The 479,212-nt window shown below is 39.7% G+C and overlaps 3 protein-coding genes and 1 non-coding gene across 13 annotated transcripts; 3 read left to right on the top strand and 1 right to left on the bottom strand.

Annotated features, from left to right (window-relative positions):
* The first annotated feature begins 13,022 nt into the window (after nt 1-13,022).
* Nucleotides 13,023-262,488, top strand: ARMC2 (armadillo repeat containing 2). Of its 4 annotated transcripts, XM_036872252.1 has the most exons (20): nt 13,023-13,277; nt 83,091-83,245; nt 151,803-151,933; nt 163,769-164,029; nt 164,513-164,585; nt 172,857-173,028; nt 179,536-179,740; nt 192,785-192,861; nt 197,218-197,316; nt 201,508-201,683; nt 206,946-207,048; nt 208,730-208,953; nt 222,583-222,728; nt 226,504-226,603; nt 240,670-240,985; nt 252,684-252,806; nt 253,119-253,232; nt 254,943-255,075; nt 255,428-255,588; nt 261,649-262,488. In XM_036872252.1, exons 4-20 carry the CDS (start codon nt 163,812-163,814, stop codon nt 261,804-261,806), a joined length of 2,598 nt encoding a protein of 865 aa, XP_036728147.1. In that variant the 5' UTR covers nt 13,023-13,277; nt 83,091-83,245; nt 151,803-151,933; nt 163,769-163,811; the 3' UTR covers nt 261,807-262,488. The 4 variants fall into 4 exon arrangements, with proteins under 4 accessions (XP_036728147.1, XP_036728146.1, XP_036728148.1 ...); XM_036872251.1 differs by lacking the exons at nt 13,023-13,277; nt 83,091-83,245; nt 151,803-151,933 and adding an exon at nt 158,078-158,216; XM_036872253.1 differs by lacking the exons at nt 13,023-13,277; nt 83,091-83,245; nt 151,803-151,933 and adding an exon at nt 158,098-158,334.
* Nucleotides 262,489-276,688: 14,200 nt separating this feature from the next.
* On the bottom strand, nt 276,689-386,710 carry SESN1 (sestrin 1). 3 transcript variants are annotated; one of them, XM_036871314.1, is made up of 10 exons: nt 386,053-386,710; nt 291,505-291,570; nt 290,481-290,681; nt 289,669-289,851; nt 287,528-287,770; nt 285,004-285,151; nt 282,294-282,406; nt 279,941-280,131; nt 278,533-278,677; nt 276,689-277,864 (listed from the first exon to the last, which is right to left on the bottom strand). In XM_036871314.1, exons 1-10 carry the CDS (start codon nt 386,329-386,331, stop codon nt 277,778-277,780), a joined length of 1,656 nt encoding a protein of 551 aa, XP_036727209.1. In that variant the 5' UTR covers nt 386,332-386,710; the 3' UTR covers nt 276,689-277,777. The 3 variants fall into 3 exon arrangements, with proteins under 3 accessions (XP_036727209.1, XP_036727211.1, XP_036727210.1); XM_036871316.1 differs by lacking the exon at nt 386,053-386,710 and adding an exon at nt 298,365-298,593; XM_036871315.1 differs by lacking the exon at nt 291,505-291,570 and having other exon boundaries at nt 386,053-386,709.
* On the top strand, nt 319,081-319,196 carry LOC118905541. The gene has a single exon (XR_005022248.1). It is a non-coding gene; the product is annotated as a U12 minor spliceosomal RNA (small nuclear RNA).
* Nucleotides 386,711-387,427: 717 nt separating the features above from the next.
* CEP57L1 (centrosomal protein 57 like 1) lies at nt 387,428-441,167 on the top strand. Of its 5 annotated transcripts, XR_005022212.1 has the most exons (12): nt 387,607-387,800; nt 420,347-420,567; nt 422,113-422,292; nt 423,448-423,569; nt 430,692-430,808; nt 431,782-431,859; nt 432,352-432,438; nt 436,985-437,062; nt 437,178-437,419; nt 438,441-438,585; nt 439,505-439,623; nt 440,751-440,810. XR_005022212.1 is itself a non-coding variant. In XM_036872051.1 (11 exons), the coding sequence occupies exons 2-11, from the start codon at nt 420,405-420,407 to the stop codon at nt 440,967-440,969; spliced, it is 1,431 nt and encodes a 476-aa protein (XP_036727946.1). In that variant the 5' UTR covers nt 387,428-387,580; nt 420,347-420,404; the 3' UTR covers nt 440,970-441,167. The 5 variants fall into 5 exon arrangements, 4 of the variants coding, with proteins under 4 accessions (XP_036727946.1, XP_036727948.1, XP_036727945.1 ...); XM_036872051.1 differs by lacking the exons at nt 387,607-387,800; nt 439,505-439,623 and adding an exon at nt 387,428-387,580 and having other exon boundaries at nt 440,751-441,167; XM_036872050.1 differs by lacking the exon at nt 439,505-439,623 and having other exon boundaries at nt 387,609-387,800; nt 440,751-441,167.
* Nucleotides 441,168-479,212: the final 38,045 nt, after the last annotated feature.

Genomic DNA, 479,212 nt, shown 5'->3' with positions numbered 1-479,212 from the left:
TATCACAAGATTCTCAGTAGAGAGTTTTCCCAAACCAGGTAAAAATTCAACTAAAATTAATTGAAGTTAACTTAATGAACAACAATTACTAAGTCAATTTCAAGTGTGGCAGTGGGCCAGAAGCTGTGATGGGCACCAATAGAACTAGGCCCTGCCCTCCATGAGTTTATACTCAAGATATCATCTATCTGCTCCACCTTGAGGAGTAAAGAGTTAATTGTTGCCGGCTCTCCCTGCTTCAGCTTCTTGTTTAAAAGAGGAAGAATTTGAACTGGTTAATCTTGCTAACACTTTAGGGAATTGATTTCGCAAATGTTTGAGTAGTGAGGGCAAACCTTTAATACAGCACACGTGACGTATCAGCCAAGCCATGCACATCACAGCTGGAATACAGAGGTCAAAGGTAGAGGAAGGTAGAGTTCATAGCCACGGTCGATCTGGCAGACACTCCACCCCCGTCCCCATGGCCACTTCCCTGGGACATGGGGAAAAAGGGTGATGGCTGTGGTGCCCTGGGTGCCCTCAGCTCAGCCCATGGTGGGCATGCGCAGGGGAGTGTGTTTGAAGGGTGGAGGTGAAAAGAGGAGCATCCAGAAGGGGGCCCACCCTCCCTCTGCTCCATGGCCATCAGAGAGAAGCTTTGGTTCTGGGCCCTGAGGACACCTTTGGAGCTGAAGGAGGAGGGGTCCTTCCCCTTGAATTTTCTTTATTCGAACATTAAAAGAGGAGGACTCTCAGCAATATTTAAGACCTGAAGAAAATTAGATTGTGTGTGTGTGTGTCTGTAGTTCTGCCTAGTGTCCATCACATAGTAATGGCTCAAAACTTCATTTTTGCCTTCTTTCTCAGAGGACTTACTAGACACACTACAAACATCCCCACTCCCATGCAGGGAAGAAAAGTCTCGATGCTCTTCTTGTCTTAGCACAGGTCCACCTCCATGAGTCCTACATTCATCCATCCCACCAGCACCAGGATGTGCCAGGCACCAGGACGGCAGAGAAAACTGCTCCCATCTCAGGCTTCTCATAGCCGCTGGCCAGAGAGGCTGCCCTAAAGGCTGAGGGGTCAATAGCTTGGCACCCCTGTAACTTCCCAACCAAACTGAAAGCCCTGATCTAGAAGAAATCACAGAAAACTTGGTAATGGTTCAGTCCAGGGACGGACGCAAGGGACTTTGGCTTTCAACTCTTCTCCTTATATACTATTTTAGGTTATCAAAATGGGAGTGTGTTACTAGTATAAAGGTAAATACGGCTTCTAAAGAGCCGTAGAGCTCTTGGAGCTATGGTGGAGAGGCTGGCTTTGACTCCTCTTCTGAGACTGGAAGGAATAAGGTGGGAGAAGGGGGTTAGGGAATAAAAGTGGAGATAATGAGATAACTATACTGTTTGAAAGGAATCTGACTGATAAATGAATAATATCATTGCAAAGTTGTGTCTTCATAACTTTGGGTTTCCATAATTTCCTCCTATTAACATCTTGAATATCAGTATAGGAATTACCTAATCAGAACAAAGGAATTTTATGCATCTGTTAGAATAATAATTATAAAACTATATGCTTATATTGGATGCACTCTTAGAAATGTAATTATCTATTGCTCTTGTAACTTTTATATTAATATAAGAAAAATAAAAAGCAGAATAGAAATAGCATATGCCAGTGTAAACTGTGGCTGAGGAGAGGTTCTAAAAGGTAAAATGCTAAAATTGAAATAATTCTTGTGTCCTGGACACTTTTGGCCTCAAAACTGGACTCAGGACCTCAACTGTTGCCACCGTGAATAAGCTAACACTGTTCCTCGGCCACTCCGAGTCCCGCTCCAGTGGGGGAGAAGGGGTTCTTCTTCCCACCAAGATGCGACCATTGGGTAAATCCCCAAGTAGAAGGGTGTTCTCATGCCAGGACTTGTCCCCAAAAGACAAATATCCATTGTAGCTGGCAATTGGTTATGGAATTTTTTGTCAAAATTATCTTCATTTGTTGCACTGTATTTTTGAAAGGTAATGCATTCTCATGATTCAAAAGCTAGAAAGCATATCGCGATACACACATAGGGAATGTTTTCCTCCCACCGCTGTCTAGTTCTCTGCCTAGTTCCTCCCACCCCAAAGTTTCTTGTGTATCCTTCCAGAATTTCTTATGCACCTACAAGGAATAAAAGCACAAATTATTACTTTCCCCTTTTTATTACACAAAAAGTATATTATACACACTGTCAGATATCTTGCTTTGTTAATGATTTTCTCACACATGGAGGAAATATCAGTACATAGAAAGCCTCCTCGTTTTCAGAGTTGCATAGTATTCCACTGTATCATTGTATCCCAATTAATTTAACCAGTAGTCCCCTATTGATAGACATTGGACATTGTTACTGAACATTTGTTATTATCAGCAACACTGCAGCAAATAACCTTATACATATATTACATACACAGGTCAGAATCTTTGTAGGATTAATGCCCAAACGTGGAATTACTGGGGCAAGAGGTACATATACATTTGCAATTTTGAAAGGTGGATCAAACTGCCCTCGAATGTACCAATTCACAACACCAAAATATATGAGAATCCCTGGTTTCCCACAGCCTCGTGTTTTTAAAGTTTTAAAAATTAACTTGCAAGTCTGTCTTTGCCTTTGCCCCTCTTAGGAGTTTTTAGCAGATTTTTAATTATTATTATTATTATTATTTTTTGGCTGTGTTGGGTCTTCGTTTCTGTGCTTGGGCTTTCTCCAGTTGCGGCAAGCGGGGGCCACTCTTCATCGCGGTGCGCGGGCCTCTCACTTATCGCGGGCTCTCTTGTTGCGGAGCACAGGCTCCAGACGCGCAGGCTCAGTAGTTGTGGCTCACGGGCTTAGTTGCTCTGCGGCACGTGGGATCCTCCCAGACCAGGAGCTCGAACCCGTGTGCCCTGCATCGGCAGGCAGATTCTCAACCACTGCGCCACCAGGGAAGGCCAGCTTCTTTGTTTTAAGTCTGTACCTAAGGTAATGAGGGCTTGGTGAGAGTGAGGGGTGGAAGATGGGAGGGGCTTGGGAGGCAGACTCAGGGTGGCCTGGTGACTGCCAGGGAGGAAAAAGAGCTCCCGGCGTCATGCTGCCAGCCTGCCCATCCAGTCTGGCCACAGGCCCCTCCCCTCACGCCACCAGCTCGGACCGCCCAGCTCAGGGTCATCGGCCTGACCTCGCAGCTGTGCTCCCTCACCTCCCAGAATTCCAGAGGGGAGCTGTCACCCGAAGGAATCAAGTCTGGTCTCCTTGGCACCAAACCACACACCTAGACCTATTCATAGCAAGATTGCACAACCGGCTGGAGGACAGCCCGGCTGGGCGCAGGGAGAAAGGTGCTGCTCCTTAGCCGGGCCCTGGCCCACTGGTACCCCTGGGCAAGGCTTCCAGCTCTCAGAGTGGGGCTGTCCCCAGGAGGGGCGGGGTGGGGGGGCGCTGGGGGCCTCACGGGTCTCACCGGCTCCTCCGCACAAGTGGGGGGAACTCGCTCCTCCAAAGGAGAAGCTCTGACGCTCTCCCGCGGGCTGGCGCCCTGCAAGCCCTCCTCCTGCCCTACTGTGCAGGTTGGCACCTGGGGTGCGAGGGGGCTCTGCTTAGGGAACGCAGAAGCCAGGAGGCAGGATTTTACCAAGAGGAAACGGAGTCATTTTATGACGAAGGCCTTTCCGTCTCTGTGGGGAGCCGGTGTCACGGAGTCGGGGAGGGAAACAACTTTGGAATGGGACACGCCGTGACTGGAGCCAGCCCTGCCGTTCACTAGCTGAATGATGATAGGCGAGTCCCTTCATGTCTCTGGGCCTCTGTTTTCTCGTTTGTGAAATGGGAACAAGGCTGCCTGTGTGTCGGGTCGTGAGGATGACCTGAGAGGGCACGTGGGAAGTACTGCAGCGCTTTCAGCAAGTCAGCAGCAAGCGCTTCGTCAGAAATCCTCTCTTTATACACAGCCCACTGGCTCCACACCCCGTAGGGTGATGGCTGCTTTTTTTTTTTTAACATCTTTATTGGAGTATAATTGCTTTACAATGGTGTGTTAGTTTCTGCTGTATAACAAAGTGAATCAGCTATACATATACATATATCCCCATATCCCCTCCCTCTTGCGTCTCCCTCCCACCCTCCCTATCCCACCCCTCTAGGTGGTCACAAAGCACCGAGCTGATCTCCCTTTGCTATGCGGCTGCTTCCCACTAGCTAGCTATTTTACATCTGGTAGTGTATATATGTCCATGCCACTCTCTCACTTCGTCCCAGCTTCCCCTTCCCCCTCCCCGTGTCCTCAAGTCCATTCTCTACGTCTGCGTCTTTATTCTTTGATGGCTTCTCATGACATAAAAACATAAAACAAAATTCGACATGGTAATGAACCCCATCAGTATAATTAGACTGCATAGCAGTTAAGCAATTAAGGTAACCAACTTGTGAGATTTTTCTGCTCTCATCTTCTTCAGGACCTGTTGGCAGCAGCCACGCTCGTGGTCCATGTCCTCTGTGCCGTGTACCACAGAATCACCATCATCATCACGAAGAACTCAAATGTCATGGCAAGACAGGATTGCAAGACTTGTTTCTGGCCCTGGCTCGGCCACTAAACGCTGTGTGGCCTTGAGTGAGTCATTACCCTCTCTAGGCATCAGTTTCCCCATCTGCAACATCCACTTCACGAACCCACCGGACTTTATAAGGCATCAGGACCAGCCTGGAAATGGAGCATATGCTTTACAAACCACAAAGCAGGTATCAGAACCACAGACACTGTTTTGAGTTAGGAAATTGGCAAATGTTCATACATTCATTTTCCAGAAGGGAAACTGAGGCAGAGTCCAAAGCGGGCTTAAAGGTTCATGGTTTCTGGTTGTAACCAACCCCTCTGTTCCTCTGTCTCCAAAGTCACATGCTTAAGGCAGTGAGACCCTGGGGAGAGAGGGTAGAGAGTGCATCCTAAAGAGATAGGGAAAGAGATGGAGAAAGGGAAAAGGATGGAAGAGGAAATGGGAACTGGAGATGGGGGAGGTGGAAGGGGGAGGTGCGGTGTGGGGGGAGAGTGGCTTGCTCTGTGGTGTCCATTTCAGAGGAGGTGGTGCGCCCTACGGAGATGTCAGCCCTGTAACCCATCTGGTGTTACATGAGTCTCTCCAGTTTCTGTCCTAAAGAAGTGAGATGATACAGGGGCCCACAAGGGCCCAGCTGGAAGGTCTCTCAGACACAGACAGGAGGCCAGGGTGACCCGCTGCCAATTTGAACGGTGCAGGGAATGGCAGCAGGCTGGAACCTGCCCCTGTAATAAAGGGAAACTGTCCCCTGGCAAGTGTGTGTGTGTGTGTGTGTGTGTGTGTGAGAGAGAGACAGAGAGAGGCCCTCTGATGTTGCTGTCTCCAGGATGGGCCAGGATGGGCTTTCCTCAACAGACCCCTTCCTGCCCACTGGCATTGTTGTGGCTCTGTTGCGTGTTTGGAAAATTAAAGAGAAGCTAACCAGGTAGTTTGAGGCGTCTACCTGCTGTGTTTGTACCTCCTTGAGTGTAAAAGTTCAGGCCCCCCCCGACTCCCACCCCTTGGCTATACACAGGGCTCACTCCACCCTTGGAGGTGGAGCTGCCCCTCAGGCTTTAGAAAAGAAAGGAGCGGATGGATAGGCATCTGGTTTTGCCTTTGTAAGTGCTTTGCCTTAGGTAAGGAACTTAAACCCCTGCGTCTTCATGTTCTCATCTGCAAAATAGAGATGATAATAACAGTCATACCTTGTCATGTTATTGTGAGGATTAAAGGAGATCGTGCATGGACACCTCTTAGAATAGATCTGGCACATAGTAAGTGCTTGCTACACTTAGCTATGTTTATTAGTGCATTGGAATTGCTCAATAAATCATAGATCATAGATTTTATAATTAAGTTGCTAAAATGTAGCCACTATACTCTGTCCAAAGACAAAAGACAGCAGATCCTTCAAAATGTGCTCCTTGGATCATGTCTATCAGGAAGGCATTAGGGAGCTTACTAAAAATTCAGATTCCTTGGATCCGTTCCGAAAGTGCCAAATCCAAGCAGGGCCTAAAATTCTGGCTTTTCAAGTGTTTTCCATGATTCTAAAGTACACTAAAGTTTGAAAATTCCTGAGGGTAAAAGGTAAGAATGCTCATCCATTTGGGGCATCCTCTGTAGTAGGCAGAATAACGGACCCCCAAAGATGTCCATGTCCCAATCTCTGGAACCTGTGAATGTCTTAGGTTATATGGCAAGGGGGAATTTAGGTTGCTAATTAAGAATTTCAAAATAAGAAGATTACCTACCCAATGTAATCACAACGGTCCTTACATGGAGTAGAGGGAGACAGAAGAGTTGGAACCAGAAAGATGGCATTGTGAGGAAGACTCCACTGGCCCTGGAGATGGAGGAAGGGCCACCAGTCAAGGAATGAGGGCAGCCTCTAGAAGCTGAAAAAGGCAAGAGCCTCTAGAAGGAACTCATCCCTGCTTGATTTTAGCCCATGAAACCCAACCTGGACTTCTAACCTCCAGAATCATCAAGATAATAAAATGGTGTTATTTTCAGCCACTAAGTTTATGGTGACATGTCACAGCAGCAACAGGAAACAAATATGTCCTTTTCAACCAGGTTGGATTCATGCCACTGGATCTGGAAGACCCGAGAGGTGCAGCCATGGGCTAGGGTGGGAGCCCTTGGCTGAGGGGAGCTACAAGGGAAGGGGGATCAGCTGCCTGGTTCACAGGCTGTCCTCACGGCTTTGCTGACCCTCCTCTGCCATTTGTACCTTGTTCATTTCCATTCTGGTGCTCAGAACAGCTGTTGAGCAAGATGCTTGTACATCACGGGGGCTCAGAGAGTCTATAAATTGCAAACAATCCAGAGGCCCAAAGAATCTCTATCGTGTTTCCCACCCCAGCCAAGAGGGCTGGAAGCACCTGAAAACAGTGCAATTGGTTCTTCTCAGATCCCCGAGGAAAGGGGAGGAAACATGGCAGAGCCTCCCGACTGGAGTGGGGTGCCCCTCCCCCATACCCAGATTCTCTGGAGCTGGAAACACAAGGGCAGTTCTCACACCCACACCTTCCCCGAGGGTGGGCATTGCCTGGCTTCATTCTCTCCCTGGGCTCTTCCTGCACTGGACGAGCCTTAGGCCTTTCTCTTTCTCTCGCCCATTCCCTGCCCTGCCATCCTCACCTCCCCTGCTCTCCAACCTACTGAGACCTACTGAGTGACAGGCACTGTGCTGGTCTGACACATACCATCTCTTCTTCCTGATTTCATTAGGAAAATTTAGAAACATGTAGAAAAGTTGAAAAAATGATTACCCACATGCCTGTCACTTAGAGTCAACAATTCCTAACATTTGCCATATTTGCTTTACATATTTATATATTAGGTGTATATGTGTGTGTGTGTGCATGTGTGTGTGTGTATACATATATATGTTTTTGTTTTGCCAAATCTTTTGAAAGTTCAGCCATCACAACTCGTCCCCTCGAAATACCTCAGCATGCATCTTTCAAACCCCATAGGATCCCCGCAAAGTACAGTTATCAGCCCCACTTTACACCTGAAAAATTTGAATGTAAGAATTTGAGATTCAAAGAATGAAATTACTTGCCCAGAATCACACAAATGGTCAGTGATGGAACAGGGACTTGACCCCAGGTTCACATCCTGTCTTCTATTTGAATGGTTCTAGAGCTCAGAATTATAGTCATCCCAGAAGGACATGCCTCTGACTTTGGATTTCTTTCTGTGAGAAAACTCAAAGCATTTCAGAGAAACAAAATTTCATCTTAACAGTATCCCCTTAAGGTCAAAGCTACCACTTCCCAAGAGGTAAATTCCAAGACGCCAGGTTACAGGAGAAGATGTTCAAGGTGCAGGCCCCAGAGGCCAAGCCTACTGCCACTGAATGCAGGTAACAGCGTTGGAGCGCCCCCAGCACGTACCTCAGTGACCTGCCATCTCAGATCGCTATAAAGCAGGAGACTGGTGAATTGTCCCCATTTTACTGGTGGAAACACCAAGGCATAAAAGGGACCTGCTCACAAAAGAATTGAATTCCCAAATAATGAAGAAAGGTCTAATAGCGGGCCTCCAAGTATGGGCTGTTAACCACCTGAACCAAAACAACCTGGGAAGCTTGTTTAGAATGCAAACTCCCAAGTTTACCCTGGATCCAGGGAATCGGATCCTCAAGGGGTGGGGGTCCTGGACTCTTAACCCCTTCCCCAGGCCATCACTGCCAACTCAAGGTAGAGAACCAGCGGCCAGATTCCTAGACACTACCCTACCCCTCACTGTACACTACATGACATTGTGCTACACTACACTCTACCGCTGGACTCCCTGTCAAATTGCTCTACTTTCTCAGCGATCCTTTTGTAAAAAAATCTCGGAGTAGTTTATTTTTTAATCTTTAAGAATTTGTCTTGGGGCTTCCCTGGTGGCGCAGTGGTTGAGAATCTGCCTGCCAATGCAGGGGACACGCGTTCGAGCCCTGGTCTGAGAAGATCCCACATGCCGCGGAGCGACTAGGCCCGTGAGCCACAATTACTGAGCCTGCGCGTCTGGAGCCTGTGCTCCGCAACAAGAGAGCCCGCGATAGTGAGAGGCCCGCGCACCGCGATGAAGAGTGGCCCCCGCTTGCCGCAACTAGAGAAAGCCCTCGCACAGAAAAGAAGACCCAACACAGCCATAAATAAATAAATAAATACATAAAAGAATAAGAACACTATGCATATTAAACATATTTAAAAAAAAAAAGAATTTGTCTTAATTTACCTACAGTAAAACTCACTCCTTTTTTATACAGTTCCATGAGTTTTAACAAATGCTTTGAGTCCTGTAACCACCACTATAATCAAGATACACAATAGTTCCACCACCTGGCAGGAACTCCTCTGTGCTACCCACCCCCTTCTAGTCAAGCCCTTCCTGAACACTTACCCCTGGGGACCACTGATCTGGTCCCATCCCTGTAGCTCTGCCTCTCCCAGAATGTCACTTAACCATACAATCATATAATACACACCCTTTGGAGTCTGGCCTCTTTCACTTGGCATAAAGCATTTGTGATAGGTAACAGTATTTCACTCCTTTTGTTGTTTTTATGAAGGTACCAGAGTCATTCAGGGTCAACTGAAGGACATTTGGGTGGTTTCTGGGTTTTGGTGATAAACCTAATGATGTTAATGATGTTAATTATTTTCCACGGAGGAGGAAAAATCTGATATAGTGCCAGTGTGGTAAGAGGGGGTAGGTGGTGAATTAAAGACAGTGGTTTACACGTGGTTCCTGCCAATGGGTCACCTTTTTAACAGGCTAGGTTCAGCCAGGGAGGACTTAAAGTTTGTCATCATAATAAACCTCTGGTCCTCCAAAATCATAAAAATAACAGGGTCTGACAGAGTGCCTCAGAGTCTGTTTCTCACAAATGAAATGAAAAAGCCTTGGAACATCAGGCCCCAAAACTCACTCTGAAACCATTGGGGTGAACCTCTCTTCTCTTAGAATGTGTATGTCACGTGGGGAGGTGGGGAGGAGTCCTCGAGTGTCATAGTCCTTCTTCCCTACAGTTTAGGATGCTTTTGCCCAACTGAATCTATTTGATCTTCCAACAAGCCCAAGAGGAAGAAAGGCAGATATTTTTACTTGCATTATTTTGAAGATAAGGTTGTGAGAGCTAAAGGAAGATGGTGTTTGTCCAAAGTCAACAAGGGCCCTTGGTTGGGGAGAAAACCCGGTTGTTCTGATTCTCAACCCGGTGTTTTCTGGTTTTAAAGTTTTACAACCTCTACAGATGGACAATGTAAGAGTGGTGATTATGTCTTTCATCCACACAGTGGAGAATCAACTCTTGCTCAAAGTAAGTGATAGGGTGGGCAGCAAGAGAACAGAGCAAGTTTAAATCATGTCTCCTTGCTGGCCTTGATGTTCTCATCCATAAGATGGGTGAAACAATTCCTACCTCCTACTGTGTTTGCAAAGATGAGAGGTCTCAGAAGGACTAATAATGCAAGTGGGTAAGGCATACAAGGCACCCTGCAAATGGTAGCAATTATTAATTATTTGGTTTATCAGGAGAAACCATAGATCATGCACACCATGAACTCCTTGCAGTGGGTACCCTCTGCTCTGAGCCCTGCACGGGATTTCTGAGGCCTCATTTTTTTCTGGCAATGATGGAGGAAACCAAGGGGTTAAGGAGGAGGCCTGGAAGCTGGCACAGCTGGGGTCCATTAGCTCCTAACGAGGGCCCAGCCGGGGGGAAGGAGGCCTCGCAGCGGTGAGGAGGGGCGCTGAGGGTGCCTCCGTGGAGGAAACTTGGGCTGAAAATTGTTTTTCTTCATTCTGAACTCGGTTTTACACTCCAGAGGGGAGTTCTTCGTGTCTGAACTTGGGTTTTGAGCCCTGGCGCTGGTGGTTTTTGCAGTAAATGGCTTGCCGCTCCTTGTGGGGCAATATTGCTATTGATGTTGGGCCAAGGTGGTTAGGAAACGGGATCTTCCAAATGGGGACTTTGTGGTTTGGCCACACGGAGCTGCCTTCTCCACAAGCGCAGTTGGGGGTTGAGACAGTTACCCGCAGGGTGGGGTTTGAGGGTGAAGTGGTGTTTCTCCTCCGCCACTCCACTCTCTGCCCGCTTCTCGGCATTATTATTATTGTTATTGCCCCAGCGTTGCCCATATTGTGGCCTCAGGCGCCACCAAGAGGAGGGGCTGCGTTAGGAACAAGCGGGCCCAGAGGAACCCCCTGAGAGCAGGATAGCAGGAGACCAGGGCACCAGCGGGTCTCTGGAGGATGAAATGTGTCCTCTGACTTGCCTGTCTGTCTCCCACGGCACAGGACTCCCTTCCTAGACCCTTGGTGCTGCGGGGTTGGAGAAGCAGGGAGAGAGCAGCAGAGGGGCAGCGGCCTGGAGAAGGCCCAGGGACCCTCACCCTCTCCGGGAAGACTTCCAGGACTGCTAGGCAGCCGTAGGCGCCTTTGCCCTGTCCCCCCTCAGCCCCCGTCCCCTCCTCCACATCACACTATATTGTAATTGCCACAGTGTGTTGTAATTACTCGTGTGACCGGCTGTGTCCCCACTGTACGGGCCACGTGCAGCTGTGGTAGCTGCTCCAAACACCCTCATGGCGTGACCCAATGCATCTGAAGAGAAGAAGGAACTCTGAAGATATCTCCAGGAGTGAGCTGAAGGGGCTTGTGTCCAGGGATTCGCCCGCTCGGCATTTCTGTTCTGCTGGAAAAGCTCTCACCAAGGAGTGGCAGGTAAGAGCCCTCACTCCTGCCCTTTGAGTCTGATTTCCTTTGAGTTGCGCCTTCCATTTTATTCCAACCATTCCACAGGAGCATTCCAAAACTAAGCCAGGAGCAGCAGTACTGGCTTAGTTTTAGGCACATGTAACGTTTGTCTTCACGGCCACCATTGGCACTAGAGGCCTCGCCCCAGGTCTGCCTGTCCCTCTGGGTCGTCCAGGTGTGCAGATGGCACCAAATAAGCTCGTTCCCTGAACTCATTTAGCTTGTCCTTGATCATGGCTTCACGCCCTGCCTCTTTGATGCTGAGGTAAGAGTGCTGATGACAATACAAATCAAATTCAGTCCTGGCTGTTACAGAGCGGAGGTTGAAAAGGAACAACAGCACTTAAGCCAGGAGCCTCCTAGGCGTTGGGTAGTGGGGGAGGGGAGGAGATAATACAGAGCTTCCGTCCATGGTCTAATCAGGAGACAGACAGCCGACAAGGGTACGGTGTGAGAAGAGCTGGGATGGGATGAAGGATGGAGGAGTTGCCCAGATGGCGAAGCTGATGACCCTCTGGACGTGCCCTAGTTCACACAGTCCGCCCCTCTTGTTCACCTGGACTGGTGTGGTTAGTTGTCCCCTGCCTGTCTCCCTCAGCAGGCTGGTCTCTCTCTCGAGACTTCCAGGCAGGCGTGGACAGGTAGATGCTCAGGACCCAGTCTAACTGAGCCAGTAATACATTCAGTTGACTCGCAGAAGCTTTTATTTCCATGTGTTCATTTGTTGATGTTTTTCCTCATTGCCCAAGAGGACTGATTATGCATGAAACCGTGATGCGCGTTCTACGATCTGCCTAGAGAATGACCTCAGCGTTGGCCAGAGCTCAGCATTCTTAGCCACACGGGGCTCAGAGATACATTCACTGGGACCCAGAACTCCTGGATGTCCTGCAGGCCGGCAGTCAGCACAGTCTAGAGGCAGTGGCCAGGATGCCAAGTTGAGATGGAGGGTCCAGGATAGCCCGTCCCCCAGGCTCCAGTCTCCCTCTCCTGCTTCGCCCACTGGCTTCTGCACCCCTGCGCCTCCGTGGGCTCCCAGCTCCTGGGACCCCTGTTCTCGCCTTCCCACAAACCCCACAGTCCTGGCCCGGAGGTCACTGCAGGGACGGGGGGTGGGCAGTCTCACAGCTCAGGCCAGAGAGAGGAATCCTGGGCCCCAGCTATTTTCAGGGCTAAAATTGAAGCCCATGGTTTATTTGCTCAGCACTTAATTAGACTCCAGCGCAGCGCAAGGCTGCCTCCTTCCCGCCCACGAGCGAAGGCCTGACCAGTGGGTTTGGGAGCTGACGCCATGTCACAGGCGGGAGGTTGGGACCTGGAGTATTTTTACAAACGCGAGGCTGCGGAGAACAAAACCGCCTGGCCCCCAGCCAGTTAGCCTAAGTCGGTTGGGAGAGGGAGGGAGCAGGAAAGCGTTATATCATCCTTCCTTCTTTGAACCGCATCGTAAATCTGCCAGAAAGGAAACGGGGATCTGGAGGGGAGGGGCGACGTGGGGGGAGCCAGCGAGGCCCGAGCGGGGCCGCGTTACCAGCGCCCGGGGCGCCTGGCTCAGGAGGGGCCCCGCCCGCGGGGGAGCGGACCCACGCGGAGGACAACGCTGGGGGAGGGGGACGCTGCGGGAGGGGAGGGGCCGGCAGGAGGGCGCCGCGGGGGCGTGGAGAGCTTCCTGGGTCAGGTCGGAGTGGGAGGGCTGTATGTGCCCGAGGGTGATTTCTGGGCCCACTTCAGGTCCTCCAACTAAACCTACTTTTGTAGATAGAGCTCTTAGAGCTGGAAGGGATTTTAGAGACCCTTTCAGGCGGATGTTGAGGGCAACAGAGGAAAAATAAATTACCTGAAGCCACACAGCTAATGAGACCTGGAAGTGGTGCCAGGGGTCTTCTGACTCCTAAGTTGGCTGTCCACTGGGTCCCCTTCTTGGTGCTGTTCCTTGGCTTTTATGGAGACACAGCAGAGTGAAGGTAAGGCATAATGTACAAATGCATTTGGGTGAAATGACACATTAATTCAATTCACATTAAGAGCTAAATAGTTGATGTTTAATACTTTACTGAGGAGAGATTTTTATGAGGAGGCCCCCGAGCTCCATGGTGGACCACTTCTGACCATCAGGGTGGGGAGGCATCGTCTTGCTGCTTACCAGGGTTCTTGGCCTTCCCAAATCAATAGAAACTGATAAGAGACCAGACGAAAAATTCAGGCAAGGATTTCTTGGGGTTCCTGCTGCAGCAGGAGGGAGCGAAAACAGGTAACAGGTTCCCTTGCTAGCTCCCTGAGGGGGGGCCAGCTGTTTCCTTATACGGGGGTTCCAGGGGTTGCACCAGAGGGTAGCTTAGGTGGCTTGCCTACGCGTTTGGTGGTGGTGTGTGCATGGGGCAGGCACAGTACCCTGCTTTTGTTCCCAGCTTTTCAAAGTGGCAGTTGGGTTCTTGGTCTTTTTGTATCTTGTTGTCCATAATTTGCTGCAAATGAGCGTGCATACAGCTGTTTTTAGTCGCATATAGTTTCTTTGTATTTTGTTGCTTGAGGAGACGTGTGTCCAGGAGCAAGTACCGCAGCAAAGGGTCCCAGGTCCCAGCCTGTCTCGATCTGTTCGTGATCAATTTAAGGCCATTCCAGCCATTGTGTTTCTGGAGGGCATAGGTGGGAGGAAGCTGAGACCTGTGATGTCTCTGAAATAGAATCAGTTTCCTCCCAGGGAGGAGTGATAACAGGAAATCTAGCTAATGACCACCCATATTCATAAATTTTGCAACATTTCTCTAAAAAGATCTAGGTACCAGCCTTAGAAGTACAATTACTGTTGGATTAAACTTATGCTCACCCATGAAATCACAGAGACTCCTATGTTTTCCACCTGTTCCTTCCCCTCCCACAACACTCCTGAGGCTGCCTCTCAAATGAGGAATCCAACAGATGAGAATAGTATAAGCTCTTCCTACGCACTACAGGACCCTAAATTAAGTTAAATAATAGCCATAGCCAACATTTCTTTCTTTCTTTCTTGGCCAAGCACTTCACTAGCATTACCTCATGTCATCTTGATAACTACTATTGTCATCATCCCCATTTCACGATGAGGATATTGAAGCTCAGAGAGGTTAAGTAATTTGCCCAAAGTAACCCAGGTAGGGCCGAGACTTGACCCAAGGCAGACTTATTCTGCAGCCTATGTTTCAACTACCCCAGACTGCTTCCACTGGTAGAAACAAAATTTTTTGGCATATAGAGGGAGCTAAATAGAATTTTACCCAATAACAAGAATGAGGCCCACACTGTTTATTACCCAGGCTAGAGGATACTGAACGGTGAGGAGTATCAGGCCCTGGAGAGTGTCTGGCTGAGAGTGGAAGTTAGGCTGGGATTGCCATGTTCTACGCTCTATGCCTGGTGTTTGGCGTACATTTCTGCTTTTCTGGGCAAATAGCCTAAATAACTCCTTCTCTTTGGTGGGGTCTTGAGCCATCAATACCATATCACCTCCACTCCATTTTTTTTTTTTTAATTATTAGCACCTTTAATTATTATTTATTTATTTATTTATTTATTTTTTTGGCTGTGTTGGGTCTTCGTTTCTGTGCGAGGGCTTCCTCTAGCTGCGGCAAGCGGGGGCCACTCTTCATTGCGGTGCGCGGGCCTCTCACTATCGTGGCCTCTCTTGTTGCGGAGCACAGGCTCCAGACACGCAGGCTCAGTAGTTGTGGCTCATGGGCCTAGTTGCTCCGCGGCATGTGGGATCTTTCCAGACCAGGGCTCGAACCTGTGTCCCCTGCATTAGCAGGCAGATTCTCAACCACTGTGCCACCAGGGAAGCCCACCTCCACTCCATTTTTGTCTCATATCTGTCACCCAGCTCATTTCCGTGGCCTGAACCTGCAATTATTTGGTGTCTGCTGAATGCAAATGAAGCTGATTCTTGATACCCAGTGACAGTTGATTTAGGCTCTTAGTTATTCCCTCTTCTCCTTCTGTTACTTCTTTTCTGCTACTTACTTTAGAAATTTCATCACCTCCACCAGGAAGCACACAAGTGGAAGGAAAGCATGCTCATTGTTAGTCTTTTGTTGTCAACTAACTCTTTGTTAGTAGTTATCACTAGAAAAAGACTAGTGGGGAAGTAGTCTGAGGCTTGTAGATTACCCTTTTGCCTGTGCATTCCCTGTAATCTGATAGCCTAGTTAATGTCTAAACTTTTTTCTTAGTTGGGCCTTGGCTGTGTTTGTTGAATTATCTGTCATCTTTCACCCATGACCCACCCTTGGTCAAATTCTGTGATTGAGGAATATGGACAGCACTAGGTTTCCACTGTCTCTCATTTAATGAATTAATGCATGTAAGGTCCTAGGACATTTCCTCACCCAGAGTAAACCCTCAATAATTGTTGGTTATAATGATTGTTGACATTATAACATATTGTTTGAAAAATAATACTCAACATCCAAGGCATCAATTATTTTTGTTATCCTAAGATTTTTATTATAGCAACTGAGATTGAGTTTTATTTTTTATTTATTTCTTTTGAGATTGAGTTTTAAAGCAAAGGTTCTTCAAGGGCAGGAACCAAGGATGATAAAATAGAGCAGTACTAGTTATAAACTCCTTAGGGGGTGACTTCTGCTTCTAGACATGATGGACTAGCTTGTAGCAGACCAATCCTCCCTACGAGAACAACTAGAAAAACCTAGATTTTTTAAAAACTGTGAAATATCTATTTGGAAGCATTGGAGAGCTACAAAGACAGGGTCTAAGATGGTAGAGAAAAAGGAAACACAGAGAGGTGAGTGGCTTAACATACCGCTGCTTTCTCCATGAAGCATTTGCAGTTCTGAATGAGTATAGACATGCTGAGCAGCTGAGCAGGGTTGTTGGCAATTTCACAGGGCTAAGGAAACAAAGATTGGGATTTAAGTCTTTCCAAAAGGAGGGGTTCTAGTAAACATCCCAGTCTTTCAGCTGGAAACCTTGAAGGCTATATCCTGGTAGTAAAGCTAGCCTGAAAATAGACTAGTACTCAGTACTCACAGAGACTAAAACTCAGATCTGAATCAATTCAATCTCAGAATAGATTAAGGAGATATTCTGGTAGCTAACTGCCTGCCAGAAACAAAGTAAATCCTCTTCGGAGGAAGCTAACATCATCCAGAGCCTCAAATTATCACTACAATTTTTCATGCACAGTATGTGCTTAAAAAAATACCAGGCATACAAGGAGATAGGACCAAATAACTGAAAACTAAGAGAAAAAAATGATATAATTTAAACATATATGTTGAATTTCTTTTAAAAAGAATCAAATAAGAATTCTAGGACTGAAATTAAGAACTTGTGAAAGGGTTTAAAAGCAGATTACATGCAACTGAAGAGATAATTCATGAACTTGACTATAAGCCAGAAGAAAATATGCAGACCTCTCTATAATTACAAGATAAAAAGTTTATGAAATATAGAAAAGAGCCTACGATATATATGGAACCCAGCGTAAACTTTGTATAATTAGAGTCCTGGAAAGAAAGGAGAGAGATAATGTAGCATAAATAAGATTTTAAGAGAAAATTATCTGAGGATTTAAAAACTGACAAAAAACATAACGCCACAGATTCAAAAAGTGCTACAAACCCCAAGCAGGCAAATACAAAGAAAGTCATAACTAGGCACATTATAGTAACTGAAAACAACCAAAGAAAAAACTGTAAAAGCAGCCAGTGTTAAAAAAAAAACCAAACAACAAGAAAGCTACACTTTGCTTAGAGACACAATAATAAGATAGCCAATTTTCAACAAAAACAACGGAAGCTAAAAAAAGAATAAAATGACATTTTTGAAAGGCTAAAAAAAACCCTGCTAACCCAGAATTCTATAACCAGAGAAAGTATCATTCAAAAATGAAAGTGAAATAAAGACATTTTCAGCCAAACAAAAACTGAGATGGTTTATAGCTAGCTGACAGACACCAAAGGAGAATCTAAACAGAGTTTTTTAGGTAGAAGGAAAAGAATCCCGGAAGGAATCAAGAAAATGCAAAAAGGGATATTGCATTTTATATGTGTGTGTATATATATATATACCACATCTTCTTTATCCATTTATCTGTTAGTGGACATTTAGGTTGCTTCCATGTCTTGGCTATTGTATATAGTGCTGCTATGAATATTGGGGTGTGAATTAGAGTTTTCTCTGGATATATGCCCAGGAGTGGGATTGCTGGGTCATATGGTAACTCTGTTTTTTCAATAGTTTTTTAAGAAACCTCCATACTGTTCTCCTAATGGCTGCACCAATTTACATTCCCATCAACAATGCAGGAGGGTTCCCTTTTCTCCACACCCTATTCAGCATTTATTATTTGTTGACTTTTTAATAATGGCCATTCTTACTGGCGTGAGGTGATACATCATTGTGGTTTTGATTTGCCTTTCTCTAAATTAACGATGTTGAGCATCTTTTCATGTGCCTGTTGGCCATCTGTATGTCTTCTTTGGAGAAATGTTGATTTAAGTCTTCTGCCCATTTTTTGGTTGGGTTATTTGGGGTTTTTTTTTTATATTGAGCTGTATGAACTGTTTGTATATTTTGGAAATTAATCCCTTGTCAGTTGCACTGTTTGCAAATATTTTCTCCCATTCCATAGGTTGCCTTTTTGTTTTGTTTATGGTCTCCTTTGATGCACAAAAGCTTTTAAGTTTCATTAGGTACCATTTGTTTACTTTTGTTTTTGTTTCCATTACTCTAGGAGATGGGTCCAAAAAAATATTGCTGCAATTTATGTCAAAGAGTGTCCTGCCTATGTTTTCCTCTAGGAGTTTTATAGTATCCAGTCTTACATTTAGGTCTTAATCCATTTTGAGTTTATTTTTGTATATGGTGTTAGAGAACGTTCTGATTTCATTCTTTTACATGTAGCTATCCAGTTTTCCCAGCACCATTAAGTGATACACTTCTAAATAATCTGTGGATCAAAGAAAAAGAGAAAGTATTTTAACTAAATGATAATATAATATAACATGTATTATATATAATCAAAACATGTATATAATCAAAACATAAGGGATTCCATTGAAGCTGTGCTTGGGAGTTGGGGGCAGCAATTTATAGCATGAAAAGCATATGTTAAAAAAGAAGAAAGGCTGAAAATCAGTTATGTAGGAATCTATCCCAAGAAATTAAGGGGGAAAAACTCAGCAGATTAAAGCCAAGAAGGTAGAAGAGCATAATAAAGATAAAAGCCAAAAATTAATAAAATAGTAAACAAATGTATAGTGAGAGTCAACAAAGCCAAAAGTTTGTTCTATAATACAAAAAGATCAATAATGTTGATAAACCTCTGGCAAGAATAATCTAGAAAAAAGAGAGCAAACAAAGTATTAATATCAGGAATGAAAAAGAGCACCTCAGCACAGATCCTACAGATATTTAAAAGAGAATATGAGGAGGTGATAAATAAGTTTCTGCCAAAAAATTAGAAAATATGAAATGGATAAATTCTTCAGAAGGACACTGTACTAAAGCTGAGACAAGGAAAAACAGAAATCTAAATAGTCCTATATATATATTGAATCTATAATTTAAAACCTGCCCTCAGGGAAAACTCCAGGCCCAGATGACTTCATCAATGAATTCTTCAAGTATTTTGGGAAGAAATAGTAGCAATCTTACATAAACCATAAACTCTCCTAGAGAATAAAGAAGGAATAGTTACTACCTTGTTTTATGAAGCCTGCTTAACCTTGATACACAATCCTGGTAAAGATATCACAGGAAAGGAATATTACAAACCAAACTCTCTTACAAACATAGATGCAAATATCCTATTCAAAATATTAGCCTAAAATATATGAAAAATTATCACAACCAATTTGAGTTTACTCCAAGAATATAAGGAAAGTTTAACATTCAAAGCTCAGTTAATGGGACTTCCCTGGTGGCACAGTGGTTAAGAATCCCCCTGCCAATGCAGGGGACATGGGTTCAAGCCCTGGTCCCGGAAGATCCCACATGCCGCGGAGCAACTGAGCCCATGTGCCACAACTACTGAGCCTGTGCTCTAGAGCCTGGGAGCCACAACTACTACTGAAGCCTGTGTGCCTAGAGCCTGTGCTCTGCAACAAGAGAAGACACCACAATGAGAAGTCCATGCACCACATCGAAGAGTAGCCCCCACTTGCAGCAACTAGAGAAAGCCCGTGCGCAGCAACGAACACCCAACACAGCCATAAATAAATAAACAAACAAACAAATAAATTTATTTTAAAAACTCTCATTCTGGCAGATACCATTTTAATCAAGTGATCAAGGTTAGCATTACCAATAATAAGAGGTATCATGTACCCCCTGATGTGATGCATTGGCAAGAGCACATCATCTCTGTAGTATATTTCTCAAAAATGCAAAACCTCAAAGTAAGAGACTGTCAAAGATTAGAGCGGACTGAGGAGACACGACAACTAAATGTAATATGGGATCCTGGAACAGATAAAGAACATTATTTGAAAAACTAGAAAAATCTGAATAAACTATGTAGTATAGTTAAAAGTATTGTACTAGCTTTAATTATTTAGTTTTGATAATTGTCCCATGGTTATATAAAATGAGCATTAGGGGCAGCTGGGCGCAAGGTATATGGGAACTCTGTGCTATTTTTGCAGCTCTTCTGTAAATCTAAAATTATTTCAAAATAAAAAGCTAAGATAATTCAATTAATGTAATTTACTGCATGAACAGAATAAAGGCGGAAATCTCATGATCATCTTAATAGATACAGAAAAAACATTTAAATAAAATTCAACATTCATTCATTATTTTGAAAACATTCTTAGCAAACTAGAAATATAAGGAACTTCCATAATCCTATAAAGGGCACCCATAGATAACCCTATAGCAAACATCATATTCCCCCTAATTTGGAAATGAGACAAAGATGTCTGTTATCACATCTATTCAACATTGGACTAGAGGTTCACAGCTAGTGAATAGGGCAAGAAAAAGAAATAAGGTATGAAGATGAAAAAGGAAGAAACAAAACTGCCATTATTCATCAGCATCATGGATAATATATAGAAATATATATGAATATGTGTGTATATATGTATTATTTATATAGATATAGCTATAGAGAGAAGATCCAAAAGAACCTATAGACTGTATAAATTAGTAAATGAGTTTAACAAGCTAGCTGGATGCAAGATCAATATAAAAAATCAATTGTATTTCCATATTCCAGAAATAGTCAGAAAATGAAATTTTTAAATAATGTTACAGCATTGCAATAACAGCATAAAAAACTATACATCTCTAGAGGAATAAATCCAACACCTTTGTGCAGAAAGAATAACATATCATTGAGCTAAGTTAAAGAAAACCCAAATAAATATTCAGGGATTAGAGGGCTCAATATTGCACAGATGCTCTCCCAAATAATCAACAGATTCAGTGTGGTCCCAATCAAATTCCAAGAAATTGATAAACTGATTCTAAAATTTATATGACAATGCAAAAGGCCAAGAATGTCAAGATAATCTCAAAGAAGGACAACATTGGAGAACTTGCACCAAAGGTTGTGTGGATATATTTTAAAGCTACAATAATTAAGACAGTGTGGTATGGTGCTAAACAGATGTTTGATTAAGATGAAAGTGGTAATGGATAACCAAATGTACTTTAGTAGTTTTAAGGGACAAAAAGAACTAAAATATTTTCAAGGCTCAGAGGGGTACCTTTATGAAAATTATGTTCTATCAGATAAATTACCAAGTTCAAAATATGAAAAATAAATATAATGCAGCATCATAAAAAAAAAAAAAAAGATGAAAGTGGCGATGCAGATCAGTGAGGCAAAGGCAATTTTTCAAAATCATACTGGGTCATTTGGGTATCCATACCCAGGAAGAAAATGAACCTTAATAGCTACCTCACACCATCCACTAAAACTAATTCTAGGTGGACTGTAGGTTTAAATGTGATAGGTAAAAATTTATAGCAACTAGAAGAAACATAGATATCTTCATTATTTGAGGTAGGCAACTATTTCTTTAAAAAGACACAAAAGCACAAATCTTAAAGCAAAATGTTGATAAGCTAGATTACTCTAAAATTTAAAACTTTCTAAAATCAAAAGACATCATTAAAGGAGTGTGTGATTCCATTTATATAAAGTTTAAAAACAAGCAAAATGAATCTATGGTGTTATGTCTGTGGTAGGCCAAATAGCACCCCTCCCAAAGACATCTACATCCTTGTCCCCTAAACCTGAGAATATATTACCTTTTATGGTAAAATTGATTTTGCGGATGTGATTTAATTATGGATTCCGATATAGGGAGATTATCCTTGATTATCAAGGTGAGCTCAGTCTAATTATAAGGGTCCTGGTAAGAGGGAGCAGGAGAAGCAGAGTCAGAGCTACGATGCTGGATTTGAAGATGTAGGAAACGGGCCATAAGTCAAGAAGTGCAGGTGGCCCCTAGAAGCTGGAAAAGGGAAGGAAACAGATTTTCCCCTAGAAGCCTCTGGAAGGAACCAGCCCTGCAGGCACCTTGATTTTAGCCCAGTGAGACCGATTTCGGATTTCTGTTCTCCAGAGCTATAAGAGAATAAATAGGTGTTGTGTTAAAGCCACTGAGTTTGTGGTAATTTGTTACAGTAACAGTAGGAGACTAGCGGCCAGAACACCAGTTACCTCTACGAAGGAGAGGAGCTGTTGTGTCGGGAAGAGGCACAGGTAGCTTTTAGGGAGCTGATAATGTTCTATTTCTTGATCTGGGTGGTGGTTACGTAAGCATAGTTATGTTGCGAAAATTTATGATCTGTACACCTTTCCGAATAGAAATTATAATTCAATAAAAATTTATATATTGAAAAAACCCAAAAACTCCTTATGGGGAAAGTATTTTACATTCTTCCACTACAGTCAGCACAGATCTTTGCTAAGAAGAGGCATTCAGTGTCTATCTGTTGAGAGAACTGCTGAGCAGAAACCTAATTCCCAGATATTACTTAAGGACATCACTAGCAGGAGCATATATTTTTTTTTTTAATTTTTAATTATTTATTTATTTATTTATATTTTTGGCTGCGTTGGGTCTTCGTTGCTGCACATGGGCTTCCTCTAGTTGCGGCGAGTGGGGCCTACTCTTCATTGCGGTGCGCGGGCTTCTCATTGCGGTGGCTTCTCCTGTTGTGGAGCACGGGCTCTAGGCACGCAGGCTTCAGTAGTTGTGGCACATGGGCTCAGTAGTTGTGGCTCGCGGGCTCTAGAGCACAGGCTCAGTAGTTGTGGCGCATGGGCTTAGTTGCTCCACGGCATGTGGGATCTTCCTGGACCAGGGCTTGAACCCGTGTCCCCTGCATTGCATTGGCAGGCGGATTCTTAACTACTGCGCCACCAGGGAAGTCCTAGGAGCATATATTTAATTCTATGAAAAGAGGAGGCCTGTTCTCAAGTTAGAACGTAGTCTTCCCTTGTCTTACCTGTAAGGATAATCCTCCCTCCTTGAGAAATTTATTTTTTCCAACATCCTAATTTTCAATCAATATATGAAAGATTTTTACAACAGGAAGATTTAACTTACAGACCTCATGCCACGTGGTGATACAAGATTAAAATAATAAATAGGTTTTTTTTAAGTTTTAGATAAATTTGAAGGTGTTAGATCCATAATTGACTATTAAAGAGAAGCAGGATGCTTGGAGTATGGCTCTGGCCTTTAAAGCTGACCTCTGTGAGGACAGCCACGTGCTTCCACTGCAGTGGACCTTGGGTCTGACTCAGTGTCGCCATTTTTAGGTTATTAAAAGGCAGCAGGTCTGGTTCAGAAGCATAGGCTTTTCAGCTACCAGTTGAAGGCTCTGAGGATCCAAGCATCAGCCTCGTAATTATTCAATTAATAACACCGTGTTTGCATGTGGGAGCAGTCAAGGTCATAAAACTTAACATGATCTGGGAGCTGGTGACCTGGTTGTCCGTAACTTTAGTTTCAGGTCTGCCCCTCACCAGCTGCGAGACAACGGGCGTTTGGCATGCCACTTAATGCATCTGAGCTTTGTCTGTGCATGGGGATACTGCTACCACCCACACAGGGTTGTCTGGGAAGCTGAATAAGAAGTGATACAAAAGCACTCAGTCAAGTGTGAGGCACTGTTCAAATGTGAGGTAATGCTATTGGTTTTGTCCTCAAAGGGAAAAAAAACATAGTGCCCTGGTTACCTTAGTTTACTGCCAGAAAGATTTTTCTAGTGCAGTAGGTGCTCTGAGATAGAAAGATTTTGTTGTCAAAAAAGTTTAGGAATCTCTGAATCTGCACCTCCTTTGCCGGATTAACCTTCATTCATCCTTTTGATCACAACTAAAATACTGCTTCCTCAAGGACGGTGTCCTGACACACTCCAGACTTAGGACCCCCGTGCACACCCCTGACCACCACACCCCCACAGGCCTCCCCTGCATGCGTCTTCTCAACGTACAAGGACCAATCTGTTTTTATATTATTTATATTAATGCCTTTCCTTCCCCACTAGATTGTAAGCTTTATGAGGGTAGGAACTTGTCTATTTTCCTCAGTCTTATCTGTCTAGCTGAAAGCTCCACAAATCTTTTTTGTTGTAGGAAAAAAATCTCATTTTCTCAATACAAATTACACTTCCATTTCTGTTGTTTTGCCTCACTGCTTCTGCAGCTTCTCCACAAAATAAAAATCTCATCACTTAAGCTAACCTCCTCTTTTCTCCCCAGTGATGAAACCATTTTACTGACTTCTCCAGAGAGCTTCTTTCCCACTAGCTCTGGTTTTAAACTCACATTACAGCTGTACAGACTGCACACTGTCCACACCCGGAGGCCATCTTCACAGATTACAGTGTGTATGGCGCCCCCTGGAGTTGTGCGGTATTATAAGCTGAGACTACTCTGCCTTGTCTTTTATCAAAAGGTTTATTGTGTTGGTTTGATGTAAGCATCTGACCCAGGGCAGGTTTCTGGGCTAATGTTTATCACTACTCCAGGCCCCCTACCCCTCCTGAAACCCCACTCCCACTGCACATGTACAGAAAGATGCTCAAGCTTTTGCTTGCATGTTTCGGGGGACTTGGAGTGCACTACTTTGCTTGCTTGCTTGCTCTGGTTTGTTTGATCCTCAGGTCAGCCCCTATCTTACCCAACTCCAGGCTGTTCTTTCTGCCCAGGAAGGCCAATCCACCAAAGCCCAACCTCCTTCCCCTCCATAATTTAACTCCTACTCATCCTCAGGCCTCAATCTACAGCAGGCCACTTCTTCAGAGGGATCTTTCCTGACAAATGAAGTTGATTTAGTTCACCCTGCTATTCTTTCTCGTGATATTCTACACTTTTCCTCTAAGATGCCCATCACAACTTGTACTTCCATACCTATGAGTTATTTATTTATGTAGCAAATGTCTCCCTAATAAACCATAAACTCCATAAGGGCAGGGCCAGTGTCTCCTTTTTCACCAGCTCCATGCCCATCCCTGTGCTTGTTTACAGAGCAGGTGTTCCATAAATGTGTACTGAAAGAAAGGCACGATGAATGAACCAATGAATATGCTTGCTCTCAAAACAGCTTTTGACTCTTGGAAACCTGCCTGACTTGAAAATAACTCCAAGTCCAAGCAAAACTTAAGGAAGTGTAATTTGAAGAAACAAATTGTGTCTTGAATTTGTCAATGCCAACCCTCTGTCTATTTTGACTTGTTTTTTCACCTCTTGGGTTCAGAGCAACCTCACCAGTCTCTAATCTCCTGGGGCACGTACTTCCCTTCTGCCCTGTAATAATAGGCTGCCTGGGGGGCTTGCTGGGCTGTGGTTTAAGAAGTCCACAGGTGGCTTCTCGTCTCTGCAGCCGGAGGGGACTTTCCGGAGGGCAGGACTGTGCATCCGCCTTCCCTTGTACCCCTGGACCTTAGAGGCAAGGCTGGGTACACGTGGTCTTCCGGTCCTGTTGGAACAGGCTGACTGTTCCCTTGGTTCCGTTTATTTTTCTTTGACCCGACTTCATGCTTACCCATAGTAAAGCAACTTGAACAGCATTTATGTAGTAAAGCTAGTAACAGAAAATGCCAGCACTCCACCCATACTCCCCGCAGTCCCTTTTTACCATTTCTTGCGCACCCCAGGCCTTGGTTCCAAAAGCCAGCTCTGTGGTGAGTTTGGCAGATGGCCCCTGGAGGCTCTGGAGCTGCCTTGGCTGCACAGAGAGAGAGCCTGGAGCACGACCGACAGGGTCAGGCCCAGCTGCCCTCTGTGGGCTCTGGCCTGTGCTCCTCCCCAGCCCTGTCCTTCGCCCTCCACTCCTTCCCAGTGTCCTCACATCACAGGCACACAGATCCTCACCTGGGGCCTGCTTTGGGGAACCCAACCTAGGACAGTTGCTTCAGAGCGGGGCTGGGAAGCTAAGCACACTGAGGCCAGGTGAGCATAAACCACAGGAAGGGATCTGAGCGTACCTGGTGGAGCACAGACATGGTTCACTGGCATCCCGCGTTCAGTTCCACTCCGCCTGCCCACGGAGCCCTCACGGTGGAGACTGGCCACAATTTATAGGAAAACTTACAGGAGGTGAGTTAGTTGGACAACTCACAGTCCTCACCTGCTACAGCTAGACCGGAGGCTAATGACATTTACACAACCCTCCTCGAACCTTCCGCCTCGGCCGGCTGGCGCTTCTGCTGGTTGCTCCCTTGACGGGGTGACTCAGCCCTTCGTCTGTGAGGAGGCTGAACCCGGTTACCATGGCCACGCTGGCCGTAACTGCCGGGTCACAGTTAACGCTGGGCATAGGACTAACCTCCAGTTGCCCTGAGTTCTGCACATACTCCCACCAGGCCCGTGGTAGCAGGGACATAGCCTCCTCCTAACAATCAGGGTTAATTATCCCAGCCAGGACAGCAACTTCTTTCTTTGCCTGTTGCTCTACAGTATGAGAAGCCCCCAAATGACCAAGTGGTTGCCATAGATTTAGGTTGAGTAGACCCTTTCTGTGTCTCCTTTCTGGAAATTAGGCTCTCTGGACCCACAGGACCTAAAGTTGTGACAATGGGAAACACACCTTCCCCCAAATGGGTCACTGGGAAAGATGGTGAACAGGGCCATTCCCACTTCCACCACCTGCCCTTCCTTGTGTGCATTTCAGACTCTGTCCTCTCGGGCAGGGAAGACTCAGGTGCACACCCAGGTCCCCTGCAGGGTCAGTCTAAAGCCGCCCTCTGTGGGGCTCTGTTGAGACCTCACCACGGTTGGGCCTTCTCTCCTCCCCTCCTCTGCTCCCCTTACTGGTTTCCTCTAGGAGAATCTCCTTGATAAATTACTTGCACCCAAAAAAGTCTGCTTTCTGGGGAAGCCAACCTAAGAGGGACCTGGAAGTCGGGATGAGTGGGGTGGGCAAAGCGCTCTGATTTTGAATATATGAAATGGACTGAAGCCAGGTTGAAAGGAGGAAGTTTGAGCTACTGGATAGAAGCTTGAACGGGAAGTTGAGGGTCCTGCTCCTATGGCCACCTGATTGAAAATGGAAAGAATTGGGCCTCAGCTTTACCATGTTTCTGATGGGGATAATGCTTTAACTTCGAGCAACATAGAACAAACGCTCTCATAACGTGTTCACAGCATATTTATTTAAATGTAGTGAATTTCAAAGCCGGTGAAATTATTTGCAGATAATATAAGATAATAACAATAGCTAACACTTCTGGTGCCTTTCTGTGGCCATGCACTGTACTAAATACTCAATAAGATTCTCTTCTTTCATCCTTACATCCACCCGATGCAGAAGGGGTATAGGCTTAGAAATTAGTCCCATTTTACAGATGTGGAGACTGAAGGAGAGACGGGAATTTGCCTGAATGAGCCATGGGGCGGGGATGAAACCCAGGTGTGCGCTCCAAACTGCCCGCTGCCCCGCAAGCAGAGACACGAATGTTCATCTCTCCCCAGCATGTCTGTGGAATGCAGGGTATTTGCCTTTCTGGTTTTTAAGTTTGCACACACACAAAACCCATGGTTTATTTGAGTTGAGAGAAAGTGCTACTTGGCTGGTCTCCCCGGAGAAGCTAAGGGCAGCCCCAGAAGCTCCTTTCATCCTACTCCAGTGCAGGAATTCGGCTGATATTACTCTCAGTTGATATGTCTCATGGCTTCATTTGGCATATTCATGAGGAAACCTTGGCGTTACTTGGTTCTTGGGTGGGCAGGTGGGGCTGGCATGAAGGGCGTGGCAGTGGCGTCAGCAGCGCCCCGTATTGGTTGGTATGTTCCAAAGTCTCTTCCCGAGGCCAGAGTCACCATTTAAAACACACCTATACTTACTGCTGTTTTCTTCAAAGAAGATTACATTTTGGCTCCTAAGAAGTAGTTTGTCAGGACTCTCTTGATCGCTAAATGAATTTGAATTTGGTTTGGCAATTTGTGGGTCTGGATTCCCACTAACCCTGGTTTCCTTTCTCATACCAGATGCCTCTGGAGCAGACCTCCTTGTTACACTGAAAACCTTGGAGGGTGAGGCTTGTGTTTTGTTCACTGCTGGGCGTGGTCCCTGCCAGGTAGTAGGCTCTCTATAAGTGGTTGTTGAATTAACAAATGAATTGGTAACCGACTAAACAGAGCCAGCATAGTTCACAGTTAAGAGCCCAGACTCTGGAACTACACATCTGGATCCAAATCAAGCCAGCTGTGTGACCGTGGGCAGGTGACCTAATTTCTCAGTGGCTTGGTTTTCCCATCTGTACAATGGGCGTGACATTAATATACATCCCTCAAGATTGATGGGAGGATTAAATGAGTTAGTACGTGTAAAGCACTGAGAACAATGCCAAGCCCACAATGAGGGTTCTCTCACTGAATTCCTTAGACTGTGACATTGGGCCTGGCATAAACTGTCCTCACAGTTGTTGCCCTTTCCTCATACTATCCTGGAGGAAACATATTTTGTTGTGTCTGTATTAGCTTGAAACCCCCTCATTCTCATTCCCCATTAAAGTGTCTTTGTGTCTGGCAGTGGGGTTGGTGGACTGCTAGATCTCACTGTTTGCACAAAAAAGTGCTGAGATCCTTAAGAACATTCCCTGCAAGGAGTGAGGACAGATATACTTTGTTTTTCTAGAAGCAAAGCTGACAATTTATCACTGCCTGCCAAAACCTCTCTCTAAGGCAGCCCTTCTCAAACTTTAAAAACCTCTCTTCCTGTCGGCCTCGTCAGAACAACGAAGTGCAGAGTCATTCTCAAGAGAATGGGGTGACAGGAATGGGCTGGCAGCTGGAAGCCAGGTGCATAATGCTTTAGAGCAATGAGGGAGGGACATCCAGGGCTATCATGAAAAACAGTCTGCAGGCCACCAAAGGTAGGCTGCAAAAGGCCACCATTGTGGACCACGTTAGCTCAGAGGGACTGCTTTCCACAGTCTTCGAAAGCTACCCATTTCTTTGTTTATTCAACAAATATTTTTGAGTGCGTACTATGTGCCAAGTGCTGGGGATTCAGAGATGACCAAGACAAATGTCTCTGGCTGCATGGAGCTTACATTCTGTGATCATTAATGTCTACCCAACACCCACTGAAAACACTGCTCACCCAGGAAAGTTTACTGAACCATAGCAGTTCCTCAGGGATTCTCTAAGATGAAGCTGTAATGCCCAGAAAAGGCTTTTCAGCAAGTCTGCAAGAATCACTTGACTTCTTTGGTCATGAGGAAAATGTAAAAGGAGCTCTTGTTGTCATGTGTGAGTCTCAATCCTGGCACTGGGAGACCCAAGCCTCAGTCAGGTGTGCAGGACTCCATGTTCAAGAGTTAAGGCTCCACACCTCACACCCAACAGGATGGTAACACACACACACACACACACACTCCAGAAAATAACAAGAGTTGGCATGGTTGTGGAAAAATTGGAAAGTTTGTGTGCTGTTTGTGGGAATGTAAAATGGTGACGCTTCTATGGAAAACAATCTGGAGGTTCTAAAAAAATTAAAAATAGAACTACCATATGATCCAACAATCCCCACTTGTGCGTATGTAGCCAAAAGAATTGAAAACAGGGTCACAAAGAGATATTTGCACACCAATGTTCACAGCAGCACTATTCACAATAGACAAGAGGTGGAAGCCACCCAGGTGTCCATCAATAGATGCTCTAGATTGACAATCAGTAGTCAGTCAAGTCCAGGAAGCACAGAGAGTCCCATACAGGATAAATCCAATAGATGAATGGATAAACAAAAGGTGGTGTATACAGACAATGAAATATTATTCAGCCTTAAAAAGGAAGGACACAGATAGCTTCAAGATGGTGGAGGAGTAAGACATGGAGATCACCTTCCTCCCCACAAATACATCAAAAATACATCTACATGAGGAATGGCTCCTACAGAACACCTACTGAACGCTGGCAGAAGACCTCAGACTTCCCAAAAGCTTTGCTTTTACCATTTGCCCTAGGGTTCTGTCTGTCCATTTTTTTTTTTTTTTTTTTTTAGTATAGTTTTTAGTGCTTGTTATCATTGCTGGATTTGTTTTTTGGTTTGGTTGCTCTCTTCCTTCCTTTTTTCTTTTTTTTAATTACTTTTAAATTTTTTTATTTTTAATAATTTTTTTAATAACTTTATTTACTTTCCTTCCTTCCCTCCTTCCTTCCTTCCTTCCTTCCTTCCTTCCTTCCTTCCTTCCTTCCTTCCTTCCTTCCTTCCCTCCTTCCTTCCTTCCTTCCTTCCTTCCTTCCTTCCTTTCTTTCTTTTTCTCCCTTTTCTTCTGAGCCATGTGGCTGACAGGGTCTTGGTGCTCCGGCCGGGTGTCAGGCCTGAGCCTCTGAGGTGGGAGAGCTGAGTTCGGGACATTGGTCCACTGAGTTCAGGACATCGAGCCAAGTTCAGGACGTGGGGGACATCCTGGCCCCACGTAATATCAAACGGCGAAAGCTCTCTCAGAGATCTCCATCTCAACGCGAAGACCCAGCTCCACCCAACGACCAGCAAACTACAGTGCTGGACATCCTATGCCAAACAACTAGCAAGACAGGAACACAACCCCACCTATTAGCAGAGAGGCTGCCTAAAATCATAATAAGTTCACAGACACCCCAAAACACACCACTGGACGTGGTCCTGCCCACCAGAAAGACAAGACCCAGCCTCATCCACCAGAACACAAGTACCAGTCCCCTCCACCAGGAAGCCTACACAACCCACTGAACCAACCTTACCCACTGGGGGCAGACACCAAAAACAACGGGAACTATGAACCTGCAGCCTGCGAAAAGGAGACCCCAAACACAGTAAGTTAAGCAAGATGAGAAGACAGAGAAATACACAGCAGATGAAGGAGCAAGGTAAAAACCCACCAGACCAAACAAATGAAGAGGAAATAGGCAGTCTACCTGAAAAAGAATTCAGAGTAATGATAGTAAAGATGATCCAAAATCTTGGAAATAGAATGGAGAAAATACAAGAAATGTTTAACCTAGAACTAAAGAGCAAACAAACAATGATGAACAACACAATAAATGAAATTAAAAATTCTCTAGAAGGAATCAATGGCAGAATAACTGAGGCAGAAGAACGGAGAAGTGACCTGGAAGATAAAATAGTGGAAATAACTACTGCAGAGCAGAATAAAGAAAAAAGAATGAAAAGAATTGAGGACAGTCACAGAGACCTCTGGGAAAACGTTAAACGCACCAACATTTGAATTATAGGGGTCCCAGAAGAAGAAGAGAAAAAAAAAAAAAGGGACTGAGAAAATATCTGAAGAGATTATAGTTGAAAATTTCCCTAATATAGGAAAGTAAATAGTCAATCAAGGGACTTCCCTGGTGGCGCAGTGGTTAAGAATCCGCCTGCCAATGCAGGGGACATGGGTTCGAGACCTGGTCTGGGAGGATCCCACATGCCGCGGAGCAACTAAGCCCCTGCGCCACAACTACTGAGCCTGCGCTCTAGAGCGCATGCACCACAACTACTGAAGCCCGCTCCCCTAGAGCCCATGCTCTGCAACAAGAGAAGCCACCGCAATGAGAAGCCTGCACACTGCAACGAAGAGTAACCCCCGCTCGCTGCAACTAGAGAAAGCCTGCGCGTAGCAATGAAGACCCAACGCAGCCAAAAATAAATAAATAAATTTATTTTTTTTAAAAAAAGTCAATCAAGTCCAGGAAGCACAGAGAGTCCCATACAGGATAAATACAAGGAGAAACACACCAAGACACATATTAATCAAACTATGAAAAATTAAATACAAAGAAAAAATACTAAAAGCAGCAAGGGAAAAGCAACAAATAACATACAAGGGAATCCCCATAAGGTTGACAGCCGATCTTTCAGCAGAAACTCTGCAAGCCAGAAGGGACTGGCAGGACATACTTAAAGTGATGAGAGAGAAAAACCTACAACCAAGATTACTCTACCCAGCAAGGATCTCATTCAGATTCGACGGAGAAATTAAAAACTTTACAGACAAGCAAAAGCTAAGAGAATTCAGCACCACCAAACCAGCTTTACAGCAAATGCTAAAGGAACTTCTCTAGGCAGGAGACACAAGAGAAGGAAAACACCAACAATAACAAACCCAAAACAATTAAGAAAATGGTAATAGAAACACACATATCAATAACTACCTTAAATGTAAATGGATTAAATGCTCCAACCAAAAGACATAGACTGGCTGAATGGTTACAGAAACAAGACCCATATATATGCTGTCTACAAGAGACCCACTTCAGACCTAGGGACACATACAGACTGAAAGTGAGGGGATGAAAAAGATATTCCATGCAAATGGAAATCTAAAGAAAGCTGGAGTAGCAATTCTCATATCAGACAAAATGACTTTAAAATAAAGACTATTACAGGAGACAAAGAAGGACACTAAGTATTGATCAAGGGATCAATCCAAGAAGAAGATATAACACTTGTAAATAATTATGCACCCAACATAGGAGCACCTCAATACATAAGGCAAATGCTAACAGCCATAAAAGGGGAAATCGAAAGTAACACAATCATAATAGGGAACTTTAACACCCTACTTTCACCAATGGATAGATCATCCAAAATGAAAATAAATAAGGAAACACAAGCTTTAAATGATACATTAAACAAGATGGACTTAATTGATATTTATAGGACATTCCGTCCAAAAACAACAGAATACACTTTCTCCTCAAGTGCTCATGGAACATTCTCCAGGATAGATCATATCTTGGGTCACAAATCAAGCCTTGGTAAATTTAGGAAAATTGAAATCGTATCGAGTATCTTTTCCGACCACAATGCTATGAGACTAGATATCAATTACAGGGAAAAAATCTGTGAAAAATACAAACACATGGAGGCTAAACAATACACTACTAAATAACCAAGCGATCCCTGAAGATATCAAAGAGGAAATCAAAAAATACCTAGAAACAAATGACAATGAAAACACGATGACCCAAAACCTATGGGATGCAGCAAAACCAGTTCTAAGAAGGAAGTTTATAGCAATACCATCCTACCTCAAGAAACAAGAAACATCTCAAATAAACAACCTAAACTTACACCTAAAGCAATTAGAGAAAGAAGAACAAAAAAACCCCAAAGTTAGCAGATGGAAATAAATCATAAAGATCAGAAATAAATGAAAAAGAAATGAAGGAAACAGTAGCAAAGATCAATAAAACTAAAAGCTGGTTCTTTGACAAGGTAAACAAAAGTGATAAACCATTAGCCAGACTCAACAAGAAAAAAAGGGAAAAGACTCAAATCAACAGATTTAGAAATGAAAAAGGAGAAGTAACAACTGACACTGCAGAAGTGCAAAGGATCATGAGAGATTACTGCAAGCAACTCTATGCCAATAAAATGGACAACCTGGAAGAAATGGACAAATTCTTAGAAAAGCACAACCTTCCGAGACTGAACCAGGAAGAAACAGAAAATATAAGCAGACCAATCACAAGCACTGAAATTGAAACTGTGATGAAAAATCTTCCAACAAACAAAAGCCCAGGACAAGATGGCTTCACAGGCAAATTCCATCAAACATTTAGAGAAGAGCTAACACCTATCCTCTCAAACTCTTCCAAAATATAGCAGAGGGAGGAACACTCCCAAACTCATTCTATGAGGCCACCATCACCTTGATGCCAAAACCAGACAAAATTGTCACAAAAAAAGAAAACTACAGGCCAATATCACTGATGAACATAGATGCAAAAATCCTCAACAAAATACTAGCAAACAGAATCCTACAGCACATTGAAAGGATCATACACCATGATCAAGTGGGGTTTATCCCAGGAATGCAAGGATTCTTCAGTATACGCAAATCAATCGATGTGATAAACCATATTAACAAAGTGAAGGAGAAAAACCATATGACAATCTCAATAGATGCAGAAAAAGCTTTTGACAGAATTCAACACTCATTTATGATAAAAACCCTCCAGAAAGTAGGCATAGGGGGAACTTACCTCAACATAATAAAGGCCATATATGACAAACCCACAGCCAACATCATTGTCAATGGTGAAAAACTGAAACCATTTCCTCTAAGATCAGGAACAAGACAAGGTTGTCCACTCTCACCACTGTTATTCAACATAGTTTTGGAAGTTTTAGCCACAGCAATCAGAGAAGAAAAAGAAATAAAAGAGAAGAAAAAGAATAAAAGAAATCCAGATCAGAAAAGAAGAAGTAAAGCTGTCACTGTTTGCTGATGACATGATACTATACATAGAGAATCGTAAAGATGCCACCAGCATTTCTCTAATAATTAGTGATGTTGAGCATCTTTTCATGTGCTTCGTGGCCATCTGTATGTCTTCTTTGGAGAAATGTCTATTTAGGTCTTCTGCCCATTTTTGGATTGGGGTGTTTGTTTCTTTAAAATTGAGCTGAATGAGCTGTTTATATATTTTGGAGATTAAGCCTTTGTCCGTTGATTCGTTTGCAAATATTTTCTTCCATTCTGAGGGTTGTCTTTTCGTCTTGTTTATGGTTTCCTTTGCTGTGCAAAAGCTTTTAAGTTTCATTAGGTCCCATTTGTTTATTTTTGTTTTTATTTCCATTACTCTAGGAGGTGGATCAAAAAAGATCTTGCTGTGATTTATGTCAAAGAGTGTTCTTCCTATGTTTTCCTCTAAGAGTTTTATAGTGTCTGGTCTTACATTTAGGTCTTTAATCCATTTTGAGTTTATTTTTGTGTATGGTGTTAAAAGAGTGTTCTAATTTCGTTCTTTTACATGTAGCTGTCCAGTTTTCCCAGCACCACTTATTGAAGAGACTGTCTTTTCTCCATTGTATATCTTTGCCTCCTTTGTCATAGATTAGTTGACCATAGGTGCGTGGGTTTATCTCTGGGCTTTCTATCTTGTTCCATTGGTCTAAGTTTCTGTTTTTGTGCCAGTACCATATTGTCTTGATTACTGTAGCTTTGTAGTATAGTCTGAAGTCAGGGAGTCTGATTCCTCCAGCTCCGTTTTTTTGCCTCAAGACTGCTTTGGCTATTCGGGGTCTTTTGTGTCTCCATACAAATTTTAAGATGATTTGTTCTAGCTCCGTAAAAAATGCCATTGGTAATTTGATAGGGATTGCATTGAATCTGTAGATTGCTTTGGGTAGTACAGTCATTTTCACAATGTTGATTCTTCCAATCCAAGAACATGGTATATCTCTCCATCTGTTGGTATCATCTTTAATTTCTTTCATCAGTGTCTTATAGTTTTCTGCATAAAGGTCTTTTGTCTCCCTAGGTAGGTTTATTCCTAGGTATTTTATTCTTTTTGTTGCAATGGTAAATGGGAGTGTTTCCATAATTTCTCTTTCAGATTTTTCATCATTAGTGTATAGGAATGCAAGAGATTTCTGTGCATTAATTTTGTATCCTGCAACTTTACCATATTCATTAATTAGCTCTAGCAGTTTTCTGGTGGCAGTTTTAGGATTCTCTATGTATAGTATCATGTCATCTGCAAATCAAAACTACAATGAGGTATCACCTTACACCAGTTAGAATGGGCATCATCAGAAAATCTACAAACAACAAATGCTGGAGAGGGTGTGGAGAAAAGGGAACCCTCTTGCACTGTTGGTGGGAATGTAAATTGATACAGCCACTATGGAGAACAATATGGAGGTTCCTTAAAAAACTAAAAATAGAATTACCATGTGACCCAGCAATCCCACTACTGGGCATATACCCAGAGAAAACCGTAATTCAAAAAGACACATGCACCCGAATGTTCATTGCAGCACTATTTACAATAGCCAGGTCATGGAAGCAACCTAAATGCCCATCAACAGACGAATGGATAAAGAAGTTGTGGTACATATATACAATGGAATATTACTCAGCCATAAAAAGGAACGAATTTGAGTCATTTACTGAGACGTGGATGGATCTAGAGACTGTCATACAGAGTGAAGTAAGTCAGAAAGAGAAAAACAAATATCGTATATTAACGCATGTATGTGGAACCTAGAAAAATGGTACAGATGAGCTGGTTTGCAGGGCAGAAGTTGAGACACAGATGTAGAGAACAGACATATGGACACCAAGGGGGGAAAACTGCGGTGGGGTGGGGATGGTGGTGTGCTGAATTGGGCGATTGGGATTGACATGTATACACTGATGTGTATAAAATTGATGACTAATAAGAACCTGCAGTATAAACAAACAAACAAAACAACTAATACTAAACTTTCATTGGGTTATTTGTATGGAAATATGTTAATATAAATGTTTCAGACATTACATGAAATTTCTAAAAATCTTATATGTTCTGGTATAATGTTATAAGTCATAATCCTAGTTATTACTTTAAAATGTATATCTCAGAAATAACTAATTTTCTTGTCAACTGCATTATTATGAAGTTTCATCAAATCTTTAACCATGGTCATTTTTAAGTCTTTTGTCATTTACAGACAGTTCTGGGTGTACTCTGATGCTTTTGTAAATATGTTCCTATAAAAGGGTTTCATCTTCAGGAAATTCATGGAAAAGACTCTGACAAGTACAGGTTTCTGGTAACTGACTGTACTGCTGAACTGAATGAATAAGCATTTTCAGAACTCTAATGAAAAACTGATGAACTCATAAAAGTGCTAACAAAAGATCAAGATGAAAAAAAAAATTAATTACATGGGACTGAGTGAACTGATGAGGATGAGTATAATTTTTGTGACTTTCTGTTTGAATTTAAAAAAAGAAAAAATCCCACAAGGACTCAGAGGCAAAGAATATACAAATCAATTTTCACTGCAAAGTAAAGGAGCTGTTACAGTGGAGGATTACTGGACTGAATGTCAATATTATGACATAGCATGAGTGTGTTTCATGTTTGGTAATTGCAATCATTGTTGCTTTTGTTGTGGTCATCCATGTACAATGCTTGGTGTCAGTCTATTTATCTCTTGTAAAAATAAAATACAGTGTATGTGAAAAAAAATAAAAGTAAAAATAAAAAGTGATACCAATGGAAAAAAAAAAAAAGATGCCACCAGCAAACTACTAGAGCTAATCAATGAATTTGGTAAAGTAGCAGGATACAAAATTAATGCACAGAAATCTCTTGCATTCCTATACACTAATGATGAAAAATCTGAGAGAGAAATTAAGGAAACACTCCCTTTTACCATTGCAACAGAAAGAATAAAATACCTAGGAATAAACCTACCTAAGGAGACAAAAGACCTGTATGCAGAAAACTATAAGACACTGATGAAAGAAATTAAAGATGATACAAACAGATGGAGAGATATACCATGTTCTTGGATTGGAAGAATCAACATTGTGAAAATGGCTATACTACCCAAAGCAATCTACAGATTCAATGCAATCTCTATCAAATTACCAATGGCATTTTTCACAGAACTAGAGCAAAAAATTTCACAATTTGTATGGAAACACAAAAGACCCAGAATAGCCAAAGCAATCTTGAGAAAGAAAAACGGAGCTGGAGGAATCAGGCTCCCGGACTTCAGACTATACTACAAAGCTACAGTAATCAAGACAGTATGGTACTGGCACAAAAACAGAAATATAGATCAATGGAACAGGATAGAAAGCCCAGAGATAAACCCACGCACCTATGGTCACTTTATATTTGATAAAGGAGGCAAGAATATACAGTGGAGAAAAGACAGCCTCTTCAATAAGTGGTGCTAGGAAAACTGGACAGCTACATGTAAAAGAATGAAATTAGAACACTCTTTTAACACCATACAGAAAAATAAACTCAAAATGGATTAAAGACCTAAATGTAAGGCCAGACACTATAAAACTCTTAGAGGAAAACATAGGCAGAACACTCTATGACATACATCACAGCAAGATCCTTTTTGATCCACCTCCTAGAGAAATGGAAATAAAAGCAAAAATAAACAAATGGGACCTAATGAAACTGAAAAGCTTTTGCACAGCAAAGGAAACCATAAACAAGATGAAAAGACAGCCCTCAGAATGGGAGAAAATATTTACAAACGAAGCAACTGACAAAGGATTAATCTCCAAAGTATACAGGCAGCTCATACAGCTCAATTTCAAAAAAACAAACAACCCAATCCAAAAATGAGCAGAAGACCTAAATAGACATTTCTCCAAAGAAGATATATAGATTGCCAACAAACACATGAAAGGATGCTCAACATCACTAATCATTAGAGAAATGCAAATCAAAACTACAATGAGGTATCCCCTCACACCAGTCAGAATGGCCATCATCAGAAAATCTACAAACAATAAATGCTGGAGAGGATATGGAGAAAAGGGAACCCTCTTGCACTGTTGGTGGGAATGTAAATTGATACAGCCACTATGGAGAATAGTGTGGAGGTTCCTTAAAAAACTAAAAACAGAACTACCATATGACCCAGCAATCCCACTACTGGGCATATACCCTGAGAAAACCATAATTCAAAAAGAGTCATATACCACGGTGTTCATTGCAGCATTATTTACAATAGTCAAGACATGGAAGCAACCTAAGTGTCCATCGACAGATGAATGGATAAAGAAGATGTGGCACATATATACAATGGAATATTACTCAGCCATCAAAAGAAACAAAATTGAGTTATTTGTAGTGAGGTGGATGGACCTAGAGACTGTCATACAGAGTGAAGTAAGTCAGAAAGAGAAAAACAAATACCGTATGCTAACACATATATATGGAATCTAAAAAAAAAAAAAAAGGTTCTGAAGAACCTAGGGGCAGGACAAGAATAAAGATGCAGATGTAGAGAATGGACTTGAGGACACGGCAAAGGGGAAGGGTAAGCTGGGACGAAGTGAGAGAGTGGCATGGAGATATATACACTACCAAATGTAAAATAGATAGCTAGTTGGAAGCAGCCGCATAACACAGGGAGATCAGTTCAGTGCTTTGTGACCACCTAGAGGGGTGGGATAGGGAGGGTGGGAGGGAGCCGCAAGAGGGAGGCGATGTGGGGATATATGTATATGTATAGCTGATTCACTTTGTTATAGAGAAGCAACTAATACAACATTGTAAAGCAATTATACTCCAATAAAGATGTTAAATAAAAAAAAAGGCAAGATGCAATTAGAGGAAATTGGCTCTGGGCATAGAAATATTTGCAACTTAAATTTAGGCATAATGGGTCAGTTTGCTGGAATCACATGCTAGAAAAAGATCAGGAGATCATAAGCCAGGAAATTCTGTGATGCGGCCAAACGAAAGGACGCTTTGCTCGAGTTCTGTGGGTTGTAAATGGTGTGTCGAGAGCATTCCCTGGCATTCTAGATGTTCAGCAGAAGAGAGTGTCCTGTGATTCTGTGCAGTCACATAGAGCTTGGGGGGGTGGGGGGCGGCGCGAGGATGGAGAGTGTGGTTATGCGGTTCTGGGAAGATAGTGTAGAAGTTGGCTGGAAGCGGTTTTAAATAGACATTTTATGAGAAGGGAGAGTGAAAAGTCTTTTCATATTATGTTTTTAAATCAGAAATAAAAGAAATTAATCATTAAAGAAAAAGGAAGGACATCCTGTCACATGCTAGAATATGATGAACACAGAGGACATTTTGCTAAATGAAATAAGCCCATCACAAAAAGACAAAATACCATATGACTTCACTTATATGAGGTATCTAAAATAGTCAAACTCATAGAGACAGAAAGGTGCCTGGTAGTTTCTAGGGTCTGGTGAAGGGGGAGGGAAAAGGGGGGTTGCTGTTTAATGGGTATAGTTTCAGGTTTGCAAGTTGGAAATGGTCTGGAGATCTGTTTCACAACAATGTGAATATATTAACACTGCTGAACTATCCACCGAAAAATGGTTAAGAAGGTAAATTTTGTTACATATATATATTTTATGTATCTATATATCTTATCTATTTAGATAGATAGATATAATATACATATTTATTTTACCACATTTTCAATAAAGAGAGTTAATGCTCCAGTGGCCAAGGGCTATGGTTTCTGCCCGGACGCAAGAGGAGGAGTGCAAGGGGTGTGTGTGTGTGTGTGTGTGCGTGTGTGTGTGTGTGTAGGGGGCAGTGAGGGTGGGGGACAGAGTGGGTTCTGCTCTGCCTACATCCTGGCTCCAGAGGTCCTGGAGGTCCAAATTAACCTGGTCACTAGAGAGTCTGGGGTTATTTTTACTTGGATAAGTTGCCCAGAGGATGTGAATTGAGGCTCAGTGACTGGCAGTTGTCCCTGCCAGGTCTCCAAGTCTCCAGCTTTTTATCACAAGAGAGGAAATAGAATACAGTGTAGGGCAAGATTTCAAGAGTTCATATCCTATCTCTGCCACTTGCTTAGCTATGTGGCTTTGAGCAAGGTACCTGAGCTCTCAAGTGCCTCAGTTTCCTCATCTGTAGAATGGGGGCAGTAATAGTACTCACATCATAGGCATAGGGTGAGGACTGAACGAGTCATCCTGTGGAAGCCCTCGGCGTTTTGCCCAATAGGCCGTGTGTTTAGAAAGTTCCGGGATTCTTGACAGGGTTGAAGCGGGTATGGGAGAATTCATGTTGTAGTGAAAGAACTGGGCATTGGGATGGAGATTGTTCAGTGAAAAGAAAATGTGGCTACTTCTGGCCAGGATAAGCTGATGGCCTGAACGGGCCCTTCCCGGGCTATAAGTCAGAGTAGCCTCGTGCACTATCCAAAGCCATTCTGCTCAGCTTGCAATGACAGTAGGATGAGGGGTGGCTGACACCTCCCCAACAATTCCTCCCCAGGCCTATTTCATTTGCCTTCTCTGCACACCCACACTGGGTGGGAGGAGGTAACCCAGGTGTGTGGGGGGTGATAGGCCACACGTGCAGGAAGCTGTGGGTACCTCAGGCAGGGCCCTGTGGTGCACGCCAGTTCTAGGGCCTGGCGCCTCCCGTCCAGCCTCCAGTCTCCTCTGAAGAGTCACCCAGACCAACTCCTGAGAGTGCATTTTAAAACCGGTTCTTCCAGCCATTAACCCTACCACTCCTGACAAAACACTCACCCAGGTGGAGCCAATTAGGGTGGGACGGGAGACCAGGACTCTAGAAATTTGGTGCCAGCCTCCCCTGCAGGTCACTCAGGGGTTGGGGCCCTGCCTTGGCAGGCATCAGCTCAGAGCCGTGCAGCAAGCAGGCACCACCTCCACGTCTGGGTGGCAGCTGCTTCCACGGAGCCCCACTCCCCTCAGGCTGCTGTAGGAGTACACCCTCTGGTCTTGGGGCTCTTGGGAATCGTGCAAGGTAACCACTGTGTAATCATAACACTGCAGCTGAAGGATTCCAGTGAAGGACAGCTTATCGAGCACTTACTCTCTCTGTGGAGCCAGGCACTGACACTCATTATCTCCATCCTCATATCCACTCTGTGAGGAGGGTACAATTATTTATTCCCATTTTACAGATGAGAAAACTGAGGCTTAGAGGTGGTAAGATGCTTGTTTAAGGTCCCCGGCCTTTAAATGATGGAGTTGGTATTTAAACCCAGGTGTATCGGACTCCAAAACCTACTTAGAGCCCCTTCCCCTTTCTGCCTCACTCTAAAGATAAAATAGTCCACCTTAGCTAGTATATTTTTGCACTGCCTGTCATGCTTATAGGAAACTGCTAGTGTTCAGTGTTGATGCTAAGAGCAATTACTAATGATGTGAAACAGTCAGAAACCTTAAAACTTCTCACCTAAAATAGGATCACGTCACTCCGTCTTTCAAAAATCTTCAGTGACTTCTCTGCTTAGCACATCAAGTTCAAACTCTTTAGCCTGCAGTACAAAGTACCAAAGAGAGTATGACAAAATGCCAAACTCCTGTTGCCCTTTTCTCTTTCAAAAATAATCTTCCATCTGGAGAGGAAAAAATAGCTTTACTGAGTTGGGATCGGAACCCAGGGTTGGTGAGAAGATACCTGAGGAGCAGGACAGGGTTGGAAGGGAGTCCAGATCCCCTTCCCCAACCAGTGCACCCAGCCCAAGCCCAGACCTGGGAGAGTGAGGGCACCCAGCTTGCTCCGTGGCTGTTGTTAATCTTTCACAGACCATGCAAATGTGAGAGAGCCCCAAGGGTGGGCAAAAGTCCTAGTTTTCAAAAGGGAGGACACTTTAGATTCTGCAAACTGCAGAATCCCACAGGTATGAGGGAGCCCCAATAAAATGAGAGTGTATGCCATTGAGCAAATGGTTTGTGCCCCTTAAAAATAGGAACACAGATCCCAAAAGAGCTACAGGGTCCACTTGAAACAAATCATGTGGGTCTCACCTCATTTCCTCTTCTAATGGGGCTGCCGGGCTGGTAGATCAGGGAAATGCTGATGATGTGGTATATCTGGATCTCAGCAAGCCAGCTGATAATGTCTCATGACTTCCTTGTAGACAAAATTGGAAAACTGAGCTAGAGATGCTTTTATTTGGAAGAACTGGTAGCTGATTAAATATATAACCTGAGGAATGCTGATTGATTGTAACTCCAAGGAGGTCTGTAGTGGTGGGCACCAAGTCTCTGCCCCGAGCCTGCTGTTTTGGATATTTTATCAATAACATCAAGGGCAGATGATGCAGCACTGGGAGAGAGAATTAACAGTTCAGATGCAGAAATAGGACCCAGGCAAACTGAAATAATGGGCAGGATCTAACAGTATGAAACTTACTTGGGACAAATAGAAAGTTATGGACTTTGGTTTAACAAGTCTATGACCCAGGGTGAAAAGGACTCAAGGCTTTTAGTGGACTAAAAGCTCCATATGAGTTAATAGGAATCAAGCCATGGTCAGAGGCTCATGGCCCTCCTCTGCCTTCAGGATGCTCTATCCTTCCATAGGGTCAGATCCAGATGTGATATGGCTACCAGTCACTGGATGGGATCTGGAATGTGCCATGTCCTTGCACACCTCCATGCCTCTGCATGCACTGTTCCCACTCCCTCTAGATCACCTGATAGATCACTCTTAAAGACCTGGTTTTGCAGCTGCATCTGGGTGGAGCCTGAGGACCCTGTCCCAGAGCACTCACTCCCTGTGGCCCCTCGCGGCGCTCACCACGTTTTGTTCAGATGACCAATTCTCCCACCTGCCTCCTTCACAGGACTCCCTGAGGGCAAGGGCTCCCTCATTCCCAGAGTGGGTGTCCAGCAAACACGAAGAGGGTCTGGCTGCCCCCGAAGCTAATCCCGTCTTTTGCTGTGTTTGTACGGGGATGATGGAGAGAAACGATTGCCTAATTCTGCTCACACAGGGCAGATCAGACAACTTGAATATGGATTTCAGGTCTGGGTCCCACACTTCAAAAGAGACAGTGAGACAGGATGGAGGGACCCCGCTAAGGAGCAAGCTGGGTGGTAAAGAGTGTAGAAGCTCTGTCGCATGAGGAAAAGCAAAAAGATGGGCACGTTCAGGCAGGAAAAGAAGGCTTAGATGAGGACGCAAAAACTGTCTTTAAATGTGTGGGAGAATGACAGCAAGTGGTCCCTCTACGGTTGGGGGTGGGGAGGGTCAGAGGCTTCTTCCAGTTCTCGATGGAGCTCTGGACATGCGCACACGGTTCTCACAGAGTGGGAGGCAGTGTAAGGTACAGTTAAGAGCCTGACTTGAGACTTGGGCTCCCGAGCCTGAATCCCGGCTGTGCCTTGGGCAAATTGCTTAATCTCCTTGTCTGTCTTCTTATCTGTGAAATGGAATGATAATGTTACCCGCCTTACAGGAGGATTTAAATGTGACAATCCATGAGATACATTTAGAACAAAGTCTGCCATATTCCATAAATGTTAGTGTAAAAAAACCAGAGAGTATGCCGTCTCCCGAAGCCTAAGGGAGTTCTCTTTAGAAGGCTGCAGACATCAGACTCAGAAGCCTTAGACCTACCTCCCTGCCTGGGCGTGGAGCCCTCCCTCGTCCCTGGCCTGTGAGCATCTGTGGGTCTGGGCCCACCTCCTCTTCCCTCTTTGCCTGAGCCCCAAACTATCAGAGCCCAACCTTTGGTTAAAGAACAAGCCCAGTCTGGCCCAGGCGCACCCTTAACACGTGTGGCAGGAATATAAATGACAGCCCCCCCCCCCAACCCCGGGTATGTGAAACTTACAAATCAAGCCAGCAACTGCTAAATAAATATGTTCTAGCCTCAAAACTCAAAAGCTACACTTTCATAACCACCTGGAAGGCCAGGTTCAAATCTAGAACTCCTTGAAATTCTGTGCTGGAGCGTCATGCATAGAAAGAGCTGGCCGTGGCCCCAGCCCCTGGCGTGCAGACTGTGCCCCTTCTTTTCATGCCCTGGATACATCCCTCACCATGGGGCTTCACATGCAGGGGTGTGGCCACCCCAGCCGTGGTGTGTGTAATCTACGTCACAGCCACAACACCCACGCCCCTGTAGGTGGTCACCCCGTGGGTCTAACGATGGGCTGTGGGCATGGTCTACACTTGAGAGGCCAGACCAGGGGACAGGCCAGTCAGGTCCTGTAAACATGCTCCAGGCTGTTTGGGCAGGGAATTCAGGTGTCCTGGGCACCCAGAGCATGGGGGTGGTAGCCAGTTCTCCTTGGCTTTTGGAATCCTGGACTTTAAAGGTGAAGTCCAGAGCAGGGGCCCCCCAGCCCAGGCCTGAGGGCAGCACTGTGCCTGTTGGCCCTTGAAATTCCATATGCCTTCGCTCTAGCTGCTGCCCAGCCCACCCTGCCCAACGTGATGGGTTTGGAGTGGGGGCTGTGTGTTTGCCTTCTGGAAGCCCTGCTTAGAAAGAGGGAGGGAGATCTATGTACCCCGGGGTCAGTTTAGAGGGTGACAGAAGGTGGTGACAGCTGTAAAGAGAGAAGGAGAACAGGGGCAATGCCTGAGGCCTGCAGCCAGCCATACGGCAGCTCTGAGCCTGGAAAGGCTCCAGCGTGGGAGGCCAGGGGCGTTCAGGACTTCTGGTCTCCACTGCTGGCTGGGCCTGCTTGTCCCCAGGCCCATTCCTCATCCTCCCCTCTGTTCTGCATGGCAGGCGGTGTGCTCTGCAGGCTGTGCTTCCCCGGGTGCTGGGTCAGTGGGCTGCTGGCCTGGTGCTGCCAACTGGAGGCTTTGGCAAGAGACTGGAGGGTGGATGGGGGTGGGAGGAAGCATGGTATTTCTTCCCCTCCTTCTCTGCCTTGGATGTCATCTCTGGCAACTGCCACATTTCTCCTATGACCCTGACTGCTGCTGTGGCCCCAGTTTCCTCCCAGTGACCTTGGTGCCTGGCCTTGGAGAGCTGCCTCATCCCTGTGTTCCCCCAGCCTCAGGCAGTGGTGGCTTCCTACTGTTGCTGATCTCTCAGTTGCCTCATTGTCCCTGGTTGACTTCCTAACCTTTTCCATCACCTGTGTAATCAATTTCTTGCATTAAATTCCTCCTGTTTTATATCCCAACATGTCAGTTTCTGTTTTCCTGACTAACACTGAAATCAACATTCATTGAGTACTATTACCTATTAGATGATTTCATATAGCATCAGTTTTATTATTCAGACCCAAACTAATACATGTAACAGTCATTTATATAGAGAGGACACTGAGTGTCTTAAGAGGCTATATAATTTTCTAAGGTTACCAGCTAATAAGTGGTGGAATAACTAGGATGTGAGTCTAAGTTTGTTTCACTCCCAAGTCTATTCTCTTTCTTTTTTGTTGTTGTTGTGAATATTTTTTACAATGTCATGTTAGTTTCAGGTGTACAGTACGATATATATATATATATATTTCAGATTCTTTTCCCTTATAGGTTATTACAAAATATTCAGTATAGTTCCCTGTGCTATACAGTAGGTCCTTGTTGGTTATCTAATTTATATATAGTAGTGTGTATATGTTAATCCCAAACTCCTAATTTATTGCCCCCTTCCCCTTTGGTAACCATAAGTTTGTTTTCTATGTCTGTGAGTCTCTTTCTGTTTTGTAAATAAGTTCATCTGTATCTTTTTTCTTTTTTTAGATTCCACATATAAGCAATATCTTATATTTGTCTTTCTCTGTCTGACTTACTTCACTTAGTATGATAATCTTTAGGTCCATCCATATTGCTGCAAATGGCATTATTTCATTCTTTTTTATGACTGAGTAATTTTCCATTGCTTTTATACATATATATATATATACCACATCTTCTTTATCCATTCATCTGTCAATGGACATTTATGTTGCTTCCATGTCTTGGTTATTGTAAAAAGTGCTGCAGTGAATATTGGCATGTATCTTTTCAAATTAGAGTTTTAGTCTTTTCTGGATATATGCCCAGGAGTGGGATTGCTGAATCATATGATAACTCTATTTTTAGCTTTTTAGGTCTCCTCCACACATTTCTCCATAGTGGCTGCCCCAATTTACATTCCCACCAACAGTGTAGCAGGGTTCCTTTTTCTCCACACCCTCTCCAGCATTTATTATTTGTACACTTTTTGTTGATGGCCATTCTTACCGGTGTGAGGTGATAGCTCACTATAGTTTTGATTTCATTTCTCTAATAATTAGCAATATTGAGCATCTTTTCATGTGCCTCTTGGTCATCTGTATGTCTTCTTTGGAGAAATGTCTATTAAGGTCTTCTGCCCATTTTTTGGTTGAGTTGTTTGTTTTTTTGCTATTGAGTTGTATGAGTTGTTTGTATATTTTGAAAATTGAGCCCATGTCGGTTACATCATTTGCAAATATTTTCTCCCAGTCCGTAGGTTGTCTTTTCATTTTGTTTATGGTTTCCTTTGCTGTGCAAAAGCTTATAAGCTTGATTAGGTCCCATTTGTTTATTTTTGTTTTTATTTCCATTACCCTAGGAGATGGATCTGAAAAGATATTGCTGCAACTTATGTCAAAGAGTGTTCTGCTTATGTTTTCCTCTAGGAGTCTTACAGTATCTGGTCTTACATTTAGATTTTTAATCCATTTTGAGTTTGTTTTTGTATGTGGTATTAGAGAACATTTTAATTTCATTCTTTTACATGTAGCTGTCCAGTTTTCCCAGCACCACCTATTGAAGAGACTGTCTTTTCTTCTTTGTATATTCTGGCCTCCATTAATTGACCATAGGTGCGTGGATTTATTTCTGGGCTTTCTATCTTCCACTGAGGTATATGTCTGTTTTTGTGCCAGTGCCATGCTGTTTTTTTAAAAAATATCTTTATTGGAATATAATTGTTTTACAGTGGTGTGTTAGTTGCTGCTATATAACAAAGTGAATCCGCTATACACATACATATATCCCCACATCGCCTCCCTCTTGCATCTCCCTCCCACCCCTCTAGGTGGTCACAAAGCACTGAACTGATCTCCCTGTGCTATACGGCTGCTTCCAACTAGCTATCTGTTTTACATTTGGTAGTGTATATACGTCCATGCCACTCTCTCACTTCATCCCAGCTTACCCTTACCCCTCCCCGTGTCCTCAAATCCATTCTCTACATCTGCGTCTTTATTCCTGTCCTGCCCCTAGGTTCTTCAGAACCTTTTTTTTTTTTTTTTTTTTTCCATATATATGTGTTAGCATACAGTATTTGTTTTTCTCTTTCTGACTTACTTCACTCTGTATTACAGTCTCTAGGTCCATCCACCTCACTACAAATAACTCAATTTTGTTTCTTTTGATGGCTGAGTAATATTCCATTGTATATATGTGCCACATCTTCTTTATCCATTCATCTGTCGATGGACACTTAGGTTGCTTCCATGTCCTGGCTATTGTAAATAGAGCTGCAGTGAACATTGTGGTACATGACTCTTTTTGAATTATGGTTTTCTCAGGGTATATGCCCAGTAGTGGGATTGCTGGGTCTTATGGTAGTTCTATTTTTAGTTTTTTAAGGAAACTCCAAACTGTCCTCCATAGTGGCTGCACCAATTTACATTCCCACTAACAGTGCAAGAGGGTTCCCTTTTCTCCACACCCTCTCCAGCATCATACTCTTTTGATTACTGTAGCTTTGTAGTATAGTCTGAAGTCAGGGAACCTGATTCCTCCACCACCATTTTTCTTTCTCAAGATTGATTTGGCTATCCAGGGTCTTTTGTGTTTCCATACTATTCTCTTTCTAATATGTGTTCCTGCCATCTGGAAATACTTCTTGGATAACTGTATGGGGAAACATTAGATGCACTGTGAGAAGCCAGTGGAAGGAGAGTTCTGGGATGAGGATGGCTCTGGCTTCTGAAAATTACTCTAGCAGCCTCTCCTTATTTCTAGGGAGCCCTAAATAAATATAAGTTTTTAAACTCTCATTTTAAGTATTTTCAGAAAATCTGAATAGAAAGAAATCTCAGAGTCCATACCAGACTGCCATTCAGACTGCTAGAAATAGATTTAAATTTTTAGGCTTAATGGAAATCTGGGTGAGACACTATGATTTTTGAGGAAAAAGAAGCCAGGCCGAAAGGAAATGCCTGCTATAATTAGACAATATTAAGATTTAATCCAGTTAATACCAATGCAAATAGTTCTTCCTTTTTTCCTCTCTCTCCCTCCCTCCCTGTTTTTGTCCTTCACTTCTCTTTTAAAACATTAAACCAATGTCTCTGAGATGATGCTCTTACATCACAAGTTAGATTGGGGTGATTTGTTCCCAAGGCAAAGAACTCCAGTCTTTTCCTAATTCATGGGGTGGGAGGTGGGGAAGGGTGGAGAGGGTGGGAAATTAGGTTCATGGTATAATTTTTCTCAATTTTAAGAATTTTTGTGTTACTTTTTCTTAAAAATAACCTGAAACACTTATGTGGACTAGAATCTAGACTCTAGTGTGAGGTGAGATCTGAGTTATCATTGAGTTTACTTATGAATAATTGAAGGTGTGCCACAAAGCGGCAGGACTCCAGTCATTCTGCCCTTAAAACAAGCTCACAAACCACTGCCTGCAGAAGCGTGCTGAGACACCAGGTGTGTACCGTTCAGATTTCGGTCCAGGAGGGGAGCCACTGTGAGGTGTGGTTATGGTGACCCTCAGCTGCCCAGACTCGGCCAGCCCCAACTTGTCTGACCCTCCACATACACTACTACACACCAGACCAGGAGACTTCCAGCCCCCATCTTGGTTCAGAAAACGTTGTTGTTGCAGGCAGTAGAACCTGCTCCAGGTAGGATGACCCAAATACATCTCGGAGGATGTTGTTCTGGAATGACCTGACATTGACATCAAAAGGATTTAGGAAGTGCCTTCCTTGCTTGGGTATAGGGAGAGAGACTCTGTTGCTGGTCAACGAAGTCTTCTTTCTCTCTAGCACTCCTTAAATGAACCCAAAAGGCAGGCAAGACCTATGAGTAGAGTGTTAAACCTCGTCAGTTTCACCTTCTGAGCCTGGCCATGGCAGGGAGTCCATGTAGGTCCATAGTCTAGGGATGGAGGGGGGGTACCCCAACTCCAGTTCAGGATGGAGAATCCATGAATATTTCCCCTGGAGCCCGAGGTCCCCCACCCCACTGTTTGCTGATGACCTCCTGCGTGGTAGAAGATGACTTTCATCAAATTAGGCACAAGGGAGACACAGCCTATCTCACTGTGTGCTTTGCTAAGGACAAAATCAATTCCCTGGGAATCAATAGTTGGTGGCATTTGAAGATCCCATCCCAAACCTCACCTCATTACACCAGGCCACTGTGTTCAATATTTGCACCACAGCTAAAGAGGGGTTAATGGGATCCAAATCCACCCTGTAGGTGATTGTGTTTTATCAGTTCTAATAAGTCACCAGTATTGGCAGTTTGCAGGCCAATTTTTCAGAACAACCAATATTTAATAGACTACCTCAGATGATTAAATGAAATGATTCCTTGGAGCAGTCCCAGACGTAGCTCTAAAAGTTGTCTCAGCTAATTATCTCAAAAGGACAGCTAATTATCTCAAAAGGAGAGAATCATAATGCCACTTGCCAGTTTAAAAATGGTTTCTGCCAAGATTAAGGATTCTAAATCTAGGCTTTACATGCCCAGAAGGTCTATGGTGAGGCCCCAGTGGGACAATGAGAACCTTAGGTTTACACAAAGTCGTGCATTTACATCCATGTTCATCAAATTCCCAAATAGATCCAGGACCCTACAGAGGGTAAAACTGCCAACCTGGATTTTGGGTGCCATCTATTTTATAAGTCCATTTCTACAGTCTCTGATTAATTTTTCATTTTGATCTCTGCTTTTATCCTCTTACTCTAGGTAGCCTTTATAAGTGGACCATTGTACCGAAAAAGCTACTAGCTGATTTATCAAACTGTTTTTGCAGCTAGGAAAGACACTGTATCATTTGTTTGGGAAGCTAACACCTCAGTGCCAGTTCCTCCCCTCCTTGCCCAACATTAAGATGTTCAAATCTAAACCTGGAATAGTGTGGCCATGTTCAGCATCTTTAAAATAAAGGCAAACCTGAGATCCCCCCTCCACCCACAGATTACATTTAAAGTCAGATTTCCAAACATCTGAGGACAGTGTCTGTTTGAGTGTCTCAGTGGGATTACCAAATTACACTTGGCTTCCTGTGATGAGGTCTTTTCCTCCCCACACCCTGGCAATTACTTGCCAATTAATACAATCAAGTAACCACCTTATGGCAATTTTTCATTTTGAATGTCAGGGTAACATTTTCCTCACTCTCCTCTACCCACGATTTCCTGTATTTTCAAGGCTTGGGCTATCCCCCCTTCCCCTCTCATTCAGCTTAAAACTGGGCAGGGCTAGGGGTAGTGAAGAATATTCATGTGAACGTCTGAGTGAAGGACTTCTGCCTACTTCCTTTCTAAATGCACCAGTCAGATGGAAGCAGTAAGTTCAACAAGGGCTGCATAAAAAGCCTTACAAATCTGCAGGCTGTCATGTTTGTGAACCCAGATTACCTCCTGGCACTATCTGGTGTCTCCAGAAAACAAAGCCCTGTTGTTCAGGAAGTTCTTTACCATCTACGCATTCATTCCCCATTTCCCCCCCAGGGCCCACCTGGGAGGGATGTTAGGTGGGGGTGTCAGCAGCACCTGCATGGTGCTGTCCTCCTGGAAGAACTTGCACTGGTATCTCTGTCCATTTTTGTCCTAGTGACCGGCTCACCTCAGGTGGATGCAGGCAACCCTGATGACCTTCTACCCTAGTGCCAGAAGACTGAACTCCCTTTCTTACTTTGCCACTAGCTCTGTGACCCTGGACAAGTAACTTAATGTCCTTCCACTGCTGTCAAATGGAGATAATGATGTCGACATTACAGGGGTGTTGAGATGATTAACTTAGGTGAAATACACAAAGTTATTAGCATTCTATGTTAGGTTTCTTCTCATTCATAAACTGGGGATAATACTACCTAACAATATATAGTATACTATACTATACTATACTATACTATACTATACTATACTATACTATACTATACTATAATATGATATAATCCTATTTAGTAATAGCCTGTGAAGGCTTGAACTCTGTGGAAGGCTGCAAGGAGTGAATGTGCCTCAATATTTTAAAAAATGTTTGATTTGGAGGTTAAAACCTTTGAAACATGATGCCACAAAGGCATGAGTAAAACTACAGCAGGCTTTCCTAAAGTTTCTCCTTTTGGAACAAAAGAGAAAGTAAACTGACAAAAAGCCCCAAAATCAAATGTTTGGAAAACTCCACAGTCTGTATATTCCTTTTGGAGGTTCACATTACACATTAGTATCTTAAAGTCCTGTGATTTAAAAAGAATGTTTATGATAAACTTGGTATTTTCACATTTACTTGACCACTTAATAAAAAGGACACTTTCATTCATGTCACACTGTTCATATTCCTGATTCGATGTAACACACTTTGAGATATGCTAAATCACCATATTCCTAGTGTAGGCTATCCAAGAATTGGATGACACCAATTGTTGTGATAATTTTAGGGACAGATTTTAAATTGAATTGGAAATCAAAATGGGGATGTTCTGTGACTATACACTTAGTCATCAGAAAATTTTTAACTTATGATTGAAAAAGATGGACTTCTCACAAAAGATGGGTTCTGTATCTTCTGGATTCAGATATACCAGCATCTTGTTTAACCAAAAAAAATGTCATTTTTGATGTATATGGCTTTTTAAATCTAATATGTCTGCTACTCAGGATCATCAAGGCACACAAGAAAGAAGTAGAGAGACCTTTATCCAGATATTCACATATTTTTTGCCATCTTCAGCTGAAGCTGGATTGGGATGTTTGTTTTTGTCATCACAGTTGTGAACACTTTGTCTTTACCCAAGGACAAAAGCCTCCAGAGTTTCACATCCAGCAGCCTATGCAAGAGGGTCTGTTGTTTATATATGCTACCCACTATGCATGTATTTTTCTTTTTAATCCTCCACACAACCTTTCAATGTAGGTATTATTTCCTCTATCAGATGAGAAGACTGAGGCTCAAAGTCGTTAGGTTAACTTGCTTATAGTAAGATGCAGAACTGGATCTCAAAGGCCAGGTTGGCTAACTAAAAAGCTTGTGCTCTTTCTAATCCTTATATCACCTTCACTCCTCTTCCCCAAGATGTCTGGAGCTTTCTGTGGTGGCAGGATCTCATATTCCACACCTTTTCTTACCTCCGTAAAGTTACACCTGTCTTAGTGCTATAGACTGAATGTTTGTGTCTCTCCAAAATTCATATATTGAAACCTAATCCCCAGTGTGATGGTATTAGGAGGTGGGCCCTCTGGGAAGGGATGAGATCATGAAGGTGGAGCCCTCATGAATGGGATTAGTACCCTCAGAGAGCTCCCTCATTCCTTCTGCCATGTGAGGACACAGCAAATACACATATATGAACCAGGAGGTGAGCCCTCACCAGACATTGAATCTGCTGGTGACTTGGTCTTGGACTCCCAGCCTCCAGTACTGTGAGAAATAAATTCTGTTGTTTAATAGCCACCCACACTCTGGCATTTTGATATAGCAGGCTGAATGGACTGAAACACTTAGGAGGAAAACCATCTGATCATTTTAATCAATGCAAAAAAAGCATTTGATAAAATTCAGCACCATTCATGATAAAAACTCTTAGCAACTAGAAACTTCAAGTTCATAAGGGCATCTACAAAAAATCCAATAGCTAACACCTTACTTAATGGTAAAAGATTAAACTTTCTCCCTAAGATCAGAAGCAAGACAAGGATGCTTGCTTTCACTTCTACTCAGTGTTGTACTAGAGGTCCTAGCCACTGCAATCCAGTAAGAAAGAGAAATAAAAGGCATAAAGATCAAGAAAGAGAAAATAAAACTGTCCTTGTTTGCAGGTGTTATGATTGTTTATATATAAAATCCCAAAGAATCTATAAAATAACTAATAGAACTAATAAGTGAATTTAGTACAGTTGCACAATACAAAATTATTACAAGAAAATCAATTGTATTCTTATACACTAGCAGCAAACAATTGGAAAATGAGATTTAAAAAAAGCAATTCCATTTATAATAGCACCACAAAACATAAAATAGTTATAAATAAGTCTAATAAAAGAGGTTCAAGTCTTCCATGCTGAGAACTACAAATCACTGCTGAGAGAAATTAAAGATATAATTAAATGGAAAGCTATACTGTGTTCATTGATTGGAAGAATCAGTAGTGATTCAAAATTGATTCAATATTCTCCTTAAATTGATCTACAGATTCAACATATTCTCAATCAAAATCCCAGGAAGATCTTTTGTAAAGATTGACAAGCTTATTCTAAAATGTATATGAAGATGTAAAGGACATAGAATAACCAAAGCTAACTTTAAAAAGAACAAAGTTGGAGGACTTACTCTACCTGATTTTAAGACATTATACAGCTATAGTAATCAGGACAGTTTAGTGCAACTACTTTGAAAAATAGTTTGGTAGTCTATCAAAAAGTTAAATATCCATCTACTAAATGACCTGGCCATTCTATTCCTAGGTATTTACCCAAGAGAAATGAAAACACGTGTTCACGGAAGGCTTGTACAGAAATGTTCATAGCAGCCTTATTTGAAATGGTTCCATATGGGTAAAAACACAAATATCCATCATAGGTAGATGGATAAAGAAATTATGGTATATCAATATAATGATAAGTTTCTCAGCAAAAAAAGGAACAATCACTACATGCACAAACATGGATGAACCTTAAAATAATTATGCTGACTGAAAGAAGCCAGTTACCTCCTCCTAAAAATACATACAGTATGATTTCATTTATTTAAAGTTTTTGAACATGCACACTAATCTATTGTGATAGAAAGCAGATCAGTGGCTACCTCAGGAAGGAGGTAGAGAAAGGAATAGATTACACAAGGGCACAAGGAAACCTTCAGGGGTTATGGAAATAAATGTTCATTATTTTGATTGAATTGATAGTTTCATGGGGTAAACATTTGCCCAAACTCATCAAGTTGTACAGTTTTAATTTCTGTGGTAAAGTCAGTTACCTTAGTAAAGTTGAAAAACATTACACCTGTCCTGGCCCATATGTTCAGAGCTTGTTCCCAGTTTCCTAAGGATCAGATCATAAGTAGTAAAATAACTCAGGGACTTTTGAGAACTTAAAGAAGGACCATCAAAGGCAGGAATTTCCATTAAGATTAGACTCATTTTCTTTTTAAAAAGGGTTCTTAGCATGGGAAAGCAAAGGAGCGTGTAGGCACCTGTTGAAGGGATGTTAGCAGGCATTTGCTGTGCTCTTATGGTGCCTGGTGAACAGGACCTGGAGGTGCGGAGGTGCACGGATTGCATGAAGAGGCAGGTGGATGGCAGTGGGAGGTTGAATGACCCAGATGGTGCGGATGAGGGGCCTGACATCACCCAGAGGGTGGTGTCTACTGACAGCCACCTGCCCCTGCCTTGGCCCACTTCTGCTTGGTGTTTTCATCAGTGACTTAAATGAGAACATAAATTATATGCTTGTTAAATATACATTCAGCAAATAATCTATTGAGTCCTACAACATGACAGGCACTGTGCTGGCCCCGCACAGATAGATCTTGGGAGCAGACAACTGGGCCGCCTAGAGATTGAACAAGAAAGAAAAGCAGTGAGACATACATACTCACAAATAAGGTCAGGGGGCCGAGAGGCTGCATGAGTCTGGCCTTGGGTGGTTTGCGCTTTGGCTCTGAGAGGAGGGCAGCAAAGAGGATTAGAGCCACAGAGTGACATGGGCAGGTTGGCGGTTAGAATCGCCTTCTGCAGACACTGGAGGGGAGATGGTGAAGGTAGAGCAGGCAGGTGGCCCACGAGAGAGAGGACGGGGCCCGAGCTGGACAAGGGGTGGGGGCCACGCACGCAGCCTCCCAAACGTGCTACGCAGCCCTGGCATCAGCCCCTGTGACAGTAGCCTGTGACACCATGCCGTCTCCCTGGAGGGTGGAAGCAGCAGGTCCCCTGCCCCTTGGTCCACCCCCGCCCTCCAGCTCAGGCTCTGTCCGTCCTGCTCTGTGACAGTGAGCATCGTGTGTCTGAGCTTATCTCTGATTGTCCCAACCTGTGCCCCTTAAAAAAGCGTGTGGACTTTGGTGTCAACAGATTTGCCTACAAATATTGGCTCCATTACTTATTAGCTATGACTTTGGGCAAGTTTCTAAACTTTCTGAGCCTCCGTTTTCTCTCTGTAAAATGGGCATAAAAGTATCTGCCCTGGTAGGATTATTATGAGGATTTAAGCCTTTTTATTGTGAAAATTTAGGCCTTTCCTCGGCTTTTGACCCAGTGAGTCAGAATTGCTTTCTGGCCTTCATTTGAGACACAGGGACAGATGACAATAAAATTAGTAAATGTAAAAGATCAGTATTGGAAATGTTACCCATTAGCTTCTAGGGCCAGGACGTCTCTAGGCAGATACAAGGTCCATTGCAATCACCCTGTTCCATTTGGATGAATGTCATTAAAGCCTCGAGGTGGAGAGGTCCTCACTGGCCCCCACGCTGAGCTGGAGGGGATATCAGGGATGCCCTCTCCTGCATGACACGGGCTGCCCCATGCCAAAGACTCTTGCTTAGTGGTTCACAACTGAGGGATTTTGCCCTCCAAGAAACATCTGGCAATGTCTGGAGACATTTGGTTGTCATGACTCAAGAGTGATACTGGCTGCTGGTGGATAGAGGTCAAGGATGCTGTTAAATATCCTACATTGTACAGGACAGTCCTCCACAACAAAGAATTACCCAGCCCAAAGTGTCAATAGTGCCAAGATTGAGAAACCCTGGGCTAGTAAGAAAGCTGGATTCGAATTCCAGTTCTATCATTTGTAGCTGTGTGACTTTGGGCAAGTTACTTAACTTCTCTGTGCTTGTTTTTACATCTGTAAAATGGGATGATAATAAGAGTTAGTGCCCCATAAGACTGTCGTGAGCATTAAATGAATTCATAGTATGTGCAGTGTTTAGATCTGTGACTGGGGCATGGAGAAACCCTATCTAGGAGTTTGGTATTGAACAATCCCTCATTAGAACCACCACTCAGAAGTCATAGCTCTTCCCCCAGGGACTACCCTACTCCCAGGTAAGTCTTCTATTCTGTGGGCTACACATGCCCATTCTCTGTAACTGACACAGCTCCCAGACACGTTACCACGCTGGTGTCTTTTCTGGAAGGATTCTAATGTGTCATTATTAAAATAAGCCTCTCACAATTGTACCCAACAAACCAGATGTCCTGAAAGCACAGAGGGACCATGCTATTGCCTTCCTGGACTAGATGAACCCTTTGATGAAGGCTGTCTCTGTGGGGTTGGCTTTTATAACAAGAGCCGTGTGCTGCCATTGGCTACTTACACTTTGACCAGCTGGTACCTCCCTGCCTTTATTCTACAGAGGAGGGGTCCCAACATACAGAGTGCTCTGGGTAGAAATCACAGAGACTGAGGTGCTCCGATGACAAATGATGTACCAAAAAATAATTTTCACTTAGCCTAAAAGTTCAGTAAAACAAAACTCTGCTTTCCTTGAGGTGAAGTGGAGTGTTATTGAACTGGAAAGAACTTCCCAGAAAAGCCATGTCACCAAGTAGAGAGGCCCTGACACCTGCATGCCTCATTCCTCTCTGCTCCTTACTGCCCCTCACCTCCTCGGTGGGGTCATTAGTCTGATTCACTGTTTTTTTATCATTTCCTAAACCCCTCAGGGAGCAGTCTCTTCTAGAAACAGGAGCTCATAAAAGATTCTCCTTTGTCGAACAGTTTCATCCCACTGCAGCCTGGAGAGTGACTGTTTGACACATAAAACTGGGGTCCCTGCTACAGTCAATAGCAAGAGCAAGTTCGTTTCCAAACTTCCCTAAGTCTCTGGGGAGCCCACTTAAGCATCCCTCCCATAGACCTCTGAGAGGATCTGTTAAACTGTAAAGGCTTCAATTTGGTCCAGTTAACCTCACACTGGGCTAACTTCTGCCCTTAGCTGTGTGTTGGCAGCTACTGCTCATTCCAGATACAGTAGTGGGCAGGTTACAGTGGAAATTAACTCGGTGGATTAAAGGAAAAAATGTTAGCTGTGTCCTCCAAGCATGAGGGGAACAATAACCTGCTAAAGCATGCTGATCATAAGTGCACAATCCACCCAGAAATCTTCATAAAAGCCGAATCAAGTGGAAATGAAGTACATGGCCGACTCAGAACATGAGGGAGGTTTGCTTGTCTGTTTTACATTGTCAGGTGCTTTTTACTTGCAGAATGTATTGAATGGCCATTCTTTTCAGCTCCTGTGATTATAAGTCTGAACCAGTTCCTTTCAAGGCATAAAGCCTTTTTAAACAACGACAACAACAACCTGGTTTTCTTTGGAAACCCTTCACTCTAAGTTCACTGTTTCAGTGTAAGGCTGCCCTACCCAAGTGGGAAACCTAGAGCCTCCTCTTTGCTTTCTCACTCAGCATTCTTCTGGGGTCTCCTCCACACCCAGGATTACACTTTTCTTCGCATGCATTTGAATGGTGGTTTTTATCCGAGGGCTACGGTTTGTAACCAGATAATGGAAAATGGCACTAGGACAACCAGCTCAGGCCCTGGAGACCTGCAGTCCTCTGACCCAGCCATTCATGTGGAGGAATCGGGACCCAGATTCCAAACCGCTTTCCCGCAGAACCCTGGAGTCCTCAGGGGGTTAAAGGGGAGGTGAGGGAAGCTGAGCAAATCCCAGCCCCTCTTCCTGTTCAACCAGAGCACCTCCACTTTGATATATTTTTAACTTTTAAAGTTTAACATTTACATAGAAAAGTGCGCCTATCCTAAATGTGCAGCTCAATGACTTTTACAAACTGTAAACACCTGTGGAACCAACCCAGCTCTAGAACATTTCCAGCCCCCAGGAGCCCCTGTGCTCTTTTTCAGTGCTGCCCTCGAAAGGGGAGCCACGCTCCTGATTTTTAACAGTATCTCATTGATATTTCTATACATTGAGGCCCCATGTAGGTTTTTTTTTAACTTTTTATTTTGAAATAATTATAGATTCACAGGAAGTCGCAAAGATAGTACAGCGAGGAACATAGAGTTTTATATTCTTTTTCAGTGTTAAAAAAATCTTTCTTCAAAAGAAGCTTAAAAAACCAGTGTTGTAGTAGAAAATGTAGAGGTTTTGGAGTCAGGCCTCGTGGGGTTGAGTCCACATTCTTTCCCTTACCAGCACGTGACCCAGACATGTCCCTTAACTGTCCTGAGCTGCAGATAAGGTTCATATCGCTTTCCTGCTGCTGGTAGGTTTAAAGAAGGTGAGACAGTACACGAGCATGCCTGTAAACTGGGGGGTGCTGCGTGGAGGCACAGCTTCTGCAGGGCCGGGGCTCGGTGGAGCGGTGGAGGGAGGTAGGAGTGGTCCAGCACCACCCGGCCCGGCTGCAGCTTCGTTTGGGCTCCAGCCAGTGTCCCAGAGCGCTCGGTTACCCCAGCTCTCCCGCCGTCCCTCTGCCTGCTCCCCTCCAGCCACAGCATCTCTCCAGCCGCTTGGGCAGGTGGGGTGCCGAGCAGGTGCAGCCGGGTGGAGGGGAGGCCTGACTCAGCAGGTTCAGGAGGCTGTGTCCCGCTCAGACTGCTGGGGCCGGGCCTGCCTTGGTCCCTCACCTGTGGGCTGGCCATTGTGAAAGGCCACCCCACCTCCTACCTGGGGGAAGGGTGTGTCTCTCTGCTCATTAAAGGAGTATTTCCACTATGGATGGGTAACAAAAGGCAGCCTCAAAGAGTGCCCTTACTAAACTGGAAGGAATCTGACCTCCTCTCGAGACTGGGAGGGGAGCTGAGGGCGGCTGTCAGCCAGCAGGCCCTGAGTCATCCCAGGGAAGACAAGCTGAGCCCACATGCCCATCTCAGAGACCTGAACCTGGGCAGATGCGTGGCTGGAGCCACCTGAGAGAGAAATCTGGGCGGAGGGATCCAACCGGTGGTTACCAAGCGACAAAGGCTGTGGGTTGGCTCCTGTCCACTCTGCCCACCGCGGGCTGTACTTGCCACACCTCCAGGCCAGAGAAGGGGACGGACACAGAGGAAGAACCTGCTCCTTGTGTCGCCTGCCGTCTTTCAGGCTTCAAAACGTACACACCAGTGCCACCTCTGGACACCAGTGCATGGCCTGATCTGCCTTTTTGAGGCAGCCATGCCATTCTGGGAAATGCCCCCTTTCCTTCCCTGGTGGTTTACCTTTCCGGGACACCTTAGGGTGGCAGTCTTTTAAGCCTAAGGCCAGGAGGCTGTGGGGCAGAAGGGTGAGGACGTGGATGGTGATAATGAGAATAATAACAACAAGAGACAGGACGTAGGGAGGAGCGTGAGCAACGTGGGAGAGAATTGTCCAGTAAGACATGAACCTTATCTTCAAGTGGAAGAGGCAGAGGTCTAGATGGCCACAGTTAAGAGATGGCTTTCAAGGCTTGCTCCTGGCAGAGCTTCGGTTAAGTATTAAAATGATGATCCTGAAGTGGCAAAAGAGCTCTGCAGTTATTAATGCTGTTTCCCACCATGTACCCGGTACACAGGCATCCTCTGCCAGTAGTATTCCCAAGGCCAAATGCAGAAGCCAATGCAGACCATTTAATCTAATGGTAGAGTAAATCTGCCGTCTAATCCGGTGTTGGCAATTTAGCTTCAGCAAAACCAGACACTCACCTACGTGCCATAAAGTTTAAGGGGCTTTCATTAAATTTCATGTCTAGCTTATATTTAGTTTGGTTAAAGTCAAGAAACATAGTGAAATAAGTTAAATCGATGCCAAGAGGCTTGAGGGTTTGTTGTTTGTTTTTTTAAACAGAGAGACATACTTTTTACATTTTAGAAATGCTGCTCATGAGATAATGTAAGTGAAAGCCTGTCTAACTGTGAAGCGCCATATAAATGTTCATCCTTATTGGGTTTTTTTCCTGTTTCTTTTTAATAGCATACTTTAAAAAACTTGAGGTATAGTTGATTTACAATAATATGTTTCAGGTGTATGACATAGTGATTCACAATTTTTAAAGTTTATACTCCATTTATACTTATAAAATATTGGCTATATTCCCTGTGCTGTACAACATATCCTTGTAGCTTATTTATTTTACACATATATTTGTACCTCTTAATCCCATACCCCTATCTGGCTCCTCCCCGCTTCCCTCTCCCCACTGGCAACCACTAGTTTGTTCTCTATATCTGTGAGTCTATTTCTTTGTTATATTCACTAGTTTGTTTTATTTTTTATATTCCACGTACAAGTATTTATCTTTCTCTGACTCATTTCACTTAGCATAATACCGTCCAAGTCCATCCATGTTGTTGCAAATAGCAAAATTCCATTCTTTTTTATGGCTGAGTAGTATTCCATTGCGCACGCGCGCGCGTGTGTGTGTGTGTGTGGCAAAATTCCATTCTTTTTTATGGCTGAGTAGTATTCCATTGCGTGTGTGTGTGTGTGTGTGTGTATGTATATATATGTGTGTGTGTGTATATATATATATTTATATGTATGTATATATATATATATATATATGCCACATCTTCTTTATCCTTTCATCTATTGATGGACACTCAGGTTGCTTCCATATCTTGGCTATTATAAATAATACTGCTATGAACACTGAAGTGCATGTATCTTTTTGAATTAGTATTTTGTTTCTTTCATATATATACACCCAGAAGTGGAATTTCTGGATCATATGGTAGTTCTAATTTTAGTTTTTTGAGGAATCTGCATATTCTTTTCCATAGTGGCTGCACCAATTTACATTCCCACCAACAGCGTACAATGGTCCTCTTTTCTCTACATCCTCACCAACATTTGTTATGTGTCCTTTTTGATGATAGTCATTCTGACAGGTCTGAGGTGATATCTCATTGTGATTTTGATTTGCATTTCTCTGATAATTAACGATGTTGAGCATCTTTTCATGTGCCTGTTGGCTGTCCTTACTTCTTTTTTCTCCAGCTTTATTGAGATATAATTGACTTACAACATCGTATAAGTTTAAGATATACTAGGTAGTGATTTGATATATGTATGTATTGCAAAATGATCACCACAATAAGGTTAGTTAACACATCCACCACCTCACATAGTTAAATTTTGTGTGTGTGATGAGAATTTTTAAAATCTACTCTTAGCAACTTTCAAATATACAATACAGTATTGTTATTTACAGTCATCGTGCTGTATAATACATCCCCAGAACTTATTCATCTTATAACTGAAAGTTTGTACCTTTTGACCATCTTTACCCATTTCCCCCACTCCCTGCCCTTTAGCAACCACCAATCTGTTCTCTGTTTCTATGAGTCTGGTATTTTTAGATGTCGCATATAATGAGAGTATACAGTGTTTGTTTTTCTCCCTCCTTGTTGTTTTGTCTGTCCTTTTGCAAAGTGCTAGCTGGCTGCCCCACCTACTTCTGTAATTCTGCTCTTCCCTCTCCCTGCCCCTCCTGCCACATTCTCAGAGCAGAACCAGCCACTTGGCCCCAGCCATGAGGGGTCAGTTCCATGGAGGCCACTTCCAGGGCTCACTGAGGGAGAATAGATTCTATCTTGCTAGACCTGGGCGGGGCCTTTGAGGTCTTATGGTCCCACCCCTCCCGTGCAAGATGAGGAAGTGAAACCAGAGACACTGGGCATGACCTTCTCAATGCCACAGAGGGAGTCAGTGCCAGATCCAGGAAGGAACTGTCTGGGATTCTTTTTCAATAAATTCTCTTTTCCCCATTCTTCCTGTTATACACCAGGATGGAAAAAGGTGCCAACTTTTCTGGAGACTAAAGACTCATTTGGCAGTGAAGGACACAAAAGCCAGAGAACCCAGCCTGGGAGGATGGAAGATGCCACTCAGGACTCACTAGTGTCCAGGAATGGAGGGCAAGATGGCAGAGGGAATGGGTCAGGGTCTTTAGAATGTTCCACTGGAATGGTTCTAAGTCCTCGGGAGCTTCAGAATGAAGACTGAGGTATCTCTGTAAAAGATATGCTGAGAAGACTCTTTCTCTTGGCAGAGTTCATTTTTTTTCTTCTTCTATTTTTACCCATTAAAATGGGAAATTTCAAGGATCACTTGCAGGAAGGGGAGAGGCCTGTGAGGAGAAGGGGAGTGAGTCATTGCTGAAAACTGAGGACTGGGCGGGGGAGGGGACTGATGCTTTGTTTCAGGGAAGATGAGGCCTTAGTCACAGGATGTGTCAGTTATTCCAGCTTGGCAAATGGCAGTGAACCTAGAAGGACTTTCTTTCACACTGGAATCAGGAACCTAAGCCTTAGGGTATTTTGAATTTAAATAAAAAACATTTTGCTGGAAATTGAAAGAAAAGTGAGTTAGAAGGATTAAACACTTTTTGAATAGTTGAGTACGTGGGTTCCGGCCCAGGCGTTACCTTAAGACAAGAGTGTGTTTAGGTTTTTTTCATTTGTAAACCATTCCATCAGGAATCCGTATGTGGTGCATTTTGCCGCATGAAATTTTTAAACGGTAAATGATTTTAGCTATTTGAACATGTAGATATTTATCAGAAATACAAAAACAAAGCCCTTTTTTCAGATCCTAATATACAGTTAGAGGCCCAGAATTAGTCTTTAATCAGATGCAGTCAAGAGATTATCGGTATTTAGAGGTCTGAACTATGCTCAGGACTATGGTATGTATTAAATCAAAACCATGTCTCAGTTCTGGAGGTAGGTTTACATTACGAATGATGACCTTTAACTTCATTCCAGCTGATTTATGATATAAGTGAGGCATAGAGTTTCGCTCATAGCAGATAATTCATGTTCTGCAGTGGATCTCCAAGTTTCCAGAAATATCAAGACATCTAGGTGGCCAGTCCAATGAAACTGAGCCACTATCATGTGGCACATGCTTGATAATTTGGCCACACCCCCAGGCTTAAACCCCAGAGGCGGCCAGAGAAACGTAAGCATGATTCAAGTCTTTCATCTGTGACTGTCTCCTTAAATTGTGACTTCATTTCCATCAAATAACCCTTCAGTGGTTCAAACCTGTGACACAGTGGCATCCGGGGCAGTTCAGGAATGGGAAAGAAAGGCTTCTGTTTCCTCTTGAAGCCACATGCCTGTGTGAACTGGACGCCTGTACTTCTGTGTTCACGTGAGAAATGCTCTCCTCCCCAGAGCCCCAGCTCCATGTGTTCAGATGATTTATAGCATCGTAAGAAGGTGTGGCCACGTGAGCCACGTCAGAGCACGTTAATGCTAACAAGACATGCATCTTTGGAAGGCGCTTAGGAAATCTCTCCAACCCAGTAGAAAGTGGGCCCACCTGCCTCTCCATTAACTTGAATAAACTGTCCCATCTGCACAAGTGAACTACCTTTTCCACGTTTAGACCAATGTCTCAAATTTCTTATAGGCAGGTAGTTAGCCCCTGACTAATTCATATGCACAGACTAATTGGGCAAACGTTAAGATTTGCTAAAAACCTCAGGCCTAACACAACCCCGTGCAGGAGTGGGTCAAGTAGGCCAAATGCCTATCTGTTGGATGACCCTTCCTTAAGACAAGAGGCAAAGAAGCCAAGCTTTCCTGCAAGGTGGATACAGCCTTTGTAAATGGCTGATGACTGTATCTCACTCAGAGCACCCAGGATATGGGACAGGGTAGGACAGAAATGACAAATAAGTCCATCTCACATGCCAAATCCAAAACGCTACTAGTGGCCGCCTATAGCACCTTGTTGAGAAGGATTCTGGGGCAGCATCCAGGCTCACTAGGAAACAGATCTGTGATTGTTTAGCCAAGTCTGCTTCGGGCACAGGATGGAGAGGCAGCAAAGTTTAGCATCCTGGGTAGGTGTCTTAGACAATAGCTAAGAATTCTGTTGATCAATTCTTCCAGCAGGGAAGCCAGATCAAATTTAACTTGGCCTCCAATCTCTACAGGTTTTCTCAATATCCAATACAGACTGAAAGAAGCTCCTGCAGGCCACGTAAGAGATTTCCTCTAATCAGGGAGAGCCTTGGGAGCTGAGGAGATTCCTTAAGCTATCATAGCTTCCTCATGCTTGTTACTTTCAGCGTCCTTCATCCGTTTCCAAAGAGGAATTAGCAGTAGTTTTTTTAAATGAAAGGTGAACTGATTGCTGATTTGCTTGTTTTGAGGGATGAGGTAAAAGTGGAGTCGGGGAGACTGTGCTTTGCCCAGGAGCTGGTCATGGGGGAAGAAAGTGCTCTTTGTCGGAGGTAGCAGCTCTGGAGTGGAAAGCAAAGCAGGTCGAATGCCTGGGCCTGTGTACTGGGAGCTGTGCTGTCCTCCTGGGAGGATAGGTGATGGAGGGGGTGGGCATGTGAGAGGGAGGTGACATGGACACTGAACAGGTGGGAGTCCTGTGTGATTTTTAAAACTACATTGATAATGTTTTCTGACTTTTCCTCTTATAAAATGATGGTTAAAGGAAAATATTGATAATTTGATTATATAAGTGGCAATAAAAGGAACTGACCTACAGTTTAGGTAAAGAGGACATGCATGTAGGTATAAAAATGTCAGCTTCACAATCGAAGACTTGGCCTTTCCTTCTGTAGAAACAGAAGCTATTTCTACTTCTAAATCTATAAATCTACAAAACTACACAGACTAGAGCATGCTTAAGGGTTTCTTCCAGTTTATTTTTCATTTGTGAATATCATGAAGGCTACACGGAGCTCTAATTTCTAAATCACAAAAAAAGTTTCTATCCCTATTAAACTTGCTTCTTTCACTATTCTATATTCCTTCATAAAGCACCGGGGCAGTACCCAATTAAGTCTTTTAAGGAAATTCGGTATAAATTCTTTTCACAGCCCAAATATTCTTTGAAGAATGAAGAAAAACAAAATATGCTCATTTTCCTTGGAAAATTAGCTGAGGCTATTTTATGAATTGAAACTCTTAAAACTAAATCATTTCACTTGAAAGAAGCCAGAACACATATGCCTTCTCAATGCTTCCTGCCTCTTGCCGGGTGGACATGTCCAGAGAATTGCCGTGCCAGAATTCTACAAGTCTGGTCTTTAAACCTGTTTTCCAAGCCTGCCCTCCAGTTGTTTGTGGAGAAACATGCCTTTCATGGTAAAGGGAAACATATCCAGTGTCAAGTTCCATGCTGTTAACTCTAAAATTAGAAAGTCTTGGTGGGAGGAGGGCAATGAGTGTAGGAATGATGGTAGTTACTCAGGAAGAAACTTAAATTAGATGGGACTGTACAGATTTTGTAATATGTGTTTTGTTTTATTTTTCTCACGCAGCTGGGAATTTTTATAAGAGGAGCAAGCAGGGGGTGGGGTGCAGGGTGTGCTTCCAGGGAGAGTGTGAGGAGAGAGCTGTGGCCTTTGGTTTACAGTTTGTAACAAAGCAGGAAGCCCTACCCCCCACCCGGCCCCAATTCCTTTCACCCCATAAATATTCTAGTCCTCTGTTTTCTTCATTTTTACTTCTTTTTAAAAAAAATTTTTTATTTTATATTGGAAAATAATTGATTAACAATGTTGTATTAGTTTCAGGTGTACAGCAAAGTGAGTGTTATACATGTATCTATTCTTTTTCAGATTCTTTTCCCATTTAGGTTGTTACACAGTTGAGCAGCGTCCGCTGTGCTATACAGTAGGTCCTTGTTGGTTACCTATTTTAAATATAGTAGTGTATACATGTCAATCCCAAACTCCCAACCTGCCTACCCTTCCCCCCTGGTAACCATAAATTCCATTCTCTAAGACTGTGAGTCTGTTTCTGTTTTGTAAATAAGTTCATTTGTATCATTTTTTTAAAGATTCTGCATATAAGTGGTATCATATATTTGTCTTTCTCTGTCTGACTTACTTCACTCAGTATGATAATCTCCAGGTCCATCCTTGTTGCTGCAAATGGCATTATTTCATTTTTTTAATGGCTGAGTAATATTCCATTGTATATATGTACCATATCTTCTTTATCCATTTATCTGTTGACGGACATTTAGGTTGTTTCCATGTCTTGGCTATTGTAAATAGTGCTGCTATGAACACTGGGGTGCATGTATCCTTTTGAACCATGTTTTTCTCTGGATATATGCCCAGGAGTGGGATTGCTGGATCATATGTTAATTTTACTTTTAGTTTCTTAAGGAACCTCCATACTGTTCTCCATAGTGGCTGTACCACTTTACATTCCCACCAACAGTGTAGAAGGGTTTCCCTTTTCTCCACACCCTCTCCAGCAGTTATTGTTTGTAGACTTTTTTGATGATGGCCATTCTGACTGGTGTGAGGTGATATCTCATTGTATTGATAGTTTTGATTTGCATTTCTCTGATAATTAGCAATGTTGAGCATCTTTTCATGTGCTTCTTGGCCATCTGTATCTTCATTTTCACTTCTAAAAGCAAAGTGGAAAGGGCAATGGATAGGTGATAGGTAGGTAGGTAGGTAGGTAGGTAGGTAGGTAGATAGATGTGTGTGTGTGCACTTAACTTCGGGAAAGTTCTGAAAACCTGCAGTTCTACCTCTGAACTTTCCCTGCAAATCAACCTCCTCCTGTCTTCTTCTTCCCAGCGTATTTGTCCCCAGGACACTGGGGTGTCCTGACCTTTCTGTGTTTCTGAGCAAATCCATGGCGGTGTGTGTCCCAGCTTCTGTGTTTCTGAGTATCCGGCTGCCAGAGCTGCAGAGATGGGATGGGAAAGAGGAAGGGGTGTGTGTCCAGGCACGTTCTCCTTCTGCTGGGGCAAGGCTGTGGTTCTCTTTCCTTTGGCTTTACCAGAAGGGGAGGAAGTAAGTAGATGAGCTCCTTGCCCTGGGTCCAGGTAATGTGAGCAGTTTTGCCCTGCCAACCAAAGCAAAGTTTCACCAGACCCATGCTATGCCTGTTCATTTGTTTACCTCCTCATTTGTTTAGGTCTTAGGTCATTTTACCTAAATGTTAGCTCTTCCCTTCATGTCTACCGTGGTCATTTAGCCTCTGGAGCACAGGGACTAGGCTTTATTTATCTAAGTCTGTCTTTGGGGCTTGGTACAGCATCTGGTACCTAAAGAGAGTTCAACAAGCATTTGAACAAGCCAGATCTCTTCAGCACACAGCCACTGACGTCTACCACATGCAAGACCCACACTCAGGACTGTGAGTGGGGGCTTGGGGGCTGTCACTGGTGAGTCGGGCACCTTGCAAGGTCACAGTCAGGTGAGGGAGAGGGAAGGCACCTGCAGAGGGGTGCAGACACGTTCCTGAGTCTCTAAATCTCACCCAGCGCTTGTCACATAGTTATATTTGCTTCTTGGTGAAGCCTGCATGTTTTAAATCCAGGAAATACTCATTTCTGAGTGGTGTTTCAGGTTTGTAGCCTCCATGCTTCTAAAATCAGCCACAGCATTCTGGCAGCTGCCCTTTGTGAGGCCCTTCTTTCTCCAGTCTTTGAGGAGGCTTTGATTTGGATCCAACAAACGACCTCCTTCCTCCCCCACATTCTGTGACACCTCATCCCCATTTCCCACAGCCCACAGCTCTCGACATGGAGGCCTCCTAATGACCAACCTGGTGCCGTTTGCAGCAGTGGTTAGTGGTTGTAGTAAAACAGCTAAAACTAATCTCAGGTAGAGCATGGGCATTGTTCTGGAAAACTCCATTGCTACTGTTGGTCTATGGAGCAAAGGGCTCCGAGGACAAGATCTGTAGCCTGGCCCGCTAACGAAAAGCACGAGAGGAGTGGGGTGTAGGGGAGAGGGCCACATTTACTCTCACTAAATAAAAAATGGAAAAGGCCAGCAGGGTTCTGTTGGTTGCTAGCTGGCAACAGTGGTGAGGGACGGAGACGGATGAGAGGCTGGGGTCTGGTTTTGAGCCACCGGAGGAGCAGGGAAATTGTGGACAGAGTTTGCTGCTTTGTTTTAAACAATTGAGATGACGCTGCCAAAGGGGGAAAGTTTGAAATCTGAACCTCGTGGCCGAAGTTACTGGACAATTCTCCTTTTATTTGACATTAAAATGTGGTGTAAATAACCACCCTTAGGTAGTTTGGAAATGTAATACCACAGGGAGGTCCCAGAGGAGGCCCAATGGGGCCACCTGTGTCTGGAAGCCCGCCCCCTCCCCAGGTCTCTGTTTTAATGTGGTTCCTGTCCAGAGGTGGGTGAGCTGGAGGTATCTTCTGTGCCTGTGTCTGGGCTGTAGATGGGGAGCTGGGGAGAAGGATGGCAGTGAGACTCCTCTCCAGCCTGGCCCTGGGACTTGGCCTCAGAACAGTGAGACCTTTGGAAAAACTAGAGAAAGCTATGGACACATCTTCCTGTTCACAATACATACCACACACGAGCACAGGAATAGATGCAGTTTCAGAGGCATCCCGGATCCCCTGAGCTTCATAATTCCTTTGCTCCCGATGTTCTGGCCTCCCTTCACCTCCAGAATCAACTCTGAGTCCTTATCCCAGTGCTCAAACCTCCCAAGGCATGGCCCAACCTCCCCCTCCCCACATGTCCCACCGCACATTTGTACCAGGCACAGAGGATTTGGAGATTCCCTGAAGGTGCCGGGCACATCCAGGCCCCAGGCCTGTGTTCCTCCTGTGCTCCTTCTGCCTGCTTCTCCCTCTCTCTCTACCAAATCCCAATTCACCCCTCAAGGTTCCTTTGCACTGATGCTGCTTGAATGAGGGCTTCCCCAGCCTTTCAGATGGAAGTAATTGCTCTCTTGTTAGCATTTTCAAAGTGCTTGGACTTTATTACATGCATCAGATGATAGTGGCTATTATTTCACCTCCTATGTATGTCACATGACGCCATCTACACCAATGGATTATAAGCTACTTGAGGTCAGCCATGTATGTCACTCTACCATGTATCCTCCTTAGGATCCAGGATAATGTCCAATTTTGAGGTTTGAGGGGCTTAGAAATGCTGGAGAGAATAAATGATAATGGCAAAGAAGCTCCACTGCCTCGAGATGAACAGGGATCTGGGCAGGGATGGGGCTGCAAACGACAGATGCCTGGAGTCCTGCAAAGACATGAAAAGAGCTTGGCTCTGTGTGCCTGGCAGGCCCCACCCAGCAGAGCCCCAGACCCTGACACCTTTTACGGGGCTAAAAAGCAAAGGGAAAGCTCAGAGAGTGCAAGATGGCATGAAATGGGCTTTAAAAAATGATTATAATATACATTTTTGCATACAGCATCTAGTAAAAGTTTTCTGGCAAAAAGCTACCACCATTCATATTTCATGTGAAACTCCAGCCCCTTATAGCATTTTTGACTCTTACAGTCCCCCCTCTCTTTTTCTTAAACCAAAGGGTTCTTTGCTCTTTACCAAACAATTTAGGCCTTGTTCTCATTTTTCACTTGGGATGTTTTAAACGCTCTCGGAAAACAGTCCTACCATTCAGAAATTCCAAAGATATCCGTGAGCCTTTATTTTTCTTCAAGGTTACAGGAATTTTCCCTGGAAACTATTTGAATTTGCGTAGAATTTTTGCCTTTCATGTCTCTTCCTGCTTTTAAAATGAGTTTCGGTAAATCGAAGTCTCTGAACTGATATTTACTTATTTATTTATTTTGCCACATTTAGCCTGTCTAAATATGCTTTGTCATTAAAAAACAAAAAGTAATTTCAGGCCCTCCCCCTAAATTTCCTTTTAAAAATTAACTGGGCAAGATATCACAGCGTGTCATTTATTACCTTCGTCATTAAGCTGGTATTGACATTAAAAGAGGAAGCCAACTGAACATTAAAAAGACATCTTTTGGCATCTCTATTAACAATCTGAACGAAACCTCGAAAGCCATTCCACCTTCTGGTCCCAACTTTGTAAATTAGACCCCTGAGTATGCCAAATTTCAGGAACTCTTTTATCTTTATGCTGAGACACTACTCCAAAGAGAATGAAATACATTGGGTTTTCTGGTGCAAACAAAAGCTTGCACATCTGAGGCACCAAGGGCAGGATGCTGCCGACCTCGCTTCTCGCTCGACATTGTGGAGCAGAAAATGACAACCTTGGCACGGTGGCCTCTCCCATACCACAAGTGTGCTGGCTGCAGAGCCACTTCTGGATCCCAGCAATCTGTCCCTTCCAGGCTCAGCACAAGCTGTGGAGCCCAACCTGGAGCCAGATTCTGCAAACAGGCTCCCGCACTACAACTGGGGACCCAGGAGGAGGGACTGTGCGTGGCTTTTCCTGGGAATGAGAGCACTGCCGGGCCTGGTGGGCCCTTCCGGGGAAGAGTTGAAGGAACCTCTAAAGAATACACAAAAATGGAGAGACGTCTCTCCTAGCATGGCCCTGAAATTAAAAGGGGCACCTGGAGGGTCCTGAAATGCTCTGTACGTGCTTGTACAGTTGGGTTTGATCAGGTTTAGTGGGAAGCTCACAGATTTGGGATCATGTGACCTGAGGTCATCACACTTCCTCCTTTAGTAGCTCTGCATCCTCAGGAATGTCATTTAACTTCTCTGGACCTGTAAAATGTGGAGAATAACATCTGCTTCTCTTTCTTCTGGGTTGCTGTGAAAAGTGAGTTGATGACCTATAAAATGCCACTAAACAGAGGTGGTGGCCTCATGACTATCTGGGGCTCTGGGCTAAGAGTCCGTACTCAGAGAAGGCGCCTGACCTCCAGGCAGCTAGCTTTTGACTTGACTTTACCGAGACATTTGGCTTCATGGTTATTTTTTGAGGCTCATCACCCTGCTCTGTTCTCACCTGTCCTCCTGCATCACCTGCGACCTTTGGCCAAACACTTCCCCCACCCCTCCATCTCTGCCTCTGCTGCTGCCTCTGGAAGACGAGTCTGCTCCTGTCTCGAGGAGACCTATCAGAGCAAATCAAATTCATTCACTGACCAGCATCTATTGAAGCTCTACTCTGTACCCTAAGGTAGAATCATGAATGAAAGGAAACTCTGGCCCTAGAAGAAGAGACAGACCAGTGATCAGTCAGTTCTGGGCAACGCAATTAGGTTACAAAAGAAGAATGGGGACAATGCCATGGAGGCTACCGTGAGCCCTACACTTAAAGAGCAGGGTTAGAAGGGATCTTCTTGCCAACATAAGTTCATGGACACCTCTACAAAGGAACCTGTGCTGTGCTCATCGAGGGAGAGATGGTGAAAGCAGGAACCGTTCAGCCTTCTTGCAGAGGATTGGTCCCCGAAACACCCAGAGACCCGGGAGAGAGAGGTTTCCACACTTCTTACCAAGTTCTCAGGCCTATTGTCCAGGGAGTGTCCTGAGCAGCCTGGAGTGGAGACGTCCTGTACCAAACGTAGGGTCACATCACACCCAGATGCTTTGCTAACTTGCCCACTGAAAGTCGTTTCTTATTGGGGCCAAAGTAACACTTAGCAGTCACAGTGTTTGATAAGGTGATAATGAGTGATCAAGCCACAGCACACCAGAGAGAAGTCAGGAATGCAAGAGGTCAACCTTCCCTGACTCACCGGTGGGATGACTTTTCCCAGCCACACCTTGCAGCTGGTGGAGAGGTCTCACCCCATCCTCTACCTATAGCTGAGGGGAGGACATCATCTGGATGCAGATAAGGTGAGCAGGGACAGGTGGCCATAGTGCCAACTAAATTATACAGAAATTATTTCAGTCATTCATTCTTCTATTCACTTATAACTAGTTATCAAATGTGCTGGTCTTGGTGGGATATAACCAGGAAATTGCTTCTTTTTTTCTCTCTCTCTTATCACTGCCCTTCCAAACTGCTGTCAAATCTTCTTTCATTGGGCGACATCTCAGGCAGATCCCAGAACTATTCAGTCCCTTTCAGGTATTAATGAACTGTCCTCATGTTAGAGTATTAAAAAGTACAGTCCAATATACATTTATAACTGTTTCCTGCCAAATTCAAATTCCTGCCTCTTCCCTCAGCTCAGGTTTGACCCAAGCTCAAAAAGGTTGCATAGTCTTTTATTATTGCATTGTCTCTTGCCTTTCACTAGCTGCTTATGACTCCCCAAGGTAGAGGAAGAGAGGGGAGAAGAGGGGAAGAAGCAAAAATGTCTTTTTACTTGGCGGGGTCTGCTGTAACAGCCATTGGTGTCCTCTGAATACAGATGTTCTGGTACTGGTTCTTTCTCTTGTAAGGCACTTTAGTGAGTTCCTTGGACCTGCCCCATCCCCACTCCCCGCCCCCCCCACAACAGGACCTGTGCCTTGCAGTACCTGGACTTGGGATGATGCCCTCCCTGGCTGATTCTTAGGACTCCCCTTCAGCTTCAGAGCAATGGGATACCCCACATGGCCGTCTAATGCCAGGTTCGCCTCTCCATAGCAGAGAAAGGCCCTTGGCTGGTCCTATAGAAGACTCAAGCCCAGCTACCATCCTCAGGGTTCACGTGGTCCACAGAGAAACTTTTCACTTATTGTCTCAAGACCCTGTAGCTCAGCAAGCATCCATCAAGAAGGGAGATTTTATCTCTGCTCCTCCCCCACTCTCTGAATGGTCCTCTTGGAGCCATCCTCACTTGGCTCAAACATGGGGGAAGCACTTCCTCCCCTCCTCCAATGAGAGGAAAAGGAAAATAAATGAATGCACAGTACTTCTTACTAAAACTCCCTTACAATCAATCTAAAATTATATATATCTGTATCTATATCTCTTGTTTTTGGCCAACTCCTAACAAGTCTTACATGGATAGAAGCTGTATCTCTCTTTGGGCCACTTGTTACCCATCTCAGTTTTGGGCATCAGCAGAAGTTCTCAAACAACAGAAAAATTCCAATTTAACCCTCTGTTATTCACTAATTCATTCATCCACAATATTTATTTAGCAAATACTCATCCAGTGTGTACTATGTGCCCAGGGCTATGCCTAGGTGTACCCAGTAAAGAGCAAAACTGGCCTGGCCCTGGCCTCCTTCTGGGTGTGCTGGGTGGCTCCACTGTTGCTGGCCTCTTGAAACCTTTCCAGAACATCTGCATTAGATTAATCCAATATCCTATCAACTGGAACTCTGTTATTCAGCACTGATACATAACGGCTTCAAAGACAGTTGTAACTTCATGTTTGTAATAATGGTCCCAAGTGCCACAAGATCCTGAAGTGTCTTTGAGTCGTCACTGATACCTTAATCATCATCATTGTTTTAGTGTTGACTGTATTTTGCTGATATCTGATTCTTTAGCAAGTACAAACTTAGTTATGTTTCTATTTTAATACTAAATAGACATATGCTCTAAGGTAGAGACGGTTACCTATAATCAGAATACTTGCTAAATCATAACTTCCCATTATTTGACCAGGCTGGGTTCAGAACATTTTCCTGTTTGTTTATAGAGTACATCATAATTCTATAAAGTGTGCATATGTACATGTGTATGTAAATTTTTTCCAGTTTTTTTTGGGCATGTGTATTTTATTAGATTGCATTTTCCTGGTATTTTCCCTTTTATCCAAAAAATAAAAGTGCCCACTTTCCTGGCTTCAATGGATAACTCATTGAAATATTTAATTTAACTTGGTTTTTTTAATGCAAAGTTATGTGTTTTTAAAACCCTGCTCCTGTTCTTGGCACTGCCAGTCAAAAACATTCAACTTAGAATGTCTGCCTTGTTCTTGAAGTTGGAGTCTATGTGTTTTGATTTTGTGGGAATTTTTTTTTCCATCTCATTAAACCTCAGCAGAGATGAAAAGTTTTGATCTTGTGCAGGGAAAAACACCAGCGAATCTTTAGTGTTGCCAACTATTCCATTTAAAAAGTCTTGCATTTTAACCCCAGTTCCCTGATGTAATATATAAATCTCATTAACCTTATAAATATGATTTTTCAGGAGCAAAGAACTTCTCCCTTCTTCCTTATTATGTCTAATTTGCATACTAGCACATAGTCCAAGTGTTGGCAGATAATAATATCTTAAAGAGCACTGAAGTGTGAGAATACCTACATACTTGCAAATGTGTTATGAAATATACCCCATTAGTCACTTTATATTTGAAAGGCAGAAAAATAGGCACTTAGCAACAACATGCCGCCGCTTGGGATTAAAGAAAAGCCATTTTACATCCAGGAAATATTACCCTTTCTTTTGGGGGCTGTCAGTCTAGCACATTGAATTACACAGAAGACTCTCACAAGGAGACTGGGCTGTTGATTGTCCACGTGCGTGATGAATGACAGTAATGACATCCCCAACGATGGCTTTTGGTGGAGGAGATGGGGCTCATTGGGAGCCTTCCATTCAGGTTCATAAGTCAGTCCTGTGTAGAGAGATCCCGAGATTCTGCTTGAGAACTGCACTTTCCCTCTGGAAAGCCCTTCCTTCCTTCCTCTCTTCCCCTCGGAGTGGATTCTGGGGTGGGAGTGCCTGTCCCCAGAACCCAGAAGTAAGAATCTGGCACTTAACACCCTTTCAGGACCCACTTTTCCCCACAGGCCACGAGGGAGAGCATGAAAATGGTGAGCCCACATTAGCATCCAATTAGATTGAATTTCCAGAAGGTTCTCTCTCACACCAGTTAGGACATGTACGAAGTAACAGGAGGCAAGCAAAAGTGATGAAGAAGGAAGAAAACGTTCAAAACCTAACTTTCAGCTGGGGAGAAATTCCTTGAAGAACCCTATAGGTGCTTGCCTCTAGGCCAGTGCAGAGGACAGCCCACCAAGTCCCCAAGGCCACTCTGCAGACATTTGCTGAGCCCCTGAAGATACACAGCCCTGCCCTCCAGCAGTTCCCCTTTGGGCAGGGGAGCTTGGCACCCAGGAGACTTCCCAGAAGCAGGTTGTTCTCTCTGTGTCATGGGGACTTGAGAGTAGGCAGAAATTCCCACTTGATCAAGTCAACATCTTGCCTTCAAGTCTTGGCTTCCGTTGGTTAATAGAGGGATGTAAAGTGAAGCAGTGGGGATTCGCACGCCTGGGAAAGCCAGGGCTAGAGGAGAGATCGACTCTCCCTCTCTCCTTAAATAAATAAAAAGACGGAAAGCAGTAAGGGAGGGAGGGAGAAAGAGATAGAGCCAAAAATGGTATCCACGAGAAATAGATAGTGGCAATGACTGCACAACGATGTGAATGTAATTAATGCCACTGAATTGTGCACATAAAAATGGTTAAAATGCCAAATTTTATGTTATATGTATATACTTACCACAGTTAAAAAAAAATAGTGTAATATACCTCAAACCATTGAACTGTACATTTTAAATGGGTGAATTGTATGGTATCTGAATTTATATCTCAATAAACCTGTTTTTCAAAAATTTGTTATCCATGAGTTGTGTGTGTGTGTGCACGTGCACATGAGCACAGACACAGGACAGCAGGAGAGATTGCCAATTTCTGAGTTAATCTACTTTGGGTGGAAACATCAGAGTGAGGACTAGACAAAGGTTGGGAGGAGAAATGTAACATGTCTGCTCCTTGTTTACAGGTGCCCTGGAGGAAGGGAGAAAGATGTAAAGTACGATGGATGCTAAAACAATATCATAATAGTACAGGCTTCAAATAGTTTTATAAGAGGGAGGATTCTCTGCTCTCTCTATGTACTTTGTTTTCAAAGTCGGAGGCATGGCCAGCTCTGCCTGTAGAGGCTGGTGTGACTGGTGTGAAGGTGTGGCAATTAAAGATCAAGCCGAAGCTCCCATTTTCCAATGAAGCATCTGATTGTGCCTAGGAATGCAGCACATCTCTTTTGATTATGCCTTGGAGCCAATGTCCCTTTTCCTGGAGGCACACCGTCAAGGTCAAGGGGGCGTGGTAGAGGTGATGCTGGGTCTGGGTCAAAGACTGCCTCCCTTCCTGGGAGACTTTGAGTGGCTGGTGGGTCGCCTGGGCTTCTTTGGCCATAAAATGCTGATGATGATACCTCCCATGTCTTCTCCCTGGAGTAGTGTGAGAAGTGAAATCCAAACAACATGATAAGTAAGCCTTCAATAAACTGCGAATCACCGCCCTTGTGGAAGTTGTTCTGGATGCACATAATAGAAAACCTAATAAATGAGCGAAAAAAAGAAGGCACTGAGTTGAAAGGATACTGGGAAATCTCTCAGAAACCACGGGCAGGGAGTGAGGGTCTGGAGAGCTGGGAAAACAGGCAGCTCACTCCCTTTGGCTCCTCTGTATATTCACCTGTCCTCGTTTTCCTCCCTCTCTGCAGATCGTCTTCTGTTGTTCTGGCTTGCAGGCCAAATATGGTCACCCCGTGGCACCTGCGATTGCACACCCTCCATTCAAGCCATGAGCCCAGACTTTTCTCTCAGGTCCTCATTCACATTGGTTCAGCCTGGGCTGGGGGTGCACTCCTTGTCCGACGAGCCATGAGTGTGGGCAGGGGTCACACCTTTGTCCATCCCTGTTGGTATAAACTGGGCAGGTACCAGGAGAGGTGCCTTCTACAAACACGATGGCAGCATCTAGTGGTCTGATTACAACAGTCAACGGAAGAGTGAGTTATGATTTGAAGAACCTTCTCTCACAGTGTCCCTGTCTCTGCTGTTTTCTGTGAGTCCTGTCCTGTGAGCTCTGTGGAGCCTGGCCCTGGCTGGGCACTGAGGCCAAGCAAAGTGAACCAAGGTGAGGCTGGAGGCCTGTCAGTGAGTGGGGCTGGGCCTGTGGGGTGCCTCGGGGGCCCTGAAGCCACCCTGCAGCTCCTCTGAAATGGGACCAGGCTGTTCTGCTTGTGCCCAGGGGTCCGTGTTGCATTTCTCACAAAATGTTTTACAAATGAGAGTGGGTACAGGTCATAGAAACCCATTTCAAGCTAGCTTCAGCAAAAAAAAGGAGATTATTCTGGGGCTGCTTTTCTGGATCCCTCTGTCCTTTCCCTCCTGCTGCCCTTTGAGCCCTTCTTCTGTTTCCCAGCTGTCCACTCAGAGACAGACGTGGTGAGTCCTGCATTGATCTCCTCCCATGAAAGGACAGTGGGGAAGATGCTGAACTAAGGGCTGCTGACTTTTTTTCCTTCTTTTTCTTTCATTGCCTGTGGTCTGCAATTACCCACTCCCCTCTTGGCCTTCAGAGCTGTGAGAGGGTGAGCAGGTGTTGAGAGCAACTCCGTTCTTTTTGAGTCAATCTCATTACGTGGAAAAGGTCCAACTCTCTCTGGGGAGCTGGCAGCTCCTCCAAGGCCAGACCACTCGGCAAGGCTCCCAAGAGCAGTGCTAGCCTGTTTGGCGTCATGAGGAGCTGGGCCAGGCCTGCTCGCCTCGCCTCCACGAGCAGGTTGCTTCTCAAACAGGTGTACAGATAATTGGATGCCTTGGACAGACTGCAGTGGTGTAAGGTAGCCACCTTACCAGGCTTGCAGGAAAGAAAAAAGAACAACTCTGAGCTGAGGACACTTCTGCCCCTCAGGTCTGTGCCGTCCTTCCATCTCTCTTCCATCCTCCTCTGCTATTGGACACAGGGAAGCCAGTGACTTACCTCTGGCCATAGGCCTGCTCCGTGCGCCATAGAAGATGCTGGCGGTGGGAAGGGCAAGGGGGAGAGGGAGGGGAGGTATAAAGAAGAGCAGGCCTCTTCGTTGCCCGGAATCTAAGTGGGCAAACACATTGAAGGTCCCTGCAGGACTTGAGCCTTAAGGATTAACCCTTAAGAAGCTACCAAGGTAAACAAGTACATGATTACATTCACAGCTAGTTATTTGATAATAATAACTGGCATCTGTTCCCAGCACGGTTCTAATCAGCTTACATTTGTCCGTTCATTTAATCTTCACAGTTCTACAAGGTAGACACTTAGATTAGCTCCATTTTACAAATGAGAAACTCGAGGCACAGACTGGTAAATACCGTGCGCAATTTCATTGGGCGAATAATGGCAGAACCAGGATTTGACCCCAGATAGCTCGCCTCCAGAGTCACTCCTTCAACTGCTTCCTGTGTTATCAGCCTCTCATGATACAAATTAAACACAGAGGACAGGGTGGAATCAGTCTTTGCTCTTGTGTGCTGTAATAATATAAAAGATGCTACTAGGGAGAAGAAATATTTTTGAAGTCTAACCATTGGAAAAGCAAGTGTTAGCAACAAAAAGTTTCATGACCCATTCAAACCTCAGTGGTTAGTTCGCAATTCTGCTAACTTCCCACAAGAGTAAAACTGGCTGTTCTCACTGCTGTTAACAGAGAGGAGCTGTGACCTTAATGTGCAGGGGGAGGGAGGACCAGTCATTATTTAAGCAATGTGATCTGATGGGAAGGCGGTGCTGGAAAGTGAACAAAGGTGGGAATTATTGCACTGCAGCTCTCCCTGACGTTTATTGTGATTTTAAAATCTGTGAGCATATGGTAACTGCTGGAAGCATGGAATAGCAGTTGGAAACCATAGACTTAAGGAACAAACAAGCTATTCTTATTTTTCTGTTTTGAAAGGGAACATGCTATTTTTTAAAATTGAAGTATAGTTGATTTACAATATTATATTAGTTTCAGGTGTAGAACATAGTGGTTCAATATTTTTATAGATTATATACTCCATTTAAAGTTATCAGAAAATATTTGCTATATTCCCTGTGCTGTACAATATATCCTTGTAGCTTGTTTATTTTATATGTAGTAGTTTGTACCTCTTAATCCCCTACCCCTATCTGGCTCCTCCCCACTTCCCTCTCCACACTGGTAACCACTAGTTTGTTCTCTAATATGTGAGTCTGTTTTTTATATTCATTCATTTTATTTTTTAGATTCTACATATAAGTCATAACATACAGTATTTGTCTTTCTCTTGTACTACTCCTTCACTTTACGTCTCCTTTTCCCACAACCCATTTTTGCTCCCAAATCTGAAGAAGACCCAAGAGGAAAGTCCAGAACAAGATATCTCCTCTTCTTCAATCCATCCCCCACACATCATGTAAGAGTTTTTCCTCTCCTGTAACAGAAGTTAGCATTTTGGTTCTTAGCTATGGTATTTCTATGTGCTGTGCCCTTTCCTGGTTTCGGTTGGATCTTAAATTCCGCTTCTTTGTTTTATAGGGCTGGATGGAGAGCTGGAAATGTGGGGATGACATTTTGTTTGAGATCCATGGTGGCCCTTGGGAATTCAGGCCAAGGGCTACTTCTCTTGCCAGTTGAGGGCGCCCCACCGTGTGGCTAGGCAAAACCCATCCCCCTCCCCTAACACATACCCCCTCCCCTACCTGGTTATCCAGCAAACTCTGCATCTTTCCCATCTTGTCTGACTCCTTTGGGTGCATCTGGTGGTGATGTCCATCCCCCTCTCTGTGCCTGGTGCTGATTCCACTTAACCTCTGTCTTAGTCCGTTCAAGCTGCTATAACAAAAATACCACAGACTGGGTGGCTTATAAACAACAGAAATTTATTTCTCACAGTTCTGGAGGCTGGGAAGTCCAAGGTCAAGGTGTCAGAAGATTTGGTGTCTGGTGAGGGCCTGCTTCCTGGTTCATAGATGGCTGTGTCTTCTTTTTTTTTTTTTTTAATGATTTTTTAAATTATTTATTTATTTATTTATGTCTGTGTTGGGTCCTCGTTGCTGCGCGTGGTCTTTCTTTAGTTGCGATGAGCAGGGGCTACTCTTTGTTGTGGTGCGTGGGCTTCTCATTGTGGTGGCTTCTCTTGTTGCAGAGCATGGGCTCTAGGTGCGCGGGCTTCAGTAGTTGTGGCATGCAGGCTTCAGTAGTTGTGGCTCATGGGCTCTAGAGCACAGGCTCAGTAGTTGTGACGTGTGGGCTTAGTTGCTCCGTGGCATGTGGGATCTTCCCGGACCAGGGATCGAACCTGTGTCCCCTGCATTGTCAGGCGGATTCTTAACCACTGCGCCACCAGGGAAGCCCCAGCTGTGTCTTCTTGCTTTGTCCTCACATGGCAGAAGGGCTGAGGGAGCTGCCTGGGGTCTTTGTTATGAGGGCACAAATCCCATTCATGAGGGCTGCACCCTCATGACCTAATCACCTCTCAGAGGCCCACCTTCTAATACCATCACCTTGTGGGGATAGGTTTCAACATTTGAATTTTGGTGGGGGGCGGGGAGACAAATATTCAGTCTATAGCAGCCTCTCTCACTATCTAGTTCACATATTTTGTCTCTTCTAAATGGTAAGATTCTGGAGGGTCTGAATCATGTTTTCTTTCTTTTTTTCTTAAATGATATATATTTTTTAAGATCTTCAGATAATGCCACATGACTCCATAAAGTTTCTAGAATCTACACAAAAAAATTGACCAAGCTTCTAACTAATCAAAGCAATGAAGAAAATACAATTAGATACAAGAGTCACAGAGTTCACAAAATAAAAACAAAGCAGTGATTATAAGTAACTATGCAATAAATTTGACAATCTGGATAAAATTGATAAATTTCTTTCTTTTTTTTTTTAATGCAGCTTACCAAAACTGACACAAGAAGAAATAGAAACCCTGGAGTCTTTATCTATTAAAAAGAAATGATTTTGTAATTAATCAGAGGCTTAAAAGCATTAAATTCTATACACATTCATATGAAATTTCAGCAAGTTAGAAACAGAAGGAACCTTATCCAACTTGATAAAAGTGGAGATCAAATGACAGAACTGCCCGTGAGGGACTTAGACTTGGGTCACAGGCAGAGCTGCCCTGTAGCTAGTAGTGTGGAACGAGTTAGGGACCATTTTCTCTGACTCTGGCACCTTGTGAAGTGGGAATTTGGGCATCTGGAGACAGCATAGCCATGACATTCTTATGTCCACTGGCAGGGGTAAGTCTCTGCCATGCAGTTTCCCAGACGATGGGCATGAATAAAATGGGCATCTGGGCAGGACAGGGAAAGCTGTGTTAGGCGCCTCCAGAAGAGTGAAGTCAGGGTAACAGAAGGGGTTATGACTGGAAGGGATATGCAAGGGGCTTCTGGGGCACTGGGAATAATCTCTTTCATGATCTGGGTGCTGGTTAAAGAGATGTGCTCACTTTATAAAAATCAATTCAGCTATCCCCTTTTAATACACACACTTTTCTCTCTGTGTATTACACTGCAATAAAAAAGATTTTAAAATAATTTAAAATGCTTTTAGCCTCTATGTGTCCAGCACCAGGAGTTACAAAGATCCCAGTGCCTTGGCCTCTTCCCTTGAAGTTCAAGGGACTCAGAGTCTAGGGTCTCCTGAGCCACGGGACTCAGGAAAGCTCCTGTAGAGAGGCCACGATAACACAGTGTGAGAAGCACTCCTTCAGTGTGGCTGCAAGGGGACTGGGAGAGTCAGAGAAAGGGGCCTGAACTCTGCCATGGAGGGTCATGAAAAGTGAGTTTTAAGCTGAGGCTTGGAGGATGGGTAGGAGCCTTTTCCATAGACCAATGTGCAGATGTTGGGAAGGGGGAGGAGGAGAGATGGTGGGAGGGAGGACATTCCAGGTCCATGAGAAAAGAAGATAAAAAACTGCCAATGTCCAGTCCCATCAAATACACAGTCACAGTAGAATAAATAATGTCCCTCAAAGCAAAACATGCAGCCTATTAATACAGGCTTATGACAGCTATTGGACACATAAGACTTACTGAGAACAGGGGTGTGAACCATGTTTCCTTGATTCACTGCCTGCCTCACTCCAGCAGCAAGCAGTGCTGTCACCCCCCGTGTCCACATACATTCATCTTTTTCAGGCTTAATGTTGAGCACAGTGCCTTTGATCAAGAAATGAATCCACCACTTTTCAGAGACTTTCCCGTTTTCTGAATCCCCTTCTTCTTCCCTAACCAAGTTGCTTTGGGAACTAGGGAACTAACTTCCCCTCCTCTCATAGTGAGAGAGGTCTGGAAGTCAGTTTCATGGGTAAACTGAGGCTCCCCCAGGTGCTTGCCCTTTCACGTAACAAGCTGTCCCGGAAAAACCAGTTTGGACAGCAACTTCTTGTCTAAACACATCTCTAGAAAGCCCCATACAGAGAACACTAGTTTCCTATGTGATATCCACTCTCTCCTTCTTTCTTAGAAACAGACCCACAATGTTATTCCAGGTGGCATGTATTCAGTAAAAAGACTATGATTCTCTGCCTCTCTTGTAGAAGATGAAAGCAGAAATTGTTGGATGGAACTTCTGGGAAATACTTTTTTGCCATTCCATCCAACCTGCCTCCTGTCATTTGAAATGTGGATGTGATGGCTGGAGCTGCAACAGCCATATTGAGGTCACAAAGAAAAGACTAAAAGAATCACAAAGATGCAGTACTAATTTTTTTGATTCTTAAGCCACTGAACCAATGCCAGTAATTACCCACACCTGTATTTCACATTAAAAAAATAAATAGACCATTGTGTTCAAGTCACTGTAGTCAGTTCTGTTACTAGCAACTGAAAGCAATTCCTAATTGATACACTGAATTAGAGAGAGGGTAGCTCAATGAATACTCAAAGGCCTTAGTTACAGGGAGCTGAACTCTTATAAAGCCACAGTTCTCAGAAATTCTTCCTTTGCTGACAAGCCCTAGTGCCAATCTTCTCTGAGTTAAGTGAGATCTTTGTGGTATTCCCAAATTTAACTTCTTCAGTGAAAATGAAACATGAAAGCCACCGGGCTCCCTCCCTAGATAAGCAGTTTTAGGAAAGCAAGTCATCATCTCCCTTTGACGTGTGGTCACCTGGTAAAAGCATTGCTGATACCATGCCTGTGAGCTACATGTTGAAGTTCTCCAACATCTGGCAGCTGAGCTGCTACTGGCTTTTTTAAGCACGAGTAAAACCAAGCATTCAAATGTTCCCAATTTAGCCCCTTAAGCATTACGTTGGGCGCCTCTACCTTGGCCCACAGCTGCCAGCAATTCAAAGCTCTTTCTTATACAGACATTTTCAGTTTTTTTAGTCTGTGCATTCTCCTCATTCCCAGTGGTGGTAAAGTCACACTGGAGGAATTTTTGTAGAGGCAGTCACTGTTGTGTCTTACTAGCCATAGGTTTCCCTGGGGCTGGTGTGGTTAGAAGAGAGCAGGAAAACCTGCCATGAAGCTGGAAGCCCCATGTCCTCTTAACCCCTTGTAAAGAGAGGATTCCTCACTGTAGCGAGACCCTCATCTCAAGCAGCCAGTTTTAAGTCATAGTGGTGCCATGGGGGTGGTGGTAGGAATAGCAAACCCCACTTTCTTTCTCCTTCACACCTGGGCAGGGTGAGAAGCTGGGTCGGTGGAAGGCACAACTGTGGAACAGATGGACTCCATCCTCAAGGGCCAACCATCGCATCTTGTGGACCCCTTCATCTGCTGATGGTGCTGCCCAGGACCTGAGGGTTCTTAGACCACCCTTTCTCCGGTCGTGCTCCAGGTTAGTGCCACCTTCTGCAAGAAATGTGTGGAATCAGAGATTATCAGCACTAGAAGGTGCTTCAGAGACTGCCTCACCTCACTTTGTAATTTGACATATGGGTAAAATGAAGTCCATGGCAGAGAGATGACTTGTCTCGAGTCACATTGGCCTAGCTTTAGGTCCTGACCCTAGGCCAATATGTTTGGCCCAGTAACAGATTTCTTATCTAGTGTTCACTATGTACGAGATGCTGGTGTAAGATATATATGGGGTGTGTGTGTGTGTGTGTGTGAGTATAATCTTTCCCATTTTATGCATGAGGAATATAAGGCATAGAGAGGTTAAGTAACTTGCCCGAAGTCACAGCTAGTAAGTGACAGGGTCAGGATTTGAACTCAGGCAGTCTGGCTCTGCTCTTGAGCACTGCACTACCCTGACATACTAGTGCCCAGTCTTTATTCACTTCCAGTCCAGGGTAGGGATCTCTAATAAATTCCTTGGCCAGAGGATTCCTGGCTTGATATCTTACCCCTGGAGGAACGTTTCCCGAAACATGATAGCAAGCGGTACTAAACCAATCAACCAAAACTAAAACAAAACAAAAATAAATTCCATGGTCAAATAAATTTGCAATGTTGTATTAAAACAAGTTAAACAGAATTGTTTTTACCACAGAACTTCTCAGGGCCTTTAATATGCTAATGGACATTGTGAATTCTCTAAGAGAGTCTAAAAGCATTTCCTAAACATTTTGGACCATAGAACATTTTTTCATGCAATGATGTCATCACACAACATGTGGCTTCTGGAAAACTTGATTGAGTAAGAAAGGCAAATTGTGACTTATTATTGTTACGAAAATAGTTTTGACCTCAAGAATCCTCTAAAATGGAAAATAGTTTTGACTCAAAGATACCCGCCCCCCAGGGTTCCCTGGAATACACTTTGAGAACTGATGTCCTAGAAAATAATATATTAAAAATAAGACTTGAAGCACATCATCATGGGCTAATTATCAACTTACCCTTGTAAAGGACAAGGAGAAAAGCAAATGAAAGAAGATAGGTGTGGTTTAAGAATCGGTCTCTCATTCTACTAACTCCTTATTTTCCCTTTTTCTTTCTTATCTTCTCTTCCCTCTCTTCTTTCCATTTAAAAATTCCTTGTTGCTCCATAAAGTATTTAAAGTAGCTTACTCTTCCAGTGAGTCAACATTCTTGTTGACAGAGACATATTTAAGAATAAGTAAAGTGTTATTTTAGCGGAGCTCCTTACCCTTCACCCTATTCCCCCAATTCTCCTCGACTTGCACCCCAGAGGTCAACCTGAAATTTTTATCATTAGCATTTTGTTTATTTGTGTAAAGCCATGTCTTTCTAGAAAGAGGCCTGAGTTCAGATACAATTTGGATATGGCAGGAGGTGTGACACGTTGGGCTACAGCATCTGAGCCTTTGCACAAGTGGCTCAGATGAGGGAGCTTGTCCCGGATGAGAATCCTGAGAGACAGGGACTCAGGATGGGGAAGTACTGCAGTGGCTACCTGCATGGGACCCTAGAAAGCGAGGTGCCCTGATGAGAAGTAGCTGCTCTTTCCTTTTTAGGGAGATATCCAAAGGTGCACTTTATTCATTTAACAATTTTATTGGGGGTCTGCCCTTGATCTGAGGTCACTGTGCGTTTATACTAGACCTGAGGTCTTTGAACCTGACCTCAACCTTCAGGACAAAGCCGGTGCGGCATTCGGAGTAACCCAGACCAGGTGGGAAAAATGAAATATTATATATGTCCGACTGGGTGGCACAGGGTCCTCCTTTGTAACACTGGCCAGTGCAATGTAATGTCCTTTGCTTACAAGGCAGTTACACTGCGGGAGAATGCTCCCCTCCCCACAATCTGGGACCAGATGGAGAATCACCAGCTGGAGGGACAGTAAGTGTCCTCTCCCTCTTGAGAACAGCACCACCTCCCGCGCTTCTTTGTCTTTTCCATCCTCTCGGTTTTGGGGCTCCTGCCAGGTGATGCTAACACTGAATCACCAACTCTTATACTTGCCGCTGCCGTGCACCATATGGTGCACTTGAGCCCCAGGTGTGTGCCAGGAGAGTCCTTAGCTGTTTGCTTGGAGTGGGCTTGCACAGTTGGTGTGCTCTTCATCAAGGCAAACCCATCCAACTAAGCGTTTTATAAACAACAAAACAAGTTTTATTAGGAGTTTCCCACATACATTAGTAACACATACTCCTTTTAGAAAATACAGATGAGAAAGCGGAAAAGTCGTCCATAATCCTATCACCCAGAGACAAGGACAGCCAGCTTTAGATGAGAATCCTTCCTTCCCTCCTGTTCTCTCTCTAGCTCTCGCTTCCTATGCAGCTACCGACACCTGTGGAAGGTCCCAGGTGGGGTTCATATGTGGCCAGAGGAGTGGCCACTATTCCACCCTCCCCGCCTTCCACTGATTTGCAGCAATGGTCTACACAGCAGAAGGGGCCAGGTTTTGTGTGTGAATTCTCAGGCTTAGAGGGTAAATGGAGAGGACGACATGGAGTTGGGCCCCTTTCTGCCTCAGGGATGGATGGATCTGATGGGGGGCAAGAAGGGGAGGAGGAGAGGAACCCGCTCCACAGCTCTGGGTAGAATTCAGTGTATCCCACACAGTGAGGACTCTGAGAAGTGCAGCTCTGCTCAGGCAAGTGAAGGGAGGGCGGATGTCTGTTCTCCATCATGTATTGAAGCTGCTATTTTTTCTCTTGGGACACCCCTGTTGTGGAGTGGGGTCCTTAGGCAGGGATACCACCCTCTCGGCCAAGTATCTGCCACTTTTAACTCCTGGTTCCTGCACTCACCATTGATGCTGCTTTGGTATTCCTTTTAGACTTCCTAATTTGAAGTCTATATTTAGTTTTTTCTGCACTATAACACGCACAGCAGTTAAACATTAAATCCAAGATGTCATAAACCAGCAACCTACTACTATTCCATATAAAATGTGTGGGGAGGCATCACAAGCATTCACGGGCTGTGATGAATCACCTCAGGTTCTCAGCATCTCACCATCTCGCTTAATTCTTCAAATTAAGCAGGGAAAGAGCTGGGGAAAGTTGGGCTCTTCTGAGGCCAGCACTGGTCAGCTAGAGCGAATCCTCTCTGCTGGCTCAGCTTCTCCACCAGCAGCCCCTGCTGGCTCCTCTGTTTATTTCTGCAATTAGCATTAGAAGGAGACTCATGGGGAAATTTTTGCTTGGGGGCCCAGGATTTATATTTCAGAACTTCTTCCCCTCATTAGAGAGAGTAAGGAGAGTAAGGAGAGTTTGAAAACAATAGCTCTCAGTGCTCTTCCAATAATACTCTTGATAATAATCCTTGGTAATTTCAATATCCTCAAATGCAGTCTTTCTAATACTTAGCCTCCCAGTTCCTCAACTTCCTTTCCTCCCAGTGATGGAAGGAATCCCTTTATGGAATCTTTCTTTTTTCCTGTCTCACATGGAATAGTGCTTTTATTTTATTTTTAAAAATTTTATTGGAGTATAGTTGATTTACAATGTTGTATCAGTTTCAGGTGTACAGCATAGTGATTCAGCTATACATATACATATATCCATTCTTTTTCAGATTCTTTTCCCATGTAGGTTATTACAGAATATTGAGTAGAGTTCCCTGTGCTATATAGTAGGTCCTTGTTAGTTATCTATTTTTTATATAGTAGTATTTGTATTTTAATCCCAAGCTCCTAATTTATCCCTCCCCCTAACATTTCCCTTTTGGTAACCGTAAGTTTGTTTTTGAAATCTGTGAGTCTGTTTCTGTTCTGTAAATAAGTTCATTTATATGGTTTTTTAAAAATTAGATTCCACATATGAGTGATATCGTATGATATTTGTCTGACTTACTTCATTTAGGTGAAGGAAGGTCCACCCATGTTGCTGCAAATGGCATTATTTCATTCTTTTTTACGGCTGAATAATATTCCATTGTATATGTGTACCACATCTTCTTTACCCATTCCTCTGTCAATGAACATTTAGGTTGCTTCCATGACTTAGCTATTGTAAATAGTGCTGCTATGAACACTGGGGTGCATGTATCTTTTTGAATTATGTTTTTCTCCGGATATATGCCCAGGAGTGGGATTGCTAGATCATATGGTAGTTCTATTTTTAGTTTTTTGAGGAACCTCCATACTGTTCTCCATAGTGGCTGTACCAATTTACATTCCCACCAACAGTGTAGGAGGGTTCCCTTTTCTCCACACCCTCTCCAGCATTTATTGTTTGTAGACTTTTTGATGATGGCCATTCTGACTGGTGTGAGGCAGTATCTCATTGTAGTTTTGATTTGTATTTCTCTGACAGTGATGTTGAGCATCGTTTCATGTGCCTTTTGGTCATCTGTGTGTCTTCTTTGGAGAAATGTCTATTTAGATCTTCTGCCCATTTTTTAATTGGGTTGTTTGGGTATTTTTTCCATATTGAGCTGCATGTGCTGTTTGTATGTTTTGGAGATTAATCCCTTGTTGGTTACTTTGTTGACAAATATTTTCTCCCATTCTGTGGGTTGTCCTTTCGTCTTGTTTATGGTTTCCTTTGCTGTGCAAAAGCTTTTAAGTTTAATTAGGTCCCATTTGTTTATTTTTGTTTTTATTTTCATTAATCTAGGAGGTGGATCCAAAAAGATATAGCTGCGATTTATGTCAAAGAGTGTTCTGCCTATGTTTTCCTCTGAGTTTTATAGTGTCTGGCCTTACATTTAGGTCTTTGATCCATTTTAAGTTTATTTTTGTGTATGGTGTTAGGGAGTGTTCTAATTTCATTCTTTTACATGTAGCTGTCCACTTTTCCCAGGACCACTTATTGAAGCGGCTGTCTTTTCCCCATTGTATGATCTTGCCTCCTTTGTCGTAGCTTAATTGACCATAGGTGTGTGGGTTTATTTCTGGGCTTTCTATCCTGTTCCATTGATCCTTTATGGTACCTTGGCCACTCACACCCATGGCCATGCTCTTGACTTTGCCATTACTAACAATTGTGCTCCCTTCATAATCTCAATTTCAAATGTCCTACTCTCCCATCACAATTTCTCCTTCCAGCTCAGTCTTCTATTCTCTCCAATGATTCTTCAACCTCACTGAGATCTGCAACTGATGGGTCTACCACCTTTTCACTGTTCCTCACCACCCCATCATCACTCATGAGCCCTCACTGCCCTCCTTACCCACTTAGATTATGTGGGGCCTCATTATCACCCTGCCCATTAATATACAATCGATTCCCTTTGACCCCTCCTTTCATTGTACCTTCTTGGCAAGACCATGATCCTGGCTGAATCTACCTCTGCCCACTGTGTCAGCACCTGCATGGCCAGGTGTGGCTACCTGGTCTTAACTTTAAGTCCATCACCACAGCTGCAGGTGGGTCCTTGGTGCTGGCCTGGCACTCCTATTTCATTTCCCTACACTATTATTCTCCCACTCTTGAAGACACTGATTTCACATTTTTCTCCTCCCTCCTCAAACCCTCAGTCTTCTTCCCCCATCCTCACTCTCAGACGATGGCCTTGCTTCCTAGTTCAATGGGATAATAGAACAATGAGCTGACAAGTTCCACGTTCCCACCACCACACCCACCCGCCCACCCTCATCAGTGCCTATCCACTCTGCCTTCCCTTCTAGTACCGGGATGAATTTCCCAAGAGTCGGTCAGCAGTACTCAATGTGTGGTCCTCAGTCCTGGCTGGCAGCATCAGCATCACCTGGGAGATTGTGAGAAGTACCAATTCTCCAGCCCCACTCCAGACCTGCGGAATCAGAATTTATGGGGTGGGGGCTGGGAACTGTCTCTCCAAGTGATTCTTAGGCACAATGAAGTTTAAGAAGCGCTGAGCTAGATCCCTTTCTCTCTCACCTGCTCAGGGATATGCCTCCAGGGGTGGTCCCCTCTCTCTTTTGCATCATCGCACTTTTTCCTCTTTTGGATCATTGTCCATTCCATCCTATAAACAAGCTGGAGTCAAAACACACAACCTCTCTTGATCCCAAATCCCATTTTAGCTACCACCCCATTTCTCTACTTCCCTCTTTCTCTTGAAATCCCCTCAGTTTTTTGCTCCTACCATCCCCCAAAATGAACTTGTTAAGGCCATTTTGGCACAAATTGGCTAGATGGTCACCCAACTCTTCCCTCTTTCTGGCGACACAACTAAATGACATTTCCCAGTTTCTTTGCATGTAAATGAGCCCAGGTGACTAGTTCTTGGCACGGGAGCGTGAACCTTCAGGCTGAGGCATTTGAGCAAGGGTGTGCTTCGATATAGATTGCCCCTTCCCTTTCCAAGGTAACCATGGAGGCCACACACTGAAGATACACAGAGGCTGAGTACCTGAATCACCACGTGGAAGGCCATCCACCAAGCACTGACTGGACCATGACATAAGTGAGAAATAAGCTTTTTCTTACATTAAGTGACTGATTGAGGGTTATTTGTTACAGAAGTAAGCCTGCCTAATAAAATTACCAGTGACCACCAAATTTCTAAATCCAATAGTGAATTCTTTGTTATTATCATGTGACCAAAGAGCAGCATTTGGCAAAGTTGAACAATGGTTCCTTCTTGCAAAATTCTTTTCATATATTCTTGAGGGCTCTTTTATTCATTTTTTAAAAAAATTCTTAACTCACTATAATATCCTTTGCTAATTCTTCTTCATGTTAGCTGCCCCCCAGCCCTCAGTCCTTGGATCTCTTCTCTGTTAGTACTCATTCCTCCGTTAATATCATCCTTGCACTTGGCTTTAAGCACCTTCTCTACGATAATGATTCCCACGTTTGTATCTCTAGCCTGGACCCAAGGCTTGCTTATCCAACTGCCTACAAGGCATCTCCACTTGGCATCCACTAGACATCTCCAGCATAACATGTCCCAAACCAGACTCCTGATGCCTTTAGTCCTGCTTCACGCATCATCTTCCCCTTCTTAATAAAAATGTTAGCTCCATCCTCCCACTTGCTTAAGTCAAAATAATGGACTAATCCTTGATTCTGTCTCTCATTTCCCACATCCCATTATTATCAATTCCTATAGATCTTACCTTAAAAATATCCCGGGGCTCATCTCACCCTTGCACGGGTGCTGTCAGGGTTCAAGACACTGCTGCCCTCTCTTGCTTACCCTCTTGCACTGTCCTCCTAATACTCTCCCTGCTCACATTCTGTCCTGTCTCCATGCTGTTCTCAACAGAATATCCAGGATGATCTTTAGACACAGAAATCAGATTATCTCACTTTTCTGTTCCAGTCTTGCCCCGCCCCTAGTATTTCCCCAGATCACTCAGAATTAAAACCAAAGTCCTTAAAATGGCTCTCAGGCCCTCCATGAGTTGGCTCCCCATCGCCTCTCTGACTTCATCTCTTCTGACTCTCTCCTTGGCTGGCTCTGCTCCTGTAACACTATCTTCTTTGCTGTTTCAAGCATATTCTTGCCTGGAATACACTCGCCCAGTTAGTCATAGCCCACTCTTGCACTTCCTCCAAACCCCTGGTCAAATTCACCTTCACAGTGTGGCCTTCCTCGATATAAACTCGTGCCCACCCACTCCTGCACTCCCTGTGCCTCTTAGCACTTATCACCACCTGGCACACTAGACATTTTCTTATTTGTTTGTTTATTGCTTGCCAGATCTCACCAGAAAGTAAGGAGAGCAGACTTTGTCTTCTTCATTCTGTGTCCCCAGAACATAGCACAATGTTAGGCGCACAGTAGGTGCTCCATAAATATTTGTAGAATGAATGAAAGAATGAACAGCTAAACAAGCCAGCTGCAGCCTCATTGGCCCAGGAGAAGAAGCAAATCTCACCAGTTGAGTTGTGCATGTGTGCTTTATTTCTGGTGAATCAGAGTCCTTTCTTGCTCTCCCAGTGAATTTTGTTCCAAGGATCTTGTCTTCAAAGCCTCTTGTGTACCCTGTTTTGGACTGTCTTGGGAGACCTGTCTCTTCCTCATAGAACTGGCCTTGCAGACACTTGGTGGCATCATACATGATTCTCCAGCACAGGCCTTTGCTCATGAGGCTCCAGGGCCCCGTTTGACACTGCAGGGAGGGTTGATTCCCCCACCTGCTCTCCTACCAGGCACACCCTGAGGTCTGACCAGGAGAGCAATGGACAGCACTGGGTTCTACTTTTGAAAAACTGCAGACAAGTAATCATGGAAACTTCAGAGGAGAGGAGGGAGGCTCAAAGGTCCTTTCAGTCACAGGATTCTTGAGGAGAGATGAGCAAGACTGGACAGGCTGCTAGAAGGTGCTGCTTCCTGGTCCTCCCCACTCTCTGACACTGTCTCTGGGCAAGGTTGTTGGAACCAGAAAACATACGGCTTTGTTGATGAAAAGCCTGTTTATTCCTAGTACACTGGACACTTTGTTCAGGAATAGTTCATCCATTTGAAAATATTGCCCTTGTAATGGTGCCAAGGTCGTTGCCTGCTGGGGTTATCAGCAGAGTACGTGCCAGCTCTGCCTGGGGTATTTTAATAGGTGTATTGCTTCCCTGCCAAAGTGACTAAAGAACATTGCATAGTTAATTTGTATTCAGTCCTCTCCCTGCATGCATTCTTAATATTCAGTTTTTATTGGGACTTTAAGAGAAAAAAAGAGAAAGAAATGAATAAATAGGTTAGGATACAATGAACTGCTGTAAAAAGGAATTTTAAGTGGTTCTGACTCATTTTGGAGTTCTCTGTACCCATTTGATAATAACAATATACTTTGCAAAGCATTGGACAGTTTTCAAAAAATTTTTATATTCATTCTCTCCTTTGATGCTCAAATTTACTCTGAAAGGAAGGGTGATGTGTCCTCTATTTTAGGTGAGAAAACTGAGGCTCAGGGAAATTAAATGGCTTGTGTCAAAAAAGGTCAAAGAATTAAACATGATGGAATGAGCATTAGGAGCCAAGTCTCTCAGTGCCTAGGCCAGAGCATGTCCATGCCATGGTGGCGAGCTGGGTGGTATAGGCAAGTCTCTGGAGGGGAAGGATCTAGCTGGGTTTGGTCAGAGACCCTTGAAGTCCAGAAGTGAATGCAAATGGAGAGCTACTTTGTCAGTAGCTGTGGCCTTCTGTGTCAGCCAACACAAAATAATAAACACAGTTTCTCATCCTGAAAACAGTGTGGAGACCCTACCTGCTGAGTGGCTGATGAGCATGTAGCAGGTGTAGCAGGGCCTGGGGGAGGCAAGCATCCCACGCAGCAGCCCAATGGCATTGTGGGAAAATCTCCACCCTGGGCTTCAGGAGACTGGAGTTCCTCTGCCAGCTCCACAGGGCATAGGTCTACTGTGTGACCTTGAGCAAACCCTGTGTAGGATAGATTCGATCACCTTGGCTCACCCCCTGGTAGAGACAGCTAGCTTCCATCGCAATGTAGCCATGGCTGGTGTAAAGAAATACAAAGCTGGCCCACCAAGTTTGTGAATGCCACGAAGCTGGAAAGTGTAGCTAATAATGACAAACGACAGATCAGTTTTCTAGAAGATCTTGAGACTGGCTGGAACATCGGGATGGAACCTCTAAGGTAAATGGACACAATTGTACTCGGGTTTAACAACAATTGCATCAGGGGCAGCATCTGTTATTGATCCACATCTTTTCTACTCTTAGAAAGGATTTGGGAAAGCAAAATGCACATGTTTGGACTGGAGAAGATGTATAAATTTTAGTTGACTGGAGGCTCAATGCAACTGGGGCTGACAAATACGTTACTGCAACCATGGGCTCTACTGACAAAGGTATAGAGCCTAGAAGGGCTCACCTTGAGCTTGCACGCACAGCCAAGTGAACACTGGGCTCCATAACAATGCTCTGTAAGAGGATCAAACAAACTGGAGCCAGGGTAAGTGGTGGGGAGATTATGGTCTATGTCAGGGGCTATATGACCTGTAAAGAAGAATACTCATTGAGGTGACATGATGGTGGTCGTCACGTAATTAAATGATCAGGAGGACGAGGAAGTTCATAATCTACGTGGAGAGCTGCAGGGCTGGAACGAGGCTGGTGAATGGAAACTGGACGAATGCAGAGTTTAGATGTAAAAATGGGGCCAGGAGGCCTTGAAAGGCAGTGGTTCCTGCCCATCAGATGTGCAGCAGCTTCACCTCCTGATGGGGGTTCCTGCCCCGTGTGGCGCTGGAGCTAGGGGATGTCTCTTGACCGACACCAGTGATCTAAGAAAGGAGAGAATGCATGTGATACAAACTCTAAATGGTCTGTGAAGGTAAGGTCATTCTGTTGGAGGAGCTGGGGAGACTGGCCAGGCCTTCCTTCATGAACACGCACTTTCCACTGTCTCAGGCAAGGGATAGAAGTGTGTCTACACTCACTCTTCACTAGTCTAGAGTGGGTCTCTAGGCCCTGCCCCTCCCTCTGAATAGGCCTGGAGACAAGGATGTTGCTTTGCCAAGACTTCTGAGTGTGTTTTATTTCTGTCTCACAGCTGAGGACACTGAAGTAGCAAAGACTTCAGGGTCGGGGAAAAATTCAGAGGCAGCTCCTGAAGGGCCCACCCTTGAGCGGGCGTCTGTTCTTAGCAAATCTAGTGGGCCGGAAGCCCTGTGAGTCTGGCTTTACTGGAGTATCTTTATTTATGGCATCTATAGAATTAAGGTTGAAGTTTTTCTCTTTCCTTTTTCTTTGTAGAGGTTTCTGGGTTACCTTACTAGATCAGCTGAACTAATCTGGAGAAAAGAAATTTGTCTTTCAAACAGAAATGTATCCTTCAAACAGTCTGCGAAGGCTATTGACAACATGAAGCTCTTAGGCTTGAGAGCACTGTGAGAATGATGCCCAAAGCTTCAGGCATGAAACCAGATAGGCTTCTGACTGAGGAACCTTCCTGAAGGGGGTATTTGCATTTGGGCAAGAAAATACCTGTGGCACACACACCTCTGCTGTTTGTCCCTTATAATCCACAGTTGAGTTTCATCTGGACTCCCTCCCCGGGCCCCCACCCAAGCTGCCTCACTCTAAGAATCACAACTGCCCCTGACCAAGCACAGGGGGTGCTCTTAGCCAAGTTTCTATCAAAAAGCCCTGCCCCATCCTTGACCTGGGGGAACCCATCTACAAATTGGGCTGGATTAAGCAAAGACTGTCTCCTGGAGAATGATGTTAGGCCTGGCCAGTGAGGTGGTCAGTGGCTGGCTGGAGCTGGGCATGAGGCAGAGCCAGGGTTGAAGCAGCGCCAGGGTCGAAGCAGCCATTTTCTGACATGTGCTTTCAATCAAACAAAAACTTCCCTTTCAGTTATAATAGCTGAGAGGGAGCCTGATGTGACTGTGGGTGCCTGGTGTCTCCCTCCTTCCCCTCAACAACTGTGATCTCCCTGGGATGTGATTGCTAAGAGTGAGTTTGTTTTCACAGATTCCACCACAACAAGAACCAGGATGCTCTTGGAATTTATTAGACTCTTTGGCATTAAAAGTAGTGAGTGGTTTTAAGTGCAAAGTGATGGTCATGAGCAGGGTTTATAATCTTGACTTGTATAGTATTTGAGACATGCTGTTCTCTCAATCTTTTTGAAAAGAGGTATAAGTAGGCCATGGGCTATGCTAATGAGTATTTTCACCGGCCTCCCAAAAGCTTCCTTTTAGATTTTGTTAATGATAGACATGCTTGTAGAGTTGATGCTTATTATTTTGAATCAAAGGCTAATGCTTTATTCTTGTCATTACTTTTGCAGAACACTAAAACTCACTCTGAAATTAAAGGTCTTTCATAATTTTTAAGACAGTGGTTTATCAACAAGGAATTGCATTTGGCTGTGAGGGACAGAGACCCGAAAAACAGAGACATAACCAATTAGAGGCTTTATTTCTCATGTTAAATAGAAGTCTTAGGGCAGCATCCAGGGCTTGATATGATGGCTTCACAATGCCATGAGGGGCCCAGATTCCTTCCATCTGCCATCTTTAGCATGTGGTTTCCATCCTTATGGTCATCAGATGGCTGCTGGAGCTCCAGCCATCAGGTCCACATTGTAAGTGGAAAAGGGAAAAGTGTAAGAGCAAAATGTACATACCAATTAGTTGGGTCCCACCCAAGAGCTTCTACTTATGTCTCATTGGCTAGATTTAGTTCCGTGGTCATCTGGCAAGGGAGGCTAAAACATGAAAATATTGAGTCAGGCTTATTGATACCTCAGACAAAAGTAGAGTTCCATTAGTAAGGAAGAAGTCAGGAGAGTGTCTAATGGTCTGTGCTCTACAGAAAGGAAAATTTCTCTAAGACATATTCTATTGGCTTACTATTTTATAGTCAAAACCTATTAGAATTTCATATGAATTTTTCATTAAGAAACCACGTCATGTACAATCTCTGATAGGGTTTCCATAGCTGACCTACCATCACTTCAAACTAAAGCCACTCACTGAACTCTTAATCATCCCATCCAATCGTCTCTGTGTCTGCCAGTTCCCCAGACCCAAAACCATAGTTTACTCTCTTGTACCCTTTATCCTTCATGTTCAGCCAGTCACAAGTTTTAGCTGCCTCCTCTCCAGACTATCTCCTAAGTCTTTCTGTTGCTTTCCACCCGCACCATCGGCTCAGCTGAGCATCCCTGTAGTCAGGCACTGTGCTGAGCTCTGCATGTGCAATGATCATTAAAGCATTCGGTCTTATGACTTCAGCCCTGATTCCTTGTCCAGACCTGCCACTCCTTGCTGCACACACAACACTTGCTCAGACACTGTCTTCTTCCTCCTGCAGGGTGCAGTCAAAATCTGTTTTTCAGAGGCCTCTGCAGCCTTGTACTTCACAGTACCCCTTTTGACTTTGCTGGGTTAGCTGGCCATGTGGAGGGAGGGTGGATTCTAGAAAGATCCCTGTTTAGCCATTTCCTGGCACTGTGACCTTGGGCAAAAATCCCTGGCTTCAAGTGGTGTATGGGCAACAGTGGTGTGTAGCAGGGAACACTTGAGTGTGTTTGTCAGAACCAGGAACAGTAAGAAAATCTGAAAGAACCCTCTGTCTTAAGAAGGTACTTGACCCCCTTTGGATCAATTCAAAGAGGCTTCAATGACTCTTAAGAGGATTAGGCCAGAGGACTTCAGTGAAACTGTTGTGCTTTTGTTCCCTAGGTGGAAGCCCTTCACAAGTGATACACACAAACAATACTTGGGGTGGGACAAGAGCTTTATAATCATCTGTCTGGGGCCCATGATACAATTCAACATCTCTTAAGAGCTTCAGAGTCTATAAACATTTTCAAAATATTTCATTTAACCTTCACAATCATTGAAATGCTTGGGGGAAAAAAACCCACATTTTAAGATTTCTCTAGCAGAAGCATCACCAGCAATCTCAACAGCCATTTAAAAGGATGCAGTCTCCAGACCTGTCACCCTCTTACTCTCACTCATTTTAGAGCTATTGCCTGGAAAGAGGCGAAGTGGATATCATTAGCTCCATCGCAGTTGTGGAAATTGAGAGAGTAGTGAAGTGACTTTTTCAGAATCATAGCAGTAAATGGTAGAATTGGGAAGCTAAGTCTGATCATCTGGCTCTTGTCCTGTTGAAGTGATAAGGAGAGAAAAGGAAAAAGGTGACAATGAAGGAATAGAAACCATCTCATCCTCCTTCTACTCGTACCCCAACTCTTGCTAAGACTTCAGAGTAAAAGGAAGAAGAGAATACATGAGGAGGGTCATGCCAGGGATGGAAGAGCTGAGTGTGTGTTATGGAGAGGATGGGTGTAAAGCAGGTGGCAGTGTGAAGAGAGTGGGGTCATAGTCCCAGAAGCAGGATCGTGGAAATGGCCTTGCAAGACCAGAGCAGGAAGACAATGATCTTCCAAGTACCTTCAGGCAATGTGCATTTAGCAACTGGATTTGGCCTGTGGAATTTGTCCTTTTAGTTGTCCAGCATCTGTTCACTTTTCTCCTGTTAACCACATCCTAACTTCCTACTTGGGAACTACCACTAACCCTGTTCTCGATCTATAGATCTCTGGAGGAACTGAATCTACCCCTAGCCCAGGAATCAAGAACCTGACCTGGGCCTAAGCTAATCATTCTATCAAATATCCTTAGGCAAAGTGATCGGTTTAGGAATGAGCAGCGATCCAGTTAGAGCCAATGATATTTTCCCAGATATTCTGGGACAAAGACTCACTTTCTGCTTGGTGTGGACCTGGAAGTGTGTAGTTCTGGGAGTTGCTGACAGCCATCTGATGGGCATGAACCTGTTTCAGAATGGCTTCAACATTCAACAAGAAGTGAACAGAGAGATGGAGATAAAATTGGACTCTGATAAACTTCCTTTGAAATCTTGTATATAATGATCTTCCTGAAATTTTCAGTTATGTGAGCCAGTTGTTTTTTGTTGTTGTTGTTTAACCCAATTTGGGTCATGTCTTCTCTCAACTGCAGTCAAATGGACCCAGTTTCATAAAATAATACTTCAACTTTACATAAACTATCAGCAGAGTCAAGGTTTGTCATATAAACTTTTTCTAATGGAACTTCTTTTTTCATAGAATTGGGAAGGTTTGAAAAGTGTTTCTGCTTCTTGCTCCAGGGAATGGCAGATATCAGACTATCCTCCTGTCAAAAACAACCATAAATCTGTGCTTAAAACACTGCTGTCTGACAGCATGGAGAAGCATCAAGGCAGCCAGGATTGGAGGTGATTATCTCTGAGAGAATGAAATACAAATCCAATCAAAAGCCCAGATTTTTGTGGAAATTGACAAGCTAATTTTAAAATTTATACGAAAAGGCAAAAGGCCAAGAATAGCAAAACTACCTTGAAGAAGAAAAATCATTTTTTAGCACCACCAAATATGAAGACTTATTATAAAGCTACAGTAATTAAAACAGAATGTCTCAAATATAGACAAATAGACCAAAGGAACAAAGTAAAGATTCCAGACCCAGAAATACACAGTCATTTTATTTTCAACAAAAGTGCCATTGCAATGCAGTGGGAGAAGGTCTTTTCAATAAACAATATCCTAGGTCAATTGGGTATACATCTAAGGAAAACTTGACATCTACCTCACACTATACACAAAAATCAATTTCAGCTGGATCACAGAGCTAAATGTGAAGGATAAATAGTAAACTTCTAGAAGATAATCTAGAATATCTTCATGCACTTGGCGTAGGCACTCATTTCTTAATTAGTGTGTTTTCTGGCCTATTTATCTTAAAGGAAAATACTGAAAAATATTGAAAAAATTCAATTCAAAATATTGAAAAATCAGCCACTTGACTGTATTTGACTTCATTAAAAGTAAAACTTTCACTTATTAAAAGAAACTATTAAATAAATGGAAATACAAGCCATGGAGTGGAAGAAGATATTTTCTATGTATATAGTTGACAATGGACTTGTATCTAGACTATATAAAGACTTCCTATATGTCCATAAGAAGACCATAAATAGCTCATTTTTTAAAAAAGGGACCAAAGATTTAAATTGCCCTTCATGAAAGAGAGTAATCAAAATGGTGAACAGACATAGAAAAAGATGTTCAGCATCATTAGTATCAGAGAAATTAAGTGAAAATGTAATACAAGTTAAAACCACAGCACTCCATATATAAATACTAGAATGACTAAAATTTAAATAATTGACAAAAACAGGTGTTGAAGATTTGGAGGATCTAAAATGCCCACACACTGCTCGTGGTGGTGGGTGGGGAGGGATACAAGTTTGGAAAACTGTCTGGTGGTATCTACTAAAGCTGAAGATGCCCTATGATCAGCAGTTCCACTTCTAGGTATATATTCAACAGAAAGATATCTACAAGCGTGTTCATCTCAACACTTTGTAAAAAGCAAAAATTGGACACCAGGTCTGGGGTGTCCACCCACTCTGGGGTGTAGTAAGCTGTGATAGATCATACCAGTCGTGGCTGAACTCCTTCTCGCTGGCTGTCTTCTACTATGGAGGCTAAGAAATTCTAAGTATTCACATTCTCCGCTTTCCTGGCAGTTGGAATGGCCATGTGACATAGCCGTGCCCAATGAGAGATCAACAGAAGTCTACTGTGGAGTTATTGGTGTAGTTTTTGCTTTCCCCTCTTTTCTTTCTTCCTTGAACATAGATGTGATGTCAGGAGCCATCTTTACACCATGAGACCACACATTTGGAGTAAAATACTAACCTGTAGCGATGATAGAATGAAAAATAGATGGATCCTGGGTCTCTGACCTCATCACTGAGAAGCTAAAACAACATCAGCAACCACTTACCTTCTCACGTCTTGTGTAAGATAACCCCCAACTTGTTTAAATTGCTGTCAGTGAGGATTCTGTTATTTGCAGCTGATGGATACATTTATAACTGATCATGTGGCAGATGAGGGCAGGTAGTCAGGGAAGTCTTCCCTGAGAGTTCATGTCTAAGCTGAGGTGTGCAGGATGAATAGGTGTAAGCTAGGGGAGTGGTCGTGGCAGAGGGAAGGTTCTGCGAACAGGGGAGAAGCACAAGAAGAGGTGAAAGAGGACATGACAGTTGTAGAGAATTACAAAAATTTAGTTTAGCTAAGGCGTTGAGTGAGAATTGGGAAAAGCTGAGGTTTGAGCAATAAGCCAAGGTCAACCTGTAAGGATGATTGTCAGCCCCATTAAAGAAGTTGGACTCTATCCTAAACTTCAGTGGGGAACCACCAAACACTTATTAAAGAGAGTGATATGATAAGATTTCTATTTTAGAAAGATTCTCCTGGAGTGTGGTGAGGGGCTCAGAGAGAGCAAGTATATAGGCAGAGAGAGCAGTTAGAAATCTATTTCAGTGATACAGTTGAGAGATGATAGTACTTACTAGGTGCCAGATGTCATTTTAAATGCTATACCTGTATGATGGCAAATGGGATAGGAACAATTGTATTACTTTGAGAGCTATTAAGGAGATAAAATATGGAGTATTTGATGATTTGATAATTAAGGAGTGACGGAGAAAGAGAATTTATAATAAGTTTATGTTTGTGGCTTGGTTATGAGTGGATGGTGACACCCTTCACTGGGTTAAGGTACATGGTACGGAAGCATGTTTTGGTAGAAGGGGTAAAATAATTAGTATTTGGACACACTAATTTTGAACTGCTATTGGGACCTTTTATTGGAGATGTAGGTCTGAGGATGAGGAGAGAAGTCAAAGCAGATATAGATTTGGGAGCTACCAGATGGATGGGACATGCATATTATATCCCATCTTCTCACATTCTCCTGGCGCCACTGCCTTTTGGACCCTCAACCACTTGTTCTGCTCCAAATGGGGTCATCACCAGTTGAGTGAAGCTACTTGCATTCGGGCAATTATGCCAGACCCTCCTCCTTGGCTGCCACCTCACAGTGGCAACATATTGTAGATTCTGGCTCCTCCCACCACTTCCAGACTTGGATGAAATGGCTTACCATAGGTCATGGGTCCTGGCATTTTAAACGAAGTATTGAATATAGGAAACAAAGCGATAATAATGGATGAGAGATTGGTGTGGGTACAGCAAAGGTAACAGTCATGGGATCAGAGAGAGAGAAACGCTGCATCCTTTTAGAGTAAATTTTAGTAAAGGATACATAATCCTTATGTCAAGAAAGAAAGAAGCCATGGGAGATTTGAGGAAAAGGCTAATACAGGTGAAGCCAGGGAGGCTCTGGCTGGAGTGTGGCCCAGTGCATGGAAAATTAAACAGGAAGCAAGTTATATTCTCCTTATGACTCTGGGCTTTCTCTTGTGTAACTTCATTCAAATTTTTATCCATTGCTGGTTTTCAAGGCTACTGTCGAGCTGGGGAAAGGGAATGGGACTAAGCAAAGTCAAAATGGCACAAAGTTCACTGCTCTTATCAATATTCAAACATTTTTCTTAAATTAATGTTCATAAGGTTAAAAAAATTTTGTCCTTGTGATTTGTAGATATTTTGGGAAATGGAATAATCTTATATTTGCTATTAGTCAATAACTGATATATTCCCTTTTTCAGTTTTGCTCTTATTGCTTACAAAATGCCACAGCAACTGTCACTACAGTTTAGTTCCTTATACTGATAGCTAGTATTAACAAGCAACTATATGTAAGTTTGTGAGTATGGGTATGATTGTATGTGATGTTGTGTGTGTGAGAGAGAGAAAATGAGAATGAGAGACACAGATAGAGAGACCCAGTGATGAGCAGTGAGAATGTAGTGGGTTTAAAACATGTCTGAAAATTCTTTGATGCTTCTGCCATTGAGAGGTAGGGTGAATATTCCCCCTCCTTGAATCTGGGCCTTAGTGGCTTGTTGACCAACTGTAGTGACTTGTAATTTTGTAAGGCCAAAATTATACTTTATGTCTTCTGCTGCTAGGTTACAGAGGGCAATATAGCATCTGCCTGGTTCTCTTGGGATTCTTGCCTTTGGAGCCCTGAGCTGCCATGGTCACTAGCTGTGAAGAAGTCCCAGCTACATTGAGAGCCCAGGTGTAGGTGTTCTGGCTAACAGGCCCAATTGAGGTCCCAGCCAACATTTGCCATCAACCACCAGACACATGAGTGAAGATGCCTCCAGAAATAGAAAGGGTACAGAACGTACAAAGAGAAATAGAAAGAAAAATATTAATGGTAGAAATATTTAATTCTTTTAGCTGAGCCCAGACAAGTACATAAAAACAATATTAAGGACCTAAGTAACATAATTAATAAGATAGATCTCATGAACATATATTCAAATACTGTATCAGAGAAGGCAACTTCTTTAAGGTACTCATGCAATAGTCACAAAACGTGACTCTATTAAACTAAAGAATACTTCATTGACTTGCAAAATGTAGAAATAGTGCAGGTCAAATTCTCTGACAATGTTTCAGTAAAACTGGAAATTGATTTTTAAATAATACAAATCTAAAAACCTTATCATTTGGAGAATTTAAGCTCTCCATTTCCTTTTTGATCAAAGAGGAAATTAGAAAGCATAGAAAATCTACAAAGTAATGGTAACATGTATGTTACATATTTGAACCTATGGTATATAGCTAAACAGTGCTCAGAAGGAAATTTGAAGCCCTAAATATTTATATCAGTAAGCAAGAAAGAATAAAAATAAATTAAGAATCAAGTTCTGGAAGTTAGTAAAAGAACAGCAAAACTAAGGGAAGCAGATGGAAAGAATACTAAAGATAAAAGCTTAACTTATTATTTGTAGAGACGTGGATGGATCTAGAGACAGTCATACAGAGTGAAGTAAGTCAGAAAGAGAAAAACAAATATCGTATATTAACGCATATATGTGGAACCTAGAAAAATGGTACAGATGAACTGGTTTGCAGGGCAGAAATTGAGACACAGATGTAGAGAACAAATGTATGGACACCAAGGGTGGGAAATGGCGGTGGTGGGCGGTGGTGGTGTGATGAACTGGGAGATTGGGATTGACAAGTATACACTAATGTGTATAAAATGGATAACTAATAAGAACCCGCTGTATAAAAAAATAAAAAACAAACAACAACAACAACAAAACTAAGGCAAGCAGATGGAAAGAATACTAAAGATAAAAGCTTAACTTATTACATTAGGAAACAGAAAGATGGCAATACTAACAAATCAATCAATCCAAGATCTGGTTCTTTAGGGGGAAAATAATAAAATATATATAGATGTTAGGTAATCTAATCAAGAAAAGGGGCAAAAACACAAATATACAAAATTTTAAAAAATGAATCATAAGTAGCTGCTTTGCTTAACTATGCAAATAAATGGCTAAGTGGATGTTTTCCTAGAAAATATAAGTTGCCAAAATTGGTCAGAACAGAAAGAAAAATCTAAACAGACCAATTAACATGAAGGAATTAGAAAATGTTTTTAATGACCTAACCCCCAAAGAGCAATGGGCCTATATAGTCTCTCAGGCAAATTCTATGAAATTTTTAAGAAACCAGTAACTCCAATGCTATTTAAATTGTTTCAGAATGAAGGAAAAGAATCAAAGGTGCAAATTCTTTTTATGAAACCAGTGTAAGATTGATGTTAAAACCCAACAAAAATAGCACCAAAAGTAAATAAAATCATAGCTTAATCTTACCTACAAATAAGATATAAAAATCCAGAATAAAAGAAACAATTCTATTAAAGCCAGGAAATAGATAACAATATGTATTATTACCATTATTTCACAATATATTGGAAACACTAGCCAACATAATTAAAGAGAAAAAGAAGAGGTATAAAAACTTGGAAGTAGGAGGTAAAATTATCATTCTTTGAAGATAGTATTGTTTACCTGAAGAATCCAAGAGATTCAACTATTATAAATAGTAATAAAATTTGTTTAGAAAGCTTGGTATAAAGTTAACATTAGGAAATTAATAATTTAATTATGTAGAAATAATAACCATTTAAAAATGTGATGGAAAAAAGACCTCATGTACAATAGGAACAAAATAATAAATTGTTCAGAACAAATTTAAAAGGGAATTGTGCAAAGACTAAATAGAGAAAACTTTCAAATGCAAATGAAGTCTTTAAAAAAGGAAAGATGTTATGTTCTTGGATAGGAATATTCAACATTGTAAAGATGTCAATTCTCCCCAAGTTAATCTATAACTGTAAAACAATGACAATAAAATTACTATCAGAATATTCTTTTAGAATTAGATAAGCTGATTATATACTTTTATACTTTATTTGAACAAATAAATAATTAGTAATCTGAAAAAAAATCTGAAAAAAAATAGATATAAGGGATGTATTAGTTTTCTATTGCCACAAAACAAATTACCACAAATTTAGTGGCTTAAAGTAACACCTACTTAATTAGCTCACAGTTCAGTAGGTCGGAAGCCCAGGCATGGCATGACAGGGTTCTCAGCTCAGGGTCTAGCAAGATTGGAATTCAGATGTCAGCGAGGTGGCATTCCCTTCTAGAGGATGGACTAGGGAAGAATCTGTCTCCAGTCTCACTCAGATTGTTGGCTGAATTTAGCTCCTTGTGGTTGTAGGATTGAAGACCCCATTTCCTTTCTGGCTGTCAGCCAGGAACTGTTAGCTCCTAGAAGCCTCCCATATTCCGGGCCACATAGCCCCCCTCCATCTTCAAAGCCTTCTCCATGGTAAATAGACATTGCAGCTAGAGGAAGAGAGAGGATAGGAGGGTCACATGAATCCTTCACATTCCACTGGCCAGAACTCAGTTATATGACCATGCCTAACTCAAGGGAAGAGGGAAAAAGTAGTCTAGTTGTGTACCCAAGAGGAAGAGGAAATGTATTGGGTTAACAACTAATAGTCTCTTCCACAAATCCCTCACACCTTACACCAAAATTAATTATAGAGGGATGAAAGAGTAAAATATTAAAACGAAGGGAAGAAAGGAAAGAAGGGAGGAAAGAAGAAGAAAACATGGGAGTTTAAAAATTTTTTTAAATAATTTTCAGAAAAAAAATTATAATTATTAAAAAATAAATCTCAGAATGAAGAAGGCCTTTCAAACTGACTCAAAATGTAGAAGCTATAAAAGAAAAAGAATGATAAATGTAACTAATTTTAAAATTTAAAAATTCTTCCTGACAGAACAAAAGAAAAACAGCACAAAGGAAAGTGAAGACAAGTCAAATTGTAATTGGGAAAAATCTAGCACATTGATATCTCAACCAAAGTGTTAATTTCCTAAAGTATAAAGAACTCTCAGGATTTTAAAAGAGCAAAAACACCCAATAGAATAATGAGCAAAGGATGTGAACAGACAGTTCACAGAAAAGGAATAAAATCGTTCTTAAAAGTATGAAAAGATTCTTGACTTCATTTATATAATAAGAGAACTGCAAAGCTACATCTTTAACCTGTCAGACTGGCAAAGATGAAAAGATGGATAACGCATTGTGTTGGCAAAAGGGTGTAAAGTCATGCTGCTGGGGGTATAAATTGGTCTAACCTCTGTGGAGAGCAATTCAACAGTAAAATTTAGCACATCTTTACCCTTGATCCAGCAAGTCCACTTCTAGGAATTTATCTTTAGGAATTTATGTACAGATATACATAAATGAAAAGACAGTAAATATACAATAGTACAATAGTCATGGCAAAAGATTGTAAATACTTAAATATTCATCAATGTGGAAATACAGGGAAGTACTATGGAGCCATAACAAGAGTGAGCTGTAATATATAAAGTCATGGAATACTAGTCAAGATACACTCTTAATAGTGGGAAGCAGCTGCATAGCACAGGGAGAGCAGCTGGGTGCTTTGTGACCACCTAGAGGGGTGGGATGGGGAGGGTGGGAGGGAGGGAGATGCAAGAGGGAAGAGAAATGGGAACATATTGTATATGTATAACTGATTCACTTTGTTATAAAGCAGAAGCTAACACACTATTGTAAGGCAATTATACTTCAATAAAGATGTTTAAAAAAAAAAAGATACACTCTTAAGCAACAAAAGCAACGTAGGAATAGTATATACAGGGTTAAAAAACAAAATGCATCTGAGTAAAATTTAAAGATCTTATTATTTTTATTCAATGATTCATGAATCAGGCAGCATCTAACCTAGCAGATAGAAAGGAACTCAGAGGAGCTGTATGAAATGTTAAGATTTTGTAGGCAGAAGGGAGCAGGAACAAGGAAGTTATACTAGCAAAAATCGGATTGGTTATTGCAAGGTCACTTTCCTTTAGGGGCTGGCAGGGGTCTCTCAGGCAGATTACCTAATTAGTGCTGTTCAAGTGATTCCTGATTGACTGGTTTAAGATTCCATTTCTGGGAGTGGCTGAAACTGTAGTTGTCTCATTATGGTGACATGCGGCTTAGCATAAGTGACTCCATTTGGGGTCTGTTGTCTTGTTTTTACAATTGTATGGAAGAGTAGAATAGAGATTGACTTCTGGGAAAGGAATGGGAATTTAGAAGATAAACAGGTGGCTGTAGGAAAAGGATGCAAAAGAAACTTACCTTTTCTAATATACCTACCTTTTACATTTTGCACTGTTTGAATTTTGTACAATGTACATGTATGGTCCATTAAAAAAGTAAATAATATATATTTTTAGATTTTGGAAGCAAATGTGTCATTTGGGTCCTCCGAGAAGCAAACCACAAGGTGAAATCAGACATGCAAGTGATTTATTAGAGAAAATGGAGAGGGAGCCAGAAGCAGCAGGGAAGGCCCCCAAATGGTGATGAAGGTCTGACCCCTGAGAAGAAGAGAGGGAAGGAAGGAAGGAAGTTCTGACAAAGCCAATGGGAGTCCTTAAGCCAAAATCACCAGTGGGAAGAGTCCCACCTCCCACAGGAATGGGTGTGCCTTAGTCTCCCTGCCCTGCTTAGTCAATGGCTGGGAGCAGCACCTGGAAAGGCAGCCTCAGAACTGTTGATGGACTCAGAGCGCAGCAGACGGGGCCCTTGATGAGTTGCATTCCCAGCAGCAGATCCAAAATCTGTTCTGACCATCCCTTTACTGAAGTTTGCAAATACTTCTCTTACACGATGATTTACTTTGATTTTATAGTTGCAGTGACTTGAACTTTTCTGTTTTTGAACACTAACATTTTTTTCTTTAATCATTCACTCATTCATTCATTCATTGATCCAACCAGTATTTATTAAATACTTACTAAATACTATGCATTGAGCTAAGTGCTGGGGATGCAAAGATGAGCAAAACAGACACAGGTCCCAGACTTGTGAACTGTATGGTCTACTGAGGAGGCTGACATGAATCAAATGATCAGACAGCATATAATTTCAAACTCTAATAAGTGCCATAGAGAAAAAGTATAGAGTCATGCATGCATCTAACACCAATCTGGAAGGTTGGAGGAGGTTCCCCCAAAGAAGTGAAACACTAAGAAGTATAGGCTCATTGAAAAAATAGAGAGTACAGAAGAGTTTAAAGAACAAAACTAAAATCACCTATAATTCTAAAACCCAGGGATAACCTCAACTAGCAATTTTCTTCATCTTTTTTTAAATGTAATTGCCCAACACAGCATTGTCCAATGGAAATAGAATGTGAGTCACACATGTAATTTTAAATTTTCTAGAAGCCATATTTAAAAAAGTAAAAAGAAACAGGTGAGATTAACTTTAATAATTCAGTTTATTTAACCCAATATGTCTAAAATATTGTCATTCAATATATAATCAATATAAAATTATTAGCACAGTAGTTTACATTATTTTTTCTTGCTAAGTCTTTGAAATCACATATGTATTTCATACTTACAGCACATCTCACTTTGGACTAGCCACATTTCAAGTGCTCAATGAGCACATGTGCTAGAGTCTATTGTATTAGATAGCACAAGTTATATACACATATATAGTATATATACATGTATGTAGATATATATACACATATAACATCACATTTGAGACCTTAATGCATATTCAGTTTTATGTCCTATTTTTTCAGTTAACATTCTATCATATGAGTTTTCCCATGACAGTAAATATTTTAAAAAATCATCTTAATGCGCAGTATATGTTACACAGATCCACTATTATTTATTGAACCATTTATATATTATTAGATATTTAGGTTATTATCAACTTCTCAATATATAAATCATGCTGGCTGCAATGAACATTTAATAAACACAACTCTTCATCTGCATCACAGCTTGTCACCTTACAATACATTCTTGTTGGAGTTGCTTGGTCAAAGTGAATGAAGATTTGTAAGGCTCTTGAGACATTTCATAAAATTACTTTGAGAGAGGCTGTACTCATGGCATCGCCAGCAGCCCTGACAGTGTATGTCTCACTGTGACCCTGGCAACAATGACCATTGTAATTTCTTCTAAATCGTTAATTTGATTTGCCAGATTTGGCATTTCCTTATTTTCACAAACAAATCTTTGAATTCCAGAGAGGCTGAGCACTCTTTATCTTTCTCTTCATTAGCTAATTCATTTCTACTTTTAAATTACTAGTTTTCTTCTGTTAATGTGAATCCGTGGGGCCTCTTGCATTGAATGGGGGAGGATTAGGCCTGACATTTATGTTTATTTTTATAAGCTAACGTGGTTTGACTGCAAATTCCACCAACAATTGTCGAGCTTTACTCACTGGGTGATGCTGGCCTGGGTGTTAGAGGAGATACAGTGAGACGTGGCTGACTCTCACAGGAAGCTCAGGATTGTGAGGGAGAGAGGCAGGTGCACATGCAGCCTGCTGACCCACCAGGCTGTGTGCGCAGATGGGACGGAGGTTCAAAGGGCCCCCGAGAGCACAGAGGGGTGCTGGTTAACTTACTCCAGATGGAAAAGGCTTCATGAGTGAGGCAGGCCTTGAGGAATAAGTAGGATCCCATCACATGGAGTAGGATGAGAGGGCACCCAGGCTGAGGGATGGGCAGAGACAACAGAGGTGTGGAAATGCTCCTGGTATTTGCAGGAGAACTGGGATGAGTCTGATAAAACATCAGTGGTGGGAGATGACGTGGGAAAGGCTGCCAGGCTCAGGTTCCAGCAGAATTTAAATACCTTGCTAAGGCTTTACTTTATAGACTTTGAGGATTGGTGGTGCTGTTAAGCAGTTCTTTTTTCATATGAGGAAAGAAAATCTGAATTCACAGAGCTAGCTTTTCAAGGAAAAGGGTCTAAAGAAAGGAAAGATTGTATGTTGTTAGATCTTCTGCATTCGCTTCCCACGTTGGTAGGCACCCCCAAGGTCAACGGAGGATGGAGAATGGTAAAGCAATATGGAATTATAATCGACTAAGTTCTGATTCAGATAGAAGAAATTAACCTGAAATCCAGTTTCTTTACAACACTTTCATCCACAGCTTCTTTGCAAATTGGTTTCAACTCATGATCTCCTGTGTCATAAATGAATGTGGCCGCTGAGCCAGTGGGACTTCCTGATGGAGACTATCTCATAAATGATCAGATCTTTCCACCTCAAAAATAACTAGGAGTGAAAGTGAGGTGGCCTCAGCTCCCTTGTGGGTATGTGCCCAGAGGGCAGTGCTCCTGACAGGCTGGGCCCCTCACAGGCTTCCAGCCACCAGGCGCGTCTGAACACCGCCCAGCTAGACTGGAGGGACTGTCTTCCCTGAAGTCAGCCTGGCGAGAAGAGACTGGCTTTGGTTCCTCAGAAACACACCCAGTGAATGCACATGCATGCCCTAGAGTGGCCAAACATCCAAGACAGTATGACAAAAGAAGGTTCCTTGTGGTGACAGAGGCTTGCCTGTCATGGCCATTGCTCTGTCAAGTTCCACCTTGACCCGGGTTCCATCCCTCCTCCAGCCCATCCACCACCCCTACCTCCACCAGCCCCTCCACCTCCACCCCCTCCACCAACCCTGCCAACCCACCTACCTCAGGGTCTAGTCCTTTGGAGGAACATGAATTTGGCCACCTTTAGAATAGGCCAACCACTGGCTACTTCTGATTCAGGAAAGCTGGCTGTAACACTCAGGGCTTCCATTATCTTCATTATCCCAAAGCCTAAGCAACAATCTCTGAGCCCTCCCCACCTCTGGGGAAGGAAGAGGGGACAAGGCATCTAACCAGGTCTCTAGTCTGGGGAGGAGAAGCACCTAGAAGCAGGGAAATCCTCCTTCCAGCACAGACAAGGAAGTCTTTTCCTTTCAGAACCCAGGTGTTGATGAGATTAATAAGGCATTCTACTTGCTAATTCAAGTGGAATACACAAAACCCACCCTAGCACTGGGTTCTACGGTTTTGGTTGAGGCAGTTTTTACAAATGCTAATGAACCACTCCATTTGGCATCTCAGACAGACCCAATCCTCAGGCGATTTGACACTTGCTAATGATTGAAACTCCCTTTGGCTCCATAAACAGTGGGGGCCAGACATGCAGTGCTGGCTGATTAGAAGCCCATTGGGCAGGCTGGGGCTGGGGTGGTTCTCCACCTGCCTTCGTTCTTGGGTGCAGCGTGAGTGCAGTGGAAGGAAGGTGAGAAGGTGGTGCCTCTTCTTGATCTCTCGGTTTTCTCCTGAATCCTCCATCTAGAATTCTCTGCGCAGGAGAGAGGGGCAAGAGGATTCATACACTTGCGCGCGCACACACGCTCCACAGCTCTGCTTGTGACTGTTCTCTATCTTGTCAAATGGGCTCTGTGAGGGGCTGGTGAAGGCTGGGGCATACTGGGGGGAGAATGTCTGATTGCAACCCACTGTTAAAGATTAATCCCGAATCTGTGGGTGTGTGTGGGCAGAGAGCTGGGGGCGAGACAAAACAGAGAGGATAAAGATTTGCATCAACATGATTGCTTTTTAAAAATGTCACAATTTGCGAAGGCTTTACTGTCTGTTTAGAGTGAAAGGCACTCCTTGTCATTTACAGAGCAGTTCTGCAAGAGGGCTTCAGGGCAACTCCAGAACAACTGCCAAGAGAGGGGCACAACCCAGGTCTTCTGACTTTGGCTGATTCCACACGAAGTTTCTTTTGTCATCAGCTCCGCTCACTCTGCCCTCTGTGTGGGGAGGAGGGGAAGCTGAGCAAAGGGAACATTAAATATTAGGAAACCGAAGGAAAAAGCAAAAGAGCCCGATATGGCAGTCTGCCCTCCGGAGGTTTGCGGTCCAGGAATGATGAAGGGAGACTGCCACCTACGGGCCAGGTTCCAGGGGAGCCCGCACGTGGGGCTCGGCCAGAGAGACTCCACACAGAAAGGAGGCTTCGTGGAACAGTTAGTCACCGCACCCTCTGCTCGCAGACAAAGACACTCTCAACTCATTCACAACAAATCAACCTTTTCCTGATTTAAACAATGTCTTTCCCCCACAGTAGCATGATCCTGGGAGCTGAGTTCTGTATATATAATAGACACATCTGGACGCACCACCACATTAAACAGCTGTGCACATCATTTGGCCGCTCGGTGCCACAGCAGACGTCACTCCCGCACGACACCTACAATTTTATGCCTTCTTAATAAAAATGAATCAGCATAATGGATCAGAGACAAGCATCGTCTTGCTGTGCCATCCTAGTAGAAAAGCAATAGGATAAGAACAATCGGGCAAATATCAAACACATTACAGAGGATGCCTGTGAGGGGCGGGAGGGATGGGAAATGAGAGTGGAATGGGGCACAAAGGAGAAAATAAAGTAAAATAAAACTAGAGAGGGGCCTCGCATGTGGTAATGGTAATGGAAGAGTATAATTGAATCAACTCTGCTCCCAAAGTGGAAAAAGAAAATTTACAGAATTTGAGCTTGTATGAGGGGGGATCTATTGTGTTATAGTGGTTCCAACAGTATCATACAGTTGTCCTTTGATATTTGATGTGTTTGTGAATAGCAAATTATTCCCATTCCATTCTAAAATCAGATCTGCCCTACAATATTTACACAATAGTGGATCTTGACTGATGAAGCAACCCGACTTCTGTTGCAGAGAAGGGAGTGGTGAAGGTGTGTATGTGTGTGTGTGTTTCTTCGTGTATATGAGTTTGTGCGCATGTGTGCAATTGTTTATATAAATGTGTTTGTGTATGTGTATGTAAGCATGTGTTTGTGTATATATGAAAGTGTGTGTGTATTTAATAGAGGAACCCAGGAAGGAATATTGTTCTGTAACTCCAAGCCAAAGGGGGTTTAAAGCCCTTATGCCCAGCGTTGCAGCACCTAGAGGAAAGCTAAGCCCACCCAGGGAAGCAGCACTCTCGAACAGGCACAAGTATAGGCCCTGAGCATGGATCAGAGAGGCAGAGCTAGGCTGTAGAACTTTCTATAGAAATCAGCAGGTGAAACTTGGGGTGTCAGGTCTGTACTTCTGGTGAGTGCCAGAGGAAACACAGGAATGAATCCATCCGAAGTAGGAGAGAGATTTCCCAGCGCAAACCAGGCTGGGTGAGGGAGAACCACCCAGGACCTGTAGAAGAAGACAAGAAGCAGGGCCAGAGCCAATCTCTTAGCCCCACTGTTTGAGGGTTATTATTATCAGTTCCTTAGGGAAGAGGAACTAGCCATTGATATCAGAACCTCCAAGATGTCCTTTAGGGTTCTTTGTACTTAGGCACATAATAGCGCTAAATTCTCATAAGCAGCTTAGTCATTCTTGTTACCTTTTATGATGTGTAAATTCAAGGACCTCTCTAGATGTTGTAGTATTAGAACACCTGGGGTAGAAGGCACCTTAGATATGTGAATCATAACTAGGAAGATTTTGGTATCTTTAGTGTAGTATTGGTAAATAATATGTATGATTGTATAATTTATTTAAAATTTTATATAAATGATATCACATAAATATTTACTTTGTATCTTTTTAGCTTATCACATGTATGTTAGATTTATCAATGTAGATGATACAGATCTAGTTCACTCATGTTAACTGCTATGCAAGGTTGCATTGTATAAATAATTCCCATTTTATTTGCCCATTTTACTCCTGAAGGTCAGGTAGCTTGTTTCCACTTTTTAGCTATTACATGGAATGCTGAAAAGAACGTTCTTTTGTTTGTATTTCCTTGGGCCCATGTATCTCATGTATAAAGGTGGAATTGTTGATCATAGGTTATGCATGTAGTAACTTTACCAGGTATTGCCAAATTGCTTTCTGCAGTGGTTAGATCATTTTATACTTCCACTGGCAGTGGATGAAAGTTTTCATTTCTCCGTTCTCACAACTGGTGTTGTTGGTATTGTCAGAGTTAAAAATTTTTTCTCCACTCTAATAGGTGTGAAACAGTATCTATTTGTTTTGCACCTTCTTGACTACTAGTGAAGTCAAGAGTATTTTCATGTGTCTATTGACCGTTAAATGTCCTTTTCTACTAATTGCTTCTTCATACCCTTTGCCTTTTTGCTGTTTGGTAATTTTTCTTGCTTATTTTTAGGAACTTATTATATAATTTGGATAGTTATCTTTGTAATGTTGGTTGTAGTTATCTTTGAAATGTAGGTTGCTGATATTTTCTCTAAGTCTGTGTTTGTCTTTTTACTTTGTTATTGATGTCATTTGTCATGGACAAGTTTTTAAAAATTACGTAGTTCAATTTATCACTTTTCCGTGATGATTTTCACTTTGTGCCCTTCTAGGATGTTGTATATAGTTTCCATAGTCTGTCTAAATGTATACAGCTTTCCCTTAACATCTCTGAAATTTACTTTTGTGCATGCTGTGAGGTATGAATCTAATTTTTCCCCTTGAAAATATTATTAGCAAATAGTCCCAGTGCCATTTATTAAATAGTCATCCTTTCCCCACTGATTTGTAATGTCACCTCTGTCATATTCCAAATTCCTATGTATATGTTAGTGTTTCTTGTTTTTTCAGAAAACCTGTCCCATGGATCTATTTATCCAAATGCTGATATCAGAGTATTTTAATTACTATAACTTTGTGATAAATCTTGGTATCTGCTAGGGTGAATCCTTTCTCGTTTCAAAATAGTTTTGGCTGTTCTTGGCTCTTTACTCTTCTGAGTAGGTGTTATGATCTGCTTATACAGGTCAATAAAAAATAATTCCCCCAGGATTTTTAATAGCATTTATTAAGTTTGTGGTGTAAATTTAGGAAAACTACTACTGTTAAGCTCTCGTCTTCCCATACATGAACATGTTATATCTCTCCATTTATTCATTATTTTTATGTATTTCAATAAACTTTTAGAGTTTTCTCCATAAAAGTTTTTCACATCTTCTGTTAGACTTACTCCTAGGTATCATATAGTTTTTTAGAGTGTTGTAAATGGTATATCTTTTTATTTTATCCTCATTCTTGAATGATAGTTTGTGTATAGAATTCTAAATTAACAGGTATTTTCTCTCAACAGTCTGAATGTATTTCTGTTAGTGACCTAGGAATAGAAAGAAAATCCCTTAAATTGAAAAAGGGTATCTACCATAATCCTAAACAAATATTTTTCTTTATGGTGAAATGCTAAAAGTCAGGAACAAGACAAGGAAAAATATTCAGATGCAATTTCATCCTAATTACCAGGAACAAACAATTAGACATGCATTTTTTAAAAAAATAAATTTATTTATTTATTTATTTTTGGCTGCATTAGTTCTTCATTGATGCAGATGGGCTTTCTTTAGTGGCATCGAGCAGGGGCTACTCTTGGTTGTGGTGCGCGGGCTTCTCATTGCGGTGGCTTCTCTTGTTTCAGAGCACGGGCTCTAGGCTCGCAGGCTGCAGTAGTTGTGGCGCACGGGCTTATTAGTTGCTCCACCGCATGTGGGATCTTCCCGGACCAGGGCTCAAACCCGTGTCCTCTGTATTGGCAGACGGATTCTTATCCACTGAGCCACCAGGGAAGCCCAGAAATGCATTATAAAAAAAAACAACCGAATACATATAGCTGGATTTATTTAAATTAAATCTGAGCTTCAGTCTTTTAACTGGCCCATTTACGTTATTGTGATTACATATTGTGATGAATTTATTCTTTAAGCTTATTTTGTGCCTTCCATTTACCATGTTGTTCTTTTTTTCTCTTTTTCTGACTTCTACAGAACTGATTGATTCTTTTTCTTTAAAGTGATTATATTTCTACTTTTTCCTACTTATTGTTAAATTTAGCAAGCATACTGTTCAACAATCTGGTAGGTTAATCCATACACCTCGCCTTCCTTTCAAACTAAATATTGACCTTAGGATGCTTCATCTCTAATCATTCTTCTTCTCTTCTCACATATTATTGTTTCTAGTATTTTAGTTCCATCTTTTTTCATAACTTCTGTTAGTGCTTTTGTTACGATTATTATGGACGTTCAATGCTTATTTAGATTTACTGTATATTTATCAATATTTTTACTCTCCATTTGCTTCTTTTTAAAACATCTTTATTGAGATATAAATCACACACTATACAATTCACCCATTTAAAGTTTACAACTCAGTGGTTTTTAGTGAATTCACAGACTTGCACAACCACCAGCAGAATCAATTTTAGAACATTTTCATGACCTCCAAAAGAAACCTCATACCCATTAGCAGTCACTCCCCATTCTCCTCCAGTTTTCCCAGCCCTAGGCAACCACTAACCTGCTTTCTATATCCATAGATTTGCCCATTCTGGGCATTCATAGAAATGGAATTATATAATAAATGGTCTTTTTTGACTGGCTTCTTTCATTTAACATAATGTTTTCAAGTGGTATCTCGTGATTTTGGTTTGCATTTCCTTACTGACTAATGATGTTAAGCAACTTTTCATGTATTTATTGACTATTTGTGTATTTCTTTTAGAGATTCAGATCCTTTGCCCATTTTTAAACTGGGCTATTTGTCTTTTTATTATTGAGTTGTAAGAGTTCTTTATACATTATAGATACAAATCTTATCTGATACAAGATTTACAAATATTTTTTCCCATCCTGTGGGTTGTCTTTTCACTTTCTTGATGGTGTTTTTTGAAGCACAAAAGTTTTTAATTTTGATGATCCAATTTATATATTTTTCCTTTGTTGCTTGTGCATTTGGTATCATATCTAAGAACGTTTTGCCTAACCCAAGGTCATGAAGATTTATCCCTATGTTTCATCTAAGAATTTTATAGTTCTAGCTTTTACATTTAGGTCTATGATAATTTTGAGTTAATAATTTTTGTGTGTAGAGTGAGGAAGAGGTCCAACTTCATTCTTTTACGTGTGGCTATCCAGTTATCCAAGTACCATTTGTTGAAAACAATTATTCTTTCCCCTTTGAATGTTTTGCACCCTTGTTGAAAATCAATTGACTATAAGTATAGGGTTAATTTTTGGACTCAGTTCCGTTGATCTATATGTCTTTTCTTAATCCAGTATCACGCTGTCTTCATTACTGTAACTTTGTAATAAGTTTTGAAATCTGGAAGTGTGAGTTCTCCAACTTTATTCTTCTTGTTCAAGATTGCTATTCTGGATCGCTTGGACTTACATTTGAATTTTAGTACTATCTTCTCAATCTCTAAACAAAAAGCTAGCTGGGATTTTGATAGGCATTGCATTAAATCTGTAGATGAATATGGAAGTATTGTCATCTTAATAATATTAAGCCTTCTAATCCATGAGCGTGGGATGTCTTTCCATTTATTTAGGGATTCTTTAATTTCCTTTAAAAATATCTTATAGTTTTCAGAGTATAAGTGTTGCACTTTTGTGCTTTTTTTGTACTTTTGTTAAATTTATTCCTAAGTAGTTTACTATTTTTGATGCCAGTATAAATGGAATTGTTTCCTAATGTTATTTTTAGATTGTTCATTGTGAATTTTTTGCTTCTTGAATCCTTTCTCACTGGTTCATTTTTCCTATTCCCTGAAGTACATCTTTATGTAGTTCTTTCATAAAGAATCTGTGAATGGAAAATTCTCTTAGCCCCTGTGTGAAAATGTCTTTATTTTCTTAAATGATAATTTAACCGGGTATAGAATTGTAGGTCAGCAGTTCTTAAGATTTCTTCCTACTTTATTTTGGCCTCAGTTTTTGCTGCTGAGATGTCAACTCTCAGTCTAATTGATGTTCCTTGACAAACAATGTCCCCCCCCCCTTTTTTTTCACTGGTTGTTTTAAGTTTTCCTAAGTTTTTTTTTTTTTTGAAGTTTTTCTTAGTTTCACCATATGTATCTAAGTGAGGTTTATTTTATTTATTCTATTCAGTGTTTGTTGTGCTTCTTCAATGTGAGGATTTGTGTTTTTTAATTAATTCTAGAATATTCCCAGCTATTACCTATTTTAATATTGCATTCTCTCTAATCTCTTTCGAGACCTCTGTAAATGTTATATTTTCTCATTTTATTCTCCATTGTTTTTATTTTTGCCATAAAGAATCTCATTCTGAATTGTATTTTGAATACTTCTCAGATCCATATTCTAGTTTTTTGTTATGATTTTTTATTTACTACAAAGTAAAGGAGATAACTCTCCTCAAAAAGAATATTAAATCTTAAAATGGAGGACTTGAGTTTCATCCAGTGGGAAATTTTTCCATTAAGAAGACACTATACCTTCTCCAAATACACCCTTTAAATATAGAGAATTGTCCTAAGGTGGCTATAATTTTTTAAATATAAATATTTGTTAAATGATGGGATTTATGCTAAGGGGATATCTCGGAAAATGTTGGAGGGGAAAATCACATATATCATGATTTTACCTGTTGAACCTGATAGATCATATGCTTGGGGTCAACGAGACTTGACTTCCAATGCCAGCTTTGCCATTGACTAGATGTGGGACTTGGACAACTTATTTTAACCTTGCTGAGTCTCTCTGAATCTTAATTTCATCATCTATGAAATAAACCCTTCAGCCCTGACATGAGGAATGAATGATTAGGTACATGTGAAGTGCCTTGTGCAAAGTCCAGCCAATGGCAGGTGCTTCATAAAAGATTATCATTATTTCTTGCATAAAAATCTTAATTAGAGCTGGTGCCATCATCTGAGTTATCCCCATTTAGTATTTGAGATCTTTTCATTGGTCATGACCAATCATAACCCCTTTGCTATAAACTTTGATCTCCCTAAAATACACGGATTAATAATTAATCTAGGTAAGGGCTGGAATAATTGCTAGTGGAAATGTCTGTGATAAGTGATATTTCACGCACTTTTCTCCTGCAGCAGTCCCCTTGGGCAGCTATTGAAGGCCAAAAGTAAAACATTCTGGGGTTCTTCCTTGCAGCAGATGGTGTAACGCAAAGTCTATCTTGGAGGCACACCCTATAAGCAAGATTTCTAGGACTCTTAAAAGAAAAACACTTAGAAAATTGATTCAGTCAAATGGAACTGCTATAAACATACTTTCTCTGTAATTTTTCAAACTAATATATTTAATTCTGTCTGGCAGTGTCCTCTAAATTGAATTCGCATTAGATAGATGAGTCCATTGCATGAATATAATATATTGATGCAGGAATTACTCTGCCTTTGGTGGGGGTACTCAGTATCTCCAAAAGGTGAGGCTGCCTTGCACTCATGGTGTGATGGCAAATATTGCCTTCACAAGGCTGTTCTCATGAATTCTTTCTCTAGCAATAATTATGGCAGGAAATGGAATCTTTCCTGTAAGCACATTTTAGTGACTAGCATCCCTATATGTGTAGTATATTCAGATCTTTTCATGAACCTTGATTGTACAGCCATCGGAATGTAGAATAAATCTCATCTTTATTAAACAACATCAATTATCCTATTATCTACAACCCACTGCTGTACATGCCTGATAGTATGCTGAGCCCACACATATATTAATATATATTTGTATGTATATGATATATATTATATTTAGTCTTCACCATAACTCTGTGAGGAAGGTACTATTAGCCCCATTTTATAGATGAGGAAAATGAAGCCCAGGGAGTTAGGTGCTCAAGCCTGTACAGCTAGGCAGTGGTGGAGCTGCAGCCACCAGGAAAGTCATCTTACCTTCACCATATGAACGTGGTGAGACTTGAAGGTGCAGGGCTGCCCTCTCTTTGCTCGGGGATTCCTGGGGCCATGCTTCTACTCACCAGTCTCCCATGTAACACCTCTAGGTATATTGTCAAAAAGACTGAAATTCAGAAATTTTAGCTCTGCTTAATTTAAATTGTATAATTACCTTACCTTTTACTTACCTTAACTCCACTGGCACTTAGGCAAATAGTTCTGCCCCCTCTGCCCTTCCTTCTTTCCTTTTTCTTTCTTCATGTTTGCTGAGGGCTTGGGCATAAAAAGAGAAGGAGGAGCAGAAGAAGAAAGGAGTCTCTCCACTTGGGAAGCTTGCATTCTAGGTGAGGAAACAGGCTGCACAAATGTGAAACAGAGAAGGACGTGACAGTGTTTGGGGACATGCTGATGATGCCGCAGGTAGCACAGGCAGGACCATAACGGTATCTCTAGCCTCTTCCTCACACGCAGTTGGCCTCTGGCCTGCATCTCTCTGGTGGAGTTAATGCGCCATGTTCCCGTGCTGTGGCCCTCCCAGCCCATTGCCTTGGCTCTGCCTGTCTTCCTCCTTTGCTGCCTGTACCTCATAGGGCCTTTCTGGTAGAGCAGGAGCCAAAGTACCCAGACCAAGCTGACAACGTAAATTTCAAACCACTTGCAGTAAAATGGAATTCCACCTCCTAAGCTGATGGATGGTACAATTAGAACATTACACTGGCATTAGCACACAGACTAATTTTTGTATTTCTTTAGAGGGTTCTGGAAACACTGGGCCACAAGTAAGCATTTCAGAAGGACCTCCTTAAATTTTGATATCATGATTATAAACTAGATTTCTAGTCTCATCCTCTGTACTAGGTGATGTTAATCAGTTTGGGCTGCCACAATAAAATACCATAGACTGGTGTCTTAAACAGCAGAACTTTGTCTCATGGTTCTGGAGGCTGGAAAGTCTGAGATCAGGGTGCCAGCATAGTTGGGTTCTAGTGAGAGTCCTCTTCCTGGCTTGCAGATGGCCATCTTCTCGCTGTGTCCTCGCACGGCAGAGGGAGGAAGCTGTGATGTCTCTTCCTTTTCTTATAAGGCCACTAATCCCATCATGAGGGCTCTACCCTCATGCCCTCATCTAAACCTAATCACCTCCCAAAGACCCCACCTCCTATTACCATCACATTGGGGGTTAGGGCTTCAACATATGAATCTTGGGGGACTCAATCATTCAGATTATAACATAGGTAGAGGTGCTTTTAGCAGCACCTCTACCTATGTTATAATCAAAGTGAGAGCAGCCCCCAAGCTCTCTTTTCTCCTGGTCACCTTCCTTCTCCTCTCCCCTGCTTACCCTTCCTCCATGGGTTGAGTCTTCACACCTTTCCCGGGTAATTCACTAGCATGTGGGACATTTACCTTTCAGATCAGAATAACTAATCTTCCTAAAGTGGCTGCCTTCTACCACTAGTTCATAGACCGAAGAAGGTATCTTATGTAAACACTTTATTCCATAGAACTTCTGAAGAATCTAGCTCAAACAGACATTTTTCCTTAAAATTAATTTTTGCAATACATGCACAAAATCGAAGAGTACAAAAGAGCGTAACATTCATTCTTCAAAACTCATCAAATGGTATATTCCAATAAAGCTGACGTATAAAACTGGAAAAGAGCTGGTTATGATATTCAAAGCAAGTCCCTCTCCCATTCCTGTCCCCAGCCACCCTATCCCTCCCTGGAGGCCACTGCTGTCAGGGAGTGGGGTGTAGCCCTCCAGAGATATTCCCTGCACGCCATCATAATAACGTATCGTGGCGATGATTCTATGTCACTACGGTCAGTATCACCTCGTTCTTTTGATGGGCAGCGTAGTTTCCCCCGTATGGATATAGCATGGTATCTGTACCAGTTCTTCTTAAAGAACTTTTAGGTTGTTTGCAATCTTTTGTTATTTTAAAGAATACTTATATATAAGCATACGTATAGAATAAACTCTTATAGTAGAATTATTGGGTCAAATGGCATGTACACTTTAAAAGCTGTGAAATAATCTAAATATACAAAAAGTATAAAGAATAAGGTAACTAACACTATACCCAGCATTATTACATCTCACCAAGGAAAATCACATTTCCTTTAGGAAGCACTGAAGTGTACAGTCACTAACTCATGGGTTATGTATTAATGATTTGGAATAAGGAGGTTATCTGATTTTGCTTTACGATCTGGAAGCCTGAATTCAAATGTTGCTAGGATTGTAAATGTGTTCCATCTAGTGGCCTCATCAATGTCCCAAGTGGATTGTGTTTCTAACCCATCAGCTGTGTGTTCCTGAATACGATTCTTTGGTGTACTTGACCCTAAACAGTGAGACGCCCGAGGCCTGGCCTGACAAGGAGCGGAGGCTGGCGAGAGACCTGAATTAGCTAAGAGGTGACTGCTTGCACCATGCAGAGTCTACCCCAAGTATCCAGCCATACGAGTAAGTGACTTTACAGGGATTAATTTTATCCCTTATAAAATGGAATGAGCTTTCAATTTTATCCTTATCTTTTGAATTGATTGTGGCTTAATCTCTTCGTAAAGGCATATGTATGTATGTGTGTAGGCATAATTTCCATTATACTGTATTGTAGACCTCATACCTTCTGCAGGGATTTTAATAATGCTTTTCTGAATAGGAAACCAGGGTTCTCTCCGTGCCCCATCCCCTGCTCCCACTGTGTTCACTTTCTTCGCACGTTGCACATACAGGGTTAAGATTTTTCAGTTTTCCTTTGAATAATGATTGCAGTATTAAACACAGCCTCATAACGTTCAGCCCGTTATTTGTGTAGATGGCTCTCCAGTGCTTTTAAATTTACTTAATTAAAATTCTAGAATGATATGATTCCAGTGGGTTACATTCATCTTACTCTTACCTTCTTCAATCAGTTTTCTCTTATAGCCTTTTTCTTTGCAAGAATTATTGAAGATGACTGCAGCCTAGCAGACTGCTTAACTCATAATTCATTACTTAAAATAAAAAAACTCAAATAATTAAAAGCATTCATTGTTAAGCACAGTGGAGTTAAACTCAGCTTGATATTGATGCAGTGTCTCTCTACCACAAGGATATAGCTAACCTATCCTCAAAATGAAAAGGGAAAGGCTTCAGTTTTCTGATATTTCCTATCCATCTTTTCTTTTTTTTCCTTTTTTCTTTGAACTGAAATTATCCCATCAGTTAGCCACCGAGTTTGATTTTATAATCTACTTACAGTTCAACAGGAGGGAACAAAGGATGTGCACTATCTTTTCCCTTTATGCCCAGAACATAGTAAGATTAGCAGATCACAATTCATTGCCTGGGCATGCAAGTACTGCCATGCACAGGACAGACCTCTGGTACCTCTACGTTTCTTCCTCCCTTAGTGACAGAAAACCCACTGGATTCCAGCAGCAGCTGAGCTCTGGCAGCCATTGGCCCCAAAGCTCTACCTCCTGCCTTTCAGTAGGTAGAGGCCAGCTGGGGAGGTGACCAATCGGGCGGTTTGTATCCAGGAGAACATGGCACAGTTAGCTATTTAAATCCAGCCAGGATGATGTCAGCAAGCAGAGCTGAAAGGGTTAGGAGAAAGGCTAACGGAGAGGAGAAATCTTGTCAGGCTGTATTATTACAGAAAGCTGGGCTGAGGCTAAGCAGAGACTAACACACCCACCACCTGTGCCCTGAGCCCAACTCCCAGTGCCTCGGAACTGCCTCTTCCCAGCCTCGAGAAAGGAGGAATGGCTGAAGAAGATAACCTGATGCTAAATTATGTGGGGAAGAGTTTAATTCTTACATGATTTTTTTTTAACTGGAAGAGCAGGTCTCTACTTAGATGAAAATGCACAAACCATCTCTGGTTTGCAAATTGCTGGGGTTTTACAGGAAAGCTGGGCTGACTCTCACCCGCTGATAAGAGAAAAGCGTTTGTTCCCGCCTCTGGAAGTCTGTGGTCCCAATAACCCCGGGTGAAACTTGCAGAAATGGTTCTCAGCTTAGATGCCGTTTTGCAGCACGAGCAAAATGTTCAGGCTCAGGAAATGATGCTAAAGACATTTTGAAAAATGTAAGATGGGCCTGACACAGCACTGGCACAGGATATATGACGGAAGCGGCATGGTGAGTGGTGATAACAGCCCCTGGGGCTTGGCAGGGAGCTGGTTTCACACCCCAGCCTGACCAACGCCCCCCTCCAGCAGGAGCCTCACCAGACTCCGGGGTGAGAGCGGAAATCTGGCCATGCCCCTGGAGGGCCCAGGCAGGGGACAGGCCCTCAGGAAGGAGGGTGAGGTTCCTGAGAGCACCTTCTTATCAGCAAAGACTTGACAATCCACCTGTACACACATCACACTTTAAAAAATTGTGTCGGTTTTGGTTGTTCTGGGCCCTGCTCACTCCTACTTTTCCAAAGCACCTGCTGTAGACAAAGCTGGCTTGGGGACAAGAAGGGATGCAGCATTTTTCCTTAGGGTCTCTCAGGGAGAGGCCACACAATGCCACTTACACAGGTGCTCAGTAAGAATTAGATGGAGAGGACACTCTGATTACTGCTAATGAGGGGGTAAGTTAATAATGGCGAGATGCCTGTTTCCGGGCAGATCCGCCCAGTGCGATGGGACCTGCAGCTGATCTGCTTAGGAGGGTGGCTTTTCTTCCAGATGGCCATGGCCTTTGTGTCAGGGAAGGGCTTTCCTTCAAAGGCTGGTGCTCCACAGTTGCAATGCAGATTAGGGGTCCGTTTTTACTTGCCACTCTTAAAAAATAAACATTCTGGGCACAAGAAAGGGAGCTTTTCAACCCTGAGAGTGTTCTGGATGTTTGAGTACACGTGGCAAGACCCTCTTTTAGATAATGAGCAAGTGCTCCCGGCACTTTGGAATTATTGCTTGCTTCCACCCCAGCATTGTTCCGACAGCTCTGTTCTTAAAGATTAACTACCATTCATTTAGTAACTTTTGCTGTAGAGAGGGGAGGGGAAAACTTGATGATATGAATTTAGAGCAATTATTATATTTGGTTTGTGTTTCTCCTGCAATGCTCTTCCTTTAAGGAGTAAGCAGGGAGGTATTAAGATCTATTTGCCATTTTGTTTCCCTAATGTTTTGATTGCTGCTGTAATTTTAACAAGTATGGGAAGGCAAAATATCAGAGGACCCCTTTAACCCCTTTAATTTGTCTCATGCAGAATTGAGACAAATTCTGCATGAATTCTGAAGAGGTCACTATATTTAAATGATACAGAAAAACCAGTATAGGTAACGAAATGATGGAAAAGAGCATAATTCCATGATATTGCAAAATAAACAGACAGTACCTCGTCTCTGTCAAGCATGCCCAGGCACAGAGAGGCAAAAACCTTTATCTCTATGTAGCCACAATTCCTGCTTCAAGGTGCTCAAAATCTAGCGAAGGAAACAGACATGTATACAAATAACTGTAAGACAAGGCACGTACGTGACAAAAGTAAAAGTGGAAACCATAGAGCTGAAGAGAGCTGAAGAAGCAATGATTCATTCCAGGGGTGAGGGCTCTGAGTCGGACCTTAGGGATGAGGAGGATTTCATCAGGCAGAATGTGGGGTATCGCATGTGAAACTCTGCAGACTTCAAAAAAGAATACCCTGAGTCTATATGAACAAATAGAGCAAGCTGTCCAATATAGACTACATAAATGGAGGTCACTTAGCAGTGTATGTAGAACTAGAATATATATATATATATATACACACATATATATATGTATATATATAGTAGTTGAGCTTATTTTAAGCTCTAAGGACAGACTGGATTAAAATCTAAATTTAGTACTTTCAGTGGATTGTGTCATCGTTGAAAATATTTTCTGTCCCTCCCTGAGGGAAGGTTATTCTTTCCCGTTCATTGATACCAGGCTGGTCCTGTGACCTGCTTTGACTAATGAAGTAAGAGCAGAAATGAGGTATGTGCCTCCTGAGTACACACTTTAAGAGCCATCATTTGCTTCAGCCATGTTTTCCTTTCTCTGTATTCTGATGATCAGGTAAGTCCCACTAGAGGTGCTCCTTTGGCTTCAGCCTGGGTTCTGGAATGAAGATGGCATGAAGTAGGGCTAACTGTGGTCAACATGGCTCATTAGCATAAGCAAGAAACAAACCGTTGTTAGTGTGGACACTGAGATGTCGAAGATGCTATTACCATAGCATCACTCAGTCTGGGTTGACTGAGAGACACCTGGCAACCAACGGGATCTTATATAACTTCTTTAAACCTCAGTTTCCTAATCTATAGAATGGGAAAAATAATAGTATCTATCTCAGAGGATCACTGTGAGGTTAAAACAAGTTGATTTTAAAGCACGTTACATGATGTTTAGTTCATAATAAGAATTTAGTGTTATTTTTAAATAGGTACAGAAAAATGTCTGGAGGAATATACACCAACCTGTTAAACAACAGTTCTCTCTTGAATGTGAGATTACAGGTGACTTCCTTATATTTTTTTTTGAATTTTATTTTATTTATTTTTTTATGCAGCACGTTCTTATTAGTTATCCATTTTATACATATTAGTGTATATATGTCAATCCCAATCTCCCAGTTCATCCCACCACTACCACCCCCCCGCCACTTTCCCCCCTTGGTGTCCATACGTTTGTTCTCTACATCTGTGTCTCAATTGCTGCCCCGCAAACTGGTTCATCTGTGCCATTTTTCTAGGTTCCACATATATGCGTTAATACACGATATTTGTTTTTCTCTTTCTGACTTACTTCACTCTGTATGACAGTCTCTAGATCCATACACGTCTCTACAAATGACCCAGTTTCGCTCCTTTTTTATGGCTGAGTAATATTCCATTGTATATATGTACTACATCTTCTTTATCCATTTGTCTGTCGATGGGCATTTAGCTTGCTTCCATGTCCAGGCTATTGTAAATAGTGCTGCAATGAACATTGGGGTGCATGTGTATTTTTGAATTATGGTTTTCTCTGGGTATATGCCCAGTAGTGGGATTGCTGGGTCATATGGTAGTTCTATTTTTAGTTTTTTAAGGAACCTCCATACTGTTCTCCATAGTGGCTGTATCAATTTACATTCCCACCAACAGTGCAAGAGGGTTCCCTTTTCTCCACACGCTCTCCAGCATTTGTTGTTTGTAGATTTTCTGATGATGCCCATTCTAACTGGTGTGAGGTGATACCTCATTGTAGTTTTGATTTGCATTTCTCTAATAATTAGTGATGTTGAGCAGCTTTTCATGTGCTTCTTGGCCATCTGTATGTCTTCTTTGGAGAAATGTTTATTTAGGTCTTCTGCCCATTTTTGGATTGGGTTGTTTGTTTTTTTGATATTGAGCTGCATGAGCTGTTTATATATTTTGGAGATTAATCCTTTGTCCGTTGATTCGTTTGCAAATATTTTCTCCCACTCTGAGGGTTGTCTTTTCGTCTTGTTTATGGTTTCCTTTGCTGTGCAAAAGCTTTTAAGTTTCATTAGGTCCCATTTGTTTATTTTTGTTTTTATTTCCATTCCTCTAAGAGGTGGATCAAAAAAGATCTTGCTGTGATTTATGTCAAAGAATGTTCTTCCTATGTTTTCCTCTAAGAGTTTTATAGTGTCCGGTGTTACATTTAGGTCTCTAATCCATTTTGAGTTTATTTTTGTGTATGGTGTTAGGGAGTGTTCTAATTTCATTCTTTTACATGTAGCTGTCCAGTTTTCCCAGCACCACTTATTGAAGAGACTGTCTTTTCTCCATTGAATATCTTTGCCTCCTTTGTCATAGATTAGTTGACCATTGGTGCGTTGGTTTATCTCTGGGCTTTCTATCCTGTTCCATTGATCTATATTTCTGTTTTTGTGCCAGTACCATATTGTCTTGATTACTGTAGCTTTGTAGTGTAGTCTGAAGTCCGGAATCTGATTCCTCCAGCTCTGCTTTGGCTATTCGGGGTCTTTTGTGTCTCCATACAAATTTTAAGATTTTTTGTTCTAGTTCTGTAAAAAATGCCATTGGTAGTTTGATAGGGATTGCATTGAATCTGTAGATTGCTTTGGGTAGTATAGTCATTTTCACAATATTGATTCTTCCAATCCAAGAACATGGTATATCTCTCCATCTGTTTGTTTCATCTTTAATTTCTTTCATCAGTGTCTTATAGTTTTTACTTACTTACTTACTTACTTAATTAATTAATTTATGGCTGTGTTGGGTCTCTGTTGCTGCGCGCGGGCTTCTCATTGTGGTGGCCTCTCCTGCCATGGAGCACGGGCTCCAGGAACGCGGGCTTCAGTAGCTGTGGCTCGAAGGCTCCAGAGCCCAGGCTCAGCAGTTGTGGCGCATGGGCCCAGTTGCTCCACAGCATGTGGGATCCTCCCAGACCAGGGCTCGAACCTGCATCCCTTGCATCGGCAGGCGGATTCTCAACCCCTGCGCCACCAGGGAAGCCCGAGTGTCTTATAGTTTTCTGCATAGCGGTCTTTTGTCTCCCTAGGTAGGTTTATTCCTAGGTATTTTATTCTTTTTGTTGCAATGGTAATTGGGAGTGTTTCCTTAATTTCTCTTTCAGATTTTTCATCATTAGTGTATAGGAATGCAAGAGATTTCTGTGCATTAATTTTGTATCCTGCAACTTTACCAAATTCATTGATTAGCTCTAATAGTTTTCTGGTGGCATCTTTAGGATTCTCTGTGTATAGTATCATGTAATCTGCAAACAGTGACAGTTTTACTTCTCCTTTTCCAATTTGTATTCCTTTTATTTCTTTTTCTTCTCTGATTGCTGTGGCTAAAACTTCCAAAACTATGTTGAATAATACCGGTGAGACTGGACATCCTTGTCTTGTTCCTGATCTTAGAGGAAATGCTTTCAGTTTTTCACCATTGAGAATGATGTTTGCTGTGGGTTTATTGCATATGGCCTTTATTATGTTGAGGTAGGTTCCCTCTATGCCCACTTTCTGGAGAGTTTTTATCATAAATGGGTGTTGAATTTTGTCAAAAGCTTTTTCTGCATCTATTGAGATGATCGTATGGTTTTTATTCAATTTATTAATATGGTGTATCACATTGATTGATTTGCATATATTGAAGAATCCTTGCATCCCTGGGATAAATCCCACTTGATCATGGTGTATGATCCTTTTAATGTGTTGTTGGATTCTGTTTGCTAGTATTTTGTTGAGGATTTTTGCATCTATATCCATGAGTGATATTGGTCTGTAATTTTCTTTTTTTGTAGTATCTTTGTCTGGTTTTGGTATCAGGGTGATGGTGGCCTCATAGAATGAGTTTGGGAGTGTTCCTTCCTCTGCAATTTTTTGGAAGAGTTTGAGAAGGATGGGTGTTAGCTCTTCTCTAAATATTTGATAGAATTCACCTGTGAAGCCATCTGGTCCTGGACTTTTGTTTGTTGGAAGATTTTTAATCACAGTTTCAGTTTCAGTGCTTGTGATTGGTCTGTTCATATTTTCTATTTCTTCCTGGTTCAGTCTTGGAAGGTTATACCTTTCTAAGAATTTGTCCATTTCTTCCAGGTTGTCCATTTTATTGGCATAGTGTTGCTTGTAATCATCTCTTAGGATGCTTTGTATTTCTGCAATGTCTGTTGTAATTTCTCCCTTTTTGTTTCTAATTTTATTTTGTTTTTTAATTTTTGTTTTGAATTTTATTTTTTTATACAGCAGGTTCTTATTAGTTATCCATTTTATACATATTAGTGTATATATGTCAATCCCAATCTCCCAATTCATCACAGCCCCACCCCCCCCACCACTTTCCCCCCTTCTAATTTTATTGATTTGAGTCCTCTACCTCTTTTTCTTGATGAGTCTGGCTAATGGTTTATCAATTGTGTTTATCTTCTCAAAGAACCAGCTTTTAGTTTTATTGATCTTTGCTATTGTTTTCTTTGTTTCTATTTCATTTATTTCTGCTCTGATCTTTATGATTTCTTTCCTTCTACTAACTTTGGGTTTTGTTTGTTCTTCTTTCTCTAGTTCTTTTAGGTGTAAGGTTAGATTGTTTACTTGAGACGTTTGTTGTTTCTTGAGGTAGGATTGTATTGCTATAAACTCCCCTCTTAGGACTGCTTTTGCTGCATCCCATAGGTTTTGGATCATCGTGTTTTCATTGTCATTTGTCTCTAGGTATTTTTTGATTTCCTCTTTGATTTGTTCAGTAACCTCTTGGTTATTTAGTAACATATTGTTTAGCCTCCATGTGTTTGTGTTTTTTACGTTTTTTTCCCTGCAATTGATTTCTAATCTCATAGCATTGTGGTCAGAAAAGATGCTTGATATGATTTCAATTTTCTTAAATTTACTGAGGCTTAATTTGTGACCCAAGATGTGATCTACCCTGAGAATGTTCCGTGCGCACTTGAGAAGAAAGTGTAATCTGCTCTTTTTGGAAGGAATGTCCTATAAATATCAGTTAAATCTGTCTGGTCTATTGTGTCATTTAAAGCTTGTGTTTCCTTATTAATTTTCTGTTTGGATGATCTGTCCATTGATGTAAGTGAGGTGTTAAAGTCCCCCACTATTATTGTGTTACTGTCGATTTCCTCTTTTATAGCTATTAGCAGTTGCCTTATGTATTGAGGTGCTCCTATTTTGGGTGCATATATATTTATAATTGTTATATCTTCTTCTTGGATTGATCCCTTGATCATTATGTTGTGTCCTTCCTTGTCTCTTGTAACATTCTTTATTTTAAAGTCTATTTTATCTGATATGAGTATTGCTGCTCCAGCTTCCTTTTGATTTCCATTTGCATGGAATATCTTTTTCCATCCCCTCACTTTCAGTCTGTATGTGTCCCTAGGTCTGAAGTGGGTCTCTTGTAGACAGCATATATATGGATCTAGTTTTTGTATCCATTCAGCAAGCCTGTGTCTTTTGGTTGGAGCATTTAATCCATTCACATTTAAGGTAATTATCGATATGTATGTTCCTATTACCGTTTTCTTAATTTTGGGGGTTTGTTTTTGTAGGTCCTTTTCTTCTCTTGTGTTTCCGACTTAGAGAAGTTCCTTTAGCATTTGTTGTAGAGCTGCTTTGGTGGTGCTGAATTCTCTTAGCTTTTGCTTGTCTGTAAAGCTTTTGATTTCTCTGTCGAATCTGAATGAGATCCTTGCCGGGTAAAGTAATCTTGGTTGTCGGTTCTTCCCTGTCATCACTTTAAATATGTCATGCCACTTCCTTCTGGCTTGTAGAGTTTCTGCTGAGAAATCAGCTGTTAACCTTATGGGAGTTCCCTTGTATGTTATTTGTCGTTTTTCCCTTGCTGCTTTTGATAATTTTTCTTTGTCTTTAATTTTTGCCGATTTGATTACTATGTGTCTCGGCATGTTTCTCCTTGGGTTTATCCTGTATGGGACTCTCTGTGCTTCCTGGACTTGGGTGGCTATTTCCTTTCCCATGTTAGGGAAGTTTTTGACTATAATCTCTTCAAATATTTTCTCGGGTCCTTTCTCTTTCTCTTCTCCTTCTGGGACCCCTGTGATGCGAATGTTGTTGCGTTTAATGTTGTCCCAGAGGTCTCTTAGGCTGTCTTCATTTCTTTTCATTCTTTTTTCTTTATTCTGTTCCGTGGCAGTGAATTCCACCATTCTGTCTTCCAGGTCACTTATCCGTTCTTCTGCCTCAGTTATTCTGCTATTGATTCCTTCTAGTGTAGTTTTCATTTCATTTATTGTATTGTTCATCTCTGTTTGTTCTTTAATTCTTCTAGGTCTTTGTTAAACATTTCTTGCATTTTCTCGATCTTTGCCTCCATTCTTTTTTCCAGTTCCTGGATCATCTTCACTATCATTATTCTGAATTATTTTTCTGGAAGGTTGCCTATCTCCCCTTCATTTAGTTGTTTTTCTGGGGTTTTATCTTGTTTCTTCATCTATTACATAGCCCTCTGCCTTTTCATCTTGTCTATCCTTCTGTGAATGTGGTTTTTGTTCCACAGGCTGCAGGATTGTAGTTCTTCTTGCTTCTGCTGTCTGCCCTCTGGTGGATTAGCTACAGGTGCCTTTCAATTTTTATTTCTCTTATTTCTTTAATCAAATTCTTTATAATAATGAGCATATATTATTTTAGTAATCATTAAGAAATAAGGTACTTCCACTTTGGAAAACTGAACAATAGTTCATTTTTCTTTCACAGTGATAATTGCACCAAACTTGGTCCCTTGAAGGAAAGGGCTATATGCCCTGCCCTGTGCGACTAGGGTCTGGCTTACTGGGTGTCCCAAGATAGGTGCTCAACATACGTTTACACAAGTGTAATTGATCCCTGTTTCTTATCTGGATAGCTCAACGGATAGTAGGTAATGACCTACTATTTCTGAGATGAGAAACATGAAAAAGGTATAAACTCAGAATGTGTGCGTTCTGAGTTTCTCATAGATCATTAATTGGGCACTGGGAATACAAATTTGGAGATCAGAGATGGAGATATGAAGCTCCTCTGAAGAGAGGTGATTAGTCGAATATGTGGGTATAGAGTGGGAGCGTGGGCTTTCAGTTTCATCCCACTCCTCCCCACAAGACCAAGTCCAAATATTTTTCAACAACGACACCCATTCCACAACAATTTTCTGAGCACCTACCACATATCAGGCACTAATGGTATAGGAGTGAACAAGAAATGTTCAAATGTCTCTGCCCTCGAGCAGTTTATGTTTTATGGTGAGAGGTAGACAACAAGCAATAGTGAAACAAATAATTAAAATACAGAGTGTATTCTATAGTGATAAGGAGGAAGAACATGGAAGGGGAAAGGGAACTCCAGGTGTTGCCATTTTTGACAGGGTAAGTCAAGGTAGGCCTTGCTGAGGACATAACATTTGAGTGTTAAGACCCTAAGGAAGTACCAGGTAACTGTGACTACTGGGGAGCACAGTCCAGATAGAGGGAACAGAGAGGGCCAAGGCCTTGAGGTGGGAACATGCTTGTGTTTAGAGGAGCAGCAAGGAGTTCAGTGTGTCTGGGTGAGTAAGGGGTCAGTGGTAGAGGAGTTCAGGGAGATAATGAGAGGTAGAAGGGAGGTGGTGGGCAGATCCCATGAGACCTCATCAGCAGACTGTTGGAGGAACTTTGACTTTTACTCTAAGTGACATGGGAAGCTCCTGAAGTTTGATTAGAGGAGTAGGTAGCATAACCTGACTTGTGTTTTAAACTGACCAGTCTGGTTCCTATCTTGATAATGAATGGATAAAGGGCAAGGGAGAAGCTGGGAGAACATTAAGGAAGTTATGGCAGTAACAGGTGATGGGCGTGTGGGCTGGAGTGGTGGCAGTGGAAGAGATAAGAAGAGGTCAGGTCCTGGATATATTTTGCAAGTGCAGCCAACATAATATACTCGTGGATTTGATGTGGCACATGAGAGAAAGAGGGAAGCAAGGATAACTCCATGGTTTTGGGCATGAGCAACAGGAATGATGGAGTTGCTGAGAGGTGAAGACCTCAGGGAGAGTGGTTTTGGGTAGGAATTTAGGAGTTGTTATAGACATGGTAACTTTGAGATGCCCTTATATATCCAAGAGGAAATGGAGAGTAGGTGGTTGGCTATGTGAGCCTAGAGTTCAGGGGCGTGATCCAGGCTGAATACATACATGGGAGAGTTCTCAGCAGATCAGTAATGTTTCAACTGTGAGAATGGATGCGATCATCTAGGAAAAAGTGCAGAGAGAAAAGGGGTCTGGGGACTGAGCTCTGGAGCCCCCCACCCTTTAAAGCAGAGGAGAAAAAGACCAAGCAGCAAAGGAGAATGAATGAGCGGTCGGTGAGGGAGGAGGAAAAGCAGAGGTGAGCTGCGTCCCAGCGTGTTTCTAGGTAGAGGACCTGCTACAGCAGGGTCAAGGGCAATGAGGAGCAAGTACCGTCCATTGAATTTAGCCGGGTAGAGGTCACAGGTGACCAGACAAGAACAATGTGGTGGAGGTGCGGGGTGGGAGGTGGGGTGACTGAAGGAGGTTCAAAAGAGAATTCAAAGAGAGGAATCGGAGACAGTTTAAACAACTGTTTGAGGGAATTTTGCTGCAAAGGAGAATAGGAGGCATGGAGCCTCCTGGAGAGAGAGGTGAATCCAAGAAAGTATCTTCTTTCTTTTTTCTCTTTTTTAAGATGGGAGAAATGGCAGTGGTGTGTATCCCCCTAGCACCCAGCCCATCATACTCGTTTGATAAACATTTGTTGAACTGACACAAGCGGATCTAAGGGTAAGACATGAGCAAATATCCCCATCATCCCTGAATGATGTCAAATAAGTGAAATGAGAAAAAAATCCCGATGCTTCCTATAAGAGACTGAACATTAATGCTTGGAGACTTGTGGCTATGGGGATTCCTTTACCGTCTTCCTGTACTTAATACACTGCTTTTTAACAACACAGGGTCAGGATCTATTTTTAAGTGGAAACTTTTGGGTTGAAATTTTTTAAGTGCACACAAATATAGGGAAGAAAATAGCAATGACCCACATTCCCACCAGGCAGAATTAAGTACTATTAACATGTGGGCATATTTGTTTCCAGCCTTTTCATTCAATGCTCCGTTTTTAAAACCTACATGGTGGAATTATGTGCTAAAAAACATGATGTGTGTCAGTGTGTGTGTGCACACTGTGAACTCACACATACATACCTGCTCACACATTTGTGGCTTTTTGCTTGCTCTTTCCTGGAGTTTCCGAGTTGGTAGGTGCTGTGTTATAAACTGCTATGGCAATAATGGAATCATGAAGCCATGACTTCACATGTCAGTATACAGAATGCACTGGCCGAAGAATACTTTTTTAAACATTAAAACTGTAAGTAATCTGTGCACACAGGAAAAAATTCTAACACTACCCTTCTGGCCTACAGTCCTTCGGTTTTTCTTTCCAGACACAACTGGCATTGCCAGCTCCTTGTGAATGTTTCCAGAAATAGTACTTGCATATGCAAACATGTATTTTCTATTTTCCTACACAGATGGTAGCATACTGTTGTATACGGTTTGGTACTTAAGCACAGGGTTTTGAAAATTTTGGAAGTGCTTCTTAGCAGTAAGCTTTCTTTTTTTTAAAATTTGTTTTATTGAGGTATAGTTGACATATAAAAACAGTAAGTTTTCTACATGTGCAAATTAGCAATCATGCTCTTCCTTCTTGCCTGGTTTCAGACAATTAACTCAGGGTTGTGGGCAGGGGGGGTGTCAAGAATGTTCTACACTAGCTGGACAGGTCCCTTCAAATCACAGACTCCCATGTCAGTGCCACACAGTTTGTTCTGACTCTCTCTGGTTGAACTTACTTACTTCAAAGCCCACAAGAAAACCCTTTACATTTTTGGTAGCTAAACCAAAGTCCTGCAGAACACAACAAAACCAAACAGGGGGAAATTTGGGGCTCAGCTTAAAATACAGATGGGCAAGCCCATACTTAGTTGCTGGAATAACAGCCAGCTGGGAGGGTCCAGCTAAATTTAGCTTGGAACCTTACACACTGGTCAGCTCCAAAGTCAACAGCCCCCATCCCCCCACAGAGCACTCTCCCCCGTCTCTGAAGCCGGTAGAGAAGAAGGAACAACCCTGCTTGTCCAAAATGCTGACTTTGCAAAAACCACCTAGTCGATCTGGTGTGATTTAATAGGTTGTAAAAGCTTCGATTTACAGCTGATCAATAGGCAAACAGTGTGATTTGTTGCCGGGGGAACATAGAGCACAGGGACCAGGATGAGGCCAAACAGTGGGAAAGGTTAATTAACATTGTAAAGTTCATTTAAAATTTTCTTTAAGAAAGCAAGAAGGAGAACAAACTGGAACTGTAGGTGGGTCTCGAGGTCAAGGCTGGCCTGAAGGAAAACGGAAGGTGAGCAGAACCGGGGTGCTCCACCAGCCCTCCTGGGAGACCTCCACGTACACCCTGTCCCGGACCCCAGGGGAGGGCTGCAAAGGACAGGGAGCCCCATGCACGGGCTCAGTCTTGGCTTTATGACGTGGTGGGCCTCAGTTCCCTGGTTGGTTCAAGTGGCAGAGCTGGAGTAGATGAACACCCCCCTCCCCCAGGCCTGGAATTCTTGGTGATTTGGGCCTCCTACAACTACCTGCCTTGCAGCCTGGAGCTCGCTACACCCTCTACCCTCACTCTCTGGAAACCCAAGTAGGGAGGAGGGACACACAGGGCCCCTAGTGCCTCAAGATGAGACCCCGTGTTGAAAACATAACTTGCTAAGCGGGGAGGATTAGGCCCCTGAGAGATCCTGGCATCCACCCCAATCCTGAAGACGCCCTGGCACTGGCACCGGGGGAGGCCTGACAGCTTGCACAGAAACTCAGATGTGAGCTGGGCCTCCTCTAGGAGAGGCATGTGACATACTTTATGGAAAAAAAACAAGACGAGTTTGCCAAGTGTAGCCTAGGTGGTGCCCAGGGAGTGACTGCAGTGAGGAGCAGGACGTCTGTTGTACTCACTGTGCTTGCATGTGCAGAATAATGTACGTCGTGGTTTCCGTGAGGCCCCTACCCACTGGATGGAGGTAAAGAGGAGCCAGATTGAGTCTGACCAGTTTCGACTTCGATGCAGTGATCACTGCACCGTCTTTAGGGTGACTTCTGTCTCCATGCTGCTCAATCTTCCGGGCTCGCCTCCACTCCTCTGCTCCTATCTTAGAAGCTGCCTAGCGGAGGGGCGGCAGCAGAGGCCTCCCAGGATGTCATGGCAGTCGGGGGTGGGATGGGTCCCCGGCCTTATGCTGGTCTGTGCGTGTGAACACTCTCCGGGACCCCTAAGCTGTGGCTGGGCTGGTTTGATGTTTCACTGGTCTCAGCTGCCTGTGAATTCCTGGTGTGTTCTTTCTCAGCCTATTTGTGGGCCCGCTGCCCCTCCCCGTTGATCTGGGCTCCCCTTGCCTCTCGGTCATCACAGACACCTCTGAATCTCTGCCACCCTCTCCCCCTGGGCCCCGGCCAGGCTGCCCCGCACAGCCTTGGCTGCAGGGTCACTTTGTCCCCCGCCACATTAGGGCCCTGGCAGATCTCCTGGCTCAAGGGGGCAAAAAGGTGCTCCAGATGCAAGCTAGACCCTCTCTCTGGCTGTGCCCTTCACATCTCGGAGGTGGGGTGTAGGGGTAGATGTTCCCCCTGGAGACGGCGTGCTGCCTCCTCAGGTCCTGGTGGAACAGGGGAGGTCCTGGGGGTGTGCACTGCAGTGAGGACTGAGGGTTCCGCAGTCTCACAGGCCTGCTTCAGCCCCAGCTTTGTACTGAGCGGGGGTATGGCTTCAGGCCAGGGCCTTGACCACTGCCTAACCAGGAGAAGGATACACACCTCACAGGATGTGCTAATAGTCGATGAGATTTTCTGTAAAGCAAGCAGCTCCTTTTTGAGGCAGGAGAGCTAGCGTGTAGAGCAAAGAAGTATCCTTTGCTAGCGAAGCAGCGGGTGGTAGGATTCCTCCCTAAGAATTCTCATCCTGCCCCTGCCCCATCCCCATGCAGCACCTGAACTGGGCATGTGCCAGTTCCTGCTTTTTCTGAGTCTGTTTATCAATGTCTCAGTGACTGAAATACCACCCTCTGATTTGGCCAATAAGTCATTTTTAAAAATAGCAAACTTTATGTTACTTCAATTATCAATGTCTCATTGACTGAAATACCACCCTCTGATTTGGCCAATAAGTCATTTTTAAAAATAGCAAATTTTGTTACTTCAATTATCAAATCTCCTGGGGATGAAGTCAATTTACAGTGATCGGTCGACATTGCAGTAAAGGGCGTTGCTTCCTCTCTGGGTTTGGACGCAGTGTGTGAAGGCGCCAGGAAGGCGCGCGTCATTGGCAAGTAGGGAGCTGGTTATGGCACCTCCCTCAGGAAGATGGTGAAGGAATTTGAAATCAACCCGCACACCAAGTACACTTGCTCCTTCTGTGGCAAAACCAAAAGGAAGAGGTGAGCCGCTGGGGCTCTGGTGCTGTGGTGCCTGGAGCAACACCGTCACCTCCGCTGTCACCGTGAAGGCAGCTGTCAGATGACTGAAGGGACTGAAGGACCTGTAGACTCTGCCCCACCGGAAACGCCGACAGCTAGACCAAATGGGCGAACTTACATAATGAAGAAAAGAAGGGTCCTGGGGCCCCGCACTGCTTCCTTAGGCTAACCCACGGCACGGTGCATGCTGTGTTGGGTCCACTGAGGGTAACGGGGGGACTCCCCAGAGTCGGGACGCCTTCCAGGTCCCTCTTCTGTCGCAGGCTCTCCACTTCACAAACTCCTCCCTCTCTCTTGACAGCCCACCCCCAGGTGAATGTCCAGTTCCCTGTAGCCGCCTTTGGCTGTAGGGAAGGTTAAGGTAACCAGTTCTTCCACAGAAGGTGTGACCCTGCCAAGCTTTCATTTCAAGCCTTCTGTCGTTAACTTTTTCCTCTCTTTAACAGGGTTTCAGGTCTCTGTAGGTAGGGGAGGAGAGGTCCATTTTCAGGGCAATGGCTATGGGCCAGTAGGTGCTCCAGAATTGTCCCAGGCCTGGTGGTGACAGGTTGGCCCTTACAGAACCCTGGGTAGTGAACCAGGGCCTAAGAGTCCCCTGCTTCCTCCAATCAGCGTGGTCCAGCGGGATGGAGCCTGACCCCAAGAGAGCTGATGAGAGGGGGAACTTGGGCCTCTTTTTGTGAGCCTCTCATGTTCACTTTCCTACCTAAGGACAGACCCACTTCCTTCCCGTCTCCTCACATCTGTCCCTGCCTTGCCTGCTTTGACCCCGAGACTCCTAGACACATACATTATCATACAAGTGACAGCATTTTAGATCATATTTAATGATTTCTTTCTACCAACCTTCCTGGCCTTATTTCCTATACCTTACCTCCTCTTTCCCCCGATTTTTTTTTAAATTAATTAATTAATTAATTAATTTTTGGCTGTGTTGGGTCTTTGTTGCTGCGCGCGGGCTTTCTCTAGTTGTGGCGAGCGGGGGCTACTCTTCCTTGCGGTACACGGGCTTCTCACTGCAGTGGCTTCTCTTGTTGCAGAGCATGGGCTCTAGGCGCGCGGGCTTCAGTAGTTGTGACTCGTGGGCTCTAGAGTGCAGGCTCAGTAGTTGTGGCGCACGGGCTTAGTTGCTCCGTGGCATGTGGGATCTTCCCAGCCCAGGGCTCAAACCCGTGTCCCCTGCGTTAAGCAGGCAGATTCTTAACCACTGCACCACCACAGAAGCCCTCTCCCCCGATTTTATTTTTCCCTCTACTGATAAAATGTCTGCCAAGGAAATGTCATTGGAACCATTCTTTTTGTTAATAGAGGTATTATTTTATAGGAAGTCCACAAGGCATTTTGAGGACATAAAATGCCACATCAATAATATAACTAGAGCAGAAACATTGACTTGAGACTAAAAACCCAAAAGAGGAATTAGAAACATATTGTTCCTTAACTTCAGGGGCTGGAGAAGGGAAGGAAGCAGTTTAATTTGAGGGCTACCCCTGATGGGGAATTCGGTCATGTCAGGACAGTTGCAAGCCAGAGGGAAAATTTGGTAAAATCAGAAGAGGTTTGTTGTGTAACAATGCTATTACAATGTCTGTGCTCTTCTTGGAGGTGAACTCAGGCAACTGAAATAAGAGCAGGCAGGTTAAAATGTCAGGTTGCTGAGCTATGAGGAATTGCCCTCCCAAATATGTTGTTTGACTTCTGGTTACTTCTCTACACGATTCAAGTTATTTAGGTACCTTGTAGAATCCAAACAAGGCCATGGTAGCTCACAAACAGGTTGGTCCGTTATCGGTTTGCTGGAGTGTAAGTTGGGACTTATGCTTTTCATTCCACTTCTTTTTTACAAGACAGTTTTATGTTTTGTCTTAAGCCACCACAAAACCGAATCTGGAGGTATGTGGTATCTAAATAAAATGCAGTTAAAATGTCCTTGCTGTCAGATGCAAATTCTTCAGTGCCCACACCCCATCGCCCTTACTGCAAAATTGAGGACAAACACCTCGACCCCGAGTTCCAGGATCTCTATGGAGGGCCTCAGTGGGCCTCTCTGGTTCTTTCTCACTGTTCCCCACATGGAAACAACCACCTTCTTCTTCTGTGAAGCCAGCACCCATCTTGGCCCCCAAACCAGACCCCGTCCTCTTCTGCATTCACAGTGTGTGTCACTTTTCATGGCACTGCCCTCATTTTGTCTTGCAGTAGATGCATTTACTTAACTTTCTGCCTATTTCTCCACACAAACCATCTCCCAAACCACACATCGTAGGGCCTCGGAGGGCAAGGACCATGCTTACTTGTCTTTGCAGTCCCTTGAGTGCTGAGAATAATATCTTGAAATAGTTAAGAGCTGATAACTATATGTTGGTTAGTGGCGGGTCAGAAATTTTTTATAAGGACATTATGAAGATAGTTGTACCTCAGTCATACATGGGAGTTACCTGTGCTAATTTTTTGAGCCAGAGGCAACAGGAATTCTACAACCTACCAGGTAAGCCCACCTTTTAATTGAATCACTTTCAGAACAAAGCTTTTATTATTTTGGCAAACTGGAAGACAAAGCTTCTGCAAATTTAAACATTTTCTCTAACTTCAACTTTCATAAAGTTACAGAAAAGCTTGTTGACCCTTTATAAACTTGGAGAGAGATATTAAGTCAGTTTTTTTTTTCTTTTTTTTTAGAAAGGCTAGTAAGCAATTTGGTCTAAATAGGAAGGAATAAAAAAAAAAAGAAGAAGAAGACTCGGCTTTGAGATGGGCACATTTAAAAATTGTTTTCCTACTTAGGGACTTCCCTGGTGGCACAGTGGTTAAGAATGCGCCTGCCAATGCAGGGGACACGGGTTCGAGCCCTGGTCCGGGAAGATCCCACATGAAGCAGAGCAAGTAAGCCCGTGCGCCACAACTACTGAGCCTGCGCTCTAGAACCCGGGAGACACATCTACTGAAGCCCGTGCATCTAGAACCCATGGCCCGCGACAAGAGAAGCCACCGCAATGAGAAGCCCGCGTACCGCAACGAAGAGTAGCCCCCGCTCGCCGCAACTAGAGAAAGCCCATGCGCAGCAATGAAGACCCAACACAGTCAAAAATTTAAAAATAAATAAGTAAATTTATTAAAAAAAAAAATTGTTTTCCTACTTAAAAGCAAGACTCACGGCTTGCTCAATAACTCATTTGATGAAGGATACCAAACAGCTCTAGTTCTTCTTGCCAAATAATGATGCATACTCTGGCTATTAAAAGACAGTCTAAAGAGGCCTTACTTACTTATTTCCCCCACCTTACTCCCAAAAGGAATCGAATCAGCTTTATGCAAATACACACAATATATCAAACTAAGAACAAACAAATAGAGGTAGGGAAAAAGAAAAATAAAAGATAAAGCCAAGGTAAAGTTAGTATGTAGAAATGTACGTCAGAAATTCTTGAACTTTTGAGTTTAGATCTGGGTGTCCTGGGGACCAAAGCAAAGAAAGGAACGCAACTGACTGCAAATTTCACAGTGTATCAAAGCTTAGTTCCTCAGTGTCTGCGTGCCAGGCACTGCACCCACCTCTCAGTGGTTTTCTTCATTTGGGTTAGTTAGTCTGGTGCCTGCCGTGATGGGCCACATGTGTTTGAAACCATAGGATAGAGGGGAGTCCTCAGTTTAGCCTGTGGACCTGCTGTCTGTAAGCACAATGCCCATTCTTTTCAAGAGTCAACCCAGTGAGGGTGAGAAAAATAAGTCAAAAGGAGAAGAACTCATTTCCATGCCAGCATCACATGATCAGTAGGGATCAAAGTTATGAGAGTTGCCTCCAAAAAGACCCTAGAAAAGTCCAAAGAGGCAAGAGTCCTTAACATCTTTTTTTTTTTTAAATGTGGTTTTTTTTAAGGCACAGGCTTTTTTTTTTTTTTTTAAGATTGATTGATTGATTGATTGATTGATTACTATGTTGGATCTTCGTTTCTGTGCTAGGGCTTTCTCTAGTTGCGGCAAACGGGGGCTACTCTTCATCGCTGTGCGCGGGCCTCTCACTATCGTGGCCTCTCTTGTTGCAGAGCACAGGCTCCAGACGCGCAGGCTCAGTAGTTGTGGCTCATGTGGCTCACGGGCCTAGTTGCTCCGCGGCATGTGGGATCTTCCCAGACCAGGGCTCAAACCCGTGTCCCCTGCATTGGCAGGCAGATTCTCAACCACTGCGCCACCAGGGAAGCCCGAGAGTCCTTAACATCTTGACAATTAACATTTTCCTCTTCCTGCCCTCCAGAAGCCATGATATTCTCTGGTGCCTAAAGCCCCAGCCTGCTTTCCCCAGAGTCCTCTGCCAAGTGCCCTGGCTCCAAAATTGCCTCTCTTCCTTTTCCAAAGGGAAAAAAGAAAGATGACACACTTCTCTCTCAGATAGCCGTGTAAGTAAAATAATTAATACAATGATGTGCATGACTGATATATACGCCACCCAGGAATAGATTGTATTTTTTTAAGAGTGGCTTTCTAACCCACTTAAAACTCGAATTAACTGACTGGAGGGTTGATTGATTAATAGATTGTGTGTGTAGAGCAGAGTGAGAGATTTTAAAACAATGATACCTTCTTTATATGTCTTGCATGCCTTTAGTGACCATTTCGTCATCCATCAAAGGCAAAGGATTTAGCAACTTGACCTCCAGCTTCTAAAAACTGACTACTGTTGCCCTAGTGATATGTGAGACACACTGGAGTCACTTAAGCAGTTACCTCACTAAGCCTCAGTCTTAATTTATAAAGAGGAATAACAGTAGAAGTTACTTTAGGGAATTTGGACATGAAAGTAATAGGAGTGCTTTTTCTTCCCTCTTTTGCTATCAGTCACCCTCCCTCCCTCATCCCTTCGTCAAATGTAAACCTACTAAACAACTGGTTTCATGCTTGAAATTGTATGTCCTCAAAAGCAATTTTCTTCCCACCCTGCCTGAAGTTGCACTGTTTCTGGACAGTATACAGTGTCTGCTCATGTATCATTCCACTGTCCAACTTCCACATATATCTTTCCTATTGGTGTTGTCTCATAATTAAGGCTACATGCTTGATGGTTGGCTAGTTGTGCCAACGGGTTGGATATGGAGTTCTCACTGCTAACCACTCAAGATTTAGATGGTCCGTGCCCCACCTGCCCCAAACTGCTTTGTCCTACATCAGTTGCCAGTGGAGCAGAATTGTCAGTGGCAATCATCATGGGATAGCACCTTGTGAATGGATATATATATATATGTGTGTGTATATGCATAGATATATGTTCATTCTTTGTGCTTTTTTGTATTGAGGTCCAAATTGTGCTGTATTTTGCCCTATGTATAGCTAGGTTCCAGATATGACCATCTGGGTAATTTTGAGCTTCTCAATAAACAATTCCCAATATTTTGAACATGTTTTAAAATAATCACCAATAGTGACAGAGTACTTTGGTTAGACAAGCCTTCCCAAATAATAACTATAATATTGGGGAAAAAAATTTTTAATGAAAATGACTATCAGAAAGCACTGAAGAATAATCAAAAGCTGAGAGAAACTAGACAAGAATCTACCATGGTAAGATTTGCTATTTGCAGCAGCTATTTGCTTTTGATAACTTCCCAATCTCTGTGCAGCTCAGAGGCAGCAAAAATCCACAGTCTCACTGGGTCAAAGAGTTAGCTGGCAGAGTTTGGTATGGGATACCAACACATACCCAACAGAATTGCTAAAATTTAAAAGATTTATAAAGCTAAACGTTAGTGAGAATATGGAGTAACTGGAATTCTCATATGTTGATGTATAAAGTTGGATATATGTTGGACTATAAAATGGTACAACCACTTTGGAAAATGGCTTGACAGTGTCATACAATTAACAGAGCTACACTTTGACTTAGCAATTCCATTCCTAGGCATTATCCAAGAGAAATGAAAACATACACACACACACTCACACACAAACAACAAAAAAAACCCGCTTGTACAAGGATGTTCATAGCAGCTTTTTTTTTTAACAATAGCCAAAAGCTGGAAGCAACTCACTGTCCATCAACCAGATAGTAAGACCTATCTAACAATGGTCCTCCCACTTAAGAACCAGTATTCTCACAATGCGATGCCTCGCAGCAGTAATTGAGAAGGAATTACTCAACAAAATGGGTGACCCTCACAAATATTGTGCCGAGTGGAAGAAGGCACATTGAAAGAGGATGGTTCCATTTATGTGAAGTTCTAGAACAGGCAAAAATAATCAAAAGTGAAAAAATCAAAACAGTGGCTTATCTCTGATTGGGGAATGACTAAGAGGAGACATGAGGGAACTTTCTGAGGAGATGGGAAAGTTCTGTATTGTGATAGGGCTGGAGGTTATGTGGGAGTGTTTGTTTGCCAGTATTACACGGTTAAGATTTGTGTGTTTTAATGTGTAGAAATTACCTAAAAGAATGAACGATAACAATTGTAACTGAGCGTGTGGGGGGGGCAGTGGAGATACAGATGAAACAAGAATGGCAGAATATTAATAATTGTTGCAGCTGGAGGTTGGGTACATGGGGGTTCATTTTCTGTTCACTTTGTATGCATTGGAAATTTTCCATAATAGAAGTTTTAAAAAATATAGGAGCTAATATATAATTCCTTTTGACTACAGCAAGACCCACTGAACATTATCTAGTATTTTTAATTAGCTGGAGGTTAAAAATGAGAAATTAAGTGGCTTTCATCATGAATGTGTTTCTCTTTATTTCTTGGATCATTTTCATTTGTTTCAATGTTCAAAAATAGAAGAGAGGTCATCACTGTAATGCAGTCTCAGTACTAAACTTTATAACTAACATTTCTGCAGACAGCAGACTAAAGAATTCTAATTTTATGAGAAAATTCACAAGTGTTCATGGTAGCAAGTTGTATGAGCATATAATTTGATAAACCCAAAACATTCAATTGTCTAATTTTTTAAAAATTCTACTGAACTATACACTTTAAAATGGTTAGAATATTATGTGTATTTTACCACAATTTAAAAAATTTATGTTAAGAAAAATGTTCCAGATGAAGAGATAAAATGGTTTTCTTTTTCCTCCACATACTCAATATTTATTTCTCTTGCCCTTGGATGTCACATGTTACTCAGTATTACAGTTCCTGGAAATAAAATACTTTAAAAAATATTTCCAATAATTGTCTTCAAGTTTCCAACAAGCAAAGATCCAGGATTCCAATATTCTCTGAAATTTATAAACAGAAATGCTTCATGAACAGTTGCGTCATCTGTAAACTTCTTGATGAGTTTAATTTTAGCAGCTTGTTTTTTATATCAGCCTTTTTATTTCATAATTTAAAACCACAATTTTGGGGTGGGGGGCCAGAAGGAGAAGAAATAGGATGGCTTTCATGCATAAAGAACATTTCAGCATAAGTTCACTGAAGCAATCCTTAGAGAAAGAGGTGGCGTTGTAGAACCAACTTTTCGTAACGTTTTAATTTGTATTTTCTTCAAGTGTATAAGCTTTCACACTGGAAGGTCTCTGGCTGGGCTACTGGGGTGGTTTTGAAATCTCTGTTTCCTGGGAGCTCGGTGGTTTTAGAGACAGAACAGATATCCCTCCAGGGTAGCTTTGGGCAACCAGGCAGCAGGAACAACTCAGCAGTCCTGGCCAGGGAGTAGGGCTGGAGTGAGAGTTTTTTGGAATGAATGAATACCTACTACTATTTTCCGTCGTTGAGTCATTTGGTCGGAGAGATCAAGTCTTGAGAGAAAGAGTCTGATTGACTGAGCTTAGGCCTGAGCCTGCCCCTGGCTGTTGGAGTGAGGGGGATGCGGGCGGGGTTGTGACAGGAGGTTTGTGCCAGAAGGAACCTCCAGGAACTCCTTCAGCCTTCTCGGTGTCAGGACAGAGTGTCTTCGATTACTGAACATACTGGAGGAAATGAAATTCACAAAAGGAAGTAGGATGTTGTTGCAGTCGGGGGATGGATGGGTCCACTTCTGAGAGGGAAAGCTCTTCAGAAGGGACTTTCCTAATATGGCCACATGTTACCCATCCATTTCATTTTCACGGATACACCCTCAGGCTCCTCCAGTACAAGAAGATGACCATGCCTGTGTTCCCACTCATTCTCAATCATCCTTGCAATAGTGGGCAGAGTGGGTAGATCGGGATACTTTGGGCTGCAAGGAAAACCTCAACTGGCTCAGACAATACAAAAAAGTATTATTTCACATAGCAAGTAGTCCTGAGATAGGATGGGTTGAGTCAGTGGCTAAGCAATGTTATCAAGGATCCACATGAATTCCATCTTTCTGCTCTGCCATTTTAAGTGGGTCAGTCACTGGATGGTGGCAGCAGCTCCAGAGTTAAAATCTCCACACACTATCCAGAGGCAGAACAAAGGGATTACTGTGTCCTTGTGTCTCTCTGTAAGAGCTATAAGAAACCTTTCTCAGAAGCCCCTCAGCAGATGTCTTTTCATGCCTCATTGGTCAGAATTGGGTCACACAACTTTTTTGGCCAGTTACCATGAAGGAAAATGGCATTTCCACAACTGGCTTAATCGAGATAGCTGGGAATGGGGCCAGCCTGCCCCAGAGCTCATGGCCACAAAAAGTAAAATGGACAACTAGACAAAGTTGGGTTAAGTTTTGTGGACACGTCACATTTGTGGCTCCCTATAGTTGAGAAATTTCCCACATGATGAGTCCCAGATGGAAGCAGAACTCACCTTCCCAGTTGGTAGGTAAGTTTGGGTGCAGGTATGTTACCTGAACTCCACCAACCAGATACACCTGCACAAGACTTGGATTTAGAACCGAGCAAAGTGAGGGATTAGATGCCAGGCAGATTCCTTTTTCCAGTGAAGCTGGAGGAGCATTTCAGATAGACAATGCAGTTTTCTGAAACAGCTGAGTGGTAACATCTCGCGCATTGCATCCACGTTATAGGTGGCAATGGCCACGGGTCTCCACTGGAGCAATCTGGTGGTATAATTTGGGTATCGTTCCAGGTTATATAGTCTTCAAGCCTGATTTTCCAGCCCTCCTGGGGATTCTGTGAGCTCCCTGTGTCCTTAAAGAAACCCCTTTCTAGCTTAAACTAGCTTGAGTTGGTGCTGTTGTTTATCACCAGGAACTCTGCAAGGAAGAAGTGAAGAATAGCTGTTGGGTAGGCAAAACCATGTCTGCTCCAGCAGGGGATCAGTAGGTAGTCAGCACTGCAAAACACCAGGGGGCTGTATTCTATGGGGTGCACCCCACTTACGATGCCCTGCTGCTGAACCTGGCTTCCTTTCTCCATTGTCCTCCTTGGGATAACTCAAGGATTACTACCTTTTTCTGGAAGTCTGCTCTTACTGCCTGTCTTTTTAAGCAGTTCTAAATGGCTCCATACCCTGAGAATTTTCCCCCTTGGCCTAATGGGTAGGTGTAACTTAATACTGTGTGGAAGAAACCACAGACCAGTCTAGCCAAGTCAAGCCAAGCATAAATAAAATGGTTAAAAAAAAGAGATGCTGTATATGCATGATTCTGTATCCTCTTACAAATAACTAGAAGGTAATGAACCTTCCTTGCAATTTATTTAACATTTTTATTAAACAAATAAATTTATGGTAACATTAATGAAACTTTCAACAACAGAAGGAAAAACTGTACTTACATTTCTGCCCCTCCTGCTGCCTTGACAGAACTCCTTGTGCCTCTTAACACTATTATTTGCATATACCAATGCCTTTCACTAAGTGGGTACAACATATCTTACCTAACCACCAACTACACTCACTAGATATTTAGGAGGCTTCCAAGCTTACAAACTTTCTTCTATTAATTTTGCATTAAGCAGGTGCAAAACATTGTTCTTCCTCTGAATAATGCAAATCACTGAATCAGGTAAACATTTTGAATGGCTTTGCCTGGCATTGCTGTTTTGCATTGCCATCATCACAGTACATGTGGACCCGTTTTGCTACACCATCTCCAGCAACGAGTGTGTTTAAAATATCTTATTAATTTAATAGAAGCAAAATGTAACCTTATTGCTCTTTTATTTTGTATATTTTAATTACTATTGAGGTTTTCCTACAATTCTGATCGTGAAGACTCCCTCGTTCAGCATTATCATAGAATGTTCCAAGACAGAGTCAGCAGCAGGCTCATGGGTTGTAAATGTAATAATGGTGTGCATATTGTCAAGAATGTTTCAGAAGGTGCCATGTGGTTGTTTTCAGGAGCTGGTTTTAGGCAGAATTAATCCTTTTAGAGGGTTATTATATTGGATTGTCCTAGTTATGTCAAAGGATGGCCTGGGGGAGGGGACTTCTTCATTTATTTGAACATTGCTGAACATTTAATTTCAAATTTTCTGCTTAGTGCATAATTAAAAGTGTTCACTGAATTTGTGGCAGTCAATATAAACTGTAGTTTTGACATTTGAAAAATTTGAAATAGATTAATATTACAGAACTGCATTAGTTCTCTGTAGCATCCCTCCCGAAAATAGAACTGCTATTTTTTAGATAAATTATTCCTCTTTTTCTCTTATTTTCTCTGCTGCAAACATAAACAGTCACTTTTTAAAAAAAATTAGCCGTTAAAAGAAATTTACATTTTGGCAAACATTGCTTAATTTGGAATGCTAGTATAGAATTTCTCACAGAAAGCTGGGGTCCTGGAAAACAGAATGTTCTTTTTTGAACTGCACTTTGAAAAGGGAGACTAATTGTAACTCTTGCTTTTCCAGGCCTTGCCATCCTGGGGGAGGACAAACAAAAAAGTAACAAAAATAGTTTTTGGCTCCAAGTGCCCACCAATGGAAATGCTGTAACCCATGTCCTCTAAGTTCGTTTCTTCCCCTCCCAGATGACCCTCTGGATAAAACCTGCATCAATGGTAGCCATTTAATGTGCTCCCACTTGGTACCCTCCTCTGCTCTGCCCCCTGGTGGCTCAGTCTGCCATTGCTGCCTCCATATAGTTTGACCTTTTGCCCGAAAGCCACCTGCCCTTTGTCACTGCCCCCACCCTCCTGCCAGCCTCAGGTGTCTGCGGAAGCTGTTCTCGCTGAGAAGGAAAGGAATTTGTTCCTTCAATGCGTTATAGCAACCACTGCACAGTCACTCTCTGGTGAGCTCATGCCCTCAGAATCTTACAGGCCCTTTTCCTGAAAACCTTTACTCAGGTTCCCTTGGCCCTAGATCAAAGGACATTTAAGTGACACAATGTTATCATTGCCTCAGAAAAAGTCTCTCACCTCTCTTCAACAGCTGGAACAACTTGGACAGTCATGTGCAAAAGAATAAAGTTTGACCATTACCTACACCATACAAGAATTGACTCAAAATGGACCAAAGACTTTTAAATGTAAGAGTTAAAACTATGAAACTCTTAGAAGAAAAGAGGAAAAAATCTTCATGACCTTGGATTTGGCAATAGGTTCTTAGATACGACACCAAAAAACACAAGCAACAAAGGAAAAAAATAATCTTGACTAGGAGTGGGGCCAGCCATCCTGTATGACTGCACAAAAGAACGACATCTGCTTTTCATCCCGTGGAAGCTCCAGGAACCTAAGAGGTGACCCTACCTAAGAGGTGCCTTTTATCTCTGCACTTGCTACAAAAGCTACCCCTGTTAGCTCCTAGGGTGGGCTATCTCCTCCCCATGACCAGAGGGGCGCTCTCTTACATGCCTTTCCTGGCTAACCATTGATTTCCCATGCCTCCAGCTCCTTCCCAGGCCTCTTGCCTTCACTTTCTTCTCCCTCAAATAGCTCATGGTACCACAGACTGTTGGAACCCACTTTCCTTCACACACCCAGAAAGGAAGGCCCAAGAAACTCCCATAGATTCTTTCTCCCACGTTACAAAGCAGTCAGGGGAAAGATGTGAGGCTTGACCTCAGACTCCAGGCCCTAAGCCCAAGGCTCTTTCCTGGGTAGTTCACACCAGGCTTCTGCTAACTGGAGACCTGGGAGGTTGGCGACCCCTGCAGGTGCCTGTCTGCAGGAGCCGATTTGCAGGAGAGCTTTTGGCTCACACTGACACTGATGGGAAAGGAAGGAGTTTGTTGGTGCCAAAAGGAATAGAGAAGTAAGAAAAAGAGGGATGAAGGGGTTCTGACCCTTAGCCAGGCCTGTGGACCGGTTTTGAGCCCCCGAGGGAGGAGCAGGTGAGAAGTGAGGATCCTCTGTTTGTGAATGGCTGTGTGAGGCTCTGGGCGGAAGCGGTGCTGGCCCGGGGCCCTGGAGACGAGGTGCACAGAGGACCAGGAGAGCCCACCCCAACGCTCCCACTCCAGGCTGGCACCAGTGGGCAGGAGGGAAGACCACACTCTCCCAAAGAAAGGGCTCCCACAGCTGGGGCAGTGAGGAGCCCCTGAGATGGCGTGAGCTGAGGAGCGTGATGGGACTTGCTTCTGATCACAGGTGAGAATGCACAGCCATAGGCACTCCCAGAAATAACTGACAAGAGACTGGCGGTAGGCGGGGCTAGAGGGCGCTGGGGGTGACTGTCAGTGGACTGATACCGTGGAACATACAGGGTACACATCATGACACTCTGGCCCTGAATATCATCTTCTCAAGCCCACATTCACTTGTTCATTTATTCAACAAGTATTGATTAAACATCTATATGTTCTGGCTACCATTCTCGTATCAAGGATACCCAAAGGTGAGCGAGAGGGACAAACCCTCTGCTCTCAAGTGCTTACCATCCTGCTAGCTACGCAGTTCCATTCTCTTCTCCTTGGGGTTCTCCTCTCTAGGACCCAAATGAACAAGAAGTATAATATACAGTGAGAAAAATAATAACCAAAAAAGAGATGGTTTGGAGCATCTTTAAAAACTTGCTACAGAGGCATTAATCTTTCTTTTTGGTGAGGTTCTTGAAAACAAGGACTATCTGGGTGTGGGACACCTGTACTGAGGGCTCAGGGAACATGAAATGATGCTGTTCCATGCCGGATGAGCTTTCCTCATGGCAAATCATGACCTCAGAGTGTGTCCTGGCCAGAGAACTACAGTGTGCTCTGTCTGGAGCTGCTTTAGGAGACCAGCTGGTACAAGATGCAATCACATGGCTTCCTAAGAACTTAAGCCACTTAGTGCAAAGCCTGGCAGATCTTTAGTGTTGGGTGCTAGGCTGAAACAGGAGGTGGCACAGTGCGTGGTGAGCAATGGTTGGCTGGGGGCTTGGCCCCTGCAGCTTAATTAGAGGGCAGGGGAAGGTGGGACCAGTGGGGGGTCTGGAGCAGCTGCAGCCAATGGGCAGAGAGTAGCAGGGGCCTGGAGGAGCCAGGGGGTCTCCACTCCTAGTAGAAAATGAGCTGCTTCGAACACTGCCATCTATGCCAAAAATTCCTTCTCTTAGTTTGAGTTTGAGCTCTCAAGATCAAAATGGTTTAAAAAATTGAAAAGCTTCTGTTTCTATCCATACCCTAATAAGAACTGTCACAATGAAGTTTAAAAAAAAAAAAAACAACTAACCTGATTGACACACCGTTTATTTTAACAATCTCTGGGTGTGAACTTAGAAAACACCCAGAAAGAATAATTTCACTGAGACTTTCAGTGCTGAAACTTCACGTTTCTTGATCAGTCAAGGCCAATGCACTGTTTTGCAATGCAATGCAAGTTCAGACAGAAATTGTTTTATCCACACTGCATCATGGGATAATCATCCTGTTTATTTCTGAATTTATATTTCCTCTGTGTTTGCATCATAGCTTTTCATTTTATGAGCCTTGTAGAGATGAAGTAGGAAGTGAGAGGGTGAAGTGGTTTATTTTAAACTTTTTATTTTGAGGTCTTGTAGATAGATTCACATACAGTTGTAAGAAACGACATAGTGAGGCCCTGAGAGGTCCTGTGTACCCCTTACCCAGTTTCCCAGTGGTAACATTTTGCAGAACTATGTACAACGTCACAGCCAGGACAATGACATTGACACTAACAAAATCCATCATTGTCAGATTTCCTGTTTCACATGTACTGGGGTGTGTGTGTGTGTGTATGTGTGTGTATTTAGCTCTATGAAATGTGAAGTGTCTGGGGCTCTGATGCAAAGTGCTTTGCAAGTACACAGTGATTATGATGAGGTTTTCATTGGTTTGTGGCTTTTACTTTTGCATCCCTGGTAGATAATATTGTGGACCCAATTTATGTAATATCTTTTATCTGAATAGTATAAAGAATTGTATGATTCTTCTCATCTCAATGAACATAGGTGCTTAGCATCTTTAGCTCTTAAAGATATTGCTATTAGCAGCTCAGATACTATCAGCTAGATTTGGGACCTGCTAGGATTCCTTCTGCCTGCATGCTGAAACTCTACATTTCCTTGATCACCTGAATTCCCACAGCTAAATTAAACTTTTTTCCCTCTATTTAAATTTTCCTTCTTGTCATATTGCCAAGATAATATATTCCTGGGCTGATAACTCAGTACAGAAGTACATTGTTTTGAAAATCAAACAAACTGAATTTGAGAGCCCCAAGACGTGGCAAAGTAAGCCTCCTGGGTGGGCTCCTCTAGGCCCACGGGCCTCCAGACTGGTTAGGGGGCTCCTTCTCAGGGCAACTCATTGCCATCATCACCCAAGAGAGCTGAGAAGCCTCTCTCTCCTAGAGCCTCAAGCCCTGGAGTCACAGCCTTCTCTGGGGCTGCCAGGTTCTGCGGGGAGACACCTGTACACGGGTGTTACTAGCACGAGAGTCTTGAGGAACAAACTACTTGACGGGTCAAGTTCTTCTCTCCCTCTGTCCCTGCCTTGTCAGCACTTCCTCTGGCCTCCTTAGGCCCCCGGCCACCCTGACTGTCCCCGGGGCAGTGGCCAGCCAGGCCACACCTTGGACCTCATTGTCTGGCTCTCACAACTGAGCCACTTCTAAAATCTCTAGCCCTCAGCCCTCTCTCTGACTACAACCTCTTGCCATGGAACGCTAGAGCTTGGCTGTATCTCGAGGGTCATGTAGTTCACCCTCCACATTTCACCGGTGAGAAAAGCACAGCTATTCGGTGACGTGCCGAAGCTAAGGAGCGGCAGGGGCAGCATTTGAAGCCAGGTCTCCTGACTCCTGGTCCAGGACTCTTTCTACCGCAGCACACGCCTCATTCTCTCCCTCAAGCCTCCCCATCTGCTTTGTGCCCTGGCGTGACCTCTGCCCTCTACCCTCCCCCAAGCCTTCAGACCAGCACACTTTCCTCTCCCTTTACTCCCCCATACAGCCTAGACCTGTAGCCCGTCCCTTCAGCTTCAGACTTCATCCTCTGGGCCAACGCCGGTCCTGGTCGTCCCCATACACACTATTTCTGCTCTTCTTCCTGGGCCACAGGGCATTGTACAGAAAGCCACAGAGGTGTCCTGACTAGATGCACCATGAACCTGACCAGTGGACAACAGGAGGCAGGAGGGAATGAGCAGATACATGTCATCGTCTTCCTCTCTCCTGTGGGCTACCCCAAGGTAAGTTCCACCTTGCAGTCCTTCCAGAGGAGTGCCTAAACATCCCTACCCAGTGCCCTGGCTTTCTAAGGGCAAGGGACCATTCAAAGCCAAGGCAAGGAGGTGGGGAGCTGTAGAAGTGTCCAGGGAATGGCAGCAGTCCGGTCTGTCTGAGTACACGGTATGTGTAGGAACATGGCCTCCAGAATCACACTAGCAGGGCTTGAGTCCTAGATCCACCATTTTTACCAACTGTGTGACCTGGGCAGTTTCCTTGCATGTAAAATGAGAATAATTGTAGAACTTCAGGGTTGAAAGATTTGCCAGTTTAAAGTCATCGAAGCACTTACCACATGGCTAAGTGCTGTTATACCCCCCAAATAAATCCTAGTTATTATAAAAAGGTAGAAACAGCAGCTGCAGTACAGAGCCCAGAGGATCTGGGATATACTTTGGTGGTCGATGGGCAGACATTGAGAGCTTGTGAGCAGAGACAGGCACATCCAGGACTGTGGTCTATGACCGTTACTTTGGGTGCTGCCTGTAGGATGAACTTGGAGCAGGAGGAGAATGGAGTGGGGTCAGAGGGACCAGGTGGAGAGTAGATATAAAAAGTGCCAAGATGGCATGGTAACAGGGTGGGGGGACATCAAGGATAGCACCCTGAGTCTCTGAGACTCATCTCTGAGTCATGCATCGTAAGAGTTCTCTCTTTTCCTCTGCTCTGAAGCCAAGGATTCTTGGGACATCTCTGCCTCCTGTTTGGATCCTGGCTGAGGCCTTCAGACAGGGGAGCTCTGACCTTCACTAGGGCTGGGGTTCTCCATGCTGGTTGCTGCATGTTATAGCTTCCTCGGCAGCTCTAAAAAACGCCGAACCCTTTGCCCTGTGCTCCCCTCCCCCAGCAACTGGACCAACATCGGGGTTGGTGCTGGGCACAGATGCTTTTTTAAAAAATTAATTAATTAATTTGTTTTTGGCTGCATTGGGTCTTCGTTGCTGCGCGCAGGCTCTCTCTAGTTGTGGCGAGCGGGGGCTACTCTTCGTTACGGTGCGCGGGCTTCTCATTGCAGTGGCTTCTCTTGTTGTGGAGCACGGGCTCTAGGTGCCTGGGCTTTAGTAGTTGTGGCTCGCGGGCTCTAGAGAGCAGGGTCAGCAGTTGTGGCGCACGGGCTTAGTTGCTCCGCGGCATGTGGGATCTTCCCGGACCAGGGATCGAACTTGTGTCCCCTGCATTGGCAGGCGGATTCTTAACCACTGCGCCACCAGGGAAGTCCCCAGAGATGCTTTTTGAAGCTCTCTGGGTGATTCTAATGGCAGCCACGATTGGGCAGCAGTGAGACCAGGGACCACAGCCTCACTTCAGGACTTGGCACCAGAGCACCCTGCCTGGGCATTACTCTTTTGGTTCTCTCGTTCCAGTCAGGACGAGCAACTTTCAAAAATCTCTTGCCTATCAGGAGACATTCTTCATTAGTTCACCCAGACATTGTGGCAGACGTTGTCAGCATCTACCCAACAGCCATTGCCCCTTCTCCCTGCTGAAGAGCCTCCAGTTTGGTTCAGGTTGTGGTGGCAAAATACTGAGAGAAGATGGGCTCCTCCCCCAACCCCCAGGGGATGAAACTCGATTGATCTAAATCAATCATAGTCGTAGTCATCCTCTTCCTCTCTGCCAGCAACTGCTGTGGGGACACGTGACACAGTTCTGGCCAATGAAGTGTAAGGAGAACACAGCTGAGGCGTTGCTGGGACATTTTTTTCCTTCTTGGTGTAAAGAGTGTATGGAGAGCGCTCTGCCCCTTCTCTCTCTCTTCCCTGCTCTGAGACGCTATCATGTGAGAACGCATAGGTCAGTGCTGCCACCACTGTCTTGTGACAGTGTGGGGAGGAGGCATGACTGACACTCCTTAATGCCATCCCTGAGTTTCAGGGCCAACCCTGAAATAGCCCGCTTTGAGATTTAAACAACATAATAAATGTCCTTGGTATTTAAGCTACTTTTCATAGAGTGTCCTGTTATTCACAGCTGAAAGCTTCCAAAAGATATAGGCATCCTCACTTAGGAATGCCTCACAGGTGAGCTTGACAAAGAATGGGGGTTTCTGATGGTCTCTTCTACAGGAGGTACTTCAGCAGTTGTTTTAAGATGAAGCAATTTGTAGCTAAGACTCCTGACTCAATCCCTGAAAACTAGAACCCTCTCCCGTCCAATGAAATACCAGGTAGTTAGAGACTCTTTGTAATCACCTGGTAATTAAATGGACCCTCTTTGTTAGCATCCTCAGCAATGCTTGACTTGGCTGCTCCTGCAGAACGTGGCCCAGGTGGTGCAGGTTCCATGGTAAGATAATGTGTTTAAAGGCAAAGACCGAAGGTGCACAGATTAGAGCTGAGATTAGAGCTGAAATAGACTTTTCATGTAATTCTTTTTTCAGTGAATACATTTTAGGACCTTTCCACAGTCTTGTGTCTATCCAGTTCCATGAAATTAGTTAACTTCCACTGCACTGTAAATTTTCACCAAGTTGCATTCTAATGTATTTGTACCTTTAAATCTGCATGCAAAGTCTGCATAGGCTATCAATTTGATGAACGCCTCACAGGGATTACGTGATAAAAATAATTAAAGCACCGAGATTCCATATTGGCAAAAGCAGAAAGTATCTCAAACGGAATATTAGAATTCTAAACTGGTGGTTTTTATTTCAAGCCAGAAGCAATTTTTTTTTTCTCTGTGAGTCACATCTTTGTTATGGTCATAAAAACCATTGAAGGAATTGTGAGCATGAAAGAAGTATTTATTTAACTTGTATCTTTTCAAGAATATGTCTAATGTATAAATAAAGACAGGTTATAGATATTAAATATGAAGTATATGTAATGTAAACTAGTATAAACTATAAAACACACTGGTCGTCTGTGGTTGAAAGTAGCTATCATTCTGTTGTACTTAGGGTACGTAAAATTATATTATTACCTGCTCTACGACCTATATAATTCTCACCTTAACCCCAAATCCAGAAATCCAGCAGACATTTTCAAGTGAATGTAAAGATTCTTAAGTTCCTCTTGCTCCCTATAGCCCCACACAGGATATACTTTGAGATAAGTGAGGGGAGAAAATGAAGAGCATATCTTAACAGCATCGGCAGCCTAGGAGGTACCGCTCAATGCTGTGAACAAGAGGCCTCAGCCTGAAAAATTACATTTCCATGTGTACAATGGTGTATGGCACATGGGACCTGGGCATCAAAAACACCAGGTCTCAGATCACTTTACTAGCTGTGTGACTGTGGGCAGGTCACTTACCCTCTCTGAACCTCAGTTTTGTCCACTCTCAAATTGGGATAATAATCCCCAAACCAACGACCTCTCAGGCTTACTGTAAACTCTAAATAAAACAATAAAAAGGAAATGCTCCAAATGAAAGCAGTTTAGAAACTATAAAGTGCTTTATACATGTTAGAGACTAAATGTTTTCCTCTTTAATCTTTCTAAGGTATAAGAAATGTCAACAATTTTGTTTCTAAAATAATTCCACTTATAAGCTTAACTATGTCAAATTCGGTTAAATAGCCATCAGGTAACCATGGAGGAACAGCCAGGTCAATATAATAGGCCATTGCTATGATATCCTCAAGACTTTCCCATGTCGTGCCCTTCAGTGAGGTAAGCTGGACAGTTTTATTGCTTTTAAATAACTGCTGCCTATAATTCTGCCCTTGCCATTCTTTTCAATCGTTCTGACTTGCCTGGCAGACATTTCCTGGCCAACTGAGCCGGCCAGCTTCACGTTCCAGTAGTGTGCTTACAAGGTCTATTTTAGCCCAAGATCCTAGGGTGCAAAGACCATAGTTAGTAATTGACTGTACGACAGGTTTTTAAACTGAAGTTTCAACTGAGATGGTAATTGTATAATCATCAGTTCCAAAATGAAGATGAGGCAAAGTCTCCATAGGGCCAGTTACAAAGAAACATACAGACTCCCTGGACCTAAGGGTCCAGGCTGAGGCTAAAAATAAGGAGTCAGAGAGTGGAGGAAGGGGAGGATGTATGAGAAAATTTCTTTGGAGTGTGGGGTTGCCAATTCCCTCATCTCAAACTCAGCAAGAGGGGCTTCCCAGAGACTGCAGTTAGGTGGTCCTGGGAAAGCTAAAGCTCCATCCTGGGATAGCATGGAGGGGGCTGCATGGGCCTGCACTCTCAGAGTCTCAGGGGCAAGAGATGTGTGGGATTTCCCTGGGACGAGATGTGGGGCCATCTTGGGATCCATCTAAAGGGTCTGGAGTGAACCCTGGATTTCTAGGGGATGGGAAGGAGTTACAAGCAACCAGTAGACTAGCACTGCACCCACCCAGAGTCTCAGGGAGAGAGGTCCCCATTAACAGGAAACTCTGAAGGACTCAGGAAAGACCCATGTGGGTTGCTTTAATCACAGGCCAGGCACAGCAAGCTCAAAGCCATCAGCTCCAGGAACGAGTGCTCCAGCTCTTGGCTTCCCCTTTCCCTACTTCCTGCCCACCTCCACCCAGGCTGGGTCTTAAGGAGCCTCTAGTCAATGGGGAAGTGGTGAGCCTAAGCCAACCACATCCCCTCTGGGAAAGCCAATTACAGACCTTAAGCCTGAGAAGGGAAGAGAGGGATGAGGCCTTACTTCCAAGTTAAGTTTGATGCATTTGTTTATATCTTGTACCCAACATTAGAATTTTGGAACGAAGCTGTGGTAGAGATTTAGTTACTAGAGGACTATCAGTTATCTATAAACGAGCAGAAAATACAACTCTACCCAGCTTTCCATCCAGGGGCAGGGGAAGATAACCAACACTGAATATATTTTTAGATGGCAGTGAGACACAAAAATAAAGTTGCATTTTGGTCATATCTCACAAGTTGTGAACTCAAAGTACTAGTTATGGTTTATATTAAATGGGCAAAAGTCCCTTTGCACAATAGAGTCCAATGGCCAGTAAAAGGGACTTGATATGATAATTCAGGTCGAGTCACTGGAAAAGATTTCAACCCTGAAGAACGCAAATGCTTTGTTTCAGGCCCTAAAATTATCCAGTCAACTAGTAAGTATTTATTGTTTGTTATATGTGAAATCCTGTTGGGTACTTTGAAGAATAATTAGATTCCTTTAGTTCAGGTTAGTATCATTTCCCACCTGACACCATGCCTTACACATAGTGTGTGCTCAAAAATATTTTCAATTTAATTATTCTTTACAAGATACTTAGCACCGAGGGATGTGGCATTTTTCCAATGTTGACAACAACACTTCAGCTGAAAAAATCCCCATATTTATAAAATGTGGTGCAATCCTGAATGGAGAGTGATTATGGTCTCACTTGTATTTAACACTGTAAAGTGTTGCTGAATGGTCTAACAGGAGAGAACAGAATTTAAACCAGAAACTAATAAATGGGGTTCTTCTGCCAGTCAACTGTGATAATGCAGTAGGAGCAAAAAATGACTGCTGATGCGAGGCCTAGACTTGAATCTACCGCTGTCACTCACTAGACCTCGGGCCCCGACTTTGTTTCCTGTGAATGGGGATGCCAGGCTGGCTACCTCAGAGTGCCAGGGACCCTCAAAAAGATACTATACAGTGAAATACGCTGTAAACTCTAAAGTGCTTCACAAGTGCAAGGTCTTAATAATAGCAACAGTTTAACATTCGTTGACTGCCACATGCATAGCACTTTAAATGTTTTCTCATTCAATCTTCACAACCACCCCAAGACCTAGCTAGGTACTATTATTCCCTCCATTTTACAGATGAGGAGAGACTGAGAGGGTTAAACAACTAGTTCAAGATTATACTGAACCGCAACTTGAACCAGTAAATCCTGAATCTTACTCCTAAACACTAAGCTGCTGCCCTGCTTATTGCTATTTAATAGAGGCGCTGATATCTCATAGGGGCTCAACAAACGCGGTTCCGTAAATTGCTGATTTAAAAGCAGACGCCTTCCCACCCCCGCTCTTCCAAGCTTACCGGTCGCCCTTTCTCGCAGCACCTGATGCTCGTACTCCCTGCCACGGGCCCTCGCCCACGCTCCTCCCACTCCCCGCCTGCTGGCGCCCACGCCTCAGTGTTTCTACGCATGCGTTGGGGAGACCTGCGCAAGTCCAGTGGCCCAGCGGGGGCTGAGGGACCTCTCAGTCACTCCTCGCCCGGCCCCACCCTGGTGGGCCCCGCCTGCTCTCGGTGGCTGTTGCTGCCGCCGTCGCCGGCTGGGGAAAGCTGGAGGATGAGCTGAATCTCCGCAGTTGTCACTGTCTCCACCGCTACCTACAGGTGCTTTGGGTCTGGCCGGAAGCCCCCTTCCCTGCGCCCGCTCCCAGCTCATTCCCTGGCCCACTCCGCCTGTCCAGCAGCTTCCTGGCTCTGCAGGGAGGCGGCCTGGGCGTCCCGGGTAAATAGTTTGTGTACGGTTACCATGGAGACACTGGCCGGCCCGGCCGAGCCTAGCTGGCTGGCGGGCAGAGTGAAGATGCTGTTGCGCTCTGCTCTGGCCTGGACCGGTGGAGGAGGGGGTATTGCCGGGAGTGGGGAAGCCGCTCTCTGCGTGGGAGGTGAGGCGTCCCCCGCCGGTTCACCGGGCACCCCTCCTGCTGTCGTCCGCCTTCTGTCCCTGTATGGGGAGAGAGGTGATGAGAGTGCCCTGTGCACGCTGTCGGCGTCGGGCCGCGGCTGTCTTTATTTCTATACATTGAGCATTTAGGCAAGCGCGTGGTGCTTAGTAGAAACTCAGTAGTATTTGTTGAATGAGCGTGATAGACTAAGCGACTTTGTTTATGCATACAGTGACCCAGCCAAGGTCACACAAATTGTACCTGGGCTCCTCTAGGCAATACATAGGGTCTTAATAAATAAGTGTAACAATATGCATTAAAATATATTGTACGTACATATAATGCCTTTTATAATCCATTCCTATGAGTATCACAGCAGATCTTCCATCTCACCCTGATTTAGAATTACTTTACTTGGTAGAAAAGCAAGTACCACTCTTTATTTGTATCCTATTTTGTGAGTCTATAAAATTCTGATCAATTGTTGTTTTGACATAGCTGATATTCAATAAAATACTTAAGATTCTTTTTTCACAAAGCAAAACACCGTGGTTTAAATTTTAAAACTTATAAAATGTGTGAAAACACTGAACAAATGTCATTTCCTTTCTTCTGCAATTTCTTTTTTTTAAATGCAGCTTTTCATTCATGAGAAAATTTTTTGTTGTATCCTTTTATCACATAGTGCTTGGACAGTATTTAATGTTTTTTAAGGGCCAGGCACCATGCTAAAGCACTTTACATTAATTTTGTCATTTAATTCTCAAAACAATCCTATGAAGCAATTACTATTACTACACACTTTTTACAGCTGAAGAAACTGAGGCTTAGAGATGTTAGAAGCCTTGCCCAAGGTTACGTAGCTGCAAGTTGTCAGATTATTTGAACCTTTACTCCAGCACCTAAGCATTTAACCACTGCTTCTTTGGATACTCATATTAACACGAAAGTCATTCAAAATCACGGTAAGGGTCTTGAGTGTTTGATTTGCAGGAAAAAGAGTATGGAGATGGCCAGTCTTCCCCCTGTTGCCAACATCCTGATAGTGCCGTGTTGCATTTAGCAAGAAGCCTGTTTCAGATGACTGTTAGCAGCAGAGATAAAGACAGATCTTTATAATTAGGTATAAACTTATAAATGACAACTCACAACTTTTCCCCTAACCAATAAGAAATATTTTGTTTGAAAAGGTCGCCAGTTTCAAATTTCCTACCGCTGGTGGTGGTCATCCTCTAGAGATCCTGTGGACATCATAAACTCAAGACAGTGATGCGAGACAGAACTCAGCTGCTTCTTTCCCTTTAAAGTCCACATGCCCTCCTGTTTTCTTTTATTTTTTAAAAAAATATTTATTTATTTGGCTGTGCCAGGGCCTGTGGCATGCAGGATCTAGTTCCCTGACCAGGGATCGAACCCAGGCCCCCTGCATTGGAAGTGCGGAGTCTTAACCACTGGACCACCAGGGAAGTCCCTCCTCCTGTTTTCTTTTAAAAGGTCACCTTGCCCTCCCAACCTCCCTAAGTTTGCATACCCAGTGTCACCTCTGCCCCCTCCCTGCCCTCTCAGATGCCAAATCCTGTTGGTTCTTGTGTTCTTGGTGCACCTTACTTGTTCTCATCTCTCTTCTTAACTCTATTTCACCTTCACTCCTATACTTCGGGCTTTCAGTGCACCATCCACTAATCACAACATTTGTCAAGTCTTACTCCATGCTGGGCAACTTGAAGTGAAAGCAAGAAAGCAAAAAGGGGCTAAATTTGATCTCATATTACCCCATGGCATCAAGAATCAGATGCCATTTGAAATAAAGTCCCATGTGCTTTCTTAATCCACTGTAGCAAATGCCTCCAATTCAGAAGCCATGCAGCCTTCACCTGGATATTTTCTAGCTTGGGTCTATATTTGAAAATGGAGTCCAGCGATTACACAAATGCTGACTTTAAGCTGTGCTTCACGTGAAGAGCTAAGGCTCAGAGTCTGGTGGGGCAACACCAGGTGCGCAGGCAATTCTAACCCAGGGAGGGGTGGGTGTACTAATAGAGACCACGGGGGACTGTGCAGAGTATGGCGGAGGGACACCTAGTTGAGGCTGGGAGGGTGGGAGAGGCATGTCCAGGAAAGCTTTCTTGAGGACCTCTAAGAGTTAGCTGGGTGGTTATATAAAAACTGCCTGATCTTGTCCCTTCTAGTTTTTTCCATCCTGCCCATTCCTGCCATCACATCATGTCTCAACATCTTTTAATTTGCTTATCAGCTTTTATTTACTTTCTTTACCTGCCATTCAGTTCTGTCTCTGCTACAACTCCAGTCTTCATTTCCAGAGCTCCTTCCTCTCCAGCGCACACCCCATATGTCCTTGATACTCTGCCTTGACTCACTCATTGACTTGGTTGGAAATTCCTCCTCTATTCCAGCCCCAATGTCGGCCATTGTCATTTGTTCAAATTCAGACCATTTTCCAGAACCTAGCTCAAGCATCACCTCCTCCAGGATGTCTGCCTGACACCTCCCAATCAGAAATCCCTTTCTCTTTCATAATCACATGGTAGTTTATCTCTATTTTTTGTATTGCCCCCATCAGTTGCTATCGTGTATAAAAGCATGTGGGTACAAGCAGGACTGATACCCAGCTGGTTCACACCAAGGAAGCTGCTCTGCTTGTGAGAACACCAGCATGTTTCTATATTGGTGTGTAAATAGCCACAGCCCCGGGACCTCTGAGTCCCCACCTTCTACCACCCAATCCAGTGGGTAATAGTTTCAATATCAGCCCTGGGCATATGTCTTAGGTTGTGTGTGTGCGTGTTATTGCTTAAGACTTTATCCGCCTCATAGAGTTAATTGAGATGATGTACTTGAGAGTACTTAGCACACTGCTTGGTATTAAAGTAAACGTTGAGCTAGCATTAGTGGTGGGTCCTTGCCTGAGAGTGAAGACAGTGTTTATTCCTGTCTGTGTTCCCAGAGATCCAAAGGGAGGTAACAGTTCATCTGTACTAGCTGAATGGATTTGTTCCAGTTGTCAGGAGAATTTTTGTAAAGTTAAAATTTCTGTGATACTATTGCGTTATGGTTCAGGCATACTTTACTATAAATAGACAAGCTTTCAAACTCTGATCATTTTTTAAATTGGCAAAAACCATCTCTAATAAGAATTTGTAATTTAATAATTATAAAGAAAATACTCCCCCCCCAAAAAAAACCCACTTCTAACTCAGTTCACTTGCATTATTGAACATTTCCATGTTTGATTTAGTTACTAATATATTAATATTGATATGATAATAGATTAACTGAGCAGATACTGCATTATTGAAACAGTTTCTCACAATATAGCTGCTAAGGTGGGATTTGCGGGGAAGAGAGAGGCAAAGGGAGAGAGAAAGTTGTGTTAGAATTTGTGGTAAAAATTTACAGACAAAAAGATTTTTAAACCCATTATGTACATCGTTTCCATCAGTATTTGATCAATCTAAACTCCTGTATGCCCAAATAATTTACAGAGGTCTTAGAATTTGGCCTCCTTCATTACTCTATGAAAGGGTATAGTTTTCAATGTAAACTAAAATACAGCCAAGGACAACCTTAGTCAGGAATGATGGTCCATTATTACTCATCCAAAGCACGTTCTCTAATCTTAATTAGTTTTGCCAGATCACCTTTGGACAACCCTAAACTTATTAGTGCCATGTGGGGCTAAGGTGTCACAAACTTCATTTGGTCTCTGGAAGAAACTTGTTCATTGTACTGAAATGTCTTCTTTTCTTACTTCAGTGGGCCTTTTAAAAACAAACCAGCAAACAAACTTGCCATGGACACTGAAGTTGGATGTTGTGGTTCTGAATTTGTATTATTATGCATCAAAAATTTATATATATAAATACATATAGTGTGTATGAAACACTTTATACGTATTTTTAATAATTAGCATTGAATAATTTTTAGTAAAGAGGCTATCATATATTAGAAGTAAATGTACCAGGCCTGCCACAGTTTTTGTTAATTGTTCTAATGTACATAATTCCGGAGACCTTGCTTAAATTGGAACTCCTATATCAAAAATTCCTAGAAGAGTATTGCTTATCTAGTAATTTGTTACTGCTTTACTTCAACACCTGGCCTTTCCATATGAAAGGAACAACATATTGTTTGCAGTTGTCATATTTTTTTCCTCAAAAACTCTTATGGAGGGTAGAACTAAACAGATGTTCTTGCTGTCTGTTGTTAAGCAACACCTTAATGTATAGAATCATAATACAGTCAAGTCCTCTTTAGTTGTCTAAGGAATCACCTGTAGACTCTACTTACAGAAATGGTGTCTTTTTAGTTTCCTTGGGCATATGTCACAAAACTTTTTTCTTTTTTGCAGAAGTTATTCTAAAATTGGGCAACTGAAATATATGAATAATTTACAGACCTCAGTCTCCCTGGAGATACAACATTTTTTTTTAATGAACACTAAATGTACTGATTAGAATTAAGTTTTTAAAATCTCGACTATTTTAAAGTGTAGAGCTGTCAGAGGTGTGTTGCCAAGTTAGCCAGGCCTCCATGGGACACACGAGCATAAAGAAGGATCTGCATTCTCATGGCCCTTGTGCGTGACTTTAACTTTTTAACCGAGGGCGGTGGCCTGGGAAAGGATCATTTGATATCGATATTCGGTATTTATTCATGTAGGACATTATCTCAAATTGAAGGTGATTTGAATCAACTCATTCAAATATATCATAGGCAAATGTAAGGCTGAACCTTTCTCTAAGTTTACAAGCTACATTTATATAAAGCTGATAGAGTTTGGATAGAGACCCCATCTGACTAACTTTAATCTTATACTAGCATTTTGTGTGGAGGGCAGTGGGAAAAAAAGGGAAACTTCGTTAAACATTTTAGCAGAACCCCTCTGCCCCGCCACCCAGTGTGTTTTTTATAGATTGGAGACTATGAGATGGTTTTCCCTTCCTGGGGTGTCTTCTTTCACGATTTATCCTCTTCCTCTCCAGGTTTAGCTTTCACTCTAGGTCTCTTCCCTGCGTGTCATTTCCCTCAATCGCATGTATTCCCAAAGGCATCGCTGTGCACGTCAACCTATTTTTTTGAAAGCTCTTTTCCCTTCCTGATCTTCTAAGTGTAACTGCGTGGTAGATTTTTAATTAAAGGTTGTGATTTTTTTTTCAATTTTAATATACAGGAATGGTTTAATGGTTGGGTTTGAGCACTCCTTTCTAAATGACTGGATGAAAATAGTTGATATTTTTTACCCTATATTTGCAGGGTGTGGTGTCTACCTGAAGAACATTGCACTTTATAAGGAAAGATGTTGTCTCCAAATGATAAAAAGTTAGAAAAGCTAGATCCGTTTTACCGACCTTCAGTGTCCGAGCAGAAGACTAGTGCAGAAATCATAAGTGAAGCACGAAATGCCTTAAGAACTCTTAGGACCCAAAGACCATTTACACCACGGGAAGACCAAAGAAAACTATTTGGACGTGCATCTTCAAGAACACCAGAAAATAGACCCCCGTCTTCCTTCAGGTATTTAAAATTTCTCTTGCCTATACACTCAAGTATGTATATGTAACCAGATGACATTTTCCCTTAATTCTAGTTATGGATAGTTGCTTTTCTAAGTGTGACTTCTGCTAATTATACCTCTTATATCTGTTCAAGATTTCTAAAGGTATCTCCAGACCTTGGGTCCAAGAAGTTGCTTTGGTTAGAAATGGTTAATAATGATTGTCATACCAACTTTATAAAGTGATATGAACAAAGCTTTAAAAAATCACAATATACATTCCTTCTTTTCATTATTCAATATTTACAATCCTCCTAAAAGCAAGAAAAGAGTTGTTAATAAAATGTTTAAAGTACTATGATTTTTAAAAATCACTTCTTCCTCAAGGCTTATGCATTGAATGCTTTTACTTGTTTGGGGGCTAGAGTTAACTAAAATATACTAGAAATTTAAAAAAAATGATTCTTTACAAACTAACACTTCTATTCCGTCTCCTGTGCTAGCATCCATGCATCCAGTTTTGAGTCCTCTGATTCCAGGCCCATCTTTGGCACACGTCTCAGTCCACTAGAGCTTGTGAGTACTTTATATTACCACAGGTGCTATGAAGTGGAATTGGCCCCAATACTTGGAATCAGCACTTATACATGCTAAGAAAATGATACATAGACCTAAATGTATTAATAATTTAATATGAAAGCAAATTCTTTTATACTTTTTCAAATATAATGGTTTGTATCTAATGAAACACGTTTATTATTAACCTATAGTTTCATAATAAAGAGGAATTTTAGAGATATATAGTAACCTGGCAAACAGAATGTTTCACAGTATCTTTTAAATTATGCATATGTATTTTATTTTCAGAGTTACATATACAAATAAATTATAGATGCATGTGCATAATCAAAGACTTGTTACCAAAAAAACCCTCCAGCAGTCTTCCATCCCCTTATTTTTCATTCTCCACTCCCCAGTGGCTCTCACTTTAAACTCTTTTGGCACATTCTTTTGGTATTTACATCCAAATTTTTAAATAACACAGTGTCTTGCTGCTCTCTGACTTACCAGCTTGAGGAATTATCTAATGACTTCCTGCTAGGGAAGATGAAGATTTAACCCTTGTCTGTCTTCCCACACACCTCTTCACAACTCATTCACCCTTTCTGTCCCCACTGCTACTCCCAATATAGATATATCATAATTTTGGTTAGATCCCATTTCTCTGACTGTGATTATATAAATCCTGTTTATAGCTGAGCCTTGAACTAATGATGATTAATGATGATTACTTCTCCTTTCCTGCACCACTCTTTGTTTTCCCTGGTGTTAATAATTGCCTTGCTTTTTTAGTTTTGTATTATTATTGTTTCAACTCCAAACTCTTCTCCAGTGGCCTAAATTTCCTTCATATATTCAGACACATGAGATATTGATTCATCTCCTTGGAGAACTTTTCACACTCCCCCCTGGACCACTTGCCCTGGGCATCTGCACACAGCTTGCTACTCCTTCCTGTGCTGGCTTTTGTATTTCCTGTATCCCAAGTCCTCCTTTTTCTTGATTTACTCTTGTTTTAGCAGAGTATTCCCTCCAGTAGCTTCTTGAGAAAGGGTGTATGGGAAATGAATTATTTGAGACCTTGACTGCTGTTTTTCTCTCTGGAAGTTTGTAGGATTTTTTCTTTTTGTTCCCAGTGTTCTGAAATGTCCTGATGCTGAGCACTTTCAATGTGAAATCTTGTACCCTTCAGCTCTGGGAAATGTCCTTGAATTATTTTGGTGTGTCTTCCCCTCTTTTCTGTTCTTTTTGCCCTTTCTGGAATTTATTATTCGAATGTAGGATGCCCTGGACTGGCCCTTCAATTTTCTTATTTTCTCTTTTCTGGTTCTCATCATTTTTTGGATGAGGCTTTATCTTCTAATCCTTTTATTGAGTCCTTTTCATTTCTGCTATGATATTTTTAATTTCCTAAAGCTTTTCCCCCTCTAAATTATCTTTTTTTTTTAATATATAGTATTCTGTTCTTATTTCATGGTTGTAGCATCTTATCTCAGTATATTAATGGTAGTGTTGGTTTTTTAATTGTTTTCTTCTTTTAAAATCTCTGTTGCTTTTGTGTGTGTTGGGGGGAGGGCTTCAAAAAGAAAAATTAATTTTCTCACAGTTATGAAGATTAGAAGTTCAAGATCAAGCTGGCAGCAGGGTTGACTTTTTCTGAGATCTTTCTTCTTGGCTTATAGATGGCCATTTTCTTCCTGTGTCTTCACATGGTCTGTCCTCTGTGTCTCTGTTGCAGTTTTATATTTGCCTTGGTCTCTCTTTTTTCATAACAGAGACTCTCCTCTGATAGCTCATGCTGCTTGTTTGGCTGTTCTTATTTGAGAGTGGAAGCATGTGGAATGGGTTGGTCAACCCACAGGTGATACCTACCCAAACCTACATTTAGGGGGATTTGGCTGGGCTGTGTTGTTTGTGAGACCCTCAATAGCAATATCTTTAGGGCTTTCCTTGTGGGCTGCTCAGTTCTCTGTAGAATATTTCTTGGAGGATAAAGGCTGGTTGCTAACTGTTGGGCTGCACCCTGCAGGCCTGCAACGCCTGCGCTTGCCCAGCTTTAAGACTGAAGAAAGAGCCCAGAGTCGGCAACAGAGACATCAGTTATAGGGGGCAATTTCTCTGGCTCATTAGTTTCCAGGGAAACCAGCAGAGGTGCATGCCCTTCACTTCCCCTTTGATAAGCTATCAGGTGGAGATGTTCTGATCTAAAGACTAGAACAATCACCAGCTGGGTCGGGGCAAATACGTAGGAAGGTCAGTCATGTGAGTAGGGTTTAGGTGAAGCAGATGCTGCTCATGCAGGGGATGTACAGAGAGCAAGAGATCAGTCATCTTGAGTGGCCTGACCATACATACACTAACTTCTAGGAGCCAGGAGGAAGAAGGTAGGAATGCCTAGCATTCAGTATGTAAATATTCAGTTAATATCTATGTTTACGTTAAGTACCCTGACTCTTGACTGTGCCTGGTTAGCCTGGTTCAGAGACCCTCTGTTTCATCCTCTCCAAAGAACAAACTCCACATCTAATCCTGGGTTCAGTAGCCTGACTGCGTAGAGCTGGGAGGGAAGGAGTTACGCAGACTTTCAACCAATTTTCCTTAGGCACCCCCACCCCCTTTATGCCCCTGCTACCGCAAGTACCCGGTGATACCAATTCCTTACACTTTCATGGAACTGGGGCATCAGTCAAGCTGCTTCTCAATTTTTATTACTGTTTATGTGTGTGTATGTTTGTGTGTGCGTATGTTTGTTTCTGATGAACTATTTTAAAGTAAGTTGTAGACCTTATAAGGCTTTTTCCACAAGAATTTAAGCATGCATCTCATATGAACAGGGACAGTCTCCTACACCACAATGCTATCATCACAGCTCAGAGAATTAACATTACTCAGTAGTATCATTTAATGTATAGTTCATGCCCAAATGACCCCAGTTGTTTCAAAATGCATCATATATTCCCAAAGTACTCATCAAAATGCCTCTGTGAGGAAGATTATACTTGTTCTTATATTGCAGGTGACAAAAATAAGATTCCAAAGTAGGAAGCATGAACCAGTGTGCAATAAGTATTGTACTTTGTCAGCCATCGTTGACATATGGCTTCTTGCACCTACAGCCTTGGAAACCACTTGGGTTTTGAGCCAGCAACAGGGAGAGGGCCCCCGGTTTAGCAGCCCAGTGGGTCTGCCTTGTGGAAGAGTGGCTCTCCATTCTACAGTTCTGTCATTTGACTCCTATGCTTTGTTTTTAATATTGCTGTAATTTGGGGGCACTCACTCTTTCCTAAAAATCTCAATTTCTAGAGTTCACATGGTCCCTGTCAAAGTATAGTTCTTGGACTGCAGGACTAGGTGTTAGGCAAAGATAATGTTGGCATTTGCCTCTGTTTAGGATCACTGCAGTTAAATTTCTTTACTGCAGAATGGTTGGGTGCTATGTGCAAATCAGGCTAAGAATAACTCCGTTAGTTTGAGTTTTTTTGTTAGAGTGGATTATTTAAGGGTCTCAGGTATATTTCGTTTTAAACCATAATTAAAGTTTGGAGCTCCCAGTCAATAAAACCTGAAAGTGGCCTCATAACTACCTCCCCTTCCACCTTTTCTCCTCCTTTCCACTAGACCTTTTAAAGAACCCTTTGAGTCTGGTGACCACTAAATTGACAAAGAGAGGAGATCAGGGGCAATGGGAGCCCACGGAGAGGGAGAGGGGTAATGACCCCTAGAGGGTGGGGGAGGAGTGGTACATACTTAAGTCCCTTAAGGATGCAGTTGCTGAAAGAACTTGTGACGACCTAAGCAATTGAATTTCAGCACTTTTTGGATCTGGGACACTTTCTCAGGCTGGTTTGCCTTTTAATAGTTCCTCACCCAGCAGTCAGGCAGGGAAGAGGGACCCATTCCAGCTCCTACATTTAACAAATCCTCTCAACTCTTTGCACTTGTAGGCTGACCGCTCCCTCTGTCCCCTCCCCCCCCCCACCCCCGACCCCCGATCCTCCGTCCCCACCCCCTCCCCGTATCCGGCCTGTGCTCCTCCCACAGCCTCCAGCAGGGGTGGGCTGCCTACACTCAGAAGCGCCCTGGGCTTCTGAGAATGACAGGAGAACTGACACTCCTGGTCCCGGCTCACCAGGGTTCCCGTTAGCACCTGTAATCTTATAAATCAGGGGAAAGCACTGCAGTTTGCAGTCTGCCATGAGCATTTATATCCATCTTCTATGTAGGTGTGCCGTGCACAGCTTTCTCTTTCTCAGCAGCTCTCCCCCTTCCCATGACGGCTCTGAGACGTGGGGCTGTTGTGTAGTGATAGTTATTTCCATTTCCATTCTGCCACTCGGGTTAGTTAGCTGCTGTTCCGATTTACAGGGCTGTATAAAGTAGGAAAAGAGATTGAGGAAATAGGAAATTTTGTCTTTCATCATTATCATTGTCAAAACAGAGTTCTCCTTATGTTTCTGAAACTTACAAAGCCTAGTTATTTAAGCTCCGAGTATTTTTTTTTTTTTTTGGCCGCACCATGCAGCATGCGGGATCTTAGTTCCCCGACCAGGGATGGAACCCACGCCCCCTGCAGTGGAAGCGCGGAGTCTTAACCACTGGACTGCCAGGGAAGCCCCCAAGTGTTTTTATTAATTAAACTTTTTATTGACATACTGAAAAGACACAGATCATAAGAGTACAGCTTGATAAATTTACGCAAACTCAACAGACTCGGTAACCAGCATTGAAGAAGAAAAAAACAGGTCGTTACCAGCACCCCAGAAACCACCTTCCCAGGGTGACCACCGTCCTGACTTCTCACAGCATAGATGAGTTTCAGCCCATTTTTGTATTTTATAGGAACTGTGTTCCAAGTATTTGACAAGTAAAACAAAACTGAATATATTTTAAAAAGAAAGGGACTTGGAAGCCCATATATACCTTTGGACTAGGGGAGGTCCAGGGTAAGAAAGAGCAGAATGTGAATGTCAAAGCAGTGTGTTTTCTTTCACTGTTTCTGAAACGGAAGGGTGACATTACAGCAGTGAATCACATGCTGGGAGTGACAGAGGAGCCCAGAGGACCTGTGGAGAAAATCATAGTAATAGAAATGCACCTACAATTGCCACATCCAAAGGTTATGTGCTTGGGGGAATTTTTAATACGTATTTGCTTTGGAACTTCCAAGAGGTGTGTGTGTGTGTGTGTGTGTGTGTGTGTGTGTGTTCTGTTGCCTTACAGATTAAATCATAGCAACTTTCTGAGATGGAAGGTCTTGGACCCTCTTTTCCAGTCTTCATGTAGAGTGGGACCCTACCTTCCCAGCTGGTGATTGGAGGAGCCAGGTCAGAAATTGGTCAGGGCCCACTGTGCTGGGATGAGAGTCAAGGCCAGCCAGACCCCTTAAATATTCTAGGGGGTTTGTCTTCTTTGATTGGGTTGTTCTATGAAAATAGTCTTTCAGTCTTCAAGGGACTCTAGCAGTTTTCTCAAACAGGACAGATCTTGAAATCTGACTTTTCCAGTACCTTGGTTATACCCCAGTCACTGGCTAGTATTATGACACAAAGCTTGAGGGAGGTAAGGTTCTCAAGTGAAGATTTAAACCCACTTGCAACCTTCTCTGAATTATAAAATGAAGTGAATTTTACAAGAAAACATTTTTACTCTGGTGCTTCAAAAAAGCCATTTTGCTCCACAAAGTGAAAGAACATTTTGTAGAACCTGGCGTGACAGAAATTGATGGCTTGTTTCATTTTCCTTGGAGAATTAAAAATGCTTCACACGCATCACTTTATATTTTTTTTTTTTTAAAACACTTTTCTTTTTTATAGCTACTTTATTTATTTATTTATTTTATTTTATTTTTGGCTGTGTTGGGTCTTCGGTTCATGCGAGGGCTTTCTCTAGTTGCGGCAAGTGGGGGCCACTCTTCATCGCGGTGCGCGGGCCTCTCACTATCGCGGCCCCTCCCGTCGCGGGGCACAGGCTCCAGACGCGCAGGCTCAGTAGTTGTGGCTCACGGGCCCAGCTGCTCCGTGGCATGTGGGATCTTCCCAGACCAGGGCTCGAACCCGTGTCCCCTGCATTAGCAGGCAGATTCTCAACCACTGCGCCACCAGGGAAGCCCGCATCACTTTATATTTTAAGTAGTCCAATGAGGTATATGTTTAAATGGGATACATAATTTAGTAAAGGTCAGTAGTAAAATGGAACTAATTTTTTATTATGCAAACAATGACTAATTTTGCACTAGGAAAATAATGCCTTTTATCAAGGAGAAGTTAAGGGGATTTATCTTGCCATCCAGAGATAATTCAGTTATTCCCTTCTGGGTAAAAATTAGCGTTGCAAAACCACATTTTCTAAGATCGTTTATTTAGTACCCAAAACATTTCTAATAGTTAAGGCATCTGTAAAAGCAGCCATTTACTTTGTCTGCATTATTATTATTTGGCAGACTTCTCAATCTTTGTTTCAGATGCAAGGTACCTGCAGAGTACACACATTTTGAAATAAGAAAACCTTGAATCCACATTCAGTATTGAGAAGGTTGTACTTATGTATTTCATCTTTCATAATTAAATGTAAAGCACTTATTTGCCTATATCATACTCTTAGATTTTTTTGTTACTATTAGTTTCATGGCCTAAGTCACATTCTTATGAATATTTTGCAGCAAATTAAGGAGACTAAAAAGTAAAGCGACTCTTTATTAAACAAATATAACATAATTTATACAGATAGATGAGTGTTGTCTCCTTCAGAATAAACCCCTCTGAATTCGGGATCTTTTTTCCAGCAAGGTTGCCTCAGGATCTAGGGCCTTAGCTTTTGAGACTTAAAAGTAACGTGGAACCAAATCTGGTAAAAACGTAAAGGGTGAGCAGCTTACCGAGATATGCTAGGGAGGGAGCTAGCATATCTTGAATCTCCATAAGAAGACTTGTATATGCATCAGTGTCCCTGCAAGAAGGGAACTGCTGTCTCCATTTGATAGCTGGGCAAGTTCAAAGAAGTAAATGGCCCACCCAAGTTCACATAACTAGTAAGTGGGTTTGATCTCAGAGTCATTTACTCTTCCTGTCTATTATGCTGATTATTTTATTTATGCTTTTTCTAACTGTATTTAAAAGAATGTATCTCTATAGTCATAACACTGATTTTTTTGGGGTCTGGTTTATGAACTGTTTACAGATGTAAATGAACAAGAGGATATAAAAAATATTTTGAAAAATGTTACCATTATTGAAATAAGCAGCTTCTTGAGAGGAGAACACTAATATAGATGTCTGTGTTCTGTTAATGTATATGAGAAAATGAGTGAAATTCTGTGTCGTATATGATAGATGACCTCACCCGTTTTTCTAAATTATCTGACTTGAATTTCACACTGGATTTTTTAAAAATTTGTTAATTAACCTATTGGATTGAGAGTCACTCATTTCAACAGTATGTAAGTGACTTGAGGAACTTTAACTCAATTAGTTTTGGCTAGAGAGCTAGAGGCACTTGCTGCCATAAGATCGTGCTTTCATAGACAGATAATCTTGCTGCCTTGGACCACCAGGCAACACTAAAAGTGGGAGTTTAGGCCCCTGTGAGGCTGCGGCCCCAGGTTGGGTCAGAGGCCACTGCCATCTGGAGGTTAGGCCGGAGGGTGCTCTGGGTGGCACAGTGCTTGGTGCAGGTGGTTTTAAGTCTTTAAGGAATTGGAATTTTGCTAGTAATGTCCCTTTTCTAAGGGTATCAGCATAGAATTTTTGAGATGTAGCAAATAAAACATTTTCATATCATAAGTCCAAGACTACTTATTGCTCTTATGTTTTGTGACTTTTTAATCTACATTATTAAAATTTTTTTGTATCATTAAAAAGATACTTCTGTTGAGTCCAAAATATATAAGGGTAGTATTCAAATTCCACACAGTTCTTGGCACATATGGGCGCCCAATAAATGTTTTCTGAGCTGAATCGAACACAGAAATTTACAAAGTATGTTGAATGTACTATACCGTATTTTATAGTCTCTTCTAGAGATCTGTTTGCTGGCATGGGTAAACCTTTGTTTTCAAATACACTAAGCAGGACAGTAGAGTATTTCATACAATATAATTGACAAAAAAATGAAAAAGTGTTATGTACCTACACGTTAAGTAAGGTGGGCCAGTGAGACGGAGAACCAGGGAGCTGGGGAGAAACCAGGCAGGAAGCCCTGTGCTCCTCTGGAAGTGTCAGGGCCAGCTCCGGGTGGTGAGTCTTACTCAAGACAAACTCGTGCCAATCATTTAAAAAAATCTCTTTCCAGAAACCAAAAGCTCCAGCATCTCCTGCCACAGAAGAGGATCCCTGCCCTTCCTTTCCAAAACCCCCAGTGGACCCCGCGAAGATTAGAAGGATAAGCAGTGCCCGGGCGCGCTTACTCAGGGCGGCCTCGCAGGGGGCTCTTCTGCCAGACAGGACCCTTCCTCCTGCTCAGCGTAAGGCCACATAACATCCTTTAAAACCTGGGGGCAAGCATGTTTCTTGAGTTTGCACACAAGAGTTATTTTTATATGATTCTTTTCAAACTGCACATGATTTTTTATGTTAACTTAGTTAATATTGTGCAAAAGCTGGTTAAGAAACATTTTATGAGTGTTTATAAAGAATACCTAAATATAAGGTTTTTTAAAAAAAAGTTACTTGGTAGAAAAAGAATATTAGGATAAGTGTTCTTTAATGAATGCGTTCACCTATTGATATATTGGAAATCATTTCTAAATTAGAGTTCAAAAAGTTGTTAATTTCATTAGGCATATTTAAGATTCATGTAACGTACACTAAGCTTAGGTCTTTGAAAATACCTTTCTGATCCCATGTGAAAATGTAAGCACAAGTTGAATGGGGCTTATCCTGTGGCCACAGAAGTGCTGGCATGTATCTAAACCTGGAGACAGAGAAGCTAAAAACCTCAAATCCTAAGGAATGCCCCCAATAATTGGAATCACCCCCTGTCCAGGGCACACTAAGAGTTTTTCAAACTGTAGGAAATGTCCCATTAGTGGGATGACAATCCATTTAGTGGATCACACCAGCATTTAAAACAATGAAGTAGAATAAAATAGAATGGAAAATATCAGGGCACACTGCAGACAATAAATGTTAGTATGGCTTCAAGGACTTTACTTCAGTCACGTACATGTGTGTTCAGGATCATGTTACAAGTTTACTATACATCATATTTATATTACAAATTTATCATTACTATATGTAGCCCCAAAAGTTAGAAATCCACTTTAACAGGGGCTGATAGAATTGGCCCTCCTTCAGTCAACAGGATTGATGAAGAGGAGGGATAGGTTTACACTCACAGAGAGGAGATAATCTGAAGATGATCCCAAAAGTTACAAGCCACCACCTTAGGATCCTACTTGTTTGACATACAAGCCTTTTCTTTTAATTAGTCACCAACATTTAAATGTAGAAGATCTCATGGAAGAATCTAGATGTATGACTTTTTGTGAAAAATTGGAAGATCTGGCAGCGCTGGGCCCGCTTTCTGTGCAGCCCCCATGGGGAGCAATTGAGCTGAGTAGTCCCCAGCCCCGTTAGCCCGGGATGTGATCTGCAGTCCCCATGTCTCCCCAGCCCACTGCTCTCATTTTCCTGTCTGGTCCCTAGTGATCCCTGACACAGCTGAAGAGGTAGAATCAAGGAGAAAGGAAAAGACAGAGGCAGCGCAGGGTGTGCGTGCCACACCTCAGTGGCGTACGGAGTGTGTAATTAGGCAATCTGCTTTACCTTGATGTCCCAATTTGTTTCTTTTCTAACAGTCAATCAGATATTTATTGAGCCCCTACTAACTGCCAGGTACCAGTCTAGGCCAGCAGAGTCCTGCCCGCAAAGAGCTTGTGAGGGGAGACAGGCAATAAACTGGAAAGCCAAGAAGTAAGACAGTTGGGTTCTGAGTGCTAAGAAGAAGGTGAGCTAGATGCTGGGCTGGGGAGTGACTGTGGCAGGAGGAATCGTGTCACCTCTGGAAGGTGTCCTTGAGGAGGTGGCCTCTGAGTTGAAATGTGAATAATGAGGAGAAGGCAGCCGGGTGGAAATCTGTAAACACAGTGCCCAGGCTGAAGCTGAGGCCGGAGATGGGCACAGACTCGGCTGGTAGACCCCAAGGCCCATGTGGCTGGAAGGGGGAGGGAGCTGAGGACACAGGGCCCATTCAGGGCCGGGCCAGGGGGGACATGGCCAGGACTTTATTCTTCCTGCAGTGAAAAGCCAGGGCAGGGTTTAAGCAAGGGAGAGACATCATCTGATTTCTGTTTCTTAATAGTAGCTGCACGTTTAGACTCACCCGAGGAACTTTTCAGACGTTGCACCACCAGGGCCCCAGTCAGACCAGTTACATCGGAAAGGATTGGTACTTATGGGAGCCGAGTCCTTGCCAAGGTGAGAGGCAATGGGCTCAGGAGCCACGGTGCAGGGTGAGGTCAGACTCGGATAGGAACAGGGTCACTTCTTGTAAACAGGATGGCAGAGCTGGAGTGAGGGTTGCAGAGCTGTTGTTTATCAGATGTTCTTGCTTCTGAGCCTGAATGCTGCACACATTTAACTCTTGGTGGCTCCCATTTGAAAATCCTGCTGCTTGCTGAGCTGTTGCCATGTATGTGAAGGTGACAGGAGAGACAGATGTTTCCCCACCAGCTGAAGCATGTCTCTGTTTCTGTGCTTCCATCCACCCTGTTGGCAGTTGCCCCCTTCACCACTCCCATCATCCCTGCGGTCTGCGTCAGCACCCAGGAAACAGAGGCAGTAAAAAGTCATTGTCTTTTTAAAAGCACACATCACCCAATTTAAAAAACCATTCTAATGCTCCAGCCTTGGACTCCTTGTCCTTTGTACAGGAGCTCCCTGGGCTTGTTTCAGAGTCCCTGTTGTTTAGAAAAGGTATCCTTTGTCGGGTAACAGGCTGTAAAGGCCTGTGCTGGAGACTGAGACAGAGGGAGTGTCCCTGCCCCTGGTGTGAAGTCATTAGTAGCTGACACCTCCCCAGGCAGGGCTGGGGCTGCGGTGGCAGGTTTGGAATTCCTGTTTGAAGAAAGTGAAAGAAGAGATGTGTGTCGTCATGTTCGTAGGGCCAGCAGTTTAATCGCTTGTGTTCAAATAGGGTTTTTGGCTGGAGGTAACCGTGTTGCTAACGCCCCCCCCCCCCCCGCCACCTCCCGTTACTCCAGCTGGACGGAGACCTCAGTGCGGGCTCCACCTTCGCACGATCTCTGTCATCTTAGCCAGCACGGACAGGCTTCCTACGTGGGCTTCCTAAATATCCCCGGGTCTGTATTCTCCATCCCACCACTGCCGCACTGCTTTTATCACCTCTTGCCTTGTCCCTGGTCATCCAGTGCTCCTGTCCTGCTCCACCCCCCGCTCGCTGGGGGGCTGCAGGTGGGTCAACACAAGGACCCTGGCCCTTGGAGCAGCCAGCAGAGCGTGGGCACCAAGCGCCCACGCAGACGTGGCTGTGAGCAGCGGCCTTGTCCCTTCATCCCAGTGGGCCATGAAAGATGATGGTTTTCTCTTCGTGTGCCATAAGGGACAAGAGGTCAGGAAGCAAATAAAAATTAGATTGCATCATCTTCTTGCTGAAAACCTTTCAGAGGGCCCCCCGTGCCTTAAAGGAGTGCTTGCCAAACAGTTCCAGGGAACACTTTTGGCAAAAATATTAATAGCTCTTCCTTGGAGAAAGGGCCCTGTGCTCAATCTGTGCCTAGTTCCTCTCCCTCCTGGAGAGCCGCAGTGCACGTGAGCATATTAAAGGGTGGGGAAGGCCATCTAGTAAAGTCACCTGTTTCATTTTAATTCAGCCCAGCATTTTACAAACCTGCTTGACTGTGGAATCTGTCTTTTGGGGAACACAGTTTGGGAAACCCCGACCTAGCGCAGAAGTTGGCAAACTTCTTCTGTAAAGGGCCAGAGAGTGAATATTTTAGACCTAGTGGGCCATAGAGTCTCTGTTCAACCTACTCAACTCTGCCATTGCAGCAGGAAATCAACCATAGACTGATTTGTGGCCACTAAAATTTGAATTTCATATAATTTTCACATGTTACAAAATATTGTTCTTTTGATTTCTTTTTTTTTTTGCTCAACCATTTAAAAATATAAAAGCCATTCTTAGCTTGCAGGCTATACAGAAACAGGCGGCAGGCCAGATTTGGTGGGGCTGCAGTTTGCTGACTCCTGGTCCAGGGGATGAAGTCTTCACTGTCCAGCGTGCATAGTTCTGCCCCAGCCTAACATTCCAGGCCCTTCTCGCCCCTCTCCTTTGTCTGCCTACACCCCCTGCCCCTGGTCTGCGCACCAGCAATATGGAACCCTTGCAGTTCCCCACACCCATCCTGCTGTTTCATGCCTCATGCAGTCTCTGCTATATAATTCGCTGGACCCAGTGCATAGTGAGAATGTGGAGCTCTTTGTTCAAAAATTGTTTAGAATTTCAAGATGGCAACAGCACAGCGTTAAACCAAGTGCAAGGCCCTTCTAAGCATGGGGCCCTGCTTGACTGTACAGCTTGGACACACTTGAAGCTGACTCTCATGCCAGACTTTTGTTCCCTTTACTCAGAACTTTTTTTTGGCCTCCTGTTAACCCTTTGGAATTCTTTTCAGGCTCCGCCTTCTCTATGAATCTTTCCCTGACCAACTCCAACCCCTCAGGACTCCCCTGCTCTCTTACTCGTCCTTACCTGGCGCAGACCACACTGTACTGCGTCTCTGTCTGGACGCATCTGCCTCTCTGTTTCCCCTACTGGACTGAACAACTTCAGTAGGAAAAGGGGTTTTCTCTATTTGAAGCCCGAGAGCTTGAAACGGGGCATAGTCTATAGTAAGTGCCAAAGAAACTATCTGTGAAACAGGACAGTTCCTACACGGTAAGGCGACTGGTTGTAGAATCCTTTTGAAGTGTACCATGATCTGTTACAAAATTAGTACAACATGCTGCTCATATTTTCCAGAGAGACCCAGAGCATCGTTACTCATGTTCAGTTGAATGGTGGACATCCAGCAGGAGTAAGAGTGAGCCCCGGGGCCACTCTTCGCTGTAGTAATAACTGACAGCTCGCTCCAGTAGATTGTGAAGACAGAGGGGCTGCCGCTCCTCCGTCCACAAGTAGGGTTGCATTTTTCCCTCTAGAACAGAAGCTCCATGGCGGCTGGGACTTCTCAGTTCACCACTGGACCACCAGCCCCTGGAACGGCATCTGGCACACGGCAGTGGATGCTTCATAAATATTTGTGGAGTGAAAGAAACGAATACTGAAATATAGGGACAGGCTAACAATGCTTTGTAATCTAAAATGAAGTATGTGCTTTGTAATTCAGTCCTAAAGATATTTAAGGTTGTCCGGTGCTGTGGAGAGAGCCCTGGACTAGAAGTCAGGATTCGTGGGTTCCATTAATAATAATGATCATAACTTGTAGGTTTTGAGTGTGCTAGCACCATGGAAGTCACTTTACCAGGCCGTATCACTTGGGACCACTTGAGGAAGGGGAGAGAAGCTGAGTGAGCTGCCTGCATTACACAGCCTGTACTTGACCCCAAGTCTGATGGAATGCCAAGCCCGTGCTCTCCCCACCATACAGTCCCCGCTCTCCCCGAACCTGCTCTGTGACCTTAGACTGGTCACCTTACCTTTTGGGTTCTCAATTTTCTCATCTGAAAAATGAAGGTTAGGCTAGCCAATCTCTAAGTTTCCTTTCTGTTGTAAAATTCAGTGTTTGGAGAGCACGGAGCTTAGTCAGAGGAGCAGATGAGGTGGTTTTGTTATTGTTGGTTTTTATTGGTTTGATGGTTCAAGTGCAGAAAAGGAAACCTTGAGTCATTTTGGAAAAGCTTGCGAAACTATTTCTCTATATGAAGCTCATCCCTCTTGCCCCTTTGAAAAACATATTTTATCACAGACTAGAGTATAGTAGCAGCATCGTGGGTAAGCTATTCCTAACGTCAATTTGCTGATGAAGAAACAGTGTTGTATTTTAAGTCTAAGGATCTGTAGCCGTAAACACAGTAGGTGTTTCAGTTCAGAGACTGGACTTCTTTTTTGCAACTTTATCTTATTCCTTTTTAGAAAGCCTTCTAAGTGTTTCAGTGCCCTCCTGTGTCCCCGCCTGGGAGTCGTCTGCTGGGCCTCCAAGAGCCGGCCCCTGCGCCTCTGATCACCTTTCTCCTCCCCCTCCCGTCACACACTCCACTTGAGCATGCCAGGCACACTCCTGCCTTTGGGCCTCCGCACCAGCTGTCCCCTGTGCTGGAAATACTGTCCCTCATCATCTGATGGCTTGACGCCTTACCTCCAGTAAGGGTTTGCCTGCCATGCCCACCTGTTCAAAATTGCTACCTGCCCCAATTCCCAATCCCCTTTTACCCTTCTCCACTTTTCTACTTTTGCTTTTTTCCATAGCACTTATTATCTTATGTACTTCATTTATTATGGTCTGTTACTTATTGTCTATTGTGTAAACAGGTGTACTGTTAGGATGTAAGCCCTATGAGGGCAGGGATCTTTGCTCTGTCACTAATGCATCCCAAGTGCTTAGGACAGTGCCTGACATCAGGAAGGCACTCAGTAAATATTTCTGAATGAAAAATTACTAACACGATCAAATTCAGGAAGAAGAATTGTTACGGGACACAGAAGTGTTTATGTGGACTTCGGTAGTTCATAAACCTCAATTCGAGTATTTACCTACAGGTAGACTCAAAGCTAATAGAGCTAAGAGTCTATTCATTTTTACCTGCTGTATTGATGATGTCAAACTTAAAATAGTGGTGAGGTCTTGCATATGTTCAGGGAGGTTTTATCAATACAATTCCAGACTTGATTACTGTAAGTCATGTGTAGTTTTAAAATTGTATAAATTCTTGGATTGAAAAAAATACTGAACGATAGTGATTCCTAAAATAAGAAATGCTTTGACAAAACGTTTCCTTGGTTATTACAGCAAAGAAGAGAGTTGAACCCAAAGAAACAGTTACGATGGGGGACTCTATGGTGAAAGTACATGGGATTTATTTAACAGAATCAAATGCCATTGGCCACTTGAGTCACCCACTTCAGCTAACGTATGACGGAGACTTCGGTGAAATCAAGGAGCAAGAAATTTTCAAAGGGACAGCATCCTTGCCATCTCATCTCAGAAGTGGAGGGTCAGTATTCCTTTCATTTAACTTTCCGGTCAGGACAACTATGTCATTTACCAGTTTGCTCTCTGTCTTATGTAGATGATTGATTTGCATTTTCCCCTTTTATATAAACAAAATTTAAGTTAATGATGCATGAGTAGGAGAGATTTCTTCTCACAGCTGAATGGGGTTGATTTTACATCTCCCTCTTTAATCCTCAGGAAAACATTCATACCTGCCAAAATGCTGCTTTGATAGGACTGTCAGAATAACGTCTCTGCTTTATTTGGGCTGTTCCAGCGAGCCCTTGAGTGATGACTGATGATTCTGTTTGTGTTACTTGGGATTCTTGCCCGGGCTGGAATGTCTCATTACCTCCCTTTAGGTTAGTTCGCTGTTGTTGACTCCACCAAAGAGTGGACACTTGATTTATTTTATTCTCCAGTAGAAACTTGGATTAGAATATTTATTTTGGAAACTAATAGTTAAAACAGGAGAGTCCTATGGATTTCTCCTATCTATGATATCTCACTACTAATCCCTCATAAAATGAATGATTGAGGATTACTCTATTTCATACCATGTTCCTAGATAAGGCTTTTTTCACCCCAGTCTGTGATCCTTTCACCCCCATCCCATCTAGGAACCCCTAAATTCATACTGTGTTCCTGTATAGGGCTTTCTAGACTTCCCCTAGAAAATTGAGGAGCAATTTTCCTACCATATTAAGATGTTGTAGAGAATGTTCGCTGTATGGACTGTGTGAATTCTTACACTGGTATTTTCCTAAAGAAGCCTTGACTAACTGGGGAACCAAGGTGGGGAATAGAGCAGGCTCTGTTTTCCAGTCCCAGCCAGTAGTGATGCTAAGATAGGCAGAAGGTCTTGCACTGGACAGGGGCACTCAGTTAGAGATATTTTTCTACGACTTTCCATTGGGTCATTGTGGGCAACTGCCCAGTTCGAATTTGCTCAACAAGATTAAATTCCATGGGCCATTTTAAGACCAAATGCTTGTTGCCCTCACTTAGATTTGGGTCTGACTTTGGCTTGTCCACATGTCGTGTGCTTAAAACTCCTCCCACCCCTACTGGCTGCTTGGCAGCTGGTTAGTTTAGCTGAACTGACCTTGTCTGCTGACACAGCCTGAAGAGCTTCGCACACACAGAATTTATATTAGGCAACCTAGTAGTCCTTGTAATGTCACTTTGCATTCAGAACATTTTTTAAATTAAAGTAAAAATGAAATGTCTCCTTAAGTGGAAGAGGACTTCAAATTGGGACTTTGGGAGTTGAGCACAAAACATCTAACTAGCCATTGCGACAAATCTTTTCCAGTTAGTGAATAAGAATAGGCTGCGGACCTCAGAGCTTAAACATAAAAGGCAGCAGGAAAACTTGTGTTTCTTTCAGCACTGAACTGAAAAGGAAACATTTATCTTGCTGCACCCATCCTTACAGTAATTAAAGTTGACTAGGAAAAACCAGACAAGAGCTGTTTTCTTTTTTTTTTTTTTTTTTTCCAAGCCTTCAGATGTTGCAGAATAATCTGGCAAGCCAGGGTTCATTATGTCTTCCTCAGTCTGGGACAGCAAAGGCATTTTCAGTTACATATTTTATCCCACGAACAGCAAAGGAGAAATCAATTAGGGACTGGAGGCACTTCTTCCTGACTGTCCAAAGTTATGAGGCACAGGCGGCAGCACTAATTGTTTTCTTTTTGCCTTGTTAGGATGGCTTTTGCATCGTATAGTGATTGTGTCTGTTTTGGGTTTGCCATACACCCTGGCAAGTTTAACTTCCAGTAACATTTTGGCTTTCGGAATCTTTACGTCCTTGAATCGTTGGATGGGAGTTTTGTTGAGGTGATTCCCCCACAAAATATTTTTATACAGTAGGATTAAAACAAACCAGAAAATGGAAACTGTTCGCAGTTCTTTCACTAATTACATTTGTGAATCAATCTGGAACACTTGATAGTTGTTTCTGGTAAACATTTAAGTGAATAATTCCAAGAAATGATCTTTGCTCTGCAGTGGAGTATTCCCAGTCTCGATGCTAAAGCCCTACCCTCAATTCACATGTTTTCATGTTTACACCAGCAAGTGGAAAATGAAGACTCTTGTCAGTGAACTGGGCTGGTAGGAGAAGGGAGGGAAGGGGTTGCGTAACTGGAAAAGGGGGCAGCAGGAGCTGACAGCGGGTGGAGGGCTGAGAAGGAGTGTGAGCCGCTTCTGTAAAGGGGACAGAGGAAGTGAGGTCATGTTCCTTGCTGGGTAGGACCAGCGCAGGGTCCTTGCTGCCAGTCCAGCAAGGACCCTGGAGGTGGGAGCCTCCACCTTCATGTCAGGGCTTCTTGGGCCAGGGAGAGAAAGGAGTAGTTTTAATTCAGTGAAACCACGTTGATTTTAGGGAAACCTTTAATTTAGAATAAGCTCAGACCTGGGATGGACTGGAGTTTAACTTTATGCTGGTCATGATGGAAAAAGGACTTGCTAAGCAAGGCGTCATTGCCAGCAAGGTGGGCGGGGGGCGGGGAGGGAGCACTCTCTAACTTTCCAGAAGAGAACGCAACCTCTAGCCCTTATTGAACTGTCGTCTTCAAACAGCGTGCCAATTACGACAGCCCATGTGTCCGTTTGAGGATTCAGTCAAGGTTTGGCAGGCCTGCTCTTAGCAACACCCCGTCTTCTCTTACTTTATGTTGCCATATGTTTTGAAAATAGCTTCCATTAGAATATGTATGTGTGTATATCTCCATCCATCATCCATCCACTGGTTCTACCTGATGAACCCCTTTATACATCTGCTTTTTAAAACCTTTTAAGGCTTTCTGTATAAATATTGTTCAAACTCTCGTGGTTTGGAAATGTGATTTTTAGGAGGAAAGCCCAACAGCAGTCAGTTGTGGAGAGTCAAGAACTCTTTGTTGGGGGGCCAGAGTCTGTGGATTTAGGATTGGTTCTCTCTCAGCCACTTGATTCAGCTGTATGTTCTTTGACAAGTCTCTGAATACTTTCAGGGGGTCAGTTTTCTAATCTATAAAGTAGAAAAAACTGTGCTCCTTCACTTCCATCTCCTCCCAGCACTCACTATAGGCTGTGGAATGATAGCAGTTGGTTCAGAGGTGGGTACATGATCCAAGCCAGACCAATTGAATCCTTCCCTGGGACTTTTGCCAAAGCTTTTGGGGAAAGTGCTCTTTCTCCAGGTTCACAGCTATAAAGATGATGTTGTCTTTATAGCCAACAGTGGCTATTTCATTGCCTTGTGGAGGGTGAGTCTGTCTGGGAAGTGATATATAAACAAACAGAGCCGAGGAATGGAGACAGTGACTGAGTTGAAGGATGACATATAAACCCCTAGATCCAGCTGTGCCTGAGGCCGCCACATCCACACTGCAGACTGCTCTGTTTCATGAGCCAATATGTTCCTTTTTCTTTCTCTCTCTCTTGCACTCTTCTTCCTTCCTTCCTTCCTTCTTTCCTTCCTTTTTCTTTTCTTTCCTTTTTTATCTTTCTTTCTTCTTTCCTTTATTGATTTATTTTGACAGGAACAGCTTATGGTACTTAAGATTAGGTTTATGTCACTTGGAATATTGCAACCAAAAGAATCTAGTTAACCTGCTAGACTTTATGAAATATAGATGAGGACAAGGGGGTAATTTGAGAGCAGACACCTCCTCAGACTTGAGCAAGAAACAAATCTCACTAAAAGCGAGTCTCTTAGTTAAGAAAGGTGTATCCAGTAGTCTTTAATTAAAGAAATGAGATCTAAGGATGTGGGCAGGCCACAGGAGAAGTGGGGAAGCCACAGTAGAGGCCCCCTTCAAGATCCAGAGTGTGGGGAATTCCCTGGTGGTCCAGTGGTTAGGGCTCCGTGTTTTCATTGCTGAGGGCCCAGGTTCAATCCCTGGTCAGGGAACTAAGATCCCATAAGCTGTGCGGCACGGCCAAAAAAAAAAAAAAAAAGAAAAAGATCCAGAGTGTGAAGTGACACGGGGGGAATGGAGCTGAGGGTGACACGCTCTCCTTGTTTCCTGTGATCCAGCCAGTTGGTGTGTGTGTTTACGGGGGAAGGAGTTTGATAGATTAGAACCCAAGGAACCTAGCCTGTAAAGGGGCTTTTCTGTGAGTCATGAAACCTGGTACATACAAACCAAGGGAACACACACTGCAGGTCAAGAAAAATAACAGACCTGGTGGATGGATATTCAGGAAAACTAAAGTTGAAGCTACTGAGAACCCCAGTTCTCTCCCTCCATGGACCATTTTCATTCTTCAACAAATACATGGCTCTGTTTCAAGATAAATAATGTTAGCACAAGAGTTAACATGGAACTTGAGCATGGGCTTTGTAAGGAACATAACAAAAGACAGATGAAGGAAATGGATCGCAAAAGGAACTACCCTCCAAGAATAAGGAGAGTTAAAACAATTGTCCATAGTGTCAAAGAAATTATAGATAATGTTGTTACCCTCTTTTTAAAAAAAGAGGAAAAGAGCTCTTTGTTGGGTTATAAGAATTCAAATTAGAGATTTTAAGCCCACATAAAGAATGAAAATATGCTCACATTTCTCAAAAAAGAAATGAAAGAAAAATGTATAAACATGGAGAGAAAAGCCACATTAGAAATTAAAAGTGAGAATAAAAGCAGCTGAAAATGCAATCAGACATGGTGGATAAGCTAGAGGAAATCATACATAAAGAAATGAATAAGAAAATAGAAAAATGATCAGAGAGATTGAGATGGGTATGGAAGGAATGACACTTGTATTCCTGAAGAGGAAAGTCGTCCTCGTCCTCCCCCTCCCCCTCCCCCTCCTCCATCTTACTTTGACTAAGTGCTAGGCACTCTTCCAAGTGATTTACATGTATTAACTCATTTAATATTCACAACAACCCACTGAGAATGGCAGAGATAATGAAAAGAAAAATATCAACATGATAGAAGACAACTTTCTGAAATAAAGATTTGAATCTGAAGCTCAAATGGACACATCATGTCCCAACAAAATTTGATATGGAATAATCCACACTAAGACATCTCCAATAGTGCTCAGCACTGGAATACTACCCAGTACATAGTACAGACTCCATTAGTAATTGTTGATTGGGTGGGTAAATGCGAGAAGGTATCCTATGGCCATCAGGCTGAACAAGCAAGTCACATAGAAGGAAAAAAAGGCAGGCTGCCTCTGGCTTTGTTAGAGCTCCTCTCGGTGCCAGAAGACAGTGGAGTAAGGCTTATGAAGTCCTAAGTACAAGAAGGATAACCCAAGAATTATATTGCCAGCCAAGTTCCTTCAGCAAAAAGGCAACAGACATTTTCAAATGCGAATGCATTTGGGGACTATGGTACTCATGCACTTTCTAGAAAACTTTTTGACAACAAAATGATGAGTCAAAATTCAGAACTTAAATGGAGAAGCTATGGTAAAAGCATTCATGGTGAGTACTGACTTTGTTTTCATACTGAATTAAAGCTAAACAACTCTGAAAACGATGGTTACGGAACAGAAACCTTGACAGTGTGATATTAGCATAAAGAACCAAAACTGGTACTTGGGAGGAAGTGTGAGTACTAATTGCTTCACTTCATAGTAGGGAATAGATTTGTCAGTAGCTACAGTCTGAAATTGAAATATATAGTTAAAAAAGAGTGATTTCAGCCTCCTAATGTTTTTCATTCTTTTCTTAACTTTAGAGAGATCTTTTAGAAACTAATGTCTCTTGTGAAGACCCATTCATCTGAAGTTCTACAATTCCTTCAGTTTCACCTCAATTTCTGTTTCTCTGTCATATTCAAGTAAAATTTATACTTCATACTTTTTAATTACAATGACACATATGGTGTGATCCCATTTATATGTATCTTTTATCTGCCCTTCCCGCCAAGTCGCCCTTCTGTTCTTTCATTCTTTTATCTTTTCATCTGAATATATGTAAAATATGTCTGGAATGATGTTTGCCACATATTAACGATATTTATTTCTGGATGGTGGGATCTTAGATGGTTTTCTAAATCTTCTTTGTACTTCTTATATTGCCTGGCCTTAAAAAATAATAAATATATCATTTTTTTCAAAAATAATGAAGTCATTATTCTTTTAAGAAATTAAGTAAATGTGGCTGAGAAACTGTTTGCATTTGGAAAAGACAGTCATTGATCAAAATGACTTTGTAGAATCCCACCTTATTTGACAGCTTCCATTCGATAAGAATTTGTTGATAAGCAAAGCCCTGCGCTAGCGGGGTTGGGAGATACACACATGGACCCTGTCCATGAGAACCTTACCAGCATGTCAGGCTCTGAGGCTCAAGTGTGGTTCCTAGACCAGCAGCATCAGTATCACCTGGGAGCTTGTTAGAAATGCAGGATCTCACGCTCCACCCCAGACCTGCTGAATTAGAATCTGCATTTTTATAAGGTATCCAAGTGATTTGAATTCACACAGAGTTTTAGAAGCACTGTTCAATGATTGACTCTAATGCTGGAGGAATGAAAGGAGAATTGAAAGAAAGCGCCTTGGGAGTTTAGAGGTTGAGAGCACCTAACTCTGACTTAAAAGATCAGGGAAGTTTCCTGGGGTCTGTGGAGTTTGGGATGCCCCTTGTGGCTGGTTTTCAATAGAGGTGGGGCTCTGTGTTCTTTGCTAAAGGAACAGCATAAGCAGAGGGGGGATTTGACTTGGTGGTGGCAGGTTCACAGAAAGGCAGATGGCCCAGTGTAGCGGAAGCATGGGTCCTGAGGCTGTAGACTACGTGGAGCGCTGAGAGGTTTTCAGGAGAGTGACGCTGGCAGCCGCGTGAAGGAAGATTGGAGACGGGAGAGCAGTAGCAGTTCTGGTGGGAGATGGCGATGTGTGAGCTGGAGCAGCCCACTAGGACATTGGGATGGAGAGCAGATCGTGGAAACCGGTGTGGAATCATTTCCACAGTAACGCCACGGAAGAGGGTAGTGCCAGCAACTCTCCCCTGTGCTGAAGTACCCGTAGCTGCCACGGTGAAAAGTTACAGTGCTCTTCACGTGAGGCGCCTTGAAACTGGAGCTGTGAAGGTGAAGGGGAGCGTGAAACTGTGGGCTTTTACTCTAAGCTAAGGGAATTTAAGCCTAACTAAGTTAAGCTAATGTGGTTAGCTACAAAGCAGTGTCTAATCAAGTTTCTGCATATAGAACTTGAGTAATAACCAGTTAGTGATCATTGAAAAAGGTACAAGAATATATGCATAATCTTTAAAAATGTATATTTTAAATGTTGGACCACCAACCCAATGCTATGGTTACCTTGGAGGACTTTATCAAAATTTTGATCTTAGGACCATTCCTTTAAAATCATGTTCTTTAATTTCACTGTGTTTCTATTTAACCATTTAAGTCGAATTCTATTTTAGTGTTATTAAGACAGAGTGCTGATGTCTAGAAACTGTGTATCTGGTGTTTCAGGCTAAGAAGACATGATAAAGGGACCACCACCTTTTGGTGGTGGTATTCTTAAATTGCAGTAAAAAAATCAAAGAAACTGCAAAGCAGGGGCCAGCAAACTAAGGCCCATGGGCCAAATCCAGCCTACTACCTGTTTTTGTAAATAAAGTTTTATTGGAACACAGCCACGCCCATTCATTTACCTACTGTCCCTGGCTGCTTTCACACTATAGCCACAGAACTGAGTAGTTGTGACAGAGACTGAGTGACTGCAGAGCCTAAGATATTTACTACCTGACTTGAATCTATACAACTTGAATCTAATTCTAAAAGTGAAGTGTCATCTTCTTAGGTCAAGGAAAATGTTAGCTCAAATTTCCTAAATTTCTTTTTATCATATATATCCTTTAAAATTTCCTTTTCCATTTTTTTACATGTAATTTTTTACCAAATGGAAATAAATTTATTATATATTTTTTAAATTCTAAATCCTACCATTTAGTCTGCTTCTTAATATCTTTTTAGCTATTGCTCCAGAGAGGAGGGTCAACAAACTATAGCCCTGGAGCAAGATCTGGCCAGCCATCTGTTTGTTTGTTTGTTTGTTTGTTTTACAGCCTTAAGCAAGAATTTTTTTCTGCATTTAAAAGTCATTACATTTTAAATGGTTACAAGAAAGTACCTACATTAATAGCCTCTTTTTGCCACTTGGGCCCACAAAGTGTAAAATATATACTGTCTGGCTCTTTAAGAAAAAGTTGCTGACCCCTGACTAAAGAACCTCAGTCATAATAATTGGAAGAACTGTCTGAATTATAGCAAAATCTGAATTTTGGAATACTTTTTTTTTTAATTAATTAATTAATTAATTTATGGCTGTGTGGGGTCTTCATTTCTGTGCGAGGGCTTTCTCTAGTGTGGCAAGCGGGGGCCACTCTTCATCGCGGTGCACAGGCCTCTCACTATCGGCGGCCTCTCTTGTTGCGGAGCACAGGCTCCAGACGCGGCAGGCTCAGTAAATTGTGGCTCACGGGCCCAGTTGCTCCGCGGCATGAGGGATCTTCCCAGACCAGGGCTCGAACCCGTGTCCCCTGCATTGGCAGGCAGATTCTCAACCACTGCGCCACCAGGGAAGCCCCTGGAATACTTTTAAAGAAATATACTTTTCTTTCTTTGGAGTGTAAGTGATCCAGAAGTAGATGTGGCCAATGTGACTGATGCACGGATGGGCAGTAGTAACTCAGTCAGTGTATGACGTTGCCTTGGCTACAGAGCTTGGTTCTGGTTGTTCAGAGTGAAAGGTGGGACTCTTGTTAATGATTTGGAAGAGAGGACCTTGTTTTTGCTCTGAAACATGTGGGCTACAGCAGAGAGACCTGGGAGTGCCATACCCACTCTGCTTTCCTCAGGACTCCAACCTGATTACAGATGGAACCAGAGGAAGGGCAGAGCTAAGAGAATTGCAGAAAGATGGAGCCAGTGCCCTGATCACACCACACCTAAAACCCACCCCTAATGCTTGACTTTTGGGTTACATGAGCCAATAACTTCCATTTACTGTTTAAGTCAGTTAGAATTAGGTTTCTGTTATTTGTAGATGAAGATATCCTAATGAAATGGTCTTATTCTGGCTTTAAGAAGGATTTCACAAAGAGCTTTAAAGAATATTTTCTGGAATTGTTTTATTCTTGATACATCAAAAGATATTCCAAAGAAAAATTTATTTATGGTCCTTTAACAGCATGGAACAGAAAGCTGAGAAGAAGACAATTATACTGGATGATTGAATCAAGATCTAGAAACATTAATAGACAGAAACCCTTTGCCAAGTATAATACTGAAATTTAATAAGAAGAGTCCAACATAGATGGTGTGAAATCTGCCTTTAGCTGCATATGGAAGAAAAGACGAGAATTGACCAACACTGTGATGTGACCACCAAAACCGCTCACGCAGTTTTAGGCTGCATCATTTAGAAGCTCTCCTCTTTGCTCCTCAGGCCATACCTTTAGCTCAGTGCTGGGTTCCAGACAAACTGACACTCACTCTGAGTAACTGAACAGGCTGACGAAGAGATTTGATGAGGAACAGTTGAAGGGACTGGAGTTTGTTAATGACAACAGTGATGACAGCCATGATAATAGTAAACACTTGCTGAGTATTTACTGTGTGCCTGGAACTGTGCTAAGCGATTCCACGTCACGTCGTTTAATCCTCACAACAGCCTTACGTTGAGGGGCACTGTTATTTACCACCCCCTCATATGCAGATAAGGAAACCAAAGCTTAGGTTAAAAACTTAACCCGAGGTCACACAGCTAAGAAGTGGCGGAACCATAGGATTTAAGCCATAGGAGGTGAACTTAAGTGGTGACCACGACATACTTAAATATTTGAAGGATGGTCAAGAGGAAGAAGGATAAAGATTTGTTTCATTAGTAGAACCAAGATCAATGGGTAGCAGTTACAGTGAGACAGTTCTTCTTTGAGTACAAGGGCATCTAGTCTTTAGCAGAGAGGGAATTTCTTTTCTGGATGCCTCTCTCCCCGCTTCATGCTTTCTGTGGGTCCTGAGCTGCACTGCTCCACAGAAACCCTGTTAGGCTTACCCTCGCCAGACCGGACAGTTCTTCCTCCGTCCTCATTTTCCTGGACCTGTCAATCATGCTCACTTTCTCAACATGCTGGATGGCATGAGAGCATATTTTCTCTGTCTTCTTGATTTGGACTCCTTTTCCTATTTCTGTCCTTTACCTGTGACTATCTGAGACAAGGCCGTGTCCTGAGATTCTGGTCTTTGAGCCACTCTTCTGATAACTCTAGTCCCAGTGTCCTGCTTTGACTTTTAACGGAGCTCCTTTCCCGATTTCCACATCTCCTTTGCTGATGCTCCGTTTTTCATCAGAAGCTCAACATGGCAAAACAGAGACCTGCTTTACCCTTCAAACTGTGCTGCTCCCTAACCTCCCCATTTCTGTTATGGCAACCCTGCTGTCCTGTTCCTCCAGGTCTGCCTTTTCATCTTTCTTCTGCCTGAAATCATCCACCGAATCCTATCAACTGTTCATTTATAGGGTCTCTTGAACTGTTCTACTTCTCCAGTCCCACTATCACCTTCAAAGAATTAGTCCTTGTTACCTCCCTCCAAGTCTCCTAAATACTTTTGTCATCACATAACTCCAATCTCACCATTTCCTCGTATAAGAACCTAGGACAGATCCTTAGTGCCCATCTAATTGGGGTCCATTGATCCAACCCGAAGTTTCAGACGGCTGTTCCGATACCTGCCAGCAGAAACCTATTCCTAAATTGCTGGCCCTGTGCAAGTTACCTCCTTACCCTACCCACCAGGCTTCTCATGCGCCTCTTACCTTCACTCTGCTACTTCCCCCCAACTGAGAGCAGTGTTGTCATTTGTTTGGTTTGACTTTTATCCTTTTAAGTCCCACCCTGTGGTCCACTTCTCCCCCTCAGTGATCACTTCCTCTCTCACGTCCCTGCTGGTCCTGTCACCTGCTGAATTTCACGTTCTAGTATTTGATTAGAGAATCCATTGAGAATTTTTCCATTAAAAAAAAAAAAAAAAACTTCTTTAGTTCCTCAAAGTAGATTTTAAACTTCTGGGCAATGTCTTACACGTTCTTTATCACAGTAACACCCAGCACTGGGCTGCTCAGACAGGTGCTTGTTGACTCGGAACAAAAGAGAGAAAAGAATATTGACAATTTAATTAAGTTCTTCAAACGTACCAGTCACTGTGCTAAGTAGAGGCATTGCCCTCATTTTAAGAAAAGGAAAACAAGGCCAAGAGGTTAAGTAACTTACCAAGGCCACATGGCTGACAATACTTGGCCCAGGATTTGACCCCAGGGTAGTTTGGGTCCAGAGCCTGCACACTCAACCACTGTACCGTGATGGTCACACAGAGGATTAGTGGATGCCAACCCTTGCTCTTCTTGAGAACCAGTAGGACCCAGCGCTGTCAAGGTTTGGTATTTGATAAGAAGGACCCTTCTTAACCGCCCCTCCAAATGGGGACACACAAATGTGGTACTTACGGAGGCAGCCTCATCACGGCCATGTCCTTCAGGGAGGATGGATCAGGGACTTGCATTAGATGTAAACTATCCTGCTTGATTTCAGTAGCTGTTTAGGACCATAATGAAAAGAAAGGCTTGTCTTTATGGTCCTCAAACTTTCTTGTTATTTCTAGAATTGAAGTCTGGGAACTTCCTTGGCCTTACACCCTGCCAAACTTTTGGTATTTTACCTTTTCATAGAGTTGATTTTCTTTATTTCTGTCTTCTTTGAGATCTCCATTTGCGTCTCTACGCTGAGAGTGTTTGACAGAAGGATCCCATCCCCATTTCTTTCTTGGATTGGCCAGAACATCTTGCTACCAGATCTATGATTTTACTGTATATAAAAATAAAGCAATTGTTTCAGAGTATTAAATAATTAGACCCTTTTGGGGAGAGTAACTCGATCTTTTCTCTATTGTACGATAAAAGGAAGTGTTAAATCAAGTGTTTTTTTAAAAAAGGAAATGTTTATGGAAAAAACGATATTTGGAGAAACGAATTCTTGGGGCAGTAGTCAAGGCCAAGGGCCAAGACGCAGCACTGAACATTTGCTGCGGATCTCACTACACAGGAAGCAGGAGCAGTGGACAGCCACAGATGTTCATGGGTGACCCTGGCCACATGAGTGTGCATTCTTTATGATTTTTGTGGCAAATATTATATTTGATGGTAAAAATGAAATTTTTGTTGTAAAACTTGCACTATTATTCTCTCAGTAGTTTTTTTTTTTTTAACCTTGGAATTTTGTACAGATATTTAAAAGTAAGTGTTTTAAGTATCAGCTCTAGCTAAAGAGAAGTTATGTCCTTCATAGACCATCTCTACATTGTATATAAGCTTCAAAACCAAACCAAACCCAGGCATATAATCCTGCTGTTGGCCAGCCACCAAATTTTCATTCGAAACACAAAATATTTGTCATCTGGGGACTGCTTGAATTTACCTTCGATTTTTTATCATGTCAAATATTTCTTTAAAAAATTTTTTTTAGAGAATATTAATTTAATTAATTTTAAAATTATAAAATGGAGACAGGAGACTTAGTGATTTGGTGGAAAGAGCAGTGAATTGGAAAAATGAGACGTGGGTTCCAGATCTGACCCTGCTGTGTGATCCTTTCCACATCTGACCAATTTGGGAACAGTCTTCTTGCCTGCAGCACGTGTGTACCAGAGTGTGAGGGAAAGAGGTCTCTCCCAGCCCCTAACCACTACTAGGCTTTTGTGATTCAAGCATACCAGAGTTCTTTCTTATTGCAACAGTGACCTCTTGTGGTGTAGATCCTTAATCAGTTTTTTTGATTTGCAAAATAAACTTTGGATTTATTTTGTTGTTCTTTCTAGTAGCTGTATTTCATATTGTAAAGCAAATCTGACTTGTCTTTAAAAGACAAATCTCAGTTGAAAATCAGAGGTTGATTTAAATGAGATATGGAGTACCAAACTCCATTTCTGGTTTCTTCAGAAATTATATTTAGCCAACTCTTGACTCTTGACACTTACAAAAAGAGAACTGCTTTGGCTTTTGTGCTGAGTGTTGTGTGTATTCCTCTTCCTCCCAGGGACCAGGGGAAGAGGCGTTCAAGGGCCTCCTTATGCTCCCGAAGCTCAGACCGGAGCAGGCTAGACACCAAAACAGGTGAGGCTCCCGTGTTCTTAGAGGTCCCCGGCACTCCTTCATCTTATCCTCAGAATCTCCGTCTGTAGGATAATCATTTGCACTAAAGATGTCTGATGTTGGCTCACTCTTTGAAAATTCCAGGAACTTAGTCTAGCTTGGTCACACGTCAGCATTTATTTTGATAAATTTTTATTATTTTCACAACAGTCTTAGCACTCTTACCGTTACCCAGCTCTAGTGCCTCAAACATCTGTAGATTACAATCTTAACGACTGCACAGAAATTATTTTGTAAAAGCACTTGGAAGGTTGCAAAACTTGACATCCACATTGTTCTTAAGTTCAATACTTGAGTCAAAATCATGGCTCCCTTAAATGAAACTATATTAACTATATGAAATCAGCCCTTTGCAACTTTAAACTGTTTGAGAAAGTATATAACAATATAAATCACAGGCTAGAAATGCTGCAAAATGTATTCATACAATGGAACATAGCAGTTAGAAAAATGAACCAGAGCACATTTATAATATTGAATGAAATGACTACAAACATAACATTACATGAAAAAATTAAGTTGGAAAAACAATGACATGTGTTGTTTATGGTTACAGCTCTATGTGGTAAACATGTAAAGTCAAGCATGATAAAAATAATCATTCAATTTAGCGTGGTGGTAACCCCTGGGGAGGGGAATGGACGGGGTAGGCACACAGAGAGCATTAACAATATCTGTAATGTTTATTCCTTTGAAATAAGGAGGAGAATGAAAATACAGTTGGTGTTTGACCAAACTATTTGTGGGTACACAGGTGTTTGTTATGTTCTTCATACTTTTTTTTTGGTGCACATGAACTTTTATGAAACCAAACTAATATTCAGTTCAAAAATATTTTATTACCTTCAGAACTAATTTCTTATCAATCAAATGACTTTTGTGACCAGTGGGAATTTCTGTAGTACTCAGGAAAATCTTAGACTGATTTCCGCATCAGCATTGTTGCTAAGCATCTTACGTGTACATGCTAAAAACAGCAGCCAATAAACATTGTGTCAAGTTTTTGTGTCCAGAACTCGAAGCTGCGGTTAAGAACTATAACAACTGAGACAGCAGAATCTTCAAAAACATGCTGAAATTTCTGCTTGACTTACCCAATTTCCTGTTGAATCATAATTTTTATATTTAGCAAACTGTGAACCTAGATGAAAGTGCTTTCTAAATGGGTTGTTGCCCAGGACTGAGACAAACTGTATTTATTTGTCATCTGTGGATCTTAAAAAGTAGTCACATGACTCCAGGCTTCAGTTTCTAGGGTAGAAGCTGGGTTAGTGTATAAAATGGGGTTTTTGTGGAGAGCAGAGTTGGAGGAGGTGTGTGAGGTGAAAGGCCGTAGCCAGACACCCCTGCTCGCACAGGGGTTCCTGGGAGAGGGTTGAAAGCAGACTTACACCACGGTGTCTGGCAAACTTCTGTTCTGAGAAGAAACAAGTCTCAGAAACATTCAGAAGGGCCTACGAGGGCCTTTCCTTTCCAAAGGCTAAATAAACTGCTCTGTGATTTCTGACTCACCCCTGTAATTCAGCTCTTCCTGGGGTGAACGTGTTATCAGTCTTGTTTGTCCTGACAAACGGTTTGATAATCGTGGTTTCTCATAGAGCGGTCCTGCTAAAGAGCGTGTCGCATAGAAGGTGAAAAGGCTGATCTGAACTGATTGGACTTGAAGTCTGTATTTCTAATAGATTTAAGTGTGTCATAAATAGCTGTCTATTATATTTTTTGCCTGGCTTATTATCTCCTGGCTTTCCCCTTGCCTTGATATATGTTGAATTTATTCGCATACTTTGGACTTTGATTATGTCTGATACCTGGGAATATGAGCCACTATGGCTTTTTCATATTGCTTGAATAGTCATGTTTACTTTTAGGATCCATAACCATAATTTATCAATGTTAGGGAAGATTCATAAAAGTAATAATCCAAAAGATGGAGATGGTGGTCTGCAATCCTTTTCCTGCAATTCTGAAACCCCAAAAGCTCTGAAAGCTGAAATACTGCACAAACTCATTTAGTGGCAATGCCTGACCTGCACTGATGGGAAGTCAGTTATAGCCTTTGTTTCTTCAGTGTGAGTATTCACATGTTTCGCTGCAGGGTGCTGCCTCAGGAGAGCCCACTGGTGGTGGTATGTCATGCAGTGTGGGCACCATATTGCCTTTACTCAAATTCAGAATTTTCTGAATACCCAACCACGTCTGGTCCCAAAGGTTTTGGCTAGGGGATTGTGAACTGATATGGACTGGTTTTGTCCTAAAGACAATTCAACTATGTGTTTTGGTGAATTCTTCCTTTTGGGTTGGGCAGATTCTGTGCAACCTTGCTATTAAAACCATCGACAGCACCTACATTGTTTAATAACAGCTTTGTTGACATCCTTTCTATCTGCTTCTGCTGCTCAAATGCTCTTCATGCCCAGTGTGCATCGGCCCCTCTTGAGATAAGGAAGGTTTGATAAAAGCAAGCCTGGACTTACGGCAGCTGGCGGGTGGCCGTTTCCAGTGCGGAGTGTCAGGGAAAGGCCTGTACACTGGGCGGGAGAGCTGTCCAGGTTCTCCTGGGTGACGTCACCACTGCTGGGAAAATTGAATATGTGTTGTGTATATTTTTTCTCAAGAGTAATACAAGTACATGAGAGGTTTTGGAAAATACAGGAGCACATAAAAGAAGTTAATAACCCGTAATCCCAATACTTGGAGATGCTCATTGTTACCCCATTTTACAGAGGGAAAGTGAAGCAACTTGCCCAAAGTCAGCTAGTAGGTGACAGAGCTAGGACTCAAACCCAGACAGTGACTCTAGAACCAGTGCTCTTAACAGGCTTCCCTGGTCAGCTTGTCTTGGTTTTGAGTTAAAACACCCTAAAAATATACAGGCCACACACCCTTTCACTACTCTGTCTCTCTCTGCAGAACCCTCTGATTGCCCCTATGGTTTCTAACTCTCCATGTGACATTTTTAGGGTCCAGGCACCCACTGCGGGGGCACTTAATTGGTACCAGGTCCGCTCTAAGCAGATGCGGACTCCCTGAACCAGTATAGGTTGGGTGCCAGGTGAGGGCCTTAGGGGGTGGCCTTCAGAGAAGGAAGGCTGAGGATTTTGTCTGTAGCACTGCTTCTGAGTGCCCGGCACAGTGGTGCCCCCTCCGGCTAGACTGTCAGTGTTTTAGACCTGGAGATCTTGCCTGCGTGAAGTGTAATCATGATTTGCAGTTTCTAATGTGATTTACATTTCTCCCTGAAGTTACCTTCTAGTTTTCCAGTTTGCTTCAGGGCAGAATGGCCCTGAAGAGGTCAAGTGCAAGGGCTGTTTAGCTCTATGACCTTGGGCAGGTAACTTAATAACCCTGAGCCCCACTTTCTTCATCTGGAAAATAGTGACAGTTTGGGGACCTCCTCATAGTGTGACAAAAATTAAATACAGGCCTGCTGGATCTAAAGTACACAAGCTGTGGGAGCTATTACTCTTCCACAGCCTGCGTCGTCAGTCAGCATCTCTTCTCGGTGATCTGGTGACATCATACAGCCCGATACACTTCAGACAGTGATGATCTGTTTGTTGGTTTTCTGATCAGGGAGGTGAAATCCATATTGATTGAGTGTCACTAGATGCTAGGCACTGGGCTCAGAGCTTTGCCTATATCCTGTCTTTGAATTCTCATAACCCCGAAGGCAAATATTTTAATCTCTGTTTTGCTGATGAGGCTCAGAAAGGATAAGAAACCAGACCCCTGTCACCCAGTGCATCAGTAATGGAGTTGGGATTTGAACTGAGATCTGCCAGCACCCAGAGCTCGGGCTTCCCACTGCCCCACACAAAGCCACGGGCGTGAACAGCACTGGCCTCATGATAATGTGGACATTTTATCTTCTATAGAAAAAATAGTCCCTGCAAGCCTCCCTTTCAGAAAATTTCTCATTAAACATTTTCAAAATCCTTATTCTTTTCATATCGATAGTTTTCTGTTTATTTTATATTACAGAGGGATATGTTTAAGTAAAAAAAACAAACAAAAAAACCCAACTCCAATCTCTTTGCCTCACTGACAATAATTGCAACATTTACAAAGCTGAAGACTTTATGCAGTGTCCCAGAGTTTAAAGTTCTGATTTCTTTACATATCTATCTGAGTTTAATTTGGGATGAGTTGATTAGAAGAAATGTAGTTCTAATTAGAATTAGTTGGGCTTGGGGGGCAAAGCGTAATGTAATTCTAGAGTTTGTTAATTATAGGGATGGATAACAGTGTCTCATGGCGGTGCTCCAGTTATAACTCCTTTTTCATGGCTCTTTCTCCTCTTCTGGGTTTCTATTACAGACTCAAAACTCGACTTGCAAGAAAAGGATACAGAAATAGAAGTAGGTGAAGTCTTTTGGAATACAAGGATCGTACCGATTTTGCGTGAATTAGAAAAAGGTAAAAAAAAAAAAAAGTTGTTTTAAATTAAAAATATCTGCACTTATTTATATGTTCCTCATTGCCCTGATATTTTCAGCACACTTTGACTATCGTTTCTGTGAACATGTTCAAAAACAAATGAAGTCATCTATTTTATTTACCCAGTAGTGTATGTATTAGATATTATCAATACATGTAAACTTAATTTTCAGTGAGTAAAATTATACTTTAAATGCAGCAAAAGAACCTACTTCTGAAATTCCCTTTGGAATATAAATTATCACCTCCTCTTCCCAAGGAGATGCCAGTTTGAACACTCTTGAGTGGCAGTTCATGAAAAACGGTGAAAAATTAAAACAGATTTCAGGCCTCTGAAACTTTGACGAAGTCTCATAGACTGGCATCCTTGGCAGGTGTGCCTGTGGTTTTCTAGATCCAAACGTATACAGTCGGCCCTCCATGGCTGCAGGTTCCACACGCACAGATTCAACCAACTGCAAATGGAATTTTGATCCGTGGTTGTTTGAATTCGAGGATGCAGAACCCGCGGATACAGAGGGCCGACTACACTATGTCATTTTATACAAGGGACTTGAGCATCCACGGATTCTGGTATATGCAGGGGTCCTAGAACCAATCCCCTGTGGATCCTGAGGGAGGACTGTATGTCCTCTTTCCTAAGGTTGAGAATGCGTGTCAGGGAGGCCACTCAGAACAGGAAGTGGCCTGGGATATGCCCAACCCTTACACTCTGGAATGCCCCAGCAAGGAAGGCTCACAACCCATGGGTCTCTGCCAAGGTGACCTATGGAAAGCTTGACCTATGGAATGCCCACCCCTCCATCCCACCTTCTGCCCCCTTGCTGCTCCTCAGGGATTCCACTTCTGAAGTTGAAATGGGCTCCTCTGGAGCTGCAGTCCTGGCCCCAGGGCCAAGCCCAGTGCCTGGCCCACAGCACACATGAGGCCCTCACTAACAACTGTGGAATGAGTGCTCCTTGGATGAGCGAACCAGCATGGTAGCCGCCGGAAGAAGCCCTAGGAGAAGCAGGGTAAATGAGTCCTTCCCACCAACCAACCAGGGAAGTTGTGCAAAAGACCTACTTCCTTAAAGGTTCAAATGACCTCACCCCTCCTGGGCTCTCTGATGGTGCTTGGCAGTGTTTCTGGTTAATGTGGGAGCCCTGGATGGGGTTTCTGGTCCTGGTGCTGCTAACGAAGCAGATGGCTGGGAATCACCTGATCTCTGTGCACAGAGGTGCTCTAACCTGCCAGGTGAGGCATAGCTGAGGCTAGAACATCACCAAAGTCCACTGCAGCTCAAAACCCTGAGAATAAGACCATGATGACTTTGTCCCCTCTAGGGTCAATCATTTTCACCCTCATGATAGCCTGGTTAACGTTGGGTCCTTTATTTTGGGAGATGTGCCTAAAAACTAATGGGAAGAGCAATCAATCTGGGCAAAGGTTAAAGAAGAAAACATACCAGGAGGAGCACAGTGGGGAGGATAGGGGCAGCACAAAGGCCTTGGAGAAAGTCTTCAGCTTAAAGGATTTTAAGAGGGTTCTGAGGGCTCTGTCACCACAGGCACTAACAGAGAAGACTTAGCAGGAGTTTGGGATTTGAAATGTGGATGAATCTCCCTTCTTGGGGGATTATTAAATGCTGAAGGATGACATCTCTTCCATAGACAACTTTAAGAACAGCAAGTGGTGGTAGGACTAGGTTACTTGACCCTTTGAGATCTTTCCTTCCTCCCTCCCTCCTTCCCTCCCTCCCTCCCTCCCTTCTTTCTTTCTTTCTCTTACTTTTTATTTTGACATAATTTCAGACTTTTAGAAAAGTTGCAAGAATAGTACAAAGAAATCCTGTATGCTCTTCCCCCAGATTCCCAAAATATTAACATTTTACCACATAAGCTTTATCATTCTCTCTCTCCCTGCCTCCCTCTCTCCCTGCCTCCCTCTCTCCCTGCCTCCCTCTCTCCCTCTTGCTCTCTTTTTCTGTACCCACCCCCCCCAACACACACACACATTGTTTTTTTCCCTTTTTTGAACCATTTGAGAACAAGTTGCCATCATGATACCCCATATCCCTAAGTACTCTGGCATGTATTTTTAGAAACAAGGGCATTCTGTTACATATCTGGAAATTACAAACCTTATTCAGATTTTGCCAGTTATCCTAATGATTCCCTTTATAGAAAGAAAATACAGTTGTTTGTCATGTCTCTTTCATGATCTTGATGTATTTGAGGAGAACAGGCCAATTATTTTATAGACTGCCCCACAAATTGGGTTTGTCTGGTTTTTTCTCACGATCAGATGCTTATTAGGTGTTTGGGGCAGTGTGCAGCATGAGTGGTGCTGTGTCCTTCCCAGTGTATCCTATCAGGAGGCACGTGATGCTGATTTGGTCCTTTACTGGTGATGTGGATTTTGATCACTTGGGGAAGGTGGTGTCTGCCAGGCTTTTCCACTGTAAAATCACTGTTTTTCCCTTTCTAATTAATAGGTATCTTATGGGGAGAAGTTACTTTGAGTCTACCTTGCTTTCTGTTACTCATCAAACTTTCACCCACTAGCTTTAGCCCCTTGAGAATCTTGATAGCTCTTAGATTCAAGCCGTCTTTTGAGACTACATGGCAGTTATAACAGACCAACTGGTAGAAAGAGGTAATTTGATCAATAGTTTAAAATTTGACCCGGGAGCCTTCCTTTTTAATTTCTTTTAAGCTAAAACAGCTACTCTTAAGTAGAACCCACCAGGCTGAAGAGTTTGTGGAGGGAAGTATTAGAAAAATACCTTGAAGTCTACCCACTGCCACAGAGTAGCCCTCAGCCTGGACTTGGGGTTTGTGAAGAAACTGCCAGTAACAGAAGAATAAAACAACAAAACAAAACTATTTCTTACAGTAGAGCTCAGGTTTTTCCCTTTATTTAAAGTTAGTCTAAGTCATTTCCCATCAATTCATTTATTTAAGTGCATAACTGAGAGGCATGGAAGGTTACTTAGCTATTGAGGTTTAAAATTTTTTCTTAGATGTTATTGTTGAAAAGAGCTAAAAATGGCCTGAGTCATTTCCTTCTGCAGGCGCACACTTCCTCTATGCGGGCTTTCAAGAGCACATTATGGTATTTATTTAAGATTGGTTTCCTACTTTTAAATTTTGTGACGGAATCTATCAGAGATAATTTTCAACTGAATGCCTTATACCTTGGATCCTTATATTCCCCTCATGTTCTATTTTGTGTGCTACTTTTCTTCCTTGTATGCCTGTTGGTAGGGCTACCACTTTCAAAAATTGCTTTCCTCAGAATTCTAATTATAAAATGAAGTGGTCTAGGTCTCCCCTGTTTCCTAACTAAAGTCTTCTTTTTATTATCCTCTTTGCTAATACCCACCTCCAAATAATGGTGGATGTGGTGACGTTTTGAGATTTTGTTCCACTTGCACCTTCCTTTCTCAGATAATGAGCATTATTCTCAGAGGAAAATGTTGATCATCGTTTTTATCAATAGACATATTAGAAAATGAATCTGCATTAAGCTATGTTATAGGCTGTCAGTACAGTATTTTCACTGCACCATGCACTATCGGTACAAAGATGTGTCAGACATGGTTCCTACTCACTTAGCATGACATCTATTTGAGGGCATTGGGCATGTAACACAACATGCATATATATGTGAAAAATAACAGTATTTGTTGAATGTTGCATGGTACACCTTTTCTAGAGGAACCAGAAAGTAAACAGAGCCTTGAAGGACCAAAATCAGTAGGGGCGAGGGTAAGGAGAACATTCTGGGCCCTTGGAACTGTGTGGCAGAGGGTCGACGGCAGAGACGTGAGTGGAATGCTTCTGGGGCCCTGAGCAGAGCATTGGTGGGTGGCTCATCAGGAATAAAGGAGAGCAGCTGAGATAATGCAGTTCCACTTCTCAATACACTCTTTGAAAGGCTGTGTGTTTTAGATAAGCTAACTGATTAGTAAAGAAGTCAACATGGTAGGAGATGGAGCAACAAAATGGAAAAAAAAAATCAGGTAGATGGAAATGATAAGAAATGGAAAAAAAAGAAACATAGTTCAAGAATTTGAAGATGTCTGGGGAAATAATTTTGGGGTTTTACTTACACCATCTGTGTTTGACACACTTGTAAACTTGACCTCAATGAGTAAGTTCTGCTTTGCTCTCTTTGCCCTGACAGAAGAAAACATTGAAACGGTTTGTGCGGCTTGCACACAACTTCATCACGCTTTAGAGGAAGGAAACATGCTTGGAAGTAAATTTAAGAGAAGAAGTATTCTCCTGAAGACCCTATATAAACTAGTTGATGTTGGCTCAGACTTGCTGAGCCTTAAACTTGCAAAAATTATTCTAGCAGTAAGTTTTTCTTTCCTCTGGTCTCGTAGACTGTAGCACATAAAAGTTCTGTTTAATGCTTTATTTGTAAATGTTACAAAGAAGATTAGAAATGCAGTGTGTTCGTTTAGAATCTTGAAAAAAAATTAAGGTGGTAAACTGACATCCCAGAATTTTGACCAGAAAGTACCATCTAAGGAACTAAGGCTGAGTACAGATAAAATGTTCAAATAAACCCTTACACATGGACTGTGGCAAGGTTTTAAAAAAAAGTGACAACAGGCAAACACATTCAGAACAGTCGCTCAGGTAACCTGACTGGAGATCAGTATCGGAGAGCAGACTGTGGTTTCTGCCCTACGGTTTCTGCTGGGTGCTTGGTTCTATCACGTGATTTAATAAATAACTTCAGATAACTTGGGCTGTGGTCATAGTGGCCAGGTGCTTTATGAGGCCACGTGAAACAGAACCAGCTGCTTAGTGGTCATGGGAAGGTGGTCATAGAAGGCTCCTGTGAGGTGTTAGAAGAAAAGGCCAGACACCTTTAATAAAAGTCTGTAGAAGCTCTGTCTCAGACAAAATGATATCATTGTTTGAGTGCAGCCCTTTGTTGTCACAGCCATAAACAGTTGGAACCAAAAGATAAGACACAATTATTATAGACCGTTCTAAGAGAGCCGCTAAAACAAATGAATGAAGCTTTGTTTACCTGGTTTCATAAAAGTAAAAGCTATTAACACCCATAATTCATATAATTTAAAATCTTAAAGTACACAGTGAAGGTAAGTGTTGGCATACTTACTAATAGTTTAGTAAGGGTGCCCACTATTTCTTACTTTGAAGTATTTCATAAAGCAGAATATTCTGACTACATATTCTATGCAGTTTTTTGGAGAAGTATGTTCTTATTTAGCTGCCACCCTAAACTATTCACCCTCTTTGTAAAAACTATGATATGATATGTGATGCAGAAAGCAACATTTACTTGAAATAATGATTTCAGTAGTAGTTTAATCCCCTCTCATTGATGAAAATGGATCAGTTTTAATGAAACAGAAAGAACATAAACCACAGGGAGGATTTAAAGTCAGAAGTTATAAGTAGAGATGAAAAGATAACTGCACACTTGCCCAGTTCCTTCTCCAGCTCTGGATTTGGGGCACCTCCTGGCCCAGGAGACACCAGTGTGAGGCTGGAGGGCTCTACTGGTGTAGCTGCCCTGGGCTGGACCCAAGCAACCAGCTGCCCAGGGACTGCCCTTGTTTTTCATCCTAGACATTGTGCTCTGTACCAAGTAAGTAAATAAATAGAAGAGAGAGAGAAAGGAAGAAGGAAAATGCCATGAATTCGTTAATGCTCTGCAGAGAAAATATCATCTTGGTTATTAAAGGTGCCATTCAAATTAATTATATACATGGCACAATTTAAGTATTTTAGGGCAGAAGACTGCGATCTGCCAGGCAGTGAACACATTCTGAACGAAAAATATGTTTAGATAAAGCCCTCTCCGTGACACTGACCGCCTGGCTGAATCGGGCAAGACCGCTAGGCTACAGTCCAGAGTGCAGAGGTGGGTGGGCTGTCCTTTTTGATTGACTGTAGATGGCGGTCAGGATCAACCAACAAGTCCAACTTCCCATCTGCCACATGAATCTTCTATAATGCTCCAGGCAAGACATTGCTTCCCTTAGACCTTGGTAATGGGGTTCTATATAAATTTTTTTTAAAGGACATCATAAAAAGCTGTTGAAGAAAAAAAAAATTTGACAAAGAACTGAAGATAATAGGACTAAAATTTTTTTAAATAACTTCTGCTAATATTTTATCTACCAGTTTAATATTAGAATTCAGACATTTAAAATTATTTATAGTTTAAAAAAATCCAGTGAGTATAATGTTAGTTCTGATTTCTTGCATTCTTTGGTTAAATGGGGTTTGCCAGATAGCCATTTTCATCTTAACCTTTGTATCAAAAAAATCTTACAAAAATATATCTGCCTATTTTAAGATTTTTTTAGAGTACAAACATATATACAGTGTGAAAGCAACTACATTCAGGAAGGGAAGACAATCTAACATCCTATACAGGGGGAAAAACAGAAAAGAAATACCAGTATGTCAACAGTGACTATATATAGTGGCAGTGTTATGAGTGATTTTTAAACTTCCCTTTTCTTTAATTTTCCAAATTTGCTTTAAATAAAATAAACTCCTATGTTTAACATAAAGGTAAACTACCCCACTGCAAGAACCTACTTTGTGCCAGGGAATGAAAGTGAATAAAATAACCCCTGCCCTGCAGGCTGGCCATGTAGCAGGAGAGACAGAGAGTAAACAAAGTGCTAAAGGGACTGATGAGCACTGTGGGAAAAAAATAAAGCAGAGTAAAGGGAATGGCCTGTGTTGGGGGAAGTGCTGTTTTATATAGGGTAGTCTGTAGTCCTTGCATATAATTTAATGTTTTATTATCTTTTTTGTCTCAAAGTCATAATTTTACAGTTACCAAAAGAGAAGGTATAGGAATTTGCTTTGAATGTAAACTGACCTTATAGTAGGCCTGGAAATGGTGGGGTTTGTTGGGGGTTTTTTAATGAAAACTCTGATACCAGGTGTCCTTTTTTTTTTTTTTTTTTTTTTTTCCTTTCCCACTTTTCACTAAAAATATAAGACTTGGAGTGGGGAGTGAGGTTAGTTGTATTCATTCATTTATTAAACAAGTTTCACTAAGTACATAGCAGATGCTATGTTCCACATATAGAAAGAGTAACAAACCATGGTTTTGACCTCAAAGGCTCATAATGTAGTGGAAGATTGCCAACAGGTTAAAATATATTCCCAAATATAAAGGGCAATATATATTTCCATTGATACAGATTTTTTTTCTCTCTAGTCAGCTTTTTTTCCCTAGGTTTTTAAACACTTTAAAAATACCTAAACATTAAAAAAAATTTTTTTAAGTTTCCATTTCCTTTTTTCATCCTGAGAACAGAAAGAATTTCCATTCTGCGACGTGTGACAGTTTCTGAGCCTTCCATAACAGAGCTTCTCAGACTTGAATGTACACACGATCCCCTGGCAAAGTTGTAAAATGCAGATTCTGGTTCAATACGGTTGGTGGGGCCTGAGATTCTGCATTTCTAATACACACCCAGGTGATGCTGAGATGAGATGACGTGGCCTGTCTGAGGAGCAGACTCTTCAGTTGCAAAATGGGAATGACTACAGCTAATTTGCAGGGTTTGCTCTGAGATGCCATGAAAAGCGCTAGAGCAGAGGGGCAGACAGAAGCTGCTCCATGAATAATACTCACCTCCCCCTTTCTCTCCAGCTCAGGGCTGACTATGTTCACCTTGGTATTTCCTGTGGCAAACAGCACAGTGCCTGATACACAATAGGAGCTCAATAATATTTGTGGATCAAACATAGAATGAATCTTTAAAAAATATGTCTGACAAATTCCATTATCTTTTTTTTTTTTTTTACTAGCTGAAAACTCATTAATAAACAATATTGAGGGCTTCCCTGGTGGCGCAGTGGTTGGGAATCTGCCTGCCAATGCAGGGAACATGGGTTTGAGCCCTGGTCTGGGAAGATCCCACGTGCCGCGGAGCAACTAAGCCCGTGCACCACAACTACTGAGCCTGTGCTCTAGAGCCCACGAGCCACAACTACTGAAGCCCGCGTGCCACAACTACTGAAGCCCACATGCCTAGAGCCCATGCTCTGCTACAAGAGAAGCCACCGCAATGAGAAGCCCGCACACCGCAATGAAGGGTAGCCCCCCTTCGCTGCAACTAGAGGAATCCCGCGCGCAGCAATGAAGACCCAACACAGCCCTAAATAAATAAATAAATAAATAAATAAATAAATAAATAAATAAAATTTTAAAAATAAGTAAACAGTATTGAAGATAATTTTAAGGATACGTTTTTTCTAAAGGAATTTTTTCTTTTTTTTAGATTAATTATTTATTTTTAGCTGCGTTGGGTCTTCATTGCTGCGCGCGGGCTTTCCCTACTTGCGGCGAGCAGGGGCTACTCTTCGTTGCGGTGTGCGGGCTTCTCATTGTGGTGGCTTCTCTTGTTGTGGAGCACGGGCTCTAGGCACGTGGGCTCAGTAGTTGTGGCTCTAGAGTGCAGGCTCAGTAGTTATGACGCACGGACTTAGTTGCTCCGCAGCATGTGGGATCTTCCCAGAGCAGGGCTCGAACCTGTGTCCCCTGCATTGGCAGGCTTATTCTTAACCACTGTGCCACCAGGGAAGACCCTGTTTTTTTAAGGATACGTTTTAATGATAAAATAATGACCTATATGCCATCCTTTTCACACAGATATATTTATTTGTTTGGATGACCTCATTCCTACAAATATATTCTACAGTCTTGCAATGAGGGCACATAGTATTTCTATCTCACAGTAGGTTATGTCTTTTTATGCATGGTGTTCACTGTTATACTTTTGTGACTGCTTAATATGAATAGGATTGATGTTCCACAATTTATTAAACTATTCGCAAATGTTGGGCATTTAGGATTTTTTATTTTAATTTTTACTAATTTACATAAATATGCAGCTAATTTATACCATTTGATTCAGTCCTCCTATACTGTGTTTTTTTTTTAAACAGTATACTTCCTTATTGCTTAATTTACTTGAATATTTTTCTGTGATTAGAAGGTAATTTTAACCTTTGAACGTTACTTGCGATTTTCTCAAAGCATTCCAGAAATAGGCTTAAATACTGTAATAAATACATATGTATTATCTAATCAAAGAATATTACTTCTTCATTTTATTTTATACAAATGATAAATGTAATTGTACTTTTCCCCTTTCTTTTCTTTCCTTCACCTCCATGATGTATTCTTTTCTAGGTTAGTTTAATCTGAAATTTTAGTATCCATCTTCCTTTACTTTTGTGGAAAGCAATTACTCCATTTAATTAAATTTATCAACATCAGCCCCCCCCCCTTTTCCTCATATATTCTTTAAAAAGTAATAATTTCACATATAAGCATGAGACTTTATGAAGTAAGAAATAAAGGCTTATCATTAAAATGTGCTTACTCTAAATATCACTTATATTGTATTTACTATAAGTGAGTTAATTAGATACCATAGTTGGCAAATATGTGGCCAAAACTTTTGAAAGTTGATTTCCTTAGAACTTTTATTTATGTTTTAAAAATTCTCTTGCTGCACTTTTTAACTTAGATGTTTATGTTTAAAAATTATGGCATATCTTTATTTCCCTGCAGTGGAAATGTGATTTCTTTCTCTGCAGCTTAAAGTGAGTGGAAAGAATCTTCTTAGTGTCTGCAAGCTTATATTTAAAATTAGCAGGAGTGAGAAGAATGATTCTCTGATTCAAAATGATGGCATTCTGGGTGAGTATTATTCAGCACTACCATTGAGCAAATGTTGTACTTGAGTATGAATGAAAAGTTTGGAGAGCAAAGTTATAATTAATGATAGCTGGAATATTTTATTTTCTCATAATATGCAGAAGTTAGGTGATGCCTGTTTTTTCTCTGTCCTCTATGTTTTCCATGTTTCATTTAATGTATCCTTTGGAACCTAGGAGGATAGCCTGCTATTTTTTTTTAAATGCCTGTAGTAATAATATATAATTTATAAAGTGGTTCCTATTTAAAAATTCATTTCCTGGTCTTGGTTTTACTACTAGAAAAAATACATTTAATAGTGTTTGACATAATTGAAATGTTTGATCTTTTGATATAGTAGGAATGATTAAAACTGGGAAAACATCTATAACTGTTGTATAAAATTGACATCACAGTGTGTCAAATGTGTTTCAAATATGTAGGTAGAGAAATTATAATACATTCTAATTATCTAGCTAATAATATGTAATTCTTTATATACCCTTAAATAATTAAGTTGCTTAAATAGTTACCTAAGCAGAAATCTTTTATGAATTAGTATTGTTGATCTAAGGGAAGGCAGCAACATGGAAAAGACTTTAAGTCCTCTTTTTGCAACATAGGATAAATGGTCTTCTTCTTTTTTTTTTTTTTTTTTTTTTTAATCCCAGCAGACAGGGACAAAGCCAGTACTGAAAGATATTTCTAACACTGAATCAGCTCATTGAGAGTAACAGACTAAAAACAAAGAAAGGTTCTGACAGATGATCACATTGACATTAGTAAAAATTAATGTGAGACAGGCATGTTTAACTTTATCAGGGCTGCCTGGATTAATCCTAAAACCTAGTACTTGTATGTTATTTGGATGGATGTTCTTTAAGTTGTCTTGGGAAAGGGTGGATGCTATATTCGAAGCACCCCTTTCTACTGTTGAGATACTTTTAGAAGTTCCTATCTTGATTAGCTTTCCATTCATACAGCAACCAGTATATTCTTAAAGGTTTGTTGAAATTTAATTCTTAAATTGCTTTATTAGTTATTCTACAATAACTCAAACTGTTTGTAACCAAAAGTAAAGTTTGGCAAATATATATATATTCTTAAATTTTATTTATTTATTTATTTATTTATTTATTTATTTATGGCTGTGTTGGGTCTTTGTTTCTGTGCGAGGGCTTTCTCTAGTTGTGGCAAGCGGGGGCCACTCTTCATCGCGGTGTGCGGGCCTCTCATTATCGCGGCCTCTCTTGTTGCGGAGCACAGGCTCCAGACGCACAGGCTCAGTAATTGTGGCTCACGGGCCTAGTCGCTCCGCGGCATGTGGGATCTTCCCAGACCAGAGCTCGAACCCGTGTCCCCTGCATTGGCAGGCAGATTCTCAACCACTGCGAAGTTTGGCAAATATTAATAAGAGGCAAGGAATGGCACTCAGTTAAAAGAACACTTTCTTATTTACATATAGTAATCCCATCTTTTTGCTGTCATTACTGTTACAGAGATTTGTCTTAGCTAAAAGTAAGCTTTCCTCTTTATGCCATGTGAATAACTCTTCACAAGTATTTGAATGTAGGTTCTGGCTAACATTTTACAAATCGTATTTGATGTTCACATACAAGTGCTTTAATATCTCTCTTTCCAGCTGTTCTACTCATCCATTTGTAATAATTCATCTTTTTGACAGAATCATTATTGGAGGTCCTGAGAAGTGAAGAGCTGCAAGCTAACACCGAAGCTTTCTTATACTGCATGGGGGTGATCAAATTCATTTCTGGAAATCCAGGATTTCTTCATGAAATGATTGGCAAAGGTGCTGTTGAAATATTGATGAATTTGATGACGCAAATAAATGAGAACACCAAGAAATCTGGCACATGTTTGCCTAATTCAGGCCACTTGTTAGTCCAAGTAAGTATTTTACTTGAAAGAGTTAGACGTGTAAAGTTAGTCTTCATGTTGTCTAATACCACTTACCTGCCAGTGGGTGTAACAGGAAACAGGTGGGCTGTTATCTGTAGCCAGGTGAGGGTGCCCGGCCTCGGGGATCAGGGTGGCAGCCCTAGCCACACCTCTGCCCCCGTGTGTGCCCATTTCCTCTGGAAAGGCTGTTCCATGGCTTTTCACGGAGCAGGTCTCCAGCATGTAGACATCTATTTCCACTACCCTGCGGAGAAAGCAGGCCTGGAAGAATGAAAAATTAGCACCTCTTCAAAACAATTGCATGTTATAATCAGAATTTTAATAGGCAGAGTGTTAACTTTCAGAGTTTAAGACAGGTCTAGCCTGGAGATTGTTCATGATTTTTGGTAGCGTATATCATAAATATTGTATCTACAATAAAGAAAACAGAATTTAATGACACTGAGGGGACAGTTGTTGAGGGCGTGTGTAGACAGTGGTAGCAAAACCAGATACATTTAGTATGACCAGGGCAGGAAGAAAATATGTGTTAGAGTTTCATTACTTCTTTTGTGGCAGATTAAATTTCATAGTTGAATTATTTTCAGCTGCTTCAGTTCTCGTATTCTACTTTAGAAGAGATTTTACTCTTTAATAGCATTTGTATATCAGATAATAGCATCTTTGGTGTAATAATTGATGAGATTTGAAATGTGCTTGTCATTTAATGGGGCTTGATCAAGGACTGCATGCTCGAAGCCTTGGGGAAAGTGTGTTAAAAATTAGATTTAGGCCCTGCCTTAAAGATGCTTAAAGTGTATATGATAATTATTAATTTTGGACTTTGTGGTCTGTCTGCATTTCGAAAAAGACTCTGAAAACCTCCTTTAGTTATGAGTGATTCAGAATTCTACTGGATGTGCCATCTTTTGGCTAGGGAGACTTAAGAAACATTATTTTCATGCTGACAGTGTTATGGAGTTATTCAAAATTTTCCCTCAATGCAAATAGTTATTTGGGTTATATAATTATTATGTTTCTTGTTAAAATGCAAAAAAAAAAAAATAGTATGAGGAAGAGTGTAAAAATCACCTGAATTATTTTCACTCTTAGATAATCCACCTCCAACATTTTAGTAACCATTCTTCCATGCATTTTACATGCATACATATTATATATACTTACATATGTATAATTTTATATAATTCTTGCTTTTTATCATGAATTTCCTCTTTCTAATAGTTGTTTTTGCTTGTTTTCCATCACCCTCTTTTCCTCCTTGTTTCTCCTCCTGGTTCTCCCTGTTAGCCAATATTGTTCACACAGATGTGCTCAGCACCTTTTAATACACTCATAGATTTTCTTTTTTTTTTTTTTTAATACATTTATTTTTATTTATTTATTTTTGGCTGTGTTGGGTCTTCATTGCTGTGTGCGGGCTTTCTCTAGTTGTGGTGAGCGGGGGCTACTCTTCGCTGTGGTGTGCGGGCTTCTCATTGAGGTGGTTTCTCTTGTTGTGGATCACGTGGTCTAGGTACGCAGGCTTCAGTAGTTGTGGCGCACGGGCTTAGTTGCTCCGCAGCATGTGGGATCTTCCCGGACCAGGGCTCAAACCCATGTCACCTGCATTGGCAGGCAAATTCTTAACCACTGTGCCACCAGGGAAACCCCACTCATAGGTTTTCAAAAATGGAATATTCTGTGCACTTCTCTTTTCTCATTTAACAATACATAGTAAAAAACTCTATGGACTTATTCTTTTTATTGGCAGCATAATATTCTGTGATGAAGATGTACCTCAAATTCTCAACCATTCTTCCATTGAGATACTCTGCTTCTAATTTTTATGTAAAAGCTTTTGGAATTCTTGTCTTGTTTTAAAAAGCTCTTTCATATATATATAGTTGTCCCTCAGCATCCATGGGGGACCTGCCCCAGATACTAAAGTCCACAGATGCTCAGGTCCCATACTCGGTCCTCTGTATCCATGGATACAGTACACCGTCCATGGTTAGTTGAATCTGCAGATGCAGAACCTACAGATAGGAGTGCTGACTGGATATATGTATATGCATTTATATATTTATACATAATTTATAAATTTAAAAATATAAGCAAATATATAAATGTATTTGTATAGAATAAAAATATATAATTAAATTAGTTGGTATAAAGGAGAATTGAGTATTATTGTGACCAAAAATACATCAAATCCAGAGCTAGAACCTCTGGTATGCCAGTAAGTACAGTGCACTTCTCCCTGCGCTCCTCTCCTTTCCCTCTTCCCTTGCTTTGGCCTCCTCAAACGCAAACTGACTCAGTGGGTCAGATGCCCCTTTCTTGTCCCGACCTCCTTGCGTCCCTCTAGGGTGTGGGGGAAAGGGCACTGTAGTAACTCCCTCCTCACTGCCCACCACTCACCGGGCACTGTCATCATCTCCAAAGCCTTCCTCTGAACCTGCCTGGGATCTGGCGGGGGCGGGGCTTACACAGCCCGAGGCCTCTCTCAGGAGCGCAGTTAGCAGCCCACATCCCCGTCCAGCAGGAGAAAGGGGCCCATTATTGCCTCCACCTGAGAATGTGCTCCTGCTGTGGTCACCAGGAGCCATTTGTGTCAACTGTACACTGTCACTATGTGTGTGTATGTTTACACATTTGGGGGAAGGGAGATACTGTTTTAGGCTATTTCATTTGCAGAATCCCCTGAACTGGACATTCCCTTGTGTTTAATTAAAACAAAGAAAAACTGTTTCGTATCATCCGAATGATAAAAATGTAAGCAACTTGACTTCACTATAAGAACAGATGAAAATCTCTACTCTTGCGAATGTGTCGCACTGACTGGCTTTTTACCAGCTCGCTCATGTGCACATTCACCCAAACAGATCTGGCCATGGGCAGAATTGTTCAATTACACCAGCTCTGAGAACCGGTAACTCTAACTCAAGGCATTTTTTAAAAGCAACTTTGTTCAATTGAAAAAATAAATAAATGACTTGCGGCTGTACTAACAGAATAATGTCTGTAAGCCAGAGAGAACACGGCAAGGCAAAAAGATAAAGGCAGGACTTCCTCTCCTTTATGACTTTCACTGCTGTAAAACTTTGTGCATTCTACCATCCGGCCCAGTACTATAGTCGTCCTGTCTCCCTAAAGCAGCCCTGTTGGAGGCCATTGAATGAGTAGAAGGTGTCTGAAGCTGGGTCCTGCAGGTTGTGTAGGATTTGGGAAACTGTCACTGCGGAAAAGGGATACGGTGTGTTTGCGGGCTGCTGAAAAGGTAGGTCTGTCCAGAGCAGAGAGTTCCGTGGGGGAGGCGTGGGAGGTGAGATTCAGAGGCTACGGTCATGGGCCTCGAATACCAGGCTGCAGAGTGCAGACCTGGAGTAACACAGAGCAGCTGGAGGTCAGTGCAAGGGGAGGAGGAGATGAGATCAGAGTGGCAGACAGGTGGGCATGCGCAAGGTATTAAACTGATAAAGGCCGAAAAGCTGAAATGTGACAGGAGGAGAGTGTGTCAGTGGTACGGACGGATTGGAGGGTTAAGATCTCACACACAGCAGCCCCAATTAAGAGGTGTTGCTGCAGTTATTAGATTTTAGACTGATTATAATGGAGCTAAAGGATCGAGATCAAGGAATGGGCACAAAAGAAAAAAAAGCTCCTCCACAGCATAGGGGCCAGTGATGCTTAGAGGAAAAAATACTGAAGTGTTGAGATTTTTGAAAGTTTCCTTTACATTCTTTCTTACATATATGTGTTTGTGTACACATACATGTATGTTTATCACTGCACTGCTGACATCAAGAGATGTTGATTTCACAAGTGTCTGTGCAGTGGCTGCTCTGTGCCAGGCGTGCTTTGGGTGGTTAGTAAGGCAGTGGAGGGCAGGAGAGCTGCCCTCCAGGGGCCTCTTTTTGATGATCCCCATGTCCAGATAATAGTATTCTGATGCCTTATTCTTTTACAAAACCCTGGTACTTCCACGAGTTCAGTTCTACCTGTCGGATGCTTAATAGCACTTTGAGAAGGTTGAGAGGATGATCAATGATGCTCAGAGGGACCAGCACCGCTTTCCACTAAGTGGAAGTATTAATATTCCCAGTCTGGCAAAACTGGAGACAGGAGTTTGTCTGCAAAATCATTAGCGTAAAGAAGGTTAATCTGTGCATGATCACTAAATTCCAGAATGTTAGGCTTTCAGGAGAGCTCCCTGAAACCTGGAAAAAGAGAAATACAGACCAGCTAAAAGGCTAGGCCCCCTAGATTCCAGCATTAAATTGCATCACCTAAGGAGGTGACACAGACGAAATAGGGGTTTGTCAATATTAATCTCGGCGGATTATCAGGAGGTGTTAGGGTTCATTTCTGACTTGTAAGGGCCAGCAATTGGGAAGGGATAATACAGGAACTGAGGAAAATTCCTGGAGTCACCTCCATCCGAAAGTCTGTTGTGGTTTCCATCGTGCCGCCTTTCTGGGGACTGGAGAAGAGTCTTTGTATGCGTCACAGTCACAAACAAGCCCCAGTTCCCCTGGTGTCTCATTTGTCCTCTTGTGTCTTGAGGACACTATGTACAAAGCTGCTTTACTGTAATTGAAGAAAATCTCAAGGTACTCACATTTACAGTTAGGTAATTTGTAGGTATATAACGTAACGATTAAACCCAGGTTGATTTAAACTAATGTTCCTATTTTTATGGATTCCTTTGTATTTGCAGCCTTTTCTTCTTTACAGCCTGACCCACTTGATTTTGAGTTCAATTCTTAGAGAAATGTATTCTTTCCCTGCTTTAGATTTAACATTTTTGAAGTTAGAACTGTCTGGCACCCCTCAGATAACATGGTTTCTTTCCTTTGTCTTACACCTGGTTTCTCTTCTCTGACCTCTAAACCTGCCACCCAGAGGGTCAAGTCCTAATCTTTCACCCTTCTTGCTCAGTACAGCTCCACTGTCCAATTCTTCCTTTTTCTAAGTGGAAGTTTCTCAGGAAGGTCGGTCCTCCCACCCCTTGGCAGTCCCTCTCCTCCACTTTGGCTCTAGAGTGTGGGGGAAAGGAGAGTGAATTAAACAGAGATTTGACCCTGGGTAGCTCAGAAAATGATAATGTTATTGTCAGAAATTAGAGGGTTATGTAAGGGAACTGATTTGGCGAGAGGAGGGAGGGAAATGATGTAATTCGCCCTTGTGTAAAACTTTTAAGGTGCCAGCAGAACAGCCAAGTGGGACTGTCTGGTAGGAAACTGGAGAGAAGAACCCATGCTTAGCAGAGAAAGTAAAGCCAAAAAAGCGGACTTAGCGTCATCTACATGGAGTTGACCGTTGAAGTCGAGAAAGACAATGATACTACTCAAGGGGAGAGTAGAGAGAGAGAGTGGGCCTAGAGGAGGGCTGAGGACAGATGCCATAAAATGGCCAGATTTGTGGAATAGGGAGAGACAAGAGAAGTGACCAGAAAATTCAGAAAGGACAGTATGGAAGAGGGTAGAGATTTTAAGAGCAAGGATTGGTCAGCTTTGGCAAGTGCTACGGCGAGCACACAGGGGAAGAGGAATTCCGCTACTGTGTTGGGGGGTGATTTGAGTGGGCAAGTGGGGTCGTGTCCTGTTGCAGGGGGTCTGTCCACACTCTCTTTAAATCTTAAATGATATGTTTTGATATAGTTGGGTTTTTGTTTTTTAATTTCTAAGCCCTAGAGTAAACTCCCCGCTTTGGCTGATGCGAGTTTGCTCCTGTATTGTGTATTCCGCGTCCCCAGCACGCGGTACCATCGTCTTCCGGAGCCCTGATGGTCCCTCTGGCTTTGTGCCCGGCGGGGACAGGGCTCAGTGCTGCCTCATGGACTAGGGACGGGAGCACAGGCCTGAGCTGGCAGTTCAGCTCTGACATCCTGTGAGCCTTGCCCTCCTCATCTCCCAGTGACTGGCCGTGCCTGGGGTAGAGGGTAGTCAGGAGAGTTAAACAAGATGATCTATTGAAGCACCTATAACAGGACATGGCACGTAGATGGCACTCAGCAGAAATTTATTAAAGTGAGATCAGAATCACCAAAACTTGAAGCTTCAAAGAGCAGTTACTTCTGATAAGAAAAAAATTAATCACAACAATTAAGATGACAGAGTTAAAGATGGATTTCATCTTTGTGTATTTTTTGTGTGTGTAGCTTTCCTTTTTATCTTTTATTTTGAACTCAGTATAGGTTCACAAGATGTTGCAAAAATAGTAGAGGGGTCCTATTTACCCAATCACCCTGCTTCTCCCAATGATGACATCTTACATAACTGTAGGACATTATTAAAAGGGGGAAACTGATATGGGTACGATACAATTAACTATTTTACTTATATGCATATTATTTTTGAGATTAGGTGAATCTCTTTTTTTGTCACAGTCTTCAGCTTGCTTATTAGGCTTGCTCATTTTTTAATGATGTATTTGTTCGTGGGAAGGGGAGCTATTTCTACTTATGAGGTTTCCTTCCTATAAAGGAATACCCAGTAGTGTAACTGACCACTCAGTCATCCAACCGGCATGAGAGAGTGGGCAGTCAGAGCCTACTCTTCCCTTTCCTGGGAAAGGGCTACCTATAGGCAACTCGTGTTCAACTTTGACTCTCCACGGATGGCATACCTGAAGATTTGGGGTGAGTCAGAGATCCCAAACATGTAATGCCTTGGGCTTTGAGTTAGAAATAAGAGAGAGACTAAGGCAGATGGGGAAGAAAGTTGAAGGATGTAGTTTATAGCTGAGGTCGGTGTGCTTTCTAATCCTGAACCCCTGAATCAGATTTGCCCACCCAGTCACAGGCTGCGCCTGCCCCAGGAGGAGCAGAGGAGAACACCTGTGCTCACCAAGCAGGAAGTGAGGGGTGGAGAGTGACCAGGAGATTATGCTAAGAAATGTCACCTCACAAGGAAGGAACATCATGTGTGGGAAGTAAGTATTCCTATGCCACCTGCTTCTGGGGAGAGCCATTTGCTTTTCAATTGCTGTCATATCTGCTCAGTTTCATCTCTTCCCTGTAGACATATTAGTTGTGGCAATAAAGAAATGTTACTAACTTTAACATGTAATTCTGAAAATCAGTGTTATTACTCTGTAGTTCTTAAAGCATTATCTTTTTCAGACTCATTTTCGTTATTTTACTGCTCTGGCATTCTATATAGTTTAGATGACATTCAAATTTCAGCTGTATTGATACATATAATAGCCACAACTGGAAGAATCAGCTACCTACTCATTTTACCAAGGTAACTGACATAGTGGCAGTAAATGGAGAAACAATAATAAACATAGGCAAATGTTAAATAAGAGTCTCAAAGTAGCGCACTGGAGCTTGAGGAGGGAAGAACCATTTCCTGCAGCAGTAGGACACTCATGGTAGGAATGTGCCAAATAGGCTCCACAGCCAGGCACCAAGCATTACTGAGGATTGCGAATTAATATTACTTTCACATGCATGTATCTTAACTCCAAGGAGATGCTTAGGAAGTTTTGGAACTAGTGGTTTCATGTATATAGTGGCATCTTACAATTGGTTTCCTTTTTCTCAGGCAGAACTGTACTAATCATACATGAGACAATATGAAACTTCTTGGGTTACCACATGGGCTCTGGTTTTGGCATATATGTGGTCTCAATTGGGCACAAATCCAGAAAATGAATATGCTTTCATTAATAGAGGGAGATGGTTTTGCTGAGGTTGGAAAATGGTGTGGCTTTGGTCTTAAATCATTTGACACTGTTTGTGGTCTCTGGCGGCTGTGTTTATTCTTTCACATCATCAGCGGGAAGTGAACCATTTTGCAGTTGGCAGTTAAGTTGAGATAAAGCTCTAGGGATTTTGGTTATGGATATTCCAGATGATTGAGCAATAAAATGAATGCTTTTAGGAGACAGTCAAATGGAGCAGGGGAGACAACAGATGAGGAGTCGTTAGAGCCCCAGATGCCCACCTACCTGGAGCTGGTAGACTTTCTGAGCTTCACTTTCCTCATCTGAAAATTGGAGCTCAGGATACCTTTCCTGTCTACAACATTCAGGGAGCAAATGAGATCAAGCTCACAAGATAGCTTTATAAAAAATAAAGTAGCTGCTCATATTTTTTTCATAATAGCATTCAATGTATAAAAATAAAATGACTCTTGGTGCTAATTTTGGTAGAGGAAGCATAATAACTTTCAGACTGTTAGTGCAATTTTCAATTGCATTATGTTCCAAAGCTTTCTTTGAAAGCCGGTTTTTTGAAATTGGGAAAATATTTCTCCAAGGAATAATACCATGATTGACGGCGAAGTTCCCGGGCTACCCACAGAGCCTGTTCAATTTCTGATGCACCTAAACAGGAATTCTGTGGTGGGCTGTGAGCTGCAAGCCCCTCCGATCTGGGCCAGCTCTGATGGCTGAATGCCTCCTAGGGCAGAAGAATCTGGTGAGTTCCCTGGGGACTGAGGACTCTGATGGAGGGAGGGTGCAAAGGGAGTAGAGAAGTCATCCACTCGAGAAATGAGCAGTATATGGAGGCTCAGGTGGACCAAGGAGCCCTCCCCACCGTGCGCCCACCCACGTGCAGTAGAGAATGCTGGGGATGAGGCCACAGCTGCTGGGCCTGCACTGTCATTCTTAAGTTCATTAATCGAAATCAGGAGGGCCTCATATTTTAAGGCAAATATTTCATGTGTTTGCTTGGGTTTTTCAAATAATTAATAATTGGTAACATAATTTAAAATCGATAATGAAGTACCTAAATTGATTTTTTTAAATGCTAAATCTTTTGAATTCTAATTTTGCTTTACTAAAATGCTTTTTGAGCCATTATAAAATAATCCCTTCTTGATAGAATTTTTCCCTTTAAAATGGGTCTCCCAATGTTGACTGCATGGTGAAGACTTTGAGGCCCAACTAATTCAGTGTGAGATAGGACAGCTTTGCCAAACTCACCAGGTGTTTTACCTGGAGATGCTGATTGAGGTTGGGGCCCAATCTTATGATCAAGGAGTTTGGGGAAACCCAGAGAGAAAAAGCTGCCGCAGGAAAAGTGGGCACCACAAAGCTGCAGAGTGTGTGTGTGGCTCAGTCATTTTCCAGCAGTAGATTAGCAACCAGAATCACACCGGCATGTTTCTTTCCTGATATATACCAAACATTTAGGTCCCCTTTTGTCCCAGACATCATCTAACAGCTGCTAATAAGCAAGGACACTTAAATTTTTATCAGTCCTTTTTGTGGATTACCAGTTCCACATTCTTCTCCTTTTTCTTCTTCCCACTGGTTGCCTTCTGACTCAGTATATCTGTCCCAAGGGGTTGCACATTAAGTGATGGGAAAAAGAAGAATGGAAACTCCAGTTTTTCAGTTTGCTATTTCTTGGTGAGATGACAGTTAAGAGGTTGGGAATTGTTCCAGTAAAGTCCTTTAGAAGCTAAACAAGCATCTGTGTATGCATCTGACTTCTACTTCTTTTTCTTTTTTTGTCATAAAGTATTTGAGATGGCTTAAAAGATTATATGCAGTAAAATAGAAGAGTACATAACTCAGTGGAATTAGGAACAATATAGACAAGCATAGAAAGTTAAGAAAGGAACAGATACATGTCTCCCAGCATGAATCTCGGACTTCGGTGAACTCCTGCTTGGGACAGGCCCGTGGGTTGGGCTTTCCCGCGGGGTGGAAAACAAGTCTCAGCGGCAGAGCACACAGCTCATTAACAATTTCTGCAAATATATCTCTGTTAAAAAGTTGGAGCAAGGCTGAGAGTTAAGTGGGTTGACTTGGAATTTGCCTTTACTGTTACCACAGTATTTAGCTAGACTCTCCTCCCACTGATCTCTTTATATTTTTCCCAGAAAAAGCCACTTGTCTGTGCACAGTGTTCAGCCCCAGCCCCTCCCACAGTGAGATCGTTGGCTCACAGCCAGCCTTTCAAATGGGGGGCCTTCACGGCTGCATCTGCCTGGCGACCTCCTTCTGACCCTCCTCCCCCCGGGGATTTAAGCTCTGGTTTACCACCAGGCCTCTGCTAATGCCGGCACTTTCTTGTCAGAGGCTTCTTAAAGGGGAAAAGCCTCCTTTTCTGTCTCCCGTCTCCCTTGTCCCTTCATTTCCTTCCTCCTCCTCCTTTCCTTCTTTCCCCTCCTCATCCGCTCTTCCTTCCCTTCTCCTGCTGTGTATCATCCAGTAAGCTTTTTATGGGCATATTTATTGTCCTCTGGGTAGGAAAAGGACTAAGAAACTGGACTGTGGAGGAGCTCACAGTGGGAGAGAAGGTGCCTGAAACTAGTGGTTAGGAGTCTGTGATGGGTGTGAAACAGAAAGGTCTGTTCACCTGGAAGAGAAGCAATCAACTGCTGAAAAGTCTTCACAGAGGAGAAGTGAGCCTGAGCTGGGTCCATAAACCCGAGCAGGAGGTGAGCAGGTTGGAGAAGGGGCGGCAGAGTGTGATGGAGGGGGACATTCTGGGCAGAGGCAGTGGTCCATTCAAAGGCTTGGAATTGTGAAAGGATGAGGAGTTGTGTGTGGTGCAGAGTCTGAAAGATGGAGAGGGAGGAAGGGGGAGGTGAAGGAGATGATCTTGCAGGGGGTGAACCGTGCTTTAGAGAGTGAATAGCCTTTAGGATATGGATTTTGCCCACTAGGCCACCGGAAGTCAGAGGAAGTCTTTGAACAGGGAAGGTTGGGTTTCAAGATGCTTCCTCTGGCAGCAGGGAGATGCTGTGGGGAGATGAGCCCAGCAGTGGAGAGAGTGTGGAAGGAGCCCATGCAGGGAGTGTAGAGTTTGGGAGAGAGATGAAGTGGGCTTAAACAGAACCAGCAACCTTGAAGATGGGAAGAAGAGGTAGAACAGGCGATCAATCAGCTGTTGAAAGGGAAGGAGGGAAAGGAGTTAGGAGCCTAGGAAGGAGCTGCTGTCGTGAATGAGATGAATAGGGAATACACTCGGTCCCCTCCAGGAAGTCCATTTTTCTTTCATCGATTATTTTTTTATTCCTCCGCTCCTTTTAAATCCATCTACCTGAGATATTGTCTGATTCATCCATGGTTTTCTGAATCCCAACCTTTCTATTTATACCAGTGTTTCCTTTGTAGGTATTAATCCATTCGTCCATTCCATCAACAAATGTTTATTGAGGACCCACTGTGTGCCAGGCACTAGATTTGGGCCTGGGGGGCACAATGGTGAAAAGACAAGTGTTACCCTCACTGGAAGCTTCTAGTATAGAGAAATAGACAATAAACATATATTAAATAACCTAACGTAAAGTAGTTTGTGGGGGGGGGGTGTGGTATGAGGTGAAGTTTGAGGGGTTGGCAAGAGTCAGACCATACCACGCCTTGTAGACCAAGGTCAGGAATGGAGTCATATTCTAGGAGCATAGACAAAAAGCCAGTAGGGCTTAGGGTGACAGAAAGCAGAAAGGCAAGATTCTGGAATGTGTCTGAAGGTTTGGGACTTGAGACACTGTGTTGATGGTAGTGTCATATATTGAGGCATCACTATGTATTTCTCAAGTGCATGGTATATGTTTCATGTATATTATCTACTAGCATCACAACGGACAAATTTGGAAACATTCAACTCCCTCAACTCCCTGTACTCCATACAATGTGATTGATACAGGCAGTAAATAGATAGGGATTTAAAATCAGGTGATGTGTCACATATAATGTGTGCTTCCACTCTTGATTTGGGCTATTTATAAAAGTTATGTATTCGGGGCGAAAGAACCATGAGCTGTCTTAACTTTTTCTAATGAGGTGAGAAAAAGGGTTGAAAGGGAGGAAAAAAAGCAAAACAAAACTGAGGTTGAAACAAGAAAATAAAAGCTCCTAGGAAAAGTATGGTCCCTCCTGCTGACAGCGCCCCCTGCCAGAGGTTGAGTTGGGGAGCCAGAAGATGACAACAGATTGAGGTGCCCCAATCTGTGAAGCCTTGGGGCCAGAGAAGGGGAGGCGTTTGTGTGCACCGTGGGTGGAATGAGTGTTCCATGATCTGCCACGGTCTCTGTCTGTCTGGTTCAGGCCAGGATTCACATGGGCATCTGTGCTCTTTGATGTCGGAGTGGGGAAGCTTCTGAGTCACCCTTTGGATTGACATAAACCAGCAGTGCTCCAGTGCCTGGGCTGTCTCTGAAGAAGGAGAACAGGTAGAGCCAGGGTCCGATGATGAGAATTTTCCATTTTATGGCAGTGATGGCTTGAAATGCCTAGAATGGTTTGTTAGCCTTCCGTAGCTTAAGAGACTGCGTTGTAGATCCCTGGTCAAGTGGAATGCTAGAGTAGTTTGTTTCCCCTCCAGTGTTTTGGATACTGAATCTTTCAGGGAAGAATTTACTAAATTGCTACATAATTGAATTGACTACAAAAGACTTGCACACATTTATTTGAAGTATTAATTTTATTTTCTCTGCTTTAGAAGGTAGTGGGTTATATTTTAACAAAATCTTTTTGTTGCGGTTGTTACAAAGGAAAGCTAATCAAAGGTGCATGTCATCTTAATAATTGTTTTCAAAGTTTATTAATTATGGCTTTATATTTACATAATGCTCTACAGTGTACAAAAACAGTGTTACATTTTTTCCATCTGATACACACAACCCTGGCTGGTGAGCAGGGGTTGTAACCCCCTTTTCACAGATGAGGAAATGGGGAAGCTGAGGAATGAGTGAGTGCCTCAGTCACTTATTTAGGAAGAGATTTTGGACTTGAATCTTCATCCTTTGACTCTACGGCCAGCGATCTCCCTTCTTCTGCATTTTGGGTGTGAAGACCCACAGCAAAGGCGGGGATGGGACCCATGATTTTTGAGCTCCTGTTAGTTAATCAGCAGTGGCAATGCCACTCATGCATCTCATCTCATTGAATCCTAATAACTCCAGGGCAGTTATCACCATCCCCACTTTACTGTTGAGAAAAATGTGCTCTGGGAGGTTAACTAACCTAAACTGGTGAGTGGTAGGGCTGGGATTTGACCAGACCCTTCAACTCCCAAGCTGACTCTCTTAACCAGTAGCCTGCCTGTACTATCTCACGAGGAAAGATCACCCTGCATATTTAAAATTATTAGATAACAGCAACTTTCATTTTATGGATTTATTAACTTGTTCTCCACTTTCAGACAAGGGTTAAAGTACATAGCTTTTCTGAACATTTTTTACAAAATAAGACAAATTTGCAAGACATCAATTCTTGCCACTTGGAAGAGAATGAGCCTAACAGTCTTAAATATTCTTTGGCTACAGCATTGTTATTTGATGGTATTTATAAGAATATGGAACAAGGAATTTCTGTTCTGTGGAACTCATGTGTTATGTCACAGGGTCAATTGATGATCTTATGACTTCTACTAAACCCAGATGACGATTTGCTTAACCCTGGGGTTTTGGTATACTAATTGCTTCTTAACACGAATATTTCATTCATTACTTTTGAACCAAAGTGGGCTTTCTTTGTATTCATTTCTTGGTTTTCATTTTGTGCTACTTGTGCATATAGGCCCACGTTCTCTGATGGGAGATGCATAACAGGGCCTCGGTTTAGCTACTGATGTAATGAAACTTTTGGTATGAATTATGCTGTGCCGATCAGTGTTGCTGTATTTTCTAATTTTAAAAAATGACACTAATGTGCTTTTTTTCATAGATGACTGCTACGCTGAGAAACTTGGTTGACTCACCACTAGCAAGAAGTAAGTTGCTAAGCATCAGTGCCCTTCCCCAGCTCTGCACAGTGATGGGACAGTACATAGGTGACAAGGAGGTCTGCACCAATGTTGCCAGAATATTCAGGTAGGTAGACTAGGAAAACAAAGTAGCCTTACAAAAATGCTAATGTTTAGATTTAGGGGGTTATTTTTAATATTTGTGTGTGTGACTGGCAAGGAATCCTGTTTTTGCTTTTTATGTCACCTCAAAGAAAAGGTTAATCTAGTGGCCCGAGTTTTTAAAAAATGATTTAAACTAATGACTTCATTTCTTATGTATTTCTATTGTGACTCTAAACTCATTGATTTTAAGTTACTGTAACTAAAGTTGTGAGTTGTCCTAGTATTTTTACAAAACAAACAAACAAACAAACAAAACTTCCTCTCAGCTTATTGGAGATAAAGGGCTATATCACAAAACATGGCAAACCTTCTGGTGTGCTTGGAAACGATGCTTATGGGTTTTAACTGAAAAAGGAGGCCATTGCTTAGAAAGACTGATCTGACTTAATTTGTAATTGAAGGTCATTTTATTTCAGTTGTTTGGCTGAACTTTGGCTCACACATTCACTAGTCATGTTTATACTTACTTTTCTCCAGAAGCAATGATCACCTGAATCCAGGCTGCCTCAAAGCAAGATGTGGCCAAATTTCGGAACTGTCTTTAAATTATGCATTTATATTTCTTCCCTCACTGCTCTTTGCCATTGTTTTTACATAATGATCCTTCTCAAGAGACCCGGGCCTTTCTTGAACTATAATATTGTAGTTGTTTAATGAAATACAAAATTTCCTGAAGACTGAATTGGTAATTGACCCCAATATGAGGATGTGAGTCCAGCTTTGATCTTTTAGCACTGTGCTTTCCTGTCTGGGTACTTAATTCTGGGTACTTAGTCCCATTTTGAAGCACTATAAAATCATAAAGAGTTTATTTTTATATAGGGTGGCATAGTAGAGAATCCAATTTAATTTTTTTTTCCCACGTGGACAGTTTTCCCAGCACTGTTATTGAATACACCATCCTTTTTTCACTGCTTTTGAATGCCTAGTCAGTAGAACACGAGGTTCCATATACTTGCAGGCCTATTTGTGGGCATTCTCTTTGGTCTGTCCTCAGACCAGTTCCATGCTGTTTTTACTATTCTGGTTTTAAGTCTTGCTGTAGGATAAGATGAATCCCTCGCTTCTTTTCTCCTTTAAGATCCAAATTCTTATTTTCTCTTCCTCATGAATTGGAGAATCAGCTAAAGTCCATGACAGGAACTTTGGATTTTTTTTCATGAAACTACACTGACTGTGTAGAGTATCTGGGACAGACGTGGGGATAATTGATTAGCATCTTTATGATATCGAGTCTTCCATCCATAAACATTTGTGATGTCTTCTTCTTTTAATAAAATTGTATAACTTTCTCCAAAAAGATTCTATACATCTTTTGTTAGATACTTTTCTTCACGGCGCTTGCTGCAATTATGAATGCAATCTTCAAAAAAAACCAGTTCTAATGAGTGTTGCTAGTGTATATGGATAGTATTGATGTTTGCTTATTAATCTTGTATCGAGGACATCTTGATTAACATTAGGTCTAAGAGTTAGTCTATAGATTCTCTCCTATTTTCTATGCAAATTATATGCAAATAAGTATAATTTTGTTTTTTTTCCCCATGATTACAACTCTTGGCCCCTGTCCCACCTTTTCTTAGGTGCGTGGCTTAGGATGTCCAATACCAAGTTGTGAGAGTGTTGAGCCAGCTGACTTTCTCCTGAGTTGAAAGGAAATATTTTTGTGGTTTTGCCAGTTGAAATTAATGTTTGTTGTAGGTTTCTGTAGATACCCTTTGACAGTTAAGGAACAATTTTCTCTCATTAATGGATTTTAAGTTTCCTTGAATACTTGCCCCGAATGTATTTTGATTATGTGGATTTTCTTAACAGATTTTCTCATGTTAAGCCATTATATATTGCTAGATTTGCTTAACTAATATTCTGTTTAGTATTTTTCATCTATGGTTATGAGTTACATTGACCTGTACATTTCCTTTCTCATATTGTCCATGTCTGGTTTTAGTGTCAAGTTTATACCAGCCTCATAAAATGAGCTGGGATATATTCCAACATTTTCTCTCTTATAGAAGAATTTCTGAAAATTAAACTTACCTGTTTCTTGAAAAGTTTGTAGAACTTGCTTGAAAGCTGTTTTATCCTGGTGTGTGTATATGTGTGTGTGCATGCATGCATGCATATGTGAATATCATTGACAACTGATTCACTTTCTTTAATAGTTATATGTCTAGTCATATTTCCTATTTCTACTTGATTCAGTTTCTAAAAGTTATATTTTTATAGGAATTTGTCCATTTAAGTTTTCAAACTGTATAAAGTCATCCCAAATATTCTATTACCCTTTTAATCTCTATTGCATCTCTAATTATGCCCCTTTTGTTTATACTATTTATTTAAGAAATACTTATACAGTGCCTACTATGTGCCAGGCAATGTTCTAAGCACTTTCCAAATACTAGTTCATTTATTCCTTATAACAGCTTTAAAAGGTGGGTACTATTATTATTATCTTCACTGTACATATGAGGAGACTGAGGCATAGTGAGGTTTGGTAGTTTTCCCAGGGTCACACAGCCATGATTTAAACCAGGTAGTATGGCTCTAGAATTCATATATTTAAAAGCTATGTAACACCACCTCTTCATTTTGATATTGATTTTTATTCCTTATTTTGATGATTTGTGATGTTTCTCTTTTTCTCTTGATCAGTCTTGCCAAAGGTTTGACAATTTATTAGTTTTTGTGAAGAACCAACAGATTATCGAACCACTCTGTTGTATGTTTATTTTGTATTTTATTCCTTCTGTTCTTATCCTTAATAATCCCTATCTTCTATTCTTTTTGGATACATTATATTTTCTTCTGTTTTGATTAGAAATTCAATTCCTTTCTTTTCAGCTTTCTTAAGGTTATAAATTTTCCTCTAACTACTGCTGTAGCTGCATCTCACAAATTTTGATTTGTAGTGTTTTTGTTATTATTCAGATATAAGTGTTTTTCTATTTTCTTATTTATTTGACCCATAAGTTATGTGTTTTTAAATTTCCAAAAGTAAGTTTTTTAAACAATGTGCTTTTCATTGATTTCTAATTTAATTGTACTTTGACCAGAGAATGTGATCTGAGACACTGGTTCTCTGAAAATTTACTGAGACTTGTTAATGGCCTGGCATTAACAAAAACATGATCAAGTTTTTAAAATATTAGTGATGCTTTACCTATTAATCTATCACTTAATGAGAGATTTATGAACATCTCCCAATTTGAGGTAGGTTTGTCAACTCTACCTTGCGAGTTTCATTGTTTTCTTGCTTACTTTTGAAAATTTGAAGCTGTTTTCAAGGCTTTTTGCCTTAAGGTCTATCTTGCCTGATATTAATATACCACTAACAGCCTAGTATATTTGAGCATTTTAACATTTACTTCTACTGGAGTCCCAGGAGATTGACTGGTTAATATCCAGCCAGATTTTGTGTAAATTTCTTAGCTTGTGTTTTCTGAACCACATGGGCAGTGTAAATTCATACCTTGTACAAGTGTTAGAGGCTTCAGGTTTCTCTTTTTCAAAGAACTTGAAAAAAAATATTCCCTCCTCCCACTCTGTGCCCCCGGAGTCTAGAGCAGACAGTGCACCTCCTTGAGGCTTCTCTGGACTGGTGTGTACAGTATTTCCAGACTGCTTTTCATGCACAGGACAGTGCTTTGAAGGTCTGCATTTAACGTGACCCTAGGTATAGTTGAACTTTATTGAAAAACAAAGTTTATTTTTATTTTTTCCATTTGACGTTTCTGCAGCAAAGTTACTACTTATCATGACTGCTGTGTAGCCTTGGCCAACTACTCCAGATGCTATGCCTTGTTTTTGAATCTGATAAACAAATACCAGAAGAAGCAGGTCAGTCTTTCATACATTTAATTCTTCAATGTGTCTTTGCATTGGTGTATTTGTGTAAGCCCATGTTTTTTTTGTTTTTTTAAATATTTATTTATTTGGCTGCGTTGGGTCTTAACTGTGGCACGTAGGCTCAGTAGTTGCAGCCAGCGGGCTTAGTTGCCCCGCAGCATGTGGGATCTTAGTTCCCTGGCCAGGGATCAGACCTGCGTCCCCTGCGTTGGAAGGCGGATTCTTTACCACTGGACTGCCAGGGAAGTCCCTGTGTAATCCCACGTTGAATGACTTTATGTTTTGAATGTATAGGTTTCTATTAGAAGCTTCCATCCGATGTGTAACGAGCTTCCCCAGGAGGCAGAGTTCCATGGAGGAGGTGGGGAGGGAGTAGTTTGAGGGAGAAATGGCCTCAGTAGGATGTGGATGCAGTAGGAGGATTCACGATTTGGGGTGCAGGGTGGGTGGACCCCCCCAGTGTTGCTCCTCCCAGTGATCTGTGGACCCATACATGAGCGGCATCTTTGGGTGGGGTGGGGTTAACCGGGTTATTTCCAGGCCCCCCGCCCAGGCCTGCTGAGCCAGCCGGGTGCACATGGGCCTAGCCATCTGCACTTTAACAAGAACTGCAGCGACTCCTGATGCAAACTAAAGTTTGGGATCTCCTGCGCGGGATATAGTCTAAAGATTCTTCTGGCCCTGAAATTCTCTAATTCCTTGACACTGCTGTATTTAGAAGATGACATTTCTAGGTAAGTATTTAAAGGAAATAATTTGGTTTTAATGGATTGGACAAAAATGTGTATAGCTGTTTAAAAGAAAAAAAAAGGAAGAACTCACAAATGACTTCCCCTTAATAAAATTATAATAGTACAAATGTTAATTTTTATTATAAGTTTTTGAATATTCATTAAATGCAGTATATAAATAAAATGCTTAAAGTGACATCAACTCTTTAGTAGAGACGGTTTATACATGAAGACAATATATATTCATTTGAAATGTGGTAAATTTTCAAAATCACATAGTAGGTATCACCAGTTTAAAACCAAATAATTTATGTATATACTAAGACCATTTTAATATAAAGCTTTGTGTTTATTTATATTAACCATCTCAAAACCACCTCAAAATATAATCCCTGTTTGCCACAAACAGCATTGAACTTATTCTTACCCAGCCAAGTACTTCTGCTGAGAATGACTAAATTTATCATATTTTACACTATTATCAGCTATTTATTAAATGGTTACTAGTGTCTTTTTGGTTATATAGATGGTAGAGAAATTTCTATGCTCATATTACACCATTACTACATTTTAAAGATGATAAAACTTTGCTTAAAGTGTTAATGTTTCTATTTAACTTTAAAAAACTGATTCACAAATAGGCACTTGAGTTCCTGATTCTGAGTATTTGGATTACAGATGCTTTTCCCTATGTATTTTGTGTTTTCTTTAAATTACATACCTTGAAAGATTTCCTGGTAGAAGAATTTGCTGTGTCAGGTGAAGAATGAATTTGATTAATGTACCTTAAAGTAGTCACAGTGTTAATTTAAGTGTCCATTAAGCATTTATTGATTTAGATTTTGGTACAATATATTACCAGAACTCTAATCTTTAGACAAGTGAAATAACCCCACAGGAGCTTAGGCACTCCTAGTCCTAGTTTTCTTTTTTAAAGAGAAAATTAAAAGGGTAGAAAAGATAATTTGCTATAACATTAAAAGAAACTTTTCAATATTATATCTAAAAAGGGATTTAGTTATGGATTTTATTTTGTAGTCTTGTTTTATGGGGTTCCTTTATGGGTTTTAATTGTAATATTATTTTACCATCCTTGTTTCTTTTTTGCTTTGGTGTTTTGATCATGGATGACTTAGATTAGATGTAACTGGAGAAGGTGTTTTCAAATGTGGATGAAAGAAAACACTTCTGTTTTACAGTTTGACTTCAAGTTATGTCATAACCCGTAATTTGTTTGAAAAGGAAGAAAACTTGTCAGTTCAGTACTGACAAATAGCCCTGTTGTCTTACAGCATTATGAGCACATAACTGTTTCTCTGATTGTAGCTTAGATGATGGTCATATTTAATAAACAGTGAAAAGTCCTGGTATCTTGCTAATATTAGATACTTGAGATGTCAGTATGGTTAAGGATATGCTTTTTCTGGTTCAAGGGACTAAATGTCTTAAAGTTTAATTGGCATAAAATTTTAAGGCACTTCTTACTGAACTACTTTTCACTTTGGACCAATAGTTGTCTATAAAGCAAAATTGGTGTTTAAAGGGCATATTCTTCTTTATTGATTTATGTTTTAATTTTGTGTTCCTGTTAAAGTTATTTTGGTCCAAAGAAGAATAAAGAGCACCTTGCAAACTAAGTACAGTAACATGTTGTTTTCAGAACCATCAAGGAAATGTGTAATTTATCCCCTTAATCACCAAAATTATTTTAATCATTGTGGTAAAATCATATTCAAATATATTGCATATTTCCTTGCCTGCTTAGAAGATATTAAAAATAATTTAACCTCTTCTTGATGCCAAAGGTCAATATTACAGGTATTAATTGTTACTCTAGAGGTTATTTGTCCTACATTGGGAGCATGAGTCTATTGATAAGGTTCTTTAAATGTCTGTGTCTTCTTCTTGTAGATTTCTCTCTCCCTTTCCATGGTTGTTAACTTTGTCTTTGGTAATCCTTAACTGTCTTTTGCAATTATTTGCAATTAGCAGGGGAACTTCATTACCACACTTGTTAAAAGTAACACCTAAATAGTCTAAAAATTGAACATGAATAGGTTCTTAGAGAGAAGGGCTTGAGGGACTCTTTGATGAAGTTTCTCTTGTCCCTTCTCATCTTCAAAAGCCAATTCATGTTTCAAGATGTAGCACTAGTGTTCCCTTCTCTGTGAAGCCTTCTAAGAGCAGCCAATTTTTCCCTCATCAATGCTTCATTTTCTTTTTATTTTTAAAATGTTTGTAGCAGCTTTATATGTAATAGTCAAAAACTAGAAACAACCAGATGTCCTTCACTGGATAAATGGCTAAACAAACTGTGGAATGTCCATACCATGGAATGCTATTCAGCAATAAAAAAGAGTGAACTATTTATACACACTACAACTTGGACGAATCTCCAATTATGCTGAGTGAAAAAAGCCAATCCCAAAAGGTTACATACTGCATGCATCATTTTGAAGACTTTAATGTAGCTAGCACACCCAGTTAGTATAGCCAGAGCTAAGGACCCAAGCAGTATGTCCCTGACCTCAACCATTTCACTATTATTAAGAAAAATTAACCAAAACTTAGAACTAGGGTGTGGGGTAGGAGCCTAGATGTCCTGACAAAGTCATGCTGGGGCATTAATGGGCAGGGCTTAATTCTCAAGGAGAATATATCTTTGTTTAAACTTGCTGTTTACTATTTGATTAGAACCCAGACACTATAAAGTTACACATTAATTTGTAGATTTCTCTCTGGTAGACAAGATAACCTCAAAGTTATGTTTTGTTACCTTTAGGCTATTAGCCAGGTGTGTATCTAACCTAGTAATCTTATTCTAACATTCTTTTTAATGCCTGTAAACACCCAGTTCTTTGATTGTTCGTGGAGCTCACTTTACCATTGTATTGGCTTCCCTCATTAAATGAGATAATTTTTTTAATGTGTTAATTTTATATTTCTATGAGAGCCATGTTAACTTTTTAAAAATTATACTTTGACTCTATATTGTCTTTTACTTATGCAGAAGAATGAAATATTACAGTTTTGAACCATCTTTGATTTTTTTCTAGTAAGAAAAAATATGTATAATTCATATTTTCCTCAAAACCAAAATATTTTAGAAGAGCAGGGAAATTGTTCAGGCTACAAGGAAGTAGTTATGTGTCCCAACTATTTCCTAAAATCACTAACCAAAAGCTCTCATAGGTCTTTGTAAATATTTCTTCTGTGATTCTCCAAATGTTATCATGTGCGTAGCTACCTCACCCACTGTTGGGATTTCCTAAGGACACAGTCTTTGTCTTTATAAACCTGAGATGATTCTTGGCATAACAGACTCATGACAAAAATGCTGAAAGAATGAATTTTGAGTATGTGAGATGCTTTGGAATCTGTAAAGTATTATACAGTATTTTTTTCTAGTTGTCTAGTACTTCTTCCTTAAATGTTTACTTTCTTCTTCCTACTTTGGAGGAGGAAATAATAATTTTCCCCACATTTTTCACATTGCTGGGCTGCCATACACAATGGCAAAACAGAAATGATGGATCTTAAATTACTTCGGACGGGCACAGCATCTTAGGTTCCTGTTCCCCTTGGCCCAGGTGACCAGTCGGATAAGATTTGTTTTTCCTCTTTGCCTGGAGATAAAAGTGATTTTCAGAAACCGCACACCACATTCTGATGTGAGTGTATTAATCTTCGGTGGCTCAAACTTTGCTCCATCTGAGGTTTACTTGGACGCTGAGGCTTTGAACTGATCTTTGAAACATACACCAGTCCTCCAGCAACTTTTAAAATAGAGTTATTACTTCCTGGAACTATTTTTGTTTCAGCTCTAGGAAATGTTTCTCTAAGGCTAACTTGGATTGTGGACACATACGTACTTTGGAGGCTTTATAGTCTCTTAATTTACACAGATATCACCCAGGGATTAATAATCAGAAAGAGTCTATAGACTTTTTTCTGAGAGGTTAGTGTTGCCTTTGTCTTAAAAGTCTGAAGACTACATTGGCAGTTGGGAGATTTCATTTTTCTGGGCCTTAGCCATAACATAAATCATGAATCATAAATCATGTTATGGCTAAGTATATTTTCGAAGAACATAGAAACAAAAATCTAAAACAAACAAACAAAAACAAAAAGAAAAATCCTCTCTAGTAATAAATGAACTGTCACCTACACACACCTCTTTAAGTGTTTTTTATCAACCAGGTGAGGAGCTTGGCAGGAAACTGCCCAGCCACTTCCACAGTCCACCTGGGGGGAAATCCTGCTTGGAACTGGGTAGTACCAGAGCTGATGGCTGATGGGAGAAGTAGAATATTTCCTCCCCCATCCGATGCTGTTTCCCATTAAAGGAAAAAAAAAAAAAAAAAGAAATTGTTTGAGAAAATGTCAAAAGTAAAAATTGTTTTCCTGGTTTTTTTTTTTTTACATTATTCATATTCATCTCTTTTCAAGGGTAAAGTCTGACTTCAGCGTATGAGAATGGGTCTTTTTTGGAAAGTCCTTAATCTGTCTCTATTCAGTCAGTTGATAATGAAGGGTAGGAGGAGCATTTTCACTTTTATTTTCTACACATCTGTGTTGCGGGAATTATTTACAAGGAACATGGATTCACATTATTTTTAAACATGATATTATAAAAACAGTAGGTATTAAGGTGGTGAGATTTCTAATTCTTTCTTGATTTGAATCAGTGTCTCCTAAACTTGGGGAGCTTTAAAAATACAAGTTCTCACAGGGAACTCTACTCAGTACCCTCTGGTGACCTAAATGGGAAGGAAATCCAAGGAAGAGGGGATATATGTATACGTGTGGCTGATTCACTTTGCTGTACAGCAGAAACTAACACAATATTGTAAAGCAACTATACTCTAATAAAAAAAAATAAAATACATGTTCTCAGGCCCCACCTGGGAGATCTTGATTCAGATCTGGGACAGGGCTCAAGAACCTATTTTTAAGAGGCTCCACAGGTGATTCAAATGAAGAGCAGGTTTGAGAACCTGTGGTATAAATTATTAAGATGGCTCCTGAAAACAATTTTTTCCCCCATATCGACAGCAGAGGGTTTTCTACAAAACCTCAAGAGATTTTAAAGGGATTAAAAAAAAGCAGCCACACAGGGTCAGTCTTTCTCTACAGGCATATGGCTGAAACTGAATCTCCCTCACAAAGTAGGAACCAAATTAGCAAGACATGCCAGGTGTTAGTGTAGGTTTCGCCAGTGAGTGGTGATAACCACATGCCTTGTGCCTTTTGCAACAATAGCTGAGGAGCACTTTCTTAGCCAGAGAAAATGAGATGGGTCATTAGACCCTTCCAGGAATTTTCTCTGCCAGATTTGTGTCCAAACAAGTCATCCTGAGACCAAACCCAACTTGATAAGTAGGCCATCGCACCGATGGGGCTTCAGGCACTGGTCAGAGTGGGCTACGGGGAAAGGTGAGCACAGGTCCGTGGGACCCTTGAATTGGCTGTGGAAGGGAGGGCTCGTTATCCTCCGTTAGCTAGACAAGCACGAGCTGCTGTTGACTCATTTGTCAGTGAAACAACCACCAAGATTTATGTCTGCTTTGCGACATTTCAGTAGATAGCCATATCTTAACCGTGTAAGTTTGCAACAGATAAAGTCGAGGGCGATTTGTTCATTTTAAATAACGCATGGTTTGGTTTATAACACCCCTCTCCACGCACAGCCCTTCAGTGATGGGGGCATGTCAGAATATGATGGCTGTGGTATAAGCCAAGGGTTTCTAGTTCATCAACAGTCTCAGAGAAAAGGAATCCACTCCTCCCAGCTCTAATGAAGGACTTCCCCAAGGAGAACAAGGGAAACTTCTTTGGCTCATGTCTGTCTATGAGGTTGATTTGTCCAAGATCCACGGTCCAACTAGTAACTCCCAGTTCCCACACACACACACAGAACCTGAGACTGAAAAATGCAACACTTCAGTCAGCTGGGTGCAGTTTGTAAGCTAGACTCTAACATTAAGTAAAGCATCTATTTAGAATGCTGACTGAAATTCAATTAAATGGCAAATCTCATTTAGAAATAAGCACATATTGTATGCTTTATGGTATAAACTGCGTTTGGTACAACCAAATGCGCAAACAGATGGGCCTAGTGTCGAAGGCATGGGCAGGGGCCGGCCATAGCAGCCTTGCGAAGCAGACCTGCCTCAGGAGGTTCTCTGACGTCAGCGTTGCCACATTTAGCAGCTCAGCAAAATAAGTTTGGGTTTGCTTTTTTTGAAAAACGTGGAAGGATTTTCCCCCATTTCTTCTATAAATATCTGCTGGGCAGGAGATCTGGTAAAATGCCTCAAATAAGACTTATAAGACTGGCACTATTTTGCAAAGGTCACAGTCCAAAAGGAAAAACCTTTACCTACATTCCCATCACTTGTGTCCATTGAACAACTGTCTGTCTAACCCTCTCCACTTTTAGATATGGTCAACTTCTTGTGTTTCTTTTTTTAAACAGAACCTCCAAATGCAGGGCAATCATCAGCACCTCAGAGAACACTGTCTGGGAATCCCCCGACATGTCCTTGCTTGTGCTGCTTTTAAAGTCATGCCTCTCTCATTCCGTTTAGACCTCTTTCTGGGCAAGCAGCTGTCTCCAGCCATGATGAACAGTGTCTGATTTGGAGCGCTCAGGCAGCGTGATGTCGAAAACGAGACCTGGAATGTCTGGAGAGTATAGGCTGAAAGCAAAAACATCTGCCCTTTTTGGAGCTGTTCACCTCCAATGCAGCCACAGCCAAGGAGCAGGCCAGAGATAGCACGACCTCTCTCTCCCTCCCCTCCATCCTCTTTGGGGCCGGAGAGGATTGGTGAGGGAGGCGCCTCCACCCCTTCCCCTGGCGCCTTTATATGGTGACTTGGCTCCCCGCTTGCCCTCCGCCTCCTGCCTGGCAGGAGCGCGCCCTGTGGCTCTCTTCCCAGCCCCTCTGCAGGCACATTCCCAGTGGGTGCCGCGAGCGTTTGGCTGAGCTGGCTCCTTTTTTCGGCCTTGGCCTTGGTCTGTACCCCTGACCGGGCGGGCAGCACAATAAGCCCTTAGCTTGTTCATTCTTTCCAGCTCCTGCTGCTTTGCCCTTGTGGAACTGGCTCTTCCCCCCACTCAGCACGGAACCCAAATGTCTGATTTATGTCTGCTGACTTAAAAAAGAACTGAGCCCAGTGAAATTCTAGCATCGCCCTGGTGCTTTTGAGTGATAGCCGCATTCAGAAGCATACAGTGGGCGCTCAGTAAACGATTGTTGACGGAATGCGTAGATGGATGGAAGCATCAAGGATAACCTCTTCTGGTTTTTAAATGATTTTCTACTTAGATTCTGGTTTTGAGTCTCCAACATCTCAGATTCTTCCGCTTTGTGTGGCTCAGCACTTCAGCAAACCATTGACCCACTTTCAGTAGCCTAAGGTTAATTAGCATTTCTGCAGCACTGCAGTCTGTCTTCCCAATTGGTAAAATTTATCTGTTCTTCAAGCCACCTATAAGCTCAATTAATGTTGGGGTTTTGTTTGAGGGTGAGAAGTTGGATAAATGTTGCAAATTGCAAATCCTGATGGAGCTCTCAGATCCAGATCGCATGAGAACTTTTTAACCCAGATTTAAACAGGGCATCTTGATTAGTTTAATTTTCTGGTTAAGAGAGGGTTCCGATTTTAAGTACGTTTACAGCTCTTTCAATTTCAACCCATTCTTGAAAACCTTTCTCAAATGTTTTCCTTGACTTAGAAGAAGTAGTCCTCTCCCAAGTAAGTAATGGAGTCTGCTGAACATGGTTGATTCTTTCTGTGACAGCTCGATATGGTTCCTTCCCCATGGTCAACATGATGCACGTGGGCTATTTTAAGGGTTATTTTAAGGTACTACGGTAGGAAGGGTGTGGGAGTGGGGGAGGAGTGCGATCCCATTGATGGGCCGTGGGTGGGGAATAACGTGAGGCAATGTAGAAGTGGTCACATGGGGCCAGATGGTGCATTAGATGCTGGCTTTGGCATTTAATAGGCAGTGGATGTTCTTGAGCAAGGGGATGACATAAGAGCTGCGCTTCAAGAAGTGGAGTTGACCTTGGTCACAGAGGGAGGAGCCCATCAAGGGTCTCTGACAAGAGTCTACAGACGGGGGAGCCAGGGGTGATTTTGAAATGACGGGTTGGAGGGAGCTGGGTGACTGGTTGCTGAGGGGAGTGAGATAGGGAGGAATGGCAGATGCCTCTGGGGCTGAGCCTGGGGAAGATGAGCAGGTGCCCTGAGGTGCTTTTGGAATCCATCTGTGAGTACAGAAGTGAGTGTCCAAGTCCTGCCTCTTCTCTTCACCAGTGTGGGACTTTGGGGCCAGGGAGACTCTTGAAGCCTCAGTTTCTACTTCTCTGAGTAGGGGGGAATCTCCTCCATTGACTTCAGGCCAGTCTTTCTCACATGGAAAGTAACAGTCAACACGGGGGCTGCTGCTGGAACTTGACAGCGACCACTCTTTTCAGCAGTGTCCTGCTCCTTGTTTTGTTCCAGTTCATTTTATTTACAGGCCTGGGGAGCCCATTCAGATTGAGTAACGTGCTTGCTCATGAGGGCATAGCTTATGCTAAACCAAAGAGAACATCCCACAGGCTGTACCTGGGATGCACAGTTGAGTCAGGCTTTGTCCAGTAGGTGTACCTGTCTGAGCCCTGGTTGGCCGGACCTGTTGCTGGGCTGATTCCATTTCAAGCAAAATTAGAGTCGATATGAACTGGTTATACTAGACTGCCTTCTTAAAAAAGAAAAATAAGATTCTGTCTCCTGATTCATCTTCATTTTGCTGTTTCAAAACTACATAGTTGTGGTATGAATATGCAACTTTGTGTTCAGTTTAATAAGAAGGCTATAGAAGTGCAGTGTTGATTCATAGGTGGTTCTCAGATGTTGTCTAAGAATAAAGGAGAGCCTCTGTACCTCAGAGGAGAATGGCCCCTCGATGAAATCGTTTTCTGCAAATTGTTTCTCTACAGATTGATGATTTTGGCCTTTGCCTAATTTTTCAAATCTTTACAGGATTTTAATTAAGTGACGTTTGGTAGACTTGAGATAGATTGGGCTGTGGAACAATAAACAACCTCTCCGTAACACCGTCCAGGGGCAGTGCTCTGTGCGGCGCAGAGGCCACCCACAGGGAGCTAAGGGGCCCTGCTAAGCCCTCTTGGTCAGCCTCCTTGTTCCAGATTCCAGATGAGTCCAGACAAGCGCTGGCATGGGAGTAAGGAAACACCACCTCTGCCAGCCTCCTGTGAGACTGCTGCTCTTCTGGCCTATTCCCTCGATTCACAGAGAATATATCTGAGAGAGGGGATGGGGGGAGAAAAAAAAAAAAAAGATGCCTTAGCCAACCCTGAGAAAGAGGACAGAAACAGCAAGCATAGCAGTTGCTGGAAGTTTGGTGCTGCAATCTGCCAGCCCATTTGTTGATTCTGCATGCCATCCTTCAGTTGGCACCACTGCTGCCAGGAACCACCCCCTCCTTTTTCCATCTGAAGGAAGGGAGAGAGGTACTGCGGCAGGGTTAACTCTTCCTGCCCTGAAGCCTAGAGTTTCTTCTTCCCACATCAGGCTTAATAATCTGTGCCATGTTAGGACCCACAGAGATATTTGAATCAAAGAATTTTAGAAGTGGAAGGGGCCTGAGGGAATTTTTCAAACAAGAAAAGCAGCACTCAGTCTTCCCAGATTTGACCACATGTGACAGTGGGTAGAGGTCATTTGAATTATGAAGAATGAGGACCTCTAAGGAAACCTGCTTTTTTTTACCTGCAGCCAGGGATCTGGTCAGCAAATCAGCAGGGACAGGTGGAGGTGGTACCGGGTCAGAGAAGCCTTCTGAGTTAGACCAACCAGAAAAACAAACATCAGAGGTGGAGGTAAAGCAGCAGAGCTAGGAAGAGGGAGAAAGGAGAAAAAAATAGTCTAGCATCCTTCAGAAGACGGCAGTGACATTTTAGGAGGTAACTTGATTAGTCCTGGTAATGATTTAACCAATAGAATGCAATTATTTATCGTATTCTTTATGAAGTCATTTAAGAGCACTGATCATGTCTTTCCTGACTTGCTTAAAGTGCTTTTGTGGAAATAGGAGCACAATCCAGGGGATACAAGGAAGTCCAAAAATATTAGCCATAACTGCTGTCTAAGGCATGAGGGAGGTGGCTATCCAGATTGTGGAGATTGGGAACGTTTTGTTCAAATTAAAGAACTGCAAATTGTCACTTTTAGCGAAGTAGTTAATTTGTGTACCTAGGTGCTTGGAACAGTGCCTGGTGCATCATAAACACAATGTATTAGTTGCTGCTACTACTATGAGTAGTAATAGTAATTATTACAATTTTCAGAGGTAGGACTAGTGTAGAGTGTCTTTAATCAGAAATCTTGTATCAGTGTGTGTGAAAAGCTCATATTCCTCAATTTAGAAGATACAGTGGAATTTTCCTTCAGGGAGCCTAATTCTCAGAAATAGCCTCTGTCCTGGTTGGAAAATGGTCTGCTTTGTTGCTGGGTGTTGCCAGGGTGGAGGAGTGCTCTCCTTCCAGAGCCCAGGGAGGGGCCTGCACCATCGGGAATTACATGAAGTAACCATTGGTTCCACGCGAAGGGAGACTGGAGTATTGTAACGAAACTTTGTGTGCTTGGTTTAGATTTAAGGCCTACAGGCTTCGGCTTCTTTAGGGAACTGTCTGGTGATCAGACACAAACAAGGTGACCCCAGGCCATGGAAAGGGACTGCTCTAGGTCCTCTTTCTCAAGACATGCTCCTTTTGCCCGTGCCAACCCACCTGTGTTCCCCGCCACATCTCCGTTTTCATTCATTTTTCAAGGTTGAACTTCCCACGGTTAACGCTACTAACCTTTTATTGATAGTAAAGGGTTCTTAACAGTGCCTGAGGGGAGTTCCCTCGTGGTCCAGTGGTTGGGATTCGGCGCTCTCGTGGCCCGAGTTCAATCCCTGGTCGGAGAACTGAGATCCCACAAGCCACATGGTGCAGCCAAAAAAAACCCCCCCAAAACAGTGCCTGAATCATCACTCACCACAATCTGTGCTTTATCTGTTTTTTTTTTTTTTAATGAATTTACTTTTATTTTTATTTATTTTGGGCTGCGTTGGGTCTTCGTTGCTGTGCGCGGGGCTTGCTACTCTTCGTTGCGGTGTGCTGGCTTCTCATTGCGGTGGCTTCTCTTGTTGCGGAGCATGGGCTCTAGGTGTGCAGGCTCAGTAGTTGTGGCGCACGGGCTTAGTTGCTCTGTGGCATGTGGGATCTTCCCAGACCACGGCTCAAACCCGTGTCCCCCTGCATTGGCAGGTGGATTCTTAACCACTGAGCCACCAGGGAAGTCCCTGTGCTTTATCTGTTTTGTCTTAATTTTGCAACACAGTATTCCCCCCATTTTACAGATGAGTTAATCGAGTCACAAAGAAGCTAAGTGAAATGTGACGCAGGCTGCCTGGCTCTCTTGCTGGGAGTCGTAATCCCCTAGGGTGTCTAGCTTCTTCCTTATTAACCTTTCAGTCTTTGCTGTGTCCCCTCATGCATTAGCCTTGTCTTCTCAAGTCGATTCTGACTCTTCAGAGCACTTTGCCTTATCCTTGTTTGTGTGTGTGTATTTCCCCCAGACCCCAGCATTCAAAATATACCCAAGGACTAGCATTCCAGTTGGGGTGGGGGCAGGAGTGGGTACCCTGACTGGACCGCCTGCTGTGATTGGTTGCACACTGCCCAGCTGAGGGTTTTCCCCGTGTGAATGTATGAATGCTCTCCTGGGCCAGCGCATCGTGTTAGACTCCGTCCTTTCTTAATGTTGGCAAATGATTCCCAGCTTCACAAGCAGCAGCCTGGCTGCTTCTTCACCAGGGCCAGGGAAAACTTTCTCAGGAACAAGCAGGAACAAGTTGGTATTGGCGGAGCAGACCCAGGCAGACCCCAGTGTCTCGTCCTTTGTCCTGGATCACCCACTCTCTCTAGGCCACACACAGTGCTCAGTGCTGCTCCCATCCCCCAGGTCCCACCTGGAGAAAAACCAGCCCCGCCCTTTGCCCTTTGTCCCAGTTCCTTAAGGCTATTGCTGACCACAGATCTGATAAATTAGGGTTTATCAGAATCCCTCCTGGTGACATATTTACATTTAAAAGGAGATAATTCCTTTACTGCTCTGAAAGCAGGGTAGGTGAAGGAGGAGGTTTGTAAATAACAGGCCCCCCGTGAGAGGCATTGGTGTAGGAAGGACTCCAGGTCTGGGTAAAAATCCTGGGTTCAAATCCTGACTCCACCCCTCACTGGCTGTGACCAAGGCAGCTTCTCCAAGCCAGTTTCTTGTCTGTAAATAGCACAGCGCCTGCGCAGTGAGCATTAGCACTCTGGCCAGTTGTAGCCCCTCAGTAAGTGTTCCTTTAACAACCGAACTGGTATGTCTGCCCGCTGTTGTCAAATTAAGAACATAATTGTTTCTGTTTCTTCTTCAGTTGTACAGTGTTCTCAGCTTGGGATTTTTTAGAAACGTTTATTTATTGTGAAATATGGCTTATATACAGAAAAGTGCGCAAAACACATTTGTACCATTTAGCAAACAGTTATAAAAGTGTCAGGCATGTAACCACTACCCTGGTCAAGAAAGACAAATACTGCTTTAAAGTGGTGAACACTTTGTAACAGTGGTTCTCACCTGGGGGCCATTTTGCCCCCAGGGGACGTTGCAACATTTTCCGTTGTCGTATCTGGGGAAGTGCTTCTGGTATCTAGTAGGAAAGGAATGCCACTAAACATAAACAGCCCACCATAGCAAAGAATTATCCAGCCCCCAAAGTCAGCAGTGCCCAGGCTGAGAAACCCTGCTGTAACACAAGCTGATTAGCCACTATGGGGCAAACACCCGGTTTAGAAACACAGTGCTTCAGCAGGAGGTGAACTTTTAGGAAAAGATTTGGCTGCTCAAGAAACCTGTTTGGGTCAAGACTTAGATTTATATGACACATTGTTAGTAATGTCATCCCGCTCAACTAATTGTTCTCCAGGAAAAAAAAAAAAAAGGCCAGCCAGAATTTCAGATGAAGGATCTGAAGTTAATAGACCTTGCTAACAGCATCAGTCAGTTGTATTCTTTCATTGTTGCCAAATGCTTTTAATCTCCTCTGTCACTTTGCACCAATCTTGGGAATCAAATACTGTACAAGTCAGAAGAAGCCAGATGTGTTCCATTTTACTATTAATTAAATTGTGAATTAATTAAATACTGTCCTCTTCCCAACAACTTGTCCCAACCCCTTTGGTCTTGTGACTCTCTGTCTTTAATTTATTGCAGGATTTAGTCGTTCGTATTGTTTTTATTCTTGGCAACCTGACAGCGAAAAATAACCAGGCTCGTGAGCAGTTTTCCAAAGAGAAAGGGAGCATCCCAACTCTGCTGTCTTTATTCCATACGTTCTACACACTGGATCTGCATTCCCAGAAGCCCCTGGGGGAAGGAGAAGAGAGGCCCAAGGCGCCGAGGCCGGCCCAGGCGGAGGACGTGCTCATCAAGCTGACCCGCGTGCTCGCCAACCTGGCCATCCACCCGAGCGTGGGCCCAGCCATCGCCGCCCACCCGCGCATCGTGGGCCTGCTCCTCGCCATGCTGGGTAAGGAGCGAGGCCGCCTGGCGGCAAGGGCGTTGCCGGGAGATGGACCGGGGCTCGGGTGCCATGGGGGCTTTAGCAGTACAGTCGGCTCGCTTTAACAGGCCTTCTCAGCTGTGAAGGAAAATTCATTCCTTTTCTGTTCAGAACTGCCTCAAAAGTCATCCAGATTTTTTTTAAAAAAAGAAAAAAAGGAAGAAAATAGTAATACAAATTATTACTAAAACTCACTGAACTGTACAACTTAAAAGGGTGAATTTTATGGTATGTGAATTATATCACAATTTTTTTTGAAAGCATACCAATCAAATTGTAAAAAATTGGCCAAACTGTAAAAAATTGGCCAAACTAACCACAGAGTTTAAAATCTTAAATTTTTCCTGGGATAGTCCACACGATTAAAGTTTATTTATCTTTTTATTTTTTTCAGCTTTTTACATTATCAGTAATTATAGCCCCTAGTCATTCAGGTCCCATTCCCCCGCCCACCCCACATTAGTCAGTTGGAGCTGCCATAACAAAATGCTGCAGACTGGGTGGCTTAAGCAACACAAGTTTATTTCTCACAGCTCTGGAGGCTGGAAATCCAAGATCAAAGTGCCCGCTGACTCTGTTCTGGGGAGAGCCCTCTTCCTGGCTTGCAGGTGGCTGCATTCTCACTAAGTCTTCCTGTGGCTTTTCTTCAATGTGTGCATGTGCACATGGTAAAGAGAATGATCTTTCTCTTCTTATAAGACCACCCTATCAGATATGGACACCACCCTTATGACCTCATTTAACTTTACCTCCTAAAATCCCTGTCTCCAAAAATAATCACATTAGGGGGTCAGGGCTTCAACGTATGAATTTGGGGGAAGGGACACAATTCAATCAATAGTATTCTACCCCTGGTCCCCCAAATTCATGTCTTTCTCACATGCAAAATACATTCATTCCATCCCAACAGCCCCCCAAATTTTAACTCATTCCAACATCAACTCTAAAGTCTAAGGTCCAAAATCTCATTTAAATATCATCTAAATCAGATAGATATGATACATCCTGAGGAACAATTCCTTTTCTGCTTGAACCTGTGAAACCAGACAAGTTATATGCAAGATACAATGGTGGGACAGGCACAGGATAGACATTCCCATTCCAGAAGAGAGAAATAGGAAAAAAAAAGAAAGTGTGATGGGTCCCAAGCAAGTCCCAAACCTAGTAAGGCGAATTCCATCAGATCTTTTTTTTTTTAAAACAAATTTATTTATTTTATTTATTTATTTTTGGCTGCATTGGGTCTTCGTTGCTGCGTGTGGGCTTTCTCTAGTTGCGGCGAGCAGGGGCTACTCTTCGTTGCAGTGCGGGGGCTACTCTTTGTTGCGGTGCGTGGGCTTCTCATTGTGGTGGCTTCTCTTGTGAAGCCGGGCTCTAGGGGCGTGGACTTCAGTAGTTGTGGCATGCGAGCTCAGTAGTTGTGGCTCGCGGGCTCTAGAGCGCAGGCTCAGTAGTTGTGGCGCATGGGCTTAGCTGCTCCGCAGCATGTGGGATCTTCCCGGGCCAGGGCTCGAACCTGTGTCCCCTGCATTGGCAGGCGGATTCTTAACCACTGCACCACCAGGGAAGCCCCCATCACATCTTAAGGCTTGAGAATAATCCTCTTTGGTTAGATGCTTTGCCTTGCAGACCTGCTGGGGCAGTGGCCCTTCCTCCACAGCTCTGTCAGTTAGGCCACCAGGGCTCTGCAGGGCGGTCTTGCCCTCAAGGTTTTGGGGTGAAGGCCAGTGTGGCCTGTTGAAACTGAGGCAGTGGCCCTGGTGATCTCTGAATCACCACTGGGGTCATTCTCTTCTCTACTAGAAGAATAGTGCATATTCACAGCCAAATAGCTGTACACTCTGTCCTGTCAAATCCAAGGAGTCTGACAGCCTTCCTTCGTTTGGTCCTGTCTCAGCTCCTTCAGTTCAAATTGGCAGTGTTTCTGCTCACATAATCCTGTAAACTCTTTACTGAGTGATAGGCCAACCACACCCTTGGTGTTCTCTCCAGCACATACTTTCTTCTTTCTTGCAATATGGACGGGCTGAGAATTTTCCAAATCTTCAAGTTCTAGTTCCTTTTGCTTAACAACTCCTTCTTCAGTTCATCCCTCTCTTCTTATATGTTACTGTAAGCAGTCAGGAAGAGCCAAGCCTCTCCTTAAACACTTTGCTTGGAATTCTCAGCTAAATACCCAGTATCATTGCTCGCAAACTAGACCTTCCACAGAACACTAGAACACAAACAATTCAGCCAAATTCTTTGCCTCTTTATAACAAGGATCACCTTTCCTGCAGTTTCCAAGGAACTGTTCCTCCTTTCCATCTGAGACTTTGTCAGAGTGGCCTTTAATGTCCATCTTTCTAACAGCATTGTATTCATGATTATTTCTGTGTTCTCTAAGAAGATGGAAGCTTTCTCTCCAGCTCTCTCTTGTCTTTGAGCCTTTGCCAGAATCACCCTGTTGACAAAAAATTAATCAGTAGTGTGCTTCTCTGGTGGTGCAGTGGTTAAGAATCCTCCTGCCAATGCAGGGGACACGGGTTCGAGCCCTGGTCCGGGAAGATCCCACATGCCGCGGAGCAGCTAAGCCCATGCGCCACAACTACTGAGCCTGCGCTCTAGAGCCCGCGAGCCACAACTAGTGAGCCTGTGTGCCACAACTACTGAGCCCGTGTGTCACAATTACTGAAACCTGTGCGCCTAGAGCCCTTGCTCCGCAACAAGAGAAGCCACTGCAATGAGAAGCCCACTCACTGTAACAAAGAGTAGCCCCCGCTCGCCGCAACTAGAGAAAGCCCGCGTGCAGCAACGAAGACTCAACGCAGCCAAAAATGATAAATAAATAAATAAATAAATTTATATTGAAAAAAATCAGTGGATCAAAGAAAGAATTGGAAAATTTTATTCGAGCCAAATTTGAGGATTATAACCCAGGAAGAACATCTCAGAAAGCTCTGAGAACTGTTCCACTGGTTAGAAATCAAGGCACAGTTACATAAGTTATTTTGAGACAGAGGGCTGTACATCAAATGACGTGTTATTGACAGTTTACATAATCCAGATCTAAGCATCATCCTGGTGGGTCATGTGACCCCTTACGAGATCAAGAAGGGATGTTATCTTTTAAGGAGGGAGTCGTCTTGATGCTAGGAGAATGTTGCCCTTTATGGTTGAACAGGTATTCCTACCGATGGGAGAGGTTTGGTCGATGCATAAGGCAGATACACAAAGCACAGTGTGGGGAGAGAGGAGGCCAAAGAGCAGAGAAGAAGTTCTATGTTTAAATTTTTCTTGTCTTGCCGTAAAATATGAATTTTATTTCACAACCTTTAACATCCGTATTTCTTGTATACATCTCAGAACTCCTCCAGCCTCTACCCATTACCCAGTTCCAAAGCCGCCTCCATACTTTTAGGTATTTGTTACAGTAGCACCTCACTGCTAGGCACCCAAACCTGTCTCAGTCTGTTTAGGGTGCCAGAACAAAATAGCATAGGCTGGGTGGCTCAAACAACAGACACTTTCTCACACTTCTGGAGGCTGAAAGTCTGAGATCAGGGTGCCGGCGTGGTTGGTTCTGGTGAGGCCTCTCTTCCTGGCCTATAGATGGCTGCCTTCTCTCTCTCTTCCTCTTCTTCTAATGCCACCAATCCTATTGGATAAGGACTCCACCCTTAGGATCTCATCTAACCCTAATTACCTCCTAACAGCCCTACCTCCAAATACAGGCACATTAGAGGTGAGGGCTTCAACATACAAATTTGGGAGGGGCACAGTTCAGTCCATAGCAACCCCCCTTCCACTTTTTAGGCCTTGTCATTTCCCATGGGCACCTCTGCCTACCAGTGTGCAAGGAAATTGACTGCCATCTAGAGTGATCTACTTCGCCACTACTTACTAGACTCTGAAAGATTGTGTTGTTGTGGAAGAAGCATTCATGCCTGAAGAAAATGATGTTTTGGGGTAATCTTTGAACTTTGCCCCTTTGCTACTCATTTATTGAGTCTTCACTGCATAATCAGTCCTATGCTGTATGTTAAAAGAGGTTTGTCTTAGTTTGCTCAGGATGCCATAACAAAATACCACAGACTGGGTAGCTTAAACAATAGAAATCTATTTCTCACAGTCTGTAGGCTGGAATTCCAAGGTCAAGGTGCCAGCAGGGTTGGTGTCTGGTGAGAATCCTCTTTCTGGCTTGTATATGGCCACCTTCTTGCTGTGTCCTCACATGGTGGAGAGAGAGCTCTGGTGTCTCCTCCTTTTCTTACAAGGGCACCAGCCCTGTCGGATGAGGGCCCCACCTTTACAACCTCATTTAACTTTTATCACCTCACAGGTCCTATGTCCAAATATAGTCACATTGCGGGGTAGGGCTTCAACATATGAATTTGGAGGGGAACACAAGCACTCAGGCCAGCACAACGTTTAAAAAAGTATAGGTTGGTATCTGCTTTCAAGGAACTCAGGGTGCATGGTGGAGGAATATCAGGTGTATAGACAAGAAGCTTATGAAAAGTGCCAGCAGCAAGGGGTACACAGAACATGAAAGCTGAGAGGACAGAGCCGCAGAGCCCAGCTTTTGGTGTGTGGGAGTGAAAGTGACTGTGCCTTCCCTTGTTGTGGAGCTGTGTAATTTATTTTTATTTTATTTATTTATTTAATTTTTTAATAAACTTATTTATTTATTTATTTTTGGCTGTGTTGGGCCCTCGTTGCTGTGCGCGGGCCCTCTCCAGTTGCGGCGAGCGGGGGCTACCCCTCGCCGCGGTGTGTGGGCCTCTCATCGTCGTGGCCTCTCCCGCTGCGGAGCACGGGCCCCAGGCGCGCAGGCCCCAGCAGCCATGGCACGTGGCCCCAGCAGTTGTGGCCCGCAGGCCCCAGAGCTCAGGCTCAGCAGTTGTGGAGCACGGGCCTAGCTGCTCCGCGGCATGTGGGACCCTCCCGGGTCAGGGCCTGAACCCGTGTCCCCAGCGTTGGCAGGCAGACTCCCAACCACTGCGCCACCAGGGAAGCCCTATTTTATTTATTTTTTAACTGGGGTATAATTGGCCAAAAACATTATGTTAGTTCCAGGTACACAACATAGTGATTTGATATTTCTATACATTACAAAATGATCACCATCAGAGCCGCGCAGTTTAAGAAGCATGTTCACATCTGTTACCTCACAGCAGCTGTGTGAGAGTAGGTTGTTGTTATTTTAGCCATTTCACAGAGGAGGAAACAGGCTTAGTGAGATAAAGTGACTTTTAGAGGTCACAAAGTTAGTAAGTGACAGGGTTACTCTGCACGTTGCTGATCCTTTTTTTTTTTGTTTTTTTAAAAATGTTTATTTATTTATTGGGCTCTGCGGGGTCTTAGTTGAGGCACGCAAGATCTTTGTTGCTGCACGTGGGATCTTAGTTCCCTGACTAGGGATCAAGCCCAGGCCCCCTGCATTGGGAGCTCCGAGTCTTAGCCACTGGACCACCAGGGAAGTCCCTACATGTTGCTGGTCTTAAGGAAGGATTATTAAATTCTGACTGAGGTCTTTCCTTGTGACTTATCACTTCCACATGATAACTCAAAAACCTACACATTTAGTGTGGGACTCTCTTCCAAGCTGCTGACTGCACATTAAACCGTCTGTGCCAACCTACATCGAGCTGTTCCAGAAATTCAGTTTCTCTAACAACCTCAGAACTTTCAGCACCTGGACCATACTATCTCCCTGTCTTCTGATGATCCTTCTGCATCTGGAGGATCAGTTCTTCTCCACCCAGAAGTCAGGGATCCAGCTGCCTCAGAGTCAGCTATGGGGCTTATTAAAATACCCTTTCCAGTTTCTGGTCTTACCCAGAAAAAGGCTTTACCTGCAGGACGGTTTTAGGGTCTTGAAATATGCATTTCAACTACTCCCCTGCCCCCAGGTGATTCTTCTGCCCCTTAAATGTTGAAACCCACTGCTCAGAGAATCACCTTTAGCCTCTCTGGCTAGTGAGGCGCTGCCAGGTGGCTGAAACCCACCTGGTGAGTTCTCATCGGCTGGCAGGCCAAATCGCTTCACCTGACTGTAGCTACCTGGGGAGAGCCTGAGGACCTGCCCTTAGACACCTGGACACATCACTGTGGATAGTCAAGTTAAGGAATAAAGCTCTGCATGATTCATTTTCCTGCAATTATTAATATCCACATGTGAAGTGAGAAAATTCCTGGTCTTATATGTATTTTCTGAGCTTAGAAATTACATTTCTACCTATGAACTAAAGGTACAATGGATAATTTGTGTTTGACTTCTAGGAAACTGATGCTTTGGAGGCAGAAGAAAGGCTGAGAAGCAGATTTGGCCAGAGCTGAAAGGGTTAACCAGGGGGCCCTGGCTAGAGTCCTTAGGAGGCTAGGGCCTGTCCCCTCCGTTCCTCCATCACCAAGTCCTCTGGGAGGGTAGGTGCTCTGTCTTGGTCACTGGGGGATTCCCATGTGAGGTCTCCCCAGTGCACCCTCTTGAGGTTACTGTCACTCGGGAATAGCCTACTTTCTTTCTTTTGCTCTAAAGCGATCAGTGAAACTCAAATCTGGTACTTCGCAAACTTCTTTGTGCATAGAATCATGCAGGGAGCTTATGAAAGACACAGATTCTTCACCCTACCCTCAGAGGTGGTGACTGATCAAGTGAGGTGTGGAGCCCAGGAGTCTGTGTTTTTTAAAGCTCCCTGGCTGGTCCTGATGTGGGTGGTGGCAGGTCTCACTTGAGAATGCTTCAGTCTCTGCATGTTAGAGCTCAGTGCCATCTGAGGTTAAGCCCAAGTGAAGAAACCCTTCTCTCTAGCCTGCCATGCTGGGCAGTTGTTTGGGCAGGCAGTGGGATCCCTTGTCTGTTTTATCTCCTGAACGATTTGACCTGCCACGAAAAGCTTTAGTGGGGTGAAGTCACCCCGACAGAGGATCATACGCCTCCACCCTCCTCCCCTTGGCAGCTCAGCTGCAGGGATAAATGTCCTGAGCCCTACGAGGCCCCCCTAAACTGGTCTCTGCTGGTTCCTATCTGGAGTCTCTGCATCAGTGCAGAAGGGCGATCAGATCCTGGGAGAGGGAGCTGGTCTTCAGAGCGCCTGCCTCCCTTAGCCAGCCTGGTAGTGGCTTTGGAAAGCAGGCCAGGGCCGGCTTGACTCTGACCTGCTCACTTGCCTGAGGGCAAGGCAGCTGTTGCCCTGTTAGTCCCCAGTGCTCGCTTAGTCCTCACTCCTCCCAGCCTGACGGCTTTGCTGCACTGCACCCTCCCCCCAGGCACGTGGGAAAGGCATCCCTTGGGACCTGGTCCTCCACCTCTCCCCAGCCCTACTCCCCTCACAGAGGAGTTGCTTGTACCCCAGGACTCGCCTCCAGAGGCCAGTCTCATTGCAGAGGGTCTTTTAAAATCAAAAATATTTCTAGTAAGGACCAGCCTCCTCAGCAAGCGCCCAGATGCAGCGATTTGCTGCCTCAGTGGAATCCCCAAATTCCAGATTCTCTTATATTCATGAGTCAGCTACAGAGGGCTGTGTGGGTGTCTTGTGCTCTTTGAAGGCAAATTATTGCCCCAACTGGCTCTAATAGGCACTCAGCAAGATGCTGTGGAAAGAGCAGGATGGTGGAGTCAGGCAGACCTGGGTTCACATGTCTGCTCTATGAAATCAGGCAAGGTATTTAATTTCTCTCAGCCTCAATGTTCTCATCTGGGAGGAGAAAATGGGATATTAGGAGGCTGCTATGGACTAAACTGTGTCCCTCAAATTCGTGTGTTGAAGCGCTAACCCCCAGTGTGACGGGAAAAGATTAGGTTTAGATGAGGACACAGAGAGAAAGCAGCCACCCGCAAGCCAGGAAGGGCCTCACCAGAGCCCAACCGGACTGGCCCCCTGACCTGGGACTTTTCGCCTCCAGAGCTGTTAAGTGATTTCCTGTTGTTTAAGCCACTCAGTTTACGGCATTCTGTTACGGCAGCCTGAGCTGACTGAGGCAGGTGCACCTTTAGAGTATTAATTATTGTGGGTTTAAATGTAAGTGCATTTAAAGCGTTATTAATAAATAACTTCTGTGGGGTTAAATGCATGGAAAGTGCTTGGTGCTATTCATGATAGATGCCTAGTAGCTGTGAATGTCTCTCCTCTTGCCCCGGATGCCAGACGTTATTCCTGCTCCCAAACGTGAGGTCCTACAGGGGGTGGTGACACATGAGAGCTACATTCCTTTTTCTGGGCAAACTAATAAATTCTCCTACCAAGGCAAGAGAAAAAAAAACAGATCCCTAGACACTGCCCAAGATCTTTTGTCATCAGTCCAGGGATGGAGGGAACCAGGGATGAGACTTCCTCTTTGCTAAGTTTTAGACATTCACTCAAGCCATTCCCCATGAGCCATCATTCTGGATAGCCCTCCTGTTCATTAACAGATGTTTATTTAGCACCCACAGTGTGCCACGCGCTTTTATAAGCCCTTTACAAGTATTAACACATTTAAACTTTGTGACAAATCTGTAATGTAGGTGCAGTTATTATCCCACTTTGCAGACAAGGAAACTGAGGCCCAAGGAAGTTAAATGACTTGAACAAGGCCACACAGCCAGCAGGTAGAAGATCAGAATTCCAGCTCCAGAGTCCCAGCGAAGCAAGCGAGGATACTTTTGGGGGTCCTGTGTCCCTACTTTTACCTTGCCTCCCTCAAAAACACCTGGGATCTTTTTACAGATCTCCTAGAAACCTGAGGCCACTAGGGTATTTCCTTGCTGTAGAATCCATACTGAAGTTCAAGATAATTCTGTTCTTTATTCCCTTCCCCTGTATTTAAACTAACAAACCAGGCAATTAGGGCCTCATTTATTCTTTCTTTCTCCAGGTATTCATTGAGTGTCTACCAGGTACTGGACCCATGCTGGCTGCTGTGGGTGGAGGAACCACTGGCTGAAGGGCCAGTGTGTGTTTTCTGTAGCCAAATGCCTGAATTTCCCTTTGAATAGAGTAAGCTGTAAAAAGGTCATTCTCTTTAACGAAAAGAAGGCCAAAAGGAGAGAGAATTAAATCAGAGAATGTAAGAGCTAGCACAGTCCTCCTGCTCAGCTCACAGCCTCCCTCTTATCCCTGAGGAACTTTGGTTTCATACAAGAGATAAAAGGCCCTTCCTTACTCATAAAAAAGAATGAAATTTTGCCATTCGCAGCAACACGGAGGGACCTAGAGGGTATTATACTAAGTGAAATAAGTCAGACAGAGAAAGTCATACTGTAATGATTTCACTTATATGTGGAATCTAAAAAAAGAAAACAAACAAATGAAGACAACAAAACAGAAATAGACTCATAGAGATAGAGAACTAACTAGTTGTTACCAGTAGGCAGAGGGAAGGGGGAGGGGCAAGATGGGGTAGGGGATTGAGGTACAAGCTACTGTGTATAAAATAAATAAGCAACGAGGATATATTGTACAGTGCAGGGAGTATAGCCAATATTTTATAATAACTTTAAATGGAGTATAATTTGTAAAAATATTGAATCACTGTGTTCTATACCTGAGGTAATATTGTTTATCAACTATACTTCAATTTTTTAAAAAAAGAGGTACAAGGCACTTCTTAACCAATAAAACCCAGTGGGCAAATCAGGGCCCAAGACATGCATGGACACTGAGGTTATTCCCCCCCAGGCTGGGGAAGGGCTTCCCAGGCAGGCGGTGACCCACGGCTGGGTGGAGAGGGAAGTGAATGTACTCCAGGCATGGGGCAGGGCAGGGGGTGGGGTGGAGGGGGCGTGTGCAGGGTCAGAGGTGAGAGGCAGAGGCTGCTATATATCGAGCTTAGTATAACCAGACTCCTGGCGTTTTCCTCTGACTCCCAGACCCATATGTCCAACTGCCTTACCTAATCTCATCAACTGTGGATACTTGAGAAGCACCTCAAGATGTCTAACTCATGGCCTTTCCTCCACCTGGCCCTTCTTCCCATTAATTCAGAGTATGGGATTGCCGTCCATCCAATTGTGTAATCCAGAAACCCAGAGCTCATTCTGAGTGATTCCTCTCCCTCATCCCCCAATCCAGTCTTCACCACATACTGTCCGTTTTCCTCCCTAAATAGTTTTCCAGCCTGGCCTCCCTGTTCCATCTCCACCGTCACCCCAGCCTCAGCTTTGTTATTTGCCATCTGGAACGCCACAGGAGGTTCCTGACGGGCATCCCTGCATCTGCCCTTCTCTGCACTGTGGTCTCAGTCACCAGGAGATGAGTCTGGAGGCTGAGTGGAAGGCAGGGACAAAATAACTAAGGGTCTTATGTGCTCAGCTAAAGGGTTCATTCATTCATTCATTCTTGCATTCAGCAACCACTTATTTTTTTTTTTTACAACAATGAAGTTTATTATTATTATTATTTTGCTTCAAAAATTTATCATCTAGGCTTTATTCTGATCCACCCCAAGACACTGAAATGCTACAGTTTTCTGTTTTGTTAGTCGGTATTTCCAGGGGGAATTCCAGAGGGAATGATTTCTTTTCTTTTTTAAATTTTTTATTGGAGTATAGTTAATTTACAATATTGTGTTTATATATATGCACACATCCACTCTTTTTTGGGTTCCTTTCCCATGTAGGTCATTACAGAGTATTGAGTAGAGTTCCCTGTGCTGTACAGTAGGTTCTCATTAGTTATCTATCGAGCACCGCTCTGTGCGGACACTGTTCCGGATGCTGGGAATGCAGTGATGGATAAAACAAGTCCCAAGTCTTGTGGAGCTTACACCTTAGAGCTGGAAGACAGGCATTAAACACATAACAGGTCACATGTGTTACAGAGAAGAGGGGGAGGGGAAAGTGAGTAACAGTGCTATTTTATATAGGGTGGCTGAGGAAAGTATGTCCAATAAGGTGACAGCTAAGCAACAGCCCAAAGGACATGAGGAGTGAGCCAGGATAACTGGAGGAAGGAATATTGCAGACAGGGAGACTAGCAGTGCAGAGGTTCTTGGGCAGGATCAGGCTGACATGCTCAAAAAGAGCAAGAAGACTGGTGAGGTTGGCGTGGGGATGGGGGGAGCTGGGGGCTGGAGCAGCAAATGAGGCCGGGGAGGTAAGGACTGGGGCAGCTGGGTCAGGCCTGTGGGCCGGATGAGATGAGTGGTGATATCTGAGTGACTTTTAAAGGACCACCATGTTGAGGACAGGCTCAGAGAGGCAAAGGCAGAAGAAGAGAAGCCAGTGAGGAGGTGAAAGATGGACTAGGTGGTAGCAGAGGAGCTGAGAGGCGATCAGACGGCGTGTTTCGAAGGCAGCGTTGATAGGAGTTATAGATGGATTATGACCTGAGGGCCATTCTTTCGGGAGGGGGGCAGGTCTGGGGAACAGACTTCCAGGGTGGGGGGCCCGGGGGAGCTCTGGGTCAGGGCAAACAAGCTCTGCTCACTGGTGTTGGCACCTTTGTACACAGGAACTAGATCAGCCTGACTTTTCCAGACCCTTGGCTGGAGGGACTGAGCTTAGAGTGTTCCAAGCCCTGGCCCAGAGTGGTCCGCTGCCTTTGGCGCATTTCCCTGCAGGAAGAGTCATGGGAAGTAAAGCAGCAAACGGCAAGGGCAAATACTGCCCTCCTATACAGCTCTTGCCCGGGACAACGGCTTGTCCCTGCCACTGCTGGGGCTGCAGTGAGTCTTTGACACCCTTGTCCTCACTTTATTTCAGAATCTAAGTCCATTGATGATTGTGAGGAGCTGGTGATCAATACTACGGCGACGATCAACAACTTATCTTACTACCAAGTGAAGAATTCCATAATTCAAGACAAAAAGCTATATATTGCTGAATGTAAGGCTCAGAGTTGGGTTTGGGTAGATGCATGTTCATTTAAGGTTTTGACTTTACTAACTAAACACAGAACTGGAGGCATTTATATTTTCTGATTTCTGGTACTACTATCTAAGAGCCTGATTTAATTCTAAGAAAGTTGAATACGGGGACACATTAGTTTCTTAGTTCCGGCTAAAGCCCCCTATAGTTGGAATTTTATTATCATTTTAAAAATTAAAATTATCAGTATTTAGCATGATATTGGTTTCTAATAGCCTTTAAATTGAAACTTAAATTCACTTATTTTATTTCTCTGGTCGCAAAACCCAGTGCTCTTAAAGCTCCTTGTGAGTCACAACATGGATGGAATCCTGGAGGCTGTACGTGTTTTTGGAAATCTCTCCCAGGATCATGACATCTGTGATTTCATTGTGCAGAGAAATGGTGAGTTAATGACACTCACATTCATAAACAGGTATGTCTTGCCAATAAACAGCTGAGCGGTTTTGCAGCTTGGGTCATGACAATGTGATACTTGTTTCTGCTTTGGGACAAGTGGTGCCTCACATTCTGTTCCGTCCATCCGTAAGGCTCTCAGCTCAGGATGCCAAGACGGACCTAGGCTGCGTTCTTAGCGTTTCCCTCTCCTTCGTAAGTGGTCTTCTGAGGTTTGAGATGGCGCGTGTGTGCCTGTGTGTGTGTGCGTTTGTGTGTGTTTAAGGGAGACAAGTAATCTGTACACATCATTTCTGTCCATGGGAATGGACTGAAAGGACATTCTCCATCATGTACTGGAATGTCTATTATAGTACTGCTTGTAATAGTGAAAAATGGAAATAACCTAAATGTCCATCAACAGGTAAGAGGATAAATACATTACAGTATATTCATGCAACCAAGCTTCTACAGCAATGAAAATGAATGGGCTAGAAGTTCATGTATCACCATGCGTCAACCTCAAACGTGTAATATAGGAGCAAAAAGGCTAGTAATTGGAGGACATGTGAAATAATGCCATTAATATAGTTTTAAAACCTGCAAAACAATCTTGGGTATTATTTATGTAATACTCACGTGGTAATGGAATAAGGTATAAATGTAGTTGGAAATGATAAACTCCACATTTAAGACAAAGTTACATTTGAATGGTTGCCCCCAAATATAAAATTGAATCTGTAATGTTTTATTTCTTAAAGTGGGTAGCAGGTACACAAGAGTGTATACTAAACATACTGTTTGTATGTCTTAAGTATTTCATGTAAAAACAGTAAAAAAATACCTATTTATGTTCGTGATAGAAACTTTGGATAACACAGATTAAAAAAAACACTACCCCAGAGATAACTGTTGACATTTTAGTGTATATTCTTTAGACTCTTAAAAACACACTTACATGTGATGCAGCCTTTGCCAGGCTCACTCTGTGACACATCAGTAGGCCAAGGTCAGCACAGGGTGGCCACCTCTCAGGTGAGCAGTAGAACAGAGCACACACCTTATTCATTCTCCCCCAACCCTTTGCCCAGCCCCTGCTTGGGGATGAGAAGACAGGACAAACAGTTCCATTTCTAGGAGTAAGGGAAGGCTGGGAGCCTGTCCTGATATGAGACATCCCCTACCCTGGAAGTCCGGCCTCACTACAGGCTTGTTTCCTGCGGTCTGAGCGAGTCTTCTCTTACAAGCTGTGGCCCTGGAAGACTTCCAGGAAGATCTCCACTGGAGCCAGTGCTCCCCTCTCCCAGGGCTGTGTATTTAAAGAAACTTGCTGCTGGAGGTTCATAAGGGCCCTGGAGAACAACCAGAAGTTAGAGATGAAATGAATGGCACCTGTGTGATTGGAAGGCCGTGGTACCCTCCTCTCCATGGGCGGGGGCTCTACCACTGCCTGGGAGGGGGAGCTGATGCCTGCGTCAGATACAGCAATATCAGGAGACAGGGGGCCTGGGGGGCGGGGAGCAGGTTCTGAAGTGGTGGATGTTGGGGAAGGCGCTTCTGAGCAGCGGGTGAAGTCCGCTTAGGAAGAGTGGACCGAGTCCCCTAGCAGGGTTTCCAGTTTTGCAAGCTGCTCCCCATTTCCCCTTTGCCATTTGAGAAATGAAATACAGCTGGGGCCCCTGAGCTTTACTGGCCTGCATTCGTTCTCTGCCCTCCCAGTTCACAAGTTCATGATTGCTCTGCTGGATGCTAAGCATCAGGATATTTGCTTTTCTGCCTGTGGTGTTCTTCTAAATCTCACCGTGGATAAAGACAAGCGTGTCATCCTAAAAGAAGGAGGTGGCATTAAAAAGTAAGTTCAAGGCATGGAGTCCTGACTCTGTCAGGATTCAGAGGACATAGTTTTCCGGGGAGCTTAGGTCCCTCTCCTCATTTCTCCCAGGCAGAGGTATTTCAACATTTGGAAGTGCCAAGCTAGGGCTAAAGAGGGGATTTAGGTTCCATTGGATGTTTAAAGTAATTCAGAAGTAGGTTATTGCTACTTTAGAGCTGCTTAAATTTGTAGATATGAAATTACTTTTAATAACACTGAATTATATATAATGCATATGAAATATCACAGAAAGTTAAGCGTCATGTTAAAAATATAAAAATTAAAGAGATCCTGTCCTAATAACTTCTTAATTTGACTTTTATTAACTCAGGTTAGTGGATTGTTTAAGGGATTTTGGTCCCACTGATTGGCAGCTGGCCTGCTTGGTGTGCAAAACTTTATGGAACTTCAGTGAAAATATCACCAGTGCTTCGTCATGTTTTGGAGATGAGGCCGCCAACACACTCTTAGTCCTGCTCTCATCGTTTTTAGGTAAGACTCCTGACTGTGAGTCTGTGAGTTTTATCAAAATGAGAAAAATTTTTTTTCTGTGACCTGTATGGATAAAGATTGGTAGGCATTTGGGTAGCTTTGTTTCTATAAGTAACAAGAGCATGTTAAAGATTATTATAATTTGGAGCTCTCTGGAAGAGGCTGAATGTTATTTACAGTGGGATGCAAGGACTTTTAACTCATTGCCTGATGTCATGATTTCTTCTGTGGCTTTTCCCCCTTGTTTGCATTTTCTGTAAACTGCATAAATAGAAGATCTAGGCATAAATGTACTGCTGTTGTTTAAAAAGTATATAGACGTTGTCATAATTGAGAAAATATGGCTAAAAGTTACTCTGAATTAAGTCACACTTTTCATGAACCCGTACGTTTTGATTAGCATCTATGTTAACTATGGGAGGGAGGGTCTGTGAAACTATGTGACATGACAGTGGGGCCTTACATTGAACGGTGGGAAATCACTGATACAAACCAAAGGAAAGATGAGAGTGTCTTACCTCGAAAAATGTCTATTTTTAGGATAATTTTTTCATCCTGGGTTAGGTCTAACAGCAGTGGTTTGGGTCAGTAAATGAGTTGAGTGTTTAAATAATCTCTTTTCCAAAACGGAGGTGTCCCTACCATTGCCTAGGCACTGTGCTGGATCCGCAAGGTCGTGTGGAAAGACTCGGTTTGACTCAGAGGCTGTGGATTCAAATCCAGCCTCTCTCGGGGGGTGGGGGGGTGTGACTCGACAGGAGAATCTCTCAGAACCTGTCTTTTCGTCTGTAAAATGGGGACGTGATATCCCTGCCCTGTTGCAGGGAGTCGTGAGAATCAAACAAGCATCCTAAGAACACTCCGGGAAGACCAGAAGGCTGTAGTCAGACAATTCTGAGTTAAGGCCTCGCTTTATCATGTACAAGCTTTTAACCTTGGGCTTAACCTCTCTGAGCTTATATTTTCTCATGTCTAAGATGGGGATGATTGATGTCCACTTTGCAGACTTGTAAGGATAATAAATGAGCAGACCTGTACAAAGAACCTGATACAGAGCCTGACACATAGCAAGGCCTCAAATCACGGTTGTGAAAGTGCTTCATAAACGCTGTGTCGTAACAATATGTTATTAAACAGGAACTCGGAACCTGAAGCTATTTGAAAGAATCGGGTGTGCTAGGTTGATGTGAAATTTGCTTTTTTCCAGGTAAATAAAATTTTGCGTAAGAGTAGGAAAAATGAGCATGACCTTAAATCATTGAGGTTCACAGTCTGCTCCGTGCACATGAAGCTTTCTCAGGTTGCCGGGAGCAGAAGCGTGCTCAGCTTGCCTTAATTCAGTTCTCAGCTGTGGCAGAACATTGCAATCAGCTGTGGAATTAAAAAACAAAAACAACAACAAAAAAACACTTGTCTTGGCCCCATCCCCAGGAATTGATTCAGGTGCTCTGGGTGGGAGGCTGATTATCTGCATCATTAAAAAGTTCCACAGGTGAGACTGCTCTTTCAGGCAGCACTGAGAACCTCTGCCCTGGTTAATGAAGGAGTTGAAGGAGAGGATGTCCGGGAAAGAAGGAAGCCGGGAGACAAGCGCATCGCCCAGAGCCTGCTGGACAGGCACTCAGGACCAGGAAGGTTGTTCCAGGTGGAAGCAGAGACCCCGAGCGGCACCCTCAGTAGCGGGCGTCATCTGCTCCACCCTGCTGAGACCCAGCCGTGCTCTGTCTCAGTTCTTGTAGGAAAAGTCCTTCCTCCCCCTCGTTCCCTCTAGGCTCCTGCATGGCCATGGCTTCAGCTGCCTCGAGGCTGCTTCTTGCCGCGCTCCGTGAGTGGGACTCTGTCTCCTCTGTTGTTGGCATGACTTTCTGTGTCCCACTGGGGAGATGTGACTGGTTCTGTGAGTCACTCTCCTGGGGTGTCGGGCTTCCGTGCCTCAGGCAGCAGCTGCCTCGACCACAGGCTGTCTGTGGGTTCCTTTGGCACCTCAGTCTGGGGCAGTCAATGATATATAACAAAATGGTGGGGCCGTGTGGCACCTTGAAGGGATGTGGGCACGGCCGGCTGCGCGGCAGGGGGCAGCACACCGGGGGGGCACTCGACTGTAATGGGCTTGTTCCTACCTCTTCCCGCCCCCAACCTTCCCTACAGCCGGGTTGGGCTTCTCATGCTAGTAACCTTGTACCTTTGCTCGTGCCGTATCCCTTACCTACCTGGCCCAATGCTGCTGGTCCTTGCAGGCCCTTCCCATGAGCTTTTCAAGCCCATGGTCATAGGAAGTCTATACTACTTACATAGCAATTAATCGTGAGCTGTGTAACTTGTTCTGTATTATTGTTTTGTAACTTTTCTCTTTTTTCCCCACTCCAGTGGAGCCACTTTAGGGGAAGGATATTGCCTTGTGCAAAGCAGGTTCTTGATGCTTGTGGATTAACTGACAATAGTGGTTATCTTTAATAGTGCTGTATACTCTTAAAAGCACGTTCATTCTATCCTTGTAAGATCTCTCTAAGGTAATCAGCTAGGTGACAGATGAGGTAGGTAGGTCTAGGAGGGTTAGGTGACTTGTCTAAGATCATACTGTAGCAAGGCCAGGGCTCTTCATCAGAAAGTAAACATCTAGCCCCTGTGTTTTTCTGCTGTTCCATTACATAGTATACCCTTACCCTACCCCACCGTGGAGGGGGACAGAGGCATGGGTAACAAAAATCAACATAGTCCGTCAGGGAGCCAGGTCACCACACTGTGGAGGACCGGCTGCTTGCTGGCTCTTCTCTCCACAGTGTGGGCATCAGACCCTTACTTCTGACAGGGTTGTAGCTGTGTCTGGCCAGTTGGGTGGCACCAGGTGAAACTGATACATGAGTGAGCGTATACTTAAATTTCAATTCTTTTAAAAAAATAGCTAAAAAACAGGCCATTTTGAAAACAGGACGAGCCGTTAAATCACAAAAGTCCCACGTGGAAGTGTGAGCACTGTTTTTAGAAATAATGGGAGGGCAATTGATAAAGCAATGTAATAAGTTAACCAACTTTTTCTTGATGGGGAACTGGAAAAAGAAAGTAATGGTCCTCAATGTGGTTGGGATGTTGACAGTCTTTTAGGAAAGTGGCTTAAAAAGAATGTTTTCTGAAACTTCCTGATGTACTGCAGCTGCTTCTTATAAACTCATTAGCAATTTGTTTATCTTGAAGTTCTTAAGTGATGTGCCCTGGCACACTAGTCTACTGTGAGCTTCTCTCGGGGTTGCCTGAAAATGGTGATCAGTGTGTGCAGTTTGTTATTGTGAATGTAAACAACACTAGGTTATTTTACGTTGATCTGTGGTATGTGGAACTTAGCACCTAGGTTACATGACAGGGTAGAGGGGGACCCAGTGTTCAAGTTAGAGGATCACATCACCAAGCCCATGCCAAAGAGCCATCAGGTGCTTCTGGAACTTGTGAGGACTGTGCCTTATAATAGTCACAACAATAATCAAACCCTCAATAGCCACCTGGTGCTGAACAGCAAGCTAGGAAATGGTGCAGTGAGTAGGGGAAGCTTTTATTGATGCTGCAGGATCCTTCAACTGTAATAGGTAGAGATTGTGTTATAATGGTCACTGACAAACTTGTTTTGAGTCCTTTAATCCTTTCTAATATCTTACCTAAAATTCTAGTATTTGGAAGTATGTTGTGCACAAAGAAAGCTTAAGAATAATTGGTTATCTAAATCAGCACTTTTCACACAGTGACCAGCATCTTTAAAAAATGAAGTAGCAAAGAAACAGAGTATCAGAATGTAGTACATGGGGCTTCCCTGGTGGCGCAGTGGTTGAGAATCCGCCTGCCAATGTAGGGGACACGGGTTCGATCCCTGGTCCAGGAAGATCCCACATGCCGCAGAGCAACTAAGCCCGTGAGCCACAACTACTGAGCCCACGTGCCACAACTGCTGAAGCCCGTGCGCCTGGAGCCTGTGCTTCACAAGAGAAGCCACCGCAATGAGTAGCCCCCGCTCACCGCAACTAGAGAAAGCCCACACACAGCAACAAAGACCCAACGCAGCCAAAAATAAATAAATATATTAAAAAATATATATATAGTACATGTAGTAATATATAAATAAGTAAAATAAGTAAAGTAAAAATAAGTATTCTATTGTGAAACATTTGCTATTTGTATATGAATATTTAAGTGTGTGTATATAGTCATCATGTAATATGGACTTCTTAGGTCACAGTAAAAAGAACTTTGAAAATCATAGACCTAAATTTTTCTTGAATTAGCCTCTGCTATTCTTTGCAGTACAAGTTCCAAAATTTAATACCTAGTGCAATATGACACATTTTATGCATTTGCTGTATTTACTTTGAAACTTGAGACTGCTTTTATCTTACCTATAGGTATTTGGCCACTTTTGTTATCTTGCCTAACCCAATTTACAATTAATAGGGTCTGAGTGTAGATTAACTAATTATATGCTAAGCCTCAAGAAAAGTAACATAGTCTTGACGTTAGATTAAAAAAACCCCAAAACACCAAAATAGTGACTTGGCTAAAACCATCAAATCCAACCAAAAGCCCTGGGCAGAGGAGAGGACTGTGGGGTGCTTGGGCAACCCTCAGCCCTAAGCTGCTTGGGAAAGAAGGGCATGAAACAAGAGAATTCATTTTTAATGAAAGTTTAGTGCTCAGAAAATCTGGAGAAGAGTGAGCAGGAAGAAGATCTAGAAATTCAAAAGCACTCAGAGTCTCACAGACTCCTTTTGTTTGGAAGTAGCCCAACGGGAAGGACTTTGAAGGCATTGAACACCATCTGTATTCTCTTCCTTTCAAGGCCCTGATTATCAAATGGGTGGGGAGAGACAGGTTTGCTTACAGGGGTCTCCATGGAGAGCCTTGCTGAAGTGTGTGTGTCTGCCCAGAACTTATCTCGGAGCTGCATAGCTGTCCACTTGGCTGGAGGGGAGGAGGGTAAGGTACAGACTGGGATTCCAGACTTATCTTATCCTGGGTGGTGACACTAACACCAACAGTGCCAAAGTACACCCTGTGTACTGAAAATATTCAGGGTAGAAAATTTGATGTAAACACTAATGAAGCATTTTATGGTAGGATTTTAATTGGCCTTATGAAAAAAGTTTGCAAATTATGCAAGTAGTAATATTTGTGGTCACTTTAGGACTTAGTGGTTACCACTTAAGAAGGCCTCAGACCTAGGAAGTAGCAGAGCAACCTTCTGACTGGCAGGCCAGTGCATTGTCCTGAAGTCCTTCACATGGGGTCCAATATAAACAAAGAAAAATGCAGTGGCAGGTCGGTGCAGAAACCTCAGTAGCCATTTGTCTTCCTACTTGGGTTGGATATATTTATGACATTCACAGAATTCAGAGTGCCCTTGGATTAAGAAGCAAATCAAGGTTGTAATATTGGATTTTTTTTTTACAAGTGCTTTTCTGCATTATCCATGGACTCACTTGGGATTCTGATACTCTTTAGTATTCTCAGTCTCCCACTTTTCACTTTTATTGGTGAGAGCATAAGGTGGCAGGGGGAGGGGTTGTCTTTTCAAAGAAGTATGTCCAGCCTGCTCTGAAATGAGCAACTTGATTTTCAGTCAAGTTTACAGTGTCAAATTCAACTGTGCTACTTTCCCCAAAGATTTCCTAACTTCTTTTATATCTGTTAACCACTGAAGTAATTAACTTTTCTAATGTGCAGATGAGGAAATAAACTATTAATACTTTGTTTATTCTGAGAAATTGTGATCTGACTTTTGGATGTAGACTTACATGTAAACGTTAGGGATAAATTGAAGTAAGAGCTCAAGTCAATCTAGGATTTTTTTTTTTTTTTGAGAAGATTATTATCTTTTTTAAATTAAGAGACTAACCTATACTTATTTAAAATTTTTTGTAAAGAACAGAAAAGAGTTAAAGAATTACTCCCATGAAAAAAAGCCTTGTTGGAATTAGAGATGACCCAGGATGAGTTTAACTCATGCCATCAAAAATTAAACTTTATTCAGTAGGATTATGTTTCTAAATAATTGCTGTAATGTTAATTTTTCTGATACAGATGAAGAACTAGCACTGAATGGGAGTTTTGACCAAGACCTAAAAAACTATCACAAACTCCATTGGGAAACAGAATTCAAACCGGTGGCACAGCAGCTTCTAAACCGAATTCAGAGTCATCACACCTTCCTGGAACCCCTGCCTGTTCCTTCTTTCTAACATGATGCAGATAAACAACAGAAACAGGAAGTCAGGTCTCCTTCATTCTTAAGAAGTGGCAACATATGTGAACTTTTTTTCGGTATTAACAAATATTGAAAGTTTTTCAGGTACTGATTTTAGTGAGTAGTCTTAGTATTTTAAAAGAAATAAGCATTTCTTCTTGTTAGATAGTATGGAAAAATGAATATACATGTTGTACTTTCTGCTATGAGAAATGTAAGATGAAAATATATGCATGGGATTTCTAAGTAAATGACTTTTTCTTCTATTCTCTATTAAATAATTTAGTTTTAGTCTTAAAATCCTGACTTAACAATTCTAGAATTTAAGTGCTTGTCAGTTCAGTAAATGAACTGTGCAATGAAGACTGTTAGGTTTTGTGTATAGAAAGAATGGTGGTCAACACTATTAGGAATACATTACTACATAAGCATCTGCACTAATTCTTACAGCATCTAATAATAATTTTCTGGTTAGGTACCAGTATTTTTCTCGTTGTCATATTAAGAGAAGGGGTAAGCAGAAACGTTTAGAGAAGATTGCTAGGGGCCATCTACTCTTTACTAAATAAGTAAAATAGATGGAAAAAGGAGTATTTTACCTTTTTATTTTCATTTGAAGTAAAATGAGTAGACCAGACAGTTCTTCTACTTATAACTCTCTGTGACTAGGGAGGTGATATAATGTACTAGAAAGAGTGTAGGCTTAAGTGTATGGCAGATCTCAGTTTGAATCCTAGCTCTCTCCTGCTTGGGCCTTGGGCAAGTAACTTGACTTTTTTAGCTTCAACTGTAAAATGGCATTAATATCTATTTTAATATCGTGTAGTTTAGGGAAAAAAAACAAAATGGGCAAATTGTCCAGTACAGTGACTGATGTATAGTAGGTGCTCAATAAATTATGATGGTAATTAGTTTATTAGTTTGCCACTCTTTGTAGGATAAGTTTGGCCTTTGAATAAATGATAAAAACCAAAGAAATTGAGATAACCGTTGTTATCCCATATTAGCCAAAGGCGATTTGGAAATAAAAGTAGATTTACTACTCTGTAGGGTGAGAGATGAGCCATTAATAACCAAAAAGCTCACCTCTCACGCTAACAAAATACCAAGACTAATGGGATGAAGGCAGGCATCCCAGACTAGATGGGCTCTTAAAATCTATTAGAAAAAAACCTAAATTTCCAGGAACAAATAGACTTACCAAGGGCTCCTCTAGTTTGGGGCTCATCCCTGGTTGGGGCTCAGCAAAACCCTCTGGAGACACTCACCTTATCCTTAAGTCTTTCATCCATAATTGTATGCTAGTAGATTCACTCCAATAGTTGAAATCATTTTTAAAAAGTCTGACAGGCTAATCTCTCAAAAATATTTGAAGATCTAAGTCTTTATTTTAACCATAGCAGGCTATATATTCTACTTTCAGTGAAAAAGATAAAACTCTCTTCCCCCTAAAATAGCACCCTCTGTATTTATAACTAATATAATAACTCATAGTGGAATACCACTGTACCTGTTCTCCATATTATACTCAGACTCATGTGCAAGCTGGACCATTTGGAACCATCTACCTGCCTTAAAAAAAAAATTATGGTGAAAAACACATAAAATTTACCATCTTAACTATTTTTTTTTAATTTAAAAAGAAAATTTTTTTGGGGGGTGGTGTGCTGTGTGGCATGTAGGATCTTAGTTCCCCAACCAGGGGTTGAACCCACATCCCCTGTGGAGGAAGTGTGGAGTCTTAACCACTAGACCGCCAGGGAAGTCCCCATCTTAACTATTTTTAAATGTACAGTTCAGTAGTGTTAAGTTTATACACATTGTTCTGCAACAGTTCTCCAGAACTTTTTCATCTTGCAAAACTAAAACTCTATAATCCATTAAACAACTCTCCATTTCCTCCTCTCCCCAGGCCCTAGAAACCACCATTCTACTTTGTTTCCATGAATTTGATTTGACTAGTTTAGATATTTCATACAGCATTTGTCTTTTTGTGACTGGCTTATTTTACTTAGCCATAAGGTCCTCAAAGTTCATCCATGTTGTGGCATGTGATGGGATTTCCTTCCTTTTTAAGGCTGAATAATATTTCCTTGTATGTGTATATCACACTTTTTTGTCCATTCATTCATCAAAGGACATTTGGGTTGCTTCTCAGGGCTATTGTGAATAATGCGACTATGAACATGGGTGTGTAAATACATCTTTGAGATCCTGCTTTCAATTCCTTTGGGTGTATACCCAGAAACGGAATTACTGGATCATATAGTAGTAATATTTTTAATTTTTTGAGGAATCTCTATACTGATTTCCACAGAGGCTGCGCCATTTCACATCACCAACAGTGCACAAGGGTTCCCATTTCTTTACATCTTCTCCAAAACTTGCCATTTTCTGTTTTTTGTTTGTTTGTTTTGTTTTTGCTTTTTGGGTTTTTTTGATAGTAGCCATCCTAATGGTTGTGAAATGGTATCTCATTGTGGTTTTGATTTGCATTTCTCTAATAATTAGTGATATTGAGTATCTTTTCATATGGTTTTTGGCCACATATATCATCTTTGGAGAAATGTCTATTCAAGTCCTTTGCCCATTTTTATTTATTTATTTTGAAAAATAATTATTTTAAAATTTTTATTGAAATATAGTTGCTTTACAATGTTGTGTTAGTTTCAGGTTTACAGCAAAGTGATTCAGATATATATATATAATACACACACACACACACACACATACATACATTTGTTAGATTCATTTTCAGTATAGGTTATTACAAGATACTGAGTACAGTTCCCTGTGCTATACAGTAGGTCCTTGTTATCTATTTTATATGTAGTAGTGTGTATATGTTAATCCCAAACTCCTAATTTATCCCTCTCCCGCCCCGCTTTCCCCTTTGGTAAGCATAAGTTTGCTTTCTGTGTCTGTGAGTCTATATCTGTTTGTAAGTAAGTTCATTCATATCATTTTTTTAGATTCCACATATAAGTAGGTGATATCATTATATTTATCTTTGTCTGACTTACTTCACTTAGTGTGATAACCTCTAGGTCCATCCATGTTGCTGTAAATGGCATTATTTCATTCTTTTTTATGACTGAGTAATATTCCATTGTGTATATATACCACATCTTCTTTTTCCATTCATCTGTCAGCGGACACTTAGGTTGCTTCCATATCTTGGATATTGTAAATAGTGCTGCTATGAACATTGGGGTGCGTGTATCTTTTTGAATTATAGCTTTCTCCAAATATATGCCCAGGAGTGGGATTGCTGGGTCATATGGTAGCTCTATTTTTAGTTTTTTTAAGGAACCTCCATACTGTTCTCCATAGTGGCTGCACCAATTTACATTCCCACCAACAGTGTAGGAGGGTTCCCTTTTCTCCACATCCTCTCCAGCATTTATTATTTGTACACTTTTTGATGATGGCCATTCTGATCGGAGTGAGGTGATACCTCATTGTAGTTTTGATTTGCATTTCTCTAATAATTAGTGATATTGAGCATCTTTTCATGTGCCTATTGGCCATCTGTATGTCTTCTTTGGAGAAATGTCTGTTTAGATCTTCTGCCCATTTTTTGATTGGACTGTTTATTTTTTTGATATTAAGGTGTATGAGCTGTTTGTATATTTTGGAAATTAATCTCTTGTCGGTCACATTTGCAAGTATTTTCTCCCATTCTGTAGGTTGTCTTTTTGTTTTGTTTATGATTTCCTTTGCTGTGCAAAAGCTTTTAAGTTTAATTAGGTCCTGTTTGTTTATTTTGGTTTTTATTTCCATTACTCTAAGAGAGGGATCCAAAAAACTATTGCTGTGATTTATGGTAAAGAGTGTTCTGCCTAAGTTTTCCTGTAGAAGTTTTATAGTATCCAGTCTTACATTTAGGTCTGACAGTACGTCTTTAATCCATTTTGAGTTTATTTTTGTATATGGTATTAGAGAATGTTCTAATTTCATTCTTTTACATGTATCTGTCCAGTTTTCCCAGCACCACTTGTTGAAGAGACCGTCTCTTCTCCACTGTATATTCTTGCCTCCTTTGTCATATGTTAATTGACCGTAGATGTGTGGGTTTATTTCTGGGCTTTCCATTGATCTGTTCCATTGATCTATATGCCTGTTTTTGTGCCTGTACCATACTGTTTTGATTAATGTAGCTTTGTAGTATAGTCTGAAGTCAGGGAGTGTGATTCCTCCAGCTCCATTTTTCTTTCTCAAGATGGCTTCGGCTCTTGGGGTCTTTTGTGTTCACATACAAATTTTAAAAAATTTTGTTCTAGTTCTGTGAAAAATGTAATTTGACAGGGATTGCATTGAATCTATAGATTGCCTTGGATCGTATGGTCATTTTAATAATATTGATTCTTTCAACCCAAGAACATGGTATATCTTTCCATCTGTTTGTGTCATCTTCAGTTTCTTTCATCAGCATCTTATAGTTTATGGAGTACATGGTCTTATAGTTTATGGTCTTGTACTTTGACAGAGAAAGCAAAAGCTTTACAGACAAGCAAAAGCTAAAAGAATTCAACACCACCAAACCAGCTTTACAACAAATGCTAAAGGAACTTCTTTAGGCAGAGAAGAAAAGACCACATCTAGAAACAAGAAAATTATGAAATGGAAAAGCTCACCGGTAAAGGCAAACATACAGTAAAGATAGGAAATCATCCACACACAAACTAGTAGGGAAGTTAAAAGACAAAAGTAGTAAAATCATCTGTATCCACAATAAGCGGTTAAGAGATGTGCAAAACAATTAGATGTAAAATATATCAAAACCAGTAATCATGAGGGGAGGAGAGTACAAATGCAACTATTTAAAATGTATTTGAAACTAAGAGATCAGCAACTAAGACAATCATGTATATATACAGACTGCTATACCAAAACCTCATGGTAACCACAAATCAAAAATCTATACACACAAAAAAGAAAAAGGAATCAAAGCATAATACTAAAGATAGTCATCAAATAACAAGAGAAGAGGACAAAAGAAGAAGGAAAGAAAAAAGGCCTACAAAAACAATCCAAAACAATTAACAAAATGGCAGTAAAAACATTCATAATGATAATTACCTTAAATGTAAATTGATTAAATGCCTCCAACCAAAAGACATAGACTAGCTGAATGGATACAAAACCAAGAACCATATATATTGCTGTCTACAAGAGAGCCACTTCAGATCTAGAGACACATACAGGCTGAAAGTAAGAAGATGGAAAAAGGTATTCCATGCAAATGGAAATCAAAAGAAAGCTGGAGTAGCAAAACTCATATCAGACAAAACAGACTTTAAAATAAAGACTGTTACAAGAGACAAAGAAGGACACTACATAATGATCAAGGGATCAAGCCAAGAAGAAGATATAACAATTGTAAACATATATGCACCCAATGTAGGAACACCCCAATATATAAGACAAATACTAAGAGCCATAAAAGGAGAAATCAACAGTAACACAATAGTGGGGACTTTAAACACCCCACTTATATCAAGGGACAGATCAACCAGACAGAAAATCAGTAAGCACAGGCTTTATATGACACATTATACCAGATGGACTTAACTGATTAATTTATAGAGCATTTTGTCTGAAAGCAGCAGAATACACATTCTTTTCAAGTGCACATGGAACATTCTCCAGGATAGATCACATACTCAGCCACAAAGCAGGCCTTGGTCAATTTAAGAAAATTGAAATTATATCAAGCATCTTTTCTGACCACAACACTATGAGATTAGAAATCAGCTACAAGGGAAAAACTGTAAAAAACTCAACCATGCGGAAGCTAAAACAATATGCTGCTGAACAACCAATCAATCACTGAGTAAATCAAAGAGGAAAAAAAAAAATGCCTGGAGACAGATGACAATGAAAACATGATGATCCAAACCTATGGGATGCAGCAAAGCAGTTCTAAGAGGGAAGTGTATAGCAATACAAGCTTACCTCAAGAAACAAGAAAAATCTCAAACAACCTAACCTTACACCTAAAGCAACTAGATAAAGAAACAAACAAAACCCAAAGTAGTAGAAGGAAAGAAATCATTAAGATCAGAGAGAAATAAATGAAATAGAGACACACACACACAAAAATATCAATGAAACTAAAAGCTGGCTCTTTGAAAAGATAAACAAAATGATAACCTTTAGCCAGACTCACCAAGAATAAAAAGAGGGCCCAAATCAATAAAATCAGAAATGAAAAAGAAGTTACAACAGACTCCACAGAAATACCATACCACAGAATACCAGAAGGACCATAAGAGACTACTATGAGTAACTCTACACCAATAAAATGGACAACCTAGAAGAAATGGACAAAATTCTTAGAAAGGTAGTCTCCCAAGACTGAACGAGGAAGAAATAGAAAACATGAACAGATCAGTTACCAGTACTGACATTGAATCAGCATCAGCATGAATTTTAAGACTTCCAATAAACAAAGTCCAGGACCAGATGGCTTCACAGGTGAATTCTACCAAACATTTAGAGAAGAGTTAACACCTATTCTTCTGAAACTATTCCAAAAAATTGCAGAGGACAGAACACTTCCAAACTCACTCTTTTGCCCAGCATCACCCTGATGACAGACAAAGATATCACAAAAAAGAAAACTACAGGCCGATATCACTGACAAACATAGATGCAAAAATCCTCAACAAAAACTAGCAAACTGACTCCAACAATACATTAAAAGGATCATACACCATGATCAAGTGGGTTTTATCCCAGGGATGCAAGGATTTTTCAATATCTGCAAATCAATCAGTGTGATACACCACATTAACAAACTGAAGATAAAAATCATATGATCATCTCAATAGATGCAGAAAAAGCTTGGGATAAAATTCAACATCCATTTATAATAAAAACTCTCCAGAAAGTGGGCACAGAGGGAACATACTTCAACGTAACAAAGGCCATATATGACAAACCCACAGCTAACATCATACTCAACAGTAAAAACCTGAAAGCATTTCCTCTAAGATCAGGAACAAGGAAAGGATGCCCACTCTCACCACTTTTATTCAACATAGTTTTGGAAGTCCTCATCATAGCAATCAGAGAAGAAAAAGAATTAAAAGGAATCCAAATTGGAAAAGAAGTAGTATGATTATCACTGTTTGCAGATGACATGATACTATACATAGAAAATCCTAGATGCCACCAGAAAACTACTAGACCTCATCAATAAATTCAGTAAATTTGCAGGATACAAAATTAATATACAGAAATCTGTTGCTTTTCCATACACTGACAATGAAATATCAGACAAAGAAGTTAAGGAAACAATCCCATTTACGATCGCATCAAAAAGAATAATATACCTAGGAATAAACCTACCTAAGGAGGCAAAAGACCTGTACTCTGAAAACTATAAGATGCCCATTTTTTAATCAGGCTATTTGTGGGGTTTTTTTGGTTTGTTTTGTTGTTTTTTGGTGGTAGTTGTTGAGTTAAAGGAGTTATTTATATATTTGGATATTAAGCCTTTGTCAGATACATGATTTACAAATATTTTCTCCCATTCTGTAGGTTACCTTTTTACTGTTGATTGTGCCCTTTGATGCACAGAAGTAAGTTTGATGTAGTTCCATTTGTCTATATTTTCTGTTGCCTTTTGGTCTTATGTCGGATAAATCATTGCCAAATCCAGTGCCCTGAAGCTTTGTCCCCTATGTTTTCTTCTAGGAGTTTTAAAGTTTTAGTTTTTACATTTAGGTCTTTAATCCATTTTAGTTTTTGTGTATGGTTGTAAGGTAAATGTCTAACTTCATTTTTTTTGCATGTGGATATCCAGTTTTCCCAGAACCATTTGTTGAAAAGACAGTCCTTTCCTCATTGAATGGTCCTTTTCCATTTATTGTGTCTCCTTTAGTTTTTTATAGTAATGTTTTGTAGTTTTCGGTTTCAAGTCTTTAAACTCCTTTGGTTAAATTTATTTCTAAGTATTTTATTCTTTTGATGCTTTCATAACTGGAATTGTTGCCTTAGTTTCCTTATTAGATTGCTCATTGTTAGTGTATAAAAATGCAACTGATTTTGTGTGTTGATTTTGTATCTTGCAACTTTGCTGAATATTTTAGTTCCAACAGGTTTTTAAATTTAATTTAATTTTTATTGTGTGTGTGTGTGTGAGGGGGGAATCTTTAGGGTTTTCTATATATAAGATCATGTCATTTGCAAACAGAGATAATTGTACATTTCCTTTCTAACTGGGACATCTTTTTCTTGCCTAATTGCTCTGGCTAGGACTTCTGGTACTATGAGTGGTGCGAGTAGGCATCCTTGTTTTGTTCCTGATCTTAGAGGAAAAGCTTTGTCTTTCACAGAATATGATGTTAGCTATGGGCTTTTCACATATGGCCTTTATTACATTGAGATCGTTTCCTTCTACTCCTAGTTTGTTGAGTATTTTTTATCACGAAAGGGTGTTGAATTATGCCAAATGATTTTTCTGCATCAATTGATATGATCATGTGTTTTTCCCCCCTTCATTCTGTTAACATGGTGTATTACACTGATCAATTTTTATATGTTGAATCATCCTTGCATTTCAGGAATATATCTTCATTTTTTAAATGTGCCATTGAATTCTCTTTACTAGTATTAAGGATTTTTGCAACAGTATTCATCAGAGATATTGGTCTGTAGTTTTCTTGTAGCCGCTTTGTCTGGCTTTGGTTTCAAGGTAGTGCTGACCTCATAGAATGAGTTTGGAAGTGTTCCCTCTTCAATTTTTTTGGATGAGTTTGGTGTTGACCTTCTTTAAATGTTTGGTATAATTTTTCCGTGAAACCATTTGGTCCTGGGCTTTGTTGAGAGTTTTTGATTACTGATTCCAATCTCCATACTAGTTATAGGTCTGTTCAGATTTTCTGTTTCTTCATGATTCAGTCTTGGTAGGTTGTGTGTTTCTAAGTTATCCAATTTGTGTATTGGGTTGGCCAAAAGTTTCATTCGTTTTTTTCCATAAGATGACTCTAGTAGCACTTAGTTGTTTTTAACGTCATTCGAACCAATTTTGTTAGATTGTATGTGACAGCTGTCATATTGGCATGCATTTAAAAAAAGACTTATCAAAATTGGTGAATTTTTGCGTAGCCATTTAATGTTGAAGATGGAAGAAAAAAAACATTTTTGGCATATTATGCTTTATTATTTCAAGAAAGGTAAAAACACAACTGAAACGCACAAAAAGATTTGTTCACTTTATAGAGAAGGTGCTGTGACTGATTGAATGTGTCAGAAGTTGTTTGCGAAGTTTCGTGCTGGAGATTTCTCGCTGGACGATGCTCCACGGTCGGGTAGACCAGTTGAAGTTGATAGCGATCAAATTGAAACAGTAATTGAGAACAATGAATGTTATACCTGGTGGGAGATAGCCGACATACTCAAAATATCCAGATCAAGCACTGAAAATCATTTGCACCAGCTTGGTTATGTGAATTGCTTTGATGTTTGGGTTCCACATGAGTTAAGCGAAAAAAACCTTCTTGACCATATTTCTGCATGTGATTCTCTGCTGAAATGTAATGAAAACATTCTGTTTTTAAAACAAATTGTGACAGGCAATGAAAAGTGGATACTGTACAACAATGTGTAACAGAAGAGATTGTGAGGCAAGTGAAATGAACCACCACCAAACCACACCAAAGGCTGATCTTCATCCAAAGAAGGTGATTTGTGTATATGGTGGGATTGGAAGGGAGTCCTCTATTATGAGCTCCTTCCAGAAAACCAAACGATTAATTCTAACAGTACTGCTCCCAACTAAACCAACTGAAAGCGTCACTTGACGAAAAGCGTCCAGAATTAGTCAACAGGAAACGCGTAATCTTCCATCAGGATAACGCAAGACTGCATGTTTCTTTGATGCCCAGGCAAAAACTGTTACAGCTTGGCTGGGAAGTTCTGATTCGTCTGCTGTATTCACCAGACATTGCACCTTTGGACTTCCATTATTTGCTCTTTACAAAATTCTCTTAATGGAAAAAATTTCAATTTTTTGAAATTTTGGACTCTAAAAGGCACCTGGAACAGTTCTTTGCTCAAAAAGATAAAAGTTGGGCTTCCCTGGTGGCACAGTGGTTAAGAATCCGCCTGCCAACGCAGGGGACACGGGATCGAGCCCTGGTCCGGGAAGATCCCACATGCTGCGGAGCAGCGAAGCCCGTGTGCCACAACTACTGAGCCTGCGCTCTAGAGCCTGCGAGCCACAACTACTGAAGCCCACACGCCTAGAGCCCGCGCTCTGCAACAAGAGAAGCCACCGCAATGAGAAGCCTGCGCACCGCAATGAAGAGTAGCCCCCCCTCGCCACAACTAGAGAAAGCCTGCACACAGCAACAAAGACCCAACTCAGCCAAAAATAAATAAATAAATAAATAATTTAAAAAATATATTAAAAAAAGATTACAAAGTTTTGGGAAGATGGAATTATGAAGTTGCCTGAAAAATGGCAGAAGGAAGTGGAACAAAAGGGTGAGTACGGGCTTCCCTGGTGGCGCAGTGGTTGAGAATCTGCCTGCCAATGCAGGGGACACGGGTTCGAGCCCTGATCTGGGAAGATCCCACATGCCGTGGAGCAACTAGGCCCGTGAGCCACAACTACTGAGCCTGCGCGTCTGGAGCCTGTTTCTGCAAGAGGCCGTGATAGTGAGGGGCCCGTGCACCGCGATGAAGAGTGGCCCCCACTTGCCGCAACTAAAGAAAAGTCCTCGCACAGAAACAAAGACCCACACAGCCAAAAATAAATTAAAAAAAAAAAAAGGGTGAATACATGGTTCAATAAAGTTCTTGGTAAAAATGAAAAATGTGTCTTTTATTTTTACTTAAAAAACCGAAGGCACTTTTTGGCCCACCCAATACATAATAGTCTCTATCCTTTTTTTTTTTACATTGGTTGTTAATGTCCCATTTTTCATTTCTGATTTTATATATTTGATTCTTCTTTTTTTCTTAATCCAGTTAAAGGTTTGTCAATTTTGTTGATCTTTTCAAACAACTCTGTTTTGTTTTGTTGTTTCTATTGTTTTCTGTTGTCTGTTTTATTTACCTCTGCTCTATGTTTCCTTCCTTCTGCTAGCTCTGGGTTTGGATTGTTCTTTGTCTAGTTCCTTGACGTGTGAAGTTAGGTTGTTGATTTGAGATCTTTTTTGCTTTTTTAATGTAAGAGTTTGTAGCTCTAAACTTCCCTCTTAGTACTGCATCCATAAGTTTTGGTGTGTTCTGTTTTTAATTTATCTCGAGATATTTTCTAATTCCATTTGTGATTTCTCCTTTGCAATGGCTTTTTAAGAATGTGTTGTTTAATTTCTCCATACTTGTGGGCTTTCCAGTTTTTCTTTCTGCAATCGATTACTAGTTTCATTCCATTATGGTCAGAAAAGATACTTTGTATGATTTCAATCTTTTAAATTTGTTAAGACTTGTTTTGTGGCTTAATATGTGGTCAGTCCTGGAGAATGTTCCATGTGCACTTGAGAAGAATGTATATTCTTCTGTTGTTTAAGTGTTCTATATATGTCTGATAGATCCAACTAATCTATAGTGTTGTTCAAGTCCTCTGTTTCCTTATTTATCTTCTGTTGGTTCTATTCATTTTTGGAAGTGGGTATTGAATCTCCTACTATTATTGTGTTGCTATCTATTTCTCTATTCAATTCTATTAACATTTGCTTCATATATTTAGGTATTTGGTGCCTATATGTTTATAATTGTTATAGCTTCCTGGTGAATTGACCCTTTTGTCTGATATTCATATAGCCACCTCTGCTCTCTTTTGGTTACCATTTGCATGGAATATCTTTTACCAGCCTTTCACTCTCAGTCTATATGTGTCCTTAGATCTAAAGTTAGTTTCTTATAGACAGCATATAGTTGAACTCCCTCTTTTTTTATTTTTATCCATTTGGCCAATCTATGTCTTTTGATTGGGGGATTCAATACATTTACATTTGATGTAATTACTGACAGGGAAGGACTTACTATTGCCATTTTGTAATGTTTTCTGCAAGTTTTGTAGCTTTTTTGTACCTCATTTCCCCTCTTCCTCCTTTGTGTTTCATTGACTTTTTTTTTTTTGTAGTGACATGCTTTGATTTCCTTCTCACTTCTTTTTGTGTAAATTCTAAAGAGATTTTCTTCGTGGTTACCATGGGGATTATGTTTAAAAATGTTAAAGTTATAAGAATATTTTAAGCTGATTAGAACTTGATTTGCATACAAAACTCCATTCCTTTACAGTTCTGCCCACTCCCCACTGTTATTGATGTCCCCCTAACTCCCTTAGGCTCTCTTCACTTTTCTTCACTTCTCTTTTTGTCCCTCTGACTTGATAATATCAAATAACCTCCAAGGTTATTAATAGTAACTCCAAAGTTATTGATAATATCAGTAACTCTTCAAGGTCACTGATTAATTCTTCTCTCTGATCAAACCTCCGGTTGAACTCTAGTTTTTTTTTTCCCTTAATTCAGTTATTGTATTCTTCAGCTCCAGAATTTGATTCTTCTTTATTCTGTCTCTTTAGTGACATTCTCATTTTGTTCATGCATCATTTTCCTGGTTTGTCAGTCTTGTTCTTTTTTAGTTCATTGAGCATCTTTAAGACAACTGTTTACCATTCTTTGTTAGGTAAATCAGATTTCCGCATTGCTTTAGGGTTGGTTTCTCTAGATTTGTTTCTTAGATTTTGCCACATTCTTCTGTTTATTATATATCTTGTGAACTTTGTTGAGATTTGGGCATTTGAAAAATAGCGACTTCCAGGACGTATCTTCTTTGGGAATGTGTGTATGCTTTTATTACAAGATATATATCTGCTTTTAACTGTCTTAATTTCCCTAAGAGGCTTGTCTCTTTCTTCTCAGGAGCTTCCTGTTCCAATTTCTGTTTTATTCCTGGCTGTACTCTCTTGGATCTCCTGCACCTGCCTACAGAACCTGTAGACTCCCTGCTGCTCTAATGCACCTCTATGCTCACTTCTGTCTTCAGTGGCCCACAACCAGCATCCAAACCATGCTACCACTCCCACTAGTGCTCAAGTCAGGTGAGACACAATTCAGTCCCTCAAAACAGCCCCCAGACAAGCCTGAATATTGGGCACAAGTTCACATTTTTCCTTTCTGTCCCGAGGGAGGAGCCACGAATTGGGGGTTTCCTCTCAATTGCATCATGCTGTGCCAGGCCAAAGGAAGGGCTAGGACAAGCAAAATGCCCCAAATTTTCTTAACCTTTTGGCGCAGCCTTCTCCTGGTTTGTGTTTGCCTGAGCTATAGCTTCCCAAGGGGTTTCTAGAGTTCTCACAATGTATTTTGGTCCTTATATGTTGTTAGCTCAGTGTCTCCATGGGGAACAAGGACCTGGAGCTTCATTGGTGATGTCACTCACCGTCTACCTGCCTTTTGCTTTCCCTTGATATTCACTAGTCACAAATATGTGACAAAATCTGAGTATCTTAATGAGTGAAATGTGCTTGGAAAACATGCTTATCCAACAAGTTTTTATTTATTTTACTTATCTACCAATGGTCTGTTATCAAAATAATTTGAAATAGGTAAACCATTAGAAGAATTAAAAATCTCTTAACTCTTAAATGAATTTTAAGTTAAAAATATCACCACTATTTATATGAAGTTAATAACTGTGGTAAATACATAAATGTTTAGAATTTAATCTCATTCTTATAGTAAGAGATACTGAATAAGTTTCACCTAATAAATTAAGTCCCCAATTTTTACCAAAAAACTGATTTAAAAATTGAATCTTGGAAACCTCAACCAGAAATCTATTCATGATTATTTAAGAAAAAAATTCCTCTTGTGGGGGAGAGTTTTTGGTATTCCATAGTGTATTCTATTTTACCATCCCCAATTATTTTGGAAACCTATTAGTTTCAAAGATTATAGTGACATTAGAAATCCTATTGTTTAGTTTTTGAGAAAACATTGAGTAATAAGAAACACCTGTTAAATGGGAGGTACTGAAACATTAACTTTGTATCACAGGCATGCCTTTATTACTTTAGGTATAAGCACACTTTTTTACTCATTAAAATTTCGAATCGTGATTTGTAAGTAGTTTATAAGCTTCAGTGAAAGAGATAATGAATTCAGTTTATCTTGTTTTATGATCATCCTACTACTGATTAGAACCTCTATGAGAAATTTTGTATTTTCAAGAGCAAGTGCAAAGAACAAAGAGCAGCAGCAGAATGAGTAAAAATTTAACTAAATCCAGTGCAACTTACTTGTTGGATTCACCTGTATTGCTATGATGAAAAACCCAGCAGCAGACAGAAAAGGGCAGAGGCATGATGCAACTTCAGTGGGTAAGACCATTTGTATATTATTGTAAGCTGACTAGAAATGGGCTTATATATTTCTTTAAATATATTGAAGATAATTTTTATCTAAGGTGATAGCCTTATCTTCTCAGTAGGGTGTACAGCCGTGAAGGTAAGTACATCACCTCCATTCAAAACTGTGCCTCCCATCCCACACTATAAATTTATAGGCACAGATGGAGCTCAATAAATGTTTCGATGAGTAAGAGAGTTATTACGACAGCTTTGATTAAATTTAGAGCTATTTCTAATTGTTTGACAGTGTCATTTTTGTTCTGTAGTGGCTCCCTAATTAGCCACCTCAGTTCAAAATGGACAAGGCATGGGCTGTACCAGTTATTTCCAAAATAAAACTTCTTAATATCTTTCAAAGTGACTTCAAGAGTGCCATTTAATAGTCTCTCATCTGATTACAGAATTATTTAAGTGTGATGGCTAATGAAAAAGTCAAAGAAACAGAATAGTTACCGATTGTGAAGTCATGACTTTTTAAGAGACTGAGACAGCAAAAAAAATTGGAGAAAAATTATTCTTTATTGAAAATACCAATAATACTGACAGACTTCAAAAGCAATTCACGCCTCCAGAATACCAAGTACTTAATACATTTTTTCAACCCTGTTTGCATTTCAAACAAAGCTAGCATTTTTGTAAATCAAATTTGATAACCTGACTAAATATATTTTCCAGCTTTATTATTTAAGGAGCTGTACAACCTCTGAAGTGGGGACCATGAGGTGGCAGGAGCAGAGGGGCAGAATGCACCTGGGACTGCGCAGCAGTCTACAGCAATATTTCTCATAACTTTGGTGCTGGAAACAAAAATACTGTACAAGACAGCTGCCCTCCAGTGTCAGAGAATCTTGGGAAACAGCATATTAAAAGGTAGCCAGCTTTTCTTATAATTTACACACTTTCATTTAAGATTGCTTTTTGAAGAAAATCTTTAAGAATGCCACTGTAATTTAATATCATCCAATAACTCTGAATTAAAAAAACTATATGAAAGAAATGAGCTGTTACCGTCATAACGGTCTTTGCCGAGCTGTGAGTAATTTTAGATGCAAAAAATTTAACACATATGCAAGTTTAATTTGAAACCACAAAAATTATGTATGTAGGCTCAGATAGTAGCAGTGTTCACTTTATTACTAATAGCTTAACTGGAACAGCCACTCTATTCATTCCACCAGCAGGAATAGCAGCACCAATATCTAAATTCTTTATGTATCAGTGTAAAAGCTTACATCATTATCAAAGTCCCATTCTTTGCATGCTCCAATTGTTATTTTTTTAACATAAAAGCAACAGGATTTTGAGAGTTACTATTTGCTGTATTAAAAGTTATACAGCATCTTGTACTGTCAAAAAGCAAAATACTGTGAACAGCAGCCCTTCTTCACAGCTCTAAACTTGAAGCTGCCAAGCACTCACTGCTTGTGCCAGCAGTGGCATTTCCACAGTAAAATAGCAGAAACTAAAGGAATCATGGCACAATGGATTTCTGAATTCTTTTATCTACCATTGGTCCTGGGGCTTAGTACCTTCCCCTTGTAGGACTATATATCTGCTGATCGTTCATCTTCTTTAATGGAGGAAAGGCATCAGGTCATATAGCGGGTAATGGCTCTCAGAGCATAAAGGAGTTCTGCTTGCATCCTAGCTTCTATAAGAAGCAGATTAACATGAACCTGAATATAAAACACATTATCATTTAAGATAGGGTTCAATGAGGATATATGTATACATATAACTGATTCACTTTCTTATACAGCAGAAACACAACATTGTAAAGCAATTATACTCCAATAAAGATGCAAAAAAAAAAAAGAGAGGGTTATAAGCATTCACAATCAGTTTCAGTGCATCTAATAAACACCAGAAATGCTTTCTGTGTGCCACTGAATAACATCAGTTTCTCAAAACAAAAGCTGTCTGAGCTGTTACCATCATAATGGTCTTTGCTGAGCTGTGAAGACCAGCTTTTTTGGATAGATGTTTTGAGCTTATATTTATATTCGATCACATCTCTTCTTGAAGGTTTGTCTCTTCTTGAAGGTTTGTTAGAATAACAACTTCCCCGCCAAATCATCATTCACAAACACCCTCTTCTTTCTCCTAAGCAGTTACAGTGATGCCAGCACTTTGAGGAGAGGCCAGCACACCTGTTCTCCCTGTCTTTATTCTTTTACTTTAAACCATAATGAGGTTCCCCCTTCCAAGGGGTATCTGAGACAGCTGATCTGGAATGTTCTTCTCTGGGTCGGTAGAGGTGATAGAAGGGGTTTGAGACCCATTAGATTAGGTGAAGGAGAATAAGGATCACTGCTAAGTTAGAGTAAACACGATAGGTACTTACCTTCTCAGAGTGCTTGAACTGCCTCCAGAAGCTATCATACATTCTTTTGGTAACCTTTTCAGGAGTGCAAACAACAGTTTTGATATAAACTTTAAAGCTACGATCCAATAGCTGGTTAATTTCACCATAGTCATAGTCATCATATCTGTTAAAAGACAATGTGAGAATTACTATATTTTTGATGTATAGTCTGTTTTCTTCTTATGGAAGTACAGACATCAATAGTAAATGCTGTATTATTTATTTCCCCCTCTTTGTGTAGGTAGCTGTCCCCCCAAATGACAGCTTTACAATGTTTCATTGGGGTGGATGAATGAGTATACAGGGGTAAGAAACAGAGAAGTTAGATGAACAAAAAAGTTGCCAGTGCCCAAGCAACAGTATATATTTACAATCATGAATAAGCAACCACACTGAGGAACAAATTCTGGAACAAAGTTTGAGTATTGCTGATATTAAGAAATTAACAAATTAATCAGACAATAATACTTATTGATACTATTACATGATATACAAATTATAATCTATTTGTGTAAATAAATATTTTTTCTTATGTTTCCAGGAGTTCTTGGGGTCAGATGAGAAAAAAGGGGGGAGAGGTGTCTGAGAGGAAAGAATCAGTGTCTACACTTAGGAAAGGCTAAGCCAAGATGGTCGTAGGCACCAGTGTCTCCTCTGCCCCACTGGCAGATAGTTCCTAGAACTGAAGTCTCCTATTTGGTTTTTAGTAGAAAAGGAAGAAAGCTCTTGTAAAGCGGGTCCTATATAACCATTCAGGAGTCTAAAGTCATAGCCTGGCTACTGATAAAGTGAAGAAGCAAGAGAAAGTCTGACTTTACAGCTAAAATAATCAGAAAGTACCACAGCATGGTTGTTTGTGTATGTTAGAAGGTGGTTTATGATGGCTGTGTTTCCTATATAGCATAATAAATGGGGCTGAATACCTAACAGGATATGAAAGTTTTGTATTTTGATGAAGTATCATGGGAGTAGGTACTCTTTAGAAGGGTACTGTAAGAGTTCTAAGTTCCATGAAGGTAGAAGTATGAGGGTGTCAGGAGATAAAAGATGATACAAAGGGAAAAGATACCATAAATGTTCAGAGACAAACTCTGCCTCTTCCTCTATGCTCTTGGACCAGCTTGCTTGCTCTCCTCTTCCCTGGAGGCATCTGTTATTTAACTCTTGTCAGCATTCCTAACTCTCCCTCCTGCTTAGCTAGGCAAGAGAAAACACACCAAGCTGCAAAAAATCAAGTTTTTGAAGCACAAAATGCATAAAAATAAGCTATTGGGGAGGGGATGGTTTTGAGTATGTTAATGTATGTCTGTGCATATGTGTTCCAAACACCTGAATAATTTAGGCTAAAGGAAAATACCTCTTCATAAACATAAGAAAACAGACTAACCTTATTCCAAACATGCAGTGAATATAGTTCCAAATAGCCCGTCTTAGCATTGAGGTATCAACATCTTTGTGCATTGCCATTGTATTATAAGTAAGATTGTAAGCAATGTGAAATTTTTCATCGATCAACTGTCCTACATCTGGATAAAGACGATTTACCAAAGAATAACCATGGTCTTCCCAACAATAGTCCTAAATACACAGAACAGAACAAATGTGAATAATTAAAATGTGGCCAACTATAGTTCTATGTCTGTCGCTCTTCGGTGCAGTGAAAGTACTGGCAGCTGAAATCCACTGCCTTTCTAGTACATCCCTAGCTCTCAGTTTCACTTGCATTCCAGTTTGATGTTTTCAATTTCTATACTGCAACATGCAAAAGTTACGTTTGTAACTCAGCGAGTTTAAAAACCAGTGGAATCTCTTCCCCTTACACACAGCTCACCCATATTCAGCTTTCTCTCAGTTTCCCCCGTCAGCCTCCAGAGATGACCCATCTTGGGAGGCCACTCTCCTTTTCTATTGCTGCAGGCATTCAGATGGTCCTCAAACTTTGTAAATTTTTAATTCAAGGTATCCATCATTCATTCTTTTTCCTCCTACCCACCTCTGATTCTCAGCCCTATTAATTGTGTCTCCTAATTAGTTTTCCCAAATTAAAGTCTCCCTGCTTCCTTTCTTTCCATCTCAAGCAAAACTTAATAAGCCCCCCACTTCAATGTTACTCCCATATTTATTTTCCTAAAACACCTCTTTGATATTATGCCATCACTATGGTCAAAACCTACAAATCTGATCATCACCTACAAATCTGATCAATTTTAAACTACCTTCCCACTAATCCTTTGCTTGAAGGTCTTAGCAGCCCAGTCAGTTTATGATCCCTTCCCTCAACCTATGCTCAGTTATTACCTAGTCTCCTCTGCTTACAATGCCCATGCTTTTAAACCATTCAAATCTCTCAAATCCTAATCTCCCTCCATAAAATTTTCCAGTCCACATGATCTCAATTGTAATCTATTATATTTCATGACACAACTTCACTAGCAAGTAAAATATTCTATAATTCTTTCCTTGTGCCTATTTCTGTCTCCTTAAACAATATGTTAGTTCCTTGAGCAAAGAAAAAAAAAATCTCATAGTTCTCAAATACTTTCATAATTCTGGTAAAAGAGTTATAATAGCCCCTGCACAATAATTGGGTAAGTTGGGAATATCAACTCATCTGAATTATATATTTACCTATCTAAATTAAATATATAACAGACTGTTTAAGAAAAACATTTACACTACAGTATGTTTCTACTGACGGATTGGAAGCAGTCTTACAAAACTACAGCACAGAATAGATAAATGTTTGCTAATTGATGATTCTCAACTTTTATTCTGGAACTAGAAGATACAGCAGTTGTTACCCCTGAGATATACTTGCAAAGCACTTAGCACAGTGCCTCCTGCCAAAGCGAAAACAGAGAAGGAGCCTGGTATCCTGGAGGACGACGAGGTCCCTAAGTTTCCATGGGCTCAGTATATACAGAATTGTACTGGGAAGTTTTACTGTGTATTTCAAAGTTAACGATTATGGAGCTAAACAAACTGGGTCTACCAACAATAATTCTACTCCCTACCCCAGTAACTTTATTTATTCTAAGAGATGGGTGCTAAGTAATTTTGGAATAAGATTTATTTATGTGAATCCTCTTTAAGGTTTAAATTTGAAAGCTTTAAAAATTCTCATTGCTTCAAATGACATTCAGTTCATATTTTAAAGGGAATTAGGTTATTGTAATCATGGTTTATTTTCTATGGTATCTGTAAGAACTCACCCAAATTAAAAAGAAAACAAAAAATCCGCTTTCCCTATAAGTCCTAATTTAAGCAAATTTTTCACTCTTTCTCATCCTCTTTCCCTCCACCCACACACACATAATGCCTGAGATGCTGTGAGGACATTTCTCTTGTCACTCAGGCCTGGTGCATATCAGGGCAGAAATCACCTCACTTTAACACTGGGGCTCAGTAAAACAATGCTATAAATGCAAGCTAGGTTCAAACACAACTATTATTTATTGTTTAGTTATAGTAGGAACTTTAACTGGGTTTCTGCATACCATCTCTGGGAACCTAACCACTATTGTAATTTTGCTTTATGGGTGAATGTGTTTTGAATTCTGAGCAACTGATTTATGAACTTTAACAATATAATAAACATACCTAAGGGAATTACGTGTACGTAGAAAAGTTATTTTTCTCTGCATCGCTTTCTGTTCTCAAATCCAGATGGCTCTTTCTTATTTAAGTCAGACTGAGATATTTCTAATCAAGCATGTACATACAACAAGTTGTCATTTTACCTGGACTCGAAATGTTGGGACGTGCATTCCATGTCTAGAGAAATCCTTATAGCCATAACTAGTATCCTCAAAGTGACGAGATACATCTCTTGCTGGTGTAACTTCTTCATCATCTGAAATAATTTTTTTAAAAAAAACCACTGAAAGCCTTTCAAAAACAGGATGCTAGTTAAAATTCATTTTACCTATAACAAGTAAAACAGGATTACCCTTTCTCTGACACTGAGTAACCAATATCAACTAAAATAAAGTCTTAAAACTATAAGAAATAGCCTACTTACTAGTAAATGGAATATAATAAAAGTAGATTCTCTGTTATTAAAAAAATACTCATGGTTGAATTTTCTATGCTTTTCATTCCTCTCTTTCACAGATCCTCTCTCCCTCTGTGTCCCCACTGTAGTTTATAGATACTAGGTTCTACTGAAAAGTATGTACTCCAAGTATGAACACCCTTTTGAATAATCTTTATGGTGATAACAAATATAAACTTTAAACTTTATGCTCTAAACTTTAGCACTTGGACTATTTTTAACTTTAGCACTTGGACTATTTTTAATATCACACAATATATAAAATGATCTCTTTAACAGCTCGAAGGTCCTAGAAACAATTCTAAAATGATGAATAAAGGAAAGAGGTTCTGTGCGTCATTGTTTTTACAATGTTTCCTGCACTGCTGTAAGCCTTTTCAGATTATCTTCATGTTTAGGAGTCGATGAGATTATAGTTTCAAGTAAATAAAATCAAAGACTTCTCCTCAAGCTAACATCCAACCTCCATTTATACAAATTTGATTTTTTCTTTGCTATTAAGAAACTTGCTTTTAACATATACTCTTTGTCCCACTCTATTATTGTCAAAATACACTGACACACTTTATTAACTTTTTTCCTTTAAATTATCTGGTTTACATATTAAATCCTACAGCCTACATTTGATAAAGGCCAAACATAAAGGATTTACGTTGTTGTTAGTTATCTAATAAGTAGCTCCTTTTCACAAATCATAGAATTTTAAAGCTGGAAGCAATCTCAGGCCTTTAAATGCAATTTCCTCATTTTAAAGAAGACAGGGCTTCCCTGGTGGCGCAGTGGTTGAGAATCTATCTGCCTGCTAATGCAGGGAACACAGGTTCGAGGCCTGGTCTGGGAAGATCCCACATGCCGCGGAGCAACTAGGCCCATGAGCCACAAGTGCTGAGCCTGCGCGTCTGGAGCCTGTGCTCCGCAACAAGAGAGGCCACGATAGTGAGAGGCCCGCGCACCGCGATGAAGAGTGGCCCCCGCTCACCGCAACTAGAGAAAGCCCTCACACAGAAACGAAGACCCAACGCAGCCAAAAATAAATAAATAAATAAATAAGTTAAAAAAAAAAAAGATAGGAAAAAAAAAAAAGGAAGAAAAGCACCCAATGTTAAATGACTTATATTCACAAAGTTTATTAGAAGTGATTGTAGTATTAGAACCCAAATCGAATGTCCTCGCTCTTAGTCTAGTGCTGTTTTCACTATAACTTCCTTTTCTAGAAGTAGGACTACCTATGCAATAACCTTTCTAAAAGGAAAGACATATTTGGATTAAACTTAAAAGCTTTTGCACAGCAAAGATAACCCACAGAATGGGAGAAAATATTTGCAAACGAAGCAACTGACAGAATCTCCAAAATTTACAAACAGCTCATGCAGCTCAGTATCAAAAAAACAACCCAATCCAAAAATGGGCAGAAGATCTAAATAGATTTCTCCAAAGAAGGCATACAGATGGCCAAAAAGCACATGAAAAGATGCTGAACATCACTAATTATTAGAGAAATGCAAATCAAAACTACAATGAGATAGCACCTCTCACTGGTCAGAATGGCCATCATCAAAAAATCTCAAACAGTAAATGCTACAGCTGTTGCTGGGAATGTAAATTGGTTCAGCCACTATGGAGAAGAGTATGGAGGTTCCTTAAAAAACTAAAAATAGAGTTACCATCTGATCCAGCAATCCTACTCCTGGGCATATATATGGAGAAAACCATAATTTGAAAATACATGCACCCCAATGTTCATTACAGCAGTATTTACAATAGCCAAGATATGGAAGCAACCTAAATGTCCATCAATAGAGGAGTGGATAAAGAAGATGTGGTACATATATACAGTGGAATGTTACTCAGCCATAAAATGGAACAAAATAATGTCATTTGCCACAACATGAATGGACCTGGAGATTATCATGTTAAGTGAAGTTAAGTCAGACAGAGAAAGACAAATATCATATGTAACCGCTTACACGTAGACTCTAAAAAAAGTGGTACAAATGAACTTATTTACAAAACAGAAATAGAGTCACAGATGTAGAAAACAAATCTATGGTTACTGGGGGGAAAAGGGGGGAGGGATAAACTGGGAGATTGGAATTGACATATACACACTACTATATACAAAACAGATAACTAATAAGGACCTACTGTATGGCACAGGGAACTCTACTCAATACTCTGTAATGACCTATATGAGAAAAGAATCTGAAAAAAAAGTGGATATATGTATATGTATAACAGATTCACTTTGCTGTACACTTGAAACTAATACAACATTGTAATCAACTATATTCCAATAAAAAAAGGATACTTTTATTTAAATTCTCTTAAATTAAAAATTGGGCTTTTATTTTTGGACACAATAGACATTTTATTGACTATGTAATCGTTGCTTTTACCTGAAGAGAAGACAAACATGCTCTCTCTTTTTTCTATTTCAAAACGTGAAGCCATTTCTTCCTGACTTGCCTCTTCTTCATCTCGACATTCCTGTAACTGCTTCATCTTTTCCATGAGGGCTTCGACCTCAAAGAAGGAATCACTTACCTGAAAAGAAAGTGCAATTAAGGTTACATACGTCAGACACGGAATGAAATTTTTGAATTTTATTAAGTCTGTTTCATAAGAATTTGCATCTTAATACAATATAAGAAAAGTAGATCTTCTTATAACTTTAATGCACATGAATGAATCAAAAACAATTATTTTGGCCTATTATATATACAGATATTTAAATTTTAAAATATAAGAGAAAAATGATTTTAAGAACACATTCTAATGTTTTACCTTTTATTACTAAAATTAGTAATATTACTATCAATGCTAAATTTTAAAAATTAAAATTTAACACTAGTCAATTTAAAACAACTGAATATTTAAGAGTTAAACTTTTCTTTGCTCAATCAGTTAAATAAGGTACACAAAGTATAAGTGGTTTTGCATCAACTGTGTACACTGGGCATGTTGTCAATAGACAGGCATATCTCAGGTATATTGTGGGTTCAGTTCCACACCACTGCAACAAAGCAAGTCATGAATTTTTTGGTTTTCCAGTGCATATAAAAAGTTATGTTTACGGACTTCCCTGGTGGCACAGTGGTTAAGAATCTGCCTGCCAATGCAGGGGACACGGGTTCGAGCCCTGGTCTGGGAAGATCCCACAAGCTGTGGAGCAACTAAGCCCGTGCGCCACAACAACTGAGCCTCTGCTCTAGAGCCCACGAGCCACAACTGCTGAGCCAGCATGCCACAACTACTGAAGCCCGCGCGCCTAGAACCCATGCTCCGCAACAAGAGAAGCCACCTCAACGAGAAGCCCACGCACTGCAACCAAGAGTAGCCCCCGCTCGCTGCAACTAGAGAAAGCCCACGAGCAGCAACGAAGACCCAATGCAGCCAAAAATACACTATACTGTACTGTACATTATACTGTATACTGTACTGTACTATACTGTCCGCTATACTGTTTATACTGTAGTCTATTAAGTGTGCAATAGCATTATGTCTAAAAAAAACAAGGTATATACCTTAATTTAAAAATATTGCTAAAAAATGCTCAACACCTGGGAACAGGGAGCTTATCTACTAGGGGAGTTTTTAAAAATTCGATTATTTCACTATTATCTCATTTAATAGAGCGATAACTAGGAACAGTACTTTTTCTTTAGCCTTGTACTAAATCAAAGGTGGGGAAGGACAACAATCCAACTCTAAGCATCCTAGCAACTCATGTACTCTCCCTTAGACCATCTCATAACCTTTAAGCTTTGATAAATAATCAGTGGCCATATGCAGGCCTCTAACAACAATCCAGATAGCTCAACAGAGGGTGGAACTGATGGTCTTGGGCCTTGCCAGCACAGCACAGTGATCAACCTTGGGAACATGATTTTCCCTCCTTGTGCTAATCTCACCATATGTAAATGCTACCTCTTATTTAGTACCTGATAAATGCCAAGCACTGTACTAGGCCTTTTACCTCTTTACAGACATTTCATTTAAACTTTACAATAACCTTGTGTTTGACCTTTATTTAGAAATGAAAGAATGGAGGCTCAGAGAGGTTAGATAACTTGCCCACAGTCAAATATATGTTAACAGTCAAATACACGTTAAAGTCAAATATATAAATTCAACCTGTCCAAATCTGTTTAAAAGTAATAATACAACCGAGAAAATCTGTGCAAAGTATTCAGAAGGCTGTAATGTTGTTTCTGTGATTTCAATTTGGAAATATAAACCCTTTGCTCTTTCACTACAGCTAAAGAATGCACAGGGAATTTTGACTCATTATATATAGAATTAAAATTTGCTTATAGAAAATTCAACTCATTCTGATCTGTTTCAAAGGAATAACATAACTGAGAAAATATAAAAGCCAGAGAAGAGAAGGAATAGAGGTAAAAGCATTTTAATAAATTTATATTCACTTTTACATATATTTGTGAGAAGTTAAAACATGAAGAAGTATTTTAAAAGGAGAAATTCCAGATCAAGGCTGATTAAATCTTCTAAAAAATAATTAAGAAGACAGCCTGTTTCTTCTGTGCAAAACGATGTGATCAGCATCAGGAAGTTTCTACCACCAGGTTCCACTGTTCTCAGTCTCCCCTCATCTCACTCAGTAGCCGTTCAATACCAGATGGCTCTGATGGGGCACATTGTTGGTGGCTTCTGATCCTAAAAGTATTCAAATGTAACCTCCTAGAGGGTCTTATAATTTTGTATGTCCCTTAGCATCAGACTAGTGCTGAGCATTTGGAGGCAGTCAATAAATACTTGCTGAATGAACAGGTATAGGGGCCTAATATCTTTTTGGTCTTAACAGGGTAGATTTTCTTAAAAGCCAAATGAAAAAATAATATAACAGCAATTACTGTGATTACTCTTATGATGATCCTATAATAAATAATAGATACTTACCGAAACATTTCCTGCTGAGTTGACCTGCATCTCATCCACACTGTGATTGCCATTTGTAATGTCACAGATGCAGTAGTTACTAACAGAAGGAGGTCTGAATGTGTGGCCACCATCACAATGAATTTCTGGACTGATTCCACAGCCAAATGTGAATGAGGCAAGAGAATGATAGTGTGTAAGTAGAACTACTGCATGTACCAGTTCTGCAAGGGACCAGCTGTGCTCTTCAGCTTTTAGAAGTCCCTTGGGGAAAAAAACGAGAACATATTTTTATACTGGGGTATGGTATTGATGAAAGAATACAGTTCATCTTGGTATTTAACCTATTGAAAACAGGATTAGTTACTATATAAAACTTAGGATAAAATTACAATTTGAGGCATGTAGAACCCAGAATTTGCTAATTTAATTTTTATAAATATGTATTCACAAATAGAGCTTAACATAATCTGATAACGACACATTCGTTATTATTTTGACTTTCTGAAATCCTGATTTAAAAATGTAGAATACATTTTGTTTAAAAGCAGTTGCCATATTTCAGATGATGGATTATGAATGCATTAACCATGTTGTTAGTGCAGTCTCAAACCAAATGTAATGAATTTGTGTTTAAAGTAGAAGCTACTGTGTAAAATACGCCTGTTTTTCTTTATTATCAGGCCTCCTCAAGGAATTTTTAAAAAGTGGTTTGAACAACTTGACTCTGAATATTCTTAAATCATCAAATTATATTTATTTTAAAAATTATGCTCAAGGTAAAGCCTACAGTTCTTCAAAGTCTTACAAATCTGTGTCCACTCTGCTTCATTATCTATTTTATAATATTGTGTAATTTTATATTACTAGACAATATAACAGACATTGCATTAATCATATTCAAATCTTGTATCTCCTTGATAATAAGATGCTTCAATTACATAAAAGAATCTAAAATATTCTAGGGAATTCCCTGGAGGTTCAGTGGTTAGGTCTCTGCACTTCCACTGCAGGGGGCATGGGTTCCATCCCGTCAGGAAACTTAAGATCCCACAAGCCTTGAGGCATGGCCAATAAATAAATAAGTAAATATTCTAAAAAGAGAGAAAGACAACACCAAAAATATATTGTATTTTTAAGAATTTCTACTGCATGGTAGATTCTTTTAGAGAATGTCCATCTACTTTTATTCTATTATCTTTATTAATAAATAGAACCAGACGAAACTAGTTTAAAATGGTATTTTACAAAGATAACACAACAAGATGCCACTTTACATCTATCAGAATGGCTAAAATCCAGAACACTGATAACAACAAATGCTGACAAGGATGTGGAGCAACAGGAATGCTCATCCATTGCTCATGGGAACACAAACTGGTATAGCCACTTTGGATGACAGTTTCTTACAAAGCTAAACACTAGCTTATCATACGATCCAGCAGTCACACTCCTAGTTATTTACCCAACTGAGTTGAAAACTTATGTCCACCAAAAAGCCTGCATGTGAATGTTTGTAGAAGCTTTATTCATAATTGCCAAAAACTGGAAGTAACCAAGATGTCCTTCAATAGATGAATGGATAAACTGTGGTACATCCATACATGTATTTTTCAGCAATAAAAAATGAGCTATCAAGCCATGAAAAGCCATGGAGAAACCTTAAATGCATATTGACAAATAAACTAGTCTGAAAGGGCTATATACTGTGTGATTCCAACTATATGACAGTCTGGAAAAGGTAAAACCATAAAGACTGTAAAAAAGAGCAGCAGTTTCAGGGGGAAGGGGAGAGAGATGAATAGGGGGAGCATAGGAGATTTTGAGAGAAGTGAAACTATTCTGTATGATACCATAATTGGTGGATAACACGACATTATGCAGTTGTCAAAACCCATAGAACTGTACAACACAAAGAGTGAACCCCAATGTAAATTAGACATTATTAATTCATCAGTTACAGCAAATGTACTATACTAATACTAGATGTTAGTAATAGAGAAACTATGTATGTGTGTGGGGGCGGGGTGGATGGTTGACAGGAGTAGAATATGGGAACTCTACTTTCTGTGCCATTTTTCTGTAAACCTAAAACTGCTCTAAAAATTAGTCTAATTTTTTTTTTTTTTTTTAATGACACCCTAGATATATTCTCTACTTACCTCAATATGTTCTTTGGTAATAAGCCAAGGTCTATGGGCTAACACTTTGTTAAGTTCTCCTAAATTCTGTAGTTTTTGAGGAGCATTCTCTAAACCGTTAAGCCACTTGGGGTCTCCACCAACATGAAGGAAATCATTTACATGGAGATTCACTAAGTAGGAGCACTGATGTCTTGCTGCAGCCTTAAGAGAAAACAAAAAGATTATTCTAATTACTCATATTAAAATCTTGAACAACTACAAATCTTTTTCTTTACAATATGCAAAACAGCTAATTAAGTTTTTGATTAGTAAGTTTTCAAATTTTCCATATACTACAGAAATGAAGTTTTCATATAAACATTTAAAAATTCATACACTATAGAAAGCACCTCAAAAATATCCCAAGAACAAATAAAATATCTGATCAAAATATCTGAACTTTAGAAAAATTTTATACCTACTGTCAGAACCTCAGATTAAGAAGAAACTTCAATTAAGGTGCCAACCATAAAACAATGGAATATTATTTATAAATTGAACGTGAGTACCACCACTTATGTCAATCTGAACTATCAGTGAAATAATCTTGTGTTCTACTTTATTCTCGTATTTAATAGAAAATGGTTCTCAACAGAGTGTAAATACATATTTCTTTTTCTGTTATATTTGACAGCATACTTATTTAGAAAGAGGAAAAATAGATACTATCTAACAGGAATCCAATTAGAAGTTAGAATATAAGGATTTATTCCTGTGTTTGAAGCATTAACTATCTCTTAAAAAGATTAATAAAGCAGGCAGAAAGAATTTTTCACTGAATGTTTACAAACCATTATTCCAATGTAGTGCCGATAATGTAGGGGTAATGGCCCATCCATTTGCAGTAGGTAGTGTTGAGTTTTTAAGAAACTTTCTAAATATTGTGGGTGAAAAACCATCACTAAGGTAATATTATCCAAACGACCCAAAGCAGCAAAAGAATCTGCAAATAAAGTATGCATCTGTGCGTCTTCACTCCCCACTTGAAGAATCTGTATGAAAGAGAGGAAAACCATGGTTTCAGAAATTGTAAATCAGTGTAAAAGAAAGAAAATACGCAGGGGGAGGGAAAAAAAAAGGAATATGCATGCACTGCACTCTAAGTGTCACCTAGAAGCAGATTAAATTTGGCTTAAGAAAGAGAGGTTATAATTCTACAAATTTAACTCAACTGGTTGCAAGATAGCAGAATAAAGAGTCACATATCATGTAGCAGGGGAAAAACAACAAAGGCCAAACATTAAAGGCCATCTAGATAGGCTGCTTGCAGACTTGACCAGAATCCAGACATCCAGATCTAAATCCAGAATCCAGATTTAGATTATCAAATTTGCAGAGCTTGCAAACAGACACTAATGCCTTTCCTTTTAACAACACCTACTCTCCCTGAATTTACAGAGAACCAAAAGTAACTAACAGTAAACAATCCCTGTGAAAACAAAGTATAGGAGCATTTACATATTTAGAATTAAAGATCCAATCTAGCATTGATACCAGCCTGTGGAGTTGGCCAAGACCAAGTAACTCGGCTTATGGGCACACCTAAACAACATCTAAATATAAGCAGGTGGCATATCATTGGTCAAAACAAGTCTTGCCTTTGCTTGATTAAATATGGGTGTTAGAAAAGCATCATGAAATACTAGAAATCAACATGACTATAACAGCTTTTAATCCCACATATCACTGCCAAAACATGATGATTAACTTGTGTAAAGCATATTGTTGACCAACAGTTGTTCAGATGCGAAGATGTGGGTCATGAAAGCTTTTCCTTAGAAGCATACAGTTCACTATGTACTTTCACAAACATACCTCCTTTTCTGGGATGAATCTGCTTGGTCCGTGTCCTAGTGGTCGAGGAATTCTAATTCCAAGTTCCTAGAAAAGAAAACTACACCATCTCAGGCCTCCAGCAGTAAACAACATGAACTGAGGCCACAGGAATGGGAGAGAAAAACAGCCAGTTGAACAGAGACTGGCTTGTTCTGTTGTTTTTTTTTCATGGCCATATATATATACCAGATCCTCTGTTTGCATTACATAGCTGACAACAGTTTATAATACAACTCTGACTAAAAACAATAAAACCTGTTCACTAAAACCAGAGTTTTGCATAAAGTACTTGGCAGAAAGTCTAGAACAGAAAGTTCAGCACATAGCAGCCAACCTGTGGATTGTCAGTGATACAAAATAAGACCAATGTGCTTGTACATCCAAACCCAACCAACCAAAATATCAATCCCTGTGCATCTTGTCAGGAAATGAAAAAGCCATAACCTCTACCTAGATGTCTTAAACTGAAGTATAATTATTACTACATCTATAATAACACTTCACAAGAACAGAAATACTATGAAAAATAAAAAAGCTATTTAAATCCACAAAAGAGAGAGTAGTGCAGGGCATGGTTTCTCTGTGGTTGAGTAAAACAATTTAGAGAAATTAATTTTGTTTGTGAGTTTTCCTTAAATTTTTAATTTATAGGATCTCATCAACTTTGCTTATATTTAGAGGAGCTCAACTAATTAAAAATAAATGGTTTTCTGCCTTTTGACATAGTGAACCTAGAATTCTATACTTTATGTGACAGTGTAGTGCGGTTAACAAAAACTGACAATCTACTGTTAGGCTTCCATCTTTTCCCTCAATACAGTGTGCTAATAGAAACAAAACCAAAATGTAATTCAGACTTTTTTTTTTTCTTTTTGAGGCTCATGTCCTATCACTCCAGTCTCTAAACAAAAAACCCTCTCCTTCTTTAACAACTAAATATTAACCCTTGCTTATATAATTACATACAAATATTATTTCTACCCTCTCTCTACTGCTTCCAAAAGTCCTTCATGATATAAACCAGATGCTTTCCTTTTAAAGGAAAAAAAGGGGGGAGAGGGCAGTCAGAGAAGAACATGTGGCAGCAATTCAAGAAATCTGGTCCAAGTGAATGAAAACCTTTTGAGCAGAATGGATTTTAAAAATTAAGCAGGCAGGACAAAATTGAAGAGAATCTTAATTAGGAGAACTCAAGATTCAGATTCAAAGTAGCTGGATTTGCCAACTAAATCTAAAATTTTATATATGTTTCAAATAATCTTGTATTGGAGGTCAGTGATTTCTTACTCTGATAATTCCACACTTATACTGAAGATAGTAATGTCTAATAACCATGCCCCTCATTAGAGGAGGCACTAAATTCACTGGCCCGGCCGTGTATGTGTCTCAATTTTAATATCCTATAATAAATGCAAGGAAAAAACCCACATTCCTGCTATTCAACACATCATCTTGGCACAAATGCAGCCATTTATATAAAATGATGACTCTACTGGCCTTTCTAACTGATTTAATTACATACATTTCTACCAAAATATACTGGACAAGACTTTAAGGCTAAAAATCAATACTTACCCCTTCTCAGTTCTTTACTATCTTATTTAAACAAAATGCATTTTAGCAAACACCCCATTTCAGGGGTTTATTATTCATTTTCTACCTAAGAGACACTATCTTGTGACTTTAGTATACAAAAGGTGGCATTTCAAAGGAGGAGAAATGGATTATCAACAAATGATTTTGGTACAACTGGAGAGCACTCAGAAAAAAAGTGAAATTGGCAGCTTAAATCATACTTTACTCCACAATAAATCAGATATAAGTGTAAAAAACAAAAATAAAAAACATTACAGTATTAGAAGAAAATACCTGTGGACTTAGGTCTAAGAATGCCACAAAACCAGGAAATCATAAAATATAAGATTGATAAATTTGATGACATAAAAATAAAGACTTTCACATGGGAAAAATAAACACGTAAAGTCAAAAGCAAACAGAAAACTTGGAAATATATTTGCAACTCATATAGCAAAGGGCTAAATTTTTTTAATACATAAAGACAAATCACTAAGAAAACCCCCAACAACCTCACAGAAAAATGAACAAAGGACATGGACAGTCAAAGAAAATGAAATATAAATGGCTGAAAAAATGATCAACCCTCACAATAAAACACTGCCATTTAAGTACACTGAGATACAATTTTTCACCTAAAATACTGCTTAAGATCAAAAAGTTTGATGATAGGCTGTGTTGAAGAGGGGGTGGAGAAATAGCCATTCATTGCTTATACTTTTCTGATGGGAGTGTTTTGAAGTGTGAGGAAAAAATATCAAGAAACATATAAGGAGTATAAATTACTACAACTTCTAGGAGGGCAATTTGAAATACTGATCAAAATTTAAAGTACATACCCTAATCAATAATTCCATTCTAAACATTACCCTATACTCACATTTCTTAAATGTCATGTGTAAAAGTATAATCACTGCAACATTGTTTCTAGTAGTACAAGATATAAAGCAACCTAAGTGCTGATCAATAGAGGACTGTTTCAATCAAGTTTAGTATGACCATAGACTAGAATAGCATGAAGTCCTCACAAAGAATGAAGCAGTTCTATACAAGTTGGCTTTAAAAGATCTCCAAGATACATTATGTGGGGGGGGGGGGGAGACAAAGTGTATAATACATATATATTATGTTACTATTTGTAAGGAAAGGGAAAAAAAATTACCAATTCCATTTCTAGGACTTTATCCTACAAATACATTAGCAGCATGTGGATTGTGTATGTGTGTGTGTTTATTTTTTTAAAAATAAGACCAGATTCCTAGCACAAGGGCCTCAAAACAAAGAGGTTGAAGTATATTGTTTGGTTTTATTTTCTATACCAAATAGATAGTTTATATCAAACTGTTACAAAACAATAGCTTTACAATTCCAGAAAGTGACTATCAATGTTTCAGAAATGGAATATTTTCCTATAGGTCATGCCAAAGGTCTTTCCAATGGTCCTTTCTAATTCTCAAGTCTTTGAAAGTCCATCCCTGTAGCCAAATTTAGTGGCCATACTGGTATCACTGTCTCCCCTCTTCCTTGCCTTCAAAGGTCAAACCTTTCTTTCCCAGTTCCTTTAGAAATAGATTCTTTTATGTATTTTATGAAAAATTGTGTTTTAAAACAGGATGTTAAGAAAAAGCAAACATTCTTAGGAATGGATTATAAACCTATTATGCTAAGAACCTCTTACTGTTAAGATCACATCATTCCTTGGTGAGGTACCAGTCTAACAAAGCAGGGGACAGAATAGAAAAACTGAAGAAAGGAAAGGAATGGAAAGGAGTATCTTGATATTTAAGACTCCAATTTCATTATTTTACTTACGGCTAGTCTAGGTAAAATAGAATTTTATGAACTCTGAAATTGCATCCCAATTTATCCTAATCCAGATACTGTCAGGAAGCAGGTCATTGATTCCATCTAGCCTCCCACTGCACACAAACTGAGCTCTAACTTCTGGGAAAGGAAACAGGTGACAATATCTTGAAAACAGCCAGGAAGTCTGGTTCTAGAGTTTGGTCTTTCTTTAATAATTACTCTCAAAAGAGCCTCTTTAAGAGCTTTTGAGAGACTTCCCCGGTGGCGCAGTGGTTAAGAATCTGCCTCCCAAGGCAGGAGGACACGGGTTCGAGCCCTGGTCTGGGACGATCGCCACGGAGCAAACTAAGCCCATGCGCCACAAGTACACAGCCTGCACTCTACAGCCTGCAAGCCACAACTACTGAGCCCGCGTGCCACAACTACTGAAGCCCGCGCGCCTAGAGCCCGTGCTCTGCAATGAGAAGCCACCACAATGAGAAGCCCATGCACTGCAACCAAGAGTAGCCCCTGCTCTCCGCAACCAGAGAAAGCCCGTGCACAGCAACGAAGACCCAACGCAGCCAAAAGTGAATAAATAAGTAAATAAATTTTTTTAAAAAGAGCTTTTGATACTTAAAGGTCCTTTTAGATAGCATTATTATTATACAATAGTATTCTTGGTTTCTAAAGGGTTAAAAGTTTCATTTTCTGGAAAACTCACTTTTGAAACACTTCTTTTCCTAGTCACATGACAAATTAGTTGCTACCCTATTTTCTAGCAGGTATTGATTAAAAAAAACAAAAAAGGCACTGCAGGTCTTCAATGGTGTGATCGTAGCCAAACTAAGTGCATTTCATAACGTCCTAAGGGTTCCTTCAATTGTGCCTTCATATGTACCTGTAAGAAACTGAATTACAGACTTTGAACAAATTTTGGCCAATCTAGATTCAAGGAGGAAGAACTTGCCAACGGCAAATGGCCTTGTTGTGAAGCAGATGTAAATGTAACCACAACACAAACCTCACAGGCTCTTGGTTGAAGGTGTGGCTGGGAAAATCTAACATGGGAACTAACAGTCTTCTCCTCTCAACAATCCTCCTAATCAGCATCTTTGAAGACATAGCAACAGCCTCTGCCATCACAACACTGCTGCAAATCTCTGACGTGATATCTGTTTCCTCTCCAGTGTGTACTAACACACTAATTTTCACAGTATGAAAATTCTCAGCAAATGCTGACAGTACCACAGAATGACTAATGTATGCAATGTATCACTGTATGAATCTGTGTTTATGAATTTACTGTTCTAATCAGATTTTTCAAATTTGTCAGATACACTTATGAATCCATAAAATACCTTTAACCAAAAAAATGAACAGTTTGCCACAAGTGCGAAATGAGAGCGTTTGTTGGCTTACAGTGTCTATCCACTTGCAAAACTAGTTGAAAGTAAAATAATCAGATCACTGAATCAATTTTATTTTTTCTCACTGCACTTTGGTACATTATTAAACTGTCTAGATGTCTTAATAATGCTAATCACAATAAATATTAATTCTGATTTTTAAAAAATTACATAAGTTCTTTTTGTAAACACATTTCAACAAGGCAAAATATGCTGTGTAAAAAGTAAAAGTTCCCATCCCACTCTTCCTGTTTATGAGAATCATTGCCTATAGTGAGTGCTAGCCTTTGACATTTGAAATTTTTATAGAAATGAAGAAATCTAGAAGCATTATAAAGAAGACTTCCTATTATAACAACATGTACTAGTGCTTCTTCTAAAATTGTCATTAACTCTTTTATAGGAAATTTAGAAATACTCAAAGTTCAGGTACCTCTTTTTCCAGTGTCTGGTCTTCTATGAAATACATTCTAGAAAAATAAAAACTCACTGACTTCAAAGTACTGGCTTTATAAGGCTGACTTAGGCCATATGTGTGCCCTATACTTTAGTCAGGAGTTCCATTCCTGGAAAGGGTTTAATTTAAAGGCACCGTGGAAGCCTGCTATTTGATAGAGTTGTGTTATTAATTCTTTTGTAAAGTGAATAGTTTTCCTATAAAGCACTACTTCCTAATTTATCTTCCCACATGTTGGAGGTTTTAAAAATGAAATACAACTATACAAAGGTTCCTGGTGTCTCGAACACAATCCCATAGGCTCTGTAATCAATGTGCAAGCTATTGATATAATGTATCTCTATCTTCCAGTTGACATGGCTATATTTAGAAATTCTAGATCTGGGCAAAAACCAGGATTCTGCACACAAATACCACCAGAAATAACAGATTCAAGCACAATGACTGAGGCTCACTTCTGAAAATGAGAACAGATCTGTTACGGCCTGCAAACAGAAACTGTAAATTCTATTTCAACACTTTCACACTCTTTTCTATGGTAAAGTTTCAAAGCAACAGTTATGAGACTTGTTTTAGGTTGTTGTATTATCTGGAAACAAGGAGCACATTATGTATCCATGAATGCTAAAATCTAGAAAAAGCATTTGGTGTTCTACAACCTTCACGAGAAAGTGTCTTCATTTAAGTTTATATGAATATATGTAGTATATCATAGTGTAGACTCCATTTACAAAAAGTATATATACATATAAATACTGAGTCATTTTAGTGGGCAATACAGTAATTACCTCGTATTACATTTCTTTAAGTCAATACTTAAAACATTCTGATTTCAATTTTAATTACGATTTCTCTACTTTCTCCCTTGCCACCTTTTGAATTAAGCCTTTTAAAGTTTCAATTTGAGTTTTAAAGGTATATTAGTAACTCTCAGATGGTGCCCTATTGCAGCCACTTGGAAAATACAAAATGTTACAATTAAATAGCTCTTTCTGAAGGCCAATTCAGACACAAAAAGGGATAGTTAATAAACAAGAGTAAACGCTGTGCATAACGTCATTGAGCTGGCAGAACATACTTATTCTAGGCAACATCATCTTTTAACTGACCGAAATATATTGTTTCTTTTTCTTTCTTTTTTAAAGTAGGAGGCGAAGAGAGTGAGGGTCCCCGAATAATGTGTTTTGACAAGACGCTGAGGGGGAAAAAAATCCACAGGCTGTTCTACCGTGAGACTAGAGTTTGTTAGGTTTCTTCTGGCTTGTGGAGACTTGTACAGAAGACAACGTTATTTACGTTTCGGAGGACTTCCATTTAAATGACCCGAGGCAGCTGTCCCTCCCAGCCGCAGCATTTTCTGCCCGGGGACGACTCGCGGTGGCAAACGACCCCCCCCCCACTGGCCGCCCCTTCACCTGAAGGGCGCGGGCCAGCCTGCGACGCCCCGCCGGGCAGGGCGGCCGTCCGGGCGGTAGCTCCAGGGGCGCCCTCCCCGGGGAGCGTTCTCCGAAGCTGTTAGGGTGCGAGGGCGGGGAAGCGACGCGACCTCCATGCAGCCCAAGCAGTTGGCCGTGTGCCCGCCCGCCCACTCGCCCGGTCCCTTGCCCTGGTACCTCGTCCTGGCCGCGGCTCCCGCCACACTGCTTGCAGCCCAACAGCTCCGAGACGGCCAGCGAGGCCGTATACGCCTCGTTCGCGGCTGTGGCCAGGCGCATATCGGCGCGGGGACAGCTGCAGACGCGCAGGGGAGCCGCGGCGGCGCGGAGGAGGCGAGAGCTGGACGGGCTGCCAGTCTGCCTCTGAGCTGTAGCGCCTCAGTCGACGCTGACGGCTGAGGCAGTGCGGGGCGGGACAGGGCAAACAAACAAGACATGCGGCCCCGCCCCCGCCGTCACTCCGCCGAGTCGGCAGCCGCGCGCGCCAATGGGGGCCCGCAGCGCCGCGGCACCCCGCCCCCTTGGCTCTGAGGAGCGGGCGCTGGCGGGGAGCGGGTGCTGGCGGGGGGGCGGGCTACGCGGCCGGGCGAGAAACAACCTCTAGGGAACGAACTCCCGCGAGGAGCTAATCCTCGGGTCGGAATGGGCTCGGTCCGCTGGGAGGTGTGCGTGCACTGCGGCTGGAAGATGCAGCGCGAGCCGGCGGGTTTCAGTTGAAAGGCAAAGTTGTCCCTGTCCCAGTATCAGCAGCCGAAAGCTTGCCCTCCCTCCATCCGCTCGGGTCCACTTACCTAGAGCCAAACAGCAACCCACCTCTAGGCTGACCCCGACACCACAGGAGGAATCAAATTCGCTTCACATTTATGAACTTTTGAAATTTCCCTTTCTTTCCAATAATGCCCAAACAGCGCTGACTGGGCCGCAGAATGCAGAAACAAGTAGGGGACCATGACCCATATTCAATGTAAAATTATTTTGGGTAAGCTATGTATAAACTATAAATATCACTCTCCTACACAGATAAGCCTTGGTAGCAGATCTCTAAATTTTTTTTCTTCCCAAGTATATTCGAAAGCTTTAAAATTTGTTTCCTCATAAGCGCCCTAGGTTCTAAAGAAAGAATCTCTCTCTGAAACCTGATGAGGAACGTGAGAAAACAGGTCATAAAGGAACACAAATAACTGACATTGTTGGATCTGGAACACAAATCTCTCAAGTCCTGTGTCAACACTATTTCCTTACAGGGCTCCATTAACTTCTTTTTAAAAAATTAACTCCTAAATTAGGTCTCTTTTTTTGCATGTTTGCCCCGTATTTTCAAAGGCTTACATGCTCAGGTTAAAAAAAAAAAAAAAGTTGGAACATTCTGATAGAAGGAAACAAGCAGAGTTTAAGTCAATAAATACTGACAGACACAGAACCAGGGCTCATAAATGAAAATAAGTTTCAGTCTTAGGAGTGAGGTTACAATGTCTCAGAGAAAACTGAGTTACTCTTTGAGCTCTTAAACTGTCACATTTTAAAAGTAGCAGGTTAAAAATGGTTACTTTTTATTTATCTTCTCCAGATAAATAAAATGATGTTATATGTTCTCATACACTGCTTTTATAAATTGCTAAAGCACCCAAAATATTTTTACTGGTCAAGAAAAGCAATTTGAGGTTAATATTGACATAGAAGAAAAGGTTACAGAGACGTCCAAGCTCTCTTCCTCTGAACACAGCCACAAAAACAGTCTAATCTGATGCCCACTCAGCCACAAACACACAGGCAAAAATAAACCCAGTAAACCATCCAATTTGCAGCAATATGACATACCCTCCAAGATAAACTGGTTGTAGATGAATAACGTGGAAACATAAATGGACTTGATGTAGGGGTTGTGAGCTATAGAGTTACTTAATGAGGGAAGTACGTGAAAAATAATGACTGGCTCTAGAAGAGTTGAGCTGTGATTTTATTTTCTGGAAGGAATAAAATAGTGGGGGTTAGCTGTCTAGTAGGGCATAACCTTGTCTGTAACATTAAATTATATCATTTACAAAATGGAGAATGTTTACCTTTCTATTTTCTAATGAGAGGCAAGGGAAAAGCATGCATTTAGCTAATGCAAAAATGGTTTAAATGCAAATGAACTGCAAACTGTGTATACACATGTGTATATATACATATGTGTGTATATGTGTGTGTATGTATACATATATGTTCATGTTTGATACTTTGTGCTTAATATTTATTGAAGAAACATATGTGAAATTGAATAGGAAGCTCCAATTAGGATCTCTTTCTTTCTCTTTCTTTCTCTTCCTTCCTTCCTTTCCTTCTTTCTTTCTTTTCTCTCTCCCTCCCTCCCTCCCTCCTTCTTCTTTGAAAGTTTCAGTTTATTTATTTTGATGCTGCCTTACATAAAAAGAAAAATAATTTTAATAATTTCTAATTCAGTCCTTACTGAGACCCTTTCAAGCCATTAAATGTCAAGGTTCCTTTATGGTTTCTATAAAGACTGACTTAAGGTCTTCAAAGAGTACTGATTTTTGCTCTTTTTGATAGAGCAGTAACTGTGAATTAGTCACTCTCTTCTCTAACATAAAAAGGCTGCCTCCAAATAAATCTATTAACCAAGAATTCCAACAATTGTATTGACCTGCAAATATCACTGTGTAGATCTCACTTCTGGAAATGCTTTGTTCCAAATCATTTAATAAAAAGTTTGTATTTTCCAAAGATTTCACTACTTGAGTAGGCCAGATGTCCTGAAGGTGCTTCTCCTAATGAACCCCCAGTGCTAAGCATGTAGTAAACCTCCTAAGCACCGATTAGTAATTGGGAAGGACTACGTTTTTTTGATATTTACCACAGGCTATCATTATAGGCCAGCAGCTATTTACAAAATCTGCTATTTAAACATTTCCTTTCAACATTTTTTTCTTCGATGAAGAATCCTGACATCTAATCCAAGAAGTAAGAGTAAATCTGAAATATTTCCTTTCCTCTAAAAATGTTTTGGGAATTCCCTGGTGGTCTAGTGGTCAGGACTCCGAGCTTTCACTGCCAAGGGTGTGGGTTCAATATCTGGTCGGGGAACTAAGCTCCCACAAGCCATGAGGCACAGCCAAATAAATAAATATAAAAATAAAAATGTTTTGGTAAACCTACTCAAACTGTATCAAAGTGAGGTTTTTGCATTTGTCATTAGCAGGAATGGTCTCAACTCTAATTTTCTCAAGAACAAGATGTTACACCCATGTAAAAGAGTGGTGTCAAATGACTTGATCTGAGCAGAGAACTATGTGGCATTAGAGAGTCCAGACTTGGTGTGGTGGTTCAAGATGGGCTTCCAGAAGGAAGAGATATCTGAGCTAGGGGCTTAGAGGATTAGTAGAGAGGCCTTGGCAAGAAAATCAGGGGAGTGTTTGGGAGAGTAAAGACAGAGTTCTAAGCAAAGAAACCAGCATGTGCAAAAGCCCACAGGCAGGGGAGAGACTGAGAGTGGTAGTCTGTTAGGAAAACTGAATAAAGGAAGTTCACTGGGGTCTAGAGCACAGGGTATGGAGAGTAATGGATGAAGTTTAGGTAAAACATAAACAGTAAGGAGGGACCTTGTTTAAGATTCATTAAGGACAATAAATTTCATTCTTAAGAGTAATGTGGAGTTACTAAAAGTTTTAAAGAGTAGAATGACATCAAATTTGCATTTCAGCTAAGGTTTAGGCAAAACTAGAGGCAGGAAGATGAGCTAGGAAGGCTGTTGAGGCAATTCTGTCAAGGCAAGAGGGTGATGTGAAGAACAATGGAAATGAAACAAAGTGTAGGGATGAAGGTGGATTTGTCTCTCCAACATGATAATAAGTTTCTTGAGAAAGCAAATGATGCCTCATACTTTTGTTTTTGAAATTTAGGAGATAAATCTCAACTTACATGCTCTCCTGACCAAGTGGCTTCCCTAAATCCATTAGACTTTAAAAAATACAGTCACCTAATGAAAAAGAATATGTATATTTTAATAGAAAGAATACTAATCAGGCCAAAACATATAATCACACTTTCATGGACCACATATTAAACCTTGAATTTTCTCATTAACTAAAGGAATTAAAGTACTATAGATTTGTAGGTCTATTCTTTAGAAATTATATTTAATAACTGGTTAGATACACATAGCCATGATTTTAGCCATTAAACCAAAGAACTCCTTTAAGAGGGGGAGTGGGATTTGTTAGATTTATGGGGTTTAAGCATTCTTGAAAAAAATGCCATATTGTCATTTAAAACATTTTTACTTGGAATGAATGCTGTTTTTTTTTTGTTTTTTTTTTTTTTAAATTATTTATTTATTTATGGCTGTGTTGGGTCTTCGTTTCTGTGCGAGGGCTTTCTCCAGTTGCGGCAAGCGGGGGCCACTCTTCATCGCGGTGCGCGGGCCTCTCACTATCGTGGCCTCTCTTGTTGCGGAGCACAGGCTCCAGACGCGCAGGCTCAGTAGTTGTGGCTCACGGGCCCAGCTGCTCTGCGGCATGTGGGATCTTCCCAGACCAGGGCTCGAACCCGTGTCCCCTGCATTGGCAGGCAGATTCTCAACCACTGCGCCACCAGGGAAGCCCTGAATGCTGGTTTTTAAGATTACTTCTGCTTACTAATTTTGTCAAGATTTTTCTTCCCCAGCTTATTATCTTCCTGTTTTTTTATATATAGCTTGCCTGCTAAGCACTTTTTTCCTTTCAACATTATGTTTTGGGTATGTTGAGATCCTACTAGTACTGAACGTTAATTTTATATTCTCTTATTTGGCCTCTACTTTTTTCACTTTTTCAATTTAATTTTTAGAATTATATTACTTATAAAGAAGCAAGAATGTTGACAAATCTTTGCTATCTTTCGCTCCTTTAGGGTTTCTTCTTTTAGAAATGCACAGTTTTAAATTTCTACATAGGGTTTTAGAAACATAGACCATCACTCGTATTTGTAAACAAGTAGTATTCCAAATAGTGTCAGTGGTTTTAAATTAGAAAATCACTTTCCCTCAAAGAATAAGCATGTTAAATCACGGTCAGGTATTCCAGGCTAATGATAAGACCAACATATCAGACACTAAGAACTTTACACTTATAAGGCAGATACAATTATTTCTATTTTACAAATTTGTAAAACAGAAACTCATAAAATATTGGTAACTTGTCCAAGGTTGTAAAAGTAGTCAAATGCAGACTGAGATTAGAACCTAGGTCTGAATCCAAAGCAGCAGAAGCTGGGCTGCTTCTTTTAATGAATATTTTTAAAATGTCAATAATGGTATGTTAGCTTAAGTTCTTGATTCTGATGGCAAGAAAAGAGGGCAGGAAGAAAGAAAAATTTATCTCCCTTGCTCATACTTAGGGTGAGATCTGGTTTTAAAAAACAGAAAAGAAAAAAGAAATCATGGAATGAGTGGTCTTGGTCTTTGAGAGCTTCTCTCCTCTATTTCTCTACCCCTGTCATTCCTCTCAGTGTCTCCCCAGACCTTTGGTAACTTCATGCTACCCAAAGCTCCCGCAATAAAGTTTACCCAACTTCCTACCTGCTCCTCACATTACCCCTATTCTTCTTAGAATAACTGGTAGGTATTAGGAAGAAAACAGGCTTCTTATACTAACTCACACTTATTATATGAGGGACTGACATCTCATACTAATTTATTTATTTATTTAGTCTGTCTCAATAGAATGTAAGCTCCATAAAATCAGAATGTTTGTCTTTTTTGTTCACTGCTGTATTTCTGATATCTTAGTGCCCAGCACACAGTAGACCCTCAATAAGAATGTACTGAATGAGTGAACTCCACAGAGATGTTTCCATTAAAAAAAAAAAGAAGCTTAACTCAACTAAAAACTTAATAATGAATTTCAAGTTCAATATTCATACAATAAAAGATTTGGGCCATCTAGACAAACACTTTTGGAGGCTTTGGGGTCACTGTTTAGGCAGGCAGGCAGGCTCTGCTTGGGAATCAGCTTGTCCTTTCCAGCTCTACCAAGCAAATTCTGTTTTTCATAGTCTCTTCCCATCTTCTCCTTTGGAACCCCAGATATTCCCAAGCTCCTTTGATTTTTTCTGTTCCTGTTTCTCCTGCACTACCAAGATAGTGGGCTATGTAGGTTGGGCAATGGTACATATGGCTCACTTGTCAAGTCCGGCAGGTACTTACAGTCAGACACTGCCTGTATACATACCATAGTTTGACAAATTCATGAACATTTGTAACCAAGTCTGGCTTAAACATCCTGAGCTTCTCTAAAGTGAAGTGACCGTAAAGTAAGTGTTGAGATATCAAAGTTAAGTGGTGAGAATGCATTCATTACAACTTTTAGAGGCTAATTACTTTTCAGCATTTGTTGTTGAAGTAAATAAGAAGGATGGATTTAATCTGGAATAGGATGAGGTTCAAGAAAAAGATGAGTGTAGTGGGAAACTGAGAGTTAGGTCTTTATCCCATATGTTCTTAGGAGTTACTGAAGGTTTTAAAGAAGGACAAAAATGGGTTTCCCTGGTGGCGCAGTGGTTGAGAGTCTGCCTGCCGATGCAGGGGACACGGGTTCGAGCCCTGGTCTGGGAGGATCCCACATGCCGCGGAGCAACTAGGCCCGTGAGCCACAACTACTGAGCCTGCGCGTCTGGAGCCTGTGCTCCGCAACAAGAGAGGCCACGATAGTGAGAGGCCCGTGCACCGCGATGAAGAGTGGCCCCCGCTTGCCACAACTAGAGAAAGCCCTCGCACAGAAACGAAGACCCAACACAGCCAAAAATAAATAAATAAATAAATAAATTAAAAAAAAAAAAAAGAAACAAAAAAAAAAAAAAAAAAGGACAAAAAGGAAATACCAACTCAAAAAAAAAAAAAACCAAAAAGGTAATGGAAGATACTTAATGTAGGACATGTTCAAGTAGAAAATATTTCTCAGGCTGTGCATATATACTGTATTGTATTTAAAATAGTTTTTGAACATAGGCAGAACACTCTATGACATAAATCACAGCAAGATCCTTTTTGACCCACCTCCTAGAGTAATGGAAATAAAAACAAAAATAAACAAATGGGACCTAATGAAACTTAAAAGCTTTTGCACAGCAAAGGAAACCATAAACAAGACGAAAAGACAACCCTCAGAATGGGAGAAAGTATTTGCAAATGAAGCAACTGACAAAGGATTAATCTCCAAAATATACAAGAAGCTCATGCAGCTCAATATCAAAAAAACAAACAACCCAATCCAAAAATGAGTAGAAGACCTAAATAGACATTTCTCCAAAGAAGATATACAGATTGCCAACAAACACATGAAAGGATGCTCAACATCACTAATCATTAGAGAAATGCAAATCAAAACTATAATGAGGTATCACCTCACAACGGTCAGATTGGGCATCATCAAAAAATCTACAAACAATAAATGCTGGAGAGGGTATGGAGAAAAGGGAACCCTCTTGCACTGTTGGTGGGAATGTAAAATGATACAGCCACTATGGAGAACAGTATGGCGGTTCCTTAAAAACCTGAAAATACAACTACCATATGACACAGCAATCCCACTACTAGGCATATACCCTGAGAAAATCATAATTCAAAAAGAGTCATGTACCACAATGTTCACTGCAGCACTATTTACAATACCCAGGACATGGAACCAACCTAAATGTCCATCGACAGATGAATGGATAAAGAAGATGCAGCACATATATAGAATGGAACATTACTCAACCATAAAAAGAAATGAAATTGAGTTATTTGTGGTGAGGTGGATGGACCTAGAGTCTGTCATACAAAGTGAAGTAAGTCAGAAAGAGAAAAACAAATACCATATGCTAACACATATATATGGAATCTAAAAAAAATAAAATAAAATAAAGATGTTAAAATAAAATGGTTCTGATGAACCTAGTGGCAGGACAGGAATAAAGATGCAGACGTAGAGAATGGACTTGAGGACACGGGGGTGGGGGGAGAGGGGAAGCTGGGACAAAGTGAGAGAGTAGCATTGACATATGTACACTACCAAATGTAAAATATATAGCTAGTGGGAAGCAGCCGCATAGCACAGGAAGATCAGCTCAGTGCTTTGTGACCACCTAGAGGGGTGGGATAGGGAGGATGGGAGAGAGGCTCAAGAGGGAGGGGATATGGGGATATATGTATACATATAGCTGATTCACTTTGTTACACAGCAGAAACTAACACAACAGTGTAAAGCAGTTATACTCCAATAAAGATGTAAAAAAAAAAATAGTTTTTGAGGAGCTGGATTTCATCTGTACCTAAAAACATATGTGAAAATGCTTTTTAAATTCTCAAAATGCTTCTGTTTGTGGGCACAAGGCAATAACTGGTTTTAATATGTAACCTATAATTTTAAGTCCAAGGAATATATTGGTCTGGCATAATATAAAAAATTATCTTCTCAAACTAGATTAAAATCAAACCTAATATCTTCAACTTATCCTGAGCCCACAGACTTCATGGAACTGAATTCTCAAGTGTTTACTTCCTTTATAAAACTGAATTTACCCATAGTTAAAATGTTTAGGCTAAATGCATATTAGTAAGTCATCTGCTTAATCACATCTGAATTTTGAATGTTTTATTCATACTAGAGATAATTTTAATTCAAAGAAACAAAATCCTAATGACAATATTCTAAAATCTTTTAATCAAGTTATTTTTTGTTTATAACAGCTATCCTGACCTCCCTATCCATGCCCCCTCGCCATGATTAGTACTACCAAGCTGTGAATAGAGTTCAACAATATGTGCTTTTCTAACAGCTCAAAGAACCCCCCACTCAGTTCCTTTGTGATAATCTTTAGTTGTAGGTCCTTTAATCCTTTAAACCACCTTCTTTCTTTGCCTCCTTCTGAGATCTCTTGTTTTTCAAGAGGGTATTAAGTTGTAGATCCTTAACCTCATCACAAAGTACAAGGCCACATCTACAAACTACTTGCATATTACTAAGCATTTTAGAAATTAAATGCCATTCACTGGATTTTCTCATCTGTTCTTCTGCCCTCCAAAATCCTCACTGCACCTCTGTGGGCCATTTTCCCCTTTGCCCAAAGGATGTGGGTACATTCAGGGCACGGTAGTTCAACAAATATATTTATTTTCACTTACCACTACTCTCTATTTAGCTAAGAATACTCAAAAAAAGAATGCAACTTTAAAAATTATGTGTTTTTTTTACATGAGGTTAAGTTTGAACAGAATTCAAGATCATTTCATTTGTAGTAAAAGAAAATCTGATTTTCCTAATTTTTGGCAAATAATTGAGAAACACTAAAATAGGATTTTATTCAGATATTACAAGTTGGAGAAGGTAGTATTCTTTTTTAACTTGTTATATCTCTAATTTAAAAAGTATGTTTTTAAATATCTGTTAACTTTATAACAGATAAAGCTGATTGGATAAAGTGAGTTTAGATATGAAGCCAAAGGGGTTTATAAGACCCTCCCCAAAGTGAAAAAAAAAAAAAAAGTATGTTTTGGCATAGGTTTATGTATGGATGTCAGTGCTATTATTTTACCAATTAACAGAAATCTTAATAATACGTAAACACTTCAGTCATTCATTATTTATAAATATTTACTGAATGCCAATTATATGCACTTAATTTCTTAAATCCTATGAACAAGGAGAAACATCTTAATTTGAGATTGGACATCTATTTTATTTAGACTTAAACCTCTCACATAAGTCATACAGATTGGCAAATAGCTTGGGATTCTGTCAGGGATCATTAAATAGGGAGTCATCTACTTTAACGTCCAACTCTGAGAAAAAAATCAAAACAACAAACAAATAAGAAAACAAAAACAAAACCCCAGAAGGTATGGCAATCTCTTAACAACCCTTCTAGTTTTAGTCCCCTCAAATTTAAAATGAAGGGCAAATGAACTTCATGGTCTCTCATACTTTACTTCAGCTCTAAAGTTCTACTCTGTTATTATAATTCCTGATTTTATCAAGAATTAATATGCTTTACGCTAACCAGAACCTGGCTTCCTCCTACACCAGGCTTCTTTGTACATTACCAGTGATTTCAGAATTGTATTTCTTACAAGTACTTTAGAGATATTATGAAATATTATATTTGAGCTTTCTTTTTCAAGGTAACCTACAAACATCTATAAACAGTAAATGCACTGGAAACCACCAAAATAATAATTTAGATACTGGAGTAAATAAAGCTTCTTCCATCATCTCTGTGAGTATATGTTTGAACATTCTTGTAAATTTGTCAGTGGCAAGGAAGGGTATAGTTTGTGTGTTCTGGCCTTCTAAAAAACTCATGCCTGCCTGCATCTGCTCGAGTAAAACTATAGTAGTGAGCGGGCTGCTACCGCATGTAGGTACTTTGCTGTGTCAATCCAGATTTCTCTGATATTATGAATACAAGAAAATACAGAAATACTGTAACTATAATCCATAACCCCTTTATTTCAAATTTGTTTAAAACATAACATAACCTCATTGTTCTCACTAATTGGCTTGATAAATAATTTAACTTTACTTATTTGAACTTTAAAGAGTTCACTTATTAATAAAACACCAGTTTTAGATATTGTATATAAATCAGAATTCTGGTAATACCGTTTCACTAAAGACTATGTGGACAAAAAAAAAAATCAGTAACACATTTGAATATCACTGTTTTATATACATGCCACATCTCCTGATCTGTACACTAGAACTCCCAGTAGGTCTGGAGAATCCATGCTAGTCTGTAGCTCCCTATGTTGTTCATCCAAGGCTTGAGTCAGGCTTTAAGGCTCAGAGAATGTTCCCAGGATTTCTGCTGGTTCTAAAAGAGTGCCGGGGAAATCTAGTTCAAAGTCTCATTCCCATCAATGCCAAATAGAGCCTTAAAGAAAAGGCTCTTGGAATCACAACAGTTCAATTATGGTTTACTGAATTACAAACCAAACTTGGCTTCCAGTAGAACTTTTATTTAGGCTGTCCCGGATTTGGTCTATAACTGAAAGGACTGTCAATCCTTCTAGCCTTTCTCCAGAAAACATGAATAAAGTCAGTCCCATCCTTCAGTGACATACATGCCAATATGATCAATAATAGCTTTTATCCTAAAACACAAAAAGTTGACCTAATAAATTCTTCAGTGATGCACTTTGGAATTGTTATTAACAATAAGGATATTATTGATACCCAAATAATCTTTTGTGTTTGTAATAGGCAGGTCTTTAAATAATGTATTTGCTCTTTACAATTAGAACGTGCTTTAAATGTCAGAAACTTCAACTTTCAAGTATTCAACCAGATTAAAAAAAGAACCACTGTACTCTAATTTGTGCATTACAAATGTACAATTAAAATCTTAAAACCTTAAAATACTGCACACTAAATTTACAAATTGATGGGTTAAAAAAAATCTAAACTTCAAAAGATAGCAGAAAAAAGTATGTGGATCGGAGAAAGAGCAAAGCAGAGTCAAAAGCAGCGCAGGATACAGTTCAAATAGGTCACATTCAACTTTTGACTTTCCCAAAGAACAAAAAAACAAGCTTAGCAACAGTTTTCAGCCAATCAGAAAGCAGACAAACAGGTAAGGACTCAACCGATCCAGATACCAATGAAGTCCAACCTTCAGTGTTTTTTTTGTTGTTGCTGTTTTTTGCTTTTTAAAAAAAATTATATAGTGTCAGAGCAGAACACAAGTTATAAAACAGGATAGACTGTCCTGGGTTAAAGAAAGATAAAATCTCTTCACCAACCCTTAACAAACTATATCAGATTTTAGTAATGTAGTGATAATTTTGTTTACATCCTTATTGTGCCAGATCCTGTATAAAGTTATCTTTAAAATATTTGTGTATTTGTAATAATATATAGAATTTTGTGGGAAATTTTCTTTCTTGTCTGTGCATAGAGGATAAGGGTAGGAAGATGTATAAGATTCTTTTCTTCTTAAATTCCCTAATACTCAATTTCTAAAATTCACGGGGGATTGGTGGGGGGGACCCAATAAGAAAATGCTACAGTGCAAATCCAAAAATGTAAATATGATTAAAAACAACCACATACAAATACAGCCTTCAAAACAATCAAGCAAACAACAAATTGTACAGTGCCATTCTATGTAATTTTTCCTCCTTATTTCTATCACTCAATACATATTCTTGAGAGAAGAAAGTTTTCTGAGGATTTAGAAGGGATTTTCAAAGAGTTACAGATTTCATCATTGTAATGTTTAGTGCAAACCTCAGTATTTGCTCAAATTGACAGTGTTACTTGCAATAGAGACACAAAAACACTGTGAAACAATAGTTAATAATTTTCTTCATTCTGCTTTTGGCTTGCCAAATTTATAAAGTATTCTAAAGCAGTTTCTAATATTTTCTGTAAAAATCTTCAAGAACCACCTTTTGTTTTTTTCTTCAAGTACTGCTTAAATCATTTGCTAGTTTTAGTTCCCTAAAAAAAAAATTACTTTAAGTAGATCAGCTTGACTTGCCATATCATCAATTATATACTGAACTTACCATGCACTAAAAAACATAAGAGATTTGCTACTGATACTGTAGGGTGCTGTCAAAAATGTATACATGTATACTTCCTCTCAATATTTCATTGTATTCTATACATCCCTAGGAAGGTAGGGGGAAATTAAACAAATATTTGGAGACTAACTCTAGGTTTTATTTATTGGCGATATCCTTACTTCATCCTTTTCCTCTGTCCTCAAATGTCACAGATAACTAAGCTATGCTGTATCAAGAAAAAAATGTATTTTCAATACATCATTTGGGAAAGAGACACTCTACATCAAGCTCGTATTTTCCTCGGGCTCTGAAGCCTTAATAATTTAAAACAGTATCCATCCAAATATTAATGAAAGTTTCATCAATTACTTAACACTTATATATCTATACACCAAGGATTGGTTGTGTATGTTTCTGTTAAATTCATAAACCTCTATATGTATGGATATATTGGGCCTATTTATTCAATATTCATTCAACCAATATTAATTAGGCATCTACTATCAGCCAGGCATTTTTTTTCTTCCCAGTCTACCTTCTTTAAAAATAATATCCATACCTTCTTCCTTTCTCCAACTTCTTATAATTTCCTTATAAGATCCACCTACTGTAGTCTTTTTGCTCCTAAAGGGACACTTGGACTGAGAAATGCCTTAAACTGCAAAGGCAAAAAGGTACAAAGGGCTTGGAAAGCAGGATTCTGTGTTATGCAAAACATCTGATTGTTATTGTAGCACTTAGGTAACTGACTGCCGGTTGATGGAGAGCTTCAAAACCAGTAACTCAGATTTTTAGTCTAAGATTTGATTTGATTTTTAGTCTAAGATTTGAAGTAGATAGATGCTACACTTCATGGTTGCAGATTTAGTAATATTAACAGCATAGCTAACACATATTTTAGTTAGTATGTGCCAGGTACTGTTCTAAATGCTTTACATGTTTTAACTCTTAACCCTTATAATAACCCTATAGGTAGATGCTATCTTCATTTCAGAAATGGGAAACTGTGAGACAGAGGTTAAATACCTAAGGTCACATAGCAAGGGGCTTGAGCAAAGGTTAGAACTTAAGCCTGTCTGACTCCAAAGGCATGTTCTTTCTACTATACCATGATGTTGTCTGATAGTTTCCTTTCCACTGTTAATATTTCAGTGATTGTATGTCCATTAGGAAAGTGGCCAAGGGACCATGAACTTTTCTCTTCATCTCTCCCTATCTTCCCCTGTACTATTTTCCCTAAATCTCTTTTGTATAATTGACTGTTCACCCCACCCTCTGTGACCACCCAAGTCATTAGAACATCATCCCTTTCTAGGAAATCGAGACTGACTCCCCACTGAGCCTACTGCCAGAATAAGAATGCTCCATAACAAAAAAAAAAAAAAAAAAAAAAAAGAATGCTCCATAACATCTAGAAAACATTATAACATTTTATGTAAAAGGGCAAAATGAAAACATAAATGAAGACAAATTGGCACACAATGATTAAAGTCACTTTAATAGACTTAAAACATAAGAAAATATGGTAATTTTTCTTAGTGGTTAAATACTGTATTGCCTACTCAAAAAAAAAAAAATAGAATTCAGAGTGATTTGGTAGGATTAAATCTAATGATTATCTACACACACACCCCTTAAAATGTTTTCTTCCACATTTGAAAATCAGTAATTTTGGACAAAATAGGTGATTATTATAGACTATTTATATAGTAATATCTCATTATACCTGAATTGACTCGTTTGACAATCTCAAGAAAAGAATCTAAAACAAGTAAGAAAAAAAAAAAGTAAAATAGATGGCACAGAGTATATATACCAAAGAATATGTACTGTACTCAGAGGAAAACCTTTGGTTTACCTCTCTTAGACACAATTTACTTTTATTTTGTATAAAATTACAAAAAGCTTGTTTATTTAGTTTCTAAGTCCACAGTAATTTAGAAGGAAGTAGGGACTACTACTGTTTAAACTGACAGAGAAAGAATGATAGTCAACCATTTGATCACAAGGGGAGAGTCAGAAAAATTCTAAAAAGCAGAAATAAGAACTTGGACAGTACAGTAGTAGGCCATTTACTAAAAGTGTACGTTTTTTTTTAAGATTTTTTTTTTTTATGTGGACCATTTTTAAAGTCTTTATTGGGTTTGTTACAATATTGCTTCTGTTTTATGTTTTGGTTTCTTGGCCGTGAGGCATGTGGGATTTTAGCTCCCAAATCAGGGATCAAACCTGCACCCCCTGCATTGGAAGGTGTAGTCTTAATCACTGGACCGCCAGGGAAGTCCCCTAAAAGTGTACTTTGATGTAAGCCTTAAGGAGCTCTGACAGCACCACTCTCTGACAGATTAGGGTAATAGCTAACCTCCATAATAAAGATTCTTACTCATGTTGTAAAAAACACCTACAAATATTTCTATAAGAAATATAATTTAAAAGGTATGGCGAAACTGGCAAAGTAACAGCAATCCTCATAAGTCAAAAATGACCAATAGGAGGAATCCAAGGAGGTAGGGATTACTGATGCTGGTGGCTATGAATCCCCAGTAACCTAGAGCAGCAGCATAGGGAACAGATGACAAAGCCTAGGATTTGGGAAACTGGGGGGTGCCAAACCCCAAAAGGCTAAACTATCATTGAAAGCATTAACTAGGAAAAACACCCCATCTACAAAAGGAGGTAAAAAATTTGCCTGTTTCAACTTTTGTTCTCGGTAGAAGGGGTAAAACCTCCTCTGAAAATTTATAAGCACAAAGTGGCTCACATATGAGGAGCTGGGGCCTTAAATCCCTTTACCTACCTGGTCTTAAAAGAAACAATCAAAAAAACAAGGCAAGGATTCAGTTAAAGTGGTTTGGTTATGTCCCCCAGGCTCCAGTCAGAAATATAGATTATCTCTGAAGGAGATAAAATTCTGATGAATATGAGCTTACAATAATAAGACATACCTTGAAAAAAAGCACCATTAGTGAGGTCTGAAGAAACAATAATCACCTAAGACCTGCAAGACTTCAGGTGTTAGAATTATAGATGCAGAATACCAGTTTAATATGTTTCTTAAATTTTTAAAGGAAATTGAAAGTATCGATGAGGAACAAGAAACCATCAAAAAATAACCAGATTTAAAAATGAATCGAATACAGACTTTATAATAATTGAAACAAAATTCAATGGATAAACACTGTATTCAGCATAGATGAGGAGAAAATTATTAATAAACTAGAAAGTAAATCTGAAGAAATAATCCAGAATGTAGCACATAATACAAAGAGATGGAAAATATGAAAGAAGAAATAAAAAACATGGAGGATCGAATAGAAGGTCTAATATATATCTAATTGGAGTTCTCGAAGGAGAAAGGCAATATTCTAAGAGATGATGGTTGAGAATTTTCCAGAACTGATTAAAGACATCAATCCTCATTTCCAGGAAGCACAATGAATCCCATACAGAATAACTGAAAGGAAATATATACCTTGACATAGAGTAAAACTGAAAAATTCCAAGACAAAGGGAAGATCTTAAAGGTTATCCAAGAGAAAAGTCAGATTACCTACAAAGGAAAAACTAAACTGACAGTCTAATTTTTAACAATGGAAGCCAGAAGATCGGGGAATAATATCTTTGAAGCACTGAGAGAAAACGGCCTTTCTTGAATTATACTAATATATGAAACTATCTTTTAAGAAAGTGAATGCAAGAAACACATTTTAAGAGAGAAAAAGTAAGAGTCTACACAAATATATCCTCACTGAAGTAGCTTCAGTTCAGGAAGAAGCAAAATGATCCCAGTAAGGAAGTGGAAAAAATGCTACATGTCAACAAAGAAAAGGTTCTTTGTACTTAAGATTTTCAATTCATGTGTAAAATTCTCACCTAAGTAGGACAGTACATTCCCTAAGGATCTTAGATAGGTTTGTATTGAATATATGTTTCCATTTTATTTGCTTAGAGTGGAATGGCCAGCTCATATAAAAAGCATAGGTTTAACTTTCTAAGGAACTGCCAAACTGTTTTCCATAGTGGTTGAACCATTTTTACATTACTGCCAGCAGTGTATGAGAGTTCCAGTGGCTTTACATCTTCACCAACTCTTAGCATAGTCAGTATTTTTCATTTCAGTCAATCTAATGGAAGTAGTGCAGCGGTTCTTAACTGGGGGTGATTTTGCCCTGTTAGAGGACATTTGACAATGTCTGGATACATTTTTGGTTTTCACAACTGGTAGGTAGGTCAGTTGCCACTGACACGTACCTGGTACGCTAGGGATTCTGCCAAACATCCTAAAACACACAGGGCAGCCCCTCACAACAAAGAAATACTTGGTCCAAAATGTCAAGTGCTGAAATTGAGAAGCCCTTGTGTAGTAATAATGCATTGTGGTTTTAATTTGCATATCTTGGATAACTATCGATATTAAACATTTTTTTAATGTGCTTATTGGTCATTTATATATCTTCATTCATGAAGTGACAGTTCAAATCTTTTGTTAATTTTTTTTTTAATTGGGCTGGTTGTCTTCTTGCTACTGAGTTGAAAGTGTTCTTTATTCTGAATACAAGACTTTGTCTGATATATGTGTTGCAAATATTTTCTTCTAGTCTATGTCTTGTTTTGATGATTTTCTGCTACATTAACTCCATACAGCAAAAAATAAAGTCATCTTTCTTCCCGAGGCGAGAGCAGGTGGATATTGAAGACAGGGTTAAATAACAGTTTTTCTTTTGGTATCCTTGGCTCATAAAAAAGCACTTCTTAAAAAGCAATATTAGTTGATGCTACATGGAAAACTGGGCAGCACATACCATAGAGACAAAGAGAATCTAATACTTAAAAATGATTCCCCCAATCCTAGGACCTGGCACAGAACAAAGACTGGGCCATGTAAGCAGTGTGTTGAACAAAGAGATACTTTTAAAAAGTCCCCAAACTACAGTTATTTGTATCAGAAAATAATAACACCACCCAAAACATGCCAAAAAATCTGCAGATGAAGAAATGAAAAAATGGTACTGGAATCACACAGTGGTGCCTATTGGTGACGTGAGAGAAGGTATCTTTGAACTGGGTTTGAAGATTACCTTGAAAAATGTACATTAACTGTCTCATGTACATTTAGAGTCTAAACTGTTCACTTGATAATCATCTAAAATTCTTAGTTTCAAGACTACTCTGAAATAGAGATTTAGTGTATGAAAATGATGATTTTTAGGATACTTTCTATCCTCTCTGCTTAAGAAAATTATTTATTATAGAACATTTGCAATAATGTAAGCAGTAAATGGGGAACCAAAGTAGCAAAAATGGTCCTGAGTTCTATAAGGAATTTCAGAGAGCTACTATTTCTAAAGATTATATAGAGCTCCGTGTCCTAGATTTTTTCCCTAGCTGTTGATGACTAAAGACACCATTAGGAACAATGGAAACCATGGTTTAAAACACAGTAATTGTACCGAAAAGGTGGTCTCCAGACTAAATGCACTTGATTCATGGCAATTTTACTTCTCAGAACAATTCTTATGAGTAGCGGGGATGATTTTGCTTTATTAAATATTTTTCTTGAGTGTGAATTATTGCCTAAAATGCCATGAATACTGAATTTTAAATGTTGCCATTTTTTCTACCACTTCCCCTCCCCCGTAAACACTCCTTTTTCCCAATAACAAGCAGATTTGTCTACTCTCTGCTTTTCTTAGTAAGGAAAGAAATGTTCATTATTTTCCTATATAAATTTGCATTCAATTAAAGTCTATTTTCCTGAGCTTCTTCAACCCCCTCAGTAAAGTTCTTAGATACAGTCAAAGACTGACAGATAATATAAGTTCTTAGATAGTAAGGTAACCAACAACAGTATGTTGGGTCCCTTCTTTCCCCCTAGTACAAGTGGTAGGTAATAATTAATAAAATGGTCTTTTAACTTGGCCATAGCTTTCCCTGACACTTGGGATTAGAGGCATGTGTCGGCTTCCTCTGATTCCCCATTCTTTGGTCCTGCAATAGCATAAACAAGATCCCTAGCCCTCGAACTCTCAGAATCTGAGCTTTAAGACCTGACAAGTCACTGATAGGACCCCCTGATCTGAGAATCTGGTCTAAGGAGAGGTATAAAAATAAAAAATAAGAAGAATGGGTTCTGGAGAAGCAGGGATATCAGAAAAACTACTTAGGACTATCAATGCCCACAAAGGCCTGAGCAGTGCTCTATGTCCAGAGTATTCATGTAAAGGTGTAGATGCTAAGTAATTGTTTCCTATGCATGCAGAGTATGCCAGGAGAAAAAGACAGTGGGAGATTTCTTCAGTGTATCAATAAATTAGGCAACTGGACTTTTTCATGTCTCAAAATACTATTTTCTTGGCTGCCTAAAATGATTTCATCCATAAGTTTGAGGACAGGGCAGAAACAGATGAAACAGAGGAAGAATAAAAATGGCCAGGACCTGGATTAGAGAGAAATATGTCACAAAGGAAAAATAACTGTCTGAAATTCTCAAGATCCTAAGGTCTTGGAAGGAACCATAAAATCTCACATTATATAATGAATATAACTCTATGTAACTGTGGAACAAAATGAAAATGTATATAGAGTTTTACAGTCCACAAATTTCCCATGGAGTGACTGTGCCATTTCTCACAACCACCTTGTGAGATGGATCTCATTATTCCTGTACTAAGAAGAAACTGGCCAACCTTTAAGTGGCAGAGGTAGAGTCAGATGCAGGTCTGTCTGACTTCAGGTCCAATGTCCTTTCCTTTCCCCTACTCAACAGTTTAAAATGCAGCTTCCGAGCCCGCCCTCAGGGAGCTTACAATCCAGTTGATGATAAAAGACTCAGAAACAATGAGGACAACACTAGGCAATGTGTAATTCTGTGTTAAATTACATGCTACAAACTGAAAATATGCAGCAATGGAGAGTCAGTAAAGGCTTGAAAGATGGGTAGAGGGGAATGGCACAGGGGAGAGAACAAGCTTGATGAACTCTAGAGACTGAAAGGAAATTGTTTTGTCCCTGGCAAGGGATATGAGTTAGTAAGCAGTGGGAAATAAGTTAGGGTCAGTTTTAGGGAGCCTACAAAGCCAGCGAAAGAGGAGACTAGAGAAAGAAAAAGGCAATAATGGAGCCCTAAAAGCTTTCTGAGTAGTGATATAAAGTGGTGAAAGTGGTGACTTTCACAAGTGTACAAGATGAGCCCAGGCAAAGGAAACCTGAGTACATCTAAGGAAGAGGTAGTGAGACTAACTATTCCCCTCCTCTTCAGCCTCACGACTTTATCTAACTTCACAGTCTACCCACAGGGATCATTCCTGGACTTGTGCACATGCTCTTCCCTCTGACCACAATTCTGTTCCCTCTAATCCAGGCCCACTTCTCACTGTCAGTCTGAAGTTAAAAGTCATTGCCTTGGAGAAGCCTTCCCTGTCCTCCACACCCACTGAGCACAGTAAATATCTCCCTTATATACTTCCCTGTTAAAGCACTTATCTCTCTGCATTGTAATTCCTAGTGGGCTAGCCAGTCTCTCTTATTAAACTGAAAGCTCCAAAGGTAAGAAATGACCCATCTTGTCCAGCACTGAATCCCTTGGTACATAATGGGTGAATCAGAGGAAGTAAGGAGGGGTATAAGATCAGGAAACAGATTTAGGGCTACTTTCCCTAAGATTATATGAACAGCTAAGAAGACAGATACATGTATAGCCATGCTTAAATAAGGAAGAATGTAATGTGGAAGATAGCCTCAATGTCAGTGAAAGAGATAGTCCAAGCCTTCTTTCCTTCTATCTATCCAAAACCCCTTAATGGAGAGGGTTGGATCAGGGTCATGACAAAGGTAGGAAGAAGATATACTTTTTATAACCACTGCTTGAGGATAATAGGCTGTAATTTTTTTAAACCACATTTTGGCCTTAAAGGGAGCGAAGAATTTAACAACTTTCATTTAACAACTCTCTACAGGGAACACAATGCTTTGCAAGAACCCACACAGGATATTTCAGAGCACACTAAGACGAAAGAAACATAATTCCAGCCCTAAGAAGCTTTATAATCCAATAAAGAACCACACACAGTGGAATTATGTTAAAGGTATAAGCAGTGCTATGGCTTCAGATGAGGGGAAGAAGTCAAGAGATCATAAAAAATGTGTCAAGCAGGGAAATGAGGTGACTGAGCTTTGATTTTAGAAGATCAGGAGAAACTTCTAGGATGGTCTGAGTTGTGGGGAGAAGCTAAGGGGAGGTAGACTTTAAGACAGTGTAATGGTCTAGTTAAGGGGTAACTGGATGTATGCCAGAGTGATGAGAGTAGAAATAGAATGCAGGAGACATATTCTGTAAAGTCAAGAAGGCAGAATCTTAAAAATTGATTACGAATGCCTTAAACTTATGAGTAAGGAAAATAATGAGTTGAGGTGATACCTGAATCCTCACTGCTAATGTGAGACGAATTTTTGAGTGGGTAAAGGTTGCTCCTAAGGTGACCTCCCCCCCCAAAAAAATTATGAATTAGAAGAAAATTTATTTCCCAAGAAGCCTTTTGCTTCTTTCCACTTTGTACCTAAACAAATACTGTATAAGGCAAAGGTGGTGTTGTCAAAGATGGTTTTGATGAGATGCTTATGGATAAGATAGTGAGGTTGCTTTTATTTGTGACTGTTCACTTATGGACAGATGCCTCCAGCTGTTTTTATTCCATAATGTCCCTCTGCAATTATCTTTAGAGCTTAAAGTAGTATGATTAAGTGAAAAGAATCAGTACTTAAAATGAGAAGATCTTTTTCTATGTAGATACAAGGTAACAATCAGATAGATTATACTATTAAACATTTATAAGGAAGAAGCAGTAAAGTATAATGACTAGAAGCATTGGCATTAGAGTCCAACAACCCTGGGTTCCAAGGAAAAATTAAATCTCTTTTAGCCTTGATGTCCTCACCTGTATAATGCGAATGATAATATAGTGACCTTAGAAGGCCAGAGGATTACATGAAATCACACACAGTGACTGGAATAATAAGTGGTCAGTAACTATTAGCTCTGAGAGCTACACAGTAAGAGCTACAATACATCAAACCAGCAGTCCTGTCTTATTTAAAACATAAATTAAATAACTCTTTAGCACAGCATTTGTGAAATACTCAAATTTTACTCATCCTTTTGGTGTTTGGAGCTTGAACAATGTGCATTTAAGATTTAAATTATTAGGTATCAATGTACTTTTTAAAATTTAGTATTTGTAATGCTGTTTCTTCTAATTACAATGTTTACTAAGTATCTGCAAATAATTTAATATCAAGCACAACCTAGCCTTAACGATTTTACACATTAAAAGAGAATCTATATTTTAAAAACAATACTGAGTGTTTTCTATAACAATTCTTTGTATACCTTTTATTATTGATATTTTTCCAAGAAAATCCATTGGTCAATGTGGTAGAGATGGCTAGTTGTCCCTAGTGCCGATTCTCTGCTTCTTCTATGGTTAATAAAACCCCAAATCTTTAGTTGGGTATATTGCCACTCAGAGAAAAGACAAATTATCCAGCTCTCCTTGCATCTAGGTGTGACCAAGTTGGTAAACTTTGGCCAATGTGATTATAAAGGGTAATGGAGTGTGCATAATAAATGTCACTAAAGTGAGGAAGCGTATGCTTATTCTCCTAGTAAATTTTTCCTCTGTCTGGAATGTGGATGTGATTCTGGAGCTGCAGTGGCCATCCTGGATATCTGTCTTAGAGATGAAGCCACATCTTGAGGCTGCTGGAAAAACACAGAAGGGATTTGGGCACCTGATGATTACATGGAGCTTCTGAATCAGTCCTGGACTGCCTTCATTTACATGAGAAAGAAAGAAACTGTCCTGTGTAAGAATTATTATTATTATTTTTTTTAAGAATTCTTATATTGCATTTTCTGAACTGGCAGCGTAATGTAATCCAATCCTAAAAAATACAGACAAAAAGAAAGCCAAAATTTAAGCTCACTTGTTTTCTTAATAAGTTTGTTCTCAACTTATACATGCCTGGTCTTTTTATGTCCCCTTTCTTCTTATTCCTACTGTAAACTCCTGGACGCCTGTAGACATTACCTTTGACTCATTTCTATGGTGTTAAGGGAGGGAGGGAGAGGGGGTGAGTTCATTCAGCTGCTCCACCACTACCACAGTTATATTCCTAACCTATTCTTTAGTCTACCCCCACCCACTCTAGAGTCTATTTTGCTCTTCATCCTAGAATTTCAACTCCATAAAAGAACTGTCCTCAAAAACACCATTTATTTGTTCATTACCCACTCAACATATTTTGAGTGCCTACTGTATTCTGTTAGTTGATGAATAAAACAGACCCTGACTTCAGACAGCTAAGTCAGGCAATATTTTAAAATGCAGATTGAACTGTGTTCTATTATTTATGTACTACATCTCTATGGTCCCAAATTTTACTAAAGGATCAAAGTGAAAGTAAGTGAATGTAAAAGATTGGGAGAAAACAGATATATGGAGAGGGAGCAGGAAATAAGGAGGTGTGGAGGAGGACTCTCAGGGACAAAGGCAAGATGTAACCGTATAGCAAAGGAAGAAGGAGGGAGAAGGGAAAGGAACACACATTCAATAAATTTTACTGGGCTTCATACATCCTTAAAACCTCTTTCATGTGTTAGTGATTAATAGGGACAAGCTTATTGTTAAACTTCTGGAACCCTTAGAGCATAGCAACCGCCCTCCTTATTATTATATCTGCTGTTTGCACTGCTAGAAGCAAAGACCTTCACAAACCCTCAGAAAGCTCCCCACTATTCCTTCCCAATCCCAGCGCCTATTTAGAACTTCTACCCCTTCTCACCTCTAACTGGAACCTTCTTCTACCAGTGTCGCCTGAGGGAAGAGGTGATTCAGTAGAATGGGGAGGGAGTGTTGTTGAAATCCCCAATCAAAATTTAGGTTTAATTTTCTCATACAAACACTGCTAAAATAGAATATAAACATCATTTGTGCTACTAACTTTATTGTTTGGCAATAGAGCAGTAAAAATTGGCTTTATGGGTTGTCTTTAGGATTTGCCAGAGTGAGAAAATAAGTTCTAAGTTTTAAATAATTAATATGAATTTTAACTTCGGACTGTCGTCCCACTGTGAAACACAGAAAACCTGAAAATCATTCTTTGCCTAAAATATAAAGATGGTACTATTGCTGGACACACAGCTCCAGAAGAATGAAAAAACAAAAACAAAACACCCAAACAACTCAGCTACTGATGTCGGGATTTTGGTGCTTTTTGTTGTTGTTGTTTTTATCTTAGGTGAGGGAAAATGTATTTATTAAATACTACTAAACCAGTCTGTGACATTCAGTTCTTAATACTCTACAATACGACATTATGAAAAAATTTTTTTCTTAGATTGTGGTTTTAACACTTCACAAGTAGTTTCTTTTCCTGTTAACTTTTCAGACAACTCTGCTTAAGCTTGAGCTAAATACCTGGAGGAAGTGCTACCACAATTTTAGCTTTCTTGTTTCCAGTTGAGCAGTATTATTCTCACTATTTCTCCATTAGGAAAGTATCATATGTTTACTTTCTAGCCTAATAAAATTGCTTTAACCTAATAAAAATTTTTGTAGTATATAAAAATTAATATGAAATAATTATGGTAAAATAAACAGTTATAAATCTGAAACAGAGAAAAACAGGAACACTGTCCCACCAGTACTAGCAAAAAGGCTTATAGGATGCTTAAAAACTTTCTTTGGCTTTTGTTTAGCACCTGAGTCAGGAAACTCAGGGTCCCTTGTCTTTTTCTACAGGATCCCTGTCCATAACATGCAACCAAAACATAACACTTGTTATATTCCTGATACAGCATAAAAAAGCAAGAAAACATTCTAAGTAGTAAAGACAGTCTTTTCCTCCCCCATGAACCATAAGTCTAGAAAAACAAGTTACCTCATTTATGACCCATGCTATTTAAGACTCTGTGATGCAACAATATTGCACTACTATTTTCTATAAAAATGTATTCTTCCAATTAAAATCTTAGCTCAAATGTTGGCCAGCAAAGTCCTAAAAATCTAGTTTTTTTCCCTCTTATTCTATCAAATTGGATTTAGGGAACAGAAAAAAGTATGTTTTTATTTCACACAGTAAACATCATTAGGCCCTAGAAACTATAAATCTCTACTAATTGGTATCTTTGCATAGCAGTAGTTATGGCAACCTTAATTCATGGGGTTGACTTTGAAGTACTGCAAGATATTAAAATCCCCTCTGATTAAACAATGCAATTATATATTCAGCATCTAGTCCACATCTGATATAATAATCATAGATTTCAGAGCTAAAATAATTATAAAATAAACTGAGTGAAGCTAGAATTGCAATTTGGAGAGTGTCTAAATACAAACACTTTCATTCTATAAATGAAAAAATTGAGAACCAGAGGTGAAATACAGTTTTAATGTTGATGTATTTATCATATTATAGTTTTGAGAAACTTGGAAATCTGTGTGTAAAATCAGGGCTGGTCTTAGGATTTGATAGAGTAAATGGCTGCTTACTTGGTGTAATTTTAGAAGTGCTATTACCAAAAAAAAACACATAAAAATGTGTCACCCAAATTTTCCCTCAGAAATGGAAATAGTAAAATGATACCTAGTTGTCTTTCTTTTACATATTTAGTTGAGGTTTAATAATGCCTACAATTCTATAAGCAGATTAATTCCATTATTTTCTGTTAAAATGCAAATATAAAACTCATATAAAAGAAAAAACTCAAACTATATAATGGATTCAAACCTTACATAGGCATGTAAGGTGAAAATCATGTAGATAAAATTATCCTTGAAAATCTCTTTTGAAGGTACCAGACTGAAGACAGATAGTCCACTTCTTAATAAGTCCAAAGCAGACATTTTGTCCCTCAGTATTAGAGCTGATGACTGTTTATTTGGTTCAACACCAGTTGGAGTCATTGGCTTGTGTTCAGGAGGCTTGTATAAAAAAGCCTTGTGTAAAAAAAAAAAAGTCTTTTAACACTTGAAATACACTCAGAATGGTGAGACGCTCACTCTATGAGAAGTGAGCAGGAACTCAGACCAATGGAGAACATAGCAGATTTCTGTTTCTTATTTTACACTCACTCAGGGGCATATGCTCATTGAGTGTAATGTTAGGCAGAATTGCCTATGATATTTATATTAAAAATACATTCTGCCTCATACTGAAAATTCTTTTGATGAACAAGAATAGTTACATTTGCGTAAGTTAAATGTATGAGTGATGTAATTCCACTGTAGGGGTCAGTTCTTTCCTTAAGACCAGGTTTTGATGGCCTATTAGGGCAGTAGAGAAAAGAACAGGTTCTGTGTCTGTGAACAAGGAAAGATCCCATGGGGGGTGGGGAAAGACCATGGTCAAAGATAAATTTTGCCTACTGCACAAATTTGTTTAGAGTATAGATACGCATATGCTGCATAAAACCTTTAAGTTGCAATACCCTACTAACCATAATATCCCACATTCTCAAACATGACAGATAACTGAGAATTTACTATAATTTCCCTTCACTTTTGCAAATAGTAACTATTAGTGTGAAAGTATCATCTTTATATTTTACTGTTTTCAGTTCAAGATGAGGCCCAATTTTAAAAAGTTAACTTGGAGGTGAGAACATCAAATTCGTAAAACACAGTGTTGTCTTGTGGCTTTTCTACTAAGTACTGCCAGCAAGTGCTGGCTTCTTTATCTAGCTAAGCACTGCTAAAGTGTCTAAAGTGGGAGGGGTCATAGTCCTATCACTAGTAGTAAAAATCCTAAGTTACTAAATTTTATAGAGACAATTTACATGTACAGAGTCTAAACTCGTTGATCCAAATAGCAAAATGAAGTTGACAGAAATGGGAACAAGTATTTTCAGGAATTTACAAACTAAGTTTCTATTAAGAGTTCTTTTGGCTACAAATTCAGTTTTTCAAGAAATTTGTTGATAGTCCTCTTTCTCCTAACTAGAGTATTGTTCATGTAGAAAATACATTAGTCAAGTGAATTATTGTGGCCTCAAATCTTAAAAGGAAACAGGGATGGGAGAGGGGAGAAAGCACATTGAGGGGGGTTATTTCGTGGCCACACACTGCACCATGGCTGTGGCTGGAATTTCACAAATGTGTATGTACCACCAGCCCAGTGGAGTTCTTTGGGAGAATACAGATGGCTGAGCTCACTTAGGAACCATGATTGGGAAAACAGCTAACTGGAAATACATGGCCAATTGATACGAAGTGTTATCTTTAGCATGAAAACCCCAGTTATGGGAAGAGAGATTATTATTTGAATTGCTAGTCTTCAGCTATAGCACTAATGAAAACTATTTAAGGAACAACAACAACAACAGCAACTCCCCCTTTCACAAAAGAAATAATTTAAGTTGGCAGGTCTCTTATTTATATGATATCAACTTTTTATTATATTTAAATATACTTCTTTAATTGATGAAGCACAAAAGTATCAAACTGAAGGTTTTTTGGGGTGGTGATGGGAACTGAGAAAGGACGAAAGGGTTGAGTTTAATTAATGTTCAGACTTCTGATTTCTCTGTCAACTTAGTTGTTAAATGTGGGAAAGTTATTACGAATTTATCATTTTGGTAGTGCTACTCTATTCTTCATGTAAACATTTGTCCAAGGACTCTTGAGGCAACTCCAGAAAATTACATCAGGTGTTTTGCTACAATGATTAAATTAAAACAGGAGTCCTTGGTATCACTTCCTTGATTTTATTTTAGCTTCTTAAAAACAAGTGAAATGTTAACCATCTATATGACAAACTAGTTTTTTTTAAACAACATATTCTCAGTTTGCAGAGTGTTCATCATTTTAAATTGAAACATAAAAATAGCAGACAACATTTCACCATTTCTTCTCTCCAAGGACAACCCAGCATTTACCTGTACAAGTACTTGTGCCACTAACAAGTAACTAATGAGCCAAAGGAGGGATTTTGAGGGCAATGAAGAAGTGGTAGAAGTTTCTATAACATAAGGAATCAAGGTTCAATCACAAAAATTCCTCATGTCATGGGAAAACAACAGGGCCCATGATTAATATGTGAATAATATAGAATATTTTAATGATGTGGCACTGATTAGTTCAGAATTGATTGCTTAACTAAGAATCCTGGGATCTCTTCTCTCTTAAACCATGTCATAATCCTTGAACTATTTAAAAATTTCATAACAAAATATTCCAACGCAACATTGAGAAATTATCTTTTAAATGACAGCAGTAAAAAAAAAAAAAAGGCAGTAGACCTGGGGTATAAATTAATCAAATTAAAACAATCTAGCAGATAATTTTCTAAGCTTCTAATACCCTTATGCAAACCATTTAGGACACTGATGATGAATGTATGAGTGTTTAGATAGGTAAATACATAAATATTTCTAGTTTTGGCTTAAGTACCACTGAAAAATGGGAAGATTTCTGCTGCATAAGATATATTTTATTAAACGTACATTTATAGTAGATAGTACTTCTACCACAAATTATATAATTGCAAGTATGTGAACTCAATATGCCTGTGTCTTCCTACTATAAAAAATTGAAACAATATAAACACTATAAATTAAGACCTATTGGAAAGAATTTTTTCTAACAATGTTTTATTTTAAAAAAACCTAACAATGTTTTAGATCAATTATTATAGATGAGAAATATAAAAGCCTGGTCTCTGTAGCCAAAGGACCAGGAAAAGAAGAGCCTAGTAAGACAGAACATTTTTCAGCAATAACCACTCTACTTCAGTAAACCACCACCACCAGCACCACCAGCACCACAACAACAAAACTGTGGCCCTATTCTCACCCATGCCAGCAAAGGCTAAGTGGGGAGACTAGACTCCCACCCTTGCCCAGATGTAACAAGGTACCCTAAACTCCCTGCCAGGGTAGTGCCAGAGAAGGCCCAGTAGAGCTGGGATGTTTATCCCCACTGGGCAATAGTGCTTCTCACACCCCATGACTGGCAATGTTAGTGACAGAGACCATGTGGAGAGCCTGGACATCCACTCATGCCAGAATAAGCATTCCTCCTTCCCTGTTAGGGTGGTGTCAGAGGAGGCCTAGGGGAGAGTCAGGACTTTCAACATAGCCCTGTAGTAATGAGGCCACTTCCAACTTGTGGTGTCATGGGAGCAGTAACAAGGCACTCCCACTCCTTGCAATCAGGAAGGTGCCTTTGGAGACCTGATGGAGGGCTGGAACATGCACCCCTTCCCAGAAATAACATAGAATTCCCCTCATCCCTCTGCTTGAGTGTTGATGGAGGCCAAATGGGGAACCTGGATTTCTATCTCCACCTTGCAGGGAAGGCAGCGCTTGTTCCTCTCCCTACTGGAGAAGTTTTAGACAAAACCAACTAAAACAGAATACTAAAATAAGATCCAGAATTTCATTACATAATACCCCAAATGTACAGGTTTTAATTGAATATTATTTGTCATACCAAGGACCATGAAGATCTTAAATGGAATAAAAAAAGACAATCAATAAATGTCAATACTAGATGAAAAAGTCATTAGAATTGTTTTAAAGAAGCCATCCTAAAAAGTCTTCAACAGCAATTTCAAACACTTGAAACAAATTAAATATATAAAGTCTCAGCTGAGAAACAGAAGTTATGAAGAAAAGCCATGAAATGGAAATTTCGGGCTGAAAAATATAATAACTGAAATACAAAACTCAATGGATCAACTCAACAGCAAAATGGAGTGGACAGAGGAATCAGTGAACTAGAAGACAGAACAATGAAATTACACAATCCACACAACAGAGAGAAAATAGACTGACAAAAATACAGCCTCAGAGGCCTGTGGATCTATAACAAAAATCTAACATTTGTGTTATTGGAATCTCAGAAGGAAAGAGCAAAGACAGCAGGACTGAAAAGGCAATTGAAGAAATAATGGCTAAAAACTTCCCAAATTTGGCAAAAGATATAAGCCTACAAATTAAGGAAGCTGAGTGAACTCCAAACAGAATGAAACCAACATTAAGACACATCACAGTCACTTCTGAAAAATAAAGACAAAGAAAAGCAGCAAGAGAGAAATGACACTTTACCTACAGGGAAAAACAATTTGAAGGACAACAGATCTCTCATCAGAAACCATAGAGACAAGAAGGAAGTTGCACAACACTTTTCAAGTGCGGAAAGAAAAAACTGTCAACCCAGAATTCTATATCCAATGAAAGTATCCATCAAGAATGAAGGGGGAAACCAAGATATTCTCAGATAAAAGGAAACAAATGATAACACCAGTACACTGTAATAAGTTATGTATATAAAATGTCATATGTAGAGCAAACACTAAAAGATCTGTACTAAGAGATACACTCAAAAAAAAAAAACAACCTATAGATAAATCAAAATAGAATTCTAAAAAAATTCAACAAACCCAAACAAAGGCAGCAAAAAGGAAATAAAAATGAACAACAAAGGGAACAAACAGAAAACAGAAAATAAAATGGCAGGTGTAAGCGCTAACATATAACATGGATACAAACCCATACATAATTATATTAAATGTAAATGGTCTAATATACCAATTAAAAGACAGAGATCAGCAGAGTGGATTTAGAAACATGACCCAACTGTATGCTGTCTACAAGACACTCACTTGAATTTTAACAACATAGGCAGGTTGAAAGTAGGATAGAAAAAGATATATCATGCAAACATCAATCAAAATACAGCAAGAAGTTCTGTGGCTGGATGGTGGTGATAGCCAACAATGTGAAGGTACTTAATGTTACTGAACTGTACACTTGAAAATGTTTAAGACGGCAAATTTTATGTGTATTTTACATTTCCCCCCCACACAAAACAGGAATGTCTATATTAACATAAGGTAGAGTAGACTTCAGAGCAAAGAAAATCACCAGAGACAGATACATTATATCACAATAAAAGGATCGATCCAACAAGAAGATATAGTAATCAAATGTGCATGCGCTAAAGAGAGATGCAAAATATTATATATGAAGCAAAACGTGATAGAACTAAAAGGAAAAATAGGCAAATCCACATTATAGTTGGAGATCAACATCTCTCTCTCAACAAATGATAGAACTAGAGAGAAACTCAGCAAAGATGTAGAAGAAACTCAACAATGCCATCAAACAACAGAATCTATATTTGTAGAACATTCCACCCAACAGTAGAATACACATTCTTTTCATATGCCCAGGACTACAAACCAAAATTGATCATATTATGGCTATAAAACAAACCTCCACAAATTTAAAAGAACTGAAATAAAAGTGTGTCCTCTGATCACAATAAAATCAAACTAGAAATAAATAACATAAAGATAACAGGAAAATGGAAGCTTGTAAACTAAACAAACACACTTAGAAATAATTCATAGGTAAAAGAGAACATATCAAGGGATTTTTAAATAGATTGAACTGAAAGAAATAGAAAATACAACATACCAAAATTTGTGAGACACAGCTAAAGCAGTAGCGTGAGGAAAATTTATAACACTGCACACATACATAAGGAAAGAGGAAATTTTCAAATAGATAATTTAAGTTCCTACCTCAAGAACCTGGAGAAAGAAGATCAGTATAAACTGAGAAGCAAGCAGAAGAAAAGGAGCAAGAGGGGAAAATATGGAGACAGTACAAAGATCAATGGTTGCCAGAGATTTGGAAGAAGAGGGCAAAATTGGATAGGTGAAACACATGAATTTTTTTAGGTGATAAAATTATCCTGTATGATATTCAATGTTAGATACATGACATTATGCATTTGTGAAAACCCAAAGAACTTATGGAGCAAAAAGTAAAACAATGAACACAAATTTTTAAAAATCGTCTAGAGGGTTGGGGCGTTGGGTCCCAGGAAGGAATGCAGACTATGACAAGAGAATCTAACTTAAATTACAAATGTATGAAACAACCTCACTAAAGTGGGTAAAGGAAAAATTTGCTGATCTTAGTAACTTCGAAAATGAGTAGAGTCTATAAAACTAAAGCAAAAGGAATTGTATGTAAGCACTGCACTGTCGTTGCTGAAGTTGTTTTCCACATGGGTATGGGTCAACAATTCTATACGGCTATACATATATACTAAAATTGAATGATTAAGTAAATGGACTGTGGATGATGTGAGCCAGATTTCCCACTGTTGGAGGGGGAATTTACAGATAAGGGGAGAAATCTAGAATGATCCATGTGGTAATGGATTAGAGTTAGAAATATCACTACAAACTCACGTTTAGCTTAATATAGAGATGGTTATATACAGACATATTTACAGATGCATATACACAGGTTAGTATACACATATATATTTCCTTACTCTGTCTGCTAAGAGGGCCTAAAAGCAATTAATGACACCCTAGTAGCAACAGGCACACCTTGCTGATGTCTCTCTGGTCATTTTGACAGTCTAAAGCTCATTCTTAAGTAGATTCTATAGGAAGTGATCACAGGAAATAGATTCTCTGAGCTGGTACATTTTGAAAAGTTTGTTGTTTACACTTGAAAGTCAGAAAATCCTTGTCTCATACTTTCTTTCCTGGAGTATATAAAATATGCTGTTCTATTTTCTTTTGGTATTGCTATTGAAAAGTCTAATGATAATCTAATTTTCCCCTTATAAGTTAATATCACTATGCTTTGGTAATAATGGCCATTCTGGGTTAATATTCTTAGGCACACAGTGTATTATTTCAATATATAGTTTCTTTCTTTTTAATTTCAGGAAAGTTTTCTTGAATTGTAATTTTTAGTATTCATTTTGTTCCCTTCCTCTGATTTCTTTTTCAGTGGCTTTTATTATCTATATGTTGGCTCTTCTCTGTCTATCCTTAATATCTGTCACCTCTCAAAAATCCTTTAAAATTTTTTCCTCATCTCTTTCCTATTTTTAAAGTTTCCTTCCTTATTTTTCACCTTCTATTTCTCTTATGGTATTATTTACTTGGGCTTACGTTCCTTCCAGTTTAATGCATTTCTTGAAATGATTTTTTCTTTACTTCTAATTTTTTGCAGAGTTATATTACCTCACTTCTGAGTTTTTCTAATTCTTATTTTTGTTGTTCTTTCATTTATTAATTGTTTTCCTAATGTCTTTTGTTTTAAATAGTAGGTTACAATATTTGACTAATCTTTCAAGCATACTTTCATTGTCTGTAGAGATACTATTCAGCTCCTTATTTTCTATTATAACTTTGTATATTGTTCATTTTTATGTGAAATAAGCTTTCTTGAAATTTTTGAATGAGACAGGACAGATTTTCTAACTTCACAGAATTCCCTTTTCTGTTGTTTTTGAGTAGTTTTCAAAACTGTGACAGCTTGCATTCTGCAATTTTTGGGGGCTCCATTCTCCTCTCCCGCAGACTTTCTTTTCATCTCTGTTGTCCCTATTCTGCACAATTTTTATTCTACTGTTTCTCAATATGGGACCTTGTCTTAGAAAGAAGTCACAGAAAGGTTGGTTTTAAGAGTTCATAAAAGCTGTACTGCTCCAGTCTCCTTAGTTTTTCTTACAGTGGATCTCGCACTCACCTACTTTTGGAATGAGGAAAATTCCTCCCAATTTCAGCTACTGTTTGCAAATTGGCCTGCCATATTTTCCATATCTGTTGGCTATTTCAGGGGTTTCCTCTTCTCGGGTCTATCAGACACTGCCCCTTGGCTGCCTTCTACCTCCAGCCCAGGCATTTTCACCATACAAGTCTTGTCTTACTTTACTTCTTCCACAATTGACAATGTTGACCAATCCTTTTCTGAAATCTCCCCTCCCTTGTTTTTGGGATAATACCCTCTTTCAGGTTCCATCCTCTATTTCTGGCCACTCAATATCAATCTCTTAATGATTCTTCTTCCACTGATGATTTCTTATAAATAGGTGTTCTCCAATGTTCCATCCATCCTCAACCCTCTTCTTACTGTATATTTTGTCTCTGGGTGATCTCACTCTTGGCATAATTTCAACAATGAACACTGATCAAGGCTGTAATTACATCTCACCTTTTCTCCTAAATTTGAGGCCCATTTATCCAGCTACCTAATATATTTCACCTTGATATCCTACAGCCATCTCAAATCCAACACATTAAAAGCCAAACTCATCACTTTCTCCCAACCCATCCCACTGCACTACCTACCATCTCTTATATTCTATCCTCTATCTCCAAAATGGGCCTCACCATACATCCAGTTTCCGATGCAGAAACCTGCAAGTCCTTGCATAGGCTGCTCTGACTCCTTTACTAATCTCTTGCAAAGTTCTGAATATTACACATCCTAAAAACTGTCAAATCTATCCCCTTACCCTCAACCCCAACCCCATCAATTTGGTTACTGTCCATTTCTTTTCTTAATTACAGCAACAGCCTCGTCTCTGTCTCATTGTTTGTGCCACCTTCCAGCCTATTCTCCATACTGGAAAAGTCTTTCTAAATTGCAGGTCTGATGATGTTATAATCCTTCATAGGTTTCCCTTTAACTTTCAGAATGAAATCCAGATTCTTCACATGGCATACAATTCCCTTCTGAATCTCTCCAATCATACTGAGTTCAGCTTACTGAGTTCGACTCAAACATGATAACTCTCATGACTCTGTGCTTTTGCACATGCTAATCTCTCTGACTACAGCATCTTATCTCCTACCTCTTCAACCGGGTGCTCCTCAGTCAGGCTTCAGGAGCCAGTTGAGGCTATAATCTTCTACAGAGCCTTCCCTGACCATTCCCTATCTGTGTCCCCTCATTTTCAATCATCCAAAACCTCCTCTACTACCCCACATACTTCTGGAGTCAAGCACATGTTCACACCACAATAAAACCTCAGGCTTTGCCCCTTTTAGTCATTTTCCTGGATAAGTTGACCTTCCTTCAGAGCACTTGCCACTATTTATTGCAACTGCCTTTCACCTGTTCATCTCCCCCACGTGTCTGTGAACTCCCTGAGAGTGAAGCCTTTGCCTTCTCTGTTTCCCTAGTGCACAGAGTAAATACTCAATAAATGTTAAATAAACAATGTAACATGAGGCATGATGTAGAAGAACTCTAAATGAAAATGAGAATTTGATTTTGAGTCTGTATGGATTGAAGAAAGTGTGACCCATCCTTTGCTCTAAAAGAAAAAACAATGCCTCAACATTCAATAATTCACCCACTGTGGAACATAAGTAAAAAATGTTATATTTACAAGATTTAAAAAATCTGAGGCAATACTTAAGCTCTCAAAATTCACTGAGACCACGACAAGAAGAATGTCCTTCATAAATGGGCCCCCCTAAATCTTTTGTCTTCCAAGATCACAGAGGCTTAAATAAACATTCAGCTGCCCCTAAATGGCCCTGCTTATAGGTAGTGTAGGAGTTTACCACAGATATTCCTCCACTTACTTTGCCTATTCGACTTTAGATCTGCACCATCAGTATTGCTCCAGTGGATTTAGTCAACAAAGCAGTGGAACTACTTCTAAAGGACAGCTGTTAAAATGTAGTGACTATCAAAGAAATAAGGCTACATGCTCTGAAAAGGCAGCTACCTTTTCTAGCCTTTCCCTTTAACACCACGTTTATAAGATCAGATAGGAAGGGTCTCTCAAAATTTTCCACAGAGGCATTTCTAATCTTTGAGGGGAGAGAACTCCTTCCACAGTGGATAAACTGGTGAACAGCCCAAGAGTAGCTGGCCCAAAGCCAGACAATTATTTTTTTTTTTTTTTTTTTTATTCACACACACACACCAGACAATTATTTATACCAAACTTTGTATCTTAATCCCTAATATAGCCATGCTTATTTTTAACCTAAAATAATGTTTTAAATTACTTACCAGTTAAATTACCTGTCTCTTACTAAGACCTGTCCCCCCTGTAAACTCCACCCCATTTTAAATTCCAGGGAGATATGTTGCATTTATTCTAGGTGGGAAAGATGATATGCAGATTTCACTACAAGGTGCAACAGAAATATCATACTGGAGAGGATGGTACAGCTGACATAGGACTGGAAGTGGCACAATTCCAAGCACATGTTAGATGAGAGCACTTCATCTGGGAGAAACTTAAAGTAATAATTTAAATGTTCATGAGGCAAGATATGTTCCAATTTAAAACACTAAGCAATAGTCCCATCAGTGAAAAGGAAATCAACTTCTAAGTGTACCAAAAGGGCTGTAGGGCAAACAAGAGGAAAATTTGCATCTGTTGAGGTACAAATAGGAGTAGTCCATAAGAGGGGAATTAATTATTATTAATGGCAAACCCTGTAAATACAAAATAAAACCAAAATCACTGGTCACATAATTCAAAATTTACATGCAATAAAGGCAAGGCAATAGGCTCAAGTCATGACCTGTCAAATATTTACTCCACTGACATACAACCACATATCCCAGGCTGTAATAATACTCCAATTTGTGAAGTTGAGAACTATAAAAAGTGAGGGGGTGAGTAGTTAAAACATTTTAACTGTTTACTTCTTTCTCTCCTCCACTAAACAAGAAGTCTCTTGAGGACAGGGGCTGGGACATAGTATTTCTATCCCGTTTGCTTAGCATCCTTCTTTGCACAGAGCTGGCTTTCAACAAACATCTGTAGAATGCATGAATGAATGAATACGTGAATAATAGCCATAACCTATGCAAAACTTGGAAAACATCTTGGCACATCAGAGCAGAAAAAGATGGTATCAAAAAAGGAGGAGGGAATTCCCTGGTGGTGCAGTGGTTAAGAATCTGCCTGCCAAAGAGGGGGACACGGGTTCGAACCCTGGTCCGGGAAGATCCCACATGCCACGGAGCAACTAAGCCCATGCACCACAACTACTGAGCCTGTGCTCTAGAGTCTGTGAGCCACAACTAGTGAGCCTGCACGTCTAGAGCCTGTGCTCCGCAACAAGAGAAACCTGCACACCACAACAAAGAGTGGCCCCCACTCACTGCAGCTAGAGAAAGCCTGCACGCAGCAACGAAGACCCAACGCAGCCAAAAATAAATAAATAAATTTATTAAAAAAAAATAAAGAACCCCCTCTTTTTTAAAAAAAAGAAAAGGGAGTGGATATTTATGATTTATATTAATATGTTACATACTAATATTTATTAATATATAATATTTGAAGTCAATTACATATTATATTAACACATATTTTAATAATGTAGAACTGAAAGGAAGTTAACTTACATAAGAACTTTTAAATTTTTTTCAAGAAGAAAATTGCATCATAACAATTAAATGTCTAAACAAACATAAAGGGGAGAAAGTCTCAAGATGGCGGAGTAGAAGGAAGTGAGCTCACTCCTTCTTATGAAAACACCAAAATCACAACTAACTGCTGAACAACCACTGACAAAAAAATTGCTGGAACCTACCAAAAATGATACCCTACATCCAAAGACAAAGAAGAAGCCACAATGAGACAGTAGGAGTGGCGCAATCACGACAAAATCAAATCCCATACATGCTGGGTGGTTGACCCACAAACTGGAAAATAATTATACCACAGAAGTTCTCCCACAGGAGTGAAAGTCCTGAGCCCCATGTCAGACTTCCCAGCCTGGGGGTCTGGCAAGGGGGAGGAGCTCCCAGAGAATCCAGCTTTGAAGGCCAGTGCAGTTTGATCACAAAAATTCCACAGGACTGGGGGAAACAGAAACTCCACTTTTGGAAGGTGCACACAGGTCCTGTGCACACCAGGACCAGGAAAAAAGGCAATTACCTCATAAGAGACTGAGCCAGACCTACCTGCTAGTACTGGAGGGTCTCTTGCAGAGGCGGGGGGAGGTTGTGGCTCACTGCAGGGACAAAGACACTGGCAGCTGCAGTTCTGGGGAATACTCATTGGTGTGAGACCTCCTGGAGGCCGCCATTTTCTCCCCAAGACCTAGCCCCACCCAACAGCATGTAGGCTCCACTGCTGGGATGCCTTGGGTGAAACAACCCACAGGGTGGGAACACAGCCCCACCTATCAGCAGACAGACTGCTTAAAGTCTTCCTGAGCACTGCCCTGCCCACCAGAGGGACAAGACCCAGCTCAACCCACCAGTGGGCAGGAACCAGTCCCTCCCACCAGAAAGCCTTCACAAACCTCTTAGACAGCCTCATCCATGAGAGGGCAGACAGCAGAAGCAAGAAGAACTACAATCCTGCAGCCTGTGGAACAGAAACCACAACCACAGATTGTTAGAAAAAATGAGATGGTAGAGGAATATGTCCCAGATGAAGAAACAAGATAAAACCCCAGAGAACAACTAAGTGAAGTGGAAATAGGCAATCTACTGGAAAAAGAATTCACAGTAATAATAGTGAAGATGATCCAAGATCTCGGAAAAAGAATAGAGACACAGATCGAGAAGACACAAGAAATGTTTTACAAAGACCTAGAAGAACTAAAGAACAGACAGAGATGAAAAGCGTATTCCATGCAAATAGAAATCAAAAGAAAGCTGGGGTAGCAATACTTGTATCAGACAAAATAGACTTTAAAATACTGTTTTGAGACAAAGAAGGACACTACATAGTGATCAAGGGATCAATCCAAGAAGAAGATATAACAATTGTAAATATATATGAACCCAACATAGGAGCACCTCAATATATAAGGGAAATGTTAACAGTCGTAAAAGGGGAAATGGACAGTAACACAATAATAGTGGGGGACTTAAACACCCCACTTACATCAATGGAAAGATCGTCCAGACAGAAAATCAGTAAACACAGAGCTTAAATGACACATTATACCAGATGGACTTAACTGATATTTATACTGCATTCCATCAGAAAGCAGCAGAATACACATTCTTTTCAAGTGCACATGGAACATTCTCCAGGATAGATCACATACTGGGCCACAAAGCAAGCCTCAGTCAATTTAAGAAAATTGAAATCATATCAAGCAGACTTTCCTGGTGGCACAGTGGTTAAGAATCCGCCTGCCAATGCAGGGGACATGGGTTCAAGCCCTGGTCTGGGAAGATCCCACCTGCCGCGGAGCAACTAATCCTGTGCGCCATAACTACTGAGCCTGTGCTCTAGAGCCTGCGAGTCACAACTAATGAAGCCTGTGTGCCTAGAGCCCATGTTCCGCAACAAGAGAAGCCACCACAATGAAAAGTAGCCGCTGCTCGCCACAACTAGAGAAAGCCTGCACACAGCAACAAAGACCCAACGCAGCCAAAAATTTAAAAATTAATTAATTAAAAAAATCATATCAAGCATTTTTCCAACAATAACGCTATGATATTAGAAATCAACTACAAAAAAAAACTGTAAAAAACACAAACATGTGGAGGCTAAACAATACGCTACTAAACAACCAATGGATCACTGAAGAAATCAAAGAGGAAATAAAAAAAATACCTAGAGACAAATGAAAATGAAAACATGATGATCCAAAACCTATGGGATGCAGCAAAAGCAGGTCTAAGAGGGAAATTTATAGCAATACAATCTTACCTCAGGAAACAAGAAAAATCACAAATAAACAACCTAACCTCACACCTAAAACAGCTATAGGAAGACGAAAAAACAAAACCCAAAATTAGTAGAAGGAAAGAAATCATAAAGATTACAGCAGAAATAAATAAATAGAAACAAACAAACAAACAATAGAAAAGATCAATGAAACTAAAAACTGGTTCTTTGAAAAGACAGATAAAATTGATAAGCCTTTAGCCAGACTCATCAAGAGAAAAAGGGAGAGAACTCAAATCAATCAAATTAGAAATGGAAAAAGGAGAAGTTACAATGGACACCACAGAAATGCAAAGGATCATAAGAAACTACTACAAGCAACTATATGCCAATAAAATGGACAACCTGGAAGAAATGGACAAATTCTTAGAAATGTACAATCTCCCAAGGCTGAACCAGGAAGAAATAGAAAATATGAACAGACCAATCACAAGTGATGAAATTGAAACTGTGATTTAAAAACTCCCAACAAACAAAAGTGCAGGACCAGATGGCTTCACTGGTGAATTCTATCAAATATTTAGAGAAGAGTTAACACCTATCCTTCTGAAACTATTCCAAAAAATTGCAGAGAAAGGAATACTCCCAAACTCATTCTATGAGGCCACCATCACCCTGATACCAAAACCAGACAAAGATACCACAAAAAAAGAAAATTACAGGCCAATATCACTGATGAACACATACACAAAAATCCTCAACAAAATATTAGCAATCCAAATCCAACAATACATTAAAAGGATCATACACCATGATCATGTGGGGATTTATCCCAGGAATGCAAGGATTTTTCTTTTTTTTTTTTTTTTTTACAGCAAGAAATTGCTTTATTTGTTTTTCTGATCACAACCCCAAAAGGAGCTATAGGATGGCCCCCTTTCTTGCCCCTTAAAAACACATCATGCAGGAGCCATAGTTCTCTTGACCTCTTCAGTTATTAAAAGTTCAGTCTGGTTTACTCAATTCAAAAGGCAAGGATTTTTCAATATCTGCAGATCAATTAGTATGATACAGCACATCAACAAATTGAAGAATAAAAACCATATGATCATCTCAATAAATGCAGAAAAAGCTTTTGACAAAATTCAATGATAAAAACTCTCCAGAAAGTCAGCATAGAGGGAACATACCTCAACATAATAAAGACCATATATAACAAACCTGCAACTAACATCATACTCAACGGTCAAAAGCTGAAAGCATTTCCTGTAAGATCAGGAACAAGGCAAGGATGTCTACTCTCACCACTTTTATTCAGCATACTTTTGGAAGTCCTAGCCATGGCAATCAGAGAAGAAAAAGAAAAGGAATCTACATTGGAAAAGAAGAAATAAAACTGTCACTATTTACATATGACAGGCTACTATACATAGAAAATCCTAAATATGCTACCAGAAAACTACTAGAGCTCATCAATGAATTTGGTAAAGTTGCAGGATACAAAATTAATACACAGAAATCTGCTGCATTTCTATACACTAACAACAAAAGCTCAGAAAGAGAAATTAAAGAAACAACCCCATTTACCATAGGAATCAAAAAGGATAAAATACCTAGGAATAAACCTACCTAAGGATACAAAAGACCTGTACTCCAAAAACTATAAGATGCTGATGAAAGAAATCGAAGATGACACAAACAGATGGGAAGACAGACCATGCTCTTGGACTCGAAGAATCAATATTATCAAAATGACTATACTACCCAAGGCAATCTACAGATTCAATGCAATCCCTATCAAATTATCAATGGCATTTTTTCACAGAACTAGAACAAAAAAAATCTCAAAATTTGTATGGAGACACAAAAAACCCCGAATAGCCAAAGCAATCTTGAGAAAAAAAAAACCCAACAAAACGGAGCTGGAGGAATCAGGCTCCCTGCCTTCAGACTATACTACAAAGCTACAGTCATCAAAACTGTACACGGTATTGGCACAAAAACAGACATATACCTCAATGGAACAGGATAGAAAGCCCAGAAATAAACGCACGCACCTATGGCAATTAATCTACGACAAAAGGGGCAAGACTATACAATGGAGGAAAGACAGTCTCTTCAATAAATGGTGCTGGGAAAACTGGACAGCTACATGTAAAAGAATGAAATTAGAACACTCCCTAACACCACACACAAAAATAAACTCAAAATGGATTAAAGACCTAAATGTAAGACTGGATACTATAAAATCCTTAGAGGAAAACATAGGCAGAACACTCTTTGACATAAAACACAGCAATATCCTTTTCAATCCATCTCCTAGGGTAATGGAAATAAAAACTAAAATAAACAAATAGGAAGCAATTAAGCTTAAAAACTTTTGCACAGCAAAGGAAAGTATAAACAAAATGAAAAGACAACCTGCAGAATGGGAGAAAATATTTGCAAACGATGCAACTGACAAGGGATCAGACTCCAAAATTTACAAACAGCTCATGCAGCTCAATATGAAAAAAACAAACAACCCAATCAAAAAATGGGCAGAAGACCTAAATGGATATTTCTCCAAAGAAGACATACAGATGGCCAAGAGGCACATGAAAAGACGCTCAACATCGCTAATTATTAGAGAAATGCAAATCAAAACTACAATGAGGTATCACCTCACACCAGTCCAAATGGCCATCATCAAAAAATCTACAAACAATACATGCTGGAGAGGGTGTGGAGGAATGGGAACCCTCCTACACTGTTAGTAGGAATGTAAATTGGTTCAGCCACTATGGAGAACACTATGGAGGTTCCTTAAAAAACTAAAAATAGAGCTACCATATGACCCAGCAATCCCACTCCTGGGCATATATCCAGAGAAAAACATGGTTCAAAAGGACACATGCACCCCTATGTTGATTGCAGTGCTGTTTACAATAGCCAAGACATGGAAGCCACCTAAATGTCCATCAACAGATGAATGGATAAAGAAGATGTGGTATGTAGATATAACAGAATATTGCTCAGCCATTAAAAAGAATGAAATAATGCCATTTGTAGCAACATGGATGGACCTGGAGATTATCACACTTCATTAAGTGAAGTCAGACAGAGAAAGACAAGTATCATATGATATCAATTATATGGGAAATCTAAAAAAGAAAATGATACCAATGAACTTATTTACAAAACAGAAACAGACTCACAGAGTTAGAGAATGAACTTATGGTTACCAGGGGGAAAGGACGGGGGGGGACAGATTGGGACTTTGGGAGTGACATGTACACATTGTTATATTTAAAATAGATAACCAACAAGGACCTACATCTGGCACAGGGAACACTGCTCAATATTCTGTAATAACCTCAATAGAAAAGAATCTGAAAAAGAATAGATACATGTATATGTATAACTGAATCACTTTGCTGTACACCTGAAACACAACACTGTTAATCAACTATACTCCAATTAAAACAAACAAACAAACAAACCTGTGAATACTCACAGAACAGTACATAAATAAAACTACATGTCTGACTTTGGTTTGAAACCAAGGTAACAGCTTTAAAAGAAATTTTAAAATGATGATTCATAAATAAAAGTGTTGTAAAACACAACAAATAAAAACAAGAATAAAGGAAAGGCATGTCTGACTTTGGTTTGAAACCAAGGTAACAGCTTTAAAAGAAATTTTAAAATGATGATTCATAAATAAAAGTGTTGTAAAACACAACAAATAAAAACAAGAATAAAGGAAAGGCAGTAAGTATAGGAACAACTGATTTTTAAAACTCTGGGACTTCCCTGGTGGCACAGAGGTTAAGAATCCGCCTGCCAAGGCAGGGGACACGGGTTCGAGCCCTGGTCTGGGAGGATTCCACATTCCGCGGAGCAACTAAGCCCGTGCGCCACAACTACTGAAGCCCGCGTGCCTAGAGCCTGTGCTCCGCAACAAGAGAAGCCACCGCAATGAGAAGCCCGCACACCGCAACGAAGAGTAGCACCCGCTCACCGCAGCTAGAGAAAGCCCGTGCACAGCAATGAAGACTCAACGCAGCCAAAAATAAAATAAATAAATAAACTAAATAAATAAATAAATAAAATAAAACTCTGTATATATGAAGTAAAAATATTGGCCAATTCAGTGATAAAGCCTAAGTGGTTATCAGGCATCTGACTTAACTACTCTTTTAATTTTCAGCAGGTTTTGTGGCATGTCACAACCTTGTTCTAATCACATGATAGAGATAGCCAGTGGAAAGAAGAAACTTCAAATCTAAACGTGTCCAAATAGAGTAATAACTGACACAACTGGGAGCCGCTCTAGGACTGACCAACTGTGCTATTAGCTGAGGTAGTGTCTGTCTGCAACAGCACCTTAGGTAGCAGTGAATATATCCCCAGGCTAGAAAAGACACATGAATTTTTTTTTTATCATTTAAAAAAAAGTCATTTTCATTTCAATTATAATGAGTCACAGATTTACCATCTTGCTAACAAATAGAGACAGTATGGCAAGTCTTTAAATATTAAAAAGCAGATTTAAATTGCAAGAGGAATAAAGTTCTTTGGAATGGTCTAAAAGATTGAGGAAATTCACTTCCTAAGAGAAGCAGACAAATACCAAAGCAGTCTCCAACTTTCAAATAACCAGTCTTTACAAGTGGGCAAGCAGCAGTAGTTCCCTCCCATCTCCAAATCACAACTTAACACAACCCTTAACCAAGGTTTCTAAGCCTAAGGGCAAATGCTCTGTTTTCCAGTTTGGCCATAAGAAGAGCAACTTTCCAAGAGAGCTCTCTCTTTTTTTTTTAAATATTTATTTATTTATTTTTGGCCGCGTTGGGTCTTAGTTGCGGCACGTGGGATCTTTCATTGCAGCATGTGGGCTTCTCTCTAGTTGTGGTGTGAGGGTTTAGCTGCCATGTGGCATGTGGGATCTTAGTTCCCCGCCCAGGGATCGACCTGCGTCCCCTGCATTGGAAGGCGGATTCTTAACCACTGGACCACCAGGGAAGTACCCAAGAGAGCTATATTCTTTTAGTAAGCATGTGAAATTAATAAAATACTGGTGTCAACAAATAATCACTCACCACTAGCCTCCCTTCTTTTCCAAACCCTGCTTCCAGTCTCTGGATCCCAGTCTGGTAAGGAAAGGCAAGAAGCAAAAACACAGCTTCTACTGCCTAGATAAGGGAGATATAGTCCTCAAAACATACATTTCCATAGGAATAATATTATAAGTGGTAGTTTGTTATGGTAAAAATTGTTCAATTACTATAACTTTTCAAGTAAGAATGGGCTGAACACTTTACTTGTGTGAGCTGATCCTTGAAGCTAACCACCAAGTATTAATACTACCTATACAAAGAAATATAAGTTGAGTCCTAAACAACTGATTTATAAACTAACTCCTGTTAAGAAACAGAGGAACTCATTTCAGAGATTAGTTTCACAATGGTTTAAAATTCTTTTGGATCAGTAGCTTTAAAATTGGTTTTATGAAATTGTAGGGTTTCATGCAGTTTCAAAGAGAACCAAAATATTTTATTACAAAGATTTACTAGTTTTTTACTTACTGAACACTTGAACTGAGTCAGACTATAATGGTGCTACTTTAGTGATAATACAACAAATCAGCTATTTTTAACATTAAGAGAGTCAGATAAACTGCAACACTGTATATTAATGAGTAACACTATGTGAATTGACTCTTTGAAAGAGAAAATGTAACCCTTTAAGGAATGTTTAAATTGGGTCACTCTTATCACCTTTACACTGGACTACTATTATGTCAAAGATAGGATTCCAAGGTATGAAAAACATTAGAAGGGTTGAAGAATTGCGAAGAGTTTAGAAATTGCAGTTACTGGTTTTCTTTTTTTCTGTAACTGAATACAGGACGAAAATGATAAATCACTAATGAGACATCAATAGTTTTTAGGAAAGATGTGAAAAAGGAGTTTCAAACCAAAGCCACACAGGAAGCTGCAATATATCAGAATGGAAATTCCACAAAGACAAGGATTTTTGCTTATTCTATTATAGCCTCATCTCCTTGGCTTAGAACAGTGCTTGGCACTTAGCACCTGCTCAATAAATACTTGTTGAATAAATGAGTGAATGAAAAGTATTCCTCTGTACATTTCAGAAATATTTAAGAAAGTTTTAAAGATAACTCTTGTTAATGTAAAACTAATAGTTTTGCTGTAAGAAAGCAGAAAATCATCTGTATCTATAAATATAAATGTGAAATGATTAAAATTGATCACAATTCTACCACTCAGAGAAAGCTGCTGCTAACATACTGATTAAATTTACTTTCAATTCTTTTTCTTATGCATATTTTTAGAGTTGAGATCAAACATTACTTAAACTAGTCTATCTAGCCTTCATTGTACATTTACATTTTTAGTGTAAGCCTTTTCCAATGTTGAAAACAAGGGTCTTCTTTAATAATACTTTTTAAATGTTATATTCAAACATTTAAAAAGACGTGAAAACATCTTTTAGTGACAAATAAGTTTTATGCAAAGTACTGGTACTAGCTTATTCTCTAGTCATTGGTATTGATTTTGTGATTTATAGGCTTAAAGGCAAGAGTATCCTACAGGAAACATTACCATCAAGTATGCTGTTTTGAGAGGAGACAGGATATACCTCTAGTTCATTCATTTGTTCATTTACTCAACAAATATTTATTATTGGCTTACTATGGGCTAAGAATATAGTGAGCAAAACTAGAGTTACTGCTCCCATAGGGCTTATAAACTAGAGCTTATAATCTCTGCAGCTAGTCAAGGGAGACAGACTAATTGACCAATCAACAAATGAATTTAAATCACAATGGTGGTAAACTATGCTAGGAATAAGAGGTATGTAGTCATATGTCTCTACCTAATAGTGAAGGAGTTGGCCTAGACTGTTTGGTAATGTGTGTGTATGTATCAGGAATTGGGAGTAGGAGGTGTGTTGGGAATAATTTTATCTACATTTATTGAGTACTTCATTCAATGTTAGTCAGTCCCTGGACTGGGTACTTTACATGGCTTATTCTCATTTTCTCATTTAATAATCATAGTACCTTATCCATCAATAATTTCCCATTTTACAGATAAAGAAATTGAGTCTCAGAGAGAAGTCAAATAACTTAACTTAAGATTATATAGGTAGTAAAGAATGAGCTGGGAGGGGAACCCGGACAATAAGGCAGCAGAGAGAGCCTGGAGTCATATGGGACATCCCACTTCCCAGCATAATTAACATTTATGTTGACATATAAAGGATTAGTAGGTGTTAATAAAGCATGAAGGGAAGGAGAACAGGGAAGAATATTCCATGCAGACTGAAAGGCATGAGAAAGGCTCTGAGATAGCAGGGACCTCAGTGAATCAAAGAGGGAACAATAACAAAGCCAGTGAACTAAGCAGGAACACAGGGAATGAGGGGAAACACAGAGATGAGCTGGAAGAATAGGCAGGACCCAGGCAGTAAAAGCCCTCATAGGCCACATTAAGGATGTTGGCTTTAATCCTAAATGCTATGAAAAGGCACAAGACACTTTTACTCCTTTTATTTGAAATTCAAAAACTTAAGGGTAAGAAAATTCACAAAGGCTGGATTTAATGAAGCAAGGAATAGAAGGACAAATATCTGCTCAATTTTGAAAATATTTTCTGGGACCTATCATATCTGTATCAGTAAGTCTGAATACTTGAGGAACCAAAGTAGGCTTTTAAATACCTTTTAAAATAAACTCAAATGTAGATAAATTCAAAAGAGGTTTGTATTTTTCCTTCTGGGTCTGACGTACAACTACAGAAGAGGATTATATAGAGAGTACTAGAAAATGGTCTGGGCTAGGTTGTAACAGGTGTGGGTCAATCAGCTGATATTTAATACAGAGGCATGTGGAGGCCCCAGGTCTGAACTAGAAGCAGGGAATGTTGACATAGACTTCAGACTTAATAGTAGTCAAGAAATGATGGTATCCGAGTTATGAAAATGGAAACAAACATACCATTGAGAATAAGCTGTAAAAACCTGGGCTTCATCAGGCTGTGCGAGGTAAGAGTAAAGGGAAAGATTATAGTAAAAGGTATTTCCAAGATACAGTCTTAAAACATCCTCCCTATATGCCAACAATCTTAATATAACAAGACTGTATGTCATGTAGAAACTATGTTATTTTCAATTAATTTGACCCTTGGATAATAAATCTTTTGTAATCTCCATTAACATGTAGATTAGTTGCTATATTCATTTATGCAGTCCTTTGGATCCCACAGGTTCAGAATGCTTTGACTGCATCTTCTGAATTTTTATTATGACAATAATAATCAATTTCATCTAGAATATACTTTCTGAAGCAACTGAAGTCTATGATCAATTATCTATATAGTATAGTTACATTTTACCCAATTTTTTTCAATTTTCAGTTTCCTGAAATTATTTTCATTGAAATAAATTCTTTGCCCATAAATTTTACAGTGAAGATCTGATTCATCCAACAGATTTTTACCCATATCAAATTTTATCATCCATATAAAATTTGATCAGTTATAGGATCTATCATTGTGAGTTGTCTTTTGTGACCATTATTTTTATCAAGTCTTATTCTCTCAAGTATGATGAGAAAATTTGATTTGCTTTTCTTTTATTGGTAAACTTACTTTATACAGTTTTAGTCCTTTTCATCTTTATTTTGGGATTATTTCTTATCCCAATTTTCCCCTTGTCAACCTTTCCATTTTTAATGTTACCAGCAAGATGTTTTTTTCTTAGGTTTTTTTTTTTTTTTTGGGGGGGGGTAGGGGGCGATGTCTGGCTAAAATTCTCTGAACAGGGTTCTAAGTTACTGTCAATTTAATTTTCTGTTGATTATTCGTATCAATGATGAACCACAAATTCACCTAAATAAAGACTAACTCTGGGAGTTTTGCTTATGAAATAAAATTTAAATGTCATAGATCTTAAGAATATAAAAGAATAATTTGACTAACAAAAACAGGAGGTAAGGGGAAGGGAGAAACAATAAGTTCATTAATTTTCTCAGTTTAATAGAAGAGAGTATAGTCTAAAGTTCAAACATATGATTTTAAAATATTTTTATACCTGATTTTTATGAGCCTTTAAAAAAACAAAGCATTCCATTAGAGATCAATTGTGAAGAAATATTATTTTTGTTCTAAGTGAAATTACTGAAAAGATGAAAAATTATGTTACATAAATTTATATGCGGTGTATCCTGACTTACATGAGGATTATCATTTTTTAAAACTGCCAATTTAGTAGGCAAGAAAATAATCACTTCAAAAATGTCTTCTATTATTATGAATTTGAACCTTTTTTGCACATTTGTTGGCAGTTTTTTATTTTTAATTTTTCTATTTTTGTCTTTTGCTTTTTCTTATTGGTTTTAAGAGCTTTTAATACACTAAGAATATTAACTTTTTTTATACATGATGCAACTTTTGTTTCCAATTTCTGGTTTATATTTTAATTTTATGGTATTTTTGATGTATCTAATTTTTATGCAATCAAAACTATCTTCTCTGTTAAATGTTTCTTCCCTTGCTTTAAAAGACCTTTCCTAACTTGAGGTTGAATAAAATATCAGTTACATTTGTTAGTGTGAGATAGGTTCAAACTCCACTACTTTCCCCAAGAAGTTGAACAGTTGTTCCAGCACAGTTATGGAAACAAGCCCCCCTCTCCCAGTGGGATATATTTTCAGTGTTCTAGGTACCGATCCTCACCTCTACCTGCCAGTGGCTATGTGGTGTCCCTTCCTCTTCAGTCTATTTTCTGCAGAGAGAAACCGCTCCCTTTCTGGTCTCTGGGTGAAACAGAATAGGATAACTCTGGTCCTAACCTCCCTTTAATTTATGTTTGGCATCCAACTTCCTCCACCTTCCACTCCAGTCTTTCTTGGGTCCCGAGGTTAAGTTCAGATTCTACTCCCATGTTTTCAAGTTGTAGGACATTTTTCAGATATGTAATTTGGTATTAACTGCTGAAAGAATATATAAAAATCAAATATGGTTATTTCAATCAACAATATGGTTCCCCCAAATTTAGTAATCAATAGAAAGGAAAAGCTCACCAAGCGAAACAGTGCTTGGCAGAGATTATTTCAAATTTTCCAAAAATTTTATAAGTTACTAATCTAATTGCATATGCTATATGATAAGCCCTCAATAAATGTTTGTTGTAGGGAAACATTTATCTTTTTAGATGTCTGAAAATATAGACATTGGGAATAGTTTCAAATTTCAGAATTTTTACTGTCAGAATATTTTGTTCAGACAAATACAGAAGAACACAAAGGAGAAAATAACTTAAAATTTCCTCAAAATAAACTTTCTTATGATTCATAATTAAGTAAACTTCTGATATTTTCTGGTAGCTAGACACCAGTAAGAGCCTTATTTCTGTAACAGAGGAGTCACTACATTAAAAAGAAATTTTTGAAGTTCTGTAGCTATGTATGTATGGTGATGGATGTTAACTAGATGTATTATGGTGATCATTTTGCAATATATGCAAATTTCCAATCATTACATTGTATACCTGAAACTAACATAATGTTGCATGTTAATTATACCTCAATAAAAAGTTTTAAAAAAATGTTCAGGGCTCCACTTATTCACACTTTTATTGATTAAATCTCCTAGAAAGCTAACTGTTAATTCTAAGAATAGGCAATACAGGCAAATTAAAAGTAGTTGTAGTCTTTAAATGCCCTGGTAGTGGCAGACAACGGACATTAGGCCAGCCCAAATTCCATTTCTCACCTGCTTCTCCCCTGGCTGCCTCTACAACAGAGGCTCTAAGAACTAAACACTTGATTTCCCAGGCTTCCTTGAGAGGTGATGTTACACAGTTCTGGCCAGTGAGACACAAACAGATGTCTGTTAGCACTGCCTCTTTCTTTTCTTTCTTTCTTTTTTTAAAATTTTATTTATTTTTTTATACAGCAGGTTCTTATTAGTTATCTATTTTATTGATATTAGTGTATATATGTCAATCCCAATCTCCCCATTCATCCCACCACCAACCACCCCCCCCCACCCCGGCCACTTTCCCCCCTTGGTGACCATACATTTGTTCTCTGTATCTGTGTCTCTATTTCTGCCCTGCAAACTGGTTCATCTGTACCATTTTTCTAGGTTCCACATATATGCATTAATATACTTGTTTTTCTCTTTCTGACTTACGTCACTCTGTATGACAGTCTCTAGATCCATCCATATCTCTAGAAATGACCCAATTTCTTTCCTTTTTATGGCTGAGTAATATTCCATTTATATATGTACCACAACTTCTTTATCCATTCGTCTGTTGATGGGCATTTAGGTTGCTTCCATGACCTGGCTATTGTAAATAGTGCTGCAATGAACATTCGGGTGCATGTGTCTTTTTGAATTATGGTTTTCTCTGGGTATATGCCCAGTAGTGGGATTGCTGGGTCACATGGTAATTCTATTTTTAGTTTTTTAAGGAACCTCCATATTGTTCTCCATAGTGGCTGTAGCAATTTACATTCCCACCAACAGTGCAAGAGGGTTCCCTTTTCTCCACACCCTCTCCAGCATTCGTTGTTTGTAGATTTTCTGATGATGCCCATTCTAACTGGTGTGAAGTGATACCTCATTGTAGTTTTCATTTGCATTTCTCTAATAATTAGTGATGTTGAGCAGCTTTTCATGTGCCTCTTGGCCATCTGTATGTCTTCTTAGGAGAAATGTCTATTTAGGTCTTCTGCCCATTTTTTAATTGGGTTGTTTGTTTTTTTAATATTGAGCTGCATGAGCTGTTTATATATTTTAGATATTAATCCTTTGTCTGTAGATTCATTTGCAAATATTTTCTCCCATTCTGAGGGTTGTCTTTTTGTCTTTTTTGTAATTTCCTTTGCTGTGCAAAAGCTTTTAAGTTTCATTAGGTTCCATCTGTTTATTTTTGTTTTTATTTCTATTACTCTAGGAGGTGGATCAAAAAAGATCTTGCTGTGATTTATGTCAAAGAGTGTTCTTCCTATGTTTTCCTCTAAGAGTTTTATAGTGTCCAGTCTTACATTTAGGTCTCTAATCCATTTTGAGTTTATTTTTGTGTATGATGTTAGGGAGTGTTCTAATTTGATTCTTTTACATGTAGCTGTCCAGTTTTCCCAGCACCACTTATTGAAGAGACTGTCTTTTCTCCATTGTATATCCTTGCCTCCTTTGTCATAGATTAGGTGACCACAGGTGCGTGGGTTTATCTCTGGGCTTTCTATCCTGTTCCACTGATTAATATTTCTGTTTTTGTGCCAGTACCATATTGTCCTGATTACTGTAGCTTTGTAGTATAGTCTGAAGTCAGGGAGTCTGATTCCTCCAGCTCCGTTTTTTTACCTCAAGACTGCTTTGGCTACTCAGGGTCTTTTTTTTTTTTTTTAATTTATTTATTTAATTTATTTATTATTTTTGGCTGCCTTTGGTCTTCGTTGCTGCACGCGGGCTTTCTCTAGCTGTGGCGAGTGGGGGCTACTCTTCGTTGCGGTGCGTGGGCTTCTCATTGCAGTGGCTTCTCTTGTTGCAGAGCACGGGCTTTAGGCGCACGGGCTTCAGTAGTTGTGGCACACAGGCTTCAGTAATTGTGGCTCGCGGGCTCTAGAGCACAGGCTCAGTAGCTGTGGCGCACAGGCTTAGTTGCTCCGCGGCATGTGGGATCTTCCCAGGCCAGGGCTCGAACCTCTGTTCCCTGCATTGGCAGGTGGATTCTTAACCCCTGCGCCACCAGGGAAGCCCTACTCAGGGTCTTTTGTGTCTCCATACAAATTAAAAATTTTTTTTGTTCTAGTTCTGTAAAAAATGCCATTGGTAGTTTGATAGGGATTGCACTGAATCTGTAGATTGCTTTGGGTAGTATAGTCATTTTCACACTATTGATTCTTCCAATCCAAGAACATGGTATATCTCTCCATCTGTTTGTATCATCTTTGATTTCTTTTTCATCAGTGTCTTATAGTTTTCTGAGTACAGGTCTTTTACCTCCTTAGGTAGGTTTATTCCTAGGTATTTATTCTTTTTGTTGCAATGGTAAATGGGAGTGTTTCCTTAATTTCTCGTTCTGATCTTTCGTTGTTAGTGTATAGGAATGCAAAAGATTTCTGTGCATTAATTTTGTATCCTGCTACTTTACCAAATTCATTGATTAGCTCTAGTAGTTTTCTGGTGGAATCTTTAGGATTCTCTATGTATAGTATCATGTCATCTGCAAACAGTGACAGTTTTACTTCTTCATTTCCAATTTGTATTCCTTTTATTTCTTTTTCTTTTCTGATTGCCATTGCTAGGACTTCCAAAACTATGTTGAATGATAGTGGCAAGAGTGGACATCCTTGTCTTGTTCCTGGTCTTAGGGCAAATGCTTTCAGTTTTTCACCACTGAGAATGATGTTTGCTGTGGGTTTGTTGTATATGCCTTTATTATGCTGAGGTAGGTCCCTTCTGTGCCCACTTTCTGGAGAGTTTTTATCATAAATGGGTGTTGAATTTTGTCAAAAGCTTTTTCTGTATCTATTGAGATGATCACATGGCTTTTATTCTTCAATTTGTTAATATGGTGTATCACACTGATTGATTTGCGTATATTGAAGAATCCTTACATCCCTGGGATAAATCCCACTTGATCATGGTGTATGATTCTTTTAACGTGTTGTTGGATTCTGTTTGCTAGTACTTTTTTTTTTTTTTTTGGCTGTGTTGGGTCTTCGTTTCTGTGCGAGGGCTTTCTCCAGTTGCGGTGAGCGGGGGCCACTCTTCATCGCGGTGCGCGGGCCTCTCACTGTCGCGGCCTCTCTTGTTGCGGAGCACAGGCTCCAGACGCGCAGGCTCAGTAGTTGTGGCTCACGGGCTTAGTTGCTCCGTAGCATGTGGGATCTTCCCAGACCAGGGATCGAACCCGTGTCCCCTGCATTGGCAGGCAGATTCTCAACCAGTGCGCCACCAGGGAAGCCCTGTTTGCTAGTATTTTGTTGAGGATTTTTGCATCTATATTCATCAGTGATATTGGTCTGTAATTTTCTTTTTTTGTAGTATCTTTGTCTGGTTTTGGTATCAGGGTGATGGTGGCCTCATAGAATGAGTTTGGGAGTGTTCCTTCCGTGCAATTTTTTGGAAAGAGTTTGAGAAGGATGGGTATTAGCTCTTCTCTAAATGTTTGATAGAATTCACCTGTGAAGCCATCTGGTCCTGGGCTTTTGTTTGTTGGAAGATTTTTAATCACAGTTTCAATTTCATTACTTGTGATTGGTCTGTTCATATTTTCTATTTCTTCCTGGTTCAGTCTTGGAAGCTTATACCTTTCTAAGAATTTGTCCATTTCTTCCAGGTTGTCCATTTTTTTGGCACAGAGTTGCTTTTAGTAGTCTCTTATGATGCTTTGTATTTCTGCGGTGTCTGTTGTAAACTCTCCTTTTTCATTTCTAATTTTATTGATTTGAGTCCACTCCCTCAGTCTAGCAAAAGGTTTACCAATTTTGTTTACCTTCTCAAAGAACCAGCTTTTAGTTTTATTGATCTTTGCTATTGTTTTCTTTGTTTCTATTTCATTTATTTCTGCTCTGATCTTTATGATTTCTTTCCTTCTACTAACTTTGGGTTTTGTTTATTCTTCCTTCTCTAGTTCCTTTAGGTGTAAGGTTAGATTGTTTATTTGAGATTTTTCTTGTTTCTTGAGGTAGGCTTGTATTGCTATAAACTTCCCTCTTAGAACTGCTCTCGCTGCATCCCATAGGTTTTGAATCATCATGTTTTCATTGTAATTTGTCTCTAGGTATGATTTCCTCTTTGATTTCTTCAGTGATCTCTTGGTTATTTAGTAACATATTGTTTAGCCTCCATGTGTTGTGTTTTTTAACATTTTTTTCCCTGTAATTGATTTCTAATCTCATAGCGTTGTGGTCGGAAAAGATGCTTGATATGATTTCAATTTTCTTAAATTTACCAAGGCTTGATTTGTGACCCAAGATGTGATCAATCCTGGAGAATGTTACATGTGCAGTTGAGAAGAAAGAGTAATCTGCTGTTTTTGGATGGAATGTCCTATAAATATCTAATAATCTATCTGGTCTATTGTGTCATTTAAAGCTTGTGTTTCCTTATTAATTTTCTGTCTGGATGATCTGTCCATTGGTGTAAGTGAGGTGTTAAAGTCTCCCATATTATTGTGCTACTGTCGATTTCCTCTTTTACAGCTGTTAGCAGTTGCCTTATGTATTGAGGTGCTCCTATGTTGGGTGCATATATATTTATAATTGTTATATCTTCTTCTCAGATTGATCCCTTGACCATTATGTAGTGTCCTTCCTTGTCTCTTGTAACATTCCTTATTTTAAAGTCTATTTTATATGATATGAGTATTGCTACTCCAGTTTTCTTTTGATTTCCATTTGCATGGAGTATCACAGCAGTCTGTATGTGTCCCTAGGTCTGAAGTGGGTCTCTTGTAGACAACATATATACGGGTCTTGTTTTTGTATCCATTCAGCGAGCCTGTGTCTTTTGGTTGGAGCATTTAATCCATTCATATTTAAGGTAATTATCAATATGTACGTTCCTATTACCATTTTCTTAATTGTTATGGCTTTGTTTTTGTAGGTCCTTTTCTTCTCTTGTGTTTCCTCCCACTTAGAGAAGTTCCTTTAGCATTTGTTGTAGAGCTGGTTTGGTGGTGCTGAATTCTCTTAGTTTTTGCTTGTCTGTAAAGCTTCTGATTTCTCCGTCGAATCTGAATGAGATCCTTGCCGGGTAGAATAACCTTGGTTGTAGGTTCTTCCCTTTCATCACTTTGAATATATCGTGCCACTCCCTTCTGGCTTGTAGAGTTTCTGCTGAGAAATCAGCTGTTAACCTTACGGGAGTTCCTTTGTACGTTATTTGTCATTTTTCCCTTGTTGCTTTCAATAATTTTTCTTTGTCTTTAATTTTTGTCAATTTGATTACTATGTGTCTCGGCGTGTTTCTCCTTAGGTTTATCCTGCCTGGGACTCTCTGTGCTTCCTGGACTTGGGTGGCTATTTCCTTTCCCATGTTAGGGAAGTTTTTGACTATAATCTCTTCAAATATTTTCTCGGGTCCTTTCTCTCTCTCTTCTCCTTCTGGGGCCCCTGTAACGTGAATGTTGTTTCGTTTAATGTTGTCCCAGAGGTCTCTTAGGCTGTCTTCATTTCTTTTCATTCTTTTTTCTTTATTCTGTTCCGTGGCAGTGAATTCCACCATTCTGTCTTCCAGGTCACTTATCCGTTCTTCTGCCTCAGTTATTCTGCTATTGATTCCTTCTAGTGTAGTTTTCATTTCAGTTATTGTATTGTTCATCTCTGTTTGTTTGTTCTTTAATTCCTCTAGGTGTTTGTTGTTTAATCTTCTAGGTCTTTGTTAAACATTTCTTGCACCTTCTCGATCTTTGCCTCCATTCTTTTTCCGACGTCCTGGATCACCTTCACTATCATTATTCTGAATTCTTTTTCTGGAAGGTTGCCTATCTCCACTTCATTTAGTTGTTTTTCTGGGGTTTTATCTTGTTCTTTCATCTGGTACAAAGTCCTCTGCCTTTTCATTTTGTCTTTCTGTGAATGTGGTTTTCCTTCCACGGCCTGCAGAATTATAGCTCTTCTTGCTTCTGCCTCTTTTCTTTCTTATTGACAGGAACATATTTGTGATGTGTAATAGGCAGCCTCCAAGATGGCCCCAGTGATCCCAGCTTCCAGTTATTCACACCTTTGTGTAGTTCCCTCCCATTCCGTATCAGGGTGTGTGACCAACAGAATATGGCAGAAGTGATGATACCCCATTTCCAAGATGAGGTTATAAAAGACTACTCCCCTTCCCTTTTGGACCATTTGCCCTGGGGGGAGCCCACTGCCATGTCAAAAGCAGCCCTATGGAGAGGTCCATGTGGTAAGGAATTGAAGCCTCCTGCCAATAGGCATGTGAGTTAGGTTGGAAGCATATCTCCAGCTCAGCCAAGCCTTAGTTGGACTATAGTCCCAGCTGTTATCTTGACTGCAACCTCATGAGAGGCCCTGAGCCAGAACCTCCCAGCTAAACCACTCTCAATTCTCAACCCTCAGAAACTGTATGAGATTAAAAAATGTTCATTGTTTTAAGATACGTTTTGGGGTAATTTGTTATGTGACAATAGATAAAAAATACAGTGATGCCTGAAAGTATGATAGTCATTTGGTGACCCTGAGGGTGAGAACCACATTCTAAGGATGGTAGAGGGTCATTATTAATATAGTTAAGTATCAGCATCAGCTCTGAACTACTTCAATTAAGATTTCTTATGGAGGAAGACCTCCATCTGTGTAAGCCACATGGTAAAGTTTTCTGTTATCTGCAGCCAAACACATTCCTAAGTGACACACTCAACAGTTCCCAAAACCCAATTACAGTTTTCAAAGAGAGGTTCCTTTTATTCAAAGTTCTGACTCTGCTCAGAAGTTCATACTTCTCCTATCTTCTGGAACCCAGGTGTTCATTCCCTGATCCAGAAAAAATACCCAGGCTGAACTGCAGGTACTCCTAGTATCTAAAGGCAATGGTTAGAATTATCCTCTTCATTTAGGAAGCAATTACAATTCTTTAAGTAGCATGCCTACTAATCTTAAAATAAATCCCCTTTGATGTATCCTTTTTAAAGATCCATTCAGCTACACCCCAAAACACAGAGAATTCAGGAATAGATTCTAAACAGCTGGATTATACAATCCATAGGAAAACCGGTTTCTCTTAGGATGCTCTGCTTTACCACATGGATTCTAGGAACACGTTTCAGCCAAAGAGCAGGGACTGGCTGTCTCTACCCTGAATGAAGTACAGAAAACATGAGGCTTAAGCTCAAAAAAATCTCTTCTAAAACCCCCACGTTCCCCCTTCTAAATGTCTCTCTCTAGATGCCAAAAGATGCCAAAACTGTAACACGTAACAGAAAGAAAGTTTCACTTGGCACAGAAGTAAAAGTAACTTAGATCCAGTGACCTTGCTTTGCTTTTTCTTTCCAAGTGTACAATTGCTCAGAGATAGAGGCAACACAGCCCCAGAAGAGGAAGAAAAATTACAGGAAATCCTGATCCACACTTATCCAAAAGCATCAAACAATCTAGGCAACTGGTATTCACTCGTATGATACCTTTTAAGTTGTCAGCAATTCTTGGCAAATATAAGAATAGAAAATAACTTCAGCACCTCTGAGCTCTAAAAGGACTAGCATTTTCATGGGTCTCTTGCCCTTAAAAAAGGTGAGGCAGGGGAAGGACCTAAGAAAGGAAATTTAGCCAGAAAAGAAACCTTCCGTACTAAGAAATAACATGATCCAAGATACCAGGAATACTATATTTGAGGAAACACCATATTTAATATAGAGTTTTCCAAAATTTATGCAACTTCACATATATAAATTTGTAGATGATAACTTCTAAATATTTAACTAACCCAAGGAAGCCATTTCTTAAAATTTAATTTTAAGAAAATTTCATTTTAACTTTGAGATGTAAAAAACATTCCAGGATCTTTGAAGCCAGCTGAAGTATACTCCTAGATTCTAATAGGATTAGTCAAGTAAAGTAGGCACAAAATGGTGTTTCATAGTTGCTATTCCAATGATCAGTAGATTTGCCTATAATGTTCATTCAATTGCATATGTTCAGAACTAATACAACATGAACTGATTCCTTGATTTTAAAACATGGTCATTTCTACAACAGCTACATGTTAAAAAGCAGAACAGGCTGGCAAAATTTGAAATACTAGTTCCCATTCCACAAAGACCCACACAGCACTCCTTATATTATACTTAGAGAAGCTATCCTATTTATGCATAATTTTGCTTTTGATCTGTAGAATCTAGGATTAAATTCAGTTCTAATTTTCATTCTCACCTATGCTGCCCCCACCAACCCTGCCAATAATTGATAATGATAAATTATTATAAAAAATTACTTATGATAATTTTCCTGAGACTTTTCTTCAATTTGACTTTTCTTCCATTCACAGGAAGACAGGTCTAGACCATAACAACGAAAGTGAACTCCACCAGAGGCAAGACAATATGAGTAAGCTTGGGGGCTTCCCCTTTGCTACACCATGGTACTCTTTGACCTACTTTGGTTTTCTACAAGTCACCCCTTTAGTTCTGAGCCTGAAAGCACCAAAGCTAGGCTCTGTTAAGCATCGTGCATTAATAAATGATAACACACATACACATTTATATTAAGGAGTAAATATCACCTAATCTGTGAAAAAAGACACCACTAAATAAAACATTAACAAAGGACAATTTTTTGAGGTTAGTTCCCCCCTCCCCCCGAATACATTCTAAAACACTTAAAAGGAGATTTTTAAGGGAAGTATTATAAGAAATGTTGTAATAGCGTTTTCATACTAACACTTCATGTGTGCATTGCTGATCCATAGTCTTTTGTTAAAAGAGCCTGTTTATAAAACTTCACAATTTCTTAGTTCCTGGACCAGGGATTGAACCCGGGCCCTTGGCAGTGAAAGTTTGGAGTCCTAACCACTAGACTGCCAGGGAATTCTCAAAACTTCACAATTTCTAATTGGAGTGAGAGAGGTCTGACCTACCAAGTCTTTCTTCCTTTGGGAGAAGATGCATTCTGCTTTTTCCATGGATTAGTTCAGTACTGTGGAGTTTTAGAAAGATTTCAGAAAAGTGTCATGTGAAAATAAACAGCAATGACAGTGAACTAATCTCTTTTAAAGGGAAAATCCCTGAAAGGCAAAGACAATTCCCTCCTTCATTTACCTTTTTAGGTCAGAAAAAGTAGGCCATTAATGACTATAATTAGTACAGTATCTGTCAGATACTCCATTCTACTTTAACTACATACAATAGAATACTTTAATCCTGTTTAAATTATGATTAAATGAGATCAGTACTAACTGTATCATGGAGCCATTTAGTAAGTCTCAGAAAATTTGTTACTGGAAGGTAGCAATTTTTCCCCCAAGACAAGTGACCAAGATAATCAGGAATAATCACATGTTTTTCCTTCCCTCTTCATTAAATTTATGCCAGACACTTTTCAATGTCTCAAGAGGGAAAGCATACACTATTCTTTCTAACTTCCCCTCCCAATCTTTCCATCAGGATAGGCTGACTTCAAATCAAATAAATTTAAATGGTTAATTCAATAAATGTGCATGAGCCTTGATTTAATTTGTGATTAAAACTGTTACAATAACAGAAAGTTAACATTTTCTCTGAAAACACATTCGACTCAAATATCTTGTAAATATTATTCACAATTCAGATGTATATCTGATTTTAAAATGTGCATAATACAAAATAAAAGCAACAATAAATTTTTTCTAATTTAAAGTTCCCTTAGGAAAAAAGAACAATGAGCTAACTAACACAGAGACTTGTGAACCACATCTGATGCCACAGATTAAACCTAAATAATTGAAAGGCATGTTATATAAGGAAAGAAACAGCCTTGAACAAAAAACTGTTTTTTCCAATAAATTTAAAGTGTTAGAACTTTTTATTTATGTATAACATAAAAATGAAAAATTCTAAGATTCTGAACATTTTCAATTATAAATATAAATGTATTAATTATTTTAAACAAAAATTAAATGGACATATCAGAATTTATTTCCCCTAAATATCTTGGGCTATGTAGTAAACTTGATTTTACCTTCCTCTTTTAAATGAATTAATCTAACAAATATTTATTTAGCTTTTACTGTGTGCCTACCAAGCGACAGAAATAAATGATGAGAAAAACCTGGCAGGGCCTCTACCTACATGAAGCCTCAGTCTAGTGGAGGACACACATTAACCCAAGAATGATCTAAATGTAATAAAGTATGTGCCCTGAGGAATAATGAGAGAGAATGGATTTAGTAAGGGAAGTCTGAGAACGCTTAGCCGAGGAAGTTGCAACTGAGTGAGATCTGAAAGATGACTAAAAGGAGTTTATTAGGGCGAAAAAGAGAGAGGAGAAGCTCTGTCAAGGGAGAGGGAAAGGCACATATAAAGGCTTTCTAGTAAGAGTAAGCAGTCAGAGCATAGTGCACTTGAAAAAGGAACTGCAGACAGCCCGTGAGCCTGGGCCATACAGAGCAAGGAAGAGCACACTGCAAGATAAGGCTGCAGAGGTCAGCAACTGCCCGACCATAGACAGCCTTATAGGGAGGGTGACTATTCACCCTGGTTTACTCCTGTTGACCTGTCATGATCCATCTTCTCAGGATGTCCCAGTTTGGATGATAAATTATGTGAGGCCATATATAGAATTTTGCCCTTGACCAAAACACCATCAGAAATCATTATAAGAATTTTAAAGTTGTGTGTGTGTGTGTGAGAAAGACATAGAAAAATAGCAGTATTATAACATGAATTTAAACATGAAGGTAAATATACAATTGCTAGAGATCCCTTCACCTGCAAAGTCTGAAATGCACTTCACAGTTGGTCTCAGGGAGAACAAGACAACTGAAATGGTACAAAATCAATGAGCAATAAAACCGTTCCACAGAGAGAAACAGCTCTTGGGTGCTTGGTCACTGCTCTGTTTGAGTCCCAGTTCCCAGTTGCCCTACAGAGGTTGAGGGGGCTTCTGGCCTGAAGAGGGGGTCAGGTACATGTCTGTCAGTCAGCTGGGTGGGGGGTGTCATAGATCCATATCTATATATTTTGTCAAGATAGGCCCAGGAGCAACAGTTTAAAGACAAACAAGTTGGGGGAGCAGGGGAGAGAATGCAGAAAAGAGAAAGCCCTGTGTGGGGAAAGGCCAGCAGGCTGCAGAAAGTAGACCAATGATTTGCCCCAAATTCCCCATGGGCCTTACCCAGTGGGCAGTTCAATGACAATGATGGATGGGAGGGGATGAAGAGGATGTGGAAATGTTCATGAAGGAGATGAGAACAATCAAGAGAAAGTTTAGGGAACTGCTACTGAGGAACTGCCTATGCATCCTCACTATCGTGACATTTGCCTAACCTTTGAATGCTGAGGTCTCTGAGATTAATACTGTGACCACTGCTGTTTTCCCTTTGCATTTTTCTGGTGTACCTTTGCTGATTTAACCTTTTGATGATACCTTTATCAGGTGAGTCTTGTGTTACATCTTCTAATCTGATTATCTTTTCACCAGTCTATAAATTCCTCAGCAGGGGAGCTTTATACATTTGCGTAGAAAGATGTTCATTGTATATTGTGAAGTTTATAAAGCATTTTATGGAGGGGGAAAAAATAAACTTTCACAAGTCATCTGGTATCTAAAAATACCTGAAAACAGCTATACTTTTAAAGAGGAAAAAAACCTTGAAAAATTTAGGCTTTCTTCTATTTTACCCTAACTTTTAGCCTTTTACTTTACTCATATCAACGCTAAATTAAATAGGTGAAATAAAATTGAGCCATGTGCATAATTTTGGATCCAAAGAATTAACTGAAATTCACGACATGGAAATTAACAATGAATGGTCAATCATCATGAAATAGTCTTAGGATCTTAGTGAACTAATATTTAGCCTTGTCACTAAACTGGCTTGATATTTGCCAACGTTTAGCGTTCCTCCCCCACCCCCTTTTTTCCTATAGACTATGAACATTCCAAATAATCAAACAGCTATACCCTTATGTTCTTGAATTATATGCTTAGAGTCAATAAACCTAAAGGTGACTGAGGCACTATATCAGGCTATAACGGGAGGTAGTATACTTGACCCCAAAGCCTCATGGATTCAGCTATGTAGATAATACTCTGCCCCATGATGTACTAATTGACGTCAAAATAGAAAGTGATTTAAGGACAGTATGTAGTACTTGAGAACAAAAGGCAAGATCTGAAAGCCACAAGTTATCATGAATCACCAAATCAAAACATGGGTCATAATCAGCTGGTTTTTTAACGAGCTTAGAGAATATCAACTATTAGAAAGAGAGAAAGAGAGAAAGAGAAAGGAAAGAAAAGGAAAAGCAAAGCAAAGCAAAGAGAAAACCACAGGGAGTACATCAAGTGTAAACAAATCTACATCACTGAAAATATAATGTTGTCAAAATCTGTGTGTTCATAAACTAATAACACTCAATGTTCTCTACTTATGTAAGAGGCAAAACAACAACAAACAGGCCTCTCTTTTATACTTTCTACACCTAACTATCAGTCTGCAAACCTTCAGATTACTAAATACACTGTGACAATTTAAAAACAGTTACCAATAATAGTACTGTGTGCTCTTATCATTTTTTCATTAACTGTAATATATAGGTTACCTTTCACATAGAAATTGTGTTATCTGAATAAGACACATGAAATAATAATAATAATTAGGGGTAGTTATTTACCCTAATATTTACCCCAACCACTTCTCCTGCTATCGGACCAACTTCCTGAGCTGCCAAACTTGAAATTTTGCACTTATTTTTAATATCTCTCCCCCCTCAGTCCCCAAATTTAATGGAGTATTAACCCTTTTAAATTCCCTTTTCCTATTCTCTCTCATTTTCACATCTATTACATTAACTTTCATAAGCTTTTATTTTCCCTAACAATATAGGCATATTTGAGAATCATTATTATTATCAGTGCTCTTACAGGTTTATTAAAAAATATAGTTTTCCCCTAATGCTGTTATTTATTATGTTGCCTCTCAGCTTTTTAAGAATAAATGTTGTTATTTAGTTTCTCCTTTTCCTATTTCCATTAACTCATTCAATTTTCATAGACCTGTTTCTTTTTATTATTCAATTTTAAAATAAACAGTAATCTATTATGCTTTAAGTAACTAAAATATAAACTCAGTTTTAAAAATCATTTAATTGACCCTCTCACACATTCCCTTCTATATGATCATGAGACAAGGGGAGGAAATTCTGAAGCAGAGTTGTTCTTTCTAAAGTAGCTTCGACGGTAGTATAGATGACTAGAGGATTTTAAAAAAAGGAAAAAAGAAAAAAAAAAGATTATTGGGCTTAACAGGGACAAGGCTACAAGCCAAAAAATAAAATACATATGTACTCAGGTGTAGAAAAGGTTCTGAATCACACATTTGTCTTTCAGACATTTGTGGACAGAGCGATAGTAATATTCTCAGTGTCACAAAATACTGTCCATTTATCAAAGACAGAAAAATAACAAAACTTAAAAATATAATTTATTTTCTTTAAAATATAGTAATACCTTTTTCCTATTATAATACAAAATACTATCTATAATTACAGTCTAAAACCAAGACATTGAAGGGTTTTTACAAAGAACTCCTTTTAGTCTAATGTAGGGTAAGAACCTAAAGAAGCTAAGAATGAGATTGTCCCCTCAAAATCTGAAAGAGATATCTTTTAAATGGATAAAAGAATTACCAATATATACAGAGTAGAAGGTAACTTATGAAACTAAGATAATACTCTAGAAATTCTGGTTTTGCATGCAAATTAATTCTCTCTAATACTCATGTTGACAGGTAATACTTTGTTAGATACCATATCTTGATTTTTGGCTTAATAATACATCAGTAGGCTAATAATAAGAAGACACAAACCTACAATCTCTATTCATATCTCTTTCTCCCTAGATCCTTTGCTGTAGCTTCCTAATGAAGGGAAAAGCAAGCACAAGCCTGTTCAGGAAGCATAGATCAGTTACTACAGTTTTTTGGGGTTTTTTTGTTTGTTTTTGTTTTGAGGAGAGGGTAGAGGTTTACTATTTCTCTTTCTCCCCTGTAGTGAGGATAAGAGAGTCATGTGAAACCCTCTGGGATAGGATGAAAAAGAAAATAGGTAGGACTCATATGTGGGTCTATTCTATTTCCCTTAGGAAAATTAGACCAATTTGGTAACTAAGATCTGGACATGTATCAGAGCACTGAGATTATCCGATGGCATTTAAACTTAATAAAAAATTAAGCCAAAGAAGTGAACTAGATAGTCTTCTATTTTCAGGAAAGTGTGACATGAAGAAAATGATTTTATCCTGGAGGGGACTCTGAAACAGCCACTAATGAAAACAATGATGGCAAAGTGCTTAAATAACCCAGGAGCAGAGTGGAAACCCAAGAAATTTAACAAATAGTTATCTATTTTTAGGGAAAAAAAAAAAAAAGCTAAGGGGATTTCTAGGAAGATGATGGAATAAATGCTCATTCCTAGAAAATCTATCATAGAACAACCGAACTATCAGAATCATTGAAAAGCAGACCCCAAACCTAACAAGATAAAATTAAGAATATCATACAACTCAAATTGGTTAACTTAAGTCTAAGGAACAAGTATTAAAAACTACCCAAGGGGAAGAAAGGTTGCAAGGGGTCCAAGCCACCTAAAATGGTGAAAGTTCTTAAACCACTTAAATATCCGATAGATATAAATGAACCCTATTTTAAAGGATAAAAGAATAATGACTGCCCTCAGAAGGAACACATTACAGTAGTGAAAGACAGTGTTAAAAGTTTTAGAGAGTCCATGCAGAGAAAAATTGATTTGTTTGGGTCAAGAGTCAATGAAGACCTGCAGTACAGCAAACATAAACCACATATGAAGTAGTAAAGAGATACCAGAACACAAAACAAACATTTAGATCTGGGAAAAAAAACAAAACAAACATAAAAAGTTATTATCATCTCATTACCTCCTTGGATGTGGTTATTCTGGTGCAATATTAACAAAATCAATTGTTCCCTTAGATTAGGTTCATTTAAAATATATTCTATTTAAACCTTCATTCTAATACCATTTAATTTAGTTGCTTTTCTGATGAATAAAAGATCATATAACCACAAGAGCCTGCAGTCTGGATGTCCCACTGTCCTGCAGCCCTTATTATTCAACAAAATAACTTGAATCTCAATGTCTTCCCAGCCATACAACTTCCCCTCCCCATCCACAGAGATTTAGTTTATCTGGGCACAAAGGAATTGTGTCACCTTCACTGTGGACTCCTCCACAACGTAACACACTTCCTTGAGCTCTCATGGCACTCCCCCTGCACAGTGCCCACTCCACCATCAACCTCCAAAACATCACTAATATGCAGTCACTGAGTGTAAAAGTCTTGTATGGACTGAGAAAATCTCCTAAAACTGGTTGCTAAATATGATCGTTCTCCAAATGCAAAGAAAATAAGAATGAATGTAAACACTTCAAAGGGACCCATTTCATTGGCAGACCCTCATTCCAATAGCTATATGCCAATCTTATCCTCCCTCTCCCCAAACTTTTCTCTTTGATCTCTCTTCCCTTGTTTCTGAATCCTCGAATCTTGAGAAAGAACTCTCCCCCCATCACAACTGCTCTCATCTTGACTATTCACCCAAACAATTTATTTTTGCTGCTACCTTCTACCAGATCAGCCCAAAGTGCTACTCTTTTCACAGCCCCAATCCACCCATCAAGATGTCTTCCTAAACAGCATGAAATAGATATAGTATGTCATGTATTCTCTATTTGCCTCTCCAACTTGTCTCTCTGACCTATTCTACCTTGTTTTGTGCTTCAAAATGCTCACCTCTATGGACTGTATCACTGGGGTTCCCTTGCCATCTGGCTTATAATTACACTCTTCCAATAGGAGGGACTAACAGATTGAAAGGCAGGGGAAGAAGGTCAGGGTATTTATTCCTCCACTTACCTCCCTGCCAGGCTGAGGGCTAGCAGTGAGTATATTCCTCTACTGAAGGCCACAGTTCCTGTAAGGCTGGCAGCCTTCTCCTATAGCTGTAAAAGTCATCGTGTTCCAGTAACTTCTCTGAAACCTTGTCCCTTGAAGTTTATAGCTGTTACAAGTCCAAAATGCTTATCATCTTGTTGGTTTCCCTTAACTCTGCCCACACTTTCATTAAACTCTCTTCAGGCACCCCATCTGAGTGCGCCATCCATTTCCTGCCAGAATCCTGGCTGATTCAGCAGGGAGGGAAAGAAACTAATTAAAAATTATATTGGCATCCTTAGAGAGATTACAGAGAATAAAATACTCATAATACAAGAATTGGTTGTTCTGAGAAAGGAACAATCAGAGAATAAGAAAGAGTTCTTGAAAATTGAAAACATGACTGCTGAATAAACACATCAATAGAAGCACTGAATAACAGAACCAGACCGAAGAGCAAATGTGTAATTTGGAGGACAAACTTCAGGGAACTCTCCAAAGTGTAGAATAAAAAGGACAAAAAAAAAAGAAAAGAAAAGAAAGGACATATGGGAAAAGGTTAAGATGGAGCTCCAATACTTATCTAACAGTTGGTCAAAAAGGACAGATATAACAGAGGTAATGGAGGAAAAGAAATAATATAAGAATAATTTGAGATTCAAATCTTTATATTGAAAGGCCCCAAGTGCAATGGATTATTAATAAAAGGTAGGTAGAGACACACACTCTAACATATACTAACAACATTTCAAAACTCTAAGGATGAATAGAAACATCTTAAGCTCCCAGAATGTCCTTGTTCTTAGGAGATATATGATAAAATATTTAGGGGTGAAGTGTTTGTAGCTTTCAAGAAGTTCAGCAAAAGGAGAGAAAAAAAATTAGAGAACGCCATTGTGGCAAAATGTTAACATGTGAATCTAGGTGAAGAGTATGTGGTATTTACTGTATTATTCTTTGAAGTGTTCAAGAGATTAAAAAAAAAAAAGTTGGAGAAAAAAGAAAAGGCTCCCAGAGAGAGGTAAAATAAAACAAACAAAAAAAGGTTTCATTAAAAAAGAATGAGACTCAGACCGGCATAAGACTTCTCATTATAAACACTAGATGCTAAAAAATGATGGAACAATGTCTTCACAGTTCTGAGAAAATGATTTTAATCTAGAATTCTAATGAACTATAATAAAACCTGAGGGCAAAGTAAAAACACAAATATTCAAGGGCCAGAAGGCTTACCCCCCACACAATGTTTAAGAAAAAAATAATAATACTGAGTTTATGCAATCTAAGCAAAATAGCAGTGAAATAACTAAATGGAAAACTAGTTGAAACTGTATCTTCATTACTATCATGCTAGTCCAAACATTATATCAATTATTGCTGAAACACTGCAATAGCTTTTTAATTGGTTTTCATGCTCCCCTTGCTGTACCCATCCTATCCTTTCCCACACAGGAGCCCATGTAATTTTATTATAGTTTAATATTCTATTTTATTTATTTTTTAATGTAGGTAATACATTCACATTGAAAAATACATTCACATGATTTGAAAATAAAAGGTAAAAAAAGGCATTACATTTCTAAGACCCAGACAATGGGGTCCCTGCACTTTAGAGGGCCTGTTTTAGGCCTCTTTCAGGTGCACCCCTCAAATAGGGGAAGAGTACACAGAGCCAAGGACATATTCATCCAGACCATGCTCTAGGTAGTTGAACCCTGCGACTCTCTGCCCAGATGGGCTAAGCCCTCTTCCAGGGCTCATGGGTTGTCCATCTTTGGCTGAACACAGGGCCCATCAGGACACCTCTAGGCCCAAGGAGTGGGCAAGTGGTAGCTGTATGTGGGTGTACAGAGAGTCCTGATGTGAGGACAGGTGTCCAGCCTTCATGGTATAAGTCTGAGAGTGGGGTTGGGGTAGGAGGACAGGGTGGACAGGCCACATGCTGGCCATATCAGAGTGAATCTGGATAACAGTATACTGCAAAAAGCATCAGTCCCATCTTTGTCCCCAGCTAAACGGTTTCCCTTCCCAAAGACAACCACTGTTTCTGACCCAAGAGTGATCATTTTAAATAACAAATCTGATAATGTAATCTCCACCCTAAAATTTAGTGGTTCTCCATTACTGTTGGGATAAAATCCAAAATCCTTAAAATGGCCAACATGGTGCTTCTCAAACTATAATGTGCATTAGAGTCACTTGGGGATTCAAGTCTGGTTCAGTAGGACTGGGGTGAGGCCTGAGATTCTGCATTTCTAACAACTTCCTAGGTGACACAGATGCTGCTGGTCTGTATACCACAGTAGAGAGGGCCTAACGAGACTAATATTCCTTTTGAAGCTATAATTTCAGCTATCCCAGTTAGGGAAAGAGACTTTCGTCCTGGTATACCTACCTCATTTTGAAGCTGCAGCTGATACAGGCAGATGGGAACATGGACAGAAATGGCCAATTAGTAATAGTAGCTAACATTTATTCATTCATTCAACAAATATTTATTGGACATCTGTTTGTATGTGCTACCACTGGCTTAGGGAGCCTGGCAATGAACAAGAAAAAGTCTCCATCTTCATGGAGCTTACAACCTAGTAGGGCAGATAGAATCAACAAGTAAGTAAGTTAGTAACAATGTTAGGTAGTGTTTGGGGCTAAGAAGAAAAATAAATCAAGATAAGGAGCTAGAAGGTAAGAAGACTTGTTATTTTAGACAACTGAGTCATATACAGGGATAGATTTAATGTTTTTTGCCGTACTAAGTACTAAGGTAGGCACTATGCTGAGTACCTTAAAGAGATAAAGGTGCTATTATCTCACTGATATGAGGCGTATTGTCTTATTTTGTGGGTAATAAAACTGAAGCTTAGAGATGTTAAGTACCTTGTCCAAGGTTAAACAACTAGGAGAACCAGGATATGGATCCTGACAGTATGGCTATTTCCAACTTCTATTTTAATGAACTTTTGTTGAGGAAAAACACAACCCCCAAATCTCAGTGGCTTGCAAGTATGTATTTCTTGCTTCTGTTATACAAGGGCTGGAGCTCTGCTGTGCTCAGCTGAGCTCCCCGCATCTTAATATTCTTGAAACAAGACTTAAACTTCTAACCTCTAAACTGAGGTGTTGGCCTGCCAGTTTATTACAAACATCAAGTACAAATACCACCAGATATACCACAAGAGGATCACTAGACCAAGAGGGATAAGCTAACATTAAATCAACAAAATTTTCCCTCTGTTGGTTTAAAACTCCCAAATTTCAATCACTTCAACTTTTTTCTAAAGTTTAAGAAAAGTAAGTTTAATATGCAGTAGCTCAGTTTTAGCAGTGGTTCTTAATCTTTTGGGGTTATAATCTCTTTGAAAATCTGATAAAACTTGGGCTCTCTCTCAAGAAATAACGCTCATCAATCTACACAATTTTGCATTCAATCTAAGGGGCAAACAGGTCCCTAGAAAAGCCAAAATCCTCAATTTGAGAACAGTTAAATTGTAGCATCTGCCAAAATAAATCTCTTCTCTGAAAACTTCCTTCCACTCCCTGGTGAACAACAGTGATTCTCTTTTACTAATTATTTCATTTAACTAAAAGATACCTAACTCTGATTATTAGCAATCAAAAACATAGTTTTGTAATCTAAGACAGCTCTGCAGCAAAAAAGAACAGGGGCCAAACTAGCTATTAAGAACTATTTCAGCTTCCCTGAAGGCAAGTTTTACTTATCAATTATCTGTGTATGAATTAGTCATCAATATTTTTATTCTATGGTGGCTGGTTTTCCGTCTATACTCAGTGGCTTACAAGTATGTTGTTGAATACAACTCTGGTCCTTCAGAAATACAAATATAATTGTAAATTATCCTAAGTCATATAAAACCTTTTTTTAGAGGAAGATAAATTTACCCACTCCTCCCCCAAATCATGAAACTTTCATAGTGTATTATTGACCTTACTCTATTTTCTTTATAAACACAGTACTACTGAAATGTAAAACCAAACAGTGGAGCAAGCAGGATAAGTTGTTAACTTTTGATACTTGATGCCCCATGTTTCATTATACCAACAACTGAACCACAACCTGATTAAGCTCTTATCAATACAACATACCCAAATTATTACGTGGCAATACAAACAGTTTAAAGTAAATAGAGCTATAAGGATGCTTAAATATACACTGAAACAAGGCCAGCCTGGTCTGTGACTTGATCACCATTATCTTGAAATAGAGCTAATACTATGATAGTTGTCCACAGAATCATTTTAAAAAAGGGATTTTATTTAGTCAGTGTTTTTTCAATAAAAAATGGCAATAATATGTGAATTGAACAGATCTAGGGACAATATAAACAAACAGGTAAATTTATATTATTTGCTTTCAGCAGAAGCAATAATAAAATATTCTTTCGTTTTGAGAGGCAGTATAGTGTTGAGATGAATAGAACAAACTTCAGAGGTGAACTTCAGGTGAACAGGGGCAAGTTAGATAACCTCTCTGTGCCTCAGCTTCTTCTTATGAAATGGGTGAGTTAATGGATGACTCCAAGTACAGAACTTAGAATGGCACCTGAAGAAAAAGTCCAAGCACTAGAATGTAAGCTGTATGAGGGTAGTGATTTTTACCTCTTTTGGCCACTGATGTATGTAGTGCCTAGAACAGTGCCTAAAGATAGCAGGTGCTCAATAAATATTTGTGGAATGAGTGACTGATATCACTATTATCAACATGGTGATTTCTGGATAGATGTAAAAAACCGAACCATTTAAGCTCAGCTACTTAAATTTGGAAACTTTCCCTTTCTTCCCATACGTCCTCCCTCTAAAACAAAAGGGAAACATAAGCATTCTTAAGTTGTACATCCAACTCTTCTAAGGCCCACAGCACCAAAATATGAGCGATAAACCAGATTTCAGTTGAGCAAGAGTGCCATCTAGTGCTCATAAAAGCTACAACAAGCTGAGAATTCGGAGTAGATTTTCATAGTGTGAAGACAAAAAAACCCTACAAATGCAAAATTCGTTAGGAAAAAATCTGCTCTATCAACAGCCAAAGTCTTTGAAAGAAAGGTATTTCTACAGAAAATTAAAGAATTAAAGCTTTTAAAGTTAGTATATACCATATTAGAAGAAACATTTTAGAGAGTATGCTCAAGATCTACTTACCATAAAGGTCATCCTGCTATGAATAAAGTGGTGCATTGAGCTTATTTTCTTTTCAATGGCGTGTGTTTTCTGGTCTTATTAGAAGAAACAGAAGTATCCATTACAAAAATTTTGGAAAAATATAGAAAAGTATAAACCACAGCCCAGAGGTAACCACTGTTAGCACTTGGAGTACATATATATATTTATCCTTGATTTAAAATATACATGGGGAAAATATTTTAATTTTCATCAAATATTTGGCCAAGATATTAAAAATGAAATATGAGAAAATGATAAATGACCTTTTTAAACTAAAATTAAGAGCTTTCCCTACAATCAAAAAAACCCTAGCCTCAACATTGTATTCAGTGGGGTAAAATTGTTTTTAAATTGTTATCAGTTATGTAATCATTTTGGCCTGGTTTTGCAATAGCCAAAATTTATAAGGACTGGGCTTATAAAATGAAAAAAGATAAATTATTTCATCTGTTCTCTTTTAGATATCACTAAATTGATAGTATACCAATTTGAATTTGGGAGATTTGAATTAAAAATTTGGGTTTGCAATAATGTTTAATCTTGTTATTCAATTTGAGAATGCTCATAAAAGTTTTTGGCTTTATTTTTAATTCCTCTTCCCCTCAAATCATTGACACAGCTGAGATTTGATTCACAGCTCATTACATAATCATTAAATGATGAAAAGAAAGCTGTCTGCCACTTCCTACCTTTTGGACAAATGCTGTTTTTACATTTAGTACAACGAATGGGAAGCAGGGAATTTCCTAGGATCACACAGGAATAATAGGGTCAGAAGAGTCATGGGGGAAGATGGAGGGAAAAAAGACCAAAGAAGCTTCTGCCATTTATTTTGGCAGAAGCTGCTAGAGGGAGGTGGGCGGGCCTCTCCAACTGAACCTTGGTGGCCTCCAATCAGTGAGGCAGCAGGGCCCTGGGGAGGGCAAGTACTGGCCAGGCTGGGGTGAGGCTCCTTTATCTGGAGACTGGTTGCAAGGCTGGGAAGGGGGGCAGAGCCTGGGCTCATACTGTCACTTGCTGGACTGCACTCTCTTCCAGACATTAATTAGGTTCCTGGGCATATAACCTAAATCACAACTCTCTTCATAGTAGGCAGGGAGGCCCATTCTTCCCAGCACCTAGTTTCAGGACATAAGCTGTTGGGGTAGGCTGCTTTAAAATGGCTCGCAAGGATCCCTGCCCTATCTTCTGGTACTCACTCTCATTGTGTTATATTCTTCTAATGAACAGACTAAGGCAGAACTGATGGCATGTCTCATCCAACATTTGGTTATAAAAGACTGACTTCTATCATGCTAGCATTCTTTTGCTGGTATCCTGTCTCTGTCTCTTCTCAGGTGCTCTCTCTGAAGAAGCAAGTGGAGAGGCTCACATGGCAAGGAACAGCAAGAGCTGCCAGTCAACTACCAGAAAGGAATTGAAGTTCTCAATCCAACAGCTCTCAAGGAACTGAATCCTTCCAACAACCGTGTGAACTTCAAAACACATTCTTCCCCACTTGAGCCTTCAGATGAGACCACAGCCCTGGATGACACATTAACTGCAGGCTCGTGGGAGACCCTGAAGCAGAGGTCCTAGCTAAACTACAGCCAGATTCCTGACCCACAGAAATTGTGAGATAATAAATGTGTATTGCTTTAAGCCACCAAATTTGTTATGAAGCAACAGATAACTAATTCAGTTGTTAAACAAAGAAAAGCTGCTTGAGCCCACTTGAGAGGCCATACCCTGAGAATCTCTGTCACTGGCTTTTGGCAGCCTCCCCAGTCACCACCAAGGCCTGGACCCTTCTTGTGCCCCTGGCACAGCTGGGCACTTCTTTTGTGAGTTTACAGGTTAGGTTCTCCTCAGTTCACCTGCCTGGTCTCTCTCTCCCACCCAAGGGCTTTTGTACCTTCAACATCTGAAATAAATAATAAAACATCTGAGCAAACTTCCTAGCTCCATGCTTCAGCGACCAGACCAATTTGGAATCTAAGCGCATGTGTGGTTTCTAAGATAAGCCACCCATCCTGACTATGTATTATTAGTTTTATTGCTTTTTGGAGTTTACTATTTACCAACTGGTATGAAAATACTTTAGTATTTTAACAAGTATTGCTGTGCCAGTGCATAATGACTGAACATCAACCCTAGTTTATGCTGTAAAGTTAATTCATCAGACAATATTCAAGATCTTAGTTCTATTTCCTTTTAATGAGTTTTTAAATACAATTTATGTAATTTTTGCAACTTCTTTTAGCCAGCTTAATCTTTAAATTATGATGGTATTACCACATGGAAACTGCAAAGCTAGAGTTGTTTTATTTATAATGCCCAACAGTATAGTGAGAAGGAGCTCTGACAAAAGTCACAGTTACATGTTCATACATGCACTGACAGATAGCAAAAGGAAAAAAAAGGGGGAGGCCACAAAAAAGGAAACAAAAATGAGGCCAAAACTTAGTCTGCAGGAAAGAACAACAGAGCATTAGTTACAGCCAGTAATAAGAGGTTTGGTTTGGGCATGTTGGGGATAGAAGCAGTGTGTACTTATATAAACAAACAGATAAGCTAAGAAGAAAAGTTAATTATTACATTAAAAGTTATTTGCTCCACTAAGCTGTCTTTATTACCCAACCCATTCTGATCTTTCCTCACTCTGAATTATTGTAACACTCTATATGTCGTTTAATTTTTCCACATTGATTTTAAGTCATCTTCCAATATAAAAATAATATGTGCTCACGAACAAAACCAAAAAGACTATAGGAAAACAGATTGGTGCTTAAGGACGTAGAGTCAGACATGCTTCCTAACTCTCAGTATTCACTACTTGAGTTAAGCTGCTTAATCTTTCTGTTTCCTCATCTATAAAATGTAAAACTCACGTCACAGAATGGTTGTAGGTATAAAACTAGATATTGCAGTAAAATGGGCCTTCAAAGGAAGTGCACAGGTAGTTTGTAAAAATTCTTCCAAAATGTGAATGTAAATGTCAAATATAAAAAGGCAAAATATAGCAAGAATTGAGTTTTGCAGATCTGGTGTGACACAGGTAGTGTCACCAGCAGTTGCACCACCTTTAGGAGCACTGAGGACCAAGGAAAGTAGTACCCAAGCAGGCTGGCAAGTGCTTCTTCTCAACGAGAGAGAGCCTAGCTTTTGAGACGTTCATGTTTCCTTTGCTAAATAAATTAGAAACTTAATCTAATTTCAGAGTGAGTGGGTGTATTCATATTTGTATATTTGTTTTGTTTTGGGAAGATAGCTTCCTCAAAACCTGTAACCCACGTGAAATCTTGCAATGTTATATGTCAAATGCTTATAACAAAGCTTGGCATATGGTGAGCACTCAATAAAATTAAGTATTTATTAATGATTATTATTATGAAAAGAAAAATTAAAATCTCCAATAATCCCACCTTTAAAAGAGAACCAGGGTTTTGGTACTATTTTGGTACAAGCAGGTTTCCTGACATTTTCCCCTCTCTATAAAAAATATATATATTTGGCCTACTATTTTAAAAGTTGCTTTTCCACTTAATTAATTTTTTTCTTTTCTTATACATTTTAAAACAACTTTCAATAATTATGTAATAGTCCTTTATACAGATGCACCATAACTTAACTAATAATTTCATTATTGGATATTTAGATTACCAACTTATATATAATAATATAAACACATTTATATCATAAATAACACTACAGAGATTATCATCATACGTAAATCTTTTTTCAGATGAGTTCTTAGATGTGGAATTACTATGTACATACACTCCCACTAACAGTTGCACTATTGTCAACGTACTACCACAAAATTTAACATTTTTAGTGAAAGTCTTGATTTGTTCTTAATTGCTTTTCTCTAAATCATCGCAAAACTCTTAACGGTAGTGGTTGTTTTCCACTTCTTTTTATATTTCTCACAGTGCCATAACAGTGTTAGGCACAAAGAAAGATTTTAAATGAATTCTTACTTTAAAAAAGTATTCCCATTCCAGCCTTAGATAGAGAGGGAGGTCAGCTAGAGGTATAGTGGGGTTCAGGAAAGAAAACAATAACCCTGTTATTATTTTAAGAAAGGAAAAAGAACTATAATTTAGTTTCATTCCAACCAATAAAAAGCATTTAATACAAATATGTAGTACTAAAATGACAGAATATTTATCTCAAGGTTTGACTCTTCACATCTTACTACAAAATTACTTCCAAGTTCAAAGAAGGAGCCATTGAAGACCAGTATAAATTGGAATTAGACACCTCTTAATCAGAACAATTACCACTAAGGATTTATTTATAATAATAAAATGCACTGAAGGGAACAAAAAATAATAATAAAATAAAATGAAGATTAAAATACTCATTGCTTGGTGGAAGAGCCAAACACAACTCTAGCTTGGAGTGAAATTTTTGTTTAGAAATTTACTTTTATACGTTAAAATGAAAAAAGAAAGAAAAGGGCTTGCCAGACACCCATACCCCAATACTTAGTACAGGCCCAATCATGCAAGATCTGTTTAAATCTTCAGCATCTAAATAAGATGAATTAAACTTTTAATGCAGTATTTAGGGGAAAAAAGCAAATGTAATCATTTGTTAGTAGTTTGTTAGTAGTTGTCACTAATGAAAGAAGTATAATATTTAGATTTTCCATCTTCTTTGACAAGGTTTATTTCCATAATTATTATTTTCATCATGCTATACTAGATTTTTAGTGTACATGTCATAGATACCAAACCTGACCTAACAAATGGTATGCAAAAGTATACAAAATGGCACTTACTATTATGAGTTTGAAAATATTTTGTGCTTAACAGTATAGTTATAATGGGGTTTACAATTAGAAAATATCAGTGAAATATTTTAAAATCTAATTTATAACATATAGGCAACAAAGTTGACAATGTCTAAACAATTATGTTAGTTTAACACAGTTCAAATTGGGTAATTTCTTAAAATTGTTTTATAACTTTAGTTCGTAATTTAAGAAACCAAGATTAAAATGTTCCAATTTGGTCAGATAAATGTTGAACTATGGAAAGGACAAGAAAAAAATACCTTTTACACTATTTAAACATAATCCTTTATGATCCTATGATAATTTTCCAAATAACTAAATAAAAGAATCCAAAGACTTTAAAGTATGCACGGGAAACATACAAATGGAAAAATGATTTCTATAAGAGCTCAAAGTAATGATATAATCTGGGCTTGACTTCTTAAAAAGACAATAGAAGCCCCTTTTCTTTTTAGCTGTAAACAACTTGCTGTATGACATGTAACGCAATACAATATTTTGGGAAATTTCAAACATTTATAATCCATGAGAAAAATACTCAACACTCCTACACTATTTTTTTTAAGCCCACAATAGTGCAGTCTTTCAGCTACAAAGCCAGAAGCCAGTTATAAAACCAGTACTTTTCCGCTAGAGTTACTTGTGGGGCGGGGAAGGGGATGTTCAGCACTGCAAACGTTAGGGTCTAAAATAAGATCATTGCAAGGAGTTACTACAGCACTCACACTGCCAGCACTGTCATGGCAACAATGAACTAGCTAGGAGAATGCTCTTTTAACATTCAAAGCTAATCTTGAGTCTATTACTCATGGAAATATACCAAATTTTCTTTTAGGCAGTTCACTAAAGAAATCATCTTACTTGGTAATCTTTTAATGTAAAGATAAGCCTTTTATATATCATATTTCCAAGATCACAGTCTAGCACCTTCTTGCAATCAGCTGAAATTTATAATGACAACATAATGAAAATTATATGCCACAGTGAAACACAAAGATTCAATAGAGTTCAAATGCAATTTCAAGATGGGTCAGGGTTTAAATAAGAATTTGATATGCAATTTAATAACACCTGAGAATGTGGTTTCTCCTAGAAACCAAAGTTTTACATTTCATCCTGAAGGAAAAATAATTTGGAAAAGAAAGTAATATATATTTTCATAAATAGGGAAGATATTAAATTTTTATTCAGATAATGCAGTATAATGATGAAAAGCATGGACTCTGGAGTCTCACAGCCTGGGTTTGAAACCTGGCTCCTTTTCTTACTGAGCTATGATACCTTGGGCAAGTTATTTAACCTATCTGAGCCTTGATTTTTTTTCCTGATGCATAAAATGGGGATAATAATACCTACTCTTACAGTGTTGTGGTGAAGATTAAATGAAAAGGGTTAAGAATATATGAAAAGGGTTAAGAACTAGGTTTCGCATACAGAATGCCTATTCTTATTACATTCAAAAATACACATTCTACGAAACTAGAAAGATTAAGAGACTGCTGAAAATGACTTAAGATAACTTTGTCCCAGTGTGTGGCAGATTATAAGCGGGGCAGGCATGGGAGCTCAGGAGGAGCCCCAAAGACACCTGCCATGCCCAATGAAGCAAATTCAAGAAGTCAAACATGATACAAAATCTCTTCAAGCCCTGTTACTTCTGGGGTATCTTCTGGGCAATGTAATCTTTGCTTAGTTACTTTGTTCTTAAAATCATATCAAGCAGTCTAGGCCAGGCCAGTTATCCGGCCAGAGTGAAAGGACTGTTTTGGGGACTTTCTGCTTAATATGTCAAGCTCCCACTGGGGGAAGCAGAGTAGGAACATTGATAGTGCAGCTTTAATCTCCTCAGTAGACCGTCAAGGCAAGCAGTCTCTGCAGCAAATTTGCCTGAAGTATCAGACATGAATTGACTAGGCACAGAGGATTCAGTTGCTTACTGACAGCACTGGCATATAAGTCATCATTTGCTTTTCTACATTTTATACCCCTGAAGATACATTGGAAAGTCAGATGTTCCTAAGTGGAATAATAGACGAGCATTGTATCAGGGGAGGAATCCGGTTCCCAGAGTGCTAAAACAATGTTTATAAAACCCTTATTTTGGTTCCTAGAGGTCCTATTTCCTCTAGGATGCTATTCCCTAGGGCCAAGGGACCTAGAAAGGAGGTGAAAACTTTCCCAGTTGCCCAGAGACTTGGGGTACCCTAAAGAGCATATGGTGCCAGAGGGCTCAACTTCCCATCTCCTCTCCCCCAATTGCACTTTGAGGGCAGAACAGAATACTAATAGTTAATATTCACTGAGTGCTAACTGAGTTACAGTAAACATTGCACATGTTACCTCATTTAATCCTCACAACTCTGTGAGGGAACTGAGGCTTAAGCGGGTTATATAACTTGCCCAAGGTCACAAAGCTTGGCAGAGTAGGACTTAGAGCCAGGTCTGACTGACTCTAAAGCCCATGGTTTGAGCATTCTCCTTTATTGCTGTCCAGGTATTAAAGCACAGGCCTTGGCAATGGACCTCTCCATGTACACTTGACCCCTGGATGACACATGCAACTGCCTGCCTGCAACCCCTCCCTACTGGTGCCACGCTGACATAACTAGAATGGTGCTGAACTCCAAGGAGGGGATGGATGCTACAGATCTGCCATCACCCACGGGGCATAATTCTGGGTAAGTCCACCACTTACCCTGAGGCAGTGGTTGGTTAGAAGCATCCTTTGGTAAAGTTGGACATAGCATTAATACGCTAATATATTAAAATTTACTGTACAAAAGGCAATTATGGGTGTAAATACATGTGGATACAAAGGGTGGGATATATGAAAGTCAATTATAAATCAATACATAAAAATCCTAAACTCTAAACAGAAAAATCCTAAAGTAATGCCAGTTTGGAGTTTGACTCATTAGCTAAAAGACCTAGATCAAGTTCATCATCATCTTCTTTATTATCACCAATATTCATCACCATCATCACCAATATTTACTGAGCACTTACTGTGTATCAGGCCCACTTCTACATACTTTACTGTTCACTTAATTCTCAAAACTACCCTGTGAGAGTAGTATTATTATTATCCTCATATTACAGCAAGTAAACAGTCTCAAAAAGTTTATTCATAATTAAATTTGTACAGTATATCAAAGTTTACAAAATGCTTTACCAATATGATCTCCTTTAATTTTTATAATCACATCACAAGGCAGATATTAAAATTATGTCAATTCACAGATGAGGAAACAGACTACAGAGGTTAATTTATTCATGGCTGGTAAAGAAAATCCAAGATCTTTAAACCCTTCTGAAGTAATATCTCTAGTCAATGTGAGACTGTGTATATTTAAAATAGATGGTTAGAAAGAAAAAAAAAAATCAAGAAAAAGCAAAAGCTTCTTTTGTTTTAAAAGTAGAATAATGATTAAAATTAAGAGAAGCTTACAGCCTTTCCTTTGATATGTCAAAAGATAGATAAGCACAGCGCTTGGCATATAGTAGGTACACAGTAAATACCTCATGAATGAAATGAGAAGAAATATTCACTGCGTCCAGTGGTAAAATCTATACTGCCTCAATAAAATTTCAATTATTTCTTATGCTCAGAATCTCTGTCATCAAGAAAACTGAATATAGATTAATATTTTATAATTTAAGACTGCCAATGTATACATGACTTGTTAGATGAAAAAATAGACACACCTTAATTTGGTGAGGTGTAATCACTATCAGTGACTTTGAGAGATCTTATTTTGTGAGAAAACCCGTCTCCCTATCATTTAAATCACTTTTTACTTTTGAAAGGCTTCTCTAAATATGTCCTTCAGTACCACTGATCATATCACTCTACCACTATTTTGCAAGGCTTGGCCTTTATCACATGATCGGAAGAATTTCTTACTGTGTTTAGGCTATGAATAGCATTTGAAAAATTACTCAGTTATAATTATAGACAGCTAACACCTGCCAACTTGCTAGAAAATGAAATCATGTCAAGTTTAAAGACGACTGTGCAATGCTTGTCAAACAGTGAAGTGTCAAAACAGCAAATGCCCATTTTTAGTGGGGTAAACTAAGATTCTAATTAGACTTTACATAGAATTGACAAATTATCCTAGCTATTTAAGAAAGCATATGTATATGTATGTATGTGTATATTTTATATATATATATAAAATATATATGTATATATTATATATATATAAAATCTTGTCAATTTAAACAATTTTTAAGTTAAAACATTAATACTATTCATTTAATGAATATGTATATATGAAAGTTGATTTGGGTAATATAACTAACAAAACTCATATCATAAATTTTATTTTCCTTTAGTATGGTTTAAAAGCTTAGGAAGTTGTTTGAAGGTAACTTTATAATATAAGTAATATTTTAGAAATTTATGAAGACCTTTCCCTTTTAAAATTAAAAATAGAGTAAGATTTAAAGAAGGCATAAAACTAAAAGTATCTCATTTTTCTAAGGTAATTCCATATTTCATTGCAATCTTATTAGATTTTTCTATAAGGAATTATAGAAAAGAGATAAGAACATGAGAAGACATAATTCTTGTGTTGCCAAATTTCACGAGTCTTTTTCATGTAAACTGAAACATGTCACAAATGATGACAGTCTACTAGCAGTATACAGGCTTTCAACAATAAAAATGCCTATTGCGAAAATCCAATAAATGGTCCTAACAGCTATCCTACAAAAACTCCCTAAGTATTTCCAGTGAAAAAGCATTCTTTTAAAAAACAAGCATCTTTTTTTTTTTGAGCAATAAAACATTTTTTTAACATCTTTATTGGAGTATAATATCTTTACAGTGTTGTGTTAGTTTCTGCTGTATAACAAAGTGAATCAGCTATATGTATACATATATCCCCATATCTCCTCCCTCTTGCATCTCCCTCCCACCCTTCCTATCCCACCCCTCTAGGTGGTCACTAAGCACTGAGCTGATCTCCCTGTGCTATGCGGCTGCTTCCCACTAGCTATGTTTTACATTTGGTAGTGTATATATGTCCATGCCACTCTCTCACTTCGTCCAGCTTACCCTTCCCCCTCCCTGTGTCCTCAAGTCCATTCTCTATGTCTGCGTCTTTATTCCTGTCCAGCCCCTAGGTTCTTCAGAACCATTTTTTTTAAAATTCCATATATGTGTTTAGCATACGGTATTTGTTTTTCTCTTTCTGACTTACTTCATTCTGTATGACAGACTCTAGGTCCATCCACCTCACTACAAATAACTCAATTTTGTAAAAAACAAGCATCTTTTGAAAGACTTTTTTTCTATACACAAATGTCATGGTAAATGTATCTTTACTGACATTAGTTTAACTTGGTGTAGTAACCAACAGGAAAAAAAGCAAAGCATACAATAATGTTCCCATAGTGTGACTTAAACTTCCAGTCTGCCCACTGCCCCTAGTAATACCATCATCAAATATTCTGAAGAACCCTCAGATGCCCCTGAGTTTACTGTGCCAGCGTAACTGAAGTAGTAGGTCATATCATCAAGGTCAATTAAGGTCTTTCTCTCTTAATGTAATAAGTGTGATCTACAAAAGCTGGGTCAAAGTAAATCCTATTTTCTATTGACTTCAATTAAAAAGTAAATATTTTATCACGGTGTGAAAAAAATAGACTGATTTGAGAAACTGTGACAAAGAAGAGATTATAATTGGTGGCGAGGCTTGCTTGGTGCTGATATACATCCAGCATAACTTTCATCCTTTTATGCAATTTAAGTACTACCTTCCCTCCACCAGCATCTCCCCTGTCCTTCCACAAATTCTAAAATTTCCCCATGCCTCTGGTTCCTCCAGTACATGCTAATTTGCTACTCATAAACACTGTCTGTTTTTAGATATGAAATTATTTATGATTAAGACATAACACCAAATAGGGCCCCGTTGTTTCAAAGTTCTAAGTGATTAATAATCCTTCATCAAACCGAAGATTCTACAGCTACCTTCTGTCACATCAAAGTTTCAACAAATCCTTAAGTTGGCTGTTTATTATCTACTCAATTGGTTAAAAGATATCCTGCAAATTTTTAATGGCTTACAAAAGGAAAATAAATATAACCCTAAAACAAAGAGAACAGCACATCTATTTTCAAATTCTTTTACTCCAAGAATGATCTGTGTAGCACTTTAAGGGCACACAGTATTAAAAACAAGAAAATAATTCTAATTAAGCTAAACTATTGTTTCAGGGAGTCCTCCTGACATAAACAACCCATGACCTTAAATTGAAATCTAATAGGCAAGTGTTTAACATCCCATTTCCCTACAAAACACTACATCCCATTTATAAACAAAAATAATACTAGAAAAATATTTTAAAAATTGATCATTCTGGTTTTTTATTTGTTTGTTTCCATGCTAGAGACCATTTGGGGCACTGTAACAGGAATAAAACATTTGAAATCTGAAAACTTAAAAAAAAAGAGTATCCGTGTTAGTTTCAATCTTTCTTAAAAGTCGGAACAAAGGAAGAGGACACTGAGGGTAGATAGTGTAGATATGATTCATCCTGTAAGCCAGTGAGTAAAAAGAACATAGGCTCTCTACTTTGTTTTCAAACCATTTAGAAAAAAAAAAAAAGTTAAAGATTTGCCTTCAATTTCTCTACATTCTTCTTCCAAAGAAGCCCTGACAACCTGAGGGTAAATAGTATTCTCCTCTGAGCTCAAAAGCAAAGAAAGAAAGTGGTCAAAGATAGGAATAAGAGGAAGCACTGAGGAGAGAAGCAAGCCAGGAGGCTTTCTGAGGGAAAGGGACTGAGTTCTCAGTGTATCAATAAAATAAGGAAGGCCAAAAAACAGTGGATATGGAAGAGAGAAGCTCAGTGTAAACACTGAAAGAGGACTTTCATATTTGCTAAGAGTCAGCAGTGAATGTTTGAGATGGACTATCTTAAATTTTTGTCTTTGACTAGACATGGCAGTAAAATAGAAATAAAAACAAAACAATCATCTTAAAAGGCCAAATCTGCTTCTAGAATGTTCCAAATCTGTTATATTTTATAGCATCATTATAAATTAGTTACATTTCCAACCTAATAGAATCTAAATTATAACTAGACTAAAGCAATATATTATCTAGTTAGATATGAGTTTTATTGGCAGCCTCTGACTAAACCTGTCTTCTGTCCCTCTTCTTCCTCACCAACAGAAATCTTTGTTCACATGATGGGGGCTCTCCTGGCTCTTAGGGGCTGAATGTGGATTAATCCAAACGAAAAATAGAAATGCCCAATTTCCTTGCCAGTTACTGGCTTAGTAAAGGGCATGTGACACTGGTCAACAGAAACTGAGAAGAAGTCTGCTGGAGGGTTTCTGGGGAAAGCTTTTCTTCCCTGATAGAGGCATGGGAAAAAACGCTTTTCCTCTTAGCTGCAAATGGTCAATGACTGCACATGGTGCCTGGAGAACAAAAAGATAAAAGGCAAAAAGGTAACGTAGTTCAGCTAATGAATCAATCTTTCAGGCTTGAAATGGCCTAACCTCCAGACTCATTATGCGAACAATAGGAGGTTTACTAACCTCTTATTGTTAAACCTACAAACTATATATTACCCAATGGATACCAACTAGATACTCCAACTGCAACTCTACAACTATAAATGTACACCATACCCAACAACTAAAGTTTCATTTCTCCCTGAGGGGTAACAATCACTTCACTAAATGAAAAGTCTCCTCCATCCCACTTAAGATAAGTACTTCCTTACTTGGTCTAAGTTTTCTACCTTAAGCCAAGTTACTTTCAGATAGTGTTAACTGCTGACAGGCATATAAGAAAATTTGTTTTCCTTTGTCATGGTATAGAAATGAAAAGGATCAAATGACTACTCTTAGAAACGTACTTGGCTATTTTGGATACTCCTCATAATGTTTCGATGAATATACACATACTTACATTTTCCCCCTTAATTACATGTATCATAAAGACAACAGTCACCAGTGGACTATAATAGTATATTGGGCCACTCCATTCATTTGCTTAGGGAATCAAGCATATCCAAAAGGTATTATGGGTGTAAACAAACAAACAAACAAACAGCACAACTAAAACCTCCTATGAGAACAGAAGACTTTCCTCTAAAACAGGGAACAGGGCTTCCCTGGTGGCGCAGTGGTTGAGAGTCTGCCTGCCAATGCAGGGGACACGGGTTCGAGCCCTGGTCTGGGAAGATCCCACATGCCGCAGAGCAGCTGGGCCCGTGAGCCACAGCTACTGAGCCTGCGCGTCTGGAGCCTGTGCTCCGCAACAAGAGAGGCCGCGATAGTGAGAGGCCCGCGCACCGCGATGAAGAGTGGCCCCCGCTTGCCGCAACTGGACAAAGCCCTCGCACAGAAACGAAGACCCAACACAGCCAAAAATAAATAAATAATTAATTAATTAAAAAAAAAAAAAAACACAACGAAAATTAAAAAAAAAAAAAAACAACAAAAAACAGGGAACAAATCTAATTGATCTTCCAGTCCTGACTATAGTGCCTGGCACAGAATAGTTCTCAAAAATGTGTTGAACAGAGTTAAGTATGCTGACTTGAAATCAATAAATTGAGAACAGGAATACAAACAGAGAATGCTATCTCTCAATGTGCCAATTTTTTACATGTTTAGCCATTCTGAGTTGAATCCATCCTACCACCACCCTACCATCTCTCCCTGACCATACTCCTCTGAGCTGACCTATAGCAATTAAGGGCCCCTTCAGGAACAGCTGCAAGAATTGCAAATGCAGTTCAGCTTTTGCTGCTTACTAGTGAATAACAGAAGGCATTACGGAGCACTACATTATTTTGTTTCCCTTGTGAGGCTGGTGCTCGAGTGTGAGAAGTGAGGCTGCAGCGTTAAGTGGACGCCAGATGATGCTGGACATTAAGTAACATACTTAAGTTTAGATTCTATCCTAAAGGATTTTAGGGAGGAGAGAAACATGGTCAGCTTTTTATTTTAGATAAATAGCTCTGCAATTATGTGGAGGATGGATATAAAGGTGGTTGAGAAAAGTGAGAGATAACAATGTCAGGAGTAGAACAGTGGTGGTAGGGGCAGAAATCCTTTTAAGAGCTATTTCTAATCAGATTTATCATAGGCAACTTAATCTCAACATGCCTAAAACAGAACTCATCATTCCCCTAAAGTGACCCTCTACCACTCTTTTGTCTCCTGAAATGACTTAATTATTCACCAAGGAGTTCAAGCTAGAAACTTTAGAGCCATCCTTGATTTTATTTTCCTCATCTCCCATATCCAATTAAATATATACCCCATGGTTTCTAACTCCTAGCTATCTCCCAAATCTATTCACGTTTTTCCACTTTGCCCACTACATCTTACTCCACCATTTTTGCTTTGGACTAGTGAACAACCTCCTAACTGTTGCACATTCACTCTCGACCCCTGAAATCCATTCTTCAAATTGCTTCCAAAGTGATGCTTCTAATACACCATGTATCGTGTCACCATCTTGCTCAACACCCCTCAGTGGCTTCCCATTGTTCCTAGGATAAAGTCTACAACTCCTAACATGGCCCACAAGATCCTCTGTTCTCTGGATCCTGCCTAGAAACAGAATTCCTAACTTTATGGGTGTTTCTTATGTGCTAGGCACTGTGCTATGCTTTGTAAGCATTATTTCATTTTATTCTCATTGTGAGGCAGGAACTATTAGCATCATCCTCATTCTGCAGGTGAGAAAACTGAGTCAAGGAGAGATTACGTAATTTACCTAAGGCTGTAGAGTTCAGGTCTGACTCCAGAGCATGTACTTAAACTTTCACATTCTCCTCAAACTGTATGCTCCAACCACACTGCCTTACTTTCCACTCCTAAATTCACCTGCTCTCTCTTACCATGAGGCCTTCACACACACTATTCCCTATATATGGAATGTCCCCCTCACAAATCTCATTTTTGCCTGGATAATATCTATTCATTTCTGCTTAAATGCCATCTCTTCAGGGAAGTCTTCCTTTACTATCTAAAATTATATTGTTTATTTGTTTATGGTCTGTCTCCCTTCAGTAGAATGTCAAAATTGTTACCACTGATTCTCAGTTCTTAGAATGGCATTCAGCAGGGGTTCAAGTAACAGTTGTTGAATGAAGGCATGAATGAATGATGTAGGGATGAAAACTCCCTAATCTAGTAACTTCATCTATTCAGACTAAGAAACAGTATTTATTTAGTAGCTTCCAGGTCCCAGTCAATACTCTTGAGAACTTGCAGCCCTCCTGGGGGAGACAGACACATAAACATGTGATTATAGCCCAATATAAGTAAAGTGCCTGTTAGAATTGTAGCTGGAATAATGTGCAATAGATGCAGAGATGAGAAAGAAGGCATAAATTGATGGGAAACCTTCACTGTAGAGATTCTTGAATCCTTGTGCAGGATGAATGAGTCTTGAAATACATATCACATAGTCCATGTATTTCTTTTATGAAAGGGGAGAGCAGCATCCATTACATATGGGGCACTTTACATCTCATTTATAATAATTTATATGATTTATTATAGTAATACACCTCTGTATTATTATTCCCATTTTATAGATGTGGAAATCCAAGCTTAAGAGAGGTCAAGTAAGTTAACTCGTTCAAGGGTATGCAGTATATTAATAAAGGAGGAGAACCTGAGCCCAGGTCTGACACCAGTACCACTTTACTTACCATTATGTTAGTCCTTTGACCCTGTACTCCCCAGAGCCTAATTACTTCTGTTTTCAATCTAACTCTTAACAAAATTGGTTATCTGGTTTCCCATTCTAATATAAAAAAAAGTAGCAAAATAAAAGATTCAGGAAGAGACTGAAGTGAAGTATACCAACAGTAAGGGAAGGAACAGAAAGACTATAAAAATTGAACACACAAATTCAAACAAAATGGATCATACAGTCCTATATATACATTCCACACTCAGCTGTACAACAGTATGTACTTGATGTGCATAATGATGACCCCATTATGAAAAAAACGGTTGTTGTAGTCACTACACTAAGAGATAGAGAAATAACTTTTGATGCTTAAAGAGGTAAACTTCAAGTACTAGAATAATTCCTCTCTAGTAACTCTGGATAAATATAAATTGTAACTATTGTTTCCACAGTGTTTGTGAGAAGAAATATCCCGAGATCTTAGAGTCTTCATTTTATACACATTATTATTTTTCTGTTGCTTTAAACTGAATTCAAACCAGAATAGAAAAACTGTTCATCTTAGCTTACATATATACCCAAGTAAATTATAAATTTAAAAAACTTCTCATACTATGACTTTGAACACATGTGGATTGAGTAATTTAGACTGATAAGCTTAAAGACCATTTCTGACAATTCTTAATATCTAAACATCTTTCCCTTAAAAAAAACCTTCTAATAAATCTTCTAATAAAACAAGATAAATTGAATATGTACAAACAGGAGGAAAACTATAACATCCTTTATCCTTTGCACTCACAACTTAAATAGGTATGCATGTAAAAAAGAAAAGAATCAAACAACTTAGGCAAACACAGAGAAAGCTAGTTAAGTAACTGACCATAACAGTCTACCATTCACTCAACCTGGATCCAATTTTTCAATCTGCAGATGTCAGCTCCTTTATAACATGGGCTTTTATTATTTTATATAATTCTTTCAGAAAAAAAAGGTTGCATTTAGGGAACAGATTCTCGGTTTTTTTGCTTTGTTTTTAAGAACAAGAGGAAATTGTTTCACCAGTTATCTCAAACAAGCTGACCAGGAAACATTTAATATCTTTATCAATTTAGAGGGTTTTAAACGTGAAACTTTCCGCAGAGAACACTGTAGCAATGTGAAAAGCATACTGGCTACACTTCCCAACAACACATAAAAATGAATATAAGAAAAAGTAAGTATTTATTTGTAATTAACTGTAATTTTCATATATTTTGCCCAGGAGGAATGCATTTCTTTTTAAATTTTTTTTTATACAGCAGGTTTTTATTAGTTATCTATTTTATACATATTAGTGTATATATGTCAATCCCAATCTCCCAATGGAGGAATGATGCATTTCTGCTAAAACTCTCTAGAAAGACAATACTTGTTTAGTTGTAATTGAAAATTACTTTTACTTTAGTTCACCTTGTCCAATTTTAACCCCAAATTCAATGTTTTACAAAACAGTCTAAATTTAAGATGTTGAGTGGTTCAAATTAGAACAACCTATTTGAAGCAAATACAAAGTGAATATCTGCAAGTAAAACTTCACGTTACTAGATAAACAGTTGTACTTAAAATGCTATTTCTTACCTGGACGCTCTTCAGAATAAACTCACTTTTCTCTCTTACATCTTTAAAGGGACACCTCTTAGAAAGCATAAGCAGATGAGCAAGAAGCTTATTCAACCCATCCAAAGAAACAGCATTTGAAAGGCCGTCTGCTGGACGATAAGGTGTCTCTTTCACCAAACGAAGACACTCGGTTTTTCTCACAATGATCTGCCTAATGTTTTCCAGTGCTGTCTCTCTAGTAGTTGAATCTCTACTGCACAGTCCATCCCATCTCACTTCATTCTCTCCTTCAGCCATGACAATTGGAGTTTTTTCTTTGCTGTCTTCAGTTACCTTTCAGCATGTCCCCCAAAGCACTTTGCATTTTTAAAAACGAGAAATGTAAGAATAAAATCACAGAACTCGAATCGTCATGAAAACATACGTCTGGGTGACATTTGGAGCCAGAAGTGTCTTCGATCTACCAGATAGAGCTCGCCCTCTCCTGCTGCCCGGAGGGGCAGTCTTCTGGTCAGAGACTGGAAAAAAAAGTTGGAAAGTTGAAACCTTACAGCGCTGGCTTTGCTGGACAGGCAGTGTCGGGAAAGTGTTCTCCTCCGTCTCTCGGGGTCAGCGGATATCCTCACGTTGTGGAGCTGTCAAACCCGTACTCTGCCCAAAAAGGCTGGTAACAGCTCAACGCTCACCAGCCATTCGGTGTTTTTTGTCTGTGCAGCCACGGTGTTCTCTGGAGCGTTCCCACCCCGCCCCTCCTCCGGCACCAGTCCCCGCCTTCCGCAGCTCCTCCCTCACGGCCGGGCGCTGGCTGGGAAGGCTTGCAGAGCCCTGGCTTGCTGGCCCGGGCGGCCAGAGACCCTGGCGCTCCCGGGGGGGCGGCAGCCTCGTGCAGCCGCTGTCTCGGTGGCGGCGTTGGGGGAAAGCGTCTCCGGCCTGCCGGTTCCGGACTCCCCGGGCAGACGCCGCTTCTTTTCCAATCCTTGCGTCCTCGCCCACCGCCCGCCAGGCCAGACAGGCACAGGGCGGCCCCGCAATCCCCGAGCGCGGGGCTGGGCCGCGAAGCTGGTGGAGCGGCTGGGCCCGCGACGCAGAACCCGCCCCTTCGCCCAGCCCCATCGGTGGGGCTCGGCCCAGAGGGCGGGAGCGGGGAGGGAAGATGGGGTCCTCATCCCCAGCCCCTCCCCTTTCTCCGCCCGGCACAAACGAGGAGCCGCCCCCGCCCCTGCGCCCTGTTCCCCGCCCAAGCAGACGCGACCCGCGGAGGCAAAGCCATTGGAAAAAACCCCGCCCTCCCACAGGCTACCTCCAGACCCCAAGTCCGCGCGCGGCCGCCAACCGCTACCGGCCGTTACGCTTGCGTGACGGCGGGCAGCGCGCATGCGCCTTAAAAGGCAGTTAATCTGCGCCGGGGGGCGTTTTCTGTGCTCTGAGGTTTGGATCCTTTGGCCTGAACAAGGGGAAAGGAAAATAAGGGACAGCTGAAGTACACAAGCACGGCAGAGAGTGTAGCACAGACGTACACCTGGAAGTTCTTGAATCTAAATTTAAGGTCAGCCTAAAAATAGAAATGGTCTCTTTATTACGCCAAACCCAGGTTTAAGAAGGCAGAGCGTACTCGCATTGACTTCTGGGAAGTATAGTTTTGGTGCCCCCGGCGCGTTCTGTTTGCGACAGAAACTACAGCCCCCGTGAGCCACTGCGGCGTTGCCTGTGGCGGCCTGCGAGCCAACGGTTAGCGTTGACGGAGATTGACTGAGAGCGTCGGTTTGGTGAGCACTGTGGGCTTGGTTTCCACTTTTCCTTTGACAGGATTTTTCCTTCCTTCATTTCCTCTGGGATTTTAGAAACCAAGCCATCTAGGGCTGTATGCTTAGTCCAGGGACTTTTGTTAGTAATCTACGTGGGAAGGACTAGTCCGGGTGCCCAATCCCGAGGGCGCGTTGAGGCGAGAATTTGGGAATGGTTGCTATCGTGAGGGTCGGAGGGTGCAGCATAAGGCCAGGCAAGGAGCATGCTGTGGAAACGGGTGCTCCGCGCTGCTGCCTCTGCTTCCGCTCTCTCAAGTGGGCTCGCGCGGGATGGATTAGGTACCCCTGTGCAATTGCACCTTTGTTTGCCATTGCACAGGGGTGTGGTTTATTTGCTCAGTCAAATGTCACCCCAAGCCAGGCTTTCAAAGAGAGTTGTCAAATCCATTTTGTATGAGACTAAAGGAGAAAGAATCCCCGGTATTCCTAAATATGAATTTTTGCAGGCTTTAAGGATACCATATGAAAAAAGACATATAAAAATCTCCAAAATTTAGTATTTTTTAAAGATTAAATCATTTGTTTACAAATTACTGTTTGATTTTAAAAAGTCATTCCTCTTGAGGAAAGTCGACGTTTGAAGTGTTGTCAATGGACTGAAAACCAAATTAGATTTTAATCCTTCACGTTGCAGAATAGATGTGTTTCTTAAAACTTAGCCTTGTTAGGTACTAAGTATACAACAGTGGAAAAGACTGTTATCTAGTTAAACTAATGGTTAAACATACTACACAGTACACACATTAAACATACAGTACTATATCATTGGGATGGCTAGAAAGAAGATCACTTAACCCAGTCTTGGGTTCATCTCAGGGAAAGAGGGCCAAAAGAACAGCATATGGTGAGGCCCTGAGTGAGAGAGAGAAGATAATTTCAGGAAACTGCAATAAGCCAAAATCATACATATTTTGAGAGGGATCGCTTTTTGTGTATTGATATACTTTGAAGCAGCAAAGAGAAAGGTACTGTGAATTTTCCAGATAGTTTCTGAAAGTCATCTATCCTTGAACAGATTTATACTTCCGATGAATTGGTTTAATTTGGAAAGCCTTTGACATTCTAATGTTACTGGTTTAAATCAGAATTTTTAAAAAATGAGAACTTCTTATGAGTATGATTTCAAAAACCAAAAAAGCCATTCCTTTTTTTTTCTTTTTGAGGGGCTCATCCTCCTTTGTTCAGCCCACAAAGGGTAGGGTAGTTTCTTGAGTCCGAGTCTCCTTTTTGCTGTGTAATTGAATATGATCTCCTTCATAGCCATGGTTTTGCCACCACCTATGACTCTTAAATGTATAGCTCCATCCAGCTTCACCTTTCAGCTTTCTTATATACATCTCCTTGATATTTCTTGGATATCTGAAAAGTACCTCAAACTCAACATGCCTAAAACCAAATGCATGGTTATCACCTGTGAATCTGATTGTTTTCCAGTGTTCCCTACTTCACTTTAGGGCACTACCATTCACTTATGATGAAAATTTGAAACCTAAGCATTATTATTTTTTTTTAAATACATTTATTATTTTTGGCTGCGTTGGGTCTTCGTCGCTGCGCGTGTGCTTTCTCTAGTTGCAGCGAGCAGGGGCTACTCTTTGTCGAGGTGCGGGGACTTCTCATTGCAGTGGCTTCTCTTGTTGCGGAGCACGGGCTCTAGGCGCGCGGGCTTCAGTAGTTGTGGTGCACGGGCTTAGTTGCTCTGCGGCATGTGGGATCTTCGCGGACCAGGGCTCGAACCCGTGTCTTTCTTAATGTCCTTCATACCTCTGTATCCAAATTATTATTAAGCCTTATCAATTTTATCTCCCAAATATCCCTCAAATCCATCCTTTTCCGTGCATCTACATAAGCACAGTCTTTTCTAAACTGCCATAATCTCTTGCCAAGACCATTGCAATAGTGATTATTCACTCTGGCCTTTCTCCATTAGTTCTCCACACAGTAGCCAGAATAACTGTTTCAAAATTCAGATTTCTCTTAAAACCATTTAGTGATGTCCTGCCTTAATCTTAAAGGCAAAATTTCTTTTTAAAGCCTAATGTCATTTGGTCCCTTTCCACCTTTCCAGCCTCACTTAGTGTACCAGTCTCCACCTATCTGTGCTTCAGCCATACAGATCTTTCTTCAGTCACTGGTTCTCATATTCCTTTTTATCCATTTGTTCACTCAACAAATATCTGTTGAGTGCCTACTATATAACAGGACATTGAGGTTATACTACTGAGCACAATGTACAAAAGTCCCTACTCTCATAATCTTACATTCTACTAAGGAGAGATAGACAATAAATATGTGACATGTATAGTAAATGAAGACAAATGCAGTGGAGAAAAATAAGAACCAACTCAGAAGGGGGATGGAGAGTGCCAGGTTTTGGGGGGCAAGGTTCACTTTTAAATAAGGTGGTCAGAGAAGACCTAATCAAGAAGGGGACATTTGAGGGGATCTGAAGTAGGAGGAGGAGTAAGTCATGCAGATGCCTGGAGGAAGAACGTTTCTGTGAAGAGAACAGCCAGTGCAAAGGCCTGTTAATTTGTCAAATTAAACATTTGACAAATAGCAGTGTGGCAGGAGAGGAGAATAACATGAGGTCACAGAGGATGGAGGTCATGTAGGTGATTGAAAGAACTTTGACTTTTTTGATTGAGATAGGAAGCCATTGGAAGGTTTTGAGCAGATGGGTTGCATGATCTGACTTTTTAAATTGATTGCTTCTTTTAAATTGCGTTGATCATGGACCATGGAGAAGCAAGCGTAGAAGCAGAGACACTAAATAGGAAGGTAAGGTAATAGTCCAGGTGAAAGATGGTAGTGGTAGTGGGCCAGGGTGATAGCAGTGGAGGCAGTGTGAAGAGGCCAGAGTCTGGGTATATTACGAAAGTATAGCCAACAGGTTTGCTGACAGATTGGATATGAGGTGTGAGAGTAAAAGAGTCAAAGATGATTACAAGTTTTTAGCTTGAGCAACCAGGAGGGAATTAGCATTCAGTGTCATGAGAAAGTCTCCAGATTTGTGTGTTGGGGTAGCAGGGTAAATCAGGAGTTTAGTTTGGCCGTGTTACGTTTGAGATGCCTCTAAGACATTACAGTAGAGGTGTGGAGCAGGCAGTTCGATAAATGAGTCCAGAGATGAGGGTAAAGATCTGCCTATAGATAAAAGTTTAAGTTTCACAGTAGTGTTTTGATAGTAGATAAACACTGAGAATAGCTGGTATCACAAAAAGAGGCACTCCATGGAGTTTGGGTCGATTTGGATTTATCTGCAACTATGCAGGATTCGCCAGCGAACCGAGAGAAAAACCTAGAGTGTGGCGTCCTAGAAGCCAAGTGAAAGTGGTTGAGGAGGAAGGATTGCTAAGTTATGTTAAATGCCACTCTAGGTCAAGTGAGATGAGGATAGCTGATCACTGCATACAGTAACGTGGAGCTCATTAAGAATCCTGAGAGCAGTTTCAGTGCGGTAAAGGGTAGAAAAGCCAGAAGGGTGTTTTATTTGAGAGAATAGAAGAGCTAGAGACAGTGAGTATGGTACTGTTTTCTTTATCCAGACTGTTCTAGCCTAGTCTTTGACTCCTGTTCCTGTAGATCTTAGCTGAAATATCACTTTCTGAGAGAAGTTTACCTGATCTGATTAAATGCCCCTATTGCATACTCTTATTGTGCTGTATACTTTACTTGCTAATAAGTTACAAATGTAGTTTTACGATTGTCGGTGTGATAATTTGACTTAAGTGTATCTGCTTCTAAAGCTTAAGCAGGCCAGAGCAGCAGCTGTGCCAATTTTTGCACATCATCTCCAGCTCCGAGTACAGTGTCTGACAGTTAGAATGAACTTAATAAATATTTGATGAAAGAATGAATGGAAGAAAAATGTAATGTCAATTTTCAAAGGTGTTGCATATTTACCTGTTGTTTACAAAAACACAAGATAATGGATGGAGGAGGGTATTTTATAATGAAAACATTTTAGAAAATTAGTCTTAAAAGAGAACAAAACTGGGACTTCCCTGGTGGTCCAGTGGGTAAGACTGCACTCCCAATGCAGGTGGCCCGGGTTTGATCCCTTGTCAGAGAACTAGATCCCACATGCATGCCGCAACTAAGAGTCCTCATGCCGCAACTAAAAGATTCCCCCATGCTGCAACTAAAGATCCCGCATGCCACAACTAAAGCTCCCGCATGCCACAACGAAGATCCTGTGTGCCTCAACTAAGACTCGGCACAGCCTAAATAAATAAATAAACAATTAAAAAAAAAAAAAGACAGCAAAACTTTTATTGCTAGTGAGTTGTAGTGCTCACCCTCATGAAATTGGATTTGCTGATATCTTTACCATGTTCCTGCATGTCTCATCCTGTTATAAGATAGTTGCGTATATTTACGTAGAGTATAAAGTAGAGGATATCCTCTACTTTATACTCTACGTAAATATACGCGACTATCCTCTACATTCATTTATGCTTTAAATGAATAGTGCTCTAGTCAAGGAAAAAGCTGACTGGCTGGTCTCCAACAAGAGGGCTTCACTATGAAATTCATTGATGAATTAACTGTAAGAAAAACAGGGCTGCTAAGTCTTGTGCACTTACAAACACAATCTTGCTACGTGCACCAGAGTTTGTGAGACACACACACACACACACACACACACACACACTTGACTGATGAATTTATCAGGATGCCAGTTTATTGATATACTTTGAGATATTTGTCAAGTTGATAGCATACTGATTCTCTGACTAAGGGGTTTTCTGTGTAGGAAGATTATATGAGAAATCACCAGGTTGCTTAGGAGCTTGGAATCACAACAAAAGAAATTAAATGTATGTTGTGGTCACTTAATAGCATTAAGCTCTGAGAACCTCTACAGTAGAGCTTAAATTGCCTCCAGTTTTTGCCCCTCTGAGTTATTTTTTCTATTCCTGACAGCTCTTCTTTTTGATGAAAACATTCTGTCTTTAAATATGTTAAAACATTTATATTGTAGCCTAGTCTCTGGTGTTAATATTATTTCTAAGTTTTTGTAGGCCCCACATATCATAGGGGTGTACATTGATGTTAAGCTCAACAATGAGGTCTGAGCTAGAGATGTATTATAACTATCAGCCTATTAGAGTATTTTGTTTTATTTTGCTTTTAACTTACCATGTTTGTGTGCTTACTGCGGTTCAGGCAGTCTGTTAAATGCTTTGCACTTATATTATTTGGCCCTTACATAGCTAAAAAAAAAAAAAAAAAATGCTAGAGTTGATCCAAAGCTTACTCTTAACCATTATTTTAGTGTTATACTATAACCATGGGAGCAAATACAGTTGGCTATGGTGAGGATGCAGAATAAGAGCCACGGTAGTCTGAAACTGACCAGAGAAGGAAGGGAATAACCAGGAAATGGGCAACCAGGGTTGAAAATTTCAAGAAGAAATGACTAGTCAATATGCAGAATGCTACCAACATGTCTAGAAGGCTAAAGTTACTGAATGGTTTGACAGTAAGTAGTCTCTGTTACCCTATAATATATGCGTCTGGCGTGTATTCCCATATTAATATTGAATTACTATGCTGTATTGAGATAAAGATTGATTGACTTGGGTTGGCCTAGGGTAAAACCATGCTGCTCCTTGAAGATAGGAGAGTCTCTCCTAAAGGGCTGGCATTTCTCTTGTTCACCTCTACCAAAAATGTAGGTTCCAGATCAGGAAATGACAACTTGGATAAAAGGATTTAAGTAAGTGGGGATAGGTAACTCTGGATCCTTCTGGGTTCTCTTTCCTAGGTTTAGTCTTTAAGGAGGGGATATGGTAAGCATGGATTCTTGGGTGGTGGGTGCTAAAATAGTGCTCACCAGTTGAGGGTAGATCAGGAACTATGATAGAACAGGGCCTAAAAGCCTCAGAGAGAAAATCCTAACTTTTAAGATTCACTGCCTGGTTACTTTTTTGGTGTCTGTGCTTTCTTCTCTTTTATTATCTTCTGGCTTTGGTAAATTCTTATTTAAATATTATAACTTTATCTTTGCTGTATCAAGATATATAAGGGAAAGAGTCATAATCATAGATCTAACAAGGCTCTAGCATTATAAGGGGAGCAGCACCCTTCTCCCAGTGAGGCCAGTGAGGAGGGACAGCGATAATGAGATCTCCAAGGGGAAAGTGAATATTAAGGACAAGAACTGGAGCTTGTAGATTTAACTCATAAGTTCCTCTTCTGCATGTAGAGATTCTTCTTCCGTTGTCAACCTCAGAGGATCTGAGTTTTATTTATTAAAGAAGGCAGTGCCATTTTCCTATCAGAAAATGACCTTTTCCAGTGCACTTACAGGGGAATGGAGGAATGAAAGCCTGATATTTGCATTCATTTGTCCAGTATTTATTGAAAACCTAATGTGGACAAGCTCTATGATTGGCACTAATTATACAGCAGCATAATTAAGAAGCTGCCGTTAGGAACTGCCCTTAAGCATACAATCTGCATGGAATATAGACTGTTCTTTGAAGAAGTTTGGCTGAACAGGGAGGGATAGAGATAGGGTAGTAGCTGAAGGACTGTGTAAGTGATGATGAGAGAAGGGTGATGTTTAGCAGGTAGACTCAATGGGATTTAGTGACTGTTTGGATCATGGAGATAAAAAAAGGAAATGCCTGGGGGACTACTATCCAGATGGTAAAGAGTAACTCCTTCCATTAATCAGAGTAGGGAATATATTAGGAAGACCAGTCTTGGATGGAAAGATACTGAGTCCAGGTTTGCACATGTTAATCATCTTGTTTGAGGGACTTATGAGTCATTCAGGTGAACAATGACCAGTACTGCTTATGAACACCTTCTGTACATGAAACCCTAACTGTACTTTGTGATATGTAGCTATAGATTCAAATAGTGAGAAGAGCATGGATCTTGGAGTCACAGTATCTTGGGTTTGAATCCCAACTTTACTTCTTACTGGCCGTGTGAATTTGGCCAGTTGTTTAACCTCACTAACTTTGAATGTGAGAGATGAAATAGCCTTAGTTTTCTTACCTGTAAAGGGAGGATAGTACCTGCCTTCCCAGGGCTGTTGTGAAGATTTAATGAGATAATGTAAAGTTTTAGATTAGCAATTGGCACTCAAGAAACAGTATCATAAATCACAGCAAGATCCTTTTTGACCCACCTCCTAGAGAAATGGAAATAAAAACAAAAATAAACAAATGGGAGCTAATAAAACTTAAAAGCTTTTGCACAGCAAAGGAAACCATAAACAAGATGAAAAGACAACCCTCAGAATGGGAGAAAATATTTGCAAATGAAGCAACTGACAAAGGATTAATCTCCAAAATATACAAGCAGCTCATGCAGCTCAATATCAAAAAAACAAACAACCCAATCCAAAAATGGGCAGAAGACCTAAATAGACATTTTTCCAAAGAAGATATACAGTTTGCCAACAAACACATGAAAGGATGCTCAACACCACTAATCATTAGAGAAATGCAAATCAAAACTATAATGAGGTATCACCTCACACCAGTCAGAATGGCCATCATCAAAAAATCTAGAAACAATAAATGCTGGAGAGGGTATGGAGAAAAGGGAACCCTCCTACACTGTTGGTGGGAATGTAAATTGATACAGCCACTATGGAGAACAGTATGGCGGTTCCTTTAAAACCTGAAAATAGAACTACCATATGACCCAGCAATCCCACTACTGGGCATATACCCTGAGAAAACCATAATTCAAAAAGAGTCATGTACCACAATGTTCATTGCAGCTCTATTTACAATAGCCAGGACATGGAAGCAACCTAAGTGTCCATCGACAGATGAATGGATAAAGAAGATGTGGCACATATATACAATGGAATATTACTCAGCCATAAAAAGAAACGAAATTGAGTTATTTGTAGTGAGGTGGATGAACCTAGATAGAATCTGTCGTACAAAGTGAAGTAAGTCAGAAAGAGAAAAACAAATACTGTATGTTAATACATATATATGGAATCTAAAAAACAAAATGGTTCTGAAGTACCTAGGGGGCAGGACAGGAATAAAGATGCACACGTAGAGAATGGACTTGAGGACATGGGGAGGGGGAAGGGTAAGCTGGGATGAAGTGAGAGAGTGGCATGGACATATATACACTACCAAATGTAAAATAAGTAGCTAGTGAGAAGCAGCCGCATAGCACAGGGAGATCAGGTGGGTGCTTTGTGACCACCTAGAGGGGTGGGATAGGGAGGGTGGGAGGGAGATGCAAGAGGGAAAGGATATGGGGATATAAGTATACATAAAGCTGATTCACTTTGTTATACAGCAGAAACTAACACAACAATGTAAAGCAATTATACTCCAATAAAGATGTAATAAAAAATAAAAATGAAAGAAACAGTATCATCAAAATGGTCATCTTTATGTAAAATAATACTTGTCCTTCAATTTGATTGATATTAATGAAATATTTATAAAGTGCTTTGTGGTTGAACTGAAAAGTGTTATTTTGTATAATGCTACTATTGTTGGCATTCTCTAAGATTTTATAATGAGATCCTTGAGTTATATTTCATTTTTCCCAAATTTACAACTTAGCTTTAATAATATTTTGCATTTTAAGCTTCTTAATTGGGGAAAGTTGCCATAAGTAAAAATATGGCAATTATGATTTTTTTTTTCATAAAACAGAAAAATGAGAGATTACTATATTTCTGAGCAAGGACTCCATGTCCAGCTTTGTTATAGAAATTTTTTAAAACACCATATTTCATCTGTAACATATCTATATGATATAAAAAATGTAAAGAATGTATATTTCAAGAAAATATAATTACCAATCACATAAAATTTTATTTAATGTGATGCAGTTTTATACTGTTTAATTCAGAGCTCTTAATTTTATAATGTCTACCTTATTTTTCCAGCAGCAAATAAAGTAAATAGATATTATGGAATTTAGAAGAACTTCTCCAGGTCGGTAAAACTGAGTGGTTCTTTTTTTTATTGTTGAGTTGTAGGAGTTCTTTGTATATCTTGGACACAAGTTCTGTATCAGATATGTTTTTTGCAAATACTTTCTGCTAGTCTGTGGCTTGTCTTTTCATTCTCTTGCCAGTGTCTTTTGCAAAGCAAAAGTTTTAAATTTTAATAGAGGCAAACTTGTCAGTTTTTCTTTCATGGGTTGTGCTTTTGGTATCCTAAAAGTCATTGCCAAACTCCAGGTCACCTAGATTTTCTTCTGTGTTATCTTCTAGAAGTTTTATAGTTTTGTGTTTTATGTTACAGGTTTATGATCCGTTTTGAGTTAGGGTCTTTTTGGTGAAAGGTATAAGATCTGTGCCTAGATTCATTTATATGTTTATTAAGAAAGTTTCTCCTGGATCTGAAATTATTAATTACTTTGATCAGTAATATTAAAAGGTGACAGAAACTTTAAAAAAACAAATAATATACTGAATATTCACAACTATATAAGTTTTGTTCTTCAAAACTGTTCCTTGGGCGAGAGGCTCGAAATCAGCCCAAAGATGGGACCAGGGAGAGCTTTATCTGAAACACATCAGGAGACTGGACTAACAGCTCCATTTTAGTGCTGCTCTACTGTTATCTATTGTTAACATGTGCAGTTGGCTGAGTGTTGTATGTGCAAATTTTTTGGGGAGACTTCCTACAATTAGGAATATTTTACTTCAATTAAAACACCCTGTTATTTGTTCACATTGCCATTTCTTTGCTATTTTGCCTAGTCATACAGGCTTGCAAAAATCCACCTGTGGTTTCTCTCCAATAGTTTCACTCTTTTATACTGTGAAACACTGAAGCCATCTGAACCTTAAATATCTCCCTATATTTTGACTGACTTCAATTTTGTTTTTAAAGGAAATTTTCCTAATTATCTACCATTTAGTAACATGAGTAGGTTTGCCTTGAAATACTTGGTTTTTCTTACTTTGGCTTGTTGGAAAATAGTTTATCAACCAATTGTTTATTATATGTGTACCTTGGTGTTTATGTGTTGCCCAGATGAATCATAAAGGCTTTTAAATGTTGAATCTTTAGATTTTATTTTTAAGGTGTCTGTAACAAAATTGATTTGAATTATGTTCTTTTCAGCCTTAAAACACCTACTTTCTGAAACACCGTCATACATACTATTCTCAGAAAAGAATTCTTTTTCTTTTTTGTGTGTTATTTTGCTTCTATCTTTCAAGAATAAATGAATGAACCACTTAAATCAGATTTACTCTTTAATATTTTCTCCAGTTCCTCTGTCTTTGATGTTACCAGATTTACTATAATATGCTTTGAATGTCTAAATCTCCAGTATTTCTGGCATACTTTAATAGATTAAACAATTTACTGTTTTTAAAAAAAAATCTATATTCATTTTGCCCTTATTTAAATATTTGTGAGCCGACTCACTATATGTATATGTGTGTGTGTATATATATGTACATACACAATTTATGACATGTACATATATATGTGTGTGTATATATATATATATATATATACACACACACATATATATATATATATATATACACACACAATTTATGACAAATTTTATAGACCAATCTCACTGCTGGCTTCATTCTTTTTTTTCCTACTCTTGTTTTCCTTATCCACATATTTTATGTGAATATATACATATATAGAGGTAAGGTATTAAAATTTTGTGTCATTGTGTCATTTAAAAACTTTAAATATTTCAAACAAAAAGAAAAATAAGAATAATATAATAAAACCCTTTTGCCTACCTCTTGGAATGGATAAATCGTTAACATTTTGCTTCATTTGCTTGCTTGCTTCATTTATTTAATTATAAAATCTAATATTTTTATTGAAGTATAGTTGATATACAATGTTATATAAGTTACAGGTGTACAATATAATGATTCACAATTTTTAAAGGTTAAACTCCATTTATAACTATTACAAAATATTGGCTATATTCCCCATGTTGTACAATATATCCTTCTAGCTTTTTTTTTTTTTTTTTTTTGGGCTGCACTGGGTCTTCGTTGCTGCACACGGGCTTTCTCTAGTTGCAGCGAGCAGGGGCTACTCTTCGTTGCGGTGTGCGGGCTTCTTATTGTGGTGGCTTCTCTTGTAGCAGAGCATGGGCTCTAGGCATGCGGGCTTCAATAGTTGTGGCACGTGGGCTCAGCAGTGTGGCTTGCAGGCTCTAGAGTGCAGGCTAAGTAGTTGTGGCGCACGGGCTTAGTTGCTCCGTGGCATGTGGGATCTTCCTGGACCAGGGCTCGAACCCGTGTCCCCTGCATTGGCAGGTGGATTCTTAACCACTCCACCACCAGGGAAGTCCCTTTCTAGCTTATTTTATACATAATAACTTGTACCTCTTAATCCTCTATCCCTATATTGCCCCTCCCCCTTCCCTCTCCCCACTGGTGACCACTAGTTTGTTCTCTATATCTGTGAGTCTGTTTCTTTTTTCTTATATTCACTAGTTTGTTGTATTTTTTAGATTTCACATATAAGTGATATCATACAGTATATGTTTTTCTCTTGGGGTACATGTATCTTTTTGGATTAGTGTTTTTGTTTTTGTTTTCAGATATATACCCAGGAGTGGCATTGCTGGGTCATATGGTAGTTCTGTTTTTAGTTTTTTGAGACACGTCCATACCATTTTCCATAGTGGTTACACCAATTTACATTCCTATGAACAGTGTACAAGGGTTCCCTTTTCTCCACATCCTCACCAACACTTGTTTTTTGTGTTCTTTTTGATGATAGCCATTCTGACAGGTGTGAGGTGATATCTCATTGTGGTTTTGATTTGCATTTCCCTGATGATTAGTGATGCTGAGCATCTTCCTCTTTGGAAAAATGTCTGTTCATTTCTTCTGCCCATTTTTTAGTGGGGTTGTTTGTTTGATGTTGAGCTGTATGAGCTATTTATATATGTTGGATGTTAACCCCTTATTGGTCATATCATTTGCAAATATTTTCTCCCTTTCAGTAGGTTGTCTTTTTGTTTTGTCAGTGGTTTCCTTTGCTATGCAAAAGCTTTTAAGTTTAATTAGGTCCCAATGTTTATTTTTTGCTTTTATTTCCTTTGCTTTAGGAGACAGATCAGAAAAAAAAATATTGCTGCGATTTATGTCAAAGAGTGTTCTGCCTCTGTGTTCCTCTAGCAGTTTTATGGTTTCCAGTCTTACATTTAGGTCTTTAAACCATTTTGAGTTTATTTTTGTATATGGTGTTACAGAATGTTCTAATTTAATTCTTTTATAATGGAAGGAAAAATTACGTGTGTGGTGGAAGTGTACTTGGCAATGTAATGTATTGTCTTTGTGTTTAAAAAAATTTTACGAAACAGACATCTTACGATATATCATTGTGTAACTTGCTTTTTCCACTCAATGATATATTTTCAAAGCTTATCCGTGTAGCTAAGTGTAGATTTAGTTTTTGAATTTTAGCTGCTCTATGGTGTTTCATTGTATGAATATGAAAATTTACTCATTTCCCTGTTAATATATATTTAGATTATTTTTTCTTTTTTTTCTATTGCAAGCAAGGCTACAATGAACATCACTATACATATCTCCAAATTAACATGTGCCGTTTTCTCTAGGGTTCATTCATAAGTACTAAGAAGTGGAATTGCTGAGTTATAGAGTATATACAGCATCAGAACTTTCAAATTGTCTTCCAGAATTTTACATCAGTTTACCCTCCCACCAGCAGTTCGTGAAAATTTTCATCTCCCCACATCCTTGTTATATATTGACAGGTTTTTTTGCCAATCTAATGGGTATGAAATAATTTTTCATTGTTGTTTTAACTTGTGTTTTCCTGGTTACATTACATTTCCTGAAGTTGAATACCTTTTTGGCTTTTAGCTATTCATATTTTCTCATCTGTTAACCACCGTTAATATCTTTTGTCCCTTTGTTAATTGAGCTGTTTGTTTTTTTCTTAATGATTTGTAGAATAGGAGTTGTTTCTGTAATTCAGATACTAATCTTTTATCTGTTATATATGTTCCTTTTCAAAAAAACTTTGTCAGTGGTGTCTTTTGTTGCATAGAAGTTTTAATTTTAGTACAGTTTTTAATCCCTTTTCCTTCTCCTTGTTGTAAATTGTCTTGTTTGTTACAAAATCTTTCTTACCCAAAGTCTGAAACATATTCTATATTTTCTTCTAAAACAGTTCTGGTTTGTTGTTTACATGTAGGTGTTCAGTTCAGCTAGAATTTATTTTTGTCTTTGGCATGGAGTGGAGATATATGTTTATTTTTTACAATATGGGTAGTATGTTATCTCAGCACAAATTGTGACTGGTTAATCCTTTCCCCATGAAAATGCCCTCTTTTTCATAATACCAAATTCCTATATGTACCAGAGTCAGGTTCTGGACTCTTCTGTTCATCAGTCTGTTTGTCTCTCCTTATGCCACTGCTTTGATTACTAAAACTCTATAGTAAGTTTAAGGACTTACAAATTTTTATTTGGCATTATCTCTATGTTTCTAAACTCAAGATTTATGGCAAAAGCTTAAGTAACATTTCAGCATGTTTGTAAATTTGCTTCCCTTTTATTAGAATTTTAGAAATGGATGAAAACTTCAAGATTACTTAAGTCAACCCTTTTATTTTATATAGAGAGAAAGTTGTAGAGAAGTTAAGCTACTAATTAGGATGAGGTCACAGAACTAGTTAGAACTCGATATTATTGCCACCATACCAGCAAATCCAAATGTAATGCCCCATCAGTAAGTAGCAGTGCTTTGGAGGAGTCTCTGACCCCAGGTATTTAATGTTCCTCACTTTTCTCATTTTGTTTGAACCTAATTGTATTTCCTTATATTCTTCTGTTCAAAAAAGAGTAGATAATGGCTGTGAGACTTCTCTTGTGATATGTTCTTTTTTTTAGACTTTATTCATTTAGAACATATAAGAGACAAATTCTGTTTCTTGCTCTAAAATAATTTTATGCCAGTTGTTTGAATTCTGTTACTCAATTTTACTGTCTCTTCTATGAACCCTACTTATTTCATGAGTTGTGTTAATGAGAAAAATTATAGTATCTACCAAATAATTTGGTTATATCATGATTCTGTGAGGTACTTTTGAAGGTACACTACAATTTTGGGGTACCATTTAGTCAGATATACCAGAGTTGTTATTTACTGAATCAAGTGAACTTAAATGCATGAATACTACAATCTTTAACCCTTTTTTTATAGGATAGTCTCTTTACTCCTCTTCCTTTACTCTCCTCCACTGGAAATATGAATTTCTATGTATGCAATACGGATGCTTTAGACAATTTTCTCTTTATTTCTGTTACCAGTTGTTATTTTGTTATCAGTTACTTATCTCATGATATTTTGATAACTGTCTTCCATGTAGAGCTGCTTTGAAGATTCTGTATATAGACATTACCTGAAGTCTGTTCTGTGGAACGCTGATTTCTCAGGAGGACCCCCAGAAAAGTTTTCTGTTGCAAATAAGTTTGGGAGATGCATGCTCTATCTCTGTTTTGAAAAATTCAAAATGATAGTAGAACGTTAAATATACTGATAAAATTTGCTGGTGAAGAAGTTGGTTAATGTTGTTTTACTAATTTCCCCAAATTAGTTTAATGTTATTTGCCTGGAAATCTATTTAATTTATGGAGTAAGTCCAATTAATATCCTATAAAACTAGTATTCCGTAGGACACATTTTGATAAATACTGTATAAACCATAGTGAGTTGTAGATCTATAATCTTTAAATATTTAGAATAATAAGTATATTTCCTTCTTTTTATTTCTTAAGTCACATTATCTTTATAATATGTTTTCTTCTTTTACAGCGTGGCTCATCCCCTGTCACCCAATCATTCCCGTCCCCCAAGCCAAATGTTTTTATTCATTTAGCTGATTTTTATTGACCCCCTAGAGAGCACATGCTAGAAATACAGAGATGAATAAGGTGAAGTTCTGGCCTTGAAGACCTAACACACTGATTTAATAGAGCAGGGGAGCAGGGGAGCCACCTATAGGGGATAGCCCCTCACATCTTTGTGCAGCTGTAGAGATCCATGATCAGCACTTCGCATTTACTCATTTTGTAGCATGAGAAAAATGTTCTCAGTGTATGGTTTTATGAAGACTTTATTCATTGAATTTAAGATACCAGAGATTATAAGGCACAGCATTACTTTATGTACCACATTGTGGTACATACTTTATGTACTTTATGTACCACATTGTGGTACATTATGTACCACAATGTTGCCAAATATAATTTAATGTTGCACAATGTTGCCAAATATAATTTAAAGTTGAATCTGGATTTCAGAGAAGTAGAATGTATGCATTACATATACTAATAAATGTTTGTTAACTGTTAGCCTTAGATGTGTTTCGTTTTATGTATTTCTACGTTAATTGAATCAAGTGCAGCAAATGCTTATTGAATGACTATCATTTAATAAGGCCAGTGGATAATAGAATAATGAATAAGATATGGTCTCTGCTCTTAAGGAACTACAGAGGAAGGCAGATGTGTCCAGACCTTGCTAAAATAAACTAAGTTTCTTAAAGCAATTTAATTAAATCACACAAACTATAATTAACAAATAAGTTAAAGCTAATGCTAAATTAATGACAGTTGATGGCTTTGTAAAAGTTAAAAATGTGATAGATTGGAGAAATAGTCTCAGGACATGGTGAGAATTGTGAACTTTAGGACTTCGTCTCAGTCTAAGCAAAGCTCCAGTAATGTCTTAATTTAAAATAGCTCCAGGAGATCAGCTCGGTGCTTTGTGACCAGCTAGAAGGGTGGGATAGGGAGAGTGGGAGGGAGACGAAAGAGGGAGGAGATATGGGGATATATGTATATGTATAACTGATTCACTTTGTTATAAAGCAGAAACTAACCATTGTAAAGCAATTATACTCCAATAAAAATGTTAAAAAATAAAATAAAATAAAAAATAAAATAGCTCCAGGCAATTTGACAGTATTTATCAGAAGCATCAAAACTGTCTTTAACTTAATACTATATCCTGTATCCTAATAAAAAAATTCATAATTTACATAAATATTTATCTACTGCCACTAAAAAAAACCTATACTTTAAAAGAATATTTAATGATACAAGAAAACGTTTATCATATATTGTTAAGTAGAAAGGCAATTTACATAAACATTGTATGATACAATCCTAACTTTGGTTAAAATAATAAAAGATTGACTTAATAGATAACAAAGTATTAATAATACCTTAACAATCTTAGATTGCTAGAGTTTATAGTGATTGTTATTTTCTTCTGTCATTTCCAAATTTTGTAGAATGAGCATGTATTACTTTTGTAATCGGGGAAAAAAACAGTATATATATTGTTTTCAGTTTTTTGTCAAACCTCTTTCCAAATACTCTCACCCTAATCTCTCAGCTAGCACAATAAAATATTATGAATTTATATATAATGTAAGTATAAGAAGTTGTTAGCAATATTCATATACGTAAGAATAATATTATTAATGATTGAACTTATCAGTGCAAATGCCTTTGGCCGTGCCTTTTGGTTTTGCTGTGCTACAACCCTTATATACCTTTCAATGAAATGTACTTTGCTGCCAATAGGGAAATTTTTAGTTCGAGGACGAAAGGAGGCTGTGTCTGTCTTAGCTAAGGCTCATCTGAGCTGGACTGGCAAACTTGGCTGGTTACCATGATGAAAGCAGCATTGGAGGGTCAACCCCACTTTTTGTGGGACACCAGATTAGTACTAGTTTAGAGCAAGTTCAAAGGCCCACATTGGTTAGGCATTGCATTTATTTCCCCTCAGACTATGCCCTCTTCCTCTTTCTACCTCCATGTCTAGCACAAAGTCTGGCACATGTTAGGCACTCAGCAAATAGTATTGGAATTGAAGTGGAATGAAAACTGAAAATTATGCAGATTCCTAACATTAGCTTTACTGAAAAGTCATCTCAATCTTAAATGAAGTGAGTTATGCCGACACAGTCACAGGTGTAGTTTCTATTTGGATGCAAGAGAAGTTCTTAGGAACAATAAAGATATCTCATGTTTAGCCATCATAATAGGGTCTTCTCTATGCCTCTTGTAGTTTGGCTGCTAGTGGTACATTGGGAGGCCCTCAACACTTTCAGTATTTGGCACAGTTAGCTAGAAGTAAAGGATGCACATTGGAAACTAATGAAGAATTGGAAGATATAAGAGGAAGGTCATACAAATTTTCATAGGTGCATTTTAAGTAAAATGTATTTTGATTATCTTAACTAAGCTTCTACCTCAGCTAGGCAGGAAAATCTGGTTTTGTCCTTTTTCCCTCTGTGCTATTCAATAACATATGCTATTTCTCATGTTAAGATCTTAACAGCTGTGCCAACAAGTCTGGTTTGAAAAAAAGTAAGGGCTTAATGGTGTCTCTTTACAGATCAGCCTGTCAACAACTCTGTCCATCAATAGATTACTTCAGCCCTTTAGAACAGTTGTTCACTTCAGACATACATGTCAAAAGTTGGTGTGGTTAAGATACTGCAGCTTGCTAATAGGAATAAGAATTGGAATTATGAATATGGAGCTCTGGATGCTAAGGAGACAAACCTAGGTGTGTTGCTTTTTGAAAGAATAACTCAGGCACTACTGTTAGTGACTAGAACCCTCTTTTGTCTGAATGGCATAGGCATCGTCCTTTTACCTCATATTGAGATGACTTGTCACTGGGATTTATCTTAGAACTCTGCATGGCTTTTAGGCCTTTAATTCATTTCAGTTTAGCAAGCATTTATTAAGTATTGAATTAGGTGCTAAAGTTATAAAGATGAATGAGACTTGATCCCTGTCCTCAAGGCTTTCAGTTTAGTGGGGAGGACATGAACAGATTATTTCAATATAATATATTAAGCATATAGGTATGCAAAGGGAAAGCTTCATGGACAGATTAACTGATAAACTGTGTGTTGCATAATGGGTAAGAATATTCTAGGAAGAGAATACAATATGAACACTAGAAATGTGTTCACTCAGTATAGGCAGGCAGGAGAAAAGAACTAGATTGATAGAGAACGGGTCATCGAGGCCCTGAGAACATGCTTGATCTTTATCCTGAAGGCAGTGAGGAGTCACTGAAGAGTTTTAAGCATTGAAGTGACATGGCTGGATTGTAATTTTAGGTAGATCACTCTAGAGGCAGAGAAGAGTATAGTTTTAGTAGGACACAATCAGTGTCAGGGAAATCACTTTAGAAGGCCATTGTAGTAGTCCAGGCAAAAAATGATGAGGGCCTAGGCTAAGGCACCTAGGTAGTGGTGGTAAGGATGAGACAGTATAGGTGATTCAAAAAGTGTTTTAGGTGTTGAAATCCTCAGGACTTGAGGGTTGAGGAGTAGGGGGATGATACCATTAAGGGAGATTAAAAATCTAAGAAGAAGAAGAGTTTTTAGGGGAATGATGATATATTAAGTTTCAGATATGAGTCTGAGGTGCCTCTGGGACATCTGAGTGGATGTGAACTTTTAAAATTCAGGGAAATGGTGGTCAGTACTTGATAAGAAATAAATTATCATTTTGAGTAGATAAAAAGCAAATATATTAGGGCAACCCCCAAAGTAATATTGTCACTTGAGGAGGACTGGGTGTAAAGAAGGCTTTAGGTATAAAAATTGGGTTTGTACAGCAGCAATGTAAAGTTACTATAAGTAAGTTAAATACTGTGGGGAATGGAGCATTCCACTTTGTGAAAAGTCATCTTATATACCATTTATAGACTACTGTTTGGAAACTTCATAGTATGGCATGATATTAGAACAGTACTGGATATAGTTTAGATTTTGATAGTTCAAAAGGGATTTTTGGATTTTGTGGTTTATCAGTATCATTATGGACATCAATGATTATACTAACAAAATTTTGGACGTGATATTCAACGTATAAAGATTTTTAGATATCAATAAGATTTACCGAGTGCTAACTATGAGTCAAGCTCTAGTCTAAGAACTTTGTATTGATTCATCACATATAATTATCTGAAATAGGTATATAGACTTATTATTCCCATTTTATAGGTAGGGGAAAACCATGGAAAGTTTAAGAAACTTGCCTTAGATCACACAGGATTCACCCCCAAGGAGTCTTGCTGCAGAGCCCACCTCTTAGCCACTATGCTATACTGCCTTATCAAACAGTACAGGTTACAAGTATCTTTGCTCATTAGGGAGAATGGAAATGCATTATATAAACAGAAGTCCCTATAAAGGTAAAATATCTAGAAATGTAAAGCGGTAAGAACTTCAGAAATAGTTTAATGTCAAGAATGTGTTTGTGTGTGTGTGTGTGTGTGTGTGTGTGTGTGTGGAGAGGGAGAGACAGGAATTACATTGCTAATTAGTAGGAATGAAAACCTGACAAGTCAGAAAAATTTGGGAAACAGAAATACAGGAAGTTGAATTATTACAGGGAGGGAAGGGAAGAATTTATGTCAGAGATTAATATATATATAAAGGCTAAGTTGTAAGTAAACTGAAACTCCGAGAAAAGAATGATAAAGAGTTTATCACTTCCACTTCTACCACTGTATATTTACATAATACTTCATATTTTCCAAAGCTAAGAGAAAGGAAGTAACAACTAAGATTACATGCTATGTAAGTGTCAGAAACAGGAAAGAACCCAGGTCTTACAACTCAATCCAGAGCTCTTTCCATTACATCATATTCCTTAGTAGAACCATGCAGATTCAGTCCTCAGATCCATAGAAATGGAGGGGGAAATGCCTCAGAAAAGAATTAGTCATCATCACTAATCCAAGAGAGTAGCAATAGCAACAGGGATGCAATGGTAAGGAATGAACCAGTAATGCTATAATCGAAGAGATTGCCAAGCTTCTAGAATCTGATAAATCTTTCCTGTTGATTGATGTATATGACAGGAAAGTCACCAAAAGAAAAGTACTTAGGTATATGAATAATTGTTTTTCTTTCTATTCTTAAGAATCTGCTGTTGGTGGTTATCCTCAGAGAGGGGAAAGCAGTAGATGTGGTTGGGAGTCAAGGGTCTAGGAGTAGAAAAGTTATTACTTTTTATTTTGTGCTTCTCTGTGCTGTTTAAGTTTTGTTACCTGTGGGTATACTACTTTTTTAAAAACCATGTTAATGGGAGTTTCTGTATAATGGGATTATGGGCCACTTAAAAAAATTGTTTCATTAAATATTACATAGTACATAAACTGTGCTAACAAACTTTATCCCAAGAGTTACCAAGTAGGTTGACATTGACATTCAGAGTGAATTTTCCACAGATCCACGTAGAAACAATATTTTTTTAAAAAAACTTTTCTGTTTTTAAAAATTCTTATTTATTTTTTGGCTGTGTTGGGTCTTCATTGCTGCACGTGGACTTTCTCTAGTTGCTGCACACGGGGGCTACTCTTCGTCGTGGTGCGCGGGCTTCTCATTGCAGTGGCTTCTCTTGCTGCAGAGCACGGGCTCTAGGCGCACAGGCTTCAGTAGTTGCAGCACGTGGGCTCAGTAGTTGCGGCATGTGGGCCCTAGAGTGCGTGGGCTTCAGTAGTTGTGGCGCACGGGCTTAGTTGCTCCGCAGCATGCGGGATTTTCCCGGACCAGGGATCAAACCCGTGTCCCCTGCATTGGCAGGCGGATTCTTAACCATTGTGCCACCAGGGAAGTCCCAAAACAATATTTTTATAACATGGTTGGAACAGCAGTGACACTATAAAACCATTATTCTCTTGTTTCTATGGGAAAGTTAATATTAAATTGTAGGTAGGGATGTGGGAAACTTCACTTTCTGCAGTCTTAGAAAAATCCCTATACTCATGTATATACATATATGTATACATTTGCTCCTGGGATAGGAAATAGCTTTCCTGAGTGAAAGAGGTACTGTGGCAGGGAGTGGCAAGAGTGAGATTCAAATTTGAATTCTTTTATCAATTGCTCTAGACAGATTGTGCTGTGAGAGGGATTTTGAGGACCTTCATCTACTAAAAGTAGGGAGAAGCCAGCAGTTTGGCTGTACAACTAGTTTACTTGTAAGTCACACATTTGAATTAGGGAACTCCTCACAGTGATCAGTTGGTGCTTACTTTCTCTCTAAAGCCATTTTAGTCCTTTAACCACCTGTTTGGATGATATGCTTGCTATTCAATGAAATTGCAGTTTTCTAAGTTCCCAGAGCAATTATGGTGTGTAATTTGTGCAGTGTTTTATACTACCCTTGGAAAAGATGGAAAGTGCATGTCTGAACAAGGAATATACTCCTTTACTGGAAAAGTATAAAAGTGCTAAAGGAATTTTTTTTCATGGCAGCATTGTTAGGAAGGGATCAATTTTTCTTAAAAAGGGCCAGGGTATTCTGGATATAATGAAAATATTAAGATAGTATGTTTGTGACCTGTGAGAGAAAGAAAGAACACCAAGTGTTGGACTGGGACTGTAAATCATCATCTTTGGCAGGAGCAAAGTTTGCTCTTCCTCCTGTTGTGTCTGGACTGTTACCAGGGCCTGTGGTGAATTTTGCAATCTAGTTCTCAAAGTTCCAGTGAACGCTGAAGCATTTACATGGGCTCTGGGGTACAACTTGTCTGATCTCACTTGTTGGTTGTTTTGTTTGTTTGATTTATATTTTTTTTTATGGATGAGATTTTTTATATTTAGAGGAATAATTAAAAATGTTTAATGTGATAGGAAGGAAAAGGATTTTTATAATTTTAAATAATCTTTGTTTTGTAGTTCTTACTTTTAAAAACAAATCAACACCTATATGAAATTATGTATGAAGTACCTTTGAGAGCCAGAAAGTAGCCACTCCACCCCAAAGTTTCTGGGCATTCAGAATAGCTTGGTATACATTCCATTTACTGCATTTTAGTGATTCTAAGACATTTTTTTCACATTTAAAAACACTTCTAAAATAGGGATACATCTTGTAATCATTATTGGCCTGGATTGAAATCAGATTACTTCAGAAAGGACTTGCATTTGCCTCTAGCAGTCATTTGCACTACTACCTGAGACCATTTTAAATTAAATTCTGTGTTTGAGATTTATATTTTTTTTGTTTTGTTTTTTATTTTTACCCCACTGGTAGTGTGAATTCAGACTGTAAAGCTGTGTAAGAATTGTCTTTTGGATAAAATTCCCTCTACCTGGTGCCCAGTACTTGAAAGGTAGAGGCATTCAAGTTTTCTTGCTGTCTCTTTCTGCTTTGTGGGTTTAGTTTCCATTTATTCTACACAGTATTTGTGGCCCTTCTGTTGTTCCAGCTTTACATGAGAGGTCTCCTATTTTTCTCTTCTTGTGGTATGTGAAAGAATAGTGCATCTTACAATAGGTGGTGACTTCCATTTGATAAAAGATCCATCAGATGCTTGCTTAGGCCCTTACTATACTTCTTCAGAGCTTGTTTACTCGCACTGTAGGCACAGTTCTAATAAACTCAGTGTCATTGTTACACATTTCTTTGCTCATTCCTCATCAGTGATCTTCAAACTTTTTTGCATAAGAATCAATTGGGGAGTGAAAATTATATATTTCTGTGCCTTACGCTCAGAGATTCTGTTTCCGTGGACCTGGGTGATGCCCAGGAATCTTCACTTTTATTAAATATCTTCAAGGTATTCATACCTAAGTGATTGAAGAACCATACTTAGAGAAAAACTGCATACTCTTATATCTAAGTGAATATTCATGACTTCAGCTGCCATCTATATATACTGATGATTTTCAAATCCTTATCTTTAGTCTAAACCATTCTTCTTGGATGCCAGATTCGTCTATACAACTGACGTGTCTCTATTAAAGGCAGAATACACTCTGATCTGGGGTACATGGGCTCAAGTCCCAGCTCAGCCACTTATAACTCTGTGACCTTTGGCAGAGTTACTTAACTTCTCAGTTGCCTCATGTAAATGAAATTAATATAAATACCTCATAGGGTTGCCTAGACGATTCTGTGGATCAATACATGTAAATTTCTTTGACAGTGCCTGGCACTAAGCTCAATATAAGTGGTAGCTGTTTTTATGTTGTTATTGTCCCACAAGTACGTCAAGCATGTCTAAAATGAACCTTTTTTTAATCACCTCGACACCCCTCAAAATCTGTTTTCTGCTTTGACTAGAGCTATATTTAATTTTGCCCTATCGTTAATTTTCCTCATCCCAGTCATACATTCTATGAATTCAGTATCCTAATTATCTCTAATTTGTCCCCTTCTTTTCATCCCCACTTCTGTTACTTTGGTTCGGATCTTTATTGCCTCACATAGCATTCTGGAATAGTCTTCTATCTGGACTTCTAGCCTCTGCTTGTTTTTCTCCATTCTAACTCACATAAATCTTTATCAAAGGCAATGTGATACTGCTACTCCTCTGCTGGGTGGCTCTTATTGCCTGCGGGATAAAATCCAAACACCTGTGCCTGGCTTACAAGCCTCCTCAGATCTGGTTTCTGCCTCCTCTTCTGCAACACTCAGGCACATTTGCAATCTTCCAGCTTTGTACATTTCTTGTAGTAGCTTGCCCAAAACACCACATCCTCTCTAGCTCTCATAACTTTGCATAAATCAGCAATATAGCGTGGTGGTTAAAAGTGTGAGCTTTAGAGCCAAACTGCCTGAGTCAAAAGTGTGAGGTTTAGAGCCAAACTTTGAGACAAGTTCTGACTTTGCCACTTTAGGTTTGTTGGGCAAAACACAGTTTTTCTGTGCCGTAGTTTACTCATCTTTAAAATTGGAATAATTGTGCATTATAGAGTTGTTATGTGGATTTTAGTAAGTTAATTCACATAATAAGCATTCAATAAATGTGAGGAATCCCTATTTTTATTATTACCATGTTATTTCTTTTGCTTGTACACTTGATCTTCTTCTCTACCCATTCTCTCACTTTCTTTTGCCTATCAAATCCTACTCATTCATCCTTTGTTTTTCAGTTTAAGAACTAGCTTCTCCAGGAAGCCATCTCTGAAACCCCCAGACTTGTTTAGATGCCCGTCCTCTGGGTTCCCATAGCACCCTTTTTAGTATAATTAAGCTATGAACATTTTAAGGGCTGCCAAGGACTATGTTTTTCATCTTTGAGTGGCTAATGAATGAAGTGTGATTGTTTTATTGTTTCTTACTTGTTTTAGGTTGGGAAAGCAATTAGAAAGGGGAGGGATATTCTGCTAGAGTCAAGTAGACAGTTCATAAGCAGGCAGGAAGGGAAGAGATAGCAAGAGGTGAAAAGACAGAAAACAAAATCTGTAACAGTCTGGAACTTTCCAGTGAAAGGGCAAACAATCCAACAAATATCAGTGTGGTTCTCTAAGTATCATTGTGCATAATTAAAATGCTACTGTGATATCCTTAAGGTTAAATTGCGTTGAGTATACTCTGCCTAAAACGAAGAAAAGTAGGTTAAGTATTTTAGAAATATTTCTTTTAAAACTAGTTGAAATAAATTTTGGCAATTAAATAGGTAAGCTTTAGTTATTTATCATTGTCCAACAGCTCATTCCCCCTTGGGCTGCCTGACTAATCAGTACTCCCGTAATTAATTCTGATTATTGTGTGTGCTCTATCTGTGGGAGAAAAAAAAAAAGTAAAGGCCAAGGAGGATTTGCAGCAACTAATCTGAGTATTGTTAACATTAAAATTCATTATTTGTTGACTCTATTTCTAAATTCTTTCTACATGTAATAAGTTTGCCATCAACCATTCTAAAGGGTGTTGACCCAAAACAGACTGCCAGATATTTCTCCAGCAAAAATGGGTTTATTTGGGATCAGCAGAAAATTACAGTTTGGAGTCTGCAACTGTGGTGAGCCCTGTGCAAATCCCTGCAGAGCAAGGGAAGGCGAACTCTTTTATAGAGGGGAAAAGGAAGTTGGGAGAGCTATAGTAAACAAAGAGTCTATGGCTTTTCATTGGCTGAATCCTTGCCAGGAAAGAAGAATATTTCTTCTACCTGCTGGACTCAGCTATGTTGCAGGGCATGAGGGCTCCCCCTTCTGATCTCTCTACTCTATTTAACTGAGGTTTCTGTTTATTAATTTTTTACAAGAGGAATGGTTAGAAACAGAGTATACACTGTATGCAGAAGTATATACCAAGGTATAATATGTGATTTTTTAAAACTTAGGATAGTATTTATAGAATTGTTGGGTTTAACTATGACAAACATTAGTGTAAGAAGGTAGGGAAAAGTTGTTGACCTATCAAATTAGTTTCAGGGGATTCATTTTACAAGTATTTTTTGGATTAGGCCCTGAGGATACAATGCCCGTTTGCAGAGCAAAGCAGTTTAGATTGTAGGAGCCTACAGAAGAAATAAACATACTTGTCCTCCCTGAGTTTATGTTGATATAAGAGGCATAAGACCCTTAAAAAATGAAAAGATGTAAGTGCTTCTGCAAATATCAGTATAAGCCATTGATACTCTACATCTTCACCATTTTCTACCTCTGTAGAAATCTAATCAAAAGGAAACTGTTTTAGTAAATTTTTGTTTCTTATTATAAAACTAATATGTATTTATTGTAGAGTATAAGGTAGAAATAAGAAATAAGGTAGAAATAAGAAAATAAAAATCTATTGTCCATCTAGTAACATTTAATATATTTACAATTATTATTTATTGTATATAATATATTATAATAAATATTATTTAATACATTTATAGTCTTTTATCTATGCTTATCTTTGTGCTTTTTATTTATTTATTTATTTATGGCTGTGTTGGGTCTTCGTTTCTGTGCAAGGGCTTTCTCTAGTTGTGGCAAGTGGGGGCCACTCTTCATTGCGGTGCGCGGGCCTCTCACTATCGCGGCCTCTCTTGTTGCAGAGCACAGGCTCCAGACGCGCAGGCTCAGTAATTGTGGCTCACGGGCCTAGTCGCTGTGCGGCATGTGGGATCTTCCCAGACCAGGGCTCGAACCCGTGTCCCCTGTATTGGGAGGCAGATTCTCAACCACTGCGCCACCAGGGAAGCCCCAATCTCAGATATTTTTAAGTTTTAAACTTATTTATATTCAAGTTCAGTAAGGAAAAATTTAACTTTCTGATTATTAGATAAAATGTTCGTAAGTCTAGTTATCTTAAATCCACAAATTGATATGTTTGCTTGGAAATCAGGTAGCTCTTATAGCATAGCATTGAGAATTAACTGTACACGTAACAATTAGATGCTGTATTATAATTTATAAAAGATTTGTAAACGATTGTACAAAGATTGTACTCTTTAAAAAACGAGGTATTTTACTCATGTAATCATATTTCTTCTATTCAGACTCATTTAGGATAATGAGATTGAAGAATGGTCAATAAAATTTTAATAATTGTGAAATAAGCAAACTAATTTTATTGGGTATACTGCTAGCTAACTCACCCCCTGTGTTTTTTTTTCTCCCTTTTCATTGTCTCTTGTTTGTCTTTTTTCAACAGTGAGATTGCAAACTATTTTGACTGCAGAAGCCATGCCCTGTGTGTTTATTTCTACAGGGCATAGCATATTAGATGTAGATACTAAACAATTACTTGCTGTTCTTACTTTGACTTTGTCTGTGGGCACCTCAAATTCAACTATATCTAAAACAGAGTTCGTTGTTTTCCATCAGACTTGTATCTCCTTTTATATTATTTCTTATTTCTGTTAATGCCACCACCATCTCTTTACTTGACCAGGTGAAATTTTGGAGCGTGGTTTTGATTCTTTCCTCTCCCCCATTTCACATATCTAGTTGGTTCCTAAGTCCTTTTGATTGTATCTTCTAAGAATCTTTCATGTTGATCTCATTTACTACAGTCTTAGTTCAGGCCTTATATTTTTTCTCATCTTAATTACTTCAGTAACCTCTTAAATTGTCTCTCTGCCTGTAATTTCTTCTCCCTGCAATCTACCTCAGGGCCATCTGAATAAACTTCTCAGAATACAAACCTGATCATGTTATTCCCCTTTATATCCTTTATTAGTTCCCTATTGCCTGATCCTATAAAATGTGAACTACTTGTGTGATATACAAAATCCTTTGTGGTTTGGCCCTCATATACCTTTTTTTATTTTTTTATTTTTTTTCTCATATACCTTTTTAGCCATCTCTTATTGCCAACATTTACTCACTATGCTCCAGCCAAATTCACTAGGATCTGTCATGTCCCTCAGTGATTATACTTCTATCTCCTAATTATGTATTTCCAAATTTTGTGTTCCTGTTAAGCCTTTTATTGTTTGCTTGTTTTGATCTCTGTCTTTCATATCTTTCCTCAATGTCTGGTAAGCCTTTGTTAAACAACTTATATTTAAGAGTGGAGCACTAAAAAACTGATTGGAAATTCCAAATCCATCCAATCCATTCATTTTATTGTCTTTAGTGTCTTTGTTAACTTGGGCTAGTCATATTCCCTTGATAAGGATCTTTCCGTCTCCACTTGGATATGTAGACTGCCAGTATTCTGTGTACTGAATCTTCCTCCTTTCAGTCTGGTTCCCCACCCTCACCTGTGCTGAGTGTCTCCCAATCCAGAGATACTCTAAAAGTCCCTCTTCATTAAAAACAACAACAACAACAACAACAACTACTCATCTTCTTCCCAGATGAGGGGATAAAGCAGTCTTTTGGTTGTATGGAGAAGCAAAGGAGGTTTGGGCATATAATTTACTTCTAAATTAAACTTTCATCCTATTCTCTAGGTTTCAGCCCTATCTTAACAACTTACAAATTTACTTACAGAGGTGTAGCTAATTCATGAGCCATTTTGAAGGTTCTATAGGGTAAACTTAAAAGTCACTTTTATTAGTTGAGTTAGGAATCTGCCTTTTTGCATTAGCTAAGTCTGTTATTACTTGTACATCTGTTTTCCATTTTCCAAAGTTATGTTGTTGTCATCTTTTCTGATTTCTTTGTCCTTTCAGGTTTATATCTTTTTAAAAAAGTTTTAATATTATTTTAGTAGGTGTTGAAGAGGAAGCAAAAGTCAGTGTATATGTTCGCTCTCCCATATTTACCTAAACTACTCTTTCAAAACTGTTCATAATTCCAAATTATTTCTGGCTTTACTTATCTCTCTGTCAATCAGAGTTAGATAATCCCTCTTCTGTGCTCCCATAACACTCTGTGTATGCTTTTGTTATGGAACTTATCCCGTTGAATCATATCTTGTTTTTAACTTGTCTCCCCTGCCACACATTGTTGTACAACCAATCTCCAGAACTTTTTCATCTGGCGAAACTGAAACTCTACAACTCCCCATTTACTCCTCCCCTCAACTACCATTCTGCTTTCTGTTTCTATGAGTTTGACTACTCTAGATACCTCATATAAGTAGAATCATACAGTATTTGTCTTTCTGTGACTGGTTTATTTCACTTAGCATAGTGTCTTCAATGTTCATCCATGTTTTAGCGTGTGTCAGAATTTCCTTCTCTTTTTAAGGCCAAATAGTATTACATTGTATGTAAATACATTTTGTTTATCTGTTCATTCATTGATGGACGTTTGGGTTGTTTCCACCTTTTGGCTATTGTAAATAATGCCATTATGAATATGGGTGTACAAATATCTATTTGAGACCATGCTTTCAATTTTCTTTTGGATATATATATACCTAGACGTGTCATCATTTTTTATGACGTTGACATTTTTTAAGAAAACAGTCCCCCCTTTATAAAAAATAGAATGTTTTCCATTTGCGGCTTCTGTGATGTACTGAGATTCAGGTTACAAGTTCCTGGCCAGAGTGCTGCATAAGTGATTGCAAATATTATCTTCTGCTTTTCTTTTGTCTTTCAAATTTGTTCATAATTTCTATATGTTGTAGTATGAATTTTCATGTAGTCTTTATATCTTTTCCTTTATTTTCCTCCTGCCTTTAAACACAAAATATCTTGCTCCCTTCTAAGATTATTTTAACTATTCACTGTTTTTTTTAAATAATTTTTAAAGTTTAAAAAAAATTTTAACTCTGTAATGTATTTGAAGTTTTGTACTGATGTGTGCTATTATGGAAAGGTTTAACTGGATTTTTTCCCTAGTTTTTCTAACATCATTCATTGAATGAACAACAAATGAATCATTTGTTGAATCCCATGGAAGTATTTATGTGAAGTTCTTAGATTTACTAATTTCTATTGACCAGTCAGTTTTTATATCACTATCTTAACACTTTAGTTATTATATGTTGTAAATAATAGGTTGTAATATCTATTAGAGCATCTGTAAGGCAAATTCCTTAACCACAAGTTATTCTACTCAATTGTAAGAGTACTTTTAAAAGTAATATACACTAAGGATAAAATAAAGTTAGTCCAACCTTTACTGTGTTTGCTCTTTAGATAAGTTAATCTAGATGCATACACAAAGAAAACCAGATAAAAGAAACAGAGCTGTTGATCTTTCTTCAGTCTCTCCAAGGAAAAAAATCTAAAGTTGAAAGAATTACCAGTATGGGAAACAGAGAGTCCTCCATTTCAAGAACCCATTGTAGTATCTCTGACTGCCTCCTAAATGCTGTCTCCCTAATAGTCCTATGAGATTACACAAAGATGATGCCACCAGCAGGAATAGACATTGGTTGTTTAAAGGGACCATTTTGGAACAATTACTTCCCTCAAGAACAAGTGAAAATGCTTTGCAGTTAAGTATTTGTGTCTAGCACATTCTTTAGAGGGGATAGTTTCTTTATGCAGTGGCACCTTAGTTGCAGCCAATTAAGGTGTCTTAATTTTATACACCATAGAGGCAATGGATAATTTCCCTGATTGTTTACAAGCTGTCAGGAATGGTTCCAGGCATAACTTGAGTTTTCCTAAGCTTTACCAGGCTATTGATACAATCGAGGCCCACATTTTACAGCCTTTTGCCTCTACTTGTGGGACAGAATACTCCAACAAGAATTTCGGAGGTCTTTTCAATAACCTACAGCTAGACCTCATACCAAACATTCACATTCCTTGGAGGATGGGGCTTAGGCAGCTCTCTGTATTTTCAGAAAATTTTCTCTAGAAATTTCTCTCATACATGCCATGAATATGTCCCTTCCAGCTGCTCTCTCACTCTCTTGCTGTCTCTCTCTGGCTGAACAGTACTACCAATGCAACAGAACTCTTAAAGTGCCAAAACTGTGTTAGTGATCTCTGGCAACTTCCCCCTTCATTGGAATATAACATCTTACACCAAGCAGGGCAGCTAGTGCCTCAATCTTTTATAGAGATCTTGGTGAAGTAGTTCTCACTTTTTACTTACCGTCCTCTCTCTTCCCTACAGCCATGTATGAGTAGATGGGACTAGGTCAGAGATGAATTAGAATGACCACCACCATACTCTACTCAGAATCACTCCTCCTCTCCTCCACCAATTAAGGCTTTGATTTTGGATCAGGGTTTATGTACATCTGTCATATTCCTTCAGAGTTTTTCTCCTAGGATGCCTCAGTTCTTTATGTAAATAAGCTTTGAGTAGTTTTTAAGCACTTGTTTATAATACAGGGCTAGATTGTAAGGGTTAAGCTGGAACCCCTATTACAGTGAGAACCCCATGGCTTGTTTTCTCTCATTTCTTTACTGTTTCCTTTCTTTTCTTCATATACCAGTAGGTTATTACTCTGCTTATGCCCACTTTCAGATGTGTTTACACATTTAATTTAAATAAACTTTGGTCTAATTTTTAACTTATTGGTATCTTCTGAGTAGTCATTTCATATACACTAAAACCCTTGAATTTTTTTAATTGGTGCAAAAATTCACTTTGTAAAATAATACTATATTTGGGACAGAGGAAGCAGACAGTCCTCCCAAGGACTTCAGTGTATAGTGACTAATAGCAAAATTTCATTCTTTTCATTATTGGAGAAACTCAGCAGGAGCTGAAACTGAATCAGATATCTTGAGTAACTCCAAAGTTCTTTGGATAGTCTCAACCACATACCTCTCTCTGAAGATGTACAACCATGTTCAGAACATCTGTACTTTGGGGCCCTACCTTTACTTTAGTGTGAGCCAACTGTAACTAACTTTGCTCTCTTATCTTTTGAGGGAATAGCAACTTAGATAGATGCAGTCTCCCATGGGGAGCAGACAGTGTCTAAGCAGCAAGAACCCAGAGGGACAGAGACATGGTTAGTAAATGGTAGCTGGTGCTAATAACGAAAGCAAAAATGATTACCTCCTAAGATCAAAGAGCATCAAGTATTCTAGCAAAGCTTCCTAGGCTCTATAACCTCTATTTAGACTGATGAGAATGTACTGGAAGACAAACACATTATGGACAGTTGCCTAAAGTAGAAAATCCTATTGAGTGAAGTATGTTCCCCTGCCATCCCAGGAAATACAGTCATGGAAGTATCTTCCTTTGCCCTGTGAATTGGGAAGGTAGTGAAATCACTGAAATTTTACAATTCTCAAAAATTAAAGTAGGCTAATTATAATTCTACAAAGGAATTCTAAATTTACATTTTAAATTTTATTTATTTATTTATTTATTTTTGGCTGTGTTGGGTCTTCGTTTCTGTGCGAGGGCTTTCTCTAGTTGCGGCAAGCGGGGGCCACTCTTCATCGCGGTGCGCGGGCCTCTCACTATCGCGGCCTCTCTTGTTGCGGAGCACAGGCTCCAGATGCGCAGGCTCAGTGATTGTGGCTCACGGGCCCCAGTTTGCTCTGCGGCATGTGGGATCTTCCCAGACCAGGGCTCGAACCCATGTCCCCTGCATTGGCAGGTAGACTCTCAACCACTGCGCCACCAGGGAAGCCCTAAATTTACATTTTAAAGCAAGCTTTTGTTCTAAAAATTGTGCTGGTAAATTGTTTTGTGTATAAACAATTTTCTGTTTCTTTCAGTGTGGTTATGAGTTAATTTATTTAACATTGACTGTAATCTATTAAGTAGAATACATTTCTAAAATATTTAAATTACAGAAAGGAAAATAAAATGATATGGGAAAATTTAAAATTTATCTGCTAAGATGGTTAAAAGGGCTCTCCAACAAACATACAAAAAAAAGCCCAGAATGACAAGGTAAAGCTATTTTAGATTTTCAGATTTGGAACCCTTCTAAACTACATGATTAGAATGCTAGTGCATTAAGTGGAGTTGTGTCTAATTCAAGTGTTAGACTCAGAAATTGATATATCCAAAATTACCCTTGAAAATTCCTTAGGAAGCCAGTACATTGGAGTCTTACAGAATCATGTTATATGGGTGGCTTGTGTTTCAAAGCTGTGTTGTCTTTTAGAATATATACTTTTCTCTCTGAACCCTAGAGTCAAACTCTTTTAGAGGGGTGCTCAGATGATGAACTTACGATCAACTGAGAAACCAGCAAATCCACACCATGCGTGTAATGCTCACTCCAGAGCATATACTCATTGAAAGTCAGGCAGAATTGTCTATACTGTTTATAGAGTAAATAGTCATTTTTCTTTCTTTTACTGCTGAATTTATTATAGTTGAATTTGTGATAATTAACCTCGTAAAGACACAATTCCACAGTATATGATTATGTATTTATGTTAAAGTTTCATCTGAATTTTTGTCTAATGTTTTTGTCATTCACATAGGAAAGAATGATGCTATACTGTGCCATTCCTTTATTGGCACAGTACAGAAGTACAGATAATGGATTCTGAATTAATGCACAGTATAGTAGGAAGCTATCTTAAACCTCCAGAAAGAGTGTTTGTTCCATCAGTCACCCAGAGTGATGAATCATCTCAGACTCACTATTCTGTGAACTTAGAAGTTACCTCTCCTAAAATGCTTCATAGTCCAAATAGCCAAGGTAATGCTAATAAAACATCTTATTTAACATTAGGGGAATGGTACGAAGTATGTTATACAAAACTTTTCATTTTTATGTAGAAAATAAGATGATTGTGTATTTAACTAATCTTAGTAAAACTGCTAATTTTGACTCTGTTTCTTAAAGTTTCTATAAACTTAAGTTACTTAACATTTTTTAATTTTGGCTTCTTCAGCTATAAGATGAAAATTAATATAACCAGCTAGGCACATATTGCAGGCTGATCATTAAAATGTCATTAGAAAATAGGAAAATACTCTTTGAAGAATAAAAGGTCAGATTTGGAGAATCCTTCTAATAAACAAGATGATTAGAATACTACTGAATTAAGTAGAATTGTCTTATTCAAGGATTAAATTCAGAAATTTCATATATCTGAAATTACCCTTGAAAATTCCTCATGAATCCAGTACATTGGAGTAACTACAAAATACAAGTATTACAACTTTTAAAATATAAGCTTAGGAGGATCTTAAAATTGAATTAGGAAAACATTTATGACTCCAAGCATACCTACACCATTACAAATTGCTTTGTAAGATGATGATAGTCACGTTGTTTTTTAATCTTTTATAATAATGGTTGCTATTATAAATAGACTGGCTTTGTGGAGCAAAGCAACTGAAGAAATAGTAATCCAAATCAAAAAATAATCTCTAGCAAACATCTTTCTAATTAGATATAAACTATATGAAAGTTAACCTATAACATTTATTTATATTCCATTCATCTCTAGTTTTTTATAATTTAAAGTTGTAACTGAGAAGAAAATGTAAGATAATATTTGAAAATTTTATAACTCCGAGCTTATCTGAATCATGAAGATATTAATATAGCTGAAAAGAAATCACAGTAGTACATGTGTAACACTTATAATCTTTCAAGCCTGACATCAGTTAAACCACTAGGTTGTAATTTTTTCTTAATGGAAGAAACTATTTTCTATCTCATATGTCCTAATTATTAACATTATATCTTGGACAAAGAAACAATAAATGTTTGTGGTTTGACTGAAACTGAATACATGAAGAACTGAGAAAAACTTTTAACTTTAAACCTAAGTTTCCTTGTTAATTAGTGGACACTATATTTTAATTTTCTTTATCCATGCTCAGAATCTTATGTCTCCCAACCTTCCTCCCTTTCTCTCCTCTCTCTCTCTCTGTCTCTCTCCTTCCATATACATATATACACACACACACATATATACATATACATATATATATATCTTTTTGCCTTAATTTGAATATATTTATTTTATTAAATTAAGTGATTATTAGCTTTCTCATATCTCAAGTTTAGGAAAGTACTAAATACAATCATAAATATATTGTTTTTGTAAGATATGTTAGAGAGAATTTGTCCCTCTTTAGAGTTTTGTCATTTTTCTTTTTATGAGGAATATAAATTACTTATTTATTTTGGCTCACTAACAAAAACATACTGCTCACTTTTATATGCTACTATGATTGTAAGTGTTCAAAAATTCTCACTTAAAATATCAAGCAAATTTTTTTTCAACAGCTCTTATTTTAGCCTTAAAAACTCTTCAGGAAAAGATTCATCGTTTAGAGTTAGAGAGAACACAAGCTGAAGATAACCTGAACATTCTTTCCAGAGAAGCGGCACAGTATAAAAAGGCCTTGGAAGATGAAACAAAGGAGAGAAATCTGGCACACGAGGAACTGATAAAGCAGAAAAAAGGTAAGAACATTCAATAGTTCTCAGAAACAAGTGGTTACCAAAGTTTACAACTTGAAAATAATAAGCCCAGTCTAAGAAGATTTACTCAAATATCTTTGTTCTTATATGCATTCCAACGTTGAGGGCTTGTTCTCAGACATTTTGGTATTTGCACTAAATGGATATAATTTTGAACTTTTCTCTATTATATCTGTTATCCCAGTTCATAAATTTTTGAGATTAAAAGAAAAATTAGACAAGTCGTGTTCAGGAATTATAATATTTTCAGAATACCAACAAAATCCAATATGTTATTAGCCCATAATATAATTGAAATACTTCATATTTTCACTAGTTTTTTTTTAAATTAGAAAATATAAAGCAATACTAGTAATTAAACAATATAAAACAGTAAAAATAAATTTAAAAAATTATATTTAACTTAAAAGATTAATTGGAAGAAATGGACAGGTAGGTGGAGGTTTCTGTGGAAATTATGAAAAGGACTTCTGGACATCTGTTTTAGAGATTTAGAACATAAGTTCTTTATATAATTTCACTTCAAAATTGTGGCTTTTTTTTCCTTATAACACTACATCACCCTCATAAACAAGGTTCAAATTTGTGTTTCAACTTACAAATAGAATGAAGAAATGGGGAGGGGAAAAAAATCCCAAGGTAATTGGACAAAAGTAGAAGAAAGAGCTGAGGGAAGTAACGAATTAAAGAATTAGAATGAGGTTGCTTATTATAAATAGAATTAACTGTGCAGTTAGTAGTCGAGAACAGAGGAAAATGGGAATGGTAGAATGCATATACCTGAGTTTCCTAAAAGAGAAGAAATGTTAGGAAAGAGACTTTAGGTCCTCTATTTTCCAGATGGTGTTATTTCCCAGGAAGAACCAGGATTTTTGTTATCCCACAGGTCACTGACATCCTTCCTTTTCAGAAGTATGCCCTCTGGGTGTTTATGAGGAGACAACATTAAATTGGTTATATATAATTAATGAGATATACACGAAATGTATGTTCATAACTTTGGGAGAGTCAATATTTAGAACTAAAGAAGTCTTGAACTTTTAGCTGTTGATTGAATTCATAGAATACATTTCTTGTTCTAACTCTCTGATCTATGTGATAACTAACTGACTCATTATTACTTTTTCTTTTTCACAGATATAAGTATGCAGTTAAGCTCAGCCCAGTCTCACTGTACCCTTCTAGAGAAACAACTAGAATATACAAAGAGAATGGTTCTCAATGTAGAGCGAGAGAAGAATATGATCCTGGAACAACAGGTGACCATATTTTCTATAGTAATATAATATAATATGTTTTTAAAGAATATTTAATGTCATGAGAAGATTGTCTTATTAGAAATCTTAAATAGGATATAAAGCTGTATATAGGAAATTTCCAGTTACAGTGATACATACTAGGTCATTTGGACCAAACTTTTTGTAGAGGAAGACACAAAAAACTGGACAGAAAATTAAAAAGAAAGGGAGGGAGGGAGGAAGAAAGGAAGAAAAGAAAGGCATTGTACACAAAGGCATTGTAGAGTTAACAAGCTGATGAAAAATCACCAATTCAAAGATCTGTGTGCAGACTTAAATCCAAAGAAGTTGACCTCTAGAGAGGTTAGTTTCAGGTCCCTTCCTTCTTAGGGCATTTCTGATTCCAGAAGAGTCAGTTGAGAGGCTAAATAATGCTTTTGAAAGCCATGTTTATGGGGCTAAGGAAATTAGAGTCCAGGGCCTGCCAAGAGTAGGAACTCTGGTGTATCTTCTGTGCTCTGAATGCTTTGTAATGGTGAACAAGAAGAAAAACAACCCAGATTACAGCTCTGCTCTAGGTTATCAGAGTAATCCAGAAAATCTTAGTCCCCGAAGTTGGATTAAAGTGATCCTGGATGGCTAATGTTCCCAGGGACCTCAAATTATTTCTATAAACATCTCTTCTACATAGTGAGAAACTTTCAGTCAAAGATAACCAGGCAGAAGGAGATAAAGCACTATGAAAAGAAATAGCATATATAACAGACTATATAAACACTCTCATAAGTTATCTCCAGCTAGGTACTGGCTCTAGAAGAGAGAGACTTTAAAATAATTATGCTTGCTAAAATCAAGGAGACAGAAGATAGGAATAAAATTTTCAGTAGAGCATTAAAAACCATAAAATGGCAGAGCAGATTTGAGAAAGAACCAAATAAAAACTGTAGAACTAAGAAATACAATAAGTGAAATTTAGAACTTAATGGTGGATCTAGTAGCAGATTAGAAGAGATAATTAGTGAACTAGAAGCTGAAACTGTCCAGATCAATGAAGAGACAAAACGATAGTAAATTTAGAAAAGAGAGTAAGAGGCAGAAGTTAGAGTGAGGTCAAATTTATGTGTGACTGGAGTTTCAAAAGGAAAAGAGAAAGAATAGGACAGAAACAATATTTGTAGAGATAATGGCTGGGAATTTTTAAAAATTGATTTAAAAAAAAATCAGACCACAGATTCAAGAAGATAAAACCAAAGTAGGAAATATAAAAAGAAATAAAAGAAATAATAAGACAAGAATAAAATCCTAAAAGCTGCTGGGGGGGAAAAAAGGGTACATTCAAAAGGACAACAATTAAAGTAACAGTGGACTTCTCAACTGAAAATACTGAATCTGGAAGAAAATGGATATAATTAAGGCAGTAAAAGAAAATAACTACCTATCTAGAGTCCAGTGCCTGGGGGAAACATCCTTCAGAAGTAAAGGTGAAGTGAAGAAGTGAAGACTGACAAAATCTGAGATAGTTTGTTACTAGGAGATACATTCTAAGGAAACACTGAAGGACATTATTCAGACAGAAGGAAAGGTGTCTTAGATGGAAGGTCAGAGATGCAGGAAGGAATGAAGAACAACGAAGATGATAAATATATGGGTAAATCTAAATGAATATTGTATAAAACAGCAATAATAATGTTTTATTTATGTGTTTAAATATATATAAAGGATTAAAATTAATGAGAACAGAAGCTCATAAACTAGGAACTGGTAAACATAGTTTAAGTATTCTAAGATCTTTGCTTTATGTTGGAAATGGGTAAAGTACCAGTCAATACTGGATTTTAATGGGCAAGAATTTCATAGGTTTTTCAAGGAACTGGAAAAGTGATTCTAAAATTTATATGAAAAGGAAAGTTACAAGAGTAGCCAAGCTATTCTGAAGATGAATAAGGTGAGGTCTTACTGTATTACATATTGATGCTATCAAAATTAACATGATATTTGTATGGATAGACACCAGAATAAAGGAATAGGATATAGTCAGACACACTTATGTGGAAACTCAATATAAAACAAGGATGCCACTGCAGAACATTGGAGAAAAGTCAGATTTCAGTAAACAGTTTTGGGAAAATTGGTTATCTGTGTGAGAAAAAAAAAAAAGAAAGAAATTGATCCCTACCTCACACCACACACAAAAATCAATTCCAGATGGATTAAAGACTTAAATGTAAACTTTGGAATTTTTAGGAGCAAATACAGAACAATATCCTTATGACCTTGGAGTTAAGGGAGATTTTTTAGGCAAGATACAAAAAGTAACAAAGCAGTAGAAAAATGGGCAAAGTTATGAAGAGGCATTTTGCAGGATAAGAGGAATCACAAATGGTCATACATTTATAGAAAACTTGATCAGTCTCATTAGTAACCAGGGAAATGCCAATTAAAAAAACAAGATATCTATCTATTCACCTATTCACATTTTATCTTATAAAATAACCTAGAAATTCCTATCCTAGCTAAATATTGTAGATCAGTGACTTTTAACCATTTTTTAAATGTTTTTATTGAAGTATAATTTACTTCTAGTGAAATGCACAGGTCTTAAATGTACAGTTCAGTGACTATTGATAAATGAATATGCTCATGTAATCCATAGTCCTACCAAATAACAGAACATTTTTTTAATAAATTCATTTATTTATTTATTTTTGGCTGCGTTGGGTCTTCATTGCTGTGTGCGGGCATTCTCTAGTTGCGGCAAGCGGGGGCCACTTTTCATTGCAGTGTGCGGGCTTCTCATTGTGGTGGCCCCTCCCGTTAATGGAGCATGGGCTCCAGGCACGCAGGCTTCAGTAGTTGTGGCATGTGGGCTTAGTTGTGGCTCATGGGCTCTAGAGTGCAGGCTCAGTAGTTGTGGCGCATGGGCCCAGTTGCTCCGTGGCATGTGAGATCTTCCTGGACCAGGGCTTGAACCTGTGTCGCCTGCATTGGCAGGCAGATTCCCAACCACTGTGCCACCAGGGAAGTCCAACAGAACATTTTTATCACCCCAGAAATTTTCTTATACTCTGCCAAGTTATTCCCTGCTCTCTCCCCACCTCCCAACAACACAACTACTATTCTGATTTGTTTTACTTCAGATTAAGTTTGCCTGTCCTAGAACTTCATATAAATTGGATCATAGAAAATGTTCTTTCTTGTGTCTGGTTCTTTGGTTTAACATAAAGGTTTTTAGATTAATCCATGTTGCTGTATGTATCAGTAGTTCATTCCTTTTATTGCTGTATAGAATTTCATTATATAGATATGCCACAAGTTGGTTATCCATTTTTCTGTTGATGGACATTTGGCTTGTTTGGAGATATTATGAATAAAGTTTGGAGATATTATGAATAAAGCTGCTATGGACAGTTTGGAGATATTATGAATAAAGCTGCTAGGGACATTCTTGTACAAATTATTTTGTGACCATATGTTTTAATTTCTCTTGGATAAATATCTAGTAGTAGAATTGCTGAACCACAGGGTAGGTGTATGTTTATAAGAAACTGTGAAACTGTTTTCCAAAATATTTTCTTCTAAAAGCTTTTTGTTTTCATTTTTTTCCTGTGATCCATCTGGAATTAATTTTTGTATGGTGAGAGAAAATATTCAAGGTTAAATCTTTTCCACGTGGATGCCCAGTTGTTCCAGCACCATTTGTTAAAAGATTTCTTTTCTCCTGTTGAATTCATTGGGCACCTTTGTCAACAATAAATTGACAAAGATAGATAAAGTCTGTTTCTGGGACTCTGTATTATCTTTTGGTCTATTCTTACACTAATATCATGTAGCTTTATAATAAGTCTTGAAATCAAGTAGTGTGAATCTTCCAGCTTTGTTCTTTTTGTGGTTATTATAGATCCTTTGCACTTCTATATAAATTTTATAACCAGTGTAACATTTTCTAAAAAATAAGTCTGCTGAGATTTTGATTGGGATCTTGTTAAATCTATAGATCATTTGGGGAAAAATTGATAACTCAAAAATATTGAATCTTCTGATCCATGAACATGGTATATTTCTCTATTATTTCAGTCTTCTTTACTTTCTCTTCACAGTGGTTTGTAGTTTTTATGAGAGGTCTTGCACATCTTTTGTTAAATTTATCTCTAAGAACTTTGTATTCTTAATGTTATTATGAGCAATATTGGACTTTTTTTCATTTTTCTATTACTAGCATATAAAAATATAATTGATTTTTATGTGACTTTGTATCCTGCAGCCTTGATAAATTTATTCTAGTAGTTTTTGTATTTTCAAAGGATTTTCTTTATACACAATCATGTCATCTGTGAATAAAGACAGCTTTATTTCTCCTTTTCCAATTTTTATGGCTTTTATTTCTTTTTCACACTTTATTGCTCTGGCTATTACAGCTAGTATAGTGTTAATTAGGAGTAGTAAGGACTGACATCTTTGTTTTGTTTCTGATCTTTGGGAGAAAGATGCCAGTCTTTCACTAGGATATTACCTCTAGGTTTTTCATAGTTGTCCCTTATCAAGGTGTGGAAATTACTTTCTATTCTTAGTTTGCTAAAAGCTTTTATTGTGAATGGGTATCAAATTTTGTGAATTGCCTTTTCTACATCTAGTGAAAGGGTCGTATGATTTTTCTCATTTATTCTGTTAACATGGTAAGTTACACTGTTTGATTTTCAAATGTTAACCAACATTGCATTCCTGGTATAGACCCCAATCAGTCTTAAAATAGTATTCTTTTTTTACATTGCTTGATACAGTTTGCTAATATTTTGCTTAACTATTTTTGTGACTTTGTCCATGAGGGATCTTGGTTTGTAATTTTCTTATAATGTCTGGTTTTGGTGTTACGGTTTTGTTGGCCTCATAAAATTAGTTGGGAAGATTCCTTCTTCTGTTTTCTGGAAGACCTTGTATAAGAGTAATATTATTTCCCCCTTAAATGTTTGATAGAATTCAAATTTGATAGATGCTATCTGGGACTGGAGTTTTCTTTAAATGTAAAGTGTTTTTGAATAATGAATTCAATTTATTTATAACAGAGATTGGGCTACTCAGATTTTCGTTTCTTCTTGTGTCTTTAGAGAAGTCCCTCTTTCATTCCTGACATTACTAAGTTGTATTTTTGCTCTTTTTAAAATTATCACTCTACCTATCTGTTTATCAACTTTATTGATTTTTTCAAAAAAAACTTTTAAAAAAAGTTTTATGTTCTATTTCATTGATTTCCACTTCATTTTTATTATTTCCTTCCTTCTATTTATGTAGGGTTTAATTGGCTATTTTTTCCCTACCTTTGTATGTTAGAAACTTAGATTATTGATTTTAAAACTTTTATTATTTCTTTTTAAATGTTATATCTTGTGATTAAAGCTATCAAGTTCCCTGTAAACATTGCTTTACCTGCATCCCACAGATTTTTATATTTTATATTTTCATTATCTTTCAGCTAAAAATATTTTTTAAGTTCTCTAGTGGTTTCTTCTTATATTCTATTGACTTCTCTTCTTGTACTTTTTCCCTTCTCCTTCTCCTTTTTAGCACCTGCTCTACAGGTTAAAATATGTATTCTTAACTTACCACATTCTGCCATGAATTAGTATTAAAACATTTTGCATGTAATATTAGATCCTTACCACAGTACGCTTCCACTTATCTCCCTTTGTGCTACAGTTTTCATACATTTTATTTCTACATATGTTATATAACTCAGAATACATTGTTTTTGTTTCTGCTTTAAATGATCAATTTTCCTTTAAAGAAAATTAAGAAACAAGGAGATATTTATCCACATTTTTACCATTCCCAGTGCTTTTTTTTTTTTTTTTAATTTATTTATTTATTTTTGGCTGTGTTGGGTCTTCGTTTCTGTGCGAGGGCTTTCTCTAGTTGCGGCGAGCAGGGGCCACTCTTCATCGCAGTGCGCGGGCCTCTCACTATCGCGGCCTCTCTTGTTGCGGAGCACAGGCTCCAGACGCGCAGGCTCAGTAGTTGTGGCTCACGGGCCCAGTTACTCCGTGGCATGTGGGATCTTCCCAGACCAGGGCTCGAACCCGTGTCCCCTGCATTGGCAGGCGGATTCTTAACCACCGCACCACCAGGGAAGCCCCCCAGTGCTTTTTATTTCTTTATGTAGAATCAATTTTTCATCTAGTGTCATTTCCTTTAGTCTGAAGTACTTCTTTTAAAAGTATGCTGGGAATTCTCTTAGCATGTATTTGTCTGGAAAAGGCTTTATTTCACCATCATTGGTGAAGGATAGTTTCACTGGATATAGAATTCTAGCTGATGCTTTTTTTCTTTTAGCACATTAAAGCTGTTCTCTCAATTGTCCTCTGGATTTCATAGTTTCTAATGAGAATTGTCATCTTCATTCCTCTGTGCATAATGTGTTATTTCTCAGGCTGGTTTTTGTTCCTTTTATCACTGGTTTTCAACCATTTGATAATGTGCCCAAATGGGGTTTTCTTTGTATTTATTCTGCTTGGGTTATTTTTTGTTTGTTTGTTTTAGATTCTTGAATATGTCAGTTAATATTTTTCATCAAAATTGGAACATTTTTAGCCATTATCCTTCAAATAATTATCCTTGTCTGACTTCTCTCTCCTCTCGTTCTGTAACTCCAATTGAATGTTAGACCACAGGTCACCAAGACTCTGTTTATTGGTTGTTTCAGTTTTTTGTTTTTTTAGTAGACTATTTTTTTAGAGCAGTTTTAAGTTAATAAAAGATCGTTCTCTGTATGTTTTATTCCTCTGATAGTTACTTTTCTATGTTATAGTTAGAGAGGGGTAAATCAGTGACTGGTTTGGTCACCTTGTGAATAACACCTTTATTTATTTAATACATGTTTCACTGATGACGTTTTCCATAGTAGAAATACTATATAAAGATACATAGAAGATTTTGTTCCATTGATCTAATATCTTTTTTTACACATTATATTTGTTTTTTAAAAGTATTTTATTTTCTTGTTTTTTGCTCATAAGCACCTAAAGTATGTACATGTATGTGTGTGTTTCTTATGACAGATTTATATTGTGCTTTGAATTCTCAGAAATTGTATTACTCTTGAGCCATTGGCATCACTTGCCAAACTTAGGTTTTGTTTTTTTTCCTTTCCAGGCCCAGCTTCAAAGGGAAAAAGAACAGGATCATATGAAGCTGCAAGCAAAACTTGAAAAGCTTGATGTCTTAGAAAAAGAATGTTTTAAACTTACAACAACTCAGAAAACTGCTGAGGTAAGCTTCTACTTGTTTCTTTGAAGTGGTGATGCCAGGAATAAATCTTTAGTATTAAGCATAATTACACTGTATGTGAATATGCAGTAAAATTAGATTTGTAAAACTTCATTAACAACTTTTAGTAATCCAGATATGAATTCCTGCCTATAGAGATGAAAAGTTAATGTATTCTATCACAGCATGAATGAGCTTGCCTTTTGATGTGAAATTGTAGTTTTGGTTTCTTCTGCAATGGCAAAATATTTTCATTTGTTAAGTAATTTACCTAAAGGATATTGAAAAGATTGCCTTTCACCACTTACAATTAAGTTAAGCCTATTCTAGATCCTGTCCTGAAATGCCCTCTCCTTTTCCACCCAAATCCTATCCATTTCATAGGACTTTCTCCCAGTCCTGCTTCCTCTGTGAAGCCTTCCTTGAGTTTTCCAACACTCAGGAAGCTCACCCTTTGAAATAGTACTGTCTTCCTATTCTAAACTACACCGTGGATATAAGGTGAAATACTTATGTGTATAAGGTTATACAGTATATACATGGTCTGCGTCAAATCATATCATTTCATGTATATTACTGTTGTTTCCCTAAGTACAGCATAAATAGACGTTTGTTGTAATTTGTCTATATTTTGAATGAAACATTGAGACCCAAGACTATAATTGTTTGACCTTCTAGACCTTTAAAACCTCCCAAATTTTCATTATTATGATTTTGTTGATGAAAGTTAAAAGAGCCTATGCATATACATTCTTTGCTTTTCCTTTGTTCTTCTTGTCTATAATAGCAGGTAAAGAAGCATAAGAAGAAAGCCAAGAAAAACTTAGCATCTTTTGCCATTCCTTTTTCTTACTTCCTGCTTTAATTTACCAAACTATTAAGAATCAATACCCTAAGGACTCTATTTGGAAAAGGAATATAAGATATTTGGCTCTAGTTTTTGTATAATAATCCCAGATTTTTTATTCTTTTGCAGGGCAAGATTAAACATTTAGAGGAAAAACTAAAGGAAGAAGAACATCAACGTAAGCTCTTTCAAGACAAAGCTTCTCAGGTAAATAGAGCACTATATCATCTATCACATTAAAATCATGTACGTTTTATTGTACTTTATTAACTGAAGCCTGTATTCTAGACTCTAATTTCTGCTTCCTAGCTTGTTATTTTTTGTCTCGTTTTGCTATAATACTGAAGTTCTCAGTAAGTCAGCCAGTATATTCATATACTTGGATGTATTGCCAAGAGATCTTTTGGTCTTTTGAAATTCTGACAAACATATATATATTCTCAGTTGAAAGAATTCCTGCTATAGATTGTTTTCAGTTTGAGATATAGAAAATAATTCATTCTCTTAAAACCAAAATGATTGTAATTACCAGTAGACCTGGTAACTTTTACACACAAAAAGTAGTATTTGGCGTTTTCTTTTCTTCCTCAAAAAACATTTTGTCTTTATAAATTGAGATCTGATCCCTCATTATAATGTTTTTGAAGAAGAAGAAACTTGTTAAAAATCAATTTAATACATTTTTTTTCAATATTGTAGCTTCAAACTGGACTTGAAATCAGTAGAATTTTGATGTCTTCAGTATCAAATCCAAAGTGCTCCAAGGAAAAGAAGAAATCTTCAAAGGTATGCAAACACTTTATTCTTATCTTGCTAATACATATTTCTTGCTAATGCTTATTTCTTCACCCTTTTAATATTTATACCTATCCATTTCCAAAAAAAATTTGAAGAGATTTATAATACAAGACAGTGCTCTGAAATGGGCATAAAAACATGAGTCAAGTAATGATGGTTTGGGGTGTGAGGACAGAAAATTCCATAAAACCTAGGTTAAAGAAAGTAACAGCAGTTGAGTGCAAAACCTAGCTCTGAGTTTGCTTAACAGCCACAGCAAAAAGGAGCATATAATGGGCAGTACATCTATCTTTGTGAAATAACAATAAGCCTTCCAGTTTTTCTAGAAAGACAAACATTTTCCTAGTACTAAACTGTTAGAGAAATGTATTTTGGATACTTTACGAAAGAGGCAGTAAACAACACAATAGATACTGACAAACACAATAGATCCTGGAAGCAGTTTTATATAATATATGCACAATAAAAAGACAAAGATATAGTATTAAATTTTATTGTATTATAAATTATAGTATTATAATTATAGTCATTTCTCTAGGTAAATTATTTATTTTTTTCTGTGCTCATAGCCTTTGGATTTGCCTAAAAATAAAGATTGGGGAATGAGTACTTTATAGATTTACCAATAATATTTTGTTTAGATGAGTTGATATTTTGGGTTTATTATATTAAGCTTTCTTATTTATAATGGTAAGAAAGAAAATGTTAATCCCTTTTAATCTTATGATTCCGAAATTATAGTTTTGATGACCATCATTACTGTTTACTCAATATGCATGTAGTGTTTGTGTGTGCTCTTTGCTGTGGGAACCAAGCATGCTATTTGCAAGTTCTGGCCACTGCCATAGGCTCACCCTATGGATACGATAATGGAGGAAACGTTATACTTAACTTTAGCTAGTCATTTATTCCATAAATAAGAGTTATTATTCAATAGTTCGGCTGCATTTTTCACAGATTTTTTTCTTTCAAAGAATTTGCAAACTAAGGTAATGAAAAACATTTTCCCAATGCAATTTATGTTGATTTTTTAGCTTATTTCCTTCCTCAAGTATGTTTTATGTCTTGTCTCTACAGTAAGATTAGAAGCTGCAAAGCCATATAGAAAATCACTATAAGTAATTTACAAGTGGAAAAATTATTGACTTATTTTTATATTTGTGTTTTATGGCACCCTTTGATGAGTTAGTGGAAAAAAATTTTTAATAAGGTACAGGGAGAAACAAGGTAAAAGAAATGAAGGAAAGAAAAGGTAGCTGTTGGAAGAAAAGAAAAAGTAATTAACAGCAAAATCACTTTAAAAAAGTAGTTAGTTCAAGTCCCAAGTTCATAGGATCTGCCTGTAATAATGCCTCCCTTTAAAGATGGCAGGGACACTTAGTTGCTTGCTGAAGGTAGGATCGGATTTTGAGACCTCTATGAGAGTCCTGCTTGTCTCACTGACACTTACTCCATATCCTGGATGTAGTTCATTCAACTCATACATCTTGATTTACATAGACTAGTACCTTTAGGTAGTAAAAAGATAAATAACACAGGAATTTACAAAGAAGCAGATAAATATACAAATATAAGACAGAGTATAATAAAAACTTAATGGAGGTATAAACAAAGTATTGTGGTACTGTACAGATAAAGAATATGTGAAGGGGTCATGCAAGAAGCAGCATTAAAGGCAGCCTTGGAAAATTAGTAAGTATTGATAGAGATGAGGAGAAGTGTATTACAGTCTGAGAGTATAGTTGGTTTTTCCACGAAACCATAAATAATTGTCCAGTACTGGGTGTGAGATGGTGTCATATGAGACTGAAATTGAAAATATAGCTTGAGGTGAGATTATGACTGATCTTCAATGCCATGTTAAGAATTTGAACTTTTATTCTATAAATCATTGGGAACCCTTGAAGGCTTGTAGGGAAATGATTAGAGCTATACTTCTAGATGGTAACTGACAACAGTATAAGGTGAGCTTGGAAGTAAAGAATCAGGCTGTTTGAATGTGGTAAGCAAGATGATGGAAGCCTTTCCTGTGACATTTTCATTATTCTCTTAAAAGGTTAGATTGTAATCAATCAGAGATCTCATTCAATATAGTAACTAAAAGAATTAAATTTCTTTTACTCTTAATTATAACTGCTTGAAATAGCCTTAGACCAGACCATTGTTTTCCATTACTTGAAATTACCATTCCTAAGGTACAGAGCTTGAATGATTGTCCAGGGTCACCGAGCAACTCTGAGTGAATAAGAACTGACTCACAAACTTGTGATTTCTCTACCTCTAAGCCATTTTATTTCTTTAATTTTCAGAAAAAAAAAATTGAATGTTTATAATAGTTAAGATATCTAAATTTTCATTTAGAGTTGGGAATATTTTGTTTTCATTATGGAATATGCTCAGTTTATTGATTATTCTCTTGATGAAGTGTTAACTAGAGTGACCAATTCACCCCAGTTTGCCTGTGACTTTCCTGGTTTTAGTACTGAAAATCCTGTATCATGGGCAAATTGAGACAATTGGTCACCCTAGTTCAATCCTTCCTACAAAAATAGTGAAATCATTTACTTTTAAGAATGTAGTTTAGCAGTGTCTTTTTAAAAATGTTTCATGAAGGAGTATGTATAACAAAAAATGTCTGCTCGAAGGATAATAATGAAATTAGCACTTGGTATACTCACCACCCAGCTTAAGAAATAGAACATTACCAGCACTGTTAAGCCCCAGCATATATCTCTTCTAAATTGTATTCCCTCCGTCCAAGGATTAACCACAATTCTGATTTTGCTTTTATCATTCTCTGGCTTTTTTAAAAAAAATTACTTTGCCAAATAAGTATTCCTAAGAAATACATTTTTTAGGTTTATGCTTTGAACTTTATGTAAATGGACTTACTCTGTTTGTGTTCTTCAGCAGCTTTCTTTTTCCTCTCAGCATTAAGTTTCTGAGATTCTTCCAATTGATACATATACCTATGGTTCGCTACTTTTTATTGCTAAAAATATTTTTTTCCTTTCTCCTTTCAGTGATCATTTGGTTTGTTTCTCACTTTTTGTTATTATAAAAAACACTGTTAAGAACTTTCTTGTACATACCTCTTGGTGTATGTGTTCAGGAGTTTCTCTAAGATGCTGGGCCATAAGTGTTATGCACCTTAGCTTTATGAGATAATGTCCAAAGTGATTGGACCAGTTTATGTTCCAATCAGCAGTTACCATTGTTCCATATACTAACCATAAGTGTCTATTTTTGTTTTTCACTTTTTATTTTGAAAAATTATATATTCACAGGAGATAACAAAAAAATATAAAGGGAGGTCCCATGTATCTTCAACCAGTTTTCCCCAATGGTAACATCTTTCATAAATATAGTATAAAGTCCAGGAAATTGAAATTGGTACAATACACAGAGCTTACGGAGATTTCAACAGTTTTTTATTCACTTAGTTGTGTGTGTATATGTATGTGTGTGTGTGTGTGAGTATATGTAGTTTTATATAGTTTTATCACATGTAGATTCGTGTAATCATCACCACAGTGAAGACACAGAACTATTCCACCTCTATAAGGTTTCTTCATGCCATCCCTTTATAGTTACACATCATCCTGCTCCCTAACCCTTAGCAATTTCTAATCTGTTTACCATCTCTATAATTTTATTTCATGAATGCTATATAAATGTAATCATACAGTATGTAACTTTTTTAAAAATTTTATTTATTTTTGGCTGCGTTGGGTCTTCGTTGCTGCACGCGGGCTTTTCTCTAGTTGCGGCGAGTGGGGACTACTCTTCATTGTGGTGTGTGGGCTTATTGCTGTGGCTTCTCTTGTTGAGGACATGGGCTCTAGGCACACGGGCTTCAGTAGTTGTGGCACACGGACTCAGTAGTTGTGGCTCACGGGCTTAGTTGCTCTGCGGCATATGGGATCTTCTGGGACCAGGGCTCGAACCCACATCCCCTGCATTGGCAGGTGGATTCTTAACCACTGCACCACCACGGAAGCACAGTATGTAACCTTTTGAGAGGCTTTTTTTGCTCAGCCAATTCCCTTGCAATCCACCCAAGTATTAATACATTTTTTAAAGTTTCTGTGTAGTATTCCATGTTATGGATGTGCCACGGTTTAACCATTTACCTATTGAAGGATATTTGGATTGTTTTCAGTTTTAGGCTATCACGAAACAGTTATAAACATTTGTATACGGGTTTTTGTGTGAACATAAGTTTTCATTTTTCTGGGATAAATGTCTAAAAGTGCAATTGCTGAATCATATGATAACTACATGTTTAGTTTTATAAGAAACTTCCAAACTGTCTTCCAAAGTGGCTGCATTATTTTGTGCATATGAGTAATCTGGTTTCTCCATATCCTTGCCAGCATTTGGTGGTGTCACTTTTTTTTTTTTTTGGCTGTTCTAATAGGTGTATAGTGATATTTCATTGTAACTTGCATTTTCCTAATGGCTAATAATGTTGCATTTGACAAATGTCTTTTTAAATATTTTTTTGTTTACTTTTTCCCTTGTCAATATTTAGAAAACTAAATGTTTAAAGAGAGGACCACCTCAGCAAATTTATTCAAAGTTTGGATCACTGCCTATTGTGGCTGAGAAGGTGAGAGGGGAAAAATGAGGATACTTGTTCAGGTAAACTCAGGCTTTGTTGTAAGTGCTATTTAAATGCCATCAGTTATTTAAAATCGTTCTCAGCTATTTCTTTTCCCCCAAAGTCTGCCAGTGCAGGCCATTCCAGGAATGCAAGTACACAAAACCTGCAGACAATGCAACATTACAGGCCACGTATCCTTCAGAAACTGGCTGAAGTTTCTGAACCTAGATGTCTCTACAAGCCTTCTAGAACAACTTCTCAATGTGAAGCTGTACCTTCTGACTCAGAAAAGTCCATTTCCATTTGTAACAATTTGTCTGAACTTTTGATGGCAATGCAAGATGAGCTGGACCAAATGAGTATGTAAGTATTTATCAGAAGAAGTAGCAAGATATTTAGGTATTTTTTTTTCTTCTCAGTCTTTCAAACAATGCCAGTTATAAATTCTTAAAAGTCTTACTTAGCCATTTGGATTTATTTTGATCTGCAGATTTGTTGTCATTGATTTTTCATTATACTTGTTGTATTTAAATTGCATTTTAATTATCTATGTGTAATTACTACTGTTTCCAATTTAAAGTGTTTCTGTATTCCCAAGATCTGAACTGATAGACAAATATTTCTGTCATTCTAACAAATGGGGTCTGGTGACCTTAAATTGTAACTCACAAATGCTTTTATAAGAAAGATTCTCCTTTTGTTTCTTATAATCTTTTTAGTTAAATGAATGATTTCATTAGACAAATAGGAAAGCAATTTCTTGTTTTAGATTCTGGCTGGTCTGCATTACAAGTCTGAAGCATCCATAGTAAACAAGATTCTGTATGGGATATATATTTTAAGCTTCAAGTTTAAATATATATTCAACAAAAATTCCAGAAAATATGTGATTTGGGTGGCCAGCTAGTTGGACTGAGACCTCTGTAGAATATATAACTAGTTCTTTTGGCAGTGTTTCTTTGAGTAGGCTATCACCAAATCTCGGGATTTCTCAGGCAAATACTTCTATAGCTGGAATTCTTCCACAGATTCTACATTAAGAATTCCAAACTTGGAATGAAAAAGAGTCCCTTAATGCCTCTAGCTAAGGACATCAGAATATTTTACTACAGTTAACTGTGAACATCAAGAATTCAGACCTTTTTTTTAAGATTCTTTAAGATCCTAAGTCTAAGATATTTCTAAATATATCTAATCTCAAATCATAAGAGCCTGTTTATAATTACCATAGATTTAATTTTATAACCCTACAGAAAGAGACTGTCTTTGAAGGTTAGTGTTTAGCTCTGATTAAAATTTATGATTGAACAGAATATTGTCTAATTGTGACAAAGACATATACTATAAACTGTAATAGTGCTTGATATTTGCTTTTCTTTCATAGGGAGTACCAAGACCTGCTGAATCAAATGAAAGAAACTGAAAGCCAATCAGTCTGTGAAAACATAGAATGTGAACTAGAACATTTAGTTAAGAAAATGGAAATTAAAGGAGAACAAATTTCCAAACTAATGAAGCATCAAGACAGTGTAAGAAGGCTTTAGTAAAAGATTTTAATGAAAAGATAATGTATCTGGATTCAGTGTTATATCTGTGTATGACCTTCCAAATTTGAGGCCTGTATGTATGGCTTAGAGAAAAGATGATAGATAGGAATCCCTTAGGCTTATTATAGAGTCATCTGTCCATTGAAATAACATGGCCTCCTACGTAACTCTCCAAGATAATACAAAGAAAAGGAAACAAGGAAGTTTAGTTATGGGAAATTCCCTGGTGGTCCAGTGGTTAGGGCTCGGCCCTTTCATTGCTGGGGCCCAGGTTCAATCCCTGGTTGAGGAACTAAGATCCTGCAAGCCTCATGGTGTGGCCAAAAAAAAAAAAGGAAAGAAAAGTAAGTTTAGTTATGTATTCAGAAATAACTTTGGGAAAATTAAGAGGTAGGCTAGATTTGCTTTACAGCTCTCCCAGTTATCCTTTTAGCATTCTTTCCCCTTATCCCTCTCTTCCCTAATGCCTTAATGAAGCCCCTTATGTCAACAGGTGTCTAATGCATATATAAACCTGGCTTCTGAAGCAGTACCCCAACTCTAAAACTGCTATTTCTAGTTTCCCAGAACAAGCTATGCTGTGTTCTATTCCCTGGGGACCTGTGCTCAGCTAGCTCTAGAGGGGTGATGAGGGGGACTCTATCCTTGTGTGTAAATTCTTAACAGCTAAGAATGGCATAACAGTTTTAATATTTTAATGAAAAAATCATGGAATATTATATTTTATCCCAAGACAATGACTCCATTCTTACTACGATTATGCTACTGGAACAGAAAGCAGAGGGAATCTTTCCAGGAACCCTCAGGTCATATCATGTAGCTATCTGCCTATGGAATAATCAGCATTCATATAAGTTGGTGATATATTAACCTCACAATTAAGCCTTCCCCACTTTTATAGGAAAGTAATAAAGAATGCAGAATTTTACTGCCTTTACTCTTCTATGGCCAATAAAGAAAGAAAGAAGGAAATGAAATTTTGAAGCAAACATTTTCACTTTACTGGCTTTTAAGTCTATAGTAAGTAAATTTTTTGTATGATTGTGTTAGGGTGAAGATTATATAACTTGTATACTTTCTTAGAATCACACAGGAGAAACTTGAAAGGAATAGAAAAATAGTCATATTTTTTTAATTTAGGAAGTGTGTACATAAATAATATTTTGAAAAATATTATTTATATTCCATAATAACTATAGCAGTATAAATTTTCAAGCATTTTTAGACAAATAGAACACCAGATACTTAGCCAATGTCTAGACCAGCTCTACAAATTAGGCTGTGCTTAAGTGAAATAGATTAAGTAATGGAGGGAATTCCCTGGTGGTCCAGTGGTTAGGATTCTGCGCTTCCACTGCAGGGGGCACAGGTTGGATCCATGATTAGGGAGCTAAGCCGTGTGGCCTGGCCAAAATAAATAATTTAATTTAATAAATAAATAATAAAAATTTTTAAAAAGATTGAGTAATGGACTGGACTTGGAAGAAATGGGTTTTGACTAGTCTATAAGTTTTGTTTTGTTTAATTCTGTCTACCCAATCATTACTAGATACTCCTCAATGAGATAAAGTTATTCCTTTGCCTTTTTTTTTTAAACTGGCATTCAGTAGTACTTTAAATTCATGAATACTTTAAATTAAAAAATAATAATAAATATATATATATATAAGCTCTATAAACTTGATGCTCACTCCTAGCACCAAATCTTCGCTTTGTTGTTAATGTCACCTGAAAGGTCCTTCTCTCACCTCCCTGTTCTCCAGATTTTTCCCATTTCATATCTTACATAAACATTCCTTCCTCTCAGCTTCTCCAGCCCACATTGATCTTGTCCTACTTTAACCTTTTCACATATACACTTTTTGTCCTACTCAAAGTTATTGTGGCTTGAATTATTCTCTAGTTGTCACATATATGCTTTTATTTCACTAATAAGAGCAGTAAACTCCTTGAAAGCAAAGATTGTTTTATTCATTATATTTCTGTCTAACTAGCACAGTGTTAGGCATGTAATAGGTATTCAATAAATAAAGACTTACCGAACTTTTTAATTTCACGTAATCTTTAAACCATCAATCCAATCCATCTACTGTAAGGTATATTTTAAGTATATTTTTGACTAAAATGTTAGAATTTTTTCTCTCCAGGTCCGCAAACTGCAGCAAAAAGTTCAGAATTCGAAGATGAGTGAAGCTTCAGCTATTCAGAAAGAAGATAGCAACTGTAAAGGATCAAAGAACATAAAAAATAGCCCCAGAAAATGTTTGCTAACTAACTCTCCTCAAAAGAACAGCAACTTTCGTCCAATACGAGTCCATAATCTTCAAATGAAATTGAGAAGAGATGATATCATGTGGGAACAGTAACACAGTAGCAAAACTGTCACCTTAAATGAACTTTGTCAGTGAGATCTTGAACTATCTAAAGTGGTTTTAATTTAATATACCTTTATGAAATTTTGAATTATGTTTCTAGCCTCTATAAAGTGTCAAATTGTAGTATTTTAAAATTAATGCCTAATGACCTCCTAAGAGCCCCAAATAATAAATGATTGCTTTCTTGTTTTTCTTATTGACTGAAGTACCTAATCTCACCATGTGTTAGAAACATTGTTCACTTTGCAGATACCTTAAGCTAAGTTTAAAAAATTATACTAGACTGATGATATTGAAAATTGAGTTAAATTTGAGATACAAGTGCCATAACATTTTTTCATTTAGTAGGCTTGGAACCTTAAGAACCAATATAAAATTAACAGAGTATGGAAAGGTCTTTTTACTTTCCTGGTGCTTCCTCCCTATCTTGTTTTAGAGCTGGGAAATGTTTTTCTTTTTTGGGAAGAGGCCTTTAGCCCAAGTTTTTATGTGACAATTACAAATAGGAACCCATAGTTACTTAATTTTTAGATGACAGTAACTCAGCTGTGGAAGCCTTTCTCTGCTATTCCCATTCTGTTTTACAAATCTAGCTTTGGTTTTTTTGATCTTACTCCTTTATAACTATATTTTTGATATTTTGATTAGTGGTGCCATAAGAGATTTCTTTGTACATATATGCTTTATAATAAATTTACATTTGTTGACCTATCTTTCCAGAAGCCTATGGAAACTAGTACAACTCTTCTGAACTTATTTGGTTTCTCATCAGAATCCTTTGGGGCAACTAGAGAACTGGAGTCATCAACTGAAGTAGAACTAGAAGACTGACAGAAAAGGCATAACAGAAGTGAGGAACTCAGAAGATAGGGTAGCAGTTTAAGAGATGGTGATTCCAAAGGGACAGATTGGGAGGTACATCTTTATCTACAGCTGGGGGGATGTTCAAGCTATAGGTGTGAAAGAATAAAAAGATCAACATCTTGGGGAGCTAGGAAAAGCAATTTTTTAAAAGACAGTCTTTATATCCTCCTAGGAAATCCCAAAAAGTGTGTGTAGGAGAAAGAGGGTAATTGTGGACCCTCTGTTGGGGGAGGAGGAAAACTGTGATTCAGTCTCGTCGAGAGAAGAGGTGCTGTTAGAAGACCTGTCCATACCTGAAGTGGGGAGATGACTGAAAATTGGCACATTTATACTTGGAATTGTCCTTGAAAGCAACTAATGGCTGAGATAAAAGTTTCTCTCCCTCTGGTTCAAATAGTACATTTGTCATTCACCCACTTTCACTCCCTCTCCCTTTACAGCACCTTCAGCCCCAGAGATGTTCCACAGACTGCTTCGTCTAAACTCAGTTTCATCACCTTACCTATTTTTCAACTTTGCCTTTTCTCCTCAAGAATGTGAGTGCTCGGTGCTTTGTGTCCACCTAGAGGGGTGGGATAGGGAGGGTGGGAGGGAGACGCAAGAGGGAGGAGATATGGGGATATATGTATACATATAGCTGATTCACTTTGTTATACAGCAGAAACTAACACACCATTGTAAAGCAATTATACTCCAATATAAATGTTAAAAAAAAAAAAAAAACCTAAAACTCCAACAGAAGGTGAAACTAATTAACCAGAAATGAATCAAATAGAGAACTTGAGAATGAGAAAGCAGTGGTAAAGTTGTTCTAGTTAGCGTAAGTTTTGTTTTAATAATAATAATCACCATCATCTAAAATAAAATTTTTGTAAACTGTGGTTGTAGAACAGAGGTTAAAATTGACATTTCTTCAGGTTATTTCCATCATTATCTCAGAGTTTCATCTTGTTTCACGGTCTTTCTTTTTTTCCTTATTTTCCTAACCATTGTCCTTTCCTTTGAAATCCATGTGCCGAGATAATCTATCCAAGATCATATTTGCTTAGTTCCTTCAAAGACCCTTTCCTCTCTCTGGTATTAGTCATTCAATTTCCTGATTTTACCCTTAATTTTGATTCATGAACTTCACCTTTTCAGCAATCTTGGCTACATACTAACTGAATCGTGGCTGTCTTCTATGATACTGTTTTCTACTGAAATCTTGAGTCTTTACATAGGGAGACATACATTTTCTAAGTGTTAACTTCTGATTTCCTTCATCTGTTTAAAGAATAACATTAGAACATTTGAATAAACTACTCTGAATGCTTGCTTAATATATTCGTCATTTTATATATAAAAACATAAATGATAATTACTAAGACAGCCTTATACAATTAATTTGAAATTACTTACACATTTTTTAAAAATATAACGTTGGATTAAGGTTTTGCATGTGTTCAAGTTTGGAAAGACTTGAACTTAACTCCATTAGATGATGTCTCCTTTTGTGACTCCAATTCCACTATTCTATATATATTCTGTAGGAATTTCCTCTCTTTTTTCTAGAGGTCTGTTCATCCAAGTCTCCTCTTCACTGCTTTAAAAAAAAAAACAACTGATAAAAAATGGCAGATATGCACACTTGCTGCTGTTGACACTTTGCTCTGTATCTCATTCTAATTTCCTGCCACCAACTCCCAAACTGATCTATATCTTGGCAATTCCCTGTGACAATCTGTTCACAGTACCATCTACTGTTTTAAAGATAAAGTCATTATTGTTACATCCTGAATAACAGCAACAAATGACCTTTACACACTTACTAAAACAGTGACTTTATGATTACTGATACATTTTTCAATCAGGACTACAGCAAACAACCCTGATGCACATTATAAAAATAGTAAAATTAATTCAAAGGTTTGAAGATTTTTCCATTTCCCCTTCTTCCCTTCCTATTCCAGAGATACTTCAGCTTTACTGCTAGACTGCCTGCTTTGTTAATGTCCTCAAATAAGGCAAAGAGCAGACACATGCACATTGTTGTTTAATATACCACCTGAATCAGGAATACAGTAGTCCAAAATATTTTGAAACATATTTCAGGGCTTTTTCCAGCCAATCACCTCACCCAAACAATAATCCTTTCCTCCCATTTCTGAGTGCCTGGGAGCAGTTGCCTTTTCAGATTTGGAGGGGACTTGGGTAGCATATGATAAATTAGATTCTTAGTTTGGTATATTTGGCTTCTTCTTCCCTCTTGTCAGTATTCCACTTAAGCTGTTTCGTATTGTGCACCTTTCTTCCCTTCTCACCAAAGGGCTGACCTCAGGAGACAGAAAAGAGCAGGCTTTGTTGTAGCTAATTAGAGAGGGTAGATACCTGGGACACTGGCTGGCTACCAGCATCACAGTAACTCTTGAAGATCTTTGCATTTAACAAACATTTGCCAAACATTTTATTATGTGCAGGGCTCTGTACTAAGTTCACTGTATTTTTGTTGTTGTAGGTTATTTTTGTTTGTTTTTTGTTTGTTTTTTCCTTCTTGAGAATATGTCTAACAGCTTGAGGTCTTTACATTAGTAAGTCATATAACTTTAATGAATCATAATCATAAATCCTAGAAAACTATGTACTAGGCCAGTTTAAGCCTGATATTTGATATTTAATATGGGAGCTAATTTCTTTGTTTCATTTCTTACAAGATTACGCGTATATATATAATATATAAATATATATTTATATATTATATATATATTTACAGTACACACACACACACACACACTCTCTATATCTGCTTACAGTGCTCATTCTCAATGTGTTGACCTTCAGTCTTAATTTACAAAGCAAACTTATCTCAAATCATCAATAATAAAATGTGCTGGTGTTCAGTAATAATGTGTAAATTTCAGTTTTTTCTTTTTCTATATAACAAGAAAATAAAATTCAATTATGCTTTAAAAAAAAAAAAAAAAAAGAATGTGAGTGCTGTGGCTTATACTTAGCAAAAAACTCACCAGGACTATTAATGCAGCCCTATCTTTCTGTGCCTTTGTTTTCTATGCACCTTAGGACAATGGCCGAATAGATTTATCAGTAGTGAAGTCATTGCTTGTGGAAATGTATTACTAAAACAAATTACCATAAGAAATTAAATTCATTTAAGGAACACTTGAATATTTCAATTAAGAATTGAGATATTTCTTGCAAAATCAGTGTAGTATAGTAGAAAAAACATAGATTTCAGAATTAGGAGACTTGGGTTCATGTTGTGATTCTGCCACTTAGTAGTTTGGATGATCAAATAACTTTTTGGAGCCTCCATTTCTTACTTGTAAAAGTGGGATTATATTACTACCTACCTCATAGGGTTGTTGTGAGATTAAATGAAATAACATGTCAAAGCACCCAGCAGAAGTGTTGGCACTGAATAAAAACTCAATAAATGTTAGATCTGAGTAGTCAAAAAAAAGAAAAATTGTCGTAGAACCTAAGTTTGCATGGGTTAAAGCCTGAAAGCAAGAGCCAAAAGGTACTCTTCAAAAAAGTGAGAATATTCTAATTTACTTTTTTTTTTTTTTCTTTTTCTATGTGCCTGGGAGGAAATTGCTTTGGCTTGTTTCCTGGCTCAGGTTTCTAGTGGGGGGTGGGTAAAGAATATAGTCCTACTATGGTGCAGAAATACATAATCACACACAGCAACTTGGTTTGGAGTTTGTGTTGTTGGGGTGACATTTATTAGGAAAGACAATAAAGAATGGTCTCTCATTGCTCGATCACAATTACTGAACTCAAAATGTGTCTCTGCTCACAGACTGCTGCTTGCCTTTGACTCCTCAGGGGGTGGAGCAAATGATTTCCTTCCTGGATGGGGCAGTCTATGGTCAGTGTACAAGAGTTGCTGTAGCAACCCCGCAGCTGTGCTCTGCCTAGCAGAAACTCGGTAGGATATCATAGATTTTGTTCACTTAAGTAATAAACAGGTTTGTTTGTCTTTTATTTAATCAGAAATTGAAAAAAATGAAATTGGAACTTTTTAGCCAAGACAGGTCTCAACTTCGACGAAACTGTGAAACTAGAAAGTTTGAGTGTCTGAAGCAGGAGGTATTGTGACTATTCTAATCCTGGAAATAGGAGCTGGAATCTTGAATTAACTATACTTGTGTGGGTCATTGGCAACATGGCCATTTTTATCAGGTTGTAGCTAAAGGTAGGAGAGTTGGAGGGAAATGCTCAGTTTTTAGCAGTATAAGATTGAAGAAGGAGATACTTAATACAGTGGGCTAACTGGCTAGGATGGTGTGCTTGAAAATTATTTCTGAGTTTTTTGTATAGCCTTCTTACTTCAAAAATAAAATTTTAACTATAAAATAGCATTCTTAACCCATGATAAAACATCAAAAGTTAAATTAAAATTTGACTTGTGAGACATCAAACTCGGGGGAAAAGGTGGGTTGGTCACGCGCAATGGAAAGAGTGCTCACTGTGGCCAAAAATGCACCAGCTGCCATTGTTGGTGTAGAGTAAATAGTGAAACTCCTAATGGGGTTTCCTGGAACTCTATTCAGCTGTAACTAAAGCTGTACCTACGGAGAACATTTAATTGTATGTGAAGTTTAGATAAGTATAAGCCGACTCCCAGATGTACAACAAGACAAGCCTATCTAAGGCATAAGAGCATCTGTGAGATTTAAAAAATTCTTTATGGGTGCCATGGCACCTTTTAATTAAAGTAAAATGAGGATAAATAAAAATAATTGACTGTCACTGATGTGAAAATAAATTCACTTCTTGGTAATTAAATAGACCTTGCCACTGCCTCGGCCTTTTTCTTCATAACCTATATACTTATTTTCATGTAACTTTCCTCCTTTTAATTCCTTTTTATTTTTTATTTATGTATTTTGTTACGTAAAGAGAATTAGACATAACAAAATTGTAAAGTTAAAGTTTTAAAATATTGTCTAGGCCAGAGTTTGTTTTGAGTATAGCTGTAAATGGTTTACTTAAAGAATCAGGTGGACTTTTTTCCTGGTGGGTTTTTTGGGAGTGTTCTCCTTATGGGTACAGTGTCATGCATTCTCATTTGGTGCAAGAGCCTACTAGATGCCATAGGCAATCATTAGAATTATAATAGTACACCCCCACTGAAGAAATGTATTTTTATTATATATGCATGGTCCATTGTATCCTATGTGTTTAACAGTTTTGACAGAAAATATTAGAGAAGCAAATTGATCTCTTGTTACTTTGTGCTCTGAGGTGAGTTTTTTTGACAATATAAGACTTGTAAATGACCAGTTCAACAGTCTGTAATGTTGGGAGACTGGATCCAGGTTGGAGGTGGAATGTTGGGCATTATGAATTTTCTGTCAAAGGAAGATAAAAAGTTCTGTGAATGGTATAATCAGCTTTCTAGAATAATCTTTTAAAATAAAGATGAAGTTATCCACCATACTTTCTGCACAGATTTTGCTTGTCTAACTTCCCCTCATTCTTCAGGTCTCAACTAACTGCTGCCTCTAAGAAGCCCTCTTTAAGCCTCCTCTTCACACCCCTACCTGCTCCGAATTCTGGCTTAGCTGCCTTTTCTGGGTATTCTTCCTATCTTTGCACTTTGCACATTTTCTTGTTATCATTTGTTTGTTTGTCTTCCCATAGACTGAAAGCTCCCTGAGGGCAAGATTCTTTCTTGCTCACCGCTGTAACCCAGCACCTAGCATAATACCTGCCCCGTGTTAAGTAGCCTCTCAATAAATATTTAATAATTACATTTCATGAAAATACATTAACCTTATTATGTAGTCTCATCCGGAGTGAGCATATTGGGTCAGGTACTGCTGTTTCAGGCACCGGTTCAGCTATTCTGCTGTTTCATCTTTTAAGGGTATGTGGCCATATTTTACATAACCACTAGTTAAGAATACTTCAGTATTTTATTATTTGTTTCTTTACGGGCACAGACAACAGGCACTCAGAATGATGCTTTCTTTGATATTATGATGCTAAGAGGAAGAGGTTTGAGAACCAAGGTAGTTCTTTACTTGTATATTGGTGTGTTTGACTTGTTCATTCAGCAAGTATTTATTGATCTCTAATAATCAAGGATTTGTTGATCTCAAGATACTGTGCTAGTTGCTACGGGAGTTTCAAAGACATTATACATGGATTCTGTCTTCAAGTTGCTTATAGTCTGATAGGGGAGATAAGACTTATACATAAACATACAAGGAAAAGAACAATAGGTGACACAGAGGTATAATGACCAGCACAGAATAGATGCTCTAAAAATATTTGTCTACCAAACCTTTGTTTTCAACCATTGATAGATAAAGTTGGCCTGTTTGTATTTCTTCATTCGCTATCTTTATATATATGGCAGAATTGGTCTCGGATTCTTAATTTTCTATAGGCTTGTTGATTGAAGATACCAGTTCACCTAGTAATCTCAAACAAGTACTGCCACATAACAAGCATCAAATTCAAAGACATGAGTAGAAAGAATGGGTATGAAACACGGAAGTAAATGGGAAGGGAGTGGAGAGTGAGGGGGGCAAAAGTCAAGCAATAATGATTTAGACTGCAACAGAAAAATAATATAGAGACAAGTTATATTCCAGAGGCCAGTTATTGACTTGCACAGAATTATGCAAATGATTGCCAGTCACTTTCCTTATGAATTTAAGCCATTCAGTTTCCTCATACTTCATCTTCCTTATCACTTAGGCCAAGTCAATATTTTTCAAACTGTAGATCATATCCTATTAATGGATTGTGAAATCAGTTTAGTGGGTCACTACCAACATTTTGAAAATAATATAGAATAGCATTGAAACTATCTGAGTGCATCACACATAGAGAAGGTAGTGGTGTTTTATGAAACTTTGTGAGTACCGAATTATAATTTAAAATGTAGTCCTAAATGTTATTTGGAAAAGAAAAAGCCAGCTCTTAATAAATGTTCAAAGGGAATGAATTTGAAAGATGTTGTAGAGGAAAATGAGATAGCCAGTTTAAAATAGGAATACTCCTGAGGACTTCCCTGGTGGTCCAGTGGGTAAGACTCTGTGCTCCCAGTGCAGGGGGCCCAGTTCAATCCCTGGTCGGGGAACTAGATCCCACACGCATACCGCAACTAAGAGCCCACATGCCGCAACTAAACATGCCACAAGGAAGATCCCGCATGTGGCAACTAAGACCCGGTGCAGCCTAAATAAACAAACAAACAAATATATAAATATAAAATAAAATAAATAAAATAAAACAGGAATACTCCCAAATCCCCTGCTATGGCTTGTGGCAGACTACTGTTTACCCCAGAAATACCATTTCAAATTTGTTTTGTATGTTCTACAGATAGAAGTCCCATTTTAAATGTAACGGTATTTACATTTGCTTTTCTATAGAATACTCTTTTCAAAACACTAGCCAACCTACATTAGAGGAGTGTTGTTTTTCTAATGTGGATACAAATAAATATATTCAACATGAATTCCTTCACAAATGGCCCTGTTATTCCTCACCCATTGTTTCTATCTAGACAGTGCCTCTGTGTGGAATCTAACCAAGCTTGGGTCTCATGGATAGGAAAGAAATTTTTTCTGTATCGTGCTTGAGACAATTTTAAAATGCATAAAGAAATGAGATTTGTGGGAGAAAAACTGTGTGCATGTCTTGAATCTGAAATGAGCAAAAGTTTATCCCTTGACAAACCCTATTTGTCTGAGCATCAGCAGTCAACAACACTAAAAAAAACTTTAAAACCTGATGTACCACCAACATGACACTCTTTAAAAACATGTCATTTTACTGAGCTGATAAAATATCTTTAAATGAGTGAATGGGAGTATATAAATATCAGCTCTGGGCTATGGTCAGAACATAGGAAGAAGTGCCATAAAGAAGTGAACATTAGAATGATGTTCACTATAATAGGATTCTAGTCACTTGTGAAAGTTTATTCACCACTACAAATTATTAAAGGTGCTTAAATCATTAAATAGATTTTAGTCTTTATGAAAAGAAGATTGTAAAGTGAGCCAGACCTTCTAGTTGTAGTTAATATAATATACTTTTGACCTAATTTTGTTTAATCTGATTAAGTAAATTTTAGGATAAGTTCTGAAAAACCTTGGAAGATATTCTTTGGTTAGTTTTCCTTAAAGTTAAGTGTACATTGACTTGTAGGGTATTTCTCAGAAAAATCTATTACTGAACTAGTACAGAATGTGAATCATTTCTTGCCTGAAATATAAGATTGCTGTTTACAGGGCAGTTGTCCAGAATCTTCTTGCTGAATTGGAAAGTATTTCACTTTTCATCACTGTAGGTTCTTTTAACTTCACAAATGTGTTATTCAAAACATAAACCCTATTGGTACACAGGAAACCCATTTAAAATTAAATTTTAAAACACTCTTGAGAATACCATGGAACGTTTTTGGTTTTATTTTATAATTTCTAGCAAAAGAAAAAGTACCTTTAATACTTTAAAAATATATTTTCAGAGATAGCTAAACCCCAAATATGTAATACATGTGAAAGAACAGCACTATTAATATCTTAAATATTGAATGTTGGAGCACAAGATTAAAAAATTACCTTCATTTTCCCCAAAATAAGCTAAGCCACAAATTTAAAGCTGGGAAATTCAGTACCAGAATTAAAAGAAATTATTTCTAGGTTAAGAAGTTCTATGTTTTACTTTAATCTCAAAAGGAACTGGTCTTTTAAAAACTTATTCTATGATTTTATGTATATAACTCTTTGGTTTGATAAACTTGGAAGAACTTATGTCAGTATTACATACTATGCTTCTGTCTTGTGGTGTGATTTAAATATTGGGCACCTAAGCTAGATTTTCAGAGAGGGTCCTTTTCGCTTTTGTTCTTTTACAGTATAGCTCTCAAGTAGAGTGAGGGCTGTGCCTTTGGTATTTAGGTAGAATGTTTTCCTGTGATTTCTAATTCTCAGAGCCACTTCTGAGCATTTCTACGGATATTCCGCAGAAAGTGGAGTTTGATTCTCTTAATCAATCTACTAAAGTACTATTGATACAAACTACCACTGGCTGAAATAAAACATAAACCACTCAGAGACTAAAGCATTCAGAAAAGAAAAGGAGTTTATATGCAAACAAGATTTGTAAGGGAGTCCAAGCTATAGAAGGATAGCTTTCACAAATTAAAGATATGACAAGTATTTAAAAGAAAAAAATAACTTACAAAAATACCAAGGTCACCAAGTTTACAGTTACTCCCTTCAAGGTGGAAAACAGCAGTTTTCTCACATAATTGTCATATCCAAAAAAGTCATCACATATCTTCAGACATCAGCATTGCCAAAATCAGGGATACTGTTGTTTTTATCAGAGAATAACTTACAGGAAAGACTCAAGGTTTCATTTACTGGGGAAACAAGAACCAGGCTGATTGACGGTTTTTGATGATATTACTTTATCTCAGGGTTGCAAAGTGTGTTTTCAGGGGTCCCCAAGGTCACCGTTGGGTTCAGTGATTCACTAAAGAATACATAGAACTCAGAAAAGCTATTATACTCACGGTCATGGCTTATTACAGCAAAAAGACACAAATTTAAATCAGCAACTCAGAAATGGATATAAGGCAAAGTCCAGGAAACACCAGGCATGAGCTACTACTTGTCCTCTTCCAGTGAAGTCATTCAGACAGCACTTAATTCTAGCGATGATGTGTGATATGCTTGGAGTATTGCCAACCAAGGAAGCTCCTCTGAGCTTTGGTGTCCAGGTTTTTTAATTGTGGGCTGGTCACATAGCATGGCTGACTGCACATGTGACTGACCTTCAGTCTCCATCCCCTCTAGAAGTTAAGCTGATACTAAATGGCTGAAAGCCCCCACCATAAATCACATTGTTAGCATAGATTATCTGGCAGGGCATAAGACTCCCAGGTAAACTAAAAACGTTTTTATCAGGCAGAATATTCCAAGGGCTTATCTCCCAGGAATTGAGCGAGTGTGAAATCTTTCTTCGGAATGTGAAAGGTTTACACAGCCTAGACAGACTATGTTAATCCTTTACTACACAGTGTTGTTTTATTTCGTTTTCTGATTTTGGAATATGATGTGCATTGCTTACTCTGGTTAAGGTGTCAATTTTGCCTTCAAATTTCCTCCTAAGGCATGGCTTTGGTGACATAACTTTGTTTAGTGTTTTTCTGATTCAATATCATTACTTTGATGTTTTGTTTTTATTATGTAAATTGATGAAAGGTCACACATATACAAAAACCTTCTTGTAATTTGGTTAATAAAACTAGAGTCACATGATACTAAAATTTAGGAGTTAACTTTGTCTGAAGGCTTTGTAAAGTTCATATGGTTGTCATTACTTTTATATGTGAAATATTGCTCTTATCAGCTCATATACCAAGACCAGGAACCAAGAACCATCCAGTTCACCTCAGGCAAGTTGCTTGGACCTTGTTTAATTATGAGATTTGAGACATGGCCATGGTTACAAAAGCAATTTTTAAGTAACTGCCTTGCAGAAAGGAGAATATTTTTATGGAACCTATGTAAAATAGCGTCATGGCCATGAAAAGTAAGGAACTAAGTAAAGGTATTTTGTGTAATTTTAACCAATTTTACTATTTTGGAGTAGTTTTTTATGTCATTTTCTCCAGAATCATAATTTTTATGTTTCTCTAATAATGTATTACTTATAAGCTATATTGAGAATTTTCATAGAATTTTTTTTTCTGAATTCCAAAGGCTCTGTTGGAACATGATGCCATTTAAAGAGTGTTTTTCATTCCAGTTTATACAAGTGTGGCCAATAGAGAGTTTGAAATAAGAAAGGAATTTTTCTTATATGTCCATTAGATATAGAACATTAATCATAATTAACTAATTTACTCCTGGGTGAATAATTCTTGTTTTTCTGATTTTGGGTGAAGCAATCTATTTCACAAAGTCATCTGCTTCTGGATTTAAAGAATCCTAGAAATCCTGACTCTATCTTTGGTAGTCTGACAGGTATTTGTTTGTCATGCTGACATCAGCTTATACTGAAAAGTCTGCTTCCATGAGTCTACTCCCTGTAGAGTCAACAGTTTTGAGTATGATAAAAGTCTTTACTGAGGCTTTCACTATTTTCATGTTTCTGCCAGAAGACTCAATTTCTGGTCTGTGTAGCTCATAATAGGGACTTAAGACTAGGCAAATGTAAGGAAAAAGCAGAAACTATCTATGGATGACAAGACTCAGTGGCTCATGTTAATTTGTAATAGCCAACAATGATAGAATAGTGAAGAGTGAAATCCTTTTTTTCTGAAATAACACATAATCACTTTATGAGGATTTAGTTAATAATTACCTTGAGAGAGAAACTATATTATGGACAGAGTAGGCATTAAGTAGTCTCCGTGTTCTTTTAATTTATCCCATAAAACATCTTGGGATTGTCAACTGGAAACAAAATATTTCTTTTAAAAAATTAATTTTTAAAAATAGGTTTTGTGCCAATTTTTGTAGATGGACATGACTATATTTCTGTCCAACCTGAAAGTTACACAATTACTAAAGTATCTTTATTTTATATTAATGCATTTTACTTAAAGGCAATTAAGTTAAACTCCTCTTACTGATTTGCAAGTTCTTTTCATATTGAGGACTTGATAAGCAGGATGACTTTTACAGTAGTTTTGAGCTAAGAAATAATCTGGAGTATATCGAACATATCATTTTTAACACTCCTTTTATAGGATAAATGAGCAAACCTTTGTGGCTGTCTGGCAGCTGTTTAGGAAACCCCAAAGACAACTTTGGTATAAAAGACATAGTAAAAAGTTGTTTATTCTGAATTTGGGGGCTGAATTTGGGAAATGCAATATCAAAAAATGTTATCAGAGGAGAAAAGATATGAGTAAGTATTAAAGAATAACAGTTACAGGCAATATTTAAAATAAACTAAGCATCAAGTAATGATACTTATTAGGGAACTTTTTCAAAGGTGAGGAACTTTCGTTTAAACGAACAGTTCAAAGGTATGGCAAAAGCACAAAATGTTAGGCTCTGAAGAGTATTTTGGTAATACAAGAAACCTCTGCTATTTGGGCGCTAAATACTTTTTAACTGCTTTTTGTTCCAAGTAGACATATACTCAAAGATTAATTTGTCAATTTAGCAGAAAAGAAAATCCAAATTCTAGTTCTACTCTTTTGGATGCCCTCCATATTTTATAGAACAGGATTCACAAGTCTTTCCTTCATCTTATAAATAAATTCATTTACATCTAGCTAACATTCTGGCACAACCAGACAATTTTACTTTAAGACAAAGTCAATTTCCTTTTCCCATGATATTAAAATAAAATTTCATCATTTTGCATATACACCTCTTTACAGACACATAAATATTCCTTTACATTTCTTAAAAAGGAATATACCAACATATCTCAGTTTCTCATATATATCTTTTCAACCTATTAATTAATGGTCACTTACAGTGTATAAAAGCAAAGCCAGGGGTATGTTAAAACTATGTTTGTTGATCCAGTATTTATTTCATTCTCCACAAATGACTTGCTTAGATATTGTAATTTGTATCCAAGGATTATTAATTAAATGATTAAATCAATTTAATATTAGTTTAGGAATTAGAGGGAATTCCTTGGCAGTCCAGTGGTTAGGACTCAGCCATTTCACTGCCAAGTGTTTGGGTTTGAACCCTGGTTGGGGAACTAAGATCCCACAAGCCGAGAGGTGCAGCCAAAAAAAAAAAAAAAAGTTTAGAAATTAGAAAAATTTCTATAAAGTTTAATTAATTAGGTTTTTTTGGGTTTGTGGAAACAAACCCAAGCCTTTCATGAGTTATACTAGTATGCTAACATTTTAATTCACATTGTGATAAGATCAGGAAAGAGACATATAGTTGTTTTAAGACAGCATTATTAAGCTAGTTGAATTTGTTCAAGGATTCACCTTGATTAGAAATACAAACTTTTGAACTTCGTATTTTCTATTTCTATTTTTTATACTTAATTTTTAAGAGTTCTTCAAATTAAGTTTAAAAGTACTAAAGTTTATTAATATTTCTCTCTCCTCTGTCAATTTACATTGCATTACTTGTTTTGTCAACCTGTAAACAAGGCAATTAATTTAACTCATAGCTAAAAGTTTTTTTTTTCCTTCTGCATATAGGCTTCATTAAGAGAAATATTTTTTTAAGAATCAACAGACTTAAAGCAATGAAAGTTGGATGTTTTCTTCCCTTTCTAAAAATTCTTGAGTTCTCTATTTTAAATTTATAAAAGTGTTTCGTAGTCTCTGTAAGCCAATCAAAAAAGGAATGCAATTAAATTTAAGAGACTTATAATCTAATTTTTCTTTAGAGCAGGGTTTCTCAACCTTGGCACTATTGACATTTTAAGGAGATAATTTATTGTTTGGGAGGGCTCTCCTGTGCGTTGCAGGATAGTTAGCATCCCTGACCTCTATCCACTAGGCGTCAATAGCAACCGCATACACAAACACAATTGTGACACCCAGTAATGTATCCAGATATGGCCAAATGTCCCCAGAGCAGAAAAGGATCAAAATTACTCCCAGCTGAGGACCACCGCTCCAGAAATAGGCAAAGGTGCTCAGAAAATATATGCCCTCACTTAACAGATAAACATATTAATCTTATGGGAAAGCTATGAAAAGAGCTCTGGAGAGTTTATAGCTGGACTTCTCTCTGTTTGTGTGTATGCTATTTTTGTAGTACTGTTCAATCAGATCGTGGGTTGAGCTGGGGGCACACATTTAGGTTTATTAACACCCTGTTTTTGGACACCAAGCTGTTCCTCACATCTTTACTTGACTCACTTGTGTATTTATGCTTTCTTATTTTCTTTTGAGAGGAGAGAGGGTAAAAGGTATGCACCCAGAGCTTTTTAGATTTCTTGAAGTGGTCATGAATTTCTAGGCAAGCCAGTAGCAATCATTCTTATTCAATCACAAATTCAGGCTCGTTTGTAGAATGGTTATACAAACCAAACAAAACCTTTAAAGTCTCTCTCTACCCTTTGCTCTAAAACCATGTGAAAACAATTTCTAATTTTATCCGTTGTGTATATTCTCTTTGATGGTAAATCTGGTATTGGAATTAGATATCCCTATATAGTGAGTTCAAATGACAACTTTTCTGACCTATTAATCTCAAATAGCATCCTGAGGAAGAGAGAAATTTAGCTTCAGAGAGAAAGTTATAATTGTAAACAGACTATTGTTAAAAGCTGTGCCTTCCTTTTGCAAAGAGGAAAAGAGTCTTTTTAAAAAATATACAAAAAGAACCAAAAATCTTAGTTTTATAACATTAGCCACAGATGGATCAAATGTAATCAAAGTACAAAAAATTTATTGGCTGATGGTAGCAGCTCCAGATCTCCAGTGGCTGCTCTCCATTCCTGTGGGCACAAAAATATTTTTTTCTTAATTAATTTGAACTCAGAGTGTCACACACATGAAAAACAGCACAGAGGATATCATCAATGGTTAGGCAACAATAAAATAAATCAGTAATGTAGGGAATGATAAGAACAACTTCCCAACTTACTACTGAAACTAGTTATCAGATTGACTAAATCAATGTCTCAAGACCCAGAAGCAAAGGGAAGATGTATCTCAGATGACAAAAGATAACAAAATCCTCAAGACAAATATAAAATACAATCAGATATTCTGTCATAAAAACCTCATAAAGATCAGACAGTAAGAACATTAAAATCTATATTATCAACATTGCTGCCACCAAATGAGAAATTAGTGGTTGTGTACAAATTAGAACCAGCATGAAAACGAGACTCAACCAGGAAACAACCAAACAAACATAAAGAGTCAGAAAAAGAAATAGAATCAACTAGATTAAAATCCTGTTGCCGAAAAGAACAAAGCTGAAGGCATAACCCTTCCAGACTTCAGGCAATACTACAAAGCTACAACGTGGTATTGGCACAAAAACAGACATATAGATCAATGGAACAGAATAGAGAGCCCAGAAATAAACCCACACACTTACGGTCAATTAATCTTCAACAAAGGAGGCAAGAATATACAATGGAGAGTCTCTTTAAATGGTGTTGGGAAAGCGGATAGCCGTATATAAGTCAATGAAGTTAGAATAATCCCACACACCATACACAAAAATAAACTCAGAATGGCTTAAAGACTTAGGTATAAGACATGACATTATAAAATTCCTGGAACAGAATATAGGCAAAACATTCTCTGACATAAATTGTACCAATGTTTTCCTTTTATTTTTCCTAAATTTTTCAAAAATTTTATTTATTTTATTTATTTTTGGCTGTGTTGGGTCTTTGTTGTTGCGTGCGGGCTTTCTCTAGTTGCAGCGAGCCCAGGCTACTCTTCGTTGAGGTGCACAGGCTTCTCATTGCAGTGCCTTCTCTTGTTGTGGAGCACAGGCTCTAGGCACGCAGGCTTCAGTAGTTATGGCACGCGGGTTCAGTAATTGTGGCTTGCGGGCTCTAGAGCACAGGTTCAGTAGTTGTGGCGCATGGGCTTTGTTGCTCCGCAGCATATGGGATTTTCCTGGACCAGGGCTCAAACCCATGTCCCCTGCACTGGCAGGTGGATTCTTAACCACTGCGCCACCAGGGAAGCCCTCTTTTTATTTATTTATTTTTATTTTTTTTTATTTTTGCTATGTTGGGTTTTAGTTGCGGCACACGGGACTTTTTGCGGCGCGCGGGCTTCTCTCTAGTTGTGGCATGCGGGTTTTCTCTCTCTAGTTGTGGTGCGTGGGCTCCAGCACACGTGGGCTCTCTAGTTGAGGCGCGTGAGCTCAGTAGTTGTGGCGTGCGGAATGTGGGATCTTAGTTCCCTGACTAAGGATTGAACGCACATCCCTGCATTATAAGGCAGATTCTTTACCACTGGACCACCACAGGAGTCCCTGGACCAATGTTTCCTTAGATCAGTCTCCCAAGCAAAAGAAATAAAAGCAAAAATAAGCAAATGGGACATAATCAAACTGATAAGCGTTTACACTTCAAAGGAAACCATAAATAAAACGAAAAGACCACCTGTGGACTGGGAGAAAATATTTGCAAATGAAGCGACTGACATGGGCTCAATTTCCAAAATAAACAAATGGTTCATACACTCAATATCAAAAAAAAAGCAACCCAATCAAAAAAGGGGCAGAAGACCTAAAGAGACATTTCTGCAAAGAAATACAGATGGCCAACAGGCACACAAAAAGATGCTCACCTCACTAATTACTAGAGAAATCCAAATCAAAACTGCAATGAAGTATCACCTCACACCAGTCAGAGTGGCCATCATCAAAAAGTCTATAAATAATGAATGCTGAATAGGGTATGGAAAATAGGGAACCCTCCTACACTGCTGGTGGGAATGTAAATTGGGGCAGCCACTATGGAGAACTGTATGGAGGATTCTTAAAAAACTAAAAATAGAGTTACCGTATGTTCCAGCAATCCTACTCCTGGGCATATATCCAGAAAAGATGAAAACTCTAATTCAAAAAGATACATGCACCCCAATGTTCATAGCAGCACTATTTATAATAGCCAAGACAAGGAAGCAACCTAAACGTCCATTGACAGAGGAATGCATAAAGAAGTTGTGGTATATATACACAATATTACTCAGCCATAAAAAAGAATGAAATAATGCCATTTGCAGCAACATGGATGAACCTAGAGATTATCATACTAAGTGGAGTAAGACAGAGAAGGACAAATATGATATCACTTATATGTGGAATCTAAAATATGACACAAATTAGCCTATTTACTAAACAGAAAGAAACAGACATAGAAAGCAAATTTACAGTTACTAAAGGGGAAGGGGGGAGGATAAATTAGGAGTATAAGATTAACAGATACACACTACCATATATAAAATAGATAAACAACAAAGATTTACTGTATAGCAAAGGGAACTAATATATTCAGTATGTTGCAATAATCTATAATGGAAAAGAATTGAAAAAATATATATGTATATGTATAACTGAATCACTGTGCTGCACACCTGAAAGTAACACAATATAGTAAATCAACTATACTTCAATTAAAAACAACAACAACAGAAACTATTGCCTAAGACTAGAAAAAGATACACCTCAAAGAGCTCTTGAGTTGCTCCTCATGGACAATGCAGTTTACTTGGCTCTGGCTGGTGAATACACCTCTGGTAGATAAATACATAAAATCTTGGTGGAATCTCTAGAATTGTCAAAAGAATAGTCAGGCACAAAGCATTTAGAAAAGTTTATTTCCAAGAAAAGTTTGCAAGAAACTCCAAGTTTTAAAAAGAATTGGTTCATCAAATAAAAAAATACAAAAAATGGGGGGAAAACCCCACAAAATTACCAACATTACCAAGTTTGTAGTTATGCAGTCCATGGTAGAAAAGACAGAAATTTTCTCACACAGTTGTCGTAGCCACAAAGGTTATCACAGATCTTCAACTATCAACATTGCAAAAACTTGGTGATAAAGTTACTTTTATTAGGCAGTCAGTACTTATAAACAAAACCTAAGGATTCTTTTGTTTTGGGAAAGTGAACTAGGCACAGTGACCCTGTTTTTGGTTGCTTATTTTATTTCTTTCAGGGTACAAGTTGTTTTATTTTCTTATTATGATGTACACACTTACTGATAATGGCAGCAAAGCATTGTATCAGTTTTGCTTCCACACATGCTTCCTTTGGTCCTTGGTAGTTACAAATCCTTCCATGAACAAATTCTGAGGTAGTTTACTATTACTTAAGGTAAAAGACATAACAGTACAGAGGGGAAAGTCAAAGTTTGAGGGAAGGTGCTTTGGATATGAGGGATATTTTGTCTTTTTTCTTGAAAGAAATTGTCATATCTTTGTGGACAAAATAATGGAAACTTAGAATGTGTAGGGTTAATATACAAATGACTAAGACAAATCATAAGAATTTGATTTTGCCTGACAAAAAATCCTGGAGAAGGAGTATAACAAAATTAAATTTGCCGGGGTATTCCAGTGAGAAGGTAAATTGTATGCAAAAGCTGACCTTGTCATACCTCAAAGAAAAATGCATGCAGAATTATATACTTCAAGAATTTATATAATACTAAGAGGATTGAGGTCCATTTAATCCATATCCGTTAGATGACCTCTTCCAAACAGCCAGGCACCTTGGTTTTTCCCAGAGATCTATTAGAGCAGTTTTTCTCAAAATGCAGATTATGATCCATTAGTGGATCCTAACATTGATTACTAGTGGGTTGTGACTAAAAGTTTGTTTTTAATGAAATAGAGTAGAAAATATGAGAATACATTTATGTAGTACTCTCAATTAAGTATTGAGACTTCTACTTCAGGTAAGATTTAGTAGAAAAGCCACGCTCCCACTAAAATGATAAATTACAAAGTCATATGTTTAAAGTCATTGGAAAGTTATAGACACAATGAAGACTAGAAGAATTAAAATTCCAGAAAGGGAAGAACCCTCCTAGGTCACTTGACAATCCCTGGCTATTTTATTCCTTAGAACATTTACCAATTCTGGTCACAGTGACTCTGTTTTTGGCATGAGGACTCTACTGGGGCAAAGAAAAGCCAGGGGAGTTTTTGAAGGCCATGGATGCAGGCATGAGAGATTTGAATTTAAATTCTGAAAAATACCACTGGACATTTGCTGAATGCTAGAGTATAAAAGAAACTGGAGAACTGGCCAAGAAAGGCAGAATAAGATCTGCAGTCTCATGGTGAAGAGATAAATTCCTGCTAGAGAAAGGGACTGCATCAAACAGTCCCTCAAGTTTTTGCCAGATATTGAACTTGATGGGATGGGAGGCTAAGCTCAAAACTTTTGAAGGACAGAATTTCAGGGATGAGAAGAAAGGGAAAAGCCCAGCTGTCAGTCAAAAGTCTCAGAAGGCCATACCCAAGAAGGAAGCTGGATTGCAAAGTCATAGTGAAATCTGTCCACAGTGCTTAGGAGACAAACTCCCACCAGAGACAGGAAGTCAGCAAGAAATGCTTGGTGAGTTTTCCTCTCAAGACATTTGCCAGATTTTAAAGCTGCATGAGGGAAGAGGCTAATGAGCTAAATTAAAACCTCCAAAGGGCAGACTGAATCTCCCATAGTGTTTCAGGGCTGAAAGGAAAGAGACCTTCCAAGCTATTGATCAAAAGTCCAGATGAGCCACACCTGAGGAAAAATGACAAACAAGAGGTAGACTGAGTCTAACTAAAACCAGAATCCAGCCCCAATCTAGTTCAGTTCCTAATGGGATTAAGGTGATCAGCCCTTCAAATTATGCATCTAACAGAGGAAAGGGAGAACCTTTATGAGGGAAAATAACATCATTACAAGTCCCATTTGTTCATTTTATACCCCAAATATGGCATATAATAAATTATAAGGCTTGAAAAGTGGCAGGAAAATGTGAGTGATAAGATAAAAAGCAGATAATAAAAGCAAACCCATAGATGATCCAGATATTGGAACTAGCAGGCTGGGACTTTAAAATAATTGTTTATATATATATATATATATATGTGTGTGTGTGTGTGTGTGTGTGTGTGCAGGGGAGCAAAGGAAAAGATGGACAAAATGGATAAAATGATGGATAATTTTGACAGAACTGGAATCTATAAAAATAATTAAATATACATTATAGATTTAAAAAATACAACAGCTAAAATTGAGAATTCATTGTGCAGTTTTAGCAATAGCTTAGACTGAGCAAAAAGAGTTAGTGAACTTGAGGTCAGATAAGTTGATAGTACCCAAAACTGAAGCACAGAGACAAAAAGAATGGAAAGAATAAAACTTAGTATAAGAGACACGTGGAATACAGTGAAGCAATCAAATATATATTTAATTAGAGTCATAGAAGGATGAGAATTAGAGAATGGGGCAGAAGCAATATATGCAGAGATAATAGTCAAGAAATTTCAAAAATTGATGATAGACATCATTCCAAACATTAAAGAAGTTCAGTGAACCTCAATACACAACAAGGATATATACAAAGGAAACCATAATTAAGTATATCATAGTTGAACTGCTGACAAAGATAAAATCTTAAAAGCAGCAAGAGAAAACAAGGCACTTTACTTTTTCAAAAAGCAACAGTAGGGGCAGATGACTATTTTACTGAAATTACGGAAGCCAAGAGATATTTAAAGTGCTAAAAGAAAAAAAAAAGCTCTCAATTTTATGTACAATTAAAATACCTTTAGAGATCATAGTAGAAATAAAGATTTATTCAGACAAATGAAAGCTGAGAGAATCCATCAGGAGCAGACCCACACTATGAAAAATATGAAAGGAAGTTCTTCAGGCTAAAGGAAAATGAGCTCAAATGGAAGCACAGATCTTCAGGAAAGAAGAGCAGCAGGAAAGATAAATATATGGGTAAAAAAATTTTAATTGACTTTCAAAGTAGCAAAAATAAAAATATTGTGGAGTTTATATGTAGAAGTAAAATAAACAGTTGCATGAATTGTAGGAAGGAGTTATGTGGACTTAAATCATTGTAAGATTTTTATTTGGATAGTAAAAGACTGTAAAAAAAAAAATTGCTAGCTTTAGAGTGGAAGGCACCATGAAAACAAAAATTACTAGCTTAAGGTAGGCTGTAATAAGTCAAGAATATATATTGGAATCCAGAGGAGTAACTATCAAAGTGTGGCCTTTTGACTTAGCAGCATAAGCATCATCTGGGAATTTGTTAGAAGTGAAAATTTCCAGGTCTCCCCCAGACCTACTAAATCAGAAACTTTGGAGGTGAGACCCAGAAATCTATGTTTGAAGAAGTCCTTTAGGTGATTCTGATGCACGCTAAAATTTGAAAACTATAGGTAACTACCAAAAGAAAACGGGTATAATTAAAAACCTAATAGAAGAGACAAAACAGAATAATAAAAATACTTGATTAATCCAGAGTAATGAAGGAAGGGAAGAATAAAGGAACAAAAAATAGGCAAGACGAATAGAAAAATAAATAAAATGAATAAAATACATAGTAAAATACATAGTAAGATTGTGCACTTAAACCCATCTGTAACAGTAATCACATTAAATGTAAATGAACTCAATGCTCCAATTAAAAGACAAAGATTTTCAGACTGGACTGAAGAGACAAAAAGACACAGATAGTTTTAAAGGATTAAAAAGATATACCATGTAAATACTAACCCCCAAAACAAAAACAAAACAAAAAAAACTTCTGTGACTATATTACTAATTTGTAAGTTTGACTTGAAGAAATATTACTAGAGATGAAGAGGGGCATGTCATAATGATAAGTTTCAATTCAATGAAAAAAAATTTACAATCCTATTTGTATACAGCCATAATATAGCTTCAAATATATAAAACTAAAATGTCAGAACTAAATGAAGAAATAGACAAATCCATAATTATTATCAAAGATTTTAATATACCTGTCTCAATTTCTCATAAAAATCAGACCAATAAATCAGATATAAAAGATTAAGAACAAATGTGATCTAATTAACCTAATAGAACACTATTCCCAACAATAGCAAATATATATTCTTTTCAAGAGTATTTGGAACATTTACCAAAATAGATCATATGTTGGGCCATAAAGCAAGTTTAAAATATTTTTAAAAATTGAAGTCATGCAGGGTACGTTCTCAGAACACACTGCAATCACACTAGAAATTAATAACAGAAATATAGAACCACTTCTAAACAACTTATAGGTCAAAGAAGAAATCACAATGGAAACTAGAAAGCATTTAAATGATAAATAATGAAAACACAACATCCAAAATGGTAATGCAACTAGAATAATGCTTAGAAGGAAGTTTATAGCTTTAAATGCATATCTTAGAAGACAGGTAAAAAATTAATGATCTAAACTTCCATCTCAAGTGCTAGAAAAAGAAGAGCAAATTAAATTTAAGATAGTAAAATAAATGGTATAATAAATGACTTAATAAATAATAAATATGTAAATTATAAATAAATAATTCAAAGGTATAGCTCAATTTGTATAATAAATTATATAAATAAATATCAATAATAGATGAATAATAAATGAGCAGAAATCATTGAAATAGAAGGCAGACATAGAGTAGACACAATAAAACTAAATATGGGTCATTTGAAAAGTTTAATAAAATTATTAAATCCCTAATAAGACTGATCAAGATAAAATAGCAAGTACAGAAATTATCAGTATCAGGAATGTAAAAGGAGACAGCAGTATACATCCCATAGACATTAAAAAGATAAAAGGCTGAGCAAACGTATGGACACCAAGGGGGAAAAGTGGCAGGGGGGTGGTGGTGGTGGGATGAATTGGGAGATTGGGATTGACATGTATACACTAATATGTATAAAATAGATAACTAATAACCTGCTGTATAAAAAATAAATAAAATTAAATTTTAAAATAAAAGATAAAGGGCTTCAAATACTCCCTAACACCATACACAAAAATAAACTCAAAATGGATTAAAGACCTAAATGTAACACCAGACACTATAAAACTCTTAGAGGAAAACACAGGCAGAATACTCTATGACATAAATCACAGCAAGATCCTTTTTGACCCACCTCCTAGAGAAATGGAAATAAAAACAAAAATAAACAAATGGGACCTAATGAAACTGAAAAGCTTTTGCACAGCAAAGGAAACCATAAACAAAAAGAAAAGACAACCCTCAGAAGGGGAGAAAATATTTGCAAATGAAGCAACTGACAAAGGATTAATCTCCAAAACTTACAAGCAGCTCATGCAGCTCAATATCAAAAAAACAAACAACCCAATCCAAAAATGGGCAGAAGACCTAAATAGACATTTCTCCAAAGAAGATAGATTGCCAACAAACACATGAAAGGATGCTCAACATCACTAATTATTAGAGAAATGCAAATCAAAACTATAATGAGGTATCACCTCACACTGGTCAGAATGGCCATCATCAAAAAATCTACAAACAGTAAATGCTGGAGAGGGTGTGGAGAAAAGGGAACCTTCTTGCCCTGTTGGTGGGAATGTAAATTGATACAGCCACTATGGAGAACAGTATGGAGGTTCCTTCAAAAACTAAAAATAGAACTACCGTATGACCCAGCAATCCCACTACTGGGCATATACCCTGAGAAAACCATAATTCACAAAGAGTCATGTACCACAATGTTCATTGCAGCACTATTTACAATAGCCAGGACATGGAAGCAACCTAAGTGTCCATCGACAGATGAATGGATAAAGAAGATGTGGCACATATATAGAATGGAATATTACTCAGCCATAAAAAGAAACAAAACTGAGTTATTTGTAGTGAGGTTGATGGACCTAGAGACTGTCATACAGAGTGAAGTAAGTCAGAAAGAGAAAAACAAATACCTTATGCTAACACATATATATGGAATCTAAAAAAAAAAAGTGGTTCTGAAGAACCTGGGGGCAGGACAGGAATAAAGACACAGACGTAGAGAATGGACTTGAGGACATGGGGAGGGGGAAGGGTAAGCTGGGACGAAGTGAGAGAGTGGTAGTGTATATATGGACATATATACACTACCAAATGTAAAATAGATAGCTAGTGGGAAGCAGCCACATAGCACAGGGAGATCAGCTCAGTGCTTTGTGTCCACCTAGAGGGGTGGGATGGGGGTGTGGGACAGAGATGCAAGAGGGAAGAGATACAGGGATATATGTATAGCTGATTCACTTTGTTATACAGCAGAAACTAACACACCATTGTAAAGCAATTATACTCCAATAAAGATGTTAAAAAAAAAGGTAAAGGGCTTCAAAGGGCAACATCAAGAAAGTGAGAAGATGACCCACAGAATGGGAGAAAATATTTGCAAATCACATATCTGATAAAGAACATGTATCTAGAATATGTGAAGAACACTTACAACTCATCAATAAAGAACCAAAAACTCAATTTAAAATGGACAAAGAATCTGAATAGACATTTCTCCAAAGAAGATATACCAATGACCAATAAGTACATGAAAAGATACTCAGCGTCATTAGCCATTAAGGAAATGCAAGTCAAAACCACAGTGAGATACAACTTCACATCCACTAGAATGGCTAAAATAAAAAAGAAAGATGGCAAGGGTTGACAAGGATGTAGAGAAATTAAAACCCTCCTACAATGCTGATGGGATTATAAAATGGTGCCCCTGCTTTGGAAAAGAGTCTGGCGAAAACTTTGACTTGAATATTTATAGCAACATTATTTATAATAGCCAAAAACTGGAAACAACCCAAATTTCCACCAACTGATGAACCAGTAAACAAAAGTGGTATTATAACCATACAATGGAATAATATACAGCCATAAAAAAGGACTGGTATAGTGATACATGCTAAAACGTGGATGAACTTTGAAAACATTATGGGAAATAAAAGAAGCCAGTCACAAAAGACCATGTATTATATGATTCCATTTATATAAAGTTTCCAGAATGGGCAAATCTATAGAGATAGAAAGTAAGTTAGTGGTTGCCTACTGCTGGGGGGTGGGGTGGCTTAGAGAAAAATGGGGAGTGACTGCTAATGGATATGGGGTTTCTTTTTTGGGTGATGAAAATGTTCTAAAATGAATTGTGGTGATAGTTGCACCACTGTGAATACACTAAAAATCATTGAATTGTTCACTTTAAGCAGGTTAATTGTATGATGTATTAATTATATCTCAACATAGCTGTTAAAAATATAATATAAAAGGATATTATGAATAACCTTACACCAAAAAAATTCAACTTAGATGAAATGCTCTTTTTAAAATGTATGAAAATGAATTAAAAAAAGAAACAAAAATGTGAATAATCATAATCTGTTAAAATTTTGGATCTGTAATTTAAAACCCTCCCATAAAGAAAATTTCAGGCTGAGATGTTTCACAGGTGAATTATTCCAATATTTAAGGAAGAAATAATACCAACCTTAAACTTCTCGGAATATAGAGGAGAAAGGAACAGTTCACCAACATTTTTTAAGAGGGTAGTATAATCTTGATACCAAAACCTGACATGAACATTTTAAGAAAATGGACAGGCCCAATTGTTCTCATGACATAAATGCAAAAATCCTAAACAACATAGTAGCAAAATGAGTCCATTTTTCTTTAAAAAAAAAAAAAGATAACAGATCATTGCCAAGTGGGATTTATTCCAAGAAAGCAGTTTTGTATTAACAATAGAAAATCTGTGAAATTCACCACATTAAAAAAATAAATGAGGAAAATCACATGGCTACCTCAATAGATGCTGAAGAAGCAACTGACACAATTCAATACCCATTCAAGAAAAACAAAACAAAGCTCTCTGTAAACTAGAAGTAGATGCAGGTTATCCAATTCAGAACATCAAATATATGTCTTGTGTGTCCCCTCACCCAACTAAAGGTCATGTTCTGTAGCCACACTGAAGAGAAAACACTAATGTGTTTGTCTGAAAAATGCCTAGGGGATGGTGGAACTGACTTGGAAGGAAACAGGGTCCTTGAATGTCCAAGAGGAACAGACAGTTTACACACATTTACCAAACACATTACATTAGACACATTTAAACAATGTTTTTCTTTAAGCCACTGATGACTGTGTCTTTTTGTTAAAACAGTTAGTCTTACTCCTACTGATCCAGAGATGGTATATAATGTGTAACAGGAGAAAATTTCATTTGTACACAGGAAGAACATGTTGATGATCAAAGATGACCAAACATCAAAAATGGTTACCCAGGGAAGTTATTGGAGTACCTTGCAGATCTTTGTGAAGAAGATTGATTGCCCATGGTGATACAGGGCCAGCTTGCTTACAGTTTAAATTCTATTCTAGCATTTGCTAGAATAAAAAATCATTGTTTTATTTTGGTACCCATCACATTACCAAATTTTAGGGGTTTTAAAAATGTTCAGAACTGTGCTAATTTATTGTTTTTGATAGATGGGCTTTATCCATTACATTTATATAGTTACTGATATATTTGAACTTATTTCTACCATACTTCTTTTGTTTCCTTTTTTCTCTTTTCCTGCCTTCTATAGGATTTAAAAGGCCCATTTCCTATCCCTCACCCCTGCTTGTTTGGGAAGCTCTGTGTTGCATTTCCATTCTTTTGGTAGTCACTTTGAAGTTTTTGACATGCATTATACATTTCCCTGTAAGACTCTAAAGTTTTTCATTATTTCTCTTCTAAACATTCCTGCTTTAAGCCCATTGAAGCCTACTTTACCTATTAAACACCCTCAAACCCTACTCAAGCTAATCTTATCATCTTTTCCTTAGAGCTTAGATTGTACCACTTTTTAAACCCACTTTAAAAAAAGGGGGGGGTTTTGGTTTGTTTGTTTATAGTCGATAGTTAATTAAATGTATTTATTTTTTAAAAGACACTATTGAAACAATTCTTGAGAATCTCTTTTCTGAGACGTTAAATGAGGGCCCAGTGCCTGTCTCACGCAGAGTAGGTGCTCAATAAATGGAACCCATCTTTCCCCCTCCCAAAATAAACTGTTGTGGACCTAGAGCCTGTCATACAGAGTGAAGTAAGTCAGAAGGAGAAAAACAAATACCGTATGCTAACACATATATATGGAATCTAAAAAAAAAAAAAAAAAAAATGGTCATGAAGAACCTAGGGGCAAGATGGGAGTAAAGACGCAGACCTACTAGAGAATGGACTTGAGGACACGGGGAGGGGGAAGGGTAAGCTGGGACAAAGTGAGAGAGTGGTAGTGTATATATGGACATATATACACTACCAAATGTAAAATAGATAGCTAGTGGGAAGCAGTCTCATAGCACAGGGAGATCAGCTCTGTGCACTGTGACCAGCTAGATGGGTGGGATAGGGAGGGTGGGAGGGAGGGAGACGTAAGAGGGAAGAGATATGGGGATATATGTATATGTATAACTGATTCACTTTGTTATAAAGCAGAAACTAACACACCATTGTAAAGCAATTATACTCCAATAAAAATGTTAAAAATAAATAAATAAACAGTTGTTTGTCTCTTTAACACTAGCCATGAGGGCTCAGCAGGCATGGATTCCTCTGGGTTGGATGCATTTCATGGACAGTTGGCAAAGACCAACCTCTCCTTATGTTAATTTTGTGAATACTGTACTTGACTGTGTAACAAGCTAAATGATGCAGGATTAAATGTTCTCATTCTGAGCTGTGAAGTGTTGAAAGTGATCAGGAAATAAGGGCAGAAAATCCATCCTCTGGGAGAAAAATGTCAGTCTGTGTTGCTGCCCCTCTTGGCTGCTGGTTGGAATGCAGCTGTTAAGGCAGCTGTTTAACTGTTTGCCCAACTTGAAAGGACACTGCCAAGTGGCAAATATTTTTCATAACAACATTTTACTTTTGCTGAGAACAACAACAGTGCATTTTATTGAGCTCCAGCAGCGTGCCAAACATGACAGATTTATAACTCTGCAGGTTCACAACCTAGACTGAACACAATGCTCATTTCCATTTTTAATATTTATAAAAAGAATGAATAGGCTCCCAAAGGTAGCCTCTACACAAAACATCTCTACATCTTTCCTATTTGTTGAAAAGGCAGCAGAGTAACTTGAGAAAATGAAATACCTCTGAAAATGAAAAGAAATGTCAAAGGAAAAAAGGAAAGTTTAAATATTTTACCCCTTCTTGTGACTTTACCCCTTCTTGTCCAGGACAGATGAGGGCAGCAGTAGCACAAGAAACACATCATCTACTGAATCTCCTGCAATTTGTGGGTCTCATTCTGGGTCATGAAGTTAATCTATGTTGTTCATTGAAATATTGACACTAAGTACTTAGCAAACAATTGTGTTGAATCTGACAGGCTGTGAACTGGGGTGGCAGTGGGGGTAGGAGGTGGTTATCAACTATTTTATTTCATTGTAAAAGCTATATGACAAATATCAGCATTCAGAATTAAGAAAACACATTCAAATGTGTAAGTGTGATTTTCTTCCAAACTCAAAAGTACATGGATCATGATTGTGCAACATAGACCTGCACCCTCAGTCTGTTACCCCTGGTCAGAAGCTCATACCTTCAAAAAGGCTTATGGAGATATACTTTAGGCAAGTAGAGGGATCCTGTGCACATCTATTGTTTGTTCCAGCTGAAGTGATATTAGAAGCAGTAACCACCACTCATAACATTTAGTGTGTAATCACCTTTACAGCCTTTATGAAGACTACAGAAGTCAGGCAGGGTGGATGCAAACTCATTATAAACCCTCACAAGTCAAAGCTGGAACAGAGATGTTTCTAAAGGTGAGCTGGGCTGAACAAAGATGGTCAATGGATATTCTAACCTATGTTATGTTTTCTCTACTATTTACCAAATGGTAATTAACTCATAAATGACAGCAGTCTGGTCCAGCTGTTTCTCCAAATTACAAAAGCATACATTTCGACAAAACTGACATGATTTCTTGGACAATGATAGACAAAGTCCCATGCACTGGTTAATGGTCACTGAGGAAGTCGGCCACAAATTTTGTTCTCTCTTTTTTTCAGGGATCAGAAAATTAGTAAATGCAAACCATGGATGAAAGTTATAAGATTGTTTCCACAGAAAGGATCCAGGTGTTGGAAAAAGAACTGGCTGTGCAATTGACAGAACTGAAGTCTGAGATAGAAAAACACGGGACTCTTCAGGGGTCAACTCATCGAGCTTACAGGTAAATAATGGCCGTGTGAAGGCATGGTCTTCAGGGGCTTTAACCCCTACTCTCATCCCATAGTCTCCATCAGAACCCCCTCTCGTTTTTACTTGGACAATTGGCATCATCTCAAGCTCAGACTTAACCGCTGCCCCTAAGGTTTTCCTATATTCTAGAATTGTCAAGGCATTTAGAGGCAATGTGCTACCAAAGAAAAAGGAAAAGTGCTCTTACATCTCACAAATATCATTGTCTTAAAGTTCCAGAAGCTACTATACAAATCATAGTCAATGAAATCTCATTTTCTCCAATGATATTTTAACTGAATTTGACCTTGATTTTGATGAGAAATTTCAAAACGAAAATAATATGAGGTGTTTGATAATGAATTCTGCAAAATGATGTTCTATTAGGAGCTATTCTATAGGTAAATGCTGCCAACAATAGCAATCAAATTCTTTTAGCCAGATCAGCCCTCATGGGCCCAGGACATTCAAGCTCCTCTGTTTCTGCTACTGCCACAATTGATCAAGAGGAGCAGTTATAAGGACCCTTTTAGGTTGAGTAGCTGAGTAAACACAATGTGGATGGGGAAGGTTGGAGAGGGAAGGTCTGGAGAAGAAGCAGGAAGTAGGTACATTAGTACCTCCTTCCAAAGATGATTCTGAAGAACCAGTATTTAGTGTATTTTATAATTTGGTATTTAAAGCCCTGAGGTATATGAAGCAGATCAAGGATTGTGTGATGAAGTGGAAAGGGAATGGAACCATGCAAGTCGTAATTTCTCCCAGCTTTTGTTCCTTTATTTGAAAGGTTAAAAATATGTACCTTGCCTACCTTATAAAGGTCAGTTGAGATCATGCACACTAAAGCACTTTGAAAACTATAAAACACCATGCAAAGGTCAAGTGTTGATATTGTTAAAACTTAAATGTCAGAGTGTCAGGCAAGGGGCTGCCCACTGTGCATTGTGGTAAGAAAGGTTTCCTGAAGTCCCTTTTAGGACAGAATGATGGGGAATCTCTGGATACCTGTATTTCTCCACTCCCCGAAACCACCAAACACTGGACCTGAAGAATCTAACTATTAATCCAGCAAACATTTATTGATCACCTTCTGTTTGCCAGGTGTTGTGCTTGGTTCTGGAGTCCATGGAAAATATCCACTCCTGATAATAACTTTAGAATTCTCATTTCCTACTAGACTACAAAATCTATTGAGAACTGGAGGATAACTGTGCCTTAGTCATCTTTCCTTCCTCCCTCCCTCCCTTCCTTCTTTCCTTCCTAGCTTCCTTCCTTCTTTCCCATTCTTTCCCTCATCTTGCCCCCATAAGCCCAGGTCTTTGTGGTTGTTAAGTGCTTCATAGATGCTTGCCGAATGCATAGATGAATGAATGTATGTTGATGTATGTTGATGAACAAATGAGTGAATCTCTTTTTTTGGGTTGATGTACATACCATGTTCACCTATCTCTTTTAGGTCATTCACAGACACTTTGAGGTTAACTGAGAGGAGAGGCATGGTCTGAGCATGGTCTGAGCAAGAGTGGGTCAGAGAACTAAACCCAGAACCCCACCCAATCTCCCAGCATGCCAAAGAATTAGAAGACCAAAGGGCAGGGAAGGGATGGGTTTCTTCTGTTTCTCTGACTGCCTTTAGTAGCTGGTCCCCTTTCTAGGTGGTTACTGGTTCTCCACCTCCATGAGGCTGCAGCCAGAATTCAGATACCCAGTAATCACAGAAGTTATATCTTTGATTTATTAATGCTTTTACCCTTTCAGAGCTTGTGTCTTTTTTCCATCAAAACCAAGACATGAGGAGATAAGGGAAGGCATTATTCCAACTGCAGTTGTGAATTCAACACAAATGGATCAATGGGTTGCTTAGCCTCACGTGGCTCAGGGACCTCCTGACTGTCAGCCTGGTGTTGGTTTCACAGGACCACTGCCTCCAGTGGGGTGAACTGCTGGCAAGTCTATTTTCATCTTCCCTTAAAACTTATCCATGGGGACTGATAACAGTCATATGAACATTAACCATACTTTACTGACTACAATCCCCCTCAGGTCTCAAGGTGGTTTCTCACATGTGTTCCAGAACTATCTCCTGTGGCTCCCTTGCCAGTGTTCCCGAAGTCCCATCTTAAGGAATTAACATCTGCTCCATGGTTGCAATGTTCCCAAAGCTGCCAAACCTTGGGGTATATCTTACACCCAGTGGGGAGAGCGCTCCTCTTCCTGACCCAGGATCCAACTTCTTATCAGGCCCCAGGCAGTGCTGCTTGTACCTCCTCATGTCAGAGCCTTTGGTGCAAACAACTTCCTCATGATTGGGCTTGGACAGCAGTCAATGAGGGTGCTTAAGCAGGCACTTCTGCTATGCTTTTTCTAGGGATAAATAATTTTTCTGAAGCAGAAAGTTTGGTTAAAGTAATTTCCAAAGTATTTCATGTTTGATATTTAAGGGTCATTTTCACCCTCTAGATAATTGAGCAAGAGCACAAAAATAAAAACATTTTGTTTAAATTATTAGATAATGATTTTATGTGTCAGCTACGGTAAGATAGAGGTCAGATAAGCACAGTAGTTGTTAGAAATGTGGTTACTGAAGGAAATGTGGGTGGGGGAAAGAAACATCCTTACTGTTGTCAGAAATAAAGAGGTAAATCAGGGGTAGTGGAAAGACTATGTTTGTATGAGAAGGAGAGAAAAACCGGCCCAGGGAAAGGTTTAACTGGCATGAGGTGTACACAAGAGAGATTCTGACTAAGACAGAAGCCTGTGGCCTTTACATGCCCCCAACATTCCAGTATAATACGATATACTTATTTAGAAATGAGCAGTTGTGGAGTTACAGATTAATCAGGGCCTATCTTTAATCTGATTTATTATAGCTTCTATAATTACAGCTTCTATTGCATAAAACTTTCTGCAGCTCTGTTCGAATGCCAAAGGACATTTCTTACTTTAGAAGAGAAAGGGAACTGGCTCTAAAGAAAACTTTACAGGTGAGTAGAACAGTGAGCTATTTCAACACAACAATAAATTAGAATTTGCTAACTTGTTGGAAACTGTTAGCAGGGAAAGCTTATTTTTGCAAACAAACAGCTGATCTTACTGACAGTGGTTACAAAGACAAAACAGCCCAATATTCAGCTCACTGCTGGATCAGAGCAGGCCAATACTTCTTTGGAGATAGCTGATTTTTGTAGTGTTTTAAACTTTACAGTTCCTTGACTTGTGGTGTTAAAATTCATTATTTGGAAACAGGTGTAACAGCATAATGTGTTGTATAAAAACTATCAGAAATTATATGCCATTTTCTGTCATAGACACTGATAGATTTCCTTCTTTCCTTTTGTTTGCTTGCTCCGTTCCCCACACCCCCAACCCCGGGTTCAGGTGGCTGAGTCAAAACCCCTTGTTATTCAAGCAGATGTCATGCAGAGGGAGCTAGAGAGCTGCCTAAGGAGAGAGTACACTCCTGAAAATTTACCTTTGCTTCTGTTGCAGGTAAGAGTCATTTTGCAATTTGAAAAGTAGATCTGGAATTTGGTAGAAATGTATGAACAAAGCTGGCTTTCTGGTATGTCCTCTGGCCAGGGTAGGATTTTCTCTATATGTGTGGTTTGCAGAACCTGGTTAATATAAATGCTCTTCTTTGTTAGAGACCCACGCCATTTAAGTTCAGCTTAGTTACAGTCACTAAACAATTACTAAGTTTCTACTAGTTACTCCCTGTGCTGGTATTATGAAGCAATACAACATTGACTAAGATAGTCGCAAACCTCAAAAACTGTTGGCTGACCTAGGGAAAATTCTGGAAATCTCTCTTAAGAAAATAACTCACAACCTGGGGGGAAAGATTTTCCATAAAGATTATTATTGCAGCATTATAATAAAAGTGAAAAAAAACTAGAATTGCCTAAAATTAATCCATTTACATTTAAGGTAGTTATCAGTATGTATGTTCCTATTACCATCTTCTTAATTGTTTTGGGTTTGTTATTGTTGGTCTTTTCCTTCTCTTGTGTTTCCTGCCTAGAGAGGTTCCTTTAGCATTTGTTGTAAAGCTGGTTTGGTGGTGCAGAATTCTCTTAGCTTTTGCTTGTCTGTAAAGGTTTTAATTTCTCTGTCAGATCTGAATGAGATCCTTGCTAGGTAGAGTAATCTTGGTTGTAGGTTTTCCCCTTTCATCACTTTTAATGTGTCCTGCCACTCCCTTCTGGCTTACAGAGTTTCTGCTGAAAGATCAGCTGTTAACCTTATGGGGATTCCTTTGTATGTTATTTGTTGCTTTTCCCTTGCTGCTTTTAATATTTTTTCTTTGTATTTAATTTTTGATAGTTTGATTAATGTGTCTTGGCATGTTTCTCCTTGGATTTATCCTGTATGGGACTCTCTGCGCTTCCTGGACTTGATTGGCTGTTTCCCTTCCCATATTAGGGAAGTTTTCAACTATAATCTCTTCAAATATTTTCTCAGTCCCTTTGTTTTTCTCTTCTTCTTCTGGGACCCCTATAATTCGAATGTTGGTGCATTTAATGTTGTCCCAGAGGTCTCTGAGACTGTCCTCAATTGTTTTCATTCTTTTTTCTTTATTCTGCTCTGCAGTAGTTATTTCCACTATTTTATCTTCCAGGTCACTTATCCGTTCTTCTGCCTCAGTTATTCTGCTATTGATTCTTTCTAGAGAATTTTTAATTTCACTTATTGTGTTGTCCATCATTGTTTGTTTGCTCTTTAGTTCTTCTAGGCCCTTCTTAAACGTTTCTTGTATTTTCTCCATTCTATTTCCAAGATTTTGGATCATCTTTACTATCATAACTCTGAATTACTTTTCAGGTAGACTGCCTATTTCCTCTTCATTTGTTTGGTCTGGTGGGTTCTTACCTTGCTCCTTCATCTGCTGCATATTTCTCTGTCTTCTCATTTTGTTTAACTTACTGTGTTTGGGGTCTCCTTTCACAGGCTGCAGGTTCGTAGTTCCTGTTGTTTTTGGTGTCTGCCCCCAATGGGTACGGTTGGTTCAGTGCTTTGTGTAGGCTTCCTGGTGGAGGGGACTGGTGCCTGTGTTCTGGTGGATGAGGCTGGATCTTGTCTTTCTGGTGGATAGGACCGCATCCGGTGGTGTGTTTTGGGGTGTCTGTGAACTTATTATGATTTTTGGCAGCCTCTCTGCTAATGAGTGGGGTTGTGTTCCTGTCTTGCTAGTTGTTTGGCATAGGGTGTCCAGCACTGTAGCTTGCTTGTTGTTGAGTGGAGCTGGGTCTTAGCGTTGAGATGGAGATCTCTGGGAGAACTTTCGCTGATTGATATTACGTGGGGCTGGGAGGTCTCTGGTGGACCGATGTCCTGCACTCAGCTCTCCCATCTCAGAGGCTCAGTCCTGACACCCAACCAGAGCACCAAGAACCTGTCAGCCACTTGGCTCAGAAGAAAAGGGAGAAAAAAAAAAGACAGAAAGAAAAAATAAAATAAAATAAAGTTATTAAAATTAAAAATTAAAAAATTATTAAAAATAAAATATAAAAAAGTAATAAAAAAAGAAAGAAGAGAGCCACCAAACCAAAAAACAAATCCACCAATGATAACAAGTGCTAAAAACTATACCAAAAAAAAAAAAAACCAGACAGACAGAACCCTAGGACAAATGGTGAAAGCAAAGCTATACAGACAAAATCACACAAAGAAGCATACACATACACACTCACAAAAAGAGAAAAAGGAAAAAAATATACATATACTAAAAAAAAGAGAGCAACCCAATCAATAAACAAATCTACCAGTGATAATAAACTCTAAATACTAAACTAAAATAAACATAAAACCAGAAACAAATTAGATGCAGAAAGCAAACCCCAAGTCTAAAGTTGCTCCCAAAGTCCACTGCCTCAATTTTGGGATGATTCATTGTCTATTCAGGTATTCCACAGATGCAGCGTACATCAAGTTGATTGTGGAGATTTAATCCGCTGCTCCTGAGGCTGCTGGGGGAGATTTCCCTTTCTCTTGTTTGTTCGCACAGCTCCTGGGGTTCAGCTTTGGATTGGCCCTGCCTCTGCATGTAGGTCACCTGAGGGCGTCTGTTCTTTGCTCAGACAGGACGGGGTTAAAGTAGCAGCTGATTAGGGGGCTCTGGCTCACTCAGGCCAGGGGAGGAGGGAGGGGTACGGAATGCGGGGCGAGCCTGAGGCGGCAGAGGCCAGCGTCACGTTGCACCAGCCTGAGGCATGCCGTGTGTTCTCCGGGGGAAGTTGTCCCTGGATCACGGGACCCTGGCAGTGGTGGGATGCACTGGATCACGGGACCCTGGCCATGGTGGGATGCACAGGCTCCCGGGAGGGGAGGTGTGGATAGTGACCTGTGCTTGCACACAGGCTTCTTGGTGGCTGCAGCAGCAGCCTTAGCGTTTTCATGCCCCTCTCTGGTGTCTGCTCTGATAGCCACGGCTCACGCCTGTCTCTGGAGCTCGTTTAGGCGGTGCTCTGAATTCCCTCTCCTTGTGCACCCCGAAACAATGGTCTCTTGCCTCTTAGGCAGTTCCAGACCTTTTCCTGGACTCCCTCCCGGCTAGCTGTGGCGCACTAGACCCCTTCAGGCTGTGTTCACGCTGCCAACCCCAGTCCTCTCCCTGGGATCCGACCGAAGCCTGAGCCTCAGCTCCCAGCCCCCACCCACCCCGGCGGGTGAGCAGACAAGCCTCTCGGGCTGGTGAGTGCTGGTCGGCACCGATCCTCTATGCGGGAATCTCTCCGCTTTGCCCTCTGCACCCCTGTTGCTGCACTCTCCTCTGTGTCTCCGAAGCTTCCCCCCCCCGCCGCCCACTCCCCCATCTCCACCAGTGAAGGGGCTTCTTAGTGTGTGGAAACTTTTCCTCCTTCACAGCTCCCTCCCAGAGGTGCAGGTCCCTATTCTTTTGCCTCTGTTTTTTCTTTCTTCTTTTGCCCTACCCAGGTACGTGGGGATTTTCTTGCCTTTTGGGAAGTCTGAGGTCTTCTGCCAGCATTCTGTAGGTGTTCTGTAGGAGTTGTTCCACATGTAGATGTATTTTTGATGTATTTGTGGGAAGGAAGGTGATCTCCACGTCTTATTCCTCCGCCATCTTGAAGGTCCCTCCTCCAAATATATTTTCTATCTTTATCCCTCCTTCTGGGACTCCAGTGATATATATATGTTAAATTACTTCATATTGTTCCATAAGTCATTGAGGCTCTGTTAAATTTTTTTCTGTCTTTTTTTCCCCCAGTGCTTCATTTTGTATAGTTTCTATTGCTATATCTTCAAGTTTACTAACCATTTCTTCTGCACTGTCTAATCTGCTGTTAATCCCATCCAATGAATTTTTTATTTCATATATTATAGCTTTCATTTCTAGAAGTTCTATTTCATTATTTTTCTTATATAAATTTATTTATTTATTTATTTATTTTGGCTGCGTTGGGTCTTTGTTGCTGCACGCAGGCTTTCTCTAGTTGTGGTGAGCGGGGGCTACTCTTTGTTGCAGTGCATGGGCTTCTCACTGCAGTGGCTTCTTTTGTTGTGGAGCACAGGCTCTAGGTGTGCAGGCTTCAGTTGTTGTGGCACTCAGGCTCAGTAGTTGTGGCTTGCGGGCTCTAGAGTGCAGGCTCAGTAGTTGTGGCACACGGGCTCAGTTGCTCCGTGGCATGTGGGATCTTCCCAGGCCAGGGCTTGAACCCACGTCCCCTGCATTGGCAGGTGGATTCTTAACCACTGTGCTACCAGGGAAGTCCCTATTTCATTATTTTTAATAGTTTTCGTTTCTCTTCTTATGTTCACATTTTCCTTTCAATTCTTGAACATACTGAGCATATTAATAAAATCCCTTTTAAAGTCCTTGTTTGCTAATTTCCTCACTGGTGCCATTTCTGGGTCTGTTTCTCTTCATTAATTTTTCTCCTGCTTGTGGGTCATATTTTCCTGCTTCTTTGCATGTCTAGTAATTTTTTTGGACACTGGGCATTGCAGTTTTACATTACTGAATGCTGATTTTGTTTTGTATTCCTTTAAAGATGTTGGACTTTATTCTGGCAGGCAATTAAGTTTTAGATCAGCTTCACACTTACAAGGCTTGGTTTTTAAGCTTTGTTAGAGCAGGTTTAGAGTTACCTTTGCTCTAGAGATAGTTTATTTTTCTTACTAAATTGTCACCCCTCTCATGTCTCTGCTGAATACCCCAGGTGTTCAGTGAGGACTCTTCACCCTGTCTGATTGAAACTTGAACATCTCCTAGTCCTGTTTGAACTCTGAGAAATGTTCAGTTTACAGTTCCCTAGTTAGTTATTCTTTGCACAGCCTCATGGAGTTTTGCCCTCTGTATTCAGGGCTTAATAGTCAGCAAAACACTCAAAGGGATCTCAATGCAGATTTCTGGAACCCTTTTTCTGCATAACTTTCTCCTCTCCAGTACTCTGCCCTGCAAACTCCAGCTGACTCAGCTTCCCAAACTTGATTTCGGAGAGACCATCTGCTCTGCTTTCCTACTCTATGGTTCAAAAACTGCCTTCTTCAGGCAGAAAACCAGGGCTCATTTCATTTTTTTCTTTTCTCTCAAGGACAAGAGTCCTGCATTGTCTGTTGTCCCATGTCAGAAAACAGTTGCCTTGTGTAATTTGTCCTATTTTCTAGTTGTTTATGATGGAAGGGTAAGTCTGGCCCTATTTATTCCATCATAGCCACTATTATTTTTATCAG

Source organism: Balaenoptera musculus, chromosome 12 (assembly GCF_009873245.2).
Source record: "Balaenoptera musculus isolate JJ_BM4_2016_0621 chromosome 12, mBalMus1.pri.v3, whole genome shotgun sequence".
In the NCBI taxonomy this organism is placed as follows: Eukaryota; Metazoa; Chordata; class Mammalia; order Artiodactyla; family Balaenopteridae; genus Balaenoptera; species Balaenoptera musculus.
The sequence above is the reverse complement of the archived record's forward strand: the minus strand, read 5'-3'. Positions and strand labels throughout refer to the sequence as shown.

What these genes read in the sequence shown, in the direction of transcription:
- ARMC2 (XM_036872252.1), top strand. Translation starts at nt 163,812, where the DNA reads ATGTTGTCTCCAAATGATAAAAAGTTAGAAAAGCTAGATCCGTTTTAC. An exon ending in AGACCCCCGTCTTCCTTCAG is followed by an intron (nt 164,030 to 164,512) that starts GTATTTAAAATT and finishes CTCCTGTGCTAG; the next exon opens with CATCCATGCATCCAGTTTTG. An exon ending in TTTCATTGTGCAGAGAAATG is followed by an intron (nt 253,233 to 254,942) that starts GTGAGTTAATGA and finishes CTGCCCTCCCAG; the next exon opens with TTCACAAGTTCATGATTGCT.
- SESN1 (XM_036871314.1), bottom strand. Translation starts at nt 386,331, where the DNA reads ATGGCTGAAGGAGAGAATGAAGTGAGATGGGATGGACTGTGCAGTAGA. An exon ending in GGCACTACATTGGAATAATG is followed by an intron (nt 289,852 to 290,480) that starts GTTTGTAAACAT and finishes TTTTCTCTTAAG; the next exon opens with GCTGCAGCAAGACATCAGTG. An exon ending in TCCCAACATTTCGAGTCCAG is followed by an intron (nt 280,132 to 282,293) that starts GTAAAATGACAA and finishes CTGTGTATTTAG; the next exon opens with GACTATTGTTGGGAAGACCA.
- CEP57L1 (XM_036872051.1), top strand. Translation starts at nt 420,405, where the DNA reads ATGGATTCTGAATTAATGCACAGTATAGTAGGAAGCTATCTTAAACCT. An exon ending in CAACTCAGAAAACTGCTGAG is followed by an intron (nt 430,809 to 431,781) that starts GTAAGCTTCTAC and finishes ATTCTTTTGCAG; the next exon opens with GGCAAGATTAAACATTTAGA. An exon ending in GAGCTGGACCAAATGAGTAT is followed by an intron (nt 437,420 to 438,440) that starts GTAAGTATTTAT and finishes TTTCTTTCATAG; the next exon opens with GGAGTACCAAGACCTGCTGA.